Below are 508,801 nucleotides of genomic sequence, written 5' to 3'. Positions count from 1 at the left end.
AAATCCTAGTAACCACTTGTGCAAATCATTATTATTGCTGAAACAAAGTGAAGGGTGACCGCATGTAAGTGCTCTGAAATCTGCTCACATTACCAACCATTACTGTACTGGACATCTGTTGTAAATCGTGAATGGCATAAACTGCAATTCGCCACAAGAGGGCGCCATTGCATAGACATTATTTTCAAACGACAAAAAAATTTATATGGACATTTGAAATATCTGCATTATATACCTTCAAATCTTCCGTTATCATATTGTATTTTACAATTGAAAAGTAAGAAAAAAGACACTGTGGGGTTGTCCCACATCAAGATTCTGATTATTGATCCACATGATTTTTGCACAGGTGTGCCTTAGGCCTCCCATAATAAAACAATCTAAGGTGGCCAATGATCATCAGGGGACCAACTGCATTCAACCAATATGTCCACAGATCAGCACACTAAAATTTAAGAGGTTTAACCGATCGGGGAGTTCTTTGTTAAGTGACCTCCACATATAATCCGTCTATAGCTGGACTGAAAAGAGAGCTTTGCATGTCTTCTTTGGCTTTCATTGGCTGCTCCCAATCCCCTGGAGCACCAGCCGACTTTTCCTTCAGCTCTCAAAGACACTCATGATCCCATGCTGAAGCTCACATGTAGATTCTCAACACACGGCACACATGCGTGTCGAAGCAGCTCCCCGATGTTGCCTCACGACCTCCTTTAGCGAAACCGATAAGTCCCAAAGCCCTGCCGCTAATGAACTGCGCTGAGCTCCAAAAGTGCCACGGGGCCTCGATTGCCGAGGCTCTCGTCTCCATCCTTCATCCCACTCATGCGGGTCCACCGTCGCTGCAGCCACTGTATCGGTCAGTCAAAGAAAATAATTGCAGAACTTCAGAGGCAATGGCGACAGATACAGGATAGGTCGACACAAAGGCACGGGCAAATGAGATTCATTACGATTGTGTGGAGAAAAGGATGCCGGTGGCGCTCTGCCCGAGCTAAGCGGGCCCACAGGAGCTGCTGGTGGAAATGACTTGTAGCGGGTCTGAAATGAAGCTGCAAATTTGCATCTCCTTTCATTTCGGAAAAGGTCACCAATGACAGCGAGGTCCAAAAGTGCATTAGTACAGAAACAGACACACACACATTATTCTGATGACAGTGCCAAAGTCTTTGCTTTGCTTTTGTAAACCATTTCAAAGAGGTAAACAAGTTAAAGAGGCTCCAGTCAGCGCCAAATAAATTAGCTTTTCTAACAGGCTTTTCCTGGTTTAGGCTTTTAAACAGGTTCAATGCCGCTCGCAGTTGAAGTTTATTCCTAATTTATGATTTATCTTCAATTTATTTATTGATCTTGGTGTCATTTATGTCCAGACAATCCTGGCATTTGAACAGGGGGTGTGTAGACTTTTTATCGCCACTGTAACAAAAAAAATAGAAACAGCTCTTAGTACTGTCTGTATTGTAAATTAAAAGATCTCTTCAATCAAAAGCTAACATTATTACATTTCTAAATTCCTGTCCAATGAGCGTATTCATGCGCCGTTGACTATGTCTAAATATCCACATTGATTCCTCAACAAGTATGCCGATCAGCTGACCTCGAGCAAGCATCAAATAAACAACAACGGCTGCGTAATGTCCGCATATGAGGGTGGCGCTGCTGTTGTTAATTCTGCTCCCTGTGGACACGATTGACCTCTTTTGTCTTTGCTTTTCTAATTGGCCAAGTGAGAGTGCAGTCAATCGGTCGGGGGAGGGGGGGTGGGGGGGACATCAGGGAGCATTCGCGTAACTAACAGACATTCATTACTCTCCGCTCCATTTTCAGTCCCATTTGGCATCGTTTGCTTTTTTCCTCTGTGTGGACATCAAAACTTGCGGGATTACATCACGCTTGAGGTGAATTCAGGGATTTTAAGGAAATCATCTCAATTAAAAGTTTACCAACCTACAGTACATCCTTTTATATTAAAACTGCAGTGCTGCTGCACCAGCAAACACGTTTTCAAATTCAAATTTTCTACATATTTAGTCACATGTGACGTTGAAAGTATTTGTGGCCATTGCTGTGCATGAGCAAAGCATCATGTGGCATTATGATTCAAAGCACACGCACAGCATTTATGAGCATATAAAAGTGACAATCCAAAAGAAAGCAGTTTCTCAATGCCGGAAGGACCAAACCTCACACGTCTGTCGATTAAACTTTTTATCGCTGCAAATATACATATTTTTTTCTTTCATATGCAAGGGGAGCAAACACAATTGAATCCAAACCTCGTGAGGGATTTTTAATTTGCAATGATCATTTCCATTTCCTCGGCGAATCCACCCTTCATGTTAAAATGTGGTTGCATGAATAAATGAGCGTGTGCACACAAACATTAGAAATGCAGCTAAAGTTCTGGTTAACTGAACAATGTTGAGTGCATTTCATTAAAATGCTTCATCATGAGCAAAGCTTAGAGCAAAAAAACAACAACAACAAAAAAGCCAAGTAGTAGCTTGTTTAGTTCATTTCACCGAGTATTTAAAAGGGCAATGGTGGCTTGAGATTAATTCATTCCATGACCATGCTTGCAACTCAAACATTGCCAGCACAAATCTTTTCCCCTTCAATTCAAATTCCACTTGGCACTTTTACTATTCAGGGGGATTGCATGATTGTCAGTGATAACTATAGAAGCGGAATTTGAGCAAGTGTTATTAGTGGAGACACAAACACACACACACATACATACAAAAAAAGCTAAAATATGAATATTCATCAACACTGAATTATTCATATGAAATATTCAACACATTGGGGAGAGTGAGAGCATGTGTAGGGGGGACACGATAATTGGACACCAACAGGCCCTTTGCGAATAGACTTCTAGAAAAAGATAAACACTAATTAATTGGAGTTATTTAGACTTCATGGTTCCAAACATTGCACACACACACACACACACACACACACACACGCACAATTGTTTGCTAGCCATTTAAACAGAGGAGAATTGTACTCTTCATAAGGATTTTTAAATCTATTTTATATTTATATAGGGTGGAACTAAAATGCTTAAGTGTTCCCCTACTTCAATAATTAATGTGGCACAGCTCCAATTCCCACCTTTGACTCTTCCCTTTTTCCCTTTCCATGGGTTGGTAAGCACTTTTTAGAGCTGGAAAAAAAACCCCTTTTGTTTTCATCGACAAGTTTAAGTATTTTAAGACTTTGTTGTGCCATATAATTTGTGTGGGGGCACGTTGTATCACTCGATGTCATTTTGAGAACTTTTGTTGTGAGAACTCAAATGTCAACATCAAAACTCTATTGTGAAAACAAACAGATCAGATAAGATTCCGAATACAATTACATTAAATATGGTTAGTATTAAAGGTTTTGCACTATATTAATTTACTTGTAACTGTGTATGCTACTCCTGGCTGACATACGTCGTAGTGTACCCAAATTGGTCAAGGTAAAATTACCGGTGTGACCAGAGGAGGGCGCCAAAGCGAACGATGCATGCATGTTGGCAAACATCGCCACAATCCATCAAAATGTAATTTATATATTTTCACTGGGACTAAACCCAAACACACCTCATTACCTTTTGGTTTTCAGCCAAACATTTCTTCTTCACTAATCCTCCCCCACTTTCCTTTCTTTCTTATTCAGTCAACCTCCTCCCCGCTGTCCTACATTTTCATTTACACTCATCTTTTCAATCTCTCCATTACACTCCCGCTCTCGTTTATACACACACACACAGCACGCAAAAGAACGTGGAGGATGCGCAGTTTGCTTTGAAATGAAGACACATAAAGGAGCATGATTTTAGCTGAGGCGATTTAGTGGAAAGCGAAGCGAGAAAGGCCCTTGTCAATCTGGCTTAGAATTACATTCCAAATGTCCATGCGGTGGTTTAAGGGGGGAACAAAATTCTCATGCAACTTGGCTCGACGTTAACATCCTTTCATGTGAGAGTTGTGTTAGTGTTGGCAGACGTGTGGTCAAGCTGCAGTGCGACTCGGACGACCTGTGAACGTTCTGGACTCGAACCATACGCGTGCACACCTGCAACACGGGTATCTGGGAATGAGGGGACCAAGAAGGGTGAGGAATGGTGCCAACAGAGAGAAGAGGAAAGGAAGGGTTGAAAGTTTGTGTGTGTGTGTGTGCAAGCAAGAACAGACGGGGACTGGCGTACCGATGAGCAGGAGTGACCGTAGCAGATGTTGAGTGTCCTCTGCATGTTTCACACTAACACTCTCAGAGACTCAAGAAATTATGAAAGATGAGGAAATTATGTTGCTGAGCTGCATTGCCAAGGAAATTTTAAGACACGAGAATAATTCGCCAGAACGCCTCTCAACAGATGTGCAATGCAAAATCACAAACTGAGGCAACACCTAAAATCACTGAGGAGCAACTCTACTCCCATGTCAGTTGATCAAAAAAAAAAACAGACCGTCACCTGATACAATCTGACGTCCTCAAAACCGTTGTGCAATCTGTGCTACCCGAGTTAGAGTAAATAGTACTTTTATTGATTAACTTTGCTTTTAAATGGCATGTACTATTTTGCTTTTAAATGTAAACTATGCACAGCAAATTAGACAACTAAGGACCAAAATCTTACAATTAGGTGCCGCCAATGACTTCCCCGCATCCCGAAAGTCTGCATTGTCGGCATTATGTGCCGTTCGCGGGTGTGCACGCAAATTGCGTCTTATAGTTTAACGGTAACTATTCTATATGTTTTATGCCCTATAGACTCAATGGAAATGTTTTGTCATTTTGAGCGAGATGAATAATACACTGCAGCCCTAAATAGTTATTTTAATATTTATTTACGCCCTCCCCATCTCCCTCTTTCTCTCTCCCACCCTCTCTCTCTCTTTTTCTCTCTCTGATGAGATGTAAACAGAGAGGATGAGAGCTGATTTGGTTCCCGAACTGTTGCGGCACTCAGTGTAGCATTCCCGCCCTCCAGCCCTCATACACACACATTCACTCACTCACTCACACACACTCCTGTTTTGCTCTGGGCACTTTTTAACTGGGCAGGACAGTTGTGTACTCGCAGCTGGCAGAACTGAACAGACCGGACGAGAAGAAGGTGGAGAGTTGATTTCAACACAAGAAAGAAGAGGAGGAGCGTGCAGTTCTCTTCAATCAAGGATGGAGAACACATGAAAAGAGGAGAAAGGAAGAGCTCACAGGGGGGGTAAAGATGCTGCCGAGTAAACTTTGCTTGTGTTTCTAAAAGGAATTTTGAACCTTTGGACTTTTAGGGGAGGATTTCAGAAGACAACACTGAGGGAAAAGGTGAGAGCAGGGAATTCAGAGAGCTTTATGGTGATTCTTGAAATTGTGTCCCAAACAAACGAAACAAAAAAAAAAGCGGGGACATTCGAATTTGATTTGGATGGTGATTTTTATTTTCTCTAATTGGTTTGTTTTGACTGATCTTGATGAATTTGCCTCAGATGTGGATTCTACATGTACGATCGAGACCCACTTGAGTCCAAAATAATCGTGGTGTTGTTAATTGTCAGTATCCTGTCGGTGATATGTCGTCATGCTTCATTTTTTTTGAGCAGATGATCCATACTCAACCAGTGTTTTTAGGTCAGTTCAAAAGAAAGAGAGGGACTTAATTTTATGCCCCCCTGAAAAAAAAAACTTGAGACATACCAACAGACTGTCAAGCTTATCTTCTTGGATTTTGGGTGAGGTTGGAATTGAAACACTTTGAGGGTTGCGTAAATGTACATTGATATTTTATTTTATCATTTAATTTATTTCATGCATACACTTGGACCAAAATCAAACTTCTTGCCTCTTACCGCATTCCTTTTTTTTTAAAAACCCCTCTAGTTGAAGGCTGGACTTTGGACAGAGGGCCCCTGTCGGCAGCATGGCACCAGTCCTTCCTGCCTCCTGCCATCTTTTTTTCTTCTTTTACCTCTCTTTCCTAATTACCCAGCCCTCCGTCACTCAAGATCCGTCCGTCGCCACGGCGACGGTGACCCAAGACGGCCCCTTCGTTGTCCCTTCCACGCTGGCCAACAAGACAACTCCCACCTATGTGGAGACCACCCAAAACCCCCCTCAAGACACCGGTCCGTCCACCACCTCCAGTGGGGGCGACGCGGACGACGAGGACGGCCCCCCCGTCGGCGGCACGCGTTGCCAGGGTTACTACGACGTGATGGGCCAGTGGGACCCGCCCTTCAACTGCAACGCCGGTGTCTTTTTGTACTGCTGCGGTACCTGCTTCTATCGCTTTTGCTGCCAGTTCCGCCAGCAGCGGCTGGACCAGCGCATCTGTTCCAACTACGACACGCCCATCTGGGCCAACACCGGCAAACCCGTCGCCACCATCACCGAGGGCCAGGAGGACCAGGAGCGGGACCGCACGCACCTCATCGTCTACATCATCTGCGGCGTGGTGGCCATCATGGTGCTGGTGGGCATTTTCACCAAACTGGGCCTGGAGAAAAGTCGCGGAGGAGGCGGGGCCACCGCGGCCACGCACGCTGACCACAACTCCAGGTAGGAGGCATGACACGATTTTATATCACTCAGCTGTACAAAAGAGCGGACAGAGTAACGAAAAGTAACTTGATACTTTAGCTCCACATATTGGACCTGGAAGCTTTGGCCACTCGTTTGTACAGCTGACGGTGTTCCGTGCCGTCGGCATGTAACGGTGAGTCGACTGTATGTGCGGTGCACATGCATGTGTTTTGGGAAACGGTTGGAAAGTTGGAAATGATTCTTTCTTCCCAAGAGAAATCAAGTAGGAAAAAAAAACGTATTGGAGGTTCTAAAGTGTCCCAATGCGAGACAATGACATCAGTTTACAACTTTACAACCAAGATGGAGGCATGCAAATTTGAAGGCGTGTGCATGTTTGTTCTCCCTGCACAAATGTGAAACTAACATGGAGCATCTTCGCATCAGAAGCCGGTCGACTAATCCTGTAGAAATAGTTGAGTAATAGTTTTTATTTGGGACACGGGAACTTATAATTTGACAGGCGACCTTACGCCCATAGTCAGCTGCGATAGGCAAACGTTTCATGATGGATGCATGGTTGGGAACACGGGGATGGTAAAAAAAAACAAATTAGGAAGACATCAGTACCCAAAATAGCCAGTAAAAAAAATCTCAGCTGAGTTTTAGATTCTTAGATGAGTCATATAATTTTTAATGAGTCACTGTTTTGGAGACTCTGCGGTATGCAGCATTGCAGCGCAATTTTTTGTGTCTAATTTTGTATTTTTCTTTGTTTTTATTTTTCTCTGTGTCTTATTTCCCATCTTTTGTTTTGTCTCCCTCACCTATCTTTATATTCCCCCCCCCCGGTGTAACATTTGCTTTGCTTGTAAGCACGACTTAGATCTGAAATAAAGCAAAGATTTTGAAGAACACTAATTGAGCTAGCTATCTTTGCTGCGATCTACGCTTCGAGCTCCCCCGACTGACTTTGTCTATGCGACATTTAGCGTCGAGTCAAACAGAATCCCAAGCAGGGTGGCTTTATTGTCATTGTACCACAGGGTGCAAAAAAAAATGGAGCAGGCACGATGTGACCAAATAGACATAAAGTAGGGAGGAGGGGTGGGGGGGTGGGGGGGGGGATCAACAGGGGAATACAGTCGGCCGGGTCGCCTTTTGCAGGGCCCTGTTTTCGCAGATAAAAACAAAAATCTAACAAATTACGAGGGAAGGGTGGGGGGCGGGGGGTGTCAACCAGAAGTCAGGGTAAATACATGGTCCATGGGTCATGTGCTCCTCAGGCAATGATGACCACCCCCCCCCCTTTGCTTTCATCACAGGTGACCTTCACAGCCTCCCGTCCTTTTCAAACATTTATTTACATCCTGTGCCATCTTCGCTCACTCGATCACAAATCATGCCGTTTGTCTTCCCCCAAAGTCCTCTTGGCATTTCCCACATCAAACCGACATCATCTCCTCCTCCTCCTCCTTCGTGATCAGCTATTCTTTTTCTTCTGCTGGCTTGCCATCCCCATTTCTTCTGAACAAAGTCCTCCAGGCAGGCGCAGAAGTTGATCTGGGTCCCAACCGCGTTGCGTCACACTCTACCCACTTCTTCAGTTCACCTTTCAAGCAGCCTTCCACTAAGCGTCACTTTCTTCCGTCTTCGCATGCTTTACCACGCAAAACGATATGATGCGTCTCTTCAATATTCCCCCCGAGCACCCTGCTCACATCACTGGCCTCTCCTCATTTCAAAAGATTACCCCCTCTCACTGAGCTTAAACCAGTTTCTCCAAGATTACAGTTTTACCATGTCTGGACTGCGCCATATGCACATTCATTTAGTTATTACGAATGCTGACAAAAATCCCCCGCTTCATGTATTTCACATGTCATATACCGTCAGCACTTCGAGAGGTTAAAAAAAAGCATAAATACAGTCTGTAGATACCATTTGTGTGTGTGTGTGTGGGTGACCACATATCAATGAGACGATCGATCGTCACTATTTTTCTTAGCATGTTTTTTTTTGTTTTTTGGTGGCGGGGGTGACACATATGGATCTGCAGTTTGTTTTAACTGGCTCGGCATGCACATTCGCGTGTGCAGGAGGCTTATTAGCCACAGCGTTACGTAATGAAAGATAGAGTCACTTAAAAGTATTTGACTGCTGACCTGATTTAGGTTGGTTGGATCTGCAATGGTCACTGCGGTGCGTACGGACGTGCCTGACAAAAACATTGATTAAAAATCTGGAGATATTTGACAAGCTGCTATCGAGGTTCATCACGGTTTGCAGCCACGTGTTCGGTGTCAATGGGCACGTTTGTCAAATAGATATTTTGGGGATTACAGTGCGTTAAAAAAATGTATACGCGCGCACCTGTTTAAATGCCATTCATTCATTCATCTTCCGAGCCGCTTGATCCTCACTAGGGTCGCGGGGGGTGCTGGAGCCTATCCCAGCTGTCTTCGGGCAGTAGGCGGGGGACACCCTGAATCGGTTGCCAGCCAATTGCAGGGCACACATAGACGAACAACCATCCACGCTCACACTCACTCCTAGGGACAATTTAGAGTGTTCAATCAGCCTGCCATGCATGTTTTTGGAATGTGGGAGGAAACCGGAGCACCCGGAGAAAACCCACGCAGGACGGGGAGAACATGCAAACTCCACACAGGGAGGCCGGAGCTGGAATCGAACCCGGTACCTCTGCACTGTGAAGCCGACGTGCTAACCACTGGAATACCGGGCCGCCTGTTTAAATGCCAGAAAATTAAAAATCAATTCTTTATGAGAGTAGAAGTAAAAAAAGCCATCGCATTAAAAATCAATAGTCCGCACACACCTGCCACCGTTTAAAGTGCCGCTGCCTAATCCCAAATAAATTTTCCATGTTCTCGTCATCTTTTCCTGGCATATTATTGATAATATTCCGAAGAAATGTTCCCTATTGGTAATCAGCGGCGGGTTTCACTCGGGCCGTAACGCCGTCATCTGTGACAACGGCTCCCCGATGAGCGTCGTCTCCTCTGCTGCTGCTGCCATTTTTTTTCCCCCCCCATGACTTCCTCTAGTTTGAACACAGATGAAAGATACACTGCGGGCAAACCGCGCCGAGCTTTTAATGGCTGATGTGCGAGATGAAATGACAAGTTTTCAGCAAGTTTCTGTCTGAATCCTTCCTCCATCTTTTCTTCTCTTGTGCTTTAGCTCTGAGGTGGAGCTGTCGTTGTCTATCACCTCTCACCTGCCACCGAATTGCCGGTTGAAGCGCATCTTCACGTCTGTTTACGCTTGACAGCAAACGCGCCAAAGTGCGCAGAAATGTCGCACGTGAGACGACGTATACTCGCTTCCGATCCGATCACATCAGCGCTGACAACTTCACATCAAATATGTCAATTTGCCAGCTTTTTGGCATTTAAACATTTTATTCTTTAAAAATTCTTCTTATTCTAATCTTCATTTTATCAGGCAGGGAGCTCTATCCCTTGAACCCCCTTTTGATGAAGTGAATGTCAAACGGCGACACTTTTGCCAGGGTCACTTTGTGTTTCCGCTGAAAGATGATCTTAAAGTGTTGTCTTTCCAGATAAACCGCACGTTGCCAAATCCAATCTGGCCAAGATTTGTGGCCTAAGTAGATTATCGGACTGACGGGGGGGGCAAAGGAGGACCATCGCTGATCTGTCAGTGTGACTTTAAAGTCATTGAGATGAAACGCAAGGAGCGCATGATGGAAATGCTCAACAATATTATTCGCCAAATTTTTAATGTTTCTAAACCAGAAGCCTTCCAAGCGAAAGGAGATATATATATATATTGCTAAAACAAATGCATAATAAAAATATGTTTTATCGCCTGCTTGATTAAAAGAGCATTCTGTTCAGAATTCAAAATGGCGACATGACGTGTCGTGTTATGACACGGTAGCTAACCCCTTACGTTCGCTCAGTGCTGTATATGCGATCGATAAGATTCTATATTGGCTGTTAGCAATCAAGCGTGGTCACACGTGGCCGATATTATTGTTATTGATTGTCACAGGAGGACATTAATGAAGTCACACCTACCCTGTGGGGGCAATGTGGTTGCTCGCGGGGGGGGGGGGGGGGGGGTTGACCCCACAGCTGTCTGACATGTTGTTACGTAACATTTGAAGGTTACGCATGGAATATCGTATGTGAGCACTTTAATATTTGCTGTGGTTTCCTGAAGTTGGGTTTTATCCTTTGGATGTAAAATAGCATTATTTTAAATTTTGTGTATTGGGAAGGAAAAAAAAGAACAATCCGGCGCGACGACATGTGTCAAATGTTTTTCAATTCAAACAGTCTTTTGAAGCATAGTTTCTGCCTCGTGTCATTGCTCTCTAGATTTATAAATCGACGTACAAGAAAAAAAGAGTCAACCCAATGCGATTAATATCGCCCCTGATTTGGATTTCATTTGCAAATACCGTAGGCTAGCTATTTGCGTCGTCGCCCGGCGAGTCCTCATCCTTCAAACCAGCCCATAGCGTTGCCATTATCCCTCTTTCAAAGGCCTCGCCAGAAAGTCGCATGACGCTGAGCCAAGGCTCCATAAACGCTGCATCGCTCGAGGACGCTTTTTGTCGAAGATTAAAAGTCCAAATCAGCAAAAGTTGTTTGAGCAGCCAGCCAATAGAGGCGCGCGTGGTTGGCCCCGGGGCTCTGCATGGCAATGAGTCAGACCGGGGCAGGGGGGGGGAGACGAAGACTAATGGTATGCTTAAAAGAGGAGCGAAAAAGGGGGAAATTTGTGACCGATTTTAGTTGGTGGGTGGGGAGTGAGGTCTAGTAGAAACCGAAAGCATTATAATTTAAGGCGAATATTGAAAACGGGGATACTTTGTGTCCAAATTGAATAGTCATTCACACGCAGAAAATGACATCATCACAGTAAGATAATTAAGATTGGGATCAATTTGAATGAATGAATACGATCCATGCCCTCGACCTCTTGAGTGATTTCGAAAGAGTCTGCCCTGAAAAAAAAAAAAATCAAACTACTTCTGCATAAAACAAAAAGCCGTGACATTCACGAGGGTCGTTTTACTTCTGGCCGATCAGTCAGCTTCATCATCCGACACAGAAAACACCTCCATGCCATGAACAAAATCCCCGCAGCGCTCCCATTTTGGCATCTGTGAAACCATTTTTACGATGACATCATCCGTGCCACAGACAATCTGTAGAAGGATCACATCCGTGGCCGGTGGGCTGCTCTTTTCTACTTTGGTGTTAACAAGTTGCCGCTGGCTGTCAGATCAGTCGTGTTGTAGGATTGTGTGTGTGTGTGTGTGTGCGCCCCGCCACGTGTGCTTCATTAGCAGAACAGTGGCACTACTGTTTGAATTATTGATCAGGGGAGTGAATAGCATCAGCGCTAACATCAGAAAACTGCGTTGTGTTTACGAACGTGCTGTATGTGTCAGCGCGCAGAAAACGCTCGATTCCAAAAGGACCATATTGCAGGAAACCTTGTCCATCTGTCGTATAGCAAAAAAAGCCGCCGGTCAAGTACGACTGGATTTTAGCCTTGAGCAAGGCAAAACACTAATGTTGGAAATGTGCTTCTTGTGATTTTTTTTTTTTCTCTGAGGGGGAAAAAAAACCCACACAAGCATTTGAATATAGCTCAGCAATTTAACCACCAATGTTGAGTAAAGTTTCTATTCGACCAAAACCGAGTCTTTATTTTCTTCCCACCCAGGACACTGAGCAACCTGCTGAAGCAACAGGGAGCGGAGGTGAGCCCGGTGGAGAACGAAGTGACCAGTTCGCCCAGCGGAGGGAGAGCCAACGGCGTCTCGTCCAGGATGAAGCGCAGCAGGAGCGGTGAGGGGGAAGAAAAGGGGGTCTGCGGGGGGGCGGGTGGACAGTTTGACTGACTTGGACAACAATTTCATTGATATCAATGATTCACACTTTAATACAGGGACAATGGTGTGCCTAATAAAGTGACACTTCTTAGCCTTCTTAGTTACATACACATGATTTGTTTACATCATCCGATGTGTCAGTCAATTTATTATTCAGTGCGTGAAAGAGCCCCCCGTGATATTTTTCTTCCTGTCAGCTGTGCTGCATAAATTGACACACACACAAACGGAGGCTCACACACACACACACAAGTGAGAGAGTCAAAGTCTGTCACTCTTGTTAGTCCCAGAGGCTTTTTTTTTTAACCTTCTGGCCACACGTCGTCAAGTCTTTCGACTTTGCTTTTCCATCAAGGTTGCGGGACTACGTAGCGGTAAAACGACAACTTCACATTGTCAGATTGCTCGGGAAGCATCAAAAGTGTTGGAAGTGTGTTTTTTTTTTTGGATGTGGAATGACAAGCGGTCGTGTTAGCTTTTCCCACTAGTTGGTAGCGCACTGTGGATTTCGAAAAGCGCACTATTGTCGTTACGTCACATGCTCGGTTAGTGGAAGTCTCAAACCTAAGCGGAGTTTACACAGTCGGTTCATAATTCCCAAAAATAAAAATGTTCACGTCACACATTAACTTGAAACCGATCGCCGGCTAAACGCCGAACTGAATTAGCGCTCAGTTTGGATCGCCAGTGGTGATGGAGTCAAAACGGGTGAGGACAGAGAAAGCATCTGTGATTCTAAGTGGAACACATGCTTGTTGCACGTGCAAAATTGCCGGACGGCAAGCGCGCGCTTTCTAATTAGTATGCTAATGTAAGCAGGCGAGACCCCTTTCGGCAACATGTGCTATTTTGTGCACAAACATGCATATACAAAAACCATATGAATGAGGTACATGCCGCTTGCCGGTGTCGTCTTATACTGCATATTCAAATGCATTTGATTGTTTTTATCTTTTTTTTTTTTTTTACTGCCGCCACGTGATCCGTGTATGTAAATTGAGCCACGCGACAAAGTGGAACATTGGATAGATTGCATGGGCTCTAAACAGCTGAGCAGTATTGGTTTTTCCACAGTAGGATAGACAGCAGAGAGCCTTTGGGGTGGGGCGTGGGGGGGTAAATGCTGTTTAAACACACATATGCGGTAATTGAGTGGTAAAAAGAAAAAAAAAAGATCTGCTGCGATTCTGGCGGTGACAAACATTCTATTCAGAAAAAAAATAATTGGGAAGTTTATGTGAGCCATTAGAAGATTAGCAATGTTCAGTGAGGATGGGAAGCCAAAAAAAAAAAAATGCGGTCCAATATTCCCCGGCAAACATGACTCATTGCAGGAAAAAAAAAAAGCTGGAAGCAAGAAACAAAAAAGCTGACCTATTTAACAAACACGACTGCAGAAGCAACGTGACAGCGCAACAACTGATCATCAATATCCGCTTTTCACCTCTAATTGAACTTTGACCCCAAGCGCTTAGGAGCCGTTGCTCATGCAAACATTTGCACACGCTCTCAACTCTCAGGCATGTTTAGAGCGTGCGAAACATCACACAGATGATGGCGAGTTGCCGGGTTTTTTTTTTTTTTTGGCCGAATTTTTCATTTGGACTTTTGCAGGGTCTCAAAATACACACGGGGGGGGGGGGGGGGCATTTCGATTTCACCCAGACAAAGACCTCTCTGCTTTTTTTTTCTTTCCCCGTGGCACGTAAAACTCTTTTAGGTCTCATTACACACGCACGCTTTATTTAAAAATAAATATATAAATGTGCCGGCATTCATCGTTCTTTCACGGTCGTGCGCACTCACAATGGCACACTAGCGGAAAAGTGGAAACTGAATTCAACGTCCTTACATATGCGGGTCCAACATTATTTCTGCCTTGTTCCTCAAGCGCTACAAAGCAACGTAGTCAAATGAACCCTCTTGGTTTTCTTTCTTTTCTTTTTTTTTTTTTAACTTAAAATGAGACTAAAGTGAGAAGGCAACTTGAACTAACGTCCTTTATTTTTTGCAGTGCAGAAAAAGGGAACAACTCTCAATTGGTTACGTGCTTCTTCGTGATGCCCCGTCTTATTTGCACACCTTAATTACTCGCCGCTCGCATTTGTCACTGGCAGATAAGTCATTACATAACTCTTGATATTCTGCATTTAAAAACTCCCCCGGTGCCAATCTTCTTTAACTGCACAACCGCCGGGGTCTTGAATTTCACAACGGCAAACCGGAAAATGGCCAAAATCCCCTCGGTTTGCATTTTTATGTGTTGGTTTGCAATAAATAGAGTACACGGTGGATTTTGCCATTGCATAAATATTTTGGGACGTTTCTCTGATTCATAGATTGAGGTTTTTATTTCTCCGTGGGTACTGGATACAATCACAGTAAATTTCCTGCTCAGACATTCCTGCAATTTTTGCAATGCTTAGAGGTCACTGGATTATACGGTGGAGGATTTTTTTTTTTTTTTAAAGACGTGAATCGAAAATGTTCCAGTGAAGTGTAACTCCTGACATCTCTCCACCTCTCCGGCTTCCGCATTAATCTCTTAATTTCTTTCAGCGGAACATCCTGCCTTGCTCCACCCGCCCTCTCTGCTTTCATCAGCCTAACCGCAAGTGACGCTCACTTCTCTCTCTCTCTCTCTTTCCAGTGTGTGACAAGAGATTAGCATTCCCAAGTTTCGCCGCATCTCGCATTTCACCAACAGTCATTGAAGTGATGAGATGATTTGTCTTTGATGCGGCGCCCGAGTACAAATAGACTTGACTTGCGCGTGCGCAAATACACGATACTTACTCTATGAAATGAAACATCTGCGACTCAAACGGGCCAACACATTTTACGGGTTAAAGACGTCGCCATTGTTCGGAACGCCACCGATTTTGGTTGCACTCTCCCCAAAATTGACTTAAAAGCGTGCCGTGTGGCGCATGTGCGCTGCAAACATCCCCGAGACTGACGTCAAGTGCTTTGGCAGCATCGGTGGACTTCATTAATGCTAATAACCGCGGCTTTATTCTCATTCACTCCCAAAGACGTTTTTAAACGTCTTTCCAGACTTGGTCTAGAATTGGCTGGTACTGAATGAGTTAACCTCACTTCATTTGGCACAGGAATGCCCTAAAACGTAATTTATTTCATTCCACGGTGTTTGATCCGAGTGGGATGAATCCACAAAGCTAAATGCGAATGAATATTTGTTTCAGAAACGGCATCAAAATGCTAAATGATCCACTCCCAATGTGCAAAACAAGGCTGAACGCAACCTTTAAAAAAAAGAAGGTGGGTGGGGTGTCGGAAGAAGTGACAGAACGAGCAAGCGGAGAGCCGACGGGAGCAATGAGCTGATTTTGAAAGTTGACAGGGAGACGTAGCGGAAGAACTGGTGGGAAGAGCAGCAGACAGGTGACGGGTGGATTAGGAAGTGGGCGAGAAACAGACTCCAAATGCAAACAAAAGCCCTCTGCGGAAAGATGCGCGGACTATCTGGGGCAGGGTGTTCTAGCTTGGGTCTATGACATTACAGTATCATCCACAATTGTTCTAATGATCTCATTGTGTGCTGTGCCACAGAGCGTCGTTCCACTTTTATTCTCATTTGACTTGACACTTAGGTTGCCTGGCAAAATAATGACAAAGCCAACGTTGTCGAAACAAAACGCAAGCACATATTTGCTATCCTAACAAATCCCTTTGCATCAATGGAGTCATGTTGAGTTTCCGCTTGCTGCCAAGGAAAATGCCCCCCCCCCCCCCCACCCCCAACTCTGCCGCGGTGAGATATAGTATCATTTGTCTAAGTACAGGTTTGAATAACATTGTACATTATATAAATCTGAAGCGCTTTAACATTGTTTACACTCACTGCGTCAATGAGTGCTACTGCCACCTACTGTAATGGAGGTGCAATTACACTTGATAGGAGAGTAGTAATTTTTTTTTTTAAGCATGCGAGTCAAAATATGTCATTCAAAAGCAAACTTTTGTGACCTTTGCCTGGGAAAGTTGTGGACTCTTTTTTTTTTTTTAGCTATTCTTGGAAAAAACACTAACTGTGTGTGTGTATGTGTGTGTGTTTGTATGTTTCTGTGTCCTCCTAGAACAGTACCATCTAAATAACTCGGCTCATGGCGCATTAGGACAAGGCATTCCTCACTCTCACAGCAGTCATGGCACAGTGGGGCTCAACAAGTACACCTCTCTAAAAGCCGTGGGTAAGTTCGAACCTGTCATCCACCCGACTCGTGTGTAGTCGTTTTCTATTAGACTGCCATGCCGCCAAATGTGACAGTGAAGGAACAACAAGGCTACTACTGTACCTCGGAATATCAGCTTGAGGCTTTGGGCCAGCTGTGATCCAGAAAGTCTCATGTTGGTTAAAGGTCACGTATGCAAAACCTGTTGTTGTCCTCCAGCTAGTGTAGCAGGACCCAGAACTGCTTCCAGCCTCGGGCATGTTATTAGAGCCAAACAAACCTCAGCCAAAGGCATATCTCTGCTTGACAAGATGGATTTTATTAACCTTTATCATCCGCCCTTTTTCAGCTGCATCCTGCCCATCGCCTTCATTTCTGTTGATACACACTCTTTAATTGGGGCACTTTTCCTCTGACATCACTGTTTGCTTTGTCAAGATGACTTCATCTTCTCAAATTGTCCTGCTGCAGAGCTCACTTCATTATTAAGACATGATTCCAATCAGTATTAATAAAAAGTCGAGACAAATCTGTATGATTGTCTTGGCTTTGGGTTTATTAATTTTTTAATGGGTTTAATTTATTTGTTTACACTGCACTTGATTTCTGATATGTGAATAAATTTTAAATCGAGTAAACTGTCGACATGGTTAAAAAAAAAAATCTGCTCCAGGACAAAAGATGAAAACTTGCACATAAAAAAAAAAAACTGTTCACAAGGCGAGAACGCTTGCAGCGATAAACCTTAGTGTTTGCTTTATTTATATCATTCCCTTTGACATTCACGCCATCCCATGACACGTACATAAACATGCATGCGCGCGCGCACACGCATGCAAACACACAAAGGACTCTGGGCGAGAGTATTTATAAAGTACTGTTGCCACATTACCACACCCTGGCACACATACCTTGAAATGTCTGTCATGTCCCTTCATCACATTATGCGGCTCCTACCCACAATGCACCGTGAGGCCGACACACTAACCAGTACATCACCGAGTCAATAATATAAGCTCATCATTTTTTTATTGCCTTTTTCTTCATTTGCAGCGGACAGCGCATCTCACAGCTACTACAAGAGCTTCCCACTCATGGACTTTGCCCACTATCGGGCACCCTCCTTTCAGCCAGTGCCGTTGCAGCCCAAAGAGAAGTCGTACATCCACGAGCACCTTCCGTCGCAATCCAACTTCCACGCTCCCCTTTCCATTTCCATCCCCTCCAACCATTTGGAGCACTCCCACCTCCCAAAAACCACCACGCACCCGCTGCTCTCCAACCCGGCTTTTATTAAAGCTTGGGAGCCGGTCGGTCGCCACGTCCAAAGGCAGAGTTCGGCCCCGGGGTCCGGCCCCACGCACGCCTCCCACTGGAGACACGGCTACTCCACCCGTCGGCAACAGAGCATTGAGAACATGCCGGATCTTTTTAGCCAGCCCTGTGGAGGGATGTACGCGGGAGGCGGAGAAGGAAGCGAGGTGGGACGCGGGATGCATTTCCACATGCAACAACACCCTTTTCATCCGAGCTACTACCAACACACCAGGCAAAAGAACTACGCCACGCACAGTTCGACCGAAGTAACAGTCTGAGCGACTTGATTGGTCGCGGTTTTACATTCTGAAAGCTGGTGCTCGGGAAAACACCAGAGTTTGGGATCAGGAGCCCAAGAGGTGAAGTGTGCAGAAAGAATTTACCAGTAAAATTGAGGGAGTCGAGAACATGTGGCAGGCAGAAGACAAGGAAAGAACTTTCGAAAACCAATAAGCATATTGCATTTTGTTGAAATTGTGTCGACTCGCTGGAAAATGTAGCGAGGTTACTTGGAAACCACTCGGGCTCCTTCGGACCACCATCACAAATCCTCAGATGATTTTTAAAAGACATTTTGCAATTGTGAAAGTTGTTCTCATCTTGTTAGAATACAATTAACTGTGTGTAACACTTTTGTAGATGCTCCACTGAGCCTTTTTACCCTGGGGGGGTGGGGGGGTACAGTATTTTGCATCTCATTGTCTACCTCTCTGCACAGCTGGCTTCTCCGTGTACCTTTTGCTTGGCTCTCGAGCTATCCCATCTCTGCTCCACCATGTTGTGTTTTGCTTTTGGTGCCATCAGGCCAAGCATACAGGGACAGCAGCCCCCGGGGTGACATTAACTCAACGGCGAGGACAATGCCACCATCATGTCAAGTCCCATCAAGCTCCATCGGAAGACCACGGAGGGGGGGAGAAGAGCAAAGGCAAGCTCGTAAGAGCCAGAGGCTTGGACTCTTTTGAAAAAGGAGAGAAAGGAGAGAAAAGAGAAAACAAACTCCTGTTTTCCTTCCTCGGGGGAAGAAAAGGCAACGAGTCACTGTGAATCTGAGTTTTTCACTACTGAACTGTCTGGGTCATAATTCGCAGTGCGTGGACCTGTGAGGACGCTCCCGTGTTATTTTGACGCCTTCAGGCACTATTGCAGTGAAATCCGTGGAGGCGTTTCCAAGCCTGGAGCTTTCAACACGACTAAACCCTGGATGGCAAAAGACACCATGCTGATCCACACGCTGCCGCGGATACGCAACAGTTGATCTTATTTGTCGGTGCAGTTCGGGAAATGCACAGAGATGTGTTCAGATATTGACATTTGTGGACTTGTGCAAGAAAAGTGAAACGTGGGTGACATTTATTGGTTTACGTGGAAAAAGTGGAAAGTTCTTTGCTGAAAAACAAAAAAAAAATCGGACAACTCTGAAATTATGATCAAACCAGTCAACAATTGCCATAACTTGCTTGCTAAACAACCTGCCTATTTAGCTTCCGCGATAATAAATCTCAACTTCCTAATCTGTAAATGTGACAAATTCATGCACGCACACATACACACACACAAAAAAAATCCACTACATTGGTTCATTTCTTGCTTTTTGATTTTAGTCGCTGCTAGTTTTGATAGAGACTGTTTTATATGCAATCGATGTTTATCAAATCAGAACTATGTTGTTAAACGTCAATAATCATGTGTTTTGTTCACCCAATTACTGCTTCATATAAATTCATGTTGTTGTTTTTTTAACATGGCATTTTAGGATTTGTGTGACGGTTTGTGAAACTCTTTTTTGCATCATAAAACTGTGAATCTGTGTACATTTTGTACACAATTAGTTGTAAAAGGGCTTTATGTAGTATTTATTTCTTAGAATTTATTCTCGATGTCAGAGTCAAACAGTATTTATAGAGTCATGAAATATGATGCACACAGAGTCCTGGCATAAATGTGCGTTTAATGTACAAATTGAGATCATGCAAGTAGGTTTATTAACTTCACCAAGCACAAATACATGCATTCACATTTAAATTAACACTTGAAACAAATCTACTGTGTAACGATCTGCCCAGAGAGAGATGCAAGCGTGTTCACAAGAAAGCCAAGAGTGACCCCTTGACCCCCCCGCCTTCAATTATAAGCTTACAGTGCCGCCTTGTGGCTATTTCTAATATTACAGGACGTCCCGTTTTTCTTGGAAATGCTGTTATCTTTGAATAGAACGAAACATTTGTCGGAAAACCTCTTTGCTGAATCTGTTGCGGTTTGTTCAAACTAATTGTACAACGAATTAAACAGAATCGGTGACTTTATTTGACCAAAATAAATAACTTCCTGAAACCATAACCCCGCCTATTGCAATTCCATTGGTCCATTTCTTGGTTGAACAAAATGTAACCAATCAACGGCGAGGCGCGGTATTACGCACCACTCGTAGTTGGACTGCTTGGACTCACTGCTTCAACTCTTTACTGTGAAATCGGTAAGGGATTTTACTCGTCTAAAATAACTATTTACATGAAGAAACTCGATATTTTTCACGTGCCAATAGACTGCAATCGAGTCTACGTCGCAACCACGTCTAAACGCGAGTAAAGCTTTGGTGGCTAATCAGAAGCTAGCTAGGCTACTTCGTAGCGTAGAAATGGATTTTGTCAGTAACGCTAACGTCACCCCATTAGTTCTCCACTCCCTTGTGCAACCAATACGGTTAAGATTTTAGGATAAGTTACAACGAGAAGGGTTACGAGTCACTCTATTGTGCCATTCTTTAACATGTGACAGGCATCAACAATGGCAGAATGGAACGTCTACTTCCAAAATGAAGATGACGGCGAAGCACAGGAGGAAGGAGAGGAACCAGGAGGTGCGATCAATAACGTACTCCACGTCTTTGGAGTGGACACTTGAATTGTGGTCTTTTTTTTGTATATGTGGGAGTTTTCGCCTTACTCGTTTGCCTCTTTATCAGGAGATTACAGAGTCACAGGACGAGACTGTCTCGTTTTGTTGGTGGATGCTTCAAAAGAAATGTTCATCAAAGAAGAAGATGGGGAGACGACTAACTTTGACATGACCATGCAAGTGAGGAACTCATCCACACAGTCTGTTTCCATCCTGCACGTGGAGTCAAGATGGCTTTATTTCTTGTAGGTCGTGCGCAGCGTCTACACCAGAAAGATCATAAGCAGTCCCGGAGACCTCGTGGCATTGGTTTTCTATGGCACCAAGCAGAGCCAAGACCCAACCAAATCTTTCAAGCACGTCTACGTCTACCACAACTTGAGCGAACTTGGTGAGACATCGTTTAAGCTTCTAAAAATGTTGGTAACAAGTCTTTGAATGTCTTTTTGCTTTTGCACAAGAACATTACGCGGATTTAAGGTCAGACTGATTTCAATTATCTGTCGCTCATCTCCCTCTACATCCAAGGTGCAAAGCGAGTGCAGCAGGTGGATGCGCTACAGGGGGAAAAGGGTGCCCTGTTGGCAGCAGAGACAATGGGCAGTGACGAAACATCGCTGTGCGACGCCCTGTGGTGCTGTGCCAATCTGTTCCGGGACTGCAAGCTTCGGCTCGGGCACAAACGCCTCCTCATCTTCACATGCACGGATCAACCACACGGGGGCGACAGTGTCAAAGATCGACAGGCTCGAACGCAAGCCAGTGACCTCAGAGAATCCGGTGGGTCCCAAGATCCAAATGCTACTTTAAAGAACTACTACCCCATGTGAACAACAACAATGTCTTGAAACATATTTCATATATTTAGCTTTGATTTAATGAATTGGGCTGGTTTAGAACCACATTATCATAGCGCTTCATCATACCAAGACATTTCGGACAATTGTATGCTCCTAAATTGGAAGTAGAAAAATTGTGGCAAGGTGGTGTCCCAATACGTTTATCCACCTATTTTTTTTGTGTGTTTGTTTCAGGCGTCGTCATAGAGCTAATGCACTTGATGAAAGCAGGTGGCTTCGACGTCTCCCTCTTCTTCCGTGACGTCATAAGTCCGCCGGAGGACGAGAGTGAGCTGGGCCTGCAGCAGGAGCCTTGTGAAAAACTGGCGGACCTCCAGAGGAGAGTGCGGGCCAAAGAGCAAAAAAAGAGAACGATGGCCAAGTCGGTTTCGGTTTCAACGCCACGCTTGTCGAGTCGTTTTTTTGCCGATGTGCTCATTTCCCTCTCGTCTTCTCCGCGGCTTTCCCTGATCTTTAGGCTCAATCTGTGTCTCGGTGAAGGTGTTAATGTCGCGGTGGGAATGTACGCACTTGCCGTGAACGCTCGGAAACCAGGCGCCATCAGGCTGTACAGGGAAAGTAACGAGCCCGTCCGCAGCAAATCTCGCACCTTCCATACCGAAACGGGAAGCCTGCTGCTGCCCAGCGAGATAAAGAAAGCCCAGGTAGGAACGCGGCTTCTTGAAATCAACTTTGTTTTTTTTCACCCGGACGTCTTTTTAAGAGGAATGCCCCCCCCCCGCCTTCCTTGTTGCAGGTGTATGGCAACAAGCAGATTGTGATGGAGAAAGATGAAGTGGACGCCATCAAGAAATTTGACGATCCCGGTTTGTTTTTGATCGGATTCAAAGCCATGGAAGAGCTCAAACTGCACCACCATATTCGTCCGGCTGTCTTCCTCTACCCCGCGGAGGGCGAGGTGAAAGGTAACGGCCAACGTTCAAAAGAGCAGAAAAAAAATTTATATATACTGTATAAATAAGTACCTGGGATTGACGTGCGGAGTCTGAAAAGACGTATAAATACTTCTTTGAGAGGCGTAAACAGAAGTCAGTAAGTCAGAAGTGTAGAAAATATTAATTTTTTTTTCCCTCGTCAGGAAGCTCCTGTCTGTTCTCGGCACTGTTGACCAAATGCGTCGAGAGGAACGTCTTTGCTCTGTGCCGCTGCATTTCCCGCAGAAATTACCCACCTCGATTTGTTGCCCTGGTGCCTCAGGAAGAGAAGTTGGACGAGGGGAAGGTGCAGACCACGCCACCAGGTACGACCTCACCGGCGCACACGAGGACAAGCGGGCAATCATCGTCATGTCATTTCAACAGGTTTTAATGTCATCTACCTGCCGTATGCTGATGATTTGCGGAATCTGGATCCCCCGCAGACTCCTTACGCTTCTCCAACGCAGGTGGACAAGATGAGGGAGATTGTCCATAAACTGCGCTTTAAGTACAGGTCGAAAATGCTCACCTCGTATGACAACCACAGATAGAATTCTGATTTTTTTTTTGATAGCTCTTGTGCTAGATTGCATTGTTGTTTTTGGTGGTTTTTTGGGGTTTTTTTTGTGGTCATCCTTTGTAACATCTTGCAGGAGCGACGCATTTGAGAATCCCGTCCTCCAGCAATACTACAGGAACTTGGAGGCCTTGGCTCTGGATATGATGGCACCAGACGACATCGAGGACCTCATCAGTAAGACAAAGCCGCACCAAATTGGCCGTCCGTCAAGCCGTCATCTCATTTCCATTTTGCCGTGTTCTTCAGTGCCAAAGGTGGACCAGATTGACCTCCGGCTTGGCCCTCTGGTCCAGGAGTTTAAAGATCTCGTCTACCCCGCAGACTACAACCCGGACACCAAATCAGCCGCCAAACGCAGAGCAGGTCAGCAGCGAAGTCGCGCGGAAAGTTTTAGACGTGCTCGTTCCCGAATCGTGCAAGTATTTAGCACGCTTATTACATTGTTTGATTGTCGCGACTTGAAGCAGGAGCTGGCGGCACGGCGGAGAAGAAGCCCAAAGTGGAGGTATCCGAAGATGAGCTGAGAGCGCACATCCAAAAAGGCACTCTGGGAAAGATGACGGTGGCGCTGCTCAAGGAGGCCTGCAAGCAGTTTGGCATTCGGACCACCGGCACCAAGAAGCAGGAACTGATGGATGCGCTGGTTGACAAACTGGCCACATGAGTGACACACTCACTGGGGTCATTTATGCTTGGTCGCCAATCTACCGTAGAGACGTATGACCAATCGTTTTAGATGACTGAAATTGCTTTGGCGTGTTGCAAAAACATCCTCAGTTGCTCGCTAGCACTACGCATGCTGGAATCTCACTGCTCATCTCTTTAATCAGCCGTCTTAGTTATCGTTTCGAAAATGACATCCGCGTTGGCGTGTGATCTGATTTACTTGATGACGCCTTGCAAAAATAAAACTTTGTACTCACTCCACATCTCGAATATTTGAGCGGCGGCGCAATCCGTCATGATGGCATTTCCAGTTCAACTCGTCCCACGAAGGTGTGTTCGAGGAAAGAACGGGCTGCTGCGTGACAAGCTTAGCGTCGCATTGTTTGGCCGCACGGCGCCTGAACAGAAACAGCTCGTGTGTGTGTGTGTGTGTGTTCTTGCTTGGGAGGTGGGGCAGGCCCGCGCTAGCAAAGAAGAGATCACAGTCAAAGTGTGATCAAAGTTTAACTTACTAAAAAGAAGGAGGAGGCCAATCTTTTTTTTTTTTTAAGGTAAAGCAGACTTTTTGAACAACTCTTCTGCAAATTGCAACAACTCTTTTGATCCACTTGTTGATCTTTCCAAATGAATGTTTAACTGCAGACTGGGTGTGCTCTCACGTTGCGCTGCGGACGAGGGTCAGCAATCTCCTGGAGAAAAATGGATTGTAAATGCGAAGCCAACAACACAGATAATGCCGCTACAGGTAAGACACTCACATTTGATCAACTCACTTATGTCGACAAAAGCTATCGGCACACCTGCTCTCCAGGAAGTGAACAATAAACGAAATGTGAATTCAGTCACAAAATATATCTTTCATGAGTCATTTCATTTATTTTTTTTCTCTCTTCAGGCTGGTGGCTGAGCGGCAGCAATGCCCAGATGGGCGTTTACACCGTGGTGGGGTATCTTCTGTACAGATTCTCACAGAGTCAGTCACACCATGACACACCGGTTAGCTTCTTTTGGGAAAAAAAAAAACAGAAAGATTCCCGTCGCCCCAAAAAAAGAAATCGCACTGACTAGTCATGTTATGGTCACTGTGCAGATAGAAGGCGAGAAAGCGAATAGACTCGTCGGGGTGTTTGATATATTGATTGATCAGTATCTCAGGTTTAATTAGTTTTAATTGGACATCATAAAATGACACTTGGCCGGAACGTAAAGCAAAAGTATAAATATCCAAAGCGCTGGCAACGAAAGTGAGTACAGCCCCTCTACGTGAAAATGTCATCAAATGTATCAACAAAATAAATATTTAGCTTTTAAAATATTTTGTAAAGCGTTTCTGGCAAGTCGAAGCAATGTTTCCCGCTCGAAGCTGTCTTGTCCTCCTCCCGCAGCCCTTCCCGCACTGATCCGATGGCCGATTCGTCTCTTCTGCTCTTTAACCGGTGAGTCGACTCGAGGCCGGACGTAGTGTTCGGAATGAGAACGGTAACCACGATTGTGTCGCTCAGGTCTGTCGGCTCTTTGGAGCTGGGTGAGCCGCGTCGTGGGGACCCTCCGAGGTACGCCGGGCCGACAATCATCACTCGGGATGAATTCCTATCGTGGGCTTAAAATGTCGGCGCGTCAGCAAAGTGTCCTCTCTGGTTTTGTCGTGCAGGAATCCAGAGCCTGTGTAAATGGTTGTCTCGAATTTGGAAGTTTATCAAAGGTAAATCACTTTTCACACTTCCTCTACATTTCCGGTCTCCAAAACAAAAAGTGGAAAAGGTACACTTCATTAAAAAAAAAAAAAAAATGTGATAACCAAAATCTGTATCCTTGACTCCTCCTCCCGTCAGCATTTTCCACCAAATTCCAGTGGATACTTCCTATCATCAGAGCCATCACAGGTCAGTTCTTCTTGACTTTTCTGCTTTAAAAAAAAAACTGTACTTCACCAAAGTGACCGTGACACATCTGCAGGGTCCAGTGACGGCTATTTGGAGAGCGAGTCCACGAGACTGAACCTCTCCAGCCCCTTAAAAGCAGGCCTCAGACTGATCGTGGTGGGCCCCGCCGGCGGAGGACGCACATCAGTGGTAAACACTTTGCTGAACTGCTGGGCGGAAGAACCGGAAGAACCTCTCGTCGAGAGCACCATAAGAAGAGCCATAGTGGACGGCAGGGAACTCGCGGTCATCGACACGCCGGATCTCTTGGGGGCGTCATTGGGGGCGATGACTCGAGCCAGAGAAGCTCTGAGGAGCGTTCAGCTAGCGGCTCCGGGTCCTCACGCCATCCTCCTGGTGATGCAGGCGCCGCGCTCCGGAAAAGTGCCGCACCAGGATGCCATGCGAGCCATCCAGGCCACGCTGCAACTGTTCGGAGATGACATCCGAGGTCACGTCATCCCCGTGCTCACCCACGCCGACCGACTGGGTCGACGGCACACTTTGGAGCGGCTGCTGGACAGGGACGCCGGCGGCGTGAACGGACTGACGTCTCTCTGCGGTCAGAGACCCGAGCTGCTGGACACCAGGCGGGATCGGTCCCCGGAGGAGCAGAAGGTGACGCGCAGGCTGCTGGTGGGGCGTGTCCTCGAGCTGAAGGGGCTCAGGGGACATTTTGTCCACGAGCTGCAAAGGATGGACGAACGCGTGCGGGAGAAGCTGCTAGCCGACATGACCTCTGCGCTGGGCTCAAAATTGGAACACATGTAGATCATGTGAATACACAGCATTGCTATGAAATCATAATTATGTCATGTGTGTGTGTATGTCTATCATTTTTAGAGCTGGCTGGGGCGATGGGGAGAGTGAGAAAGATGCGTCATGTTGGAGATTACATTCCAACAGTTTCACACCACATTGCTATGTTGATTAGCTACACAGAGGCCGTACTATGCGCTCTGGTGGGAAACAAGAGAAGGGTCGGACTTGCTCTTGCTTTATGTGGAAAGACAGCTGAAATGCCATTTTAAGGTTACATACGCAAGACGATGGCTTTTGCCAGGCTGAACCGGTGGAAAGTTTCCTGTGATGGTCCGTTGGAAAACATTGTGCAAAAAAATGTCTGAAACCAAAGCGGAACGGTCAGTTCATTTAGTGAAATTCCTTCGTGTAGGCCTCAAAAAAAGAATTTTTCCCTCACTCTTTTGGATCACAACTGCATCCATGAGAATTTTACAAAATACCCACATTCAGTTTTCTTTTGTTTTTTGGGGTCCTAAGGCATGTTAAAAATTGATATTCAAGGATGGCACAAAACCGATCTGACAGTTGTCCACCCCCGAAATAAGGGGGTGGAAAAATGCTTAAGTATTTGTGAGCCAGCTCACTGGCCCTGTGAGGCAAATGCTTAATTTAAAGACACAGGCCGATTGATAATCTTTTTAAATTTACATTTTTTATTAAAATGTAATTTTTTAAAAGGTTTATTGTCAAATATGCTTTATGTATGACATGCAGCGTAGATGAAATTTCTTCTTCTCAATCCTCAATGCAAATATGCATGCAGGCGTGCTGTGCATTACACAGCTAAGAAAAGACGTAAAAAAAAAGAAATTACAACATTACTGACTCTGAAAGCTCTGGACTGATTAGATAGTCACGGCAGCACATAAAGACTGAAATCTACACGGACAAAACAGAAGATGAGTGTAATGAGGGGTAAAGCAGTCACAATTCATTTTTTGGGTGGGGGCACAGATGCTTGAATTTCTCAGAAATGACTTCATATGTATTTTGGGCCTTCTGTAAATAGTGTTTGGGTGCACAATGAATCCACAAAAGATTTTGTGAATACCGACTTTGATTGCGTCGCGACAATGAAACGATAAGGTGGAAAGGTGTGGTTCGGCTCTCTTCGTTCACTTTTCTTTCCTCCCTCGGCTGAGTGACGCACGCAGTCGCGGCAACATGGAGCCGGAGTGACGCCAGTGCGCATGCGCGCCTCCAGACGCAGCCACCACGGAGGAGCCACTTGGTGAAAAGTGACTAAAAAAAAGGACAAAGGAGGCAACTGCTTTGAGGAAAACAACAGATTCCGCTTTTAGCCCGCAAAGCTTTGAGCGACAGTTGCCTGGGGGACACACGCGAGAGGTTCGGTAAGTTGTCGTCGCCCCAAAACGAAGTTACCGAACGTAAAAAAAAAAAAAGAGCGAGAGAGTGAGAGGAGGCGGTAGGGGTTGTTTGCTCAAGACAACATTTGTCACGTCGTGCAGGCACAAGACAAGCCCGATCTGTCATTGCCGCGACTTGGCTCCATTCTGGACATGTATTTTTTTGGAAGTATATTTTGTGATTCTGAGCGTGGGGAAAAGACCAATCTGTGTGTGTGTAGGGGGGAGGGGGGGTTCTTCCCCAGGCTGTTGTGTTGTTGCTAGCTAAATGAGCAAGCAGCTTCCTCCCAAAAGCTGCTGAGGATGTTTATGTTGTCATGCTTGGGTCTGCTGACCAAATCGAGATTTGTGATTTTTTTTTTTTAATGGACCATTGTTAAGTGCTGCTGTTGCTGTTTATCAGTCCAGTTATTTTGCGTGTATGTGTGTGTTTCTTGTTTTGTTTACCAGTGGACGTTTGGCAGCAAGGCGATGGAGCAAAGGACACAAAAACTATAAGCTGGTAAAATCAATCAACGCCAAATGACATCGAGGATGGAGACGGTCGTCACTGTGGACGAGGCGTAATCTTCAATTTCGGAGAGGATTTCTCTTCTTCGCTTCCACCATTTCCCATGCCTTCCGAAATTATCATTCAAGGCATAGCGTCGATCTCCATAAAGGCGTGAACCCTCAATTCTCCTTCAATCAAATCAGAAACCCCAAAGCTCCTCTCGTCCAGGCAGCGGAGTGGTTACCATGGCGATGGTTGGCAAAATGCAGATGTAGCGACCTGAAGGTTTGTGGGCGAACGACGTGGGATGGGCAGCACGCCATATCCAGGTGGCGAGTGGAAGGGTAAGAGCAAAGGGGGTCTTCAGGACCTGGGTTGCATGCCCTGGAAAGTCAGCAAGCAGAAATGCGGAGGTGGACCGGTGGGAGCGGAGGAGCACAAGGGCAGGGTTCCGCAGCAGGATATTCCCACCTTCACGTGCATGCTCATGACGCCGCAGCTTCCTCGAGCCTCGGCGGGGCGTCCCGCGATTTACCACGAGAAGCAGCGGCGGGAACTGTGCGCCCTGCACGCGCTCAATAACGTCTTCCAGGACGGGTCAGCCTTCAGCAGGGACACTTTGCAGGAGATCTACCAGAGGTAAGTGGGAGACGTTTGTCAGCGAGTCCCCCCCCACCCTCACCCCACCCGTCATTACACATGAAACGCGGCTAATGAGATCCTCTCTCAGGCTTTCGCCCAGCACTCTGGTGACGCCTCACAAGAAGAGCATGCTGGGAAACGGCAACTATGACGTGAACGTCATCATGGCCGCCTTGCAGACGCGAGGATTTGAGGCAGTTTGGTGGGATAAAAGGAGGTGGGTGAAGCTGGTGGCGACACATGATTATTTTTGTTTGGAAGAAAAAAATCTTGCCTGCGGTCTGTTATATCGACCTACTTATGGTTAAAAAAAATGTTCACTTACTATCATCTTCGCTGGCGTGGCCTATTTGTTTTGTTTTGCCGCAGAAGCTGGCGCCCCCGAGCGCCGTCACATGACTTTGTTTCACTGATCCAACGTAACCTCAAGTGACATTTGGCTCTGTTTGTTTTTTATCAGTTTATTATTTTTTTTAATCTGTTTGATTTTTATGTATTTTTTTTATTGGGATTCCAACCATAGTTGCGATTCTCTCAGTTATCAGAAAAGCCCTATTGTTCTTTCGTTTGGCCCGAGCCAAAACGGACCAATGATTAACCCGAGTGGTGCTTCATTGTTTCGACACGGGCGTGACTGCAAATCAATCAACGGGCCAAAACATTAGGCACATCTGCAGAATTGAACTGGGAGCAAATGCAAAGCTTGTGTGTGCCTCCACATGACATCACCTGGATAGTGAAAATTTGAATCGGGGTTAACCAGCATTGCAAATTGGTAGCCGCGGTCATACGAATAGTTATCAGTCGAAATACGTCACTTCTTTGTCTGTTCACATCTCTCCGTGTTCATTTGATAGCGCGATCGGTAAAGGGAAGTGACGAGCTTTTATCTTTGCTCCATCCCAGGGACGTCGGCAGCATCGAGCTGTCCAACGTGACCGGCTTCATTCTCAACGTTCCGTCCAATTTGCGCTGGGGACCTCTGCAGCTGCCGCTCAAACGCCAGCACTGGATCGGGGTGCGAGAAGTGGCGGGGGTCTACTACAACCTGGATTCCAAACTACGTGGCCCTCAACCCATCGGCAGTCCAGATGAGCTCAGGTGAGGGTCGCCCGGGAGGTCCCGCTACCATATGTCGTCGCTAAGCTAGGCAAAAGCTCCGTTTTATTTTCCTTAACGGAGGCCGATGTGTTTTCTTGTCGACACTGACCCACAAACCAGGAAGTTCCTCCGCCAGCAGCTGCGAGGGAAGAACTGTGAACTTCTGCTGGTGGTGTCGGAGGAAGTGGAGGCGCGACAAACGTGGCGGTCCGACAGCTGAGGATCCAGGCGGACGACTTCACGCGAGATTGCCGGACTCTCCCGTAACGGTTGCAAAGCAATGAAGAAGGCAAACACTTTCCAGTGGGACGATGAGTGGATGACAGTTCTTGACTTCAAAAGTGGTCAAGTACAGCTCTTCTTGATTTTTCTACAATATATCTTGACTATTTTTTAGTCTGTTGTGATCTGCTGGTTTATATCGATATATGTTGCGGAGGGGGTGGTCATGTGTCCCGGGAGTACTCTCGAAATGTTGTCCTGTGGTCTCTTCCCTTCACGGAGGGAACGTGGATTCGCCGTTCCTTCACTTTCACCAAAGTGTGCCCTTCTTCACCTTGTTGTGACGACGTGTCGCTCCTCGTTTGCTTCATTTTGTCGGTGGTCACTTTTTGTATTACATGCCACCATTTTTCGGGGGCCGAGGGGGGGTGGTGGTCATATTGCGACATAACTGGAGCCCAAATGCTGTGTCTCCTTAACTCTCCTCATAGGTAGACGCACATCTGTAGCTCCTCCATAAGCTCCTGAGAGAATGTTTGTTTTAATTTGGTCTAATAATGTGGAGGGAATGGAAAAAAAAGGACCCTACCAAAAAAAAAATCAACAACAAAAAACTATGTGGTTGTATTATTTTGAAATGAGCCTTATGAGAGATTCACTATTGTAGCTCTGAGATCATTCAGTTCATAGTATCGTCTTTGGGATGATACTAGCCTTAACTTGTTTACATGGAAGGTGAGTGGGCAGTTTCACGCGTGTATTCCAAAGCACTAATTTTGAGGAGCAACCCATCAATGATGTCTTGTCGCTGCCAAGGATTTTTATTTACAACAGTTTTACTTTTTATACAATCATGTTTTTTCTGTCTTAATCCAATGCCATATGATGTCTCAAAACATTTTTTTTCTTTTTTTGACATAACAATCCATATTAACGCTATAAATATGTTATGTTGTTCGTTGGTTTGTTTTCAGCATAAATTTCAAATGCTTATGATTGCACTTTGTGGCAAAGCTGCAGTGTGAGTGTATTAAATGGGTCATTGCTCCGAAAGATGTATTTGTTGTCCGACTGTTGTGCTATTTTATTCGGGGGCGGGGGGGGGGGGGTCATAAACACAACGACAAAGACCAACATGGTGAGACACCACCTGGTAAAGGTACCCAGAGAGTTAGATTTTTTAGGTGGGACTGTACTTGGAAAGTTGAGAGCCACTTCAGTCGAATCTTTGTCATTCCTATTAGTCACCAGTAGACGGCGCCATTGCGTTTCATTAAGACCTTGTCAACACCGTCGACGACGGGGGCGAGCCTCTTGTGAGTTTGCGGTCGAATTTGACAATGATTCTTACTGTTGTTAGCTGACATCAGAAAACGAAATCGGGTTTATTGTTTCCCCTTGCCAATGGCGGGCCCTCTGCTGGAGTTTGAGACCGAAATGTTTCTGACCCCGTCCAGCTGTGACGGGCTGCTCGTGGTGGCGGAGGGGCTGGGAAGAGATCGCATTCTGCTGGAGTTCATGCATTGTCGTAGTTCGGTCAACTTTGTTTTAGAAGTGGTGGTGGCGGTGGGGTGGGGGTGCATGTTGATCGATATACAGTGAATAGTTTGAGGGGGAAAAGTTATCGGGGCCCTCAGAAAGTCATCCGTTGTTTCCTCCCCAATCTGAAACGATGATTGATTTCACCGCGATCCTTTGGGTTTTGCAGGTTCTTCAGCCCCCGGCCCCTTTGGGACCAGCAGAGCATCCAGACGAGACTTGCGTCTCAACTATTCCAATGGAGTTGGCCTGATCAACAAAGCGTCTTGATATAATGAATAAAGTTGGCTTGCACGTATGGAAGTGTGCGTATGGGTGTTTTATTTGCACTTTATTCACGATCGCCAAGAAAGCACAATGACAAAACGATGGTGTGTATGAGATGTCAGTGAGGTCACTGACATCTCATGATGACATCTTGAGCATGTGCTGGTCAAGCACATGGTCCCATCTTGGGCCTGACATCAGTGTTTGTGTGTGCGCAACTTGAACTGGCCCACACAAACATTGACTGGTAAAATGCTTTCACCTTGTCCTGTTTGCCTTTCTGTATAATAAATTGTTGAACTTGAATTTGAGTCTTTGCCTTTCGTGTTCAATAAAATAAAAAGCCATTTCTTTGCTTGATAATTGTTGCTATTTGCAGTCTGTAGAGTGCAATATTTAGTTCACCAAGTCTTTTATCAAAATGCATGCTGAATTTGTCACAAATATTTAAATCATGCACACGTTTGACAAAAGAATACCAAACAGTACAAAGATACTTTATTGTACAATTAATTTATTGGCAAAAAAAAACAGTCAGACCACCAAAATAACTTAAAAAAAAAGATGAAAATGGAGCACGTTATTTTTGCTTTCTCTCAGCAAGCACCGAAATTTTATAACAAGAGAACGAAAAAAAGTGGTCAAAGATTCCATTTGAATACTTAACTAATATTTAAATAGTCTTACTTCCAGTCACTTCTTTTTTCTTTTTTGGGGGGGAGGGGGGTGGAAATGCTATTAACAAAACATTTTTGTTCAGTTGCCATGGGTTTTTACAGTGACTATGTTTACATCTATATTCATGTACATGAAACATTTCTTCAAAGAGGATGGTATAATACACTCCCAGGGCAAAATGAAGGACTGTCTGCAGTGTCGTTTTGCATCACCATATATTCAATACAAAACAAAATTATCTAATTCTTGTATCTTCAAGTTTTATTTCCAAAAAAATAAAAATTAAATAATATATCTATATATAAAAGAGTTTTTCCTTGATTTTTTTCTTCCTTTTTCTTATAAAATAAGTCTCAAGATATATTGCCACCTGGTTCCCAAACCCCCCGAATGAAAAATAGTGATCACGTGACTGTTGTGTCTTTGTAAAAAGCTAAATAACCACTTTTGAAATCTTTTAGGTCACACGACGAGAAACCGAACCCCCCCTGCCGCGGCTGGCGTCGCATTGACATGGCGGTTTTCACATCCAGTTTGTGGGATTGTTCATGTGTGACTAAACGTTTGTCTGCTTCACTTCAAACGATACACAAGGGGCGAGAAAAAAAAAGGCGCATTGGTGCATGTGGCCGCCTAACACCTTATTCCAAGTCTTGAAGGAAAGACAAATCTCAATACTGTACAGCAGCTCGGGAGGACCTGTGTGTTGTTTTTATCCACACAAAATAACCAATCTAAGGGCGTGAGGGTAAATGTTTTGAACTATATACAGTTTTTTTTCCATCTTTCATTTGCATGACAAAATACAGTATCTAAATCCACCATTTCTCAACTTTGTACAGTACCAACAATGAATTTAAACTTTGTGGCTGGGAGCAATTAGTGAGGAGGGAGCTGGAGAAGCCGACAAGCGTTTCGCAAACCTCGGCAGCATCCAAATGAAAATACAGGAAAAAAAATATACAAATTAATCTCAGCTCAGAGGCCAGGATGGAAAATATACTGTATGTACACCAATTTTAAATCAATTACAACCCAAACGCTAAACAAAAGTTGGCCTCATCAGCTCTTTGGGGGTGGGGGCAGGGTTTCAGATGTACAATCGTAAAACTATTAAACCCCCTCCCTAAACATGTCACTGTGGTAGGATGTAAAAACGATGGAAGAGCTGCAATGCAAAACATGTTGAGGCTTGTTTTACGATCCGCTGACAAAAAAACAACAACAAAGTAGAAATACAGAAACAAAATAAACTGTCGTTGTCATCCCTCTCCAAAATAGATACAATCATGACTGGGTATTTGAGGAGGAAAACTATTCTTTCAGGGGGGGGGAGTGGGGGAGAAAGTATAGCTCGTCAACTCACTTAAATTTTTCGCCACATTTAAAATCTTAAAGATATTCATTAAAAAGGCGCAAAAAAAAAGTGTCCCCAAAAATATTGTGGAATAGACTACGGAAGAAATATCTTCAACCTGAAATGTTGCCCTTCCACCATTTTGTACACAGCTGGCAAAAATAGATATATATTAAACAGCAATAATTTACCATTGTTTTTAATTTATTCATTTATTGACTTCTAGGATTTTCTGCGGCGGATCTCCCATAGGAAGCTTCAGTTCATTGTCATACGTCACAAAAATATTTAAATAAAAAAATGAAAACTTGTAAAATCCTTAGTTGGACTACCCTCTCCTGTGGTGTCAGTTTGTCATGAAGACACACAAATGTGCTACATGAGGTCCAAACTGTTGTGGTTCATGTTCGCTGCCAGTTCCTGGTTGTTGTTGTTATTAGTATTATTATTATTAGTTGGGGCCAACATGTCCGACTGTCCCCCTTGGTTGGCGTGCATGGCTGCCATGCCACTCAGCTGAGAAATGATGGAGTTCTGGTCCGAGCTGAACTGTCCGGGATCTACGGGACCGCCTGGCGGCGGCTGTTGCTGCAACGGTTGAGGCGGGGCCATATTGGGGTGATGTTGGCCAATGTGGGCGGGGTGGGGCGAGCTGCTCTGGGTCTGCGGGGAAATGCGGTGCGGCGACGGCTGCGGCTGCGATGACGAGGACGAGGGCTGCATGCGCGGGGACGGGCTCGAGTGGGGGGGCTGCGACTGCGGCCGCGGCGAGGGCTGCGGCGACCTCACCTGATTGCCCAGAGCACCCGCCGGACCCAGGCCGCCTTGGCCTTGGAGGTGAGGGTGCGGGGACTGGGCCATCTGCTGCTGGGGGCTCATGGGACTGCTGTGTTGCGCTGGGGAGCCCCCACCCAGGTGCTGTTGCTGGAGGAGCCTCTGGTGGATGTTCTGGTGAATCAGAGCTTGGGAAGTCTGTGGCAGCGGGGGGCCGCCTGGCTGTTGCTGCCCGGGTACGATTTGTCCCGGCTGGAGGGGGTTGCCCCCCGACCCACCGCTACCCGGACCTCCGTCTTGCCCTTGATGCCCTCCCATGGAATTCTGTTGTTGTTGTTGTTGTTGGTGGTGGTGTTGGTGCATCTGCATTTGGTGCAGCCTTTGCTGGAGAGCGGCGGCCACTTGAGATGCGTTGCTCGGGTAGCCTTGCTGCCCCGGACCGCCCTGTGGACCTCCTTGCTGCTGTTGCCCCGGAGCCCTCACGCTGCCCCCAGGTTGGGATTGGGAAGACTGGAGCATTCCTGGCTGCCCTTGGCCAGGCTGCATGAAGCCCTGTTGTCCTTGTTGAAACTGTCCGTGGTTCATCATCTGCTGTTGCTGTTGTTGTTGTTGTTGCTGCTGCTGCTGCTGCTGCTGCTGTTGCTGCCTCCTTAACAACAGTTCTCTGAAATGAGGAGTCATGCCGGACATACTGTTTTGTTGGCCTGCTTGCATTGCTCCCTGCTGCTGCTGCTGCAGGGCTGCCATTTGCTGTTGTTGTAGGTTGCCAGGCAACATTGGACGCTGTTGCTGATGAAGTTGCTGAAGCTGAGCCATTGTGGGCACATTTGCTGCTGCACCGCCCGCCTGGGCCATATTCATTCCCGGTTGACCCGCTTGGTTCACATTCATCTGCTGGCTGTCCATGCCGGCCAACTGATTGGGCCCGGGCCCTCCTACGCCAGGGAGCCCGCCAGCAGTCCCTTGGAATCTCACGCCTCCAGAGCCTTGCGGAGGTCCCCCTTGACCCCCCTGATATCTGGCCGCTCTCTGCCTGATGAATGCCGCCATGAGCGTGGGGTTGGAGCGGAGGATGTTGAGGACTTGCTGCTGCTGGAGGGGCGAACTCGGGGAGCGAAGCGTTCTCAGGAGATCCTGTAGCGCGCCTTGCGGCAGGCTTCCCGGCCCCACTGCCCCCGCCGCACCTCCCGACATCACCTGCATCAGCCCGCGGTTTCCCGGCTGAGTTTGTTGCTGGTTGAGTTGCTGCTGCTGTTGCTGGGCGACCGCCGACTGCTGCTGGGCCGTCATGTGACCCATCATGGCGGACCTTTGCTGCGGGTTCATCGCCGGTCCGCCGGGCCCCCACTGCTGGTTGGCTTGCTGAAGTTGCCCGCCGCCTCCGGGCTGGAGGTGCTGCTGGACTTGAGGGGGCAACTGAGACTGGGGGCCGCCTTGCTGCATACCAGCCAGCATCCCCTGCTGTTGGGGGTCTAACATAGTTCTGCCTACGATTCCTTGAGCCTGGGGGGGAATCCCCTGAGCTCCCATGTGAGGCATGCCCATCTGGGCCGGGTTGTTTTGGTGATGAGGATGTTGGGGCATCATCCCCCCTTGTCCTAAACTTCGGATCTGAGCCTGGGCCTGAGCCATCTGTCTCTGGGTCTCCGCGAGCCGTTGGATTTTTAGAGCCGTCTCGACCGCTGCCAAAGGGGGTCCTTGCTGCTGACCTTGAACGGGCATGGATCCTTGAAGCTGGTTGGCTGTTTGTTGTTGCTGAGGTGGGGTGACGGGACTGAGTCCAGGTTTCCCCAGTGACTGGTGGAGAGGAGAAGCTCCCGGTGCTCTGGGATTGTATGGCGGCAAAGCGCCGGCGTGTTGCTGCTGCTGCTGCAGTTGCTGTACACTGGGGGGCTGCTGTTGCTGCAGCGGAGGCACCATCTGCTGCTGGGGGGAGTTCATTACCCCCCCTCCACCTCCCGCGCCCATCAACTGAAACTGATGGTGCAAATGATGCTGAGGAGGAATGGCGCCACTTTGCTGCTGGACCTGTTGTTGCTGTGCGGCAGCGGCCCCGATTCCCGGCTGCTGAGGAAGCGCCAGCATATTTCCCGGGGTGGGCGTTTGCGGGGTGGGAGGCTGCGTGCCGACGGACGTGGGCGTCCCTGGACCGGTCGCGCCGTTGTTGGCTCCCGGAGAGGGCAGGCCGTTGCCCCCCGGAGCGCCTCCTGGAGCCGGCTTGCCGACTCTCTGCATGCTGGCCATCCGCCTCCTCAGCATCTGGGCCTGCTGGAGCCTGTGCTGCAGCTGCTGCTGACAGAGCTTGTGCTTGATGTTCAGGCAGAACGGCACTGGGCACTTGTTCTCCTGACAGTGCTTGGCGTGGTAGCAACACAAGGCGATAAGCTGCTTGCAGATGGGGCAGCCGCCGTTGGTTTTTCTTTTGCAGCCTTTAGTGTGTTGGACGACGCGCTTCATCTTCTGGCAGGACGGCAGAGAGCAGTTGGCGTTTCGACACTGGCAGGCGTGGACCAGCGACTGAATGCAGCGCTGGATACTGAGGCGACGCGAGTCTCCCGGGCTCTGAGTGGTGGCGCCCGTCTGGTTGCTGCTCTCGTCGTCCAAACCGAGGCCTAACTTCTCCATTTTGTGCTCGTGGCCCTTAGTGTTGTAGCACGTGATGCAAAGGTCGTAGTCCTGCGAGGGATGACATGTTATTTAATCATGAAATTAAAAACAAATCCACACGGTTATTAGACCTCAACGGAGAGAGAACCATACATGCTCTACACAACTTCCAAAATGTTGGGGATATTAGCACTACAATATGAACAGATGATGTTAATTTGACCCCCTCTAAAATTCAATGTTTCAGTACTTTTAGCACAACTTGCTGTTCGATCCATGAACATTTCCTAGGATGTCCACTTCTACGCCTCTCTGTAACTCTTTCCGTCTCAAAATCATGACCGATTGCATATTCAAATCAGTCATTTTAAATTAAAATATTTGACTGTTTCCCCATCAAAGCGTAGTTTTAATAAACTGTCCCACAAGACCAAGACTTTTCTGTAGCTCACCTCACATACGGTACAGTGGAAGCGAGTCTCCACGTGGTGCTTGCACAGATTGCACGTGTAGACGAAGCGGTCTTGGCTTTGGTTATGCAACTCCACCAACATGCACATGGAGCTCCACATAGACCGCCTGAGTGAGCTGAACTCCAGGTGTTTGTCCCGGGCCAACGTCAGGAAAGCGTCGCGGCCGTCCATGAGGTCGCAGGCCATCAGCGGATCGGGGTCGACGATGGGGGGCAGCGCATTGGCCATTGGGCCCGCGATCAGACGGATCACAAAGAATACCTGCAGCGCAACAAAACACCCGTTCCCAACGTGAGAAACAAGTTCAAATGAATGAGGAGTGAGCATTCGTCTTTCTTGTACCTCTTTGTGTTTTTCCATGGTGGCATAGAGCTTCTGTGAAAGGTCATTGGACACGTTGGGCATCCCCGGCTTCTTCTTATTGGCTCGGCTCAGGCTGCTCTTGTTCTTACTCGTCTTCTTATTGTTCTTCTTCTTGGCATTTTTACTGTCACCTTTATTGTCCTGCGCGCAAAAGAAAAAAAAAAGGGGGGGTGTCAATGTTACTTAGCAGAAGCTCACCCGCTTCCAACCTTCAATGACTTACATCAATACTCTCATTAGAAGTGCTGTTCTCCTCCCTCTTGCGTTCTTCCTCCTCCTGCTCCAGCTCTTTAATGCTCTCTTCCAGCACATTGGGCCAAAAGTCACCTTCAAAGTAAGGCAACTCGTTGGCGCTGGTCAAACGATCCTCTGTCGCCTGCTTGAAGATATCCTACAAGAGAGGAATCCAAGATAGGGTGCTGTAATTACCGGGAGAAGTGGAAAGATGGTGGCTTCCGTTCCACAGCTATCGGCGAAATTGTCAACGCCAAACCACAAACATTTAGAAGGGTTCATTGTGCCATGCTTTAAGCAGGCCAAGGAAAGACTAGAATGTGACTCTCTACCTTGTAGTCGTGCACTATTCGCTCAGCTACTGCTTTATCCAACATCTTCTTATACCACTCTTGGAGGCGTTTCGGCTTTGGGATCTTCTGATCAGCAGGGTGGCAGTGGAAGATGTAGTCATCCCCTTCACTGGGCGGACAGGCCCAGATGTGCCCAGTTGTGTAGCTGGGGATGATCCAAAAAAAAGTGAGCACAAATGCTGATGGGCAGAATTTGGATTCTATTACAGTGACTTGATTTCTGGAGAAGAAAAATAAAAGCTTACCCCAATTTCTTGGCGTACTCCAAGTAGCCAATGAGAATTTCATGGTAAACGGCCGTTCGCAGACTTCGCGGCCGAAAAAAATGCACACTGTCCAGGTACGAGATGTAAACTCGCCTGAAGGGATTAGAAAAGGGCAGTCAACAACTTAGGTGAATTTAATGAACCCCCAAGTTTCAACCCCTGCAGCTTTTTTGCAGATGTTCCGGGAGCTCCGCATTGTTGCGTTTTCTTAGATTGTCTGGAACTCACCCCAAAAAGTATGAAACGTGCATACCTCTGATTAGGCTGCGGGCAGTCTGAGCCGTACTCTTGAACGTGCATTCCAAAAAAGCAGACATCCGCGCCGTCAATGTCTTCAAATGCAAAAAGGGCTTTTGTCCTGTACGGGAAAGACTCCGACATCTCTCCGCTATCCACAAATCTGAAAAAACAATCACAAAAACCCGACTATTTGAAAACATAATAGCAAAGAAGAAGTCAACTGACTTTTTTACAGATAAAAACTTGAACATGTTGCCGCCCTGTTGTTGACGTACCTGGACTTCATTCCGGGTTTCACTTCCACAACTTTGTCCGAAACATGCACCATTCGGATGAAGACCTCACCGGCCTCCGGGTGACTCTGACGTTTCAAAAAGTCGTTCACCCTCGTCTCCAAGAAACACCCCAACTTCGTCTGAGGCAACCCTTGAGAGGGAAGAAAACCAGGGAAGTTTTACTTTTTTATTCCACTAACAAAAAATAACACACACCAAGTTACTTACTTTTAGCAGAATACTTGTTCTCCCTCCTTGTCTTATTAGACTTCTTGAGGCAGCCATCACATACAAAACTGAGGCAAAATAAAAAATAAAATAAACAAAATGGAGCTTTAGTCAATTTTCCTTGTGATGACAAGAAAATAAAAAATCAAATAAAAGCCCCTTACCCCGATGGCCAGATTGTTTCATTGTGCAAGACACAAATCTGGTGCATTTTGCGTCCACAGTCCAAACATTCAACAAGCCTTAAATCAAGAAAAATGAAGATAAACACATTACATGCCATTTTGTGAGACTCAGGTGTGAAAATCTGTTGGCTGTGAGCCGCTAAACTTACAGTTCAGGGTCCAGTGTGTCATTCTTTTTCTTCTCAAACTGCTCTTTGTTGATGGATCTGAAAGATATTTAACGACGTGGGCGAGCGAACACTGCAGTGACAAACCACATTGAAACACATTCTATCGCTATGCAATGGGACGGCAACTGTCGTCAACTGATTTTTTCTGATGAAAACTTTATCTTGACATTTGAGATGAACGGCCCTTTAAAAATACATTCGGCATCCTCATATTTGTGACCCAGGGCGACAATACTTACGTTTGCGGCTGAGTAGGGTCATCACCCAGGGACACGGTCTCTCCCTGGATCTCGTTGAAACACTTCTCGCAGAAGTGGTACCTGTCAGCAATAAGCCCAAATTTTGGTGAACTGCGCTTCTTTTCGAGTTCTCTATGCGCCGCGACGATAAGAACTTCCTTCGTCTGTACCTGTTCTGGAAGCTGAAGTAAGCAGCGTCTCGGGGAATGGTGCACAGCTGCTTTCCGTAGCAGCACAGTGTCTGAGGGGAGAACTCCAGCTGATGGGCCGAAGCAAAGAAACAAGCAACGACAATGTTATTTCTATGGTTAAAAAAAAAGTAATTGCAAACAAAAATATAAATGATTAGTTTGGGAACATATGATGCAGTCCTGGGCCAACTGTGATGAACAATAACATCCTGCCGGTTAATAGATGAAGTGAGGATTGATTTATGTTAAAAGAACAAATGTTTTAATTGTCAGAGGTTCACCCCTGTCGCAAACAAGCACCATTCGGTTCTTTTATTTGTCAGTAAAACCAAATATAGACGAGTCTAATACGATATGGAAGTGGCGTGCGCGAGGCCAATTTTAGCTCCAAACCCACGGCTTCCAATTTCAAGAATGAGCGAAGGGCTTGCTTCAAGCATTCAAAAACAAAAGAAAAACGACAATCCACATACACGATTAAAAGGGCTTTACCATACTAGTGCATTTCTTGCCAGATCTCACCTTTCGTCCACAACAGTAGCCAAGTCTCTGCATGACTGGGTCAATCTCCTGCTCAAAGACCTCCGCCAGTTTCGAGCAGCACTTGTAGACTCGAGAGGTTTTGCGATTGTACAGCCACGCATTGTTGAACATCAACCAGATGTCATCCACATACTGCCAGGGATCCTGATACTGACCTATTAGCAAAACGCAAAGCAGGGGTCACAGAGAAGTCCGACAGGAGGAGCCGCATAAGAGATTCAGGAATAGATTCTCTGTAAATTGCACCCATCACAGGTTTCCCAAGATTTAAAAAAAAAAATGCTCTTCACAAGAAGGAGAAATACTGACCCGTGTCTAGCTTCCGTTTGATCGTGGATAAATCCATGGGGTTCTTAACAATATCAAAATAGTCCTGTAAAGACATGATGAACATGTATTACATCACACGAAATTGGGGGGAAAAAAATTGAAAGAGCATGGAAAGGGTTAGTTAGAGGAACGGATAGTCACCCAAAAAAAACCTAAATGACTAAGCAGCGTGCTTACGTACGGGTATGCACAGCAGCTGTGGATCAACGGGCATCCTGAAGGGCAGCGACTCCGGTTCCTGCCTATAGAGGGACTCCAGTGTTGGCATCAGGGCCTGGCGAAGCTCTTCTGGCTTGAAAACTTCAAGAATTGACACACTTTGGTTAGGATACAAAAAAAAAGAAGCTCAGTCTATCACAGGCAGAGATGAAAGAAACTTTTCCATACTCTTCTTTTTTGCCGGTGCCTGTGATACAGCCGTGTCGGCCGTCTGTTCTTCTTTGAACTCCTTTTTCACCTCTGGTTTCTTGTCTTCAGTTTTTACAACCGACATTGGCGGGGTGGCCGAAGTATCCATTGGAACGACCTTGCCTCCTTCTGCGGAACACTCTTCCTTTTTCACCTCGATCTTCACAGGGCTCTCTTCCATTTTGACATTGCTGAGCTTCCCCCCCTTGGAGCCGCCGCCGGAGTCGCTCTCCTCGGCGTCGTCCTGCTGCTTGACTTCTGACTTATGATCTGGGATGGCGGCCGTGGTGTCCGACTGTACCTGCTGGGAGGAATTATCCAGGCTGCTGACAGAGGCTGGGGTCATAGCCTGACTGTCCGCTTGGAATGAACCCTTTTGGGACAACTGCAGGGGGGGAAAAAAGGACAGTCAAGGGCTGCTTCTTATTTACAAATAGGAATCCTCAAAGAGACAATTTGAGGACAATACAAAGTTCCATAACTTAAAAAAGGGGGGGGGAAGGACAACATTAGAATCATGCCAAGGAAAGTGGAAAGACGGTTTCGACTCAACACTGAAACAGTCTAAAAAGTTGGAAATAGGCATAAAGTAGAACTCGTCACTTGGACATAAAGTCTAAGTCCAGCCTAATAAACCCCATAAAAAACATTTTAGGGATTTAGTGGCTGACGTGCAAATGGTTGTAAACTGTTGAAACAACACTAACCGGAGTGCGCGGCAGCTGAGTGCCATGTGGTGTTGCGCTTGAGCCAAGTCCAGGGTGAGATGGCGTCGTGGAGCCAGCCCCAACGTGCGGCTGCTGGAGGGGCTTGTTGGAGCCAGGACCCTGACCAAGCTGGTTCTGCTGAGGGGGTTGAGGTGGTGCCAACTGCGGTGCATTAGGGGTGTGCGGCTGTGGGGTCTGGGAGCCGGCGAGTCGGGGGGGTGTCTGGTGAGGTGTCGGTGAGCGGCTGTGAGCTGGGGAGGGCGAGCTGCCACGCATGGCTCCTAAATGGGGGATGGAGTTGGGTTGCTGGTTTGCATTCGGAGTCATCGAGGAGGTGGGGGCTCCAACCGTCACGTTGGGGCCTCCGCCACAGACACTCTGAGGACCCATGGGCCCCACCGTGGAGACTCCGCTGGAACCGCTTGCGGAAGCCGGTTGTGCTAAAGGACTCGCAACTGGGAGAGAGGGAGGAGTGCCCATCTGCGTCTGAGGATAGAACAGAATGACAGTTCAGGATATGAATGAAAAGAAATCATATTTGCTTTGACATTGACATTGACTTCCTGGCTGACATAAAACATGCACTTCACGACTCTGAGTGTATTTCAATTTTTTGTCAATTATGATTCCAATTTTAGAATTGATTCCACTCTGCTTATAAAAAGAGGCCTTTTCTTAGTCTCTCAATGTCGCACGAGGCAAATTGGTTGACGAGCTTGATCGTGCAGCAGTCCAAGCCTCTCAAAGCCCGTTGGTAATCACAGATTTTTTTGACACTGCTCCACTGGCAAACTTCAATCCAACCTGGCATAATAAATCAACGACACACACTACCCGAGGTACAATGGAGCACAGGCACTCACACTTGACCTTACCTGTGCCATGCCTCCCTGGGGTCCGGGATGCGCCATCCCAGGAGGAGTTGTTCCGACCACAGGTCCTGAGCCAGGAAACTGCCCCTGGGACAGATATTGGTTCTGGAGCTGGTTGACGTTAGGCTGACCCATCCTCGGACCAACGAGCCCCATCTAGAGATACACAAATCATTGGAGAATTTCAAGGGAACCTACATTGTGTGAAGAAGAGTGTTATTACTTATGCTACCGGTAATGTCAAAAAATATGCATTTTGATGGGTCTATGCAATAGATCGAGAAATAGCACTCATTGGCCACTTTGCAAAATAATGACATATTGACGAATATTCGATTCACAATGATTTGACAAAAAGAGCCAATGAACAGGAAATAATGATCCATAAATAAATTCAGACACAGACTGAGCTCAGGTAATACAAGTAAAGTTCACTTTTTACCGACCTGATTGCCAGATGCTCCCAAGGGGGGGAGAGGAGGAGTGGACCTCTGGCCCATAGACTGCATCCCCATCTGATTGAATTGATTCATGCCTGACAAAACACGCCGACTATGTTAGTACACCACCAACCACTTCAATCGGAAACCACAATTTACATCTGGAATAAACGTGCAGCGTTTCATTGGTTTTCTTGTTATTTTGCTGCAACAAAAGTGAGACAATCTCTTGTCGACAAGCATCTTGATCTGGCGCCATACTTGGCTTTTAAATCAAAGCATGTGGGCTGGTTCTCAATGATTGCATACCTGGGCTTTGCATCCTGTTGACCATTTGATTCGGTCCAGCGGGTCGTACCATAGATGGGTCAGGAAGGGGACCGTCTGGAAAAACATTATGATATGTACATGACAAGCTTTTTATTAATTAACTATTCCCACTTTTTAGAGGTTGTAATATTCTCAGGCGACACACAGAAATTGTTCGCATAACCCCCTCCGTTTCAAGTCCTTGTGCGTGTCGTATTGCACACTCACTCGGAGGAAGTCCAGCAGGAGATTGACCCATGCTGGTAGGTCCGAGACCAAGACCTTGCTTCTGGAGACGGGTCCTCCTCTTCTCTTCCAGCTCTTTTTGGATTTTATAGATCTTCTCAGCGAGTAAGTGATAATACTCAGCCTGGCCAAAAAGACAAGTCAAAGAAAACAACATTAGAATGCCAGTCCTTGTAATAGATGTGAACACCATCCTGTGGCAACTTACTCTATTGTTGGCTGACTCATACATGTCTCCTTCAACTTTTCTGGCATAAGCCACCAAGTTCTCCATCCGGCGATCTTTTAAAGCTGCGGGGTCTGGAGTAGGAAAGATGGCCTGAACGCTGCAGGTGAAGGGGAAAAAAAAATTACAATTTCACGGAACCGTCAGCTCATTCGTCAATATTGTGTATACAAAATGAGAAGGAATACAACTGTTTGTGGAAAAGAAAGACATGAGTGAAATGACACAACCAGCATTGTAGACCGATGAGATAATGATGATTCCCTGAAGGTATCAGACGCAGGCACATTGTCACATTTTTCTCTCCCCCTTCCTGGTTCTGTACCATGACGCCGCTTCATCCACATAATTATTTTTTTCCAAATTATTGAAATGTAAATGAAAAGCAGTGGACCGGTGAACAGTCACTTGGATATCAGAACTTAATAAATTTATCTGCATAGTTTGATCTTTCTACCTATAAATTTTAAGAGAACTGCAAAGTCCAATGTTGTGACTTTTCAAGTTAAATACTTTCACTCCAATCAGCGTGCATTTAGAAGTCATTTCAGGTTGCGGTCGGGGGGGGGGGGGACAAACATCTTTGTCAGTACTTACAGCTTGTGTACCAAGTGGTTTCGCAGGTCCTGCGTGATGTCCTCATGCCAGCTTTTTCTCATTCCTGTGGTAGAGGGAGGACCTGCTGTGGGCATGGAGCCCACCCCACTGCCATCATTCAACAAACTGAGGAAACCCAAAAAAAAGGCATCTTTCAAACGTCAATCTTGAAAAGACATTTGCCACAAACGAATTCGGAGGTGCGGATATATACGGTTCAAGGCTATGCTCAGACATTAGGACCATTCAAATGGATTGAGGCGGATGCTTGTGCGTACCCCTGGCTATTCACATTGAGATGCATCATAGTGTCTTGCAGTAAGTTGGCTTGTTGATTCTGAGAAGGGGCACCCACACCGCCATTAACTCCCATAGGACTTGCTCCTAGACAAGAAAAAACAACAAAAAATCACCTCATATATTTGCATTGCTGGTGCCAACCACCAATCACATTAAAAGAGATTTACTTTCTCCTGTAAATCTCTCTTCAAGGTAGCCAACTTACCCATTGGGTTCATCGGCCTCATACCAGGCTGTCCTTGGAGGGCTTGGTTGGGCATGTTGGGCTGAGAATGCTGACCCTGGATCTGGTTTCCCTGGTAGGTGAGACCCAGTGCTGCATAGGCTCTTTCTATCGAACTCGGGTCAATCTGGCTCGGCGGATTGAGGTTCGGAGCGCTTGCTTGGCTACCAGGCACTGACCCAAGAGAACTGCTCAGACCTGCAGCAGCTGCACCAAGAAGAGCTGTGACAACACAAGAAACAGGGGACAGTGAGACACACATTTTTTTAAAGGCCTATCAATATGATGCGCCGTATAGTCGTGAGAAATATGATAGCTTCTGTGTTGTCAAAATTACTAAAGCAAGCATGACAATTGCGATGACAAACTGAACATTCAATGACGGAGCCTACTGCTTCCAATGAGAGAGAGGGGGGGAAAAAAACTTTTTTGGTCAGATACAGACACTCACACTGCGGGTTCCTCTTGTCCCCGGCATTCTTCAGTGGCAGGCAGACTGGACAGTCATGTCGAGTGCAATTCTTCCAGTGGGAGATGATTTGCCTTGACGATGCACAGTGAGCAACTGAGGAAGAAAAGAGATGGAATCAACAGTTGTTCCTGTAGGGTAGGTGTGTGTCCTCCCGAATGTTTTTAGCTAAGAAAACGGAAGTCAAATTTGTACAAAAACCGAAATCCTTTCAGCATTCACCACAGACACAAAGTAGCAAATGTTGCTCTGTGCACAACACAGAATGGAAAGTTCACACACAGAAACAACCAACATAAGTGTATTCATTTAGACATTTTTAAAACATTTGATAATACCAAGTGTCACGTTTTAAAGTAAACGCCAACGTGGAATGACAGTGGGCCTTGAACAGATCCACCGCACTCTAAATAAAACTCCTTTCAAGAGTTCATTACAATACAATGATGGTAAAGGACTAACAACTGGTGAGTATGAAGGTAATTCATGTTGAATTCATTTGTGGTGTGGCAACTGACCCTGACAATTCTTGCCAGCTTGGCAATGAGTCATGTGATTGAGGACGTTCTTCATGGTGCGGCAATGAGGCAGGTTGCACTGTCGGACCTCGCCGTTGGCCTGCTCGCGTCGCTGACATTTGTGAGCGTGAAGCAGGAGAACGAGCTGCTGCTGGATCAGTTTGCGCTTCTCGGGATCAGCGGTGGGCGGCGCTCCGGCCGCGGCGGAGGCCGCCGAGACCTGGGTGCCGGGACCCACCAGACCTCCTTGAGCACCGGGAACCATGCCGGGTGCCCCTCCCACAGGCGCAACCGAGGGCCCGCTTACACTCGACTGAGACTGCGGTGAGCCCTGCAAAACAAAAAACAAAAGTGTGAGCAAGGTGGCATGGTTGAGACAGGGTAAGTACATTAAGAGGTAATCGGGGTGGGTGATTAATTCAGTTATGAAATAGGAGGGGACAGAGAATGAGAAAAAGCAAGTTTACATAAGAGATCAAAGTGAAGAGTTACTGTCGAGTCACGTTCAATAAAACAATCAGTAGGGGTGAGAAGTAAAAAGTCAATCTTAAGTATTTCTTACCATGGTGGCCATTCCTTGAATGGGCTGACTTTTCTTGTCCGCATTGAACTGAGCCAGGCTGTTGGCCATGGAGCCTTTATTCTGATGTTGAGGGCCCAGTCCTGCACCCCCGAGGCCTTGATTCCCCTGCCCTGCATATGGACTGCCAAATGACACCCCCTGGTTGCCCATCATCGCCATCTAGAAAGACACATGGGTAAACATTACAGCCACGGACTATGACAGTGACGAAAAGCGTCCATGCAAGCTTTTGCGCACTGTTAAAAACAAACAAACAAAAAAGTACACACGAGAGAGCAGACTTGGCTAAGAGTCAACAAAGGTGAATTTTCAACGTGGAAATTGACAACGAATGTAACCACAAATGCAATATATTGAATACAATATGTCCCACCGGGCATCCACAAAACATTTCTCCCCCCAGAGTTAAGTAATGGAAATGCCATTCATGCATTCTAGGACCCAAAAAACACAAACAAAATGGTTTATAACATGTTTTGTCACAGGAAAAATAAGACTACAATTACATGGTGGGGCTTAAACGTTCATAAAATAAGAAATATTACAACATTAGTTCCAGTATTTTGGTGTTAAACTACTGTGCTTGATTCTCTGGTTTTAGGGTGTCCATTTTACCGTCAACTTCAACTGGGAGTGACAAATAGAGCTTGAAGAAAGCATGTTTTACTTCTAATTTGGAGAACTGTGCAAGCGAGAATATATTCTTTTTGTCAAAATGATGTTATACATTAATTTTTTTAAAAGGCTCCCACTACAGCAAAAGAGCGATAACAGGTAGCAAACCTCTCAACCTCCACCACTTATTCAATACAGGCAGCATGCCACTAGACCAGTTAATCATCAAACATATCAGTAAAAGAAATTCTTAACATTTCTAACAGCAGACAAAGTACATGATTGACGTAAAGACTCTGGTTTTTAAATTGATCCAATTATGACTATGAATAAGAGCCCTCACCTTGTTCAAAGCACCAGGTTGTTGTCCTCTGATGCTTGCCTGAACCCCGCCTCCCTGTTGCTGCAACGTTTCAGCCAACAGGTTGCCGTTGCCACCCATCCCTTGATTTCCAAAGCCCATCCTGGGAGAACCATTCATCACCTGGTTCCCCATCATGCCTGGCTGCGACTGTCCGTTATTTCCTTTCTGCTGTGCCGCCATCATGGCCCTGTTCATGCCACCCATCATTCCGGCGACGGCATTCTGCTGCATCATGTTCGCCTGCTGCTGGGGGGAGAGGTGTTGTTGTCCTTGCCCCATTATCTGCTGAGGTACCTGCCCAGGGCATGCCTTCATGTTTGCCATGTGTTGTCCAATAGCGGTAGGCCCTCCCGTGCTCCCCAAGGCCCCTTGGTGTCCCTGCGGGGTGGACGTAGGTCCCCCTGAACGCAACAGCTCTGACAGCTGTTTATGCTTGGCCACCGCATCCTGACCGCCGCCGATGCCTCCGGCACCTCCTCCTGGACCGAGCCCAAATCCCATCCCTCCTCCGGGGCCTCCGCTGCCTCCTCCTGGACCGAGACCACCTGGGCCTCCCCCAAGGGTGGTGTGCAACTGGTTGAGATCTCCCCCATTGACAAGGCCTGGTTCGTTAGCGCTGATGAGCTCATCTGGAAGGTCATGCTCCAAGTCAAATAGTGAGCCAAAATCTGAAACGGATGACAAAATTTGGATATGTGAAGGTGGCAAATCAAGGAAAACCCAAAAAGCTTTCTCAGCCACATTGTAACGTGCTAACCCTTATATTTGTTGTTGTTGTTTGTGAACATAATATGAACACAGAACGCACATCGCTACAGGTGTAGGCGAAGTAGTATGTGGAAACACACACCTCAAAACGTCTCGTAAACGTGCCCCCGCCGCGCTAAAAACAGACCTCGTAAAAGCATTAACTCAGTATGTATAGCCAAAACTACATTACTGCCATTTGCATCGTGTAATTCATGTTGTTTAGTGTAGCTTTTATACGATTGATATATCGCTTCCATTTTTTCCATCTCATTCTTTAAACACCAAATTGCAGTCGTTTCTGCCGTTTTAACAACAATGAAAGCTTTCTCTACTATTCTGATATACATTCCCACCAATTGACATGTCCACTTGTTGAGCATCCATTTCAGTTAGCAGAACCCTAACTTTGAAGTCATTTTGATGGTGTGCGTCCTATATTGTGCTCCCCAAAGCAATTTAACACAATGTGGGGGGAAGAAAATGCATGACATTTTCTGAAACGGTCTTAACATGACGAGATAACTTATTTTGTTGTCAACAAACTATTTGTCGTAATCCGAGTGTACTTTAACTGTACTGCACAATACAAAGTATGATGACTGTGTAATGGCTGAACCACTTGGCTACCGAAGGTTGACACGACAACCAATCCCAATTTCACATTAAAAAAATGGAGCAACAAATAAATAAAAACAACAACACGAGGAGTTTGCTACAGAACTGACTTTAATGCACGTTGGGGTATCAACGTGCAAACCTGATTTGATGCTTTGGCCATGGCGCTGTCCATACTCCATGCTCCTCCGTTTTTGCGATCAGGCCACTTTTCCAGCTGCTGCCATAATCCATCCACAAAAACACCCCAGCTATGACAATAAATCTTAAGTACCAGTAAAAAAAAATAATCATAACAACAAACTAAGGAAAAGGCCCATAATGTCGACAACCTCTGCTTTTCGTGAACAACTTTAACGGTTGCTAACAAGCAGGGGAACTCAGGTTTGTGATGAAGGGGAGGGAACAGATTTGTTTCAAACGCTAGCAAGATTTCGACTTCAGTAAAACAAGGCCGACAGGAACTGTCCTGTTATCGGTGTAATAAAGTATTCGAACGGGACCACTTGAGTGTGTATTCAACTTATGATAAAGCCCGGCGAACGAGGCAATTGGACACGGGACGGTCCAGTCTTCAGTTAGGTAGCTTAGCAAATGGCTAACGGGGGTAGCTCCGGCTGTAATGGTTGGAAGCATGCGAGCTAGCAGGGAGGGCTCCTCCATGACTGCTCCGCACGTCCGACACATACGCTACTAGCACGGCTAACGTTAGCCAGCTACGACAAAAACACAAGAGGAATCCCGCGTCTTCGCCCAATTCCCGGTGCAAGAAAACGGGCGAAAAAATCCAAAGTTAACAAATAAGACAGTCACCGGTGATATATCGAAGACATACGTACCGTTTCCATCGCTGGCAGAAGCAGAAAGTGCCGGAGAGGAGAGTTTAGGCCTCTTGGCTGAAGGCGGGCCAGAGTCCAGAACGTTCTCGGCCATATTTTTTCGAAATAAAAATATATAAAGTATCCACAATTGCGAACGATTTCACGCTGTCAGAAGCTGATTCCTTTCCGTTTCCAATATTGCGACTTTTCCCCCTCCTTTGGGGGGATTAAGAGGGGGAAAGTCCCGTGTAGAAATTACTCCTCTTTCCCTGGGTTCGCCTCTCGATTTCAGCCTCGGCGTATAATCAACCCCCCTCCTCCCTCCCTCGTCGGATTTTTTGTTCTTTATAAATTTCTGCCAGCGGAGGAGGAGGGGGTCGGTGAAAGTAAAGAGGGGAAAACGCACGCCCGGCTTCCCCCTAAACTTGGACAGCTTCTTCGGGTGTAAATAAAGTGTCCCCGGGTCTCTCGTCCATGGCTGCATCCGTCATTTCAGCCTCCTTTCCAGCGGAGTCTGACTGGAGATAATGTCGGGTAGAGACGGCTCGTTTGCCTGCCAAGTGATGGTGGTGCCGCTGGTGGGAGCGGGTGAGGATGAGGTGTTGTCAGTTTCACAAAATAAATACAAGTAAACATGCAACAAAAGAAATTGATTTCTCTCAGTGCAATGGTGGCGGGGAAAATACTTTAACTCCCTTTACATTAAAAGCTGATTTTAAATAAATGCTTCGGGCTTTCGAAACCTCCTTTTCTTATGATTGGTGTTAAGAATAGTTAGTTGGTCTGATTTCTCATAGACCCGTAGAATAAATACATTAAAACAGCAATTACTTTTCATTGGACCAAAGCGGATGGGCATCGCAAAATAGATTTCATTCTGGGATTCCCGTGCAGCTCTCTAAAATTATTTTTTCTGTTATTTTCTTATTTATGTTGAATATTATTTTAAATTGTAATTCACTGTTTGTTTTAAAGACATCCCCTGTTATCACCAGTACCTCGTATGAAAATCTACACTGTAGGAGGTGTTGTCAGAAAAAACAATCCAGGAATGACGTCACAAATGTATATTTCAAACCCAAACTACAACCTACACATTTTCACCTTCTATGTGGATCAGATTATCAATCAACAAAGACACATTCTGCATTTACTTGGTTCAGTGAGGAGGAAGAAGTGGGTATTTTTCCAAATTCTCCGATTCTTTTGATATTATAGACCATAGATGAAATCTGTAACTTCCTTCCATTCTTAAATGTGAACCACTGAGCCTTTCTTCGAAACTCCTTTGATACTCAATTATGACACTCATCTGTTTCCAATTCATCTGTTCATCAGCGGAATGTTCCAAAAAGTATTTTGTTTGTTTGTTTTAGCATTCCTCAACAATCCCGGTCATTTGTTGCCTCTGCCCCATCTTTTTTTAAAATGAGAGAATACTGCATTGGCAAAAAATATATAGATACATATTTCAATTCAGGTGAATGTAGGTTGAAAAGGATTCGCAAATCATTGTATCGTCTTTTTAATGACATTTTACACAACATTCCAACTTCATTGAAATTGGTAATTTGAGATTAATTCAAAAAGACACAATCTATTCTTTTTAAAATCAATTTTCATGTCCCCAAGGTGCCCAACCATGGTAGACAACTAGTTTGCACATCCGCCTCACAGTGCAGAGGTCATGGGGTCAATCCTGGCCTCGGCCTTCCTGAGTGGAGTTTGCATGTTCTCCCCGTGCCTGTGTGGCTTTTCTCCGGGTACTGCGGTTTCCTCTCACATTCCAAAAAGATGCATGGCTGGTTAATCGGACACTCTAACTTGTCCCTAGGTGTGAGTGTGAGTGGTTGTTCGTCTATGTGTGCCCAGCGGGCTGGCGACCAATTCAGGGTGTACCCCCGCCTACTGCCCGAGGACAGCTTGGATAGACTCCAGCACGCCCGCAACCCTCGTGAGGATAAGAGGATTCAAGAATAGGATGTTTTTCATGTAGCAAGTATGACGATAGTGAAGATGTTTCTTGTGTGGACGTCCATTCTAGAATGTCAGTACTGCTCTGGAAGGAATCATTGTCTGTACTGTTGTATATTTACCTTCAATACACAAGAGAGGTCCAGATGCTTATTCTTTTACTTACTTTGATGCATTTGCAGAGCTGATATCAAGCCAATGAGGTCATCAAGAGCAGCAGCTGGTGGAATGCAGCAGTCACAACATCACTGATAACATTCATCAACGAGAAATGGTCGCTGACAACCACATTGTAACCCACCATCTGGATTGTGTCACACACTGCAGTCCACAAGTTGATCAAAACATTATTAAAGTGTTAGATAGTGGCAAACTCAATTGATACAAATGAACAGCTTCCGTAGTTCAGCGTAGCTAGTCAGCAAAAGCCTAATCAGTGATGCCAATTTAGCAATTTACTCGCTATGATTAGTGACCTTTTCAAACAGTCTCACAACCATGTTTCAAAAAGGCGACCAACAAGTTTAATTACCAGACAGCACGTTTGACGGAACAACAGGTCGCCTACAAAAACTTTTTCACGTTTCTCATTAGGAATGGCGGTTCATATTGAAAAAGAAGTACAGTACGTGTATTTACAGTGAAATTCGTTTTGATTGACAATTGAAACAATCAGTGCGGTGTGATATTTTCATTTGGATGGCGTGAGCACAGACAATATTCGAAAGATGCCCAGCAAAAAAATTTCCTGCTATTTCGGCTTTTATTCCATAGTTGTTTGTTCCGTATTCATTTCATTTCCACGCTCTTCCCCAACGCAGGTGGCCTCGCGAGAATATAGTCAAGCGACAACGATGACGAAAAACGTATGCGACCGCCTGTGTATCCCATCTGCCGGTAAACAACTCGATCGAACCACTTCTCAAAGTAACTTTAAAATAAATACAACATGCAACGAGTTATTACGATCTTGTGAAAATATTTCGTTTGGAGGCGATCAATCCAACAACGCAAACAATTAGCGGTGCGCTTTGTGTGAGCACAGCACGTAGTTACTTAAGGTTAAAATAGGACTACATTGTAATAATCATAATAATTACAATATACCTGTAGTCCTATTTTACACTGAAATTATTTCCGGTGCCTGACCTACTGCCTGCAGCATATACTTGTTGGTTATCAACACGTGAAAACTGCAAAGAATGGATATTTTTCATTGTGAATTTAACCCACGTGGAGGAATTATTCATCGTTCATTTTGACCAAATGAATTTCGTGATGGCTATCGTGTTGACTCGTTGCTTGTTAAATCCTTGTTTCACTGCGTGTGTCTTACACGATTCTTAAAACGGTGTAACACAAAAGCATTCTGTTTCATTCACAGAATTTAAGAACATTACGCCTGGAGGATGTTGCGGGGTTAGACTGCCGACAACCATATTCGATTAGCAGCATACAGGATGTTTTCCCACTGTGTGGCAAAACTGCGGAGAACGACGTGACACTGGTTTGCCTCACCCAACTGTCACCTCTGCAGTGATCATTTTGGTAAAGACTACTTTGAGTCCATATCACCCTTCGGGGTTCCAAAACTGAGAGCCGGGGCGGTTCCCACTGTGTTTGTACGCCCGCCGTGCCTTCCTGCTATCAAACACGGGAGGATGAATTCAGAACCAAAAGAATCCAATATTACAGTGAGTTATGGTTGTTTTTGTTTAGATATGTTCACTTTACACTCCACAAGGTTCTAAAAAAGATTTCCTTTCTGCGTCTTTTTCTCAGACTCCTTCGCAGATAAAAAGCAACGAAATAGTACCATCAGGGTCACATCATACAGATGGGCCAAGTGATGAGGAACGTCAGAAACAAGGAGAACAAGAGCAGCCTAAAGAAGAAACAAGTTAGTGCATACTAGAATGAGGGAACGCTTAAAAATTGGGAAATTAAGATATTCAAAATTGCTTTTTTTTTTCCAGCGGTGTGCGAGATGTGTGGCGCAACTGGCTGCAGTAGCAGCTTTTACTCAAAAAGCAAGCGTTTCTGTAATATAACCTGCGCACGCTCCTTTGCTTCCCGCTTCAGGAAGGTAGCTGGACTTACACGCCTGCAGGTAAGAAATAAAGTGCTTCTGTCAACCAAAAAGTAATATTCTACAAATTGAAATCACAATGTCTATTTTTTTAACATTACAATGCTCCCTTTCCTGTAACTCACTCCTTTCGTTAGTTAACTTGTATGTCAATCCACATTCACTTGGTTCGGATGCTTCACCGTTTACAGAGTTGACCAACTCTGAAAATTGACTGACTGTACCTCTTTCTCTGCAGGAAAATCCCCTTACGAAAAAGCCCAAAGTCTTGAGGAAATTTATTAAAGCTCGCTTGGCAGAACTGGATGGTGAGGGCTGCACATGCAAACACACACAGACTCATCTGGTGATTGTACAAACTGGTCAATGTACTCACGCTTTTTCCTTAAATATATACAAAACTGTATTTTTCATCCTAGAAGTCGTACTTTTTTTTTTCTTTGTTCATAGTTTGGCTGGTCCTGTCACTTATCCCAGTCCGAAAAATATAGTACTTTTGTTCCTCTAGAAGCTTAAATTTCTTTCTCTTCTGTAGCACCGGTTGCTATTTTTGATTGGGGTGACTATTTGGAGAAGGAAACGTCCTTGGGGGCGTCTGTCTCCTGCTTCAGACACGTGAGTGCATTAAATATAGTGGAATCTCCAATTGTGAGCATCCCAAAAGTTATTGTTTTGGATTATTGAAATATAAATACGCAGTACGAAAAGTTTTTCTGGCTTCCGCAGGTTCCAATGTGTGCCCAATGGGACGACATCAGTGTTGGAATGAAAGTAGAAGTTCTGAACAGTAATGCAGTCCTGCCCACGAAAGTTTACTGGATCGCTACCGTCATAAAAGTTGCAGGTGCATACGGCTTTCCATCCATGTTGTAAATTTAGAGTGTTCTCATTTTGTAACACTACGCTAAAAGTGTCTAATATCTTTACTCTTGCCAGGATACAAAGCCTTGTTGCGATACGAGGGCTTCGAGCATGACAGTAGCCGCGATTTCTGGTGCAGCCTCGTTTCGGGTGAGCTGCACCCCATTGGGTGGTGCGCCATGACCGGCAAGCTCCTGGTGCCTCCGCAAGGTGAGCATGTTAAGCATACACTCTAGTGTGGTACCTTGACTCAAGTTTAATTAATTTTCCCATTGAAATGAACTGAATTTCCATCAATCCGTTCCAGCTCCCCCCAAAAAACACCTTTTTTTATAAACACACATGCACAGAATACAGTACATTTGTGTTATGCGTATAACGAGAGGTGTGATCTGATGGCAAGTCCTCACCCCCATGCTCCTTGCCAGTGTTTTCATTTTGTCATTTTATGTTTATCCTGTTTAATAAAGCGCATCGGCAGCTGCGGTTCGAATCTTGTTTTCACACTTTGCTCAAGCGGCGGTATATCCAAAGCTCCCTCGTGATTCTAATTTTGGCCCACAACCAAATGCTAAAAATCGACCAAGGTACGGCATGTAACTGGAAAAAAACTCCCAAGATGGCTGACTAAATGTGTCTTGTAGATGTGGACAACATCCTTGACTGGAAAGAGTATCTGATGAAAAAGTTGGTGGGGGCCCACACTCTGCCTGTTGAGTTCTACCTCAAGGTAAAACTAGTGAAAATAGATATACGTACTCCTTCGTATAACAATAGTTTTATAATAATGTTTTTCCAGTCGTAATCCACAATGTAGTGTGAACAGTGAATGAAATCGGGGTAGGACTTGTTTACACAATGTGCGCCTTTCTTCCTTTAAGCTGAGCGAGAGCCTTAAGCAGGAGTCCTTCAAAGTGGGCATGCGCGTCGAGGTGGTCGACCCCAAATACGTCAGCCGGACCCGCAAGGCCGTCATCGCATCCATTACTGGCGGGCGCCTACGCTTGTTGTACACGGACCAGAGCGACTCCCCTGAAAACGTCATTACGGATTTCTGGTGCCACCAGGCTAGTCCTCTCCTGCACCCGATTGGTTGGTCCAAACAAGTGGGTCATGACATCAAAACACCCAGTGAGTCACCTAATTTTATTTGTTTACTCTTGAGTATGGATGTAGAATTGGATTAATTTATTACCATTGCGTTATTATTATGATTTTGTGTGTGTGTGTGTGTCACAGGTGTGAAATCTCCAGGTGCTGGTTTGAAGGGTAATTGTGACAGTACATACAACCTCTTTAAAAAGGTAAACTGCAACCCCCCATTGCTGTGTATGCCATAACAGTAATCGTAATAAAACAGTGCGTATGTTGTTGCTGATTTTTGAAAGAATGCCCCAATTGCCGGTTGTTTAAAATGGCTCTAAAAATTAAGTCCCTCACATGTCATCTCCAGCCTAGATTTGTCTTCATGGAAGGATGTTTTTTTGAGGAGGGAATGAAGATAGAGGCCATTGACCCTCTAAACCTGGGTAGCATCTGTGTGGCAACTATACACAAGGTAAAAAAAATACATAAATAAAAATGCTAACCACTCTGTAGTCTGCACAAACATATAAAAGACACGAACGTACCTTTTCACAGGTGCTCTCAGACGGCTACCTGATGGTCGGCTTCGACAGCGGGCCATCGCTGATTTCGGACTGGTTCTGTTACCACGCCTCGTCTCACGCCATCCTACCCAAAGGCTTCTGCAGAAAGAATAACATCCCTCTCACCGTGCCGCGAGGTAATTGGGAATCTCCTCATCGCCGAAAAACCTCATCAAAAAGCCAAGCTATTGCATCAATCTTCATCGAGTACTTAAATGAGCCCAGGAGGACATAATGTTGATGAGATGCAAGAAAGAATAGGCATAAATAGATGAATAATTTTCTTTGTTCGTTGGGGTAGTTATAAGATATAACAATCCAGAGCGTTAACCTGACAGGTTTTGATCCCAAGACCTTCACCTGGGAACATTACCTGAAGGAGACCAATTCAACAGCTGCACCTCCACATCTGTTCAACACTGTAAGAAAGGAAGATCAACTTTTAAAATCGCGGAACACGCCGCCGCTCTCAACTTGAATTCACGGCAACCGCGCGCGTTTCTGCACCTTGCGTAGGACTTCCCGGGTCACGGCATCTCCCCCAACGTGAAACTCGAAGCGGTGGACCTGATGGAGCCGCGGCTGGTGTGCGTGGCCACGGTGAAGCGTTGCGTGGGACGCCTGCTCCTCATCCACTTCGACGGCTGGGACGATGACTTTGACCAGTGGGTCAACTACGAGTCCCCCGACCTCTACCCCATTGGATGGTGTGAGCTCATCGGCTACCAGCTCCAGCCGCCCCCTGGACTTGGTAAATACTCGCAATTCAACAATGGTCTTATGCTTTTACATACATACATAAATACGGACTAAACTGATTGTGGCGCTTTCGGTGTCCCCAGTCGTGGAAAACCAAGCGGTCCAGGCAAAGAAGCCAAAGCTGCCTTTGTTGAGGAAAAAAAGTAAGTCCTTCTCCTTGCCGTGGTTCATTTTGTTTTTCCGACATGTTTTCATACCAATGCTTCATGTTCCTTTACCACAGAGCGGAAGAACACAAAGAAGCGCTCGCACCTTCTTCCTCACGCAAAAGAGGACAACGGCGACGATGACGATCAAAAGCCGCCTTCGGGCAACGTGACCGTCCCACCGCCGTCGAAAAGGAAAACGGCTCTTCCAAACATGCCCCCGGTTCAACCCAAAGGAGAACCAGAAGAGCAGGAGAGTAAGTGAACAGAAACCGGATGAATATTTTGTAGCCGCGTGTATCATATTTATGGCTGCCAGCTGACTTGATTGCATCTCTTCAGTCGCTACAGTGGAAGTGAAAGTGGAGGAGGTGGAAATGGAGACTCTGATCTCCAATCAAACTACAACATAAGGCTGCAATTCAAGAAGCCTTGCAAGAGGGATTGCGGAACATCAGGTGATGCCTGGTGGTTTTTATGTATTTATTTTTTCGTTTAACCTTTCTCCAGAAAGTGTGCTGAGGCCCACATGTGGAATAGAGAAAACCAGACACAATGGGCTGGGAAGTTTTTCCTTGATTGTAATGTTTTTTTTGTTTGTTTGTAATTCAATAAGGGCGGCCCGGTAGTCCAGTGGTTAGCACGTCGGCTTCACAGTGCAGAGGTACCGGGTTCGATTCCAGCTCCGGCCTCCCTGTGTGGAGTTTGTGTTCTCCCCGGGCCTGCGTGGGTTTTCTCAGGGTGCTCCGGTTTCCTCCCACATTCCAAAAACATGCGTGGCAGGCTGATTGAACACTCTAAATTGTCCCTAGGTGTGAGTGTGAGTGTGAATGGTTGTTCGTTTCTGTGTGCCCTGCGATTGGCTGGCAACCGATTCAGGGTGTCCCCGCCTACTGCCCGAAGACAGCTGGGATAGGCTCCAGCACCCGCCGCGACCCTAGTGAGGATCAAGCGGCTCGGAAAATGAATGATTGAATGAATGAAAAATAATTCAATACATTTTTAAAGAAAATGAGGTTGACTCAATTGTGTGTGCTTGTGTGTACCGGTAATTTATTTTTTTAAATCTGTCGTGGTGGGGGGAGCGCGAAAGCAGGGGCCTTGCACAGTGTGCCATTCCATCTTGGATCGCCACTGCTCTTCGCTAACAGCCGAAAGTGAAAGTGCAGTACTGCTCACTTGGAGATACACATTTTCCGAAATAAGCAGATAACAGAAGACTTACTTGGATGTTTTATTTCACACTTGATGGGCGGGCAGGCACCCCACAGAGAGACGACATGTATTTGCAAATCTGCGCAGTGCAGTTTTGCCAGCATCAGGCCAATTGTGAGTTCTGTACTGATGCCCACTTCAAATGCTAGCGCAGGTGTCAAACTTCGGTCTTCGGGGCCGCTATCCTGCATGTTTTCCTTCCTCCAACGTATTGGATTCAAGTGATCAGTTCATCGGCAACCTCTAAAGGAGCCTGATTAACAATCCTGATCATTTAGGTTTAACGAAAAAACAAAACATGGCCGTCATTGAGAATGTGCATCTAATGCTATGAAGACTGACTGCTTGTTTTCATCTGAGAACAGACTGCAAACTTGAAACGCGTAGTTTTGGTTTAGTTAGCACACAGCATGTTCACACCTTGCTCAGTCTCTTTGTTTTCTTGGCTGCTTTCGTCTTTGGACTCTTGCGAAGTTTGAATTTGCTTTTCAGCATCTTACCCTGCTTTGCACTGCCGCCGAGGTGCGTCGGCTTGGGTTTCGTGGCCTTTGGCGTCTTGGCGCGTTTCGGGGCAACGCTGGGAACAGAGGGGAGGGCTTCGCCTCCCGGACAGGCCTTGAAAACGTGGACGTCTTTGACTCTGCGACCCTTCAGCTCAGGCGGGTTGGCACAGGTGGCTCGCACCTTGAGGTTGACTTTCTCAATCCAGCTAGGAGGAGAGTAAAGGGAACATATCTAAAATGTGGGATCTGCCACAGAAAGTTGAGCGTGATTTCAGATTGACAAATCTAATATGCCAATCCCCCTAGGATGGAGGAGGATGGAGACGAAGAAATTTCATATATTCTGCATGTCATACATAAGCATATTTGACAATAAAGATGACCTTGACCTATCTAGTCTAGAATGACGGGCGCCAAGTCATTCATATTAAACTTCAGTCAGCTCCAAACAATGAATTAAGTTGAACAAGAATGGTCATACAGGCGCAGTGGCAGCAGAGGGCAGTCGCACATCAGAGGGTTGTCGGCCAGGTTGATGACCTCCAAGGAGGTGAACGGATGGAGGTCCGGCACCTCTTCCAGTTGGTTACCCTCCAGGAAGAGACTCCTCAAACCCAAACCTAAGCCTGCCAAGGAGCTCTGCGACATCTGGTGGGAGTGGGGGTTTAAAAAAAAACTGGAGATTCAATGGGTCTTGCCATGTTGAAAGTCATCCATTCAAACTCAATAAAAATCATTTCTGAGGACGCGACGGGAACAAGCTCCACTCACCTTCTCCAATCCCATATTATCCAAATAAAGCTCCCTCAGTGAGTTCCCCAATGGCTGGAAAGCATTCGGTCCCACCCAGCGAATGGCGTTCCCTGACAGCCTCAGGTCCTTCACGTTCCCCAACTTGCTCAAGGCTTCAGTGGGCACTTCCTTCAGTTTGTTCCCTGCCAGGTGGAGCGTATCGAGGTCAGCGGCCTGCTCCAGAGCCTTTGGTGACACGTGGTCAACGGCGTTCCCGGTGAGGTAGAGGGCTCTGAGGCTCTCGGCGCCATTAAGGGCGTTCGCCTCAAGCTTGGCAATGGAGTTGTTTTCCAAATGAAGTGCAAGTAGTCCCGGAAGCAATTTGAAGGCTCCTTTTGGGAAGACGCTGAAGCTGTTCTTCTCCAGGTGGAGGTAAGTCAGCTGAGGGAGTCCTATGAAGAAACGGGAGAACTCACGCAGAAGGCCAACCCTCATTCTATTCCAAAATTTCCCCCTGCATTTGACTCTCATACTATGAGATCTTTTTACGTATTCCAAATACCTTGAAATGCTTCGGGGCTGAGGGATGAGATGAGATTTTCCGAGAGGTACAAGTAAATGAGCCCCTTCATGCCATTGAAGGCTCCGTTCTCCACCTCCACGATTTTGCAGCGCTGCAAGTGCAGTGACACCACCTGGGTGACGCCGGGGAAGCTGTTGCTCGGGATGTAGTGGAAGTTGTTGCCGCGCAGGTCCAGTAGGCGCGTGTCCGGAGAGAAACCCCGAGGAACTTTGGTGTGACCGCGGTTCTCACAGGAGGAATGGTGCGCCTCGATCTGGTATCATGCAAGAAATGGGGAAGATAAAAATATTCTCCTTTCTTACCTCATTAGCCCATCCATGGCGTTTCCCATTCTGTTAGGTGACTTAAATAGAAGATTATCTGATTCTTTTATGTACATGATGTATAAGTCTGTTTGACTGTAAACTTTAACCGGGAGTGGCAATGGGCACCTTGAAGCCTCTTTTTAAAAAAAAAAAACTTGTCACACAAATGTTTGCTCTCAAATTAAAGCAAAAAGGCAATAGAAGTCAAGTCACTGTACGGTGTCCTTGGGTGGCATGAAAGGCGCTTTTAAATAAAATGTATTATTATTATTATTATTACTTGTATCTTAAGGCACCACTCGAAATGATATTTTCATTGACTTTTAAGTCGCAAAATGAAACTCCTTGGCTCATTAAAGGGTACATACACTTGCTCCAGTTACTCTTTAATTGAAAAAGAGCAAGAAATGACATTGAGTGACATTTCCTTCATAATAGCCATGCTCACCTCACAGACGCAGTTTGCGGGACATTTGACTTTGCTCTCCGGCTCCTCGGTGGGTGGCGGCGCTCTTCGATTTGCTTCCTTAAACTCCGCCTTCAGCATGGCCTCGTGAGTCTGACAGCGTAACTCCGGAGGGTGAACGGCCTCGAGCATTTCTCCGGAGAGATGTGACGGTCCCGCGCATGTTCCCACCAGCTTCACCTTACTACGGATGGCCCACTCTCTGTAACACAGCGGAAAATAAAAATCCAGAGTGGAGTCCAGAGAGATTTGTGTGCTGAGAGGGTCTTGCTGGCACCTGAGTGGACGCATGTAGCAGTTACAGTAAATGGGGTTTCCGGCCAGGTGGAGGCGTGCCAGATCCGGGGTGCCGTCCGAGAACGGTTGGATGACACGGAGCTGATTGAAGCTGAGATCCAAGTGGGTGAGGCCGGGGGACTTGGATACGGCCGTGTTGGCCAGGTCCTGGAGGGACATGTGGTCCAGGAAGAGGTGACTCAGCTTGGCCATCGATACGGACTCCTCACCCAGGTACGTCATGGGGTTGTAACTCATGTCCAGGCGGGTCACTCCTGGCAATCTATCCCAAGAGGGTTCCATGTTATTGTCAGTATCTGACTAGATTGAACCACTGCCGAGTCATTAATACAACTGTTCAAGTTCGTTCGTGTATTTATTTATTTATTTTTTAATATATTTTTGTGGGGAGCCTGTACTCAGCTATTTTCAGAATCGGAACGTTTTTTGGCTCTTTTGTGCAATGCCCTTAAACACCACAAGACGGCGCCAAAGCAACACATTGGAAAAACATGCGATATTAATGTTGAATACAATATTGCAATATCATAACTGCAGTGTCTAAAATGTACCTCAAAACGTTTTTACTGTCATTCATTATCATGATATGGTTATTGATATAGCACTTTCACAACAGCCGTAGCGGTAAAATTAATTAAATGCATTTTTTAATGCAACAAAATAAGCAGGCTCAATTTATTCTCAGATATATCAGAAAATGGATGAGTTTTTAGAGCTTATTCACTTTATAATATTCTAAAATCCTCGGAATTTTAGCCATTCAACTGTAAAAATGCTTAGATTTCTGTAAAACTTCCTCTATGAGAGCTGAGTGATGATCTGATTTAGTCGTTGCCGTTATACTGTATCATCACCCAGCTCTAATGTCAGCCCACCTGGTCATGGTCTCAGTTGGGAAAAACTGCAGCTCATTGTGGTCCAGACTGAGCCGGTTCAGCGTGAACAAGCCCGCAAAGGCTTCGATGTCCAAGTAGTTGAGAGAGTTGTGACTGAGGCGAAGCCACTTGATGTTCTGCAAGCCCTGTCGGGGAGGAGAGACAATCCATCTCTTTTGACGTTCACACGGCAGTGCGTGAGGCCGTTGTTGTGCTTACCTGGAAGGCCATGTTTGGGATGTAGACGAGCTGGTTGTGCGTAAGCGAGAGCAGGTTGAGGAAGCCGAGCTGCGAAAACGCTCCGGGCTGGATCTCCTCAACGCGGTTCCGGTCAATCATGAGCTGCTTCAGCGAAGATAGACCGTCGAAGGACTCCTGTATGTCACAGAGCAAAGCTTAATTGGTTAATTAATGTATTTTGACCCAACAGATTGCGTTGAAGATTACATTTTGGACGAGCTGAAGACGGTCGCCATTTTGGAGGTTTGTGTACTCAAGTTGCAGTAAATGTAACATTTTCAGGTAAATAAACTATCGTTTCGAACAAGCGCTGGGTCGGGTATTGCACCCAATTTGGGTTACTTGAACCCAGCAATTTTAGGAGGGCATGGATTGGCCACCTGGTAGAGGATGTCAATGTTGTTGCTTGCCAGGTTGAGGAAGACCAGGCGGCCGAGGCCTCGGAACGCTCCCTCCTTCACCCTACGGATGTTGCAGCGCTGCAGAGACAGGTGAGTGAGGTACGGGGTTTGTCTGAAAGCTCCGGTGGGGAGTTCCTGGATGTCGTTCCCTCGAAGGTCCAATTTCACTGTTATCTACGCACAGGGGAAAGCAAACGGGCACACATTAGCCTCCAATGAACACAATGAACCCTGACTATAGCGAGCATGGTCGTAAATAGTGAAAATATGCGAGTGTTACTAGCATCATTTTGGTACCAAAAGATGACTTCTGTCCAAAAGAAGCTCTTCAACTCACTTCATCAGTTCCAAATATGCAAAAGTCGAATTGATACTATTCGTACCTCGTCCACAGTGGGAGGAACCTCAGTCAGGTTCTTGTTGACGCAGGTGACGGTGAGCTGGATCTGGTCGCACACACACTCCTTCGGGCATTTTGCAGGGTGCGCCGCGGGGAGGAAGAGGAACGTGAGGCCGATCAGCGGAAGCAACAGCGTGTCAGGAGAGAGCCGAGAGTACATCTGAAAGTGCCATATAGGAGGGTTTTTGTCAAGCGTGCTCAATGGAGAGTGATACACAGGCGGGTTTTATTTTAGAGGATGAACAAAATGCGATGTGTTCTTTCGGGAGAGGATACGATGTAGACTGATTAACATTGTGAGCCATGACTGCATTTGATGTACTTTGTAGCATCGGTTAAAGTGAATGTGATTCAACAATTTAAGGGGTGGGGCTCTCCCGGGCGAGGTGGGGGGGATTAGTGCCATTTTGGCAAGATGAGCCAGCCACAGTGCTCACTGGAATGCCTTAAAACCACATTCCCATGTTGGTTCAACCGCCTTGATCCTCAACAATGGACTCAGAAATCTCCACAAGAAGAAATTTGGAGGCGCCGACGGCGTAACGTTCACTCGGCCGAATTTGGTGCAAACTGCGAGTTTCATTTCCATTCAGTGCGATTGACTGGTCACCAACTCAAGAGTCGGCTGGGATGGGGTAAAATTCACCAGCGAACCTAATGAGGACAAGTGATAATATAGAAAATGGATGTCTTAGATGGGGGAACTCACAGCGCTCAACAAACAGTATGGTGGGCTCCACCTGCACAATTAGCTTTTCCACCTGCTGGTTTTCTGAGCTGTTTTGACATGAGATTTTCAATCAAAGTATTTTTTTCTATCTGTGGTCACCTATGCCTCCATTCATGGTTTATTACAGTGTCCATGAACGGTCGAAGCCAATACAGTGTACTTGTTGGAGTGAAAAGAATGATGCTCTTCAATGCTTTTTGGTGTCCTCACATCATGACAAAAACATTTAATGTTTTGTTACAAGGTAGAGAGAGAGGCCCAAGAAACGAGAGCCGGGGGAATTTTCTCCGCCTCCGGGAATATTTGGACCCCCCCACCCCCACCCCACCTGAGATCAACATTGCTGACCGCAGAAGGAGCACACATGCAGACTCGCCGGTTGTGCACAAAGACGCCCAGTGTCTCCCCGAGAAGCCGGTGCCAAAACGTGTTTTCCAATGAATGTGTGCGCGTGAGCAAAAGGGATAAAGTGTGCATCAACTCTACCGCATCGCCGTATTGCTCACTAACCTGCGCTAATTTCAGTTAGTAGTAAAGTCACAAAGTTAATATTTATGTGAAAAAACACGTCTAGGCTATAAATATTAAAAAAGCAACAGTACTGAGCGTGCTGTTTTGTCACTGTTGTGACGTTTATGGCACACCGCTCGTAAGATTGAAACACTGTATATCAGTCCAGATTACCCCCCTGCTCCCATTTTATTGACGTAGATGTCCTCAAAAAAAGTTGCTAGTATCCGACATGCGCGACTGCTAATTTTTTAACTTATGCTTCTTGTGAGTAAGAATAAAGTCGTATTTTCAAACAGGTTTAGGCTGTAAAGTGAACTCACCTTGGGTCCGTGCGTTTGCTGGTGGGTTCTACTGGCTGCCTCACGGACTGCTGCCCCCTTCCCAATCCAAAACAAACTGGGTTTAATCCCTCATTCACTAATACGCCCACTCTACCCCCCCCCCCCCCCAAACACACACACAGACAGACCACATGGAAAAAAATGGTGTTAACATTTCAGGGATTTGAAATGAACCCTGGAGTGTCATATTAACATTTTCAGAGTTAAATGGTGTCCATTGCAGGTGTTGTTTGACAGAAATTTGATCACAGAGTGCATCGCATCTGCACTTCTCCATATTGAGTCAGTCCAAAAATGTTTTAACAATATATAGTGGACCAATCTAGACACTTATGAAGTTTTCAATTTAACTGTAGGTGTTGAATGAGCATTGCCGATTTTGCTGTGTATTGCTTGCTCATCAGTCTGCACTAGAAAATGTACCCAAGGATGTCATTGTTGTCTTTATAGCATAAAACATCAAATGTATCACTTTTGGATAAGGGGGGGTAGATGGGTAATTTGACAACAGACAAAACCAGAGTCAGGCTTGTTGGATTAGCTCTATTTGTGAGGATTCAGTACAAGTCAACATGTTTAAAACGCAATTACAGGATATTTCCTTGTGCATTAAATGTGCAGTTACGTCAGATTTTTTAAGCACATGAGGTAATTGTGAAATTCTACATGTGATCTCAAAAGAGAAACATGATTTTTTTAAGAGTGCTGAATGACACAAAAAAAGGGATAATGTTTTCATTGGTTTTCACTTTTCCATAAAACAACTTCATAGAGAATAAGGGAGGGCGACCCTGCACAGGATAGGCGGTGTTGAAATTGACATCACATTCAATTGGAATTGGGCAGTTTGGACTTTTGGTGTCAAACTGTTCTTAGCGTTTTAAAAAAGATGGTACACACTAGCAAGAGTGAGGAACATTTGTTTTGATTGTATATTTCCAGGGTCAAAGAGAGCTGTCAAATAATGAACCGATATGGCTGTCGTAAGAGTAGGGAGTGGCTATATGAATTAATCCCTTTTGAAGCAGTGTAAAAGTGCATACTTTCAAAACAGAACAAAAAGCTGCCAGTTTACTGTAAACGTTCACCCACCTCAACAACTAACCCTCCATTTTGTTCTCCCTTCTATGTATTTTCTATAAAAATATATAAATCCCTCGACTGAATTTTTAAAAAATGAGGAGACGCCTTTAAAAAAAATATACAAACGGATGGAAATCAAGTGGTGGAGGAAGCCTCTATTTTAGAGAAAATCTATCCCAGTACATCCCAGTGTGTCCGTGTGTAACCTGTTGGTGGTTAACCGGGTTTATTCAAGGCACCTCTTCTCAAGCGCGGACCTTAACCTGTCCCCGCTGCATGACTTGAGAGCCTCGCAATTCCTGGAGAGACGCACAGAAACGAGCGTCGCGTATAAACAAACACCCCGGAATGGCACCCTGGCATTGTGAAGATGTCGTCCCTACTTAGAAAGGATGGTGTGAAGCAGTGAGGCGTGGTGCTGGGCCAAGTAGTCCTGCTGGACCGCGTGCTCCAAGCACAACAACAGACCTGATGCAAGTGGCACTTTTTTCCTCTTCCCTTCCCCCTGAAACACACGAACAGAAATAGGGGCAAAGGAAATCTATTAGCGAGGGCTTCCTTCCCCTCACTTCAACATAGTTCTTTGGAACTGTGGTGAGGGGAGGCTCCGGTAGTACAGTGCACTCCGCTTAATAGAACACCGGTTAATAGAGTAATCCGCTTAATAGAGCAAAAGGCTCTGGAACCGATTTGCCTAATGCAATTTCCTATAAAGATACTCCGCTTAGTAGAACAGATCTCCGCTTAATAGAACAGGCCGTAAGCAATGAACATTGTAAACTAGTGGATTTTCGAAGTGTAGCTATCGCGATACTGTACCACTATCGCGAGAAAACGCGGTAGTTCTAGCCGTATTCAGTAACAGGTAGCACGCGTCACTCCACACATAGACACACGCACGTCACAATGGCTTCAACTTCATTCAAGAGACGAGAGAGAGACGAAGTGTAGCTATCGCGATACTGTACCACTATCGCGAGAAAACGCGGTAGTTCTAGCCGTATACAGCAACAGGTAGCACGCGTCACTCCACACATAGACACACGCACGTCACAATGGCTTCAACTTCATTCAAGAGACGAGGGCTATCACCTGCGGATAAGAAGGACATACTCAGACGATACGATGCATTGCCGGATTCTCAGAAGGTACGCCCGCGGTTTCCAGGACTTCCCTCTTATCCAGCGCATTGAGAGGGAAGTCAACCGCAAAATTACGGACTCCTGTTTCCAGACAAAAGTAACGAAATTTTTCTCGTGATTTGAGATGTTTGACTGAAGTTGATTAAAGTTGTTGTTTTGTTGTTTGATTAAAGATATGGACGTCCACAGTCGAAATATCTCTTCTAACTCGTCAGCCGGGGTTTTTCTGCGTGCATAACTTGGTCGTCGACGTGTCTGAAGGTGTACCTAATAAAGTGTCTCCGGTTAATAGAAACCCCGCTTAGTAGAACAGAAGCGCTTCGGCCCAATGGTGTTCTATTAAGCGGAGTGCACTGTACCTTGAGGACTCCTATGAGGACCAGCAGTGTGGAGAGGCTGGTGTACGCCTGGAGAGCTGAGCCGGAGAGAAGCTTCCTCAACAGCATGTCTATGAGATGGAGACATTTTATATCACGTCTCTCAGGGGACAAAAGACAAGTGGGACCAGATCTATCCCCACTTTCTCCCCTAAAGTACCACCTTACCAAAGGTTTCCAGCACTGTCGTCTTCGCCACTGCTTCCTCGCTGTACAAAGAACCCACTTTGAGAAGGACCTCGACGGCTTTGTGCGGATTCAAAATGTGCACCTGATGAGAGAAAGGAATATTGTCAAGTGTACACAAAATCATGCTGTCAATCAGATTTTTTTCCCCTCCCCACCTCCGGTAGCAGATGTCTCCTCATCTCTCCCAGCTCAAGAAGCTTCACGGCAGACGGACAATAGAGAAAAGAGACGACCTCTTCCTAAGGTGTCACACACACACACAAACCACTCTTGGCAACAAAGAACCCAAAATACAGAAATGGTTGGAATAGGATAAAGTTTGACACACAAACAACGACATCATCGTCTTACAGGACACGGTGATTCATAGGGACTCTCTTCATTTGCTGTGGTTCCATTTTCTTTAACAAAGTCTTCTTCGTTCCAACCATGGTATCCATTACTTGCATCAGCATCATCATCAACCTGTCCTTCATCATCATCTTCTTCATCCTCTTCACCAGCTTCTCCCTCATCATCACTGTAAAAAAAACAACCATTGGAATTAGAGTCGCTCAAAGTCACTGTAATTACTCCATTTTTTTTTCAACCTGAGTGAGGCCAGCATGTCTCCTTTGTCCTGGCCCTCCATCGCTTCCCTTAGAGCCTCACAGCCCTCCTCCCCGAGGCAGTTGCCTGTCACGGCCAACCGCGGACACAGACACACAGAGACGCACAGGTCATACGCAGAAAGACAAAGAAGGAATAACCTTCTCCGTCGTGGTTGTTGAGTGGTTCATGTGTCTACCGTTCAGATCCACTTTCTCCATGTGAGGCTTGTCCAAGAGCGCCTGAGCCACCACGAGGGCCGCCGCCTCTGTGATTTCGCCAAAGGACAGATTCAGCTCCTGTCGGCAGACGTAATGCAATCATGTCATACGGCAGTGTATGTCTTGTCTTGTCTGGAGACCAACATCTGAATTTTGTCATGCAGGCCAGCATCAAATCAGATTGGAACACGGTTGGAGAAAAGTAGGCAAATTGGAATTTCAGTGACACTTTTAAACCTAGAAAAAAACAGAGCCTGTGATTGCCTGTCAATTAATCCAAATATTAGTTAATCAAAAGCGTGAAAGCAACCTTGAGGACTGGCAATCCTTCTCTGAGGACTGCCGCCAGGGCGATGGCGCCTTCGCAACGGACCAAGCAGTCACCAAAGTTGATGACTTGGATGTTCCTCAGGTGCTCCAAAGCCTGTAGGGGCGCGACAGGAATAAAAAACCAGCGTTAGGAATGATTTTGTGTGATGAATGTGTTGCGAGTCGAGAGGCCTCACCTGAGCCATGGCCAGCATTCCCCTCTTTGTGAAGGTGTTGTCGTTGAAATTGAGTACGCGCAGATCCGCGTTGTGTCGCATGGCCGCGGCCAAAGCAGTCACGCCCGCGTGGTTGATGCCGTTCTGCGGCATGTGGACTTCCTCCAGGCTCCCCATCAGCTGAAGTGCCACATAAATAAATCTAATTTGTTATTTCTACCTGAAGCCGGTGTATTCAAAGTGGTGTCAATCATGTAGATACTCGTACCTGAAAGGCCCTGGCCAAGGCACTGGCTCCTTCATTTTCCAAGCGGTTCCTCCCAGCAACAAATATTCTGAGTCTGAGTGGAGTACCCACGACCAACGACTGTCTGTGGCACTCCATCAGTGCTTCAGCAAGAATCTATAGAGACCACAAAGCATTTTTATGATCAGTTCGACAAAGGAAAAACAGTGTGAAAGTGTTTAGCGGTGGTTTGTCATGATTTATCATCCCCTCCGAGCTCACCTTTCCTCCTCCGATTCCCATCCCGCAATTGTTGAGTTTTAGCTCCCTCAAGGTGTGGCACGCGGCGCTTCTGAGTAGCTGATCGATCCCCTTGACGCCATCCGGTCCAAAAGCATTGTCACTCAAGTCCAGCGCCGTCAGACGGGCCCCGGCAATCATTAATCCACTGCTCAGAGATCTCTGATGAAAACATACAAATACATTTTAGAACTGTAATTTGTGATTCCACCAAAGCATGCTAATATCTGGAATGTACAACATATAAAGTCATGAATGTGGTTTAGAGGAGTCTTGATTCGGGGAGCTTCTCACCAGGGCCACTGGGATTTCGGAGCGTAGTCTTCCAGTGAAAAGGTCACTCCAGTAACATCTCTTTAAAAAAAAAAAAAAAGACAGGTGATCAATGTTACTGTCATAGAAGACCTACGGTATATTTGTAATGCATAAATAATACGTTGTAGACACTTTATATGAAACTGGAGAAATGGTACCATTCACGATCTCTCACGGCACACTTGTTTGCTATGGCACCCTGGCTGGGAATCATTACAGCCTATGTGTCATAGAGTCAGTGTATACCAAAGTCATACATACGGTAAGACATACGGTTCTTTGCCTTGATAATGTGTACCTGAAGCTGATCTTTACTTTCCAGAGCTTTGGCAATGGCTCTGGCTGCATCCACACCCAACGTGTTTCCCTCCAAGCGCAAGACTTTCAAATCCTGGTGCTGTTCGATCTCCTGGACAAGCTCCTCCACTGTAGGAGCACACATTGTAAAAAATAAACATCTTTAATAAAACAGGAAGCATCTCATTGACATCAGTCTATACTGGCTGGCACCCAAACCTGATTCTGCATCGTCCATTTTAAGCCCCAGGCCTTTATAGCTTAGCTCTCCATCTCCTAAATGGGTCTTGGAAAGATCATTAACCAGCTGGGCTATGTCATCTGCAGCCATGATGTCTAGAGAAACATCCAAAGACAAGCCTTAGGTCATTGGTGATAAATTTTGGACAACCTGAGCAGACCAAATCTACCAGAATGACGTTCAGTTGAGTATGTTGAACGTACAACTGACGTTCAATTTTTAAAAATGCAATAACAAAGACGCCGGGGCAGTTAGCTCAGTCGAAGCTAGCAGGTGTTACTCCGGTGGTTTTATGGACAGACCGACTGCGACTGGCTCTCAGCGCGCTTCGCCCACCCTTTGCCAAGAAATAATGAGGGTTTATGCTCAGCCATTCGTCACTATATGACGGCAGATACATGGAAGAAAGCGAAATAGCTTACCACTGACAGCGAATTCCACAGGAATTATCGCGAAAACACACCGACCGGTGAGTAAAAGCGCGCCGGTTGATCAACGTGTGATGCAACGTTTTCCGGGTTTGCTTTTTTTGTCGTTACGTCACGCAAGCTGGAAACAGAATGTATTTTAAATGTCCACTTCGTCACGTTAACTAGTAACGTACGTACATAACCTAAGATATTGTAATATGTTTATACAACTGTGTTTTGTTGGCTGTGGTAAATATAACGTTGCACCATAACGTCACACATTTCCGGGTTTAAAAAACCCCGGCACTTTTATAGTAAGCATCCTAAAAAATGTAGAAAAATGACGATCAATTGTTTGAACTATACAATACAGAGTTTAAATAGAATTTTCCCATTAAGAGCTGCTTCGTTGTGGAGAAACACATTTTCTCGTGAGCACAATAAATGTTTTATTCCAAACAAAATTAAAGAAATAATCACATGGGCTGTAGACTTCTGATGGTGGCATTTTCAATCGACGCCTCTTTAGGTTCCCTGTTAAACTTAAAACAATATAAAGTTGTGTTCTAATTATTTATTATTTCAATCTTTTGAAGCAATTTCAGATCACTCACGTTTAAATATGCGACAGCAATGACGTAATTGACGGTGCGCCCGAAAAGATGTAAATAACGCTGCGCACGAGTGGTTTTCGAAAACTATTTTCCATTTAACTGATGATCGCGCTACGTATAGTCCACCACTGTATATTATATGAAAATCTCTGCAGCACCTCGAGGTCGGAGTTGGGAATAAGTGAATGAACACTAAACACTGCCTATATAACCACACGACTTTGCTGTCCCCTTGTGGCAGATTTTCGTTTGAAACTTGTTGCCATACTGCACTCGCCCAAGCAGCTAGCAGAGAGAAGGCTAACATTAGCCAGCAAGCAGTTCAGCAGCTGTAGCTCGTAAAAAATCGTGCTTCGTCTACAAATCAATGACAAGCACACCACATTTACAAATATGCTGCCTGGATCGTGACTGCTAATTGTCTATTTCCTCCCGTCTTTATCGCCTTTAACACTTCGTGAAGTTATCAGTGATCCGAAACGCTTGAAACTTAACTGTGGGGTGAGTTGTGCTCAAAAAGAAGAGGGACTACTTGCTAGCTACTCGCGGTCGTCAACTCATCTTCTGTTGTTAAATATACACAACTGCAGCCAGCCAGCATGAATATATTAGACATTAAATTACAAGACGCTAACCACCTCAAGATGCAACCACTTCGAAAGCTAAATCTAATTTCACTCCGGTCGCACTCGTTAGCTTTTAGCACTACTAGCGGTAGCAGGTCGAACAGTAATTACCCCTTGATCTCTTTAATGTTCACATTAATATCGGCTGAGACCACAACGTGATGTCTATTTTAATTTAAGTCAGTTTTGCCGGTGCATCCTTCAACTGAAGCAGGTATTGTCGATTAACGCGAGTTAGCATGCCAACAATGCTAAGTTCCGGGGCTCGCGAACCAATCATTGCACTTTAGACATCAAAAATGTCGCCAGTTCGTTCAATTTCATTTTTAAGATTAAGAATATTGACCCTCGTTTCACCTTCTGCGTCATCCCGCTGTTTGTAGTCGAACCCGCGCCGTCATTTCGTCACCGTGTTTACGCTAGGCCCTGCCAATTCATGGAGCCAGCAATTTTGACATTTTGAACAACCCCGTAATATAGAGCAAGTTATCGATGCACTGTCGATTTAGGAGTAAATATTCAGACCATGACAAATGTGAAAATAAGTAACATTTCCATTTGCTTCCATCCTCAGGCAATGGACGCAGATAGACTCAAGCGAAGAGAGGAAATCCAGAAAGCAATGAGTTTTATCCAGTAAGTCAAAACAAAAGTTTACATGTAAAAAAATATTTTATAAGCATTATGTGTCTGAATCCAACTTTAAAAAAGAAGTTTAACTTTAGTTAACGAAAGAAAATGGATGTATAAAATAGTCGACATTGTCCCTTTGTTATTGAGACTAAAGTGGTGACTTTTAATATCCGTTTCAGGTCTTCATTGCCTTTCCCCGAGCCAGAGAATTATGAGGTTTGATTATTTCCTCTTCAATGCATTTATTTGTATGCAGTGCAGTTCTGTGTTCTATATTCATGCCCTCATTTCTATATGCCTCTCAGGCTTTTCTGACCCAGTTGGTGTGTAACCTCCTGGACGAGGGTAACGCCTGCTTCCGACACGACGGTGACTGTCGTCAGGCAGCCCAGCAATACGGAGAAGGGATCAGTGTCGCCCGTTACGCCCAGGCTGAGGCCCTCATCATCCCCCACAAGCTGCTGGAGGGCCTCTACGTCAACAGGGCAGCTGCCTTCTACCAAATTGTGAGGAGAATTGCATCTCGTACCGTGCTCAGAAATGATCTTTGTTTAGAATTGTTTCCTTGCACTGACTAGTTCTTCACTAACTTGCCGAATTTTCGACAGATTGTGTGCGAACCTAAATGCTTGTTGCTTGTTTTTCTCCTCAGAGGGAATTCGATCGCGGCATTCAGGACTGTGATAGTGCGCTGTTTGTATCCGAAGGTAGTCGCAAGGCTCTCTACCGCAAGGCGCTGTGCCTGAGAGAAATGGGACGACTCAGAGAGGCGTACGAGTGCGGCACCAAATGTCTCCTCACAGAACCGCATGTATGTTATTTGCTTCCAAATTTGTAAGCGCAGCCCTTTTTATTTACACCCCCCGCCGAATTCTTTCCTTTGTGTTTTTCGCTTTGCAGGACCGACAGGTATGTGATTTAGCTCAGGATCTGGCCAATAAGCTGGGCCTTAAGGGCCGTAAAGCCTACATCAGCCAGACCGAGTCCACGACCACGGAGGGAGAGAGTCTTGGCGAGACATCCCCGCCCACTGGGGAGGTGTGTGTGAACGTCGAGGCTTATCGATGCTGAAATGAAACGTTAGCCGTTTCGCACACTAGCTATTAACGAACTGCTTTTCGTCATTTAGTCGTCTTCCAATGGGATGGAGTCTATGGGCGACATGGGACCAGGTATGGCAAAGAAACCTCCGATCGCTCCACTTACTTCTTGTGACCTCCTATTTTTGCACACCTTCAGCAGACTTGTCCAACGCCCAGTGCATCCCGGCCCCCCTGGCCACACCCATCCCAGTCAGCGACGATCCCGCCGTCCTGACGCCGTGCGCGGACCTGTCGGAGAGCCCCGGCAGCCAGTCCCTGCCGCCGATGCCGTACTCTGTGCCCGTGTCCGAACACATGGACGAATGCGGCAGTGTGATCAAGGACGAGCTGGACTGTCTCCTGGAAAGCATCCCCAAGAAAGTCAGTGAGGTGGGGGGAGCAAGTCAACCCTGCTGTCCTATCGAACGATATTCTTTCGGAACAGCAGTTACCGTCTCTCCACGGAGATGCACAGGTACCACGTTTGGAAACCTGATTCTATCGTTTACCGGTCTAGGGTCCTGCAGGCGCCATCCCCACCAACCTACCAAACACAGCGGTGGGTCTGCGGCCCCCTTACTCCCCCAACCTGCCCGCCCCGTCAGCCCAGCTCGCCCCCACCTTCTTCAGCTCCTCCATCAGTGACCTCCCCCAACTGGAGCCTTACTCGCCGCTGGCCCAGCGAGACCAGGGCTCCACCCAAGCGCAGGACGCTTTGGGAGGCTTCTCGAGCGGAGCTGTGGACGGAGAGGACAAAGGTGGGCTCGTTTCCGGCGGGCTCGACTCTTTATCGGAGTACACTCTCCCTGGTGAGTTCCAAGTTTTGGCTGCAAGTATTGATCATTTCATCCGAGTGCTCATCACTGTGTGTTTGTGGTCTTCCAGGGGGACGAGTGTGTCACAGCTTCATCCCTGGGATGCGCAACCACGGTTCTGCGCAAGCGGTGAGTCCAATCTTTGGAGTATTTGTGTTGTGGCCACCAAAACCTTCTGGATCATTATCCACCTCACCTCCACCCCTCTTCAGAACGGCCCAGCAGGAACAAACCTCTCAATGCTGTCCAGGAATCCCCTGGCGGGCACGCACGAGTTCCGTCAGGCCTGCCACGCCTGTTACAGCCGAATAGGTTAGTCGGCTCTTCATGTTGCGTTTTTCTCCGTTTTTTTTTAACGTATTCGACAACATTCGCTCTCCGCTTGCTTCCAGGTCCGCGAGTGATGGATTATAAATACCAGCCGGAGGCGGCGCATCGATGTAAGCGGGACGTCCTGCTGTGTCGCCTCAAGAACAATGACGACCCCACCTGGAAGAGGATTCGGCCCCGGCCGGCACGCAACAACTTCTTGGGGGCCTTTGTACTCTGTAAAGGTGCGCGTCACGTTTTCCAACAAAATGGGGCAGAGTTGTAGTGTGCGCATTTCCCGAACTCCCCCCTCCCCTACTTTATTTATTTTTGCAGAGGTTCAGGAACGCCAGGAGTGCCAGTATGGTGAGAACTGTACCTTCGCATACTGCCAGGAGGAAATCAACGTGTGGACGCAGGAGAGGAAGGGCGCACTGAGCCGAGAGCTGCTCTTCGACCCCCTGGGGAGCACGGAAAGGCGCGCGCTCAGTGTCACTCGACTGCTGCAGCTCCACATGGGCATGTTCATGTTCCTCTGTGAGGTGAGATCAGTCCGTCTGGAAGGCGCTCCTCTCTTTCTGTTTGAAAAGTGGGGGGGGGGGGACGACGTTACAGGAAGGCTTATTTGACATTTTTCTTTCAACAGGAATGTTTTGACAGTAAGCCTCGCATCATAAGCAAGCGCAGTAAAGAAAACTTGGCGGTGTGTTCCAACCTCACAGCCCGACACCCATTTGATGACAATAAGTGAGTACGGTGTTCTTTCAGGCATCAGGATTTTTTTTGGGGGGGGGGGGGCGTCATACGCCCCCGCGGCAACCTAAGGCGTTTCATGTGACTGCAGGTGCCTGGTGCACGTAGTGCGCTCAGCCAACGTGCGCTACAGCAAGGTGCGCCCCCTCCACCCTCTGTGTCAGTTTGACGTTTGTCGCCACGAGGTTCGCTACGGTTGCCAGCGCGAGGACAGCTGCTCCTTTGCACACTCGGTCATAGAACTCAAATGTTGGGTGCTTCAACAAGACACCGGTAAGCGGGAAGCACCACATTTTATTTTATTTATTTTTTGACGCAGTGACATATCGACTGTGGAAAGACTTTTTTTTTTTTTGGAAGGAGAGAGAGGGTGGAGAGTGAATAAGTGAATTTGGGCTGTTTTGGACTGACATTCTTCTCTGTGGCCGTATTTTCTTCAGGCATTACCCATGAGGAGATGGTGCAGGAGTCCAAAAGACATTGGCAGAGATTAGAACAGAATGCGCAGAAGCCACAGAGGGTAGGCTGGAAATAACACAGGAGAAGTTACAGGGGGTTCCTCGGTGTACGGCAGAATTCGATTCTTGGGGCTATAATAAATATTCATCTAAAAAAAATAAATTTGCTTTGTGTTAGCTGTAAACTTTGGACATTTGCTCTTGCTAACAAACTTCTTTGGTGCCCTTCCAGCCAATCCACATCCCCCACCCAAGCAGCAGCATGCCTGTCGGGGGAATGGGAGTCAGCGTCGGGGGAGGAGATGGCATCGGCGGGGCTGGCGTCTCCACGGTGGGCGGGATGGGGGTGGGAGCGCTTGGCGGCACCGGGCGGGGCCGCCCCCTCAACCTGAAAATGAAGTTTGTGTGCGGCCAGTGCTGGCGAGAGGGACAGGTGAACGAGCCCGACAAGAACCTCAAGTACTGCACTGCCAAAGCACGACATAGGTGAGACATAGACCCCCCCCCCCCCCCCCGCCTACCCCCAAGGCAAGACGCCGTGTGACGTGAGAGAATCTCTTGTTTGCCAGCTGGACGAAGGAGCGTCGAGTGTTGCTGGTGAAATCCTTTGAGAAAAAGAAGTGGGTTGTTGTTCGGCCTCTCCCTTTCTCGCGCAGCTATCCGCAGCAATATGACGTGAGTGCCCCCCCCCCCCCATTCCCTCCCTCATCAAGTCTCCCACAGTATACAAAAAAAAACGCAGTTGGAACGAATGAGTTAATGGAAGAGGCGCCTCAAGTATCACTCTGTAACGATTCCCCTTCTGCCGGTGTTTTCACCCAGATGTGCGTGCACGTGATGAAGCAGAAAAAGTGCCACTACATCGGCAACTGCTCGTTTGCCCACAGCCTGGAGGAGAGGGACGTGTGGACGTACATGAAGAACAACAGTTGTAAGTCGCGCTTCCCGCCCGCACGCAGTCTTACCTTGCGCCTCGGATATTCATCCGCGAGTGTCATTCTCTCCAACCACTCCACGTTTTACTCTAGTGAGAGACATGCAACAGATGTACGAGCTGTGGCTGCAGCTAACCAATCAGAGTCGGCGCACCGACAACCCCGCCGTGACCCCTCCCCCGGAGGACAAGCAGGTCACCATCACAGCGGACTACAGCGAGAGCATGGTGAGTTATTATTCGCCGTTGCGACCTTGCTTCCGACTTTGAATGACTCGTGGTCGACTATTGGAATTACCCCCGCCTCCTCAAAAAAAATCTGTGTGTATGTGTGTGTGTCGTTCCAGGGAGGCCGGCGGTTGTCCGACGGAGACGACCTCTGAGTGTTGGCCAATGACCGCCGAGTTGCTGACAGAGACCGGCGGCAACTCAACAGCCTGTCATCTCACCACTTTGCTCTCTTGCCTTGTTGGGAGCTGATGTATACACACTCACACACACACACATTTACACGACACAAAGCCACAAATCACAGCCATCAATCACCACATTGAAGAAGCTTCGTTTGTTCCCGCAGTGCACGTAGTTCCCCCACTCCCCTCTGTCTGATTCCACTGCAGGATAAGTTTAGCGTTGACTAAAGTACATCTAATTGAAAATGTGCGTCCATCGGACACCCACCCGTTTTTTTTGTTTGTTTGTTTGTTTTAAATCCTCACAGCACCCAAAGCAATTCTCGAATGAGCGCGCTGGCCGCGGATCGTGCGTTTTGCTTGGCAATAAAGGAAGATTCTCTCGGAAGAACGGAGCGGCCGTGCTAAAAGTTGACCTTTTCAACTTGATCGTGCCAAAATAAATAATGCGCTCCAACGTGCTGTTCGAAGGCGTAGTGAGACCCAAGTAAGCGTTAAAAAAAAAAAAGTAAGCGGTTAAAAAATAAATAAATAAAAGGGTCTGGTGGACACCCTTAATTTTGCTGCAGTGTGACCAAACCCTACTCTTTGTACCTTCGTGGACATAAAAGCGAGAGAGTCAAAATGGTTTTGTTTTTGCCGGGAGTTGTACTTCCCTCGTTATATTGTCTGCCATATTGGTAGAGCACTTTGAATGTAACGCCTGAACGGGCCTTTAAAAAAAAGGGGGGGGGTGCGGGACGAGCGGGGTTGATCGGTCGTGTAAAATGTGCTGTTTTTGTTGCTCGTATGCAAGTCGACTTAGATTTCTAAAATCAGGAGCTAAACAATGTCCCCCCTGACCCCCGCGTTCTTTTTGTGAGGTGGCTGTATCGAGCGCACAAAATATCTAAACGGATAAATGGAATAATGGCCACATTGCGAAAATCACATTGAATAAGAAAAAAAAAAGTTGATGACCTCCGTTGGACTGATTCGGTGTCAATGCAGCCGCATGCAGAAGTCTTCTGTTATATTTCATAAAAGCCTCATTTTGAGGCTAAAAAAAGGGACTAAGACGATTCAACCAATTTGAGTGATTGAAATAAATGCGGAATAGACGTCCTTGTGTTCGAATATTGACACTAATTTGAAAGTAAAGGCAAGTTGATACCTCTCCAGTCCCAACCGAGGCTATTTTCCAACATCCGGTGGTCCATCTTAGCGGATCTGGTGGCAAAAAGAAGACGGTCTATTCACACTTTTTGTTGTTTTTTTTGTGCCTATGAACAAAACGCATGCATACACACAAGCAAGCCTTTGATGCAAACACAGGCACGATGGAATTATGTCTAGATTGATCTCACACAAACATACACACACACTCACCATATTTACATACAATGCTATGTATACTAATAATAATAAATAACTTAGCAATCAAGCCTGATAAATATATAACCAGAAGACTGTATTGATTACATAGAACCTTTTTTTTCTGTTATTGAGGTATTGCAATATGACATGTATCGCTGATCTAGATTATTAGAGTGATTTAAGGAGAAGGAAAACAAACAAAAAAAATGGGTTGTTGTTTTTTTTTTTTTTACATTTTAATGTTTCCTTCCATGTGGGTTGTTCCAGACAAATGAGCGGGTTGCAGATTTAAATGGATGGCGTGAGAGCTGGACACTTAACGTGTAAGCGTTGTTAGCTGTGCTAATGAGCCCTCCCTCATCTGGAACAGCCCACCGTTTAGCTTCTTTGAGGGATCATCTTATTACTACTACTACTACTACTATTACCTTTAGTATTATGAATACGAAAATGATTGCTATCGACTATTTCTCTTCTATATGCTATTGATCATATGTACGTTTTATTGCAATGTATACCTACCTACGTATCCATGTATGACTATAATACCGGTAAATATGCGTCTTGTGTATGCAGCCTGTTGGGGGGCAGTAAGCAGACGACAACGCGGACGTCCGAATGCCACAATCGGTCTCTGTAAGGCCTTCGGATAGCTGCGAAATACTTAGCGGCGGGTAGCGTGATCTGCTCGCTGCCCGTGCTGCGACTTTGCCAGACGAGAAGTGATCTGGGAATCATACACGGATGCTTATATACTCCTGCATAGCTATGCCTTTATATGATGATAACACACCTATAAGAATGATACATACCCTTATTGTATAACCCCGCTTACAATACACAGTCCCGTATATTATACCTGATAAGCTATTATAATATTTCAGCCACCCCACTAAGGTCATTTAGATAAGTAATGGTGGAGCTGTTTTTTTTTCTTTTTTCCCAGTGGCTTGGCAGAGTTTACCGGGCTGGGTGGATGAAACCACACGTTCCTATGTTTTAGTTCATCAAACGCCTCCTGTGCACTGATTTGCAATCACCTTATGGAGGTACGCATAATGTTATATTAATATGCCCCCACCTGCGATTTGTTGAATTTGACAGCAATTTGCTGGTCAAACCCCCACATACGCCTATTTTTGCCTTTTAAGTGTTTATTTTGATGGAATAAGGTTGTGTGTTTTTCTCTGATACAACATCTCGCCAAGCCACACAGTACAAACTTCACTGTTATTTGTGTAACCAAACCCCCACTTTTTTTTTCCATTTGATTCCTGGTGCAAACCCACCTGCAGACCCCAAATTGAATCATGCCAATCCGTTCGAAGAAATGATTGTTTGTTTGAATTAATTTCAACAATCAGAAAATAGGAACCAGGGTTGTAAAGAAGTGGACAAACGAGGCCTCCGATTTTTGTACTGCATTTGGTTTTTGTTGTTTTTTTTTAAATCAGTACATTTGTTTCCTGGTTTTTATGTTTTATCAAATTTGTTTTCTCTCCTCCCTGGTTGGAAGTTAATAAATACTCAAGTGGACCAAATCTCTTGAAAGCATTTAATAAACACTTTTAGAAAAACAAAAAAAAGCGAGTGTTTTCATTTTTGAATGATTTTCATTTTGCCATCATACTTGCATAATATTTCGAACTTTTAGATGATGTCAACCTTTTCTGCAGCTGTGTTGCAAAAATTATATATATATATATATATATATATATATATACACTGTATATATTTTCAAAAAAGCCTGACTATACATCAGGGGTGCCTAACCTTTTTTGACCGAAGAAGGACTTTTCAAGCAACAAACTAGTGATGGGATTTTCGGTGATCTGGCTCTCAAACGGCTCTTTTAACTTTCGCTTTTATTTTAATGGATTTATTTGACATCATAATTCAACACAGTGACTCGTCTCACGAAACACCCAAGTCACATGTTCACATTGAAAGGAATAGAAATGCCATAATCCGTTTCAGCCACCCCACCCCTCCAAAAAAAAATCTACAAATGAAGATATTAACCATGAGCCACATTTATTCCATTATGACGACATTTTTAATCGACATCTTCAAGTTAGGCTGCAGTCATGTGCAGGTTAACGCATCACTATGTGCAAAAAAAAGATTTTTGCTTAGGAAATGTTCTTTCCTATCCAGAATGAGATGACCTGTAAGTACTGGAGGATCGGATGCTTCGATTGCTACAAATGCTGGAAGAAAAGTGCAAACATGGGAGAACGATACTAACATTGTCATCTAGGACTGCTCGTTAATGGCTCATTTTCTTTCTCCCGCCGACGACATACAGAAGCACGTGTCCAAACTTCTTTCCGCCGAGTGCAAAAGGTCAGTCTGAGCCATGCGGCATTTCAGTTCCCGTCCAGGCTAAGAGGAAGCATTGACGATCAATTTGGAAAACCTCGGCGCCCCGCTCAGACCTCCAGCCCCCCACACTCGGAAGAAACCGCGGGCCACGCGCGCTTCTCGGAACGTCACGGTGACCGCGTTGATGGTGACGTCGGTGACTGTCACCTCTGCCGGGCCGACGACGGGCCTCCAGACCGTTTCGGGCATCTCGGCCTCTGTCAGATGGTCTCCACCGGAATCTGGGCTCCACCCTGCGGCTCGTCTTTGACCTACACCAGTCAAGAAGAGAAGAACCTTAAAAATAATTCCTTTCAACAGATGATTCCCAAACAGTTGGATGTGGTGTTCAGAATTTAAAGGTCCAAAATCTGATCACAAGCCAAGTATAAGCACACCTGCGGTCTTTTCTGTGATATCCTCAGTCTCCTCCTCTTCATCTCCAACAAGATCCTCTTTCACCTCCTCTTCCTCTCCCAGGCTTTTCCAGTGCTCATGTGCAGGACTCGCCGGCCTCAACTTAAGGCACCTGCTCCGTGGCCTCCTCTTGTTGTAACGGGGCGCTCTCCTCCAAGCAGTGTAGGATGGGTCCTCTTCCTCCTCTTCCTCCTCTTCCTCCTCTTCCTCATCTTCCTCGTCCTCCTCCGGGAGGAGTGAGCGGGTCAGGGAGAGACGTAGGCGGGGTTTAGGCATGTCCTCGGCCTTGTGAGCGCTGCGAAGGTCCATGGTGTACACTGTGTTCTGAATGCAGACCAAGGAGAGAATCATTAGCGCAACTGACGTGGCACTCAACCGTCCATCTCGACCCAGTTATTAAGAGAAGACCCGTGCCACATCATACATCACGAAAAAAAAAACGATTTAACCCCCCCCCCCCCCACACACACACACACACACACACTTCAAGAATAATTTTGCACCTGCAACAGGAGCCGCTTTTTGGTTTTGGATTTTTTTCTCCTGTGACCCAGAGTTCTGTCTCTCTGCTCTCTGAGGAAAGACAAACAGACAGTTAGATTGAATGCAGACAAAGCATCACTCTCGTCTTCAATCACACTTGTCCAATAAGGCCTGTCAAAATCACAATTATATCAACTCAAACAATACTGTCGGGATAGTTTCCCGGGGAAGATAATATCGTCCTAAACAAGTAGGTGCCATAAAATCCATCAAGTCGTACTTCTCTTCATAGGCTTGAACTAAACGCTGGTCCAGAATGTGTTCCTCGGGCTCCCATGTGCTGTACCTACAAAGACAAAAAAAGTCAACTTTTTTTTTTTTAGGTCTATTTAATCACTCATCCATCTGTCAATACAATCATCGGACACTTGATTAGGAACTCCCGAAACAATCTGAACAATGCTTTGACTCACTTGGGAGGCCATCCTTTCCATTTCAACAGGTACTCCACGTTCCCCTGCGGAGACAGCAGGTTTTGAAAACAAGCCACAGACAAAAGCACTCAGACTTTTGTAACCGGATGACTGCTCTTTGATTTCTCCTCCAGTCGAAGACATTGAGCATTATTAATATTTTATATTTTTGCGTTAGTGCAAACTGCACCCTTAGCGTCATATCAGTCCCACTTTCACAAAAAAAGTATTGAAAAATAACATTGATAAAACGGGTCACCTTTAACCGACGGTGGCCCGCGACCTGCATCACCGGAAGTTGTGAGCGGTCAGCAGTCTGCAATCGCAGCTTGCGATCACAGATGTTGCCTGATATCTGAGTTTGTTTTGTCAATTATCCTCATTCAAAGTTTGTTTCATCTGCAATTCACCGACGGCACTGGCAAAGAATGTGATTTTTTAAAAAACGATACACGTGAGCTACGATTGTGACATTGTTGCACTGAAGACGCTGATAGAGTGCATCCCATGCCGCCGCGTCCAGGCCTCGACAGAGGTAGGCACTGATTCATTTTTACAACCTCACAAGCTCTTGTATCGACTTAAATTTTGTTTCTTTTATGTTCGGGGACGTTTTGGCTGTTGCTCATCGTGGCATGTGTGTGTATGCGTGCACGTGCGGTAGCGGGTCAATCACGGGAGGTCACTTGCTTGAAAAGTCCATGTTCGGTCAAAAAACTACATCAACGAACTATAACTCGACACAATTAATTTTAAAATAACGAATGTGTCTATTTTAATGAATACATTTCAGGGGAAAAAATAAATGCAGGCCTCTTGATCATGTAAATGCACCTTGGGTCGGATTGCGGGTCTTATAAAATCTGTGGAGAATGTTCGTAGGAAGAAGATTGTTAGAGCAAATATTGGCTGCAGGTATTGAAAAAAAAATTTAGATGTAGCGGCTCCGGATTCCAATTTTTGCGCCACGTGACAACGTATTAATTTGGACAACAATAATAATAAAAATAATGCATTCAAACATCATTAGCAAGACAACAATAACGGCCCCCAAACGAAGAGCTTGGCCAGCTTTTCGTGTCCTCCTGAAAGTGGACATGTCATAAGCATCTGCGCAACAATAAAACAACAACACCATCCTCTTAAAAGTCAATTAGGTAACCAGCTTCGGCTCTTATTAGCATGCTTTCAGAACATTTGCTCGCGGCGTCATGGCACCAAGGTGAAAGGGCATATATCTGCCGCAACTGGTACCTTCCGAACTCTTTTCTTCATGATGGATTCCACGGCGAACACTTGTTCGCCGATCGCTGACAGCTCCATCAAGTGCGCACCTCGGACCTGCCGGGGAAAAAAAGTGGCGTCTTTTCCGCCCCGATCTAAGCTAACGAAAGCTGCCGGCGGGGAAGCCCCGTTTCACCCGCGGCCGCCGAGTTAGGGAGGCAACACTTTGAGGCCCATTGAAACGCCACCAACTTGCACGGGCTGGACGTTTTCCGTTGGAAAAGAAGCTGCGACACATCTGCACGCAGCACAGCGCAGCGCGCGACCCAGTCTCTTACGGGAGCGCGCGATCCCATTTGGCCTCGCGCGCCCCCCTGTGGTCAGAATATATATCAACGTAGACACTTCATTAGGTACACCGGAATCGTCTTATATAGCGGGAAACTCAGTTTTGTTTTTCTTTATTTTCACTTAGTTGGTTTCTGTTATTTTGTTTATGAAGCTGATGTGACAGTCGGATAGCTTCTGCAAATCCCAACGCCATTTGGTGTTTGTGGCATGGGAGAACGTTCGATTCTGTGGGGTTCCCCCCCGAGAAAACCAGCGTCTTCAGTCATGCAAAACTGTGGAAAACATCGCCACCTATAGGCGAGAAAGCACAATCGCGGTCTTTTAAAAAAGCTAAATCTCTTGAAATAATTTAAACATTTGTAGCGAGTGGTTTTTTAAAATTATTTGTTTTCATGTTCCATCTTACTTGCATAATATTTCTAACTTAGAGGACGTCTACCTTTTCACATCAATGCAAAGAATCCACAGCCGTGTTACAAAAAATAGGCCATGGGGAGGAAAAAGTTCTTGTTTGGGGGGAGGATAAAAATGAAGTCAGAACACATCAGGAGAAAGTAGCTCATTTTCAAAACAGGTCAAGGATTGCATCACTGGATTTTGCCGTTTGCCGACTTTACACAAGCAAATTAGACGTTTTCTATTTTATCAAGCAATTGTATTGATGTTGGCGATGCCTTTTATTGCATTAAAATGTTAATTCACTTGTAATGTGTACGGTACACTTAAGAACAATATACACTTTATGCAACCAGTGTTCCCCCTCCCCCCACCTTAAGTAACTCGACACAGTTTCGCAATTGGCCGACTCTACATTGATTGACACGTTTGAGAATCAATCGGCGGTGTTTGCGGCTGTCCCCTTCAAGGAAACGCCAGCAGCTGATTGGACTACAGTAAATTTAGGCGGTCCTTGTTAGGTAATGCATGTAATTTGACAAAAGTTTTAATTTCTCCGCCCCAAAAACATCAGAGCTGTCAGTATTGAGTGGCTTTCTTCACAGGGACGTTTTTGTTTTGAAATTTTATCGTCAAATATCGTCTGCTTGTTTTTTAGTCGTGCAAAAGTTGAGGATAAAAATATGACTAAAGTAGACATCACAGAGATATTCAAAGCTTTCCTGGAAACTCCATTTACTTTACCGAGCCACGACACAGATGGTAAGTGAAAACAAACTGCGTTCACACCCGTTTCGCACCGTAATGTTAAATACACCATGTTAACATTATGAAAACCAAAAGAAATGACAGTGGACCTTTTGTGTGCCTGTTGCATAACCGTGATCAAAAGCTCCCAAGTTTTAGTAGAGATGTTACTATGTGTCCCTTCATGCATGTGTACAACACTCACACTCACGTGCGCATGTACTCGTTTGCATGTGTATTGTGTATGTATGGCTACACACATACCTGTTACTATCGGGTTGGGGCAAAAGATCAAAGAAAACTCAAGAAAGCCTACAAGAACCTGAACTTTAATTGGGGTTAATCAGAGGCACTTAAAATGGCAATGGCAATTTAACGTGAACGTGACTAATGACCACTGAACGGGTGTACACACTTGTTCAATCTCAGTGATTTAATTTTGCTTCTTTTCTCAGAATTTTTTTCTTCCATTTGAGTTAAAAGTCACATTCATGGTGCAAAAAGTTTTGAAATTACTTATCTTGGTCTGAGTTTTTATGTCTGATATGTCTATCAGTGCTGTGATGGGGTTGAAAGCTGAATTGAACGGTAAATAAATTCGATGAAAGTGTAAATCAGTTCAGTGTGCTCTGAAGTAACTGCAGGGCTGTGTCTGGCATGTAGTTTCCCAATTCAATTACTAGGTATCTGTTTTGTTTTTTGCTTTCTAATGCAGACTGTCTGCATTTTATTTGTTTATTTTTAAAGAGATTAGAGTCAAGTAAAACAAAGTCAAGTAAAAAACCTCATTATATGAGGTACACGCCAGCTCTTGGTCCCGTCTTTCCAAAGTTTTAAATGCATGTATTGCATTCAATATAATAAGAAGCTAGGTACTTGCTTCAAACATGTCCGACATTTTAGGCTACTGTACTGTACTATATTCTATTGCCGTACGCTATTTGTCAATGTAGTTCTCGTACCACGTGTGTGACACAGGCTCCCTCTAGTGGCAAGAAAAAAATCACTGAATTGAATGGTCAAACTGTGCAGAATGTTACAGTAGCTAGTTTAACTCCAACATAATTAGTATTCAAATTGTGCACAACGTTACAGTGACTTACAATGATATTAGATAGAATTTTTAGAAATAACATCTCTGCCGCATTATTGATGACCATGAACTACCTAGTACGGGCCTATTATGCTACTGTATATTAATGTTGGTTATAGTGGTACACGAGAGCTTCGTATTTTGTTGAGGAAGGATTTAATGTAAACAATTTAAGAACCACTGTTCTATTTTACTGAGATGCACCTGGAAGTAGAAGGGCAGTGTTTTGATGTGTGACCTTTTGACTTCTTCGGTCTGACTATTGTGTTGTAGCAAACAGAGAGTCATAATCTACTTTATTGTCAAATGTACTGTATGTGTAACATACATTTAGCTTATAAAAAGGTCAACGGCAGGGATGAGCCAAGTTGAGGCGGTTATGAAGACATTTTGGGTATTGGAACACTATAAACTGTGTTCACTTTCAACTGTATTTGTATGCTGAATGAAATGTTGCACGAGTCGACCTTGGAAGCTCCTTAGGAGCTCTGTCACTGTGCACCACAGCGCCTCCTTCCATGCATGTTGAGTACATGAAATGTATGTTGACATGTGGGTGCCGCACATGTTTTCCCCATGTGATCGCTGGTGCCCGATCCGCCCTCAAGAAATGCAACATATGCTCTGCGCTCCTGCAACCGGTTTTCTCATGAATTAATGAGTAGGAGATGGAACGATAAAAAGAACTAGGTTTAAATTCGCAGTTATTTATTACATGTGTACGTTTTTTCATAATTATTTTTAAAAAGTTGCTTTAAGTCGTTTGGTTTCCCAGTCCTGTGAGTTCAAATGAAAATTGAGAATGAGTGTATGTCAATTGTCTGATCCTCCAGCCCCTTTCAAAGAATGAGTTGTTTTGCTCGTGACACGTTTTTTTCTGCAATATATAACTCGGTCAACCAACGGCAACGCCGCGATTTGATGGAACACCTCCTATTGGCTCCCGACAAAGATCCCACCCAATCGTAAAGTTCTAATATTAATATTTACAACATTTCAACCAATCAACACAGAGAAGGGGTGCGGTTTATCCCGCACACCCAAACGTTATCTTGGAAGTGCACTAAGACTATCGGCGGATGAAGACTGTTCTTATACTCACGGATAACCCAACGTACGGATAATTTTAGAGTCGACAGTGTTCGTTTTGTAGCGGAGTAAAAGTTACAAAGCGGAGAGCTTTTTATTTTTCCTCCCCCGACGCGAGCAAAGTGCGACAACAGCGAGGGGGAAAATGTCGGTGGAACCGATCGTGGTCACGTTGGAAACGGCCACCGGGGCCCCCGCCTCGTTGCCGATCGTTCTGAAGAAAATCATGGAAATGCCTCCGCCGAATATCCTGGCCGGTGACGACGGTATGACGCCATGTAAATACGGGTTATACCGGTAGTTTCAACCTAAATAAAAAGAGGGGGAAAATACTTAAAAAAAAACACGAAAATGAAGGCAACATTGACAAACAGTAGATTTCGGTTCTGTAAATTGCTGCTTAACCGGGGCGGCTTGATGTGGTACATTATGTACATTTTCTCTGACCTGTCTCACCATGCAGGCTCGTCTGAAACACTTTCAGGCGTTAAAAATGTCTTTAAATGATCTGATAATCTATTAGTTTGCTTTTTTTTTTAACCGACTGTGAGATGCAACCAATCTAAGTGTGAAAAGGCATTGTGACAACGCACTTGCAAACCAATATAGATCCTTTGGGTTGTTTTCATTCATCAAAACCATGAAGAGTTTCCGAGGATTGCAAAGCACTTTTTATAGTCGGTAAATATATTGGTTTGTTGAACAGGGACAATGCAGGAAACAAAAACGCAATAAAACATTGTCACGTGCATTATTTGGAGAGTAACATACTGTATCCAAAAATATTGATTAAACTAAGTGCTGTCTATAGGCTATTCATAATAGTTGGTGCCCCCTCCTGTGCATTTTGTGAGCCTGGGGAAGTGACCCATATTGCCAAGAGTGTGCATTGGAAGCACATTTACCTTCAGGCTGAACGAGAATCAACACAAATGTGCCTTCTACCTAGATACATGTTCACAAACAGCTTTATACATGTTTAAAAAAAGACCCACTATGGCGTTTGACTGTCTACATGTTCTGTGTGTGTTAGACACGGACAAGGAGAAGTTGGGGTTGGACGAGGATGCCGACCTCAGCGGAGGAGGCAGTGGGATGGAGCCGTCGGCCGCACTCACCCCCGCCATCTGGGACAAGACCATTCCCTACGACGGTGAGAACTTCCACTTGGAGTACATGGACCTCGAGGAGTTCCTCATGGAGAACGGCATCGCCGCCTCGCCCGAAGAAGACGTCGACGTCAAGGCGCAGGAGGTGAAGGAAAAGCCGGCCGACGTGACCCTGCTGCCGGTTAACGAGCTGGTCAAGTTCGATGAAGAGGTGGTGATCATCACAAACGCAGAGACCGATGTCACGTGTGATGTTACAGCAGGTGAGTGGAAACGGGGGGGGGGGGGGGGGGACAAAGGCGTTGGGTTCTTTTGAGTTTAAACTTTCTTGTCTCCTCTCCTCAGAAGTGACAACAGATCCAGAGAGCGAGACCCCGGACGCCGACGACATCCAGGTTGACGTTAACTACGAGCCCGACCCCACCGACCTTGTCCTGTCGAGCGTACCGGGGGGCGAACTATTTGACCCTCGCAAGCACAAGTTCACCGATGAAGATCTCAAACCTCAGCCCATGATTAAGAAGGCCAAGAAAGTTTTTGTCCCTGAAGAACAGAAGGTACGCAACTTTTGTGCAGCCGCTTGTTGCTTGGCAATATTTGGGGAGGACAACCGTTTTTTTGCTCCAAAGCAAACCACATCAACACGGAAAAAAAGAAAAATCACTTTTTATAATATGTAATATGTAAGTTTAGATGTTAACCACCAAAATGGAAAATTTTCAAAATGCCATTTGCCACCCTACACGCAGATGAGCCATTTTGATGTCTCACAGTGACTCAGCAGTCCTTTACAGTCATTGAGTGACTTCTTGTTGACCTGAATTTGGCCACCATGTTGACAGGCAAGACATATCCCCCCCGCCCCCCTGCAAGAATGCAGCTAAAAAGGAAATTGCTAATAGATGGCTAGAATGAGTTGGACCGATGGAATTTGAAAGCACAAACAAGCCATCAATGGGAAATATTGTATTTTTGTCCTACTTTTTTTCCCCCCGCCTCAAGAGGAAGGACTAAGATGGCTGTTCTCAAGACAATTCAGGCACTTGTGTTTGTGATCGATGGGAGTTTGGGAATGCAAATGAGCCCAATAGGAAATGAAAATTGAGTTTCACCCTGTTGCTAAATGAGGACTTGCCTGAAGAGGTTTGTTGCTTGTATTGGCCTGAACTGAAGACCATGAAAACCATTTGGGTATAAGAGCGACAGCTAAATTTAGCTTGCCCTTGGAAAATTTGCTATTGTGACCTCTGACCTGTGTGAAGCAAAAATTACAACAATGTGCTACATTCTTTCAGGATGACAAGTACTGGCAGAGGCGGAAGAAGAACAACGTGGCCGCCAAGCGCTCACGCGACGCCCGCAGGCTAAAGGAAAACCAGATCACAGTGCGAGCGGCGTTCCTGGAGCGTGAGAACACGGCGCTGAGGACCGAGGTGGCGGACCTGCGCAAGGAGTGCGGCCGCTACAAGAACATCGTGGGAAGTTACGCGGCCAAATTCGGAAAATTGTAAGGGATTGAAAAAGAAAAGAAAAAAAAAAACAGTTGTGAATGACTTCCCTCCCTGTAGCACAAGGCGACATTTGGGATTTGTTAGGGATCTTCTTTGTTGGCCATACTTAGAGATATATAAGGAAAAAAAAAGAAACTGCCTAGCAGTCGGGGAATGGGTGGCGGGGGGTAGTAATACCCTTTCAGACCAGAGCGTGGGTGTCACTCCCTGCCACGGGTCGCCTGGTGAACTGCTCCAAGTCATTGCACAAAACCAAACATGATGCAATGGCACACCAACAATTCATCCTTCTTCTTTTGTCTTTCAAGTGTGGTGCCAGAAGACCTGTAGACTGCACTTCAGATTTATTTTTTTTCTAAATGGTGTGGTTTGGGGATGGAAAAAAAAAAAAGAGGAAGTGGAGCAGAGCACGCGATGCAACGGAAGCTCACGTTCGGAGCTTTGAGCGTTTTGAGTGAAGCGCTTCTCGTTTTCTGTGCTTTTATCGCCTATAAGCGGTCATCTTTTATTGATGATTATAATAATAGCGTTGTGACATCTTTTTTTAGGATTAATTGCAAGAGGTGATAGATGCGTAACGATTGCAATACTTTAAGACATGGTGACAGATTATTCCTAAATAATCTGTCACCGCGTTTTAAATTTCCATTTGTTTTTCTATGTTCAACAAAACATGTAAAATATTTTTTGTCCTTTTTTTTTTTCAAATTTAAGCAGGTGGAAAATATTGAAATGTATTCAGGGAATTACATTGTCCTGGTTTTTCCGTGTGTGTATGTGTGGGGCGGGGGTGGATTGTTGAGTGGATTACTTCACACTTTGGTGTCTGTGTGTGTCTGCCACTCTTGTTTCTTTGTGAATTTTATGTGTGACTTGTACAAACTCCATCAATGCATGTTGTGGAAATGGTTGTTGCCTATTATGGGATTTATTTGTATCCCCCCATCGTTTCACTCTCGGTCAAAGGACAAAACTGGGAGGAATCTTGTTTTGCGGCGATAAACATTTGATATCATGACATGCTCGGAGATCATCTGTTACCTTTGGAATGTGTTTTCTAATGTTCACGATGAGGGGAGATAATTTGGTGTTTCAAAACACTGCATGAGGAAAATGACGAAGTTTGTCATTTGACCTTTTTTTTTTCCCTCATCTAATTTCAAAACCACGTAAAGGTTAAAACTATTGTTCAAAAAAGCTGTTCAGTTCCCTTCATTAATATACTATAAAGTAGAAAGTAGCTTTTAGTACAGGGACATTCCGTTGCATCACCAGTGTTGTTTTTCGCGTTCAGTTTCTCTGCCGCTTCCTTATGGGCACTGTCTGTTCGCCAGGAAAGCTAAGAGTTGCTAATCTGAGGCACGTCCGGTGGAATTTCGTGGATTTATGACATACCTCGCTCTATCAAAGCACTTCCAGCCTTATTCATATTCAAATGCAGTTTAACCAGAGTTTTGAGCATCGCCTTTTAAAGCGGTGTAATCTACGGACGATCGGCTTCCTGACCTGTTCGAAGTAGCTCTCGCGCTTTCTGCTGCTGTCCGTGTTGCATATCAGCCTTCTTTCGGAAATGTCAACTTTTGAGGTTTTCTTTTGAAACTTTCATATTTGTTAAATGCGGTCTTGACTTTTTCAGTGTGGTGATATTCATGCATATTCATTGTGTATAAATAAAGCCTTGTAGAGAACATCTTGACCAGTTGGTGGTGGTGGTGGGGTGCTCTTTCCATATTTACCGAACTTTATTCTAAGTGGGTGCGCCAGAGAGGAATATTCCATTTGAATTATGACAAAACTCTTTAAACCTAGACAAGGCATTCTCACACAACACAAAGTCCGTTATTCGAAAGAGCTTTTATTGAAATCACTTAACAAATCGAGGTCACAAAAAAAATGTTGCCAGAAACGTTTACAAAAAAAACTGGCGGAACTACAAGACTAAAAATGAAGACAAGACCACGGTGTCTTCACCTCTTCTTGAAGCCATACTTCTTCCGTTCGTAGAACAGATCTGTTTTCGAGCTTCCCAAATTCACAATCTTCGGACAGCCATCTCGCTGCGAAAAAAAAGAGAGCAACACAGCGTCAGTGGACTTTCCAGTGGCTCAGAGATGGCAGCAAAAAGTATGACAACTGACATCTTTCTCCTGGATGGTACACTCTTTACAGTAGTAGGCGTCGGACACTCCTGGCCCCCCGCAGATGACGCAGCGTCCCTGGTAAGAGCCATAGTTGCACTCGTCGCAGATACGGACCAGCGTGCACGGCCTCACATAAGAATCACAGATGACACACTTGCCATCGCCTAAAGAGGGGAAAAAGGGACAGATATACAGTAGTCGTAATATACACATACTGTTACAATTTCAGATTAAAGAAGACAGAACAAGACCTCAGGAATAAAGTCATTAAAAAACAACTGGCACTGTATGTCCACAATATTTACAAAAAGTGCACTTACGTTTGGACAAAAGTGGAATCTCACACATTACTTATTTCATAGTATTGGCTGGAAACGATTAGGCTTATTAACATAAAATGCATTCCATTCGATTTTACTGTCATTGATGATTTTTTAATGCTGAAAAGATACGCCAAGAATGACTTCAAATAGTAAGTCCAGTCAAACATTTTCTTTACAGTATGTCAACACAATAGACAATAACATATTCATGATGGCGTTGCATACAAAAATAAGAGATAATTAAGAAAAATACTCACATTTTTCGCAAAGTCTCCCGATGGCTGCAGAATTCAAAAATAGCAGTTAGTCAATTGTTCATTCACTTTAGTCACTCGTAGACACGTCTCTTCCACACATAAACGCCTTTTTATTTCCAAATTAGGCATTTAATAATCATACAATGTTCATGCAGATATTAACTTTGACACGCTAACACCGATGCTAAGTTTCAATGAAGTCCATGCTGCAACTATTAGCAAATAGCATGATCGTGCTCAAAATATGTCCAAGATCGGACAATCAAGTAAAAAGAAACATGTTGTCGTATCAATGAATAAAACATACCAACACCGGCTTGCTTTCTACAGAAAATCAAATCTGGATGATGTTTTGCCATTGTTGGCTAACGTACTCCAAACGAGGCAGCGCAGTCAACTTTCACCTTTGAACCCGTAAACCAACATACGTCGATTTTACAGTACCGCTACCTAGTGTCTCAAATGGGAATTACCGTTACATGTGCTGAATGATGGTGACCAGTCTTTTATCAATGTGTTCACGTATTTCTATAAATATAATTACATTATATTAAAAAATAATTGCATACGTTTATGGTGTTATGAAATATAATATATGGTAATATAATGTAGCCAAAGAAAACGCGTGTCCAAACGCGCAGATCCTCTCAGTTACATAAAAACACACCACATTTTAAATTATTTACAATAGATATTCATCTAAAAATATGTTAAACATGTCTAATTATAAAAATATTTAAATTAGTTCTCAATAAAGATGATATGATTACGATATACGTCAAGCATGAATAGAGTGTGTTTATGTTCTTTAAGGACTAGTAAGCCTTGCCGTATAAAATGTGTGACGTCACTAGAAATCGCCACATCTTTGTCAGTGAACAAAATGGCAACTTACTGTCTCACCGTCGCGCGGCTGCAGGTATGAGACACATTCGCTTATTTTCGTATGTCATTCAGAAATGCGTAGGCTGTCATGTTGATGCTTTGCATTGTTCTTCTCGATCGTTGTGTGTCCGAAGGAATAAATCGCTTTAGGGTCGCATTCTCCGTCTCATAGCCGGCTGAAGCTAGCTAGCCGGGTCATCGTGTCCCTCTGTGCGCATTCAGAGGGCAACTGCGGCAATTGCATCCTGCAGACTTTTTGTAAATAAACCCATGCGCTGATTTAAAAATCAGTCATTACTCAGTCTTGAATATAATTTGGTATTCAATTCCTTTTACTTAGTGCTCGGATTTCAAGTTAATTTGACAAGGTTAACCACAAGGTTAGACGTACAGGAGAACAGATTTACTGAATAAAAGACTTTACACTTTGTACAGTGAACAGTGCATTACAGTACATTTGCATTTAATTATACATTCTATTCGGGCTTAATATGGTGTATCAGTTACCACCAGAAAAGCTAACATACATCAGTTTAGGGAAAATCATTTTTCTGTCTGTCTGAATCATTGTTTGTAAAGAAGAATGTGTGAATGTCTCTCTCGTCCCCAGCTTGCTCTGGGGCATGGCGCGCGGCGGCTGCATGTGGCGGCCGCTTATAGAGCCAAGGCCCAAGTGTCCATGAGCCGCTTCGAGCCCACCTCCTTCGTCAGCTACGACAAGCTCCAGTCCAATGTTGACGTCGTACGAAAGAGGTTAGCGTCCACCTACATCTTGCTCTGCCAACGTCGTGTTTGTTTGCCCCTTGGCACAGTTTTTCCGCGACAGCATGGGCAGTAAACCCATGCCTACTTGTGTTTCTTTTTTTCTCCTGTGGAACCGAATGAACGAGCTGTTGCCTTCTCGTCCTCCTGACTTCTAACAAAGAACGCCTGCTCTCATTCTTCCCACCCAGGCTCAACCGACCTCTTACCCTGTCAGAGAAGATTGTATACGGCCACCTCGATGACCCCCACAACCAGGAGATCGATCGCGGGCGTACTTACCTTCGCCTGCGCCCCGACCGCGTGGCCATGCAGGACGCCACAGCGCAAATGGCCATGCTTCAGTTCATCAGCAGCGGCTTGCCGCAGGTGGCGGTCCCCTCCACCATCCACTGCGATCACTTGATTGAAGCCCAGATCGGCGGCGATCAGGATCTGGCCAGGGCAAAGGTGAGTTTGCGTTTGGCGCAAGGCACGGATGCTGTTGGAAAGAGTGGATGACGAGTAAGGTGTCGTGATTGGTCATTTCAAACCAGGAAGTAAACCAAGAGGTCTACAACTTCCTCGCAAGTGCTGGTGCTAAATACGGAGTTGGTTTCTGGAAACCGGGTTCTGGGATTATCCATCAGGTAAAGAGTCAGGATGTGATTTTGGACTTTTAATTGCATTGCAACTGCAAAATAGTTGAGTAATGTTCTTTGTTCAGATCATTTTGGAGAACTACGCCTATCCTGGTGTGATGCTCATCGGCACAGATTCCCACACACCAAACGGTGGCGGACTCGGTGCCATATGCATCGGAGTCGGAGGCGCTGATGCTGTGGACGTCATGGCAGGGATCCCTTGGGAGCTCAAATGTCCCAAGGTCAACAAAGTTTTTTTTCCCACTTTACGCTGCAATGACTCTCATCCTAATATGCCACTTGAAAACACCAACAACAACAACAAAAATCATTGAATTCCTCTTCTTAGAACTCTTCCTCTTTTATTATTATTTTTTTTTAGGTGATCGGGGTGAGGCTGACGGGTTCCCTCTCTGGCTGGTCGTCACCAAAAGATGTCATCTTGAAGGTGGCTGGCATTCTGACGGTGAAAGGCGGCACCGGCGCCATCGTCGAGTACCACGGACCGGGTGTTGACTCAATTTCCTGCACTGGTGTGTGTGTGTGTTTTTTTAAATTTTTTTAATGGCTTTGTAATATGCATTTTAAAGACATTGAAATAAATTCTCCTGTCTAAACTCATTCATGTTGTTTGTGCACAGGAATGGCCACCATTTGCAACATGGGAGCGGAAATCGGCGCTACCACTTCAGTGTTCCCCTACAACCACCGCATGAGGACTTATCTGGAGAAGACTGGGCGCGAAGGTATGCGATGTGCCGTTTTTGCCACAGACTTTGTGTTTTGATTGAAAAATTGATATTTTGTCCCCCCGCCCCCCCTCAGAGATTGCCGCTCTGGCTAATGAGTACTCCGATCTGCTGGTGCCAGATAAAGGCTGCGAGTACGACCAAGTCATCGAGATCAACCTGGATGAGGTTTTTAAGATTGCGTTACATTTCTTATCTGTCATACTTGACATGGATGGATGGATTAGATTAGATTGTAATTTATCTGCCGGAGTTCTGCCGTGCTGTGATCAATACAATCTGACTTGTTTGATTTAATCAGTCAATCAACTTTTTACTTTGGCACGACGACATACAGTTCCGTGCATTCCTTTTCACATGAGCAGAAACAAAACAAACCACATAATATTCATTCATTCATTCATTCATCTTCCGAGCCGCTTGATCCTCACTAGGGTCGTGGGGGGGTGCTGGAGCCTATCCCAGCTGTCTTCGGGCAGTAGGCGGGGGACACCCTGAATCGGTTGCCAGCTAATCGCAGGGCACACAGAAACAAACAACCATTCGCACTCACACTCACACCTAGGGACAATTTAGAGTGTTCAATCAGCCTGCCACACATGTTTTTGGAATGTGGGAGGAAACCGGAGCACCCGGAGAAAACCCACGCAGGCCCGGGGAGAACATGCAAACTCCACACAGGGAGGCCGGAGCTGGTATCGAACCCAGTACCTCTGCACTGTGAAGCCGACGTGCTAACCACTGGTCTACCGGGCCGCCCCAAACCACATAATAATCTTTGGTCGATTCCGTTGGTCACAATTTTATTTGGATCCTGCTCAGACACGGTGACCACATCTTATATTCCCGATTTACTCTTTTCAGCTGAAATGACACAAAGTCATTGCAATGTTGTCATATTTATCCCCCCCCCCCCTCAGCTAAAGCCCCACATCAACGGTCCATTCACCCCCGACCTGGCTCACCCAGTGTCCGAGGTGGGTTCCGTGGCCGAGAAGAACGGCTGGCCACTGGAGGTTAAAGTTGGTACGGATTTTGTATTTATGATTTTCCTCAACCGGCTTTTCAAACGCTCTTAGCGAAAAACGTATTTTCTTTACACGTCTCTGTTCGTATTAGGTCTGATTGGCAGCTGCACCAACTCGAGCTACGAGGACATGGGCCGCGCCACCTCCGTGGCGAAGCAGGCTTTGGACAAAGGCCTGAAGTGCAAAGCTCAATTCACAATCACCCCCGGCTCGGAGCAGATCCGCGCCACCATCGAAAGGGATGGTTACGTGAGTGGCGCTCGCAGAACCGCTTTTGCCTTCGGTTGCCGATGAAGCAAACCGAGGTGATTTATTTTTCATCTAGTCCAAGATCCTTAGTGACGTCGGAGGCGTCGTTTTGGCCAACGCTTGCGGGCCCTGCATCGGCCAGTGGGACAGGTGGGACGAAAGCCTGCTCGGAAAAAGTGTTTTGAAGCGGCGTCGCTTTGGCGCTAACGTGGGTTTGTTTTGGATGAAGGCGCGATGTGAAAAAAGGCGAGAAGAACACCATCGTCACCTCCTTCAACAGAAACTTCACAGCCAGGAACGACGCCAACCCCGCAACGCACGCCTTTGTCACGTCCCCCGAGGTAAAACCACCGAAAGCTGACGCGGAAACGGCAAACGTGCGGGCAATATCTCGCGCGTGTGTGATTTCTTGTAGATTGTCACTGCGTTAGCCATCGCCGGAACTCTCAACTTTAACCCCGAGACCGACTACCTGACAGCCCCCAACGGTGAGAAATTCAAGTTACAGCCCCCCAGTGGAGACGAGCTCCCCGCCAGAGACTTTGACCCGGGTCAGGACACTTACCAGCACCCGCCCGCCGACGGCACGGGCCTCAAGGTGGACGTCAGCCCTCAGAGTAACCGACTGCAGTTGCTGGAGCCCTTTGACCAGTGGAGCGGCAAAGACCTGGAGGACCTGAGAGTTCTCATCAAGGTCGGATCGTCGTACACCAGCGTCCCGCCGCCGCCGCTTCTCCTCGGCGATCCCCGTTAAGGAAGTTGTTTTGCGTCGCAGGTCAAGGGCAAGTGCACCACGGATCACATCAGCGCCGCCGGGCCTTGGCTGAAGTTCCGAGGCCACTTGGACAACATCTCCAACAACATGCTGATCGGCGCCGTCAACAGCGAGAACGACGCCATCAACTCGGTGAAGAACCACCTGACGGGCGAGTACGGAGGCGTGCCCGACGTGGCCCGTCACTACAAAGTGAGAACGGAAGAGGGGATCGACGTGCAGCAAATTTCTGCGTGCGCGTGGACGATAAAGGACGAGGTCTCGTCGTTGTGCGCAGGCCAACAGCGTGTCGTGGGTGGTGGTGGGAGACGACAACTACGGCGAGGGCTCCAGCAGAGAGCACGCCGCGCTGGAGCCCAGACATCTCGGAGGAAGAGCCATCATCGTCAAGAGCTTCGCGAGAATCCACGGTACGGCACCGCCGAGTGAAGCGCGGCTTTTTCCAACCCGTGGCCTCGGCTGACCTTTTTTTTTTTTGCGTCCTTCGTAGAAACGAACCTAAAGAAGCAGGGCCTCCTGCCGCTGACCTTCAGCGACCCGTCAGATTATGATAAAATCAGCCCCGATGACAAGATCTCCATTAAAGGACTGGAAACGTTCACTCCCGGAAAGGTGAGTCGCTACATTTCAAGCTCGAGCCAAAGGTTTTCCCGCAGCCTGACGAAAGCGCCTCGTTTCCCTTGTCAGTCTTTGAGCGCCGTTGTGAAGCACAGCGACGGCACCGAAGATGTCCTGGAACTCAACCACAGCTTCAACGAAACGCAGATCGAATGGTTCAAGGCCGGTTCCGCTCTCAACAGGATGAAGGCGCTGCAGCACTGAGGGACGGACGGGGGCAGCCGGAGGGGGCGGGGGTATACCTGCATCTGGCATACCTCGCGGAGATCCTCACTTGTCACGCGTGTCCGGTCAAACAATCGCAATTGCTCTGCGGTCATGCCCGCCCTCCTGTTGTACATCGCAGTACATGACGTTTTTTTTTTTTTTATGTGTGTGACGTACGCTGGCCCGGTAAGCTTTCAACTGACACGTGACCGATTGCCGATATTCTGTCACGGGTCAGAACTTGACCGCTGGATCTTCTCCAACTTGATCCGATTCGTTCAGCTAGTCTGCTGTGGTGCTGTTGTGCATGCCACATATTTCACGACAGCTGGGTGTGTGCGTGTGTTTGTGACAGTTAAGCCGACGGAATTTTTCGAAAAGAATTTAAACCAAATTTGTGATATCCGCCGAGCGTTGGTTGAATGATCTCAATCGTCCGTTTTCGGAATGTGTTTTCAGCTCTGTTGGTTAGTTGCCCTCAGTCTCTCCCCCCCGTCATTTTTAAGGGTCGAATGTGAAAGAAAAAAAATCGACCACTCTTCTATTTATTTTCCAGGCTTAAGTCATGAAAATAGTTTTTGTTCTGTGCTCACATAACAATCACATCAACAATCACACACCCTACCCCCCCCCCCCCCCCACACACACACACACACATGAACAGTTTCCTGAGGTCTAGGAAACAAAGCTGATGTAATACTGTCACCACTGGATTCTATGTAAAAACTGTCAAATGAAGGTTTGTTTTTTGCAGCTGATGTGGAGAAGATACAGATCAGATTTTATTTTTTATCTATAATGGCAAATTAAAAAAAAAAATTCAATAATGAATTGAGGTCACCCTTAAACATCTCATAGTCTCTGTCTATATGTGCTTAATTTCTCCCAGCTGCTCTGTGTTCTAAAAACCGGAATGGGTTGTAGAATAAATACTGACAGATCTGGCCTCGTGGTTTTATTGGTGTGGTCATATAGTTTGTAAAATGTTTCGCTGACCTTATTCTGCTACAGGAAATTGGACATGGTGAGAAACACCATAAGTGTGCCGCATGTTTTTGGAATATGATGTCTTTATTACTGATTTCCACGTAGGCGATATTCTAAATGGTCTATACGGCCGCGGCAAAAGAGCGCGTGAGCGCAAAAAAATGAATTGAAATTGAAAATAGATTTAAAAAACTGTGATTTATGGAAAAATAATTGAGTGTGATGAAAGCTGAATTTAAATGTTGCGTTTGAGATGCTGCAACCAGTGCCGCTATGCATTCAAAGGCCCAACTATGCTTCCAAGTGAACAAAGAATTCAGCATATGTGGTGAATCTGTTTCTTTTTTTTTAAGTGGGGGGGGGGGGGTAACCTCCCATTTATCAGCACATCCTTCCCCTCCCTTCTCCCATTCTGATGCGGTTCAGCCTGAGTGTGTCTCATCCACGCACACGACGTAACTCGTGGACGGATTTCATGACATCATCGTCTGGGCGCAGCGCCTTTGATTGACACCGGATAGCTTTTGACGGTAAGTGCGACAGTTGCACGTCCGAACCTAGTTAGGATGATAAATTGACGATTGTGGGTCCGGCAGACATCCTCGGATTTCTCCCGCTGTCGCTTTTTGTGACGCCACCACCGCTAAAACAAAAACAGTTTGAAACCTGTACAGATTTTAAGCTCGCTGTTCGGTTCCACATATTCGTCAAAATTAGCCTGTTTGTGTACGTGAAGCCGGCACAGACGCTGTTCGAGAAATAAAAGGCCTGAAGCGGTTTTAGTGTTGTTGAATGATTTAAACTGGGCTTGACATATGGTGCTGTCATGATATTTCGGGCTCTTTAATTAAAGGACTAGTCGAAAGTTTCAAGTGTGTGTATGTGAGTGTTGACGTGTCTCCCATACTGATGAACAGGCAACCACAATGCCATGCTTTCACTGCAATGCTTTCACAAGGGAGGAGTCTGTGGAGATTTTTTTTTTGGGGGGGGGGTGGCTTTTGTGTGTGTCAATGTGAGTGTCCTTCATTCAGCTTGTTTCATCCCTATCCTGACATGGCATGATGATCAAGATGGAATATGAGGTGAAGTACGACTGAAATGCTCTCATGCATGAGAGCTTTACGTGAGAGTGTTTCAGTCACGTGTGAGACTTTTTCAGTTGTGTGCCTTTTTGTCAGTGTGTTTCTGTAGTGCGTGTGAGTGTTTCAGTCATGTTTACACATAATGGAAGCTTTCATCCACTTATAAGGAAGCAGCAGCAGAAAAAAAAGTCCACTCACTCCTCCATGGCCTTAATAAGCCTGCTAATAAAAGATCTCTGAGCCAAGTTGTTCAATTATTTAGGTTACTTATCAAATCGGGCCAGCTGACACTGTGTGAGCATGTATGCGTGTGTGCCAAACTCAAGGCCCACAGGCCACATAAATATTGCTTTCCATATTTTTTTCCCCACAAGAAAATATAAATGTAATATGTTGGGGCACATTATTCCCCCCCACCAACCCACCCCCATCATGCCTTTATATTGACCTCTTATATATTTTTTCTCCTTCAGTCGTTGCTCACGCCAGGCCCGCCATGCATGGGGCGTAACCCTCGGCCCGCCCTCCCCTTCTCGTGTGACATCAAGGAAAAGGACCCGCACGTTTCACACAAGCCAACATGTCCGACGCCGACCCATCGTCGCCGACGGGCCCCCCGCTGCCTCTGGCCTCCCCTCGCAACCCGCCTCAGATCTCCTTCCCCTTCCTGCGGGAGGGAAGCCGGGTTTGGGAGAGGGAGAGGAAGCCCCCTCTGCCCGGCGGAGAGCTGCCCAGCCCCCTGCCTACTAAACGCACTCGCACGTACTCGGCGTGAGTTGCACTTTTTTTTTTCAGCTCCTTGTTAGAGAAAAGAACGTTGTGCAAAAAGTTAACATGCATTTGCGGTTCATCGTATAGGCAGTTGACTCAATTAGTGTTCTGGTCCACACGGGCCTCACTTGCCTCCATCCTGGCTGTGTGCAGGACTGTACGAGCCAAATCGGGTCCCGTGTTTAAAGGCGTGTGCAAGAACTTCTCCCGCTCACAGGGGCACGGATTTATACGGCCCTCTCATGGAGGAGAAGACATCTTTGTCCATATCTCAGAGTGAGTAAAGACTCCTGAGTCTCAATCCTTTCATGCACCCTGTCACCTGATAACATGAGAAGCTGTCCACTGTAGCAGCCGCTGTCCCCGAAAGGGTTAAAATCTAATTTCAGGAAGGTCATCGATAGTCCATCCATCTCTAATGTCGATTGTGCCCTCTCTGACACAGCATTGAGGGCGAGTACGTGCCCGTGGAGGGGGACGAGGTGACGTACAAGGTGTGCCCCATCCCCCCCAAGATGCAGAAGATCCAGGCAGTGGAGGTGATGATCACCCACCCGAAGCCGGGAAGCAAGCATGAGACTTGGTCGGGTCAGATCATCAGCTCCTAGACCTTCGCTGCTGACCCAGAGGGTCTTGGCAGAGGTCTGGATTGAAAACATTAGGAGATTTTCTGTCACGGGAAGCATGACGAATGGAGATGAAAGAGCGAGACGGGAGAGTCGCAGACAGGTGGATAGAAGGCTTAAAGTAAAAGATTTGAATGTAGCCTGCAGAAATACAAACCTGAAAAAAAATTGCATCATCATACAATCCCGACTGGGATGGGCCACAATATTAGGCACACCTGCACAATCAAATGGCAATTCCGCCTTTATAAGACCTAATACTCAATTCTGAGGTTGTCAAATAGGTCGTTATTTAACAATACGGTGATTAGTGTGGTTTAATTTGGTGGTGTTGCTAAATAATGACCAAAACCAAGTGGAATAATTACTATTAAAGGTGGTTTTGTAAACGGTACTTGGGTTGGATCTCATTCGATTGGGCAGGTGTACTAGACATCAGAATAATTTTGTACTTTATAAAGTATATGATGAGCTTCTTCCATTAGTCTGAAGGTCCCCATTAGGTTTTTTTATCATCTTAAATCCATTTCGTGCATGGACAGGAGAACTGAGCGTGGCTTCTCGTGTCGCGCCATGACGTAACAAATGATTTACAAATGTTATTCCAGCATTATTGGTGTGGGGGAAAAAAAACACTTCTAAGCCATAAATGTACAATAGTGCCTCAATTTACAACTTTGAATTCAAATCGTGATTACACTCAGAACTCAAGACATTCGTGTCTCAAATCATCTTTCAGCATTGAAATGAATGGGAACACAACTAATCCGTTTCATCCCCCACAAAAACACCAATATTATTTTTATGTGCCACTTTTGTGTCATGACAAGGTACCCTGAACATTACTTATGACTTATGCATTCATGTCAGTCGTGCAATAACTCATCATGTACCGTAATTAGCAATACTTTACTTGTAAGTGTGAAAATCAAGGATTACTGTAGCAAGTTCTATTGACAGGCACATCAATGTGAGAGGGTTTGGGATTGGAGACGCATTTGATGAAGGGGAGGAACTTGATGTGAGAGATGAGGATAGGATGGAGGAAGGATAAAAGGAAGACTTATTTAATGGACAAAACTATTGGGAGACTTGGCCCTTAGTACCTAAAAGAAGTGAAAATGGAAAACAGTATAGTGTTGGTTCTCTTTTCAGTTCAACTCTTCTGGCAAGACTTGGGTCTGTGGGCTTTGTCCATTTTTTTTGCCCTGCATGAGACATTCACAAATGTCGGTTTTCCCCCTAAAATGAAATGAAAAAAGAACGAGGGTGATTGTTGGAAAATGTAGGAAAATCGGTGATCATTTCGGAGGTGACGGCAAGTAGGAAAACATTTGTGTTGTAGGTTTTCAATGACTATTTACTATTTATTGACTTATTTATTTTGTTCGTAACTGTCTTAAACATTTGAGCAACTCTAAGCCTTTTTGAACATGGTAAACTGGACTCTTAATTAGCATTCATTTCTACCTGACCTGTGTCATTTGAAATATTTCAGTTTTGTTTGAGCAGCTCTTCAGTAAAAATCTTTTAGAGTAGTAACACACAATGTATGTGGCGATTTTCACTGCTGTATTGTAGCAGTCAAAAGCACTTATGTGTCTTATCGCAGCAATTGTCTCTTTTGGTACTTAGGTAAGATTTGAATAAACTGATTGTATTCACGGGAGCGATAACATTGTGGAACGAAAGCGACAAATTAAACGGGGTGTCTATTTTGACCACACTCTCTTCCCGTCGTGTGCTTGCTTTCGCGGACACTAAGTGTTTTAAAGTTTCAATTGAGGAGAAATCATTGCTATGCATGATACAAAATAACATTGTGAGACGTTGAATCTACATTATGAAATGTCCAACACGTATGAAGCATGTGTGCTAAAATGAAGATAGTCACATGCCAGTTATGAGCAATACATCAGCACTTTCTAGTGTACGCAGTAACCCAGATACATATTGAATTAAGTTAATTGGTCATTTACGAGGGTCCGTGAACACGTGCTATGGAAACTTCAGGTGAGGCAGGGGGAGGAGCATGTTGCTGTTGTTTGAATGAAATCAGTCTTGATAAAAACAGATACGAGCTTTCTGTTATTAATTAATCCATTCGTTTGTGGGCGACTACTTATATCGTAAAATACCACGTAACTCAGCATGTTTTTTGGATGTTTGTTCATGACCCGAATTGGATTTGCGCTCGCATGTGGCATCTTGTGTCTGCGGCCAGCTTCGCTTTGGAAACGGAATCTGTTCTCCATTGCCATCCCCGTGTAAGAACATTTGAAATCACTCCCCAAACCTGTATTTATGTCTTTATGCTTTTATCACAATGCTTCCAGGCAGAAGTAGTCGTCACCGTGCTTATCGTCTCCAATGTGACTGCGCGCCTGCCCGTGTTTGTGCTCATAATTCATGCAGACCTTGGCATGACAAGAGACGAGGTTATATGGTCTTCTTGGATCTCTTCTGGTTGTACATTAACAAGTCGGTGCGCGTGAAGTGTCGGTGAGAGACAGAGGAAGTGCTTTTTTTAAGAGACAGACGTTTCAGCAACTGATGAAGAGGTCAGGTGCTGGATCTGTTCTGTTATTTTTGTATTTTGAGATTGCCTGATTTGCACATTGCCTTGCACAAAGCCTTCATGGATTTTCATTTTTTAGTCTAAGAGGATTGCTCCAACTAAAATGGCTTCATGGGGATGGTTCTTGTGGTTGTGTACATTTGCGACTCTCGTGGCATCCCATCAAGGTATCATACAGTGTTTAAGAGGCGTCTCAATGAACGTGATCCTCCTGGACGACGAAGAGTCTCCCTGGAGCTTAAAGTTTGTCCGGGGACAAATACTGAAAGCCTTGGAATCCGAGTCTGTACAAGAAAACGGTAAGAAAACGCTTGAAACGTACACATTTGCTGTGCTCACTCCTCCCTTCTCATTTTTGATCTACAACCCCCACCCAAAAAAAACTGTACAAAAAATAAAACTGTATAAACAGCACAAATTATATTCCCTCCTCTTATCCCGTTTTTTTTGTGTCCTTGCTGTCAGGTGATGCAATGACTATCCATATGATTACATGTTATTTGTCAGGTACATAAATCTTAAACTGACACGTTTATTTGTCCTGATGGACTCGTTATGCAAGTTGACCGTGGGACGCCACAGAAGCAGTGAAGTACACGAGCACAGTACCATTATCTATAAGGGTATTATTTATTGACAAGCTATTGCCTTTACTGCCCCCCACTCACCCACCGTCAAGTGATAAACTCAACGAAACGGTAACCACTTGTTTTCCCTTTCTATTTTCTTTGTTCCCACTCAACATATTAAAGACACAAAATTCAATCTGACGGTGAAATTTGGCGGTTTCAACACAACCTATTATCGAAAAAGAGGCTGCCACAGCAGCGCCTGTGAAGGAGTGGCCGAGCTGAAAAATCTTATGGTGAGTACATCTGAATCTATATTCAGATGACTGTCTGATTCATGGAGGTAGCAACAGTCAAGAATTATTAGCATTAAATTTACTCAAATGACATCTTGGAGACCTGGAAAAGCTGAAATTTTATTTAAAAAAAAAAGCTCACTATGTGATTTCTCTGCAGCAGGGAAACAGCCTGGGCTGTGCCGTGCTAGGCCCCACATGCACGTATGCCACTTTCCCCTTGGTCGAGTAAGTTCATCTCCAATCATCTCTCCAAGGATATCGTCTGTGCGCCATATTCACATGCTCTTTCATCTCCCTGCATCAGTGCTGAGAAGGGTCTAAAATTAAGCACGCCCATCCTCTCGGCTGGCAGCTTTGGACCCGCCTGTGACAACACGCTTAACCTGCAGCGCCTCCTGCCACCCGCCCGCAAAATCTCCGACTTTTTCGTCCACTTCTGGAAAGATGACAACGACATCAAGTCTGTGTGGGAGACAGCTTATGTGTACAAGTTACAGACGAACACAGAGGATTGTTTTTGGTGAGAGACCACGTAGTGTTTGTGATCTTTACGAATGCTTTTGAATTTGACGGTGTACCTCAAGGCTCTATACTCCACCCCCTGGTCGAATGTTACCTCATTTATCGGCTTAATTAAGATCTATAGTTAGTAACTTGTGGATGTCTTATTCAGAGGCCAGCGCCAGTTCTCCAAATGACACATGAGGGTGCAATTCATAATTTAACCCTCTCATGCCCCTGGCAACGTGATCAGCTGTCCACTGTTGTAACCCCTGTCTCTGAAAGGGTTAATAACAAGAAGCATAATATTTGAAGAAATGACGGGAATTGTCATTTTCACAGGTATATAAATGCACTGGAATCAGCCCCACACATGTTTGCTCAGAAGGTGAAAAGAACAATGCTGCGCAAACCGGAGGACCTCAAAAAAGTCCTGTCGTCGCCCAGGAACAGGACAAGCAACTGTAAGCCTTCCGTGGGACATACGCCCGAAGGAATCCTACTCATCAGAATGAGATTTCGACTGCCTTTTTCTCTTCGCAGTGTTCATTATGTGCGGCTCTGTGAAGGATGTCGCGGAGGTGAAGAATCTCGCGAAAGAAGCGGACAGCAGTGAGATTCTCTTCATCTTGATCGATCTTTACAAGTCAGTCCTTTGACGTGGCGCGTCATGCGTGACGCCCTTTGGTGCCGAAGCTCAATTTTAATAACGCTCGCTTGCCTCTTTTCCGCAGCGATCAATACTACATCAACGCAACGTCTCATCCATCGATGAAGAACGTGTTGGTCCTCACCATGCCCAACACCAGGAATTACACGATCAACTCAGACCTCAAAAGCAACAGCACAGTAAGAACGCGCTATATTTCATCACTTAATTTCCTTGAAGGAGTATTCCAGGAGACTTTCGAGCAGCGAGGATTTATTTTTATGCTAGACTATTCAGAAATCAAGCCAATGTGTTTCTCATCTTCACGCAGATGAACGACTACATGGCGGCGTACCACGACTCGGTGCTCCTGGTTGGTCGGGTGATTCGGGAAATAATTGCAAAACCTCACCCGGGAGCTAATCACATGCCATACGTGACTGTGAATTACCTTCGGAACACCTCGTTTGACGGTAAGAAACCAAAAAGTCTCGTGTGAGCCTCGCGGGTGTTATGGATGCGCATGCGTCGCTTCGAGTGCTCGCAAGCAACGATGTCGGAAAAGCGAGGGTGACATGATGAAGATGCGACTGGCACTAGGTTAGCGTTGACAACGTTCCTTGTCCTCCTGTTCAGGCATCGCCGGGAACTATCGGCTTGACAAGCAAGGGGACAGAGACGTGAACCTGTCCGTCATTTACACCACGAATGATCACAAGGTGCGGGCGTTTTCAAGAGCAACGTCGCCACGTGATCTCATATTGTATGCCGAAATGAAGCTCATGTACATTGTTCTCTCCCCAGTATCGAATTTTATTCGAGTTTGACACAGAGCGCAACCTGACCATGCAAGTTGAGGACTACCCCTCCTTTGTCTGGGGGACAAGACTTCCGAATTTCAAACCGGATGAAGGTAGCGTCTGTGGCGCTTTGTATTTGCACACCGCAGAGCTGAAAAATACCAATCGCTAGCAACTTGCTATGCTAACGTAGCACGATCGGAAGCTGTATACGTCTGTTACGGTCGAGAAACTGTAAACGTGTGATTGGCTCTCCTCCTCCCCCCCCCTCCAGAGGAGGCGTCACATAACATCATCGTCATCATCTTGAGTGTGATTGTGGTGGTGGTGGCCATCATTGCTTTCATCTTCTACAGGTGATCGAAGCTCCGTTTCAGTGCGCAGGCTCACGGAAATACCGGACAAACGTTGTGCTATCTATGCAAGATATTTATATTGATCGCCTATCCAGACAGAACAGGAGAGATCGTCTCCTGAGGAAGCGGTGCTCCATTTCCCACATCCCCTCCGATCTCGTCACGCTGCTGGAGGACAACTCGCTCAACCAAGTCTATCTGAAGGTATTGAAATCCAAGCATCCAAAAAGAAATTCGGAAACCTCGCACCCGTGCGCTTTTCGGTGTCTTCAAGTGTCTTTTCCTGTCATCTCCCATCAGATTGAAGAGAGGAAAAAGGTTTATAAGATTCGCCGTGCGCTCTATGATAAGAAGGTAGTTGAACAGATGAAGGACTTAAAACGTGTACACGGCATCTGTCATTGATCGTCGCCGCTGAATCTTTTCAGATTGTCATCCTGAAGGAGCTCAACCACTTGGACGGTAACTTCAACGAGACGCAGAAAGTGGAACTTCATGCGGTGAGGCGCACACTCGCGGGTGTGCAACTTTTCGATTTCTAAAAGAATCCTCCCCTTCCCACAACCACCACTTCTCTCTGCAGCTCCTGCAAATCGACTATTACAATCTCACCAAGTTCTACGGCACAGTGAAGTTCGATCAGGGCGTGTTTGGGGTCTTTGAGTACGGTGAGCGGGGGTCGCTTCGGGTAAGTATGAAGAGTTTATTTTACATGCTTGCAATTGAGTTCCCTGAGAAGTTGCGTGTGAATGATGGTCGGATAATCAAAGAAGGCTTATCACGGACTAAGTTACAAGCAGTTAAATGACAAGACAATAAAGCCGATTGTGTTCAGTGAACTAAGAACGAGCTTCTGTCCTTTTACTGGATCCAGTACGTGCTGAATGACAAGGTGTCCTATCCAGAAGAGACGTTCATGGACTGGGAGTTCAAGATCTCTGTCATGTATGACATTGCCAAGGTGACAACCTTTTTTTTTTTGGGGGGGGGGGGTGAATGTTGTGGGTGGCAGTGACCTCAAATCACTTCAACAAAGTTCCTTGGACCAAGGCGCAACAGCAACGTTACAAACCACCCGCTGTTCCTAAAAATGTTGCTGCAATGCCTCCTTTCTGCCAGTAGAGGGAGCCAAAGCTTTGAATCCAATCGCACTGCTCTATGCTTATCCGTCTGTGCAGGGCATGTCCTATCTCCACGCCAGCGCCGTCCAAGTGCACGGACGCCTCAAGTCCACCAACTGCGTGGTGGACAACCGCATGGTGGTGAAGATCACAGATTTCGGATGCAACTCTTTTCTCAACCCCGGCAGAGGTAAAAGCGCAATTGGATTGGTTTTTCTCGACATCCACGGGTAACCCGCGTAACCGTCGCAGACTTGTGGACGGCCCCCGAGCACTTGAGGAAGCAGGGCACCTCACAAAAAGGAGACGTGTACAGTTTCGCCATCATCGCTCAGGAGATAGTTCTCAGGAAATCAACCTTTTACACGGAATGCTGCTCGGACCGCGCAGGTGACACATCAGCAACTCGTCGGTATTCGCGATTTGTATTCACGGAAGAATTTGTATGTGTGCCCAGAAAAGTTATCGAGGGTCATCATGTCCTACTTCAGACCTGATCTGGACTTTGACACGGCTACAGAAAAAGAACTTGAGGTAAAGCTGCTATCAGAGGGTGATTACACAGCGATACACGTTAAAAGCAATATTAAAAAATATTTATTGCCTCCATCAGGTGAAATGGCAACATTCCTTAATGTGGGATTTTTTTTGTGCCTTTAGGTATACATGTTGATAAAAAGTTGTTGGGAGGAGGACGCTGAGAAAAGACCGGATTTCAAGAAGGTCGAAAGCTGTTTGGGCAAAATCATCAGGTAACTGTCACGTTTGTTGCCGTTATTTAAAAAAAAAAGATTAAAAAAAGCTGGATAGTCATTTCTATCATTTAATTTTATCTCTCCCCCCCCCCACCAGTAAAATTCACAACAAAGACAACGAGAGCTACCTGGACAACATGATACGTCGGCTGCAGATGTATTCCAAAAACCTGGAGCACCTGGTGGGAGAGAGAACGGCTCTTTACAAAATGGAGAGGGACCGCGCAGACTGCCTCAACTTCATGCTTCTTCCACGGTGTCTTAAATTCACTTCTATTTCACCTGAAATTTCGCATCGTTACCCCCCTCAAACGAGCTACTCACGTGGAAGAACCTCTTCCCGCTGATCCCTGAACGTGTTTCGTTTTTTTTGGGGGGGGGGGCAGCCCTGTGGTGAAGAGCCTGAAGGAGACGGGCGTCGTGGAGCCGGAGCTGTACGACGAGGTGACCATTTATTTCAGCGATATCGTGGGCTTTACCACGCTGTGCCAGTACAGCACGCCCATGGAGGTGGTGGACATGCTCAACGACATCTACAAGGGCTTCGACAGCATCCTGGACCACCACGACGTCTACAAGGTACAAGGATGGCTGATGTGTGGCATCGTATACACTCATTGCAGTATTTTTTTGGGGGGTGGGGGGGGGGGGGTCATACAGCTCTTGTATTGCTCATCGGTTCTCCCACCGACTCTCAGGTGGAGACGATCGGCGACGCCTACATGGTGGCGTCCGGTCTACCGAACCGTAACGGGAACAGGCACGCTGTGGATATCTGCCGCATGGCCTTGGACATTTTGGCCTTCATGGGTAACTTCCAACTCAGACATCTGCCCGGGATCCCCGTGTGGATACGCATCGGCGTGCACTCAGGTATTTTATTTTCCACATTTCTATCTATCTTGTCATATTATCAAGTGACGAGGGTTAAATATGACTGCTCATGCCATCCCGTGTCATCGTGTCTCAGGTCTGTGCGCAGCAGGCGTGGTTGGTGTAAAGATGCCCAGATATTGTTTATTCGGGGACACGGTCAACACGGCGTCTCGAATGGAGTCGACGGGACACCGTGAGTGCGTTCGGAAATGAGCCAAGTGATTAATGTCGACATTAACGCAAGCGCGCCGCTCGGGTTCCTGCTCCTGTGAAATTCGTCATCATCGATGTGCAATATCTCACGGGCTGATCTAATGAAACGATTGTGACATTCGGCGGCGCAGCCCTGCGGATCCACGTCAGTCAGCCGACTATTAATATCCTGACGAGGACGGACTGCAAGTTCGAGTACGAGTACAGAGGCGAAACCTATCTGAAGGTAACGGAAGAACACAAACTAGAATCGCGGTTGTCGGGCAGACGAGAGGGCAACGCATGCTGATTATTATCAAGTCACAGACTCAAAAGTTCACTTTTGTTTCTTAGGGTAAAGGAACAGAGACAACCTACTGGTTGACCGGCGAGACGGGGGAAGACTACGACCTCCCGACTCCACCTACGACGTACGCAAATCCCGTACCTCATCAACGCTCTTAAACGCATCTTGATCCATCCCTTTCGCTTTCCCAGGGAGAACTTCCAGCGGCTCCAGCAGGACCTTGCCCACATGATCCTGGCGTGCCTGGAGCGACGTTCCCGAGGATCCGTGCGCCGAAAGAGGCCACTCATGAGCTGGAGCCAAGACGAGGACAAGGGGCGGAGATCTGAAGCGGAACCCCCGGAATACTTGCATCTTGCCACTGTGGATAACACCCTGAGCACCTTCCTGTAGAACAAACATCTTCATCATCATCATCATCAGGAAAAGACTTTTGAATGTCCAAAATTGATCTCGTCTTTGTTTCCGTCGTATACTCAACTCTGATGTTGGGTACGACTCGATCCATCCATTTTCTATTGTGTTTGTCCTCATTAGGGTGACGTCCAACTGACTTTGAGGGGGGGGGGGCACTTTGGATGACACTTTGGAGTGCTCGCCAATCAATCGCAAGGCACGTACAAATACAAGCATTCGATAGTCATTGACTTGGCAACTCAACCCCCGCTGCCCGCAAAATACAGGCGAGTGAAAAACGCTATTACTGACACGACGGGAACATTTTAACAACTATATTGTGACATTAGAAAGCAAAAGACAGCGTAGGTGCGATCAGGAGAGAGAAAATGAGACGACACTTACAAAAAAAAGGACATTTTATTTTTGTAGAGATGAGGAATTCATGTACATAAAATACAACATTTTTTTTTCTCAAAATGCTTTTAACCCTTTTGCGGGACAAATATTTTTTTTGTCTACTGCCGCTTGCTGCCAAACTGAAAAAGACGTCACAGTGCCGAAGGGTTCTCGGGTAACGACTGTCGCCGCTCACCTGTTTCCTTCATTTTGTGATTGTGACATTTGCAAAATGAGCCCCCGAGGCATTGTGACGTCATTTAAGGGCGACGGGTAAAACTGCAGCTCCTTTCGTATGCTACACACACAACATTGGACGCAATAGCACGTTTGGACTTAGTGGGGGCAAGTCAAAGGTATTTTTGTCAAGATGATTTCCTCTTTAAATACAATGAGGCTGCCCAGTCCGATTAAATCAATTTTTGTTGAGCATTACGTTCCGTCTTGGTTGTTATTGTACAGAAATAACGCATGGACTCGGAGAAATTCTACACATCAAATACAGCAGGAAACATTTCATGAGCGGTGAACAAAATCCCAAACACGAAGTGAGGATGTCACAAAAGCACCCTCGACATGCAAACGGTGGCGGATTGAAAGGAGCGAATGTTAACGGGTGAATATGCTGCTCAAAACATCCCGGCATATCTTCCGCCGGATTTTGGATTGGATCAGTCAAACCCTAAAACGATTGCATATACAAAAAAAAACATTTTTTTTGAGAGAAACATTTCGAAAGAAACCTTGATAATAAATAAGACAAATATAAAAAAGAATTTAAAAAAAGAAAAAAAAACAGCTCAAGCCCTCAACATCTCTATTTAGCACAAATATACAGCTGCGATGTTTTTCTATACCCCCTGGGGAAAAAAAATACAACTCTGTTGCAATCAAAACTTAACTCGGACTGTAAACTATGCACAAAGTGAATTCTAATATGCAAATAAACACAACCATGACCATTTTGACATGTCAGTCTTTTGCCGCTTGAAAAAGGCACTGAATTTATCCCTGTTAAAAAATAAATAAAATTGCTGAAGTGACTTTTTCATTACCACCGATATGATTATCATCAACTAAACATCTTATCCGAAACGCGAATCCTGTTAATCCTGCTACAAGTGTATTGCGAGGACCTTCAAAGTTTCCAGAACATGCCGGATGGTCGTTTATAAAAAGAGCCACATTTCTAAACGAGAACTGCAATAACTATCAAATACTATGAGGTGACGCAAGTTCGCAGCCAATTTAAGGACTTTCGACCTACCTCGCGTAATGCACCATTTTGGATGTTCATTCTATGGCCGTTTCCGTGGAAACGTCATTGGGAGTTCATTGTGGTGTGGTTCGTGTTATCTAAAATCTTTGGTCATGAACGTACTAAGCTGCACTACTTTCGACACGCAAGCTGTTCCTTTTTCTAAGCTCCCCGGAAACTATATTTTGAGAATATTGCTGTACTCAAAGAAATATGGGTTGTTTTAGTTCGTCCTCTTTTTTTAAAGTTGGTCAATTTATAATGCTACAAATCCATTTGCGGCAGCCGTCCGTTGGACGCCGCATACGCGTTCCAAGTACAGGATGTTGTTATGAGCCTAAATAAATAATTTCGGTTCTTGTCATGTCTACATCCGGGAGCCGTGGATCTGGAAAAGCTGCGGGGAGAAAACATGACAATTAGCCGCTGGACTCGCATTCTCAATCGCAGTGCATCTTTGGTGACTTAAAAGTGTTGTCTGGTTACCGCGATGACGATGAAAATGGGGACGTATGTGATGGCTGGGGGGTGGGGGCAGGGTCAAACAAAAACCGCCCACATCTTAAAATGTGTGCGTTCCTGTGCCTGTGCGTGCGGCAGCATTCATACACGGGGACGGGGGGAAGAACATACGGTGCAATAAAGGGTCAAGGATATTTCATGTCACAGCATTGGTAATTACAAGCCACGAGTCGCCGCACTCCTTCGTCATCTGTAATGAAGGAACGGTGGGAGGGTGTGCACCCCCCCCCCCCCCCCCCCCGCGCTGCGTGCAGTCACGATGACAAGCTGCGTCGGAAGAAGACATTTAATCTATTTTGAACAGGAAATCAGAAGAAATGATGATCGCTCTGACAAGGCGGCGGTGAAGCGCTATTTTGGTCAAAGTGGAACTCCTCATCAAATGTCAACACTGTTGCACTAAGATTCCACAAAAAGGGGGCAAAGCGCTATTTTGGTCAAACTGAAGCTCCTCGGTTGATTTATTGAGACGCAACCAAATCTGTATAACACTATTCATTACATTTTTTTTTAAATCCAAAAACCCAATGCAGTGGCACGAAACACCCAGAACTGAACTGACATTGCACAGGCACACACACACACACTCACGAGACTAACCACATCTCTTGGGACTCTCTAACATGTTTCCTCACCCTTTCTCAGACTCGCTCTGGAACAAAGGAACATGACTCCCTCATTCTCTAAGCCATTCATTCGCTGTGGTTTCTCTCCCTCCCTCTGCCTCCTCTTCCTTTGCTGCTTCCTCCTCCTGCGTCTCTGTCGGCTGCGGTCAGCAGGAAGGATGGAGGAAAAGGCGGTGGGGGGAGGGGAGGGGGGAAAATGGATAGAAAATGAAAAAAAAAAGAATGCGAATGAGTGCCAGTGAGCAGGCCGATATATATTGACTCTATATATCTGTGTGAGAGAAAACGGTGAGGACAGCGAAACCAAAAGTGGAAGGTCACTTGAAGAGTGGTGTGTGAAAGATGAAGTGGATGACATTTGTAGGTGAGTGACATTTGAAGCTTTTTTAGTGGGGGGGGGGTCGGAGCACAAATACAAAAGCAGTAGACACTCACGTAATATGCAACAAGATGAGAAACCCCTTCAGTGGGATGCCATGTTTTTTCCCCTCCAAACAATGCAGTTGTGGAATTATTGTGGACATGTTTTGACAGTTTCTCGACACCGTCACAACACCCCACCCAGGCGCGTGCGTGTGAGAAAGTTGAGTTTCACCTTGGTTTTGTGGCTTTGCTCTGTAGCCAGCCCAGAACCGGGCGTGTGAAGCTCCTTGGAAACGACGCACAGAAACTCCGCCTGATCCTCGGTTCCGTAGCTGTACGACGAGCCGATGTTCACCATCTAGACTCGCGCGCACGCACACAGAAAATGGGGGAAGGTTGATCAGTTGGAAGTAAAGCTCACCGAGGAAGCAAAAAAAAAAACACGGGAGAGAGAAGAGACTCTGGTGTTTTATGCATGCTGGGTCGGGGAGCGGACAGCCGGTTGTTGCACACTCAGCAGTGGACTGGACATGGAGCGTCTTTTACTGGGGCACCAGGGACGCTCAATACGTTGGTCGCGATCGACCGGTAGCCCGCGATCGACCGGTAGCTCGCGATCGACCGGCAGCTCGCGATCGACCGGTAGCTCGCGATCGGCCGGTAGCTCGCGATCGACCGGTAGCTCGCGATCGACCGGTAGCTCGCGAGCGGTGTTTCGTTAAAAAACAAAACAAAAAAAACGTATAGTTTTTGTGTTAGCGCACGCTGCACCCCTTCTCTCTCTCACTTTCACAAAAAAAGGTATTTTAAAAATTAAATAAAATTAAAAAGCAGATCGCCTTGAACCTACGTCAGCACGTGACCTGCATCACCGGAAGTTGTTCGCAGTCAGCTGTCTGCACTTGCAGCTTGCGATCACAGCCGTATTCATTATTGCTCTTATTAGTCTCATTCAGACTTTGTTTCATGTACGATTCAGCGAGGGCGCAGGCGAATAAGAATCTGAAGTCCCGGGAGAAGCATTTAAAAGTTCTAAAGTGCATCCCATGCCACCGCGTCGGGTCTCCATTAAGGTAAGCAGCAGATTTGCTTTTGTGTCTAATTGACTTTTTCTGTTTCGTTCATTTTAGGGGCCAATATGGCTCTTGCTCATTAGGGCCATGCATGTCAAAGTGCGCGCGTGTGCAATAACGGGTCGATCACGGTTGAGAGAAAAATGTCATCATTTGTTATGTATCGCTAGATTCAAGCATAAACGGATGTCTCTTGTGTTGACAATCCAAAACTAGAAAATGTTTTAGAGTGCAGTTAAAAAAAATAATAAAGCAAAGGTTGAAAACAGGAAATGTTGTGTTTCTATCGTCGGTATACCGTAACTTGCTAGCTGACACCAAACATCAGCATACAGTGATTTTTGAAAACATCTCCAGTCAATTGAATGCATCTTAAGAAATGAATAAAAAACACAACCGTAAGGCTTCTTAACAGATGCAATTGTGGTTTGGGATCGTGGTCACTATCTGGGTTTCAAACCAAGCTCAGTCAGGAGGTGGGGGTGGGGGAGGGGGTAGACTGTGTTCTACGGTATCATCTGCACTCAGCCCGACGCTTCCATGTAAACATTAAGCGGAGGCTACGTTATGCCTAAGGTTGAGTAAAGCTAATGGAAATGCAGCAGGTAGGGCTCGGGTCGGAGGGGGGGGGGGCGTGGGGAGGAGGGGAATCAAAGTTGAAGGGTCTGCAGCAGCGTGAGTCCAACCCACAGTCCAGAGTAGTCCAGTGCGGGGCTTTCTGCAGGCGCGCACGCTGACCTGCTCAAACTTCCAGCCGTCGGACATCGTGGAGACCATCTGGGTCAGCTCCTCCTCCTGGCACTGCAACACTCGATAGACGTGCTTAGGGGGAACCTGCTGGTCGGGCGGGGAGGGGGTGGGGGGAACAGAGGATGAGACAGTTGCAATTTATTTTAATACCCTCATGGGGAACCAAAACAAACACAACGAGATGAGGAGAAACTAATTGAACTGTCAGTAAATCAACCTCCTCCTTTTTTCAGATGAGCACACCGCATGTGATCCCCCCCCCACCCCCCAAGGCATGTACAGTTAAGTGCAGTACAACGCAACACAGGCAGAGTGGGAGTATGCCGGGGACGGCCGTGATTATATAAGTGTGAGTGCAACCACCCTGAAAAAGAAAAAAGAGAGAGAGACACAGGCGGCCGCAGCATTCTCTTTCAAGAAGCGCAAAAATCTCCAGTCACGAACTGGGAATTCTTCCAGATGGTTGCCTTGATGGCAACGTGGGTGTAGATTTGAAAAAAAAAAGTGCCATATAAAGCGTCTTCATCCAGAGTTGGACTTCTGATTGATATCTTTGGAAAACCATCAGTGTGGGCTGTACCTGCGTGGACTTGGAGTCCCTCTCGATGATCCGCTCCTTGATGAGTTTAATGAGCGGGGTGATGTTGTAGAACTCGGCCTCCTCCAGGACTCCTTGGAACAAAAGGAACGTTACAGGTCAGCAGCTCGTGTGTGGCCTCCGAGCGCTCGATTTCATTTTTCACAAATTTGACACCCGAAATGAATGTGAACATCGGAAGTGGCGTGGTGCAAAGTCGATGTTATTCTTTTCCACCCAAGTGTCTCCATAACACTGGTCTCAAAGTTAAGGCCTGGGGGCCAGATCTGGCCCGCCACATCATTCTAGGTGGCCCCCGAAAATTTTTATGATGCTTGCTAAAATCTCATCCAAAATTTCAAATTATCATTTGTAATCAATAAGAGCGATACTGGAAGCATTTTCTTCTTACAAAATTCTTGACTTCTTCGTATGGTTTCAGTCATAACAGCCCTTCCAGGGAAACGGTCACTAAAATAAGATAAGATATCCTTTATTTGTCCCACACTGGGGAAATTTAAAAATTTAAAAATCAGACCAAACATGATATCTGCGGTGTGGAGTGGGTTAAGAGTGCTTTTTCCTCTCGACAAAAACGACCAGGCGGCGTCTATAAAGAGTCAAAAGTAGCGGCACCTTCTTCCGCTAGTTCCTTGTTGTAGACCAGTTTGCCGTGTCGCAGGTAGTTGAGGATGGGTCCGAAGTAGGTGGGGTCTCGGTCGATCACGTAGGCGCCCGTCTCATCCTATTGTCACATGAGAAAACCAGAAAATTTAGCACCGCCGTGAGCATTTAGGTGGCACAAAAATCGCCTGCGCTCGCTCACGCTTCAGATGTCATTTGTTTGACGAGGATAGGAATTTTAAGGAAGGGCGACATGGAAGACTGGAAAACTTTTTGACTATCTCGGTGACGGATGAGGACACAAATGACGATGTTTCGGGAGAATATGGCCGGCTGCAGCATAATCACATTAGTATGTTTGGGGAGTGTGCGTCTGCAAGAGAAATCCACAATGTGAGCGGAAGGGCGGTGGTGGTGGTGGTGGAAGGGGGGGGGGGGCTGAAGACTTAGCATGACTCGCCAGTGTGGGCAGGAGCTTCCTGGTTGTGTTTCTTAAAAAAAAAAAAAAAAAAAAAGGTATGAGCTCGGGTGTCACTTTGTGTACGTTTTACGTAACTCAGTCATTCTAAGCCTTTTTAGCCACGTTTCAATACGTCCGCAAGATGTTGTTTTTCACCTTGACTGTACTGGAGAGGATATTAGTTCAGACAAGTAGATTATGACCCCTCCCGCACCCCCCACGGAGAGGTTAAGTACACACACCCGTTGGGAACGAACGCTGCGTTCTCTGAAAGGAATTGGCTACTTTAGCGTCATCACAGCCCGTCGGTTTAGGAATCATTGCACGACTGCATGGAAATGCTTTATCAAGTAATCGTATTGTGTGTGTGTGTGTGTGTCTTTTTTTTAAATAAACATGTCTCCCTGTGTGTTATATCATCCCACGACACAGATGAGGTGATAAAGCGAGTTCAGACTCGCGGCGGAATCCACAATTGGCAGAGCGTGACGGGCGAAACACTTCCAAGTCAACCGAAAAGGGGCGGGAAAAGGCAGAAATGCGCACGGGCAGGACTTTTTTTTTTTTTTGTTAAAATTGACCTTCCGTGAGCTGCTGAAATCTTTAAATCGGCGTCCAATACTAAACACACACACACACAACCTATGTTGATGATGTGATTCTAATCTGCAATCCTGTTACACCTTGATCATCGTCGCATCATCCTTCAAAACGGACATTAACTTCACCATGGAATTGGCTCGGGCAGCCCGGCAACTAATAGAAAAAACGGATAAAAGCTAAAATGGGATTAAAAAAACAAAAACAATCCGCTCTTAAAAAAAAATGAATGAACCCGCTAACATGGTAAACCGTCCACTGTAGTAGCCGCTGTCCCTCAAAAGGGTTGACAAGCTTCGAGTTTGAAATGAGGTTTGTTTTTGCCGGTCTGTTTGGCGCAAAGGCGACAACTTGCATTCATAACAAAAAATAGAAGCCGATGAATAATGACTGTGTAAGCAAGTTGTCAAGCGAGCATAAACTTTGACATGATGTGGAATTAAAAATCTCTCCAGTGGCGAAGGGGCCCAGTGGGCGGAATAATTTGAAACGTATCCCATTCGGGGCTATTTTTACTCGATATGGGAAAAGTGATGTCGGAACAGAGGGGGGTGGGGGGCAGGCAGTTAAATTTCGGCGGTTTGACTGCGATAAAAGAATTCTGCGTGCTAATCGTGAATAGAAAGGATTTGGAAGATGGGAAAGAAATGTTTGCCGCGTGGCTTCGATTAGAGTTAATTGACAATTCAATTTCCACAAATAGGACTTAGCTTCAGACAGAAAGCTCAAATATGTGCCAGCTGTGTTGCTCCCATTAAAAAAAAAAAAAAAAAAGCCATACGTCATAGATTGCTCCTTTTTCACCTCTCATCGGGAAATAAATCCGCGCATCAAGGTAAAGAACTTTATAGGCATCTATAAAGTTGACATTTACAGCAGAGTTGAAACAAATGAAATGCAACAGCCAAAAAGCCGCAAAGAAAAAATAATAAGGAATTTATTTTATTTTATGCAGGACAAAAAAAAAATAGCTTGATTAGTGTCCAGAAAAAAAAGTACAAGTGACAGAGATTTACTTTGCAGTGGGGGAAAAAAGGGTTAATCATGCTTGAATCATGAATTGCAGGTTCCTTAAGAAAAACAATGTGAACGTAAGTCGACCTATGTGGATTTACGTAGAAATGAACGCTGCAAAGAAACGCCACATTCGTTATTATCAAGCGTCTTTGTGACGTTGAATCTGAAGATTCTAACCACCAATAATACGACACTTCAAAAGGTGCATTTTGTCATGTACTCCAAATGCCAGATGCAACCCCCTCCCCCCCATCCCCTATTGATGTTCAGTGGCATTTTGAAGACGCATCCTCTCTTTCTATCGCACACGCTTATCAACATCTCAATGGCAGACGCAGAATAAAAAAGCGGCATCATTCCAAATGCATTCCCATTTGTAATCTTTGGGAATGCCGCACTTGAAGAGAATGTCGCGCTCTCTCTGTTGTCGAGCCACTGGGACTCTGCTGCCCCCCCATCCCCTCCCCATCCCCACCCCCTACAGAAGAAAAGGCACGTGTTCCTCCATCTGACTCCGGCTCCACTCACACCATGGAAGGATGCTGAGACACACACACACATGCACATAGGAGTGGATGTGATAAGATGGAGACAAAACACATTTTTATTTGTATTTTTTTACATTTGACTCCTTATTTTTAAGATCACTTAAGACTTAATTCTACATTGGCGAGCCATCGACGCATTTATTTGATATGGTACTAGTGCGGTGAAAGTCCATGTTCTCCTACTTTCTTTTGTCCTCATTTGCATGACAATTCGGGGAAGATGGTTCACTAAACTCTGCGCGGTTTATGTCATATAGTGACGGACCATAATCAGGATTTGCGTGTTTGTAATAAGATAAAGACTACTAGTACACTGAATTGTTATACTGGTGTGGAAAAAGAATGTACTAGCATTGTCGTTGGATATTGATTAAATAAATATAATACGTGGGTGGGCCTACCTGGGAGGGTGCAGCGCAATGCTCGGGGTGGTGCACGAGAACTGCAGAACATACTTTTATTTGAATAATATGTAATTACACATGCACTACAGTAGGAGGTAGTTAGTTGGTCTATTTCCCCCCCACCACCCCTTTGTTCGTTTTCTCACCTATTTACAAAGCAGAGATGTACTTATAAACAGCTTATAGACAAATGATAATGTTTATAGTCGTGGGAAGAGGAGGGAGAGCCTTCAAATAATTGAGAAGCACCGTTTTACACACAAAAGACAATGAGGGCAAGTTTAATAGGACAGATTAGGACTTTTAGAGAGGTGTTTACGAAGTAGAATTTGACTACAGCGGTTATAACAGTGGTTATTATGGTAATTAGCCACATTGTAGGGACAATATGGCATTATGCAGGTGCGCCATGGGATTTTTTTTTTTTGGTGGGGTGGGGGGGGGGGGTATAAAAAGTGCAGAATGGATCTTGGGTTGGTTTTAACGACCTGTATACGGTTAAGTGTGGACCGGGGTGTCCTGGTCGGGCTCACCGTGTCCGAGTGCAGGTCTTGCTGCTGGCACAGTCGGTACAGGAACGAAGTTTGCTCTTTTAGGAGCGTCTGCCTCGTCGTCAGGAATACGGTTCCGCCGACGTTCAGCCGAACCCATTTCCCATTATTTCCACCGCCGGGGTTGATGATCGAACCGTTACCGAGGCTATGCGACGTCTTCCCCCCGGGTTCGGTCGAGCTGGCCGGCGGGGACGTCGCGGTCTCCCCCGCCTCGTTGTCTTTGTTATTGTTGTTATTGTTGTTGTTGTTGTTGTGGTGGTGGCAGCCGTGGAGCGCAGGTTCCCACTCGTCGTCCGCCGTGGTTGCCATTTGGAAAAAGGCGCTTCTCCTCGCCGAGTGGAGCCCAGCGAGTTAGTGCCTCCGCGTTTTCTATCGCTTACCAACCCGCAGCGGTTCTAGGCGTGGCCTGGAAAGAGCCCGATGCATTTTGGTCTTGGTATTTTTTTTTTCTTCTTTTCCTCTGCAGTTTGCAAGCTGTGCATTTGCTACTTTGCGCCTTCGGTTCAGACTCGGAACCTAATTCGAGTCGCAATTAGAGAAGCCACCAATACTGTTGAATCTCACGTACGTCATCTGCAATTCCGAATCCGCACGAAAACGTCAATGAAATGCACCACACTCAGCAGAGATGCCGAATTATTCTATCGCTTCATGTTTGCAGATTGCACCAGACGAGTTCTGCTGGTCGAACCTGGCTTTAAATTTATTATTTTTTTGACTAACCATCGGAGGAAGGACAAAATTGTAAATTTCCCCATTGTGGGACGAATAAAGGATATCTTATCTTATCTTAAATCATTAATCATTGAGAGCCAATTTGTGGATTATCCAAGAACAAATCTAAAAGATGATCGGTTAAAGAAACTAATTTCGTTTTCCATCAGCCAGCACAACTGATTTGTAAGGTCCTGGGCAGATTACATTGACATGGCAACACATGCCTGAAATATGATTGGATAAGAAAATCCAACATTAACATGTACACGTGCTGGAAGCACAATAGACTTTGGCCAGTAAATAAATCCACTTAAATTCAAATTTAGGTCATAAATCGTTACATAATAGAACCCCCCCAGTGCCAGACCTGTTCGTTTTCATATTCAGTGTGAGTACTTGGTTCCTCTTCGACGTACAGACTCAAAGCTCCTTGACTATGTTGCTCAACTGGGTATTCACTGTTGTGCGTCTTGCCCAACTTCAGGAGGAAGTGAAAATGAAACACGCAGGCGAAACAAAGGTGCTCCGCAAACAAAGTCCAAAACAAATTCACTTCAACGGTGCACATTAGTGTATTAAGTCTTTTGATTACAAACACTGTGTACAAGAAGTACAACAGTCAGCATGTCTTATGAGATTCCTTGAGACTCTTTAAACAGAAGTGCATTGTTTGCCTGGATCGTCAAAGACACACACACAAAAAAAAACAGTCAAGATGGAAAATGAATGCAGGAATTATTCAACCACAATTGTTTGGCAAACCATAAAAGGAAAACCTTGGCCCAATGGCGTCGGGAGTAAAAGCCACATAGTGCGTCCTGTCCCATCAAGCGCTTCGTGTCAAACAAGCCCTGCGGTGATTCCACTGAATGTTAAACATTAACATTTACGGGTGATGCTGGAGGAAAAGGTCAGTAGCCCCCGCCTGTGGGGAATAACACTTTGCATTGTATCCAAAGACCCGCTCGATCCAATCTGCAAACAACCTGTGTCATTTCTCTTGGTGTCGAATGCCAATGAGCTAATTCTTGCACACAAAACCCCCCACCGAACAAAACATGACATTGTTCCAATGTAGTTACAACTAAACATGACAGAGGTGATGGCAGGTGCGTTTAGGGTCGCTGGAGAGCTTGCTTCATAACGACAAAGGAAAAGTTGTACTTGAGAGGAAGACCCTCGTGCGGGGTGATGTTAAAGGAGCGCCATGAAAACGGTGGCAGACCCCCCTGCGTTGTCGGGCCGTTTATTGCTTCCGCGACTAGCCGGAGAGCCATCTGGTAGTCGGTCACCTGTGTCATGAGACAGGGGCGGTAAATCGGATGCAACAGACTTTTTTTGTTGCGACCCAATCGACGGTCACAAAAACACATGGATTTACCTTCGTGTCATAACAACCAGCGGGGCGCGGTCTCCTTAGGAGCAGGTCGTTACGGCAACAAATGGTTTTGCACGGATGGCCCTTGGCATAAGGATCTCTTTTGTAGTCTGAAACACATCCGATGTAAGATTCTTCTTGCAGTCACACAATTGGTTCCAGTTTCAAATTATTTGGTTGTTTTTTTTTTTCAGCACCGGCTGATGTGGAGGGCGTTCCTCTTTAGTTGGCAACTGTGTGGTTTCAAATCAAGTATTTAAGGACTGCAAAATCTGTCAAATTATGAACCTTGCTCACTGTTTATGCTCGAGTGTTGCGTTCGAGACCTCTCGTTCATAGTCGTTTTGCTTTTTTAGTTCCTCGTTTTGCAAGTATTGGAACTTTGTCATTTATTTATTTATTTTGTCATGTAAATTGAACTCATGTCATTTCATTTGTGTAAATGGTTGTTTGGCTATATGGTATGTGCCATATTTCAAGAAAATGAGAGGAGTCTACTTTGCTCACGCCCACAACGGCGCCTCTGCACCAGTGACAAAAATAGAGCCTATTGCGTCTTGACAAGTAAAGGTTCATTTTTGAACAACACCAAAGAGTGTATCATTACACTTACTGTTGTATCGCATGATGTGCTTGAGGGACTTGAGGTCAAACACCTTGGCCTGATCCCTGCGTAGGATTTTGGCTCTGGGACAAAGATCGTATGAAAAGTCTTCGCCGTATCTCCTCCACATCGCATCGTACCCACTCAGGTTGTAGATGTCAACATGAAATGGAATGTTGTAGGATGGCCAGTATCCTGAAAGGGAAAAGAAAACCATATCCAGATAAACCAGCAACAGAGAGGTGGGTAGGAAGCTCCACTTACTCTCTTACATTTTTAGCTGACTATTACTGTCATAAATGTGTGGATGTTTGTGTGTCACCTCCTCGTAAAGCTTGAGTCTGGTCCGTGTGGAGAACTTTCCCAGGGATCTGCTCCACAACAGTCAAACCTCCCGTCCTGATACTATGTCCAGGTGATACCTTACTCAGGTCCACCACCATGTACTGGCTGTTATATGTACCTGTGTTACGTAAGAAATGTGGCTTTGTTCCCAGAATGAAAATCCCTTCAGCAAAATGAAGCCTGGTCATAACCATCGCTTTCGTTCTAACCCGAGTTGTATTTCGAGAAGATCTGCGCCCACTCCTCGCCACAGTGCGCCAGGCTGTTGGCCAGGCGTACTCTCTGCCAGGCCAACAGGCTGTGAGGGCTGAGCTGAGAAAACAAGGAGGTGTTGAAGACACTGATCGAGGTTTGAGTCAGAAGCAGGCCACTACCGAGCAGGTAGAAGTCATCCAGAGATGTAAGGAGGCCTGTAGAATGAGGAGGAAGATCATTATGTAGCTTGCAGGCAATATGCGGTAATGTGATTTCGTTATTTGCAGGAAGTGGGCATCCCTGTTGTATGCTAATGACAATTTTTATTTCACGATCCGATATTACATTACAAAAGAGAGGTCGAACGCACGGCGAATCTGCTGGTCCTGCCCTGCCATTCGTTTTAAACAGTTGATGCTGTCATAAAGAAAGAAAGGATTCTCTTCATTGTAACAAAGTGAAGTCACATCCTTCCCGCTCTAAAAATAGCACAAGTTGTATTCGAATAGCAACAGAGCCTGTAAGAGGATTTTTCCTGACCTGGGCTCTGACAAATCTTTGCTGATGAAATGACTTAGCCTGATCTGACATGACTTTGAGGCAAAACGCTAGACATTGTGGCTGAGATTTGGATGCGGATGTGCACACGTTGCATGCCAGAGCGGAGGAATTACTTTGTAAGAGGGGAAGGTTCACAGTGGATTTGGTTCTGGATATAGTCAGTGTTTATTATGTGACTGTTAGTATTAAAGGTGAAATGTGTACGTGTGTACCAGGGTAACTGCTGAATGACATTTTTCCAGTGGCCCCATGCGACACCCTGAGGTCCCAGTGTTTATAGATGCGCATGGTGGCCGCATAATTGTACCAGCTGGAGTGCCCCAACAGCAGATTCTCAAAGCCAGATGTCACCTGGGACGCAGAGAAGAAACGGTTAGGATGAAGCTACCTCCTAATCGAGTTTCATTTTCTGGCGAAAACAATGATTTGTAGTTTGCATCTGGTCATGCTATTTTCTCATCGGGTAAGATTATCCTGCATTGGATCACAGGTATCCTCACTCACAATTGCACTGCAAGCTTGTGCCAAGTGAACCCGGCCTGACCTTTATGAGAGCCGTGCAGTGGCCCATTCCAGGCATTCTGAAAGCAGTGGGCCGGGCAGAGTCGTGGCGAGGTGTCAATGCGGGGACAAGGTCCAGGAGGTCACCGACACCATTCAGAAACTGAACGGCAAATGCGGACAGTGGCTGGGAAGGGAGAAGCGTGAGATAAGTATGATGACAGGGTGATAATTATCCCTAAAAAAACACATTACACACATCGATGTGTTTGCTTCTGGCCCACTGTGCAGCTCCAGCGATTAGGCCGTCCAGTTGGGCTAGGATCAATCCCAAATGTTTCCACAAGGAGTCACTGTTCTGTCTCAGCTTCACTTGCTCTCTGGCCCACTGGTCCTGTTTGCTGTGAATCAGACAACACGGTAGCCATGATTTACAAGGTTTGTTCAAATACTGGAAAAAAAAACAGTCAAGGCATTCATTTCTATTCATGTGATGTGTAAATGTGGACTTCTACCAACACTTTACCTTAGGAATATTTTCAAGGGATTCAGAACCTTCTCATCCTTTATTAGCTGGAGATACACGTTGGAGTAATGATTAAACATCTGCCTGAAATGAAATAAAAGTTTAGACAAAAAACAATACAGTATAAATTTGCATTATTTGTATTATTACCATGTGCTAGCATGATTATTCTGTTATTTAGCATGTGAAACAGTATATTTAGATTTACATTTAGGAATGCTATGTGATTGTTACACCTGTTCATAATAAAAGAAATTTACTGTGTGGTGTTTAATACTTAAAAAGTGTTTTATTGGGGGCTTGGGGGTTTATAGGGGGTTACACCATAAAAATTAATCCCATCCTCTGACCCGGCGGTGAAGTAGCCTTCTAGATAGCCAGCCAGAAAGAATGTAGTCTCATCTTGCTGTTGGACACTTCCGTATCCAGCGCAAATCTCCAAAATGCTCCAACCAGTGAGGTGAAGGCTATCATTGAAGTAACCATACGCACCACCCTCTGTCTCCTTCACCCCCTCCTTCAGGATTACCCTTTTCTGGGCAGCATCCCAGTACACGGTGGCCTCCTGGAGGTCTGTCATTGTAAGAGGATGGTTCAGGGTCACAGGGTTCAGGTTGAATAACACACATTATGGAACACATGTTATATAGCACTATTACCGGCATTCAATTATTTAAATAACATGTTTCTGTGTACTTCTTGCTTGACTTGTTTTGCTCCTGGAGGTCAATAAACATGTCTCAATGAGTATTGGGCCAAGTATGTAAGATATATAAAAAAGCAAGCTGTGACATGTAAATTATTTGATTTAACAGAAAATATCCTTGGGTAGTTTTCAGAAGTACATATAATTAAGAGAAGAATTTTGATTTTACTTAATCTAACTGCAAATATCAATACTCACGCCAAGTGTGCACTGATGCAGCCAAAGCATTCAAAAGGATGCACAGTTTAATACCCTGCTGCTCCATTTTTTGTTGATAGTTTCCTGCATTTGTTGCGTATTTCCAAAAGTAGATATTCCTTGTGCAGGCGTCGCGAAGTGTAAGAATGATTTCACGAGCGTTGTAGAAAAAAATAAGCACCACCCCAGATGGGACTCGAACCCACAATCCCTGGCTTAGGAGGCCAGTGCCTTATCCATTAGGCCACTGGGGCTTGTCGTTTGTGGATTCACAACGTTGATAATATCAATGTTATCACTGATATAGGGCTGAAGGTGATAAATAGAGAAGTACATAAAGCATACTGACAAATGCAAACGATTTTTGGTGAAACAATTTCATGCAGTGGGAGGCAATGCCATCACCATGGTGATTCAATGTCGAACGTTCCATTTTCTCGTCTTTACAGGGATCTGTCTCTTTTGGAGAATCTAAAACGTCACAGAATAACATATAAAGAGTGTTGAATGCACATTAAATTACATACAGTTAAAGTTAACGAGTAAGGGTATTGTTAGGCTTCAATTTGTGGGGACCGTTTTACCTGTTTTTAAATAGGCCAATGCAGAGACTTTCACACTGCTTCTTTTGAATGGAACATTCGCACTTGCGCAGTACTAAGCTTACACTGTTTACACTGAAGTCGACGGCGATAGAGATTTGACTCAAGTTGTCAGTATGGAGGTAAATATACATATATAAACTCTGTGAGTCACCGACAGTTACTGAAACGACACAAAGTGGATGGTATATCAATTAAAGGTCAGGTATGAGAACTATCCGGGTAAGATCGTAACGGTTAGCTACCTAGCATTAATAGCCGCATAGTACCCCGCTAGGAAACCAAAATCACGCAATGGCGTCAATTCTCTCTGTTAACACTAACAGTCGTGTTGACATATGTGTTGCATCTTATTTAGGATCTCAAAATGTCCCTGAAGCTCCCTCGATTTGGGAAATCATTCAGTCCAAAGAAGATTCCTCCGCGGAAATCACCATCGTTATCGAGCCTTCACACAGTAAGATTTTTTTTTTGCTCCAAAAATAAATACAGTATTCCAAAGAATTGCATGGATGTGTGGAGAGTGCACGGATTTGAAAGACCAATCTCCTATATTTTAGTTGGACCGGTCCACGCGGGAAATAGAGCTGGGCCTCGAGTATGGACCTCCTTCAATGTGCATTGGAGGACATACCTTGAAATTTGAGGATGGACATTGGCTAACAGGTGATTAAAAACAGTATTGTTGTATCATAGGCCAGTGCAGAGAATATCACACTGCTCGTTCTCCTGTGCGGGAGATCTGTAAACTAGAAGAAGCCATTATCTTTTTACATGCATTTTAATGAGCAGCGTGGCATCACAATATATATTTTCTCCTTTCTGTCTGGTCAGAATCAGGAGGAAATGTATCTGTCCGAGAAGTAGAACGTCTTAAGAAGAAAAACTTGCAGCTGGAGGAGGAGAACAATCTCCTAAAATTGAAGATAGAAATTCTTATTGACATGGTGAGAACAAAGGTCTGGGTGACACAATGTTGTAGTCTTTCTTCATATATGTTATTCTTCATTTCTTCGAATCATGTGTATTCTTTTCTTTGTAGCTCACAGAATCGACAGTTGAATACCACCTGATGGAGAAAGAGGTGGAGGAGATAAAGTCTCAACATTGAAGAAATACAATACAATACAATACATGCTGATTTATATGACAAACAATATGACGCAATGCCTTCCTCATAGGAAGTTTTGAAGTGGAATGATGTGTTTTGTTCAGTACCTACAGATGAAGATCCCAACGTTTTACCAGTCAATGACTGCATTGCATAGGACTTGAGCAATACCATGTTTTATGAACTAGGTTGATCTGTTTTTTAATTGACTTTTTTATTATTACCTACTGTATATTCAATATTCATCTGTTTGAAATATGATTCTCTATTTATCTTCACATTAAAGTGAAAAACGTACCAATGAAAATCACTGGATTTATTTAATTGCATGAGGTTTTTGGTCCAAGACAAACCGACAACCGATTTATTTAATACATTCAGATTTCATTAAACATTTTGAAGACCAGCAAGTTGGTAAATTGCTTAGTAGCACTTTGTTTGCATTTCTCTCTTCCCCAACTAATTTTGCACATCAACACTGTACACTGGACTGTATGCATAGTACACGTGACACTGAGATTTACCAATATTATGACAAATTTAGTGGCGTATTTACCAATAAATTAACTGCCTGATGTAAAATTGGTAGTGGGGTGGGGATAAAAATTAGCTTTTGTCACGGAACATTATGGAGGACTAAATGTGCCGAAATTATTGATTTAACGTGTGAATTATTAATTTAGGTCAAGAATGATTTAATTGTATGAGTTTTTATAAAGTTACTCCAATATTTATTTATATTTCCATCAACATTTAATTAATTAGTGAAAGATGTATTTCATTCTTTCAAAATTATATTTTTTAATGTTTATTCATCAAATGCTATCGTTCCTAGCCCCTCCCAACTGAATAAATCAATGAAGCTGATTGGCGGGTGTGACTGTCACGTCATCTGGGTTTTTTTCCTTCTTTTTGGACTGCGCAGACTGCAGAGACAGAGAGTACTTTCGCTGACAATCAAGTTCGAACTGCGGAGCCTTTTTTTCTTTCTAACTGCATCTAAACGTCGTGTCGTAGAACGATTTCTGCGTTACCCAGCGGGATCAAGTTGTGTTATTGTTGACGTTACTCTTCACCATGCCGAGGGGTGGTAAGTGTCACCGCTGAAGCGTCGTAAACAGCATTTGGAGCAAGCTAAGCGCAGTGTCCGAGGTAGCTTTTACGCATGCTTAGCTTGTAGCATGCTAACCGACTGTTTTACTGAGGCTCTGTTGGCATTCTAAGACCCAGGAAACATCACCAATATGTATACGAATTGACAAAATTGTAACTCGTATGAGTAGATTGTTAGGTTTTTGCAAAAAGTGTTTTCATCACTAAATATCCGTGAGTTGTGCCGTGAACGTTTACCGCCATTAGGGTTGCCATGTGTGTGTGTGTGTCATTGATTTAGCTCCTTCTGACAGTTTCGCTTTTTTTTTTTTTAATAAAATGATTGTTTCAGTTTCGTTTTAAAATTAATTCTATTCGTAGTTTTAGTTTTTGTATATTTATAAAATATTTGCTCGGTGCAAGATTTTTAAAAAATCACAATAAGTGTTGTGTAATAAAGTAATCTACAATAATCAAATGACAGAACAATTTATTTCATCAACATTTTTTAAAATTGTAGTTATTTTGTTTGTTAATTTACGATAATAACCTTGATGTACACCCAACGACTTGGTTTCATATGCGTTGTAACTCTTGTTGTATTATGTATTCAGTTGTGTCTTATTCTCACATGCTTGGATTTAGAATTGTGATTGACATGCATATATTAATTGGCACAGGGAAAAAGGGCCATAAGGGCAGAGGGAAGCAATTTAGCAATCCCGAGGAGATTGACCGACAAATGAAAGCCCAGAGAGAGCTGGTAAGTTTAGAAAATATTATTTTATGGCATTTTATTATCGGCACTTGTCTCAGTCTAATGTGCTACTGTTTCCCCTCGCCTCCAACAGGAAGCAAATGCTGGTGTGGAGAAAGAGAGCGGTTCAGAGTCTGAAGAGGAGAGTAGCAGCGAGGATGAGTCTGAGGTCAACATCACTGCTGTTATTCTAATTGACTGCTAACTTTCATCATTGTATCTCTAACATGTTCATGTTTGCATGCAGTGTAAGAAAAGGAGCGGGGTGGAGGGACTTATAGAAATTGAGAATCCCAACCGCATTTCTCAGAAAAGCAAGAAAGTGACCGAAGTAGATGTCGAAGCTCCTCGAGAGCTGTCTCGTCGGGAGAGGTGAGTTTTGCTTGCAAGAAATATCTTTTTAGTCTATGGTAAAATCTTTACAACATTAAAACATAAGTTACCATAAAGACCGTGCATTCTCACTAATGCTATTCAAGTGTAACTTAAGCTGTGCTAATTAATTTTTCATCACAAGATGGCACCAAAGCACTACATTTCTTTTGGTCATTGTGTTGAATGAAGGCTTACATCAGCCCAGTAGAAGCTCCTCCCTTCAGTTTAATAGTTCCTATAGACACCAAGGTGTCACAAATTGATGCCAAAGTGTGCCCTTTTCTAAAAGAGCTTCAGCGCCATCTTGTGGCACATAAAGCTGCATTTAAAAAAAGCAACCAAAAAAAACATGAACAGGTGAGGTTTTCAGTAAATAATGGACGTGTTAAAAGAAGGAAAGAAAAAATAACTAGAAGGGACACCGAATTGGGGGGGGGGCTACGAAGTGATGTTAGAACCACAGTAGGGCTTCTGCCTGTTCAAACATCACATTAGAGTCAGCCCGTTTTGTTCTTGTCACTTTGAAATGAGTTGTTGAAAACGTGGCGCCCGCCACAGGGAGGAGATCGAAAAGCAGAAGTCCAAGGAACGCTACATGAAGCTTCATCTTGAGGGGAAGACGGATCAGGCGAGGGCTGACCTGGCCAGACTCGCCATTATCAAGAAACAGAGGGAGGACGCTGCCAAGAAGAGAGACGAACTCAGGAAAGGTGAGGAAATTTGACCCGGCCTGTGTGCAGGACTACTGTAAACCCATTAAGCCAACATCCAAAATGCTGATATCATAGCCTTAATAGAGGTTGATCATGATCCTCCTGATTAAAATGTCAAATCTCTCGTTTGCATGTTAAAGATGCCGAGGAGGCTAAAGCGAAGCGTTAGTCACCTCCCCAACAACTTCAACATGCACATCAGACTCAGAGGGACGGACAAAGGCGCGGGAACACATTTGAGTAGCGTCAGAACATGACATGGCTGCCCCCCACCCCACCCCGGGCTCCATACACGTCCTTCACGTAACATCGGAGGGACGACGTGCTCCACCCAGTACAGGAAAGCGGGTGAAATCATCGAGAGGTTAAGAGACATGCAACATTTGGGACCCTTTTGCAGGTTTTTCCAAGTGCTTACACTCTCTCTTTACTCTTCTTCCGCCATCTTAATTCTTAACGCTGCAAATCATTTGTATTCCTTTTGGAATTTATTTGTTTTTACAAGATGACGTTGGCACTCAAAAACAGCAGGGAGCCGAGACGAGGAGCTCTTAGGTGCTTGAACTTTTCCTTCCGCCCGACTCGTTTTTTGCCAGAATGCCGCAATCGGCGGACGGAAAGTCGGACTCAAATTCAGAATAGTATACACAGCAAGTTTATGAAATGGACATTTCTTGTAATGCCTCAAAACAGAAAGACTATTACTTGAACTACCTTTGGATAAGCATTGTTTAGTTTAGTTTTTTTTTTTTTTAAATACCGTACTGCGTCTTTGGTAGCCTTTCATCAAAGTGGCCTTGATGTGGTTCTGCTGGAATCCTCCGCTTATTTCTTTTTTTTTTTTAATGCATTTTTTGTTCTCCATAGTTAACAAAAGGCCACCTCACTGTCGTTTTGCCTATCAGTATTTTATATTTTCCAGAATGGCATTCCGTTTCAAAATTCCCGACTCAACCAGACTTCCCTCGTTTGTTTCCCCTGATTTGACAAAATATCCACTGCGAACAATGTTTAAAGAACACTAATCGTTTGGCAATTTGTAAAATCCAGCCGGTTTCGGCATGTTTCAGGCAACCGTAACAATCCCAGACTCCTTTATAAAAGAACCAGGCCACCAACTGTTTTTAGGGAAAAAAACAAAACAAAATGCAACATAGAACCAAGTTCCTCACGTGTTTGAAGTCATTTAATAAAGAAATTGATTCACAAATTGACATTTGTTTTTCATCGATGCCCCATGTGTTGACTTAATCCCCTGCCCTACACTTTTTGTTTTATACATTGAAATTTATCTGCGTTTGTCTGTCTACACACATATATGTATATTATATTTATTGAATAGTTAGGATTGCAGACGCTGTCACCGATGTGCATCAGCATCCAGCAATAATAATATATGCTATTTATAGTGCCTTTCCTGTTGCTGAAGTACTACAAAGAAGCCAAAACGAGCGCAATGCTCAGAAAATCACTATGAATCATGATGCAAATATTTAAAAAATATGTTTTTCGTGAAATTAACTTTACATTTGGGAAGCTTATGCATATACGCCATTTGCGGGGGTGGCCTGTTAATGACGATCATCGCTCTCGATGTTCTTAAAGTAAGATCTGAGATCTGTTTTAAAATGTGGGTAGTCACAGTCATCAGAATAATAAATACGCAAGTCACGTGCGGATACCTGGGGAAAAAAAATACTGAAGTAGCCTACAGTAAAAACCTGTTTGTACTACATTACTTCCCCCCCGCTGAACAAGATGGATAATCTAGTACAGTGTCGTTGCAAAGTACCAGTTGGCGAGCGTAACTGTTTGCTAGTCAAATGAAAGAGAAAAGGGGAGGGGGTCTTGCCGCTCACATTTCATCTATGCAACTTCCTCGTTAACCGCATAAGCGCTTGAGAGAGCGCGTCTGAAAGGAGAACAAAAAGAGACAACGCAAAAGCGCGCCATCAAGTAGGCTTGCCGCTGCCCAAGTAAACCCCCGGAGGAGGTCAGCGCCTGCGGAGACGACCAACAGCGGCCGCGATGCTCCGACAGTCTCTGAGCATTCTGAAGCAGTTTGGCTCTTCTGCAAAGTAAGTTGAAGTCACTTCAATGTCATGTCTATAAATTCCAAAATATGTACCGTTTATTTTTGTGTCACCCTCTCTCGGTCTTACACATCCTGAAAACAGCAGCGGGGGTGTGCATCTGCAAAACTGAAACCGCACTCAAAGGCGGTCGGTGCCTTCTCTTTGTAGACAGACATGACATGTTTTATCGCTATAGGAGGTTGTTTTCCAAAGTCTCGTAGCATGCCACTTGCCATTGACCGGCCGGCCGCATTTCCCCTGCGCTACGAGACCACTTTCCTCTTTGAGAGGCGATGCTTCTCAAAAGTGAAGTTTAGAAACGGGAACTGCCAGTAGCTTCAAACCACTGTCGTACTTTATGTGAGGTAATGCGTTCACGTTTGTCATCGCCTCTGCACCATTTTTGGAATGCCGCCATTCACAGTAGAGCAAAGGAGAGGATTTAAACTGTTAGGGCACGAGTGGATCGGAGCAAACACCGTGAAGGCCGTTGGCTTTTTGTTACTTGTCAGTCAGGCCTGATCAAAATTTGCATGACAAGGTCGCCAACAACCATGTTTGATGATCGGCTTGAATGATCAGACAAACAAGATCTGAACACCACAGTTCAACTACCTTTTTAGTTTAGCTCTAGCAATTATTCTAATATTCATTCATTCATCTCCCGAGCCGCTTGATCCTCACTAGGGTTGCGGGGGGTGCTGGAGCCTATCCCAGCTGTCTTCGGGCAGTAGGCGGGGGACACCCTGAATCGGTTGCCAGCCAATCGCAGGGCACACAGAAACGAACAACCATTCGCACTCACACTCACACCTAGGGACAATTTAGAGTGTTCAATCAGCCTGCTACGCATGTTTTTGGAATGTGGGAGGAAACCGGAGCACCCGGAGAAAACCCACGCAGGCCCGGGGAGAACATGCAAACTCCACACAGGGAGGCCGGAGCTGGAATCGAACCCGGTACCTCTGCACTGTGAAGCCGACGTGCTAACCACTGGACTACCGGGCTGCATGATTCTAATAATTTTTTGAAATTGTGAAGAAACTTTTTAAGACCGCCGTGGTCTCACTTATTTCCTATTTGCAGGTCACAAGATGTCAGTGAGCTTCTACACTCGGACCTGGTTGTGGTGAGAAAATGAAAAGAGTTTTAACCCTGGAGAACTCACGGGGTCAAGTTTACAAATTCTGATACTCAAATGCTACCCTTATATCCCAAAGGGTCAAATTTACCCCTAATCCTGAAATTAGGATTTAAAGCATTAAATATTTGAAAAAACATATAGTTTGGTAAAATTCCTCATTTACCAAAGAAGAAAAGGGTGTTCTTGGGTTCTCCAGGGTTAAAGGCGCCACTTGGCGCGGCCCAATTGGAGCGTGGTTGTCGACGATGTTTTTTTTCCGTTTGATGAAATAAAGGTGGAGCAGCGGGTGGAGCCCGCCAGGAGAGCAGCGCAGATGCTACACAAGAAGCTGCAAGGCTGCATGCAGAGTCAGACGGGTATCGATGCTGAAAAACGGATGGTAAGAAACAAATCTGGCAAAAAATAAGAACTGTCATCATCATTGACAGTTGGCAATAAATGAATAAAATTTCACGGATGTTAAAAATGAGGTTTCTCAACCCTTTCTCCCCAGAAAAAGTTGCCTCTCATGCTGCTATCAGTCAGCATGGCGGAAAGCTTCAAAGACTTTGACGCCGACTCGTCCATCAGGTGAACCCCGTCTGAGCCAAGAGTCATGTGAGAAGGCTCCTGACTGGGGGGTTTTCAGTTCTGTACCAAATGGGAAGAGAGACAAACGGCGGTTATTCAATGCATTTGAATAACGACACGCCGTGTGTGTGTGGCAGGAGGGTGTTGGAGATGTGCTGTTTCATGGAGAAGAAGTTGGCCAGCCTCTTGGCAGACTTTGAAATAAGACTGGAAAAGGACGTTTTGGAACCGCTGAGTAAACTTAGTGAGGTGAATTGAGTTTCTCTTCACTATAGGGGACATGCGGTATTACGGAAAATTGATTTTCTTTTAATTACATGTATACATACAATGTAATACATTTTGATACATATCTCTCTGTAAAGCTGAAGGACTATTTCATCCGACATATTGTTTTTAATTAAAAACTGACTTCCCGATTCAGATTAGTGAACAATATGTCGTCGGTTTACCAACAGCACATTAAAATGTCACGTTCCCCAGCATGATGTCCTTCCTTCCTGTTCCTCAAGGATGAATTACCAGAGATTCTCAAAAACAAGAAGCTATTTGCAAAGCTCAATACAGACTGGAACAATGCGCGACTCAGGTGAGTGGTTTATTTATTGCCTTTCAACTTTCAATGCGCTCAAGTTCCATTGGATGAGATGTCTTGAACGCCCCAGGAGCCAGGCCAGCACCGGTCCACAGGCCAAGCAGGACGGTCTCAAGGAGGACGAAGAAGAAGCTCTGAGGAAGTTGGAGACCATCAAGGTACCAGCGCACAGCTCCAAGGAGTTGAACTTTTAACAGTAGATTGTTCTTCTCTTTCTAGAATCAATATTCAGCAGATCTGTATCACTTTGCGACCAAAGAAGACGACTATGCAAGCTACTTCATCCGCGTATGTTGCACTTGGAACTATTAAAAAAATTCTCCACGCAAAGAGAGAATGTTTATAGACCGTAAACGTTGTCTACCCCTCTAATGCCTTCCTATTCCTTTCATTGAAGCTTCTGGAGCTGCAAGCGGAATACCACAAACATTCGCACGAGTTCCTGGATAAAAATATAAACGAACTCAAGGAGAACCACAGCCCGAAAGGTTAGCGCATGTACTGTATTTATTTGCCACACGGTCTTACCCTTGACTTGACCTTGCTCAACATGTGTTATGTACTCCAGAGCCACCAGCAAACCCCTCGGGCCCAAAAGTTTTCGGGGAGTCTCTTGCTTCTCATCTGCTTCAGAGCAACCGAGAAATTGCAGCACCCATTCAAGAATGCGTTCACATGCTGCTCAGAACCGGGATGAGGGAGGAGGTAAGGCCGTTTTAGTTTAGCCGATGGTATCATCTGCCCTAATTAGCTGAAGCCCCTTCTTTCTGCACCTCTCTGCAGGGTCTATTTCGTCTGGCGGCGGCGGCCTCAGTGGTGAAAAGGCTCAAGGCTTGCATGGATCAGGGGACGGTTGATCACGGCGAGTTCAGCATGGACCCTCATGCTGTGGCCGGTAAGTTATCATGAACATGAGCTTCAAAAAGGTTGCCAGCACCTTGAAGCCTATCTATTAAATTCTCCAATCTGCCGGAAACTTATTGCACCGCACAGCTATTGGCATGCTGCAGCATCACATTTGAGGTGTCACATGCTCTATATTGTAATGTGTTTTATTTTTTTGGATTTACTGAACCATAAAAACATGACGTGATTGTCCAAAAAAAAGTGGTTTGCCGCAAAGGGAGGCTCATGTGTCTGTTTTCATTTTAAATTATTCCCAATAGGAGCTCTGAAGTGTTACCTGCGAGAACTTCCTGAGCCTCTAATGACCTTTGAACTCTACAACGACTGGTTCAAAGCAGCCAGGTGTGTATCAACTGCGCTCCTGAGTCCTCACACCATTTTTCATATCACTTTGGTGACTTTAATAGGGAGCATGTCATAGAAAAGTGACTTTTAAATTGAATGTCGACAAACAATTTTCTGCTTCGTTGCATAATTGATGCTAATGTACATCGCAACTGGCCCTCAGAGCTGCATTTTTGTTCGATGCACAGATTACCAGTCGTAAACTGCATTAGCTTGTGATAATAAACACAAATGCTCTGTGAAATTGTTGATGCATATTTAGTTTGTGTTTTGTCATGTTAAGACATTTGGAAATGGTTTTAAATTATATTTTTAAAAAAAATGTGTGTGTGTATTCACAGCGAAAAAGACTGCACAGAGAAGCTGGAGCAGTTCCGAATACTACTGAAGAAACTGCCACCTGAAAATTATAACAATCTCAGGTGCGGAATTATTTGCTTTGTATAATAATGAATTGAAAGTAAACAAGTACAAGTATTCCCTCACATGGCATTTCTTCATTTTATTTTCAGGTACCTGGTGCAGTTCTTGTCGTTGCTGTCCGAGCAGCAGGCTGCAAACAAGATGTCGCCCAGTAACATTGCCATCGTGCTGGGACCCAACCTTCTCTGGCCGCAATCCGAGGGGTATCTCTAGGTGTCCAACCGCATATTTCATACCCGTCATCAATCTCATCCTGTCCGCTTGCTCTCTTCCTATTTAGGGAGATCGCCCTGGTTGATATGGCGACCGCATCCTCGGTGCAGGTGGTGACGGTTATCGAGCCTCTGATTCAATACAGCTCCGCGCTCTTCCCTGGAGGTACAGGACTAGTTACTGTTAAGTAACAGTGAGGTGAAAGCGCAGAACAACTCGCATCATCTGTCCCACGATATTAGCGCTGGTACTGCAAACTGGAACCACGACAAGATATTTTTATATGAATACCTCAGAGAACAACCATATATTTTTCAATACAGATCTTATAACCAGTTAGATTTTGTTGATGTACATATTTGTCCATTTACCATTTTGAAGACACTGACTCGAGAATGTTAATGGAAACGAGGACGGATGCTATTCTGATAGCAGTAGGTAAGCAGAGAATAAACGGATCTATGATGTAAATGTTTATTCAGAGGTGTCCTTTGAGATTCCGGAGCTTCCCAACATGCAAGACGACCAGTCCATGATCTCAGAACAAACGCCATTGTGCAGAAGGTTCTCCGCTCCCTCCGCAGCCTCGTCCTCTTCAACTTATCTTCTCCCTTGCTCGAAGACAAACAGGTATAGCCTCAGAATCAGCACAGAAGCCCACTTATGGTCCTCCATGTATGAATATCAGACAAGCTGTATCGAAAAGATGTGTTGTTCGTTATTTAGTAGAGACAATTATAAGGATCGTATTGGGCCGGGTCGTTATTAACCCAGAACATTATAATTGTGCATGAAAAATGAACAGTCTGTATCCCGTATGAGTAATTGTCGAGTGTCCCTTGAAAGACGCTACAGTATATGAATTATCATTATTCTTAGATGTACTTTTTTTTCTTTTTTTTCTGCTTGTAGCATGCCCTCTCAGGACGGCATCGGCGTCTCCTCTGAAAAGTTTACGAGACACCAAGCGTGGGCTGCTTCCTCACCCAAGTCTGCAACCGCAATCCAAAAAGACACGACGTTATCCGCCGGCTCAGCCCCCACAAGACCAAACTTGTTGCCAAACCAGAACCTAACTTCACATCAAAGAATCACCGGGTCCCACCCAGGACAGAGCAGGGACCCCACACAGAAGCCTTGCTTGGATCAATTGGAGCCCATTTCGGAGGCCCAGCCTATCTCACCAAAAGGAGTTGTGATGATGGCCACGCCGAAACGTGAGTCAAAACACATTTGACATTTCCAGAGCAGGGGTGGGAAAACCTTTGTGGTCAAGGGCCACATTACAATGTTAAAAAAAAAGACTATCAATATAGAGGTAAAATAAGTAAAATATTTTATTTTAAATAATAAATGATGTAATTGTTAATTATTCCAGTCACGAAACAATAGCTCATTCCTGTTATTCAAAAATAAATGATTTCATTTCAAATGTGTATATTTACAAAATACATGGCTTTGATAAAATGTGTGATGGATGGATATACATTTAGCTATAGAATGTCCGTGGTTGTTATCAGTGCTGTATTTTACAGGATTTAAATACTTAGTAGACCGCCTTAAAAGAGGAACGCCATTCGTACCCCCCGAATTGTGCAATGGTGAGGTCAGACCCCAAAAGCCACTATCAGATTTCCTTTCCTGGTTGCTGTTGTTGAACGCAGATATTGGGGTGTCTCTTTCCATTGTGTAAAATCCGGAGCACATTCTTGACATCGGTCTTTTCCTTTCACAAGTTTAGTTAGTACAAGTCTACAGAAGGAAGCTAAATCCAGATCAAAACAGGAAGTTTTGCATTACCTGTCAAAATATCACCCACTCAATTCGTGCGTCATCTTGCATGTTGTCCTAACCACGACGGGGGTGGGCCCCCCGCGGCTCGCAGTACTTTCCCCTCAAGTACTGCTTTCTACTTTGTCGTCACCGCGCTCGTGCAAGACATTTTAACCCTCTCGTCAAGCCGAATCCGACCGGCGTATCGCATAAATTGTCCGTCCATCTTACAAGTCTGTACACTGTCTCTCATTTGCAGCAAAGAGGAGCATCAGTGTGAGAAAAGCCAACGAAGCTGACGAGCCGTTCTCCGTTCACTACCGCAAGCCCAAAGCGCCGGTGCCGCCAAAGCCTCGGGCTTCTATGGCTCCCCCCGCGACAGTCGGGACACAGGTGACTCATCCGCCACCCCCACCTCAGCCGGTTGGTCTTAAAAAGCCGCCCGTTAAAAAGTCTGGACTGAAAGCTCCCAGTTGCCCTCCGCCGCTCCCCCCTGCGTTACAGTCCAAAGAGGCTCCCTCCATAGCACAGTAAGAGGAGAGCCACACTATATGGACTTAAACCATCTTAATTTTTCTGCAGTTCTTTATTTTCCGGAGAGCGATCTAAGATAATAACGTCACTCCTACGCATCTTTATTTCCAATTCATATCATTGTAGTGTGTCATAAAGTATAAGGTTGGACCGCTGTATGTTCTGAAGGTGCTTATGAGTACACGTTTATTGGGCTGATATTTTCATGTACATTTGTAGGCCTTGACATTACAATGCGTCTGTTCGAAACATAGTTCCTCGTTTAGAGGTGCACAGAGTTGATACAAAAAGTCTGCAGCATTAAAGGAACAATTACATAGTACAGCCTGTACTGTAGTTGATAACACCAAACACTGGCGTCATTGTCGTGTTACTCAATTTGTGTTAAAACACTGTAAAAAATATCATGAACGATTTTGAGGCTTCCCCTTCACGTCAAGGTAAGTCTTCAATAAAATGACTCGCAATGTTCTGAACAGTAGTTCAGCCCGAGACGCATGTAGACTGCAAACCGACCTCCAGAAACGTTTCGTTTGTATCCGTGTCCGCTGTTGAGAGCGAGCACATTAGAATACTCTTAGAATGTCCTCCTCCCGTGCGAAGAAGTAGTGAGTATAAAGTGAATGGCAGGACTTCTTTGTTGAGTAACGTTAGTGTTTCCTCTCTTTCTTAATCTTCGGTAGGGGAGTGTTTTTTTTTTTTTTTTGAGCCTCATCAAGACAGTCATCACAAAATGTTTAGGTTATTGGGCTTTCGGGTGAATTTACTTTGAGCTTCTCTGAGCTTTTGAATGCACAATACCAGGCGTGAAGGTCAAATTCAGTAGTAGTGAACAAAAAAAGTTTATATTTCCCTATTGATGCTACAAGACGGTAGATAAGCACGACTTTTGTTCAGATGAAAATTTTCAACTTGCCACCAAATGGTGCTATAGCACCACTTTTTGTCTAAATTGAGCTACTTAATCAAGTGCGACATAGTTCCTTGACACTAAGCCATCAGAAGATGGCGCCAAAGTAATGCTTTTATTTTGTCAGCCTGAGCACGTGAGCAGTGAATCTGTGAGTTTCAGGGAGGCCATTTTAGGTTTAGCCCAATATCCTGAACTTTGTGGACATTGAAAATATGTCGGTCCTTAATGTTGTTGCATTTGCAGCAAAAATCTTGGCGCCGTTAGTGGAAAAAAAACCCCTCCAGCATTCATGTTAAAAATAATATCCTCCATTTGCAGTCTAAAAGTCATTGCTGCCGATTTGGTTATTGGATTACAATTACAGAGGAATCAAAGAGTATATCCGGTAATGAGTTTCATGTTCAAACAGCTCAGACTTTGATTTCATCATCGTCATCGTCTGCGTAGCTATAGGATATCTTCTTCATCCTCTCCGAATCCACAGTCTCCATCCGGTCGTGAACGCCGTAATGGCGTGCGAGCACATCGGCGGCACTCTGGAAGCGCTCGCTCTCCATCCTCACCGCTAACCTCGCTCGCTCAAGCGAGCCTCCCCTCAGCGTGTCAGGTAATTTCCCGGACACGGCGATTTCGTTCATTTCATTCGCACTTCCATCGTCGTCGTCCCATTCCGCCCCCTGCGGACTCTTCCCGCCCGCGCAATCCTCCCTCAGCAGGGAGTCCACGTAAGAGATAGTAGCCGAGTCCTTCTCGGATCCTTCGTTGGCGAGACCCCACGGCGACCCCGTCTCGTCTCTCTCCCAGGTGTGACTGTCTCCGTCCAGTAAGCCGAACACCTCGCTCATGAGGGAGGGGCCCAGGTCGAAACTGAAGGTATCCAGGGAGGTGAGGGAAGCGAACGAGCTGGAGAAGGCGCTTGGCTTGGGGTCAGAGGTCACAACGGCGGTAGAGCGGGTGGTCAAGATGGCGTCGTCGGGGTCGCTCAGAGAGCCGCGGTGCACGTTGGCCGAGTAAGGGGCCGGCTCGGAGACGGACGGCTGCTGACGCTCGGAGCGGGACAGACGAGGAAGTGTGACGAAGCCGGACTCCAAACCTGAGGAGGATAGAATTGTACGCATTATATATTGAACAACACAACATACTTTTTCAAAATATCACCATTGCTAATGCTAAAATTTGGGGATTAGCATCAAGGAACTATTTAGCGACGACCGAATCTTGATGACAAAATGTGCATCTAGGGTACGTGTACGGTGTGCAGTTCTTGGAAGGACTTGTCAAAATGTACTCTATAAATCCAACAGGGGGCAGTATAAACCATAATTTCTGACAAATAAACAAAATCCAGTTTAAGGAGTTTCCTCCTTGCCACCATTGGACAGAACGGGGTTGAAACAGTAAATCTACTAAAAGCCCGTCCCAGACATGTAGACATTTGTAAAAAAAAAATAAAATCCATTCCTCTTTCATGAAAGACGGACACTAAACAGAGAATGTAGTGTGTATATGATTACATTTTTTTTTTTTTTAGATTTATGTGGCTTAAGTCCGGTGTCAGCGTGAGTTACTCAGAGACAAACTTCCATCAGTTTATTGCCTGCTCTTTCTGGATGGCTGTCTTTTATCAGTTCAGAAGCTTCTGCTAATGCGCCAAAGTGATATATAAAGGCATCTGGGGCAAATCTGTCTAAATCATTGAGTAGACATGACTGGTGCTCTTGCGCATGGTCGCCAAGTCTTACAGAGTTTACAACAGCGGGGGCCCTGCGTTAACTCGTTTGACCCCCCCACTTGCGTGTTTTACTGTGTTCAGCAACCGGGATTTAGTTTTTCGTCCCGTCGTAATCGTAGAGGACCACTCTGGGATTTGGTTGAGGAGCATATGACACTTGGAATTTCCAGAGAAGATATATTAGCTTTTTCTTTCAAATGCCGTCTTTCAGATCTTTGCTTCTTGTGAGAAAACAAATCGATGAACTGCAATTTTTTTTTCTTAGGTGCTATTAGATGTAAGAATTGTGAGACCCACTGAGGAAGTGTCTTTCTAAACTTTAAGATCGGTGGTACTCGGCAACCCCACAAGGGAAACACTTGCCATTTCATCGGCTCACCATTCCAAATGTTTATCCTGATGCGTTGGAATTTATGTGCTGACGCCACAAAAAACACAGTAGATGGAAATTTAATTGGGGGGTGGGGGGGTCATTTTATTGCGGTGGACCCGAGGCTTCTCCTTGACTGGCGCGGCGCAGTGGGTGATGCTGATGTTATTTCAATGTGCGATCGTCCGCTGCTGGGCTTCAGGTAGCGGCAGTTGGATGACCGCAACGTGCACACGACTCAGCAGCAGGAGATCTGCTTTCACCATTTGGTGCCTTAACCTCACCCGACCCTGACAGGATTCACACATTGTAACCTTTTTTTTTTTTAAGTGTTAATTTCAAAAGGCCAATAAATTCAGATAGTCTGGCATCGGATTGTGGGGACTTGTCATTTTAGCCTAACAGCGGTTACTACAGTGGACAGTTTATCATGTTCTCACATTACAGGTTGCATGAGAGGGCTTAACATCACTTCATGCGGTGTATACCGTCATATCATGGTCTGCTAGAGACTGGAAAGATGAATCGAGTGACTTGATCCGAAGCTAAATTGCTGCGAACAGACGCCTGCCGCGTGAGTCATCAATGCCGATGCGAGCCCAGAAAATCAACTGCAAAATCAAAACCGTCAGCAGATGTTAAAGTGTTCAACAGAGCAAAAGGAAATTTGGAAATTTGTCTAATGGTTTGTTGTCTTTGCCGTAACCTGAGACATAGTTAATAGTGGAGATTTGCCTTGATGGAACGTCTTCAGGCGGCTGCCTATGAGGTCACACAATTTGGAATTTGGCCAAAAATTTTGTGTTTTTTTCCGTTTTTTTGCTTCCGAAGCCACTTTCATGTAACATCTCTACTGATTTGCGTTACACCCTCTATTGCATTTCACATTTTGCTAAAATTGCAGTTCCAGTTATTGTAAGTGCACTCGTTTTTTTAATCCGTTAATGAAAAACATTTTTCGATATTTTGTTACTTTTCGTTGATTCGAATAACCTTACACGATGTGAAGCAAAGCAGCCCACGAAATACAAAGAGACTCCGGTGTCACGATAGGATTTGTCAAATATTACCATCATTTAATATTCATTCATTCATTCATCTTCCGAGCCGCTTCCTCACTAGGGTGGCGGGGGTTGCTGGAGCCTATCCCAGCTGTCTTCGGGCAGTAGGCGGGGGACACCCTGAATCGGTTGCCAGCCAATCGCAGGGCACACAGAAACGAACAACCATTCGCACTCACACTCACACCTAGGGACAATTTAGAGTGTTCAATCAGCCTGCCACGCATGTTTTTGGAATGTGGGAGGAAACCGGAGCACCCGGAGAAAACCCACCCAGGCCCAGAACATGCAAACTCCACACAGGGAGGCCGGAGCTGGAATCGAACCCGGTACCTCTGCACTGTGAAGCCGACGTGCTAACCACTGGACTACCGGGCCGCCCCATCATTTAATAATGTTTATCTTATCACATTCCTCATTCCAAAAAATAATAAATAGGAGACGAAGCATTGACCCAAAGGCTTGTACTTTGGATCGGTGGGCTTACCGTAAGAACTTTTCCTCTCCCCTGGTGTGCTTTGACAACTGGGGAAAAGTATCTTTGTGGTGGGGCTCCCATTATACATGTCCACGTCCAGCCTTGGAAGGGAGACGGCATTCTTGATGATGGGAGACACGGCCGGGGGAGGCAGTGACGCATCCTTGGAGCCTTCTCTGATTCTGTTATCGGAGCCCCTCCTGATTTGTCGGAGTGTCCTGGAGAAAAAGGCCCCGATTTTGTTGTCGGGGCCGGACACCGAGTCCGTTTCCCCGTTGCCGCCGTTGGCGGAGCCGCCGTGGTTGCTGAGGAAGGAGGTGTCCCCGAACACCTCGCCGCCGCGGCCCACGTGCATGGTATGGCGAAAGTCGCCCAGCGGCGGGCTGATCATGTCCGCCGTCAGGTCGGCTTTAAAACGCCGCTTGCTGTGCGAGTGCGTCACCAGACCTTTCAGGCCAGAGAGCTTTTCCTGGAGATTCATGTTTACCAAGCTCGGGGAAAAAAATGTTCAGTTAAAGCTGAAACTATTTGCCAAGTGAGACTTCAGTTCACCTCAACTCTTACACTTACCCCAAGTTTTGAAAACATGTGATCTAAATGAGTCAAAAAGCCCAGGCCTGCGGCACCAGATACTTGAGTGAAATATTATCTATGTTTATCGTGCGCAAGCCAAAGTCTGTCCCACTCTTTGCCGGTCATCGTTATGCGGAGCTGGCAGAATCAAAGCAACATAAATTGCAGAGAACACTGCGCAGTTGTGTCCCGGGCAGAAGCCGGGCCAGTTGGAGTGCAGTCAAATCCCTGGTTTCCTTCGCTTTTGGCTTTGTCGACATCAGCTCCGAAATAGGTCCGAGTCCAGCTGCAAATGCTTCTGTGGTCACACCGTGGAAGAATGTCTATGGAGAGTAAAAACAGGGAGAAAAGAAGGGTCTATCTTTAAAACGGAGGCAGGAGAAAGAAACGGACGACAGTCGGCAGGTTGCGCTGCGGCAGTTGAGAAGATTTAGGGTGATACCGTGCGCGACGCTTCCTAAAACGCAGAAATCCGAGTTGCAATTGTCAAATGAGGCAAAGGTACTCTAACTATTTAAGTACTTCGGTCAAAATAAATAAGTGCAGACTTCACTGTACTTCATATTTGACTGTGAAATATATCTTACCTATGCCACCTCAGACCAAATCGGGGCCCGTGGACCGGTGGTTGAACACCACTGTTGAAAATGTCAACTAGCGTGGAAGAAGCTAAATTTAGACCAAAGTCATTGGGTGGAGATTAAAAGTCTGTGGAGCGCGCTAAAAACTTGCAGGGTGATTCCTTTTTCTATTCTATTGTTTTTAACGGTTATAAATATGACCCGAAGGCTTTTGGCCTCGTTCGTCACCGTTTCGACAGTTTTATACAGTACGTGTGTAGGAAATTGTTTTTTCTGTTCTTTGCCAGCAGCAGTAATGAATAGCCAATTCCTAAATATTTTGATAACATAAGGGCCCTGACAAGCTTCCCCCGCTTCTCTTTAAAAGTCTCTTGCACAGCAGCGGTCTCATTCGGGGCTCCTCCACATGCAAGGGGGAGGGGGTGGGGGGGGCCCCGTCTAGGCTCCATTAATGACTCGCTTCGGTTTGCGCGGTGACGATTGCGTCAGGTCCAAAGCAGTCTTTCTAATTTGCTGCTGACCGCAGTCACCAAGCCCTCTGCTCCACTTCCCCTCCGGGCTGGCGTTTTAAGAGGGGGGCATCTGGAAGCCGAGAGGGAGGAAACGCACCACATACCAGTGTTGAGCGGAGCCATATCAAGTCTTGCAAAAGAGAGGGGGGGGGGGTAGGGGGGGTGAAGGACACGTGTTGAAGCAACGATGGCATAAGCCAACAGGGAACTGCTTGCACATTCCCATGAACTGAACTGAAGTGAACCGGGCAGGACGTTCGCAGACTCAAAAGGCGGGAAAAAAAGTATCCCCAGCCAGGTTGAACAAGAAGCGATAACTCACTGGATTAGGAGAGCGACACATGCGGTCGTGAATTACCCCCGATTGTGATAATTTTTTTTCCCATGAAGCGGTGATGTATCGTCTCTCCCCGTCAACCATCCGGGAGACCTTTGACCGCAGCACAGAGGCGCTTGCTCAACCGTTTGGGACTCCCCCAGGCCAGATACGGGCCGTTCTCATTTGTACTTGTTTATGTGTTTGCAAGGTTGCGTAAACACTCTTTTTGGCTGTCAGATAAATAGCCTGTTAAGCACCACCAGGCTGTAAAAACATACGGTAATGGCTTTAAAGCTATAATCCTTGTGGTGATCTGCCTAAAGGAACTGGGGGGTTGGGGGTGGGCTTGGACATACCCTAGATAATCCTCTAAATCTTCATCTCTGGTACCCCTAAATATGCACGTCTCTCTGGCAGAGGTCTTGGTGATTTTGGCTGCTGTTTGAGGAAGCTAAATCAGAAAAACAGTGATGGAAATTACAATTTTTGCGCTGACTTTGAATCTACCCTCATTTTTTTTCCTATACACCTTCATAATGATATAAGAAGTCATATAGTAAATTAGTTGTATTTAATGACAATTAGTGCACATTTCGGCCTCGCTCTTAACGTGTTGTCGTTTTACGTCTCGTCATTCTACTCGTGTGCAGAACGGTCATATGGTAGGTCTGCTGTAGGTCTACCTCAGTGGACTTTGATAAACGTCTCTCCGTTCATGTCCTTCAGATTCTGACTCAGCTAACCAGGTGAACAAACATACAAGATAAGACAGCATTTTTCAGACTCGCATTTTTAGGCTTTCTACTCCGAACCATCACACTCGGCCTTAATCCAAGCACAACACTTCCTCTTCGCTCGAGAAAGCATGTTCAACCCTCGGATAAATATCCACGCTCTCTGAGGCTCTCCGCTGTTTGTTGTATCTTCTTGTGTCGCCGCAGCAAATAATAAACACGTTTCTTTTTCATCAGCCCCTTTGTTCTTTCCTAGCAGCAGAACCTCAGAGGAAGTCATGATGCGACGGTCAGTTAATAGTGAGAACAGTGCCCGACACAAGTGCAGGGCGAAAAGGAGTTGGGTTCTCGAGGCTCACGAAAGCAAATTAGTCTGTCGACTGTTGAAAATGAGTTTCGGCCTTTTGAACGTTGTTGTCGATATGCTTCCAACTGCGTGTTAATAGTTTTGGGGAAGGCCCTTTTCTGTCTCAGCATGGCCGTGCCAAAGTCCATAAAGACATGCTCGGTTGAGTCGAGCATATCAGACAAACGATTCTTCCCCAAGAAACACAAATTCTGAGTGGGAGCTTGTTAATGACATTTTAGCCAATCAGAAACCTAAAGTCGGTCACCTTCAGAAAGTATGACAGTCTGTCATAACAACGACAGACTGTCATACTTTCACCAGCATCACCATATCTGGTGGGACAAAATAGTTGGGAATCCACGCGGTGTAAAGACAAACACAACACCCGGATTCAAAGTTCGCACCTCACCACGTTGCGTCAATGACACTTGAAGGTCACAGCAGGTCAGGCTTCAAAGGAATGCCAAACTTTAGTTAAATATAGGTACCCCCCCAAAAAAAGAAAAAAAGAGGCTGCGGATGAAATAAAAAGCTCCGATTTGGGTTGTGTCTCGCTAAGACTATAATGGCAAGTAAAGTCGGAAAAAAAAACAACCCGGATGACACATATGGCTGAGTTCATACGGGAGCAGGAAATGTCGGATGTAGCGTACGCCCACTATGTGGAGACACTGCTGCTTACAGACGTGCGCGATGACTTCAACTTTGGAACAATCGCATTGTGACACAACGCCAGCCAGACTCTTGAGCGGCAATGCAGGCTGGATTTTTCGTTGATTGCGCTTATGTTTGTCCATTGGCTTTCCTGCTCCCATGCGATGTGTGTGTGTGTGTGTGTGTGCGTGTGGCATTTCACACAGCGGTCTCCTCTTAGGGTGTGGGGCTCATAAGCCCTCTGCTCCTAACATAGTGCTGCTGTGGTCCCGAGTTAAAACTCCTCAAGGCCACTGAATATCAACACTAAGTCTCAAAGCACCCTAATAAATTTTAGGTGATGTGGAGGAACTTGTAATTCCAGGGTATAGATAATTAAAAAGAGAAAGGATTTATTCCTGATACATCCGCAGCAAGGGTATAATAATCATGATATATAGAATCGCCACTGCTGGCCGCTGTGGTGTATAAATATGTCAGCAAGGAGGGCTGAGTTTCATGCAAGAAACCCGAGGAGACTCTTTTACAACTTTTGACAGGACTGAAACGGCCACTCAAACATTTCTGGATGTGAATAGCACATTTTTCCACGTTTTATCACATCTAAGTCACATTTGCATGGTCAGGAACTCAACACGGTGTGCTTACTAAGTTACCCAAGTCGGCTAGAAACTCATTCGCTGCTGTCGACGGCGAGAGAAGTCAAAAGATCCATTGTTTGACCGTGGGCTTGTGTTGAACGAATTAATGATATAAATTCAGTAATCAAACAATAAATTGAATTTATTTTTTAAAGAATTTTTAATAATAAATATAATACATTGAAAGTGGCATACATTTGAGCCACACGTCGAAGATGAACGTCGAATAATTCTGTTCTTGTTGTTTAGATTACATTTAGCATCCTGTCTTCTTCTTGTGATTGTTTTGGCAGTCAGTCAACAACGTCATGGCGCATTTCCGCCATCCACTGGTTAGGAGTGTGAACCACAATGTCAAAAATTAAATAAATAAATGGAATCCTTTTTTTTTCTTTCCCTCAAAGTAGAACGATCACTCTTTCTATCATCTTTGTTTTGTCTGTTGAAATAATCACACTTGTTTCCTGAATCTTTTTGTAAAATACTGTATCTGTAATATTTGGACACTTTGCCTGCTGTTGAATTTTGGGCAAACAACCAGGTAGACCCTAAACTGATTGGTCGTCAGTTAGTCACAGGTCAGGGACAATTTAAAGTCACCCGTGAATTTAACATACATGTTTTGGGATGTGAGATGACGCCCGAGTACCTGCAGAATCCTCCCTTGAGATTCGAACTCATGATCTCAACTTTGAGGCCGAAACGCGAAGCGCTATGGCACTGTGCTGCGTGTTTCTGAGAATGCGCATGAAAAAGTGAACCTTTAGCTCAAAGTAGACTCTGAAAATAGTGCAAAGTACCGCACAATTTTAAATAGGAAACTTTCGAAGAAAACAATCCGAAACATCTTCGCCGCCTATGTTTTTTTTTTTTTTAACAGCTCCGCTGATGACAGATTTGATTTAAACCTCGCCTTTCAGGACGCGCACATCGGCACGACAGAGCAGTCCGATCCCTGAACAAAGAATAGCGACTCACCTAGAAAGCTGGAGAAAGACGAAAAAAAAAGTGACTTGAGTGATGTTTCCGAAAAAGGATAGAGTCGAAGTTGGTCCGAGTGCGCCGATTGCTCGACAGGACAGTGCCACTGGCGTGTGTGCAGGATGGACGAGGAAAGGGGGCGGAACGAGGATCCGATTCACTGTCGGAGTCCCCTCCACGCTGGATGGGATGTGCACCTACAAGTTGCCAAAATGACTTGTCAACAACGATCCTGTGTGTGTGAGTGTGTGTGTTAACAATTAGCATCCTGTTCGGGGTCATTGACTTTCAAAGTTAACAGTGACTAATGGATACACAGTTAAGCACATGGCGTATAAAAAAAAATTTTGGAATTCGAAATGCAATTCAGAACAATAAAAGCAGAGAATCAAGGAGACTGCTTTTTCTATTTCCCGTGACCTTGTACTTCCAATCTAGTTGCGCTCCTCGGATAAAAACGGGACCTTCAAAACTGCCAAACGCTCACGTCAGCTGTACCGTGCTGACCTGTCCCAACAGGAAAGCGGACCTTATCAACAGGAACACGAGCATCCTCGCCCCGTCCTCTTCAGGGCCTTCCAGCTCCAAAGTAACCCAGGACCACTGACACTGCGGCCAACTCTTCTCGCACACGCTCAAACCCGAGCTCAACTCCCACGCTTGCTGACAAAAGCAAACACAATCCGTCACAACTCTGTCCGTGGGTCTCCTGTCATTGGGCTCGCTAGGTAATCAGTGATGGCCTTTTATGAAAGAACTCCTCGACCTCAGAAGACAGATAATGTTTGATACACACGTGTAATCTGTGTACAGTGCTGGTAGAGGACATGTCGGTGTGCGATTTGGGTGTGTGCAGCTTGTCTGTCTCGTCTCCAGCTGTCACCTCTGCCCCCCCACCCCCTGCGTAGATTTAGCACCCTTCACCAACACCTCTTCCAGAACCAACAACCAGGAGATCATTCCTCTCAGGTGACTATTATAATATTATTATAAAAAAAGGTTTCAAGATCTTTTGTCACAATAAAATGTGTTTTTTTTCCCTCCCAATAAGTTGTTGACGGCAGGCATGTTCATTGCGGTGGGACGAGTTCCAGACCCATGCCCCCCGGTAGGGTGGCTTGTGATGTTGGTGAGTTTGTGGGCGTGAGCTTTTTGTATTTTAATGCTCTCCTTGGCATTCAATAACGGATGAAAAGTGCGTTGTCGACTGTGGCTCTCCTTTCCCATTTCCCGGGGCATTATAAGAAGTTAATACACTGGAAAATTCGGTTGGGTAAAAAAAAAAAAAAAGTACTGAATAATGAACTGCAATTTAGCTTGGGAATGCTGGACTAGTTTACATAATTAGATTGACGACACACTCATTGTATTGCACATATCATTGCGTTTTATCCAAAGAATCTTTTTAGAATCGAATATGCAGAAGATGAATTGTTGTTGCGTTAGCGTGGCTGCACGACGACTTTTTTCCCCTTGTTTGTGGGCGTGTGTGCATTTGAAATGTTGTTGGGTTTTTTTTTTCGGTTGCGCTTGAGAGTTTAATAGACGTGTTTACGATTCTCCTGCTGTTTTCATTGGCTTTCGGGACTGCTTCCCATGTCGCTGCTAAGTAACTGGCTGGAACTGTCCTTTTTCTATTTATATCCAGTCCAAGTATTTATTCGTACGCCTGCCTGCTTCTTAATCCTCACATCCATCCCCTTGGTTTTATATCGGCTGTTCTGAGGCGCGACAGCTATTTGCTAAAAAAAAAAAAAAAAAAAAATGCATGTACGACTTTGGATCCAAATTCTTGCCTGGTCCCCAAAGAGAGGCAGAGGTCACATTTTTTTTCTTTTTAAAAATCTAACTCTATGTGACCATCTTGCTTTATTTCTCTCTTCTGATAAAAACACGTGGAGCCGAATGGACGAATCGTTGTTTTAGCCTCTCAGCAGCTTGTCAAAAAGCCCTTTGGGAAAAACACACTTAAAAGTCACACTTGACTCATTCTGTACCGGCGTTGACGTTATCAGTGATATTTCGGACCAATGTTTTCCAGGACGATGATTCTGAAGACATTCCACTAACGACGGTGTCACATGTAAAGTGTACGTGCTTGTTTTGAAAGTCCAAATATGGAGATAAGATGTCTGGTTCACACACATCCTCGTCTGCGGGTTTCAACACAATGGTGCACCGCTTGACCGCAGGAACGACCCCTGTAAATCATTTAAAACCACAACATGTTACTTTTTAGCTGCCCCGCTCTTACATTTTTCACCGACTACTTCATTTTGAGTTTCTTTAAGTTAATTTATTACTAGGTGTCTTTTTTTTTTTGCAATACTGTACTCCACACTGCTGGGCAACTGGGAAACATCCTACTGAAGAGGTGCGAAGCATTCCTATTGAAAGTCAATTAAAAAAAAAAAACATGACCTAAGACCTCTCTTGGGGAACTTTTTCGCACAGTCACGTGCCCCTTTGTCGCAGATGAGAAAAGTGCCCTTTGCCTGAGCTAATTTTTTGTGAGGCCCTCACATAAGATTAATGACAGTTATCGTAAGTGTCCAATTACATGTTGAGTAGCTGATAATAAGTAGCTTTTGTCCTCCGTTTATAAGACGGAGATAGATTGAAGGACAAAAAAAAAAAGACATTATTTAACCCTTTTAGGGATAGCGGTTACTGCAGTGGACAGCTTATCATGTTATCAGGTTACAGGGTGGATGAAAGGGTTAAATGTGCGATTTAAGAGAAAAAAAAATCTACATTTGAGGGAAAAAAAGCAGATGAAAGGATTTTCTGAGGAATGACTTTTACACATTTCTGTCTTGCAGCCAAACACATTAAGAGTCGTTCCAGTGACGCGAAACGTGGCTAAATCCAATTTTAAAAAGGCGGAGACCACGGAATCAACATTGCTCTGAAATTATCTCCAATGGTTTGGAAAAAAAAAAAAGTCTATTGTGTAGTAGCATTCAATGTCGTGTAGAACCCCAGCGTAATTAGTGCGCTGGTTCCATAATTATGTGTTTTGTGGGGCTTTTACCGGCATCTCAGAAGAGAAATGGAACTAAAACGGGCCAATTAAAGTTGTTAACATAGGCTCAAAATGGAATATATAAAAAATTGTTGGATAGGAAATAGAAAACTACATTTCTGGATTTGAGATGAAGATTTTTTTTTAACTCAAAAGGTCAAAAAGGTCACCGCAAACGCTCTCCACGGGGTTTCGTTGACAAAAGTAAACAACGCGGGGAACACCCCCCCCCCCCCGCCCATTTGTTTGTTGTGATTCAACAAATGTCGCCGTTTGATAACATGTTAGCAGAGATTTTACCAAAAGAAGGTTTAGGCAAGAAAACACGACTACGGTAGTACTGTACGTGTATGATCCCATTCCCAGACGACATTAAAAGCGCGACGACACGCCAGACCGGTTTCCATCCCATTACAGGGCACGAATAAAACACATTTAAATACGACAAAATATCCTCCTTCCAGTGACAAATTTTTTTTGTCGACCTTATGGGCGGGCTGATGCTTGCTCCATGCAAACCAGACTGCTAGAAATGAGTAGGCGACATCTTTTTAGCGTCCTAAATTGAACGGCGAAGAATAACAGCGGCTACTGTGTTTTTCAGGAGTCTGGAACCAAATGTCTGTCGAGGGAGTCTGCAGTTCACACAGGTGGGTTTTTTTTTCTTTTTCAACTATACATTCATTCACAAGTTCATGTTTTTTTTTTTTTACCGTACTATTTTGGTGGTGGACTAGGGGAGGAGGGTAAATGGCATGTTTTCATTCACATAAACCCCTGATTGCGTGTTTTCTTAGTACTATTGGCTGTTTTACTAAGACTGCCAGAAAAATATTTTCAAACATGGCGAGAGAAAATAAAATGATTTTGAGTCATGACTTTGCGCGCCGCCTTTTCGCTCGAAACTAAATTGCATTTACGCAAGACTGGCAGACATTCCTTATCACACGTGCAGATCATTATTTTCACACTTAAAACACCCACGCCTCCCCACATGAACAGCCAAGCACTTGTAATCAGAGGCAGCTAAGCTTCAAATTATGGGACAGTGAATCAAATCCCGCCGAAGCCCTAAACTGATATCGTTCGGCATCTGCCAGCCTACAAATCAAAAACCCAAACTCTGTGCCTGGTGGGGGATTCCAAACTGGAACTATGACCAAAAAAAAAAAAACCCATCAACAGACCACAAAGTCACTTTACTATTCGCTACAAAGAATGGCGAGATTGTTGAGAAGAATGAGCGCAGTCAGCAAGGGAGGAGGAAAAATGATGTTGTGACTCATATTCTACGACTATACGGTGAATTATTAGTCAATATGGGACACAGATCATAAGCGATTGCATCACGGCTCTTTTGACGCCAAAGTGTTGAACAACTCATATTGACGAAAACGATGTGCTAAGCCGCGAGTTGACCCGAGAGGTCATTTCGTTCCGATGACGTCGGGACTGAGACTTACGTTTCGTGTCCTCGCCGCGCGATGTGTCATGCTGTACATTTTATAACGGCTGTATCCAAAAAAAATAGAAATAAAGACATGGTTGGGTATTCAGATTTTTGTTTTTTTCCCACATAGAACATTGGGTAAGAGTCAAGTAACATTATAGCTACTGTGTAAATAAATGCAGGCTTTTGCTAACGGGCGTGACAGCTAGCAATCTGCTTTTGGCTTCATGTCAAACACATTTGAAAATGTGTTTAAAAACATTCATTCATCTTCCAAGCCGCTTGATCCTCACTAGGGTCGTGGGGGGTGCAGGAGCCTATCCCAGCTGTCTTCGGGGAGGAGGCGGGGGACACCCTGAATCGGTTGCCAGCCAATCGCAGGGCACACAGAAACGAACAACCATTCGCACTCGCATTCACAACTAGGGACAATTTAGAGTGTTCAATCAGCCTGCTATGCATGTTTTTGGAATTTGGGAGGAAACCGGAGCACCCGGAGAAAACCCACGCAGGCCCGGGGAGAACATGCAGACTCCACACAGGGAGGCCGGAGCTGGAATCGAACCCGGTACCTCTGCACTGTGAAGCCGACGTGCTAACCACTGGACTACCGGGCCGCGCCTGTTTAAAAACATGAAAATGTATTTTCCAAGCTTGGTGCAAAATCGCATTTCAAAAATTGAAAGACAAAGCAACCATTCTACAGTTGATGTTATATACAAGTAGGAATTTTAAACACGCCTTCAGTGTCTCACATCTACCCAAGCAGCCAATTGGGCAATAATCTCAGACCATCCACATGGCAGCAACGACCTATCCCCCCCCCCCCTCCCCCATTCCAATTAGACCAAACAGGAAGGCGTCTCTTCACAATAAGATTAATTCAAGCGCGTTCACATGCACGCGCCGAGCGCACGTCACATAGGAAAACAGCACAGTTCTGCCACATACCTCCGCGTCTGGAAATAGCCTCCCTTCCTCTGCATCTTTCCTTTTGGCTCCACTGACAGGCAGTCGGGCCTCATCAATCATTTGGGCTTGAGCCTAATGATTGATGGTCGAGGTCACAGCTTTCGATATGAATGTCATGGCGCAAATAGCATAGGATTCCTTGTGTGTGTGTGTGTGTGCGTGTGTGTGTGATTCTTTCAGAAATTGACGTTCGGTACATCCCATCTTATAGTGTGATCAAATTTTCCATTCCGTTGCGATGACATTGTCAGTTCCCGATGGTTCACATGCCAAATATCATCGAATTAAATACCAAACATCTCTCGCCACAATTTTAATATGTTGATTTAGGAGTCATAAATCAAGCTGCAGTAATCTCCCATTGCGCTTGCCCCACACCATTTATGGCCATTTTTCTCCATGGATGCTTTTTTTTTTTTTTTTTTTTTTAAATGGATGAACATATTTTTGTTTTCCTGGCACAAGATCAGCATGGCTTATGGTTCAGCCGTAGTCTTGTCTATGTAGAATCTTAGGAAGGGTTCTCAAAAAGGATGATCAGGAAACATTTTAGGATCTTATTCGGGCCGCCACGAGCTAATGTGAAGTTTCGAACTGCGTGCGAGTGCCTGATGAGAGTGTTCAGACGTAGCAACAGTCGCACGGCGGTAGTTCGCGTGCGTGTGTCCGTCTTGGCGCCCTTTCCTGTTTAAAGCCTCGCAAGCACATAAAGTGCGGCCTTACAATGGTCCATTGTCCCGTCCGCCCTCCACTCTTCCTGTCGGGTCAGAATTCACGGAAATAAGGACACGGTGCAAAACAAACAGCGGCGGCCTACGGCTCTCCACCCCTCTCGGTGGGCCCTCCAGGAGAAACTCATTGCGTAGGCGGCGGCGTTCCTGCCAGGAAGCTAATCAGCATCACATCCCAGTTTGAAATGTATGTAACGTATGTTGAATGTTAAATAAGGTTGAGCGGAGGCAGAGAAAAGGGCGGAGAGGAGATACGTCGGGGTGTACAAAATGAAACCAGACGTGACGGGAATTTCCAACAAAGGCCGTTATGGTTTTACATACGACACGGCTAAAGTGAGTTCCTGGTGTGGAGAAAAAAAAAGTGCGCCGCATTCATCGGATTTTACTTTTTGCATCTTCAGATGAGAAGACATTTTCTTTGATTTCAAATTGTATTTGAATTGTACGTTCAAGTCTCTCGTAGTCATGTATTTAAAAAAATATATAAAACTATTTCTTTTTTTTTTTTTTTTTGGGCGGCCCGGTAGTCCAGTGGTTAGCACGTGGGCTTCACAGTGCAGAGGTACCGGGTTCGATTCCAGCTCCGGCCTCCCTGTGTGGAGTTTGCATGTTCTCCCCGGGCCTGCGTGGGTTTTCTCCGGGTGCTCCGGTTTCCTCCCACATTCCAAAAATATGCATGGCAGGCTAATTGAACACTCTAAATTGTCCCTTCGTGTGAGTGTGAGTGCGAATGGTTGTTCGTTTCTGTGTGCCCTGCGATTGGCTGGCAACCGATTCAGATTGTCCCCCGCCTACTGCCCGGAGACAGCTGGGATAGGCTCCAGCACCCCCCGCGACCCTAGTGAGGATCAAGCGGTTAGGAAGATGAATGAATGAATGAATTTCTTTTTTTTAAACAAAATATTTTTAAAAAATCAAAGACACCAGAAGTCACATTCATTCATATGTAGATGGTTATATCCATTAGTATCTTTTAGATGCTAATGCAAAAAAAACAAAAGGGGTCAATTTAGGTTTTATGAAACTCTCAGACGTTTTCTGCTCGAGCAATTTTTATCCTTCATTCATGGCTCTTGTCTACGTTTGGTGCAATGGTGGGATCTCCCTTCAGGGGGAAAAAAAACATCTTTCCATGGGGTTATAAAAATGTCATATCTTAAATATAAATGCTGAGTGCTGCTTTGGAGCAGAAATAAAGGATGTGCTGAGGAAGCAGAATGGACTCCACCCTGCATCTCAGCTCCTATTTCTACAATGTGTGTGTGTGTGGTGGGGGGGAGGGGGGTGTCAGTACTTTGGCTTGTAAGAACACGTGAGTACAGATTGTGTGGTGGAGTGCGTGTGGCATCTTCTAAGAGTGGCTTGCAGATGTCGGAGTCAGACTGTGGCTACGGACCGGCTGGCCGGATTCATCTCGATTCGAACCACGCGACACAACTGACGAAAGCAAGACAGGCCACGCCAAGCGCAGGCTCCTGCACCTCAAATGAATTAAATTTTATGCCGCGAATACTGTACTCCTGTTAAATTGGGGTTCAGAGCTCTGCAGCATAACAATAAACATGACATTTTCGCCTCACTTTTTTTTTTTCCTGTGTTTGGATTCTCAACTGCGCTCGCTGTTGTGTAACGACGGGGGAGTAGATTCCTCGCTTGATTTAGACATTGCATTAGACATTGCAGGTCCTGTCAGTTACTCGTTGTAAGTCATCATCTTGTCTTAATCCAACAATTTGCTTTCTTCGCTGTCTTTTTACAGGCTCGGGATCGTTCTTGGAGGAACCGTCAGGAGCCATCACTTGCCGTTCACAAGTCGTTTACGTCAGAGTTGGGGAAATAAACGTGACACGGCCTAGCCCAAAGGTATCTGGAAATACTGACTGCGTTGTATAATCACATCGGGGGCTTAAGGCTACGGTGGAAATATTGGTAGCTTAATAATGACATGGAGCAAAGAGAAGAAAAAGCCTGACGGCGACTCGCAAAACTCCCGAGAGGACAGCGGGCCAAGCTCATGCCGCACATTTCAAGGCGATGAGAGAATGGAGCGGCGTTTTATATATTGCCATCTGTGTTTTGTTGTGCATGCCTTCTCTGCAAACGTGATTAATTGGAGCTTCAGGAATGTGCGCGCACTGTTTAGTCTTCAGCGGCCCCGAGTCGTCGGCCCCTGACCCATCCAGGGAACCAGAACACCTCTAAAAGCCATCAGACGGTCACCTTATCTAAACGCAGCGCAGGAGAGCGGCCTCCTCCTCCTCCCATTGGTCCATCCATCCTGTCCTTCGTCATAAACCAAATTCAGTCTCCGCTTAAGAGTATTTTGATCACCGCAGACTCCGACCGGACGGATTGGCATTTCCTGTGGGCGGAGCCGTGGAGCAGACGCATTCTTGGGCCAGTCACCTTCACTTCCTGTCTCTGCTAACACCCCACTGAAACCCAAGCGGTCTCACTTTCTCATCCACGATGCATCGCACTGTAGAGTCCTCCCGTTCCTTGAGGCTCATGTAAAACAAAGCTGAACAAGGCCGCCATATCGGTTTGGTGATATCGAAGGAGACGGAACTTCCAGAATGTTGCGGTGTTTTGTTGCACAACGGCAAGGACAAAGACGTGAAAAATAGTTCCAAGAACCCCTCCCGTGCCACCAGGGGCGGAGTTACATGCTGTAGTTAATTGTATTTTATTACAATCGTTCTTTATAGATGCACTACCGTGGCGTTATTTTCCTCTTAGTTGTCAGTTTGGAAGCTATAAATGATACATAGTTGAACTTTATGAAAATGAGGAATTACATATAGTTTGTCTTGGGTAATTGTTTCACTTAAAAATCCAGGTGACCGTGGGAAAAGTTTCAACTTGGCAGGAGACCAGGCTGAAAATGTCTCAGGTGTCATATTATGAGGCACAGGGGAGCCACGGTAATGCATTTCACTTACTCATGCCCCTGAATCGCACTTTTTTTTTTGGTCTATACTGTATTTTCCATTTCATGTGTTTTTTTTTTTCCCCTGCTGCGTTCACAACTCAATCAGCGTTTTTTTTTTTCAAGACTTCACTGTCAAGGAATGTATTCCTGAGTGTGTAAATGCATATTTATGCTCACGGCGGTGAGTCTGAGGAGGTGTGACAATCAATTACAGTCCTCCCAAGGGGTCAGCAGCTGCACCAAAGTGTTAATATTCGACAGCTGGAACTGTCAGGGGGTTTTACGATTGATGCAGTGTTGTAAGCAGACCTCAAGCCAATCAGTCAATTGCACTCCGTGTGCCGCACAAGTAAATGGAGTCATTGTACATTCACATGTAAAAGTCTCAAACATTTTGGAAGTGGGATTAAAAAAAAAACAAAAAAAAAAACATACCAGGTGGTATGGAACCTCAGAAATTTGAGGCAGGCATACGTAACCACTACTGAACTATGCACTGACTTGAATTATGATTTTTCTTTCAAAAATGCTTCCAAATCTATCATTGAACGAATCGTTTTCACGTCACCTTACATTTTAGGAAGGCTTAATTAAAATATTCCTTTTGTAAAAGTTTGTTTAAAAAACGATATCGATAAATGTAGAAGATTTGTCGATGTAGTTTTTTAAACTTTCCTACTACAGTACTTTCCGTGGTACAGCATCCATAAAGCAAAGCTGTAATTACAAAGTGCAACTGTAATTTGGTAAAATTACTCCCTCTTGTGGACGATTGTGAACACTACGTCTAACTCAAAATGTATCGCGCATTTGAACTTGAACACAAAATTTACTCTTGAAAGTTTGTTGAATGATAAACAACGCAATTGTTTTTGTTCCATTTTATTTCATCACAGATGAGAACACAAAGGGATCGCTTTCAGTTAATTTGCACGAGATATGCCGTTGTATTGATAAGATGTTTTGTGTTGTTTCTAAATAATTATCTCGTTATAATTTCCAGTGAGTTTAATATTCACAATAAAAAAAACAGTTACCTCATTTGGAACACAGTAGTGAAGATATTTTGTCATTCAAAATGTGGGGAAGAAAGATGACTTCAGAACTTTATTCTGGCTTCAAACAATTATGGCCTTTGGAACGATAACAATTGCCGATAATTCCAATACTCATGTCAGTAAACTTTCATTGAAATGAGCTTCAGTGGGTGATGACTTCAATTGACAGTATCTGTACGTTTACTTAATTACAGAGCTGAGGAGTGAGCGTGTGTACTTCTGCACTCTCTCCTCCTCAAATCTCCAGAAAGCCTGCGTGTTTTCCTTCTCCCGGCCCCGACACGAAAAATGTGATCTTTGTTTCTGCAAGTGTCTGGAAGTTTATGAAGGTCAAAAAGCGTTTTTCGCGATGCATCCCTCCCTACCGCAGGCAACCAGTCAGAGCGCTTCCACGCAGTTGCCACTGGCTGCTGGCCATTGGAGACTCTTCATGCTGAGCAGCAAAATGGCCGCCCGTCGACCGACTGACTCCACAGCGCTTTGAATTTGAACATTTCTGCATATTTTTGCCTCGCTCCGCAGCAACCATAGTACTTCTTTACCAGCCAGTGGCGCGTTGCGCGTGTATTTCTACCATAGTTCATTTACTTGACGTATCCGCTCAGGCGTCGCTGTTCTTGTAGCTTCGACGAATGCCTCAGAAAGCTAAGAAGAAAAAAACGCACTGAAGCACTTTAAGCTAGTTAGCACGCTAGCTTTTCTTTATATGTGATTGCTGAGGTGAGTACCGCAATGTCTCCTTATCGTTTTACTCTTTCATCTCATGCGTGCAAATGCAAATTCACAAAACGCAGCGTTGTCTTGATTGTTTGCCCGATAGCTATCATTTTGTGCACATGCTAACGCTATTAGCCCGAGCTACTTGTGGCTGTCAAGGTGTAGCATTAGCTTGCACTGTGTTTTCATATTCAGAGGTCAGCATTTGCTTTATGGCACGGTGCATTTGCTATAAAGGCGCTTTGTTTACACAACAGAGACCAGCTACTTTATTTAGACGAGTGACAATTGATAATTGTGTTTTCTTTTGGATTTGGGGAGTCAGGAACATTTCAGCCACTCCTGTTAGCCCCCAGCGGAAGAAGGATACATTATGGATTGTTTACACCTGTAAAGGCCTGCACATACAACACGTCAGCCAATTCATATTGTGCTTTGTTGAGGTTAGTTCACTCTCTGTAACTTGAAAAAATTTTTCTCCACCTTCCAAGCAACCAGTCGTTTCCAAAATGTAGCCCTGTGACATTAGCAAACTCCTCGTGCCATAATGACTGGAAGGTTAAAAGATAATGCATCATCATATTTTATGTAATGCAATAGTGATTGGGCGCAGTTTGTTGTTTTTATACCCAATATGGGCTTTGTGGGGTATCGGTATACAAACGATGTATTCCTCGCTTTTAGGAGCGCAAGCAATACTTGACATGAATCACAAGCATTATCCTGGAAATGGCGATTGATTCTTTTCAAAGAGTGGTTTGTGTTTTGTAATCCATATATTTGTCCTCTTTACTTTTGTATACCACCGTACCATCCCTGGGATTAATTGGTGCTCTGGTGTTGTGTACGACTGTACCGTAAAATGCTCTTGAATATTAACGTGTGCTGAAGGAGACAAAACAACGTATGAACATTCTGTTCAGGAAGTATTTACAGGATGACTCGGCTGACTTAAAGAACTCCCTCTCGACTAGTTGAACTTAAAAGTGGGATCAGCTTACGCAACGCTTGTGTGTGTATGATGGGAATAATAATTACTGAGTTTGTGGCCCCATTCTTAGCTCTGCCACCTGATGGCTCATTTATCCTCTAAATCCCACCGAATATGATGCTTTACACATGTAGGTGGTCTCACATGGCTCTGATGCAATGTTGATATTGGCTTTTTCTGCTTCTTTATGCTTCAGCATTTGTGTGTTCGCGCTTGCTTGCATCCAGAATTGAACAGAGTAATGAACTGTAATTTTAAATATACTGCTTATCCTTCCAGAAGAAAGGAGTTTCACGACTGGAGCAGTCGTTCATGGAAGACAAGAAAAGGAAAAAAGAAGAAAAAAGGAAAAGGGAAGCCTCTCAGAAGGTGTGTTCAATTTGTTTTGATCACAATATTAATGACAATCACCCAGCATTGCTTCTCGAAGTGCTTTTGTCAAGCAAGAAAAATTCATGTGTCTCCAGAGGAATCTCTGAAATTGATTAGGATCTATGGGATGGCTCTCGTGTTTAGTATAAGATATCCAAAGACAGATATTTGCTGCGACTTGTGTATTTCACATTGTTGTCTTCTGTTTCTGAGGTTTAGTTTTTCTGTCAGTGCCACCAAGTGGAAGTAAAACAAATAAGGAGCCTCATTGTAATTTGAATGAGTGAATTGGATTTCAATCATGGCACCAGTTACAGCTCAATGATTCTATAATATGTATCTTGTCTTTTCTTTTTAGGTTACGGAACAAAAGAACAAAGGTAAGATGTACAGTAATTTTAAAAAGTACAGTTCAATTGCTTTGATATTAAAACAGTCTGCCCCCGTGTCATCATGTTTTTTTCCCCTTCTTTCAGCTACTATTTATTTATATGATCTCTAGTAGTTTGTTTGCACTTGAAAATACCCATTCTAATTGCCTTATTTTGAATCCCATATTTTGCGCTCAGCATTTACCCCGCCAAGTTTAAAGATGTTCCTTGTTGATTATTAACTGTGCATTTTTGCCTCCTCTTTTCCACTCGCGGCTTCGTCATTCAGTGCTAGATTTGACCAAGCAGTCGTCTGCGCATCCTCCCGCAACTCAGAGCAGCTCTGCCTCCCCCAGCCCTGGACCCTCCCCCTCTGCATCCCCATCCCCAGCCACTTCAGGCCCTGGCAGTGCTGCCGCCCAGTCACAGGGTGGTAACAATGCCAAGCGCCTTGCTGTGGCCAACGGACAGCCCACCTCCACCTCCAGTTCTTCCTCTGCCACAGGCAGCACAAGTGTTACAGGGAACGGGAATACAAGTAGCGGCGGTGCGGCCCAGGCGCCCCAGCAGCAACCTCGCTATATGCCGAGAGAAGTGCCGCCGAGATTCCGCTGCCAGCAGGACCATAAAGTGCTACTGAAAAGGGGGCAGCCACCACTGTCCTCCATGCTGCTGGGAGGGGGAGGAGGAGGAGGAGGGGATCCACCCAATGCAAACACGGCTGCTGTCTCAGGTATGAGTTACTCAATGTTTGGTGGAAAATTGACCACCGCCTGAAATTCCCTTTTACAAGTAAGCCTTTGATCCTTTCAGATTCGGGTGCAGCTACCACCTCATTGGCCCTCACCTCGTCATCAGTTGCTGCTTCTACCACTACTTCTAATTATGCAAATTCCATGTGGGGCACGAGCTTAGGCAGCCAGGCTTCCTCGCAGGGCAGGGAGAAGGTGATTGTAGATGGGAACGACCTGGAAGAGTGGCCCAGCATCGCTGGAAGTGATGGGGGAGGAGCTTCTTTCACTGTGGCTGGAGGAGGTGGCGGCGGAAGCAGCAGCAGCAACAGCAACGGGATGCCTGTGAACAGCACTAGTGCCTCTGGCAACCAATCCTCATCCACTTCCTTGTTCTCTTTGCCCAATGAATGTATGCAGTCGTCCAGTAGTGTGGCGTGGGGGACGGCTGCCGCCCAGGGCCATCTTGGAGGAGGAAATGCAGTAGCTTCAGCTGGGCCTATATTACAGCAGTCCTCCTCAGTTTCCAAAGCCGCCGCTGTGCCAGGAAGCCATGATGCCAGTGGCCTCGTCGATGGCAGCAGTGGTATCCCGGGTGCCAACTTTAATCCAAATGCCAACCCTTCGGCCTGGCCTGCCTTGGTGCAACAGGATGAAGGAGGTCCATCGTCCTTCCATCACCAGGGCCCTGGAGGGACTTTATCTGCCAACAATTCTGCTTCCGTAGGGCTCAAGGCTGGGGCAGTGGCACTCGGGGGTCACCAAGCTTTGTCTGTGAATCAATCAAGCACTCATCAGCACCAACTTCACCAAATGCAATCGAGAGACAGAGAGATGGCAGGCGGCAAGTGGGATAGTGAATCAGCGGGACCAAAAATTGCAGGAGAGGAAGGAGTTGCGGGAGGAATGGGAGGTGGTGGAGACCACAATCTTTGTTCCTCGTGGAGGGGCCAACCCTCTTACCCTGTATCCAACTCCAAAACGGGTGCCTCAAGGACTGATGGATGGGAGGGCAGAGAGGGTGGCACGGGGTCATATAGAGCTGCTGAGGGGGATAATGGGTCTTCGGGTTGGGGTTATCCGGGGCCCTCCAGTGGGGTTAAGTCATGGGGCAGTGCTGGAAATGGTGCGAATGATAGTCAAACTGGGGTATCTCAGGGAGGGTGGGGGACATCAGGAGCAGGAGTGGAAAAAGGGATGTCTAGTGTTGACTGGGGTGGGAGTTCCTCTAGCACTGGAGGAGCTCATCCTGGAGAAGTCAGGGGAGGAGCCTGCAGCAGTAACAGCAGCAGTAGTGGATGCAGCACAGCTGGCAATCCGCCCGTCACCTCGACTGCTATGAACAGAGCTTGGGACAATCAGAAGGGAGAGGGCGAAACGGGGGAATGGGGTGAGGGAGGGCACGGAGCACAGGGAGGATCTTTATCCAGCGGTGGGAATTCCAGATGTGAAAGGGAACATAATGGCTCCCGTCCCCGGCGTCAGCCACCCGATACTGAAGCTGCCTTACAGAACCTGCTCAGTCGTCCCGATCTTGATCCACGGGTACTATCAAACACAGGCTGGGGCCAAACACAGATTCGACAAAACACAGCTTGGGATCTTGGTAATCAAGCAGAACACAATAAGAGCGCGCTCTCGTCAACCTCTTCAAAACACCCAGCTTCTCTGGGACATTCTTCTCAGTATTCGTCTGGACCCAGAATTCCGATTGGTGATTCCAATGGGCCGGGGGTCCACCCTCCCTTGCTTTCATCTGCTGGCTCCTCTGCGGAGGGCTGGGAGACCAGCAGCAGCAGCAGTAGCAGTGGTGGGGCCTCTTTAACTGGGAGAGCTCCACAACCTTCTGGCCCAACCATGAGTAATCTTGGCGTCTCGCAGTCTGGTGCAGTGATCGCGGCAGGTACTGGTAGTTCGGGACCCTTTGGACAAAACGAGCAAGGAAAGACTACTGGCTTGGGTGCAGGAGGAATGGGTGCCGTGGATAGTCAGGAGACCAAAGGATGGGATAATGAAGAATGGAGAACCAATCGAGGAAATGGGGGCAGTTGGGGTGGTCTGGGCGAGCAAGGTAACCCTGTGAGCGCCGAGAGGGGAGCGGTAGGGTGGAAAGAAATGGGAGGAGAAGGACGAGGAAGTGGGTGGGGCTCAGGGCAGAAGGTCGGGGCAGGTCGGGACTGGGGTGAGCAGGAGTCCAAATCTAATAGTAGCGGTGCAGGATGGGAAGATGAACCGAAGAACGGGGGAAGGAACTCAGGTGCGGGCAGTTGGGGAAGCTGGGGGGAAGATCATCGGAGGTCCTGGGGCGCAGGAGGGCCGGGGGCGGGAGGCAGCGGAGCAGTTGCAGTTAGTGGGCCCAAACCCCATCAAGGTTGGAGTGGAGGAAATAAAATGCACCAGATGCCAAACAGCCAGTCAGGCTCCATCACGGGCCTGCAGGCACAACTGCAGCAGCAACAATCACAGCCCCGGAATCAGCCTCCACAGCTGCAGCAAGCGTTGGACCAAGGGGCTATGCAAGGGGGTGGTGGGAGAAAACCAATCTCCCAAGCTCAGAACCAAAGCTCAGGCTGGACCTCGGGGCCCATGCCTGCTGGCCATGGTGGGAGTGGATCTGCACCGAGCGGTTGGGAGGAACCGTCCCCGCAGTCTTTAAGCAGGAAAAATGAGATTGATGATGGAACATCAGCATGGGGCGACCCAACCCATTACAACTACAAGCCGGTTAATTTGTGGGATAAGAACACCACCCCCGCTGGCCGGCAGCCACACGGTCAAAGTCAGGCTCAACAGCAGGGACCCCCACCTTCAACGCAGCAGCTCAATCGACCTGCCACAGGACCTGGAGGCGGCAGGGACTTCAACACCAGTCACGGACTGGGAAAAGCTTCTCCGATGGGTGAGACGCCTGCAACTGTCTGTTTTGTCAAAAAGATGATCAATGATTAGAACCGACTGAAGTTGGCCACCATTTCTGTGCTTGTAAGAGTCAAATATTGTTTGGTGTGCGTGCAGGTACCTCAGGTTGGGGTGGTACACCTCCAGCTAGTCCCACGGTAGACAATGGTACAGCCGCTTGGGGAAAACCGACCGATGCCCCCTCTGGCTGGGGGGAACCTGATGACGCTGGCGGGAAAAGTGGCTGGGGAAACCCTCCTTCCAATCCAATTAATTCTGGTTAGAATATATAAGAAATAGTACACCAAATCGTGAGAGACAAAGCTTAACTTTGGGTAGTAGTCACGGTCTGTTGCGCATATATTTCGATATATTTATCGATCCAATAACGTGTTAAAACAGGAAATATGGAGTATATAAGATATCATGTATATTGCCGCGATGTCTCAATGCCGACTGCCATTGACCTTCTCCAACAGGATCAAAGTCTATGCAAGACAGCTGGGGGGAAAAAGAGGGCTCTGTGACAGCGTCACGTCACTCGAGCTGGGAGGAAGAGGAGGAGGGCGGGAGCATGTGGAACAGCGCCGGCTCCCAGGGGAGCGGGTCGTCCTGGGGACAGGGTAGCAATGGTGGCTGGGGACAGAGCCACAATGTCAAGAAGCCTAGCCACAAGGTAGGTTACCTCCATATTGTCTTGGATAGGTTGTTCCCAATGTGTGCTTCATTTTTTTTTAAACTCAGTCCAGGTTTGAAGCTTTAATTCTGTTGACAATGTTTAACCCACTCCTATTCAGGGTCCGCTCAAGGTTGGGGGAGATTCCTGGATGAGCCCAATAAACAGACAATTCTCAAATATGGGGCTTCTGGTAAGGCAATTAAAACCCTGACTTATTAGTGCCTCGGTGTCAAACATGTTTTCGTAGCCCATGACTTGTGCTGTAACTTATGGCGAACAGAATGTCAGGAAAAGCTTACTAGAACATCTGAACTTTGTTTGATAAGACATGTGCCGACTCATTTGACATGACCTGGAATGTGATTGGTTAACTGGTGATCGTGACGATAACGAAATAATGACTGTTGTCCTTTTGTGTTGGGACAGAATGACGATCCGAGCGGTCTGAACATTGACCTGCCGCCAGGCGCTCTCCAGGAAAAGAAGATGGAAATGGATAAAAGAGCCTTGGGAATGATGGATTACAATGGAGACATGCGGAAAGGACGAGGGGGAGGCAGCATGGCTTATCGTTCACCCGTTTCCAAAGAGGCGGCGCCTGGGGATGGTGTTTCTTTTTACGACAAGGTATGTCTCTGTGTCTCGACTGATATAAAAATCATTTTGTACACTTCGTCTTTTCTTGCTCGTGTGATGGGTACCCCTTTTCCTTCATTCCCTCCTTGTCTCACTCCTCCCCTGTCCCCCCGCGCCACTCAAATGTCTTTCCCTCGGCTGTCACTTGGGCAGACCTTGCTTTTGAACAATCAGGATGGGTACCTTGGGGAGGACGGTCCTTGCTCTCTGTTCTCACCACCCACTGCCTACAAGCCCCATTCCCTCTTCAATCACACTATCCCCTTTAGACAAGTAAGATACCTGCTCCTCTTGTATCTGTCCTCCCATCCTTACACTCTATTCCGTGTAGTTTTCTGTGTTCACGAGGTACACTTGTTCAACCTAACCCTCAGTCGTTTGACATTCTGCTTTAGCTTCGGTGCTTTCTGTGAAATGTAAAAAATTTTTTCCCTTCTATTTTGGATCACAGGGTGGCCACGGTCTCCTTGGCAGTAGTGGAGGGATGTCTCAGCCCAGACACCAGCCCAATGTTCCCACCATGAACCAGTCCCAAGGGATACGAGCACAAGTGCCTCATCAGTTCCTGTCACCTCAGGTGTGCTTACTCGCCTTTTATCTATCAGATACCATTAGTATTAAAAAAAAAAAAACTCCCGCATATAACTCTATTTAAGCCAATTTAGATTATGCATTGAAAAATGACATCTCGCAACTAAGCCACTGTTTTTTCATTTTTGATTCGCCGATGAGAGTAATTTGATGGTACATTGCACGCAGTTTGGAATTGACTGAGCCGATGAAGACACATTTGTGCAGAAAACGCAATCGCTTCCCACCACGTCGACAAGCTAATCAGAATTACATCATCGCTCTTCAGAACAAGTGTTGTACCACTTATTTCTGGAGAATACAATGCGTTGAATGAGTTGACATGCTCGTTATCACCTACTAATGAGAAGAGCAAAAGAGAATCGATGTTCATCAGGAAGCAGGAAGCTAACGTGGTTGCTCTTGGTTACAGTACTGAAGAGCGCCTGTGGTAACGTGCATGTGCCTGTCATTGTGTTCCCCCCCCCCCCCCCTCAGGTGCCAGGCTCCATGCTGAAGCAGATGCCCCCTCCCAGTGGGGGCATTGGGGGCGTTGGCAGTGTGGGAGGAGTGCCTGGAGTCGGCGGCAGCGGTGTGTTCCCTCCACAGCTGTCCCCCCAGCATATAGCCATGCTCAGCAGCATCTACCCGCCGCACATCCAGTTTCAGTTGGTGAGAACGAGCACAGCACACCATTCTAAATGCTACCACTGAGCTCCGTTGCAAACGCTTCCCTGTATTTTGCTTCTTTTTGGAACATTGGCCGCCATGTTTTTCGCAGTGCAAAGGTTTTAAAAAGTTGCATCATCTTTGTGTTAGGCTTGTCAGCTCCTCCTCCAGCAACAACAGCAACCACCACAACAGCAGCTGCTGCAAAACCAGAGAAAGTTCACACCTAATGTGCGGCAGCAAGCTGACCCTCAACAGGTACACGCGTGCACGCAGCATTCTGCAACTATTATTAGGATGTTTGACAAAATTTGGTTTCGGGATGATTATTATTTTTTTTTAACCTGACCTAGACTGTCAAAATGTGCTTGCTGACTGTGTTTTTATTTATTTATTTATTTTGCGCCTTGGCAGTTGGCGAGGATCATGGCAGTACTCCAGCAACAACGGCAGCAGCAGCAAGTCGGAGGTTTAGGTGGCAACCTCAAACTCTCTCCCTCCCACCATGGTGGAAGTGGTGCCAAATTACACGGGGTTGACTCCTTGCCCCACCAGGGCCTGGCAGGATCTGTGGCTGACCTGCATCAGAAAACGTTTGGACCTTACTCGGGTGAGTACCGTATTTTACAGAGAATATTTTAATGCAAGATCACCGATCGACTTTAATGTCACAATTTGAGCGCTCGATCAATGATCCGCAAAATAAGACAGACAGCAAACACAACCTAGTTCACTCTGGGGTCATTCTGTGCTGCCATCGTGGATATATGAGCCCGAAAGCGAATCTATTTTTAGCCTTGTCTGGTGTATTGTGAGCTATAAAGCCTTTGCACTGGGAGGTGGAAGTTCTGCGCCATCAGCCATCCAATCGCAAAATATTGGATGGTCGAGGAGTCCATGATTCTTAGTTGGGCTCAACCGATATGGAGTTTTGGAGACCGATGATGCTTTTTACACATTGATACACTGATTAAAAATAATTTTTTTTAATAGTATGGAGTCTGCCCCCGTCCGCAAATAGCTGCGCATTCACTGTATTTTATGTTTTGGGTTAGTTGAAATATCTTAAACAATTTTGACATGTTATTGCCTCCATCTACAGGCTTCAGTTCTGGTGTGAACCTCGCAGGTATGGACCTGGGCGGCTCTATGGTCGGGGGGCCTGGGGGCATGAAGGACATGGGAGGACAACAATCTCGTTTCAAATGGATGATGGAGGGACACTCCTCGCCAGACACTTCCTCACCTGAAAATGCATTCCACAAAAATGGTAAGACTTCAATTTTGTTGTTCTTGCCCTTTTTGGGGGGGGGATCGGGGGGGGGGGGGATAACAAAAAAAAAACATGTCCTGAGAAAAGTGTGGGGTGGGGGAGGGACCGCGGGATATGAATTCCAGAACCTGCATTGGTTTAGAAGGGACATTGCACAGGAAGTGATTTGTTGAGCCATCCGTTGCCGGTGTTGCCGTTAATGGTGTTGATCCAAACTGTTGTGCAGGTCCTGTCACCTCCATGAAGATGCCGGGGGGCTCACCCTACTCACAGTACGACATGATTGTTGGAGATGCGCAAGGCAACACCGGTTGGCATCGCACCCCTGGCAAGATGAGTACTAAGCCCACCACTACAGCCAGCTGGCCCCCTGGTAAGTGGTGACACTTTACGCAATCCTGTTTGCACTAATTACTTGACATTCAAGGTCTCAGTGGAGCTGACGCTGTATGAATTTTTAAATGGCACGTTATGCAATTTTCCCACGAATTATAAAACGGTTCCCAGGTGCATTCATTACCGTCTGTGACTTTCTTTAGTCAAGTGGTCTCCTACGGCCCACCCGAGGAGACGGGTCTGACATATGGTGTGGGAGGGGACGGAGCGCCATACAACACAGCCAGCTTTCTTAACCGGCTGGATTGAATTGTTTACAGCTGTTCAAGTGTCAACCAAAATGGCATTTAGCTGCCAACAAAAGCACCGTCGGCCACCAGACTGACCGGCGATGTGTAAACCTTTTGGACGACTTGTACAGCATGTCAACTGTTGATGAGCATTTTTTCTTTTTTTTTTTCCTTCATCCTCAGAGTTTCAGCCTGGTGTTCCCTGGAAAGGAATAGATCGGGTTGACCCCGAATCGGACCCCTACATGACGCCAGGGAGCATGATGGGAAACACCGTCTCTCCCTGCCTCAATGACACTGAGCACCAGTTGTTACAAGACAATACTGGTTCGTATTGAACATCGTCGTTTTTATTTTGCCCTCCCGTGAAGTGACAGCCTGCCCGCATCGGGGCTTTGACCGATCCTCGCAAAATCGTTATGAAGTCAAAATGTCAAGTTCAACACTAGCTATTCTTCATTGCAGATTCCATCCCTCCCCTCAACACCTTACTGCCTTCACCTGGTGCCTGGCCCTACAGTGCCTCAGATCCCCTGAACAACGCACACAACTCAGGTAAGCTTAAACACACACACACACACACACTGTCTCTGACAGATAATGGGACTTTCAGCCACCCCTCTATCGTCCTTTTTTAATAGCAAAGTACACAGACTATAAGACTGGATGGCCCCCCGAGCCCATTGGGCACAAGTCCTGGAAAGCCAGTCGTGGCAGCAGCCAGGCGCAGCTGTCGCGCCCACCTCCAGGCTTAGCCAGTCAAAAGCAGATATCGCCGACCCCGTGGTCAGGTGGTGGCCCTCGATTGGCCGGCAGGGGATGGAGCAGTGGCTCGGGCACCTCTGGTAAGATAAAAAGCATTTTTATTTTTTGCCTTGCTAGATTGCAAGGTTGGGTTTGTTTCTTTCTTATCCCGCTGCACTACTCAATGATGAAAGTGTAATTGTGTTTTTAGGAAATGTAGAAACGTTTGTCAAATGTGTTTTGCTCTCTCTCGAGGCTCAGCGTGGAGCGACAGCAGCTCTCGGGAAAGTTGCTGGTTGGTGCTCAGCAATCTCACGCCACAGGTACGCTCGCGAGCAAGTATAACTATTGAAGCCATTTGCAGTTGGTCCTTCGTTTATTTTACACCGGCTGTTGCAGTCAGACATCAGTGGAAAGAATCTGGCAATCAAATACTTTAACTTCACACCTTGACCGTCACCACCTGGATATCTCCTCTATATCTGCAGATTGATGGCTCCACGCTTAGAACCATTTGCATGCAGCATGGCCCCCTGCTGACCTTTCACCTTGGCCTGACCCAGGGCAGCGCACTTATCCGCTATGGCTCCAAACAGGAAGCAGCCAAAGCCCAGAGCGCCCTGCACATGTAAGACAGATGATTTTTGTTTTTTACGGGGGCCGCTGGATAGACTAAAATCAACATGGAATACGGCCCGTGTCATTTGGGTGCATTATGCCACGGTACTTATTTTCACAGTTCTCATCTGGCACGACTTTGTTTTCAATCAATCACACATCCTTCGGTAGTCCCACTGGCCACCGCAGTTTTTCTCATAGTTGAATTTATTGTATGTTTTTGTTTTCAACAGGTGTGTTCTGGGCAACACCACCATCTTAGCCGAGTTTGTGAGCGAAGAGGATGTGGCCCAGTACATTGCACATTCCCAGGCTGGAGGGTCGGCGAGCGGAGGTGCAGGCACGGGCTCTGGCGCCACCCCCGCACCATCCTCTGCCGTTGGAGCTAATGGTAGCGGGGCTAACTGCGAGCTCGCTGCATCAGCAGCGACAGCAGCAGGAGGAGGAGGAAATGGCGGCGGCGGCACGGGAGGAAGCGGAGAGGTAGGGTCTTCAGCAGGGACGGTCGTACCCGTGGGAGCCGGACATTCCGAGTCCACGTGGCAAAGCCTGGAAGCCACCGGCAGCTCATCGGACCAGTCCGCCCCCGCCGCACCCGGTCTGGGCATCTTTTCCCAGTGGAGTGGCAACGGCGCCGGGGTGGGAGGAGGCGGAGGGGTGGAGGCGGGAAGGCAAGGTCTGTGGGGGGGTATGAGTGGCATGAGTGGCGCCGGGTACCCCAGTAGTAGCCTGTGGGGTTCGCCAGCACTTGAAGATCGCCATCAGATGGGCAGCCCGGCCTCGCTACTGCCAGGGGACCTTCTGGGAGGGAACGGCGACTCCATCTGAAGGGCCCCCCTCCCCCATTTGGAAAATCACCGTCACGACGTCACCCTCTATTTATTTCCACACACAAATGATGGAATTGAAGCTACACTGGTCTCCCGTCACACAGGCTACTTGCAATACATTCTCGTAATTTCACACATTAAATCATCAACGTTAAATGAAGACCACAGTGAAACTTGAAGCGGGGAGGAGGGGAAAAGGGGGGGGGGGGACTGAACTGGGTAGTTCTGTCTTTTTACTCCACGACCCGATCACTCAGGCATGTACTGTAGATGGGCTCAGCCGAGTCCCAACATGTCAACGCGTTAAGTCCTCGCTGTTGTTTGTGTGCCACAGTTGTCCTCCCCGCCCGAGCCCCTCCCTCGTCTTTTGTATTTAATGTCGACGACTTGCAGACTGAGCCTTCTTCGACCCGGTGTACTTCTCTTTAAGTTCTCATGTTCGGAAGCTTGAAAGTGACAAAAAGGATCCGGCGTGTCTCGTGGAAAACGGAGGGCGGGGGGATAACAGCACCTCGCTTTCGCTCTCAACTGGACCAGTGGCAAACTTTTTAGAGGATTAGAGGAACATTTTTACTCTATACCGACACCTCTACCTTGGTGGGAATGCCATCAACTGGGGCCCAGGGTTAAAAAGAAAGAAGAATTAAAAACAAAACAAAAAAAAAAACCTAAACATTAGCCAAACTTGCACTATATGCCTCTGGGGTTTGTTGTTGACTCATCCAATACAAATTCCTTCACAACTCGACACCGACCTTACAGGACGACTTGTAATGTTACATCAGCAGTGGCCTTGGCCCACCTGCACTCACACACACACACACACATGCACACACCAGTTACACACTGCTCTTACCTTTGACAAGCAAAACTCTTATCTCCTTGTGGATGTACATCGGTTGTCTCGGTTTGAAGAGAAACGTGAAAACTTTGTAGAGATCTCTTTGTTCCCCATTCAAAAACACTGACCTCGCTATTGTACTTTTGTTTTTCTTACTCAAAAGAAATCGACTTGGTTGTTGTTCTATATTGTCCTGATGTTAATGATGACTCTGGTCACTTATTTACTCGCTGTTCAAGGTGCCCTCCTTGCCTGCCTTGTGTGTGCATGACAGGAGCGTTGACGGTATGACCGAATGGAGGATGAAGAAAATGACGATATCAGGAGTGTTGATGTGAGTGTTGGCGCGCGTGTGTGGAATTGCTACAATGTTGAATGTTTTCTTTTTGTCCATGAGAGATTCATGCGGGCACTTGCTTTTGAAAACTTAACCTGCTTCAGTCAGGGGAGTGAATAGATGTTTATCTGACAGCTTGGCTTTTTGTGTGTGTGTGTGTGCGCGTGCGTGACCACCAGACATTGTGATAGCTGAAAAGTTCAAAAACATTGGCACTATTGCATATGTCTCTTAAGTTTGTTTTTTTTAGCAGCATTTTGTTCATGTTTGTTTTTCCATTTTGTTCAATGCAATTATAGATCATTTGTTTTTAAGACGCAACCAACTGAAGGCATTTCTATTCAAATGCTCAAATCCTACCATACCAAGCTCAGCTGGAACCAGTGTTTTACAGACACGTTAAAGATAGTAGCTGTTATGTTTTACAGTTTGTATGTTTGTTTTTTGATGTTATGTATCAATTTAAATTAAGTCAGTCTTTATCACTCCTGTTCAGGATGTTTTCATTTATTTCAGATGTTACGAAAAGGAGAGGAAATTAATTTAAAGTTGAAAAGAACAAGAAAATAAAGGTTCAAAGCGTTATTTTGCTGTTGTCGTTTTTTTAGCAGTTTTCATGCGAGTAGATTTTTTTAAATTTATTTTTTTTTATGGGAGCCTATCAAATTACCCTTCAGCCCTTTATGGATTTTACGCTTCCGGCTTAGACATTTTGGGCCCTTCACAGTCTGTTTACAGTCCAATACTTGGAGTGTTTATTTGTGGGGGGAACACAGTTAGTGCCATTTGTATAAGTGTTGTATAAATCGGTTATTTATATTTTTATTATAGATTTTTTTTTAACTTGGTGTCCGTAGTAACCCAAGTGCGGTCGCCAGCACTACCAGTACTGTCCACCAGACGGTGCTGTTTGGCCCATTTTACCAACTGTGGTGACATTATTCAGACCTTCTAAGGACACAAAATGTTCAAACCTGCATCCCGACCTTTGTTTAGAGTGCTGCATTATGACTTCACGGCGTATTCAGAACGTTATTTAGGCTCCAACAAAACATAAGTTTTGTTTGAGTCGAAGTGTACCTGGTGCTTCATTCATGCTCCAACGGATGACATCATAGGCAGTTGGCGTAAAGTGGGAGGGTGTGTGCGTGTGTGTGTCAGCTAGACGACGACTAGGAGGAGGAAAGTGGCGGCGGGGGAAGACACTCGTGTCTGTTCTGCGTTCTTTCCCTCTCGACACGGCAGCATCGTGACAACGGGCGAACCTTCGGAGGAAGCCCCGGGTCTTGCGAGGATGAGCCGCAAATGTATGTCGCCGTCCAGGGCCCCCGAGTGAGACCGCAACGTCGGCCCAGACGACCGGTGAGCTCATCAACGTTCTCTTTACATGCAGGGTGTCATGTCTTAAATACGATTTTATGGATCGTTTCCGGGTTTTCTTTTTTTGTCAGCATAAATATGACATCCGACTGTCGTTGCGGCGTTTTTACTGCAACATCTTGTTAGCCAGTTGTGTAACTGGCTGTTTAGAAGAGGCTGAGCCAATGTGCAGCAGCAGTTTGTGTGCGTGTATTTATGACTTCTGACTCCATGTCCAGTGCAGCAGTGACCCCCCCACCCTGCTCCCACTTTGAGCTTAAGTTTCCTTAGATGTTGACTAATGGGTCCTATGACATTGCTCACTTGCTGTACATGAGGACTAACATCCATCCATCCATTCATTTCCTCTACAGCAGAGGTCCCCAAGGGCCAGGTCATGGAGAGGTACCGGGCCTCAGGCCCAGAGGGACTGAACAAAAAAAAAAAAAAATATTGATCACCAGAGTGTGAAATAAATCTCGTTTGGAGAACCGGGTACATCCGGCCCTTGCTCATCGGGGAAAAAGTAAGCTTACAAGATAGTAAACATAAGTTTAGAGCTTCTTAAAAACAATGGAACAGGCCCAAAAAATGAGAAAGAAGAGACTACAATTTCCTCTGGAAAGAAAGCTGCATTTTCAAGATAATATTGGTTGTCACGTTCTTTGCCATAGCAAAAGGCAGTGAGTTGAGGAGCTTCAATAGTAATGCTTTGTCCTGAATCCATCATGCGTGATTTGGGAATCCGTAGCTGAGATTTGAACCCTGACCGTCAGAACCGTGAGGTCGACCAGGGAATAACGTGACTCATTCAAATCTCATCATCGCTGTTCTTCACGTTCCTCTTATGCAACTGGTAATAGTCTCATGATGATGCAAAGACTGGATCAACTCCCTTTGGTTGGGTTTCCTTTTCACTCGCTTGCTGCCCCTGCATTGTTTGTAAAGGAGCCCCCCCAGGGGACTGGGGGGGGGGGGGTGCTCTTAGCATTGAATTTAAAGCTAGTGGCTTGTCCTCATGCTCTATTGAGCATCAGTGTTGAATGACAGTGTGTCTGTGTCCTCATGTCAGCAGGTGCAGTGCATAAAAAAAACATGTTGCCTTAAATGTTACCTACTGTCACAGAAAATTAGAAGACATTTCACACTTACTCTTGTGGTATTAACCCAAGTTTATCATGTTATCACGTTACCAGGTGCATGAAACGGTTAATCTGCCCAAGGCCTTCCGAAAGAACTTCAAACTTTAAACCAATCGGATAAACATTTTTATACTGTAAATGGAAATCAGGCAGTGTGTACCTTGTCGTACGTTAGAAGGTGCCCATCCAACCTTCGTCTTGTGCCTTCACGGGAAGAACACGACTCATTCAAAATATCATCATTGCTTTTCTCTCTGTTATGCAACTACTGTTTGTGACGGTCCGGTGAGGATGCGAAGGAAGACGCGATGAGCTTCCTTTGAAAAGAGGATAAAAGTTTCCTTTTTATTGTGTCATTGCTGCTCTATTTTATTTGTAAAGGACCCTTGGGTGGGTGTTGGGGTGGGGGGGGCGCTCTTTTCATTGAGTCTTAAGATTGTGATGTGTCCTCATTCTGATTTCCAGTGGTGAATGATAGTGTGTGTGTGTGTGTTTCAGTGAGTTAGTCGCCATGGAGCTGAGAGTGGGAAACAAGTACCGCCTCGGGAGGAAAATCGGGAGCGGCTCCTTCGGAGACATTTACCTCGGTGAGAGTTTCCTTTACATTATTCTCAATGCAATATTTGTGATTTCGTTTTAGTTGTTGTTATTTATTATTATTTTTTTTTTAATGTTGTCGCTCCTCATTAGGTTCCAACCTCACCACAGGAGAGGAAGTCGCCATCAAACTGGAATGCGTCAAGACCAAACATCCGCAGCTCCACATTGAGAGTAAATTCTACAAGATGATGCAGGGAGGAGGTGAGGCTGAATGAGGGGTAGTGGGGGGGGGGGGGGGGGGCGGGCATTAGTTGGCATTATATCGCGGCAGGTTGACATCCCAGGAGGAATCGTGCATCATCTGTATTCGAAAGAAAGATCGTCGTTCAAAAATTTTTTTTGTCATTTTTGGGTATCGGTACTCGGTATCGGAGGCTACCCATACTGATATCGATTTGAAAAAGAAGTGGTATGGAACCTCCCTCCTCGCAGTGGGTATCCCGTCCATCAAGTGGTGCGGAGCCGAGGGCGATTACAACGTGATGGTGATGGAGCTGCTGGGCCCCAGTCTGGAGGACCTCTTCAACTTCTGTTCCCGCAAGTTCAGCCTAAAAACCGTCCTGCTGCTCGCCGATCAAATGGTGAGCTTAAAAAAAAAAAAAAAAGTCAAATTTGATAAACGAATGACAAGCGTGAGTCATCAGGTAACTCCCGGAGTGTATTTCTCGATGTTCTAAGAATTTTCCATTAAGATGAAAGTCATTTTACCCCCCCCCCCCCCCCCCCATGAATATCCAACTTTGATATGTGACGTAAGTAAAGTTTGTGGCTGATGGGATGCCCCTTCAGACTTGCATAGAAATAAAAGAAAAGGTGGGGAAAAAAAAGAGAGAAAGGCTGAAGCTAATTTTAGCCTGGAACTAACTGGATCATTCGGACGAAAATGAATCGGGATTAATCCTCATCTTCGCCGAGAAGCCTGCTTCTGCGATTGGAACATGGCTCGTCCAATCAGATGAGTTTTTGCTTTGTGTTATTTAACTTTTGTTCTGATGTATATCAATGAAGTCTTCAAATTTTCAAGAGTCACCTTCTTCAAATGACCTCTTTTTGTCTCCGCTGTCTCTATCCCATCGACTCCACTGCTTTATTCTTTCTGAATTATGGCCTGTTTGAAATCGGTCTCTCGCCGCGTTCAGCAGCCGAGCAAATGGACGATTTATTACCTCCGTCAAGGGCGAAAAACATAGAGCAAACAAAGGCAAGATACATGTTGTGTCCTTTTTATTTTCTGCCATCGCTGGTTTTGAGGTCGGAGGGCATTCCAATATGTGCCGCAGCGTGTTGTTTCTCCCACGGGCCTCCATTTTTTTTTTTAAAGCCACATTTTGTCTGCACCAGATCAGCAGGATCGAATACATCCACCTAAAGAACTTCATTCACCGAGACGTGAAGCCCGACAACTTCCTGATGGGCCTCGGCAAGAAGGGCAACCTGGTCTACATCATCGACTTCGGCCTGGCCAAGAAATACCGCGACGCCCGAACGCACCAGCACATTCCCTACCGAGAGAACAAAAACCTCACCGGCACCGCCCGCTACGCCTCCATCAACACCCACCTGGGCATTGGTAAGACATCATAACGCTAACCAACAAACTAGCTAACCGCTCAAAATGTATACGTGACACATTAGTGACCCCACCCCCTCCCCCCCTGCAGAGCAATCGAGGCGAGACGACCTGGAGTCCCTGGGCTACGTCCTTATGTATTTCAACTTGGGCTCACTGCCTTGGCAGGGGCTCAAGGCCGCCACCAAGCGGCAGAAATATGAACGCATCAGCGAGAAGAAAATGTCCACTCCGATTGAGGTGCTGTGCAAGGGCTACCCCTGTGAGTGAACGCCTAAGGAGGATTTGAACGAGCTCAGTGGCGGGATTGACTCTGCTTAAACCGTAAAGTTGCGGTTTAAGCAGCTCAATCAAGCCTTCTGCTTATTTTGTTGTGCTCCAAAGCATCTACCGATTCTCTCTTTGTCTCCCCAGCTGTGTTCTCAACCTACCTGAACCTGTGTCGCTCCCTGCGCTTCGACGACAAGCCGGACTACTCGTACCTGAGGCAGCTCTTCAGGAACCTTTTCCACCGACAGGGCTTCTCTTATGACTACGTCTTTGACTGGAGCATGCTCAAGTTTGTGAGTGTCACCGTTTCCTGACGACAACGATATGTCACTGGAAAAAAAAAGATTTTTAAGGTGCTGCTTTTTCAGGGGGCCGGCAGGACAGCGGAAGATGGAGATAAAGAACGTAAGGAGGAAAAAGATGAAGACGACCGCGCGGGGGAAGCTCAAAGGCTCGGCGGGGGTCAAGCTTTGCCGTCTGGACCCAAACCTTCAGCGGCCAACCGAGTCAAGAACGAAGCAGACGTCATTCAGTCGAAAGCGGTCACGCGCGGGGTCCAGCAGTCAGGTTAGGACAGTGGCGTGCGTCACTATGCTGGAGGGAATTTGTCCTATTTTTTTATTTTATATATATATTTTTTTAATGAATTAAAGGTGTTTGCATTACAGGTAACCGCTCTCCTCAGGTGGGCCGAGCGGAACGGGTGGAACGAGAGCGCAAAGTGGCCATGAGGTTGCATCGCGGCGCCCCCGCCAACGCGTCGGCCGCTGACCTCTCCGCGCGCCTCGACCAATCGCGCATAACCGCATCGCAGGTACGATGAGATTTGCATTTACATACAGTAACCTCAATTATTATTAATCCCCCTGCTCACCCGGCTCCATGTTCAGGTCAGTGTGCCGTTTGAACATCTGGCAAAGTGAGTTCTTCCTGGCAGGTAAGAAGACACGTGACACACAAACGTCTGCGTCGGTGTCGATGGAGAAAGATCCAAACGAAATTTAGTCTCAAATGGTACTTTTGATGTTTTCTCCGTCGTCATCCAGCGACTGGAGGGGAATCAACGACAGAATACCCCTCGCTTTTCTAAAGGATACATAAAAGCGGGAGTGAGTGCAGGAGCAGGAAGAGGAGACGTCGCAGGCGCCTAAACGGGGAGGTCACTGGCGTCCGTGTGTGAGCTCTGGTGACCAGAAGAAGCCAAAGTAAAGCTTCAATGATGGAAACCAGTGGGCCAGGAAAAAAAAAACAACAACAACAAACGAATTTCAGTCATACTGGTCTTTGACTCGTTATAAGATGCAGTTTGGAGGGCGGGGGGGAGTGACATTAACCAATTATCACGTTACATAGACTTCAACGTGCGAAGGACACACATGGTACAGTACATCCAATTGCACAAACGTTCAGGTTTCCGTGGTTTACAGCTGGAATAAACTACAATCGAAATGCTAATGTTAAGGAGTTAAATATTGATGTCTTTCATATAAAAATCGAATCAGCCGGCATGGCAGTCAGACATGTATTGGTTGTGTCGCTAGATCTTTCTTAGAAATAGACTAAAATGTCGGTCTGTTATCATCATCATCCATCGCCGGGCTTTGCCTCTTTTGGCCAAAATATGAAGGAATGAGGAATTACAATAATCTACACATACACAAAAAAAAGAGCGGACTATTTTCTCTCTTATGAGGTATTAAAAGTAGACAACGTGAAGAGGGAATGAGGAGCGAAGCTCACCGAATGAATGTTATGACAACTTCTTATTCCAATGTGTAAGTTAAGCAATCTTGCTGATGGGTGTATTGTGCTGTTTTTTGTTTTGTTTTTGTTTTCATGTTGTGTGATGCATACAGTTTGTTTTCTTTGGGCAAAATGTAAATGACAATTTCCAGAATGTATCAGAACAACATGGTTATCCCTATAATGTCAAACAGAAATGAACTTATAAAGGGTTATGTCTAGATCTGATGATGTCTTGTGCATTTCTTTACTGTGCTTTGATTTTGTTGCTCTGATATTTGTACATAATTTTAAGAATCATTAAAAAAATATGGACATGCTGACCTGTTGAATGTCACCCGAGTGTTTATTTTCAGATGACATTCACTCACTACATTAAAAACAAATAATAAAATAAATATAAATTAAAAATAGCACAACAGAACACACAGCATAAAACTTGCACAATAATGCCATCATAACAACTATTCTTACGTAACACTTCGTTGTTTGAAGCAGTTAATAGATCAAAAATCAAACGCTTCTTTCGACAGTGGATTAGTGATGTCATGATCACAGTGGGCATGACGTCACAAACAGCTGTTGTTGTTTTTTTCAAAAACATTTTGAAATTTTGGTTTGACCATACATTATATTTTGCAGGCAGTGATAGCATCTAAGTATATGAACATCAACATTTTAGGAAAGCGACACCCACAAAAAAATAAAGCAGTACTGAAGGTCTATTCGCACATTTAGCAGGTTAATTAGTGATAACTCAGCAAAGTATTCCAGCGTACAAATACTTGTATTATTATTATTCGGGTTTTTCAAAGTGTTTATGTACAAATTAATGTTGGAACATTGAAAATAAAATAAAATAAAATAAAGCTTTAGACTCGTATGCACTTCTATTTCCGTGTTATTAAATCACCCGGGCCGTGATTGGCTGTGTCGTCTGGATCTGGCTAAGTGGGTGGGGACTGTATGATTACCCCTGTCGACCCAAAGTCTTGAGGGAGAAGGGGAGGACCGCAGACGAATGAGAAGTTAACCGTCTCGCCTTTTGGAGGACTTGACGGACAAACGCTGGTGTTAAAGTGGGGACAGGTGCGCACGAAAGGTAACGTTTAAGCTGTGAAGCATGAAGGGGAAAGATTAGGTGAGCAAAAGTGGAAGGTTAACGGATCGGCGAGCGCTCAACATGGATGTCCGGGGGTGCGACGGTTCGACTCTGAGCTGGAATTAAGGCCGTTTACGGGCTATTTCGGGGTCGACAGTTAAACTTGTCCCGGGAGGCATTGGATTGTTTTCATTTGGTAAGTTCAGACTTGCAATACAATCAAATCACGCACGTGAGTACTAATAAAAACTCTCGTTTCTCAATTCCAGGTTTTCAAGTTCCACGTAGGCTTTGTTTTCACGAGGAATTACTAGCAAAGGTGAGACCCCGTTGTTGTTTTTTTGTCGTTTAGTTGCACATTTCAAAAACATGGTGGTCACCCCACGCATTTATTTTCATTATGTTGATAAACAGCCCCCACCCTCCGCCCCCACCCCCACTCCATATGTCCCATTCCATCTGTTGCAAACGGAGCCCTGACCTTATGACACACACAGATTATTATTCCTGCGCGTGCGTGATTTATTTGCCTTTTTTAAATTTCAACACGCAGATGTCCCAAGCCCCTCAGTCATCCATGTATGTGTGTGTGACTGACTGCTGATGCCTCCACTTCTCTTTTATGTGTACATCTGCTGATCGCTGGCAAACCAGCACAAATGAACCCGTCATGCACACACAGGCAGAGAAACCATAGAGAGAAACCATTCAATCCCACAGAGAGAGGCGAGAAAGTAACGCCATCTATTTTATTAAGATGCCCAATTTTATTACATAGGCTCGTGTTGTGTCCAGATGTTGTTGTTGTTGTGTCAGTTAGACTTGTGATCCATTGCCGCATGACTCTGGGAGAAATTGTTTTAGTTGCTTTACCAAACTGTAATCTGATTACTGTGGCTGGATTTCACACATTGCAGGTCCTAGTACCCAAATTTGACGTTAATGCCTTCATACTCCTGTTTATTTGACTTTTTACGAACAGGAGGGCATGATTAATCAATCGTCCGATATTGGGTCTTTTCAAAACAAGAATAATACTCATGTGGAGATGTAATCTTATTTTCTCACAAAACAGGGAATGCTTTGATACGTAAGACAAGTACATGCATAGCTGACAGAACATTATTGTATGCGAAGTACATCCTTCATCCTTCGACTATCCGGCAACACTTTAAATGGTCCATTTAAAAAAAAGGCAACTTTGACTGTCCCCTTTCCTATCAAGTTTGACAAGAAAATACCAGATTTTTTTTTTGTTGTGGGACAATGATGTCATAGATTGCGACCAGACAAGTCATATCATGCTTTATGGTGTCATGAATGAAAGGCTGAACAAGATTACAGTGTGCATTGATGTTGTTTGTCCTACTGGCTTTTGACACGCTGAACTACCTCAAGCGACCCAAGTGAGAACCACAATGGCAGTAATTGAGGTATGTGATTCGGTCAGGATTGATGGAATAAAAAAAAGTTGTTGTTTTTTTTTCTGCAATGGGACACAGGTGCCTTTGTCCGTGTGAGTCACACATTCTTGTCCACATGACGCCCATATCGACTTGCGATCCTTCTGTACGGATCCCTGTGTTTTTTTTTGTTTTAAGATAAGATATCCTTTATTCGTCCCACACTGGGGAAATTTACAGCCTCCAGCAGCAAGAATGTATGTAGAAAGAAGAAAGAAGAAAGAGAAAAAAACAACAAACTTTTCTGTCTAGGATTACACATTACACAAAGGATAAATTATCAATATTGAAACCGGGTTGATGATTAATGGCGGAAAAGTTATGTCACTCTTGATCAATAGTCGTTAAATTGATTTTCTTTTTTCTTCTTTTTTTTTTTTAATCCGCAGATGCAGAGGCTATGGAGACGAGACGTGCCTCTCTCGGAGAGGCTGGGGGCAGGCTCCCCATTGGCTGAAACGCCAGGCTCACCGGCGGCGACGCCGGCCCCAGGAGGGCCCAACATCTCCTGGCTCCGCGATGCCCCTTTGTTAAGCCAGGACCTGCCCACGTTCCTCATGACCCCCACGGCCCAGGCCGTGACGGGATTTTTCGTCTGGACCGCCCTCATCCTCACCTGTCACCAGGTAAGCAAGCGCCTCTTCACGGTAAACTCTCGAGCGGTGATTCCCGATGGCTGTTAGCATGCCGCAAGACATCATGTGCATGATCTCACATGCACATGTGATATTTTTTAAGTGGGCTAAATAAATCAACTTGCACCTTGATTAATTACTATGTAAAGTTTTGGCACGAAAAGTCGACCGTCTGGGGGGGGGGTGGAGGCCTCCCCGCCCCCATGACTGCGGCACTCGTCCTGTAAAAGGTAAACACATATCTGCACGGGCCCAGCGATGAGCACGGGTTGCTCGGCAACATCCCTCAGCAGGTGTATGTGATACGGAGCATGAACACACACACACACACACACACACGCATACACTGAGACTCGAGCTGTCTGTTTAAAAAAAAAAAAGAAAAAAGAAACTCTAATATGAATCTAAATTGTAGCCCCCGTCTCCAATTATCAATGACGACTGTCATGGGCGTAGTATGGCACAATCAAATATTTACTCTCTCCAACAGTCTTTTTTGTTGTTGTTGTTGTTTTTTTTCAGATCTACATGCACCTGCGTTTTTATAGCTCCCCCCGGGAGCAGCGACACATTGTCCGGATCCTCTTCATCGTCCCCATCTACGCCATCGATTCTTGGCTCAGCCTCCTCTTCTTCACCAACGACCAGTACTACGTGTACTTCGACACCGTCAGGGACTGCTACGAAGGTAAGAGCAAACTTGGCCCGCGATGCAAAGTTGCCCCGCTAAAAGTTGCCGCCGATGGAGCGATTGCACCGATGAACTCGTCCGTTCACGCACCCGGTAACACGCTAACACGAAAGCTGTCCACTGTAGGAACCGCTGTCCCTGAAAGGGTTGAAATCCTTTCCAACCCGACGTGGGCGACTTTTCCAGTTGAGTTGAAACATGCTGCTATCAAATCTGGAGAGGAACAATATGTCCATCCATTGCTAATTGATTAGTTCGGCCACAAAGAGCTTTTTATCTCACAAAGAGCCCCATTCAGTTCCCCGTTGGAAAACTGTGAGATGAATGTTGTGTGGCGCAATCCCAACATGTGGAAAATTGAGCATTTTTGGGGCCAGGAAACGCTTTGTCAAGTGTTTAGCTTTTTATTTGGATTGTTGTGTTTTTGAAGGCATGCGCAATAATCAACCAGTAAGCTTCCAGTTGTGCTAGACAAGTTGGGTTTTTAGGGCAAGTATCAGCATTTGAAACATGATGGTCATTCTGACCCCCCCTGACGTTTTCGGGGGTAATTAATTAATTATTATTATTATATTTTTTGTGAGGTGCCTCAACTTGTCCAACTTGTCCAACATGCTCGTATTTCTTTCTCTTTCATTTGACGCGCTTCGTTTCACTTTCTAATCTCGATCGTTGCCTCAAAACCTATGCTGATCTCAAATCCAAAGAGCTTTTAAAATCACCGACAAGTTTGGTGTGACCCCATGAACAAAAACGCAACGTTTTAAAAAAAAATTATTTATTTGCTATCCACCCCGACTACATTTCTGTTCATTTGCGATACAGCGTAGCACCAGAGATCTGCATTTGCTTATCTCTCTCTTGCAATAGCGACACTGGCAAAGTTGGTCGCATGTGAATTCTACTGCCCGATTTGACAGTTAGGATGGAAGCACTGTCGTCTATTTCAAATCCAAAGTAGAGGCCCAACCGACAAGCGTCTTGACAGTTTACCCACCCTCATATTTTCTCTCCTTGTCCCAATATTTGTGTTTGCGTCATTCTTTTGAAAATACCGAGTTACCGAGCCCTGACCCGGTGCTCCCTTGAGTAAGGATGACTGGCCTGTTGCATGGCAACGACTCTCCGAAACGGTTCTCGGCTACTGGATAAGCTGCCACAAGATAATGAGTCCAAACCCCCCACCCACCCTCAACCCAACTTGCTCGCAAAGTTCTCATTGTATGCCCGCCTACTGTATCGCCGTGGCAACCGGCTTGGCGGACAAGGCATCCGCGGGGAGATGTGAAAACATGGGTAAACAACTAAGCCGCCAGAGCGACGGTCATCGCTACGGTAGAGGTTTTTTTTTTTTTCCAAAAGGCAAACTAACGGCGGGAGAAGTGAATAACTCAAAAGAGATGATGTAACAACAAAAGGCTGGCAGGAGCGCTGCAGGAAGTATAAATAATAAAATGTCTTTTGTCCCCAAGCATTTGTGATCTACAACTTCCTGAGTTTGTGTTACGAATACCTTGGAGGAGAGAGCGCCATCATGGCAGAGATCCGAGGGAAACCCATCGAGTAAGTCTCGCCCGTTTCTTGACGATCATTTATTTAACCCTGTCACGGACAAAATCTTGAAAAAAAAAATTGAAGCGATTGAGTGTTTATTTCCGATTTGTCCCGCGCCGTCAGGTCCAGCTGCATGTTCGGCACGTGCTGCTTGAAGGGAAAGGCCTACTCCATCGGCTTCCTGCGCTTCTGCAAGCAGGCCACGCTGCAGTTCTGCGTGGTCAAGCCGCTCATGGCCACCATTACCGTCATCCTGCAGGCGTACGGGAAATACAAAGACGGAGATTTCAAGTAAGTGAAGGGCTGACGTTTGGGGGCGTGGTAAATAGAATGTTTTATTCATTCATTCATTCATCTTCCGAGCCGCTTGATCCTCACTAGGGTCGCGGGGGGTGCTGGAGCCTATCCCAGCTGTCTCCGGGCAGTAGGCGGGGGACACCCTGGATCAGTTGCCAGCCAATCGCAGGGCACACAGAGACAATTTAGAGCGTCCAATCAGCCTGCCATGCATGTTTTTTGGAATGTGGGAGGAAACCGGGGCACCCGCAGAAAACCCACGCAGGGCCTGGGAGAACATGCAAACTCCACACAGGGAGGCCGGAGCTGGAATCGAACCCGGTACCTCTGCACTGTGAAGCCGACGTGCTAACCACTGGACTACCGGGCCGCCCTATAATGTTTTTTTTTTTTTTTTTTTGGGAGGGGGGGGGTGCACGTTTAACTGCCAAAATGCAATTGGCCCAGAGTTGGTTGTCATAGAGTGTGGAACGTCGGGCAAGTTTTACAAATCGATTGCTATTTGTATACAAGTGATTAAAAAAGGGGCGGCCCGGTAGTCCAGTGGTTAGCACGTCGGCTTCACAGTGCAGAGGTACCGGGTTCGATTCCAGCTCCGGCCTCCCTGTGTGGAGTTTGCATGTTCTCCCCGGGCCTGCGTGGGTTTTCTCCGGGTGCTCCGGTTTCCTCCCGCATTCCAAAAACATGCGTGGCAGGCTGATTGAACACTCTAAATTGTCCCTAGGTGTGAATGTGAGCATGGTTGGTTGTTCGTCTCTGTGTGCCCTGCGATTGGCTGGCAACTGATCCAGGGTGTCCCCCGCCTACTGCCCGAAGACGGCTGGGATAGGCTCCAGCACCCCCCGCGACCCTAGTGAGGATTAAGCGGTCCAGAAAATGGATGGATGGATGATTAAAAAAAAAAAGTTCCGTAACATGACCCTGAAAACGACAGCCCGAAAGACGTTTTTCCTGCGTTTCGCCGTCGATTCCACAGCGCCGCCAGCGGTTACATCTACGTCACCATCATCTGCAACATCTCGGTCAGCCTGTCGCTGTACGCCCTCTTCCTCTTCTACTTTGCCACCCGCGACCTGCTCAGACCTTACGGGCCCATGCTCAAGTTCGTCATGGTCAAGTTGGTCATCTTCCTCTCCTTCTGGCAAGGTGCGCTCAACTCCGGCCCCCGAATGGAGAAGACATTCTTGAAACGTGGTCATTGAAGGAGAAACGTGTTTTGATTTTCGCACCAGGCGTGTTTCTGGCCATCATGGAGAAGTGCGGCGCCATCCCCCAGATTAACTCGGTGGAGGTGTCGGTCGGCGAGGGCACCGTCGCCGCCGGTTACCAGAACTTCATCATTTGCATCGAGATGTTTTTTGCCGCGCTGGTCCTGCGCTTCGCTTTCACGTACAAAGTCTACGTGGACAAAAGTATGAGCGCACAAGGTGAGGGGGCGGACGTCAAATGCGGCAGTATTCCCGCGCCTCACTTTTCCAATTCTTTTTTTCGAGCTACTTTTCTGACTTTTGCCTTTCTCCTCCTTATTGTTGTCCCACCCGAGTGTCGTTCTCCTCTCGTGTTCTTACACAAACCTTCATTTTCCTTTTTCTTCTCCGCCGCGTTTTGAAAGGACCCCTTCCAACCAGTGGAGAGTTTGGTAGGTTACACACTGACTGTTTCCTGCTCTATTTAACCCTTTCACCCCCCCCCCCCCCCATAACCTAATAACATGATAAGCTGTCTTAACTGTAGTCACCCCTTGTATGTTAAATCGCTCCATGTACAGCACTTTGTATGCAGCGATGGCTGTTTGAAAGTGCTCTATAAATACTGTTGACTTGACCCCTGACCCGAAAAGGGTTAAATCTGCATTGTCCATCCAACTGTCACTCTGAATTTGGACCTTTTTGTCTGCGTGCGCAGGCAGCTGCGCCCCGATGAAGAGCATCTCCAGCAGCCTGAAGGAGACGATGAACCCGGGCGACATGGTCCAGGACGCCATTCACAACTTCTCGCCGGCCTACCAACAGTACACCCAGCAGTCCACACTGGAGCAGGGCGTGGCGCCGCCCGTCTCGCGCTCCATCGGCGGCGTCAACAGCCACGGGGACACGGAGAAAACCCTCCTGCTCAGCTCGGACGATGAATTCTAGACGCGCGGCCGAAATGGACGCCATCCTCGCCGACGTCGCTGCTCGTACGTGAGAATGCTTTAGTGTTCTTTTGCTATTTCATGAGAGCGTGAATGCTAGTGTCAAAGCACATTTGGCGTGGCCGCGATAAGCTAGTCTGCTTGATTAGTAAGCGGTCTGGTCTGCCTTTATTTCCAGATGGGTCGTTTTTACTTTTTACTCAAAAGTTGGCTGACTGATAGAATCCTCTTTTTTTTTTTTAATAGCACAAGTCAAATGTGTCTTGCCTGTATTTTATCCTGATGATGTTCTGACTTGGTGCTTTATGGACATTTGCTACATGTCATGACAACCTGAAAAAAGGACTTCAAAATGTTTTATTCAGTTTGCAATAAATTTGTGGAGAAAAAAACAACTTTCAGCTGCATGAGTTGGTCAACTTAGTCCCACCACTAACTACTTTTCAAGATCCCCAAACTAACTTTGAATTGACATGAAAGTGTACAAACAATTGCTAGGCCTAGTATGCCAAAGGATGAGCAACATCATGTATTTTATGAACTTTCAACGAACTGTAAATGGTTCTTGCGAAGAAAAAAAACAACAGCACAAATATGAGGACAAGAAATGATTTGACTCATCACTGGCCATCTCTGGGCGTCCCAACGATGAGCGTGAGGGTGACGCGGGTGAAATCTCTGATGCTGGTGGTGGAGATTCCCGTGATGTGGCTCAATTCTTGCACCACCTGCACCGCAAAATCCCAACAATGAGCGACAACAGCGACGCTCTTAACGCTGACTCCTTTTCAAGAGAGGATTTTGAACGGCTTCACCTGCTCCCAGTCTCTGATGTGGAGGATGAAGGCGGCGGTGGCGATGACGCCCACGCCTAGCAGCATGCAATCTTCTGTCACCGGCACAAACTTCTCTCTGGGAGGGTGTCATGCAGTATCACGAGAACATTATTTTGAAGGCTTTCATTGCTTTTCACAAAATGTCTTTTCCCACATTGTTTTCTTGTCAGTATTGCTCGGATGAGAACGCAAGCATGTTCTGGCCAGTCGGCAGTACCTCTGCTCCGCGGTAGGTTTGCGGGTTTGCGCGGTGATGCTCAGCAGGGTGTCGTAAAAAGTGTCTCGCTGCAAACTGACAAACTGGAGCACGTGGCGGCACATCTGGTGCAGGCGTTCCACAGGGGCGCTCGGCTCATTGTGGCCTGGGGATGCGGGATGCTTCCATGGTTAGTTGTTAGTTGCACTCACAACATTGGTGCTGTGCACAGAATCACATTAGGTGTTGTCATATAAGTAACGTTTGCAACAAGACGAGTGACTAATTATTTTCAAAAGTGATTTTAATTCCTGAGATTTTCTTTTACGGCCAAACTGTCCAGCCCTACCCAGCACCTCCAGAAGTATTTCCACATAGGTGAGAGGGTTGGGCGGGTCCAGTTGAAATTGGAGCCCCTTCAGCACCATCAGCTCCGATTCCAGAATGGCCTGTTTGGAGAAGTCGAAACCGATCGAGCGCAGAAAGCGGACGGCCTTGTTGATGTCGACGATGTCGACGATCTGGAAGGGAGGTTGGGGGTGGGGGGGTTAAGACATGTTTTGAAAGTGTGACTGAGGATGTAAATCGTTTTCTGCCTTACGTGGCTGTGCAGTGACAACTTGCTGGCTAGCTGCACACAGGAAAACACGATCAAGGCGAATCTCCCCCGGATCTGCTCGAACACAGCGTCCTCGTGGGCCTTCACTTCGGCCGCGCTCGAACCTCCGGGTGTCAGCAAATGTGTGATGTGCTTGACCATGAACCTGAGAAGCCCAAACAAAACTTTTTAATCCCAGCACCAATTTGGAAGAAACTGTTAATTTTTTTCACATCGGCATCAATTCAGGGGGAAAAAATGCTTCTATTTGATTGGTCAGCCTTGAAAAAAAGAATCTCATATTAAACCACAATTGCAATATTTGGGGTGGGGAAAAAAATCACCATTACATTAGCTTTTTTTAAACTAAAGTATCAGTACAACTACTGAAGTACTTTTGGCTCTTTTTAATCCCAAGCAAAAACGGCCACCCTTTCGTTACCTTTGAAGTAATTCGACGGCATGGTAAGCAATAGCCAGGTCAAGTCGGAGCTCTTGACACATCAGCAAAGTGTATTCTGCAGAAACATGAGGGAGCTGATATATAACAGGGAAATGTTTATTTACAGTACACGCGGTTGTGATTTCCTTTGGAGATGTGTCTAATTGTTCTCAATATACGTTATCTTATTGATTCGTAGCATGCTACTTTTCTTTCTATTTGCTTTGCCATTGAATGTTTTTAGCTGTTTGTTTGGAAAAATTGGACGTGCTGTGCTTTTTACCAAATAATCTTTTATCCTTGAAGTCTCCGTCGCCGGTGGACAAACTGCGGAGGTTATCTTTATTTCTCTCATTGAGATTGGTGAGAAAGTCCGTCAGCATCTCCACTGAGGCCTGTCGAAACCTTAACCTTTGAGGACTCCCTAGATTCGTCGCCATTTGTGACGCCGTTTATTGCCTTTTGTGGCACACTTCCTATTTAAAATGTCGTTGCCACTCAATGTAGTTTAGTTTCAATTGGTCGTGATTATATTGCCTATATCGTATTTCCACAAGATAGCGCTGTTGCCTAGCAGTTTGTGCCGTGTGCGTTTCGAAGCCGCAGTGTGCATTTGGTAGGAACGATTTCATTCAGGGGTTTTGTTTCTTGCCGGACTTGTTTAATAGCTGCATCACAGCGACTAGATCTGAAAATAACCACGATGTGTTCTTTCGCGTTACTGTGCATTGGGTCGTCCACCGTTTCGATGCTTTGCAAATCTGCAGCTACAAACTTGCGAAACAAGCAGGTTAACAAACTAGCCGGACAAACATGGCAGACAAGACACCGAAGCGATCTGACGCCCCGTTTGCGACCAGGATAGATCCGAGTAAAGAGGAACTGTCCCGGGAGCAGTTGCACTTCATCAAGCAGGTGGAACTGGAGCAGTGGAGGAAGAAGACACAGAAGATGCGTGCGCGTAACGTGCTGACTGGGGTCGCCATTGGAGCGCTAGTACTGGGCATCTGTATCCTTTTGCTAATGCTAACGTCAACACAAGGTGAACTCATGGCGAACAAAATTTCGACTTCGATGTTATGTTTTTTACCTTTTTATTTTTTTAAGTTTGGAAACACATTGAATTGGCATGTTTGCAATACTGATTATTAAAATATAAATGCATTCATTGATTTAATATGCAATGCTGTTTTCTCCAATCTAGTCATTTGTTGCATAAATAACCATTCGTTCAGTGAAATGTCGTTTTAAAATTGATTCATCTAATTGATTTGATGTATTTGAACTGCAATATCCAAAATGTATTTCACAGTTTAACCATTTTAGTGCAAGAATGAATAGATATATCTTGCGGAAATTGTATACATTTAAAAATGTGTTGACTATTTATTTTCAAGTTATTATAAACATGAGAATAGATGTTTTTATTTGTAAATTGAGCAATATTTTCTATGCACAGAAGTGTTGTTTGTTTTGTATGTTTTTTCATATCCTTTATTTATTTTTAACATTACCTCCCTTAATCACTGGCTCCCATATATAGACGGCTACACGTTTTACTCTGTCTCCCAAGAGCGCATCATGGATGAGATGGACGAGGAGGCCAAGCGTGCCCGGGCGCCAAGGACAGGTTCCAACTAAAGGTTCTAAAGTCCAGATCCTCCGTGGATACCTCAATCGGCCTTTCTTTGCTCATCTCAAAGGTAGCCCTGGACTCCTATCGCTGGCAGGGACTTTCCAGAAGAAGTTATTCCTGTCTTTTTTTGCAGCTACTTTGTGCAAGGTATTAAGTGACCTTCGGAGAGGACAATGCAAAATGACAGCACTTAAAACAACACAAAATGGTTGTACGCAACTGTATTTCTGTTGGTAAAGTGATGTATATAATAAACCTGAATAATTTTGTTTAGCAAAAAACACACTGGGTATTTTTTAATTGGCTTTTATTGAGCTGGGAAATCCACTTCAGTGAACAGCCAATGTAGGAGGAGAAATATAAAATTAGACCCTAAAGTATGAGAGGAGGAAAAAGGCACAGATGGCAGCAGCATTTATTTTGCATTGCACATTGTTTATTTTCCAAATATTTTGAATATATTACTTGATATTTCTCAATGTCCAGTGTGAATATTTAAAAGGCACATTGACAGCTTGGACATTCTCCCTTGTTTTGTTATTTTCATATATGAACACAGTTTGACCGACAAGGTGTACTTAAATGAAAATGCTAAAGTGCATGAGGTGCTTGATTGATCTACCCTAAAAAACTAAAATGTATACTTATATATAACAGGATTTTTTCATGAGTAATTGTGTAAACAGTCTACAGATGAAGTCTACTGTATGCACACACATATGATATATTTACAGTTTGAAAAGCCAGTAGTAGTAGTACTACATATTGGATATTATTTTTATTTGCATCTTTTACTGGCTCGATGACCTCCGCCAAGGAGAGAGAAAATTAAAGTCATGTAAAAATAACATTTGTCTGCACACATTTTTCATGTCCCTTCATTTCATATTGATCTGCAATTATTTTGAGCGTATGGTCATAGAAGGCGGCATTTCATATTGATCTGCAATTATTTTGAGCGTATGGTCATAGAAGGTGGCATGGTTGGTGACTGGTTAGCACGTCCGCCTCACAGTGCAGAAGTTCGATTCTGGCTCTAGCTTTTTCTGTGTGGAGATTGCATGTTCTCCCTGTGCCTGGGTGGGTTTTCTCTGGGTACTTTGGTTTCCTCCCACATTTCAAAAACATGCATACCCGAAGACAGTTGGGATAGGCTCCAGCACTACTGCGACTCGTGACGATGAACAGATTAGAAAACAATCAGCGAAAAAAAATATGATTTGTTGATTTATACTTTTTTGTAATTCACTGAATTCATAATTAAGTTCAGGCAATTTTAACGTGTGATCACTCATGAATTATTTAAATAGGATCTTTGTATTTAATTAAAATCATTTTAATCATGATTTAGCTCAGTATCACGACCAAGATTGAGCTGCTCCAGTCCAGTTGCACTTGTGGGAATGGCCTAATTAAATTGTGAGCCTTAACGCAAAAATAACCGTGGATGACAATTTGACGGATTTCCGACTTTTTCGGACCAATGAAACATTCGCTGATATTTTTTTGGTTCATATCGTTGCGGTCGAGCGAGACGGAAGAGGAAGAGGGACCCGCTGTTTGGCAATTAGAGTGGGGCGCCATTAAGAGATTTAAGATCCGGCGAAGGTTTTGGTGTTTGAAAACAAGAGTTTTGGGCCTTCTCCATTGTGCGTCCATGAAAGGTAAGTGGTATTATCATTTCATGTGTCGTGTTCATTTATTGGTTGAGTTTAATTCCTGTAGTTACTGCCGATGGACCTGCCCTACCGTTAGCATTAGCTGGCGCTAGCTAAATCGGCCTAGCCCAAATTGTGATTCACGCCTCGTTTTCCTCGGTTAATGTGCCTTATATCTGTTTGGTGTATTTTAGCACATTAGTATCCATGTTTGGGAGCCCCACCCCAATTCTCTGAGGTTTTGCGGGTACACCACCCCACCCCGACAATAAGGTTTGAGGTGTATTTTCTCAATCATCATTTTCATCCCTGTATAACACAATGGATATCCAGGTTTTGAATTTCAGTGAGTCAACATTTTTCCCCTCATAAAAACGCAATGAAAATGCACTTTTGTTACATTTCTGATCTTCTAAAAGGAGATTCAAAATTGATTATTCGCTCCTTGGCGGAGGTTTGTGTGTTTCAATGGTTTGTCTTCAGCCATCTCATGAGTTCTCATCTCTGCCTGTCACAGGATGGCTGGCGTCAAAACGAGATTGGGAAGAAAAAAAAGAACAAAACACAACATGTACAATGCAATTGGAAGGCGCTGAAAGCATGGAATCAACTTGTGTCCACTGAGCAGGTATGACTTGTTATTCCCAAAATGTGTCAAATCAAACTCCTGAACATTTTGGAGGATGGGCTGCAGCATGTCGTTAATGTCATTTTCTCTAAAACCCCAACCTTCAACTTCAGGATGCCGTCAGATGAGGTAGTCCGGATTATTCAACGACTGCTCGTTCTTACTGGGAAAGAGATGCAAGTGAGATCGTAAACCAAGCAATCAGGAAGGGGAAGTGCACCAGCACACAGGTTCTCACCATTCTGCTAATATCTGAGGCAAAGGTGACGCCTTTGCTGTGTTTGTCCTGTGAGCTGCTGCTGCTTCCTCCCAAAGAGTTTCTTCTAATGATCCCTGAAATGTGAGAAGTTAGAAATTAATTGAAACACATCACAACCCAGTGCTTGGGTGACGTGGCCCTAAAATGAACGGAAATATTTTTTCTGTCCTTGAAATGAATGGAATTGCCAAAAATCCATTCCAGCCTACTCCAAGAAACCTGGCTACATTTATTTATTTATTAGTAATTAATCTAAAATGGATTCCCTCCCCAATCTTACTCGATAAAATGCAAGTAAGCTCCATAGTGGCCTTGAAGTGTATCATAGCAACCACTTGTCCGACGTGACGTCACCTTGGATGGGCTGCATGTCCAAGCGCTGGAGGCTGTTCCGGCGTGATGGCGGCAAGCCCCCCGCACCCTTGGACAAGCGACGTTGACGGCTGGACAACATAGCAGCCGGGGAAACGATGCCCGGTGGGGGGACTTTGCCCATCTTCTCATACAAATCCTCGATCTCCCTCTTCTGAGCTGCTTGAAGTTCCTGAACCTCCGACAGATGTCTGTAACCACAGGAATGCACGTTAATACGTGACTTCAAGCTCAAATTGTGGCGCACGTCTGGATAAACATGCAGTACAGTCCAAGTTCATAGGAGCCAGCTGGGGCAGTGATCCAAAGTGACAATAAATTATCACACGATTTCAGTGCCCGACCTGGAACTCCAATAGTCACTCACTTCTCTCTGAGCTCTTGGAGCTCATCCAGCATGTCTTTGTCGTCGTCGCTGTCCGAGTCATCGCTGCTCATGTAGGAAGCGTTGTGACTGTAAGTCATGGTCCACAGGTGGTGAAGTGCGTTGCCGTACTGTGGGCTGCCGGCCGCGCCGTCCCACAGCCGGCCTTCTGCCTCGGGGGTCGTCACCGACAGCCCGCTGTCCGCGGACGTGCCTATCAGGCTGAGGCTGTGCGCCCGCCTCCGCCCACGTCTCCTCACCCTTGGGCGCTCCTCCGCCGCAACCTCCTCCTCCTCTTCCTCCTCCGTCGTGGGGATGGAGGCCCCCAGGCCTTTCTCGGGTTGGCCGTGCCCTTCTTCTGTGCTGCTCGTGGCCCCTCGCAGCAGCGAGGCAACCCCCGGCTCGTCGGCGCTGGGCGACACATGGAAACGGCCCACCGTGACAGGAGCGGCCGGACCTCCTGAGCGCGAAAAGGAAAAGGTCTTCATAATTGCCTCCTCTTTCGGTCTCTAGCTACTCTCGCAGTCCATGAGTAGGAACATGTGGGGAGGCTGTTGATGTGATTGTGTGCGACTAATCAACATTGACCGGTTTCTAATCGAATCAGTCGAGTGTTTGGTCCCTTGTGATCAATCAAACACCAGCGGATAGATGACTGACTAGCTAATCATTGTTCTTCAACAACTAATTTCTTTAGGCTAAATACTTGTGATCTAAGGTCTGCCTGCTGGGTCAAATTAAATTGTTTACACGGTCGCATAATCAGTAACGCTTTCAGCTACAAGCAAGTGACGCTGGAAACATTTATTTTTGCATGTAATTCAATTACGTTTAGTGTATGGAGTTCTGCGGTTATCATTCCTGGTACTCTCCTGTTTTTAAGAGTGGAATTAAGGCCGAACGGCCTCAGTCTGTCCGCGAGACGTCCTTGTAGCAGTAAACGACACGGTGAGGGTTTAGGTTGGGCGCATGCAAACAGAGGCACTTTGTTTAGAGTCTAGAAAGACAGACAGGTGTGGGAGGGTGGGGGAGCCTGTAAATGAGAACGTCTGAGCGCCCATTGGTCGCCACCGGTGGGCAGGGGCCGCAGTGGCACCGACTCCCACACGGGACGGAACATTTTGCTACCGCACCAGAGATTACGCAATGGCTCCCGCGGCAATCGGCGATGGTGTCAGCGAGGAGGAGGAAACGGGTCAGAAAGCAAAAGCGGCGCGTATTTAGAGGGAGAACAAGGTAAACAATGGCCACTGTGTGTGCATAAACAAACGCGTGTGCTTTTTATAATTTTTTTTTTGTTTGCCCTGCAAACAAGCGTCTCATTTTACATTCAAATGATGACGATTTGAACAATTTCTTACCCGAGGGGCTCAATGGCGACACTTTTTGGGCCACCGGGCTTCCGGCGTTCAGTTCGGACAGAGTGCTGATGGAAGATAACTAGACAGGAGTGAAAAATCATAATGAGTTTCTTGTTAAAGATTATCACATTGCCATGGTGAGGTCTACAAATCCCCGAGCTAATGGTGTAATTAATAAAATTGCAATAAAAGCGATTACTTGGCTAATTGAGACTCACGGTGCTCTCCGGACTATCTGTCAGCGAGGGTGACAGATCCGACAAAGAGTTCGAACTGGGCACTTTAGATAGGACCGGAACCTGGCCCAGGAAAGGTCCGTGGTCCTCCTGAGGGGGTCCGGGTGAAGCGGGAGGTCCGGCCTGTTGTAGTGGCGTGTTTGGTGGGGTAGCAGGGGACATGTCGTGCCAACATTGAGGGAATATATCCATCGGTGGGGTGTTCCCGGAACTCGGGTAGACGTTTGTGGGGTACGGCACCTCCATTGTGGGGGTCTGGTAGCGAGGGGGGTACTGGAACACCGACTGCGGGTGGAAGTCCCCGTAGGAGGGCATTCCCTGCTGGGCTGAAGGGACAAACGACTGCGCCATGCTCATCGCCATGGAGATGACGTTGGCCAGCGAGAACAGCGGCTGGCTCTGCGGGTGCCACATACAGGGATACGGGGGGGCAGGCGATGCCCCGGATGGGCTCTCTCTGTCATTTAGGAGGTTCGGGGAGCCTGGCGGTACTGGGGAAGGGACGGATGGAAAAATGGGGCTACTTGACGCGCGGGCGAGGGGGGGGTGGAGGCCGCCGACCGCCGCGGCCCTCGGTTTAGGGGAAGCCGGCCTGGCGTTGTACTGGAACGGGAAGTTGCCCATGTAGGGCACGTGGCAGTGGGGCAGGAGGGAGGCGGTGTGGTGGTAAGCGAGAGGAGAGCCTGGAAGACAAACATGTGCAATCAATCTACGCGCAATCTTTCCTCGGCCTTCGTGTGGGGCGTACATCCCTCATTCGTTTGACAAAGATGTTTTGTTCCTTGTTTATTGCAACTCCGTCGCCAGCGTGACTGCGAGGGGGAGTGCAAATGTATCCCATGTGTGCTTTCTGGGACTCGTTTTGCTCCTCATTTGCACTTGCCCTGAAAACGTTCCTTTTTGTGTTTGCGCAGGGCCCTGAGGCGGCGGACTCTCGACATTCACCTGGCGCGTTGTGGAACGACTGCGAGCGGAAGAGCGGTCGCCCGGGCAAAGTCGCGTTTGGGGTGAAGGCGTCGCCGTCGGCGCTTAGAGGTGAGGCGCCTTCTTCAGCGCGCGGATTAGCCAGAGCGAAGTCTGAGGCGCACACAAAAACACCCGAGTGTGACACGAGACATGATGACATCATAAATATGTCGCACAAAAAACATCAATCGCTGATTTACCGGGTAGGGAGGAGAAGTGAGTTCGTGGGAAGCTCTGACTGTACAGATCCGGCTGCAAAAATAAAAAGAAAGAGAACCTGGGCGTGAACTAACGACTTCTTAGTTACTGTGTGCACTCCTATATTAACAGTAAATGTGGATGCTTCGTCACTGATTAACGGCAAGATTTAAAAAAAAATGGACGTTGAATCACACAGGAACTCTTGTCGTCTGTGTCTATTTGCATCCCGAGGCCCCGTGAGTTTGTCCAGCTCCCTTTTGGGATTTTATCTTCCCAAAAGTCTCCAAATAGAATCTGACCTCAGACGCAAATCTACCACAAAGCAGATACCTGGAACGCCTAATCCCCGCTCGCACAAACAAGCTTCTGACGCCGTGACGTCATGACTATGCGATGAGGAAGCGTAGAAACCGAAAGGTCCCGTTTTCAGACAGAGCGGGCGGCCATTTGAAGTACGCGCTGTCGCTGACCTGCGAGGAAGAGAGCGGGTTGGTTTCGTTGTGGAAGGCAGGCTGAGGAGGTCGCAGCTCACAGGGGTGCACCGGCTGCTCTTTGGTCATGAGCGCCTCCGCCCGCTTGATGATATCGCCCATTCGGTAGATGAAGCCCTCCTTCTCCGACGGCAGGATGAACTCGTTGTGCACCTGCGACGTCAAAATACATTTTGTATTTTTTGTAAATTGTGCTCTAAAATATACGCTTTCGCCACTAAAAGTTGGATGCCCCTTCACCCAAGTACAGCAATTGCAGGCATTTCCGACGTGGGTTCTGTGTAAAAGGTTCATTCTAAATGTTAAGCAAGGAAACTTTGCGGCTTTTGTAAATATGCTTTACTCCCAATGCAAGTAATCTGCATGGGATTTGTTTTGGCAGTTGGCCATGTTCATCCTCGTTCACCTCCCTGTCAAGCGTTGTTTTGGTAGCATTTTAGTTGCACTCAGATGTTGACATGTATCGCCAAAGTCCCAGCTTCTCCCTTGTAAAAGTACTTCATTTGTATTTATAGTACATACAAATGGATCAGTAAGTGCAGAGCGTGAGTAAATGTACTGTGACCGCAAAGTGGACAGGACGTTCTATTTCTGAGTCCAGCCGTCGATTGTACTCCTCCTCCTGGCTCATTACTCCTTCCCGGGTGGGGAGAAAATCTCTCCCAGTGAGTAACGGCAGTGTGCCGCACACGCTCGCTGACGGAGTAGCTGTCAGCAGGCTTTCATTCCGTGCCAAGATACCATCAACGCTCACTCATTTTGTGAGGTACAAATCGACCATTCGCGTAAAGAGCCGAGATACGATAAGCCGGGGATTTCTTTTCAAGGTTCAATCGGGTGTAGGGTTCATTAAGCGTGATTTTTGAGTGTTAAAAATCGGGAATTGAATTACGTGGGTGGCAATGCCTGTCACCCACCATGACGGCGGCAATGTCATCCGGGTTGTCTCCGTCCAGGTCGAACTTGAACGTCACCATCTTGTCGTTGTGTGTCTGCAGCTGACACTCCACCACCCGGTCGACTTTGTCAGATAGCTGCAGCGGAGTGGGAGGGGGGGGGTTTAACATATGCGATTTGTGAAGAGGCTAAATTGCTAATTGTCCAATACTACTCAGCAAAATGTGACATCATCGTACCCCGGTGATGCGCAGCCTGGAGCGCACCCGCCTTCTGAAAAGCTTGGCGGCGGTCCGCCTGGCCACCATTTTCTCGCTTTTCTCCGGCACGCCCTCGTAACCGTCGCTCAGGCCCGAGGTCACGTCCGAGGCGTAGCTGTAAAGGAGGGGGGGGGGAAAAACAATGGGGACTTGGCATTTAGGGTGGTCATTGTTGGATTCAAACATATTACTGGTACATTTTGTCATTTTTTATTTTTTAAGAGATTGTTCCAAAGGGAAAACAAAGTGAAGATGGATGCTGACGGCGTCGCACGCACGAAAAATCTTAAGTCACCATGTGCCCCTCAGGTATCTAGAAGGATCTCGTCCTATTCACGCTCTATTTCGCGGCAAAAGAACAAACAGAAAGCACAGAGGTGGACATGCAGACCTGTTCTACTTTTTGTCCAAGATCCTCGTGAATAATCGTCGCTAGCATGTGATGTTCAAGTCTAAACAAACAAATGCGTACTCGTGAGGATCTGGTCTCTCCGGCGTGTGTGTTGAGTAAATACGATAAACACGTTTGAGGTTTCAGAGAAGCGTGGAGAACATTCCGTGTACATTTATTAAATTTTTTAAATAGCCTTCGCCGCGGCTAATTGCGTTGCAGGCTGCTCAAACATTTACGGGCTTGGCAAGAAACTTCTTACAACCGCTTTCACGTTACAAGCATTACATTTTTTTCCTCCATGCAGGACAGGCGTTCTCAAAATGTTACTTCTTAGAGTGTGGGAGGGATTTTTTCAGATTTTTTTTTTTTACGCCAATTAAACGTAACTACCACGAATGACCCTCAATGCCGTGGGAAGTATTTACTTTTGGAATATTTCAACCTCAACATTGACGATCTGTGAAATAGCAAAGGACTGAACCAAAGTGAATTTAATGAACCCTTTCAGGGACAGCGGTTACTTCAGTGGACAGCTTATCATGTTATCAGGTTACAGGGCGCATGAAAGGGTGAAATCCAATATTTATGCATCATTGCGAGCTGACTTAAATTGCTTGCGCGAACATGGCCGAGAGAAGCTACCAGCTCGCTACTAAAGCAGTCAGGCTTGCCCACTAAGCGACGTTTCCAAGGAGTAGAGCATCGAATTAAAAACAAACAAAAATGACAACAGTAGTCTGCAGCTAAGGGGCCGTTTCGCATGTTTCCACAACATGCAGAAACAATCTGCATGTTCACTCTGGAGCTGTCGCGCAGAGAACAAAGCTCCCATAAAATCCCTCCGAATTTAAAGCAAGCCCCCCCCTGGGGGTTGTCTTTCCTGCCTCCTCTGCCTTTTTGTGCACGAGGAACAGGAGTTGCGTACCTGTCCCCGGGAGAGTTGAAGCCATTCGGAGATCCTGGCTTGACGCTTTCCATTTTGTTGGATACGGCAATGCTCTGAAGATAAAATGCAGAAAGAACCCATTATTTAAAAACAAAAAGAATAAACTCATTTGAAAAATAATTTAACTAACTATAATATTTACATAAATTGTTTTTTCCCTGAGGAATATTACCTTTTTGATAACATGTCAATCAAAAGTGTGCCTTATCTTTTTAACTGAATTTTAGGGTTGGATCTGATTCGGGATTCGGCCTACTCACCGAAGGGAAACGAAGTGCCGGGATGGGCAGGCCGTTTGTGGTCGGGGAGTGGGCGTAGGAGGCGGGGGGTGTGGCCTCCAGGGGGTCTTGAAGGCCGGGGGAGCTCAGGTCGCAGTCCGTCTCGCAGTCAGCTGTCCCAACAAAACACGCAGAGGGTTTAGCATGTGACGTGCGCGCACAGATGCACATGTCAGACTTGATGACCCCGAGATTGACTTTCTCGGTCTGATCGAATATTTGTATGCATTTTTTTAAAAGAGGCTAAATATTGTGTTCTTCACGCCTCCCACGCGGCTCTGCGTGTCAGTCACAAGCTGTCGATTATACACGCATGCCGCACTTTTAACAAGCGAGGCGTATTATGGAAAGCAGACGCACAATTAGCCGAGGAGAGGCTGTTGTGGCGGATGTGGAAGGGCTGGTCGGCCTCGGGCTCTTCCGTCTCTGCGGGGAAGCCGGAGCTGACGCCGGAGTCGGCCGAGCTGGTGACGGGGGACAGGAGGGGGGAAGGCAAGGGGGCCGGCGGCGAGGGGGATTCGCCGACTCGCGGGGAGGACGAACGCGGCCTCTGCTCCTCGGCCTGCCGCCTCAGCTTTTCCCGTTGGCGCTTGATGGCCGTCACGCGGTCCCGGATGGCTTTGGCCACCGGCTTGAAGTCGGCCTCGAACACGAAGCCCAGCACCACCTGCGTGACGACCACACGGACAGACGCACGCGTGGTCAAGGCGTAACAGTGAACGGTTCAATGTGATCACGAGATAAACTTTACTCTGTAAGGAGCCAAGTTACGACCGCAGATCTGTAAAACGATGTTCGACCTTTCGTGAAAATGACATAAGGAGCAGGCAAAACCATTAAAAAAAAAAAAGCCGTCGTCCCACCGAGCGGCGTTTTGGCAGCTGGCTCGAAGCCGAGCGGGACATCGAGTCCAAAGCCGTCCCTCAACAGCCGCGTCGCATTACGACATCCGCCTGTCATTTCAAATTTGATCTCGATGAAAAGCCGACGCTTTTCATTAAAAGTCACCTTTACGGTCACGGTTTTATAAAAAGGGCTCCTTCCGACTCACATTTCCTTCCAGTGGAAAAAAAAAACACCACTCAGCCCTTGCGCGACATTGGCTGTTATCTTCACCCCTGTCAGTTTTCAAATGAGCTGTCACAACAAACAACGAAACATGTTGTACTGTGACAGTCGTTGACCACCTAGCAACGGAATGTTGGCGCTCCTCACCATCTCCTGCGCCACCTCTTCGGGGACGTCTTTGTACAGTTCAAAGAGGAACTCGATGGCGTTGTTGTCCTTGTACTTTCCGTGGAGCTTCTTGGTGTCGTCCATGCGCAGCCACAGCTTCAGGCCAGACTTGAGCGCGTCGTCCTCCTCGGCCAGCTCCACGTGCACGCCGTGGTTCTCCTGGAAGAAGGGATGCTCGAGCAGATCCTGGATGGTATACCTGTGGCGGCGTTGGTTTTAGAAAGAGATCGCGTGGGAGGTCACGAGGCAGGGAGGACGACTTCACCTTTCATCGTTGTTCATGCGAATGCAGCCTTCGATGATCTCTTTCAGCTCCGGCACTTTCACGTTGTAGAAGCTGTCGGGTTTTATGCCCTGAGCAGACAAAAACACACACATAGTCAAGGACATGACAAGGTCACAGCATTTGTGATACAAAAGCCAAAGAGTGGGCACAACTATTCCCGCTCACATTCACACTTAGGGACAATGTAGAGTCTTAAATGATCCTAATGAGCACGTTTGGGGAATTTGGAACCTCTGAGCGTTATCAGGAGAATGCAGCTCAATGAGCGCAGCCGTCTGGAGCGCAGTTGAGGGGGGAGGCGAGGTCAAAAAGATCGACGGGCCCGCGGAGCAGCGGGAGGCCGAGGTGCGAAACATGACGCAAACTTGGCTTTACGCGTGTTATCTGACACGTTGCACAGTCGCGCGACGGGATTCCATTATCCGCTTTTTGGTAAAGGAGCTAAGAAGCGAACTTTTTTTTGCTTTTTGGTACATTTTTTTGTATTATTTACAAATGAAAATACAATTGTGGGCCAGTTTCAAGCACGGCACAGGCCAGTATGTCACACGCTGGCCAAATTAGCTTGTCCAGGCGTTCCTATTAATGTGGCCATTAGGGGCCAGTTGTTCGGCACACCCGCCCTGGTGTCACGTTTGCGCCATGCTCTCCCCGTAGCACGCCGGCATTCGTTTATGAGGTGCGCAATATAACATTACGACGTGTGCGGAAAAAAAAAAAACGCGCCGACATTGCAGCGCCCTCTGACCTACAAACCGCATACTGACAGTATCCACTTTACATTTTCTAACTTTGCAAATACGATGTAACCGCACACGGGTGCCTCGCAGCATCGGCGAACGTAGACAGCATTTTCCAAAACGCATCATTCCCGCCCGTCGTGCCGTCGGCGCCAATGTACACGCAGATATTTCACGTCACGACTCCAATGTTTTTGTTTGTTTTGTTTAAGCTGTAACTGAGTTACTGAGCAAGTTAACAAGTTAGAGACACTGCTTTGTCCCGTGTAAGGACATTCCGACAATCGCTAAAGACATGAGATACATGAAGCGAGTTCCATTACTCACGCTGGTGACTTTGCGGTAAATCTGTGCTGCATTTTGACATTCAGAGTAGGGATACTCGGAGGTGGCCATTTCCAGGATGCACATGCCGAAAGCGTAGACGTCCACCGCCTCGTCGTATTTCTCCTCGTACATCTCGGGGGCCATGAACTCGGGCGTTCCTGTCAACGTGATGGTCAGCGACGTGAAAACGAGAACAGAAACTCGATTGATTTTCAGGCTGGCCACATCATCCGCAAGATGGTCTTCCCAATCCAGTTTTGCGTGGGATTGAGAACCATTATTTAGGATGCAGGTTTACGCTAAAAGCTAAAGTTTGTCGGCCATGTCTGGAGTTAGTTGTTTAGTGAGCTAAATGGCATAAACATCTTAACTCGGTTGCGAGCTCACCGATCACACTTTTGGCAAAAGAGGCGCTCTTGAGCGTGGCCAGTCCGAGGTCGCCGATCTTGACGGAGCCGGTGGGCCCGGTGATAAATATGTTGTCGCACTTCAGGTCTCGGTGGATGATGGGCGGCGTGCGCGTGTGCAGGAAATGGAGCCCCTTCAGGATTTGACGGCTCCAGCGTTGCAGCAGCTTCGGCTTCATCTCCTTGAACCTTTTCAGATAGCTAACGAGAAAAAAAAAAGGTAAAGGGCATATCATTGAACTGCCTTGCTGTTTTTCCAACCCAACCCCAATGAGGTGGGTTGGGACTCACGTCTTGAGCGTGCCGGATGTCATGAGCTCCGTCACCAGGATGATGCACTTGTGGCCCTTCACCGTCGACTTCCACGAGTCGTGAAAGCGCACGATGTTGGGATGCTGGAGGCCCTTCAGCATCTCCACCTCCTCGCTGAAGCGCTGCCGCTCCGCCTTGGTCAGCTTACGAGTCTGCGCACATTACGGGCGTTATTATTAGGCAGAACTTGGTAGGATAACATTTTATGAGCAGAAAAGACATTGTAGCCTAATTTACTGTTATTAAAACAAAAAGTCATGTGCATGCTAACATTTTTTTCCCTTCCTTTGTCTGTGTAGATTCTCCGTCATCAGGTCATGGTAAAGCGCAGAAGCTCAATCAAGGTAAGTGGATGATTGATGATACCTCATGGTAGTCAAATCTTCGTAAATTAAGCAACTACGCTTACGACATCATTAAACAACGCCAGATTGAAAAGCGAACATGAAAGGCAGTAGCGCAGCAGTTAACCCGCAGCGTCAACATGTTTAAGGAGCACCGAGGGGGGGGCGGCGCCGCATATGATTGCATAACTCGTACAAACGGTGGTTTGATAAAATGGCTCTTACTTAAGTTAATTAGCAGCAGTCATGGAAACCACAAGCTCGTCCACCCGTGGTTGCGTAATCGCAACGGTTTACCCCCCCAAAAAAACGGGGAGTCGGGACAGGAGTCCCGTCACCACCAATCCATACAAGCACTTCAACACTGCGATGACGCCACACGGACAAAGACATTTCTTGTGCTTCCTCCGTGTTCCCTGAAAGGAGCAATTTAGGAGCTTAGCGGAAACATCTCGGGAGACTTTGCCGCCATGAATCACGCATTCAGGATGAATTCTAGGGAGAGGGGCGGGCAGGGGGGGGGGGGCTTAGTGTGTGTGTTTGCGTTTGGAATTGAGTTGAGGATACCCACAAACCAAACCTGCCAACCCCTCTCCCACCCCACTACCTATCCGTGAGTCTCTCAAATGTCAGGTGGGCCTCTTTGGAGCTGAGGGGGGCAGCTCTGAGAGATAAAAATCAGCTTACAGGCGGGAGATTGTAGCCGACACGTACAGTCGTAACACACACACAAACTCACACACAGGTTGTTGTTGAGCAATGGCGTGTTTAGAACTTCTAACTTAATCTAATTAGTCCTCTTTAAAGCACGGCATGGGCGAGCCGGTTGAGTGTCGGGCTGGGTGATTAATCAATTTTATCAGTTAATTTGAATGTATTTTATCAGGACTGAGATTTCAGAGTTCAAAGCGCAACACCACGAGGGGAAAAAAAAAGCAGGAGAGACTTGTCGACAACAGAACAGCCAAGCTACGTCAGAATTTTAATTTAAATGTTCGCGCAAAAAAGAGACATTGCTTTTATTAAAGTATAGATTAATATTTAGTTAATGCTCGGGGGAAAAAATATTTTCAAGCTTTTTTTGCCACCAGAAGGGTAAAAAAAAAGTGAATTCCAAAAGGCAAAAAAACACAAAGAGCAAACCTTGTTTTGAATAGTGACTTTCTTAAGCAGTGAAATCAGATTTGGGTGGAAACCAATTTGACATTTTCTTCCCAGATGAGTGCCGAAGTTCAGATCGTGACACTTTTTGGGGCTGAGTGTGCATGTCCCAAAAGCCTAATGAAGCCAAAACAGCAGGATTTTTTTAATTTATATTTTAACTCAAGCTTGACTTTACACACAGGAGTGCAAACCTACAGAATACACAAAATGGAAGGATTTGTTGGAAAAGTCTCGCCTGGGCGACTTTCCACTATGGACCACAAGTGTGGAAAAATAATCTTCACCACCAGAAAAAAGGCCCACAAAAATGAGACACTGGAGGAAACGGCGAGAGGAGAGAGGGGAAAAAATTTGAGTTTACAATTTGGCTGAGAACAAATCCAGCTCTTATTATATACAGTATATGTCATCTACTACTACCATTACAGGGCGAGTTAAAATCAAATCTTTTTTTTCCATCACAAAAATCCCATTTCAACTTATTATTTTCCTCATTTGCTAATACAGACAGCAAATGACAATGATTAAAAATGAGGGTAGCTTCTTTTATTTCCTTTCTGGGATTTTATTTTTGCTTCTTTTTTTTTCTTTTTTTGGATTTGTTTTTCTCCTGATGGCAAACAAGCCTTCAAACAGTCACCCCCAGCCCCCATCATTGCAACAGCAACTACCATTTGCATTTACAATTCTGAGGGAATGTCTGTGGAACACTGCAATCCTGTGCTTGTTTTGAAGCGGGACTGGTCTAATGTCTGGCAAGACTTTTATTGGCGAACAACAGAGTTCTAGCTTTGGCCAAAGAAGGAATGGTCTGGAGAGGAACGTGCGAGGCTCCTGTCCAACTTTTCCATGACACATTTGGCCGCACAACAACACACATGCACTCACTCATTGGGACACAACTGTGATAATGTCCAAAAAAAGACGTGTGTGTGTGTCCAAATTTTTTTTTCATTAAACCAATTTATTGCGCATTACATAAATACAAAATATTGATTAGGCTGTATATAATATAGTATTTAGAAAAATCATATTAATTATTATTATATTAGTACTAGTAAAAAAGTGAAAACAAAATTATCCACACATTTTTTTGTATTTGAAATAAAAATATAAATAAATATATTGGTCATTAAAACGAAAAAAATGTCAGCAAAAATATTATTTGTATTATATATAATCTATGTTATGAAATTATTATATAACAGATGGACCACATGTACCCACCGACCTCCCCCACTTGTCTGCGCACAACCAGACCTGGAGTGTATGCTGCATAACGCACTGAAAAACATAAACATTCAGCGAGCATATTGCCACGAATAAATGTGTCTCAGCTTTTCCATCATCTCTTGCAGCTGCATGTTAGCGGGAGAGAGCAGTGTTGATTAAGCGGGTGGGTGGGGGTCTTAGGGGTTGGGGGGGACCCCTCGGGGGACTGCTAGGTGCCACACGGGCGCTGTTACAACTGCTGAGACAACCCCCCCAACCCCCGACTCCCTGTCAGCGCCCCTATTGTGACAACCGCTGCATGAAAACAGCAGCAAACACTTCCAGCGGTGGGCCAGAAAGTAGACAGGGGGGGGGGGGGGGGGGAGACTTCCAGTCATTGAGACTTTAATGTTGCCTCTAGTGAGGCTTAGTAGATTTAGTGGATCACTTTATTACCTTGGCCAAGGAGATTATGCTTTCATCGCATTGTTTACTAGCTTGTTAAGGAGGAAAAAATAGGCCACTGATGTACATGACTTTAGATTGACAGTACATTTCAAGTAGGAGTGACAATAAAAAATTAGGAGAAGCCACTTTTTTGAAGGCTTGTTTATAGCATGAGCATCAAATTTTTTTTTGCCTGCATGTTAAAAAAAAAAGCGAAATGACGGATGCCTTAAATCTCAAACGATGTCAAATCACTCATATCTCTTGACAGAAGGGATATTTTTCAAGGCAAAACACTTATTTTCATATTTTTTTACAAATACAGATTTGTTTTTAAAAAACAGTATTAAAGAATTAAAGCACATCCCCAGTGTGCAGGGAAAAAAATGCAAAACTTGTTCGGAATAACGCCATCGTTTGGTTTTCTTATCAGCCCAGTGTACCAAATCAATTAAAATCTGAAATGAATCTAGATTGTATTTGAAGGTCAAATCACCCAGCCCAATGTTCCCCGCAAATCTTGGATTAAGGTCAAAAACAAAGAGGCGGTAACCTGGCAGGTCCGAGGCTGACCGACACACACTTTGTATTGACACGCGCATACAGTGCCGCCATTGAGGTGCGTTTGCGGCTGAGAACTGAGGCGCCAGTGTATAGCTTCCAAGCCGAATCTGACGTGCAAATGGGTTGAGTGAACATTTGGTCTCCAGAGAACAGGTCACGTACTCGCCATCCACCACCCTGTAAAGTTTGGGACAAGCTTCACCTACGGCACAACAACAAAATTAGCCTTGCTCATGTGGATCTGCACAACACTGTCTCAAATTAAGCTCCTCATTTCACTTCGACATATTGTAGTTCTTTGGCACCACGATGCCCCAAGATGGCATCAAAGCACAGCTTTTGTCTAAATGAAGCTAAAAAAAAATGCTTGATCACAAATCCGTCCGTAATTTTTTCCCAATGAAGCAACCAAAGAAAAGTAGTGCCATCCCTAATCACGACATAAGAGGACACTAACAAGTACCGATGTGGACTGCACTGGATGTGGCGCATCTCAGGAAGTGTTGCATCACTGTGTCCCAGAGACCCCAGATTAGCCTATTTACTCGGTTATTCTTAACAGGCCTGAACGCGGCTGGTGTTTCCTGTCACTCAAGACGTGTCTATAAACTGCACTTAAGCCTTACCGCCCCTAAGCTGCCATCCACCGACTCCTACTGACCTGTAAAACTTGCGCGCCTCACGTCCAAGAGATGACAAACATTTATTTGTTAGTTTGTACACTAAAATGCCGCTTAAGGATGATTAAATTTGTAGAATTGTAGCGGAGGGACTTTACAGGGAAACAATGAGACCATTGTAACTTTATTAACATGTGCGTTCATGTGCGTGTGTGTGCGCTCATGCGTATGATGCGTTGAGAAAGTTCAGTTCCAGTAGATTCTAGTTGGAAGTTAACACTTGCAGTAAATACACGGGTCAATTGTGTTATCCAATGAAATGAGAGATTTGCAAGTGGAGCCAGTGGGTGTGTACGAGAGGCAGGCAAGCGGTGAGGCGATTAGAAAGTTCCGGGAAGTTTGAGGAAAAAATATATGCGCACAGGAAATAGACCAATCACATTAGCCGTTTGAATCACAAATTTCCGAGTGGCTCTGGGGGGGGGGGGGGGGTGCCATGAGGCACTCGTGTCCTGGTGGTCACAACTGACTCAACCTACACGGTCAGGTGTCCGTCATGGCGGAGGGCTGATGTGACAATTGTGTGCTCTTTAATTAGTTTTGATGGGGGGAAAAAAATGCTCCGAAAAGATCAATTTACAGTATTTTGCAATTTGGAGGTGTAGAGACAGCTCTGTTTTTTAATTTCTAAAATATATATCCAGGTACTCACTCAGACTTCACTGTACATTCCAAAACATGCATGTTCAGTGAAGACTGTGCATCTGCGCTCTACAATTGTCTGACAAGCAAACAGCTGCGATAGGCTCCAGCTCAAGCACAACCCAAATGAGGAAAAGCCGTTTAGATAATGGATGGACGGCTCTTATTACGAGTGTGGCTGGATTGAGTGTCTTCGGCATCCAGTTACACTCAGCTACACGGATCAGGTACACAGAACGGATCTGGTTTACAAAGCGCTGCTATGCAAAGACCACATGTCACGTGACTCGTGCGCGTGAAAGTTTGATGCCAGGGGGCCTCAAAGAGAGCCAAAAAGGAGTGGGCGTTCTATACGCGCCCCTAAAAAAAGACTGGAGTACATGAAGGTGTCGTGTTGACGCAGAAAACATGTGCTCTCCAAAATGGGTAATGGCCAATTCATGGCGGGAATGACCGGAGGTTACCCCCTCGGACCTGCTCGGGGGTTTGTTTAGGAAGCAGGACCGCCACACTGTACATGAACACATCCCTCCAGCCTCCGCCCCCCAACAGCCTCGCACTGTCAACACTGTAAAGAAAACACCTTGGCTCGGTCCATCAGTGGCTTTTTCTCTATGCCCCCACCCCCCCAAAAAAGGTGGTGCATGGTCAGCATTCACATTGCTGATTTTGATTGCAACGTGACCCAAAGCGCTCACGCTAAAGCGGCAGTAAGGATCAATCACTTTTTGTTCCAGGGCTCGTGGTCGTGTGAAGCGTAAATATTTGCGCGCAGAGAATTCAGATGTCATTTTTTTAAAACTTATTTTTGCACTGTGACCGTTGAATGCAGCATTTCATGACCAAGCCACATTTGTCAATGAATGTCGTGTAGCCACTCGACATCACCAAACAAAAATATATCCTCCACCCTCCACGTAAGCCGAACATTAGTATTTACATTTTTATCAGAAACTAACTCCAATCTGTGCTTGCATTGCAGCTCTGCTTACCTTTTGGCCTTGCCGTTATTCCTCTCTACCTGTCTATGAGGCATGCAAGCCACAGCACCGCACTCGCGGTCAGGTATATTTCCTGGAAGGTGGAAAACATTCATCACGGCGGAAAGAGAAGGCGGCGTGAGGCCGGTAAGTAATGCCTGCATGTACAAGACCTTAATGTCACTCAACGAGCCAACTTTCCACTCGGCGTCTCTCGGGCAGCGAAGGCATTTCAACTAACTCTGTAAATGCAGCGCCAATCCTGAGACAGGAAAAAAATTGGATAACGCACACAAACTGATTCTTGGCCGTGCTATCACATTCCCACTTCCTCGATATCAGCAAGGAAACATTTGTAGATTTTTCAACTGGGGGAGGGCCTTCATGTCATATTCATTATGGGGGGGGCAGATTTCGGTGCGGCTGCAATGGCGACGTCGCTGTTATCAGGCAGAGCAGCCGTATCTTGGAGTGCAATGCCGCGTACACGCAACCAAAACAAACGAGCGAGTCAAAAGTGCTGGCCTGCGCAAAGAATCAGAGACGAGCCTGCTGATGTTGACGTCGCCGATAAAGGTACCGCGTTCTTGATTTGCTGTGCAGTCCCGTCAACATTGAATCAGCTTTTTTTTTTCGTTTGGTTTTTTTGTGTTCTTGCTCACTGCTACTGCTGCACCTCTGACGTTCATCTCATGAATCCTTCCCTTTTTTCCCCCGTCATCCACGCTCCTTGTCAACAAATAAATCGTCTAGGACAGGGGGTGGGTAAATTATGGCTCGGCGGCCACGTACAGCCCACTGCAATTTTTAATCCGGCCCATTGAGCATTCATATTGAAAACAAGAGTTCATTAAAGTGTATTTTTTGATTCTTTTTTTATTGTAATTTGTTGCTCATGAGAATTAAACAAACATAAAACAAGATGTTATAATGGTCCCTGACGACACCGATGAGATTTCCGAGCGCTTCTCATTTTCAACTTCCAATCAACTTTTTGCCCGCCTCGCCGTCTCACGTCGTTCTAGCTGACCTGCAAGTGACGCGCTGCCGCCTGCTGCTGCATCAACACGGCCTTGGTCATGTTTAGCCACCAACACGCGCACCTCTGGTGTACCATGCAGGTGGGGGTGGGGGTGTAGAAACTACATGTCTTGTAGTTTTCCGGTAGAGATGCTGCAGTCAAGGCACAACGGGCTGTCTATATATCAACCACCTTGAAGCTCATGAGGTGAGATGAGAACGGTTTAAACGTTGACTTTAATATTATATTATGACTTCATGTTGCAAAAATGTCTTATTGTCATGATATTAAACAAAAAACTCTAACCAACCTTTTTTTCTAATAAACAACTTTGCCACTCCTGTAGCATTTAGGACACATGGTAATTTTGTTTGATTGGCATTCGGACTATAAGTGGGTCCTTGGAAAAACTGGACTGAGACCCCCCCCCCCCCCCCCCCCCACCCCCGATCTACTGTTGCGCCTGCCAGGCAGCAAGAACTGCCTGACCTCCGCCACACTTTTTAATGAATAATGGAAACTCTGTGTGGTTTAGCAGATTGCTGTTTAAGTGGAGCGTAATGTACTTTTCCTGGTTTGCAGCCCAGCTAAGTGGCTGGCAGTTGCCCTTTTTGTCCAGGTGATAAACGCCACCGTCTCCACCAAAATAACGACTGTGTGTGTGTGTGTGTGTGTGTGCGCAGGCGCCTACGCGTGTGTGTCAGTGGCACAGGGGTTGATGTCGATGTTAAACCTTTAAATCCTGCATTGAGCCACCAAAGCATGGCGAGAGGCAGCTGCTCCTCTTGACTTGTGTACATCACACACACACAAGCGTGTTGAAGGCATGCGGAGAGCCCGCCCGGTTGTCAGTGACAACAGAGATTACCCAAGACCAAACTTGACATGGAGCCGCTCCAAGGTCGACAAGGAACGACACGCACCCGCGTGATTCATGTTCGCTTCTCCAACGACAGCCCAGTTGACTTTTTGAACCGAAGATGAGCGACGTACGTCGCTCGGTGTTAATGAGGCAAATGTAGACAAGCGTGGAATGTAAATATTTTGAGCAGATGAATATGTATGCTGTCATTCTATTATGTGTTTATCCCGTGTTTAGGTGGGAAAAGTCCATTTTCGGCCGCATGTTTTGGGATGAGTTTGAAAATGCAAATTCAAGCATGTTTCCATCGTTTGCCGGTCCACAAAAAATTTACTTGCTTAAACCGCTCCATGACCTCTGTTGTAGATGCAAGACAGGAAGCTGACCATAAAAGGACATCCTACCTGAAGCTCGCACCAGGCCACCTCCACCGTGGTCTCCGTGTCGAGTCCCTTGTAGACGGTCTTGAAGGAACCCCTCCCAATCTCGATGTTAAACTTGAGGTAACGGCCATCAGGAGATGTTGCCACCGCTTTGGTCTCCACGTCCTCCTTTTCCTCTTCCGACCGCGGGTCAAAGTTCACCCGAGACGACGCCCACCGCCCTTTCCCGTGCGCCGGCTCACCGTCCGACTCGCCGGCGACATCGGAAAGAGGGCTGCAAGGGGGGGTGTCGTCACGGGGTTTCTCCTCATCCTCCTCCTCTTCGGCTCGGGACTCGGGCAGGCTGAGGATGTTCTCGGCTGACCACGAGAGCGCTTTGGAGAGAGCGCCGCTGAAGAGAGGCGAGTCCACGTCCACGCTGATCTTGTGCAAGCCGTACGAATTGCGCCGCACGCCCAGACCATGTGGCTGCAAGCCTGGGAAGCCGCATCCGGCGATCTCCACCTGGGCGTGTGACATGCTGCGCCCGGCCACAAAGCTCCTGCTCTGGACTTGAAGGTGCCTTTGTGTATCATATAGTGACACATTAGCCGAGAGCATCAAACTGTCACATTTCTATGGTCACTATGTATAGAGTTAGTTTTTGTTTTTATTCCAACAATCCATTTAAGTTGATGTCAATTATACGCGAGTAGCAGGGGTGAACTGTTACATCAGTGTGCTCAGTAGAGAAACAACTTGTCCCAGTGGTGTGATCACTGGAGTTAAATGTGAGAATAATAAGCCACATTGACTATATCAGCAGTTAAGTCGTCAGGAATAAATGATCACAGTGACAGTAACGTTGGTGATTAATATCAATGTGTTACATTGATATGATCGGTTGATTTAGTCGCATGCAACAATGTGTCATGCTGACTACTCGATGCAATCTGCACCGTGAATGTCAAGTTAACAACAAATACTTTGCAGGGAGAAGAACTTTATAATGGAAAAAAAACTAAGGGTACTCACTTGCTCCTCAAGCTGCGTCAAAATACATGTTCCTACTTGTGAAAAATAGTCCAAGCTCTTTTTCAGGGAGATTCCTCAGCAGAGATCTGGAGCAAGTTTATTAAATGTGATGTATGAACCGATCAGTGCGAGCAGGAGCTGGATATATGCGAGAGCGCTCTCCTTGACTTAAATTTGCTCCGCCCATGTACGCTCTCTCCTCCTCCTCACTGCTTTTGGTGATTGACCACAAGGAGGCGCATGATCTTTCTCATCTGCAATACACACACAGACACAAGCAAGTAAGCAGCTTCTCTCATCTGACTCTTGGGAAAAAATATACACAATAATTCCTTCTAAATTAATATATCTGAGGTCAACGGGCCACAGTTTATCCCCAGAGCCAGTCGTGACATATACAAGCGTGCCCTCTGCTGGTGAGTATCGTTAATGACAATGGCAACCATTGACGTTTGCGTCTGTTGACTGCAAAGACAATTAAATTGATTGAAAGGGGAAGCTTTAAATATATTTGTCGTATTTCCATCACAGGAATGTTTCTAAATGAAAAACCTCCAGTTCAACGCCACTGCCACTCAGGGACGCTGTCGCTTCCATCACCACGTCCAAACCATCTCCTCTTCGTTACTAGTAAAATCTACAGCCGTCGTCACGGCTACGAGACGCCCAGTTGCGGTTGACATGACGTGGACACCCGGGCGAGAAATCAACACGACGGCTTTCCGCAAAGGGGCCGGGGACCGTCGAAGATAACCTCCCCGTGAGCTCAGTTCATCGAGTGGACTTCGTTACCGTCTCCAAGTCGTAAGTATCTTTAATTTTTCACAAAATGTTTTTACCCGCTTCCCCTTTTTCTAGCTAGGGTGCTAACACGTAACCATGGCTAACTACCGCTAACTTAGCTTTAGCCTCGGACGTCTTTTGCTCCCTTAAATCGACCGTGGTTGGTTTCTTGTTATTAAAATCGACTCAGTCGACGTGGAAACTCTTAAAAGTCGCCAAAGGGCTTGTGGTTTTATGTCTTGTTGGTGAACTGGGATCAGTTTGGTTATGTTTGTGTCACTCGTCTTCCTCGTTTTCACTTCGAATCTCAGCCGCTTCCCTTTTGAAAAGAAAAAAAAGCTCAACAGGTGTAAAGTTTTTGGGTTTGTTTTTTTTTTCAAGCAGGAAAACAATAGAACGTGTGTACAATTTTCCTCATTGAGACACAAATTGTTAATTTTGAGGCGAGGGGAAGATCTTTAAAATCAGAATTGAGATTTTGTTAAAGCAGACATTTTTTCCAAAATGTATTTTTAGCCCATAAATACGGAGCAAACAAATAATTCTGTTTGTAAAATGACAACTAATTCGAATGGCAAACTAGCTGCGCTAAAAATAATCCTCTCTTGCATTGCAGGCTATGAGGAGGCGGTGACCAGCTGGGGCTTGAGTGACGGAGGGCAGAAGGGAAGAATGGGCCGGAGCACAGCGGCCTGCTGTCATGGCGTTGGCGTCGTCATTCCCACGGCAGTGCTCTATGGCTCCTTGGCCCTCTTCACGTCCACCCTTCACAACGTTTTCCTCCTCTACTACGTGGACACCTTTGTGTCCGTCTACAAGATCGACAAAGTCTCCTTTTGGCTGGGAGAGGTGAGCAAGACATTAGTTGGCATCCTGTGTTTTCGTGTTCTGAGAACGTGTGTCATTCCAGACAGTGTTCCTGCTGTGGAACAGTTTCAACGATCCTCTCTTCGGCTGGCTGAGCGATCGCAGCTTCCTCAGCTCTCCTCAGTGAGTGTCTGTAGTCCTCCTTTTCACCTCCTCTCTTGCTTTGACAGCTGTGCACAGGGTTTGGAGAGTTACCAAGTTGATGTAGGTAATTTAAGTATATAAGTGTATAGTTGAGTCATTTTCTTGCCTGTGGTGCAGGAATGGCGACCAGTTGACATCTCCAGAGGTGGTCCTGAAGCGGCTCCGTGCGCTCTCGTCCAGCGGGCCGCTCTTTGCCTTGTCCTTCTTGGCCTTCTGGGTGGCATGGGCCCGGCCGGGCCTGCAATTCCTGCTTTGCCTGTGCCTCTACGACGGTTTCCTGACCATGGTGGACCTCCACCACAGCGCCCTCATGGCCGACCTGGCAGTGTCGGCTGCCGACCGCACGCGCCTCAATTTCCACTGCTCGGTGTTCAGCGCCCTGGGCTCCTTCTCCGTCTTTCTGTCCTATTCCTTCTGGGACAAGGAAGACTTCTACGCCTTTCGCCTGTTCTGCGTGACTCTCGCCGCCTTCTCCACCTTGGGCTTCTTCCTCGTCTCCCGGTTGCTGCAGCGACGCTTTCAAAAGGAAGTTCGTCCCATGTTGGATGAAGCCCACGCGCTCAAAGAGTATGCTCTCTTTCATTTACCAAACAAAAAACAAAAAAACTTTCTATGCGTGTCTTACATTTACTCTTATCCTAATGCATTGTACAGGCTCAGTGTTGGCCACGCCCCCTTCACCTCAACAGGGCAACCCGTCACCGTCTGGAAGTACCTCAAGCAACTCTCCAGACACAGGAACTTCATGTGGTTTGTCTCGATGAACCTCCTCCAGGTGAATACCCATCAGCATATTTAAATATGTCGCAAAAATACGGCTACTTGGCTTTTGAAAGGGCTTAACATCATGAAGAGGGAACACAACTACATTTGCAGAGCAATACTGTCACTCAGTATCGGAATTAAGTTCTGTGTTGTGTCGTGTGACATGCGTGTCTACTTGGTAAAATTGATTTGTGTATTTATCACATTCATTAAATATATTTTGTTAAATCAATTTTAGCGTGGGGAAACGGCTAAATGAATGCAACAATTATTCGGACTCTTGCCGCTCTGAGCGCTCACTGAGATGAAGTTTTGTGAAAGTTTGTCTTTTAGAGACACCATGGTAACATTATGAATGTGTTTTTCCTGTGTGTGTTGCGTTGCGTGCAGGTGTTTCACTGCCACTTCAACAACAACTTCTTCCCTCTCTTCCTGGAGCACCTGCTGTCAGACAACATCTCCGCCTCCACAGGCTCCATCCTCCTCGGTAAAGAAAGAAAAAGAATCACTGTTAGCGTTACGCGAATGTGAAGATGATGTTGTACTTTTGCTATCTGCGCAGGTATCTCATACGTGGCGCCGCACCTGAACAACTTGTACTTCCTGACGCTGTGCCAGCGCCACGGTGTCTACCAGGTCATCCGTTGGCTTTTTCTACTCAAACTGGGACTGAGCGTTGCCATGCTGCTGGCCGGCGCCGACCGCGTCTTTTTGCTTTGCATCTTCATTGCAAGGTGCGCCCTGTTTACTGACTGTATGAATCTTTGAGACCGACGATCGACCCATTCACTTCATAATACCAAATGAAATATGTGCGTTGGAATGTGCCCTGGGAGACACAGCTGTCATGTAACAAACTGTGGAGAAGTGCAGTGACTATTTTTCCCAATGCACTGAAAATGTGCACAAAATGGCAGTTCGCTGTAGGCCTACACTTGAATCACGTTGATTGTTTTATTATAAATCCATTGTACATCACAGGGCTTGGCCCATAAAACGGAGGTGTTATATTTTCCTGGCATGACTTTGTGAGACAATTAAATGCCTTTTTTGTCTCTCCCCTCCCACCAGCAACCGAGTGTTCACGGAGGGAACCTGCAAGCTGCTGAAGCTGGTCATTTCCGACCTGGTGGACGAGGACTTTGTGGTCAACCGGCGGCAGCAGGCGGCGTCGGCGCTGCTCTTCGGCATGGTCGCCCTGGTCACGAAGCCCGGGCAGACGTTGGCACCGCTCATTGGCACCTGGCTGCTGTGCGCCTACACCGGTATGGGACGTGAACGAGGGCTGGGCGAGTCAGCCCTTACCGCAATTAAGTCATGAAGTGAATTAAGATGATTTAATTATCGATCAATGAGAGGTGCCAGTCAGTGTGGCAGCCGTTTGTTACAGGTTATTCTTGTCACACTTTATTTGAATTAAGTGTTGTTTTTGCACTGTGATAATCTGAATCAGAAAAATATTTACTGTTGAGAGGCTGCACATCTAACAAACTAAAAAAATTGAGTTGACTTGATATACCGAAAACTAAGATCCATACATACATTACCTTTAAAAGTAAAGGGCTTACGAATGATTTGTCGGTCTAGAAATGCGCCGACACATGAGGTGAAGACTCTCCGAAACTTCCACTAACAACCAAAGCTAAACCTACTGACGAATAAAAATGTGAATACCTCAGTCGAGATATATCACTTCAACAATCACACTGATTACTACATTCGGTGCTTTGGCGCCCTCTAGTGGCTTCATAAAGAATAACGCAGAACGGAAAATTCAAAAATGAATTAAAAATTGCTTTGAACGTTATCAGTTGCTTTGTCTATTGAAAAATCCGTTAAAATTAGATTTTAGTTTTTATTTTTGTGGGGAAAGGCTGTACTAACCACGCTCAGCATTCTGTAATAGTCCAGATCCCTGACAGCGTTGCACTCCACAGGATATGATATTTTCCAAAGGGAACCGGCGGAGGACTCGGCTGTGGATGTATTGTCAGGCGCAGGGTTGCCTCCGCTGCGTCTGGGCTGCTTCCACATGCTGGTGTTTGTTCCCATCACCTGCGCCCTGCTCCAACTGGCCGCCTGGTCACGCTTCACGCTGCACGGACGCAAGCTGCAGAGCATCAAGAGCACCAGGCAGGGCGCGCAACATGGCGGCATGGTGGACGTTAAGGCCATTTGACTTGGATGGAGCCGAGCTGCACACAGACACTTTTATTTTTGGTTGTCTTTGGAGGCTTTGCCATGGGGTGGGGGACGGTAGACGAGAAGTTGTTGCGCCCCAGCCTTTGTGCGCAAGGATTGAAGGGAGAACAGCACAACCACTGATCCTTTGGGGTACAACCTAAAGTCGTCTTTTAAATAAATGACACCTGCGTTATTTTTTTAACAGAGTATTATATATATTTATACTATAACAGGTGACCGCAGAATCAAGAGGACCAATACAGAATTACTGCCAAACGTTTGTTTATGATGAACAGTCGCATGGTTTTCATATCAGGGGAAGAATACACATCTTTGTATTAGAATTTATTTTGTCTTTCAAGAGTACTGCATGGAAGTTGAAGGAAGTAGAAGGAAGAGTAATTGTTTACATACCTCGTTGAAGTGAGTGAACAGATACTATTGATTTTCTTTTTTTTATTTTGCACAAAACTGCCATTTTATCTTGTGATCCTGTGGGCCAGATAAGCGCGCACTGCCGCTTAAACAATTCGACTTAACTGAGTGATTGGCTTTTTGCCATTTTACAAGTATGTGCCATAACCAAAAACAATAAAATGCCACGGCAAAAAGTCGAGTAGTGACAAGCGCGTTATTTTGCTTCGCGTGGGATTCGTCATCCGACAACAAAGGAAGCACGTGACAGTTAACGCAAAAAGATATTTATTAGCACACACTGTCTTTTTGGCCGATCACAGACCGTATGATGGCACGTGATGTTCACTTTGATGTGTTACCAAAAAAAAAAACGCGGTCGGTCAAAGAGGCTTGTTTTACAGCCAAATCGGGAAGTGTCACCTCTTACTTCCTACTTCTCCAGTTATAATTGTTTAAGTGCTGTGGAACAGAAGACAAGTACCGTAGATTAGCATTCATTCTAAAGAGTCTGAGAATGAAGGAATGAATGTCCTTGTCGGTGAGTGCCGATTTTTGCTAGCAATTTAATAGCGGAGTTAGGCTACTTAAACTCAGTGGTTCAAATTTTATGTTTGAGACTCGTTTGCATTTTGTATTCACTTTTAATGTTTAAAATATCTCTTCGAAACGAGGCGAAACGTGTTTCTTGTTGACTGGTTAACATGAACAGAAGTTGATTGTAGTTGATGTTTTGCAGTGCTCGAGAAGTGGTTTGAAATGTTTTCGGCAACCAGTTACTCCCAAAAATATTTATAAAGCTTAATAACTACCACCACAATGACAACATTGAAATACAGCGTGGTAGTTGACTTAGGTGTCAAACTCAAGGCCCGGGGGCCATCTCTGCCCTGACCCATCATTTGATGTTGCCCGGGGAAGGAAATTGCATACATTGATTTCATGTTTCTTGCTAAAATAACCCAATTGCCAATTGACTTCACTTTTAGTAATGTTGATGCATTGACATTTTACTTTTCAATTCCCCTTTTAAAATAAATGTGAGTTCAGTGGCCCACGATAAAAATGAGAAATGACACACCGATAGTCTTTATCAAGTATAAGGCAGATTTTTTTCAATCTTAAAAGCCGTTGGTTGTACATCACCTTGTCTTGTCATTTTATCCTCAGCTTCCTGATCCTGATGCCATTTCCATAACAATAACTCACCAAAACATGGAGCAGATGACAATCCAGCATGAGTTTGAGCACGAAACACACGAGGGCCACCTTGTGTCCATCACGCCCGACGAAACCTACTTGCTCCTCACCAGGACAAATGAACACCGCTGGTATGTCCGCACCAAACAAGAAGACACTGCGCCAATCTACATACCGGCCCAATATGTGCGGAATGCTCAAGGTGATTCCTGCCAGTTCTCCACCTTTGGGGTATGTGACAGCAAAGCTGAGGTGACACCCGAAAGACACGCACATGAGGGAGGGGACGCACCTCTCGGCAAAGTGGAGATGACTATCGGAACGAATGAGGAGGATCTGTCGCCCGATTGCGACGTCGTTGCAACACCAAAGGTAGGACCCCGGCATTACTGTATCAGGACGAGTTACATAATTTAAAAGTACACAGGACACACATTACGTCAAAAACTGTATGACCTTCTACTGTAATCTACAGTACCATCACAAGTCATTATTTACAAATTCACCTATTCCCAAATTTGGGGGGAATGTTCCTTTGTTATTTGCAGAAAATCTCACCCGTTAGCATTTTTTTTTGCTCTTTCTGAATGCCCCAAGAGGCCACAAGATGACGCCAAATCCATGTTGACAGGAAAATACAGTCACAGCGGGCACCTTGATGGTTGTGCTGTCTGTCCAAAAAAATATGTTAATGATATAAGATGAGTTTAAATTGATAATTTTTTAAATTTTACATTTGGCAAACTTTACAACCTAATTGTACACTATTTAGTAGTAGTACTACTTTGCAATATGTGTGTGTGAATTTTTGTGCATTGTCGTTGCTTCTTCAAAAATTAAAACACTTTAATTTTGCAATTTTCACCAATGAAACGTGAATATTTTGTCTATAATGAACTTCATTATATTTTTAATGTACAAAGGACACCTTTAAAATGCATTTTGCCACTTGCTATTGACAGAAAATGAAATTATAAGAATTCAGGGCTGAGGTAACGACCAATACGAACTTGATTCGAAGTGCGATTGGTTGGCATCTATTCTTTCTCCTCCGTGAAGAACTTTCGAGTGTGATTTTTCTTGTTAAACTCTTTGGGCGTGCGGTATTAGTAGCGTTACCAGTCATTTCGATTGGAAAGGAAGATTCGATTTGAATGAAATGGAGTGGTGAGTTGCGAGTTTAGGGATGTGAGTGAGGAGATGTTTGTGCAGCCAGCTCATCAGCATGTGAATAAGGTGTAGGAAGTGGAGGAGGAGGAGCCTCTCAGGCATGAACACCAGCTCATTTCAGTCTTCCCCACTCCCCTCCCCCCTTCATTCAGAGTTTGAATTCATTCTGCATCAGGTTTTCAGGGTATTCCACCCTTTCGTTTTCGGAAAGTTGTCTTCGTCACGGCCAGGGGAACTTAAAGCGACGACTGAGTCTGTGTCAGTGTGACAGGTGAGAAACAGGTCTTGTGGGCTGGCTGGCAGACAGGCAGGAAGGAGTTAAAGTAGGCAACCGCCACGCCCAACCTAAACTGCAGCTTCCCGAACGTGCACCTCGTCCTCCTCTTCTATCCGCTCCTGCTCCCAGGAATATTCTGGTGCCACCGTGAACCGTCTTGTTAACTAGATGGCACCTGTTTGAATGACAGGTGAGTGCATACGCACCCGTTTCCAGGTGGTGGTGGGGGGGGATGACGTCAAGGTGCCCAGGTGACTTGTTGTTCAGCTTCTTCGTGTCTGTGTGTGTATGTGTGTGAATGTGTGTGTGTGCACATTGGTTTTCAGGCGCACAGTTTGACTTGAGAATGTGTGTTTGTGAATGAATGAGCCCCTCGCTGTCAACATGTCAAGCATGTTACACCCCCCTCCCACCTTTACAATGGGGCAGAGGGGTTGATTGGGAATGTCAGAAGAGTGAAAAGGAAGTGGAGAGAGCGTGCGCGCGTACGAGCAAGTCGTAATCCAGAAAGCCCAAATCCACTTTCCAATCTTTGGTGCCCACCATGCATTCTTGGATATGGATTTTTTTGTTTTTTTGAGTAAATTGTGCATAAAGTAATGAAACATGGAGGATGCCAAGTTCAGGTTATCACCTTGAAATTTCCCCCATCAGACCAGCATCCCTCACTTTTTTGTGTGTGCTTTTATCACATTATTTTTAAGAGAAAAAACTAATTGGAAATTGTGCCCAACATTGCCCCCCCCCAAAAAAAACATGGTGCCGAGCACTATGATATCATTTTCTGTCAACAGCAAGTGGCAGTACAAGCCAAAATGGCCGCCCCCTTACACTGATAAAAACAGGTGGATTTTTCTGCCTAATTCATATTCCACAACTGCAATATTAATCATAGCACCAGGTTTTTAACTATTGAGTCTGCCTACAGCATATTGTAAGAAAAATCATTTGATGTGTCATTTTGAAGGTTCACTACGATAGTACTTATTTACACATTATTAAGTAAAAAAATAGATTTGTTTCGGAAGTGATGATGGACAGCTCACGTGACAACGCCACATTAGCTACACCAAACAGCTGCTGCACTGCATCATACCAAAGGGCCGTGCCTAATATTTTGACCCCTCGCAAACGCACCTGACCGCGACAGAAAAGTAGAGACCGATCCATGGCGCATTATAGCTGCCAATCAAAACGGAGCTCTCGTCGGGTGTACCTAATTTAGCGTTCCTGGTGAGCACACCGTGCTTGAAACATTGCATGCCGATAAACTGCTCCAACAGGTCGTGGCGGAGATTCCCGCCCTTCACACCTCCCCACTCGCTCACCCTTTGTTTTATTAAAACACGCACGCACTCACTTGTCGCTGTGCCCACGCTCGTTTTATCTCGTCGACGGGGTAGCAGATTCCCTTACGGATACGGCCGAGCAATACGAGCAGGAATGATGACTCCTTCAAAGATTTTTAGCCCGCTGTGTTGTTTTAATATGTCGCTCAGAGCAAAATAGCTAATATGCTTTGGATAGTTTTCCTGTTATTTAAGCGACTTAGCAGTCCACTTCCAAAGTCACCCGGCGTTGATAATTTCATCATTGCACCAAGGAAATGTCACTCGGAATGTTTCCTAGAGTGTTTAGCAAGTGACACCCACTTGAAGAGGGCTCGTGTTGTACAAATATGTGCGTAACATAGATGGTTTTTTGTTGGTTTTTTTTGCAAACAAATTGTTTTATTGTGTATTTAAATGGCAGTTACTTTTTTTGTGGAACTTGAGTAAAGGAAGGCAGTTTTGGGTGGAATATTTTCTGTCATGGAGGATTTGCATTCAGGAAGTCCTCTATCAATTTAGTGCAGGAAGTCCAAGTTTATCACATGAGGCGTCCCAACACACCTTTGTGCCATTAGTTTGACTTTTGGAAAATGTTTTCATGATGTGACTTTACTGTAGTCGCACACTCACACACTTGCTATTCACATGGATCATCTCTGCCGTTTTGATGGATTCTAGGTCATGTGAAGTGTGATGTGAGTGGAAAGTTGGTTAAGGGTGGTGGAGGGGGTGGACTCAGGGGGACTCAATAATAGCCCGACTGTGTGCGCTCTGTGGCGTGATTTGGGCCCCAAATGGGTGTCCTATTGTGCGCCTGCATGCCTGCTAAAGTGGTGAAGTAATCAAGTGGCCCACTGCTGCTTTGCAAGTCCCGCTGCAAGCAACATAAACGAACCAAGCCGACACCAAATATGTTTGTAACTTGAATTTGTACAGTCGTTAAACTTGATAAAGGTTTAAAGAGAAATCAACTCCAATAGAAGTTTATTCGTCTATGGCTTGTTGATAACAGCCCTCCAATATGGCCACCGGTAGTGCATTTTGGGTAATTGCTAAAAGGACGGAGCCCTCTATATAACAAAGCAAAGCTTTCGCGTTCGAGTAACACTTGATTATCATACGAGTGTAAAAAGAAATGAACCACAATGCTTTGCAGAGCAATCCTGACACCTATTGGCAACACTGTTCCACCCCCGCCCTGTAGATGGCGGTAATGCACATTTCAAAAAATGGCCATGACATCGCCACAAGCAGCAATTCCCCCTTCCATCCCACCGCTCCTGGGGGACAAAAGCGTAGTTAACAAAAGTGATTTTCAAAAATACAAAATGATTCTTGTCATGCCACCTTTATTTATTTTATTAAACAGGACTGCGTTAAAAAAAAAAAAAAATTTAAGTATAATAATATGATATATATAATATATATAATATCATTTTATTTTTTTTAAACAGGTCAATTAATGCACGGTAATGTCCGATTTGTGTGATGATACCGCCAACTTGGCCCAAAGCTAAAAGAAAGCAGAAGTAATTGGTCTATTATGTTTGTCGATTGGTGTGCCAGTCCCCGTATTTAAATAGTTTAAATTTCCACGTGGCTTTCGGTGCGTGTGGGGTTGATTCACACTCAGTGTGGGTGTGGATTTGAAAGGCGCTCTGGGGGTTTTTGGGGGGTGGGCATGGGTCAAGATGGAATGGCTAACATCCTAGCAAAGTAGCTGAGCTGAGTAGCTTTATTTTCTGGCACAAGACGCCGATGTGTGTTTTGGGATTGAATCCCTCATGACTTGCTGCTGTTTTATGAGTCCTAACAAACCGCCCGTGCTCCGTGTCTTCTTTTTGTGTCTGCGCTTGTTCACAGACAGTTACCCTCTGCCCTCCATCGTTTCGCAGACGACGCACATGCGTACACGCCCCCTCCAACCCTTCCTGCTGCGTTTGCTCGCAGTTCTCCTTTCTGTCGCTCACGGATGCACTTTGCTCGTCTGCCCCAACGGTCTTGTTGATCGCGATATTTGGGCTCTCTGCCCTCATCTCCAATGGGCAGACCACTATAGACAAAACATGGTCGACCTGTATGCCGGGGTTTGTCCGGGTCACCGGGTCCAGCGGGTTTTAGCCCAGTCACTGGCATCGCTTCAGGTATGCGTTGTGAGCTTTGACGACATATGGTTGCTTTTTTTTTTGTGTGTGTGTAGTTTTGCTTTTGTGATGTGTCATATTTTGATACCTACTGACAAAAGAAGCGTCGCCTGCTTCCTGGGTTGACTCGACGCTGCAAAAGACGGTGACTAAAACCTGCGCGTTTGTTTGAAACCACTTTTTAGACTCCTCCGTCTGACAAGTCATTGAAGCGAAGTGTGCGGAGCCACATTTCACACGCTGGGTTGCCGGAAATTGCGTTTGTTTTTGATCGCGCCAGATGAAGGAAAGGGAAAGTCCGATGCAGAAGTCTGTTTTGGGTTGTCACGTCGGGAACATGAACGCGGCGAGTGCACTCCAGTATAATAGATATGATCTATAAATAACCTCTGTTTAATCATGTTTTTGACACGGTTTTAAATTGTGGTGCTGGGGGAAAAAAAAGCAAAATGTCTCCATTAAAACTGCTTGGGTTGTTGTTTCGACATTTTGACAACACAGGCTATTGCAGCACACTCCAGCATGACGACTCCCTTCGAGATTCTGGAACTTGAGGTTGATTCTGACATTCTAGAGCCCACCATCACCATTGCCTGTTTTCCCCGCGACCCTCGAATGCACCACTCTGGAAGTCAAGCCTGTCGCAGTTCCAAGACTGAAATGATAAAAGTTAGCAAGAAATATTTCTATGGTGGCAATATTGGGAGGAACACTTTCGGTTTGTGGCGTGACTGCGGCAGAGTATTTCCTGTGAGCAGAGTCGACTTCTATCTTTTTTTTTTTTTCTCGAAAAAGGACATTGGGTCATGTCACACCTACTGAGAAAATGATTCGGCATCACTCTTTGTTCTGAACCGTGTCCCCCCCCCCCCCCCCCCCCACAGGTGGACGATGAGAGCCAAAGAGCGCCCATCTACGCCAACGTAGCTCAACTTCGCCAGGACTCCGCCGACTCGCTGCTCCACCAGGACGCTGACGGATGGGAGGTGCACGTTGACCCGGAGAGTGGTCAGGACTACTACTACCACCCTGCCACGGGGCGTTCCACCTGGGAAAACCCCATCTACGAGGCACCCCCTGACCCCGAACCGCTTCCCCCCTCACCCCCTCGGCCTCCCAGCGACTTCCTGTCCACCGCCTCCCGTCCGGCCTGGACATCGGACTGGGAGCGGCTCGTGGATGAGCGCAGCGGCTGCCCGTACTTTTACAACGCCATGTCTGGGGAGACGTCCTGGGAGCCGCCAGAGCCGCTCAGCCCGTACCCGCCCCTGATGGAGCCGATGAGTGTGCACCGCTTTCGCCGAGATGAGTCGGTGAGGATCCGGCTGGCTGCTCTACTTCCTGTTTCCTGTTTTAGCTTGGCTCAGGGGAAGACGGCGAGTGCAGGCCTCCTTTTTAATGGATTTAACCCTTGAGCGATGCCAGTCATTCCCATTTGGCAAGGATGCAGCAGGAGTGTAAAATATCTGCAGTTCTTTGTGAGATGTTTGTCCTCCTTTTGTCTCAGACGCAGTTCTCCGTCCTCCTTTGTGGAGTTTGGATGTTTTCACTTTCCCTCAAAGAAAACAAAACAGATTAGGGTGAAAGGTTCTGGTTAAAGTTTCATTGTTCTGGTCTTAAGATACCTGAAGAAGACTACGACTTGGAAGATTCCCCGGCAGGCGCCGATGGACCTGATCCCGACGAGGATCCCATGAGGCCCCCGGCGTCCCACAGGGAGTACAACCTGTCCCACGTGAGCCGAGCCATCATCCCCCGGGCCAGCCTGGACCGCAGCACGCCCGCCGGCTGGAGCCTCAACGTGGAGCCCGATGGCACCTGGGTGTTTTCCAACGAGTACTCACTCGAGCAGGTTAGCTTTGACCGATAATGGAATGTGATGTACCGTTCTTGGAGGAGAGGTGGGTCACCATATGAAGTCTTCATTATGTTCCATCACAGTGGGTCAAGTCCGTGGACGACCTGGGCCAGACTTACTATTACCTGAAAGATGGCTCCAGGTCCCAGTGGAACCTGCCCGAGGTAAGCGCACGCTTTCCAGGCAGCCTCCGCAACAATTTCTCACCGCGTCTTCTCGTCCCGGTGTAGGTGGGCCCTGCGTCGCCGGGACTGTCCCAGGAGGAAAACGGCGAGGAGGCCGAAGAGGTGAATGTCTTCAAGAACTGGAGACAAACCGTAGGACCAGCCCAGCTCGCCTCTGTCCAAGATGACGCGGTAGGGCCACTTGCACACCTCCGGAACATACAAATAATATTGTGATTTGATTTTAAAAATGAAAGCGCACGTTTTGACACTGCGCTCTCGCCGGCTTCTTGGCAGAGTTTCCTCCCGACCCACCGCAGGACCACGTCGGACTACAGCAGCGACAGCTCTAGCACGGGAAACTCTCCCGAGACGCAGCCTAACGTGAGTAACGCCGGGCGACTCGGCGCCAGCGAATCGTTACGACTTGTTGACTTGGCGTCTTCTGTGCCCTCTTAAGGCTTCTGCGTTTCAACTCTGGAGAAAGCCTTATTACCTGACCTCAAGGTGGCTGCGCTATAACGTGGGTTGTTAGTATGAGAGCCATAGATAACGCCATCGATCTATGGCGGGCGCCGGGTGTGCGCATTCAAAGAGCGCCTTGTTGTAGGCTTGGGCGATGAATCAAGCGTATCGGTATGACGAGAAAAGGAGCTCAGGGCAAGGCAGTCGCCCTTTTATTACATTTCACGCATTTCTATGTTGCTTAGCAACATGTTGGAGACTTTCGATGAAGAATTCACCAACATTGAGGTCATTATTTTGCAATTGCGCTCTTGCGTAATGACGTCATGACACACATTCTAGTTTGTCAGTGTGACCGGAGACTTTCATTTTTTTTGTGTCGGCTGTTTGTCCCACGTGTTTAAGTGAGAGATCACGCAAACCCGCTTTTGTACCGTCTTTGCCCTGAAAAAAAAGTCCCCGGTTGGATTTCAGGTGCACAACTTGGAGAAAGCCGGAATCCTGAACAAAACAAAAGTGTCTGAAAATGGCAAAAAGGTCAGGTGAGTCCAACGATCCCACCTTGAGGTATTTTTTTGGGGTGTCGTATTCGGGAAGCTTTTGTGCTTTCAGAGTGTATCTGGTTTCACGGTGCCCTCTGGCTCCTCTGCTCCGTATGCTCATGCAGGAAAAACTGGGCCCAGACTTGGACTGTACTGCATGGAGGCATGCTGACCTTCCATAAAGACCCAAAATCGACATCGCCAGGAATTTCGGTAGTTTCTTCTCCCATCTTTTCTGCAGTTGTTCACGTGACGCAACTCGAAAGTCAACCAAGTTTTGCTCAACAGATTTTGTCTTGACTTGGGCAATTCAAGAAATGAACTAAAAAAAACTCTGGTCCGTGTGACTCAAATGACAAAACCTCCGCCGCCAGTTGACAGATGTTTTGTCGCAGGAATGCGGCACCGCCTGTTTTGTGTCCATACTCAAACTTTTTTTTTTTTTTTTGCCGCGTCCAAAGAACAAGACCAATCAGATCGTCCCGGAAGTGACGGTGGACCTTCGAGGTGCCATGATCAGCTGGGCCTCCAAGGACAAATCGAGCAAGAAAAATGTTTTAGAGGTTGCATGGACATCTTATTTCCCCCCCCCTCACACCGATATGAAAAATCTGCACATTTATCTTTTCCTGACGTTTTGCTCTTTCAGTTAAAAAGCAAGAGCGGTGTGGAGTTTCTGATCCAGTACGATACCGAGAGCATCATCGCCGACTGGCATAAAGTATTACTGGACACCATAAGGCAACTGGCAAGTACCTGTGACGCGTTTAACGCGACCACACCGTCGATTAACTCCATTGTCGAGCATGAAGCTTGTTCGTAAAAATCACAGAGTTCAGTTTTGGGGGCGGTGGGGAGAAGTAGCTGCTTGTATTGCCCAAAATACGGGAATGAAATTAAATGTTTTTGGAATGTGGGAGGAAACCAGAATACCCGGAGAAAACCCACGCAGGCATGGGGAGAACATGCTCACTCCACACAGGAAGGCCGGAGGCGGATTCGAACCGTGCACTATTTCTTTTTGACATTTAATTTTTTTTACGGACCGTTTTGTGAAAAGCATGATGAGTCTCGTGCTTGTTGGTCTGTCAGGAGTACCAGGACCAGCATCACTCAGAGGAGGAAGACGGTAGCGACCTGTACGAGAAGATCAGCATCACGGACCAACAGATTGCAACCGACTGGCGTCGGGGTGAGCTCCGCCTGCATTGGGTAAAACCGTGCTTGGCTGCCATTTTAAATGAAGCATCTTTTTTCTTTTTTTTGTCCTTGGGTCAGCCTCCAGACCGAGTGTCAACAGCACCAGCGGCGGTGAAACCGACCCCAAGAAGGTTCGCACCAAGCTCATCAAGTTCCTCATGAAGCGGCCCTCGCTTCAGGCAGTCAAGGAGAAAGGATACATACGAGGTACACCGAGTTATTTAAAAAGTGATGTAGTCTGTTTTGATTGCAGATTAGCACCTATTGGGGGTTTATGATATTCTGTCCCGCCTACAGAGAACGTGTTCGGCTGCCACCTGGCCACGCTTTGCGCGCAGGAGCGGACCACCGTCCCCAGATTTGTGGAGAAATGCATAAAAGCCGTGGAGAGGAGAGGTAGCACCCCCCACTACCACCACCACCACCACTGAGGATCACAGCTAGTCAGCAGTAGGCCGACCGACTAATAAGTGTTGACCTGCAGGTTTGGACATCGACGGACTCTACAGGGTCAGCGGGAACCTCGCCACCATTCAGAAACTGCGCTTCAAGGCAGATCACGGTAACGCTGATGTTGTTTTTTGGCTTTAAATAAATTATCTTTGTTACGCTCGGGAAGCAGATGGAAAAGAAGTTCTTGTTTGCCAATGTTGTTGTTTAACGTCTTCTCTGATTTCCTAACAGAGGAATTGGACCTTGAGGACGGCCAGTGGGCGGACGCTCACGTGCTCACCGGAGCGCTGAAGCTGTTCTTTCGCGAGCTTCCCGAGCCGCTTTTCCCCTACAACCTGTTTCACAAGTTCATCTCTGCCATCAGTAAGACAAAACGATAAACGCCGACAATGCGAGCGCCGTGCCGTCGCGGCGGTCGCGTCACAGCAGCTCAGATGATAACGCTCACTTTGGAGAAACACGAGCGCGGGGGTAGTCGTTGAAACATTTCTCTCATTTAGCTAAGCACTTCAAAACAAATCATTTTACTTGAAAGGATTTATTCTAACTTATTCTGATTGTTTTTTTTTCTTTTTGTAAATGTTGTGCTCATCCTCCCTTTTTTATTTTTATTTTGTTCCTGTTGTAGGAATTCCTGATTACAACACAAAGGTGTGTTGCATTTATGAGTTGATCAAATCTCTCCCCGTCCCGAATCACGACACCATGAGCCTCTTGTTCGGACATTTACGGAGGTCAGCGTCTCAAGTCCTTTCCAGCTTTTGCTTGCTATGATCCTACGAACACGGCACCTTAGATGGAGTGTATCGATCTCTTTGCTTCCATTTGTCTCATCTTGTCAGGGTCATCCAGTGTGGTGAGGACAACCGCATGACGGGGCACAACGTTGCAATCGTGTTCGGGCCCACGCTCCTACGGCCCGAGGCGGAGTCGGGCAACATCGCCATGCACACGGTTTTTCAGAACCAGATAGTGGAGCTCATCCTTCACGAGTATGAGCGCCTCTTCCAATCAGCCTGAAGGAGGGAGTTCATGTCTTGATTTGAAGATTTTACACGACACATTTTGTGACTTGATTGTAATATAGAAATGTTTACAGCTATTAATATCCGCAAGCCTTTGTGAATTAAATCTGATGTAGCATGTTGGAATATAACAGAATATCTATGCTGTATTATTTGTCTGACGACAATATGCAACTACTGTACATAAAGATTAACAAACAAGAGAGGCGGCCACTGAAGGAAATGTATGTGCTGTAAATAGTAATAGACAGCGTTTATATGCTGAAAGTTATCAAAAATGTGACACAAAGTAATTCCATAATAAATTAACTTTGTAAATAAAGGCTACTGGTTATATTTTTCTTATTTGCAACCTTGTAAAAGAGGTAGGAAAGCACAAGACAAACACTGCACCGCGCTGCACGGATTTTTTCCACAAATCTTCACATTCACTTCCTGTTTCAAAATAAATGTTTCTTTCCGGAAGTGACGTCACTGCCGGAAACCTATATAAGTCGGGCCTTTGTGTATACTTATAATGAAACTTTGTTAATTTCTGTCTTTAAATAGCATATTATACAAGTACAAAATACAGTAAAGGCATGCCTTGCAGCCGCTATAAGCAGCTAACATAAGGCAATGTAGTCGTAAATGCTCTTATCTTTCAGTCATCCCAGAACATATATCTTTATTGTAGCATTTGACCATGATCTTACCTTTGAACTTGCAGAATTTATCCAAGACTTGGTAACTAATGCACTCTGAAGCAAGCAGAGTATTTTTGGGTTGGAGGTTATGAATGTCTGACGTTTGGCATTGACACAAAGTTTCACAATCATGAATGATGAAACAATGTTAGATGAACACGACGTGAAAGATAATACTTTTATTTGTCTGTTAATACGTCAAAAACAAAGACTACAGCTGTATACTTGCTCGTGACTTGTGACTATGTGCGAGGATCAAAGACTTTCAAGTGTCGACACTGCGCTTTGTCATGTCAGTGGTAACACAGGCAGTGTCCACTTAACAGTCGGAACTCAGTGCAAAGTGTGCAAAGTTACTGATCAATTTGATTCACTAAATGAGAACAAAAAAAATTAAGGCACATTGGGACATGTTAGGGAGGGGGATTCTCATGATGAAGATTCACCGTTGCTGTGGCTGCGCAGGTCAATAAATTAGGTTCAGTCCATCTGTCACTTTCGCTCAGAATAACAATTGCACTTGAGGTTGCATGATTTTTGATTGCCCCTCCAGGGGAAGAACAAGGACACGTGTCATTGGCATCCCTCAATCCTGCAGCTCCCTCTCCAGATACCTCCTCATCCGCAGGCAACGAGGACAACAGGTGCCCGGCACCATGCAGGTCCGATGAAACACTGCCTTGCACTCCTTGCACCTGTGCCACACACCGAGAAAAATTATTCTCGACATTGAAATGCCCCCCCCCCCCCCCCCACGCTGCTTCAACACTTTTGTGACACTGCCAGAGAATGAAGTGACATTACCTGGCGGTGCTGTCGAGCTGGAAGGGGAAAATGATGTCGTCACTGTGGCACATCTGGCAGATGAAGCCCCGCTGTGTGCACAGGTTGCAGCTGAAAACGTGGCTGCTGGCGAAATGGCACAGTGACGCCAAAAAGGTGGTGTGCTGGTTTTCGGCAATCTTGAGGAGAAGACGGCGACATTTAGTCTGGGCACACTATTAACCCTTTCAGGGACAGCGGTGACTACAGTGGGCAACTTATCATGTTATCGGGTTACAGCGTGCATGAAAGGGTTAAAATGTCAATTTTCAAATGTAAACGGTGCAAAACTACCAAGTCATGTGGTTAAAGCTTAAGTCAAGCCTCCTGAATATCAAATCGAAATTAAGTCGCGCATACCTCCCGCAGGTCCTTCACGCTGTACAGGCCGCTGGACTCCAGCAAGTAGGTTCGCTGCTCCATCCTAGTGGGAGCATGCAAAAAAAAAAAAAAAAAGACACTTACTGGCAGTGAATTGCGAAACATCTCAACACACACACACACACATCCGGCTCGGTACACACCTGGCTTGGAGCATCTTGCAGGCTCCGCTGCGGCAGGTGAGCAGGTACTCGCCCAGTAGCCGCAGCCTGCGCCGCAGGCTGTGCACAAGAGCCATTGTGTCGGAGTGTGTCGGCAAGTCGGGATTGAGCTGGTCCAGGTTGAGCAGAGGCTCCTGCTCCACCTGATTCAAGATCCACAAGGCCTTCCTGGACACCTGGACACACACACAGACATACATCAACACACAGAAACGGATAAAGACAGATAGTACGTGGCGAGGGGCGCGCCCACCTCGCGTTTATTGAGGTCCCAGTTGTGCAACATGCGCGAAGGAATGACGGTGGTGTCGCCGTGGTGACAGGAGTCGCAGTAGTACTGGCCAGAGAACTCGCACAGACGGGCTCGTCCCAGCGACGGGCCGATTTGCTCGAAGCAGCCTGGACATACAACTTCATGTAAATCCAGAGTTTGAGATAACTATATTTCAAACGCAAGACGGTCGAACAAGGAAAGTAGTGGCAACAGACAACATTGTCATGTCGGGTAAAAAAAAAATTAATGAACATGAATGAGTATATTGACGACAAAGCGATCTAATTGGCTACAGGTGCAAGAAGTTGGCACCAAAACCCTATTTTTCTACAGCCTAATAGAAGGTCCTCCCCTCACTTCAGCAAAGTTCATTGACATGGATGTTCCACAAGATGGCGCCAACGCACTACATTTCTTACAGATGGGAGCTTTGGCACCGTCTTAGGACATTTCAGCAACAATACAAAAACAAGGAAGGCAGGTTTTTTCATGAATAACGGAGGATAGGTCGCCAAATAATTAAATTAATGTGCAGCGAATCGTAAAGTGGTAACAGTACACTGCACCCCCTTGAAAACCTTTGTAGGAGCGCATTACCTGCACATTTGAAGCTCTGCGTGTCCAGTCCCTTCTGCGAGGGCACACAGCACAAATGTACCAGGAGCGGTCCGTCTTCTTTGAGTCTGTGCTGAACCAGTCTGTGCAGGTTTCCGCCGCCACCCAGGCCAACAGCGGCCGCCTCCTCCCCACTTTCCAAGTACGAGTCCAGAGCCCCGCGGATCAGGGCCCTCCACGAGTGAGCCTCCTCGGCGCATTCCGCCCGCAGTCGGAGCGTCTCCCTGAGCGTCAGGAGTTTAAAAAAGTCGGGTCCGCCCAGCGCGACGTCGGGCACCACGTCCCGTACTTCCTGGATGGGGAACGTCATCCGCAGCAACTTCTTTCCTTCTTGCACCCGGAAGCCTTTCAAGGCCTCCAGGGAGAGCGAGAAGACGAGAGGCATCCACAAGCGAACGTCAGCGTCCAAACAACAATAGAGCACCGCTTCCTTGATGGAGTCCCTTTCCAAATCTGCTGTGCGAGTCCAGTTGAATTCCCGAAGCGGAGAAGGCGAGCAGCATCGCTCGGGGCTGCAAGAGGCGGAGCACGGGGAAAAAACGCTGCTGTCATCCGCGCAGTTCTCATTGGGGAGCTCCAGAATCTCCCACTGCTCGTCCACGCAGGACACGGGCCTGCACTTGTCGACCGCCTCCAAAATGCGATCCAGCCAGTCCTCCGCCTCGTCCCGGTTGGCGGCGCGCAGGTGGAGACGTTTACCGGGAAAGACCAGCTCGAAGCGGCCATCGGGCGAGGCCAGACGGGCGTCCTCGCACCGCAGCAGGGAGCAGTTGTCGCAGCAGGTGCGCTCCTCGGCGTTGAGGTAGAGGCGGAACTCGAAAGGAGACAGCTCGCAGTAGTGGTCCCGCCACATTCCCATGGTGCCGCGGCGCTCCAGGTGGCCGAGCTTCAACAAGCCTCGGAAGGGGTTGGAGAGGCCTAGACGAGGCGGAGGCAGACGACACGGATGTCACAACAAAAAACTGCACCGCAGGTGGATTCTTTTAGACTGGATAACCTTTATTGTCCCACAATAGGAACACTTTTTTAAAAAAGGGGGCGTGGCCTAGTGATTGACATCACGATCAAGCACCTGCCCTGGTGTCACGTGCGATCACTACAAATCAGTCGATGAGTTACCTATTTGACGGCGATGCACAACACTAGGTGGCGACTGCGAGTCTGCAGGAGGAGGAGGGGCAGGAGGTGACCGTGGCAAGTCGAGGTCTGATTCCTCGTCCACGCGAGGCTTGTAGATGTCTTCGTCAGAGATCCAGGCGCGAGAGCGCTAAAATGCCAGAGGCAATAAGCTAAGTCATCAAGCACTAGTTCAGATTTTTGACGCACTTGGTTCTCATGATGACTCGGGGTTTCAAACTATCATGACTTGATTTAGAGTACTGGCAAGTATCAAAGCTACTGGCTAAGAATAGCGGCTGATTACTTGCACATTGACAATAGGAGAGAGATTTTCGGAGGGGGGGGGGGGAAGGTTTTGCACCTTCTTTTGCATTCAGGCAAAAGCCACAAAAGTTTTGAGTTGCTCGCTCACCATGAGGGAATCTGATGACAGCTCGCTGTTCTCGGCTCCTTTCTCTCCGAGGTCCAGCTCGGATTTCTCCAGGTCTGTCAAGATGGCAGGCTGCGCACGGTCGACGTGATTCCGGGGGGGCGAAGGCAGCTCGGTGAGCGGCGCAGGTGGTGGTGGTGGTGGTGCTGTGTCGGAGAGAGCGCAACTGGGCGGCTGGTCGCTGTCGGAGAAGTGATCGGCGCCAGAGCTGGAGACAAAGGAGTCCTCGCGCATGGAATCCTGACTGGAATTTCCGTTCTCCTGGAGCTCGGGAGGTGACCTGAAGAAACTTTTTTTTTTGAAAGGCCATTCACGCTGATGTGCACTGGTTCCACGAACAACATGGCTTCAAATAGAGAAGAGCTAGCTTCCGAAAGCACAGTGTTGCCAACTTAGCAATTAGGTCACTCAACTCGAGTTGTGTGGCCTTTAGCAGAACTCCAGTGTGCCCCCGAAAGAAAGGCCAAACGGCATTGTGGGCCAAAAAAAAAAAACACAATGAAACATGAACAAACATGCATTGGACGGAAAAGGTTCACGGCATGCTTACGCTTTCTGGGGCGCCTCGGCGCTGCCGGTGATGTCGCAAGAGGACCATTGCTCCCCCGCGGGGCTGCGCAGGTCTTGCCCCTGGAGAAGGCTGTCTGAGCTCAAGCTGGAGGAGAGCTGGGAGGAGCCTGTGGTGTCGAGGCTCAGCGTGGACGAATTGAGTCCTCTGGTGACCCCGCGGGACCCGCGGGAAGCCCTCAAGACCTTCGGCCCGGCGTCGGACGACCCCGACGACTGCGACGCCGCATCCCACGCGTCTTTGCACGCGGGCCGTACGACCGTTCCGTTGACGGGCGGGTCCGGAGAGTCGGCCGGGCACGGCGCGCAGAGTCCGGCGAGGCTGAGCGGCGTGGTGGTCCACTGATTGAGGACGGACGACTTGTACGAGAGGTTGAAGGTGAGCGAGGCCAGACCCTGCAGGTAGCTGAGCAGCACCTCGCGCTCCTCGCCGTTGAGCAGCAGGGCGCCGGGCTGGTAGTGCGCGCGCAACTTTGAGCTCTCCCTGAACAGCGACACCAGGTAGCACTCCAGGAGGCCATGGTTGAGGGCCAGGCGCAGCCACGCGCGGCACCGTCCCACGTCCGTGCCCACAAAGTTGATTTTCTCCAGCTCGATGATCACATCGCTGCAAATTGAACAGGGACCACAAACATTTTATAAATGTTAGAGTCACAGCACAAAGCAAAGAATCTGGTGGTGGGATTCACCGATGGGTGACGGTCCTAAGGAGGCTCCAGAAGAAAGGCTGCGGGAGGGGTCCGCGACCACCTTTCCTGCCACGGCCGCCCGCCTCCCAGCGGATGTACTTGCTCTTGATGCCGTGGACGAAGATGGCCTCCAGGGCGCAGCACAGCAGGTTGGCGTCGCCGTCCTCGCTGGTGACCACCGCGTCCGACGTCACGTAGCGCCTCTGCAGGGCTTTGAGCGACTGCGCCAGCTTCTCCTTAATCTGTGTGACGGGAAGGAACGTGACAAGCACTTCCTCCTTTTATATTTTTCTTTTTTTTTAAAGGAAAAGATACGCGCAGAGATGGCATGTGCAGCCCAAAACTACTCGCTCAAGACCACTCAAGATGTGCTTGGAGTGGGGTCAATGGCCTCGTGCTGACTAGGCAACATTGTGGCGACCGTCACATGATGCCAAGATCGTCAACGCATGATCAATGATTGAAGACAACTCTGCAGCTCTCTCAAGCTGTTTCAGCTCTGTCATAAAGCCTCGCTTATAGAAAATGCAGACAACCATGAATGAATGTTTGGTTTTTTTCGCCTTCCGGGATTTGCTTTGGTTCCGCTGATACACAAGCAAGCTTTGAAATATTTTTTCCCCCCAGGATTAACTTTCACACAAACAACTGAAATTAAAAGTTCTTTGGTGACTGCTAGGGATCATCACATGAGCCTGACATCCCCGTGTAAAAAAAAAAGGCATGTCATAAAACGAATAAAGTTCTCACAAAATGCAGTCCTTTTTTATTTAAAATTTTATGGCAAACAAAGTCAAATTTTCTAGAATAAAAAGCAGAATATAAAGTTGTGTTTTTAAATTTCTCTTCCCTTGTTAAACTTTTCACTTTTTATTTTTGTAAAAGTGTGACTTCTCACCCTCGAAAAATATTTTAAGAACTGATTATTTATTCCCTTTTTTAAATAATATTTTTTTAAACATTCGTTCCAATAACAACATATCCTCCTCCTTTAATCATGTGTCTATTCCTGCCTCTTTAAACACAGATTATCTGTTAATCTAATCCCAATGACACTAAAAATAAAACAGACAGGAAGACAAGAGAGCAAGTAAACTTTTTTTTCTCTCTCAGCCAGAGATGAATGTGGCGGTCAAAATTGACATCAAGAATTACCTGTTTGACATGATCACCCTCCTGCGTCGTGTCTGGCGTGTGTGTGGCTAACATGGCACCTCCTCCGAGCTTCTATACCCACATGGCATGCTGCAAAGGAACAACACAGAGAGAGAGGGAGAGATGACACTGCAGACCGATCCATTTTAGTGATGGAAAAACACAAGCATGACATGTGATTGACCAACGTTTAGCTTCTCCTTCCTCACTGGTGTCATGCCAGTGAGCCACTCGTACCTTTTCCATCCCGAGTCTGTTTTGGGAAGTGGTTTTAAACACTCTCAGTTCATTCTTAAAAATAAATATATATTCCAATTGTATTCAAATTCCTGCTGAGAAACAGTTGACGGGAGTCATTTTCACACTGCATTCTGGATGACAAGAAATTAGTCTGGGGCAATCAATCACATTGAACACGGTGACCGTACATTAAATCTTGACCCGAAATACGGACATTCAAACAGGCAAATATTTCACCAGCGTCTCCTTCCCTAACATGTGCACGCTACAATAGAAAATGTATAACAAATTCATTGCAACATAATGAATTCAACCATTAAACATTTTTTAAATTTCCAAATCAGTCAATTGCCTTGCAACAAAAACGAGGGTTTGAAATGTGCACATCATGTGACACTCTTGATTGGCGCCCCGGGGAAGCAGACGAGTCCAAATCACAATTTGAAATGATCCAATCTAGATAAGACCACTCAAAAGCGGAATGATTTGACCATTTACAAAGAGTTTCAACAACCAAACGAACTCGTTTATCTTAAGCATCGTCTCCTGCCCGTAACTTCCAGTCGCTTTTGATTCTCGTGTTCACCGCTGCCGACACACATAGAAATTAATAAGCACACACAACATTTACGCACACACATCTGCACTTTTCCACACACTTCAAATTCTCATTAACGTTAAGAATAGAGACTTTAAAACCAGATAAGCAGCTACATGTCATAGCTAGCTTAGTCGCGTCCTCACCGAATGCAGACTTGACTTTGCATTTAGGTCCAAAGACAACCAAAAAGTGTAAATCAGGCAGGGGGGGCGCTGGGTTAAGTGTAGTCCGTATATATTTCTATCATCACGCCACTCTCTAAAACTTTTTGTAATACAGTAGTAAAAAAATGAACACCGACATCCGAGGTTTGTTTACTCCAGACTGGAACGAAGTGTACGGGTGAGCGGAGAGGTGCACCATGGGAAAAGGAGCTTATGGTGCGTTCAATGCAGTTGGGATGTTTGAAATTTACGATAAAGTGTCTCCATCTGGGAAACTTCCCGTTTTTTTCTGACAGCTCGTTTACAAATCATGTATATTGTCTGCATCTCGAGCGACTGAATGGTCTCAGCCAAAAAAAAAAAAGAAGATATGCCTAATGTGGAAAACGTATACCTGTTCAGCACACTTGCATGTATCATATCACTCATTTTTACTTCCACACCTTGACTAAAGTAAAATCATGTTCACTAATCCAACTAAAATATCCAAACAAAAAACATTGTTTCGTGTCTTTTTTTCTGTGAAGGGAAGCATTACGAGTGTCAACAAAGGCGGCACGGTTTCAAAGCAGCTCTCGCGATGACGTTCAGCGAGACTGAAATATATTTCAGTAGCCACACCTACCCCAAAAGATACACTATAAATGCCCTTATTAATACCTTTCTGTGCGTTATTGTTTATATTTACATTGGATTTTCATTTTTCTATTATTTTATTTATTGGTAATATATTTTAAGCAATATTAAACGCAGTATATAAAGTATTAAAACAAAATGTAAATTAAAAGGTGGATTTTGAATGTCCCGCAAATAAATGAATGTCAAAAAAAAGAAAAAAACAAATAAATGATAGTAGAAGAACAATCATTTAAAACAGGATTGTCTCGTAAATGCTATGTGTAATGAATAACAGCATCGCACAATTAAATTGACACACACTTTAATAGTAATAAAGTTAATTATTTTTATTAATAAAAAAACAATGGGATAACATCACCCAGTAAAAAAATAGAAACCTGTGTGACTATTCTTCAATGCTGCATAATGTCTGTTAAAAGAAAAAGCTTGAACTCACGTTTATATGCCTACTCGAGATAATATGGAGGATATCACACATACAACAATCACCACGACGTCACTCCCACGGGGCCTCAGCGCAGTCATCTGCCATGGCGTACACCGCCAGTTCCTCATACAAGTCACCTTCCCCGTACGCCCCGATGGTCAGGCCCTGCGCACGAACACACGGGCACCGCATTACTTTGTAACGTGTGTACCTAATGTTGTGGCCTAACTCACCTCATAGATGTGTTCGATTTCCGGCTCCTCGTAGATGCGCTCTCTGCCTTTCAACTAGTCACAAAAACAGAATGATAAGAGAATGGCAAATCAAAATGGCTACTGCACGTTCTCAGCTGCAGTTTGGCTGACAAGACCCAAATATTCTACCTTGTACAATGGGTAATGAGCTAACGTTAATGAGCGACCTTCACTCATTTTTTCCGGTCTTCTCACCATTTTTCGATTGCGTTGAAGCAAAAGCAACACAATAACCCCCAGCATCAGGCCCTGCAGGACCATCAGCGCATCCTTTATGTTGCTTCGGTGCACTGCCTCTGCTCGGTTGACGGGCCCTGTCAGTTGCAGTCCAGAAAATTGACATGTTTGATGAAAAAACATACCAAAAAAAAAAACCCAAGCACAAGCTTTGGGGTCGAAAGGGTAGCTACACCCTGTGTTGTGAAGAAAAACATCAGATCAATGAAGAGAACGTGTCTAGAGGAACCTGTGGCGAGTACAGGCTCTGTCCTACACAAGATAGCAATCTCCCTTGTTTATAGATCTGATACATAGCCTGTACTTCACACATGGGAGATTGTTGTCACATGTGAGGACAGTTGTTCTTCAACTTGTTGATGTAATAGTTCATATGACAAGTAGAAAATCTTTTTTCACCCCGACACCCGCAAAAAATCATCCAAAATCCATTGTTTGGAGTTGCTACCTACTGGCAACTTGCAGCTGAGTGCCGGGCCCCCACGTCTCATTGATGCGGCAGAAGTAGACGCCACTATCCCCGGGACTCAAATCGTGCAGGATGAGGAAGGCGTTGAGCGTGAGGTCTTTGTGGCGAGTCACAGCGCCTTCCAGCAGGCGCCACTCAGCGACGTCTTGGTCATAGCGGGCGGCCTTGTACCAGCGCGTCTCGGCCGGCAGGTGCTGCTGGGAGGAGGCGCAGTAGATGGTGACGAACCGGCTGGGCCTGACCCCGTAAAAGCGCGGCTTCTGGGTGATGGAGAGCTCGCGGCTCGCACCGGCTGAGTGGACCAAAGTCAAATCATTATTGTTGCATACATTTCATAATTATGTACACAACCTATCTATCCATCTATACACATGCTGTAAAAATACATACATGAAATTAACAATAGGTATAATAAGAATACTACTAAGGCTAAGTTCCTCTTTTCCTCCAGATGTCCAGGAAGTGAAGCGAGTCCGCAAAATAACGCATCAAAACAAAAATAAGACTCATTTTACCTGAAATGTGGAGTAGAGTTAGAGCGCACAATCCACCGAGCAACCAGCACATGATGGCCATGCAAAGACACAAACACAAACAGAAGAATTAATCGAAATGCTGGAATCCGCGCTTAAAGTAGTGACAGTGTGCAGTTATGAGGAGAAGAGTCGTCTCAATTTCACTTCTCAGGAGGCAAATAAGAGGGCGGAGCCATGACAGAATGACAAGAAAATATAAATCACAGAGTTAAACGGAAAGTTGTGTACTGTCGCATGGAGGGCACGGCCAGTCATCGCAAGGGTCATGCTACCCTGTCGCCCCCATAGCACAGATGTATAAAGAATATGTGAGGTTGCGATGACACGGGTAGGACTTGCCAGAAATTCCTGCAGCTCATTTTTCTTTTTTTAGGCTTGGATGTTTTTCTTCAGAAGAGACTATGTCTCACCACCCTATAGCCCACAGCCAGACATACAGTACATTATTTAAAAAAAAAAACAGGAGGTTGCTGTTACATAAAAGACAAGAGCCAGCAAATGCCACGGGTTCCTTTCGATCTTTTTACTTTTTGGGTCTGGCATGTTTTTCTTGGAAAGAAAATACGTCTTGCCACCCTACAGCCTCCACACTGTACTTGCCACATATTGAAATTGCTTCTTTGGGCTGGGTTCTTTTTATTTGCATGACAATGTGCCTTGTGTTTTGCGGACTTACATCAGACTTACAAATCTGTCATGTGCACTTACATCAGACTTACAAATCTGTCATGTGCAGGACAGAGCATGGGGGGGATCTAAATTGATGTTCAGCAGCATTTTGGGGAATTTTTCTCCCATTGCGATATGAGTGGCACGTTTTGAGTTCTAGAGCTTGATGATATTTTGTGTTGCAATTTGACAAGTCGAGATGACGTCTTTTAAGACAAAGACTTTCCCATTTACTTCAGAATTCACAGTAACAAATATACACGATGCAGACGATATAACACAAACACACACGGCCGGGCATGCATCTCCACTGCATCCCAAATGTAAACAAAATTTGAGTCAGGATAAAAAGAAGGTGGTCAAAGTTCCCGACGGTAAATAACACAATGCATCATTTCTTCCCTCTGAATAGGACGTTGGCGTACGTGTACCTAATATTCAAAGTAAGACCTTTTCAATTAAGACAGAAAGTGAAACAACCTTTTAAAAGAGTCACAACAGCATCAAGGTAAGGCCCAAAAAACGACTCGAAGAGTCGACCTATTAATAATAATCTTCATATCATATGGACATGTAAACATGAGTGCTGCCCCTTCAAGGCCTCCTGGCACGACAACAGGAAGAGGACAAAAAAAATCTATCTATCATGCGCGCTGATGGATGAAGTTCTCTTTTAGACGCTCCCCATCCCCAGCGGCTGCAACTGGACCTGGTCGGCCCAAAAATAAACATAGTGCAAGATTGAAGTGGCTCTCACAAAGCGTTAGCCGCCCGAGCCACAAATCGGCGTTCATGTTCAACCACGATCGGGTTTGAATAAAAGTACAGTCGTCAAAAAAGTGGTATCGGAGGAGAACGCTAACCGTGAATAAGGCTTGGTGTTCCATTTGGGTGGTGACTTGGGGGGTTGTTTCTGTTGCTACATGAGGCTCGAGGGTGGCCATTTTGTAGGCTGGTGGCAAACATGGCGCGCCTCTTTTTTTACCATCGAGTGAGACAATCTTTGGCCTAGGGATGTTCAGAGGATCATCAGCCATTCACCATTCATGCTTGGCAACCACGACCACCCAGAGACATAACTCGGACTCCACACCGAATAATTTAGAACCGAAAAAGCTTTTTTGGATCAAAAATGGAACATGATCAGATTGACCTTGATAACTGAAAATCTACACAAACATTTAGATTCACGACAGAATCGCGACGATGAACAGAAGTGCTCACGATAACGCTTAATTCTTCAGCGATGGTGTGTTAATAGCAACTGTCACAGTAAGGCAAATATTTTATACATCACGCCATGTGACGTGGTGGTTCAGAGAGAGCGAAGGCACCGTAACAGCACGATTTGGGTTCAGTGTCAAAGGCAAAGTGGGCGAATGCCTAATTGGTTTTTGTGGCAATTTTGTGGGATCTCTGTTTGAAACTTGCAATTCAGAGACTCCCAAAAGTCCTCTTAAGAGCATTTTGAAGAACTTAATCGCTGCTAGCAAGCCCTCTTACATTCACAGGGGAGGAATTAGCTCCTTCTGACCTTCGTAAAAATGTAGACAAAATGCAGTTGGAACAAAGTGCAACTTGAAATCCTACAAGGTAAAGTTCGTATTGGGAAAAAAAAAGGTTTTGGTTATACAAGCGACTCTCTGACATGTTCTTCAAGGCTGCCGAGGACTCGGTCTGGCTCAGGGGCAGAATGCAGTACCACTTCATTCGTAATTTCCAAAGGTACTGATTTGGCACTCGATCCAGAAGCAACAGGACCAGGTCGAGTTCCCGGCTCCTCCGCAGACCCAGCCCCCTTCTCCTCAGCAAGGTCCACGTTGCCAGCATGTAGAGCTCCCATTTTGCACGCAATCAATCCCTCTTTTTCCGGTGGCTCTTGGTCTTGGGCGGCCCCTCTCATGGGGCGGCGCAGGAAGGCGGCGTGACGGAGGCCCCGTCGCAGAAGGTGGCTCCGGTAGGCCCGCTGGATGACGGTGGCAGCCAACGCTTCCTCCTTGTGGCGTACGGTGGTGGTGATGGGCGCGAAGGAGTCCGAGGTGGGGTTGCTTTGGAGGAACTTGGTCTTGATGCTCTCCCGCATGGCCGCCATTTCCAGCGTGTCTCCCAGGACCATCTGCGTGACGGCCATCAAGACGTCCAGGCAGTGGATGCGATCGCCGATGACCAGCGGGAGGTCCATCTGGATCAGACGAAGGCGGTTGGGCTTGGCGACCCTCAGCGGCTCTTGCAGCGCGTCGCAAAAGTCCGAGAGGCGGACGTACTCAATGAACATGGTTCCGGCCGTGTCGAATTTCTCCCAGGTCTTGTCGAACATCTCAAAGTCCTCCTCACACAGCGCGTCGCTGCTCTCCTCCTGCGCGACGTTGAAGTTCTCCAGGATGATGGCGATGTACATGTTGACCACCACCAGGAAGGAGATGATGATGTAGCTGCTGAAGAAAATCATGCCCATGCCCGGGCTGCCGCAGTTGCCCCTCACGTCCGTGCCGGGGTTCTCAAAGTCGGGATCGCAGTCGGGCGGCTCCCTGTTGAGCATCGGCAGCAGGAGCCCGTCCCAGCCGGCCGAGGTGGTGATCTGGAAGAGGCAGATGATGCTCCCGCCGAACGTCTCAAAGTTGAAGATGTCGTCGACGCCCGCCTCCTTCTTGACGTAGGCGAAGTTGGACATGCCGAAGATGGAGAAGATGAACATGATGAGGAAGAGCAGCAGGCCGATGTTGAAGAGGGCGGGGAGCGACATCATCAGAGCGAAGAGGAGCGTCCGGATGCCTTTTGCTCCTTTGATGAGTCGCAAGATGCGACCGATCCTGGCCAGACGGATCACGCGAAAGAGGGTCGGTGACACAAAGTACTTCTCGATTATATCTGACAGCATCGTGCCTGCAAGAGAAAAACTTCCGTGAATGACCAGAGCATGATATCGATATTTCCTCCTGTCCAAAAGTGAGTAGTGTTGTTAATGTTATTTTGTCAGGTACGGAAGACAACAAATTCTTTGTCGCGCTCACTCACCCGCGATGGAGAGGATGACAACGATAAAGTCGAATATATTCCAGCCGTTGGTGAAGAAGTACTGCCGCAGAGCAAAAAGCTTCAGCACGCACTCGCCGGTGAAGACGGCAATGAAGGCTAGATTGACTTTAAAGAGGAAGTCCTCCTTCTCCGCGCTTTGGTTGTCCGTCTCCACCATCATGGTCACCATGTTGAGGCAGATGAGCACCATGATGAAGATGTCAAAGAACTGCTGACTGATGAGGTCGAACACCAGGCCCTGAAGGACGTTCTGCCGAAAAAACAAATCCAAAAGGGTCAATTTCAGGCAATGTCGGTAACATGATAAGCTGTCCACTGTCGTGACCGCTGTCCCTCAACGGGTTAAGTAACTTTTCCCGCTATGTCTTATTGAGTCACATACGGTGGGACGCGGGATCGGCTTTTGCGGCTTCTTGGAACCGAGTTTCTTCATGGCTTCGTAGTACTTTTTCTGCTCCTCCGTCATGAAGATGTCTTTATCTCCCAAGTGCAGCAGCAAAAGTAGCCAGAGTCACTATTATCATTACGATTCGCCGCATTTCAAGACAGAAACGTCATGCACAAAACACTCATCTTCTTCTTTTGCTGGTTGAAGTTGTCGATGATGACGCCGATGAAGAGGTTGAGCGTGAAGAAGGAGCCGAAGATGATGAAGATGACAAAGTAGACGTACATGTATAGGTTGATCTCGTACGACGGCTGCTCCTCCACCTGAAGAAAAGAAAGAATATGGACATATGGTGACATTTTGCGATTTGTGTCCCCCTGGATGAAGAGCGAGTGTTAACTATATGCTAACCTCTCTGGAGTCAACAGCAGCATACATGATGTCCATCCAGCCTTTAAAAGTTGCCTGCAAACATATAAGAACGTGTTTAATGGATTGATTTATCTTTCCTGAAACACAGAAAACTCCAAGATGGGCCACGTACCACTTGGAGCAGCGACAAGTAGCCCTTCCCAACATTGTCGTAGTTGACTTTGATGTTGACCCAGCGGGCCTCCCCCGTAGCCTCTTGCAGGGCCAGACACTCGCTGCGATTGTTGATTTCGGTGACGTCGAAGCGCTCCTGCGAGGTGGTGTTGACGCAGCGGTAGAACTTGCCGGCGAACATGGTGACGCCCATGATGCTGAAGATGAGCCAGAAGATGAGGCATACCAACAGCACGTTGAAGATGGACGGGATGGCGCCAACCAACGCGTTCACCACCACCTGGTTAGGTCAAAAGCGAGGTCGGTGTGGGCATGAGAATATGACGGCACGGCGACGTCCGATGATTGACACCGCGACACTTACCGGGGTTTGCGATCCCACGCGGTGTAAAGCATGCAAGATAGAAGAAAAGTCAAACGCGTCAAAGCAGCCATCAGACACACAGTTGAAGCGCACTGCATCATACTGACAGATGATGTTATGGTTAGCCACTTAGCATTCTGGTTAGCCACTGAGCTTACTGATGTGATTTGTAAGACTACAAGAGTCATAATATCCAGTCCAAATTTGGTTCAAACTGTACAACATTTTGAACCTTCCCAAGGTCATCACACAGACCACTTCAGACAACCGGGCGTGGCAATCTCAAGCATGGCTCCTTTCACACAACTTACCCGCATGCCTTCAAATCTGGAGAGGGCGCGGAGAGGCCTCAGCGCTCTCAGCGTTCGCAGGGATTTGATGGGTCCCAACTCGGAGAAACCCAACCAGTGGGCCACCAGACTAATCAGAGAAACCTGCAGCGAAAGGAGACCGTTTGTGACCCGCCAGGCCATCGCCGGAACTTCACAGCGCTTACATCGACGATGAAAAAGTCCAGCCAGCACCAGGCGTTGGTGAAGTAGGTCTTGAAGCCGTACGCCGTCCATTTCAGGATCATCTCCACGACAAAGACGAAGGTGAAAACTTTATCGGCATACTCCAGGATAATTTTGATGATTCGCCGTCGCTCAAGGTAAATATCTTCAAAAGCCTGACGAAGGATCGGACCACATGGATACGTCCCGACATGTCCTGTTTGGATGCGTTCCGTACACTTACCAGAGCGCCGCTGCTCAGCATGATCATGAAGATGATGAAGGACTCGAACCAATCGTGCTCCACGATGGCGAAGCAGGTCTTGCGCAGCTTCCACCATCGCTTGCCACCGATTGTGTCGATGTCCACGGTGAGGCAAGGCCAGCGGCGCACGCAATCTGATGGGCGAGGAAATCACTGCGTTACTTCCGTATATGGTCAATCCCCGTTTATCGTGGGTGATGTGTTCCAGACTTGTTGTTCTCTAACGTACTGTCAGTGAAGCAGGCTTCCGGGTCCACGGGCTCCGGCTCTTCCTCTTCCTCTTCCTCCGGTTCAGGCTCAGGCGGCTGATAGTCCGCCGTGCTGCACAGCGACACGTCGCTGTCCTCGGTTGCCACGCCCATCAGCTGCTCGGGGCACAGCAGAGACACACTGCGTAAGCAACATGAGGCACTTTTTTTTTTTTTTTTTTTAAATGAAAAGTACTCACTTTGACTTCTTTTATAAGACCGAGATCATCTTCGAGGCTTTCCTGAATAATAATTTTTTAAAAAAGTTTAGAGCAGCACAGTAAAGTAGCAGTTAGCAAGTCTGCCTCACAGTTCGTGATTATGTCATTCTTACACCATCATGTAGGCTCTCTCCACAAGTGGAGGCATTGGAGTCGTAGTCTTCGTCATCGTCCGGGTTTTCAAAGTCTGACTCTCCCTGAGCAAAAGGGACGCTAAGAGCAAGCTCTCCATCCATAACGGCGCCAGGAGTCCGTCCTGGCGCCAAACAGTTTACTATCCCGTCTGCTTTTCGGACATCAGCACTGGTGTCCAAGTCATTCATCTCCACGGCCTCGGTGTTGTCGTCTTCTGGGTTTTTGTCCAGGATTCTGCGAGGAATCTCAGCGGCCGCCGCTTTGAGCCAGTCGATGCCTCTCGTGATCCTCCCGACGGCGATCTGGAGGTTGTTCAGCTCACCATCTTCGTCTGCTGACGACAGGTTTTCGCCGCTGAACGAGCTGAGCAGCAGCGCGAGGAAGAGGTTCAGCACCTGAAGAGAAGAGGCCGCCCTCATTCAGTCTTTTTTATTGTGACTGTATGGGAAATTGAGGTGTCACTCCAAATTTGTGCTTACAAAATACACAAAAATAGAAACATTATGGATGAACTCCTTCGTTTATTATGATGACAACTGTATTTCTTTAACATAAAAAAAGAATGACGCCAGATTGAGTCTATCCATTCAAGCAGGCTGTAGGCTAATCAGGCTATCTGCTTCCGCGTTATGCTAGCCTTCATGCTAGCCTTCATGCTAGCATGTATTAAATCTTGGATGAAGCAATACGATCGGCGCACGACCCTAAACGCTGATCAATTACAGTCGAATACGTCGTCTCCGATGACTCTGCCTTCACACATGCTCAGCAGCTGTTTGTTGGCGCGGTGGCGGCACGCCGACCTGAGATGGATCTGAACACACGCTCAAGGTCAAACCTAACGTTTGCCGTCTCAAGTCGTTGGATTTAAATAGAAGCCTTCCTTGTGGAGTGGATGAGTTTTGATTTTCTTTCTTTTTTTTTGTCGTCTGCATGTGTGGCGAGATCACATGAGCTACAGGCCCCCTGACATGGCGAGTTGAGGGGGGTGTGATCATCTGGAGAATGTTGGCACTTGGTGGTCGGTGCTTTTCAGCTCTCCTGCTGATGAGCCATTTCCTTTTCGTTTCTATGAATAACCTACCAGGAAGTGGTCATGAGAGAGTGTGCTGAATTACTGTGCGTGAGTGCAGAAGAAGTGCAAATATTGTCTCTAACAGGGGCTCGCTGATTCATCTATTCTATCGATTATTTTGAGATTGCTCAGGATGTTTTTTTTAGTCGATTTTAAGCAGCCTCCTGAGTTAAAAGCGCATCTCAACTGACGTTCACTGATTACACTAACAACATGGCTGCAATCAGACAGAAGCTAGTTTACAAAAACCCAGTCAGTGTTGCAAAGAGATTTTTTTCCAAAAAATGACCATTTAGCATTTATATTCTTGGAAGCACATGACTTTGTGATTCTGCTCGCAAGTCACGGGGTTCAGAGGTTGCCTTGCCTCACCTGTGCAACTCTCCATGCGAAAGCACAACTTTGTACCAGCCAAGTCAAGTTTTGATTGATTGAATTGCTCATTTCATTGATTATAATTTGACAAACCAAACAACCAAAAAGGAACTGTTAATGAAGTTAACACTCTGACTCACCACGAGATTCCCAATGACCATGACCATCATGAAGACAATGAGGCACATGCCCGCGCCGGACACCTCCATGCAGTCCCACATGGTCTCGATCCATTCGCCGCACAGGATACGAAAGACAATGAGGAAGGAGTGGAAAAAGTCATTCATGTGCCAGCGCGGCAGCTCGCACTCGTCAGAGATCTTGCAGACGCAGTCCTTGTAGTTCTTGCCAAAGAGCTGCATCCCCACCACGGCGAAGATAAAGACGATGATGGCCAGCACCAGTGTCAGGTTGCCCAGTGCGCCCACCGAGTTCCCAATGATCTTGATCAGCATGTTGAGGGTGGGCCAGGACTTTGCCAGCTTGAAGACGCGAAGCTATCGGCACATCACAACCGGGAAAGACAAACAATGAGAAGAGAAGAGAGCATTGTAGCGGAATGAGTGAGCGGCGCTCACCAGACGGAAGGAGCGCAGAACCGAGAGCCCCTGGACATTTGCCAGACCCAACTCTGCCAGGCTGAGGGTGACAATGATGCTGTCAAAAATGTTCCATCCCACTTGGAAGTAGTAATACGGGTCCATGGCGATGAGCTTAAAGAACATCTCCGCGGTGAAGATTCCAGTGAAAACCTGATAAAAAGTACAGAATCCATTACGATGCTACTGCAAATGCTAAGTAGCACGAGTGGGACCCAAAATGTCCCTCCCTCACCAGGTTGCCCACGGAGAGCATCTCGTCAAACTCGTGAGTCATGGGGTAGTGCTCCATGGACATGAAGAGCGTGTTGAGCACGATGCAAATGGTAATGGCCAAGTCGAAGAAAGGGTCCATGACGATGACGTACAACCATTTTTTGAGAGCCACCCACGGCTTGCAGCAGTTCCACTTCAGGAAAATGTTGGCAAACTTGTACCAGCCCGGCGGACACGGCCTCTGAGCGTCCTCCAATTCTGCGCAGACGGATGACATCTTTGACAAACGGTCTCCAAATCTACAATGTTCTTGTCTGCCGATTCTGAATCAGAGTGATAAGAGCAATGCATGCCGATGCAAAATAATATTAGAACACAATAACAACTCAAATACTGCTCGCAAGATGAAATCTTACGGCAATGGCCGAGCTAATGCTCCAAAAGCCAATACTCTGCACAGGAGGGGGCTCAGTTAATGTTTCCAAAATTAATCTCAGGAATAGCGACGCTAATGCTACAAAAGCTCATCTAGTTTCTAAAATTGGTGTGGGCTGTATTCACCAAGGTGACAACAACAGTGGGAAAGCATCCAGACTTAGGTCATGGGCAGTGACTTAATTCTCCAAAATTGAATGAGCGCGTCCTGGCAAAGGCCGAATGTTGCCCGAGATCCTGACTAAAGTGTGCTAATGAAGCCATTAGCCTGACCGAGTAACAATGTTATTATGCCCGCGCAGTCATTTTAGCTCTGCTTCAAACTTGACGCCACATTTATTTCCTCGCACCCACAAAGGGCTTAATGCCTTTGCCAACGGGAACGTGACCGAGCAGTACCTTCCATGGCGCTCGTGGACCTCTGCCTCTGGCTGTGCTCGTCCGTATGAAGCTCTTCTGGATCAAGCATCCCTGGAGACCTCTCCCGGAGCTCTTCGTCGTCATGACGCTGAAAACAAAACCACCCAAACAAAATGGAGCCTGACAGTTGACTTGGATGAATGGACTTGGAACAAGACAAACACCGACCACGACCATCGTAGGCGATCGAACAATGAGGGTTGGGACCATTTTCCCATTACAGTCCTTGACAGCTGCGTCGTGCTCCAGGCTCAGCTCAGAAGCCGAGTGACGACTTGGCGACTTGCTACTCTTCAGAGATTCGCGACTTCCAGAATGCTGAGACTGTCGGGCACACAAGACATTTGATGAATGTTACTTGGGTGTAGAAGAAGAAGTATTGAATTGTGCAAAGTATTGCTATAAAAGGCAGATTTCCGTAGCATACGGCTGAATGCTGCAAGCGATGATAAATGAGGAGTCAAGCTCAGCTAAGTTAGCGTTAGCTGAATGAAGCGAAACCCGCACCTGCTCTTGGCTCTTGAGCTGCTCGAGGATACGCTGGAACTCCTCCTCCTTCTCCTTGGCCTCGCGCAGCGTGGCCTGGTTCTGCTCATCGTAAGCCATGGCCACCACCGCCAGGATGAGGTTAATGAGGTAGAAGGAGCCCAGGAAGATCACCACCACAAAGAAGAGCATGTACGTTTTGCCCGCCGCCCGCAGAATCTGCGATTGGAACAAACGAAAAGCTACGACAAATAAGGAGACGTTCCATATCCGGCCAGAAGGAGAAGAACCGCTTGCGGAATTCTAACCATCTGGAAGAGATTTTCCCAGTAGTCCTGAGTCATGAGTCTGAAAAGCGCCAGGAAGGCCCAGCCGAACGAGTCAAAGCTGGTGTAGCCGTAATCTGGGTTCCCGCCGGCCTTCATGCAAGTAAAGCCTTCAGGGCAGACTCTAGAGAGAAGTCATGGATGTAAAATGAGTGGAGACCGCATCCCAGTGTGAGAAATGTGAAGAAATGACATCAGTACCCGGCATCAGAACTGTTGCCGCATACAAGAGGACCTTTGCTGCCTTCCAGAAAGTAGTAGTTTTCTGCACACAAACACCGCCAAACACTCAACAATTTGGCCAGGGTAGAAACGACTGATGTACATGTTTTGGGACATATTTAGGCTTTTTTCTATTAAATTTATTTTAAAACCATAGACATTGAAACAACTAAAATAACCTGTTCTAGCAATGTTATACTGAAGATAATGAGTTGAATAATGAGGAAAGTTTTTATTTGGTTGTGCTCCATATGTAAAATTTTATCTGCCAAAAGTACTTTTTAAATTTGAAAAGTATAATTATAATTTGACAGGCGGATAATTAAGTAGAATATCATCTTTTGTAGCCTGATTTCAGGGAATTTTGAGATTTAATTTCCATGAAAAATAATTTGAGAGACAATTCCGTAAAAATGTCAATATCTTTAGCCCTATTTTATTAACTTGAACTTTCTCATTTGGAGTCCTTATTCATTTTGGGGACTTTTCATATTTATATTATTAATGTTTATCAAACATGCACACACAGTGCTCTTCCTATGCAATGAATATCAATGATGTCATCATCTGTTTTTGATGGTTTGACCACTCGAGAAGTACTTGGGATGCAACATACCCGAGTTCTCGATGTACTCCGCGAAATCGAAGGTGCTGTTGGAATAATCGCTACTGTTGATGCCGACGGTCTGGTTATAAAGCACCGGCGGGTCGGTGACGTTGAACCATTCGCCGGTGTCGTTGCCGTTGATGGGCCAGCGCACGCACTTGTGCCGCAAGTTGCCCATGAATAGCTGCAGGCCGACCAGGGCGAACACGGCCAGAGCAAAGACCGTCAGGACCATCACGTCCACCATTTTCTTCACCGACTGGATCAGGGCGCCCACGATGGTTTTCAGACCTGGCAGGTAAAACGAACATGCTATTAAAAATTAACTCTGCTGGGAAACGGAATTGACAAAAAAATAAATAAAAATAGATCGGACCAGGAATCACAGTGATGGTTTTAAGGGCTCGAAGCACACGGAAGGTCCTGAGGGCGGACACGTTACCAAGATCGATGAACTCGGTGATGTACCTGTTAGAGGTGTCAAAGAAAAGAATCGGGGGGGGGACTGGTTAGCATGTTTTCCAAGCAATGACGCATCAACTTGGATGGGACCCTGTGTGTTGCTTACGCCATGCTGATCACCATGAAATCCAGCCAGTTCCACGGGTCTCGAAGGAATGTAAACGAGCCGATGCAAAAGCCTCTGGACAAGACTTTCACGGTGGCCTCGAAGGTGTAAATCCCAGTAAAAGCGTACCTGGGGATGGAAAAAGAAAACTCGTAGCATCGAACGGGACGCTCGGACACGCGGCCCGCATACTCACTCGACGTTTTTACTCCACGCCGGTGGGTTACTCATGGTCATGAACACGCAGTTGGATAGAATGGTGATCATGATGAACATGCTGAATAATTTAAGGCGGCACGTTAAGGAAACAAGTGTGACACTGGTTGGGGGCGGGGAGAGGGGGGGTTTGCAAGGAGCTGCGGCGTGAAGGATATGAATGGATGAGGATTTTGATGGCTCCTCTTCTCACGCTGCTGAAGGGGGTCAGGAGGTAGCACGCCGGCTCGGCGTTGAACCTGTAAATGGTGTTGCCTTTGCTAAGCACGATGAACGTCTGAAAAAACACACACGTTGTTCAGAGAGACCTGCATTTAACCCTTTCATGCACCCTGTAACCTGATCACATGATAAGCTGTCCACTGTTGTGAAAGGGTTAATATCAATGTTGTGTCATTTCTTTCTCCATTGCAAATCTATATTGGCAATCAATGACAACGTAGCTAAACGGTACCTGGGCTTTCACTTGGATCTTGCTTTTTTTTTTCTACATTCAAGACACTCAAAGCGCTTTAACACTCTCCTAAATCATCTACTGATGACACATCTTCGGGGAGCTACTGCGGGTTCGGTAACTTACTCAAGGACACTCAAGGCACATGTGACATGATCACAGGGGGCTTAGGGTTGAACCCACAACCTTCAAGTTGGAAGTTATCTACACTTATGTGAGCCATGGCCGTGCCACCCAAAAAAAAAAAAACACTGTTACCAAACAGTGCGACCTAACTGCAGAACCAGTCATTATTTTTTTTGTCATTGTGTTCACTGATATTTTATATATCAAAAGTATTACAAGTCTCAGTACTCTATATCGGTGAGTTTTCAAAGAGCGAATACTCTGTATTGGTCTGAAAATTCCAAACATTTCTGTTTGAGACACTTGCAACAGTTCAACTGACCTTCTGAGCCCTGTAGAAGGGATCCAAATCCTCCAATGGCGTGTTGATCATCTCCGCTGGAGGGTCTCCGTAAATCCAGGGCAGATTCTTGCCCGCTTCCAAGTCGGCGTTGGGGGCCGCCGCCGCCTCCTCCTCCTCCACCTCGGCTGCCTCATGCCCGTCTATTCGGGCTGCCTTGTTTCGCTTTTCCGCTTGAAGCCTCTCGATCTCCGCCAGCGATTCCCAGGTGAAGGGGCGGAACGCGTCGGCGCCTGGGCGAGGGAGCAGGGGCGCCATCTTGGCATTGCGAAGGGCTACGGCCGCACCGGGGTCACCCTAGGATGAGCTGTGAGGTGGAAGATCCGTTGGACATGGCAGGTACAGAGTGTCAATATTAGGAGGTATTCTATCATGGCTACTTTCAGCATATTGTTAAAAAATGTAAAGCAAAACATCCGTAAGGGGCTCCGTGTCATGCATACAGAAAAAAGTAATAGCCAATGGATGTCACAGGGTGGCGCCAAATACCTACTTTGTCTATTGGTAGCGCTTTGGCCTGTCTAACAGAAGCTTCTCCACTTACTTCAACTTAGTTCCGTGCCACCAAGGTGCAACAAGAAAGCACCAAAGCACTATTTTTCTAGCTCTGGGACCATCTTGCCGACTTTTGAAGATGGAAGCGGTTCCAAAATATAAATCGGTGAATAGGTGAAGTCAAAGAATGTAAATTTGATGCCATATTCAAATGATTCATGGTATCGCTCATGTTATCCGTTTCTTGGTGGGAGTTCAAGTTGGAAGTTGAAGAAAATGACTGGAGTTTTTCCAAATTAAACGCCAAAATTCGTTAATCACCTATCCCGGGTACAGGCATGAATGGTTGGTGCCCACACGCATACGTCGAGAGAGAGAGTGATAATACAGCGGATGATGCATTCCCACATGTGAGCAGGATTCGGTGGCTGCCCAGTTGCTTGCGGCTGTCAAGACAAAGCGTCGTGTTACAGGAGCCGAATGACTGCGCTCATTCCTTCCCGGGCTGAGCGGCGGCCGCCCACCTTCACATCCCCTCCAGATAAACAGCTCGAATGGCCGAGCCGTTCTACCGGGCTGACTACCGTGCACTTTACAGGACGCGGGTGGTGGGGGCCGAAGACGACTGAGCTTCCGGCTTCGCACCCTCGAGTGCACTTTGCGAGCTCCCAAGCCACGTGGCTACGTGACACCTGATCGTCGGCCAGTAATGTTGACCTCCATTGCGTTGACGTATTTTTCTCACTCAAAGCCCGAGTGTCAACCTCAGACATTGTCGGACAGAAAAGGACCTTTCACTGCGGAACGTTTGACTTTAACCCTTTCATCCACCTTGGAACCCGATAACATGATAAGCTGTCGATAGATGATGGCATGAACTACTACCCGACTGCCTGTTCTTGCCATTTCTCCTTGTCCTTTCTTGGCCTTGTTGTTCATCATTTGAAGAAGGTGAAATTCTTTCACGGGGATTGACATTTTCTACACATTGAAGAGAACATGCCAGCGCACAAATGTATGGTGCAGAAATAGACCTAAAATGGTCATTAACAGACGAAGACCCGACACGATGCTTACAACTCGCCGGTTCCTTCAACATTCGCCGTGCTCCCTTCCCTGCTGCGTTCTCACGGGTTCAAATCACGCCTCTGTGCTCCGTCGGCGTCAACGCCCTGTCAGTCGCCGATTAGCCCTGGATTTTGGAACCCTATGGGGAGCCACTTAGCATTTTAAGCCCCGCTGCCTGACTAATTCCTGGATTTACACTTGCAAACTGCGGCCTGCATGTGACAACGAGATTATCATCGTTATTGGCCACTTGGGGCCCTCTGCGTCTGAAGTCCCTGGAAATATCTGCATCCATCGTGCTCCTGCTGCTGAGAGGGCAGCTGCTTGCGCAACAGCGGTAGCGCATACCCCAGCGAGCTGTAAAGACCAGAGCTAAGCCGGCTCGTGAGCTCTTGAGAGACCTCCAGGCGAGCCTTGTGATTTAATAGATTTTGACAGAAGCACACACCTAGCAGCTGTGTCAGCATTCTTGCAATAAAAGGAATGGTTGATGAGCACTTGAATGGGATGCTAATTAGTAGGGATTGTAAAAATCTAGATATATGTATCCCTTTTCAACACGGAACAGATTAGGTAAGAGAGAGCAAGTGGAACGACCTCGTGGACTTTGTAAACAAACTCAGTGCTGCTTGTTAGCCTGTGGCGAGCCAAAGACCATCCCATCCAGGCAAGAGGGGATTTTGCTATTTGACGGAGGTCTCAGTCCCAAATTGCCGCGAGAATAGCAAGGGGTCACCACAGTGTGAAGAAGAAGGTCCACAATGGACATCAAGATGCGTGGCCCAACACACACATGCCAAACCACTACAGAGAATCACCAAGTCTTCCCATTCCAAATATGACCCCGAGCTCAATTACAGGTCGGTTTATTAATAGAACAAATGTGCGCCGAGTGTAACTTTAATTCAAATCCAATAACGGCAACTGAGGCCCCAAACAACTTTTACATTTTGGCGGTGTGACGCGTCATGATAAAGGTGAAAGAAAAAAAATCCCCTAAAACTCATAACCCCATAATGGAGGTAGGCACCTTAACACGAATATCTCACCTCTACTTTGAAAGTTTTCAACCTGCAGCATGAAATGAGATTATTTCAGTTAACGTAAACCAGACAGGGTGACGAGAACTCACGGGAAAGGTTAAGAGGTCACAATACCTGGCAGGGTAGAGAAAATGATCCCACAGACACCAGTCAAGTGGACAAGAAGGAGAATAAATCCTGCCGTCGTCTTCCCGAGCACTGAGGACGCGTTTGTGGTTGCACGGCTGGCGGCAGTAGTTGTGTTGCTGTGTGGGGCAGCTGCTGCTGACGCACCACAGTTTGAAACCGGAGGAGGAGTGCTCCTCCACCACAGGTTAGCATCATTCACATCTTACTCGAGGCATCCATGTTGGACCCAATTTTCTAGTGGCAAAAGCAAATGAAAATGCATGTAAATTAAGAGGGCCAAGTAACTTGACTTAACTGAGCCCGGAAGTTTTGAATTCAAAACGTTTTTTTTTTATCTTTAAAATATTTTACGACAAAACAGTTGATTAAATTACCTTCTACAATACTCCTACTACTTATTACTGCTAATAATAATAATAATAATTTGATATTACATATAATAATACTAATAACAAGAATAATTTGATTAATTCTTGTGAGTCTGAACTTTTTCACGGCTATTCCGCGGACCATTAGGAAAAGGAACACTGTTACCATAGTAACACAAACAAACACACCCGGAAGTGGAGTCGTATTTGGCAGAGGTTGGTTTTTATAATTTTAATATTTTCATGGATTTACTACGCGCGGACACATTACAGCGTAGAAAGTTGTTTTCAGTATAAAATATGCTTGTGGGGTAATTTTTTGTGTGTTTTAATATATCGCTACGACCGAATTCAGAGTTACCGTAAACAAACAAATGGTGGCATAGTTACGCGAGCCTGCTATCAAAGTTTACTTTATTTTTTGGTCCGATGACGAACAACTGAACTCTTGACATTGAATAACTTTGTTTCATTGACTACATGTCCACACGTTTTATTTTAACATGTTTCCTGAAAAAAAAAATATATTACGTGCCAAGAAACAAGTACCGTTCCTCTGTAATGACGTGGTATTATAGATCAAGCAGGGGCAGGAAAGACGTTTGTGTCAGTGTCATCGTAAATTACAAATGCACTTCCTCTAGCCGCAGAGAGTCAAAACATGGATTCCGAGTTTGTCAAGACGCATCTGGGTTCATGCCTGGCAGAGGGGCTTGCTGAAGTGGTAGAGCAGCGTCCCATGGACCCCATACAGTTTTTGGCTCACTGGCTGTACAAATACAACTCCAACGTTGAATATGAGGCAAAGGTAAATAATAACGATGATAATAAGATGCTACTTTGTTTTGCCAGTTGATGGCACTGTTGTCCAATATCCTGTTCAATCGAAACGGTAGATTCTTTTTTAAATTACCACCCACAAAAACTTTCTGGACCTGGATTTACCAGCTCTGTGTTTGATCTATAGTCGCCGGAATTCTAATGCCAACATCCTGATTTTTACAGAAACAGGCCCGGTTGGCACTTGTGGAGAAGGAACGGGCCAAAGCCAGAGAGAAGGAAGCTCCGAACGAGGCGGCTGGAAAAGTACTTGCCTTTTGTTTTAATTTTGTGCTTTGCCGTTTTGTGTGGTCGCGTCCCAGAGGTCAGTCGTCAGGTAGAAGGCAGCGAGTTCAGCCAACAGTTGGGAGGAAAGTGAGGTGAAGAGCAGGAAAGGTGAAGGCAGAGAATTGGAAAGATTGCTGCGAGTCTGAAGGGTATTTGACACTCGGCACCTTAACAGCTCTCTGAAACGGAGCCTGCAGGACCAGACGATTGTGTGGGAGCCACGGTTGCAACTGCAAATCAGACTGTGAGGGACCCCACTGAGCTCGAAACCCAACAGGCCACCGACCAGCACCAAAGTGGACCTCTGGAGAATGAGCAGGAGGTGAAAAAAACCCACTAAAGCATGTCTGCTTGTAGTGTCTCTATGATGGCTTTTTTGGTGTGGTGGTCCTGCTGCATGTGCATGCAATGTGTCCAGTCTGTTGGCTTAGGACCCCAGGGTCAAAGTTAGTTGTGTGCGTGGGGCAAGACATTACCAAGTGGTTGCGTTCTTCGAATGACCCACAGAAGTTCGGTCCTGCAACCGCTGAGCCGGTCCAGACTGCAGGCGCCAATACCAGCCAGGTGGACCAACATTGGGAGCTACCAGGCCAAACGAGCCTTCACCCTGAAAGCCAACACACAGAGAAGGTGAAGGAATTGTCATCTCTTCAAGAACAGTCTTATTCAGTTGAGATTCAGCGGGGAACAGAATCGGAAGCATGGTGCAGATTGAGAGGAAGAAAGCCAGATGCGAGAAGTCAAGCCAAGTGATTTTTTTTGTGCTAATGTCTTAACTCACATAATTCTCCTGACACCCTTTCACCAGAAGCATGAGCACGCCGAGTCCTCCCAGACCGAGTCTACATTGGTGGAGTCCTCTTCACCTGAGGCCTCCCAGGTTGAAACCACACCAACTGGGACCTCCCGTGCAGAGTCTTCACAGATGGAGTCCAAAGTTGAGCTGGTGGAGTCCTCGCAGCTTGATACCACCACCCAGGCAGAGTCTGATGAACCCATGCAGGGTGAGACCAAACAGGCAGAATCCTCTCAAAGTGACGGCTCCAATGTCCCGGCCATGCTGGCCAAGTCCTCTCCGGCTGAGGCCTCCCGTGCTGAATCCGCACATGTTGAGAGCTCCCAGGCAGACTATGTGCAGTTGGGGTCCACGCAAGAGGAGTCTGTGCAGGCCAAGTCTATGCAGGCTGAATCCTATGAAGGTGTGGCCCCACGCTTAGACTCAGCACAAGCTGAAACCTCCCAGGTTGAATCTGCACAGGCGCAGTCCACACTGGTGGAGTCCACACAGTCCGAGGCCTTTCATACTGAGGCTGACCAGGTTGATTTCACACAACTTCAGACCTTACAGGAGCAGTCTGGGCAGGCAGAGTCCATTCTGATGGACTCTGCTCAGCCCAACACGTCCATTTCTGAGTCTGGGCAGGAGTCCTCCTCCCAGCCGGAGTCCACACTGGAGTCTGCGCAAGCCGAGGCCTTCCAGGCTGAGGCTGCCCACATTGAATCTCCACAAGTTGGGACGGCCCAGGCACGCGCCACAGAAGTTGAGACCTCCCACATCGAATTTGCACAAACTGAGACCTCTCAGTCCAGGTCTGCACAGTTTCAATCTCCAACGGCGGAGACCGTCATGTCCGAGTCCACTCAAGATGAGCTCTCTCACATTGGATCCACACACTCTGCATCTGCACCGGTGGAATCATTCATGATGGAGTCTGCACAGGTCCAGGCTGCACTTTTGGAGTCCACACAGACTGACTCTTCTCACCTCAAACCCACACAAGATGAGTTTGCCAAGGGCGAATCTGTACAGGAGGAGTCTATGCTTGAGGAGCCTGTGCAGGCTGAGGCATCCCAGGTTGAATCAACGCAAGGCGAGAACACAAATGAGTCTGAGCAGGAGGAAGAGTCAATGCCAAACGTTCAGTCTGAGACCTGCCACCCTAGATCTGCGCAGGCTGAGTCCTCTAAGGCAGAGTCTGTGCAACCCGAGTCGTTCCAGGGTGAGTCCGACCAAGTGGTACCGGTTGAAAAAAAAACTGAAGAGGAGATACATGACTCAAGTCCAGGTCCTATTCTTCAAGACCAGGAAGAGGTTTGTGTGCCTGCGTGGGTCAGCAGTCGTTAATGCTAACGCATTATGGTAACTCCACTGGTCAATTCAGCACCTGTAGAAAAAGGAAAATAATAAAAATTATCAAAACTATTTGTGTGCTCCTCATAAATGTTAGGGATGTATTTTTTTATCATAAATTTATTGTACTAAATATTTGTTATAATTTGTGACATTCATCATGATGATTTAACATTTATGTGGCTTTGCAGGGAACAGAACAAGCTGGAAAGTGATCCACATCGCTGCTTCGTGGTCCACTGATGAGCCTTTTTGTTTGAATATCCTACATTCATCATTGCATGTGTGCCTCAATCAATATGCTAATTCAAATAAACGTGATGTGCTTGTAAGAACAAAGTGTGCCAATTTACTGTTTACGTTAAACCACCTTTGAGGCAAAAATATGAACGCATAAAACATCTTTTTTTTCATAAATCACTTCACAACTTCGGACTCGGCCAAACTATTATCAAACACTGTTCATGACGAACTACTTTTTTTTACGATGGGAAGACGTTTGAATCTAATAAGAGCAGTTTGTAGAAATTTGAAGAGGGCAAAAAGGTTTAAATGGAGACGACATAGTCGACAAGCAACGGAGCAAAATGCTCTTTTTTTTGCACTAGTACTACAGTGGACGCTGGTGACTTTTGAAACAGAAAAGGGGGGAGAACGGAGGTGCCTTTGCACAATGACTGCTTTATGACGTCAGAGGCCCGTCGCGGCTGGGTTCGATCAAAACAAAACTTGTGACGTGCGCGCACCCGAGGGCGTCGCGGTTACACGCACGCGGCGTCAGCAAGGACGCGGCGGACGAGTGTGAACGTCAGACGAGGTAAAACCACAAGAGGAAGAAGTTGGGGAGAACGATTTGCAGCGGAATGGCTCTCCTGATTCAAGCCGCAGCGGCCGCGGGTGGCCTGGTGGCCCGAGTTCTCAATTTGGTAACGGATATGTTCCTCACGGCACCGCTGAAGGCTAGCATCCAGCATCTCGAAGAAGCTGAGCTCACGACTTTGACTGCGGGTGAGCATGTAAAAAAAAAAAAAAAAGCCTTTGTGGAGCTTGCACTGTTGCTGCTTGCTAACCCTTTACTCCCTTCTTTCACTTGTAATTCTTTGTGACTCATTCACACACTTATCAGGTTGTACTTTTACTCCTACCATTTTACTTTCCTTACACTGACCCACTTGCCTTAGTTGATTCACCTTCTTTCTTGACTTTGCCCTTTCACCCTCTTTCAAAAATGTCAACCCCGACGTTCTTCCCATGTGTACTTCCTCCACACATTTTCTATTTCACCACTTTGCCCTCCATTTAGATCTCCTTTGAGATTCTATCGCCTCCCACCTTCACATGGTGCCTTCACTTTCCTTCGGTTGTGACCTCCTGTACTGCCATGTCTTCACCCCCTGCTCTAACTATTCTCTCTCTACCCTTCATTTTCAGAGAAGACTAAGTTCAAGGCCAAGTCTCTGTGGCAGCAAAGAGGTGCAGTCATTATGGCGGTGCGGAGGCCAGGATGATTTCTGTGCAGAGAGGTAACCTGTTGTTACGCTATTTACGGGCATTTGGCATGATGGGAGCGTAAGTAAATGAGCAGGTCACACCGTCATCCAGGAGGCTGCAGAGCTGTCCTCTCTGAAGCCCCAGCTGGACCAGCTCGGGGTCCCCCTGTACGCCGTGGTCAAGGAGAACATCGGCAACGAGGTTCAGAACTTCCGGTCGTACTTCAACGGGGATATCTTCTTGGATGAAAAGGTCCTTTCGAAAGAAACTCTGAAGTCCTTCCCTGTGGTTTGTCTTGTGTTCCCTCGTGAGGATGATTTCTCACACCGAGTTTCTGTTCACTGCAGAAGCGCTTCTTCGGGCCTCGCGAGCGACGATTGGGCGTCCTGGCGTTTCTTCGTGCAGGGGTGTGGATGAACGGCCTGAGGGCCTTCGGAAAGGGCTTCAAGGGAAATGTCTTGGGAGAGGGCTTTGTGCTGGGCGGTGTTTTTGTTCTCGGGCGTGAGCAGCAGGTAGAACTGACACAATTCAGTCCATGTGTAATTAAGACTACCCATGGTGCTTTTTTTTCTCTCCAGGGAATTCTGTTGGAACACCGAGAAATTGAGTTTGGCGATAAGGTCAACATTGAAGATGTGATCCAAGCGGTCCGGAGAATACCACAGGAACTTGTGCCCATGGAGAATAACGTCACAGAGTAATTTAAGCTGCATGCATAGTTGACTTGTGTAGTGAAAGCCTCCCAGTCTGTTAATGATGGTCTGTTATCAAACTCTACGGAGCAAACAGACTTGATGTTTTAAAGAATGGGCTTCCTTTTATTACCCAATAAAATATGTCATGGCACTCAAGAGCTTGCTGCTGTTCATATTGGACCAAAACCATATTACAGCCTTCTTAGATCCTCATCATTGCACTTGTCTGTTTGATGTGCCAATCTAATGACAACGGGGAGCAGAGCATTCAGCCGATCATCTCTTCGACTTTGGACACTTCATTGTTTCGTTCTCTTTTGGAGGCGTTATTTACAACGTATTTCACTGGGTGTCAATTATAGGCGGATTTTCGGGAGTCGTAGGGGGGGCGGTCCTAGTGGTCGTCTACTTGACTGTATACCGAAATAGGCTTTTAGCTTCATGAAAGTTTAATTGTATAAAAATATATAAACTGAGCATCATTATAAAGCTCTTGTACTTTTGGTAATTAACCATGGCTAGTTGAATTCAGTGGAATGAAATGACTGCGTGTGTTTAGTTTACCGAACCGTCCAATCAGATTCTCTCCGGCTCGGTCTCGTCCAACCAATCAGCGTGCAGCAGGGGCAGGCCTTGTGTAGAATCCGGCCGGGCTCGACAGACGAGCCTTTGCTCAAAATGGATCCCCACGGGCCGAACGACTTGAATTAGTCTGGATAATTTCAACTAAAACAAGGTACAACAAGAAAACTTTTGAGTGTAGCATAAATATTTGCATGATTGTTCCTACGCTTTTCACAAGAACTGATGGAAAAGCTGGCTTGATGCCTTCGTTTGAATAATGCTCGTAAGTTTTTATTTTAATGTTCATTTCTGTGTTAAAACTCTGTCTGGATATCGGCGAAGTGGTTCGAGCGGGTGTGAAGTTACGATAGACGCATTTGTGTGTGTAGTTTTTGGTACGTATTTCACAACATCGCTGAGGCTTGACGTTGTCGCTGTCCAGGGTTCTGGGGAAGCCCTGGTATGACGTCACGGGAGTTTTAAGTTAGTAGTATGTAACCATAGCAGCGCATCACGTGATCTCCTGACCTCCCAGATAGAAGATAATCCCACACCTTAGAGTACTGCAGTAAAACGCCAAAAGTACTCACAACCATGTGCTTAAATAAAATTACAGATGTGTAAAAAAAGCTGGTAAAAAAGTCCTTGTTCAATACCTGAATTTAAGTAAAGTCTCAAGATAAAAAACACTCAACTCTTGGTTGGGAAAAAAAGATGCCTCTTTTTTTGCCTATAGTAAGAAGCAGTAAAGTACCAACAGTTATAAAAACTCGAGTAAAAATAAAAACCCATGTCTCCAAATACAGTAATAGCATTCCTACTTGATTTGGTATTCGCCAGGAAGCTGAGAGATGAATCATGGGAAAGAATAGTGACTGCAGGAAAACAAAACGTCAGCTGCTATGTCACAAACGTAAGTACTGACCTTCTGTAACCATCAATGTAGTAGTGTCGATGTTAGAACACTGTGCAACAAATATGGTCTTGATCCAGTATGGCGGCTTTTCTTCTGGCTCTGTGCCACTGCAGACACATCTGAACGAGGACGGCACCGGCAGGGTCCATGGCTCATTCGTCAGACCCCACGTGCAGAGAGAAGGCCCGCGGCACACAGGGGAAGCCGCACTCGGTCGCACGCAACATTGTACGCAAGAAGGAGCAGCAGCGGCGCCGCCGAGGAATCCGATCTTCCTCACCCATGGGCCGCGTCATCCTCATCAACTCGCCGGTGGACGGTAAGAGAGAAAATATTTGTTATATATGTTTTCAAAAAGGGCAATGTTTAAAAAATGATGTATTCTATTAAATTGAAGACTAAATGGCCATTACAGTTTACATGCATGTGTCTTGTCACATTGTACTTTATCAGGCGGTGATGACAGCGAGGACCTTCACACCATCACGGTGGACAAAAGCAAGGACGGCAAACTGGGCTTCAGCGTGCGTGGCGGCTGCGAGCACGGTCTGAGCATCTTTGTCAGCAAGGTGGAGGACGCCAGCACAGCAGGTGGGATGCCACGACGTCGTCAGGTAATCTTGGCGGGGCGGGAGGAAGTAGTTTTGACCCAAGAGTGTTTCTTGTCATTGTGCGCAGAGGAGGCCGGCCTGCTTGTGGGTGACAAGTTGGTGGAAGTGAACGGTGTCAGCCTGGAAAGCATCACAATGAGCAGCGCCGTCAAGGTCCTTACGGGCAACAACAGGCTGAGGATGGTGGTGAGGCGTGTGGGCAAAGTGCCCGGGATACGCTACTCTAAAGAGAAGACCACCTGGTGAGCAATGGCAAAAACTAGTTAGGGACAATTACTTTGCTACTGTATTTATGAATATAAAAAGTCTCCATATGATATATACTTTTAAATTTTAAATTAAAAATGTTCCACCATTAATCTTACTTGTTCAATTTGTATACCACAAATACCTGGCCTTTGAATAGGGGTGTGTAGACTTTTTAGATTCAGCGAACGTGAAGAGTGTGCTTGGGATGAAAATCGATCCTGTGGTGCTTTTCCAGGGTGGACCTGATACACAGGCGTATGGTGGTGGAGGAAAGCGGACGGACGCCATCAGATGCCAGCGCGGGTAGTGCCCTTCGCAGGATCGTCCACATGTACACCACCTCCGATGACTACTGCCTGGGTTTCAACATCCGTGGCGGGAAGGAGTTTGGTTTGGGGATTTATGTCTCCAAGTAGGTACCCTTCGCGAAACGTTCTACAAACACATTCCTTCTTCACATACCGCTCGCTGACTCCTGATGTCTCAGGCTGGACCCCGGTGGCCTGGCAGAGCAGAACGGGATCAAGATGGGTGACCAGATCCTTGCCGCCAATGGTGTGAGCTTCGAGGACATTAGCCACAGCAACGCCGTGGAGGTGCTGAAGAGCCACACGCACGTTATGCTGACCATCAAGGTGAGGGTACAACTGAGGTGACGTTTTGTTCAGGTACGACTGCACAATCTAACGAAGTTGAAGAGGAGAGCTGTATGGAAAAAAAAAATCTGCTTTCCTAAAGATGACAAAAAAAAACAGGCAAGTCAGTTGTTAAAGACTTAGGTGTATTTTGTTTTTACAAAAAGATGTGTATTGATACCTAGAGAAGGGAGTTTAATTTGTTCCGTGATCAAGCCCGGAACTCAAAATCATCAACTGCAGCTGAGGCATAAATTAAAGCTACTGTGTGTGTGAGAGACAGCTGGCACACAGTCTTAATATTCCTCCTCACTTACCCAAGCTTAGGTTTCGCTGTGTTGAAGAAAATACCCGGGAGCAGTGTGCATTATTCAACAGACAGGGAGGATCGGGTGAAGACGAAAGTGCGACGTCTTGCTTCATGTGCTACTCCTGATCAAATATAGCCAAAATGCCATCAAAGTTTAATCTGAGTTCATTTACATATCCCCCCACGCACCAGGAGGCTGGTCGCTATCCTGCTTACAAGGAGATGGTGGCAGAGTACCGATGGCTCAACAAGTGTATGTATGCCTCTGTTGTCCTCAAAGACTATTTCAATTTTATAATTGTACTTTTTTTTTTTTTAATGAAGGGTGGGTAGACATTTTTCATCTTAAATACAAACAAAAAATGTGTCTTACATATCCAAATTGTGCACTGTACTGCAATTTGGGTTAAGGCTGGACGATTCATTCAAATTTAAAATGTCTTTTCTTGGTCCCAATTTAGTTCACCATGCTTGTGAAATATGAATGCTGATTGGTCCGGGTTGACGTTCATCTTACAGTGTCTCTATTGGCTCAAAAGCAGGCCAGATCGAGAATTGGGTCCTCACTCAAGTTGATTTCTCTCACAGTGGCTAACAGGGGTCAAAAATCTTCTTCGCTGGGCTCAGAGTCCAATTCATCGGCGTCCTCACTGTCCTCAGAGACGCCGGTCAGTTCCCTGAGCGGCCTGTCCCAAGTCATGTTCCCGCCCAGTCTGCCATTTGTCTCCCACATGGTGGATGTGTGCATCTCCACCAAGGACCAGAGGTGGGGAGGAGGCGCCTTTTTTTTGGGCTTCATTTCTCTTCTCGTTTATGTCTCACAATGGCGCTTGTTTTTTAACGTGGTAGATTTGAGTTGGAGCGCAGCGAGGCCGCCATCCAGACAGACACGACACGCAGCCGAGGGGCCACCACACTGCTGCGGGACACCGCCATCCGTCAGGAGGAGGACGACAGAGTTGAGGGCGGTCTCAAAAAGGAGTCCCGCAAGACGTGGGTGCTGCTGGCCCTCAGCAGACCCAGCCGACCCATCAGCCGCTCGCAGAGCCAGGTCACTATAGCAGGTGTGTATCGCACAAAAGACGGGAGGACTATTTTTTTTTTGTGTGTGTGGACATTGACAAAGATGCATGCACCTCCCCACGTAGAGATCAGCCAAGAGAAGGCCAAGAAGCAAAAAGGAGGAAAAACCTCCGGGGAGAAGAGTGCACTGCAACGCTCCAAGACATTGGTCAACTTGCTGTTTGGGGGCATACGCAAGAGGGACACCTCTAGGGGGCGCTCCAAGTCGTTGTCCACTGACAAAGAAGGTATCCCCCCCCCCCCACCTGAACTGACACGCGGTGTTATAAAAATGAGAGAAAATTTGGAAATCTCTGGCCTTATCCAGGTTTGAGTCCAAGACCTGTAGAGTTTCCAGAGGAGACGCTGCGAGCAGTGGAGGAGCTGGCCCAGCGTCTGTTGACTGAGGAGGAGACGGAAGCGGTCATGAAAGCGTGTCGGACGGTATGGAGCTGACAGCCTTTCTTTGATTTTCATCGCTAGCATGAAAAATAAGGAAGACAACGTCACTTGTGCCTCCACGCTCAGTATGTGGAAGAAAGGTGCGTGGAGACGTTAATACGCCACCTGCTGGCCGTGCTGGACAGGCCTGAAAAACTGCTGGTGCTCAGGGAGGTCAGGTCAGTCATCAGATGAACTAGTTTGAAGTACTGTATACTATATAGCTCGTACAATACACTCTGAGGCCTAATTACTATTGTTGTATTGCACAGTAAACAGATTTCATTGTTTCACTGCAGGATGCTGCTTCCTGCAGCCCACCTCCGTGAATTCAACAGCACTGTAGAAGCGGTGGAGGTGGAGGCGTACGACATCCTCAAGTACCGCTCAGGTGTGCTTAGGTGAAACATACGCACACAGGTAATGTGTTTTACCTCCTGTTTTTTTTTCCTCCTGTTTTTTTTTGCCCTCCCATAAGTCCGAACGCCGCCTCTTCGCTCTCCCACATCTGGCCGAGCACCCAAACGCCACCTCATCACTCCCATCCCAGGTTAGTTCCTCAAGTCGGTTCCTGTACAAGAAACTATCAAGACTTTAAAAATGTCATACCCCAGTTTGATGTTTGGTGGAATTCGCACAGAACAGCAACATACAAAAAAACTCACCCTTGACAGAGTATCAATAGCTATGCTCTCCTTGTTTCAGATTTGCAAGGAGGCTTTGAGCTGCACAGTGCAGCCATGGTGGAGAAGCAGGGCCACCTTGTGGACAAGCTGGAAAAACTCAGCCTGTCGGGGCCGCGAGCATGCAGGCAGAGGCGGCGCCGCCCCACCGCCGCCTTCACGCCGTTGCTCGACATCCCTGTAGACGGATACCGCTTCACGGAGGAGCATCAATACAAACCCGCAGGTACCCCGGATCCTGACTGGCTACTCCCCGACAACCCTGACGTAGGAAGCGTCAACCCCGTGCGCTTTGAGGACGTCTCGTGTTCGGCACGTATGACCGGACGACATTCTCCGCCAGAGTATGAACTCCAAACGGTCAGCATCTCCAAGACCAAGCAGTCGCTCGGTGAGTGCTTGTCTTGAGTTATTTTTTGATCATACCATTTCAAATTAATTTGTCACTATTTATATCATCTTTTATTTTTGAAATCACATGTGGCCCTTGAGAACAAGTTTACCCACCTCTACTCAATCGGGTTTAAGTCTGGAGATTGACCAAATCCAAATGTTTTCAGGTTGTTGATCATTTTTGCACCCCATTATCCATCGACGCTACACTAAAGAACGATAGGGACTCACACTGGACCTCTTTGGTGTCACAGGCATCAGCATATCCGGCGGGATAGAATCCAAGGTCCAGCCGGTTGTGAAGGTGGAGAAGATTTTCCCGGGAGGAGCCGCCTCCACCTGCGACGTGCTCAAGGTAACGAGAAACACACGACGAGTGGTCCAAGCGTCCGACCTTCAAACACTCTCGCCCCCCCCCCCCCCCCCCCGTCTCTTCCTCCAGGCCGGATTCGAGGTGGTGAGCGTGGATGGCGCGTCGCTGCAAGGCGTGACGCACCAGCATGCCGTCGACCTCATCCGTAAAGCCTTCAGCGACAAGGCCAAAGACCCCATGCTGCTGGTGGTCAAAGTGCCCTGCAAGCCTCCAAACACATCATTAGCACAACCTAGCGGTCAATGATGACCAAACACGTCCCAGTTCAGAAACAAAACGCAATTGAACGATTCAATGTGACCTTTAATAAAAACACAATGTACAGCAAGGTGAAAATTTACATTTGTACTTCTTAACGCGCTGTGGAAGCCCGACAAACATCCAAAATGAAACAGGCCTTGTGGAAACATTTCTTTGGTCTATTCACAGTGACGAGTGCACTCGGATTAATTTTGCTCAGAAGGTGACCTCATCATTTTTGTTGTTTTCTCTTGTGCCGACGAAAGGAAGTAAAATGGTCACACCTGCTCAAAAGGTTGAGCCATCTGAGAGAAGGTAGTAGTAGGATTTAATTTGAAGATAAATTAAAATGTCAATTTGTTTGCATGATCAAACTTGTAAAATGGTATTATTTAAAATTGACAATATACCATTTAATACAAATAGTTTATGTCCTCTATAAATTAAAATAAACATTTAATGTACTAATTGTACAGTATAAACAAATTTTAGTGAATGAATGAATGAATGAATGAATAGTGTGGTTACGCAATTATTTAATAAAATACAACTTTTGCATTTTACTTGTATTTTTATATAAATTGTTGTCATTTATACAACTGGATTGATATGTTTCAGAATCTTTTAAACATAAATGTATTTTTTTTTATAATTGGGCAATTATTTACAGAAATTTTTTATTACAATGAATTACTAATCCATTTCTTTTCGGGCCCCCCCCACCCCTAATTAAAATTTTTAATAGTTAACCAATTTTACAGGGGCTTGACTGACCATTGATAATTTTAAGTGCTCCGCTGGCCAAAGAAAAGACTGGAGTGGGTCAGCTCTGGGCCATAGTTGACCCACCCCTGTCGTGGAGGATATTCTCTCAATGTGGCGCTGATACGAGCGCATGTTCACTCTTTGCTCAATTCAAGTACTGAAGCACACGAGGCGACTTGACTACAGTAGTTTGATTCTAAAAAAATGGCTTCTATAGTCCCTAGACCGTTTGGCAGATCTCAGATGCCTTCTACACAACTGGGAACGTGATGGAATAAAGCTGACAAGAATGTCAACAAGAAAATAACAACACTCCCTGTAGTGATAATTGTATTGTCTTACTATCATCACCATTCACTCACTGTGGATAACTGACTGTTGGAGGGGAACTCTGAGCTTCCTAACTGTCTGGCATTAAACACAAGCTCCCACCTGTGAGGTTTAAAAAAAATAATAATAAAAACTCAAATTTCTGTGGCGGCGACCTCATCAAAGACGACTTCGTTGCCGCTGCCGTCATCGTCGTCGTGGTCTCGGCTCTCCAGCTCGCGGCTGAGGTCCCTCAAGAGGTGCTCCAGCTGGCGATTGCGTCGGTACATGCTCACATAGTTCTGCTGGAGCTGCTGCTGATAGCGCAGCACTTTGTCCTTCTCTTCCTGCCACGTCCGTCGCTCCTCCTCGAAACTGCCCGCCTGCCGCTCGGCCCGCTGCCTCTCCAGAGCCAACTCCCCCCGCATGCGCTCGGCCAGGCACCGGAGCACGTCCCGCTCTCCGTCTGGCTCCCGAAGGTGCGCCAACTCGCTTTCCAGCCGCGCCGCCTTCTCGCGCAGCAGCTCGGCCTCGCTCTTGCGCCGCTGCAGCTCATTCTCGCACACCTCCAGCTCAGCGGCGCGGGCGCGAGCGGTGGCGCTGGCCTCCTGCAGGAGGGCCTGGGTGTTGCTCAACTCACCGCGGGCGTCGCGCAGTTGCCCCCGCAGTGATGCGCCCTCGCTCGCCCGCTGGGCCAGCTCCACCTGCGCCTCTTTTAGCTGCTGCTTCAAAAGCGAGATCTCGCCAGACTTCTGGCACACCTGACAGAAAAAGCGGAGCGGAAGACAAGACGGCTAAAATTGTTACTTGCCTCTGTGAAAGTGTTCACGGGGCTTTACTTTTTCTCTTTATGTTCCAGCCATATTCCAAAATGGAACAAATTTCAGCTAGCTAAGCTAATAAGCGCGAGTACAATGTGATATTGATCGTGTTTTTTTTTCCCATGCTCACCTCCCACTTGGTCTCCTCCAGTCTCGGGCCCATCTGGATTTTATCGTGTTCGTAGGACGTGCAGCGCTCCTCCAGCTGCTCTCGCTCCTTGAGGAGCTGCGCAAAGTCCTCCTGCAGCTTCTTCTTCTCGTGCTGGAGCTGATGGACCTGCGAGAAAGAGAAGCTGAGACGCCGAATGCGTTTTCTGGTCGGTGTCTCCCCGAAAGGGTTCTCACCTGCATCTGAAGCACCTGCTGGGCTCGCTGTGCCTTCTGGGAGGCCACCTGCATCCTGGTGGCGCAGCTCTGCCGCAGCTCCTCCAGCTCCAGCTCAAAACGCTTCTGCTTCTCCTCGTAGACCTCAAATGCGAGCGGGCAGTTCATTCGGTATATCTGAGAATAGACTTTTGCCTTGAATGCACTCATCGCTAAGTGATTGGTGTCACGGTGCAGACATCAAATTTACAGTGATACCACGCCTCTCACCGGTGATGCAGCTCTTGTGCTGGATATGACAAGACAGCATGAGTCCGTTTTCCGTTACCTGACAGATGGCGGCCTCGTTGTCATCCAGATTGTCTCGGAGTAGCTGAAGCTCCGCCTCTCTCTCTCTGAGCTTGTCTTCCAGGTCCCTGACCACGCCGTCATAGCCATCCACCAGCCCCGGCGAGCGCCCGCCGGACCCGCAGTCGGACAGTGGCTGACCCCGGCCGCTGACGGAGCCGGTGCTCTTGCTGGAGGACGAGCGGCCGCTGTCTGAGTTGGAGTGTCCGTGGATGCCCGCGGAGGAGGTGCCCTTGATCGCCTCTGGGTGACCCCCTGCTGCCGCCGGCTCGTCTCCCCCCGCAAGACTGGAGAGCGAGTTGCGTCCCGAGTCGGACACCGAGCAGGAGTGGCTGCTGCTCCCGCCGCCGCCGTTCCGCCCTGCGCTGTAAGAGCTGCGTCTCTCTGAGGCGGAGGGCGATAGGTTGCGGTGGGCGGTGCGCAGCGGGGTATTTTGGCTTTCCGGTATGTTGCCGCCGTGACGAGGGGACAGGTACTGCATGGCGCCACGGCTCTTGGGGATCACAGGTTTGAAAGCGGTGGGCCGCAGCACTGTTTTCTCCATGTTCTACATGTAAAACAAACACATCTTCCTCTATGAAAACGATTGTTAGATGTTGGAATTTGACAAATGCTGCCAGAGAGACTCGCCTTTTCCAGTTTTCCTGACACGGGTATCAGTCTGGGCGGCGGCCCTCCAACATTCCCATTCAAGCCCTCTTTCATCTCGTCTTGGTATCTCGTCGGACTGGTGGGTGCCGCGCATTGGTCGTTCCAGTCATCCACATACTCGCACCTCTCCTGCCTTCGGCCGGACGTCCTAAGCGCCGGAGGACTGCGATTGTGCAGGAAACGCTCCTCAGCGGACTCCGAGCCAGGTAAGGAGGTTCCCCGTCGAGCCCGGCGGTCCCGGGAGCCGCGTGCCGTGAGGTCCAGAGCGGCGGTCGCTGGCACGTTGATTGGCGGCGAGGGGCCCGAGCGGTGTCGTCTGCGGGAGCGTGCGCCATGCCCAAGGTTGTGAGGTTCCATGGGGATGGGCGGAGCCTGAACCAGTGCCATGATGGACGCAAGGTGGCCTTGGGGTTTCTGAAAGTAAATGACATTCTTGAGTTATCAAAATGGTTGTCAGCCTTATAATGCTCTATTTTTGATTTATTAAATATGGCTCCTGAGCATACAAAGGCATGTTTGAGTGAACAAACATGATTCCTTGTGATATCCGGGGTTATACAGCCAAGTCACCAAATATGGTTCTCCACAATGACGTTTCTTAAAACTTTGGGGCATACGAAACATCAAGTCTACCTACCAGACTACCGTTGTGGCTAAATGCTGCACCACAAGTGCACACCATATGAAGTGCAAACCAGCATGACCTACAGTAGACTGGAACCGATGCGCCCCCTTCCCGCCGACCGCCCCCCCTTCGGTGGCCCACACACAGGCAAACAGTCTCGGTCATTGATGAGGCCCATTCAAGGAGCACAAACGGGCCTTGAGAGGCTTTCGGGCTCGTGGGGCAGCACACATGCAAAAGAGTCTCTTTTCTTTGGAGGCCGCGAGACGGCTTGGAGCACGCTGGCAGCAACAAAGGAGACTGTCTCCACACATCGCTTGAGCCCGGGGAGGCACTTCAGGGGGGGGGGGGGGTTCCCAAGCAGTGTGGACCGACTGGCAGCCTTTTTTGTGCACGTCTATAGCACAGGTGCCTGATGGCTCAGATGAGAGGCCCTCATATAGATTCTCATAACAAGCGGCGCGGACGTGGGAGCAGAAAGCTAGGCCAGCATACTTGGCGGGTGAAGGGGGGGAGGGGTCGACGCTCCCACTGAACACTGCTGCTAAAAGCGTCCTTTGGAGCGACTACTTTCAAAACAATCCACCGCGGCCCCAAGCAATCTGCTTGCGCCTTTAAAAACGAAGCTGCAAACACCTCGGCGCCACATCTGTGTCACCCATGAACTGCTGTGCTACTTAATTGATTTCTGCTTTTCTTTCCAAAAACTGCGAGTCCTCACCAGTAAAACAATTCAGCGACCTGATAGGAGATCAAATAAATGCTTCAATTTGCTTTCCGTAGAACACAACCGAAATGACTTCTCCCCCACTCACCTGTTAACGACGCTCTGAATTTGAAGGCCTCATAAATGCATCCTTCCAACGCCGCGAGTGGGTCTTCCTTCTGTCAACCGGCGAGAGAAGAGAGAGAAGCAAACACATGTTCTTGTGTCAGTAGAAGCCGGGCAGTTGTACTCAAACATTCAAGTGGGAACGAGGGAAAAACTGAGTCACGGTGGCCGAGCTCATACGACTGAGGGGATTTTCCGAGTCAACCAATAGTGAGCGGGAATATAAAGACACCTTCACGCTCCAACATTGCCGAGTGTTTATGTGCAAACCAAAAGTAAACACGGCCTTCGCGAAACACTCCTACACTCAATGTTTGGTCAAGATGTGACCTTGTGGAGCCGAGTTATTTAAGTTTGGGGTTTTAAGGCGTCTCATCTATATTTGCAGCCGCGCTAGGCCCACATGTTATTGAAAACAAACATTTTACACAATGAAGCGTCGCCTATTTGTCTGGCATGTATAGTTCAGGCTTGAAGGTTCCTCGGAAAGTACCAAACGCACCCTAAAATGGCAGACTTCCTGGATGTTTGCACGCATGGCTTCTGGAGACTTTTTTTGTGGGTCTGTCAGACGCGTCTACCCAATTTCATGTCGCCAAATGAACCCAGCTTTGGGGTCTGAATTCTTGAAAAATGCATGCATCCTGTTTCATGTCAAACGTCATCAATCCGGTTCCTCTGGTTGTTTTAGCATTCGGCTTTGTATCCCGACTCCTCGGGCCTGCGCCACAGACTGCATCCCTGAAAGCTGCGAGGCATTGACATATACCGGTACATGTCAACATGGGAAGCCGAGGCGAGGCCGCTAACTGGTTCACACGAACCTCCCATTATCACTTTGCTCGAGGCTGTTTGCGAACGTTACCCGATGCAACGGACAAGGCCGGCACCTGGAAGTGCGCCGGTGTCAGGTTACGCTTAACGCTATATCAAACCGCTCAGAGAGTTCTTCTTTCTCCTGTATGTATCATGTATATTTCCACTCAGAACATCTCCCTCCCTATCAATGGCGTGCACCGCCAGAGCGCGTTCATCATCCGCTTAAATCTGCTCAAATCTGCTGGTGATTAATGACAGATGCCAGCGGGGAGGGGCTGCATAACGATTTAATCTCCAAACAATCTCCTCTCGAGGTTATTGGGCTTACATACATATATTTAACAGTTTTGCCTATTTATTTATTTTGCACGCAAAATATAACCAAAAAAAAAATACCTGGAAGCAACATTTAACATGAACATCTTCTGAACAAGTACTCACCATAAAATATAATTATACAATAACAGAAAACAACTTGTCCATGCTTGACGGAGATAAAAACCCACATGAATGGACTGCGCACACACACACCCATACACCCTCAAGCATGTCGGTAGGCCAAACGGCCACACAAACACCCCCACCACCAACACCCTCAGGCGGCATAAGCCCTTATGTAACACGGTGACGCAGGCAGGCGGGTGCAGCGAACCTCCCGCCACTGCCAAAGCATCCCATCTGCACCCACAACATCCTCGCCTCACCTCACGCCGCCGCAATGCTGTCGATTATGTGTGTTGACCAGTTGGTGGCCTCTCAACTGGAGAATAATCAGGCCAGAAAAAAAAAAGTGGCATGAAGAGAAATGTATTTAAAAATACCGCACAGGCAACCTCGGGGAGAGGTCGCCCCACTTGCAGGCCACTTGCAGGCCACTTTCATGCCCCGACAACATTTGAGACAGAAGACACATACTGTATGTCCACATTTATGCAACTCGGAGACTACATTTTATCCTGGTTTGTCATTAGTGTTGTGTGTTTTATGGCTAGTCATCAAAATTTGAGGCCAGTCTCTGCCCACACACATTGATGAAACCTCACCATGTTCGTAAATAAGTCAACACCTGTTTAGTAGACGAGCCCCTGGAAATCTTTTGTCTACCAATTTTCGCGTTGCTAAGAAAGCCTTTCTTAGCAATGGCTTCAGGGGCTTTCCCCCAAAAGAAAAAAAAAGTCATGTCCATGAAAGTAAAATTTGGTCGCCATCAGAGAAAAAAAAACCATTATAGAATAAACTCCGCTTCAAATCAAAATACTAGATTTCTTAATTCTATCCAACGCTTGCCTTCAAGACGTTTTTGTTTCTTCCGCTTCATCTTGATCAACTACCGAGCGTGGCGACGCCGGCTGCAGTTTTGGTCCGCTTGCAAAGAAAGTGGGCCAAAAGTCAAAAGGGATGTGAGAGAATATGGAAATGTGGGGAGGTGCAAAAAAATCTGCACATTGGTGACCGCCATGCTGTGCACCTGAAAAAACTGGGATGGAAACAAGAGAAAGATCACAGGAGGGTTTTTGCCAGAAGGCCAATTTAAATTGTTCTCGTTTCAACAATTTTCTCATGGAACATTCAACTGGTCCAGGGTGAAACTGTCACATCCTAAAATCTTTCTGAAAAGAACAGGCAATGTTTAATCAGTCCTAGGATAGATTAATTATGAAGGATATTTAACCATTATGTTACAGTGGTTCTCACTTTTTTTTTTAATCCAGAGGTGAACGTGGACTCATTTTCGACTCATGATTGTCAACCAGTCAGTCTTGTCGCTCAGGGTGATAAGGATGAATTGAAATTTTTGGTTTGTTTCAAGTCAAGTCTGAGCAGGAAACGGTTGACTTTGCTTACCATCAAACTCACTAAACCTGTCTCGTGTACACAAACAAAGAAGGAGCATACAAATCCCTTTCTCTCACCGGTGTCACTGCCATATTCTGTACGAAAGCTTGCTGCATATATACGGACAATCTGGCCCAATTTGAGCTTTTCGACTACAATCAATTAAAAATAGCAAAGGTCTTTCGAAACTCATCTTGAGTAATTATCCCGTGGTGTGGGTTAAGTGTGATTTTTCCCAAGACGTTCAATATTTAAGAAATCCCTCAGTGCGTGTGTGTGTGTGTGAGAGATGGTACAAAAAATAGATTACAATTGTGTGATTTTTGTGAAAACATACAGATTTGATTTCAAGGCAATATTGCCCATATGTTTGGTCTGTCAAGTAATTTGCAATGTAGTTAGCAAAATAGCTACAACTTAAGCCTTCTCCCTCCTGCCTTTTCCTGCACACTGTATGCCAGGTGGCACCACAGTGCCCCTCACAAGTCAATCTTGGAACTGCAACAGATATCTTTTAAGTGTGTTGGTCATCTCCTGCACCCGACACACAATAAGGCAAGGAATGCGCCTATTCGTTTTCGTGTGGGGCCCATCGCGTTTAAATGCGAAAATATAGATACGCGTGTACGTTCCTTGGGTCACATGAGCTCGTTCACACGGTAATATTGAACCCACGCACACACCTTGACGACGACGAAGAGAGTTAACGCGACTTGCTCACCGTCGGCTACACACGACGCGTTTCGTACTATTTACAGTGTCAAAACACTAAAATATTAACACATTTTGAGAGAGAAAAAAAAGTAGCTCACCTACCATTGACGACGGTAAAGTGTCCGGGGGAGCTGTTTCGCTCCCAAAATCCAAGTTCAGCTGTCGCGCTTCACTCGAGTGGCGTCGCTATAGATAAAAAAACACAGACACAAAACTTTAAGGCCTCCCAAATTGTGACTTTTTCACATTTTCACGTGGGTGACACTCCATTATTCGACGCGAATGGCGCCATGCGCAGTGACGGTTACTGAGAGTTTGTTGATGGGTTCTTGGGCAAGCAGCGGTTAAGTTAACAGTGAACCGAGCAACAAGGATCCGGTTGTGCCTTTCAAAATTAAAACATTCACATCCGCATGTCACAACAATAAAACCTATTGTTGTTTTGCGCTCTACTCAGTCAGCTGAAGGTTTGCAATAAAGTTGCAGGAAAACTTTTTTGAGTTGCAATACAGCACTTCAGACAGAATGTTTTAGGTTTATGTATCATTCTGTTTGCTAATTTGGTTGTTGTATGATAAAGTGAAAGTGTTTTTATTTGCTTTGAGTGCCAAAGTTTGAATAGATGTTAAGGCAATGAAAAATGTTACAGTACGTGTACGACAACAAAGTACCCACAATCAAGTTTTATTTGAGCTGCTGCTTTTATTTTGAACGCCCTGCTGCAAATGTATTCCTGTGCCCGAGAAGAGCTTTGGACTTCAAGGCTGTTTCCGGACCAAACCTGTTCTTTGCTCCGCATTCTAATTATGCCAAAAGGAGGTCACGCATGGTGGACCTCCTCGGCGCAGACTTGTTTGTGCAGCACACAAACAAAGAGAATGTTGAAACTAACCTTACATTGCATGTCAAAAACCCATGTTTCTTGCAAATCACAAGACATGGGCTGGCACACCCTGCATGTGTTGAGGTGACCTACATTTTTCCATGCCCGACATGACCTCCTATTGCTTGGTGGGTGTGGTGCTCCAGCTAAATGACAGGCAAATATGCCTGTGCAGTTAATAAAGCCACTTACAGACGCCCCCCCTCCCTCCCCCGCCTCCCGGGCCAGTCGGCTCCAGACGCTCAAGTGAGCTTGCGGCATTCCAAAGCGTGTCGGATGTACATAATAGCTGCACTAGAATTAGTCAACAACTCTGCAGCTCATTTCACCCCCAAAATGGGCCCTGCTGGGTAACCCGAGAGCATATTGCCCTAAATGTGGACCAAGTTGACCTTACCCCGTCCACTTGCCTCACATACATTCATTCCAGCTGATGCCGTTTAAAGACTCCAAATGCCTGCAGTTTACATCTCGGCGATCTTATCGGTTCCTGTGGAGGAAGCCAGGATTTGAAATGGCTGTCAGCTGATGTCAAGCGAGGCATGCATGACTTTATCACATTTTCAAATCAGTCCAGCCCCCGCAGCTTGAGGCCGACATGTGGGTTTCATGCATCTGCGAATCAAGGATTGGTGCGCGGAACTTCAGACTACTCTAATTCTAATTTTCAGACCTCGTCAAGACAATCGCAAGATGAAACATTTTATTCAAAATATGTGCAGGTGTGTCAAGTGTGTAAATTGTCACAGTAGTAGTCACGTGATCGGGTTGGCATATTGTAACGAAGTACGTAGTCACCTATTCATTCACTCGGCGTTGCAGCACGTGTTGACTTTGCCGCTTTACTTTGCTGTTTTTCCGCCTTCCCTCGTTTGGCGGTGTCCTTCTTGGAGGGAGCCTCATCGCCCTCGTCTTCCTCGGGCTTGATGGTGACCTTCCTCAACTTGTGTTTGCCTTTGGCGGGCGTCGAGAAGGTGAGCGAGGCTTTGATAAAGTCCAGCGGGAAGACCCCCACGTCGCCGTCAAAGCGGTTCTTGGTCACCTGCAGCGAGCGGCGGCCCGGGCACGTCACCAGCTTCTTCTCCTGCAGGATGAGCACGTTGTCCGCCTCTTGGCTGGCCTGTTGGGTCACAAAAATGACATGAAGTGAAGTGAGTTTTGCGTCGGGTTTTATTCACGTGTTGTTTTTATTTTTTGTAGAATCAACAGTTGTCAGTTTCTTAAATTCACATTCACAGACCAACAAACTTCATTTTCCTGTGAAGAAGTGATTTTCCTCTTTTCTCCATGCATATCATCTCTAAAGCGACAGCCTAGCAAAAATGCTATTGTTGTATTTTGTTCCTGCTTTTAGCTGTCTCTGTCTATCACTCAATGGGAAAAACGAAGACAAAAAAAAAGACAGCTCGCACCTTTGCCGAGCCAAATATGGAGGCCGTCTGCAGTTCCCGGTCGTCCTCCTCCTTCCGCGGGTGAATGATGAGCGTCACGTGGCAGCTGGAGTTGGTGGCAAATTTCCTGAACGCGCTGATGATGTGGTCCTGGACGGCAAACCTGGAAGTTTTAAGCGCAGAAATAACATCGGGTGATGAGCCGCCTGCTGCTTCAGCCCCTGAAGCTTGCGGAAACGCTCACGTACTTGTCAACCGAGAGATTTTCCTGTCCCATCATGAACTGCAGGTTGTCGATGACCACGTGGTTGATGTCGTAGAGGTAGACGGCGTGCTGCATGGTGTCCAGAACCGCCTTAATGTTCTGCTGGCCGTGGAAGGTCATGAAATAGAGCGGCAGTTCCTCAAACTTGTCCGCCCAGAAGTCGTACTGCTCCAGGTTATCCTCCAGCCGCTGCACGGCGAACTGCGTCAACATGATCTTGGCCAGACGCACGTTGTTGATCTCAAAGCTGCCCCAAAGTGTGTTGACGCCCTGCATGCAGAGGTCGAGGGCCAGCTCGCTGATGAAGGTGGTCTTCCCGCTTCCCGTGGGACCTGCACAACGTCGACACACAACACAGAATGCATCTTAATGGGCATGTGAGAGGATGGCAAAGGGGCTAATTCACACACCTTCCCTCAGCCATTCCTGTCATTTTCTCTCACACACAATGGATCAATTGTTCACCTGTAAAAACCGTGAGTTCTCCCTTGCGGTGTCCTTTTAGGATCCTGTTGAGCTCAGGAAAACGTGCCCATTTGACACCAGCCACTTGCTCGGTATTCACCATCTCCCCATACACGTCGTCGCGGAGCTGCTTGAAGGACACGATGGACTTGTGCGCGGCAGGGATCGCGCTCGCCACGATGCGGCTTAGGTTCTTTCCCTGTGCCAGGGCCTCCCCGGGACAGGGCCGGAACTCACCAGGTCGCACCAGCCAGCAGCGGCGCAGGCCCAGCTTGCGTGAGAAGATCTTTGAGGCCTCCCAGGAGCGCACGTCGCCACCCAGCCACAGCGTGACGCGCTTGAACTGCTCCAGGTAAGGGAGCAGGGCGGGCGGCAGGCAGCCCACACCCCGCGGGAGGGCAACGCTGGCCAATCCCGTAGCCTGGCTCACAGCCAGCGTGTCCAGCTCGTGTCCTGTGAGGACCACATTGGCGTCCATGCGGCTCAGCAAAGGGAGGCCAAACAGGTTGTTGTAGGAGGTGCACTTGGGGACTGTCGCCTCGTTATAACGGATGGCGCCATCGGCATCGCTTTGCGCCGAGAGGAGCTTCAGCCCTTTTAAGGAGCAATCGGGACCACCCAGCCAGGGGAAAACCAGACTCTTGGTGGGCCTGAACAGCCTAACACCAAACCTCTTCATTGTTGCATTGGAAATCTTTGTGATCTACCAAAAAATAAATAAAAGAGCAAAATACGTCAAATCTAATTACACAGGTGAATTTTCTTTTTAAATCAGAGATGCAAGAAATTAAATATTAAAATAGGCATCAAAATTGAAGAACAAATGAAGTCATCTCTGATTTTAATTTGCTGGTGACTAGTGTTTTTATTGCCAGAAAAATAACTCGATAATAATATCATTTCATCTATAATTGAAGGGAGAAAAAAATCCATTGAGACTACAAATGTGATTTTACGATGAAAAGGGGAGATTTTATTGTAAGGTAATGTACCTGGAACATGGTTTTGATGAGTGTCACCTCATCCTCCATCAGATCCGAGAAGGGCACCGAAGCGGACCAGATGCTCCCCACCTCCCTGGCATCCCTCTCGCTCTGCTCCAGCTCCTCAGCGCTCTCCGGGTAGCCCAAGAGCACTTCCGGGCTGAGGAAATCTCGCTCCTCCGCCTGCATCACCTCCAAACAGTCCTGGAGGTCCTCCCAGCTCCCTTCCACCTGCGTGTCCATGCACATGAACTGCCCGGTGGTCTTGTCCACAAACAGAGAGAAGCGTTCAGCCCTGGAGGCGGCGGCAACAAAGATGCTGGGCACGTGCAGGCAGCTGAAGCCATCGTGGAAATGGACGTCCTTGGACCGTAGGTACTGTTTGATATCTGCGACTGTGACGGTGCTCACTGGGAAGTCCACTGTGAATTTGGCGTCTTTTTTGTACGTCCTGGACAAGAAGGAGCCAGTGTCCCGTATTGCGAAACCCCACAAAGCCCCAGGACCTCTGCTATGAATCAGGAAATGAAGGGATGAAAAATGTCTTCGGGAGGGAAACTTCGGGGTCCCCACCTGAGAGAGACCCCTCAGAAGCAATCTCCTCCACATCGGACAAAGTGGTTTGATCCTGCATAAGACACCAAGAGACAATAACCGTCACAGGAAGAAAGTGTCATATTTTTGGAACGTATCCTTCATAATTCATTTGATTTCAACTCTATACACTCTTTTTAGCTTTGGTCATTGATACACACTAAGATTGCTTTGGCGCCATCTAGTGAAATCCTGGTATGGTAGATATGTAAAAACTATCCATTCGTTTGAAAATATTGATATGGAAAGTGCGGAATACTGAAAAATGGGTGAATTAGGTAAATGTAAGAAATAGTTTCCAAAATGTCTCGAATGAAATGAACGGTTTGACAGATGAAAAAGAAGAGGAACTTTATTTGTAAATGTCTAATTCACTGCAAAGCCTTTGTGTCTAATTCACTTCAAAGCCTTTGAGTGTGTGGAAAAGGTGGATTACTGGGAAAACTCTGAATTTGAGGCTGTGAAATCACAAGCCGCCTGAATTTGAATTATTTGAACGCATGAAAAATGTGGAATTAGAAAAAGTGGGCAGGAATAATTAAAAATAAACATACTGGGAGCAAAAAAAAACAACGTGTGAATTGTGCTACTTAACAATTAACTCCACTTTAGTGTCAGAAATTGAGCATCTTACCCTTTCAGACGCCCGTATACGTCCCCATCTTGTCCTCCATGCGTATGCGTGAGCCCGGGCTTTTCGGTTCCTCTCCAAAACATGTCCGTGTGGTATGGGCATAAAAATATAAGGCACCAGATTTAAGATTTCAGCCAGTCACAGGGATTTATATTTATATGCATATTTAAATGCACACAAACAAACTAACATCTTCAGAAAAATAAAAGTGATGCTGCATGATCCCTAAACTTGTTAAAACGGCTAAAACCACGAAAGCTATAACCCTTTTAGCGACAGTTTCACACGGAAATATAAAATTGACGTACCATACAAGGACCGTTACAAGTCCGTACAAAACGTGCACCAAACGATATAAAACAATAATTTTAATTCAACAGTTTAGATTTCCAAATAGCACTACATTGGTATTATAAAATAAAATTACCATAGTAATATTTTTAAATGAAATCTTACTGGTGGCAGATGCTCATTAAAGTCTTTAAAAATACATTAAGCGTGAAAATATGGGAGACTGCGTAAGAATCGTTTTACTCGGAGTGATGTAATTGACGGACCAAAACAATATAACTATACGTCGATTGCATTAAATCGCGTCTAACAAAAAACACATTAAAATTATGTTATTCGTCCATAGAAGACGTGTAAGAGAAACTCCCACCTGTAGCAAACAGCCTGTCCATTTTTCCATGATCCAGTCGACATAAGGGCTCTAACATACGAAATAAGTCCGTTCGAAACGCGCACTGACAAAGAAAAGACATTTTAAATTGTTTTTCTAACAATTTAGTTCATACGACCATCTAAAAAATAATGACATCTTACATTTTATAAACAAATATAATGAGATGTATCTTATGGGTTGGCTGTTACAAGATGCGTCGTTTGTTTCACCCGGAGTTAAAAGATTGACGCACTGCTCCTGGCGTCCTCTGCCAATGTTATCTGTCTTCGATTTATTTAAATTCCTCTCATCGAATTGTTTTCCATTTTTTCTGGGGGGTTTTAGCCACAAAATAGATTAGAATGACATCCAGGGGGACGCCGAGTCGCTTCCTGAAGAGCGTCCTCCAAAACGGCGTGGGACGTTATGTGTGCCAGCTTAAGCGGCTCTCCATCATTTTCTCCAAAAAGGGCCACAGCTCGCTAGGTGTCAGGTAACAACAACAACAACATTGTATACAAAACAGATGGTCGTAACACCATAATTGTTTTTAAACAGAGATTTTATCGAAGATGGAGTGGTGGATTACGCCAAACAGAACCCTGGTACCGTCGTGTATGTGTCCCCGGAGTCGTGCAGCAAACCCAAAATAGTGGCCGAATACCGTGAGTAGACGTACTTATGAATAGTTAACATTTTTTCGGGAGGTGGCTAAATTACTCACGCTGTTTTTCAGTAGAAATATAGATACTTGAATGGAATTGTGATGGATTACGTAGACGTTTGTTTGTCCGGACTGATTTATTCTTTTGGGCTGAGTGGTGTTCAATCTTTGTTATCCCCCCCTACAGTAAACGGCAACGTGAGGGAAGAGATTGTGGCGAGCAAAACATCCTCACAGGTGTCTGAGGTTCTAGCCAGGCTGACCAGTCAGTCGGGCTTGGACGTGATCCGCCTTCGCAAGCCCTTCCACACGGACAACCCTAGCATCCAGGGCCTGTGGCATCCCTTCACCAACCGTCCCCTCACCCCTCGGAATGATGACAAAGTGTGACATTTTGGAATTGCTTATATTGAATAAAAGGTTTTTGTGTACAGTATTTTCCCCCTGTGATCGCCTTTCTGTGTCGCATATTTATTTGTGGTCTAAATGTTTGTTGTGCAAACACTGGCGGTTCAATGTCAGAGTGTTTGAACAGCTTGTCAGAGTGAAGGCCTGAGCCATCATCACCTACACTGATGCCACTCTGAAAATATTTTACCGGCCTTCAACAGCTTTATTTGTTGAATCATGCAATATATTTTGCTGGGGTAGAAAAAATCATCTTTTACGGCTACTTGTGACCGACATGTCTCACAATGGCAGCTCAGATCCAATACAATAATAATAATAATAATAAAGACGACTTTCGACTGACAGCGTCAGAGAGGTACAGTATTCATTTAAAAATATTTATTAATGTGCTTGTAGTACCGATTGTATGACAAAGCTTCAAGGCTCTTTCCCATCATTTCAAATTCCTCCAAGGTGCCTATAAAGATGATTTAGTTTTCAATTTACGCCATTGGGAGGTCATTGCACAGCTGGAGACCCACTACCGGACATATGGCATGGCTCAAAATAAAAATGCTGTTGCTTAGCGACGCCACAGCACTCTGTCATTCAACAAGGCCTCGTGGGGTCCGTTCCCAGCTGCAAATTTGGATTGTGGCCCTCCAGCTTGTTTTTAAAATCCACACTAGGTAAACAAAAAATATTTGGCTTACTGACATCGCAGTACCTGCAAAATGAAAGTGCAGTTAAATAAACAGGAGCCCTGTCCTGGAAAAAATCTGAATTAGCATCAACATTTTCAGTGTCATTTGACAAAATTCAAAAATATTTTTCAGGTTTGCTGCAGGTGATGTGTATATATAAACAAGCTATGAAACTGTTTTTTCTCTCAGTATTTTGCAGAAATTCATACAAATGTCTTTTTTTTCCCAAAACATTTATTTTAAACATGAAACTTAATAAATTAACATTTTAAACGTTCAAGAATTTACCATCCTAAAATGAGCCATCAAACTTCCAGGCTTTCTGCTGGTCCTCATATGTAAAGTCAATTCCACTTGCTCCAGCTCTGTCACAGTCTTTTGTCATGTCGAGCTGCACAGATGAGGCAGGAAACCTTGGCAAAGCATTTGCAGGCGGGAAGCACATGACTCAGATGGAAAGTTCTCAACAACAAATGCAAAAGGGATGGCCACCACATCTTTGGCGATTTCAGGAGGGGAGAGGGGGGCGGACAATGTGAAAATGATTCTGCTCAGTTTCTTAGCGGGAATCAGATTAAATAGTCGCTGAAAGGGTTGAAGAAATCCCACATTTGGCAAAACAGTTTTTTGTAAACTAGTTCCACTCTGTAACCATGTTGTTAGTGTAAGCAGTGCACATCAACGGGGACACGCTTTGAAGTATGGAAGCTGCTGAAAAGAGTTATCCTGACCTGCTCAAATGACTCTTTCTGGCAATCTTTTTTTCAATATCCAGAAAAAAACATTTATTGAAGCAGCACGCTAACCAGGTTGTTAGCATGTGTGCGATCAAAGTTCCTGGGTTCAAGTCTAGGTGGAGCTTACCTGTACGGAGTTTGCATGGATTATTATATATATTTTTTTGTTTTAACATCCTCTTAGATGGAGCTCTCATGTGGCTGGAGGTCCAGCTGTGTGTGCTTCCTCTGTTCCAGGATGCGGTTGAGCTCCTCGGTAAAGGAGTGGTAAAGCGGCGAAGCCCCGTCGTGGTCCACCTGCCGCAGTAGCACGTAGCTATTGCCGTTCATCTTGCGCAGGACGCTGGGCAGCGTGGCGGACATTCCGTTGGCGTAGTCGGCGTCGGGCAGCGGTGGGGCCATGGGGAGCGGAGGGGCGGCCGGAGGGGTGCCGGTCGTCGGCGAACCCTCGCCGGGAACGATCTGCAGGAAATCTCCGAAAGCGGGCACCGAGATGGAGCGACGACCTTGACGTCCGTTGGAGATGGTTTGAAGCTCCATGTGGGAGCTCCCTTTCCTCTCCGAGGAGCCCAGGACGTGCAGACCGTGCTGCTGGGAGAACTTACGGCTGCGAGAAACCCGCCTGGTGCAGAAGCTCACGTAAAGCAAGACCACGGACAACACCAGGCACAGCCCGCCCAGGACGGCCACCAAGCAGATGTACACGGCCTCCATGTGCCGGTAGGCGTGGAGCTGCGGCCCGGCGGGCAGCGGGGCAGCGAGCGACGGGGAGGCCCGCCCAACCGTGGACAGGTCAATCGCCGCCGTCGTGCCGGGTAGCGTGGACGGATCAATCGCCGCCGTCGTCGTCTCCTCCGCCGCAAAGTAGGCCTCTGTGTGCACCCTTACCGTGTACAAGTAAACCAGGACGGAGACGGAGTTCTCCACTGCGAAGCAGCGGTACGAGCCGCTCTGTCTGCCCCGAGCCCCGATAATGAGCAGGCCGTCCGTGCCCACGCGGTAACCCGAATCGACGCCGTAACCACGCAGCTCTCTGCCGTCCAATGTCCAACGTGGCATCGCCAGGTTGGAGCGCAGTTCGCACTGAAGGAGCACGTCATCTCCTGCCATCACCGAGCGCCTCCGGTGGACCACTGCGGAGCCCGGGAGATAAGACAGCATAAGAATCTATTTCAAGAGTCAAGAAAAAAAAAAAACGTGAATGAACACATACCGTTTCCTGAATTCTCCTTACAGCCACTGGTGCCTCTCTGGATGTCCTGGGTGATGTTCGACCTGGAATGAGACGATGTCATCACCATCAAATGGCTGCTTCAAACCAAAAATGGCAGATTTCCTGTGTTTTCGGGCACGGCTTCTTGAGAATTTTTGTGGGTCTCCTCATGATGGAGATTGTGAAGTCAAACAGGCTCTGGGGTCTGAAGTTTCAGAACAAGCGAACCAACGCCTGTGGAAAGTGACCCTAAAATGGCCAATTCTCATCAAAATGGCAGACATGCCGTGTTTTTCCAGGGATGCCTTTTTGAGCCATATTTTTGGTGTGTCTACTCATGACACAAATGCCTACCAAATTTCCTGTTGCTCAGTGAAACTAGGCTCTCACCTCTGCGCTCGCGACCACACCTCCACGCACTTCCGGCCATCCCAGCCACAGAAGGGGTCCCTGGCGAAGACGCAATCATAACAGGAAGCGTACCTCCGACAAGCCGACATGGGGATCTGCACCACCCCCGAGTGGGAGCCCACGTAGACATGACGCTGCGAGACAAAACGGGGCCATGCTGCGAATACGTTCACGACGTCATGCCGGCATTCCGACGTGGGGGGGGGAAACAAAGTGATGAGTCTCACCAGGGCTGGAGCGAGGACCATGCTCTCGATGGGCTGGCCTTGATCGAACAGCTGCAACTCCTCCATGATATGCATTTCGCCCCCAATGTCCACTGCTCTGTGCAGCCAGCCGTCATCTAGAATAGGGACACAACCGCGTCTAAAGTACCATATTTTTTCGAAATATAACCTGTTCTGGAGTAAGGATCATCAGTCAAGGGGTTATATACCAAAAACAGAGCTCAGAAGTGTTAGAAGCCCAAATCTGCACCCAAACAGTCGCTCACCCGTTCCCAGGAAGAGGACGGTGTAGATGTTTCCGTCCAGCGCCGGCTGTTGGTGCGTGGCGATGCGGACGTAGTTGACACTCCTCTTGAACATGAGCGGCCGCGCCCCGACTGGGCGTACCTGGATGGCCATCAGTGGGTGCCTCCGCGCAAATGTGAGCACGCTGTCCGGGAGGTCTCGCGACGAGTTGATGCCCCGGGATCGGTGCTCGTCTGTGATGCACTGAAGACGGGGGTGGGGGGAGGCCTGCTGAGGTCTCCTCCTTGCATGTGTGAGGATTTGTGAGGTTTTGAGTGTTAACTTACAGACCCGGGTCTTGGCTCGGGGACCTTGCCTGTGTACTCTCTCCACTTGGAGTCCTGAACCTCCATGTAGGGCCCATCGAAGGCCTTCTGCACATCTGAGAAGGCATACCGGCAGATGGCCGACGCTTTGATGTTCTTCCTGACAGGCAACAGAAAAGTAGAGAGCTGACACATTTGAAACAGGACATTGATGAATTGTTTGCTATTTTACAGAATTTTTTTTTGTGTAAAGATTTTTTTTAAAGTTTGATTGCTCTGTCGGCTCTTTATTTTGGGTGTAATTCCACTGTCATCCTGTCACAATACACTATTATATTTGACGCTAGCTCAGTCTAGTTTTTGCTTGAGATCACTGAATGTGATTTACTGTTTAATCCTGCTTTTTACACCTACAGAAAGCAACGAGTGTTGGTTCATTGTGCATTATTGTATGATCACATGTAGCAGGTACATATATAATTGGAGTATCCGCACTAACATCAATAAGCACAAGCTGTCTGATGCTTGTTTGAAGTTGTTTTGTTTTTTTTTAAACCAGAGAGTTGAACATAATCTCTCACCATTCCAGGCCGAAGACGCCGTACAAGAAGCTGCTCTGCGCGTCGCTGCCATGCGTGACAAAAACCCCACGCAGGACGTTGAGGTACAGCTCGTACTCGGGCACAAAACACACCAGCCGGGCCTTGAGGAAAGAGGTCCACTTCCTCTGCAGGGTTCTCTGACCACCCCAGTCCGTCTGCAGACAGAGAGGACACATGGCTTGGAGCTGTCTCCATTTTTCTGGTGTGGCTTAGAAACAATCGCTAATAGTTTGTGTGTGGTACGCTGTGGTAAGTTGAAATCAAATACATTTTGAAAAGTATTATTTTGTTTAAAAAAAAAATCATCAGTATTTGAATAAAAATCAAATCAAACACGTGTCACTTATGTGCACCTAAAACAATAATAAAAATGATGTCGCGTAAGTGTACAATAACTTTGTTGGCGAGCATGTTATGCGGTAAACGGGACAACATGAGGCCTCATGTGACTGTGACTCCCGCATGAAGCAACATAACAAACAGGAAGTGGAGCTCGGCGTCTGGGCCGAAGACGCTGATTGCACGTGAAATGCGGCAAGCTGGCTGAGGGCGGGCGTTCCGACCTTGCAAACCCGCGCCACCCTGGACACTTTTGTCCGGCTGGGGTACGCCATCTGCTCCTGGCTCCTCTCCGTGAAGAAGAAGTAGATCTTGTCGTCGTCGCCGACGGAGCTGTTGACGCTCTCCCGCAGCAGGGCCGAGCCCACAAAATCCGCCTCTGGAAGCCGAACGGAAAGTCGGGGGTGAGCAGGTGGGGGAGGGGGGGGTAGAATCTGGACAGGACGGGGTGACCCCGCGGAATGCGACGCGCTCACCCAGAAGCCAGCGGGTGGGCGCTTCCTCTGTCCTAAGCGTGGGGAAGGGGAAGTTGCGGCGCACGTCCGGAGAGCTGCGGAACTCATACTGGGAAGCCGTGAACATCTCGCCATCTGATCGAGAGGACGCACAACAACGTTTTTTGACCGGGGTTTCGCTTCTGTCTAAAAATTGCAGGACCACACATTGGCCACACATCTAAAAACCAGGACGCGTACCTGCAAGCAGGCCCGTGTACCCCTTGGCGGGGTCATACGGACACCTGTCTCTGCCGTCCTCGAAGCTCGCCGGCAAGCCGAAGCGTTCGGAATCCTCGCGGGGGAGAAGACACGAGACGTTGGCCGTCAGTGTCCCAGTACTTTTGGCGACACGGGAACTCCGCGAAGTATCGGCTGCACTTACGACGTACGCGCAGAGAGGCCTGAAGGCGTTGGTGCCGCACGCGTACAAGTGAGTCTCGTTGTAGCGCTGCAGGAAGCGGATGTGATTGAAACACTCGGTCTGCTCACACGCACACCCAAACAAAAGCACAAAACATCAAAGTTGCAGAAGTCATCTCGTAGCGAGGCGAGTTGGGAGTACGCGGGATGGCACCTTGTTGTCCCGGCCTTTGTTCAGGCACTGCTTCTTCTGCTCGGGGGACGCGTCCCAGTCAATCTGGCAACAGTCAGAGAATGAACGACCGGTCCACACACCCGATACAAAAACAGCCCTGGTGTTCGGGGTGGCGGAGATGCTAACAACGAGTTGCCCAACATTCGAATAATAAATCAAAATATATATAGTATTAGCGCAGCCCGGTTTAGTGGTAAGCGCGTCGACCTCACAGTGCAGAGGTAGCGGGTTCAATTCCAGCGCATTTGCAGGTTCTCCCCGGGCCTGTGTGGATTTTCTCCGGGTATTCCGGTTTCCTCCCACATTGCAAAAACATGCATGGCATGCTGATTGAACACTCTAAATTGTCTGTAGGTGCGAGTGTGAGCGTGGATGGTTGTTCGTCTGTGGATGGACGGATTTGATATTTCAGTGACAAAAAGCCGCCACTCGTCCTGCTCAACCGTGCCGCATTTCATCCCCGCAGCCGTAAAATCAAAACGGACGCAATTGGATTTGCTCAATCTGCTCGAGGCTAAAATTAGTCTGTCCTCCTTTAGGATGCAAAGTTGGGAAGAAAAAGTGAGTGTGGACGTGTGGGCGGTGGGGGAGGGGACTAAATTGTGTGTGTGCGTTCAGTTTGGTACTCACTGTGGGACGTGCGGGTGTGGCGATGTCAGACGCGTTGAGCGCGTAGAGCGCTCCTCTCCCCCCCACGTACAGAATCCCCGCCGGCTCCTCCAGCAGGAGGGTGCTGCAGTTGCGCGCCGAGCCGCCGAAGCGAGCGCTGCCCAGCAGGCCTGAAAACATCCAGAGGGGAGTGAGGGGGGGGGGGGTCTTACTGTCGCTGTGGTATAACTGGATTGCAGCCTGTTTAGGCCCTAAGTGAAATCCATTCCGCCTCTGTTGTTTCATAGGCAAAAATAAACAACGCCAAAGCAAGGCTTATATTTCAATCCCTAACCTTGTCTTGAAGTTCCGGTTTAAGGACCTAATTCGGAACCCAAACTCTGGCTGGAATTATCCATTTGATGACATCACGCAAATTTGAACCCGTGATTTGGAAACCGTAACCCAGGTTTGCAACCCTCATTTAAAAGTTTTGGTTCATGCGATGGCTCTTTTTTTTTTTTTTGCATTCCGTGTCGGCTCAATGTTTCTGGTGATCAATCGGGCAGATGCTTTCGTGTCTTTTTTTTTTTTTTTTTTGGAAGCACGACCTACTAACAAAATATGATCACACACCCACACGCTAACAACGAAGAGGGCAAAGCTCCAAGCGCTGATGTGACTTGGCAGTATTGGGGCAGCCGTCCTATTCAATGCCCTAAAATGTCGCTTGAGCTATCTTGCCCTCATTCTCAATGGCCTGAACCCCCCCCCCCCTCCACCCCACGCAAGTCACAATAACAACACCCTAAGCAACTTCGCGAAGCTACAAGATGACAAAACAAACTTGCTAAAAAAAATGAAAAAAAAATTCTCCGTGATTGACCGAGAGGGGGGGGGGGGCGGCCCGGTAGTCCAGTGGTTAGCGCGTTGGCTTCACAGTGCAGAGGTACCGGGTTCGATTCCAGCTCCGGCCTCCCTGTGTGGAGTTTGCATGTTCTCCCCGGGCCTGCGTGGGTTTTCTCCGGGTGCTCCGGTTTCCTCCCACATTCCAAAAACATGCATGGCAGGCTGATTGGACGCTCTAAATTGTCCCTAGGTGTGAATGTGAGCGTGGATGATTGTTCGTCTCTGTGTACCCTGCAATTGGCTGGCAACTGATTCAGGGTGTCCCCCGCCTCCTGCCCGAAGACGGCTGGGATAGGCTCCAGCACCCCCCGCGACCCTAGTGAGGATTAAGCGGTTCGGAAAATGGATGGATGGATGACCGAGAGGGATGACGACTTGGTTGCGTAATGGAGGTGAATCTCATGACCGCACGGCGCCTTCGGCGAAGTCAACCCCCGTCACAACCGCTCGGTCACGTCCCTTCCAACCTCATGATATCAATCACGTTGTGCACAAGGCAAAAAAAATATATAAATTCTCGATTTCATGACATTAAAAAACTCCATTTCCATCATGCATCCCTTGAAAGTCCAAAAGCAGGACGAAGAAGGTGACGAGAAGCCCGCAACAAGACACACAACGTCCCGAACGCTGCGGGCGGGAGAAGAAAGATGGTGCACGAGCGAAGCGACGTCACTCTCCCCACGGCTATGTCGACACGCAGTTATGCAAACGCGGCATGCTCAAGGCAGCGCGCATGAGTCATGCCGAAGCGTGGATCTGCTATCAAAAACAAAAAAACAGAGAAAATAGGGATGAAGTGATGCAACAATCCTGCGTGACTCGCGGCCAGTCATTTGACTGGCAAGAGAGCATGCGGCACACGAGAAGCGACGGTGGGGACAAATGCTGCAAGCGCAGCAAGACTGAATCTCTTCCCGGGACGATTGTCACTCATTTTTATCCAGTGGATGATGGAAGGGAAGACGACGCTCTTTATGTAACACTTAAGTCAACACAGGCTGTCCTGTGATGTATTTAACGCGCTCTCTCATTTATTTTGTATTTTTGCTCAGTGACAGCGGCTCTCGCCATTTCCATGCAGTTCGTAAGAGCGCGGATGCCTCAGAGCAAACATGAAGTTTGGCAGGCGGTCATGTTGGTTTGGAGTGACTATTTTAGGGTCACGTCGATCATGTCAGGGGTCGTTTCATTTTTTTTTGTGGAAATGCAGCCCCTGAAGCCAGTTCCACTAAGCAACATCAAATTTGGAAGGAATATCTATTATGAGGAGGCCCACAAAAAAATAGAGAAGCACAGGAAATCCGCCATTTTGCTTCAAAATGGCACTTCCATTCATCCACTGAAAATCTTTTCAGCCTGGTCTGGCGACTGTCATCAATATTTCACCCACGCATTACTTCAGGTCTGCTAGCAGAGGCAGGAAGCAGGTCAGGTTTGTGCTTGATGACCTCGGCAAGGTGACGGAGGTCGGAGGGGGGGCATTGTTGGGGAAATAGCCACGTATGCGTTCGATTTGCGACTTGCTATGAAATACGGAAGCGCACAAGTGACCGTATCAACGTCTAAAGTTGCTGCCTGTCGACCGTACCATCCTACAAACGTTACAATTTTCCTTATCGTATCATACATTATGGATACAACTGGATCAAATATTGATATCGGGGCTGTCTGCTTCATACGAATGTCATTTTCTTTGACATGTTGACACGAACGCACATTTTTTATCGGGAATTATTGCATTTCTTCAATTCATCCCCGCCCCCGGCCCCACACACAGATATCGTGGCGTATCGCTGACACTATCGGTATCGATTCAAATGATTGATGTTGCGCATGCCTAAAAGAAAACGATCGAGTATTAATGTTACACTTTCCTAAAACAAAGACAAACTATTGACATGGCACTTTCCACATTACAAAATTGTAGCTCTCCCACTACACCATGACATCATGTGAGGTTGCGTCCCTCCCGTAATCCCAAAGTGGCTGCGTTTTCTCAATCAGCGCTCCTAACAATCACCCGGACAAGCTCTGAAGCCCGGACAGCCATTTCTTGGAGGCTTAAGGGCGGTCATTTTAAAGGATGGAAGATCTGGACGTTTGCCAAAGTCATCATCCACGAAGGCTAGTTAGTCGGCGTTCCTTTTTTTTTTTTTTTACTACACTGGACGCATTTTCATCGCCGCCTTACACAAGCCGGACGAGTTTGCCGCTCCCGTGACGAATGCGGTGGCCTGTCCATGCATTCCCGCTCAAGCAGGCCATCTGTCAAACATACTGTCTGTCTAATTCAGGCAGCGTGACACGTCCGCCCACGCTGATGACCGCACAAATGAAGATGCGCATTAGAAATGTTTTCAGGGTGCGTGCCGAGTGACATGTGTCACCATCGGCGGAACGAGGGGGTGGAACATATCGTGCGCATGGGACCAAGAGCGCCCCTGCAGCACAAAAACAAAGCGCGCTCCCGTAAAAAGTGGGTCAAGGACGAGCTCTTAAAGTCGGCGATGAGAGGGAGAGAGAGCCCACGATGGTGTCGAACGCGAAAATCTGATGAAATGTTTTTTGGGGGGGGACAGCACGTCGGCGGAGGTTTAAGCTTTTCAATTTCGATTAGAGTCGCGGTCGCCGTCGTCCGCCAGCCGTCGGCATAACGAAAGGAACGCGCAGCCTGATGAAACCTTGCGATGTGATGCAAAACTTTGAGATCGGTCTCGTTTTGGTTGCTGTCAGAGGACAAATGCTGTATTTACGTTGCACAAACACAAGACAAAAAAAATATTTAAAGAAACCGTTTTAATAATACTGTGTTATTCAATACGTAACATCTTTAATCTTTTCTTTTTAGTAAAGCTCAACTTTTTTTTAAAGAAAAGAGCAACTGAGATACAGTATTTGTCTTCTTTTTCGGAAAGTCCAACAGCAAGTTTGTCTTCTTTTTAGGGTGAGCGCACCATTAATATCTTATTATTCATTTTAGGAAAGTGCAACATCAATAGTTTGTTTTCTTTTTGGGAAATGTAGCATCAATATTCTCTCTTTTTCGGAAACCCCAACATCAATAGTGTGTCTAATTTTTTTCGCAGCCTCCGAATGTGAGGCTGCGATGGCTCTGGAAGCCGCCCTGCTTGTTCTTGCCCTTCTCTAATAATACTCGTCCCCAGAGGATCACACCAGGGAGAGATGATGGGAAGGGGGGAGGGCGTCGGAGTTTCCCTTCCTCGCTGCAGCTCTGCCGCAGTGGTAAGGGAGGGAAAAAGGTGAGTCGGGGGGGGGGGGGGGGGGTTGATGGGATGGACGGCAGAGTGCGGAGAGCGGGGCAGAATACACCAATTCAGCAGTATGCGTTGCATGGACGCCGATCGTTAAATGTTTTGCCGAGCGGTGCGATGTAGGACAGGACTTGGGAGACCAGGCGCCATCCAAGAAACGTGCCAGTCGCTAAGCGCTGAGGCCAGCGAACATGTGGCAGCAAATCAGGCCACAAGGTGTATGGCTGCCCCCCACCCCCACCCCCACCGCCACCCTTGCCTCACCCTTGAGGAAGACCGTCGTCCTGGGGGTGACGTCCACATCTGGGGAAGCGCTGAAGGGGAAGGCCCGCGGGTGGGACACCGCCGCCAAGAGGAGAAGGAGGAGCTTCTGGAGTCCCATGTTGAAGAAACATGTCCAAGTTTGCATCTTGAAGGACTGTGTCCCACTTGCGGGAGGGGAGAGAAGAGACAATCAACTGTTAACGGACAGCAACGGCCCATGAGAGAACCCCTGAAACAATTCCGTTTTTTTAAGAGTGTATAGACATAGGAAACCATGATAATGGCAATAATTCAATGACATCAACGAAAGCGTCCGGTGCAGAGAAGTGAGGGCGGTTCACACTTCACACACCCCTCCCGGGACAGGAACATCCATTCACACAGGTGCCATCCTGCCTTTGATATTCGCTCCAAAGCTGGGAAATTGGCAAGTTGCTTTTTAAGCTACACTTCCATTGAAGCATCTGTAGAAATGCTATTGAACCAACAGTATTACATAACAAGCTTTGTGTGTGTGTGTGTATTTTGAATGCATGAATCATCATCACCAAGTGCTCCAATGACACAAGTAATGTCCACTTCACATCACATAATTGGAAGTTTGGACGTCACATATCAAGTGACGTTGATTGTAATTGGATTTTCCCGTTTAGTTGTTTTTCTTGAATGTATTTCATCATGTTTTTTTTTTTGTATTTTCATTAGTATTTATGAGTATCGTTGTTTTATTTGACGATTGGTATCGTCTGTTCATTCTTTAATTATTTTGTAACGTTTAGTTTTTCGCCTCTATAGACAGCAGCATGATTAGCTGGTGTGTATTGCATGAACTAATGGGGCTCCTATAAACAACAATCAAACTTATTGTGTTCTGAATGTCGGTGCTTGCATGTGTCTTCTTGGCTGTTTGACTGGGGGAATAAAAAGAGGAGATTTTTGCATACGCAAACACAAATTCTCATGACTTCATTCTTCGCCTTTTACCTGTTTTTTTATCAACACGAAAGTCTGTCTCTCAGAGGCCCCCTCTCCACCCCCACGCCTCGACGCAACGGCGAACTAATTAACACATAATTCACACAAAACGTGCGGGAGGTTGTTGTCGACCGAGTCCCACTGGACTAAAAAGTGGCTGCCAAGTGAACAAAAAAATAAAAATAAAAACTTTTTGCAGCGGGCCACGCACACGCACACAAATGCGCCGAATTCAGGTGAGGTGCTTGACCGTATTCGGGCATTTTCACGTGAAATAAGCATAAAGAAACGGACTCACCTGCTGTATGCACCTGTACGCGCAGATACGGACAGAACAGCGAGCTCCCTCTGCAACTCTACTCTCTCTGCTTAGCTCAACCGAGACCGCTACAACGATTGTGGCCCCTCCCACGCACGAACACTCCTTGGCCGGTGCCCACACGAACACACACACACGCAGAAAAAACACTGTCCACGCGCGCGTGCTGTTTTCTATATTAATTGCATCTTTAAAGTTATTTTTTGTGATGGCATGTAATGTAATGATTGTCGGCAGGCAAGGTTTGCATGTTATGTGGCTTTTTATTATATACCATGTAAAACTCATAAAGATGACATTTGGAGCTAAAACGAAGCATTTTTAAACACAGAAGTTGTTACTTTTGTTCAAGTATTCATCGTGGTTTCTAATGGAAATATGTCCAACTAAACGCCCACATGAATTGAAAATATCCATACAGGGTGACACTTTTCATAGCGTGATGACTTTGAACTTCATTTCCCAGAATGCATCTCAGCTACGGACGCCGCCATGACCCCATGTGGTATGGGGAGTGATTTGTGCCAAAATTATTCACACCGCGAAAACAGCGATTTTCAATTTCACAACTCAATCATACCCACTAATGATGGAAATAAATAACAGCATTTATTTTGCCGAGTGGTATTTGAAACCACAAAATAAATTGGAGGCTCGCTGTCTGTTCGTAGGTCTGTTAATATTAAACGACAAACGGCATCGACTTGTTTCCGTTCAATGCAGAGAGCAACAGTGCCCTCTTGCGGAAAAAAAGGGATGGCCTTTCAACGCTGTGTACAGTGTACTTAATGTTTTGGCCCGGAATGTTTTCTGCACACATGCAAGTACCAAACCAAGTCCAATTTATCAAAGTAGTCACATTTATTTATTTGTACACATGATATGAGGGGAAATGGTTGATTGTGGATTATTTCTCGGATAGTGTCACATTAAAACTGTCCTCTAAAATTGTTATTAATAACAAACTGGGCTGAGCTGATTCAGCAGCATTTGTTCAAGTGTCACTTACATGCCTCTTTGCAAGACGATTTTCAGACACAATTTTTTAACTTGTCAAATTACCTCAAAATGACTGAAAAGATTCTGGTAACAATATAATAATAATAAAACAGATGCAGCGGCAGGCAATGACAACAACAGCGGGGTATCCTCCGCTAAATAATAATCTCTCGTCCTCAAAAGAATTTGACGCCTTTGCCGTCGTCCATGGTGATGAGCTCGGCTTTGCCTTCCGTTTGCAGTGTCTGCAGTGAGCGGAGCAGCATCCACTCTTCCAAGCCATGAAACTCTGACCAACATGCAAAAAGAGAAAATGTGAAACAAGTGTGGCTTGTGGCGGACGTAGGGCGTGCACGGGAAAGGCTGGCGACAAAACCGTACCTTCGCCCTCTGTGTCGTCACCGTTAGAGAGCTCGTACAGCGTGAAGACAGTGTTGTTCATTCCGTTTTTCGATACCTACGACAATAAAAACGGCAATCATTATTTGTAAGTATTTTTCTAAATTTCTAATGTAGGGCACACATACATAAGCAACCATCCGCGCTCACACTCACACTGTAGGACGATCTGGAGTGTTCCATCAACCTGCCATGCATGTTTTTGGAATACAAGTGCAAACTGGAGTACCCGGAAATGACAGTTACTTCTTTCAAAGGTTCAAAATTTTGGGGAATCTATTAATCTGGAAAAAACAGCTCATGTGTATACAGAAAGTGTGTTCCTCACCCATTGATACATCAGCTTGCCCCATTCCTCAGGCCGCCTCCACATCACTAAGCATCTTGACTTGTTCTTGTCCAGCCATTCCAGATTCCCTGATCACCACAAATGCACACGGTCATTAAAAAAAGACAAACAAACAACCAAAAAAACCATTCTGGTTTACCTTACCTTTTTTCCTCAACTCCTCAAACACGACTTGAATTGCTTCCATGGACAGTTTTCCTGCCATTCGGTTAAGGAGGTCAGAAAGAATCTTACGGGACATACACAAGGTTGTCGTGGTTTTCATTGAGCTTTTGAGAGGATACGTTTAATCTTGCGGTTGTTGAAGACGGGGCTCTCCTGTGCCTCCATCACGTCCAGAGTGTACAGCTTTTGATGGCGGCAGTAAGTCAGCGCCAGCGAACACCACGCCGCCAGCTGCTTCTGTCTGGTGTCAACATTGGGTTGAAGCCTGCACACAACAATTTAAAAAAACAATAAGAATATAAGACATAGGATGACACTTACGAAGCATAGTACAAAATAGATAGTTCAATGGATAAGATTTAAAAGTTAATTAAAACAAATAACTGTACACTAAACATAAATTGACACCTCTCCCCAACTCGAAACAGATTTCAAAGGATGGCCATCTTGATAAATTGCAGGCTGATAACATAGTAGCGAAGCTTTCTGCCCAGAGGGCACACATACAGCTTCATGAGTCATTTGAGTGTTGTTGTTGTTGTTTTTTTAAGAAAATATCACATATCTGTCATGTATGAAATCAAACAGAACCGCAATAACATTGAATTTTGGAAGAGACACTAAATTGAGCAAATCTACTTCCTTAGCATTTCGGCAAAGGAGACGGTTAATATGACACTAAACAGTCAAAAACCAAACACTTGAAATGGACAACAGGTTGAAATAGAGGTTTGTTATTTATTTTACCATGTTTAAATAATGGCTTAAAGGTGAACTCACGTGAAAAACGGAGGAAAATTATACTGCCACGGCCACTCGAAACTCATTGCAGCGGATGCTGTGAGAAGCACGTCCCACCACAAAAAGATTCCGACAAATCATAAGCGCACATAAATCAATGTACGGACAATGATACACACATTTTATTATATTCAGTAACACTACGTGATTGTTTGATAATTTATAGATAATATATCACAATCCCATTTCAATTATAGTTAATTTAGACACAATTCGTTACTCTGTTAGCACCGATTGAATTAAAATCACTGAATTGGGCGTTCGGAAGCGCGTCCGTCAACGAAATGGTTCCGATCGACTTGACACGGAACGTAAAGCCTCACGTTTACAGCGAAATATTTTTTGTACAATAATTTGTAGTTTACTTGCAGTTCAATTTTAAGTGGTGGAACAGCTAAATAAATAACTTTTAAAAATACCAAATTAAATATCATCTTTCGAAAGTCTTCATGCTCCATTTTAGGTCGAACACACTATGGTTGGATAGTAGTGATGGGATTTTCGGCTCCTTTCGGTGATCCGGTTCATTTGGATCGGCTCATTTGGCTCTCAAACGGGTCTTTTAACTTTAGCTTTCCTTTTAAATATTTGACAAATTTAGCATACATTTGGATAAATGACTCGGTAAACTAACTATTGCACTCTACTGACTGCAAATAGCAACAATTATCAAGCAAATAAATGGCTTTTTACTCATTTGATTGAACAATAAAAAGGCTCCAAACAATAAACAAGCAACAAAATTAAACTTCAACCAACAACAATCAAACATGCTGCATCATAACAAAAATAGTGAGTATTAATTGCAACAGCAGCAGTGAACAAAACAAATATAAGCTACTCCTTGCTTTATCTTAACAAACAAGCTACTCCTTGCTTCATTTTAAATTTGCAGTCAACAAAACTAAATACTTCAACTTGGAATACTTCTATTTGTCCAGTCTCTGACGGGACAGAAAAATACGCCGTACATGATTTTAAATGATTAAAAAACGTATAAAATACGGGGGAAGCCACAGACAGACAGTCTGTGAGAGAGAGAGCGAGAGAGACAGAGAGAGAGCGAGAGAGAGAGAGAGAGAGAGAGAGAGAGAAAGTGTGTGTGTGTGTGAGAGAGAGAGAGAGAGAGAGAGAGAGAGAGAGCGAGCGAGAGAGAGAGAGAGAGAGAGAAAGTGTGTGTGTGTGTGTGTGTGTGAGAGAGAGAGAGAGAGAGAGAGAGAGAGAGAGAGAGAGAGAGAGAGAGAGAGAGAGAGAGAGAGAGAGAGAGAGAGAGAGAGAGAAGGAAAATGACAGAGCCTGTTCTTTGCACCGGCTCGTTCGCGACCGACACATCATTATCGCGCAGGTGAAAAGCTGCACTAACGAGAAGTGGAAGCGGGAAGGAAGAGTGTGAGCAGCAAGAAAAACATTTACAAGACCTCCTCCAGACTGTCCTCTTCGCCCCTTTCCCTTTTTGTTTAGTATTTTATTTTTACACTTTTATCGACTTTTAGGCTAACGGGAAGCGGGATGGCGAGGGTGCCGGCGTCGACGAAGGAGCTGGAGAGGAGCACCCACACCGCGTTCGTTCACGGCGACAACACGCTGTACGTGTGGGGGGGCTTCCAGGTAGGACAAAACTCTACGAAAAAGTCGTTTCGACGCACAAAATAACCCAGAAACAAATTATTTATTAATCTAAATTGAGTGTTTTGTTAGTTCATTGACTTTTGGGTGACAGTCTGTTAGTTTCACATTACGATTGTTACTGTATAATCTAGCAGAATCAGAATCATCTTTATTGGCCAAGTATGTAGAACACACAACGATATAACGCTGCATTAGTATTTACTGTTTAACAGGCAGGGTCGTAGGCCTCTTTTCAGAGGTGGTGATGTGCGAATTGTTAATTGGTAATCCAACTGGAATGAGCAAATGCTCATCTTCACGTATTTACATGATTGCATTCACGTCAGGCATCTAATTAACACTACAATATGATTTTACCAAAAGTAGGAGTGATAGCATCTTAACAGATTATTACAGTTTCTAATTGGTAGCAATATAGTGTTTGAAAATGCTCAAGACTTCGGGTCTGGAAGGCTATGCATGATGATAACTTGTACAGTAATTCTATGCTGGACATCAGTGTGGTTTCGCATTCAAAATGTGTTTGCGTGTTTTCTTTACAGGTCTGCGCCAATGAGGAAATCACACTCCCCAGCGACGAGATTTGGCTCTGTGACTTGGACAGTGGCAAATGGTAAAAAAAAAATCATAAACAAGGACACTGTGACCTCCTTACTTGTTGGATGATTAAACACTCGAAGAAGGATGTCAAACTTTTTCACCGAGGACCCCATCCGGAAAAAAGGAAGGGAGAGAGACCAGTTGTTGTGCCAGCTCTATATAAATCGAGTCCAGTTATTTATGAAAAATGCAAAAGCTAATTCAATATGCTGTCGGTCCCCATAATTGAAGCACTTTCCCAAATTTTTAAATAAGTTTAGTAAATGTCAGCCCCCAACTCTTCATTGCACCAGGCAGCGCCGGGAAATGGGCGGAGAAACACCCCCTCTCCTGGTGGGCTTCTGTGGCTCCTACGTCAACGGCTCACTCTACGTCTTTGCGGGATACGACGGCCAAACTTACAGCAACCAAGTGTGTGGGGCTTTGCCTTTATTTCTCCTGATACCAAGAAAACTCTCCAGCAATTTCTTTTTCTGAGCATCAACCTCCAACAGAAATAATAGATTTTTCAAATTTTTTTGGTGCCATTTGTGTAGATGTTCAGTGTAGACCTCACGCAACATTGCTACTTGTGGAAGAAGGTGCTGACCACCAAAGGAACAACGCCCTCCCCGAGGAATAAACACAGCTGCTGGGTGCATGGAGACAGGTGCGAAATGACAGCTAAGTGACAGTGGTTGGTGTGAAGACAAAATGGCAAGTGTTTTTTGTTTGTTTTAAAAGAAATTGTTTTTGTGTTGTCCTTGGGGGCAGGTTGATCTACTTTGGAGGCTACGTTTGCAAAACCCTCCGGGAGGCGAGAAACTTGGAGTCGACAAACTTCATAATCGAAGAGATGAACTGGGTAAAGTCTCGTCGTGGTAACAATTTTTCCTCATGTTATCAATTTCAGCAGCTCGTCTTCTGTATGTAATCGGCGGCCACAACATTAGGTATGTTAAAATATTTCTCCTCATCTGTCCGTTTAGCTCACTATCGGTGACGTCTTGTTTCGCTGCTGGGGCTGGCACAACGAAGTCGACGTCTTTAACACGTTCACCGCTACCTGGAGCGTGCCTGAGACGAAGGTTTGCCTCCACTTTTGCTTTTAGCAACTAGGCTGGTCCTTTCAAAAAAATGCAGAGAAGGTTGATGGTGGGCCAACTCGACACCAACAAAAAATCTAATTCTCTTCTTTCCTGTTCAGGGTCAGCCCCCACTCCCCCGAGGCTGCCACGCCAGCGCTGTGGTGGGCAACAGGGGTTACGTCTGCGGAGGCGTGGTAAGTGATCATTTTTAGATGCTCCGCTTCCTCTTTTAACCTCTTTCCTGTCTTATCTCGCCTCCCCCACCTCGACCCTCCCTTTCAATATGCTGCAGGAAAGTGCTGAGTTGGACATGTACTGCTTGGACCTGGATGTGTGGCACTGGACTCAAATGTAAGCTCCACTTGCCTATTGTGTGTAAAATGTCGTGGATTAACATCCTCCGCTTGTCTCCTTGCGCTCCAGTGCGGCCTTGTCATGCCGAGTGCCGCCGGGCCGTTCCATGCACACCTTGACACTCAACGCAGATCACAGCCTCTTCGTATTTGGCGGTCTGGGCTTAGACGGGGAAACACTCAGTAGGTGTTGTTCAATGTTTGTTTACAAGCAGTGTGGCTGTTCGGTTCAGCACACCCGCACAGAAAAATAGCTGGACTGAAATTCTTTTAAATATATTAAAATGTCAGAAGTGTAAAATGAGAGACTTTGGGGGGTGAATTATAGTATAAAGATTTGTTTAAACCATCTTGACAGAATAGTTTGAATCGTATGATAAAAATTCAATTTGTCAAAGGTATCAATACATTCCTGAATTTAGAAATGTTTCCAAAAGTTGGGTGGTTGAAGTTTTTAAGTTGGAATGATTTGAATTGAGGTGGAAAAAAAATTGAAATTTAAATATTTTTATGGGAATTACAGGAATGTCTAAATTAAATTAAATCTAAATTAGCTGAAGCAGTCTTGATGGGTTGAGCAATGTGGAAGTAAAAAAAAAAAAGTTGGTGAAATAATGCCTCTAAAGAATTTAGGCGCAGAATCCCATATGTTGTATGAATGCTCTTTTGCATGCGTCCACGTGCGCCAGCGCTCAAATGCAATCTTGTTATGCATCTTACAGCTGTGCGCAAGGTTGAATGTCACATTCCGGAACCGCTTGTCTTTTAATCTTTATTTTGTCATTCCAGATGACTCCTGGCAGTTCGATACACTGGCGAGAGAGTGGCGCGAGACAACTCACACGCACAGCGACAAGCCCAGGTAGCCACATCATAAAACAGATAAATAATTTGTAAAGGTGTTTTTCTTTTTGTTGCTTTTTCTCAAAGGCTGCCCTAAGGCCAAGATGTTTCATAATGTTCAAATAGAGCAGTGCCTGTATCGACATGACCTCGTGATCCACCCATTCCGCAGTGCGCATGCAATTGGAAAAGTGGGCGGAGCCAAAACCTGTTGCCTTGAGTTGTTGTCATCATATTTCCAAGGACATGAGCCCTCTGTAACACCTGCAAGATTCCCCACCCTCCATCGTTGGCCAAATATGTTTAAAATGTGAGCGGTCCTGGCTGACGGTCCCCAAAAGTCAGATTACATCGGATGGCGAATCCAAAAGGCCAACAATGTCCGCCATGCTGTGCTGAGCCACACATGCCAATTTTTGGACCAATATTCAGATGTTTGCAAGTGCTGTTCTTGTCTCTTGTGTTTACATTGTGAGCTCAATGCTGCACTTCCTGTTTGACAAGTACCAATCCATCTGCCAAATATGATCGACTGGGTTGTCTAACTCAGATTCTAATCTTTCTAACATTCTCCCCCATGCAGGGTGTGTCACACTGCCTGCCTGGGGAGCGACAATGATGTAATCATATTCGGGGGGAGCAGCAACTTGTCCATCGCAATGGATTCGGTATGGGACTTTTTTCGGGAGGAGGGGCTGGGGGGTGACAACAATGGTTTTCTTGAAGGATACGGGAATGTTGCACAGCTTTAATATGTCACTAAGTGGTTGAAGAACCCAAAGGTCAAATGAGCTCACAAAAGCCGCTTTTTCAACTCATTTTTGAGCATTTAGGACTTTGTGCTTCGTACTCCCCAGAACTGAAAAGTTCCAATTGGATATGTTGAGAGCTGCAGACTTTACCTCAAAGCCTCCTGCAGTGATTTATGCCCTGGAACCAAACACTGTGGTCCTCCCAATGGCTCCCGTTGTACTCTGCAGGGTCGTCTTTTGGCCCACATAAATTAGCCTGCAGCTGAATTTAGACAATGTTTCCTGTGGTACAAGCACATGGCCCGCCCCGAATTTCCTGTACCTAGAAAGTACAGTGAACTCCCATTTAGGGCAGGATAACAGCTAGCCCAGCACACAAACGGCATAAAATTAAAAAACTCACTTATTGGCATGACACGTCAGGGCATTTATGCAAAATAAGCTACACAAGCCACGCTGCCCACTCTTCATGTGTCCCGATACTTTTGTCCAAGCAATGTGTTTACTCGACGTATGTGTATACATGACATCTCATTGTCCAGATCACCATGCTGACGTGTCCATCGCAGACTCACAGCGGTGATGTGTTGATCATCCAGACACAGCCGTACCCACTCTTCAGGTACCGGCACCGTGTGGGCAGGGCTCGTGTTTTTACTTATTCACGTGTGTGCGGCCGTCACACATGTTAAGAAGGTTATGTTGCTAGCTATTTATACAGCCCAACACACATGCTTTAGAGGTAATGAGCTTTTCTTGAACATGCTGGGTGCCTGTGGTGATGAGTAACCTTTCTTGTAGCTGATGTCGGCTTTAATACCGTCACAAGATTTATTTTTTTTTAACGTCAATGTCCTCCGACGTGAGAACGTGGTATGTACCGGGTAAAAGTTTCTTCTGTCCTACAGGTTGTGCGAGGACTTCCTGGGTAGCAACTCCGAGGTCTTCTCACAACACCTCCATAGGCTGCCGGCCAAACTGCGTGCCAAAATCTACAAGAGGATCTCCTTCTTCTCAAAGTCGCTTGCACCCACTTGAAGAGCATCGACCCTGTGCTCCCCCCACCCCCCTCCGGTGACATGAGCCAGTTGCTAACGTTACAGTTTGTTTGCAAGGGTTCAAAAACCATGCTGCTTTATGCTTTTTAACGCACACAACAAAAAACATCACTTTGTAAGTAAAGGTCTTGTTTTAATGTAAAAGTCATATTGAGAGAATTTTTATCTACACACGTGGAGTGTTTTTGAAATGTTTTGAATAAAGTTATTGATTTTGTTATAAGTCTCCATTTTTCTTAGAATTTTATTATTACTGTGTAAATTTATAAGATGTCAAAACAGATCAGTCTTGATGACAACTCCCCCCCCCCCCCCCCCCCTCATAGAACCAAGGTACACAAATTTGGAGTGTACCTTTGTGACACGTGACGGCGTGAACGTGAAGGCACACCAGACGGCGAGTATTGAAAATGGCTCCTTCCAAGTAAACATAAGTGAGTAAAATCTTTTTCACACAGGCCTCACGTAGTTGGCGGGCAGCATTCCCCGCTGGCCCGTGCGCTGGTTGCTGCCAAATAGCCAGCCCTCATCGATGAACTCCACGTCGCCGATGAGGTCGCCCTCCTGCAGGGAGACCTCATCTGGCTCCCCTGCCGTGTAGCTGTACAAGGCCTGGTAGCGCTTCTGTGTTGGAACAGAGACTTGAGTAAGAACTTTTATATATTTTTTGCATGGGTGGGCATGCGTTTGAAAGTTTTGTTCTTGAAAAGTACATGTGGGCCAGGTCATTGTAGAGGAGGTTAAAATTCAATGACTCGTGCTGAATTTCAATTACAGGAAATGTAAAAATTAACAGATTTATAGAAAAAAATAAAGATGTTTATTTTAACAGCCGCGCTCATTTTTAAATGGAGCTGTATCCTGCAATTAATCAACTTCAAAAGAATTAAATGTAAATTCAATTGTTATTTGGGTGGAAATGTTTGCATTCTTTTAGTTTATTATGAATTTTTAATTTACATGTTTTTATCACGAGTTGTGCTCATAATTGTGAGAAAAAAAACAAAGGTGTAATGTCCTCACCCCTGCACCAGATGGCGCTACAGGCACAGCGCACACCTGTACATCTGCTTGGTTGTTTCTCGCCTGACTCGTCGACTCTTCTTCACAGATGAGGAAAAAAAGACACCAGAGACATGAATATCCCCATTTTCTTTTTCGGATACGCGAATGAATTTTAAAATAAGATGTTGTGTCACCTTGCCTATTTTCCGGAGGCGGTGCGTCACTTCTTACTTTGCTGCGCTCAAAGTCTTCGTGGTACTTGATCTGCACACAAGATGGCGACAAATATCGAGTCCACGAATTGAGCACTAATGAGTGTAACTTTCAAGAGGCTTAAATGGACAACTCCGGTTTTTTGTTTTTCCTCCCCTCCCCGGGGAAGTAAATCATTCGTTCACATACTTGAGATGATTTGAGTCAAATGCAAACAAGAGCTGCATATTTCCCACAGAACCTCCAACAAAACGTACTTTTTTGTGTTTTTAAATTGTGACATACAATTTGTATTTTTCACAATATGGAGCGTGAGAACCGACCCCAAGTGACCTTGGGCGAGAGGTGAGGTAAACACTGAACACTTTGCTTGTCAGCCAATTACAGGTACAAGAATATAGCTTAATTTAAAAATATATACTGTATATATTTTGTGCTAGTAGTCCATCCTGTTATGTGAGCTTGTGTATGGGTCTCTGACATTTTAAAACATTGATCAGATGTTAAGAAAAAACACCCTGTTCCCTACTTTAGTCATGCCAACGAATATAAGCAAAGCTTCGGTGGAATAATCTTGATTTGTGCAGTTTATAGTCTCTTCCTGTGTTTGCGTACATATGTGTTTTTTGTGTGTGGAATGTGTGTGTCTGTGTGTGTGTGTGAGAGAGACAGCGAGCGGATGTTCACTGGGTGTCCACAGCTGAGATGTTTTGACCATATAGGGCCGCCTCTTTGTGCACAGCAAAATGACTGAAATGTTCCTCGCTTGGATTTGCTTCAGAGGACTGGTGTTGCTTGTGTAAGTGCCGCCTGCTTCACTTGAACTCCGCATACTCCTTAGTCCTCACTGCATTGTGTAAATATTGAATCAAAGCACACAGTCACACTATTACAAGGAGATTTAATTGGACTTGTTGCGTTAATTGAAATAAAAGTATTTGTCAGCCTCCGCTATTCCCCCGCCCATTAGCCTCTCAGAATCCATTTTTGACTCATTTGAGTTTGTTTTGAGAGTTGAGAAAATCCTCCTCGTCCTCCTGACTGTGCTTTACTGAACTACATCCTCGTTTTCAGTCATGTTGTTAGTGGAAGCAGTGAACATCGGGAAGGTTTTTAACTATGGAAGCTGTGAAATTAAAAAAAAAATCATCCTGAGCTAGTTCATTTAGATCTGCGCTTCTATCTAGATCGCGACGGTTGCGTTTCTTACGTCGCTGATTTGCTCTTGCGTCTTCTTCAGCCTCTGCATCTCCGGCGTGTCTACCACCACGCTGAAACCTTTGCCCTTGTTCTTCTCAAACTCCTCCTTGTAGAGGGCCTAAAAAGTCAAATGTGCAGCCTTTACAGCAAATTAGCGTACTGTAGCATAAAAATGAAGGTTGTTGCGTAAACTGCAGCTCATTAATGGTGTTTTACAATTCACATTTGAGGGGAACAGAGCTCCAATCAGACAAATAAAATGTCCTCAAATAAAACAAGCGGTGCGTGTGCCTGCGCAAATATGACAAAATTAACCAAAGCCAAGAGACTTATGTGACAGTCGCAGATGCTGTGCTGTAGGCGTGAGTCATGTTGTGGCTATGAGGAATATTTGCAGGCTGTGAGAGCTGCGCTGCAGGGACTTTTAAGGTTATAAACACAACAGCACTTGCTGCTGCTTCTTAGTTCATACCAGGAATGGATTAAAAAAAAAACAACAAAAACACTTATTATGATGCTCATTTAGAATTTCCCCTCAACCTGACCCATCCCCGTTATCGCTGCTAACTGTATTGCATGTATATTCGTGTATTTTTTATTTCTCCCCTTTTTAGCCTTACCTGGCTGTTGAGCATGCTCTGCTGCTTGAGACGCAGGTTCTCGGGAGTGTCGGCCACAATGGTGAAGGAGGTTTTGGGATAGTGCCTTTTTGTTTAGTTTTTTAAAAGAGGTAAGCATCAGACACACCTTATGAGATTGTGTCACATGTTTCTGGAGTTTCTCAGTTAAAACTTACATGCTGCAGTAAGGCCGCTTGTTGAAGCCTTTGTAATTGTTCATGCTCAGCGCCATCTTGCACACCTCGCAGCTGAAACAGCCTTTGTGCCAGTACTACACACACACACACACACACACACATACGCATTAAAGCTGATTCTCATGATAATTTGACATATATCAAATTATTTTCACCCTCAATGCATTACAATTTTAGAATGAGTATTGTTTTGTTGTGTGGTATTTCTTTACATGAGGTGGGCAGCCTGCACCCTGTGGGTTCCAAGCTGCTCGCCTGCTGTTCTCAAGGCAAGTAAAACATGAGGAACTGTTATAAAATCAAGAACAAACAACAAAGTACTCATTGAATAGCAATCAACTGTACACATTTTAATCTAAGGAGTACGGCCTCCAGAAGGGGACCTCTTCTTGGTTTCTATGTATGAGGAGGAGGAGGAAGTGGCCTGTCATGGTCAATTTAAATAACACTTTGCGATGAATTGTTCAAACATCACCGGTAGTCTGCACATCGTCTAAACACGGTCCTTTTTGTTTGACTTTTTAGAGTGCAACATAAACTTTGCTTCCATCAATTCACATTCCTCAAATCACTTGCCACATTTGGTCTCTTTCTACCCAACAATGGAAGCAACACAGTACAGGTATTTGCAATGAGGCAGTGTGATATGACACCGATTTTTTTTCTATTTGGGGGGGTCCAAACACAAGTTTTGCTTTTTGCTTTTTTTTGTGTGTGTGATGGAAAACATTTTTTCCCTGGCCCAAAAATAAACAAAGGAAAAACATACTTGCATCTGTTTTTTCTTCTCTATATCCTAAACACAACCCCCCCCTTTTTTTTTATTTTCATAGGGAAAAAAAATCCACTGTACCTTATCGAGGCAGTTGATTTTCTCCGTTGGGTAAACTGGTTTTGTGCATCTCCCACATGGCGGATTCATTCTCCCCCTCCACAGATAAAGGCGAAGCAGTCGCAAGAGGTGTGGGAGATGAATGGACCGAGCTGGTCACACGTGTTTAATACACCCACGTGACGTCGCAAGTAGGGGGTGTCTACGTTCGGTGCGGTCATTTTTTAAGCGATTACACTGCGTTGAGCTAGGGGCAGGAAAATGAGAGATCCTGATTGCTACCGGAAGTTATTTTGCGTAAATGACGGTCTGATAAAGCATTTTACTGCAGCAGAGGCGTTCACATGTTCAAGTAAACACACTAGAGACGACTCCTTACCTAACTGCTTAAAATGGATGTCCAGTACTGTATATTTATTGCACACGTTGGTTAATGCGTGTCCAGTCTCAATGATTTGGCGCCATCTGCTGGACTCATGTCGAATTGCAAACCAGACAAGGTCGATTCAAAAGATACCAAGGTGCCCTCTGTGCATGTCTTTACAGAGTACTCTTAACTTAAATGTACTTGTAGATACCTTTACATAATAAGTGCACTTAACTATTGTAATGGGCTTTAGGACAAGTACTTTGTATTACAACAGCATACCATACGGGGGTATAGCTCAGTGGTAGAGCATTTGACTGCAGATCAAGAGGTCCCCGGTTCAAATCCGGGTGCCCCCTCTTTTCTCTACCTTTTTAAATATTTATTGAGATTACATTAAATTCTGTCCTTGAAGTTACGTAATATTATTAAGAGTATATTGTGTTAATGTTTCTTTCAAAAAGATTTGGAAGTGCAGACATCACCGAAAACCTATTGAAATCTTTCTCCCCTTTGACAGCCTCGGATTGTCCATCCGCTGCGCCTTGTGCTCCTGTCCGCAAGATAATTGAAAACTCTGACTGAGGTGACTTTTTACTCTTCAATAGCATCTTAAAACACACCGCTTTTGTTCGCCTTGAATAGAAAGCAGGACTTTAGACGTGATCACAGCTGGCTAACATGCTGAGCAAAAACCTTTGCTCGAGCATGAACAACTAACGTCTCCTACGACGACGACTTGCACCGAAACACATTTTTTGGTGGTATACGCTGATAAATATAGACGAACGCAATAATTTATGTATGCAATCATGCTTAATTTCAAGTTTGCTCCACGATAATGCAGAAACTTTTGTCACGATGACTGTACAAGCGTTTGATCAAACCTTTTTCCAACGTCAAGGACGAAAGTGACGTTTGCAGAGAGGGGAAGTAGACAAAACACGTCCATAAATTCACAATCCGTCAGAATTCATATTTTTATACATGCGTTCTAATTGTTAAACACATACTACTAGGGGAGAGGGAGGCAGCAGTAAGTTAACTCTCTGAAATAAATTTTTAATAAAAGACATTTAAACATGAAAAATAAAACCACAGAAAGGATGTTAGTTTCTTAACAATCATTAGTTATTATCACCATAGTAATATAATGCAACAACACATATCTCTCTGTTTCCAGACAAAGACTGATTTAAAAACACAGATTGGAAGCGTATCACACATTATGAAGGACCTGTCCATTGACATTTTTTTAAATTGGGTATTTCTTCTTTTCACTTCAGTCCTTGCGGCATATGGTGCATGTGCGCAATGTCAAGCAGACGCTGAGAAGGCCGTGAACAGCCGCCGATGGTTGGTGAGTGGATTTTCTGTTCATCTGTTACTCTCCTCAAGATGGTTGCCTTCAGCAGCACTGTTCGGCCTCGATAAACCCTTCCTTCTCGTGACTCGTGAGCTCCACCTCGCCGTAGCCCGACGGGCAGTCCTGGTTGCGGAACTTCATGGCGGGCCAGTAGTTGTTGCTCCGTCGCTGCGGTAGACGCCAACAGTAAAGTCGTTACAGCCAAATATTTTTTAAAAATGAAAATACCTGTGATTTACGTTCTTACCTGCATGAGGTAGCAGGGCGGTGCCAACGTGGGGTGAGTGTTGATGTAGTAAACGGCCAGCAGGGTCAATGCCACCACCAGCACGAGAGCCCCCACCACGCCGGCGATGATGGCCGCATTCTCAGTCATCCTTGTGTGCTCTGGAGGCTCTGTTTTGGGGAGGATCAGCCATGTTTTCAATAGAAGCGCATCTAAAATGGAGGCATGGATTAGCAGTGATTCCTTATCAACTCACCCCCGGTGACCACATCATTGTGGAATTTGGCTGAAGATGACGTAGGAGTAGCTGATGAGTAGGAGGATGAGAGTGTCCAGTCTTCAGGTGACGCGGAGTAGTAGTCCTCACACGTGCCTTTAGCCTGAGCGCCATATGTAGCATGACCTCGCTGAGGAACATCGACATAGGGCGAGGTTTAAAAAAAAATCTCTCACCTCTTCAGGACAGTTGTAATCCAGCCACTCTTGTCGAAGGCGGTCGATCCCATCCGAGCATCTGAAACAGAAGCGGGAATTATTCTGGGTGGTTTCCCCATTTTGGGGACTTTTACAGTTGTACCTTTGGAGCGTGTTGCACCACCCGCATCCACTCGTCAGGTTGGAGCCCAAGCAGACATCACAGGATGTGTGTTGAAGACAAGCTGAAAGGCGAAACGAGTTAGCGGACGACAGTTTTTCCCTATCATGTTTAGTTCTTACTGGGCAGCGGCGTGAACTCGAATGCCGATCCGCTGACGATCATTGTGGTGTTGATTTCAACACGATGATACTCATAGATGGTCCTCTGCTTTGTATCTTAAAAGGCAACGGCATTCTGTAAGGTGACTCGCACACATTTTGAGTCGAGGGATATTACAGGAAGTTGAAAAATGACCTGCAGTCTGAGTCTGGACCGTCGGGATGTCCGCCATGAATGCGTCGGACATTCCCACTTTGACCGGATGCTCTGTGGAGTTAATCCTCTCTACCGGCACCGGGATCTGGATGACAACAGAAGCATTAGTTCTGAATCAAAGATGAATGTGGCTGTCCGGGGATGGGCAACAAACTCACCTCTCTGTAGTTGAAGACCACAGTTCCATTTCTGTACAGCACCGCCTGGAACGTGAAAGCTCCTTCGGTCTCTCGGTCCTTCAATTGCACTTTGTCCCACTGGATCACAAACAGATGACCTGGTGACAAGAAGAATTCAGCCTTTTTCCCCATCCTCTCTGGAGATTCCCAAACTCTACGGAGGTGCTCTGCTATCTGCGCTTACCATTATCCGAATACCTCACGGTGGAGTTGATGGAGAAACTGGGGTCAAAGTTGGCCATGAGGGGGGCAATGTATTGGGTAGCGGTCAGCATTCGGTGAGTAATCTCCCCCATGAAGATGAAACCTTGCGGGATAAGAAGGCTTATTTTCATTTGTAAGCTACGTTTACACCCATTGGATTGGTAAAACCTGAATGAGGTAAAGCGCCACTGATGAAAGGACAGCACATCTACCGATGCTAGCGGTGTTTGGTGTCTGAGGCAAAAGCACATATTTTAAGATCTGAAACTCACCACCAGTCGCGACGATAATTTGTCTCAAGTAATGCCCATAAAAGGGAAAATCAAAAGAAAGTGCCACCATCTGAAAAAAAGCCAAACACAGTCAGTGTAATGCTTTCAAAGTGTGGTTTTGCGTGTAGTTGCGACTCCTTACCGCCGCCTTCTGGTGTGCGTTGGACAGTATGCCATGGATTCGGACTTGGCTCTTGTGGAACGAGTCCAGGTCCACCCACAAATCTTGAGTGCGCCCGTCGTCCGGGCCGAAACTCTGCCAGCTGTAGTAGCGCTGTGAGTCCTCCTGCCGACAAACCGCAGCTCAACAGCAGTGGTGGGACCGGAAATCTTTTTTTTTACTGTTTGAAAGGAGATTTTTTTTTGCGGATGGTTACCGTAATTGACAGTACAAAAAAAAAGTTTTACTTTTTTGCTTAAATTTGAAACTTGTCAATTTGCTAGCCCTGTTTATTTTATACCTGTGCTTCCTAATTAGTTCAGAGAGTGCATACTTATGTCACCTCTGCTCAGCAGCGCCGCCTGGGGGTGTAATTCCAGCAATGCAAGCAGGTGGTGGTGCAACCGTCGATTTTATTGAGGCGCACCGTCGTTGGAGGTGTCCGAGAGCAAAAGTAGAACAGTTAGGCGCAGCGCCGCTGCACATGCAGCCAGCGACCCAATTTTTTTTTTGCCTCTTCATCAACACTTCGTGCAAGGGAGGAAGGTGGGGGCGGGTGGGCCGAAGGGTCTTCCTCGATGAGGAAGCATTCATTGGCATTGCAGCTGCATGATGGTTAAATCCCAACCCATCCCTTAAACAGCCACTTGGCCGTACAGTCGTCATCGGTGTCCAAGTGAGTCATTGGGAATGGTTCTTCACGTGTCAGCTGGCAGGACCTCTGCTCTCTTTTTCCATTTGGAGCAAAGGAAGGAACAGTGCAACACACTTGACGCTGCGTGAGGCGAGAGGCTACGTCATCACTTACCCACGGCTCTGACTAATTAATTTCATGCGAAAGCAGAAGGTGTCACGATCCCTCCCAACTGAACCGAAAAGCCCCGTTGGAACAAAGAAACTGTACGTGCACGCTACTTAACCCAATCGAGAGATATTTTATGGTGATGTGAGACAATAAGCAAACTTGTTGGCCCCTCACCACGATGTGGCTCATGTTTTCAGGCAGGAAGGTGATGTCCAGTCTTCCTCCCTGTGGCGGAGGAGCACTGCGGGCGCCTCTTGGCCTCTGGAGGCTGGAGGCGGACCTCTCTGGAGGCGTCCCGCTCTCTGAGTCTGCAACAAGTGGTGAACACTCGGGATGTCAAAAGTATCCCCTTCGATAAATGAATTCCATCTTGTGAGAAAGTTGACTTTAAAAAGGCATGAGAAGGGCTTTCAAGCAAGACTGACACCCTTGCTTGTGGTTACATCTGTTTTTTTTTTATTGCCGATGCGATTTTTCTTTTATTGCTTTATGCGTGGGCGTGTGTTATGCCCTCAGCCGAGTAAGAGATTATCGTAAAAAACAATTCCCTCATTAGAATTTGCCGACATGGAACGATTTGTTTCCAGAGTTGTTTTTGCTGCAAAAGTCCTTTATCCTCAACCTCGCTGGTGGTCTTTTTTTCACACTCGTGTTTGTCAGTTGGCTGCAGTGTTCAATTCCACCACAAGAGGGCACCATTAAGCCTGCAAGACAGCAAAATGTTTTCTTCTTCAGGGAGGCTTAACGGCAAGTAATTGAGATGACTGAAATTATTTTAAACTGTTTTGTGGATCACAGTTTCCATGATATTTTCAGTTTGCGCAATTGTAAACGTATTCGGGGTGGTATCGGTTACTCTGTCGTTGTTGCAGGACTCAGTCCCGATCCCCGGAAATAGTGGGCGATGACTGTATTTTCATGTCCAAGCGTAATAAACTTTCCGTGTTGACTCTGAGGGTCGTCTGGCCTCCTGCATGCGTGTGGGGGGGGTGAAAGTCCGGTGAAGAAAGGGGCGAAGTGGAGTTCAGGAGTGGGTCGGTCGGCCTTATGGGAAGAGCCTTGTCGACATGTGCTTGCCAGTGCACAACAACTTCAGTAAATAGCGAGAAAGGTTCCCGACGAGCGTCCTGTCGACATGCCGGTTTACTGTTTACAAGCAAGATTTTGTCTTCCGTTGAAGGTTAAATGGCGGTAATGCTCCCTTTCATCTGATTCCTGTTGACATCAAACCATGATGCTGCAGGTGGTAGCTCGTAGTTAGCCGCCGGTCAGTTAAGAAAACATTTACTGCACTACTGATGATGCATTATTATTATTATTTTAATATGTTTGGCTCAAGAATGAAAGATTTTAGTTTTCAAGATTTCTACTCGTGCAAGAGCCGCTGCTGTTGGTCACAGCTCACGCACTGACACTCATGCAGGCCCGCCTCTTAAAGGCCCCTAGCGAACACACAGATATAACACACAGATATATTTGTGTGTTATATCTGACACAGATGTAAAGTGTTATCTTTAACATTTCACAATTGCAATTTTCGAGGTGCGTTCAAATCCCTTTTCCGGTTTATGTTTCATAAAATGTGTTGGAGCGGTAAAAGCATTCATCAGTCTTGTTTTATTGACATTGAAACAAGTATCATTTTCAGGTCTCTCTTAAAAGGCCGCGCATGCGTTTTTAAAATACGGAAAGAAAAGCGGCGCCAAGTTTCTGGTCTGAAACAAAAGCTGATGTATTTTCCGGCTGTTTGGAAGTGCGCAACTCAGAGGATGACAAATACATTTGCGCTTAGAGGAGGTGAAGTGAAGGCTTTTGACGGCACTCAAAGAAAAAAACGTGTGAAGAGCATTTAAGGTTTTTCCGAATGGAAAAAAATAAGATTGTAATCAGGCTTGAACGCGGTCGGAGCAAGAGTAGTGCGCTCGGTAATGTACAAAGTGATATTGCGCTGTAAAGAGGGGGTGATGTGTGTTACAAGATGTCCAGAGGTGCTCTTGGCGTGGGCTGAAGCCACAAAAACACCCAGAGTACTGGCAGCTCAAGTCATAACAAGGACAAACTGTAACTTGGAAAGGAGCTTGAAATGTCTGTTGTACTCGGGTGATGGATTTAGTCTGTTTTCTTTACTTTTTTTTGTTTTTGACTTGCAAATAACTGTGAACAACGCATGGCTATTTTGGTTCCCTTTTACACGTTTCACAACAGGATATCATTTCACTGGGTTTGAAAAAAAAATGTCATGTGGTCTAGACTGATGAGAAATGGAATCTAGAATTGCCAGACCAGTTAATTTTTTATTATCTTGAGAAATGAAACGTTGCAAGGTTAGTGTTCGGGTTTAGGCGATTGATTGAAAAGGCTAATGCTTTTCTATTGTCAGAAGTTGTCAGGTTACTCTCGACAAGATGTCCTCCATTGTTGTCAAACTTCTTTTGTTGCCGTTATTGCCGCAATATTGAGTTAGCATAAGCCCATTTTCTTCCTTTTAACCCAGGCTTTCACAATCTAGCTTGTGTTTTCAAGAAGACTCAAATGTTGACCGTTCTGAATCCTACATTTTTTTTTTTGTGTGTGTGTGTTGGGAGTCCAAGAAATTTAATTTTCAACATTTTCGTGCGGTACATGGAAGAGGTGGAAAAGTTTTGAAAAAAATCGCTTTAACTCTTTCAGGGCCAGCGTTAACGGACAGCTTGTCATGTTGTCAGGTTCGGTTCGGTTGGAGCACTTGGCGATAATGGAGGTAATGATCTGTGAAATTTGCAAATCAGGCTTTTTAGGTCATCTGTGTCCCCCTTGGAAGTAGACATGCGTCAGTCTTTGCAGGAACGGTCCAATGTTTGACACTGCCAAGTAAACAGTGGTGATCTAATAACCTGCTTTTGATGGATCTGTCATCAATTTTTATTTTCTAAATTTTTTTAAAAGCAATTTGTTAGAAACAGGATTCCGATGCATATTTTGTTGTTGACATGGATGGACAGAAGAGCTTCGATGGAGTGTTGCTGGTTAAAGTGATGGCGGGGCATCACGGGGTAGGCCGGAGGAAAAAAGTGGAGCATCACGGATTTGTTGGAGGAGGAGTAGAAGAAGAAGAACGGGGTCTGGCTAAAAATACAGCCTCTCCAAGGAGAACAGAAATACATACTGTACATGCACACGGGAAGGGACGTAAGTAGTACACAGGGCGGTCCTGCCATCTGAGATGCAAAAAATGTGACATTTTAGATTGATGAGATGAATCATGCTTGAATGGATGAACTTGAGGACTGCAAATTCCAAATTCATGTTTCTAGACCTCGAAACTTCGCATTTGGGTTTAAAAACAATCCACAGCTTGAACTTATGATGACTTAGCTGAGGGGAAAAAAAAAGCTTTCTCACTTGAATCCGATTTGACAAAAACATCTCATTCTTGGAGAATGAGATGTTTTGGTGAGGGGGATCAGGGGGTGTGGGGGGGCTTACCTTCATGAGTCCACAGGGTCCCCAGCTGGGCCTGGAGGAGACAGACGAGGAGAAGCCCGCCGAGCTCCATGTCCAGTCGCCTCGTCGTCAGTCCCTGCTCGCTCGCTCGCCCCAACTTCCACTCCGCTGCGCTCGTCGGCCCCCCTCCCCGCCCCTGGACCCCCCACCCCGCGCTCACTTTCCCTCACCGCGGCCAAGGTTTTCACTGTTGCAGCTCTGCTCCGAGCTCCCCTCAAAGGAACATCTGGGACGGCGGCTCCATGACAGCGGGAGGGTTTGACAAAACAGCTTGAGTGAGGAGACTGCCCTCTCCCTCTCTCTCTCTCTCTTTTTCTCTCTCCGCGCAGCTCTCTCACTGGCTGTTTGCGAGAGGAGGAAATATTTAGTCTTTTTTTTTTCTTCCTCAGAGCAAAGTGAGCCCAAAAAATGAGAAGTTTGGGAGGGCCTAACTCCCGCTCCCCCTTGTGTGAAGTGAATCACACGTGATGTTTTGGAAGCCAAAAAAAATCACATGGACTGTGATGGAGCCCACCTGTAAACAAACAGGATTGGTCACAAATTCAAAGCCTGGATTTCTCCAAGTTTTTCAATCCATGGACCCCCTTAAGGAGAGAAATTTTGATGAGCGCCTCACAATCTAAAGGCCAATTAAAAATGACTCTCACTGCGCCCCCTTAATTGCCATGGCAGGTATTTTTTTTGTTTCAACGAAAATATGTGACGCATTTTCATAAATAGGAAGTTCAATTCAATATTTATCCACAGTTGCACGCTGACCTGCACCTCTTCCACTAAGATGGCTGCGAACAAGAGAGGAGCGAGTTTACCAAAGTGCAGTCACTGTTGCAAACAGAGCCATTCGGTGGCTATCTTTAGAAACTTTTTTTCCGACTGCTCAAGCATCTATTTTGCAATAAAGCAACCGCGAAGAAACAGACAACACGGGGTGCAATCATTTTCACATCGCTTTGGGTATGACGAGAAAGCAGAATGCAATCACGCAGTCGAGTGCGCTGAGCATTGCCAAAAACATGGTGCCAATTTCTTTCTTTCATTCTTTCAACGATTGATTTCAACAGCCTCGATTGATTTTGGGGTTCTCCCTTCTTGTTCCACAGCTGGGATCAAACCGGGGTCCATCTGGTTCAAGTCAAGCCAAATCTTGAAAGGCGAGGCCCGATGTACTGAAAACCCACTGGAAGCGCATCATCTGCATGTTCCGGAGAAGACAGTGGTTTTGGTCTTGGAAGGGCGGTCCCACAGCAATCGGAGGTTCTGTGGCACATCCTGGCATCTCTTTGCCGACCACACCCAGCAGGTAACGTCTGCCATTTTGGTTTGGAGAAAATTTCATCCTGGGTCTTGTGAAGTGTCCTAATGATGACTTGTGCGTTTTAGTCCGAGAAAAGCGGCGCCATGTGAGGTTTGGTACCTTGCTCAAGCGACCCCCCGCGCATCACTCCGGCAACCACCCTCTGCAGCGATCTTCGTCTGTAAGTTATGCCTCTTCGGTTGCGAGCTAAATCAATGGAAGGTCTTTGCGGGGTTTGGCGCCTTACAACTGACCTTGATGGAAGTCTGGTTGAATCGCCACAACGAACTGCATCTTGTCCTTTTTGCCCTCTTGCCATTTCCCTTCACTGGCGTTCCAATCTTGGTGCTGGAGAATGACGTGGGGGGGCTGTTTCCCATTACGGCGGGAATCACACTGGCCTTTCTTGTCCCAATTGGAAACAGGCTATGGAGCAACCTCAAGCCTACTGAGACAAAAGACAGCACCCTTAAATAAAAGACAGGTTGGGTCCACCAAAGAGGCCCCCTCTGACATTGACATACAGTACAGGCACACCTTTAAATATTTTGTGTACATGTTTCATGTGGTTCTTCTGAATACTTGAGCGGCGATGGCTCATCTAGGCAAGAACCAATTCATACCGTACTGATGAGAAACCAAACGTTTCCGCCGAAAACTAAAACGGATTGATTTTCTTTTCTTTGTGGTCAACTTTTTTTTTCCCGTTGCTTTCCTTTTAACGACACATCTGAAGAGTATCACGTCAGTTCACCGACAATTAAAAAGCCCGTCTTAAAAAGTCAACTGAAAGTTGATTCACATCAACGTACACGAATGCATTCGTGAAATCATAGTAGAGTAAATGGTCATTACTATATCATTAATATAATACAAAAAAAGATCTGCGATAACTGATTATAGTTACCGAGTAAAAAAAAAAAAAGTGTGCTTTTAGTCTAAATAGTGCAACGATGTCCAAATGTGCATTGTTTTGGTTTGCAGGGTGGCTAAGGGGGTGAAACTCTTTCTCAGTCCCCTCGCCCGCCCGCCCCCATTCATGGCTCCCTGTGGGGGGTCAAGGTCCATTACAATGGGCAAAAATCACCCTGAAGAGTTTTTTTTTGTTACTGCCCCCCGCAACCACCACGATCACGCCACCCCGCTGTCACATGTTTATTGAGAAAAGGGAGCACGTTCATTAGGGAGGTCATTAGCTGAGTCACAAACACTGGGGCCATGGAGGTGGGGGAGGCGGGTGGTGTACTACGCCATGTTGAGACACTTATCTGCCGGCTAAACAAATACAAGCGGGGGGCCTGTTTTGGTGTTACTACAAATTGACGACCCGAATACTGTGCTCGGGTAGCGTGACAAGAGGAGGGAGTCGATGATGATGATGATGTCGTCGTTGTTGTTAATACGAATGTCCAAACGCGTGTACACCTACAAAACATTTGTGCTGTTACTAGTTTGGTTGCAATCAACAAGAATTGCAACGTTTCCGTCATGGCGGCAATTTTTGCATATTGGCGATGGGTCCGGTTGTGGCCATTGTGTCCTCTAATTGAGCAGCAATTACGTGATTAGTCTGTGTTAAGCATGTTTGGAGAAAAGGACTCAAGTGGCCGGTGCAGGATAGCGATCAACACTGTTTGCCGCAAGCGATATGCAAATGAGCCTCTGGACTTATCCCGGTATCTGTCTCTGGGGGAAAGTACTGAATGTTAATCAACTGTTAGCAGACAATTAGTTTTTTAAATTTTATTCTCATCTCCCAAAAATGTTACCTTACTGCTCACATCATGTACATTGCAAAAATCCAGTTAAAACAGAAACAACTGCTTCCTTCACATAATTGCTCAGTTGCCGGCCATCATTTATTCCAGTGGAGTTCTTCACCGGCCCGACTCGGTACAACACGAGAGGTGTCCGACTCTAAATTCGGATTTGTCTGTCCGCCGTTAAAACCCCCCCGAAAGATTGCTGAAAAAGCGCCACTATCGTAGGGGGTGCGCCCGATGAACCGCGAGAGAGCGCGGGAACACAGTTTATGACATGAAGTCCTGAAAAAAAATGGTTTCTCGCTATTGTGCATCATTAAACAAACCAAAATCGCAGCACATCATTTTAGGAAAGCACAACATCAATATTGCAGTCAGTCAGCTTTCTCAGAAAGTCTCACCTCACTCGCATTTCTCTCCTTGATACGGAAGTGCAACGGCAATTCATTTTCTTCCTTTTCAGAAAGCGCAACATCAATAATTGGTCTTCTTTTCAGGAAACGAAGGATGCAGAGAAGTGCAATTTAGGAATTAAGTAATTTGGAATTGCTTTGCCAAGAAAAATGATTCAGAAAAAACGTCAGCCCCACTTACCCCACGCCCCCTCCCCATTAACACCCCACACGCCCCCCCCTGAGAACTAATAGCTGATGGTAATTACATTTAATGAGATCAGGGGGTCGTCTGTAGGGTGCACTCCTGCAAATTGCTCTCGGCATGGGGTCTGAGGTGGTGGTGGTGGGGGGGGTGCTTGTGGGCCCCAAATTGTTTTTTTTTTGGGGGGGGGTATGCAGTGAAACACGCTGTTGTCAGCGCAGTTGGTGGGGGGGGGACGTCGGGCGGTGACTCTGCATCTTAGCTAATCCATTAACAACTAATTGTCTCCTCCTCCCTTACGACTTGGACAAACAGCCCAGTGGGAGGGGGTCCTGGGGAGGTTACCGGTAGGGGGGGTTGAGCTGTAGCCTTATAAAAGTGGAAGAGGAGCCCCAGTCACTGTCACTTGCTGACGTTCGGATTTTTGCAACGGCCGCTGAGACGCCAGACCACAAGTCGTAAAACTCGTCTCGGTGTCGTCTCGACCTCGCTCCCTTTGTTTAATTTTGTCGGCCATGTTGCCCAGCGTGTGGATGGCGAGCCTGTGTCTGTGCTTCACACGGGCCGAGGCGCACATTTGGGCGTGGATGCTCAACATGCCGCACAGTCCGCCCAAAGATGGGGCCGTGGCGCTACGGGACGGGGCGCCCCCTGCCAGAGCCACCACGGTAAGACTTATTTCTTACAGTATTTTCTAACCTCATGTCAAGATTGACAAAAAGACCCTTGACGTGTGACTCTTGTCCACAGGCGGCGTGTGACCACGACAGGGCTTGTGGGCGAGGTTTCTCCTGTGACCGTCACTTTGGCCTGTGCGTGCCCCTCCGCGGGGAGGGGTACTACTGCCGCAGGGACGCCCAGTGCGTGCGGGGCCTCAGCTGCATGTTTGGCAAGTGCCACCGCAGCGTTCCCAATGGGCAAGAGGGTAAGTGACCATTTTCATTTCATTTGGCAACTGAAATGGAAAAAAAAAATTAAAAGGCCGGTAATTATATTTCATTTTTTATGAAAAAAAAATTCTGTTGGATTAAAAAACTGCCATTTACCCCCCCCAAAAAATGTTCATTACCAATTGAAAAGACGCAACTTTTTTTCCCCCCAGGCGCCCGATGCAAGTTGGACCGGGACTGCGGAGCATCTATGTGCTGCGCCCGCCACCACGGCGAGCGCGTGTGCAAGCGTCGGCTGATGCGCGGCGACGGATGCTACGTCCCCGACGGCGGCCTGGCGTTCAGCATCAACCAAATCTGTCCATGCGACGAAGGGCTGCTGTGTCGGGAGAATGTCGTCCCGCGGGGGAGAGAGTGAGTACTGCAACGTCCATCCATCCACCCCATCCATCCATCCATTTTATGATCCACTTATCCACGCTTATCAAGACGAGAATATTTCATTTAAAAACAAAACCAACGCAAAAAGGCCCTTGACTCCCATAAATCCTAAACCAAATATTTCACTTTTGGGGGATGGATAAAAAAAAAACATTAATCTCTTTTTTTCATCACTCTCATTTCTTACTCGTTCATTCTCATGTCATCGTGACCTAACTTCCACTTGGTTGTCTTCCAGGAGGGATTTTATTTCCCAGACAGAGCGCACAAACTGGACGTGCCAAGTTCCCGAACGCTAACACCAAGCTCAAGATGAAACGTTATTTATTAACTCCACTGTACAGGATAGTGTATATAAAAGTTGTTGTTCCCACCCCACATTGTTTTGATTGTTTCTTTTTTTTAATGTTTTTTTGACGTGAAGCACTACACTGACCTGTTGTCATAGTAACACGCGTCTGCTGTACTCCAAAAGAACCAATTAAAAAAAAAGTCCCATTATGAGTCACATTTTGGTCCTTCTTTTATTTTTTAGTTTCGATTCGATACGTGCTGTAACGCGAGCTGCCGTTCAATGCTATCGGCGCACCTCATTCAGATGTTAATCAGCTGCCGTTTGTAGCGAGACGCTCCCGTGCTCTTTCCAGTCAGATTCTCTTGTTTGAAGTGGGCCACAATATTAAGTACACACAGATGCAATGCAAAAAGATCAGAATGGTCAGATTTTGAAGACTGATGCTTCTTGATGTCTTGTGCACCATTTGGGCATTTTTAAAAAATTATTTTCTGTCACTCTTTAACAGCTTGGGGTACAAATGGTTTTCAGAAAATATGCACAAAAACAAATGATCATTTATATTATGTTTATATTTTATTTTGCTTCGAAGAATTTTCTATTGTCAGGAAAATGTCCTTTAATTTTTTCTGTTAAAAAAAACATTAAAATAATAAAACTGGCATTTAAATGGTTGAATCCCAAGAAATGTGTTTTGTCGTTTTGAGACTGGTTAGTTAGTCAGTCAGCCAGTTGGGCGCATCGTGAATTACTTGGTGTGCTGGTCTGTTGATAAGTCAGCTGATGGCTCATCAATTGGTATCATAGTCGGGAGTAGTTACTCGGTTTGTGGGTTAGTTTTGGAACACATTTTTTTCAATGCCATTCACCATGTTGAAGAAGCTTCTTTTTTGTTGTCAATGTAGTTGCTGCAGCAAAAGTGGCACCTTTCCATCAGGTCCATCCCGACAAAAAGCGTCGCAGCGGGCGTCCCGAGAGGCGCCGGTCATTTAAAAGTGAATGTCCGGGCAGCACAGAAGGCTTTTTGTCGACGGGGCCCCACAATGGAGGCTCTCCGGGTGGGAACTTTGGACCACCTCCGCCCGCGAGCGTACATCAAATGCTATCTCAGGGGGTCCTCATGAGGGTCCTCTGACAGCGCACAGGTAAACAAGCCTTTCCCGCCCCAAATTATTTCTATTTGTGTCCTGCATGGAATCATGGCCGCCGTTTTGCTCCTTGTGACGCTTCCCGTGGTGTGGACCTGTGTTCCCCAGAAAGCAGGTAATCAGACTTTTGACTCTCAAAGCAGCACAAACGCACTCAACGGAATTTTTCCCCTGTATGTGCATGTGGATCAGAGCCAGCTAATAAATCTCGGTTTCATGTGACGGCATCTCTTCAATCAAAACAGATGAGAATTCATTCAGGATTTCGCCACCGTCCCACCGAGCATTTGCAACAACTTGTATTAGTTGGGAGGATAAATGTAGCTTGCTTGTTTACTTTTGGTTGATGAACTCAGTTGGACTGTTAGGTGGTAACTTTTGGGTTTAATTAGTGAGTTTGTTAGTTTGGTTGACAATATGTTGGCTGTTCAGGTGGTAAATTGGTTAGTCAGCCAAACTCATAATTAGTTTGGGAATTCAATGTTTGGTTGGTTGGTTCGTTGGTTAGGTCATTTTGATGGTCTCTAGGTTGGTTGTTGGGTCGTCACTTAGGCAGAAATGATTTTGCCTCATGAAACTAGTTACGTTCTTATGGAGTCGACCTGTTTTTTCTCGACCGTTTGGGGCAGCGGATCCCTCCGCCCCAGGATGCCAAGATAACAGCGCAGTGCTTTGTCCCAACGTTTCAGATTACGTGATGGTGTCGTGCTTCCCCAACGCCATTATCGCCAATGTGCCCGAGTGTCCGTACGGATGGAAGATGGAGCAGCTCTCCCTGGGGGGTGTGTGCTCTACAGGCGTGCACAGCTCCGGTTACTACCGCTTCATCATCCCTGACCTGACGCCCAAGAACCACTCGTACTGCGGCACCCAGTCGGAGGTCAGTCAAGAGGCTTACGCGCGAACATGCCGTCGTGTTACCGCCGCTCAGCACGAAATGTTTGACGGCCACGTCGGAGCTCTTGCACGGTGGTGAGTCCACTTTGAGGCTTGTCAGTCAAGCAACATCTGGATGACACGGCGTTGCACTTCCATGTTTGCGCCACGACTTTAAGAGGAAATGTTTTATTTTTCTTCTTCCGCGGCTACTGCCAAATATCTCGTCTCCTGCGTGCGGTGAGATCGTCGCTGTGTGACGCCGGTGCGACTTTTGAACGGTGGCCAAAATCAGCCCGGTGCAGGCACAACAATTACAACATCGTGGGGAGGAGAGGGGCTTGCTGCTGCTTGACCCACTTTGATCTTCCAAAAAGAGGCAAACATAGCCGACCTGGAAGCAACACAGCCTTTCCCAAATTCTTGAACCTCGCTAGTCTCATTTAACGTTTCTTGGCGCACCCCCCTAACAGACCGGAAAAACAAAAGCTTCGGGGTTGGGCAAGGCGGGGTCATGGGGTAAGTTTAGGAGGATTTGGCTTTGGTTTGGGTTCAGGTTCAGGTTAGAAGGTTTCGGGTTCAGATAATGAGGGTTTATGCATTATGGAGTACATTCGAGCACTTTTAACAATGGAAACTTTTCCTCCTGGGCAGTACATCCCCGGCAAAGACGCCCGCTACGTCTTCTTCAACTCGGTGGTGTCCAACGACACATCTCTGACGCTCAGGAACCAGCCAGTCAACTACACCTTCAGCTGCGTCTACCGCGCCACCTACCTGGTCAACAACGCCGTCTTCAGTCAGAGGTCGGTAAACGCCTCGTATGGGCCCTCGGGGAAAAAAAGCTGTGCGTGGATTAAAAATGTCTTTGCTTTTTCCAGAGTGGCCACTGTCTACGTCAGCAACGGTACTGTGGGTTCCTTTAAGTCACAGTTGTCCATGGGTGTGTTCACGGTGAGTCTCCTGGAAGGAGGGCGGAGTTTGTGACATTCCACGGACACAATGGGAATGTGCTGGCCCCAACCCCACAGAACGCCAAGTTCCTGTATGCCAAAGAGACACCGTACGTGATTGACACCTCTGAGATCGGCTCGGAGGTCTTCGTCGGCGTGGAGGCCAAAGGGCTGAGCGGACGTTTCCGCGTGGTCATTGAAAATTGTTGGGCCACGCCTACACCTTACTCCACGGACAGGAGGAGGTGGAGCCTCATCATCAACAGGTATGGAAATATGAATTCCGTCCAATATTCTTGTGCTTTTCCATTTCTCTGCGGTGATGAGCAGTCACCATGCTAATTTGTTTCTTTGTTGTGCGTCTGGAGCCCTCTGCCCCAGGTTGCCAAGGTAACAGCATCGTCACGTGACTTAATGCTAATGTTTATTGGTCTTCAGGGGGGAGAAATGATTGTGCCCCTTGCATTCTGCCCAGCAACAGTGCACAGAGGGAAAAAAATGGGATTATTCCGTCTTCTTTATCCTTTTTACATTTTTTCCCCCGGTACGTACTGCCTGCATACATATTTCAAAAGTGTCCCTTCAGCTGCCCGTCCGACGACACGGTGAACATTTTCGAAAACGCCAAAGACGGCCGCTCCACCTTCAAGTTCAACTCGTTCCGCTTCCGCGGCCAGGAGAAGGTGTCCACCGTGTGGCTCCACTGCGAGGTCCACGTGTGCGACAGCGAACGGATCGCCTGTCAACCCGTGAGTCAGAATGTCTGTCTCGGTTCAAGACGACTGTCCTTTAAAGCCCTATTTCCTCCCCTGTGAAGAGTCCTTGCCTAGCCAGGAGATTGGCACCAAAAGCCAAGCAACACGCTGGTATCCTGACTGCTGAATTTTACATCAGAGGTACAGTACGGCACTTTTTTTCAGAACAGTCACTGGAAACAAAATTAAACCACTAGTAGGCTTCAGCTTATGGCAAAAAAAATGTCTTCACAGCTAATGGATCATCCAGTAAAGGACACATCATCGGTAAATATACACATATTGTCACAACGCATTTAAATTGAATCAAGTGCGTCTGTGTGTGTGTGTGTGTGTGTGTGTTGTGATTGTGTAAGCATGTCTATTTTTTTATTTTTTGTCATCTAGGAGCGTCTCCGCCTCTCCTGCTGCTCATCCTAATCAACACATGCTGTTATGCTTACACAAGTAATCAATGAACAAAAATCCACTGCTTGTACACTTGGCGCGCATGCATCTCATCATCGGTGCTTTTACGTGCATCCTAAAAAGCGGAAAATGCGCTACTTTGTAGGCTTAGTAGGATCCGCTGTCATCATCTGTTTTTCAACTGCACATATAAAAATGTATTTGAAAACCCTCCGTTCGATTCTCGTGTCTTGAGACCCACTTAATAAATATTTTAAAAACGTAAGTGTTATTTTCATATATTATTATTACGGGTAAACTAAACATCCACTGGAGGTAAGGCAACGTCCCCGCTGGCAGCTTTCTTCGCAGTTCCCTGGACACACCACAAAAAAAAAACAATATGAAACAACAGCAACGTCAAGAACAAGAAGAGGAGTATGAAGATGAATCCCGGGTATACCTCTGCTGCCAGCTGGAGGCTCGCGTCCGCCTGCGCGGGTCTTTGAGCATCCCGTGAAGGAGGGTTGAAACCCTGTTTGCTCAACAGCCAGTAGGTCTTGTGGCAGCCTTTACCCTGACACAAAAAAAAAAGGTGAGAATGGTCACACAAATGTAACGCACACAATCACGCGTGTTCAAATCACCTTCATTTCAATTTCTCCCCTTTCCTCCAGCTCAAATGATCCCACCTGGACCAGAATGTCAGCCGTGCACTGAGAGATGTGAATCTTCAAGGCTGACGACACGGGAAGTGAGACTAACGTTAATTTGTGTACAGAGATAAAATCAGTCTTCAAAATCAATTTTGTTTCTATACTGTGAAATTTTCATCGAAAGAGTGAGGTCATACAAAAAGTCGATCAACATTTTTTTTTTTTTTTTTTGCAGGCCGTCTCACGTAAGCTGTTGCTCTCCATTCGAGAGGCCATGTTGACCGTATCGCCAAACAAACAGTAGCGAGGCATCGTGCTCCCGACGACTCCGGCGACCACTGGACCTGCCGGGACACAAAAATAAACTACCGTCCTCCCGTGGATGCTTTGAAGCCCTTTTTTTGCTTTGTCTCTTTCGGCATGAGCTCCCACCCGAGTGGACACCGATGCGGATGGCCAGGCTCTCTGAGGGCATGTGTTGTATTCGGAAGCGCTTGATGGCGCTCAGGAAGTGCAGGGCCATGGTGGCGATCTCCACGGCGTGCCGTTGGCCGTTGGTGATGGGCAGACCGCTGGCCACCACGTAAGCATCACCGATGGTCTCCACCTGGAACGCGTGCTCGTCGTCAGCAGTCGCAAGTCCAACATACAAATAATGTCGTCGCTCTACTTCCAGAGTACTGTTTGTGTCTTTTGTTCTTTGACCTTGTAGACGTCGTACGTCTGGAGGATGTCATCAAAGAGGCTGTAGAGGTCGTTGAGGAACATGACCACCTCCATGGCCGAGCTGATGGCGCACATGGAGGTGAAGCCCACGATGTCGGAGAAGAAGACGCTGACCATGTCGTAGCTGCGAGGCTCCACCGACTTCCCCGCCATCAGCTGGTCCGCGATGTACCTGCGGGAGACGGCGCGTCACCACCGAGGTGACTGCAAGAGGCGGTCAGGCGTCGATGCGGTTACCTCGGCAACATGCTGGAGAGAAGCTTGTCGGCGCGGGTCTTCTCGGCGACGAGTTGATTTGTCCTCTCTTCCACCACCACCTCCAGGTGATTGGCGTATTTTTCTAGCTTCGCCACCATGTTGTCCAGAATGTTTGCATGACTGCAGCACGGATGGGGGAGAACAACACGTAGTGGTACTTAAGTCAATTGAAAGGATGCTTAATGGCAACGAAAAAAAAGTAACAGTGGGACCTCTCTGGGCTGGCTTCCTTCAGCTGTCTTAGAATAGACCTGAATGGCGGCCGGTGATCAGCGTTTTCGTTCCAGCAGACCCGAAGCAGCGCGTTGATGTTGCCGTCGCACAGGTCGGACAGCGGAGGTCTGAGAGGCTCGCCGTGGAAGGGCCCCCGCAGCCTCGCGATGATCTCTTTGGGCTCCAGGTCGACGTCGTGGTACGGCCCGCTCTTGGAGTTGTACATGAGCTCCCACAGGATGATGGCAAAACTGTAGATGTCACCTTTGGGGGTCCCGTTGACCTCCGGGACGACTTGTCTCAAAAGCTCCGGGGCTGTCCAGTACAAACCTGTGACGCCAACAAGTCACTCGTCAGACTAACTGATTTTTTTTTTAAACCCTTTTAGGGACTGCAGTGATCACGGTGGACAGCTGATCGGGTTACAGGGTGCATGGAAGGGTTAATGGTAGGTCATACAACTTTGCTTACAGGCAAGAACACAACTTGAATGTTTGGTGATTTAGCCTCTGTCGAGTTTGTGTTCGCTTAAAAAAAAAAAAAAAACAACTGAAAACTGACTACCAAGTTGCACGTTGCTCAGTGAAACGTGCTTGAGGCCGACTGAATTTTCAACATTCTTCTGGTTGAATTATTGGAATTTTCATTTTTTTGCGGCGATTCACCACAAACTTTGCTCCCATGCACCACCGACATGAAACGACAACAATTCGGATGTTTCACAATTGAGCATCGTCCATCAAATTGCTCCCAATCAGACCAAATCTCAAGCAGGGTTTCATCCATAAAGGACTCCGTCAACATGTGCATAAACGTGCCCTTTTCATCCAAGACAGCAGACCTCCTTATGCATCTCATCACAGCAGAAACAAATGTTCTGTTGCAAAGACAAACTGGCTTAAGGCCCTGAATTTTCAAAACATTCTTGTGGTTGAGTTATTGTGGGGTTTTTTTTCTTCTTTTTGAATCACGCTCCCATGTGTCACTCGCATGCGAAATCGAGTATTCAAATGTTGAGCATCAGCCATCTGTCTAATAGATGTGGTTTTCATTTCTTCAAAACTGCAAAAACCTGAAGAGGAGTTTGTTCTTCAATGACCTTTAACCTTTTTCAGGGACAGCGGTTACTACAGTGGACAGCTTATCATGTGATCACATCACCTTCATATTTGGGAGTTCCCGGCGGGCCACGGTTGCCTTTACCGCCATATTTAAACTCCCACAGGCCGAACCCGGAGAGTTTGACCTGCAGCCGGCTGTCCACCATGCAGGTGCTGGTCTTGAGGTTGCCGTGGAACTTGAGTCTGCTCTTGTGGATGAAATTCATTCCCTGCGGGAGATGGCAGGCGTCACATCTGGTGGGAGTGGGGGGGGGGGTCTCGAAGCACTCGTTGAAAGGCGGCACCTACGTTTACGATGTCGTAAGCGAAGGAAAGCTTGAATATCCCATCCAGCTCCACATCGGAAGCCTTCAAGACGTCCTGCAAACAACAACAACAATTGTTTTGTTAGTTTTTTTTGGGGTGGGGGGGTAATGCACCGCACTGACCTTCAGGCTGCCTTTCCTGCAGTACTGCGTGACCAGACAGACGTTTGGAGGCTCCACGCAGGCGCCGAAGAACTGCACCAGGTTCTCGTGCTTCATCTCCTTCATCTGTCTCGGCGGAGGCGGACGCCATTCAGCAACACGCCCGTTGAGCTACACGTCGCCAAAGAGTTCTCCGGAGAACGTTACCACGTTGAATTCGGCGAGGACGGAGGCCCGCTGGAGTTTCTCGCAAACCTCCTTCTTGATGTACTTGACGGCCACGTAATTCCCCTGCGTCCCGTCACGAAAGCCACCACGGAGACAAAAGGTTGGTGACGGCCACGGCGGGCGACATTTTATTTCTGACAAACTTTATCAGTACCTGATAGAGGCCGACGGTGGCGTATATCCGCTCTTTGCCCCGCTTGTCCTTGAAACCGCAACTGTTGTGAGACAAGGTGGAGTACGAACCTCCGCTGCCACTCAGGGTTCTGGAGGTGCTCAGCGACACGCTCGGTTTCCCCTGGATAGAGACCGCCCCAATCAAAACAACGCGCCACAATGCGCAACGTCCTCCAAGGTCACGTACTGACGCCTCCCTGATGATGGTGATGTCGCCGTAGTCGATGAGCCACCAGCGAGAGTCCTCCAGGCTGGTCTGGAGGCGCAGCTTCTGCAGGACCAGGACGCCGATGCCCAGCACGGCCAACACGCCGATGACTGGGAACGTGACCAGCAGAGACAGTAGGATGATATCTGCGATATGTGACGTGATGACGGCACGAGGCAGGTTAGTCAAATCCAACCGGGCACGAAGTGAACTGCTTTCCAGAAATTGGAGCATTTGCCTGAACGTACCGTTGCTTAGCCATTCGCACAACTCGTTGTTGAAGCCACATTCGGGGTTGTCAGACGGGGGTCTTCCTTTGGGCCAGGTGACTGCGGTGAACATGGGTGTCGGCCTGAAATCAGGCCGTGCGCCAGTTCACGTTTGACAGTGCTTCACTTTTTTATGTTTAGCCTTATTCCCCCACAAGCATTTTTTTTTTGCAAATTTTATTCTAGTTTTGAGGCATATTTTTTCCAAAGGCCATTATGATAGAACATCAAGTTTTGTTCAACTTTGAAGGAATATTTTCCCCCATTTTGGCAGATTTTTTTTTTCTTTCCTGCACATTTTGCCTGATCTGTGAGTTTTGTTTTGAATTATAAGGCATATTCTAAGTTGATTTGACTTTTCACTCCGTTGTGGATCTTCTCCATCGTCACCGTGTTTCTTATTACCGTATGCTTTTGCTGTGGCTGTCAAAATGGAGGACGGGGACAAATGCGGCGGCATCTCCGGTGTACTGCAGGTCATAAATCGAATAGTCCAGATTTCTCTCCCCGTCCTCGTCAAAGTGGACCAGTCCTGAAGCTCCTGCGAGAGTGTTAAGGACTCGGATAAACCGAGTTTGGGGGGGGATCCAAAAAACGTAGACAGAAACAAGGTCTCCGAAGTAAAAACAATTTAATGTCTTAATCGCACCGAAAATAAGGCGAGAACATAAAGCGCTGGTCCACAATGAGGACCAGGAGGCAAATCCAAACGAATAACAAAAGGCGCTTGCACAAAAGAGCAAGAAAGGAAAGTAAAGCCCGCAAACTATGAACAAAAAACAATGTAACACCTTGCACACGCACAAATCGTTTGAAACGCAAAGCTCCCTGCTCACTTACCATAGAAGCGAATGCTATTTTTATTCTTCAGTTTCTGTAGAACCTGACGTCCATTGTGAGGATCCTTGCCGTCTCTCAAGACCTCCTTCAAGGCCATGGTGTAAAGCAGCACGGCGTCGTGCAGGTAGGCAGAGTAGGTGCTCACCTGAAATGGATGCCATCAAGCTTCCCTTCCTCTTCTTCTTTTCCCCTTTTTTTTTTTTTACCTCTCTCTCGGATGTCAAATTGCTGTCAAACGGAGGTCCTCTGAGTCTCTCAAAAACCCGCTCGAAGAAGTCGTAGTACTCGTAGCCCTCGTACGATTTCTGGCCAATGATGAAGGTCATATCGAAGGCTCGGAGGGCCGCTCGGTTCATTTGGCCGTCCGTTGAATATTTCCACACGAAGTCCTGCTCGCATAATAAAATGTAAAAAAATGTACTCACTTTTTACCGATCGATCGTTTACGTTCGCGCTTCTCAACGAGCGTGATGATGTTGCCGGCGCTTTACTCACCACGCCGCCACTGACCTCAAAATGTTGCACCAGGAAGAACACGTAATCGCCGCCCATCAAGCCCTGACGCTCGGCCTCGAACAGCAGCGTCAGAGAGTCCTCCTTGTTGGTCAGGACCACAATCACTGTGCCCCACGCCAACACAATTACATTATTCCACACACAAAAATAGATATTTTTACATCATAACGGGTGGAGATATGACACTACTGTTGATTACAGTCCTACGTGTGAAGGGTTAGCCACTAAGCTAACCTGAAACCGCGTTAGTTCACCTCTAGCCACAGTGGCGATGTACTTAACGTTGCGGTAAACCAGGCTTCTGTCGCTGGTGTCGAATTTGACGGCAGCCTTCAGTTTGAACCTTGACCTCAAAGGCGTCTCTACCGTTTTCCACAGCCCGTCCACTTTGTCCCACGTATTGGAGTCCTGGCCGCCGCCGATCATGGCCACGTGCGTCCACCCGAAGAATTCCAAGGTCTTCACCAGCACCTCGGAGCTCCTCTTGAGCGGCGGCAACACGTTGACGTACGAGTCGTACACGTCGCTGTTGTCCATCTTGGATGATTGTCCCACGAAACCGAACATGGGAATGCTCCACGCGGACGCCATCAGGCCGGTCACCTACGCATAACAATCGAAATAAACAAAACGTCTCAAAGTTATACACGAACTCCAAAACATGCAGCAGCATTATGGACCAACTGGAGACACATAATGGAGGATTGGCTGACTCCAAAGTAAAGTGCATAACAGTAATCCAGACAGGATTTGAAAAAAAAATGCACAATAGAAATATAAAGAACCACTTGAAATAAATCAAAAAGTCCACAAAAACATGACATACCTCAGCTTCTTCCGGACACGCTGGACCAAAGACGGCGGACACGTTGTCCCTCCACACCTGCTGAATGAATCCCGCCAAAGACAATTTGGGGCTGCAGGCCGTGTCCATGTAGACGAAGCCCAATGTGTAGTTGCCCAAGAAGGTAGGATTCCCGTTCACTTTGTCTACGGCGATCTGGATTGCGGAGCCCAGCCGCTGGGCACTGAAGGGGAATGACGAGTTCCAAGGAGCCTGGAAGCCGATCAGCAGCTTCAGGCCGGGAGGAGCCGAGCCGGGACCCTCGCCGACGCCGGCTTTGACGGCCGTCAGGGCGAGCATCAGGTGACGCACCAGCGTGACACCCGAGGACGATCTACCCATCTTCATCCTCCTTCGCTACCAAGTGACTTGATGTCACGCGGCTTAAATCACAACCCCATCCTCCTCACACCCAAAGGTGTTGCTGGACAGGAGGGGCTGAACCTCTTTGGAATATTCTGCCTCTACAAACAAAATGATGAGTGGCTTTAACTCGGTCTTTATTATTTTGGTTGCCCTCACATGTTGCTAAAATGGTCACCAAAATATCAGGAAAAAGTGTGTGTGCCTGTGCGCCTGTGTGTGTCTACATGTATATGCATGTGTTTTTTGGCAAATATTTTTTTGGGGGCAAATATTTGTACATATGTATATGTACTGCATAGAGTAAGAGAGAGAGAGATTAAAAAAAAAGATAAGGACATATTTGATGCTCATGATGAGATTTTATCAACAAATTCCAAAGGTTAATTATCACCGTGTTGATAAATGGAAGCGTCAAAGTTCATCACAATCGCTTTTGTCGGCCTTCGACACACACACACACACGCACAGACAAATGCAATGTGAAATATGATTTCTTTGTTTCACGTCTGCTAACGATTAAATGAATATGGAGGAGATGATTGAGGAAAAAAAAAAGTTCAACAAAAACAATGCTGCTGCTGACACACTCACACACACACACACACACTCACTCTCACTCACTCACTCACAGCTGCTTGCATTCAGAAGTGCTAATGAGCACAGGTACAAGTGCGAGCGTGTGTGCATGTGTGCTCATGTGCGACATTAATGGCAGAGGCCAGGCCGCGTTTCCACCAGGGATCCTCTGCCAGCTCTGTCTGCACGGCCGTTAAACATCTTTGCTTGTACCGCCAGGTAACCTTCACATCAACACACGTGCGCAGACATGAATGTCCCGATTTGACGTGTTTGGCCTCATTATTCCCGCCTGATACGCTGTGTGTGTTTGCGTAATCAATTCAAGTACAAGCCGCCACCATGTTTGAGTGTTTGCGCTGCTGATCAATTTTTGATGATAAGGCTCACCTGTGTCTAGTTCTTATGAATGACATTTTCCTAAGTCCGTTTTCGTAAGATCTTCCTTTTGACCCTGGGGAAAAAAAAATTGGTGGTTGAATTGACTCCATTTTATTCTGTCAAGTGAATGGAGAAAAATAAAAATCTGGCTCAAGATGATTTTATTTCAACTACTTGATATTAAAATGGAGTCAGTTCAAATGAACAGTGGGTGGTTTATTTTTATTTTATAGTCCGTTTGACACAATTCAGTCGATAAAGAGCCTCTACTCGTGCTGCTTTATCTCACGGTCAAAGTTTAAAGGTTGCTGTTTTATGACTACTCAGACTTCTTTTTCCTTCTTGTGGGTTGAAGAAGAGCTGAGAAGAGGTTCGACTTCGTGCCCAGCCTACAACCGGTAAGAATACTTGATTTCTAGCGGTCTGTACAACTGAACTTGTTTTGATTGCTATTTTTGCGTTCTCACAACTAGCAAATGTTGCGAATGCTTGTCATAGTGGTGGTATCCTACAGGTGTCTGTCCTTGAACCACCGGTACTGTTCAGTCTTTACCAGGGATGGGCTTTAGTGCTCAACGTCCACATTTGATTTTTGAAAGCAAACATTGTCCTGCTCATTCATAGAAATTGTTAGTGTACAAAAGGGCTGATTTTTTTTGATCTGTAAAATGAAGAGGAATTTGTTTAAATATTTTCAAAGTGCAAGGCATCGACTTTGACCCCAATTCATGTGGCCAAGTCACTCGAACCCGGCTTGACCTTTATTTTATTTTTTTGACGCAAGGGTCTCCCAGCAGAAGGCGTGAGTGCGCCATGGAGTCCCTCTTCCAGCTGCTCTTCTCGCCGCTCCCCACACCGGCTATCATCTCTCTGTTTGCCCTGGCGGCTGCCACGCTCTTCTACCTCAACACCAGGCCCGCCCCGCTGCGGTCCCCTGCAAACCTCAAATGCCAAACCCTGGGCATCAGGGTGCGACGCAAAAATGCCCTTTAAAAATTTTATGTGTTCTTCATACCTCTTCTTCTTAGGATGGAGCTAGGAAGGTGGCGTTGCTCAAGGACAACAACAACCTGCTGGCATACTACTACGATGATGCAAAGACCCTCTATGAGGTCTTCCAGAGGGGCATGAAAGTGTCAGGTAGCTTAAAGAAATGGTTTGTGTACTGTATGGAATGTTCTGGTTCGTGTGGATTAAATTTAATAAGGAGGTGAATGTATTTGTAGCGCTCGTCATTGATTACATTTACAGGTAACGGGCCCTGTTTGGGCTTCAGGAAAATGGGAAGGCCGTACCAGTGGCTCAGGTACAAGCAGGTAAAAATCCATCCCGAGGTTTCAATTCAGCTCAGTGTTTGAAAGCCCGAAGCAGACCCATTCAAGCCGCTCTTGCCTTTTGAAGGTGTCCGACAGAGCGGAGCATCTGGGTTCGGGGCTCCTTCAGAGGGGCTTGAAGCCAACTCCCGACACTTTTGTCGGCATCTTTGCCCAGAACAGACCCGAGGTGAGCCAAAATGTCACCGAGCGGCACTTTGATGCCCTTCCCGTGAGGTCTTAATTGTGCTGCTTGTTTGTAGTGGATTATTGGAGAGATGGCCTGTTACACCTACTCCATGGTGGCGGTCCCGCTGTACGACACCTTGGGTCCTGAGGCGCTGGTGTTCATTATTGAGCAAGGTAATTGGCTGCGCTGCAATGCTGCTAATTAAGCTCCTTGTTCCCACAGGGGATCCAAACTCTTGCGTAAGGTGGTTCAAAGGGCCCCCTTGGAATCGTGATTGCATTTCCTGTTTTTTTTTTTAGCCGGCATCTCGACGGTGTTGTGCGACAACCAGAAAAAGGTGGAAACTCTGCTGCAGAACTGTGAGAGAGGCCAGACCCCTGCCCTCAAAACCGTCGTCGTGATGGACCCGTTCGACTCGGGCTTGGTTGAGCGAGGAGCCAAATGCGGAGTGGACGTGGTGTCCATGCAGGATGTGGAGGTGTCCAAAGCATCACATCTGTTCCAAAGTAACGAGGCGTGCTCCTTCATCAGGGTTTGACGAGATTTATCTTGTTGTGCTCCGCAGGATGCAGGGAAGAGTGACCTCCAGAAGCCAGTGGTAAGCCATTTCTCTACATATTTGGGGCTCTATAGGATGCAGGAGTGGACCATGCATTTGGTACCTAGGGCCTGTTTTAACTATAGAAATCTAATCTAACGCCACACAACTTTGATTCTGAACTGCTCCAGATGACGAAAATGTCAGTCAGTGCTTCTGATAGTGTTGAGGCCGCCTCACTGGTCCCCCCACCACCATTCAGGAGATGCTAATTTAATGATGGCTCCTGGATATGCTTTTCCATTACAGCCTCCAAAGCCGCAGGACCTCAGCATTGTCTGCTTCACCAGCGGAACTACAGGTGGACATAACTGAGGAACTCAACCCCCCCCATGTTTTTGTAACATTTCAAATGATCGAGTCTTCTGTTGAAGGAAATCCCAAGGGTGCGATGCTGACTCATGAGAACGTCGTCGCTGATGCCGCGGGGGTCCTCAAAACCTTTGAGGTTAATTTTTTTTCTTCAATAAAATTCTCTTTGTAGTTGATAAATGCCATGAAATTGTTTTTAATTTGTCTCCGCAGACATCCATCGTTCCAACTCCAGAGGACATCACCATTTCATTCCTGCCATTGGCGCACATGTTTGAAAGAGTCGTGCAGGTAAGAGATTCTCTTAACTGGGGTAAAAGTGAATTCTTGTTCAACTCAAAGCATTTCCACATCAGGTTCTAAGGACCCTTTAGCTCTTGGGATATTTAGTTCCTAGAACTAAAAGGTTCGGCGCTGCACATTAACCCGGAACAAACTTTGGCAATGGCGCCTAAAGTCCAAACACGCCGTGATTAATTTCTTTGAATTGTCTTGTCAAGGTTGACCAGCGTTGGGTGCCTCTCCCCAGATTTTTTTTTTCTTTTCCTGCAGATTGTCATATTTGGTGCTGGTGCTCGAGTCGGGTTCTTCCAGGGGGACATCAAATTACTGCCCGATGACATGAAGGCCCTGCAGCCCACCATCTTCCCCGTCGTGCCCCGACTCCTCAACCGGGTCTACGATAAAGTTAGCAGTGTCTCGTGTGGACGTGCTTAACGCACCTCCTGAGATATAATTTTTTTTTTTTTGTGCAGTACTCAAAAGATTTTCTTGTCCAGGTGCAGAGCGGTGCTACGACTCCTTTCAAAAAATGGCTGCTCAACTTTGCAGTGCAGAGGAAATTGGCTGAGGTGCGGGAGGGCATAGTCCGGAACAACAGCCTATGGGACAAGCTCATCTTCCACAAAGTGCAGGTCTGACCATAACTCGGCGTGACAAAACAAAACTGTTCCCATGAAGTGACTGTCCCGGCAATCCAATTAGGAGTCTCTGGGTGGACGAGTGCGAGTCATGGTGACGGGGGCGGCGCCCATCTCTCCTTCGGTGCTGGACTTCCTCCGGGCTTCACTTGGTTGCCAGGTAACAAATGTTCTTAAAAGCGCAGATCTGATAATCACTAACAAACATCCATCTTTTTGTCATCGTATACTGGTCGGAGGAGGAGGGGGGGGGGGGCTGCACTCAAAATTGGTTTACAGTTAAATTGTAAAAAAGTCTGCTATGTGAATCACTTGATGACAAATGACTCTTGAAGGGACGACCAGTTCAAAGCACCTTTTACAGGATGGTTACATTTGCGCTTGGAAGAATGACGGGCATGCACAGTAAACTTCTCCCTTTTGACATCTCGTAGATCTTTGAGGCGTACGGCCAGACGGAGTGCACGGCTGGCTGCACGTTCACCTTGCCAGGAGATGCCACTTCAGGTATGCCGACCGCTGCAGTTCCCCCTCTGCCCCCCCACTCCTCCTCCTCGGCTAAAAGGGAAACCGCAATGATGCAGGTCATGTCGGTGTGCCTCTGCCGTGTAATGTGGTCAAGCTGGTGGATGTAGAAGAAATGAATTACTTTTCATCAAATGGTGAAGGCGAGGTGAGTTTCTGGAGCATTGTGAAAGAAGCATGAGTTGGGGGGGGGGGGGGGGGGGTAATGGATGGATTGTTTAATTTCTGTCTCTTGCAGGTGTGCATCAAGGGGATGAATGTGTTCAAGGGTTACTTGAAAGATCCGGAGAAGACGGCTGAGGCTTTGGATAAGGATGGTTGGCTGCACACTGGAGACATTGGGAAATGGCTGCCAGTGAGAAATCGAATCAAAAAGTTTTTATTCATTTTTTGAGGGTTTACTTCACTGACAATTTTTTTTTTTGTCTGTGACCAGAGTGGTGTTCTAAAGATTATCGACCGCAAGAAAAATATCTTCAAGCTGGCTCAGGGTGAATACATCGCGCCAGAGAAGATTGAAAATGTCTACGTGCGCAGCGGCCCCGTGGCCCAAGTTTTTGTGCATGGAGACAGTCTCCAGGTGAGATGGGCATAAATGTGTCATCAACAAACGGTCTCTAAAATTGAACGTTTTTTTTTTTTTTCTCTTCCCTCCTTAGGCCTTCCTGGTTGCAATTGTGGTCCCCGATCCAGAGGTCTTGCCGGGTTTGGCTAAGAACCTTGGATTCCAGGGCTCCATTGAAGAACTCTGCAAAAACAAGGTAATGTTGCTGTGTCATTCTCAGATGTGAGGAGGGCTATCATTGAGTCTTGTTTGTTTTGCAGGAAATCAAGAAAGCCATTCTATCAAATATGATCAGTCTGGGAAAAGAAGCGGGACTGAAGTCTTTTGAGCAGGTAGCTACCACAGCAGATTAAAAAAAAAATCTTATCTCGAGCTTCCATTCTGATGCAATGTTTGTCCATCCGTGTGCAGGTGAAGGACGTGCATCTCCACCCAGAGCAGTTCACTATTGAGAATGGCCTCTTGACCCCGACGTTGAAAGCCAAGAGGGCCGAGCTCAAGTCTTTCTTCCGCATGCAAATCGACCGACTTTACGAGCAATAAATGAACTCCACTTCCGGCTCGGTGTCAAATCTCATTTCACTGCCCAAGTACCCAAATAACTCGGGACTCGCACTTCATTTATAAAGCCAACACTGCCCTCCTGTGGTTGAACACTATCACGTGACAACGTCGGCTTCACAGAATGCGGCCAATACTGTCATTGTAGAGTTGCACAAAAATGGCAATTACAGTAGGTAGCTTGAACATCAGTTTATATAAGCCATCTCCCTGGGAGTGGAGAATTCACACAATGGAGGTTTGAGAACACAGCTCCAGTGCATTACTCACTCCTATAAATCAATTTAGATAATTTGAATCTTCCGGAAAAGGGGGTAACTGGAGAGAGCCCATGCAAGCGTGAGAACTTGTAATGCATTATGTGGTTTATATAAATGTTTTAAAATTAACCTGGCAACTAGAGTCAAAAGAGCAGTCTATTGTGTTGGCCTTGACATGAACATAAGGTCATGTTAACAGTCTCTTCGTGTACCATTTTGGTCGAACATTTGAGGAAACGAGCTTTTGTAAGGCATATTTTATATTCATTTCCGTTGCTGTATGTATACAGTATACTGTAAAAACTTTAAATTTATAACATTTTTGAAAACAAACATAGGCCTCGAATCGAGTAAAAATGATATGCATTTATCAATGCTTGATAGTGAATACTAAAGGACAAAAAACGTGCAAGAAGTGGTAAATGTTAATTCGGAAGGCAAATATAGACATGTAGAAAGAATATGCCACAATGTTGATGTGCAGTATGTGACGTCACAAGCCACATGTGGACGACTCCATGTGACCCGGGTGGGTGGGGGTGATCCTCTACTTTTCCCACACTTGACTGACTGGAGGAGGAAGCGTAGTCACAATTCGCTTGTTTGTCCGGCAGCCACTCACGCTCAAACTCTCCGCCGGCCGGCCGCGCCCCTGCAGACGGGCGTACCTCCTCTTCTCTCGTTACCGGCGGTGGATCTTTTTCTGAGTTAAGTGGATTTTTTTGTGGTGGAATCGTCCGAGGAGTGGAGTCACCTGTCAACCCAAATGACTTCTTTCGCCACAGGTGTCCGCCGTCTACAGGTACGGAGCCGGCCCCCTTCTTCGGTCTCATAATATAATTATCCAGCGAATGTTGGCTACAAAAACTTTAAAAACAAGTCATTTGTATGTTGTAGTTTGACCGTCAACAAACATTTAAATGGTTGGACAAACATTTAAATGGTTGGAACGAAGTCTTCATGAGCTTGCAGTCTGCACATGACATGAATTAGTCGCTGTCAGAACCGGTAGGAGCAGCCATTAAGCGTAATTGCTCAATCTAATTATCATGTCTTGAAACATGTCCGCTTATTGTGGTTATGACATGAGTTGATTTGGTCCCTTGCCGCAGAAACCACACACAATAGACACATAAGAGGAAAAATTAAATAGTACAGTTTAAAATAACCCCTCCACTATCCATTTGTTTTTTTCAGCACTTGCCCCCAATGGGGTCACGGGTGGGCTGACTTTGACCCAAAGTCACTTGAGGCGAGAAGCGGGGTACTACATGAGCTGGTCACCTGCCACTCACATGTATACATGTAGACAGACAACCTTCTGAATTCTACTACGGCCAACTGAGATTAGAATCCTCAATGAACATAAAAATGTGGGAGGTAAGCTAAAAAAAAACACATATAAGCATGAGAACATTGAAACTCCACTTGGCGTGTTGCCTGAAAGATGCAAATTTAACAATCTATATCCAAAAGCAGCTCATTTTGTTCGCTCTGAGGCAATGTGTAAAGACAACAGCGCCCCGTTGCAAGATTGGCCTTATTCTGAATGACTTGGATTTATTTTGTAAAGTCAATCGAACATTGGTAAAAAAAAAAAATAGCACCCCCCCTCCCATAATTCTGTAAGTGTTCACGACGCTGTTTCCTAACTGTGCGTGTGTGTGTTCATATCTTATTAAATGGAGTCAATGTTCATTGTTTTAGGTGTCATTCTGCCCGCACTGACTGTATCATTAACCTTTGTTCGAACAATGCTAACACGCAAACCTTCATCTTCTGAAACTGCCTAGAACCGGAAGCTTCTATAGCAATAATGTTTAGCCTTGAGGACTCGGTATCGGACTCGAAAGTCTCTTTCTGGACCAACATGTGGGCTATGTAGATAAAAGTAATGAGACACATGTTGAACTGGAGTCCTTTGGCCGTGTTAATCATTTTAATTCTTTTTTTTTTGGGGGGTACTAGTAAGCGTCTCATTTTGTGTGAACAGTTTGGCGAAGTTCCCAGTTGTGTTCTCGGCGCACCAGCTGTTTTGCTTCAAACAACTCGTTTTCTTCACTTTTCTTCACCTGCAGGTGTCGAGGCACTCTGTGGTAAAAGTGTCTTGTGTACATAAAGACATTGCCATAAAGGTTACTGCGTTTGCTTTTGTGTGTCAGGGTCAGGGAAGAGTGCTGACTTTAATACGCTGTCGTACAAGTCAAAGCGACGTGTTTGTCAGTCTATGCGGATTAATGGTTGACCACAGCTCGTTCAAGGCACTTGCAATAGCGCTAATGGCTGCAAATACCAGACTGCTTCACCTGTGTCTCAATACCCGACACAGTGATACTTGGCCTCATGATATCGCGTCAAATAAATCATGCAAGTAATTGCCTAGCCCCTTTTGGGATGATATGTACGCCGGAAACGACTGGTGTGCTCTCATTTCTTGGCTTTCTAAACGCTGAGCCTTCACAGCGCTTGTTGACAAGCAGCATGAAAACTCGCGAGCGTGCTCACAAAAGATCCATCCGTTGTGTTTGGATTTACGTCGCGGGGACCTATTCACCGTCGCCCGCCCTTCATTGTGAGGAGAAAAGTCTGGTTGCGCTGATTCAGCACGTCGCTTCGTTGGCGGGCGGCGGCGGCGAGTGCCTCGCCGTGCCGGCTATTGTCATGGAACCAGTAAATACCAGCTCAGCTCTGGCGCGCTAACGTCACCGGACAACGGGGTTAATTGTCCTTAGTGTACTAACAATGGGGCTGCCTAACAAGATGACTGACAAGCTGATCAAACTGTGTGCGATAAATAAAAATTTGCTTTCGTGTACGGATTTCAGACAGAATCTGTGAACTAGAATCTTATTTGAATTTAAGGACTGGGGGTGGAGGGGGGGCTTCCTTTTGAAGTTCTGCAGATTTAATAAAAACGAACCGCCATCCGATGCTAGCAGATCCAAAAAATACAGCACAAAAGCGAGCAAAACCCATTTTTTGTCGCCAGGTTGAAACCCTATTCGAGTGTGAGACCGTTTGTGTAGAGACAAAGACGGATTGTAAAACACGGAAAATCTCTCTGTGACTCATGTTTGTGTGTCTGCTTTATCTCTCTTGGTGAGCGTGCGCGCTGCACGTGCGCATGGGATTCCTCCTCTTGCCGCATAAATGAGTTTCTTTTCTTCCACGGTAACCTTTCCTCCCGCTGTGACATTTTGGCTAAGGAGTCACTTCAGGGCCGAGGGAATCCTCAACAAGGAGCCGTTTGCCTCTTCCTGGTTTTTTTTTTAAATATTTGGTGTGGTTTCCATGGTGATGGAATTGTTGTTGTTGTTTCCATGGCCATTTCAGTAGTGTTGCGTAGCCATTAGGACTCAATCGAAAACACATTTCGACTCGCATCAAAGCACTCCAAAATATTTGTTGTTGTTTTCCCGATCTGTGGGAATTTGCAATGTCATCAAAAGGACGAATGGTGTCCCCTTGTGACCAAAATATAGCATTGTTAGCATGTTTTTGTTGCACAAAAACACGCACCCCTCATCAGCTATGCAATAGGAAGACGTCTGCCGAGGTGTCCATTAAAGGCGAGCGCCAGCTGGGAAGCCGCTTGCCTCCGAAGAAGTCCATAAATTCCCACTAATGGACGCCTCAAAGGACAATATCTCGTTTGTGCTGCTCGTCAGGCACCGCCGACTTTAATTTGTTTATGTTTTGCCAACATCAGAATTGATAAGCGCCCTCTTGGCCTGTAATTAGATTCTCGGCGGTTCAACGGATGATCAGGATGGCCGTTTTGACTTGTTTGCTAGTTTGGTGGCCCAACAGCACCTCTGCTGTTTACATCCAAGTACTGCACTCACACAGCTGTCAATTCCATGCAACCGTCGGTAATTTCTCAGCGCTCAATTATTCACCTCAATGATTGTTTTGCCCTTCCCGAATGGCTGCTAATGGCTCATTTGCACGCATTAATATCCGTGTCAAAGCTAGCCCTGCGGCCTGTTCCGCCATTTATGCACTTGCGACCCTGAAACGTCGTCTTTTGCCAGATATGATCACAAAATGGACGCCATCGCGTACTCCCATGCGTGGAATAAGTGATCAGGGTGCGAGATGATGCCCGCTTCCTGTTTCTCTTGGTGGGCTTGCGCGCTGAATGTTTGACAGTTGATGCTTTGAGATGGGCAGTGGCTTCAGGCTACACACACACACACACACACACACACACACACACACACACACACTGAGAGTTCCTGGCAAGAGATTTGGATGTCGTAAAGAATCACTCTTGTTCTCTGCAGACCGAATGGAAGCCCCTTAAAAGCGGACTGTGTTTCTGGCTCACTTTCTATAAAGGACCTTTTATTTTTGTACTGTGATTGAATCACCATTTGCCCTTTTGCCGCCGCCCGATTAATGGAAGGATGGTGTTGATTACACCGTCGGATACAAGCGCAGGCTCTGTGCAAATGGAGAAGAAAGTCATCATTCTTCAATACTAGCACTGGTATCGCTCTGAAAAGAAGCGGCCCCGGGACGACAGACAGTGCTCGAATGCGTTAGCCACACGCTAGCACTTACAAACCCATTTGTCGCTGCGACCACACGCCAGTTCTGACTGCCGTGTCATGTAGCACTTAAAGACTCGTATGTGTGCTGCTCGAGTGTGTAAAGCCACTCCCGGTTTCCCCCATAAAGGCTTTTATGACCGACTGTTGTCATAAAAGTATTGTGTTGTTGTTGCGTTTGGATTGTGTTGAATTCAATGTCACAGAGGATGATGATATTCAAGCATCGTAAAGCAGGCTCAGACAAGTCTTGCATGATTATAAGCTATTTGGTGTATTTTGAAGGGAATTGTCGTTGCCCTGTCAGGGCTTGGCCACTAGGTGTCAGACTGTGCTTCTGCTCTAGTTGGGCGTGGAATCAAGCAGGTTTGTGTTGTCGAGGGGGGATGAGGCAGTATGAAAATGTCAAATCATGATTAGAATGAGCCAAATGGTCTCGGACACCCTTAGGATTAGGTGCACTTCTTCAGTTCGATAGTGTCGAGCAATGCAAAATATTAACAACAAATAATTAAAATGTGGACAAAAATGCTTGATAAAAATCATACCCAAATATTTGATGAACACATGATAAAAGAAATATTTTAGATGAAACCAAAAAAAATTATAATCCAAAAAATGAGAACAAAATGCAAAAATATTCGGCAGAAAGGCACCTTAAAGGAAAAATACACAAATCAAATTGAAAATATTAGACAATATAATAACATTTATGATACTAGAAAGTAAAAATATGAGGAAAAAAATGCAAAAGCATGAGACAACAACAACAACAAAAACAATCTTATCCCAGTATTGCTATTATTGTGTCGGATTTGCTCAAGGGAGTGGCAATTCCAAAAATTAGTCACACTTGCAGTCTAACACAAGAGCCAAGCAATAATGCTCAAAATATATAGAACAAAATTTGAAATGTTCATTAGTTTATAATAATTCATGACTAATAGTTTATTTTTTAAAAATCTGGAAAACGTACAAACAGTGTGAATAAATATAAGGAAAATCAGAAAAATCATTTGTCTAAGGAGACCAAATAAACACAAATATTACTCCAAAAAATTGTTAAAATGCTGGAAGGGGAACGCAAAATTAATCACATATCAATTAAAGAGAATGTTCTGAGCTCCTATTTCCATGCCAGCATGTAGTGTTCATAATGCTCAGCAATGAGCTGAACGTGCGGATGTCTTGCTGTTCCCTCGTCAGCAAATCGGTTGTCGGTGAGTCAGTAGCGCCGCTGCAGGTCATGGCCAACGCGTGCTCTTCAATCTGCTTCATCCATCAACTCCGCCTAATCAAGAAGCAAAAGGAACCCACCTCAGAGTGCAACCTTTCCTCGCGCACTTTTTGTCAGAAAAACATCCCCAAAATTTAACAATTACCGACTGCAGCTTGTTGCTACTTCACTCCCACTTGTGGAGTGTGTGTGTGTGTGTGTGTGTGTGTGCGTGTGTGTGTGTGTGTGTGCACGCGAGAGAGACGCGCCGAGAGAAAGAGCGAGAAGGCGTCGCTCCTGGTTCCGCCCAGTCCAGTCAGTCCGCCTGGTTGGCTGGATATGTGTATGTGTGTGTGTGTGTGTGTCAGCATCACACACACACTCACACACATACACGTCTTTGTACTCATCCATGCTGGATTAGAACCCCTTGTTTTTTTTTTTGGCTTTTGGGGTGGGGGTGTTTTTTTTTGGATGTAAACAAAGGGCCCCTGGGGACCATCGCGGCGGGCGCCATGAGCGAGGACGTTCGGGAAAAAGCGGCGGGCAAGTCGGCTCCTCGCAAGAAGAAAGGAAAGAAGGTAGAATGAGATTCGCTTTTATTTATTTTTGGCTGGAATGTCACTATTTTGTGTCTCTTTTTGTATTTTTTTTCGGAGCATCATTGGGGATAGACATTTTTGTTTCCCCAAAAAGAAAAAAAAAAGCTTGTAACCTGCTTCGAAGCGCAAAAGTAAGAGTATGACTCACCTCGATTGACATCCTCCTAATTACGTGTGTGTCTGTGCGCTCGTGTGTGTTAGCTGACGGGGTGTGTTCAGCTCGAGCGGCTGTTGAAGCCTGTTGATGCAACCCCCCCCCACCCCATCATGGGGTGTCCACTTGGCCTCCGATGACAGTAAGATGACTTATGACATTGTTTAAACATTTTGTGATGCTACGACCATACAAGGCCGCTGAGTCCAATCAGTTCTTTTAAAATATTTGGAATGGAGAAATGGCAGCTGGCCAAGAATGGTTGTTCTGTAGCTTTTTCGTTGAGTCAGCTCTCTCCGACAGACAACCTGCGCGGTTAATAGCTAAACAAACCTTTTTCACATTTCTCAAATTAAAAATGGTGATTTATTGCCGTTGACAAACGCATCAACTGGTCCCCTACCAGCCTGTTGTGTGTCGATGATCGTGCAGTTTTAAGCTATTGATGCTAACTGAAATGCATCAGAAGTGCGGTGTCGAAATGTGAACAAAAATGGTAATTGTCACTCGAAGCGCCGAGCTAAACCAGATATGAACGCATCATCTGGATGTAGATATAAAATTAGCATCTTGTCGACAAAATCTGTCAATTTTTATTTGAAAAGCAAAATTTGCGTGAAAACATGCTAATAATACCTGCGTTTCAAAACGTGAGGCTCTGAGCTAAAGCTTTTCACATTTTTTTTTTTTGTAGACATTTTTTTAAGCCGCGTGCTTTGTTGACAGGCGAGCTCGACTTGAATGAGGGAGGCGGTCATCTCGTGTACGCGCGCTCTCCAAATGCTTGATTCACACGCGCAAACGTGGACTTCGCCGGCTTATGTAAGATGGCCGCCCACGTTCAACCCGTTCCATCCCACAAACCTTCCGTGTCACGCATCCGCTCACCACGCGTTATTTGAAATCATCCACACATGTGGTTTATATTTCTCACGTATCCATGTTCGACAGTGCAGGTGGTATCGTTTCTTGGTATCGGTAGGTACCAAATATCGAAGCGTCACGTGCCCTTGTGATGTGATATCAAGCATCCTTTACATCGCACGTTTCCTATTCTTATGCTTCTGAGCTCATGAAATCCATTTTTGAGCTACTTCTGTCATTTATGATAAAATTAATGAAAATCAGAAATTAGTTTTTTTTGTGGAAACAAGATTTTATGTCCGGCTTGGCCAAATCCCTTGAACGCATCTTCCCCGAAATGTATCTCGCTGATTATTCAGCATTCCGACACGTTGTGCTGGCTAAGCAGCTCGCAGCAGAAAGCGAGCGGCTGATATTCCGGCGGGTGAGCGTTCCCGCCGGCGTGCCAACATATTGTTTTTGTGCTGAGCAGGACGCTTGGCTGGGATCCTGGGAACAGAACGAAGCCCCTGTTGGCTCGTTAAGCGAACACCTTTTCTTCTTCTTCTTCTACTTTTCCAGTGGGTGCGTTCCAAACGTGTCGCTGCCTCGCCATTGCTCGGCAACTCCTCGGATCGGCTTTGGTGCGCCTTAATTAACAAGAAGTTGATATGATCGTATAATCTTCTCTGCTGCAATTTGGAGAAACATTTCACACCCGGCTAGTTGAGATGGTTATCGTGTTAGCGCCATGTTGGCATGCCTGCCTGTGTCTTTCTACCAGGGTCAAGTCATTCCATGACCACAAAAATATACCGTACGCTATCTAAGGCCTTAAAAATAACAATCCATATTTTTTGATTGACGTTTTCTTGCCCATTTGTCATAGAAATGGCCTTCTGTCGTCGCACGTGGCTAACTGGCGGTCCGGCAACTCGGAAAGAGTGAGAGCGGAATCAAGAAGGTGTCTTGACAGTTACACGAATAGGCTAATGGACCTTGGTAGCCATGGCGACGGGAGTGTGCCAAGGGTGATGTCGGCGCTTTCAGGGAATTATAGGCAGCCATCTCCGTTTCCCCCTCATATTTGTCTGACGCTCGTCTGCTCTTACGGCCTTCGTCTTGCTCCAGAGCGCTCTCTTCCCGTCTGCCTCCGCCAGAAAATCCGACTCATTAATTAGATTATTCGTTAAATGAGAACCGTTGAAGGGAGACGTCATTCTTCACAATTCAAAACGGTCGCATTTGTGACATTAATGCGGCAAAGGGATGCCCTGGCAGCCTTTCTATTTCCCTCCCGGCACCTCATCATCATCTTGCCAACCGCCATAGGCCTTTCCCTCCTTCCTTGTTGCGTTGTCATGACAACCTGCCAAGACGTAGTCTTTTTTTTTTTTTTTTGGTGTGTGTGCATGCCCGGCTGAGTTCAACCAGGCCATTTATACTGCCAGGATTATGATGAGCTATCAGCATCTATAAAGGAAAAGTTCATGTCTAATTAACCTTCATCATGTCACGCAGGGGTTATGATTCCATGGAGATTAGCGCTCGGAAAGGCAGGCAAGGGTGCAGATTTGTTGTCACAAGTCAAAGAGATAAAAGTGTGCGGTTACAATCCGGCGTAATTACACATCATCCCCATCTATAATGACACTTGTGTGAACACTTGTTAAGACCTAAGCAAGGTAAACTAGGAACTGGAAAACGGATGCGTTTTTTTTTCCCTTTTTTAAAAAAATTGTTTTGTTTTTCCTCGCTCGGAATTCACCATGAAGGGGATCTATGTGTCCTCGCGGAAGGACGCGAGGTGTGAAGGTGGGCGTGATGCGGTCGGCTCCATACGGCGAAGGGATACTCTGCACTCGGAGCGAGTGCTATTTTTGTAGCTGTGTAAACGGTTGCCAGGGAGACGGCTGGCAGGGTTGGCCGGCAGGAGAAGCCCACCTCCAGACAGACGCACACACCGATAGATAGACAGACACACAAACTTGTCGACAACAATTGCTTTTAGCCGCCAGTCCCGGAAGCTTCCATTTTGTTTGAATGTGATCCCTTACTGCTTGCATCCGCGTCTCCAAACACTCGCTGGGACAAATTGCGTTTTTCCTTGATCTGATTTGAAATGTCCATTTGCAGTAAAGTGCGTCAGGTTGGATGCGGAGTGGACGTTTGATGATGTAATAATGCTCGTGGCCTAGATTGAAGAATGAGGCAAGGTATATTTTTGGTCATATTTTGCCCAACTCTGCGACTAGATGCTGGCAGAATAGATACTTTTGAGGATTTGTCAGCTACTATAAAACAACGCAGACCTCTGCCAGGTTTTAACAATCATTAATTTGGATCAAGACCTTAATAAGCATTATTTGCTTTCAAAAACAATTCGTTTTCCAAAGTAAAATCAGTTGGATAGCTTGGCAGGGTCGATTCAACACAGCAAGGGAAACCAAGCTGGAGCTCCTTTTCGTTTGGAGTGCAATGGCGCCCTCAAGTGGTCAGAAAGTCCATTACAACCAACCTTTTTTTTGTCTGCAACAAGGCTAGCGATATACATTTTTTTTCTCTCCAACATGACAAAGCTTATATCGAAAACAACACGATAAGATTTATGTTCATTCTCCTCCTTGTAGCCGTGACAAAATACAAACATTTAGAACATTGAAGCCTACAGTTTGTTATTGTCTTTTGGTTGGCCGGACTGTCCATTCCACAAAGCATTTGGGTTTGGTCGAAGTGTCCGCTGCATGGGCCACATGCATGCACCCACACTAACTCAAGTGGATGAAGTGCTGCCTCTGTGAAAGAAAATGCAATCACAATCTAGGCTGTCTCTGTGGCGGGTTGTGTATGCTTTGATTGCGCAAATTGCACTTGCAGTTTGAGATTTGGGTGCGACTACTCCCCTAGCACCACTCCTAGTTGTTGCAGTGGCAAGATCCGTACTCTGCACTGACCCCAGAGTTTGGGGGTGGGGGGGGGGGGCGAAGTGAGCAGATTTGCATTTTGCTTTGTAACAGGCTCTGCTACATTACTCTTAGTTGATGTATCAACTGCATGCACCATATTCACTGATCTGCTTTTTGGAAAAAGTTGCTGGATTAGTTAAAATCTTTTTCAGTACTCAATTTGTGATCGGACTCAATTTTAAGACCCCCGTCACCTCGCAGTAGAGGGGGGGCTGGCTGAGCAGTGACTGGTTTTTATGAGGCAAGACGACCAGGATTTGAGATTGTGATTTGCTTTTTCTATAGGTGAAGGGGGGAAAACAAAATCTATGAAAATTGCATTTGGGGGGTTGGGGGGGATTTTATTTCAGGGCTATATCTCAGTCTTATTGTGCAGTGCAGCGGAGGCTTGTAATTGAAGCGCTTCTTCTCCAATTTGACCTTGAGGGAGGTACAAGACATTTTGTAACCGCCAGAAATATATCCCCTATTGTACTGTATTCCCACTCATGAAGTGTCAGATGTTACCAAGCAGAGGTTCTTCTTGACCCCCCCCCACCCCCCTCCTCCCTTCAACATCCCCAACCCCCAAGCCTCTCCCCTCCTTTCTCCCCTCCGTTCCCATCCCGCTCATACGTCCCATCGAGACGCGGCGGAGCGGATGGCTCGTGTCGCGTTCGGGTGCTTCCGGGGTGGGGGGGGGCGCCGAGAACCAGTCTGCACGCCGGCTCCCGTTCAGCGCGGGATGCTCCCTGAGCTTCTCTGCGGATGTGTGGACCTCCACTTGGGATGTTTTTACAAGAGGACCATGCCACCAGGAGATGATTTTTATTATTTATTTGATATCTAAAGGAGTGGAATGAAGGACGTATTTGAGCAGGATCTCCAGGGGAACATCCCGGCCTCGAGCGCAAAAGCTAATTGACGACCAGGAGGTGATGTGACATCCACCTCCGACGCAAAAAAAAAAAAAAAGGAGGGGGAGATCATCAGGAGCGGGAGGTGACGCTCCATCCCCACCCCGGCGCACCTCCGTTGTCGCCCACCTGTGCGGATTATGCGGCAGACGGCATGGCGCATGCCGCCTCGCAGCTGAAGAAGAAGGCGGACGAGAACCTCGTGGCGGCCGAGGAAGAGCGGGAGAAGGAGCGCAAGCGGGCCAGGAAGCGGACGCGAGGCGACGTGAAGAAAAAGGTAGAAAAGGGAGGAAGATGGAGGCGGGCGCGCGTTGTGCTCGGTCCTTTGGGAGACTTAAAAGGATGGATGAGGGGGAAAAAGGACAGGGTGGTATTTTAGGCAGTTGGCTGCTATTAATATTTAGCTTCTGGTCTTGTTGCTAATTCAGCAAATCAGAGAAATGCAAAGAGCAGATGCGGTTCCGGCATATTTGCCTCTCCATCTGATTGCTTTCCGTCATCCCTCGGTGATGGACTTTGGATGCCAAAAGTGTGTCTGCGCACAAGACTGGTGTGTTTTTAGCTGTCAGCAGTCACGCCCTGCGGTTCGCCGCGCGTCTCGTCGGTGCGAGTTTTTCCAGCCGGTGCGCACGCACAACACAGTTGGATGGACAGATCAGACATGATCATTTGCTCGAGCATCAACATTTCAATTGATTTGTTGTTTTCGAGTGTGTGTGTGTGTGTGTGTGTGGCGCAACCCTTCATTTCCCACCTTTTTGTTTTTCTTAGGCCATTCTTTTTGGTCTCGTGCAAGGAAAATGCTAGTGCGAAGGCGTGTTTGCTTATTCTTCTCTTTCTATATTTGTGTGCGCAAACAACTTTTTGTTGTTGTTATTGACACGAGGGAAATGCTAGCAAGATGTTTTGCTTCTTGGCACTGTGCTGGAAAAAAATGATCCTCACCGTCTCCCCCCCATGGCTCATTTACTGTATTTTTTGGTTGTTGTTTTTGGTTTTGCATGCTGCTTATCTGTTGCACTGCGGTTTTGTCACCATTATTTTCATGAAAAATATTTTCCAAAATGACACATTTTTAAAACTTGACCATGACTTAAAATGAAATGATACTGAATTTTATTTGATTTTTTTTTTTCTTTCAATAGCTAACGCTAAAAAATTGAGAAAAGAAATAAGCAAGCAGTGTTCCTGCGACAGCACAGTAGCCTTGTCGCCAGAAACCTCTTCCAGCATCGTTGCGTCATCTTTTGCATGTTTTTTTTGCGTTGATGCGAGCAAAGCTGCGTGATCCTCCGCAAGCCGACGGTCTCTTCAGGAGCAGCGGCATGAATTATGGAACGCTTCCATTAGAAAAAGGAGGCACATGGCGGGAGAAGCGATGGGAGTCAGAGCAGGATGCAGAAGTTAATGAATTGTTCCAATTTCAGGTTCAAAACTCTGATTGAGCAGATTGAAGCTACTAAATAAAATTATGTTGACAAAAAGAACTTGATTTATCGACCCGGCCTATTTCGTGTCCCTTTTTGTTGTCCTATTTAGCATTGTTGGAGTGTTGTGTTTCCATGTTCGCTGGCTTCGTGCACCGCACACATTCCTGTCAAGTCAGTGTGCTACTTGTGTTTATTTATTCATGACGGACTGCTCTTCTTCGGATTTTAACCCACGCCGCCACCGCGGCAGCGGATGCTAACCCCCCTCCCTCTTTGCTATCATAGTTCTATGAGTGTTTCCTTATTGGAGGTGGGAGGGGCTGACGCCGGTGTCTGGACTGGTAAACATGGCCGCCCGCTGGGAATGCAGCGAAGCGTCATGGACATGAACCACTCAGACACACGCTGGAGGGTTGTTTGCTGTTGGATGTGCAAAAGAAAGGAGGTGTATGTTTGTATGGACGCCATGCATTTGTGTCTGTGTTTTTTATTTGTTATTTTTATCCTCCTCCATCTGAATCTGAAGAGCCGGGACTGCAGTAGCCAGCCGACCAATCAGATCGCAGCTTTTTACAAGCAGTCAGAGGCGGGACAAAACACACACACACACGCGCGGGCACACACACACACACACACACACGCCTGTTTTGATCCTATTCCCACCTATGATGATTTCATCACATTAAAGCGGCATTACATCCATTTTATTGCTCACTGTGTACAGCAGGAGCGATGTTTGCATTTCAAATCAATGTCTTGTACACTGAACATGGTGTAATTTGTTTTCCGTCCGAGTTGGAATTGATGTTTCTTTGGCCACTACAACGTTTGAAGTTGCCTCTGAAGAAGTAGCGCGCACACTGCATTTATTATGACACCAATTAAAAACACCAGAAAGTTCTGTAACATTTCCGCAGCAAATTTGAGGACATTTGTTTCCATGGCAACCAATCCCTTTTGATGATGATTATCAGAAAATACTCATTAGGCGTGTGTGTGTGTGTGTGTGTGTGTGTGTGTGTGTTGTTTGATGCCATCCCAAAATCTTAATTGAACAGCCTGCTTGTAATTGCAGCTTGTCGTTTTCAATGAAATAAACTGCGCTAACTTGCTAGCCTCCTAACTCAAGCGGTCTGCTTTCTGCACAAAGATTTTTGCCTATGAATATTGAACACGTTTGATATATTTTATTGTCGGACCCAACTCGTTTTTGTTTAAAGGCGAAACGAACTTGCCAGCTTCATGAGACTTTTCCCTTCCCTGCAAAAATTCGCCCAAAGATTCACAAGAGTGGCGGTTTAACACGACGCTAACATCCCAGCCTCTTTAATTCCTGCGAGAACAATGCTAATGCTAACGCCCGCACCGGAGTAATGGTTGAATGCCAAGTTCGCTCGTTAGTCTCCTAGAAAGTGTTTTGCTGCTTTAATACCTGAAGGAACCTTATAAATCCCGCTAATCTCTCTGCACTCAAAGCCTCGTCCGCCGCCGTTGGTTAGTTGTGTCTGTCTGCGCTATTTTGGACTATGAGAGTCGAGTGAGCCAAGCGCCACGTTTTTCTCCTGAACCAAACGAGATGGGGCCTTTATATGGGGCCGTCTGGCACTTTGCATACCCGACGGCAAGGTGGTCTTTGGCGGGGGGGATTTTGGTTGTGGCAGTATCCAAAGAAGCGTGCGGAGGCAGCAGATGTCTGCTCCAGATATGGTGAGTCATACCGGACACCATTTGGCTGTCGCTTTAAGAAGGAAGTTTCTCAAAATTAGGATGGATCACACTGTCAAGTTTTGGAGATGGAATATGATGGAATTTTACTAAGGGGAAAAAAATAATTTGGTTTTAGTTATGTGCCATGTAACAAAAAAAATGTTATTTGCCGCTTGGCAGCGCATACGTGCCGTCAAAACGTTTTTATCATGTTTTCTCTTAACTCATTTACTCCCAAAGACGTTTTTAAACGTCTTTTCAGATTTGGTCCAGAATTGGCTGGTACCGAATGAGTTAACGGGTGAATGTTCAGCAAGCTTGACAACATCTGTTTTTGTTTTGTGAAATACAGTGTGCAAATAATTGCACTCATTTGTCAGTTTGTGAGCAATTACCGAAGTCGCTAGTCTCCTTGTTGAAAAATAGTCGGCACAAGAGTTACTCGGACGTCAGCCAGGATGCAATTTTGAAACGATGGAAGCCACTCCCTAAAAAAAAGGATTTCTTGAAAACGTTTGACAAAAAAAAAAAAAAATCTGCACACCCTAGATTGTCTATAGCTGTCAATGTGAGTCTCGTTGCCTGTTTGTCTCGATATGCAACGATATGTACCCAGAATTTTTCCCAGTGTCAACCTCTGTGACCCTCATGAGGTTAATCGTTCTTGAAAACGAACGGCTGTATGACATTTGTAAGTCATTCACGCTTTCTCTGCACCCGCAAGCATCACAAACATACAGACACGCGTGCACTGTTTTGCATCACTCGTTGAGCTTAGCGCCGGAACTCTTCCATCTAAACCCCCCAAGTCCGTGTTCTGGACTTTCTCACTGCATGCCAGGTATTTTTAGCTTTGACACAATGCCCCTATCTCTCTCGACCGCGCTCTCTCCCTCTCTCTTGCTCCTCAGTCAGTGGTAGTGCTAGCTAGTAGCAACCGGCGCTCAGGTTTCACACTCTCTGCCGCAGGCTGAGGCTCAACATGGCCGTGGAGGAGGCGGCTGACTGTCCCGCGGTAAGTCCCCCATCTTAGGGTGGAAGCGGGAGATGGACCCTCCTGATAGTGGTTGAGGATTTATATGCTTCTTTGGGGTCGTTTTGTGAGGTGTGTGTGGTAGGGAGGGGGGTTGGGGGGTGTCATGGTGCTCTGCAGTGGTGCGCCGGCGCTGCCTCGCTGCAGCCTTGAACCTGCGTCCATCCCCCATCGTGATGATGAGGAGAATGTGTGTTTTGGGTGCATGCCGACGCACATGGAGGTAAACAGCTGACCTTGGAAGGCAGTTTTAGCGAAGGGTACAAAGACAAACTGTCAACTTGGCCGCCATGCTTAACCCACAGGCGATGACGTAAATGGGGATTTTTCACAATTTGGTGTTGCTCATCTGTCCTGCTATTCAAGTTTGGTGTCAGTTTTTTGTGGGTCCACTCATGATGGACTTGCACACCAAAGTTTCCGTGGCGGAATGTGAAACACGTTGTAAATATACACTAAAAATGTCACCTCGGACCCAAATGCGACTTCCTGTTTCATTTTATTTTATTTTATTTTATTTTTTGCAGGTCGGGGTGTTGTCTTTTAAAAAATTTTTGTTTAACATTTGTGAAGTGTAAACATGTCTGTGATGCTTCCTTGCCGGCACGTGTCTCACTGGAATGTTTGTCGAAAGAACCAAGGTTGCATTCTTGGCGTATCTCAAGTTTCATCGGAAGGCTTCTGGTTGGCATGTAAAAAGGTCAAGCGGGTCATGTCGTATTCGTATCGGAGTCACCTTGTTGAGCGTTTGTGTTGATCAGCTTTAATTGTACAAAAGAAGTTAGCGCTACCGTTATATATAAAAGAAAGGACAAGGTCATATGACTTTAAAATAATATTTTTTTTTTCACAAAGCAAAATGTCTTATTTGAATTTTTAAAAAATCTTGCTTCTCTTGGAAAAAAAGCCTTTTTTTTTAACTTGAACTTTTTTTTCCCCCTAGCAATACCTGGCACCATTTTTCCAACAATACAAATCCGTCAGCATTTTTTCATATTTTGGTATGTGATTATAATTTTTTTTTATTTTCCCCCCAGACGGACGTGAATGCTTGTTATCTCAGAGCAGCGCGCGCCGGCAACTTAGAGAAGGCATTGGACTACTTGAAGACTGGAGTGGATATCAACATTTGTAATCAGGTAAGTTTTTAAAACACAATTTGAATGCCCTGAATTAAAAAAAAAAAAGTATTATTTTTTTTATTTTTATTTTTTTTATTTGTTGAAATCAGCTCATTGTTAAGTGCGGATCGGTCACAAACCAGCAAAATTCAAAAGAGTGTGTGTGTGTGTACACACGTGTTCACAGAACGGCCTCAATGCTTTGCACTTGGCATCCAAGGAGGGCCACGTGGAGGTGGTGGCCGAGCTCCTTCAGCAGGGCGCCAACGTGGATGCCGCCACCAAGGTGTGTCACATTCTCACCGCATCAATTAAAAAAACGCCGCTTAGCCATCCGGACATGCACATTTCTAAACATTGTTCTAATGCTTTGCCCCCGCCCCCTCACCCCCGGCACAGAAAGGCAACACGGCACTGCACATTGCATCTCTGGCCGGCCAGATGGAAGTGGTGAAAGAGTTGGTCACACACCACGGCAACATTAATGCGCAGTCGCAGGTAAACTGGGGGAGATAACAATAAAATAGAAACCAATTTAAAAGCATCCTAATGTCTTATTAAATGCATTAAAATTGATCTTCACACACACACACGCGTACGTGCACACGCACACGCTTGTCTTATCAGGTGTAAGCTATGTCCAGAGGTGACAGTGTGTGTTTCGAGAGCGTGTATGATAAGGAGGATATGCCACGGCGGTGTTTCGTTATCGACGCGGAGAGCTTTCGAAGCGCGCATTTTGATGTCATTGTCAATAAACGCATCCTTCGGTTACGGTATTTATTTCCAGAACGGCTTCACGCCCCTGTACATGGCGGCGCAGGAGAATCACCTGGACGTGGTGCGCTACTTGCTGGAACACGGCTCCAGTCAGAGCATCGCTACAGAGGTGACCGTTGAACGAATATGCGTATTAATAAATGACTCAAATAAAGAAAGACTAGTTATTAGAAGGGCGGCCCGGTAGTCCAGTGGTTAGCACGTCGGCTTCACAGTGCAGAGGTTTCGGGTTCGATTCCAGCTCCGGCCTCCCTGTGTGGAGTTTGCATGTTCACCCCAGGCCTGCGTGGGTTTTCTCCGGGTGCTCCGGTTTCCTCCCACATTCCAAAGACATGCGTGGCAGGCTGATTGAACACTCTAAATTGTCCCTAGGTATGAGTGTGAGTGCGAATGGTTGTTCGTTTCTTGCCTGCGATTGGCTGACAACTGATTCAGGGTGTCCCCCGCCTACTGCCCGAAGACAGCTGGGATAGGCTCCAGCACCACCCGCGACCCTAGTGAGGATCAAGCGGTCAGGAAGATGAATGAATGAATGAATAGTTATGGGCGGCCCGGTAGTCCAGTGGTTAGCACGTGGGCTTCACAGTGCAGAGGTACCGGGTTCGATTCCAGCTCCGGCCTCCCTGTGTGGAGTTTGCATGTTCTCCCCGGGCCTGCGTGGGTTTTCTCCGGGTGCTCCGGTTTCCTCCCACATTCCAAAAATATGCATGGCAGGCTGATTGAACACTCTAAATTGTCCCTAGGTGTGAGTGTGAGTGCAAATGGTTGTTCGTCTCTGTGTGCCCTGCGATTGGCTGGCAACTGATTCAGGGTGTCCCCCGCCTACTGCCCGAAGACAGCTGGGATAGGCTCAGCACCCCCCGCGACCCTAGTGAGGATTAAGCGGTTCAGAAAATGGATGGATGGATGAATAGTTATTAGAAAAGTAGACTTGCAAATGGATGTCATGTCAAGAGATGAAATGAAATGGCTATTTTATACACTAGCCGGCCATGTTTGTTTCCTCCATGGTTTCTCCGGCTGTTGGCGCAGGACGGCTTCACGCCGCTGGCGGTGGCGCTGCAGCAGGGCCACGACCAGGTGGTGTCACTGCTCCTGGAGAACGACACCAAGGGCAAGGTACGCCTGCCGGCGCTGCACATCGCCGCCAGGAAGGACGACACCAAGGCCGCCGCCCTCCTCCTGCAGAGTGACCACAACGCCGACGTGGAGTCCAAGGTAGGCCAACGGAAGACGCCGTCTCGCCAGGGGGGGGGGGGGCGTTTGATTTTCGCATCTGTTGAGAAGGAGTCCGGTCGTGCGTCCGGTTTCCCCCATTCGGAAGTCATTTCATGGACCCATCACGCCGCTTGGTGCCGCCATGTTGTCGCTGTTGTCGTGGTACTCTAACCGCCCCCACATTCTTTCTCACCCCCCGTCCCTCTTTGACCTTCTGTTTTCTAGATGATGGTGAATAGAACAACAGAGGTAGACATATTCTCTTTGCTCTGCTCTTCCTCTCTCCTCCTCTTCCTCTTCCCCATGGTTTCACTGCAAAGCTTTCGCGCTGCTAGCATGGACGCTCAATGCTAGCATGAAAGGTTTTGCTGACTCACTTTTAGCATCTCATTTACATTTGGTGTGTGTGTGTCACTTTTAGTGCGCATCTCATTTACATTTGGTGTGTGTGTGTGCTCATACACGTAGACTGTATTTATGTGTACAAAATGGAGGTGCGGGGGTTAGCAAGTTAACATGAGGAGTTATGTTTTCGTGACTAGTGCAATTCAGGTCTCTGAATTGAAAGAATCCTCTTTTCCTCCTGTGACATTTCAAGATGATGTTTTTGATGTAGATGTAGTGTTTGTGTCCGATGCCTGCTCTCCCGCATGAATTTATTTATGATGTAATCCCTTATCGTATCTTCTGCTGTTAGCAACAACTAAAAAAACACGCTCTGGTGTTCTTGTATCCCGCATGCTATTCATTTGACAGCTTGCCCATGCGCTTTATTCTGTTCAACGACACTCGTTCCTGAGTTGCTGCGGCTTTGCCTCCGAAAAAAAAAAAAACTCGCCGCATCATTTGAACGCTCTCCGTTTTTGTTTTGTCTTTCCGCATCTCAGAGCGGCTTCACGCCTCTCCACATCGCCGCTCACTACGGCAACATCAACGTGGCCACGCTGCTGCTCAACAGAGGCGCCGCCGTCGACTTCAAGGCGCGGGTTAGTTTGTGACGCAAGGATGGAAATCGATTGCTATCATCGTGATTGGAGAGCAAGTTACAAACCGAACGCTATCGCTAACAGATCATCGGTCCTGGTTGTGTGGGGGGGAAAAAAATGGATAAATGGATTTTACATGAATTTTTTTTGCGTTCAGAATGACATCACGCCACTGCACGTGGCCTCCAAGCGCGGGAACGGCAACATGGTGCGCCTCCTGGTGGAGCGAGGAGCCAAGATAGACGCACGCACAAAGGTTCCGCGCGCACAACATATGCTAACGCCGCCGCTCCTGTATATGTCGACTTGACCGGTGCGTTCAATGCTTCAGGACGGTCTGACGCCACTGCACTGCGGAGCCCGCAGCGGCCACGAGCAGGTTGTAGAGATGTTGCTCACTCGAGGGGCTCCCATTCTCTCCAAGACCAAGGTAACGTTACGCCACATCACCGCTTAACGCTCTTGCCGTTAGCCTTCGTTCTGACATCTTTTGTCCCGCGCCGGCCCGCCCAGAACGGTCTGTCGCCGCTCCACATGGCGACGCAAGGCGACCACCTCAACTGCGTGCAGCTGCTGCTGCACCACGACGCGCCGGTGGACGACGTGACCAACGACTACTTGACGGCGCTTCACGTCGCCGCCCACTGCGGTCACTACAAGGTGGCCAAGGTCATCGTGGATAAAAAGGCCAATCCCAATGCCAAGGCTCTGGTGAGGAGGCAGATTATTCTTCTTTTTTTTTTTTTTTTTTTTCAGGAAGTCCGCCATTTACTTATTCTTACCTTACTTGCTACACTAATAACTTTGATCGTGTTGCCTCTGACTATCCTTCATGTTAGTGTAAATAGGCTGTGCAATAGAAGCCTCTAAAAAAAAGAATCCAGAATGAAAATTATCCTGACAAGTCATCGTTATCAATAAAATCAATTAATTGACCCCATCCTACATTCTCGTGGACTTCCCTTAACCTATCTCAAATGCTACCCTCAGAAATGCGTCCTCAGCTGCTGTCCCAGAGTGAGACAGCTGTGCTGGTTGTGTAACGGGAGATGTCGGGGTGTGGTTAAAGAGCCTGGCAGGGTCCAGAGTCAAGAAAAGAGGGGGTCGGGGGGAGTGGCGTGAAGTCATCGCATTGAGCAACTTGAACGAGAGCGCAAACTCTTTTCATTCAGAGTGAATTCTTTCCACGAGCGCTCTTCGTCGAGGGAAGAAAAAAAAAGTCCAGTGTGGATTTTTCCATCCAAAGTTCCAGCGGCAGCCGTTCTCTTCCCGGATCCTTGTTTGAAATCACCTTTGTCCCGCGTCCGCTTCTAGAATGGTTTCACGCCGCTGCACATCGCCTGCAAGAAGAACCGAGTCAAGGTGATGGAGCTCCTGATGAAGCACGGCGCTTCCATACAGGCCGTCACTGAGGTATGTCGCGGGAAAGTCGCAGCGCTGAATGAACAAACCGGAGCTTTGGAACGGAGGCATTGTGGTCAAGTTGTAGGCTTGCAAAGTTATGGGAACGGTTTCCGTTGCTCTTTACGTGGGACAATATGAGAGGCCGTAAATGTGGCCTTTGAGTTGTGGTGTACAAGAACAGACACTGCGTTTAAAATGTATTATTCGTGTGAAAATTTGATGTCGCAATCAGCAAATTGGTGTGTTGCACTTTATTATTATTATTATTTTTTTTTTTTAAGCGTTAAACCACCCTCAGACCTGAACACAGGAAGGAACTCTAAATTGTCTTCACTTTTTCACTTCCTGTGTCAATCAAATGTGCCCCAATACTTTTGCAGTGCAAAGATTACTTTTCCGATTAAAGTCATGTCAATTTTGTGTGCCCCCCCCCCCCCCCCCGGACCCCCACCCCAAGTCGGGCCTGACTCCCATCCACGTCGCGGCGTTCATGGGACATGAAAACATCGTCCACCAGCTCATCAACCACGGCGCCTCGCCCAACACCAGCAATGTGGTGAGGAAGAAAAAATATTTTAGATTTCATATTTTGCAAATGATGATCTTTTTTGCCGGATATTTACGTTTGGGCAGTTAGCCTTAGCAAGCTAATCAGCTGTTCAACTTCCACCATGGCCAGGAGCAAGTCAGACCAGCTGCAATCATCTTGAGAAGTTTAGCACTCTGCTTTTCTCCATTTAGTAAGATCTTCAGGAAAATTTTTTAATCATTTTTCTGGCTCAGCTGTAAAGTGCTTGAAATGTTACATTTCCACCGTGAGAAACCGTGCAGTGCACGCGTGTTGAAACACACCCCTTCATTAGATGAATTCCACGTGTTTCCGTCCAATCCAGGCAAGCTACCGCCGTAAATTTCCTGTTGTCGTGCCAGGAGGGGAGGACAGGATTGGGGGGGGGGGGGGGGGGGGGGAAACGGGGGGGGGGGGGCTTTAGTGAACAACCAGAACAGGCAGGAATAAAGTACTGCACAGTTAGCTCATCAACCTCAAGCATTTGCTCGCCCACGCCGTGTCTGTGGCCAGGTTACCGCGGCGACCGGTGTTATGGGACGTCATTCGGGCGTGCACAAAAAAAAAAAAAATGGGAGCGCTTCATTTCCCCCACCCTTGTGTCTAGTTGGAAAATGTAGGCGGAGAGTTAGCATCTGAATAAAGTGGTCATAGTTGCACTCCAAGCCTCTTTGTGTGTATGTGTGTGTGTGTGTGTTTTTTTTTAATTTTCTTGTGTGTGTGTGTGTGTGTTTTCCAGAGAGGGGAGACTGCACTTCACATGGCTGCAAGGGCGGGGCAATCCAATGTGGTGCGATATTTGGTCCAGAATGGCGCGCGAGTTGATGCCAAGGCCAAGGTAACGTCTCCCCAATCTTGCATCACTTGACTCCATCGACGTGTTTAAAAAAAAAAAAAAAAAAATTGATACGAGCAGGACGAGCAGACGCCGCTGCACATCTCCAGTCGTCTGGGCAAGCAGGACATCGTCCAACAGCTGCTCGCCAACGGGGCATCGCCCGACACCACGACCAGTTCCGGGTACACGCCTCTTCATCTGGCCGCGCGGGAGGGTCACCGAGAAGTGGCGGCGACGCTGCTGGACCAGGGATCCACTCTTGGGATCACTACCAAGGTGACCAATCGCAAGCATGCGACGCTCATTGCCGCCCATGCAATTCAATTAGATCGATTATGCAATTGTATTGATTTTAGATATTTGTTTTATTTTATTTTGGACTCCCTCACGTCATGAAATAAGGTAACCAATTTGGCTCCTCTTCCGTGTTTCCAGAAGGGCTTCACGCCGCTGCACGTTGCGGCCAAGTACGGCAAGTTGGAAGTGGCCAACCTGTTGCTGCAAAAAAACGCCGCGCCAGACGCCGCTGGCAAGGTGACGCGACCTTTTGCCCCCTCCAGGGAGTCACGATTGAGCTTTAACCGCCACCTAACACCGGACGTTTGTTGTTGTGTCCAGAGTGGACTAACTCCACTGCATGTTGCTGCGCACTACGATAACCAGAAGGTGGCGCTATTGTTGCTCAAGCAAGGAGCCTCACCCCATGCAGCCGCCAAGGTGAGAGCCTCTCTTCATTAGTTTCGCCAAGTGCAAAGTTGGAGAGGATGACAAAAGCCGGTTTGTGGATGGGTGCGATCGGCTCAAATCGCAAATCGTTACATTTTGGTCCAGATTTGGAAAAAAAAAAGACGGATCCCAAATTCCCTTTAGAACACATTTGGTACTGTTCTATCTACTTCCAGCGTTCACTGGATGGATGCCATCCATCCTTTTTCCGAACAACTTCTCGTCCTTTTTATTTAAATTAGATTTAAATTAATTAACAAATTTGCATTTGCCTGTTGTTGTCACGGACCAGATTAGCCGCTAAGCTAGTGAACAAAACTAACTCCTCTCTGTTCGCAGCCAAATCGTGAGCGCCACCAGTGTACGTCACAGACGATGGACTTTGAACTATGAACGCTGGGCGGAAAAAAAAAAACGCTGAAAAAGAATTCATGTTGAAATTGTACGCTTGCGGTCCAGAACGGCTACACGCCGCTGCACATCGCCTCCAAGAAGAACCAGTTGGAGATCGCCACCACGCTGCTGGAATACGGCGCATCCACCAACAGCGTGACGCGGCAGGGCATCACCCCGCTGCATCTGGCCGCGCAGGAGGGCAACGTGGACGTCGTGACGCTGCTGCTGGCGCGAGACGCTTCGGTCAACGCGGGCAATAAGGTGCAACTTTTAGAACATACAAAGAAAAGAAGAAGAAGAAGAAAAAAAAAGGTGTTTTTTAGTTTGAATTCATTCACCGGATTAATTCGTTGATGTTTAGTACGGCTTGACCCCGCTCCATCTGGCTGCCCAGGAGGATAAAGTCAACGTGGCTGAGGTTTTGGTCAACCACGGAGCCACCATGGACCCCGAGACCAAGGTGACCCCCTCTGCAAACACAAGCATGCACATTCAGTTTATTAATAATCAAATGAGATCAATCATTTTTTTAGCATCACGATTTAAATCATTTGTATTTGAATGACAATGTCAAAAAAAAAAATTTTCTCTTGGTCCTCAGTTGGGTTACACTCCTCTCCACGTGGCCTGTCACTACGGCAACGTGAAGATGGTCCACTTCCTGCTGAAAAACCAGGCCAAGGTCAACGCTAAAACCAAGGTCATTCATCCGACTTTTATTTGATGATATTCTTCCACCGCACTGTGCGACAAATTTATTTTATTTTTTTTTGGTGTCCCGCAGAACGGCTACACTGCTCTTCATCAGGCCGCCCAGCAGGGACACACGCACATCATCAATCTGCTGCTGCATCACGGAGCCTCGCCCAATGAGCTCACCACGGTACCGCGGTCTTAATTCACTCATTCATTCTTTAATAAATGTGTTTATTTCTTTATTTAAAAAGTAGATTTTGTTTTTTTGGTGTGTGAGTTTTGTGTTATTTCTTTTTCTTGCTTTATTTTTGATGGTATTGTGAGCCCATGAAGATTTTCAGTGTGCCAAAGGAACCGATAATAAACTTTCTTCGTTGAGTAGGGACTCGGCGTGTCATATAATTTTGCTTCCTACGCAGAATGGAAACAGCGCTCTGTCCATCGCCAAGAGGCTGGGTTACATCTCTGTAGTGGACACGCTCAAGGTGGTCACAGAGGAGACCCTGACCACGCAGGTACGCCGGCTGAAGCATATGGACAAATGAAATGGGGACTGTGTCCATTTCCACGACTGTCCAGCGGCTAACATGTCAGTTAGCAACGTTTGAAGTTGCTAACTGACATGGTCGTGCCCATCTTGACGTCGAGAATCTTTTTTTGCACAGACGGTCACGGAGAAGCACAAGATGAACGTTCCCGAGACCATGAACGAGGTGCTGGACATGTCGGATGACGACGGTAGGGCGCTTTGTATTGCTTAGCAAACTCTGACTGGTCTGGTCATTTGTACTTTCTTTTATTTCATTTTATACCATCATTTGATCCATGAGTTCTTTCCTTGACTTCATTTCCATGTTTCTTCTTTAACACTTGCTTGCCTCCATCCGCATCACACAGCCTGTAAGGCCAATGCTCCCGAAATTATCACAGAGGACTATTTGTCCGATGTTGACGAAGGTACTTTTTCCTCCTTTTTATGACTTGTTTTAAATCTCATCTCTGTTTTCTCACGTTTCCGTTGAACGGTTCATTTAAAGGGGGCATACGTCATGAATTGTTTAGATGCAAATAGTTCTCCAGTCGCCTTTGCGCGCTACCCGTGGTTGTCGTGGTAACCGGCGATTCCAACCAGAGTGTGACAAGTTCATGTTAAGTGTGCTCTAATTCTTTATCCCACGTGTATTTTCTCGTGGAAATGACAGAAAGCTTTTATCAAGACGCCCGGGAACCATTTTAAATAGCGGAAATTTTTCATTCGACACCTTTTTATTTTATTTTAAGAGGTTTACGCTCATATTTGACAGTACTTCTATGATCTTCGCTGTTCAGCCATCTCACCCCTCCTCTCCGGGGTGGCAAAATGTAGCGAGTCAGCCTTTTCTTTCCGTTGCCATGGATACAGTGTGTACTGTGCACGTGGTATTTGCATGGAGCGGGTGCTTGCGTTTCCACACAGACACACACACTCGAGCTATTGTTCGTGTCACTTTACACAATCCGGTCAATGCAAACATGGATGTTTAATCCGTGCGCGGACCCCCGATTACCCCGAAAGTGTGTAAAGTGTGATGGTGTGAACTAAAATGATGGACAAGGAATCGAACAACGGTCCACCCCCCATAACCCCCCACTTTTTTTTTTATATCAGAGTGAAAAGATCCGTTGTCTTGGCTTTTATCTCAATTTAATGAGTTGACGTCACGGTCAAGGACGCTCCGGCGAATGACAAAGCAGAGCTTAAAATGGTGTGTTTGTGTGTCTGTTCAAACAGAGATGGATTGTGGAAATATCGGCATCAGCTATTCGTGTAAGTCATGAAAGTAAAACGCCAGGTTTAATTGCAAGCACTAACCTCGAATAAGCGAGTGCTTTTTCATGTCTAAATTTGGCTCGTGTGTAACTGTAGGCACTCACGCAAGCTTACATAGCGGGAGGGAAGAACACACACACACAGACACACACACACACAGCATTGCACTTCTAATTCAAGACGTCCAGCGCCCTCCTTATGTAAACTGTTGATGTCGGCCTGCCAACAATTTTTTTTTAATACATTTACACAGTCAAAGTCTAAACAAGCCATCATGTTTCATTTAAAAGATGACATCAGATCACATGCTGCTTTTTTTAATATGCAGCGACTGTCTCAACATTCATTACAGAGAGCCGCCGCGAGCATTTTGGCGTGCTTATTTATCGGCAAGCAAAAGGGGTAAAACAATTGAGTGCATGTGTAAATAAATGCGTGCACACACTCGTTGGTTACAGGCAGACGCTGGATTAATCAAGTTAGACAACTTCAGTGTGAGTCACACCCTGCTTGCTATTTGTGTCCGGCACACACCAAGCGCACACACACACACACACACAGATTGGATTATCCTGGAGCAGGGGCGTGTAGGCGGGAGAAAGCGGATCTGTTTGCGTGATCGAGAGACACAGAAAGAGACCCCCCCTGCCAAAAAAAAAAAAAGTTGGGAAGAAAAGCGCTGAATGAAGTGCTTGCAAGGCAGAGGTGAGTCATGGTAGAACCCTAAAAGAAAAGCTCGGAATGTCACCAGATGGGGTCTGTGAAAGTTTAGGGTGGGGGAAGAGGGGGGGGCAGGGGTGTCCTGCTGGAATGCCCCCCCCACTCGCTCCCTCTTCATTCTCCTTCGCCGGCCTGCGTGCACTTGTTGCCTTCTCCGCTTTCCGGCTGCTCTTCAAAGCTCATCAGTACGAGCTTGCAAAGCAACAAGTCCACTTCTAACCGTCTCTTTTGACGTCTTGATTTTTAATATGCCCCCCGACTGATGTTTGCTGTTTGGTTGCCGTGACGATTTGGACTTCTGCAGGTCTTTGAGCATGTGCTTCTTTTATGCGTCATCCCTGCACATAAAAAAGTCCTCATCTCCCGTGTGTGTGGTTTTTTTTTTTTTTTTGCGGACCCCAGGCGACGACGCCATGACAGGAGACACGGACAAGTACCTAGCGCCCCAGGACCTGCGGGAACTGGGCGACGACTCGCTACCGCAGGAGGGTTACATGGGCTTCAGCGTGGGTGCACGTTCGCAGAGGTGAGACGCCGCCAGCTGAGACGCTTAATTAGGTGCACGCGTGCGACCCCGAGAGCACACACGCCCCTGCCAAGCCTTTAACAAGAAGAGTCTGCCGTTGTAGATTTCAAATGCCGCACTGACGAGTCGCCGCGTTCACTCAATGCATTTCACTGCTAAAATATTGACATTTCTGCAACGCTGAATGGACGAGGTGGGGGGGGAGGTCGCTGGAATGGTGCGTTGGTGAATGTCTGAGCAGTGACACACTTTTTGACTTCCTGAATGCAGCACGAACATGTGTGTGTGTGTGTGTGTGTGTGTGTGTGTGTGTGTGTGTGTGTGTGTGTGTGTGTGTGTTTATGGCATCATCCTGATCCACCCTGCTTCATGGCTCACGATTTTATGTTCTCTCCCTCATGTGCGCTCTGTGTCTTAGTCCCAAAGTCAGGTAAGGCTGATGGCATGCTGCTGAGGCCCCCCCCCCCCCAAGCCGTAACCCCCTTCTAACCCCTCAAGCTAGATGAAATTGTAACTTCCACATGTACGTTTGATTGGCTTACTTGATTTGTAGCTGTGTCATTGTGTGTGCCATCTTCATGTGTGTTGTTGTTGGTGATGGCGGTCATGATAATGTTGTTTGTTGTGATTTTTGTGCTTATTTTTTTCCCGACCCCCCCCGTCAGGCTTCCGGGGACCCGAACCTATTGCGTCAAGACGCTCTATAATTTGATGCAAAGCGTCATTAGATAAATGTAAAAAGTCATTCATATACTTTATTTATTGGATTTCGGGATGAAATTAACATGCATGAGAACCAGTAGGCTATATTTTTGTTGCCGGCATATTTGTTTGCCCCAGATTTAGTCAGCTGTGGGATTTTGGCCGGCCCCCCCCCACCCCCCACCCAATCCTTATTCAAGTCTTGCTTTGGAACGTGTTTGTTCGCCTGGCAGAGTTGAATGAAGTTTCCCTGGCCCGGCTCAAATGAAGTTTAGATAAATTCGGTTCACTTGTATTTGTAACTGTTAGATTTTAAATTCATCCTGGAATTCCGAATTTGAATTTCCGATATCCCCAATTATTTTTATGACTAGCGTGCGTGCATATACATTTTATGGTAAAGGAGCTGAATTACTAATTCTGGTAATGATCAAGTATTAATAATGTTTTTGTTGTTGTGGATGTCTAGTGGTGGTCCTCCGCGCCATAAGTGGGACAAAATATTTACAACATTTCTGCGGTAACTAAAGAAATGTCTGGCAGGCGCCGACTCGACATTTTAGTGACAGAAAATCGTACGGGTGAACGCGTATGTCATAAATATGAAGTTGGAGTTGCCTCAGCCGCGGTTTTGCTGAATCATTTGGCCTGGAGATAGGAACGGGCGGGGGGTGGGGGGGTGTGGTCATCACACAAGAATGCGTCAATACGATATATTCATCCATATGATGTCCCGCATCTGCTTATATTTCATAAACTGCATCATTTCATTGAAGTGAGATATCACACAAGTCACCCCTTTTTAAGTGCATTTTTCTAGCTCTCCGTGATGCGTGGGGGGGCTTGAAAACCTCAGTTCGTTTTTATTTTTATTTTTTTTTAATGTGTCTTGCAGTCTTTGTGGGAGGGTACTCCGAGTTGTTTGAAAAATCAAAGAAATGTGATGGTTCTGGTTCCTGGAAGCTGCATGCATTTAATGTGACCTTTCCCACCCCCCACCCCTACTTTCTGTTCACTTTCCCTTTTTTTACCATGCCCCCCCCACCCATCATTTTGGCTGTTGTCTCGGTAACCCGTGAACCTGCCCACCGCTCCAACCCCGCGCCCAAGTCTGCGTTCCTTCAGTTCCGACAGGTCCAACACGCTCAACCGCAGCTCCTTCACGAGGGACAGCATGATGATCGAAGAGATGCTGGCGCCCAACAAGGACATGGTACGGGACTCTTGTCATTTATTGAGGGGTGGTTGTCAATCAATTCAATTCAACCCCCCCCCACGCGTCCCGAAAGCAACCGATCGCGATCTCATCACGGCTTGCGGGAAAGAGAAAATGTGATTTAGCGGTCAATTCTGCCATCGACAAGATGGCGCGACCATATTTGGCATCGCTGCGTGTCCGTGTGACCGAGGCAATATTTTGTTCGCGATAACGCGTCGGTGAACGTTTTAGCTCGATGAATGGAACGTAAGGACTAATTTCCTGTCTGCTCCCACGCTGCCGCAGATGCTCTGTAAGGAAAGGTCTTTCATTGTCGAACAACACAACAAGGTACATGTCAACGTTACGGTGACTCACTTTATTTTTTTTGCGAAGTTGCCTTGTTTCGTTCCTTTTGCATCGCAGTTTGTCCACCCACGCAACCTCGTTGCAGGACATCATGCCATTCTCTTTATTTTGACATTTGCCATATGACTTTTTGGCACTGTGATGTCATCTTTTTAATGTTAGTGATGTAAAATCTCTTGGATGTAACCTTACCGTGTGGTCCGGGCAGCACTTGGCGGGGGCCAAAGACTGCGACAACGACTCGCTGAGGAGGTACAGTTGGACACCAGATGCAATGGACAACGTCAATCTCGTATCTTCCCCGGTCCACTCCGGGTAAGTTGAGCGCGTTTTTTAAAATTTTTATTTTTTTAAGCTATACACTTTTCTGAGATCTAGTAAATGCTAAGATTGTAAAAAAAAAAAAAATGACGAGCATCAATTTTTAGACATTAAGTGACATTTAAAACGAAACCTAAAACATGCAATAAATGTAAAATATATTTTTTTTGGGGGGGGGGGGGTTGGGCTGCCCCATTTTTTTCTTCTATTTAAGAAAGTCTCAACAGTTTGTCTTCTTTTTAGTAATGTGCAACAACACGAGTAAGTTTAAGTTCTGTTGTCGTCCATCCCGCAGTTTTTCCTCTCCGCTCCCGCAGTACGACAGCAGGTGACGACTGACTAACTGGCTGTGATTGATTGATTGATTGGATTGGATTGATTCGTCCCCGTTGTTGCCGGCCGCCTCCCCCTTGCGACCCGGATTGTGTCCTTTCCACTCACGCACCCCCCCTCACCCCATCCCCCACTCCTCCCTTTGTCCACTCACAGCAGCTGCTGTTTGTTGTTCCCCTCCGACATCGAATGTGCCCTTCCAGACTTGCGGTGGAGTTTTTGTGATCGTATATTTGGAGGACAGATCATAACACTTTGCTGTAAATACACTAAATGAAATTACTCGAATGCACGGTGTGGTTTTTTTTTTCCCTCTACTAACACCTTTGGACACAACTCGGATCGTGTCCGTGATTGTGTTTTTGTGTACGCGTGTGTACGTGCGTCTTCTGCGATTGGTTTTGGCAAACAGTCCGGGGTGTACCCCAGGGTAGACGAGGGGTATGGAAAATGGATGGAGTTTGCCCGAAATACACTTGAAGACAATTGCACGCATCACCACAGCACCCCCTCAAATAAACTTCAGCCTGTCCTGTTGTCGAAGTGCCGCAGACGTCTGAGCATTCTGGTTCGGCTCTACTCCCCCGCAAACTATCGAGGCTATCCAAACAGACGTTTTCACCGCCTCCAGAATGCTCCTGACTCCCTGTTCCGTGTCCTCCTCATCGTCCTCCTATTCCTCCTCATCTTTTCTTCAGGTTCTTGGTGAGCTTCATGGTGGACGCCCGCGGCGGGTCCATGCGGGGCAGCCGCCACAACGGCATGCGCATCATCATCCCGCCCAGGAAGTGCACGGCGCCCACGCGCATCACGTGCCGCCTGGTCAAGCGACACAAGCTGGCGTCGCCGCCCCCCATGGTGGAGGGCGAAGGTCTGGCCAGCCGGCTGGTGGAGGTGGGCCCGGCAGGAGCGCACTTCCTGGGGTGAGACTGCATGATTTTTAACTTTTTCTCCCCCCCCCCCGAAAGCTTTGCTAAGCAGCTTTTCTGCACTTTTGCTTTCTGCCCGCCGCCATTTCCAGCCATCCGCGTGGCCACTCTACTCTATATTTTGTCTCCAAACTTTTAATCTCCTGCACTCGCCCAAGGAAATAGTCCAAACAAAGCCCATTTCTTTTATTGTGAAAAGCTTGATTTGACATTTTTATTTGGTGCTGGGTGGGGAAAAAAATTCACTTGAAACCCTAATTGAAACCCAAGACGAACTCTAAATGAGAAAAATTACCCCTGAGACCAGCAATGAAACTCTGAAACCCTTCCCCGGGCTTGAATACTTAAATTTGAACCCAAATCACCTTCTCACCATTTTGTCACTTCGGACATCAGCTGGAATTTTGTGCCAGCAAAGTGCAAAACTTCCTTCCCACCAACCAAAGTGACATTTCCATTCAAGTCTCCGTTTATTGACCTCACCCGACTTGTGTTGCGTGTGTCTTTTGTGTGTGTGCGCGTGCGTGTGCGTGTGTGTGTGTGCGTGTGTGTGTGTGTGTGTGTGTGTGTGAGCCGCAGTAAGCTACATCTCCCCAGAATGCCGCCAGCTCTTAATGAAGGCGAGAGCCTGGTTAGCGCAGTGCTCCAGCTGGGACCCCGAGGAACTAGATTTGTTGGGTAGGAACATGGAGAGGAACCCCCCCACCCCCACAAAAAAAAAAAACCCATAGCATCCGTTCTCCAATAATTCTCTGCTCTTCCCTACGCCCGCCACCCCAGTCCCAACGCAGCAGGCTGATGCCTCATGATGATTGTTCCACACATCTGCCACCATGCTATCGGGTCAGCGTGTAGTTTTGGGAAGAATTTGGTGATTGAGACAGAATATAAACTACTCGCAAAAAGACGCTCTCTATAATTACCTAATTGGACCGTCTCAAAACTTCCGAATGTTCAACTGCTGAATCTTTCAATACTTTTTGGACAATTTGCTCGTCTTAACACAGAGCTGAATGAACAGCAAAATTAACAACAGAGTCCAGGAAGTCCATTTCCATTCCTTTCTGTGAGTCTACCAGTCTCTGATGACGCACTAAGCTCAGTGGCCACTTGGTTCTGTGCTTGAAACCTTGCAGGGGCGAGGAGGTCCTGCTGATCAATTTTCAGCTCTCGCCTTGTTCTCGTGATTTACAAAATGGGAATAGCAAGGTTCAACTTGCATTAATTTGTCCATCTTATCAAATGGTACATTCTTCCTGAAACTACATCTTGTAGCTTGGAATCCATCCAGTTACTTTAACTATTTTCATCTCCAAGGGCGTTGTTTTTTTTTGGGCGAGGCCAATGACATCACTGGTCTCGGTTGGCTTATTTTGGGCTGGACTGCTTTATTTATTTGGGCATGTGTCTTTTGTTTCAAGGCGCGGCTTGACTCTTTGGATGGTTTTTTTCCGAAAATCAAGGAACAGTGAGCCTGTGATCAGTGTCGACAATATCCACTTCCTGTGTGAATTCTTCTGGATTTAAAGGAAGAAAAAAAAAAAACATTAGATTGCGATGTGACGAAGGCCTCACCCCACATAACTAACACACATATAGAGTAAATCATGACATTCTTTGGGGCAATTTACCAAAAAGAAAATCAAAGAACCCACTAGTGTCCACTGCTCTTCTGTTTCTCCCCGTGAAGTTGTCATCTGGTGGTTTCTTGCTCGTCTTGTGCTGTTGTGCGCTTTGCTTCTTAAAGGTTTCTCCCTCGACCTTCCTTTATCTCCGTCCGGCTTCTGACATCCTCAATGTGCCGTTGAACGACTCTCAAGCCCCGTTTCTGCCAAACGGCTTCTGTTGTTGGGAGTTTCCATTTAAAAAATAAAAATAAAAATAAGGATGTGAGGGGTATCAAAATTCAAAAAAATCTTGTTGCGCTTGGTGTAAACGTGGCTTAAAACACTTGGCAGAACCACAATCCATTCGCTCCTGCACTCTCTCTAGTTCTCTAGTCTGCGTGTCGTATCCAGATCGGGGTGGGCGAGCGCTATTCTGCATGTTTTAGATGTTTCCCCTCCTGCAGCGCAGCTAACTCAAATGATCAGGATCGTTATGGGGCTCCTGAAGAGCTTGCAGATGAGATGATCATTTGAATCAGATGTGTCAGGGGGGGTTGGGGGGGTGAATCATCTCAAACATGCAGTACAGTGGCCCTCAAGGACCGGAGTTGCCCATCACTGGTCGAGATGGTAGAGCAACAACTCGGGTCAACTTTTTTTTTGGAATGCCGCATGACGCAATCTACGATTTGTTCCCTACTAGGCCCGTGATCGTGGAGATCCCCCATTTTGGCTCCATGCGGGGGCAAGAGCGTGAACTGATCCTCCTGCGAAGCGAGAACGGAGAAACCTGGAAGGAGCATCTGTACGACTGCAAGACCGAGGAGCTGCGTCAGCTCCTCAACGGCATGGATGAAGGTGAAGGCTTGTCAAATTTCTCAATAAATGTCACTTCGTCTAACGTATATGACGCCCTCGCAGAACTGGACAATGCTGAAGAGTTGCAGAGGAAGAGGATTTGCCGCATCATCACCAAAGATTTCCCTCAGTACTTTGCCGTGGTGTCTCGCATCAGGCAGGAAACTCATCAGATGGGACCCGAGGGCGGGACTTTGTGCAGCCGGAGCGTCCCATTGGTTCAGGCCTCTTTTCCAGAGGGTGCGCTTACCAAAAAGATCAAAGTTGGCCTGCAGGTGAGTACAGCGAGAAGTGTTTTTATGCGACTTTACAAGCTACGCTCTGAATGCTTTCACGACGGTGTGCTAACAGTAATTTTCTGTGAAATTAAAAAAAATAATAAATACCCTTAGACCATTTTTCTTCCGTTCTCTCAAGGCCCAGCCGGTACCCGACGAAACGGTGAAAAAGATCTTAGGAAACCGTGCGACCTTCAGCCCCATCGTGACAGTGGAGCCCAGACGGAGGAAGTTTCACAAGCCCATCACGATGACAATCCCGGTCCCGCCGCTCTCGGGCGAGGGGCTTTCCAACGGCTACAAAGGAGACTGCACGCCCTGTCTCCGCCTTCTCTGCAGCATCACAGGTGAAGTGGTATTGTTAGCATGACTCGGTCACCACAATTTTGTATGATGGCCTGCGAAAAAAAATAAAAAAATTGCCCACATCCCAAACATTAGCACGACCTCAGACAGTGTATGTAAGAAAAACAAAACACCAGGACGGAAGATGAAATCCTTCCCTTGTATTGTTTGGCAGGTGGTACATCGCCAGCACAGTGGGAAGACATCACGGGTACGACTCCGCTGACTTTCGTCAACGACTGCGTATCTTTCACAACCAACGTTTCGGCACGGTGAGGAGTCGGGCTTCTTCTCGCACGTCAAGAGTCGCGCCTCGCGTCCTTATTGGGTGTTTGTGAGCAGGTTCTGGCTGGCTGACTGCCACCAAATCCCAGAGACGGTGGGTTTGGCCTCGCAGCTCTACAGGGAGCTGATCTGTGTGCCCTACATGGCCAAGTTTGTGGTGTTCGCCAAGATGAACGACCCGGTGGAATCCAGGCTGAGGTGCTTCTGTATGACTGACGACAAGGTGGACAAGACCCTAGAGCAGCAGGAGAACTTTGAGGAGGTGGCCAGGAGCAAAGACATCGAGGTACTTATTTGGAATCAAGACTTGATATTCGGGGTCCGGACCTGGCGACATTATTTACATATGCGGTGTTTAAATGATTGGAGTGATGGTTCTGGCTGCTTTTGTGTTTGTGCGTGTGTGTGTTCAGGTCCTCGAGGGTCGGCCCATTTATGTGGATTGCTATGGAAACTTGGCTCCCCTGACCAAAAGCGGTCAACAGTTAGTGCTCAACTTCTACGCCTTCAAGGAAAACCGCTTGCCTTTCTGCGTCAAGGTACTGAAGACACACCCACTACATTAAAAAAAAAAAAAACTCCATTCACAGGCAGTAACCTAGTTGCCTCTGTCATCGATCGACCCGCTAACCTCCAACCAGGATCTGTACAATCAATCGTCGTGGGTTTATTGCTTGGTTCAACCCCTCTTTCCTGTGCGTGAGCCAGTTTATTCCAATTGCGCTAATTGGGACATGCAAGGCAAGGGCGTAGGAAAAGTTCCCCCCAAAAAATTTCATTAGTTGTCATCAGTACGATTAGAGTCCCAGGGGTGCCCAAACTTTTTGGATAGAAGATCTACTTTTTGATCAACTAACCTCACGGGATCTACCCTTACTGGCGCGCGCACGCACACACACACACACACACACACACAAATTTAAGATTTACCTGCTTTATTTTATTTTTTAAATATTTTTTTTAGTGAAAATGAGACTGATTAGTGTGCAGTGTATATTAACACAAAAAAATGTATTACTAACATGTACAAAGACACAAAAATGGTTGTTTGTTTTTTTTCTTCTCAACACTCCTCGGATCTACTTGGGACCTGTCTTAGATCTACCGGTAGATCAGGATCTACCTAATGGGCACCCCTGGGTTAGACTGTTAGACAGTCGTTCAGTTCTTTACACACACACTCGCTCAAGCTGTTGCCCCCGGTGTTGTCCCCCGACCCCGGATAAGTCGATCCATACATTCACTGTACTGTTTAGTCTCACTAAGAGTCCAATTGAACTCGTATTTCTGGAATTTAGCCATAACGGCATGAGGTACATCAAGAAGCCATTCTTCCCCCTCCCCCCGCCCACCGCAGGTACGAGACCCCAGCCAGGAGCCTTGCGGTCGTCTCACCTTCCTCAAAGAGTGCAAGAACACAAAAGGCCTGCCGCAAACGGCCGTGTGCAACTTGAACATCACGCTGCCCGCAGCCAAAAAGGTAAGGCACAAAGTGGCCATTTTGTGTCATCACTTTCCATGACCATCCTCACCGTCAGGGAAGGAGCAGCGCTAGGCTAAAAGTCTTGAGGGAAGACTTGTCCCAAAGCGTGTCTTTTATCTGTTTCAGGCTTCTCTCACTGTCGATTGGTTCTTTATTGTACGCTGTGGTTGCTTGACATTGGCTGTTTCGTTTTCATTTGGATGCTATTTGGCTGGCTTTTTTTTTTTTTATCATGGTGCTTTTTGGTACTGTTGGTTTGTTGACTTTTTCTTTACTGCGTTTGCCACGGTGGCTTCTGGAGCTTCTGTAAATGGCTCTCTTTTTTTTTCACACGCTGATGTTTCTCCCCCCCCCTCTCCTTTCCTGCTTTCCATTATGTAACTCTTCACCCTTGCCCCCCCCCCCCAACCGTGCCCGCCCGTTTCTGCAATGCATCTTGGGAACCAGGAAATGGAGTCAGATGCCGAGGATGAGGTAAACTACACCCCCTGCCCCCCACCATGCGCTACCCTCCGCTAGATCTGCTTAGCGTAGGCTTACTCTCGCCGCTGCCCCAAGGGAAATGTAACACTTTCCCTTGCCCAAGTGCTGACTTTTGCATGATATCATATAGACACTTGCTTTTTAATCCAATGTAATATCCTTTAAGATTACGTACTTCGAAAGTGGTTCAACATGAAACCTGTTTTATCTCCCCAAAAAAAGCAATTGGAAATATTCCGGAAATTAGCTGTTCAATAAGAGTGTGTTTTTCCAAGTCCAGATCCTGCTCCAATTGGCTGCAACGTACGATTTCTCGAGCTGCGTTCACCTGATAGCCAACTTGTGTTGTTTGCTATTGTTGCAGACTGAAAAGCCCGAGCGACGTCATACCTTTGCATCGCTAGCCTTACGTAAGCGCTACAGCTATCTCGCCGAGCCTGCACTGAGTGAGTTTTGTCCTTTTCACTAACAACAACAAAAGAAACCCTTCAATTAAAAAAAAAAAAAAAACGCTTGTGATGATTTTCATTATTCATTTGTCCGAGGCGTTGTAGTAAATTAACATTTCTCATCCTGACACATGCTTGTTTAAGACATGGTACATCTTTTTTTTTCACGAATGGTTTTGGAACCGTTGTGCAGTGCTTGCCCACGTTGTTTTGATTTCTTGTTCTTCTGGCTCCGATTGTTTTAATAGTCAACATCAGAATCTTTCTTTGAATGTCCAACCGTCACAATGTTTTAAGGTATTCCGACAGAGGTGGTCAAAGAAAGATTTGCTTGACTTTTCATTTGTCCCATGTTGACTTTTTTAGCTCTCTATGGTGAAGTGGCAGTTGTTGTTTTGTGGAACAGCCGTGCATGTTCGGAGGTCTTGATTTTGGCTGGTGTTTTCTTTCTGTAGTGTACGCTTGTCACCATCTTTTTCTGGACTGCGCATGACAAAATGGACCAAACGTCAGTGTTGGAGGACACATTTTGTCATTTAAAAAAAAAAAGGCAAAGGGCTTGTGTGGCCTGACATTAAGGGCCATGTATAACATTGGGACCAAACAGATAAAAGGCACTTTCAAAGTGGTTTGAAACTAGACGCAGAATCCATTTGCTGCTTTGAGAACATTTCATGAGGAGCTGCTTTTGAAGTAATCCTGGTGCATTTGTCCTGCCATTTTTCCGTTGCCAATTCAGTGCCATTGTCTTTGTTTTTCTTTGCTGCTTTTTGGGCTTCGATATGAATCATCTATTTTGTTGTGGTTGTCAGTGTTCAAGAGAACACTTGAATATCTCATCACTTGAAGAAACCGCTGTTTGTTGTTCCTTTAATAACAGAAATATTTCACTGACCAACTCTCCCTCCTCTGATCCCTTCTTCTTCCGCATCATCTTTTCTTTTCACATTTTTGTTGACTATTACACATCCTTTTGATTTCTTTTCCCATTACTTCTCCATCATTGTTTCTCCAAATTCCGCCGAAGAAACAGCAGTTGAGCGAAGCACACCAGCCACAAGAGCACTGCCTGCTGGTCACCCTCACAAACCTGTCTTTCCAACCAGACCTTACGCCTCATGGTCGACTGCTCCTCTTACCCTCCCTGGCCAAGCAAAGCTCGGCGGAGTGGGCGGTTCCGTCATCGTTGCCGATTCATCGGCCGGCTCAGCAGCTGCTTCTCCACTGAAATCCGCCTGGCCCTTCACCCCATCACCTGCATGTTCTTCTCCAATTAGAGCCAGCATGGCAGCTCCATTGCAAGCACCCAATCCGGCATCCCCTGACATACTTCCTTCGTCCCCGGTGAGGTCTTACAGGACTATACCATCACCCATTAAAACGGTTGTCCAGCAGGCTCACTATCCTGTCCAGGCCTCCGCCGGCTTGGTGTCCTCTCGAGTTCCATGTAAACCTGCAACAGATCCTGCTTCTATCAAAAGTCTTTCTTCACCCTACGCATCGAGGACCTCTCCAGTTCACTCTCTACCCAATGGTTACATACCAGATAAGTCCCCAGCTGCTCCAATCTCACCAAAGAAACCTTACAGCATCTACAGTTCTAGTATGTCTTTTAAGATAGACACAGGAGCTCCACATCCTTCGTCTGCTACAAGCCTCTCCACCCTGCCCTCTTTGAAGACCTCTCCTGATTCGAGCCTGTCTTCTCGGGTGGGAAAAACCTCCTTGTCATCGGTGACCTCGACCGGGAAGACAGCCATTGCGTCATCGGAATTGCCCAGGGTGAACGGAAATGTTTCACCCGTCAAATATGCGTCGTCCTCATCTACACCCTCCTCACCTTCTTCCCGACTCCTGTCAGAGAGAAGCCTTCAAGAGCGGATACAAGCCACCACCCAGGCAGCCACAACTGGCATCAGTGCTGCCATAAATGAAGCCATTGACTCCTATTCTGCAACCGGCTATGGCACGCTTAAATCGATGTCATCCTCTCTCAGATCCGCTCCAGCAAATTCTGCTTACGGTCCTCTGAGATCTGCCGCTCCCTCCTCAGTGCCTGCAGTTACCTCAAATACAGTGACTGTACCCGTATACTCGTTGGTCAGCGTCATGCTAGAGACCCCAGTTAAACCAGGGCCAGGCTCTCTCAAAATGGCGCCTCCCGATTCCAATCGCACCTCACCCTCTCCATCGCTATCCTCCTGTGTCACAGCCTCCAAAATGAAGTCCCAGTTGAAATCGCCGCCTTACATCACGCCACCCATCATTCATCACGCCGCCACCTCCAACCAGGAGATATTAAAAGATGTAGCAGACATGAAAGAAGACCTGATGAGAATGACAGCCATCTTACAGACGGACACACAGACGGCTGCTAAAACGGTCCAAACGTCACGCACCAGCACTCCTCGTGAGACCAAGTTAGAAGACGATGAGCCATACAAACTTGTTGAGAAAGTGAAAGAAGATTTAGTGAAGGTGAGCGAGATACTACAGAAGGATATTGTGAATGAAAGTAACGAGAATGTTGAAGAGGATGGCTGGGAGGAGTTTTCCACAGATGAGATTGAGGAGGCCCAAAGAAACACATTCTCTGACCGACACGCTCACTTTGATGAGCGCTCACATCTGCTTAAGCACCAGTCGAACAATGACCTTGATTTGGCGAAAGTGGTCGACTTTTTAACCAGCGATATTGGGGCTAGCTCCCTCTCCAAAATGGCAGAATTGAAAAGCAGATACGAGGAGGTGAAAGGGGAAGGGGAAGAGAAACAAAAACGTATACTGAAGCCTTCTATGACAATACAGGAGCACAAACTGAAAATGCCTCCACCAGTGTCGGGTATGCTCAGGTCCCCATCCGAGAAGGACCTTAGCAAACTTGCCGAGTCTTATCAGGGGGGCGACGCCATTCTCGAGTCCCCAGAGGAGCTGTCTCATGAGCAGGATAAGAGTCCGCTGTCTGACAGTGGCTTTGAGACTAGGAGTGAGAAGACACCATCTGCTCCCCAGAGTGCAGAAAGTACAGAGCCCAAGCCTTTATTTACTGATGCTCCCATCCCTCCCAGTGTGTCTGAGACCAGGTTAGAGGGGGTCCGTGTTCAGAGGCTCTCTGATGAGCCTCTCTTGATGGAGGAGGCCGCTTCTGCTCTTTCTTCTGCCGAGTCAGGTGCAGCTTCAGGAAGCTCAGTCGCCTCCATCCAAATGATGGTTCCAGAGGAGGACTCAATGAGCATGTGTCTTAAAGAGGAGACTCATATTACCACTACGACCAGAATGGTCTATCATCAGTCTCAGCTCACTGACAGCGCAGAGGGGATTGAGGAAGCCGTGTCAGTGCGAGACATCATGAAAGCCTTCCAGTCTGGTAGGGACCCGTCCAAAGACCTGGCAGGCCTTTTTGAACACAAAGCTAACCAGGACTCAGTCAAAGGCGACGAGCTGTCGCCAAGATTTCTTAACAGGGACTTAAAATCCAAACCCAAAGTAGAACGGATAATTGAGGTTCATATTGAGAAAGGCCACAGCACGGCAGAGCCGACTGAGGTTTATATCAAGGAAACAAAGAAACACCCTGAGCTGTATGTCTATAAAGGGGACCGGACCGTTAAGGAACTGCTTGATTATGATGAGAGCCAGCAGGAAGAGGAGGAACTGATTGCTGAAGAATACCTGCCCCCTTTCCTGGAAACATCTCGCGTTAACACACCAGTTTCGCAGGAGGAGGACAGTCGGCCAAACTCTGCTCAATTGATAGCGGACGATTCCTACAAAGCGCTAAAGCTGCTCAGTCAGCATTCCATAGAATACTACGATGATGAGCTATCGGAGATCAGAGGAGAGTCCTACGGGTTTGCTGAAAAAATGCTCCTCTCCGAGAAACTAGAAGCATCCTCCACATGTCATTCAGACACAGAAGATTCCGCAATGAAGACTGACAGGAACCTAACCTCTGAGCATCAAGATAGCCCTAAAAGGGAGTTTATATCCAAGTCCAAAGATGGGTCCTCGAAAGCAGGAACATTTTTGCATCGAGATGAATCGCCACAGTTTGATAAAGTTACAGTGCTCCATTATTCAACTGAACAAGGTAGCCCCAAGCATGCAGTCTGGATGAGATTTACTGAGGATAAACATGACAGGAGCAGGGACAAGCTACTATATGAGGACAGGGTGGATCAAACTGTAAAAGAAGCGGAAGAAAAACTCTCTGAGGTTTCTCAATTTTTCCGCGATAAAACAGAAAAGCTTAATGATGAACTTCAGTCACCTGAAAGAAAGCCTATGCGACGAGAACTCAAAGAGCCGAGGTCTTGGCCAAGCTCAGCATGCAGCAGCCCTCAAAAAACTAAGACAGGGGACGAGGCATTCAGTAAAACCAAACTCGGGGAGCCTTCTGTTGGTCAAACATTTGGTAGCATTTTACCCAATGAAAAGAAAAGCTGTGGCTTGCCAGGCAGTCCTCAGAAAAGCCAACAATCTAAGACCTGTGCGTCGGAGCCCTCCTCTCCCTCACATGTAAAATCTGTGAGGATGAAGTTCGAATCTGAGGCTCAGAAACGACCTCAGTCTAGACCAAGCAAAACACCCCCTCCAGTTCAACCAAAACCTTCTGTAACGAAATTACAGGAGAGCAAACTCCCGGTTTACCAGTTTTTTGCGGATAGAAAAAAAGTTACTGAAACATCCCAGGGGGAAATACCCCAAAATAATAATGAAGACACAGTTAGCACTAAAGTGGCTTTGGTGTCACCCAAGTCCCCCAAACTGTTTCCAAATAGAAATGTCCCAAACGTGTCGGTACAAAAAACATTTTCAGAGAAAGATAGTGATGCTAACGAACATCATGTCACAAAGAAAGCCTCAACAGAGGTATCAAGAATAGATAGTGATGACCTTATGAATAAAAACGGAAGGAAAAAATCTGAATCTCAAATTCCTCTCAGAACAACATTGATTTATAATGACCTCCCTAAGAAACATCCACTAACAAAACCCTCCCAGATTCCAACATTATGTAAAAGTAAAAGCCTTGAGGCAACCTCCACCAAAACAAATGAAAATGTTACGTTTGAAATCCTTGACAATGCCCCAAAGGATTCAAACTTGAATAACTTGGTCAGTTCCAGGGATATTCTGGAAAAAGTCATGACGACTCCGGCTGCCGCAGCACCTAAAGAAAATTTCAAAGGCATTAAAACATTACCAGTTTATGTCAGTCTACAGGTTGGCCGCCAGGCTGAAAGGGAGGCCAAAGGGGGTCTGCATGCTGTCAAGCAGAAGTCAGTTTCTGGACTTGGTCCACTCAGCCCAGATGATGACACCCTAGAACAGATCTCCTTCATAGATAGCTCAGGTAAAAGCCCCCTGACACCAGAGACCCCCAGCTCCGAGGAGGTCAGCTATGACCTCACTGCAAAGACCCCTGATGGCTTTATGGGGTTGGTACCAGATAAACCCAGCCCAATCATGGAGGTACCTGAGGAATTCGAACAAGATGACCAAGGAAGAGGCATCATCTTTTTGAAAGAGACCACGTCTGAAATCAAAACTAGCATCAACACTGCCCAAGCAGACCTCGCTAATGCTAACATGCAGGAAACAATGACGGATAACTATCAGAGATTAGAGAACACTTCCATCCTGCAAGAAAGCACAGTTAACGGGTATAATTATAAAACCGGACAGGAGGCCTCCATCGACAAAGGCCTTGCATACATCGAATTTCCTCCTCCGCCTCCTTTGGACCTCTCCGAAACTTCTGATCCAGACAAGAAAGGTTCTTGCGCTTCGTCAGAAACTGAGACGGAAATGATGGAGGTGAATTTACAGGAAGAACAGGAGAAGCTACTGATTGAACCAATAATACGTATTCAGCCCCCTTCGCCGGTGCCGCCTGAGGTGGAAGATAATCAGTTCAACGGTGAGGACGACGATGATGAAGAGTCAATCTTTCACCCGAGTCCCTCGAAGAAATTCACTTTTAAAGCTCCTTGGGAAGTGGCAGGCCAAAAGAAGGAGGAGAAGGAAAATCAGGCCGAAATGAAAAAACATGACAAGAACGGAAATGACAAAGATCGTCTGGTTGGAACCAACGGTTCCAATGGCAAGGGGGAGGACGATGAATGTGAACAAAATGGAAACGACCAGTCCATAACAGACTGTTCGCTAGCCACAACAGCTGAATTTTCTCACGACACTGACGCAACAGAGATCGATTCCCTTGATGGCTACGACCTCCAAGATGAGGACGATGGACTGTACGAACAAGCCGACTTGAAGTCGTTAGGCTCCCTGGACGGCAGGCGAGATGTCTGGGGGACTGACAATTTCAGGCCTTTAGACCGTTCATTTCCTCCGACTAAACTAGAAGTTATTGAAGAGGAGAAAACCCCCGAGGAATGTTTGAAGGATTTGCCATCAGATGTTAAGAAACCGAATGACGCTCAAAAAGACGCCGTTGAAACGAATGGACAAAAACTCTCAGCAAAAGAGGGATTTTCAGATACATACTTTAGCTATAAATTGGAAGAGGAGTTTAATTCTCCTTTTAAGACTGTCGCGACTAAAGGGTTGGACTTTGACCCCTGGCCCAGTAAAGGTGCCGAGGAAGACATTGTCGACATGGGAGAGGCGCTGGCAAGCAACGGTGAGCCAAAGCCTTTTGGACTAGCGGTCGACGAGCAATCTCAGGCCACGACGCCCGACAGCACCCCTGCCCGCACGCCGACAGACGATAGCACGCCGACGAGCGAGCCCAACCCCTTCCCGTTCCACGAGGGAAAGATGTTTGAGATGACGCGCAGTGGTGCGATTGACATGAGCAAGAGAGACATGGTGGAGGAGAGGCTCCAGTTTTTTCAAATTGGTGAGCATTCCTACTCCGCGGGCAGGTACAGGGTCAGGGACACGGACGTAGACGGCGGTGATCAAGAGCCCACGTGTACCCCTGTAGTTGTCCCCCTGGTCCCTGTACAGGCGACTACGGTACAGCTCGAAATATCAAACGCTGCTGGCGGAGACACAACCGCCAACACCAAATTCACCACGTTTAAAGCAGGATCAAGCTCGTTTGATAAAACGTCTGATAGTCGTTTGGACTTTCCAACCACTTTAGATGATTTTAATCTAGCTACGGGTTCAAATTTGGATATTCTAAACTATGCAAATTGCTCAAATTATCTCACTGATTATTTTATCAATTCCATCAGTCCTTTGGATACACTTTTGGAAACTTTTGAGGATTTGGGCAGCACTTTATCTCATACCTCCTCTGCACCTTCTCAAGAAGTGACCAACACACAAACATTGAACACCTGCAGTGACACCAGTGGCTCCCATTTTATTTAAGATGACACTCAGTGTTGGTACTCATACAACCTTTGTTTAGCCACCGAGAGAACAACAACGCTTTTTTTAAATTTATTTTTTTTAAATCCTACAGCAATAAGAAGCACAGTGCCCAGAGAGGTTGAATGCAACATATGCAAGTCCAGGTTTGGACCCCTTAGAGAAGTGATCTTCTACATTTAGAATTCCATTGGAGACTCTCACTTTTGAAAGCACAAGCGATCCCAAAAAAAATATATTTACACACAGTTTAGCCAAAAGCCACCCAATATGGAGAGCAAGTGACACCAAGGTACATCGGTAGGCATACACCTTACCCTTTGGACTGAACCATTCCCAAGGGAGCTGAAGTTAGAGGCGACAGCACCTCCTGTTGAGGACCGAGAGAACTGCAGGGATGCGTCCTTTTCGGAACCAGCTAAGACGTTCCCGCTCCGCACGCGCCGCTAGCTCCGCCTGCACCAGCACCATCGGCACCACATCCACACCGTCTGCTAGCGCTGAGAGAACCGAGGTTGAGCAGCCAAGCGGAAGGAAGAGTAGGCCGACACTCGGAGGGGGAGAAGCAGGAGGAGGAAGGGAGTGAGGTTGATCAACCAATCACGATTCCCGTCACCGCAAACACGACTAGTTTGTAAACTTTTTTTTATAAACACCTTTTGTATTTTCTTCTTCTTCTGCATGTAGTTGTCGTGGGTGCTCTGTGGTGTCAAGTGGAGCTGTCACTTGTCTGTGTTATCCTTGTGTTGTGTGATTAAGGCCTGCCCGAGGTGATTTTGTGATGTTTTTGATATTTAGCAGCAGGTGTGGTCTGGAATTAGTGGGAGTTTGGCGTGCTTTTTGTCGGTACTCTTCCATATTATTGATATGCCTGACAGACATGAAAGGCCTCTTCAATTCTAGCGTTCTCAGTCCCCCAATAAAAGTACCAGCGGCACTTTCCTGTCAACCATTTTATCAGTCAGCGCATATATTGCAAAGCACACCATAGCAAAGCACACGCTAGAACTTAAGAAGCCTCTCTCGGGATTAGTGAAACTTTTTTGAAGAGTCTTGACATCACTTTGAGTAGGCGGCACAGCAAAAGCACCAGGTTACGGATTGCGATCTTTGTTGGTGTATGTACTCTTTTGGGTGCGCTGAGAAAACAATTCATCGACCCAACTTGACAATCAGGCCTTGCGAGTACAGACCGACCCCTTCTGATGTCAAGCGGCGGCGGTGAGTTGCTTTCGTCGGCCGGTGGAATGTTGCCTGATGATGGTTTGTGACGTGAAACTTAACTACTAACAATACTACCCGACATTAGAACCAAAGCGCTTTTCTGGCCTCACTGATCAGTTGTCCGCATGGATGATGCGGTCACGCATCAGAATGAACGTCACAGGGTTATCCGCTCTTGAACTGAAAGCGATTGAGGATAGTTTGGCCAGAAGAGTTGAGGCAGTGAGCTCAAGTTAGTCCACTGACTTGCATCAAGTTATCTCTCACATAAGTGACATAGTACAAAAACAGACACGGCCCATTTTCATTTGTCGAGCTTGCTTGTGTCTCGCCTCATTCTTAGTTGTCAGATCTTTTGATTATATTTCTTTATCCATCATGCAATTTCCAATTTTTATTTTTTTTGTGTGTGTTGCGCTGCCCCGGTTTCAGGCCCTCAGAGTCCCTGTGAGAGGACGGACCTCCGAATGGCCATAGTCGCAGACCACCTGGGACTCAGCTGGACTGGTGAGTCCGCCCATGAGCTTAGTTTTTAGAGTATTGATAATGCAGTGTCTGCTGCCACCTGGTGGATGCATTGAGTACTTAAAAAAACCGGTCTCCATGTGCTGCAGTGGCCGTCATCAACATATCACGATAATATAGATTTTTAAAATGGACAGATGAGCCGGGACACATGCAAATGTTGAGTTTGAATGTGTAGAAAATGGAATCGTGCCACTCCCACGTTGCGCACGAGGCATTCAGGGCGCGGTCCCTGCAGCCCAGCACAAGCCAGACCACCTGCACTGCAGCATCGGCCCACGCCCACTTTGCGGCGCGCCCTTCCGGCCAGTGGGCGGGCAAGCGCTTCTGATCCATTTTTAATGTGCTGGAGTCAACAAGTGAACACAATGTTCTCTGCACCTTGAATTTATTGCCGGTTGTCATTTAAGTCCCCGTTGAGCTGACTGCGGGCGGATGAGCACAGACCATTACGTTGCAACACTTGAGCTTTATGAATATGCTGTTGTAAAAAGTGCTCAACCATGGAATGAGATCCACCGTCTCCCTTTTCGGACTTCAATAATGCTCATCACCATCCCAAATATCAATTCCACACTTTGTTTTAGGGCTCGGCACTTCATTTGTTTGAGTTGATTTATTTTTTGCATGTTCTGAACACGGATGTTGACTGATTTTTGCCCCGCGTGTGGTGCAGAGCTGGCCCGCGAGCTGGAATTCTCCGTGGAGGAGATCAACTCTATTCGAGTGGAGAACCCGAACTCCTTGACGGCGCAGAGCTTCATGCTGCTAAAGAAATGGGTGCAGAGGGACGGTAAAAACGCCACAAGTAAGACGCACACGCTCCGGATAACGTCGCCGGGTCAATACAAAATGAAGTCCTCACGTATCGTCCGTCTCCTCTCCCCAGCGGACACTTTAACGGCGGTGCTGAATAAGATCAATCGCTTGGATATTGTGACTTTGCTGGAAGGGCCCATATTTGACTACGGTAACATTTCAGGCACTCGCTGCTTTGCCGATGATAACGCAGTATTCCCGGATCAGTCCGATGGTAAATCGTAGTCCACCCTAGCTCCTACACCTCTTTACTCTCTTCCGGCCTGATTTACTAAGATTTCCCAAAACAGCCCCCTTACGCCCGTTTTTTGCATGCTCAAACTTTTAGTAAATCAGGCCCTCAGTCTCTCGCCTTTCTCTCCTTCACCCGCTCCTCACCCGCTGTTTGTCTCAGCCGGACACGCTCGAACCGCGCTAGCTGAGCCGAGGTTCGCTCCAGTCAAACAAACGCTCCAGTCAAACAAACGGCAAACATGTACCTTAAAAGGCTAGAGACATTTTAGATTTTTGAAAATTTAATCCAAAAGGTTGGGCCGAAAATAGATGGACACCTTCAAATTGTTTCATTTATTGCACTGCATCGCCCCCTATTGGCCCACCTTGTATAGTCTGCTATTTTATACGTTAACGAAACATTTTTTTTCCATATGGAGTCCTTGAGTCACTTACATATTGAAGATGAGTTGATATCATCCCAAAGGATGATTATTATGAAAACAAATATTGCTGCATGTTTTTGCTGTGTTTGCTTTGTTTCTCGGATTGGTGAGCATGCTTTGGGTCTTCGATAATCACACCGGGTTTTTTTTTTTTTTGTTGGTTTTAATCCAGTAACCCCCTGCCGATTTGTGCGTAATCTTTCACCAGCTCGCCTCCCAAATTTTTCTGCAGAACAGCAGTTGACTGAAAAACGGGGGTTTACTGGATCATGATTAGACATCATTAGTTTGCCCGCGTTTTCCTCTCTGGCTTTCTCTCTTTTGATCATAAACATAACGCCAGTCGCCGCCGGTCAGAGTTGCGACGGTGATGAGTTAACGGCATGCGCTAACTCCTCCAACTAACTTCCGACAACTTTTTCCGACGCGCGTCGAAAAAGGCGTCGGCGTTTTTTTTTTCCCCCTCACCCCCTTAGAGTTTGTGAAGACGTCATCTCCTCGCTTCCTCCCAGCTTCATCCCCTCCGAGGCCGGCCCGCCTCCTCCTCATCTTCCTCCTCCTCAGACTAACTCCTGCAGAGAAGCCCTGAGTCGGTGCCCCCCACGCCCCCCCCCCCCGTTCATCCGTCACTTCTTGTTTGTTTGCTGTCATTTCATCATCATTTTAACATTCCTGTTTGTTTGTTTTTGTCCGTTTTTGTTTGTCGTGTTTGTGTGCCGCTTTAAATCAGCTCCAAAAGCGCTCAGATCTCCCGTGCTCGCCCCGTGTCCCCAAACGCCTCGCGTCGACATCCCCGCCTCTTTCAAAAGCTCCTCCCCTCCGCCTCCTCCCTCCGTCTTCTGCTTCCCCTCGCGCCCCGCCCGCCCACCCGTCTACCTCCTCCCCGTTGCTCCGGTCCTGCCCCACCTGAACGAGCTCCCGTACTCCCCCCCGCTGCCCTCCTCACCCCGCAGCCCCCTCGACTGCTCCTCCTCCTTCTCTTGCTCTCCTCCCGCCTTCGACTTCCCCTCGCCTCCTCCTCCTTTCTCGTCGCCCCCCACCTACCCTTCCCCCCCTTCCCCTTTCTCCTCCCTCTCTCCCCCTCCTCCTCCCTCCGCTTCTTCCTCCTCCCCGCCTTCCCCCCTCCCTCCCGGCGTGCCGCCTCACTTCAGGCGCGACCATTCCGTCCCCGAGGTCTATATCTAAACGTGTCACCCGATCGGCTAACCCGCCTGTAACGCTAATGAAGCCGTTGTTTGCAAATTTTGGAACCCCTTTTATCTTCCAAAATAAAACAAACAGTGGGCTAATAAATTCATCCATCTGTTTATTAAATTCATTTATCTCTAAATAATTGCTTGTCTTATATAAATTATATAAAAAAAAAAATAAATATTTTATCATATTTTTTTTTATTTTCCTAAATAATTCTTTGATCAATTCCAATGAAATAAAATATAAATAAAATAAAATATAAATAATACAATTTAAAATGATCTTTTTTTTTTTTAAAGAAAAGCAATGTTGAGTTTTTTTCTGTTTGTCTTTTACGACATGAACAATGTCTGTACTGTTTTTCTGACTTCTCCCTTTGGGGGGGGGGGGGTAGTATTGTTCATTCCTCATCATCTCATCTGTCACAAAAAAAAAATTCAGTGTGGTGCAACATCTGCCCAGCTCTGCCAGCGGACTTGCGACGTGCTTTGTGTGGCTTTTGCACAAGCTCCGCCCCCCCCCCCCATCATTTCATTACCTCGATCATTCTTTCCTCCCTCTTTTCTTCCCTTCTTCCGACCCTCGCCGCGTACCCCCCCCCCCCCCTCCTCTCCCCGCACCCCACCACGCTAACCCCCGCTGTCCTCCTGCCACCCACTCAGGATACCACCAAATAGACGCGGAGCTGCGAACCCCCCCTGACCTCCAGTGCACTCCCCCCACCCCGCCGCGCCCCGACGACTTTTTGCGCGAAAGCGGCGACGCCGTAGTAGACTCCCCTAGCTGGCCTAGCGAGCCCCCCCTGGTACGCGCGGAGGACGCCGGCGAGTCGCCCGACAACGACAGGAGGGCCGCCCATCGGCGAGCGATGTTCGAGGGCGCTTACGCCCCCTACGAGAGGCAGGGAGGGCACCTCAAAGATGAAGAGGAGGAGGAGGAAGAGGATGAGATGACCCAGGAGAGGCTGCAGAGTCTCCTGGAGAACATCAAACTGGAGGAGGAAGGGCTGGAGGACGAGGAGATGACGGAGGAGAAGCTGCATGCCATCTTAGAGCAAGTGCGGCAGGCGGAAAAAGAATTTTGCTCACTTCCAGGTTGGAGAGGAGGCGACGCAGCGGCGGCTGTAGATGAGGCCGCGGCGGAACTCGGCGACGCTGCAGAGGAGGGCAGGTACGTCATCTTTGCAATTTCAACATATGCCAAAAATGGATGCCATCGAGAGGTTTTAGCTTGTTTTTTTTCCTCATTAATTAAAATCCTTTTTCATTCATTCATCTTCCGAGCCGCTTGATCCTCACTAGGGTGGCGGGGGGGGGGGGGGGGGGGTGCTGGAGCCTATCCCAGCAGTCTTCGAGCAGTAGGCGGGGGACACCCTGAATCAGTTGCCAGCCAATCGCAGGGCACACAGAATCGAACAACCATTCGCACTCACATTCACACCTAGGGACAATTTCGAGTGTTCAATCAGCCTGCCACGCATGTTTTTGGAATGTGGGAGGAAACCGGAGCACCCGGAGAAAACCCACGCAGGCCTGGGGAGAACACAAACTCCACACAGGGAGGCCGGAGCTGGAATCGAACCCGGTACCTCTGCACTGTGAAGCTGACGTGCTAACCACTGGACTACCGGGCCGCCTATTAATTAAAATCATGAATTCATTTTTCATCAACTCATTGCACTTTTTTTTTTTTTTACCAGCGGTATTCCACATCTTTCCATATTTTTCACTCACCGTCCGTCACTCTCTCTCAGTCCCGATAGCCTGGCGGACTCGTTGGAACAGCCGCCTCAGAGCAGCAATAAAAAGGAAGAGGAGGAGCAAGGAGGCGATCGGTCGGCTCGCAGAGTCCAGGTGAGGAAACGCCGCCGCACCGAGGGAGGGGGGCCGGGGGGGTCCTTATGGGTTGCGGAGCTCCCGTGAACGCTTTTAAAATGTCGCTTGTAGTGGGCGCAAAATGTCCAGTGTGAGCGTGTCTCTGGTGATGATGATGATAATGAGGAAGAGGTGGAGGAAGAAGAGTCCAGTTCCGAGGAGGAGACCACTGTGACCACGAGGGTGTTTTGCCGGCGGGTCATACTGAAGGTGTGTGACCTCTGCTGTGCCGTGTGTGCAGTGCAACTCGCGAGGGGCTTACTTTTGCCCGCGTGAGTTTGTTGCTTGCGGTTGACGACGAGGAGAATTTTAGTTTCACATTCTTCCCACGTACATTGTTTTCCAAATCATTTCCAAGTACGTTGTTGAACAATAGTTTAATTATCTTTAGAAACGTGCGCTGGCTCATTATTTGATGCCAGTGAGACTCATTTTGTAAAAAGGCAATATTTAAGCTTAATACTTATTGGCATAAGATTCTCGATGCATACTGTGAAGCCCTTTCTGATACTTCCCACCCGGCTCCTCCAGGGAGAGGAAGCCCGTAACGTTCCCGGAGAGTCTGTGACGGAGGAGCAGTTCACTGACAGCGACGGCAATCTGGTCACCCGAAAAGTAACCCGAGCGCATGATTTTTGTACTCCGCACGCGCTCACGTGGGGGCTCTCCCTGTCGTCACCCTCCCGTCTATTCACCGCAGGTGATCAGAAAGGTGGTGCGGCGCGTGGTTGGCTCGGAGCGAAAGGACGCGGTCGCCGTTGTCGCCGTCGCGCCGGGCGGCGGCGCGGGAGTTGGGAAGGGCAAGAGGCGGGGCAAACGCTCCCGGCAGGGCCACAAGGTTGCCGTAGTCGTCGGACTGCGTGATGTAGCTTGTGTGTGTGTGTGTGTGCATTTTGTGTTTGTCAAACGCAATGTTAGGAATGTTGGGCTTTTGGGTGAACTTTCCGGATGGACCTAAAACGCACGACGGCTTTCACGGATGAACCCCGCGTGACATCGGATCAAATTTTGATGGCACATGTTCAGTTAGCTTTCGTGTTGTCCTCTGCGTTTGCATCAAAAGATCTCCGCACTTCAACTTCCTGGAAGTCATAGTGTGGGAAACCAGCAACAGCTCTTGTTTGAGTCTTGAGTGTCTGCAGTGCCGCTGCTGTGTTTGTTTTTTTTCCTCTCTAAACGAAACCAACGTGTGACGTAATGTGGGAAAATGTACTCCTAACAATTTGAATTGCATTTGCTGTGTCAGTAGCGTCATTTAGCCGACAATAGCCGCGTTTGGTTCTGTTTTACAGTGGCGAGGGGGGTGGGGGGGGTGGGGGGTTGAGGGGTGTTACGTCAAGCCTGACCAATACAACAATACTGACTTTTGTGTTTTGTGTGTGTGTCTCTCTCTCTCGCTTTCTTTTTTTTCTACTCAGCCGGGAAACGGGAACAACAAACAGGGAAGGAAGAGTCACTCGTAACGGCAGCATCTCCCAACGCACCCTGGTAGGTTGGCCAAATAGAAGTGACGAGCCAATGGGCAGCACTCATATTCAAATATGAGATTGATTCATTTTCTCAAAATATCCTTTTAATAATTTTTACTTTGTGCAACTGTAGAGCGGAATTTGTCCGAAGAATTTTGATCAAAATTAGGGTTTTGGAATTTCTCCCATTTTGGATTCAAAAACAAATCCCAGCATCCTTTGCAGAGCTTATTTGTGTTTTCTTGATCGTCATCATTTGCAGGTCGCTTCCCGCGACGTCACCACTCAGCCACCACACCTGAGCTCGGGAGAACGGACAAACGGGGCGGCGTCCAGTCACGTACAACAATGGCAACGGTTTTGTTTTGTTTTTTTATCCCCGTGCAAGATGAAACTTTTTCCATTTGGCATCAGCAAGCATGTCGAAACACTAGAAGAAACTTTTTTTCCGGCTGGTCGGGAGATTACAAACGCAACCTTCATGGATGCTCTCGTTTTCGATGTGACCAGACGTCACACGAGGAGACCTGCAGATTAGAGGGATGCCTTGTATGGTCACATTTCCGCCTGGAAGCTGACCATGTGGTGATTGATTCTTTTTTTTTAAGATACAAAAAAAATGCCAAAATGTCACCGCATGAAACAATCAGTCGTTTCACAACTCATTTATGCACCGATTGGATGTTGTGACCTGACGAAAAACGACAAGCGTGTGTGGGAAGGAGACTTCTCTGCTGTGTGTGTGCACACGCGCGCGGATTGCATGTGACGCCACTTTTTGTTTTTTAAATTCAGCTTCAATTCTTTTTCCTCGCATAATTCCAAGCACCAGAACACTTGGAGAGGCTGGAACAACTAGCCCATACTTTGTCTTTGCAATAACATGAATAATGATGATAATAATAATAATAATGATGATAATAATAATAATAATAATGCAAAGCTTCATGATTGTGCTTCACGTAAAAAACACACCAGGCTTTTCCAATGGGACTGTTTTTATTGTTTGGATTCTCCAGCCATCCATTTTTTTTATAGCGCTTGTTCTCATTTGGGCAACTTGAGCTTATCCCGGCAGACTTGTGTTGCGAGTGGCAGGGTCCACCCTGGACCCCTCGCTGGCCAGTTGCAGGGCACATATAGGCAAGTATTCACACTCACATTCACTCCTATGGACAATTTCATGAAGCTAACATGCATGTTTTTGGGAATGCGGGAGGAAGGACATACAAGCACAGAATGGAGCCCCGAATCTCTGAACTGTGAGGCAGACATGCATACCACTAGTCTCCACTAGTCTCACTGTGCTGCCCTATATGGATTATTTTTTATTTAATTAACACAAGACGAGATAATCACATTTTTACCTGCATACTCCAAATGTCTTTTTACTGGTACTTTAACACTGTTAAACAAAAAAAAAACAAAGAGAGTTCATCTTTTATGTTCCTGCGTGAAGCTTCTATTCTTATTTTTTAATTGCGTATGAAAAGCGTCTTTAACCTTCCCTAGTGATTGATCAATCAACATGTATGACACCACCAACATAGCCAACACTGGATGACCCGAGATGTTATTTAAGCAGAACAAAAATAAATTGTGTTCAAATGGAAACCTCTGTTGATGTTCTTATGCTCATTTTAGCTCATTGAACATGTCTTCGGGGACACCAAAACGTCAAAAACAGTCGTTTAACACTCTCCTGTCGTGTTTGCGAGTTGTCCCTTCCTCATTTGGTGTAAATCCAATCACAATGTCATGGATTTGTGGTCAAATGCCATTGTTATAGATTCAATCTGTCAGTCTATCTCTTAAAAGGGCAGTGGGATTTTGCACCGTAATGTCGACATCTAGTGGATTAAACAGCAGTCACTTAAACATTGAACGTATCGGTCTTTTCGTGTGTAGTGCCTCTCGTCAACCAGCGGGGGCGCGCGAGTGTTTTACTTTTCAACGAGGGACATTTCCACTAAAGAAGGAGAGTGGCAAACGCTAGTATAGCTTCAAGCTAGCGAATATCAACAAAACACTTCTCCCGCCCGCTTCCTTCCTGGTGTGATTTAGGTCAGCTGTTTGAACTTTAAAGGTGCTACACACCGTGGACGCATCAGACACTGTCACGCCGGTGAGTTGTCTTATTTTAAATATATAGTTTATACACGTGAACAATACCAATAGACATGTATTTACCTGGCTGCAGAGCATAGCTTGAGAAGTCGCTAAACGTTGGGGTGGACCCAAATCTAATCATTTCAATGTTAGGCAAGTTCCTTTCAAAGCGTTGTGTCGAACTTGTAATTGGTTACTTGCATTTGACAGTAATGCAGGTACGTTTCTTTACATATATCTTTGTAATGAGTTGCTTTTTTACTTTTAAGTTACCAGTAGTCTCGGTTAATTGTAATTCCTCATAAAGTGGAGGCGCACAAAATCAGTCGAATGAGGTAATGGCAGTAAAAAAAGAAAAAAAAGCAGAAGAATATGAAATATCCACAATCCACTTATTTGTGGTTAAAAAAAGTTAATGCGATGCTGTAACAACAATATCAACTTCATTGCATTATCACAACAGGTACAAGAGGCCAGGGCACTCTGGACATTGTGACATGGATGAAAAGAGGTCCAAGGTGGATCTTGTCATGACACTGTTGGAGAAAATGTCGAATAAAGTGCACCTGCAACATCGTGGTTGACCAAGCATGTGCTGCCTCTGGTAAGTGAAATGATGTGCAATGTAAGTGCATTTTGTTTATGATTGCACATGTACAAGAGCAACTTCAAATTCAAAAATATAATCTCATCATCCATCATTAAATAGTAACCTCTGGTTGACTGACATGCGCAAACGTGCTTCGTGACTCAACTGTTTGCTCGTGTGTTTGTCACTCATTTGGCAAAACTATGAATTAGCAAATATTGACTGTCTGACTTGCACAAAGTGTGCGGCGACGTGCACGCTGATGTCATTGCAGGAAGTCAGTCGGGGTTAAAGGCCAGGGATGTTTTGATGGATTTTGAGGTCGGTCAACATGGCTACCACTCGAATTTATGACACAAAAGGGACACCGTAAAGATATTATTTGTGAAAAACATGTTGCGAATGTTTTGGGGGTTTGTGTAAAAAGAAAAAAATGGATACTGTAACTATACTGTGCTTCATTGCCACCAATTACTACTTTCCTATTTCCTATAGCTTTGACACTGCCATTTGGCATCTCGGGGTGTCTCAGAAAGCGCAGAAAAATACATGAATAGCTGGATAAGATCCACAAAAATGCAAATAGACGATTTTGTATTTCGCAACGCCATGAAGAGCTGCAGAGACCAGAGCTTACGTTGTCATGGTACCTCGTGCCACTTGGTGACAACATGGGAAAGTACAAAAATCCCCCTCAGGCGTGGTTTTCAAGATTTTATTAAGAATAATTAAAAATACTCTCTGTAATAGTCAAAAACACGACAATATAACACAGCATATTTAGCAACTGAAGTCTGTTACAGCGTTGATGTGCTTATGAGCTCTCGTAATTGCCCCAAAGCATCATGGGAAGTGTCATCTGCACATACGCAAAGTTCAGTGACAGTTTCCTGTTGTTCTCGTTGGCTTCGCCGAACGATCTTTTTTCTTTTTTTCTGAAATAAATGCAATTAGCACCAAGTCTCTACACAGGGAAGAGATCCCCCTGCGCGTTCTATTTCCGGAAGTCTCTTTTTTTTATGGCGTCGTGCTTCATTCACGCGGCCTTTTTGCTGTGCAGACCTAGTGCGCTGTTCACTAAGTAGGGGATGATGCTGACAGTCGCCACGGGTACAGTGGCACTCTTGCAGAAGGAGAGCAGGTAGAAGAGGGCGGCGGTGTGCGTGGGAGGCTTGAAGGAGTCAAAGAGGTGCAGCAGCAGCAGGGAGCCCACAACGCAGCCGGCGCGAGACACCGCGCTGCTACTGCGCTTGGTCTCGGTGTACAGCGGCGAGTGCAGGCCCAGGCCGAGACCGAACAGCGTGCCCATGTTGCGCAAGAGGCTGGCAAACGGGGTGCTGTCCAAGTGGACCCACTCGGCCTTGGCACACCATCTCTGGGCCTTCTCCAGCGTCCACAGGAGGTCTACGCCGACGGTTTTTAGAAGCAGGTAGAAGCCCACGGCAAAGGATGTCAGGAAAAGAGTTGTGTAGAAGTACTTCTTCATGCTGGCTCTGTAGATCCACTGCGTTCTGTTGAAGGCCTCGGCCACAATCATACCTGGGAGGCAGACAGAGTCCGATTGAGGTTACTGTCAGAAGCATCGAATGGACAGACACTCCCTGACTTACAAGCGTTCAATTCGGAATGGGTGCTTTTCTATTTTTAAGTTATTCGCAGGCGCCTAAAAAAAAAAAACGCCATTCTCCGACTGATTGACGCAGCATCAGGAGCAACTCAAGGAGTCTCGGTATCGAACCCTCAACCTTCGGTTTTCTGCCCGGCAACACTGCCATCTGCCGGAAGCGATGCGGGAAAAAGACAAACGTGTTCCGGGAAGTGGCGGGGGGACAATGCAACCAGCGTTAAACCATGACGGAGAAGAGCATGTGCCGTTTGAGACAACAACGAAACAAAAGAAGCTCCCCTGTTGCCGGATTCCCAAAGATTTCAACGGGCATCGGCGGCTCTCTGTGATGGCACGGATGTTTTTAAACTTCCTTGGATATTTTCTCCAGGACCAATGCCTTCTAACTCAAAAGCCTCAATTGCTAAGTGAGCTGTACCTGTGATGACTCCGGTAACGACCTGGTGAGGAAAGTGGGCGGCGATGAAAACCCTCGACAGACAGACGCACACCTGGACTCCCCAGAAGATGGACCAAAGGATGACTTTCAGGTAGCTGGCCCCCCCCAAAAAAACAAGTCACTGAATCATTGCTATCACTCAATGCAACTTCAGCTTGCCTTGATGTCAAAAACAACTCGATAGCCAAGAGTCAATGATCAACCGTGTGTTGGGACAGAACGCACAATGTGATAAGCGCTGGCTAAAAAGTTAAAAAAAAGTCAACAAAATGAGGCTTGTTGAAGTCACCTGTTGTTGGAGGACTTTCTGCCACCGTGTTTCTTCTTACTCGCCGTGACGGCGAGGATGGACGTCACCAAGGTGTAGTAGACACCCGCCGCTCCCATGGCGTGACCGGAGGGGCTCCCTGGATGGCAAAGAGGACATTTTAGTTGATGTTGTTGAGCCTGTGAGCAGTGTCACCTTCAGGTTTTTCCATACCCGGTCCCGTCTCGCAGGTCATGGGGTACTGCTCAATATCGGGGCGAGCGCCGTCTGCGTAATAATGCGTCTCGTGGACCCACCAGTAGGGCCTCTCCCCAAACAGAATCCTGAAAACGGACACAGGCACTTAGTCGTTTCCCATACTCTCTTCGTCGGATTTGGATCCCGCCTCACCATTTGAACACCAAGTTGAGCCAGTCGCCGATGACGGCCACCCAGATGAGCTTGATGCCGACGGAGGGCCGCAGGTGGAACCAAAGCGGGAAGAAGATGAAGAAAGTGTTCCGGAGGTCCGCCGCCCACGACACCCAAAGGAACAAGCCTTGGGCGTCCTGGTAGTTGGTCTGAAGGTAGCGGGTGCTGCTCACCCCGAAACCCTGCATGTCGTCCATGACGGCGTGAAGCATCGTTATAGCGCGCGAGTCACACTCGAGTGTCGCCGGCGGGGACACAGACGCTTGTTTTTATAGCCCGGCAGACCACCACCTTGACGCATGCTCATGTTGATCTTTGGACCTTGCACATGTGTAATAAAACACTACGAGTCGGGGGAGTTTGACAGCCTTGGCACACAAACATGCTGGAAAGTGGGAGTCGGGGGGGGGGGGGGCACCAAAAAAAAAAAAACAGAGCGTCACAGTCTGGCGCATCTGTCGAATTTACCAGAGGTGGCACATGATGACCAAAAAACAAAATTGTCAATGAAATGACCCATTTATTTTTATTTTTTTTTTGTACATGTTCTGCACTCAGAAGAGCCTGCCAGTTATGTAATTGTCTTTTGCGATTTGGAGAAAACATCTCAGCCACTTATCAATTGCATAACGCAATCAATGATTGAAGGGACGGTACTGGAGCAGATTCAGTCTGATAAAACGGATATTTCCAATTGGTCGCTCCCAAGCAAGCAAATGATTGGATTTGCCAAAAAGGAAGTCCTCGCAAAAATGAGGTCATGTCACCCCCCCGCCCCCCACTCGGAAGGATCGCATCGGAAGCATCCGCGCAAGGCAACGTAGATGAGCAAAGAAGGTTGGAGTCAGACAACGGAGCTGAGAAAATGTCTTCCAGGAACTCGGTGAGCCACTGAGTTCTCTAATTATGGATTTCAGCAGTGGATGGGGTGAGTGGGAGGGGGGGGGTGCACGAGGTTAAGGAACCTGTCGGGACTGTCCAAAAGGCAAACAAGCCTGCTAGCCTTGAGTAAAGTCCAATGGGGATCACACACAGACCTAATCGAGGGGACAGAGCTGCACGGTGTTCTGACTGACCGCTTCAAAAAAAAAAGAGACCCCAGAGCGCATCCTTCTTCTGGGGGTGGGAAAAAAAAAGTCTGGCATCATGGATCTGGTCCACAGCTGGGGTGTTGAACTGGCGGTGCACCTCCAGACCAAATACAAGGACTACGAGGACCTGTTTAGTTTTGCTTCTGCCGTGGCTGATCTGCACACCACCTTCTTCTTTTTCTTCCCCATCTGGTTCCATCTGCGGCGGGACGCAGGCCTGCGGCTCATCTGGGTGGCCGTCGTGGGGGATTGGATCAACCTGGTCCTCAAATGGTCAGATCAGGAATTGTGAGCGAGAACCGAATGGGGGTTTGAGTTTGTGGGTCTTTCTGTGGTAGGGTTCTTTTTGGAGAGAGACCCTATTGGTGGATTCACGAGACCCACTTCTATGGGGCCAATGAGGCCCCTTCGCTGCAGCAGTTTGCCGTCACGTGTGAAACCGGACCAGGTACGCTTTATGACAGATTGCTCTTTTCTTGATGGTATTATCTCGTTTTTGATCATATCGTGTTTTGACTGGCTTCCAAAGTTCGGTCCTACATGTTGTCTTTCGCACGTTTGCGACGAGGGTCGATACGAGCCAACTTCAAACCGCTCGATTGCAGGAAGTCCCTCTGGTCATGCCATGGGTGCCGCGGGGGTCTGGTACGTGATGGTGACGGCCGTACTCCACATGGCGGCGGAGAAACGATGTCCGCCGTCACTGTACAAGTGAGTGACGGCGACCTGGCGGTTTAACGCTTTGAATGTCGGCTCTTGGCACTCCCGCTGTCCTTTCTGGCAGACTCCTGCGTTTGGTTCTGGGGGTGCTCATGGGCCTGGTGTTGCTGGGAGTGTGCATGTCCAGGGTCTACTTGGCCGCCCACTTCCCGCACCAGGTCCTTGCAGGGATCGTCACAGGTTAGTCAAGATGGACTTGGACAGATTGTCTGAAAGTTGACTGACTTTTGAAATTCGTCAGGCGTGATGGTGGCCGAATTCATGTCGAAGGTGAAATGGATCCACGGTGCCAGCTTCAGGACTTACGCCTTCACCACCCTCCTCTTGACGTCCTTCGCCGTTGGCTTTTACCTGCTGCTTAAGATTCTGGGCGTGGACCTTCTGTGGACCCTGGAGAAGGCCCAGAGGTGGTGCGCCAGGGCCGAATGGGTGCACATGGACAGCACACCGTTCGCAAGCCTCCTACGGAACATGGGCAGCCTTTTGGGTCTGGGTCTGGGTCTGGGTCTGCGCTCAGCGCCCGCGCGTGGCACCTCCGCCGCTTTCAAGACGTGGTGTGTTGTCATCTCTCTGGGACTACTTGGGCTCTTAGACTCGTGGACGTTTTCCTCGGAAAACCTGGTGCTTTTCTACGGTTTGTCCTTCGGTAAGAGTGCAGTCGAACTTTTAATCCCAACCGTGTTAGCCCCATGGTCGCTCTGCTGGATGAGCGCAAGAGGCTCAGGCGGCAAGAACTTGTGATTGGTGGAATTCATTTTTTTGCGCTGAATTGTGACTTGCGTGGAACTTTTGGGCAATGCTAGTGTGCTAGCATGGAAACATGTCGTCCTGTGTTTTGCTAGGAGTGGTATGGTATGTGCATTGCGCCTCTATGCACATGCTGGATCTACGACGTTAGTTTACATTTAAAATGAAAGGCAGAGACGAGCTAGGTGTTAGCTAATTGGCTAAATGCTGAACTCTGTTCTCTTTCACCTTCATACATTTTATCATGTATCCATTCCTTAAATATACTCGGATAAACTTAAACCAACCTCCTTCGCTGTCAAGTTACCGGACATAACTACCGACTTAAGCTTCCGCTCATCCATTTGTATTCACGGTCTGATTCTTGAAATGTATGGAGAACATCTCCAAAATATTCGCTGTGCTTGTTCTATTTTTTGCTGTGCAGTTCGTTCGCTTTTTTTAGCTTTCCAGTCAATGTTTGGATGGTAAAAAAAAATTGTCATTAGCTTTCCAATGAAAGCTTCCAGTAATAGCCCAATGTTTTTTTTTTCCATGAGACGCCTTGCACAAATACTGATTAATTGAGTTCATTAAACATTAACCCGAGCATGCATCGCACATTCCGTCCAACACACACTCCACAGGATCAAGGAGCACAATTGGTCTTGGGGGGGGGGGACATGCATGCCGCACTAAGTGAACGAAATATATCAAGGAGTCCGGCTTTTACAAATTCATACTTTTATTGTTGAACCCTCTTCCCATTCGCTTCTCGGCATTCACAAACGTATTGTTTTTCCCGTTAAGAATTAACAACTATTTGCTGACAAATTAACCGTTTTGCTCTTTGTGTAAGATGCTTGAAAAAGGTGCGACGTTAGCTACGTGTTAGCTTAAGAGGAGCGAGCGTTATATAATGAGAGTATCTCTCACTCAGTCAGAAATAATGTAAAATAAATGGCCGATGGGAAAGTAATTTGATGTTAACTCGAGTCCGTCCTTTGATTCAGTTGCATAATTTTTATGTCGACGAGTCAGCATAGCGGGACTCAGATTTGGTATGCTAACTCGTCTTGCTTTCTTAGCGCTCATATGATGCCAGTTATTGCCGATTTCACTTTTGAAAGTCAACTTTTTCTGTAGGTGTTAACTTACTCCCGACTGTGTACAACCATATTGCGTGCGATAACGTTTTACGAGAGTACAACATGTAAGCGGCGCAATGTTTCGAGGAGAACATCATGCGTATGACATCATAACCCTTGTGATAGTTTAGCGCCGGCAAATCTCCAGCGTCCTCCACGGCCGTCTTATCTGTCTCGTCAACATATATCAGGACCACAGTGAGAAGAAGGCCCGCGACGATAAGTGTCAACAGTCAGCGATGTTGCGCAACGACTGCGTTTTTTCCCAGCGTGCGCATAGCGTGTTTTCACGCGTTATCTTATCTCGGGGGAGGAAACAAACGCGTATTAAATGTGCTTTTCCCTCAACTATTGTTTAAGATGAACTGAAAACCTGCTGAAAGCCATTTGTTTTTTGCGTTATCGTTTTAACATCGTCACACCGGCGCAGATAACAGTTGAGTGACGTAGAGAGTCCTTGAGTCGAATTATCGCAATGTGGAGAGTCTGTGTACTGGCCAAGGCCAAACTACAACAGAGTTGATTAAAATAAAAAAATGCCACATTTCTACAAAAAAAAAAAGTTTATTCAGTAGAACCAGTATTTTAATCAGGTGATTTTTTTTTTTGTTGGGTGCACCTAGAAGCTGAACGTACAACATAACTTGCCAACCATTGCTCAGACTAATAACAAAAGCCACTCCGACGTTTTCAAATTAAAAAGTACACTCTTGCTTATGCAACTTCCCGACCATATGAGGTCATTAAAACTCGAACAAAAGTCTCTTGCCATTAAAAAAACAAAAACAAAGTGGTGTCCATCTTTGTTACATACGGGGTTTGCTTGATTGTACTGAAATGACGGAACGTGCGGGTGGGCATGGAATATGGCGGCGCTCAATACAAGGCTTCGGCGTTACTGCTCCGAGGCCTTTTGATCTTCTCGATGTTCTTCAGAATCATGTCGTGTAATGCCACCTGCAAAAGGAAAACAAACGAGGCGTGAGCGCCCTCGAGCCGAGCCCGACCGCCGCGGCCCGGGGAAGACGTACGTATTGATTTCGCAGCTCTGACACGATGATCTTCAGACTGATGTATTCCTTCTCGTCGATCTCCGTTACCGTGCGCCGATAGTCCTCCTGGCAGACAAACGCACAGCAAGCTTATTTCTTTCGATTGCTTTCGGCCGAGCCAAAATTGCCATCGTGGATATTTTACAAGGACTTACCACGTGTGGATATTTAGCTATTTTCGAAACCAGCTTTGCTCGGGTGATGTAATATCTGCGACAAGATAAGACAAATGTCCGTTGAACAGTTCATTCATTCCAGTTTTGTCAACAGGAACATGCAAAGATCTGTTTTGGGCGATTAAAAAGAAAAAGTCCTGTTTTCACATATGCGCGTTGTTTTATTACGATAATCCAGCAAGATTGTTGAGCCAGATTTTATTTTTTTATCTTAACTAGGCAACAGTGATGAATTAATTTAAGAATTTTCAGATGCCCTCCTAGCAGGCCGAAATCAGAAGAGATTGGGATGGTGAGGCCACTAAAAGTAGATTTGGAATCTACGTCCTTAGAACACGGTGACTGGACCGACCGGGATATCTGGTCGAGGTAAGAGGCCGCCTCGCCTTCCACCGTCCTCAGCTCGGCCACCGTCTCCTCCTGGATGGACACCCCAAAATTGTTGCCGTCCTCTATCCTTGGAATCAGCAGCTGCACCCACATTTTGACCTGCGTGGGACGACAGTGTCAAGCTCGCGACCACTCCTCGAGCCCCCCCTGCCCGCCCGTCTCTCCCCTCATTCAAACGACGCTCACCGTGTTGCATTTCTCGATGAGCGTTCGGATCTCCGGTTTGACCTTTTCGATAAGATCCACCAGGTTGCCGTTGCTCTTCATCATCCCGCCAGGCATGACGAAGACCTTGGTGCCGGTCACTAGGCGGGGGATGAAGAAGAAATTAGCGACGGGCCGGCATTCTACCAACAAGTCCAACGCTGTGTGGAACTCACCCCTGTCCTCTACGTCTCCGTCGTCCAGCTTTCTCTTTTTGGCGTTTTGCTGAGACGACACAAGCACGTGATGAGTCGACGGCAAGCTCGGGACTAGCGATGATGTTGCGGTTAAATGGAAGCTCACCGAATCAAGTCCATCGTGAAGGTTGGAGAGTAGGATGGGGTCAGGCACCGTCAGGTTGATGTCCGAGTGGATCTCCTTCAGTTCGACGATGTTGATGATTGGCTCCTGCGCGCAAGGCAACAAATGCTCAAGGGTCCCTTAAATAAACTTTAAAAGCATCCAAGGGACACTGACCTTAAGGAAGTGATCGAGTTCCAGTAACTTCTTTGGGAAAAAATTAGCAACTAAGTCCTCGGCCTGAACAAAAAGAACAGCTTTGAGAATGTTGTGACAATAAAATGGAATAAATAAACCGGTTACTGCTAGTTTCCGCTAGCCCGGTGTCCATCTTCCAGTCCATTAATACTTACTTCTGCAGTGATACGTTCTCTAAATGCATCAACCTGAACACACAGAGGAGAAAAAAACGTTCTTATAATAATACTATTATTTATATATGATATTTGAATTATGCTATTTTAGTCTCTTGTTTTAGTGTCTAGTGTTTTAGTCTCTTACAAACAAAAACAAATGTCTACAGATCTGAGGGGAAAAAAGAGACTTTTGCAAAATTACAAATGTCTTGGAATTTGCCATGAATATGACTGTGTTTAGGTGAAAACCTGTAAACCACAAAATCCCAGGGTCATTTTTACGGGTCGGTAGAAAGGATGACACCATTCTTGTCCCCTACGTGCACCATTAGGCTAACCCGGTCGCTCCTGCCAAGAGGGCCTTTCCTTCTACATGTGTTCCTGATCATTTATTACACTTACAACCCGGGGCGTGGCGACAAATTATTCGGGAAAACAAATTCTGCCCGGTGCTGATGAAATATCGCAAGTTCGTTGGAAGCTTTGAGAGCTGCGTTGGACTAAGCGAGAAAGAAGCCGGCTAGCAGGGCCCGATAATTCACATCATGCTACCAAAAGTGAAGCTAACGCGACCTAGCAAACTTAAAGCTTCAAGAGGGACTTGCGGCAGCTGGGGTCGTACCTTGGTTTTAATTTCATTGTCCACCTTGAGCAGTGAAGACATTTTATGCTGTCAGATAGGCGAAAAGCGAGTTTCCCAACAGCATTAAAATGTACTTGGAGGGAGGGGGAGAAAACGTGTGGCTTTACAGCTTGCCAGCCACACTTGGTGTCGGTGAGCGCGATGATGACGACATTAGAGCGCGACCATCCTGAGGGGAGGGTGTTCAGATGGGAAGTGGAAATGCGCGTGCGCAGAATACGTCACCGTATTTTTCTCGACGCAGCTGACGATGTAAACAAGAGAAGACAGTCGAGCGCAACAGGGAAATCGAGCGCACCGGCGACACCTCGGCTTCAAAGGCACTTTTTTCGGGGGGTTGGACTCGCGATCCGCCCGAAATGGGGCTCCCGGTGACCATAAAAGTCAATTTTCGAGGAAACGTCAAGAGATTACTGGCGGGCGAACTGGACAAGCTGGAGTGGAGCTCGGTGGAAGCCTGGGTGAGCTGCTAGCCAAGTGTGTTGGCGCAGTTCGGGGAGAACTAGGCCCGGACGTGGCCTTGCTTCAGAAGTGGCCACATTAAGACGCTCACTGTTTTAATCGGGCACTTTAGGAAAAAAATAAAAAGCGTACGGGAGACGTAATCGACTTTTAAGTTGTGACACCGCCACAACGGTCGAATTTTACGTGGTAGCGGTTTACGGAGTGTGAGCCAATACACATGTCTGCTTCCATTCCAGATTAAAGCGTCATTCGGAATTAACCACTTCCAAGTCAAGTACTTTGACGAGGACAGCGAAGAGGTAAGAATTATTCCGATGTGTACACGTGATGACCTGATGTTTGTATGCCCTTTTAAAGTATTCTCCCAAATATCTCCCTCTTCATCTCTTTAGATTTGCATCAACAGTCAAGGTAAGAAATACCTGTTTCTTTCTCCGGAGTTGATCCATGGTTAGAAAAATGAACTAAAAGAGAAACTCTATTGTTTTGCTTTCCAAATCACTAAACTGAAAATGTTGTTGTTTCAGACGAGTACGAGGAAGCCATCAAGGTACTACTGATTTCATGAGCTTTTATCGTTCTTACAATTTTATGGTAGCAAACTAAAAAGGTGAGATCATAGACACATATGATGCAGAGGTGTTGTAGCAAAGATGTCATTCTTTTATGCTCCCTAACACAAGGACTGGTCAATTAGTTTTGTTTATTAATTTGAGATTATTTTTTGATGATTGATTTTTTTTTCTTCGTAATGGTTATTTTGCTGTCACCGGCAACTCGCCACCTAGCATTATTTTGCCCAGAATCACGAAACAACTACAAGTACAAATTCTGCGCCGGTGGAAGTGTGCCACTGCCAGCTCGTGGCGTAGTTGGTAGAGTGGTTGCCCTGAAGGTGTTTACCTGACGTTCTCATGCAAGATGAAAAGTGCAGTTGATCTGATTTCACAACACGCAAACACAAACAAATCCCCCATTCTGTTGGTGTACGTTGCTCAGCACAATATTATGTTTTCCGAGCGCTATTGTTGACTATGAGTCATCGTGTCACATGTGCTTGTTTGCGGGCAGAGTGCCGAGAAGCAGGGTAACCACCTCATCATGAACGTCTACAAAATGAAGGGACAGGCCTGCGGCGGGCCGCTAAAGACGGAGGTCAAAGAACTGAAGGGCGACCTCCGACCGGCACCCCCATATCCGTCGCGGGTCAAGACGGTGGACAAGGGCACGCAAGTCACCCCGGAGCGAGAAGCTGTAAGGAACCATTATTCAGAATTTTGCTTTGGTGGATGTCTGAGGCTTATTTTTTAAAATTTTTGTGGTGTCCAACCAGTTTTTCCACTCTCGCATTTATGAGCTGGTTGCAAACCGGTGTGGGTGTGTAGTGCTTTGTTCTTGACGCCAGCACACGCCCCTCTTCGCAGCACGTCCGAAAAGCGTGAGTCAAACGTGGTTGTCGACTGCCTCGGCTAAAATTTTGGGTTGATCTCCAGGTGACCGTCAAGGACAACAAAGGCTCCAAAGCAGAAGATGAACCTCCTCCCATGTGGTTCAGATCCTACATGGAGAAGGTAAAGGGGGATCCTCGGTTTATATTTAACAACCCCCCCCCCCCCCCTCGCCACCTGAGCCCATGCACTTTCTTCACAGTTTAAAGACGAGGTGGTCAAGGAGGTGGTGGAGCGCATGTGCAGCGACTTCTCGGGCCAGTGTTGTACGCACAAGTCTCCCGCGCCACCGCCTCCCGAGGCCAGCGGCCCCAGTTGCGCTCCCGTCATGGGGCCCAGGCCCGGACCCCCCTCCGCCACCGTGGGGCCCAAGCCGGGCCCCTCCGCCTCCAGCGGGTCTCTCGGTTACACCCCAAACTGCAGCAGCTGCAACAAACTCACCTCTGAAGGAGCCTACAAGTGCAGGTAGAAAGCGATTTACATTCTCAAGCATTTTCACGATTTCATATTTGTCAATTCCAGTTGGCCATTTTTTTCCCTCTAAAATTGGTTTCGTGTCATGTTAGTTGTGAATAAATTGCCCGTTGAAGTGGCCCCCGGAGTCACTTTTCATTTGGTCTCCTTCTCCCCGCTAGCGTTTGCCCGTCCTGCATCCTGTGTGAGATGTGTCGGCACAGCCACGACCCCAGCCACAACCTCGTGAGAACCAAGACGCCCCTGTCCATCCCCGAGCACGGCATGTCGGGAGAATTGAGGTGAAGTGCGACGATTGTTTGAAACGGGGTGAAACTTCTCAGACAAGCTAAATGGAGCTGCAGCTCATTCATTGTTGGTGTGCTTTTTTTTTTTTTTTTTGGAAAGCAAATGTAGTCAACAAGAAGGTCTCCCTATTAACATCCCAAAATAGGTTCCCAAGGCGAGGAGACAGGACGGTGCGCAAGGCCGAGCGACAGCGCCTCAAAGCAGAAAGGAGGCAGCTGCGAGCCGAAGTGAAGGAAATCAAGAAGAAACTGAGATTGGAAAAACGGGGCATGCAGTGGAGCGGGCCCTCTACCTCGGGCCGAGCCGCCGCCCCGACTAACACGGCCTCCGCCTCCACCCAGGCCCCCGCCCCGCTACCCCCGCCCGCAGCCTCAGACACAGCCTCAGGTCCCGTCCCCGCCCCGGCCCCCGACCCCCAGGCCTCCAGTCCAGAGTAAGCGCCGCCTGGGAGGGGCGTCCAACAAGTGCTGGGTACCTCGAATCCAGCATGGATGCAAAAAGTCTTTTTTTTTTTCCTTTTTCTTTTTTCCTCCCCACGAAAATGCCATCTTTGTAATCTAGTCTGTATGAGTGTGTCGCTGGCTGCTCTGCACTGGTGGGGGAAATGTCGGAACTACCTCAGTATGAAAACTGCTGCTGCTGCTGCTTCATAGATTTTCTATGAGAAATGCTTTTGAGCTGCACACACACACACAAATCTGGGCTCCTGACATTTTTTTTGATTGGTAAACAACAAAAAGAGATGAGAGTGAGTGCGCAGGGCCATTTTCAACAATGCTCTGTACACTTGAAACTAGGGGTCCCGGGGCCTCGCAATCGTCCTTGCTGCCCACAATGGCCGCCTTGTTTCTGGATGAAAATCTGCCGGATGGCACCCGCCTGGAGCCCGGCACCAAGTTCATCAAATACTGGAAGATGAGGAACTCGGGCACTATCGGCTGGACCCCCGAGACCAAGGTACTCCTCGCAACCTACTGTATCTGCCACCCCCCGCCCCTAGAGGGCAGCCTCCACTCTTTGACCCCCTTTCTACCACTTCACTCCGAGACCCTATTCCCCGACCATCAAATGTACACTTCTCACAAAAAGCGAAGCACTGCATATTCACAAATTGCAGTTGCGGAAACTACTGAGCCGACTAATTTGTGCTCAGGCCAAAGTTCTATCAAACCCTAAAAGTCATTGTGTCGATGATGATTGTGACATATTAGTGCAAAGGAGCTATGTCGAAGTAGGTTGAGGAGCTTCATTTAAACAAAAGTAGTTAGTTGCCTTCCTATCGGCAATTTTGGGTGGTGTCATTTGCTGATTTTCACAACCCATGGTAGTGAGTGCCCGTGACCTGGAAATAGTCGCGGAACATTTTACAGCAGGGCCCACGGACCTTTTTGAAACCGGCAGCTACTTGCCGGGTCCCGATTAATGTGAGGGGCCTCAACAAACTTCCGAAAGAACACATTTTTCTCAAATGACTTTTAATATGATTAAATGCAATTCTTGATAATGAATCATCCGTGGATGGAAAGACACTTGATTGCTATTCCTCACAGTAATTAGGAAACCGATGACTAGCAATATGCGATATCAACAACAGTTTATTTCGAACAAATATCTTCCCGTGTTACCATTTTCAAATGACCGGGTTTCCACAGGTCATTAAAAAGCATTAAAAAAAAATCATTTAACGCGCCTTAAATGGACATTAAAATGGATACTATGACCAGAAGCAGTAAGTTAAAACGCCATTGGTCGGCTGCCAGTTAGCAGTTAGCGCTGAGCTTTTAAAGGGCTCCACATGGCACTCCCAGACCCCTTTGAGAGTCGTGTTTTTACTTTCTGGACCTGGATTTGACCCCTCTGACAGGAAGATGTGCAAAAAGTACCAAAAAAAAGTTAGGCAACCGTGCTTCCACACTGGTTTGCGTGTGGATTGCTATATTGTGTGCCACGTGTGTGTCCGCGCCTCTGCCCAGCTGGTGTTCATGTGGGGCAACCTGGGCCTGGCGTCGGAGGAGAGGAGGTCAGTGCCCGTCCCCCTTCTGCTGCCGGGCCAAGTGGGCGTGGTCAGCGTGACCTTTGTGGCGCCGGTGATGGAGGGCACGTACACCTCCCATTGGCGGTTGGCGCACCGCGGCCACCAGTTCGGGCCGCGCGTGTGGTGCAGCATCGTGGTCGAGCCCGGCAATGGCCTCAACGCACTCGAACAGCACCGGAAAAGACTGGTGAGTCATGCGTCCGTTTGCTAGAATACACAAACGGCATCCGGGATGCGGGTGACGATGCCACGAGTAGGCGGCGAGGTGGTACACTACGTGCCCACAATGATGCATAGCACGTCAATTTGATCGCTGAGGAAAATTCCCGCCGCTTCAAAAGTGAGGCTGACGTTGCCAACGTTGTTGTGCTTGTTAGAAGGAGCAGCAGAAGCCGGGAGCACAGGACGAAGCGGTCCGCTCCAAGGAGGGCTTGTCCGTGGACATCAGCCACAATGGCTTCTTCTTGCCTTACGTGGACCTGCTGACTGCTCAGGTGCGTACCTGCGACTGCGCGCGCACAAGCCCGGGCATAGTCACAATGACAGATTGTGATTAAAAAAAAATTTTTTTTTGATTATTTAGGATCTTTTGTCCTTTGAGTTGATGGATATAAACATTGTGCAGGAGTTAGAAAAGGTGCCCAACAACACCCCCGTGGGTAAGTACAGAAGGACATTTTTCACCTATTAACTCTTATTTGAATATATTTCTTCAATCACATTGTCCCCCCGCCCCCATTTTTTTTTTTAGATCTAACACCTTGCATCTCCCCTATGCCCCATGATGCACCAGCGCCGGAGAAGACACTCGCCGCACAGGTCAAAGACGACACGCAGGTCACAGGCGTCCGAAAGGTTTTTGGTAAGGAGCTAATCGTGTACAAGTCGAGAGGGCTTGTAAACGCGCACGTCTCACGAGGATGTTTTCCGTACTCGAGTCGGAAAACCGAGGCACCCGAGGGATCAGCCGTGGGAGGCGGCGGCCGCCGCGGACGAGGAGCGCGAGGAGGAGATCAGCGGCGCTCAGTTCCTGTGCGAGACGGTCATGCGCTCGCTCACACTGGAGGAGGCCCCCGAGCACAGGCCACTGCGCAGGAGTCAGCAACATGCTGGCTGTCAGGCGCGGGGTGAGGAACGACACGACGCGACACGCTCAAGAACAGGAGAGGACCTTCTCGGTACTCGGGATGACACATTTGAGTTTCCGTTGACGGTCTTTCCTCTGCCACAGTTGTCTCACGCGGTCCGAGTTGCGGCGTTGAGAAGGAGCCGCCGCCTGCGAAGGGCGAGCAAGAAGGAAATGAGATTTGCGCGCTAACGATACCAGGTGAAGCGCAACAACAAGTGCGTCATCCGGAACACACGTCCTGATGAATTTTCTGTCGTTCAACCAAAAGCTGCGTCGGAAGCAGCTGGCGACGGCGACGAGGACGATGACGATGAAAATGTGAAGGATTGTAAGGAGGAGAAAGCGGACGACTGGGATGAGGTAAGCGCCAGGTTTCAGACTTCAAAATAAAAGCTGGTCAAACGTCACATTTTCTTTGACTGATTTAATTTAATTTTTTTTTTTTTTTTAGGTGAGCAGCCAAACATCGTCGTCGTCCTCCTGCGACGACTTCATCATCGTCCTCCCCGACTGCTTCGACGTGACTCGTCCACTCGGGGAGTCCATGTACAGCTCGGCCATGTCTCAACCCGACGCCGTCGTCACGGCCACGCTGGCCAGCCCCGAGCCGTTGCGCGAGGAAGACTACGCGTCGGACGCCGACGGGGCCTCGCCACCTCCGCCGCCGGAAGCCGACAACGGGGATGACGCGGCGCAGATGGAGAACGACGAGAACCTGGAATGCGACGCTGCGCCCCCGCCCGCTCTCGCCATCCACGCCAGCGTCAACCAGATGCTTTGCGCCTCGCAGACTCTGGATGCCGCCACGCTTACCCCGGAAGTGGTCCCGCCGCCGCCGCCGGCTATCTACTCGCCCAGGTGAGACGCGTAATTTGTTTCATGCCGTTTTGGCACTTCCTGTTTTTCCAGCGCATTCGCAACCGAGTCGGCTTCATGTTCGACGGGTCATTTGAGCAACCTTGTCAACGTCCTTTTTAGTCACAAGGTCACTTCCTGTGACCTTGTTACCAGTCCACAGGCTGTTCATTGAACACTCAAAGCAGTCTTGACATCTTATTGTCTCTTCTCAACTTTATTTTATTTTTTTTTCGTCCCAGGTCAGAGGCGTTGTACCTGGCGGAGGATGCGTGTCACGCCGTCGACGAGTCGCACACGCCGAGGCTCCCCGCCAGTGGTGAGCCCTGCTATTGAACACATTTGAACTCTTCCAGGGGGGGGACTATTGAATTGACTAAATATGCCGGCGTACTTCGTGGTGCCACTTTGCAGCGTGAGGAGGATTTGTTTTCTTTCGGGTTGCAAGAGGAAACCCTGCGTTGGAAAGGAAATAAGGCTGTCACGATTTGTCAGTTCAGCAGAAGGCGCTCTTCCTTTTCACTCACGCCAGCATTATTGTTGTCGTGTGTGTGTGTGTTTTTTTATTTTATTTAAATTTCCATTCTCCTATTTTCGCAGTTTCGTCGGGTCTGTCCAGATCGGCAGGATCAGCATCCAGCGCCTTTGAGACGTACAACCCCAGACCCAGCAACGCACTGCAGCCCAGGCGAGTCTTCCTTCATCGTGCTCCTCTTCCTCATTGTGAAATTTGAGGCCAATTGTTGTGTTCATTTCAGGGGTCAAGGGGGCCTCACCGAGGGTCTGGTCAAGGGGGCCCTCTCAGTGGCGGCGTCCGCTTATAAGGCTCTATTCACCGGGCCCAACTGTCCCATACAGGTACATCCCCGCACATGGCCTTGATTACTGCCAAGGCGGAGTCATCACGCAACCCCCCCCACCCCCCCCGTTAACGAGTCCTCTGTCTCGGCAGCGCGGCGTGGACCCGGCGGCGCGCCAAGACCCCTCCCTCATGGCCATGCTGCTGGAGATGGGCTTCCGAGACCGGCGTCTCAACCAGCGTCTGCTGCGCAAGCACGGCTACAACCTGCTGCACACCGTCAACGAGCTGGTGCAGATGGCCGAGGACGCGCCGGCCGCACGTGCCGTCCAGGCACCTCACTGACGTGAAGGTGCGCAGGCGATGTTGGGGGTTGTTTTTGGTTTTTTAAATTTTTTTAATTGTCTCTCCGATATCTCTCTCCGATATCATGTTGAGACTTATTTAAAGGGTGAGCAGATTTATCGTCGTGTTCAATTGGACCAAGCGTGATAGTGAAGAGCTGCTCGTAGATGACCCCCATTGCTGGTTAGCTTTCAATGCGGGATGAAAATTGACGTTTTTAGTGTTTTTATACGGAGGGCTTATTTTTTGTGATGGAGCTCGCGCTCACGTCCCTTTTCCACTGCACGGTACGACATAAGATGTAAGACATGTCGGCACAAATTTCGGGCTCAGACAGGGTTCCAAATAAACGCATCATGTTAGCTTGATCCACAGTCTCTTTTTGGATCACATTTTCCTCCTTTACTGAGATAAGTATGATCTCTTTATTTTCTAGTCTTTGTTCAGACAGGGTTCCAAGTTTGATAGTCGCAAAATTGTTAAAAAAAAACAAAAAACACACACATGCTTGTGTTAGCTTGAGCAATAGCCTCCACTCGGCTGCAAAAAAAGCCCTCAGTCTCCTTTTAGATCAAAATGTTCTCCTTTACTCGTGGTTTTCTCAACAGGGGGTGGGGGCTGGTATGTCGCAGTGGAAAAGCGACGCGAGTACGAGCGAACCGTTGAATGTCGGTAGAAAAAGCGCAAAATAGCAAGGCCACCTTTTCTCGTGTAACTGTAGTCCACTTTGCCTAAACAATGCAATCTTTTTGTATCCGAGTACTGTTCTCTTTTAGACGTTGACGTGTGGAATGTAATACACAGAATATATACCTAAATATATAATCACCGCGGGAGTTTCGAGTGGTGTTCCGGTGGTCCGCTTGACGCCTTCTTCCCGCCGTTTCACCAAAATCTAGCAAAGCTCGTATTAGCAACCTGAGATGTCTCCGCAAAACAACACATTCCTCAATCTCCAGTGCTACCGACATCTTTTATTATTCTTGCTGTCATTGTCATTGCCTTAGTTCATCGAGTTGCTTGTTCTGCATTGTGTGCTTTTTGGAGCAGATTCCTATTCTTTTATCGGCGCGAGTGTGGTTTGGAGGTTTACCGTGTGTCGTGTCGTCCCGTTTTGTGCTGAATGTCAAAAGAGTTTTGAAAAGTTCCGCTTGTCACATCTTCTGCAAACACTTTTCTCAACCCCTCTGCTGTAGATTCCAAAATAAACAATTTGCACATGGCCTGTGTCTCACCAGTCATTTAATTCCCCACCTTGTTTTTGTATTTGTTTGATAAGTACAGAATGAGGAGATTTAATGGCTTGAAGAGGTTTGCATTTGGCCTCCTTAATCCTGCAGACAGTGCAATGGGAACATGACATATAAACGCGCTAAATGGAAGTAACTGTTGGTACGAATGAATGCTGACCAGTTATTTTGCGGATAAGCAAAGTTGCCTGCACATGCACTAGTCTGTACTCTGTAGCTTCTCAAAATGCTGATTGCGCTGGCCTTCGCCATCCCCCAACAAGATAAAATGAGAGTGCAAGACGCGGAGGGGGAGAAGACTCCCTTGACAGATCTGTGAACGGTGGCCCTCCGTGTTTTTTTCTTTTTCTTTCTTAAATTAATCTAATCATTTTTTTATAAATACTTTCGTTGTCTTGGTTTCCCTGGACAAGATAACGGTTTTATGTACTTAAAATCTTTTGAAAAGATTTTAATTGCATTGATGGACTCCTAATGATCATATTTACTCAAATAAAATAGTAGACGTCTTAGAACATTTTAATAATGTGAAGTATCCTGGTGGTTGCATTAAATGCAACTTTTAATTTGCTGACCTTTAACATTATTTCAAATACCATTTGTACATTTAATGTATTAAACATTTTAAACACGGAGACACTTTTAAAACCAATTAGATGGAAAGCTTCAAGAAAATCCCGACCGAAAATGTATACCTACGTACATTTTCGTGGCGATTTTTCCCAGTTTTGTGCTCCGGTTTTGGCTTCTTCATTGCGATACCAATAAATAACCACAAGAGGGAGCCTCACACAAGCCTATTCAAACCGCTCAGGCAGAATACAAATAAACAGCGTATCGTCATTTTACTCCTAAAATTGTCTGCATGGATACATTTAACGATAAATGGCCGCCAGTTTAAAATGTTTAAATTAGTCACTGAAAACACGGCTTGAAGTCAAAGAAAAAAACGTGCTCATCTAAACCGCCAGCGGAGAAATGTAGTACACACTCTCTGTCGCTTCGGGGCAGTATAGGTGACCTGTCACCTGAAGAAGTCGGAAGTGTTCCTCCCTCTTTCTCATTTGTTTTCTGCAAGAATGAGACGAAAACTCGAAGAACACGAAAGGAAAGTTTAAATTACGAAGCGAACCTGAGAATTTAGTTCATTTTTTTAACGTTGATGACAGCCGCTCTTCGAAGCGAATGACTTCGCTGCTTTAAGGTGAGTCATTTTGACCCCCTCCCTAAAAACACATTTCTCCCCAAATAAACGTAAAAAAAGAAAGTAGAATTGTCATAGAGGTACGCCGAGCCCCCTCGTTTGTAAATAATCGATGGCATTTTGATTGCAGAGCACACGTGCAAGTCGTGTATTCATTACAAATACAACCAAGTCACACAAAGAAATGTACTAGTATTTTAAAAAAGTTACATATCCGTGCGGAAAGTACACGAAAACAATTTGTGCAAAAGTATATAATGCAAAATCATGCGTGCAAAGCTGCGAACGCTTCACCAAATAAAATGCGTACGTGTGGTGAGGTGTTGTGCGCAAACTATAGGAATGACGCGGCATTTTTATTTCCAAATAATTCTACTCCACTGATTAACGTGGATGCGAACGCTATTATTGTATTTAGGAATGACAATGTGTTCGAAAATAATTTAGTAGCAATAAACGTCACACACATTAGAGCGGCCAATGGCGTAGTGATGTTGAGTGTTCTGAAAGGTTACGTCATTATTTGGAAATACTGTCACGTATTTCCGACCGTTTGGAACCGTCTTCATTTTTTTTGTTTTCCCCCCCAAGAAAAGTCACAGTAACTCAATAGCATTTTTTTCGTGGCAGAAAGATTATCGATATTTGATGTGTTTTGTGAAAATCTACTAAACGTGTCATCACTGTGGACTATGCTTTGTCACAAAGGCACTTTTATTAGGTCTTTATCATGACTGACACCGCAACTAAACTAACTGAACATTTTTTTTTCTCAAGGAAAACAAACCCAATAAGGATTTGGTTTGGGTTAGGTTGAGCGAGCCAAGTATCATGGTCCCGAGTGAGCGCACGAACGGAACTGGGGAGTCCAGTCCAGACGCGGAAAACGATTCGGAGACGGTGAAGACGATGAAACATTTCCCACGGTATGGCTCCATCGTGGGAGATACCTGCCCCACTTGTCGCGGCACTGGACGAATTCCCAGAGGTTTGTTTAACATTAAAAAAAGGGGCATTTAAGGGAAAACTGGAAATAAACACTTGGGTCTTCAGCGGACAGTTGGTTAAAAATAAAATAATATTGGGGTTGCCTTTGTTTATGATGGTACTGACATTTGGATAATATTGATTGTCATTTTTGTGTGTGTTTTCAGGCCATGAAGACCAACTGGTTGCCGTCATCCCGTGTAACGATAAAAGACTCAAACCCAGACGCACGTAAGAACAACGCAACTTGACTGTAATGTCATTATTTCTACTGTTAATACTGTTATTGACATTCCGCTGCAGGAAGCTGTACGTGTGCCTGTCCATGGCGCTGTGTCTCTTCCTCAGCTGCCTCATCCTCTTCTTCCTCTTCCCCCGGAGCGTCACACTGACCCCCGTCTCCGTGCTGTCCGTCATGGTCTACTTCAAGCCGGACACGGTGCAACTGGAGGTCACGGTGAGCCACCCTGAATAATAATAATACAAATAATATCCAGTGGATTCATACAAGAAAGTTCAGGTGGAAGTTTGCCTTGTGCTGAATTGCATTCACATGACCGACTCCTGTAAAAGCGGACGCGTTTTAAAGCATTGCGAGGGAGAAAGGACAAAGTTCCCTCGAAGACTTTTCCATGACATTGTGTGTCAACGTGACTTTTAAATTGTTCCCCCCTTTTCTTGTTTCTGTGTTTTTTGGTTTTGTGCATTTTGTCTCTTTGTGTTTATTTTTATCCTCAACCTTCTCCAGAATCTCATCAGAGTCATCAATGACAACTTTGTTCCGGTCCAAATCATGGAACTGGATGTGCAGGGTCTGATCTCCCGCGTTGTGGTGGGCAAAATCAAGCTGTCCAACCTGTCCGCCATCCCATCACGCTCTGATAAATCGGTGAATTTCATTTTTTTTTTTTAAAAACTCCCCAAATTTTGTTTTGCTTGTTTTTGTTTTAACTCCTCTTTCACCTCGACAGTACACGTATCAAATTGACCTGCCCATTACTGACAACGGCCTCAGGTGAGAGGACATTTCAATCTCGTGGTGTTACATGGAGGTGATCCGACACAATCAATGTCTTGCAGGATTTATTGCCAGTCCAGCGTGATTAAGATCCACACCTTATTTCTGGAGCTGCAGTAAGTCTCAACGCGGGGGGGCTGGTGTTTCAGCGGATTCAATTCACTCCTGCAATTTATTTTTTATTTTTTTTTTCCCCCAGGATGACCATGAACATTTCCTACTTGTCCCACACGGAGCAGCTGTCCCTGGAGACCTTTGAATACATCGACTGTGGCACCAACTCCACCATGCCACACCCCGTCAGATGAGCGAGCTCAAGTACTCAAGTGTGTGTGTGTGTGAGTGTGAGACCGCTGAATAAATTGTTGTGCGCTGTGTTGATCACCACTTGTACACAATCTACGGTATGTACGGCAAGATAAACTTTTTTTTTTTCCCTCGTCACGTGGGCTGCGGAGTTGAAGTAACTCTAAATCAAGTCATGATAGTTTGAAACCCCGAGTCATCATGAGATGATGTCTCGACCAAACAGATTGCTTGGGTGTCGTGATTCGGGACGGGGGAGAGATTTGATCAACTCATAAATGCAACACACCTTTGTGTTGTAATCAGGAATTCCTACAACAGGAACAAAATAAAAATTAAAAAAGGGAGAACGAGCACAACATTTACTAAAAGAAAAAAAACAATCAGAATAAGTTAGAAAAAATCCTTTCAAGTAAAATGATTTGAAGCGCAGTTTATGAATGGTGGCGAGGTTCCCGCTGACCCTGTAGTCCGTCGATGTCCAAACCTGCAGGTCACCACTTATTAGTCGGTCGGCCTACTGCTGACAAGCTGTGATCCTCAGTGGTGGTGGTGGTGGGGGGGGGGGGTGTTACCTCTGCTCTCCACGGCTTTTATGCATTTCTCCACAAACTCATTTGTAATTAGACAGGACTCCCAATAGTCATTTCCAACACAGTTATGTGTGTCGCTGTTCAATCTGTTTTATTCACTAATTAAATTTCAAGATTGAAATATATTTGTCTTGCTCATGTACTGACTTGCGATTATTTTATTTACGGTTTGTTTTGAGGATAGCTGTGCTCATTAATGTCAATTCCAAAGAGCGAGCAATTAATTGGTGTCGATATTTTTTTTAATCCTAACAGTTTTGCACGAATTGGAACGTTCCACTGCACTCCGAACATCGCCACAAATTAGAATAAAATACGTGACATCTGACAGCAGACATAGGGGAAAAAACTAAATATTTAAATCGGAAATTGTGATTTTATGGGAACGTATCTGCGGTGTTTTTTAAGACGAGTTGTTCCTGCAGTTCCAGCAAACGACCGCAAGACGGCGCCGTTTCCCCGCAATTCGTTGTGCACGTATCAGAAAAACTATTTCCATGTACCGAACCTTACAGGTGGATTTTCGTGACCTTATTTTGGATTCGTTTGAGAATCGTCATCTTCATTTGGTAAGTATGTCGCATCTTTACAAACTTTGGAAAGCCACTTTTTTACAAAGATATATTTACAAGGACTAGATTGACATGACACATTTACTTGTATAGTGACAATAAAATGAATTCTGTCTCATTCTTTAGAAAACTAATCTGGGCCTTCCGCTCGCGCCGCAACGTTGCCACGGAAACCTCTCAGTCAATTGTCTTAGTAAGTTTATTAGGACAGTCATTGAAAAGGATCATCGGTTACATAACGAAGCAAAGAAAATACATGTCAATATATTGTTTAGAGGGGAAAGGAGGGGGGACTTGTGTAGTCCTCCAAAAAGTAATAAGATCGCTAAATCAAAATTGTTATGGGACCAGAATAAAACGTCGTTGAAATGGCGATGGAAAATCTTTGACAAAGGTCACACAGAGGTCAGCTCTACCGGTGATGGCACCTGCTGGACACACAAAAGTTTCGTTCATGGCATTTTTTTCTCTCGCTTTCATCTCATCCAAAGTAACTTACGGTTACGAGCCAGTCAATGTTTCTCTGCCTTTTCTGCCAAAGGAAATCCAAAGATGAGTCACCAGGATGCAGCAAGAAGAAAAAAAAAGGTGCAGCATCACCGTCTTACTTTTCTTGCAGATGAAGCCTCTCTTGTTGTAGCAGGGATCCTCCCCCCAGAGGGCTTCACTGGCACGCAGGTAAAGACAGCGTTCACCAGGGTTGGAATCGTAAGTGCCTGAATAAAAAAAAAAATCATAATTTCTCCATATTGTAGCCTACAGACATCCGCCAGCTCGATTTTTACAAGAACCTGTGGTCCAGCGGATGTAAGGGACCCAGGAGCCAGTGAGCCACCACCAGCCATTGCCAGGGATGCTCCAGGCGCCGATCCACATGGAGGTCTCTTTGCCGAAAACCTGAAGGGACTCTACACACAGGCCATTATCATGACCATGACCCAGGTGGGTGATCGCAAGTCGCAATAGAAACAACCGTTGACATGCGCATTCACACCCATGGACAATGTTTTTTTTGGGAGGGGGGGGCTACACAGATGTCAAAAGGCAAACTGAAGCTCGTGGTACCTTGCAAGAAGGTCTGTTCGTTGGAGTTGGCGATGTAGAGCAGTTCAGCGTTCTTGTGGTTGCAAATTATTCGAGCCATTGGCCAAGTTGTCCAGTATTTGTTGTTGAACCAGTAACACAAGTCGTTCGAGGGATTGTGCGTCCACAGGCCGCACTCCTCACTCCAAACTGCAACCGACAGGCCATTTGATGATGGAAGTCGTACGTGTTGTGCTGCGTTGCCGTGTGTGTTTGTGTGTGACGTCACCTGGTTGCTGTAGGCGATTGTCCGCGACGCCTTTGGCTGTCGAAACGGATGCAATGCAAATCAATGAGTGAGTGCGCATTCGAGGGAGCTCATGTTAGCGCTAATGACTTCCGGACCTTTTTTACAGACGAAGGAGATTTGCTCCTTGCAGTTCGAGTAAGACAAGCTCCCTCTGGCGTCCATTGTCAGACACATGGAGACACTCATCCCTGATAAATTGAAACTAAACCAAGGGTTCTCGTCCTGTTCAGGTGAAAAGTAAGTGGCGATTAAAAATTGGGAAGGACACATTCTTAACGACAAAATGACAGAAAAGACTGATATTTTAGCATTTCGTAATATATAAGACAAAGTAAAATCTCGCTTGGTGTTTTTCTATTTACAAATGTTGGAGGAGTGACGTCATATTATTTTTTAAAAAGTCCGACGACAACTTTATTGAGACTGCTGTCAATGTTTCACTTACTACAGCTGTTCCGTCGGAGTACATTACTTTCTTTCCCTTAAACTTCTTCATTCCGAGCCAGGTCCAGCCCCTTAGCACGTGATCTTCACAAACGGAGATGAGAACTTTAATTTAGTACAAGAATAGCAGCCGACCTCGTCGGGAACAAGCGGTGCTACAGTCTTGGCGCTCACCCTTCAAGAAGTCCCACTCCTCTTGCGAGTGGATGCTGATCAGGTGACTTTTCCTTTTGAGGCAGTAATCCTCAGCCTTCTGCCAGTCTAGTTTCTGGTTTTTCTTGTTAAAGTAATAGCAAAAACCTTGGAATGACACTTCATCAGATTCGCAGCCGGAGTCTATGGGTCAAAAGAAACATGCTTAGAAAAAAAAATGTACACTGAGTCGACTCACCATTTTTACTACAATTAGGTACCTAAATTATCCATAAACATCGAACTTGAACTGAAGACCAATTTGGAATATTAAAAAAAACACGTCACGTCTTCACAAATTGATATTATTGACTCACCGGAAGTCGCGCATTCGCCAAGCGCGAGCAGACGCAGCGCAACAAGAAGCCATCGTGTCGCGTTCATATTCAGCGTCCCGCGTTGGAAATGACAGTTTCGGTGAAGTTCGGCGAAGCTTTTATTTGAACTGATGTGCGCGGAGGAGTCCGAGCAGACTAGGGCGCTCTTCTTTCGCGATCAACGTCATATCACGCTTGCGTTCCGTCGGCGTACGTCTAAAAGTGGAGAAGTTCATGTCACAGAGCCCAGAACGTGAATAACGCTGCATAACGTAACGGCTTCAGAGTTAAAAAAAACAATAGTCCCTAAACGACACTCGGCACGATTTTTTTTCTCGAATAAGCTCTTTTACCAAAAAAAAAGCAGGAATATGATATTAGCTTGCATTTACACAATAAAAGGGCTATCCTTCTCTTTTGTCGTTCTGATGGAAAAATAGTGTATGACTTATGCAGTGTTTCTCAAATAGTCGGGCGCCCCCCCCCCGTGGCAGTTTTTGCACAAATTAAGTCTCGCTTCAAGTTTTGCTGTGTGCAATGGTCACCACTAGATGTCACAAACCGCACGTCCGACGTTTTTCGACATGGTTTGAAACTGTACAGTATTGAAAAGTATGAGTCGAACCAAATACCGAGCATACGAAGTACTCGTACGATAAAATATTGGTGTATTTAAAACTGTACTCCATGAAAAGGATTAATCTCAGCAGCATTTTTTTTCCAGGCAAGATGCATTCAAGTGTCCTCCTGACGCAGTCAAACGAGAAAAATGCCAGAAAAGACGACACAGGGAGCACATTCGTGATTGCGCTCATTGGTCGTGACGTCACCAGGGCTCTCGAGTGGAGTGCGTTCGTGGCGGCGGCGGCGACTGAGAAGTGAGCGACTCGGTGCTGCTTGTGGACCACCGCGGCCGTATTTTATTTTGATGACAGCGCAACATGGATGCGTTTGAAGACATTTTTGTCCCCCTGCACGTTCACGACTCGCACATCTGCCGAGCGATGCGTTCACGGGCTTGAAGAAGACAGAGACCGCGTTCAAGGTACGTTACTGCACGCTGAATGTTTATGACATGCATTAGTTGAGGTTCAAAGTGGTATGTTATTCCCTGTACGCACATTTGCCTTCATTTAGTTTCCACCATGAAACCCATCATGCGCCGAAACACGCATAGGCGTTTAGTTCCGCGCGTGTAGTTCAGTTTTTCGATAAATGTAGTGTAATCAAGCGGTAGAGAGGTTTTGATTGAAATCGGGATGTCAATAACCGGATTAAAGCATCATCGCCGTCCGCATGCATGAATGCCTTCAATCCAGTGATGCGCTGAAATGAACGTGTGAGGTTGAACAGCCTTTTCAGGGGATTAGTTTTGGTAAACGCCAAACGCCTCAATCATATTATTTTTGTCTGCAGTGTTTCCCAACATTATTTGAATTAAAATTACATTAAAAAAAGTGGATGCAAAGGTTATGCACCTTCTGAACTCTAGTGGAAAAGCATGACAATTTTGTTTTTTCCAGTATGTCGCTAGCAAAGATTTGACGAAGTAACTCTTACGATCAACCGACTCGATTGACTGCAGCCTTTTGAAAACCCGTTTATTTGTGGATCTTCTAAGCACTTTCTATTTGTTTGGAAAAGGTTGGCGATCCTGTCTGACATGCAGACCTTGTAAAAAGCTCCAGAGGATCAAAGCAGGCAGAAGTCGGGGAATTATGGGTAACCACCTGAGCGACTTGGCGCCCCCCGGCTCCCTCCTGCCCGGCTTCAAGTGCCTGCACGTCGTCGTGATCGGGCTGGACTCGGCCGGAAAGACCTCACTGCTCTATCGGCTGAAGCTGAAGGAGTTTGTGGAGACCATCCCCACCAAAGGCTTCAACACGGAGAAGGTGAAGGTGTCGGTCGGCGGCTCGCGGGCCGTCACCTTCCACGTGTGGGACGTGGGCGGCCAGGAGAAGCTGCGACCGCTTTGGAAGTCGTACACGCGGCGCACGGACGGCCTGGTGTTCGTGGTGGACGCCGCCGAAACCGAGCGCATGGAGGAGGCCAAGGTGGAGCTCCACAAGATCAGCCGCAGCTCGGAGAACCAAGGCGTGCCCGTGCTCATCCTGGCCAACAAGCAGGACCTGGAAACGGCGCTGCCCGTGGGCCAGGTGGAAAAGCTGCTGGGAGTGCAGGAACTGAGCGCCGGGACTCTGCACCACGTGCACAGTTGCAGCGCCGTGGACGGCCGCGGCGTGCAGCAAGGCTTGGAGAAACTGTACGACATGATCCTCAGGAGGAAGAAGACGATCAAGCACAGCAGGGGTAGGAGGAGATGAAGAGTATGGAAGGACGCATGAGGAAGATCGCAACATTGTCTGGTGGCGGGCGGCAAAATGCAGAGCTCCACCCTGAAGATGAATTCTAGTAAATAGGGAGCAGGTCCTGCTGCGAACTGTAGAAAAAAACTAAATGGAAATGACACTTTTAAATCGTAGTGATACCGCAATCTCAAACTACTTTAATATCAATTAATTTCAAACGCCATTTGTAACGTTACCCTTCAAAATAAATGGAGCAAAAAAATAAAATAATAATAATAAAGTACAATGTGGTGAAGTCTCTTTGAAACATGAATTTGGCTCCGCCCCCATCACACAGCGATCGGAAAGAACAGTCAAGCTGCGCCACTTTATCATGATGTGACACCAATTACTACTTTCCTATTATCCAAGGCTTTGGATCCATCTTAAGGTGTCTTTGAACAACAGAGTCATAATACAAAATATGAATATTTGATAATGGGTTCCGAAACATTTCAATGTACACCTCTATAACTGCATTCGTCTTCCCTAACGAGCTTTTCTCAATTTCCCCCCCCCCAATTTTTTTTGAATAAAACTCACTAGTGATTTGATTTGACGCTGTTAACAATTTAATCCGTTTCTAATATTTTGGTTAAACTTACAAAGCTACATTAGAGCGCATATTTGTATTCGTCTGGAAGGATGAATTCAAATCATGATATTTCCAAAATCTGCCAGAATAAATGAATCCAATTCCGAGGCGCAATAAGTAATTGATAAGCTAGCTCACACACAAAAAAGTCACCTATTTTGATAATCTTGTGTACCTATTTTTCCGACATTTTTTTTTTTAATAGACCCGACGGAGAAAATGATGAGATGAGTTCTTAACCGCCGCAATGTGCGAAAGCTTGATTTAAAAACCTGTCTTGTTTTCTTTTTTTGTAACATTGGTGAATGAATAAATCAAAGCACCACACTTTGGACATTGTTTGTTGTCTTTCGTGAGCGTCGGTCTTGCTAATTGCTAATGACTTCAAATTCCTCCTTGGGGAGTTTTTGCACTCGGATTTGCGCCACCTCCCTGTTCGAGCGACCTGCACCTGCAACCTCATTGGGAAAAAAAAAATAATAAAAGTTTCTCAAGGACGTCTCCGTGCAGCATCTGGCCTGCTGACTTCATTAGCATTGTAATGTAACGGCAGCAGACCAGAGACTCCGTGGAAGTGTCAATCAACCCAGAACAACCCAAAAAATAAAAAATAAATGCGACTCAGCCTTCTTTCTACAAAGTCTTAAGTGTCCAATTTTCATTTCGTGCCCTATCTTTGATCCATAGCCCATAGCTCTGTTGACATTTAACGCTAGTTCAGGGTTTATCTGCGTATCGGGGCCAAAGTCACTTTGGGACGGACTGCGGTTCACTCACGACGATCATGAGGACAAGCGCTTACAGAAAAAAATGGCCGGATGCGGCGGAAGATCCAGAGAGTTTCCGTAATGACCTCCCCCCGCGGAGGCAAACTGAAGAGAGCCGCGTGATCGTTGTCTCCTTTTTTGCCTGGTTTTGCATATTTTACTTTTCAGGCGCCCCGTTGTGTCCTACCTCGCTTGACAAGGTCCACAGCAGGCGGGTTGCAGAAGCGTCCCCCGGAATTATAGACCGCAATGCGGAGAGACGAGCTCATCTCTGGTCTTGGACCCTTTTGCGCACCCTTTAACCTGATAACACGTTAAAATGTCCGCTGACGAGTCTCTTATCACCGCTCGTAGAATTCTCCTGGATTCACTCGTGACGATTCGAGATCATCGAAGCTACCGCGGATCGGCGTGTCACTCCGAGACCCCTCAAGGCCAAGTCTTTGGAAAGACCTTGCGACAACAGAAACAGTCCGTGGAAGAACCGCAGACGTTGACCCCCCTGACTAATTAAAGTCCCTGTTAAAGATGACCAAAAGACAATTTTGTTGCCATCCCGATAAATCTTTTGATTTAACGGGATGTCCCTTTGGGCCACGGTCAGTAAAAATAGGGGCCACGCAACGTTTGGCCTCATCTTGATGAAAAACAGACCGCGGTACCTCTTAACGCCGCAAACAGGCCTGAGACATCATTTTCCGTCACCCCCGGCAACCTGACTTCATCAGTCCCCGAAGGGCAGTGAAAGGGTCGGATTGCTTTTTTTGTGGCAGCGTGTCCGATCCGGCGGAGGTTACCGAGGGGCCGGGGAGATTATAAGAGTAGAAGATCAATACCGGAGTCATGAGATCCGTGGACCCCTTTCCTTTGGTATTCACTGTCCTTGTTGGGAGCGTCGCACGATGGCCGCGTCTCAAATTTCTCGCGTCGTTTTCGGAGCTGCGGAAATGTATGAAAGGTCATCGTCGCCGGACGTAAAAGGGTTGAAAAGGAACAATGTTTGTGGTGGTGATGGGGGGGCTGGATTAGTCGCTGTCGGTTTTATCCCTCACAGATCGTAAAGCTGCCACTTGGCCTCCATTTAGGAGGCGAGCAGGCCTGATTGAAAAGGGGGTCGGTGGGGGGGTTGTAGGGAACAGATCGAGAGGGAAAGCGAAGCTTGACTTTATCGGCGGTCTTGCACCCGGCAGGATGCGGCGGTGACTTTGGTGCGACATTTCTTATCTCTTATGACTTCAACTCCCGTGGTAGTGAATCCAAAACAACAACAAAACTTGCCCCTTGTCCAGCCGCGGGGGGTTGAAACATGACTTCATTGGATGACATCATCCTTTGTCCCTGCGCCGGGTGAACGTTGAGTCACATTTCTGCCGTACCGATGAAGCGATGCTCCGTCAACTCATTTTGAAACATCTGGCCCCGTGTGTTTTTCTTTGGAAGCGATTTAATCCCGCCGGGATTGAACGCGCGGGGGTTAGGTCACCTCAAGTCAGTCTGATCCATAAATCCTTTGGTGTCGCATGCTAGCTCTCAGGACGCGTGCCCCACCAAAGTTGAACCTGGTGAACTTGATGTCCAAGGTTCCAAAAAGTGAACTCCCATTAGGGTCGGTTTCGGTAAAGAGTTCGCCATAAAGAGACGTTTTGGACAACCCGTGCCCTTAGCAACCGTAAGACCCACGTCAACCTTCCTCTTTGCACGTGGCGTTTGTTGACACAGTGGTCCCTAAGGGAAAAGGTGAGACCCCGGCCGAGGGGAGTCGCTCAGATCTCAGTCAGATGCGGGGACAGCTGCAGGAACGTGGGAGAAAGGAGAACGTAAATGTCATATGACAACGTAGTAAAGTAAAGAACGTTGATCATTTGTCTGTTATGGACGTTGTCTTGGGATTCAGGATGTTTCTTCCTGCTTTGTGTCCTGAATCTCCTCTTTCCAAAGATCTGGTTTTGGTTCTTCGGATGTTTCTGCCTGTCCTGTCATCCCAATTAACTCCTGGAAGGCCTTTCCACTTTCTGCGATTGTTCATTTTCAAAACAAAGTCTGTGACAGAAGCTTTGGAACGCAACGAATTACCTCGGGCGATTCTGTCCAACAAGTCCTCATTCACTCATGAATGACGGCAAGATCTTTTCGGCATGCTAGTCTCTTCCAAATCCGACTGCTCATCCGTCAGGGCTCTTCCATGATGGTTCTGTAGAGGAACCCATGCGCAGCAGATCTGGTATTTGGGGCTTCGTCGCCTAAATGAGGCCACCAGAGTGGCCCTTTTTGTTTGGCCTCATCCAAGCTCAGCATTCCTTTTTGTTTTGTCCATTTTAATGGCACTGTTTGTGTCACGTCGCGTGTCCGCCAGCAGGTGGCGGGTTTTCTCACCCGCCATCTGCGCACCTGTCCGTAATTTCGGGCTGATTACCCTCCTATATTAATGAGACTCCGGCAGTTCTCCCACTGCCGGAGAATTCCTCACCGTGCCATTGATCTCTCGTGCTAACTCCTCTATTTGTAGATTACTCGTTGCCTTCTTGCCTTGCGGCCTTGACTCTTGCCATTCGCGTTAGTCACTAAATTGAATACTTAGATATTGCCTAATCAGTAGCTCCTCGCACTTTGTTTTTCAGCGAGCGTTTTCAGTTGTTTCCTTATTTCTTCCCTGGTCCTTATTTGACCAGCGTTTTGTGTTTCCGTTTTTTCCCTGTCGGGCTCTTTCTGTTTTTGTCATTAAAGACACTCTTTGCTTTGAGAAAATTCTTTCGTGGTCTGTTTTCCGGGGATCCAATCCTTTATTTTTTCGTTCTGCACGGAGCGATCATTATCGCTTCGGGCAGATCGTGACAGAATTCTCCGGCCACCATGGATCCCGCAGACATCGAAAAAATTTTTTCCGCTCTTTCCCGACAAGAGCAACAGATGAGTCAGCAGGGCCAAGCCATTAGGGAACTCCGTGGCGCGGTCTCCATGCTGGCTCATCGGTCCGATGATTTAGAACCTCGGTTGGTCCGGGTGGAAGAGCGGAGACCATCTCCCCCCGGGGTTCATTCTATTATTCCCGAAGCGCCCTCCTCATATCCCGTTATGACGAGGGAGCCATCGCTTCCACACCCCCCTCGCTACGGGGGCGAGCACGGGCAGTGTGGACACTTCTTCCACCTGTGCTCTCTCATATTCGACCTACAGCCTTCTGCCTATGCTAATGACGCCGCCAAGGTGGCTTATGTCATGAGTCTGTTAACAGGTCCGGCGGCATCGTGGGCGATTGCGACCAGTGACGCCAAGCCGAATCTCCGTACCTCGTTCCCCGACTTCGTGGCTGCGTTCCGCCGGGTGTTCCATCATCCCGTGCGAGGCAGAGAGGCAGAGGGCCGGCTACTCGCCCTCCGCCAGGGAGAGCGATCGGTAGCGGATTACTCCATCGAGTTCCGGATCCTGGCCGCCCAGAGTGGATACGATGATCGGGCGCTGTGTGGCCTGTTTCGCCGCGGGCTAAACCCTCAACTCAAGGACGAGCTGGCGACCCGCGACCACAGCACCAACCTGGAGGAATTAATCGACCTCTCCCTCCTCATGGACAATCGCCTGAGGGAGCGAAGCCGGGAGCGTGGAGGTGATCGGTCCCAGTTCCGACGAACACCCACGGAGGAACAGGTGCAGCTGGGAGGCAGGGACGCTGGTGCGGAGGAAAGAAAGCGTCGTTTCTGCGACCGAGCGACGACTGACGGCGTTCCACCATCTCCTCACGCCGCAACCAGCCATCCGGGGTCGTCACCCCCTGCCCACCAGGAGTACTGTGAGTCACGACCGCGCGCGCCCCCCTTCGAGTCTAGGCGAGTCGACTCGCGGCCTGGACACCCCAACAGACTCGAACTCGAGGGGGAGATATTAACGGGGTCCCGGTCGTGGCGGGTTCGGGCTCTGGTTGACTCGGGGGCTGATGACTGTATAATGGACACCGATCTCGCATCCGAGCTGGGTTGTTCCGTGGAGAGGTTGATAGATAGGAAGCGGGTTTGTGATCTTGATGGGCGCCTCCTGGCGGTAGTTACGCATAGGACGGAGCCGTTGAAACTTCTACTGTCCGGCAACCATGTCGAACATCGCCGTTTTTACCTAATGCCGTCTCGCAATGCCCCGATCGTTCTCGGGTTACCCTGGCTGAAGACACACAATCCCGTGATTTCCTGGGCGCGCCCAGCGATAGACAGCTGGAGCCCATATTGTTACCAGCACTGTCTTCAATCGGCCGTCGGGAAGCATGAACGTGTCACGCCCCCCGAGGAGATCTGCCTTGACGGAGTGCCGGATTGCTATCGGGATCTAAAGGAGGTGTTCAGCGAGGATCGTGCCCACTCTTTGCCCCCACACCGCCCCTACGATTGTGCTATAGACCTGCAGGCGGGCGCTCCGTTGCCGACCTCGCGGCTGTATCAGGTGTCCCAACCCGAGCGCGAGGCATTGACGGAGTACATCAACAGCTCGCTCGCCGCAGGTCTTATTAGACCATCGCGTTCACCGTTAGGGGCGGGTTTTTTCTTCGTAGGGAAGAAAGACAAGACCCTGCGACCCTGCGTAGACTATCGGGGATTAAACGAGATAACAATTAAGAATAGATACCCGCTACCCTTGCTGGACTCCGCCTTCGCCCCATTGCAGTCAGCCACCATTTTCTCCAAATTAGACTTGCGCAGCGCTTACCACTTGATTCGCATCCGGGAGGGTGACGAGTGGAAGACGGCTTTTAAGACCCCTCTGGGTCATTTTGAATACCTGGTTATGCCTTTTGGGCTCACCAACGCCCCTGCCGTTTTTCAAAATCTAATTAATGATGTGCTAAGGGACATGATAAACATCTTTTGTTTCGTTTACCTTGACGATATTTTAATTTTTTCCCAGTCACTACACGAGCACCAGCGACACGTTAGGCTGGTGCTACAACGTCTACTGGAGAACCGGCTCTTCGTCAAGGCAGAAAAGTGTGAATTCCATGTCCCCGTCATCTCCTTCCTAGGGTTCATTATTGAACAGGGCAGGTTAAGGGCGGACCCCATTAAGACGCGTGCAGTCACTAACTGGCCGGTTCCGTCCAATCGCAAGGAACTGCAGCGCTTTCTGGGGTTCGCCAACTTCTACCGACGCTTTATCCGCGGTTATAGTCAGAAGGCGCTCCCCTTAACCCGCCTTACGTCCATCAAAACCCCATTTAAGTGGGATTCGACCGCGGATGCGGCGTTCGCAAACCTGAAGGCGGCGTTCACCAGTCCCCCCGTACTACAGCACCCTGATCCTGATCTCCCCTTTATCGTGGAGGTGGACGCCTCGGATTCGGGGGTGGGGGCTGTGCTGTCCCAGCGCTCTCCGGTCGACCAGAAGTTGCACCCCTGCGCCTTCTTCTCCCGTCGACTCAGTGCCGCTGAGTCCAATTACGACGTGGGCAACCGTGAACTGTTGGCAGTTGTGACCGCCTTGCAGGAGTGGCGGCACTGGCTCGAGGGGGCAAAGGAACCCTTTACGGTCTACACGGATCATAAGAACCTCGCCTACCTCCGCTCCGCCAAAAGACTGAACGCCCGTCAGGCCCGGTGGGCCCTCTTCCTTACCAGGTTCGACTTCATCCTCACCTACTCTCCCGGGTCTAAGAACACCAAGCCCGACGCCCTCTCCCGTCTCCACGAGCCTGCGGGGAGGGATCGATCCCCGGAGACCATCCTCCCGGCCCGGTGCGTCGTGGGGGCCGTCCAGTGGGAGGTTGAGCAGCGGATCCAGGCAGCCCTGGAGGGGGTTCAGGTGCCGACGGAGTGCCCAGCAGGGAGGCTATTCGTACCTCCTCCCTTACGATCTGAAGTCCTGCAGTGGGGACATGGGTCCAAGGTGGCGTGTCATCCCGGGGTGAACCGGACTGTGCAACTCGTCGCCCAGCGTTTCTGGTGGCCGGAGCTCCGCAACGACGTGACGGAGTTCGTCAAGGCCTGCACCTCCTGCGCCTGCGGCAAGTCGTCCCATCAGCCGCCGGCGGGACTGCTCCAGCCGTTGCCCATTCCTCCTCGCCCGTGGTCCCACATCGCCCTGGACTTCGTCACGGGTCTCCCGCCTTCCCGGGGTCGTACTGTCGTACTCACGATCGTGGACCGCTTCTCCAAGGCGGCTCATTTTGTTCCTTTGTCCAGGTTGCCGTCGGCGCTGGAGACCGCCGACCTCCTTGTCGAACACGTCTTCCGTCTCCACGGCATTCCACTGGACATTGTCTCGGACCGGGGGCCCCAGTTCGTATCCCGCGTCTGGAAGCAGTTCTGCCGGTCCCTCGGGGCCACGGCCAGTCTGACCTCGGGGTACCACCCCCAGTCCAATGGACAAGCCGAGCGTGCCAACCAGGATCTGGGGGCGGCCCTCCGCTGTGTGTGCCTTCACCGTCCCTCATCCTGGGTCGACCACTTACCCTGGGTGGAGTACGCGCACAACACCCTCGTCTCTTCTGCCACTGGTAGGTCCCCCTTCATGGCCGCCTACGGGTACCAGCCGCCGCTGTTCCCGTCCCAGGAGGGGCAGGTGGAGGTCCCCTCTGTGCAGCACCACCTCAAGCGGGCCCATCGCGTGTGGAAGGAGGCCCGGGCTGCGTTGTCCCGCACGGCGGCCAGGAACCAGCGGATCGCGGATCGTCGCCGGCGCCCGGCTCCTTCATACGTGGTAGGACAGAAGGTGTGGCTGGCGACTAGGGATCTTCGGCTGGCCGGCACGTCTGCGAAACTGGGACCCCGATTTACTGGACCGTTCGAGGTCGAGGCCGTCATCAGTCCGTCTGCAGTCAGGCTCCGGCTGCCGCCCACCATGAAGGTTCACCCCGTCTTCCACGTCTCCCTACTCAAACCCGTGTCTTCCAGTGACTTGGCTCCTCCTCCCACGCCGCCGCCCCCTCCGCGGGTCGTCGACGGTGACCCGGTGTACACGGTTCGTGCCATCCTGGACTCTCGGCGCAGGGGAAAGGGGTTCCAGTATCTGGTCGACTGGGAGGGCTACGGGCCTGAGGAGCGGCAGTGGGTGCCTCGCTCCTGGATCCTTGATCCATCCCTTTTGCGCGACTTCCACGCTACACATCCATCCAAGCCGGGTAGTCCGCCGGGAGGCGTCCATTGAGGGGGGGGTACTGTCACGTCGCGTGTCCGCCAGCAGGTGGCGGGTTTTCTCACCCGCCATCTGCGCACCTGTCCGTAATTTCGGGCTGATTACCCTCCTATATTAATGAGACTCCGGCAGTTCTCCCACTGCCGGAGAATTCCTCACCGTGCCATTGATCTCTCGTGCTAACTCCTCTATTTGTAGATTACTCGTTGCCTTCTTGCCTTGCGGCCTTGACTCTTGCCATTCGCGTTAGTCACTAAATTGAATACTTAGATATTGCCTAATCAGTAGCTCCTCGCACTTTGTTTTTCAGCGAGCGTTTTCAGTTGTTTCCTTATTTCTTCCCTGGTCCTTATTTGACCAGCGTTTTGTGTTTCCGTTTTTTCCCTGTCGGGCTCTTTCTGTTTTTGTCATTAAAGACACTCTTTGCTTTGAGAAAATTCTTTCGTGGTCTGTTTTCCGGGGATCCAATCCTTTATTTTTTCGTTCTGCACGGAGCGATCATTATCGCTTCGGGCAGATCGTGACAGTTTGTGGTTCCACTCAGCCCCCCACCCGGACCAAAAAGAGAGTCAGGGAAAGATGACAAGTTTTGTCCCATAATGACATCAGGAGCACATCATGGAATGATCTCGGGCCCCTTGACAGTTACCACCAAGGTATTGGGATGCCAACACCAACTCTCATGGCGTCTTGTGCTTCGTGTCAAGCCTCGGGTAACTTTTTGTTATCTGTTGCGCATTCCACTTTTGTCAGCATTCGGAAAAATAAAGACCCAATTGCATCCGAGGAGGAAAGATGGGTGGAGATGCCTACATGGTGTCCTTGTGGCCTTTACTGAATCCTCCTTATGTTGCCTCCAATGATGTGTGACAAAAACAGCCTGCAGACCTTCTTTCATCAGGAACTTATTAAACTCAGAGAAGTGTGAAGGTATAAAAAAAAAAAAAAAATCAAAAAAGCGCTCCCATTCTGTCAAGGTCACACTGCACTTTTCGGCAAATCCAGTTCTGCTCCAGCTGGGAGCATCACAATTACGCCTTTGTTATTCCACAGCAGGGGGGGGAAGAAAAAAAAAAGCATCATCACTTCGCAGCATTATAATCTCCTTTAGCCGGCGAACCAAAGCGATATTTTCTCATCGTCGCTGCCGGTCGCTGTCATGAGACAGCAGCTCGGCGGAGAAGGTGAAGCGGGAGGGGAGGACGCGAGAGGCGCTCGGTTGCCTGGCAGTCGGTCGTCGCTCGGGGGGCAAACATGACGTGAACTCCCCTGACAGCCTCAGATGCTGCAGTGCAGGAGGAACCTGCAGAGGCAGATATACAATTACAGGTGCAATGCCAAGGCTGCTTTTTCGTCCCTGTACAGCAACGCTGAATGGATACATTTCATTGTATGAACTAAAAATATCAATAATAATCAAATATGGAAGGAATCCCATATTCAGAGATATATTCCTTTTTGGGATTGAAAGCCTAAATATATGTAACACGGCTGGTTGCAGTTAAAAGGTTTAAGGTTTGAATCGCGTTGGGTGTCGTGAGTTGAAAATAATAACAACACATAACTTGTTAGAGTTACGAAAATATCCGGAACAGAATTGGGCTCTCAAAATTGGATTTGATTGGAGATACAACTTTGATACACCCCCCCCCCCCGACCCCCCGAAAGATTGACCAAGGCTTGGCAGTGTGACAGTCCTTAAATACATGGCAAATTGATACGAACGTTGGCAGCAGGTGTGCGAGCTGGAGGGAAGGCCCTCCTCTGCCACCTGCTGGAGACGCACAAGAACTGAATCATAACAACAATAACTGCTCAAATCTTTTCTTGTTCCGAAAGTGGTCGCTTGTCAATTTTTTGTTTTTTTTTTTCCAGGAAAAAGTGCAACACGAACCTGAGCAGTCATTTGAACAATTTTTCATGTTGCTGTGGTGCCGTTCCAATCGAACTACCGAGCAAGCCATCGCTCGCCACGGCGTTCGCTAACCAGAAGGGTGAGTGAGCTGCACTGTGTTTGTTCGTTTGCCGCGGGACACAATCCATCTACTATGACACCCCCATAAATCGACCTTCCGTTTTGCCGAATTCCTCATTATTGCGCTGCTAAAACTGTTTCATAAATGTGACGGCCATTCATATCCCAATCCGATTATGAATGAAGCCGTCTCTTGACCCTCAGCATGGCAATGTTGAACACTCAGATTAGCGCTGATTAGCGAGCCTGTTTGACCCGAGCTATTTTGGGAATGTTTTCTTGAAAATCCTTTTCGCATGTGGTGCTTGGTAATATACATACATGACGTCACATACGGTGTACTGTTTGCGTTACCCCGAGATGCGAATCAAGGCGCCTGAGTAGTTTGCCGCCTCTAATCTGCCCGGTAACACTCCTGCAACGTGAATACATGAGTGTGTGCTGGTCATGTGCAAGCATGCATCAGCGTGTTATGTTTGCAGTGAGTGGGTAGAGTGGGAGGAAGATGAGGAGGAGGAAGAGGAGGAGAAGGCCAGCGCTAAAAGCTTGAACAAAAGCTAAAGATAGCGCAACGCTCGCGGGCACTCAGCTCGCCTCTTGTCAAGGTTGGACAAACTCAACACGAGCGCACCCTGACAGTGTCCACTCAGCTTGGTCCAATTCTCCACTTATCTGTCAAAAAAAAACTAAGCTTTCCAGCAAACGATTGTATCCAGCTGAAAGTTTCAACATGGAAAATCCAGATGTGGCTTGTTCAAGTGTGCTCAAGTATCCAAACGGATTTCTCGGAATGACACGTTTCAGCACACCTCATAGTGCGTGATTCACTGCCAGTTTCAGACTTCCCTGAGTCACTGCTACGAGGTGGCCCGGCGTACGTTTCTCAGTTTGGCGCGGTGGGCGTGTTTGGAAGTCTGCGCGAACAAACTTGAGAATGGCTGTTAGTTCTTCAAATCGGCCCCCCCATAAATACTGTCATGTAAGGACTATAGGGAACTCAGCTGCAATGCTTTTAACATGTTCAACTCTTAAAATACGCTAAATTGAATGGCTATTAAACAACAACAAACACACACAAATAAAAAAAAAAAAGAAATACGGCAGACCGGTGTGGTCTCTCAACATGAGGACTGTGGGTGGTTCGAAGTCTTTTCCTTGTCGTTTGAGTCAATCGCTATCAAGTTACTGTTTTGTTTGAAAAGTCTTCTCAGCCAGTGGCCGTCCCAACAAAGGGACCACTGATAGCGAGGCGCGAACTCGGCGATCGACGGCGACACGCCAAAGACGCACGTTGGTTTGTGACAGCAAGTGATTGTTGTGAGGGGGTGGTGGGGGGGGTGCTGTCTGCGTTCCCAGACTGTGACTTTTTATCAGTTCACGTTCATTATTGTTGAAGGAGCATCGATTGTCGAGTTTATCACTGCGCTGATTGATGTTCGTTGAAAAACATCAGCGATAGTAGAAGAGATTTTCCACATTGGTTTCTGGCTACTTGTACATAAGAAGCTAGCCGACAGGTTGGACCAAGAACTGCCGCGGGAACCGCTTCCAGGTTGAACTTACTCACGCCCGATTAGCCTGAAACGCGTATTTGTCTTCACGAGACCTAAGCATGTACGCGACCTACACTGAAAGGCAAACACGGGGTTCAGGAGGGGTCAGCGTCCTTTCTGAACTGCGGGCGACCACCCAAGGAGAGGCGGTGTTGTGAATACAAAGCTCGGCGAGGGCCGGGCGATTTTAGTTCACCCAAAAAAAAAATTCATGAGATTCCGCTCACGTTGGCGATTAAAAAAATTGAAAAGTCGCTCAATATAGCCACCAAATGATGACGTCGCTGACCGTAAATTCACTCGTCTCTGTTCACAGCCATGTTGTTAGTACAAGCGCATTAACAGGCAATCGATTTGATGTAAAAGAAACAACATCACGGATGATGGCCATGCTGTATCCTCCACATGAGGCAATTTTCTTTTTCAATTCGCATTAGCACACATCAGATCGTTCCTCCACTTAATGAACCGGCTTACCGCTGGATGTATCTGATGGGGGTGGGGGTGCACACAGATGGTTGTATCCATCACCTCGTGCAGAAAAGTTCATTGTCGGAGCTCAAGACGAATCACCGACGCTTACAAAAGCCCTTGGGTGAAAGTGGTTCGCATTGATTGAGATGGCTTCTTTCTAAAAAAAAAAAGTGCTTAAAAGGGGCCTCGAAGGCAACACGTGCACGCTCCATTGTCATGCGCGCAGAGGCCATCTGGAAAAGGCAACCAGAATGTGCTGAGAGAGCCTAATAAACACTCCTTTGAATTTCCGTGAAAGCAGAAAGTACCGAAGTTACATTTCAGAGCCTACAATGCCGCACCGGGCGTCCGTCTTTGCTGTTTGGTCTGTTTTTATGTGCTTTCAAGGAGGCTTTCATGTGTTCCTTTCGACGGACGCCCCCCCCCCCCCCCCCCCAAGCTGATTTGCAGACGGACTCAGGTGGTCCCGGTCCAATTAAGCAGCGTAGATGTGAGATGAGAATGTAAACTGTCAATAAAAAGCGACTAAATCAATGATTAGTCTTATCCTCAAACACATGGGACATGGGATGTCATTGACCCCCCCCCCCCCCCATAATTGACCAGTAGTGCATTTATTTCCAAATTTACTGGAGTGTTTCTACTATTAACCCCCTCAAATGTCACCTAAATGAAATTGGAACGTCCCATTCAACACGTTCTACTGGCTGTGATCGCTCAATTGTTGTTTTTGTTGCCATGGAGCCGGTCTATATCTCCTCACATTTCCATGGAAACGCAAAAAAATGATGACTAGCATGTTTTTTTTTCTTTTTGGCCTCTTTCACATCGCAATCATTTCCCAAAGCTCCAAAAATGGTGTAGAAGAAAACAAACCATCTTGTCGTGAGAAAAGACCTAAAATTTAACTGATGGCATTTTGTTTTTTCTTTGATGCCCCCTGATTTGTTGTGACAATACTGTTATCGTGATTAAATGTGGAAATGATTGAAATGATCCTAAGTTATTTCACAACGTGCGCATAACGTTCACGCCTATATGAACTGTCGCTTCTGAGGTGTGCAGCTTCAATGGAAAACTGGCACCCTCTTGTGGCTTGGTTTATAACAGCAGACAGCGTGTTTGGCAACTGAATAATCATAATAGCTCAATAGCTCCGGTTGACCAATTATTCACATTTTCCTTAATACTTAATATAAACAGGCAATTTTACTACTATGCCAAACCAAAAGATCGATATTGTGAATTAATAATAACTTGTACAATACATTTTAGGGAGCATACCACCTACCTTGACATAAATATACATGTCATATTCTCTTTTTCAATTAAGGCTATTTATAGCGGCAGATCAATTCAACAAAGTGGTGAAAGTTTGGATCCAAAGTCATTTTTAATGTATAAAGAACCTCCAATATAAAATAATGTGCAACAAAGCAGACGTTTGTTCTTTTTGATCAAAACTTCCCCTTTTCCCAAACCAAAGAAAGTTACGTCATCCAAGCAGTCTCCAGCCATAAGAGTAAAAAGGTGACATCTAGAGGAGGAGAGGTTTCATGCAAGTACGTCTCGTTAGCACACATTAGCTAACTTATCCTCACTTCTTCGTTCGTTCGACTCGGTGCTTTTGCAATGTGCTCGTTTTATGAAGTTATTTTTGAAAACTGCGCTGTGGGCAAAGTGTAGCCGTCAGATGTGAAGAAAAAAGCGGGAAGTGGGGCATGTGTTCACTGATGGGGCGTGTCTGCTTGGAACCGACACAGTAACGGACGTGACCAAAGTCAACTTCAGAATAAAAAATATATAGATTGTATGCCTGCTTGATGTACTGCTAAATCACGAACCCTGATACTCGAATGTACATATTAAAAAATGTAACGTCTCGCAAATCATGTTTGAGTTTTAGCAAACATTATTTAGACAATTGCTATTATTATTATTATTTACTTCTTCGTTGAGTTTTCAAACAGGAAGTACTAAATGTGATTCCTTGGACTTGACGTAATCCCCGGTCAGACACCTCAGACCAGACAGTCAGCGCACGACTCACGTGCGGCGGAATGCGATGAAAATGAGCTCAAACGACAGTAAAAGGTTCGCCGCTTACTCGACCACTTCAGTCTGACCTTTATTATTTTGTATTATTTTGTGGCGTCATGAAAAAACACTACAGTCCCGTCAAGCAACCGGCGGCGGCGGCGGCGTCAGATGTCCCGCCGGCCGTCGCGGCGTCGGCGTTGACTCAGGGCGGCGAGGTGACCGTCCAGCAACTCAACGAGCTCCTGTCGAACGGCAGTGGCTTCTACAGCCTTCCGACGCAGCACTTCAACGAGGTCTTTCCGAGGATATATATTGGCAACGCGTGAGTGCCTCATTTTTCTTGTTTATGTTGTCTGCCAGCGACCGCCTGTTGTCTGTTTAGTTCCCCACACACCTTTAGGGCGCCACCTTAAGTGGGTGTTGTGTAACGCCGTCACGACAGCGAAAAAAAAATTAAGACATTCGTGTGCGCTATCACTAATGTGGAACCTTGATTGAGCTAGACCCAGGCTAAACCTCAAACTCGTCCAAAAATTACCTAAAGCTAAGGCTGGGCCTAGACATGGTCTATATACCTCTTCAATGTACTCTACAAAACTAACCCAATAGTACAGATTAAACTGAGATTGAGCTTTAGACCCACACAAATTGAACACGTTATAGAACTACCATTAAACCTAGACTTGACTTTTACCTAAACCTAGAGCCAGACCAGAAGTGAACCTGTACCTGAAACTTGACCTATACTAAAAGCAAAAACCAACCCGAAACAAGATCCATACCTAGTGTGAGTTCAAAACTAGACCTCTCCATAAACCTGTACCGAAACCCAGACAAAGGTTTAGACCAGGGGGTCTTCAATTTTGTTTAGATTCTTCTCAGAGCTTGCTGATGATATGATAATTTGATTTAAGTATGTCGAGGAAGGTAACATCTAAAACAGGCTGGATAGAGGCTCTAGAGTACCAAATTTGGGGACCGCTGCTTTAGAGACACCATTGGTTGGAGTTGAAAAAGTTAATTTACAACCCTCGTAATTAGGTAATTTGATAGGTCGCACATCCGCTAAAATACATAGGATCATGCCGATGCGATGTAGTCATCGTAGCGGATTAAACTGGAGGGTGAAACGTAAATCTGAGCTTGTTGGTATTCCAGTGGCTTTCGCCCCCCCCCAATGAATCATGTCTACGGGCAAGGATTTACATCTCACACCTCACATTTAGTCGCTGTCTGGTTCAATTCAACCTTTCAAGCCAGCCATACACCAAGTGGCGCGCCGGAACCAGACGGTACTGAATGATTATAAACTAAATCGGTTCGGCGACTGAGCCGAACTCGCAACAAACAAACGTGAGTCCTGGTCATCTTATTGGGGATACCCTTTGAAGCATCGCCGACAGTATTTGAATGACTCACAAACAATATGGCGCTATTGTCAAGCAGAGGATTGCCACTGGAGAAATTGAGGCGTTTAGGATCCCGCCGCTGGCCGTCGTTTGGCTCGGATCGCCGCCGAGACAGGAAGAGGGATGCTCTGCATGCGCTTTAAAGGCTCACCGCTTCAATGAGATCAATATAAACGTGCCAGTCAAGTTAGGAAACTAAGTGATGTCGACAAGGCTCCAAACGCTTTTGCCTCTAATCCGCCTTGTGCAATTCGTGCGCTGTTCAAGTGGGTGTGTCCAACCGGAGGGAACGGTTAGGCGGGGTTATCGATCGGCGATTTAAAGCTTGTGACCTCTTCTGGAACCCAATGGCCTTTTTAAAAAAAAAAATCCTGACACGTATGCTGCGGTGCAGATCAAAGCCGATAAAATGCTGTTGTTGGTTTTTTCATTCTTTTCACGTGAGACTTGCACCGGGGAGAAGGTGGTTCAGTCCTTGAAAATGTTTAAGTTCTCTCACAGGCTCCCTGAAGAGTTGACCTACTTGAGACCTCAATCCATCAAGCGAAGAGCATTTAATTGTTGGGCCTGCCACGATATGTTGCTGACATCCCCTATGTCATGAACAGAAATGCATTTGTAGCAAAATGAAGTGGACCTGGAACATTTCCCACACCGCACCAAAATAAATCAAGTAAAAGCAATATTGATGCGTTCCTGTTTTCTATTCCCACAACAACAGATCGAAACAGGTAGGCCTGCCTCAGCGAAAAGTTTTTTTTTTCTTTTGAAGCAGCAAAATGGTTACTGAGCTGGTTTTTTTTTTTATTATGAAAGATGCAGCACATAATCACTGTGCTGACACGCTTCCATTTTTTTTTCAAATCGTTGCGGTGATAAAAAAAAAAACATGTCACTCATCTCTCCAGTGTGCTGTTTCAGTGCTTTATGTTCCTTTTTCTTCAGGCGGATTAACACTTTTGCCTCCTTCCATCTGCAGGTTTGTGGCCCAGAATGCAATGCGGCTGCAGAAGCTGGGCGTGACGCACGTGCTCAACATGGCGGAGGGCACCTCCTTCATGCACGTCAACACCAGCGCCGACTTCTACGCCGGCACGGGCATCGCCTACCACGGCATCAAGGCCAATGACACGGAGCAATTTGACCTCAGTGCCTTCTTTGAGGAGGGCGCCGTTTTTATCGACAAGGCCCTCGCGCACAACAACGGCAAAGGTGACACAGATAACGCCGCTTGCTATGTCATGTATGTCAACATTTATTGAGTGGAATTGGTGTGATGCTTTGTGCTCTTGAAGACAGATTTCAATCATCTGCGGCTAATTCTGACCCGCTCCAGAGTCCTGCTCCATATTCCATTATCAGATCCAGTCCCCGGATATCAGCAAAAGGCGGCACCTGTTGCACGCGTCATTACCCCCTTCATATCTTTGACATGAAATGTTCGATATTAAAGCTGCCGCATCAGCGTTCTGCGAAACCGAGAACTGCTCCCCGCTTGAATATTCAGAGCCCAGATCCGCCGTGTTTTGCCGCGGTGTCACATTTTGCTGCGCGCGACATTTTCGCGAGTCGGCTCTCAAAGGTCGAAGGTTGGAGGATTTTAGTGAGCGGCTCCATTGCCATTACTGCACTGCAGGCGCCATCTTCTTGTGAGCGAGCACCCCCCCACCCCCTTCCTCGCCGGCCCCTTTGCAACACTGCTAACCTTTATTTGTGTTTTCTCTAATCTTTGGAATGACGGCTTGTGCTGGAGCTAAGTTGGGGACCTTCTCCGCCTCTTTTTTTCTGCCTTAGTTTCACTGAATGCCCGGACAGACTGTAAAACCCGACCCCCCCCCAAATCGGTTCTGAGCAACGCTGTGCTTTTTTTTGAGTGACACACTAGCTTTGCATTCAACTCATCCTGTCGTTGTTTCTCACAGGGAAGGTGTACGTGCACTGCAGGGAAGGCTACAGCCGCTCACCCACCATGGTGGTGGCTTACCTCATGATGCGCCACAAAATGGACGCCCGTCAGGCGGTGGCAACCGTCCGGCAAAAGAGGGAGATCGGCCCCAACGACGGCTTCCTGCGCCTGCTGTGCCAACTCAACGAGAAGCTGGTTCGGGAGGGCAAGCTAAACGGCGAGGTGGGCAAACTAAAGACCAAATAGAAACAAACTCCCGTCATGCCTTTCGCTGATTTCGCCGCTGCTCTCCAGGACTCTTCTCGCTAACCAGCACCCATTTGAGGGGTATTCTGGAACATGCTTTTTTTAAAATCAGTGTAGATCATTCCGCGCAAATTGCACGCACATGTCCATGTTTACCTTCAAAAATCACCACGACGAGCTGCCGTACACTCTCACCGATCAGATGAGTTACTTCAAGCATTCCGACGCTCCTCCGTACTCCCGAGATTCCGAAAGTTAAAAGACGACAGCACAATCATTCAGAGAGGTTTCACTGCCGTAAATGTTGGAATCCTAAAAGTCAAATATACGCCCAATGGCAATGCGATGTAACGAGGCATGGAAGCATTCTGTGAATCTACAGCATTTTTTTTTCTCAAAAAACACAGGCTACCCCGGCGGCTCCCGGTACAAAAGTGATGAAAGTCATTTTATCCACTGCCAGTTCGCACATCCCATAATGTTTTTTTTTTTTAAATTTAATTTGTATACAGTGAAGCATTGCAATATATGTCAATACTCCCATCTTCTAAACGGTATATATAGAATGTAAGGACATCTGTCAGTTCATTAACAGTCAGCTATGCCTTGTGTGTCACTCATCAATCAACTCGCTATTTATTCTCCCTTTGCTATGTGTATAAATACATGCTTATGAATATATATACACGTACTCTGCGTACTGTATATACGTATTTACTGTACGTGTTGACATATATGAATGTATGAGCAATGTGTCTGTAACGTGTCGGTATATCGTCCGTGTGTCTTCTGTATATCAAATGATATTTGTCTATATGACTAAAATACTCAATCTCGCCGTCATCCATTTACATGTACTACGATATATTACAATTCAAATAATATGACGTGCATGTAAATCTTCCCCCGCGACCGCAATCGTGGCATCCGCCATCCTGAATTGTGCGTCTGCATCGCGACACAGGTGGCAGTCGTGCTCCCGATGCCATTGCATCCATCCTTGTTTGTCGCTGAGCCCAAACGGGTCGATTTTGCTTAAACGCCCCCCCGATGTGGCAACTTCCCCAGAAGGTGCTTGAAAGGGGTTTTGATTCACCTTCTAGCAGTATACGGGACTTACACTAGGGGGCGTCCTTTCATTACACTCCGAAAAGCAGCTCCGTTGAGGAGGCGTTCTGTGAGCGCAGTGGTTGTTTGGTAGATTTCCAACCAAATGTGTTCCCGCAGCAAAGACTTGGCCCCCACTTGACGTAGACACAACTAAACGCTGCCAGATGCATCTCAACGCTGCAGCAGCAGCGTTTGCTGACGTCTGAGCGCGTGGGGAGTTGCAAGACGGCCTCCCCCGATTCTGGCTTGACCCGAGACCCCCCCCTACCCCTGTTTGTCCTTTGGCCAACACATCGCTGCGTGCTGCGCGCTCAGTTGTGTTCGTCCAAAGTGTTTGGCAACAACCATCAGGTGCAGTCGTTCAACAAGCTGAGAGCTTTGTCAAAAATGTGTCACGTGCTCTCCTCCTCACCTCATCCCGACCCGGGGACCACACAAAACGTTACACTGATACAATATCACCAAAACATCAATACCCAAAAGCCTATTTACTTCGAGCTTCTTTGAGTCTTTGTGGTTCCCAGACACAAAATCCATCCATCCGTCCATTTTCTTATCACGCTTGATCTCATTTGGCTGACGTCCGAGCCAGAGACGGTCTCAACTGACTTGTAGGCGAGAGGCGGCCGCAGAGCACGTATAGGCAACCATTCCCTCTCATATTCACACCTCCAGACGATTCGGTCTTCGATTAGCCTGACATGCATGGTTTTGGAATATGGGAGGAAGCTGGGGTGAAGGATTCAAAACCAGAACCTCAAAAATGTGAGGCAAAAGTGCTGACCACTCTTTCGCCTCGCCGCCACAAAATCTATCCAACTAATTGCATTTTGTAACGATAACATGTCTCGGTTAAAATATTCCATAGTATGGTTGAAATATCTGGATAAGCCGACAATGCACTCGAACCTTTAGAGGTGAACTTCATTTGAGCTTCTCTGAACTATCCCCGATTCAGAGTTTCTTTTCTTTTTTCTTTTTGCTCAACTTGCTGTTCTTGAAGGAGCGGAACGGCAAAATTTACAACAGGTGTTCGTTCTGTGAATGGAGCGATTCATTTTCTGGTTCAATTAGAATTGGTATTTAAGCAGTCTTCTTCATCATGCCGTTCACATTTTTGACATCATGAGAGCAGCATGACACATCGCTGGTCATCAACAGCACTCACCATTGCGCGGCTTTAAAAAAAAAAAAACACCTGTTGTAAATTTTACCCTTCAGCTCCTTGTTGGAGAGCAGCAAGATGTGGAAAAATCTACTGAACATGTGCTCTCAACGGTTCCTAGAAGGTCAACTAAAGTTGACCTCTCAAGTTTAAAGTGCATTTTAGGTTTCATCCTGAAACTTTGACAGAAGTGGACGTCGTCCTCTCAACACCCCAAATTTAAAACAGTCATCATGCAAAAATGGACCAATCTGCGTATCCGCTACGGCATTATAGTTACTTCACATTTGAGCATTTGCGGTGACAGTCGATGCACAATCAAGTGCGGACACAAACCAACACTGCCACCTGCTGTCTAATCAAAGTCATTGGTTTTAAAAAAAAATATTTTTTTTATTTACCCCAACAGGATTCTGTACCAAAAACTCACCTCATTGCGTTTTCCTTCTCGGTCATTTTCCGGGTGTAAAATTAAACGCATCGCTTTTCCAATTTGTGTTGTTGAGCGGCAATGCGCATCCGGCGTCACTTTTGGGGAGCTCTTGCCGTGCTGCGAATGTCAAATCGTATATCGCGATATATACTGCGTCATATGTAACATGCACTAAATGGTGAATTGCTGCATTCAGTGTCCAAGCTGGCCTAATATATTGGCCGGTAATAACGTTCGGTTAACTGCTTACTGGGGAGAATGTAAGGGGATCTTCGTAGCGTTGTTTCGGGTGGGGAAAGGTGCGGGACAAGTTCTCGCCCTACTTCATCATCTCTGACAAACGATGACATCACGGGCCCGTTATCCGTGATTATAATGGATTCACAGTGCTGCTTTTGAACATTGCGAGTCCATTTGACTCCCAGATAACTTCCTGTGATTTATTTTATTTTTTTATTTTATTTTCGGAGTCCAAATGTGAAGTCTCCCGTGGTGTAATTTGGACATCTGCGCTTGAAGTCTCCTTTTTGTTGGGAGCCCCTCGTGGCCGACAACCGATACTCGGCACATCATGGAAAACTCATCTGGCGTGAACTTGTTCACCTTTTCCCCCTGCTACGTTTTCCCACCTGAGAGCTTTTTAAACAAGTGCCGGAAAGGAGTAACAAAGTGGGAGTTCGGGGGCCAGGTGGAGTGCAGACAACAGCGCGGACAACCCTTATTGTTCGTTGTGCTCAATGGTTTTCGCACAAGAGGAGTCCGCCGCCACACTCCCGCTTTGTCCCGCTTTGATGCTGACGACGACGACGACGACCCAAACGACACAGCCCACCTGAAGCCTTAGTGTGTCGTTCAGTTTGTCTGTTTCACTTCATGGCGGGAGGGCAAAGGCTTTGTTGAAGTACACTTGAATGTTTGTTTTTGTTCTGTTTTTCTTATCTGGGACAACTTTATTAAAAATAAACTACTGAGTTATCAACCCGGCTGATGGCTGCTCTTTTTGTTGTATGTGTTGGTTACAACCTTTTTAGGAAACACTTTTCAAAACGATTATCTCTTGGTCTCCATTGTGGTGTATAAAACGTATCTATCAAAAATGTTTTAGACAACGTGGAAGTCATTTTAGTGTCTTAACGACTTTAAATTTGCATGTTTTTGAAATGCGAGGACGAACCTGCGGATGCACGGGGAGGACAGAAATGAAATTTGAACCCCCCAAACCAAAGTGCCGCGAGGCAGACACGCTAGCCGATAGTCCACAATGCAGCCCAGCGGAGGAAGCCAGGAAATGACATCACACGTTGGCATCGGAGAGTTGAGAGTACTTGTGGTCTTCGAAGTCTGGATGCGAGGGGTGCTTCAGTCCAGAAGCCAGGTCTTTTTCTTTTTTTGACCGCAGTGTGCATGCACGGGTCATTTCTACCGAGCAGCTGTGTGGGCGAGCCGGGAAGTCTAATTTCCATGAATTCTGCAGCTCATAAATTCATCAAAATGATCTGTTTTGGTTTGAAAATACAAGGCTGCCTCGCTGGCCCGTGCATGAACAACCTCGCCCAGGTGGAGAAAAAAAAATGCCAGGCACCGAGAGCCCAGGCCAGGGCAGGAAGCAAGAATTTGTCCGAACGTGTTCTATTGGTCCCTCAGCGCCACTTTTCTTCTCAAACAGCTCTCCCATCTCATCAGCGTGATGAAGTGACACGCATTCCAACTATGTGTTTGCTTGTGAATGGAAATGTTTACGGCCGAAGCCAAAATCAGAGCCGACTGCATCCTGCATTTCGCTTGAAGAAACGCGAGCCGGTGTCAATACGGATTTAGTTGTTTGGGCCGAATACCTCAAATGCCTCGAAATGTGTTTATTTACGTGAGTCATGTGCTCATTTGCTCATATCCTGCTAAGCTAACATCACCTGATGTTGGATGCTTGTTTATGGAGGAAATGATTCATGAGTGAGAAACAGGACATGTAATCAGTCGCAGGTATTTCTGGCCTCTTTTATTTTATTTTTTTTTTTGCCGTTGACGTTTTCACCCGTCACTGATGAGAATGTTGTTGGCAGCAGAGCCTCGTCATGTCCGACCTCCGAAACGTTAGCGCTTTTTCTTTGAGAGCGAGCGATGCTCCCAAGGCCGCCGTGGAACCACATCTGTGGCACAGCGTTACTTTATCAGAAAATATGAAGCGGGAGGAGGCGTAGCCTCCAACCCTTCAGATCCACTTCCAAGTGGTTTCGCCCACAGTGTCACTTGTTTCATCCTAGTCCTGTTTAAAAAAAACCCACACATTTATTGCATGTGGATGATCTGCGGACGCTGCTATAAAATCAACATGACGGCCAATGGGATCGTCTGTCCGATTTCAAATCGTGAATTCAAAACCCCGTCAGTGTTCTCTCCCTGAAGGTCGAAGAACGTACCTGGCGACTACGCAGCATACTGATGTCAGTATCGCGTTTTTTAGTGCAGTGCAGATATTAGTTTGGCATTTCTAAGAGCGGAACAAGACGTTCACGAGCGACCCAGGGTTAAAAAGTCAGGCGCTGTTGAGGGGAAAAAAAGCCGATCTGGCGTTTGCAGCTTTTCAAACATACCTTTTTAGCTGCCTCGCTTAATTGCTAAAGGCTGCGCACGATCATCCTGTTTTGCGAGCAGATGTTGCCGGTTGCACCGGCACACCTCTGACACGGAACAATGCAAGTTACACAAAGCGTTTGAAAATGTTCACAGTGCACGGCGCCAGACATCCACACTTCTGACTTTGGGAGCCAGCTCAGGTCGAATACAAGGCACGGTTCGAGTCGAGGAGAGCGGCCGTCTATTGGTTGACGGGATAACGGTGCATTTCGAATGCTCTGAAGGGAGGCGTATACGGTTATTTGATGAATTTCAGGATGAAGCTCACTCGCGCTACGTTCGCCGTCCCATCTTGAAGTCATTTGACCTTTTCTGAACTTTTGAATGGAAATATCCAACTATTTATAATGTTTCAGTACTTGGTGTACAACGTGTTGTGCTCCGACAAATTTGACAACAGGCATTTGATCCATACGTTGACTGTCAATTTGATTGGAAAATGTGTTGGGCTATAGATCAAAAATCCTGCTGTGAATTTTGCGGTTAATGTCCACTAATAGCAGGGCAACAATGTCACGCGCTGGCTTCTGCCCAAATGGTTGGTGTCATACTCAGTGGAGAGGCGCAGGCGAGCAAGGTTTCCGCATTGGCGTAGGGGGAAGCTACACCGTGGGTGGCCTCGCGATTGACAGCGCACTGCTGCCGCCGAGACGTTCTGCTTGTCATTATCCTTCAGCGAATTAAACAGTGCAAGGTGCTGGATTATTCTCACATGCTGGTTTGCTCGACTTATTGATCTTGTAATGGGAAAAAAAAAAAAACACGTTGAAAATAACCACAGGCTGCATTGGCATTCGTCTGCTTGTACTTAGATGCTCAATTAGCACCGTATGCAGATTATCCTGTGAGATCTGCCATTCAGTGGGAATGCGAGACCCCACCAGGATCCGTCACGCTGCCCTTAAATTATCCGTTTGTCAATGGAAATGCAGTTTGTTTTGATTTGGGTGGGCGGGGGTGTGTGTGTTGGTTTCAAATTGTTTATGCCAATAAACACGGTTCCTTTTCTCCGACATCACAGCCTGAAATCTCCCAATTGACAAATTCAGAGATGATGATCTCGTGGTATCGCAAGACCCCGGAAGAGGGGCGACCTGGTGACATGCAACACTGGCAAAAGGTGATTCGAGGAACATAAGACCACGTATGATACAACTTTGGACGAATAGTCCCCAGTGAGACACTTTAGTAACAAGTAGGTTATCCAGTGTGTCTCAAGTCTTACTTAACCTTTGAGTTTAACCCTTTCGTGCACCCTGTAAACTGATAACCAGATAAAATGTCGACTTAACCCCTGTCTCTGAAATGAATACCAAATCAGCCAGTTTGAGTCTTTCCAAAGTTTTAGCCGAGCAAGTCTCTCGTCCTGAAATCGACGACTTAGGTCTGACTTTAGTCAAGTCAACGTGACTTGAGTGTCCCAGCTCCGGAAATTAATAAATAGTGTCAAAGAAACGGAGTGTTTTGGACACGATACAAGCAAGCGACACACGAGCTGTGTGCTTCAGCGGCATTTGTTGAACCTGGGACTAAAAGACCCTCGTTCATAGAAAATGTGTATGATTGCATTCTAACCAGAAACCAGAAATGACAACAACACCAAAAAAAATTTTATTCAGGAGCTGAAGCCGAGCTCTCCCAAAGCCTGTGATCAATGTTCTGCGAATGTTTAGTCAACTCCTTCATAAGAACAGCACATGTCCGACAAGCAAGGGCCTCGGGGTTGTTTGGAAAGAGCGCCATTTCTTGTCTGAGGTCCAGCCAGCCTCGCTCCCGCAGGCCAACTTCCTACTTGGCCGCTTCAATGGAAGTACTATCTATTTGGACGATTATCTGAATAGTCTGCACACAAACAATGACAATTTGGGGATTTACTGCCCACCAGGGTCAAATCTCCAGTTTTCCTGTGTGGAAGACTCGTAAAAGATCAGTCGTACGAGCATCCCATTTTTTTTATTTTTTTTGCGCTTACTGTTCCTCTGCTGCCCTGTAGCAGGCACTCAACTCCAGCTGACCTCGTCGGCCGCCAGAGAACCCAAAAACCAGGGCGGCTGCCAGTAGATAAACAGTCAGGATAAGAACCTAACAGCTCTCGGTGTTTAAAACAGGGGGAGTCCGTTGAAAGATAGGAAGAAAAGCAAAATTTGTCAAATTCAAACCTTTACCGTCCCAAGGTGAAAAAAAATGGCGTGCGCTCGTTTCAGGTTGTCTGGTGAACATTTGATTTTTCGTACGAGATGCCTGCGAGCGGGCCGCCATATGTCTGTACTTGAACTTGAGAGCTTGCCGTCACAACTGATCAGCGCGTGTCCGCGTGAAGCGCAGTTGGTGTGAAGGACCCGGTCGGGCTCGTGTGAGAACATGACAGGCCATTTACATCCAGCATGCTTAGCATATTTTGAGAATGTGGCGCGACCGCTGTTTGCCTGCGCTTATTGCGGTTGCGCGTGCTGATTGCTGCCACATGTTGGCGCAACAACAACGCTAATGCCGCGCGGGTTGCAGATTGATTGACACCCAGCTCGCTTACTGACGCCGACTGTGCGATGTCAAAATGCGACTTGGGTCAACGTGGACCCCGCGTGCAGCACGCAGTCCCATTTGACATGTGGAATCACAGTCAAAAGAGTTGCAGGCACTCGGCACCTCATTAAAAAAAATTGTTGCAGAACCAGACGTGCTCTTGCGATACAACCGAAAATCCGGTCGCCTTTTGGCAGAAGTGTTTCGGTTCAGCTTGTCATCGGTTTAGTCATGAATTAAGTGCCGAGCGGGTCTTGATACTTTTTGTTGTCGTCTCAATTGAATGAAAGTTGCAATCTGCCATCAGCTACAGCGCCGGAGGCTTTCTTCAATTGTGGCGAACATCTGACTGTTATTTTACTACAATGATGATTTTCAAAACAAAACCAAACGCGCAAAAGGGCTCCCCCGGGGACTCCGTGAAGGAAACCATAAAGGTCCAAATGGAGATTGTGACCGACGTCTGTCGCGAGATGCTAATCAGAGGTGCTCCGTGGCCGCTTGGCACGACTTCACACAACATGACGCGGCATCTCCTCGCTGTTAAAGGACACATGGGAAGCATCTAGTCATGCTTTTGTGTTCCCTTAAAACAAAACACCCGCACGAACAAGCCAAGTCATCAAATAACATTAAAATTTTTTATTTGGCTCATTATAAAAAAAAAAAATTCGTCCTGAGTTGCGAGCAAAACTTTGAGTGCAAGTAACCATAAAACAGAATTGCACACAGTTGTATTGAACAAAACCACATTGTCTTGGTCTTATGAAAATCTGCTAGCTTAATGCTAACGATGTAAAACACCTTTGAATGGCTAATGAAATGGCTAATGAAATGGCTATTGTTTTTTGACGTCACCGTAATAATAAACAACTTGGCACACAACGCATGTAAGATGCTGCGTACGGCGACACCAACAGGCATATATTCTTTATCCTCTGTTAAAAATGACTATCTTTCAAAAGTATATTTTTAACCTGTTTATGACAGAATATGATGACAGACAGTTAAATGCCCCTCCACTTACAAAGGTACCATTAACCTGTGTATCTGTTTGTTGCCATCCATGCAATAGAATAATTGCTTTGTGTGTTACGAAACGGGGCCAGAAGTAAATTTGTGTCATCGTTATTGCTTGACTACATGTACTTTTTGCCACCTTTTTTGATTTGTTTACAATCCTCCTTTGCCTTGGACATTATCCTTGCTCCTTCTCCCTCTAGGAGGCAGTGTTTCCTCAGTCACCAAGGCACATGCGTCAGACTCTTAATCCAACGTTTATTCACCTTGTTTTGCACTCATAGTGTGGGGGTGGGGGGGTCACTTGGACCAAAGAAAGGGCAGCGGTTATCGTGCTGAGCTCATAGGGAACAGAAGTGGACCTGCGCAGGCTCACTTTTGCTGGCTCTTGTCATCCCCATCCTTGATTTTTATGCGTGACAAATCAAAGAGCGACAGGAGCACAGAGAAATACAAAGGCCCGAGACGAGAGGGGCGACGGCGTCTCTCGGGGTGAACGCAAGAAGGTCGAAATGTCACGCTGATGTTAAACCGAGTCCGTGGGGAAAGCGTGGAAGGGGGGGGGGGGGGAATCACGATTTTGGAAGCCTTGGAGAAGCCTCAATCTGTCAGCGCTTGTCAAAGCGCTGACAGATTGAGGATGCCAAGAGGCTCTCCCGTCAACAATGTCTAATTTGAAACAGATCCATAAACAGCGGCGGGCTTTGCATCGAGTACCCGAGTTTTCAGCGCGGACTCAATCCACTTCTTCCAACCACCATGCAATTAGAGAAACTATTCCTACTAAACCAAACCGCAATATAACGGCACACAAGTGTGCTGCGTACGTCATCCGGGGCAGTTCACAATCGATATTAATCTACTCACAAATTCAGCAAATTCATGATTAAATATGTTCATGTGTGCAGATCACTTCAGATGTTTTCCTGTCCTGTTTGGCTATCACAGGTTTTGCTCTGACCGGCCAATCATAGGACAGGAAAATGCTGACTCACGAAGGACGAATTTAAAATCAGACGGACGAAAGAAACTTGCGTTGTGAATGGAAATTAGGTCGGCCACCGCTACCAGTGACGTGGCGACATATAAAAGGAAATATGGACCCCAAAGAATTTTACATACCCTTACCTTCCCAATCGTGCCTTACTTATTTCCTCCTCACGTGTCAAAATATAAGACCCAAAGAAGAGCAGTCGTGCCAGGATTTTGACGGACTTTCGATGCGATGATGCAACAATGTGGCCCACCGAAAGGAAAAACCTGCAACATCAACTCGGGGGGGCCCCTCCCTCTTCCTCTCTACGTCACCTCCTAATTGGCAGCCTCCCGCCAGAGCCTTTAAAAGGCGTGAGCGCGCCTCTCAGCCCTCCACAAGAATCCCACCCGCCCACTTCGCACAACCACCACCTCCCCCTCTTGCCCCACTTCGCCGTCGTCCTCCCGGCTGCAGCATGCGCGCCGCTCCCCCGCTGCTCCTCAGCCTCCTGCTGCTCCGCGGATGCTGCTGCGCCTCCGGAGCCGCCGCCAAGGCTTGGAGGCAGGTGTCCAACGCCGGCACGGAGTTCATCGTGGACTACACGCACGGGGGCAACGGCAACAACAGCACGATGAATAACAACAACAACAACAACAGGGCCAAAAGCGGCGGAAGAACGAGCAACTCCGTCTCCTACAGTGAGTCTTTTATCATCTTATGCTTAAAAATGCGATATGTTTGTTCTTTTTACCGTGCGCAGAAAAACTGATTTGGATTGTCATAATTTGCTTATTTTGCATAGATAGGCTCTACAAACAAGAAAGATGTTAAATTATTACTGCATTTTTTTCCCCATCTTACTAAGCTTAAGGCAAAACAACACGTTAAAATCGTTGTACCCCTCCGATATGATATGAACACTTTTTAATGAGTTTTTATGACTTGGAAAACTATTGGAAGATAATTTTTGAAAAGAAAACTGGAGGGATTCAGTCGGTTGTGCATTTGCGTTGTCTTTTTCGCAATGGGGATCAAGCACATCAGACGGATTTGGCTTATCATCATTTGCTGATTTTTACAAACAAGTGTGATTGCGCAACATGTTTATTTGACGTTGCTTGATTGACAGAAAGCCCGCAGGCGAAAGCGGAAAAGACCTGAAATGTTTTCTTGACTAGAATATTCCCCCCGTGTTTGACGCTTTGACACTTGGAAATAAAATTTAAAATCCTTAGAAATGTCACATTCTAAGACTTGATTAAAAATGATAACCAGCCCTGAACGATCGTAAAGCCATTTCAATGTCATCGAACATCAATGCTGATGCCTTTTCTGTTTAACGTGACCTCCAAAAAATGTTTCCGAGCACTCAAATTGGCCATTTCGACTGCATCACGTCATGATTTTTGGGCATGCCACAAATCTTTGTCAAAGAAATGTAGACACTTGAACTTGGCTCTACTTTGGTTTTCAATTTGGCTTTCTTTACATCTCATCGGAATCAAAATTACACATACACACACATTCCTGCGATTCGGAGACATGGGGGACCCACTCCCACCCCTCACCCTCATTTGTTCATCAGTTTATTGCCCGTTTCGCTTGACGCTATTAGTCAAGCTTCGCTGAGGGATGCAAGCCTCTAATTGCAGGAACATGTCGGCCCTAATAGAAAACATCGGCCTTCTTCTGGCTGCGACTGTCCATGAGGGGACTTTGGCAATTGCTTTTTTTTTTTTTTTTTAAACGCAACGCTGCCTTTTGAGAATGAATCCCACCTGTGGGTCCGGGAAGGAAAACGAAGCTTCAACCGAACGCCAAGGGCTTACATATGCAAGCGTCAGATTTGAGGTCTTCTTTCGCCTGTGTGTTTTCCAAATACTCTGTTGCTGGTTTAAGGTTTCCACTTGACTGGAGTGTGGCCTTAGTAAAGAAAATTCTGTCGGCTCCGGGAATGATTCATGATGAATGTTTTGTGTCAGCCTGAAATCCACCATCGTGTTGTTGTTGTTGTTGTTCTAGGCATCAGCAGCTAATGTTGCTTTATTTTTGTTGTTGTCAGTTCACAACGGGGTCACCTTTTTGATGAGTTCTGGAAAGTTGCGGGATTGAAACCGAAAATCGCAGCACACTTAAAAACAAACCCGTCATCGGTCACCAATGGCGAAACCGCGAAAAGCCCTTCCAATTCTTTACATTGTATGCGACTCCAATCCAGATACCGCCATATGAGCTCACAGCTACATCTTAACTGACAATCCGAGCCCACATTGGAGTGATCGTGCGAGTCGTCGTCGTGTATTGCGGCCACGGGATAAAAACATCGGGATCGGGTTTTCTCAGGGAGAATAAAACGGAAGTCGCTTCCCGTGAATCCTTTTGTTGGTCCCTTTTTATGAAGTGGGCCCACAGGAAAGCAGATCCCTTGCGCGTTGTTTGTTTGGCCCTTTTAACACACCGCCAAAAGAAAGAAACAAAAAAAAAATGCACAATGCATCTAGCAAAGATGCAGCCGAAATTTAAGATGACGCTTTTTTTTTTTCTTCTCCGCCTCTTGTTTGTTGCGTAAAGCAGATGGCCGTTTAGCCTTCAGTTAGCACGTTAGCGAGGGCCAGCACCGCCGTGTGTGCCAGGCTTCCCCTGTAAGCTCGGAGCTCCATTAAAGCTTTCACGAAGCGCTTTTACTGGCTCCTCGGCAAACAGCTGATGGCTGCCAGCTGGACATCTGCGTCCGGAGACCTCAGCCACTGGGCAACGCGGATGAAAGTAAAATAACAAACGCTCATGTCCACAGCTTCCAACGTGACTAAATGTGTGTGTGTGTGTGTGTGTTTTTTTTAAAACTAGCTAAGCAAATCCCGCTGTAATTTTTGTGACCTAATTTCGCAATTGGGGACGTGTGTTGCAAACACGTGCAATTATGGATGAGTCCATTCACAGTTAGAAACGGTTCAATAATTTTTCAGTTGGGGGAAGAAGGTACGATTTAAGCTTTGTCGTGATTTCCGTAAAGATATGTACTTCTTCTGACATCCGTGTTTAGATTTTCCTTTAGTAAAATCCTTTGTATGCGCCTTAGGAAAACGCTGATTTGGTCAAATTAGAAAAGGCTCTGCGCTAATCCTCTCGACTTAAAAAAAAAAAAATATGCAGGCCAGCAACTGTAACAAAGTTGAGCCCGGTGATTGTTGAAGAAAACCGTGGAGTGAAACGGCCGCTGACAGGGGACCAAACGCGGTGTATTAAAAGACGAAGTGTGCTATTTTGGGGAACCTCACTGCAACCCCCCCCCCCTTCTGGCCTCAGTGATTACGTGTTTACTGTACTTGGAATTAAATTATTTCATTCGCTAAGAATTCCTATGGCTGTCCGTTAAGAATGCAAAATCCACCCCTTGGAATACCTTTAATCCTAAACTACTTCAAGATGTAGCACAAAAAACAAAACAACCTTGTTAGTACACGCGTTTCATCGAATTCAATCTGACGGACATGATCAGGAATGTGCAGAAAGTGCAATACATGCAAACTACACGTAGGAAGGCCGCAGCACGGATTTCAACCCTCAACCGTAAAACCGTGAAGCGGATGTACACTCATCTCCGAGTTGCCCTCTTTTATTAGATTGTCTTGTAACAAAAAAAAAAAAAAAGCTTGCGAGCCTTGGCCCTGGGCTTTCATGCCATCAAAATGTCTTCTCATAGCTTTGCTAACGTGAACTGACAAACAAAATCAGTACTGAAGAGAGCGCCTGGAAAAAGTATAACTTACACGACTTTTACCGCATTTTTCCTGATTATTATTATGATTAATAATAATAATAATATCGAGATGGAACTGGTGGTTTTTAGGTTGGCACAATGTATTTGTCACGGGCTATTCCTGCCGCTGACAACCTCAATTTACTTCATCCATGTGCGTTGATCCCCATTTCGAACTGCCGTTGAGTCATCGACCGTCCGGTTAGTCAGTGACGAAACCGTTGAACTGCAATCGTCTTCCAGTGTTTGTTTTGTCATGGAGCGTAACGGCAATATCCCCCCCCCCGTTGCTTCCCAGGTGCCTCGGAGCTGAGCTGCAGGGAACTGCGCTCCACCCGCTACATCACAGACGGATCCTGTCGTAGCGCCAAGCCGGTGAAGGAGCTGGTGTGCTCGGGCCAGTGTTTGCCCTCGCATCTCATGCCCAACTCCATCGGCCGCGGGAAGTGGTGGAGAAGCGGCGGCGGGACCTCGGACTACCGTTGCATCCCGGCGCACTCGCGGACCCGTCGGGTGCAGCTGTACTGTCCCAACGGCAACACTCGGACTTACAAGATCCGCTTGGTCACCTCCTGTAACTGCAAGCGATTCCGACCGCACCACAACCAGTCCGAGGCCAAGGAGGTCCCTCGGTTACCCCGCAACAAGAAGCACGGCCGTTCGTCCCAGGACCGGAACAAGAACAAGACGCCGTTGACGGACAACTCGTATTAAATCTCTGAGTGTCCCGACAACACCCAAACAACCCGATTGATTTCTCTCTCTTGCTCTCTTTTGCTCTCCCGCTCTCTATTGGGGAGGACACGCAAGAACAATTTCACTCCAGGGCGACTTCACAAGCTGGGCTGACTTTGTGTTTTTTTTTTTTAGCCAATCTCAGTTTTCTTTTCTGCATGACAAAGCCTAAATGACCGGGTTTGCTACGAGGAGACATCGCAGCGGGGCCCCGTCCTGATATAAAGCCATCTCAAGCGTAGCAAACATCCTCCCCGCCGGGCCCTCCGAGCCATCTGTACAAACACCGCAACGCTTGCTCCCACTGCTGCATTTAAGGCGGACAAGGTGCACCAAAGAGGTCGTAATCCATCTGCTTCTGCCGAGATGGGACACTGGCAGCGCAAGGGGGTAGGGGGCTCCGACGGAGGGATGGTGTCAGCTTCGGAAAGAGGCCTCCCACTTCTTTCCGCCTTCCGAGACCCTCCCCCCCCCAAGGCCCTCGATAGCCCCGCGGCGCTCTCGGCCGATGACATGCGCTCGGCGTGACTTGGAATTACGAGTTGAGCGAGCCCATGAAACGGACCTGATATCAGAGCGATCCTCCTCCCGCCGGTCTGTAAATACAACCGCACCGCAAAGACGCTTGGCCTTTTTTGTTGTGGACCAGATGGGCGTTTTCCCCAAACGCTCCTGTCATTCCCCACCCGATTTGAAAGCATCCCGACGATGTTTCCAGCTTCTTTGGACTTTTTCAAATGAGCAACTGAAAAGGATTCGTCACCGACTGTACAGATCATCATGAGTGTTGCCCTCGCCAGGCTAAAGGGGGGGGCGGATCAGGCGTGAGCCGGTGGGCGGTGAAGAGGCCAATTTCCACAAAGGAATGAACTGCATATTTATTTTTTATTTCCACATTTGAATTATTTATGCAACCTTTTTTTTGTAGTATATAATAACCGCCATTATTGTCATCTAGTGCGATCGCGCAATGAAATACTGTGCAGTACGTAAATAAAGCCAATCCAGATATACAGTATTTCAAAAGTGCCCTGCTTGTTGTTTTCTTCCAATATCCTGCGTTGAATGTGACATCGAGCCTGACCTCCGACCTCATGGCAATTACAGATGGTTCCTCATTGTATGGCGGTCCGGTTCTGACACCGAAATTTGTAGGCAAGTCATCATTTCAAGACCTCGAAATAAACAAGGTGCAAGCACAAAACAAAGCTCGACGGTGGAAACCGCAAATCTGTCTTTCTGGCGTTCTCTGGGAGCATCGTCGAGGTCACTTTTCACTACATCATCCCGAGCGGGTGGTCATTATGTCATTCCCAAGCCCTGTTTTCCCGGAGAGAACAGACATGCCCGTGCGTTTGCTCGCTCGGCCAAAGTGGAGAGAGTCTCCACCGAGAAACCTTAGACTACGGCACGGTGACGCCGACAAAGCATCTGTCCCGCGTTAACGTGCGCACAACAACGCGAACTCCCAATGACCCTTTATCCCGACCGACCGCGGCGCAGGAGACGTCAAGCGCGATCTACTCCCCACCGGTGCATCACATCCACCGTGCTCACTGTAAGTGTCATCAAGAGTTGCTCACAACTCCAGGTGCACGCGTCCCACGGGGCCGCCGCCGCTGTGAAAACCGCCTCCTCGTATTGCCACAAAAACGCTCTCGGCCTTGAGAAAATATTTATAGATCTGACACACTGACCACAATAAATGCTCGCCGGCTTCCTCGGTCCCGATGTGGGAACGCAAGTGAGAGGACCGGGAGGAATTCAGTCCATCCCGATGCTGTCGGCGAGCGTTCAATCATGCCTCCGTCGTACCACCTCCGCGTTGTAACTCCAGGCAAAAATGCAGAACATGTTTGTTGTAAAAAGCCTCGTTCCCAAAGCTCGTTGCTTGGACCCTGGCGGGGACATTTTGGTCGGATATACTTCTCATAAAAAGTTTGGGATACTGTACAGTATTTGACTGCCCGGTTTCTCTAACAAGAAGGAATATTTACAGGACGTCCACTACTTTGCCTTTCTGTGACTCTTCCGGTCTTGGTTGCAACCTGCTGATGACATTCTTTTGTATTGTTCATCTCAAGGATGGTAACACTTGTGAATTTATTGATTGATTCTTTTTTGGCGTATCATCCGCAGGGGAGGGATATTATCCCGTCCAAATGCGTGCTCTGCCAGAGGTATTCGTCTCATAAAAGCACCCACGTCACTAATACAAGTGACATCCACATGAAACGGGATCGATCATAAAACGTTCAACAAAACAATTCCTGCGGCCTGCCAAAAGCTAACCTAATAAAAGTCGGTAATGTGTTGAGTTTCTGCACCGACAGCTTGTGCAACCAACAGCTGTCCAGGAGGCTTTGCGGAGATGAAAAACATTTTACTGGAACTGCAAACATACCGGCCTTCGGCGGCAATTACGCCACGTCAAGATGATTCCGCCCCCGCGGTCCCCACCCGTGGTAGTTTTCAATCAAGCGTTTCCCAAGACTGCAAACGACTGCTGTAATCAAAGGCGTGTGTACGGTTCGGCGTGATCAGACCAAACTGTTGACTTTCAAGAGGCAAGACGTTGAATTTCTTCTCAAGTCCTTGTAGGTTTTTATTCAGTAGCTCAAAGAACGTACTTACAATACGAAAAGTCGAATGATTTAAACACATCTTTCCTAATTAAAAGGCACAGAGTGAAATGTACGCAAATATAAAAGCAAAATTAATGTTTATTCATTGATACAATATCTGTTTTGACAACTTGACTTGATGAAAAAAAAATGCACAAAATGTTCCCACTTTTCCCACAGGATACTGTAACTGTTAAAATAGCGAATGACCTGAGACATTCGACATACTTCATTACTTCAAGGCCCATTTCTATCACTAGTATGAGCTAGCTAGCTAGCTATATCTAAATCCCGAAAATACAGCTTCCTTGGATGCCACAATTTCCAGAACAGCTCGGTGTTGTTCTTTAACTTCCCCAAGTGAGGAGGCAATGCCACGGCCCAGGCTCCCGCCCGTCTGACGGTCGAGAGGATCCTTGGAAGCCTGCTAGCTTGCAAGCTAGCTGGTGGCTAGCGCCTCTCACTGTAGTGTGGGAATCCCCGTAATGACCTAGTGGGGGCTGTTCCACCTTTTAGTTGCTATAGGTGTTTTTTATTGCCACAACTTGCGCGACTCATATTTGTTGTGTCGAATTTACAATACATTTTTATTTGAATTTTACAGGGACTTTTAAGTACAGTAAAGAAGATGCTCTGAGATGGCCGTCACTCATCCAGCGATGAGCAGATGATCTTCATGGGTCAGAAGGGCTTCTGCTGAACCGTATAAACATCAGTCGCTCAGCCGAGTCCAAGTTAACCAAATGCTGCAAGGACAACAAGGAGTTGAGGAAGCGGTTGTCAACAGGAGACTTGTTAGTCTGAAGTTCTGCAGGAATTTCCTCGCTGTTACTCATCATCCCCTGATGGATCCTTGTTGAAAAATGTGCCGTTTTCAAGTGAAATATGTTCCGCGCAGGATTAGAGAAGCGCAGTTTGTTTTCGTAGTCGACGTGTTTGACCTCGGAAAAGCGGCTTTGCTTGAAGCATCGGCGTGTTTGCTTGTGGGAAGCATGGCTAAGCTTCGCGGGTAGCGACACAAGTTTACACAACGTCACTCGACAGTTAGTCTACCGAGCGGAGGTTGACTCGGAAGAGTTCAATCCAGCCACACACACACACTCAAAGTCCCGAAAGACGACTCATAATTCGCTGATTGAAATACTCGCCGGAAAACTATTCAATAAATTTGTTGGCCATGCAAAACACTATAAAGTGGTCAATGTTACTCACTATATGGAATAAGCTTTGAAACAAAAGAACGGAAATTTGCCAGTTGTGAATGGCCCACTGCGAGTCTGTTCTGAAAATAGCTCACCAGTCACAGGACATTCCCCCGGATCTTGTAGAATACTCATTTGCGAATATAACTCATGCAAAATACTTACATCCCCACACAGCCACCTAAGAGGAGGAGGACGAAAGAGAGAGAAGTGGCAGTAAAACAGGCCAAAGGAGCAATGAAGAGTTTCTCAATAGTTGGACAGAAATATTCACAAATTGGTGCGGGTTGACTCGATGTTGTTGTTCATGACAACTCACGAAACACCTTTTGTTCCTTTAGGGCTCCCGTACCTCTGCTTGTTTCTGGCACTCTGTGCCAGATTTTAACCAGTGGTGGGAAAGGATGTGAGGCATGTGGTAAGTCTTAAGCACTACTTTTATGACTCCTATACACAGCATGCCCCTAAATTCTAGTTACGGCTCGCGATTCGCTGATTACTATTAAAAAATGAGTAGTAGATATTGATTTTATACGTTTAAATTTGGTCCATCCTTGATCCGACACTGTCCTTTTCCGCATATATTGCTTTGCAGACACCTTGTTTTTCTTAAAAACATCCACAGAGAGAGGACAATCGGCGACCTTGTCCACCCTGCACACGCAACGTCAGAGTAATCAAATTTTATGAAGGGATTTTTGCCATAAAGGTGCTGCACCCAATGACCCAGCCCAGGCGCCGCCTTGAGACGCACCTCCGAAAAGCCGCGTCAACTCTTGTTTAAAAGGTCTTGACAGTTGGGCCTTCCCCGGGGAAAATTCCTGGTGGCGTTCCCACCTTTTTGCCTTGCGTCAGGAGGAGGCTAAAGTGGCTAGATGTTTGTATTTAATAGAGATGAAAGGGCTCCATTCAAATATCGGGATTCATGATTGAGCAGTGGTTTCAGCTTGAGTCAATCACGGAAGATTTAAAGAGAAGCAGCACGTGTGTGGGCGGCGGTCTGGCTTGTTTTGACAGGCGCTCATCAGACGCCCGACCAAAACCTCTCCTCCCGTTTTAAACGGCGAGCAAATGAGTCAAACGCTTCGTCTCCGTGTCATCAGCGTTAACCGCGATGACGCCGGAGCCAGACAGGCTGCGACTGGCGAAGCGTCCTCCCCGTCAACACGCGCTCGGCCAAATGCTCCCCGACGCCTCTGGCACGTGAAAAACACTTTGGAAACTTGACAACAAACCTCAACTAGCTTGTGTTTGGACTTGATTATTAATAGAAGTGGCCAACGTGTTAGCGCTCTGCGCTGAAGCAGAAGTACAGAGACTTGTGTCGGAAAACACTTTGATATTGTTTCAACGACAAAGTACATAGGTATGAAAAAAAAATATAGACTCTGAAATGCATTTAGTTATACGGGGAATCCACAGCTAGCAAGATTTCAATGTAGCTTCATTTCAGGTTGCCTGTAAACAAGCCGTTTAGCCACGCCCGCTGCATTGGTTGCGTGACTTAGTAGTTTTACGACAACCCAAAATCGTATTGGTCACGTACAGGAATTTATAATGGATTCAAAACCAGAAACCGGTGAAAATGAAAGTGACCCGTTAAGCAGAAATGATGCTAATTTTGCGTCGTGCACGTCCACCTGTGAAAGGCAGCTCCTATCCTTTGTTTTGTCTTGCCTTCTGTACTTCCTTCCGGTTTTAATTTTTGTTTTCCAACAGGAGGCGGATTTTACCGCCGCAGTTTCAGCAAAGCTCCTCAAGCGCAACTTGACGGGGAACAGGTATGTATGCCGCCATCTTGGCTAATGCTCTCTGGCGGTTTCCCAGCTGACGTTTTACCAGGGCCGCTGGGGTTCAGGGAAACGTCTTAAAAATTCAAATTGGAGGTCTTCCCCAATTTAGTTGTGAAAGAGTTAGTACCAATGCTGATGAGTAACCATCATCTTCAAAAATATGAGGCCCTGCGCTACAGATGTCACGTTTTCTTGGCCCCGATGTGGAAGGAGATGGTAAACGGTGGCGTCAGATCGCCTCTCAAGACAACAAAGCCCGAAGTCGTCGTGGCCCCTCGCATAGACAGGCCGGTGCCGATGTTTGTCGCAGCGCTTTCCCTCTTCCCACTTGATGATATTTCTCTTTCCCTCGAGCGCGCCGACTCGCGGGGCCCACATGGAAACGGTTTTAGTTCCGCTTGATCCTAACCCGTCTTTGGACGAGGATTCGGCGCAATCAGCTCCAAAGATTGCCTCCCATCCTTGTGGCTGAGACTGTATAACCCGGGGAGATATCTCCTCCATCTCCACAGCTTTAGGAGATCACGATCACTCCCCCCCCTCCCAACCCTCCCGGCAAACCTAAAACGCCCTGTCCTGGTGTTGACCCCGCCTGCAAAGATGCGCCGAGATATTTCAGCGCTTGCTGATGAGAACGTTGCTATTCTCTTTTCATTTTCTTCATTTTGGAGGTGATTTTCATAACAGTGTGTCATTGTTTTGCTCTTTTTTTTTTTTAAGGCAGAATTCCCCCCAACAGAGCCAGATTAGAAATGCGGTTGCTCCCCTGGGGTCCGCAAATTCTTAAAAGTACATCATGATATTGAAGTATACTTGTAAAATAAATTTAAAAAATAAATAACCTAAAAAATGACTTAATATTTGCTCAAACAAAAAAGTAGATCTTACTCTAAACAACAAAAACGGTCTCCCTAAATCATTTCCCATCACATTTTCAGCCCAGAGCTGAATTCAAACATACAGTAGCCTTTATTTTATTTAAAATGATTTTATTTGAAATGCTTAACTAAAAACTCTCAATCCTAAGTTTGCAGGAAGCGGTGCGGTGGTGACAATGCCCCCTCCACCCCCCCTCGCTAGCCTGCTAGCGTTAGCGACTCCTCACCAACAAATTTGACTAAGAGCGCTCGACGCGGGATAAAATACGGCCCCCGCAGCACCGCGCCAAGTGTCTTCTCGCAAAAGTGGCGGACGAGGTTCTTTTTATGACGCCATCCCTCATTTTTTTTTTTTCACTGCCATTTGGCAAGCGCGCCTGCCACTTTAAGAAATAGGAGCAATTAAACACAAAAAGCGGATCACGGCAGTGTCACCGGTTAATCAGCCCTGATGTTTTTTTTTTTTTTTTTTTTTGGGTCACTCCGAACTGGCAAGTAACTTGTCTGCTTGAGTCTGGACGGTGATCAAACGCCTCGACGAAAAGGATTAGAAACCAAAAGAAAAGTCACATGCTGCTCCGATGCTGAAAAATACTAATTCCAGTCATAGGTTTTATTCGGATATCAACAAAACCTTTTTTTTTTTTTTTTAGAGTGCAGAAGTAGTTCCCTTTTATGTCACTTTTTGCGGAGGAGCAACCGAATTGACTCCATGCCTGAAAGCTCAGCTCGCAGCTTCAGGTGCCAATGAGCCGGCCGGGTCCAGAGCAACGGCGGAATAAAATATGTGGATGCTATCAACTGATGTTTTTCAGTTCAAAGCTGTTGTGCGTCTGTTTTGGCTCATCACAAAAACAAAACGGCAAATCTCCGGAATGCCTTCACTCCCGTTACACGTGGTTACCGAGGCGGCTGGATTGTTCGTTCTCGCAGGTGTGATATTATTTAGGAAGAAATGCATGCATGAAATTTGAACAGTTGGAACCGTTTCTGTTGTTTTTCCCATTCGTAGTGGGTCAAATTGCTTCATATCTTGATTCACACTCACACACACAAAAAAAAAAAAAACTACAGATGAAGGAGACAGATTTGGAAATTCCAAGAATTCTTTCCAAGCTGTCCAGAGAAACGCATCTTAAATGCAAACAAAAACAAAAATTCTTTGCTCCTGACCAGATCAGCAAAATACCAACATGGATCAAATTTTTTTGGTCAGCTTATCATGTTGTCAGGTTACAGGCTGCATGAAAAGGTTAAAAAAAACCAAAAACGTTTTCTTCCTCTGAGTCCTCTTTTTTTTTTTGCTCATAATAACGACAAGCCAATGTAAACAAAATACCACAATTTGAAGATACGTGGCAAATTTGTCATCATATTTCATACGACGACGATGATGCTAACAATATCCACATGCTTTTCATTGGACAGAGTTGCTCTATAAATCAAATGACATCATCGGTGCACCTGCTGTAGATATACCCCCCCACCAACTCCCCCACCCCACGTCCCTCCTGCGCCCCCTCAACAAACGGGAATATTCGCCGTTGATAAATGTCTCCTTTCCGGGCCTTTCAAGCAAGTTTTCCCGATTCACACGCACGCTCGATGATTAAAAAGGAGCGACGTACAGTACGCTTGATGACCAAAGCAGACCGACTGGGGGGGGGGGGGGAATCCTTGGGCTTGGAGTCCACCTCTGGGATGTCCCCGCGTCGACCTTCAGTCTGAACTGTTACAAGTCAGAGCCACGGCATTGAAACGCAGCGCATGTGGCCACGTGTGCGCTCCCCATAAATAATTCCCCGTGTCGAGCGCGGCCTGTTTCATCCATCAAGCGGAGGGTCCGGAAGCCTTCGTGTTCCCAGCAGCGCGGGAACCTCCCGAAACGTCCTGGCGTACACGTCAACGGGTTTTTCAATTAAAGCTTTTCGTACGCTTGCCGGGGTCATTATCCTCCTGATTTAGAACAACAACCGCTTCGGATCGGGTTCCCTTCTTTGGATTAAATAGTCAGTGAGAGACTATTGAACCCCTAAAGTCAATCGCGATCTGCGATTTATTTTTTGTCCTTGTCGTAAAAACTTTATGGACTGTCCAGGCAATTTTTTGTGGAACATTTGAACGTCAACATGGTTAGCGATATAACGGAGGTTGTCGCACAAATCACTTTTTGGTGAGCAGAGACTTTTAATAATAACGTAACAATTTGAATAGGAGATCACTTTGTGCACATTCCTTGTTGGCAGAGGGTGTGCAGAATTGTGCAACAGCTGTCGATGTTTACTCCCCTTTCCCGAAACGACTCGGTCACAAAAATTGTGTGTGTGTGTGGGGGGGGGGAGGTTTTGCAATTATTAATTTTGCTCTTTTTTTTTCCCTCATCACCTCAGACCTGGCGTTTGAAGACTTTTTATGTCCGTAGGACTCCCCGTTGCCTCTCACTGTCTGGACCACCTCATTGTGGAAGGCCCCCACGTCAACACGGTCAACTAGGTGAGATTTTCCGTGTTCTTCCTGAGAGGGTTTAGATGTCACACGTGTCAACAACTAGCCCCGAGAAGCAACATGCGTACCCGAGCCGAGGATGAAAGCGAAAGAGGTCGCGGTCGTTTTCCTCCGTCGAGCCGGTGACATAATTTGACGCTGACCATCCTCTTCCCTTTTTTTTTTTTTAACTTCTCTTTCATGATCTCGCGTTTGATGTGCTCCAGGATTGTCCTCACTGCAACCATCCGCATCTGGCGTCAATTTACCGAGGAGCAGCGAGGAGTCCCGTCCGAGGTGAGCAACTTAACACAAACCGTTTTGTATCCATACAAAAATTGCTTTCGACCACGTCGCAATGTCGATTAGTCAACGTTGCCGCTTTAATGAGGAGAGGATATGACAAAGATTTTTTTTTTTATTCCACCCTAAACGAATTTTAAGAAGCCAACATGTGATTTTAATAAAAGAACCTCACCGAGTGTTTCTCAACAAGCCCCGAAATTCCCAAACAAAACATTTTCAGGTCCATTTCACGGCTGGCAGGCGCATTAGAAATAAAAAGGAACGTCGCGGAACGATTTCCGGCTCAAAGTGTCAAAATAGCCGAGTGAGCATGAAAAGTGGAAGGATTCCCGCTGGTGTTTGCGCCGGGCCAAACGCACGGCTTCAAGTGAGCGACGGCGCCGTGTGCCGTCCAAGCGGGCCGAAACCGGAGAGTACCAGATGGGATCGCTTCGCATCTTTGTGTTGGACGCGCGGGGACGAGGGGATACGAGGAGCCAAGTGCAATCAGACTCCCGTTGTATCCTCCGAAGCTCTCAAAACAGAGATGGGACTGACGTTCCCGGGCCGCCGCTTTTGCACCTCGCTGCAGGATCCATTAGGAAAGACGGACGAGTAGAGGAAAAACGGTATATCAGTTAAACGCCATGAAGGGAATTGTTTGTCCTCGTTGGACGGCTTGCGGAGCTCTTCAGCATCTGTTTTACGAATCCAAATTTCTTTTGTAGCCTCCTTCTGAATATCATCCACAAAGTGCAAAACCAAGCGTCTCGTCCCCCGTCCAGTCTTCTGAAAGCTGCTCCATAACTAAGCAGATGTCCCCGAGGTGCCTTCTCGTGGATTTTCACTGAAGCCACATTGCGTCAAAACATGCGCGAAGGTCATAAAAGTGTCCGGCTGATGTTTATGTGGCAGATAAAGCAAGCGTGACGCGCCATCCACAACGTCAACGTCTTCCTGACCACCAACATCTGTTGCTCTATTTTCCAACAAAGCCCTTTAACCTCCATCTCACCTGCAACTTTATCTGACGCAAAATTTGGGAAAAAAATATATAAATAAACCTGATTTGTGACTTGAAACCTGAATTTGAAAACCCAACCCTGCTGTGAAACCCGACTCTGAAATCACAATCTTGGTCTGAGACCCCAACACTCTCTTGAACACCCCAAACCCCGTCTTAAATATCTGTAACCTGGTTTGAACCCCCTAATTCGACACCCTAATTCAGACTTGAAACTCGAAACATAAACTCCCAACCCTGCTGTGATGCCCGATAATAAACCCTCCAGTCGAAGGGGGTGCACGGTGGGTGATTTGTAACCCACGGCAACTGCCTCAACGTCAACTCAGTGAAGCGCTACTCAAGTTTCCTTTTTCAACCCAACGAGGATGCAGCGAGAATTGCGCTGCGCGGCGCCCCGGCCTCTAACCCCGAAAGGAATGAAGAACAAAAGCACATCAAAGAGCGAAATGGCCGCAATCACTCAATTTGACGATAACTTCCATATTTGACTCGAAATAGACGCCGGGAATGGATGCGTCTGCATGTCGCTTGTTGGACTAGTTAATGTGCTTATTTTGGCGGGGCTTCCTGTGATGTGCATCCAGCGTGCGCTTGATTAAACAGTGACGGGTAATAAAGGATGAGAAGCAAGTCCCCCCCCCACCCCCCCCCCCACCACCAAAGGAACAAAGACCACGGCATGTCAAGCGTTTCAGCCTGCTTGTCTCTCGATGACTTTTCTGCGCCTTTGTTGTGCAGTCGCAGCTCTTTTGCGAGACGTCCCGCTGGCTGCCGGCCAGCATGGCCGCACGAAGAAACGATGGGATGTCATAACCCCCCCACCCCCACCCCTGCACCACCACGGTTTGAAGACATCCCCTCCTGGACAACATGCAGTCAGCTTCATGTCGCAATAACAAGGTTAGTTTTGCTATCAGCATGCGCGTCACACTTGAGCTGTTTTTCTTTTTTCTTGTTCTTGTTTTTGAGACAAACTTCAAATCATCACCCTCGATTGAAACCCGACGATGAAACTGTCACTTGAAAACTTGACCTTGCCTCTAAAAACAGTTCGGTCAAAAGTAGTCGCCGAGTAGACTCGCGCAAGCTAAAACATGCGTCAATGTGGCGGCCATGTTGGCAGTGACAATGTTCGCGCAAGCTAAAACATGCGTCAATGTGGCGGCCATGTTGGCAGTGACAATGTTCGCATCGAATGGGCTATTGGGCAAACGTTGGGCTATATAAAGCGATTTGGGCATCTCTCTCCACCACTACGGTTACATTTGGAATAGAAATATTTTACGTACCAGATGAAAAATTTAATTTGCGCGAAACAATCATTTTGTGCTGACCGATGACGCCGTTCCCACAATCACTTCGTTAAATTGTCGTGGAAATGACGGAAGCGGCTAAAAATAAAATCCGTCACACGAAGCGACGCTCTCGTCCGCCACAATGACATCACTCCGCGGTCCCAGCATTTCCATCTCGGGAAGTTGACTTCCTGGCGGGACGTGTTTGCGCTCGTCTGTCAGCTCTGGTGATTTATTTGTACTCTGACTTTGTCCCAGAGGAGTTGGAACAGCAACAAGCCGCCCGCCGGCCCAGCCCGCACACGCTACATGATCGCTGACATCCATCTCAAACAATTAAATGTGTTTATTCCCCCCTTTGAGTGGAGAATTATGTCTTTGGAAAAACATTTACGGCAGATCCAGCTAATGTTTTTTGCTAATGTGTCCCATGTTAGCCGCGCAGATGACAACGAAAGAAGTCATGCGAGCAGCATTCATCTCACTTATTTTTTTTTTTTAAACAAATCCTCATTTGAAACTCAGTTCCCATCCGCAATTTAACACCCTATTCCTTGGCTTGACAGCCTAATTTGAAATCTTATTCCTGTCTTGAAACCATAATTTAAAAGCCGATCCCTCTACTCAACTCGAAGCTCTAATTTGAAACCCCATTTTCTATTCCTGGCTTAAAATCCAGATTTAAAAGCCTGATTTGAAACCTGGCTTTAACCCTGAATTCGACACCGTGATTTCAAACCCCATTTCTGGCTTTACACCCTAATGTGTAATTCTCTCCCTTTTGAGAAACTCATTTGAAACCCTATTACTGCCTTGAAACCATGATTTGAAACTATACCCCTGGCTTGTCACCCGAACGTAGTAAGTAAATCAATAACCGAACCTCTGAACGTCACCGAGTACCAAACGTCCTTGACGCGGGTAACAACATCCGACTTCATTTAAAGTCAATCAGTTCTTTTTTTTCTCATTTTCTTTTTGTTTCCCCTTTTTCTTTTTCAGATGTTGACGCCTCGCTGGCAAATGACGCATTTCACATTGCGTCGCTGCAAAGTGTCTAAAAAGCGATTTCGTTACATCACACTGGCCTCAAAGCGCCTCAGTGGCTAAAACAACAACTGGGATATGGGGATCACATGGAACCCCCCCCCCCACCCTCCCCTCATCCACCTCCTCTTCCTCTGCGTTTGCGAGCGTGTTGAAATGCAGACGCCAAAGCTGCGTCTTATGCACACACACACACACAAAAAAAAAGATTGTCTTGAAGTTTTGCGGACGCAGTGCAGCTCAAAGCTTTTTCAAGATCACATTTATGATCACAAACATCATTAGGGAGGAAAAATGTTCGGGCCCATGGGAGGGATTGGACTGGTGTTCTTCATTTGGCTAAAGAGCTGGGATTCTTACATCTTATGCGCACACACACACACACACACAAACGCACACACACACACGCTCACGTACTGTGGGCCTGGGCGGGTCTCGTCTTCACTTTGTTCAAGCCGAGCGCCTGATTGGAAACATCGGGATCCATGTCCTAACTAGGCAGTCTTAAACATTCTCATCTGTGCGCATGCATGTAGAGCAGGTGAACTGTAAAAAAAAAAGGCAAACGCACACCGGGAGTGAAGGATGCTCACCCTCTGACTCAGACTGAATATCATACGAATGCTAAATGGGATGCACCGAGTGCAGGAAAATCCGATCCGGTTTCAAATTAAAATCTCAAGATAGTTTTAGGTTTTCAAGACAGAAGTATAGTCTCAAATCATGGTTTGGTTTCTCAAAATGTAGTTCCTGGGTCTGAACGAAAACTCCATTTAAAACGCAGAAACCTTTGATGCAGGTTTTTTTCCCTTCTCCTTTCTATCGCCCCCTACAGTACGTGTAGCTGTAGCACGGCTACTTGTGCCGTCATCATCAACCTGTTGTGTGTGCTGTCCATGTACACACTTCAGGCTGACATCAGGTGAAAAATTGTGCGCAACCAAAGTACACAACTCCAAGCGCAACCAAAAGGAGCGAACCCCTCACCCCACGAGCCAATCTTTGCTCCGGGGCGTGTCCTCAATATGCTTCTAATCAGTGTATCTCATCAAAACGAAAAACAAAAAAAACCCCAACAAAAAAGCGCATCTTTAATCAATGGAATCTTCCGGAACAAAACAACGTGTTTGTAATCAGTCCACACGTGCACGCAATCCACAGGCACACACACACACACACCCACACACACATTCGGGCGCTCTTGACACGTGTGACATGATGGAACCTTCACGTCATTGTACATGTACAACAGATGTTAAATTCAATATAATCATGTCCTGACAATGATTAATGCTATCAATTCATCTCCCGGCAGCACTGTGTGTGTGTGTGTGTGTGGTGACACTTCTGGGAGTCGGCGTGAGGTTGGCGATGCTGACACAGAAATGATGGATGGATGGACGGACGCATGGAAATTCTTCTTCTTCCCAAAAGTCGTCCCCGGCTGCCATCCCGCGCGGAGGACTCGGCCACTTACATTCACAGGCCGTGACAGGGGTAAGGTTTCAAGCCTTGGAAGAGGGTTGTTTTTTTTCTGACGTTTATAAATTGGGATTTCAGGAAAAAGCAATATGGATCAAAATTAGGGTCTCAAAGTAAGGATGGATTTTCAGATTAAGGTTTTTAATGCTATCAGCGAAATGGTTTCAAATGAGGGTTTTAAGATAGGGATACGGGTTTGGATTAAGGCTTCAAGACAGAGGTAGGGTTTCCAATGGAGACTTTCAAGCCAAGGATGGGGGTTCAAAATGAGGATTTAAAGGCAGGGTTCGGGATTCAAGTTAAGGTTAAGGTTTTTTTCAATTAGGGGTTCAATGAGTGTTTTAAGCCAGCGATGTAGTTTCAAACAAAATTTGGAAGTCAGGTAGAGAACTTCATAGGAGCCTTTTCGACGAGATCAGCTGCGAGGTCGGCGTCGCAAATGAGAATAACTTCTGAACCAAAGTTCCGTGATGCCGCATTTGCCAAACCAGAGAATAGCCGCGACAAGAAGTCGTGATTGACATCGGATGCGAGTTGTTTGCTAACTCTCTTCTGGAGGGGCTTTCAAATGTAGTCGGCGCAAATCAGGTTGTCATTGTTGTGGAGCATTAGGAAGGGGGGGGGGGGGCAAGGGCTTCGCCGCTCAGCCGAGTGCCCACCCAAGTGGTCTCGAAGCCCCCTCGTCGAAACGCTGCGAAAGGCTCGCAACCCCCCCCCCCCCCCCAAATTGTTTGCATTCAGACGCCGGCGTCACGTAAAACATTCCTGGCAGGCGCCGCCGAGAGAGAAGGCTGGTTTATTGGAGGACGTGTTACCATGGAGACACTCGGACGGGCTCTTTACAGGATTTGGAACGATGCGAGAGGGCTTTGAAGTCGACTCTTTATCAGGTTAGGTTCGCATCCACGAGCGAGCCAGCGGTTGACGTATGCCCGGATGAGCTTAAAATGGGGTTCCGCTCGGCAGTTGGAGTCGAGAAGGGCGCCGTTAGCATTTCGTTGAGAAATCCGGTTGGCCTCGTCACGGATCGGCGCGTTGGTTTAGCTAAGCATCCATTAGCAAGCCTGTGTTGAGAACCGAAAAGGGTTTGCCGCGTTCCGTCGCCGACTCTTGTGAAAAAGACTTCAGGCCAGAGTCGCGTCTCTTCAACCAAACAAGAATAAACTACCGGGCACGAAAGGATAAAACCGTTGTTTATCCACCAAACAAACCACATTGCTGGAGTCCGTTTTGACATCTTGAATGTTCCCGAGTTGTGCCCACGCTTACAATAATTTTTTTTTGCTCCAAGTCTCACAGGGAGCCTCAAAAGGACGAAGCTCGAGCACCATCGGGGGCTCCCGGAATGTGCTTGTTTCATTAGGGGTCCTCAAGTACCACCCCCATCGCCCTCCGGCCCCCCCCGCCTATTTTTAATTTCTGCTCCCAGTGGCACCCCCGCCCGGGGCCGTCCTGTCTCGGAGGTGCCACGCCGCCAGAGGTTAGCGGGGCCGGCCGGTTCTCAGACGGCATCGGTGCCAAGGCCAACAGTCTGGCCCTGACGGGACCCCCTTCACGACGCCCCCGTGCATGGATGCTTGTTGTTTCCTAATATGGTCCCAGGCCGCCTTTCCGTAACTTGAGTTTTGTGGATCAATCAGTCAGACATGCCCCTTGAGTGACACTTCGAAGGCTCAAGCTGCAGTGGGAACAGACGGATCAAATCTGACCGTGGGACCTGACCACGAGCCTGTCAATCATCCTTTGCCGGACCGGTTCTGCTTCCGGAGGACGTACGTCTGTCTTTGAATGTAACATGGCTTGTTTACAGAAGATCAAGAAGTCTTGACGCATTTTTTTACAGCGTACTTCATTTTAGGAGCAGAGTCATGTCATCCCGCACCACAATGCGTCTTCCGACACACATGCCCCAAAACTGGTCCAGTTCCTGCATTAAAAAACCCCCCAGTGACCAAATGCCGGTGGGCCACGGAGGAGGAACATTCATTTTTTGCTTCGCCGAGGCAAAATGAGAGACATTTTGAATAAAAAGAGCTCAAGGCATCGAGAAGCAAATCTCATCCCGCTTGTGTTGCTGATTATGTGGGACGTCCCGCAGGAAATGAGAACATGAGAACCAACTGTTTGGCCGCAACCTTTCTCTCTCGTCTCCGCTGCTTTCCGACGGGAAACAAATTCAAGTTCAACTCCCGCCGACTTCGACGTCCAACCTGCCAGGTAGACGAGACGATGAGAGAAGTCTGAGGAACCAAAGCGGCAGTCTGGGGGGGGAAAGTCTTCCAAAGTCACACTTGCCTCATTTGGCCTGCGGACTTCCTGTCGGCTTTTGTTTGCGCGCCGTCAACAAAAAACGCGCTTGGCTTTTTGATCCTGCCGCCAGCCGCCGCCCCGGACGCTTCATTGCCATGTGGAGTCAGCGCACAAACATTTGTGTGTTAAATGTGAGACGACACCGAGAGCCGCCGCCGCCTCTCTGTGTTTCCGTCATTTGAGGGAGAAGAATCCGGAATCCGAAGGAACAAAGAGAAACTTTCCGAGGGATTTGTTTTGTTGTTTTCCACTTTAAAAACCGCAACATCGCTCTTGATTGACTTAATGGAAGATGTCATGTTTGTGTTCATTGCTGCAATTTAGCTTACAATCAAGATGTGATCTCATGTGATCCCCCTGCTTGATGAGAGCCTTCAAAGCCAACAAGACGGACAAAAGTAACGTGAGAGTCAATTAATAAGTCGAGCAGAATTTGGACGCCAGCCCGAATATCAATTTCCCAACAGTCTGAAGACATCCTAGACCATTTGTATTTGCTGTAAACCGTTTGGGCGAGTTCTTCTTCTGTTCCTTGGTCTCAGGGCATGCCGGGATGTCTTTGGTGAGGAACAAGTTGAACATCATAAATCTTCCTGGCAGGAGCTACTTGGCGATGAATCAGTAGAAAAGAAAGCGCAGAACCCCAACGGCAGCAACGATATCCACTGGGACATGAATGGGGGAACCTGGGAACAATCAAGGGGAAAACGAGAGAGCTAAGTAATTTCTAAGGATTTTGGTCTGTTTTGCTGCCGCTTCTCCTCCTTGCCTCTCCCCGCCCCTCTCCCGCAATTGCTGCTTTCAGGATTCTGCATTGACCCACCAAGGGAGGACCTGAAGAGAACCGCTTCCCCCTGTCACAGTAAAAACAACGCCTGCCGGAACCCGGTTGGAAAACCCGGAGATAGACGAGGAGAACCGAAAAAGAGCAGAAACCGACAAGATTTAAAACATCTGTTTGGACCTAGTTCTGGAACCCAGGCGAGTAGAACTGTTGACGCAAACGACCTCCATTGTTTTCTTCATTTCCCTGTCGCCGGAATGTGTCTCAATACTTTTGATCGCGTGGTGGCTGTCGATGGAGTGCAGATGCGCGATTAAATGATGCTAGCATCATTTGTCTTTGTGGTAGCAATGAGCCCCACTGATTTGACAGGGAAAGTGCGACCGCAGAATGAAAAAAACAACAACACGCGACAATCACGCAACATGTGTTTGTCTTTTCATGTTAGCGACTTGAAAGAACAACGACAACAAAAATCTCTACATGAGTGTCTCGACATGATTTAGAGCAGAGGACAAAAAAGAGCGACGGGCCAAGCGTTTCCATGGAAACAATCTAGATCTCTTTTATATGTTTGTGAGAGAGAATACAATACAATACATTCTGATAGAAGACCGCGCGGCTTCGCGAGCGACAAAGAGAAGCCGTCAGTTGCGAACTAAACACGTCACAAAGCGGGAAGGAACTAAGGCCCCACCCTTTTGCTCTACCTGACTGCCGTTGCGGGGGGGGGGGGGGGGGGGGGGTGTCACAGTGCAGGATATTGTTACTAATAAAGAGAAGAAAGAGGCTAAGCGCTGCCAGCCAGTCGCAATTAAACATGAATACTGTTATTGTGTTGGCGGGCTGAGGCAGGACCTGAACGCAACGTGGCTCCACTTGATTTACGGAAATCCCGAGAACACATTTTTATTTTTTTTTTGGTTTGATTTTGTTTCTATACTGTAAGTCTTAATGTTTGGAATTTTTACAATGGGGCTCATGTTTACCTGGCGTCTTGTTTTAACTGGCACAACTTATTGCGGATTTTCTATCATTTGAAGGAAAAACACAAAAATGGTGTTTGTGATGATGTCAGGAATTCAAAAAGGCGTTGCCACGTTTCTCCCCCTCGCCACTTTTCCCCGCCCTTCCCGCCCTTCCCGCCCAATCTCTCGCCCAACTCTCGCCTGGTGAAAACAGGAAAGCTTGCGAGCGGACCTGGAGCGACTCCAATTAACACGCAAGCGGCCGTCCACGTGTTTATCGTCTTCTTTTCCTGCCCTCCTTTGATCCTCTCGCCACATCTGGCGCAGGTGAAGGACCCGCATCGGTACGCTTTCCACCGAATACGCTGACTTGGAACCGTTACTGGTTCAAGCGCCATATGCGAAAACGGGGCAGCCCGCCGCAAGGAGGGCGCGCCGACCTTCGCAATCGCTAAATGCCATCGTTTGGCGGCACGTTTGCTTACTTTCAATGTTCCTGTGATTAGTCCAGGAAATGGATGATTATAATTTGGGCCAAATATTTAATGTTCCCATTATTTGAGCGGGAGTGCGTCATGGCCAGCCCCGCCACGCGTACAATAACAGTGGGGCAGATTCCCACAGTGAGGCTGCGCACGCACACACACACACACAAACACACACACACACACAGACCACCGGTGCAGCACACACCTGAACACATTAAGTGAGGACATACACGCATATCTTCAGATTGTTTACTGTAGTTGTCATCATTAGGCTCAGTGACTACCACCCAGATTTCAGTAGACCCACAAAAAAAAAAAAAGTCTCACAAAACTATACCTGAGAATATATACACAGCGAGCCCGCAATGTTGGTTGGGCGTGACCATTTTAGGGTAATTTTGGTTGAATTTAGGGGGGAAGATTCAGCCTGTTTAACTTGGCGGAATTATATATGGTATCCGTTTCCATCATGAGGAGAGCCACCAAAAAAAGTTTTGCAAACCTGTTTGAAAAGACACAGGAAGTCATCCATTTTGGTTTGAAGTGCTGATGTGATTGGTCATTTCCTGGGATCCTTTGAATTTGGGTCAAATTCATCACATGAAGCCACAAAGTAACTTGCAATTATGTGGGCATGTCAAACTTAAGTAGACCCACAAAAAAGTCACCATGCCCCAAAATTATGGTTTCAAGCTTTTAGTTTGCGTTTGTTCAAATTTGGGGGAAGTTTAGGCCACAAAGCCAGTTTCACTCGGTAACATGGACACGGTGAAGTCAGCGTTGTCTTATGCCGCTGCAAAAATACCCGCAGTGATAATTGGCATCAAAGTTGACGGATATCACACGGTTCAAATTCCATCTCGCATTTGGGATTCCGGAATCCTTCAGATTGAGAAACGTCGCCGCTTGCCAGTCCCGCTCTCAGCCGAAAGCGAGCATGTTGCTCGCAGGGACTTGCAGGGCAACATCTGTTTCTCGGCACTTTGTGGCGCACATGTGGTCTCTTAACCTTAACAAAGACGTCTTCATGTGGTTGACCATTTATTTTCCCAGCCGGCAAAGCAGCACATTTGTGCCATATTTTCTAATCAAACTAAAATGCCCTATAACGTCCTTTTTTGAAAAAATGTGATGTGAGAGAAACCACATGAAGATCCACGAGAAGCTCTTTTAATTCCCTGAGTAAACTCAGGTGGAGCTCGGCGACGTTGGCGAGCGGAGCCGCGTCGCCTCGTCGGGTTTTAACGACCTCGCCGCAGCCGCCCGCAGCGCGTCGGCGTGTGCGCTTGTGGAAGAGTCACAAGCCTTCCCGCGGTTGCCGCTTGAGGCTGCAAATGCCGTCGACCCGCTGCAGTGACGTCTGCACATCACCCAGGATGTCGACCTGGATGCTGCGGCGTTCAAAAAGGAAAGTAAAACATCGCTCGCCGAGAGAATCATTTTTTTGTTTTTTTTAAGGAAAGTTCAACATCTTGATTTTGACCTTTAACCCTTTCAGGCACAGCGGTGACTACAATGGACATCTTATCATGTGATCAGGTTACAGGGTGCATGAAGCGGGGGGGGGGGCTGAAGACCTATTTTTCTTGTATGCGATCGCAATTGCAATTTGCACATGCGTAAAAATACAATTTCTCCCTCGCTCGAGTGATTTCGCAATTCATCACGAGGCTCATTAACTTCTGCTGCGAAACGACTTGGATAGCAGCACAAGTATGCGTGCGTGTGTGTTGTGACTTGATGGCGGATATTTCCTCTCGCCAGCTTGCTATTTACAGAACGCCCGTAATGACTGAACGCCCGATAACGATCTGCACGTTCCGGCCCGCGGCCAGAAACCCAAATCCTGAGCCGCGCGAGTGTGACCGCCGCGCACTCTTGGCGCAAAGTGCTGCGGGGGGATTGGGATGGGATTCCCTGCGAGAGTCACAAGGAATGACTTGCAGGTAGGTCGCCGATCCTCATCATTGCGCGTGTTGTCCCAACGATTCATCTTGAACTAGTCATCATGTTGAGGCTTGACCCCGAGGACCGGAAAAATGGAGAAGCAAGGCCCGGGTGACAGTGGATTATTAGTTTCCGGCCACGCGAGCATAACATTGCAGTGACGCCATCTTGTTTGGAATGATATGAAACTACCGGTTGCGGGGATGTCAAAATAAATACAAACAAAGCAAGTTTTGTTGCGGGATCGTTTTTAATTGTGAGGCAATCCAGGCTGGAAAAATTAGTGTTCAATGTGGTAATTTTTTTTTTTTTTTTTAGGAAAGCGTCCCATCAATACTTTTAAAAAAAAAATGAAATAACGAGACCATTTTTAACAAATGCCGTTGGACCGTTGTCGTGGCGGACATGGCTCAAGCGGTCTCGTGCGGACCCGGCGTCTCGCCTCCAATCCAAAAAGCCGGCAGCCGACTCGCGGCTCAGACTTCACCTCCACTTCCTCCCTCATTTCCTGCTCTGCTGCTAGTTGAGTGCAGCACAAGTAATTGCCCGACACTTTTCCCCACTCGGGCGCACGGGGACTCATCGGCAGTGAACCCAAACGGGCCTAATGATGGCGCTGGTATCTAAATGACCCTCACAGCACCTCAACCTGTTTATGTCTGCTGGCCAGTAAGTAAACTCTGCAGCAGATCTCTATCGGCCTCTCCAATAGTTCATTTTCAGTATTATTATTATTATTATTATTACTTTTTTATTTATTTGTTGACCTCATTAGGCCTGTAAATGACACAATGTTGAAATGCGTAACTCAGAGCACATGAAAATACATCACTGGATGATTTTTTTTTTTTTTTTCTGTGGTGGAGAAGTATGACCTAATTCCTCTCTGGGAGGTGGACGACATGGACACGGCGCTCTTGTACGCTCACAGCCAGAGAGGATTAAGTGAGGCCGAACGCTGCGAGCAAACTGGTTCCCATCCAACATGTGCTTGAAGAAAGTGATGGGAGGAGGCGAAGTGGGCCAGGAGTCCAAACTAACTGCAAGCCACAATGTCAGCTGACAGGTTGCGGTCATTGTAAAAATAAAGAGTTATGAAAGGTCCTGAGGTAAACATTTTCCATGACGAGGGTTTTGTCATGTACCTGTTTTCACCTGTGTGAACAAGCCACGCCCACAGGAAGTGCACCAAAGAAGAACAGGAAGTGGGGAAGAGATTCTGTTTGGCACACAGACACGGGTACAACTAAATGGCAGGCAGAGTGAATAAAAAAAAAAACAAAAACAGAAGCCAAAAGTCATCCTAATAATAATAAATAAGATTGTCATATATCAACAATGACTTTGCATGGATTATTTTGTGGAGCAAGTCCGGAAAGAAAATCTTCAAATCTGCTTGGAGCAACTCGTGACCCACCTGCTTTGAAGACAATCGACATCAAAGTAAGAGCAATTTTTTTTTTCGTACTCTGACTTGAACACAAAACGCACGCCAGGCCGCTCAGCTTGCAAACATTTCATGCTTGGCGGCCATCTTGACTCACCAACCAAACACAAAGCAGTGGTGTCAATTAAAGGGCCATTTTGACATAAAAGCAATTTATTGCTCATTTGGGCCGTTAGAGGGCGGACTGACACTCGCCTAAATGACAATTTACCTGAACTAAAATGAGTTTGACACCCCTGGTTTGGAGACTACTGACCAGTTTCTCACTCTTTGCCTTCATTGATTAATGACGTTGTTGCTGCTGCCCCAGTTCTTGCTGCTGCTGTTTTCCACTTTCTGTTGTTGCTGTTTGTGTGTGTGTGTGTGTGTGTGTGTGTTTTATTCAACCACTGCTATAGTTGCTGCTGCTATTTTTTGCCCGTTGTTGCTGTTGCCGCTATTGCTGTTTTTTTTTTTTTTTGTTCAGTCACTGTGACAGTTGTCGCTGCTTCTGCTGCTGTTTTCCGCCTTCTGTTGCCGCAATTGCTGGTTTTTGTTTTTTTTTTGTTCAGTCACTGTGACAGTTGTCGCTGCTTCTGCTGCCGTTTTCCGCCTTCTGTTGCCGCTGCTCTTGCTATGCACCGTATGTTGAATGTGTATGTATCTATATTACTTTTTACGACTTGAAAACAAAATGTTTTTTTGTCTCGGGGGGAAATTTACAAATCCGACGCGGGTTATTGAACGTCTTTTTTTGAAGTTTCATTTCAATGTTGCAGCTCGGCTTTTTCCCCGCTGTGATTAGATCACCACTTTTTCCAAAGGCCAAAATCTCTTCAAAGGCATCCTGTTGCATGCTTTATCAATCATATGCATTTGATTTCCCGTCGCTTTTATGAAAACCCAAAAAGTTGAGTACTTACAGGGGGAGGAGGTCGCCCTTGACAATGGACTTTCAGGACGGCGATGTACTTTTGAGGCTTGAAAAATATGTAAAACAAAGTTTGATCATAAACTCTGCGGTGTACATCATTGCTAGTGTGCTTCTGTCAGGTTCCCATCGAGTAAAGTCACCAGCAGTCCAACTTCAAACCCAAATAACACTTCCGACCCCAGTGAGAATGCAAACAAATCCATCCCCGTCGCGCCCGCCTCGAACAGGGAAAGCGGCGCTGACGGACGTGATGTGAAGGCCCCCATCGGCGGCCGTTCCGGCTGGTTGACGCGGGGGAAGAAAATTTCCTTTCGTTGAACTTGTGTGTCCGACACGCCGAGTGACTTCTCCCACGCCGCTTTGCCCTTCTTTTTCCCGCGCGCCACATTGTGGAGTGTCTGTTGTCTTCCGGTGTGGATGTGTGTGTGCTTTGCGAATGAGCTGTATAGAAAATGGATGCCGATATAAATGTAGGCTAAGCAACCAGCGGTGGGTGAAAGAATAAATAGATGAATGGACAGATATTTCATCACCTTTTTGGTGGGGGGGGGCTCTTGGATGGTTTCCTTCCACAGTGTTGGCATCGATTGCAACAACCCCCTGCTCTCTCTTACAACCTGCAACCAAGGTGATTGAAACCATGTGAGGGATGAGGCAAGTTCTGGAATCGTTTTTCCGTATGAGCTAAGTTTACTAAAGTCCGCCCCTGAAAAGAGCCCGTAGCAGGTGGCAGAAAACCTCGCAATGTCACCTGTCTCCTGAGTGTGTGTGGGGGGGGGGGGGTCAGTTTCTATAGCTATGCTCGCCCGCGACAAATTCTAGAGTTGTACTGTAGTTAAAGTACAGATACTCGTGTCAAAACAGTATAAAACAGTTTCCCTCTTGTTTTATCGCTTGTAAAAAAAAGGGGGGGGGGTGCGGGGGGCTAGCTAGCGTGTGCGCAGGCTTTGATGCCATCAAAACAGTTTTTCCACAGCTTTGCTAATATTGTCAAGTGTCACAACACTAGCTCAATTTGCTAGCTAGCTAAAAAAAAAAGACAGCTGCACACAAAATAGTCCCACCCCCACCACCCTTTTTTTGTTACTTGTATAGCAAAACGGGAAAACAAGCTTTCTATCATTTTTCTCAGGCTTTTGTGCTATCTAAGCAACGTGTTTCTATCGAATTGCTTTGCGAACGTTGTGGCATGAAAAACAAAAGTACCAAATTAGCTCCTGGTAACAACTGACAAAAATACGCAGCACCTTACCTGGAGATTAGAATGGATTAGTTTTTTGTTTTCGTAAATAAATCAACGAATATGTGGATAGATGAATGAATTGATAGGATGGTTGAACGAATGGCTGAATGGATGAGCAAAGGAGGTGTGAATGATTGAGTGATGGATGATTTAGTACATTGATCCTTCAATATTTTCATGGATGATTAGACGAATAAACACATCGGTTGGTGTGGCGGGATTCAAATAGACGGAAAAGTGGATGAACGATGGAACAGAGAGCGTTATTTTCGCTCGGCGTGACATGATGAGGAGCTGAGAGGCCGCGAACATGACGTGATGCTGCGGTTTTTGCTCCGGAGTGTCATGCGATTTACCTCAAGTGACCTGCGATGATGTAAACCGACTGCCACGATCATCATCATCAGTCACGGTGGCGTTTAAACTGTCAAACTTGTCGCTCCTCAAGCACGCCGCGACCGTCCAGTCAGCAGGAAACGCCGCCAACGAAAGAGCGCCGCGCCATTGACATCATGGGGTTTGTTGGCGGCTGATTGGCTGAGGGATTCATCTTTTTGGGTAGTGTGGTATATGCTGAGCAAGAGGAAGTCGAAGTGAGCCGTTAGGGTGACTAAGAGGAAATTGTCGTGCTATCTGAGGAACCCAAGCTTGATTGGATGTGGGCCATTATAGTGCAAGGGACAGATAAGAGTGCAAAAGGATTTTTTTGGGGGGGGTGTACACTGCAGATCACCCAAGATAATGCCCCCATTTGAAAGATTTCAGCTTGTGTTGCTGTGCCAATATAATTTGCCCAAGTGCAATAATAATTAATAATAATAAAAAAAAAAAATAATAATTGTTCGGCGGGCCCGATGAAAGAACGGAGTGGGCTGTTAGTGACCCGCAAGCCGTATTTTGTGCAACGCTACACTCAGCATGAGCACGCACACACACACATACACGCGCGCGCCGGGTGCACGCTAATGGGCCAATGAAAACATGCGCAGGGCGAGCGAGGGGGGGGGGGGCAAGTGAGTGCTTAAGAAAACAAACAAGAGGCAATAGGAAGGGGAAAAGGACAATTTCCACGTCCAAATATTAACGCAATCAAGAGCGATTAGTGCCTGTGGGACGGCGGGATGGCTTGCTTGCTGAGTAACTTGGACGACATTTTCACAGTTGCCTTTTCCTGTTGTTGCGTTGACAGCAATGCAGTCGAGTAACAAATGGACTCTTGAGCCACTGAGAGATATTTTCTTGTTGTTATTGTTTGGGGAAGTCTGTCTCGTCTGGGTTGACAGGAAGAAAAGAAGGTGGGGGGCAAACAAACATCATCTTTTCCGTCTTCATCTTAACTTTAAGGCAATCCGTTTCCATCGGTTCAAAACGTGTGGTATTTTACACCTTTTTACAGTTAAAAAAAAAGACTCAACTCAACTAAATAGTCTTCATTTGAATTATAAAGTCGTTCCATAATCAAGGCCTCAAATCCCCACGTATAATTCACATTTGATGTTTATATGAGGATTATCTAATGTGGTCCATTTATGAATTTGCGCCTTGCGGAAGCCAAATACGCCATCAAATTCTTTTATCAACCCTAAATCACTTTAATGACCCAACTTTTTATACCGTTATCAGGAACATAAAAACGATTTATTTATCGGCTCATCACCGGCCTACTGTACTATTCACATTTATGGCTCGTTTGAGCGTCATCTGGCCCAGCCCAGAGACCACTTAGTCAATTAAAATGATCTGGAATGACCACGTCGTTGGAAAAAGGCCCTCTTTTTTTCTTTTTTTTTTACCACTTCCTTGTCCACAACGATGTGCGCTAAGCTGATAGCTTTAGTGCATCATTTCTCATTTCTGAGGGAACATCCTATGGGCCGTAGCACTTTGACATACAACAGTGTGTGTGTGTGGGGGGGGGAGGGTGTCATGCCTTTTTTATTTCATGATACCCTGACTGTGGATGGTATGATAAACGATGACTACTCTGCCATTTACGCTGTGCGCACGTGTTGTCACCCTGGCCACCCCAATGAAACCTTTCTAACTCCGCCCCTGCGTTCAACCTCGTGTACGTAGGAGGCTGTGATGTCATTGATCAACTGTCAACACATAGTGTTTGTATCTCCGTTAGTGTGTGCTAGGTGAGTGTGAGTGTTCGCCGAGCGTTAGCACTCCCTTGTCGCTCGTAGCTCAATGGCAGGCGATATTGGAATGCCAAGACGATCAAACGTACGTGATGTGCTTGAACTATCCGTGTGGTGCAGGGGTGGACAAACATTTATATTCAATGGCCAAGGTTTTAGAGAAAAAAACATTATTTAATGAACAAAAAATAAAACAAATGCATTTTTATTAACCAATCTTAGTAAATAAAACAGCAAAATTAAAGCATCAGTATTGAATGTAAATAATCAAATTTTAAAAATGGAAGTAACATTTTTTTTGTGCATTTAAACATTGTATGGAATTAATTGAAAGTAAATAAAATCGAAAGACAAATGAGGGTCAATTATTAAAAAACTAAACTAAACGGATTGATTTGGCCTAGCTATTACCAAAAAAAACTGGATCACAAAAAGTTTGCTCACAGCGCCCACTGGTGGCTCTGTGAGCAATCAAACGTAAATCTGAATCAAACTTGAGAATAAAAACAAAGCTCGCGAGCCACTAAGAAGTCCACTTGGGAGGAAATGGCGCTGCGTGTTTCGTAATGTCGGCCCTTCCTGGCGCCGGTGGGGCCAGGTTTGAGGTGGTGGGGGGTGGGGGGGGGGGGGGTCGAGGGTTAGGCCCCGACGCGTCCAACGGCGTAAAATAAACACAATGCACAAGTTGTGTGTACGTCTTGGTCCCGCTCGACTTGGCATCAATTGGAGGCAGATGTTTGTGGCCACAAGTGGAGGATGGCGGCAAGAGTTGGAGCCGATCCCTGCTGACTTTGGGTGAGAGTAGTATAAACGATTTAGAAAACAAAACAAAGCAAATACATCTAATTGCAATTCCCAACTCCATAGTGTTGTGATTCCCCCCGCCACCCCAAGTCCTGGTCTTTATCACCCCATCTCTTCATGTTCATGATACAATACGTGAACTTATGGCCTTGCACTTCTTAAAAAAACTCAACGCATCTTGACATTTTATACATAACATTGCGAAGTCAATTTGCATTTGATGAATTTATTCAGCCGTGGTCGAGAGGCAAGTACAGCCTGGACTGGTCGCCGATCGCGGGAAAGCTGGAGCCAAGATTCGAACCCTGAACAGAATTGCGAGACAGACTTACGAACCACTATAACGACTGCGGTGTGCAATTTCCTAAACATTTTAAATACATTTCTAAAAAAACTAACAAAACGTTGCGTTATTTGTTTTATTAATTTGTTGCAAAGAAAATAATTAAACTAATGTTAATGTTTGCACCTCTCAAACAATGACTTGACACTCATTTTTTATTTTTTATTTTTATTTCTATTTTTATTATTATTTTTTATTTGGATCAATCCATTTCACTCTCATACTCGCATATCCTTAAGTGCTTTGTCAAAGCTTTCATCCTGCCAACGCGTGCCTGGCACGGGCAACGGAGCCTTCAATTTTGCTCCACTGCGTCGCCTGCTGCACGAATGAGTATTTCCTAAGTACTTCTCTGTTGGGACAAAAGTATTCTTGGGGGGGGGGGGGGGGGGGGTCAGCACACTTCTGTAACACCCCAAAAATTCTCTAGGTGGTAGTGTTGACCTTCAAACTGCCTCTTTTAATTTTTTTTTTTTTGGTGGGCTGTTTTAAAGTGACGTTTTTGTCATGAGGTAAAGTGTCAATGTTTTGTTAATTAATGGTGAATCAGACAGGCGATTAATGTAGTAAGTAAGTAAATGTAATTTACTACGCTTCATGCTTGTGTCATGTTCTCAAGAAGAAAAAAACATTTCGTTTCTTACTGTAAAACTCGACTAACAAAGCATGATGGGGAAATGAAGTCATTTTTTTTGGTCAAACTACGCCATCTATTGGGGATCTTGTGACCATTAAATATTTGTCTGGACTTTAAAATCATTCTACTTAGCTAAAATGAGTTGCCAATAAACAAAATTTCAATTGGAAATGATGGGTGCACTGTCAAAAACTTTCCCTTTTCTGGGTAATGCTCAAGCGTACAGTGACAATTATTCGATATTTATTTTTTCCGTTGGTTAGCATAGCAGCCGTTAACTGTTTTGCACTGAAGCTGTTCTCTATTAGAATTGCACCTAACCACAGGGCACCGTTGTGAAAGTCCTCGCCAATCAGTTTTGCGCCAGCTCTTCAGCATTCACGCACAATATTAAAAAAATAAATAAAATAAAGAATTGTGGCCTCTTGAAATTGTGGCCTCTCGCAATGTTTGGTGCCCTCATGCTGACCTGTGTGCCACGTGTCAGGTTACATCTTGCATCATACGCGGTTACCGGTTCCCTCTCGTCTCCACTCGGGCCTCACGGCACCGCCGCCGACACACGAGCCCGTAGGCGAGCCACGTCTGCTTCTGCTCAGGTCAAAGTGAAAGTGATGCCGAGCCGTGTTGTCCTCCCGAGGGGAGTGGGGGGGGGAGAGTTGTGGTTGCGCCGATGTTGGAGCCAAAGGCAGCGGGAGGAAGGAAGTGAAAACCTTTCAAATTATGTTTTATGACATTTTTTTGAAGTTTTGTACTTCTGCTCGGCTTTAGATGATTTTTTTTCCTCTCATCGCTATAAAGTGACCCGCGTTCGCCTTGCCACCACCTACACAGCTGGAGGTCGACGACAGACATATCATTAGCCTAATAGCACAGTTTGAATGTTTCTGGGAAAACGAGAAAAAACACAATTTTTATCGAGCATATTAGTATTTTTAAAAATGAATATGGTACCAGTAAGAAAGTAAAAACAGGGCTGTATAAATAAATGTGATTTGACTTGATGAGGGGGAAAAACATTTTAAAACTCTCGTAACATACCGTTAGCCTATAGCAAAAATCGTTTTTAACTTACTTTCTCTTTCTCAAAAACAATAGTAAATGTTGCTTTTTCTTCGTCGATGTAGAGGCGGAATTGTTTTTTATTTTTTTATTTAGAATTTACGTTCTTCTGTTTTTTGAAAACGTTCACAAAATCACTTATTATGCTAATATGCTAATAATAGCCATTAGCGTTGCAGCCGCGGCGCAGGTGAACTATACCGAAAGAAACGTCGGTCGCTGCTTTCAAAAACGACGTGGAAGACGTGGATTTGAAAGACTTCCCAGAATTCCTTGCTCTCCTGCCAGCTAATGCGTTTAGCAGCGTCAGGTACACGCAAAGCTCCAGTGGCCGCAAACCGGATGGACTTGGACAAACTTTACAGTTGACATCTGGAATATCCTTTGCTCTGCCTCCTCCTCCTCCTCTTCTTCATCTTCTTCTGTAAAAGCGTCAGGCGGAGAAATGTTTGAGTGCAGACGATGGCCGCCGTAGCTCACGGCGGCCGTCACTCATCATTGACGTCAAACGAAACTTATCAAAATAGCATTTACGTCGCCGCCGCCAAACGGGTCATGACATCATGCCTGCTAATTGTAGCTTCTCTCCAGCATCGAGCATAAACTGGTGTTCCTTTGCAGACTTTTTTTTTTCACGTGCCGTTTGGGGAACCTGTGGAACATTGACCCGCGAATAAGCTACAAATATTATTACACACTCTGTATGGGTGTATTGTGTACTTGGGTTACTATTCACTACCAACAGTAAACTAGACTTGAGATTTAAAAAAAAAAAGCATTACTTGTCTCTTTGTGCCTTGTACATCGCGTGCAAGCAGCCCCCTGGGATCCCCCTCAAAGATGATGCGCTTCTGTTTGAAGGGACTCGGGCGGTACGCCGGGCGACTCTTGTAGGGGGGGGGCAGTGCGCTCAGTGCAGGCCTCTTCAAAGCGTGTTTCCCCGAGCAGGAAGTCAAACCCTGTGCTGCTGCTTGGAATTGGGAAGGAAGGTGACTTGTGATCATGTCACCGTGCCAACGCATGCCAGTGTTGAGACACCTCCCAACAATCACTCACTTCGTCGTACAACATTATCTGGATGAGTGTTCATGTTACAATAGACAAGCACGTAACATTTCCTGAAGTACATCTTGCAATGTCATTAGCATGTCATTTTGAACCTTGTAATGTCTTCTCTTATCAGTATTCGCCACCAGAAGCTGACGATTGTATTGTCATAGAACTCAGGAAATAAACTTATGAATGTGAACGCATAGGGGAGGAGAGGTGCATCCTGGGAGATTCCAGTTTCAGACAATCTTGAGCATGGAAGCTTTTTAGCCGGAGAAGAGTAAAAGCCTCCAATCAGTCGCTTAAAGTCAACTCATGTGTTCCCGAAGAGCCACAAAGCTGTTCCAAGTGCAAACCACTAGAGAGCAGTCTTCACGGAGCAGCTATTAAGTCATTATATGTTTGGAAGAAAAATCTCGTGGGTTGGCAGGAACATCTCAGTGCGCCGCAGCAGGAAGGGGGGGGGGGGGGCTCATAGCGTGGTGTCAATGAAATGTTTTCATTGTTGTAACTCAAAACAACACGGGCTGCATTCACATACACGATTGTGGTCAGACTGCTGATGGATGATGTAATCAATTTTTTAAAACAACTATTTCTTCTCTATACGACTAACGCAAGTTTGACTTTGTACATTGAATCATGAGAGCACTTTGAGGCACTCGTGCAGCATCAGTAGTTGTCAAATGAACAGACATAGAAAGTCATGGTAGCACTTTGAGAGCAAGTTAGCCTATCGTCGGCAGTATAAAAGGTCATGTTCGCACTTTTTTCACCAATTTACAAGGTCACGTTAGCCAACAAAAATAAAAAAAATATTCACCGAACCCATGAAACACTTTAAGGTGATGTTATCATTTTCTCATCCATGTATTAGGTCAGTTATAGGTCATTTTAGCATTCCGGCAAGGTCATGTAAGCACATTTTAATCAAAAGAATAGCTATGGACCCGAGATATTTATTTTCATTATTTTTTACTTTGCCTATGCAAGTCCACGTGAGTTGGAATCTTTTTTTAAATATGCAAAGTAACGAAAAATAGTCACAACTTTTAAGGCATGGTAATTATTATCGCGCCAGAAGGTTACGCGCTAACTCTCGCTAACGTCGCTTAGCCCTGGATGTGTGACGCGCTGCTAATACACCTTCGCCCCGTGCACTCCGAAGCAACCTTTGCCTGCACGTGATTGCAATCAGGCATGATCGTTTGCACGTGTGAGTGCTTTGTCTCCCCCCCGCCACACACGCACACACACACTCAGAGCGTTTAATGCGAGATAATGTCAACAGAGTTTGGAGTGAATATGCATAAGTAGAATCAAATCCCACACGCTGCCTTGGGGGCTAATAAAGTACCGCGAGTAGTCGTGTTCTCACATTGTGTGAAGCTACAGTAGTCTCGGTAGCCAACTCTTGAACCATTATCGTCATTATGTTGTCTCTGTTTTGGCTAAACGTCGTTGTTTCGTGATGCCGTGCTTGCATAATTTTTGCTTGAGACTTTTTTTCGGGGTGGGGGGGGGGTTGTGCTATCACAGAAAGTGAAATGTCGGTGCTCGTCGTGGTTGCGGTATTTGATCACGTGAACACCGTGACCTCATCTCGGCGTCCTCTTCTCCCGTCGGTGATGTTCTTACCGCACGCGGATGTGTCGAGCATGTGTGGAGGCCGACCAAAGCTCGATTTCCCGTCTCTTAAAAAGACTCCCAACTTTTTCCGAGCATTTGGTAAAGGAGAGCTATGTATTTTTTTTTTGTTTTCACAATATGAAACAGGTGTCCTAATAACATGCTTGTGATGTGCCGCGCATCAAAATATTCAAAGATATCAAGCATTAGAAGTATTTTACAGCGTATTTCTTGCCACTCCATGTCAAGCCCGCTCCCATTTTTTGGGGGTTTGTTTTATTTTCAGAATAACCATCGTACCATCCATTGTACGCTACTTTTAGCTAATACAAGCTCATTCGAGAGTGACCAATTTGGATGCTAATGCTAACATGCTAATTACGCAACTGCTTCTCAACATTGAGTCAGCTTCGTGCCGTACTGGAGCTCGACTTGGGGCTTTTATCCGAGCGCGCTGCCGCGTTATAGTTTATTATCGTGGTTAAGCTGAGTTCAAGAGAAAAGCGTCTTCCTACAGTAATTGGGGAGCTCTACTCTGGTTGTATGTCGAGGAAATTGGCAGCAGTGTGAAGTGCGTCTTGGCCAGACAAACAGCAAATTCAGCCCATTTCTCAGTTGAGCAAAGAAAAAACAAATGCTGCAATGCTAACCACGCTACTGGCTAACGAACACCATATCATCCATTGAACGATTGATGCCGTTTGTGTAGTTCATTCATGTTTTTGGCCCGCATGGGAAAACCACATTCTCAATTACGCTTAAAGATCGAGTTTTAATTGCAAAAAAAGAAGCTTTTTATGGCTAGCGCGCGGACTAGCGCGCGATCGGAACGTGCTATCCAAACGCACAATAATAAGTTCCCAATGACAAACACATGGCCAAGTATACCGCTTCGTTCTCGTTGGTTTTGAAGGACAAAATCCCCGAAGCACATGTGCCCACTGGAAAGTTCACCGATCAACATAAAATTAGGTGGACACGACTATCATGCAATGCTAACTTGCAGAGGATTTTAATTAATATGATTCATATTAACGACTACCCAAACTGCCCCCTTCTTCCTTTTTCCAAACTGGACGCTCCCAGCACAGTAGCAAGAGTCAGATGAGTCAGTTCCCAGGTGAACGCGGGGTCGCCAGGGGGTTCCAACTGTCAAACGTTGGAGACGGATGGAGGCTCTTAATCCCCACGCTGTGACGAAAAATGTACACACGCACGCAAGCTAGCCGAGAGTGACAGGAACAGGTTTTGGGCCTGGCCAGGGGATTGGAGATGCGTCTCGCGTCCGCTTCATTTATTTGCAATGCGTCACACGTATGACTGATGGTGGGTTTCGCACACGGACAATAAACAAAAGTAGAAGAGAATGTTAATCATATTAAAAATGTAGGACCAAATTTTGGATTTGAAACTCTCTTCACACTGCGGCCGGTGTGTATTTACTCACACGGAGGGAGGCGCTCTAATTGATGGCGACGCACAGATGGCCGGCAACCCTCGTGACCACAAGAGCGGTGCAGGCCGGCTCCCCTGCCGTGCAGGGCCCGTAAAAAAAGCGGCGATGCTTCATGGCCCATCAATTCACCAGGTGAACGCAAAAGGGCGCCCTCCCATTTGCCTGCGAGTTTGGATCGCTTTGCACTTTTTGCGGGAATGCGGCGAGGTCGGAGTTCACAACGTCTCCCCAGTTGGCTTTTTACAAGGCCACGCCGTGCGGAAAGGACCAAAAGTGACTAAACTGCAAGAACTCCAGTCGGCCTTTTATTGGCGCACATTAGGCGATTGACCCTCGTGCGTATAAATCAACTCGCTGCTGATAAAATTGTATCATGTCGTCAAATTCGATTGTGGGTAGATGAACAGAATAATCTCAAAAAGATAGGAAGCATCCATCAGAACACCCCCCCCCCCCCGACTCCCCGACATCCCACTTGTATTGTTGAATCGCAGCCCCGAAATTCCAAATTGCGCATGTCAACAATGTGGGAAAAGGAAAAGGGAATGCCGCCAGGTGGATTTGGGCCCTGATCAAAACACACTGGGTGTCAACATCTGGGTGTCAAAAAGCAACTTGAGTGGGGGTGTTGCCGAGCACGAAGGAGCTGGAAAGGAGTCGGCTGCGCTGCTCCCATGTGGGTGGCTGCGTTCTCGCCGGCAGACAATGTCCCTTTTAAAATGGCCGCGTCTGGAAAGGCTATTAGATGTGCATATAAAATTTCCCCTGTGATTAATAGTGGATGCGGCAGGCCAGCTACTCCAACATGTGGTGGCCGGGGGCCGACAGACTCCGCCTCCGGGGTGTCGCGTTCCCACCTCCCCTCCTCTACCATAAACCCGCCGTGCTTTCCTACCTCGAGGAGGAGGGCTCACCATCAAGGAGGCCTCACCAGACTTGTGAAAAGAGGCGGCCGCAGCGCCTCGGCTCAGCAGTCGAAGCATCCAGCTCTCCATCAGCCAGCATCCACAGTCCCGGCGAGCGCGCCAGGACCCCGCAGGAGCGCGAGCGACGACGGGGGTGGGGGGTCACCGAGGCGTCGTGTCCTCACGCCGTCAAGAGGATCTTCATCGATTAGTGGTTTTCAGGCGCCATCATGGACCAGCCGGCGAGCAGCTGCATGAGGAGCGCCCACCCCAGCAGCCCCATCTGGGGGTGCGTGCGGAACCCGCACTCGGGCGTCCCGGGCGCCAACCTGCAGTCGCCCTACCAGCAGGCCCCTTTCTCCCTGCACCAGAAACCCGAGTTTCTGACCTACGCGGATTTCTCGGGTTCCTGCCTGCTGCCGCACGCCGCCGCCTACCCCCGCGACGACAGACTCTACCCGGAGAGCCAGGGCGCCTATCAGAGGCCTGACTGGCACTTCAACCCTTGCGAGGCGCGGGGTCGGGCCCCCGAGGCCTGCCCGCCCGCGGTCGCCTCCGCCGCCGTGGGGGAGGGCGTCGGCGCGGGGCCCGAGCTGGACAGTGTGGGGGCCGAACGGCTGCCGGGCGCCTTACCCGGGTGCCCCGAGGGGGAATATTCGCCCCAGAGCGTGACGTCGGGTGACTCCGACAAGAAGAGCGGCGGCAAGAGGAAGAGAGATGGCACAGGTGAGAAGATGTGCTCCTGGAACCCAACCCAAATAATAGACATATTTTCGTATTCATATTCATATCGTCCATGTGGAGGAAGCATCCAAATAAGTTCGTCATTCAACTTTCTTGCAATATCTTGTGGCGAATTGAATTGCCATCGCATTCAACGTTCATATTATTTTGTTATCATCGTTCCGGTTCAAATGCGGAGGTGAATGAGAAGTGTTTCTTATCTTGAATAGTATAAAAAAAATAGCACCATTTTTCCCACAGTGGCACAATAATGACAGCTTGTGGGGGGTTCCAACCCCCCCACCCCCAAATTATTAGTGTACCAAGTTTTGTTGAATTACGCCTGCAGACCTAATAGGTGATTTTATGCATGCCAATGGCTGTCACCTGATGTTAATTGGACTCCTGTCATTTCGTCCCAAGACGATTTGTGGCCTCCTCCACACAAGCACTTTGCCTCCCGCCTCCGCTGCCCGCTTGCTTTTTACGGCATCTGGCTGTGCGGGATATTTATTGGGGGTGGGGGGTGTTACAAGGTCCCGCCAGGTGTTCATGCGCGCATTCCCGCAAGGACGCTGCCAGCCGACCTGAACGCTATTAGCACTGACACCTGAACTTAAGTGTGACTTTTTTTTTTCTAAGTGCACCATCTGCATCCACACGTGTATTTATGCACATCTGGATTTGCAGAAGTTCACTTTCTGGCTAAACATTGTCGAATTAGAGCAGTCGGAAAGTCAAATACGATGACATCAGCCTTTGTTGTCGTTCATAATATTCCGCCGGCCGGTCATTTGTTTTGATTTTGCTGATCTTTACCGAAGCGCTTCTGGTTAATAGTTTATGCAGTCTTCTGAAAAAAAAAAACCAAAAAAAAGACAAAATTGTTTCTTTTGGGGGTGTATATATAATATATATATTTATACATTTTTTTTTAATTGTAAAGAAAAAAAGCATTATCTCCAAATCAAAATTCTCCAATGAAAACCTTTTTTTTCCTTGAAAATACATTAAAAAAAATATATATACATATATATATATATATACATTTTTTGTAAATGTATAAATATATATAAAATGTATAAATATATATATATATATTTTTATTTATACATTTTTTAATTGTAAAGAAAAAAAGCATTATCTCCAAATCTAAATTCTCCAATGAAAACCTTTTTTTTTTTCCTTGAAAATACATTAAAAAAAACATCTTGTCCAAGAAAAAAAACCCCAAAACATTATATTATATATATTTTTTTGTGTTTTTGAGTATCGCCCGAGATCATTGTCGCATCTTTCCCGAGGAAACTCGTGCAATATCTTATGATACGAGGCAAAAGTCAAACTGTTTACAAAGGAAAGCGGGTTGAATTTCAGGAGAATAGTTTGTCACTATTACAAGAACGTACTTCAATTTTCAGCAAGGCCTGGCCCTTGACACGATCAGCTTCAAATTGCAAAAAAAATGACTATTACGTTATTTGTGTGAAAGAATTGAGATCGTTTGGCCTTGGAGGAGGTCTGCTCTCTTTTTTTTTTTTCCACATTGTTGAAAAATGCCAACCCCCTGTGGAGATTTCCTGATGGATGTGTTGTCAGGTAGAGATAAGTTAATGCGGAGGTCTCCTGACCCGGAGTACGCGCGCACTCCGATCAGGACACATCCTCATCTTTGTTCTTTAGTGGGCGGCTTTAACGATGTTCCGCCGCATTCCTCCGCTAAGTCGGTCCCTGTGTGGCTGCACGGCCAAATGGACAAATTAGCCAAATGCCGACCCGCTGTGTGTGATTCATGGTGGTCTTAAAAGTACCCATAAAGTTTGTGGGCATTATAAAAAAAAATAATTTTTTTAAACCCTTCACCGGAAGTATTTTCTTGTGCAAAACACCCCCGCCAAATGCGTTTCTCCTGCGATCCTCGCCCAGACACCCAAGAGTCGGTGTGCAAGGCGGACGCCAACTGCAAAGCCCGGAAGGAGCGCACGGCCTTCACCAAGGAGCAGCTAAGGGAACTGGAAGCCGAGTTCACCCACCACAACTACCTGACCAGGCTGCGCCGCTACGAGATCGCCGTCAACCTGGACCTCACGGAGAGACAGGTAGGAGATCGTAAACTATGTGTTGGCAAGAACTTGTATGCCCCTCACATGTGGGGAAAGGAGAGCCGCAGTTGAAGAACGGTAAAAGCCAAACGAGCGCAGTCAAGAAGCTGCTGCGGGCCACAGCTCACGCCACACGCCACACGCTCGCGTGCAGACTTGTCGCCAAATGCCACCCCGTCAAGCTCCGCCTCTTATCGGCACATAAGACAACCCCGAACTTGTTGCCAGCCAATCGCATTGCACGCAAGACCAACAAACATCCGCGCTCACGTTGAGGGACAATTTTGAGTGTTCAATCAGCCTGTTACCAAAAACGTTTTGGAAAACGGTCATCCTGAACCGTTTTTTTTTTTTTAAAGGCATTAAGAGTTTATTCTTCTTTTTTTTTGTGACTCAGTTTTCCTCATTCTTAGAATACATAAATAAATAAAATGACAAATTGTATCCGTGCTAATTGACGTAATCGCCGCTAACAGCACAAGCCAAAATGAAGTTTGACCAACTCTCCCCAAAGTAATCTGACTATGTGTAACTTTCTCGAATGCGGACAATAACCCCCCCCCCCCCCCCCGCTCCTTCCGTCATGCGAAGCCGTTGGCGTCGCCCGGCCATCCAAAATTACAATGAGCAGATGTTTTCCTGTGCACGGACTCTTGCGGTTCTTCTCTCCGCATGACGTGAGCTTTTAGTGAGTGCGGGGGGGGAGGGAGGTGGGCAAGGGGGCGCCATCAAACCGGGCCAGCACGTGCGCATGCGGCCGGCTATATTAAAAAGTCCGGTGTCCTGGCTAATGAGGCGGCGGTGCCACGGTGACCGCACGGAGCGGCCGTCTGCTTCTTCCCAAATGGAATTGCCAGACTGCTGGAACGCGACGGCGGCCGCGTTCCATCCTCGTTGCTGTTGTGATGTCCTTTCCATCAGTCGTCATGGAGGACAGGAGAAGGGGGATCAGGATGTTGGAACGCGTCCATGTCCAACTTCTACAAACTTGAACCAAAATGGGGAACGAAAAAAAAAACCCAACTAAAAAGGGTGAAGGTTATTTGTGCACATTTTATTGATAGAAACTCACCTAATCGCTGTTTTTTGCGCTCAGGCCAAAGTTAATGATTGGGGTATCTTTACGTTTTGCTATAGATGCTATTTTGTCTTTAAAAAAATAAAAATAAATAAGTCCCGCCCCCGCCTGAGGGGAAGCAACAAGCGCTTGAGTGTCATCATCCTCTCATTGCATATTTGTTGAGGTCCCTTGCGCCGAACTTCCTGCTGTTCGCTGCTCTTCTCGCCGTCCAATTCTTTCCCGTCGACAAGTCAGGAAGAGGAGAGAACTGCTCTCCTGTGTCCGTTGACGAGATGATATGGATCTGCGGAAACACGGCCTGAATGATGACGGAGCGAAGGGGCTTTTAGGCTTTTCCTTTCGTGTACATTTGGAGAGAGGAAAAAAAAAAAGTCAAAACTGAGCAAAAGGTTGAGCCGATTCCATCATACGGTGATCCAAAATAATCGACAAAAGAGTTGCTTTCGTATTCTCGTATTGACTCTGCTGAGAATTAACACAATAATTACTATTACTATTATTACTATGTTATTATTATATATTATTATATATATTACTATATTATATATATATTATTACTATTATTATTTTTTTGTGTCGCGGCAGACAGGGAAAAATAGGTGAGAAATCTTTTGGATTTTCCTGCGAGTGTGGCTCTCCTTACCCACATGCCGGGGCATCACACAACCTCCTCCATTTTTTGGGGGGGGTTGTCCTCACCGCTTGGAAAAAAAAAACGCCCAAAGTTGCTACACGACATAATTTGTGTCTTTCCTCCAGGTGAAAGTTTGGTTCCAAAACCGGCGGATGAAGTGGAAGCGGGTGAAAGGCGGACAGTCGTCATCGCCCAACGACCTGGAGAACGACGACATGGACTCGGCCGCCTCGCCCAGCTCCGACTGAGAAGCGACGGAGCGAGCGCCAAGACAGAACGCTGCTTCGGTCCGGCCCCTCTGCAAGGAAATCCAACAATTCCAAAGACAATTTTTTTTTTCACATTCCCAGGAAAAGAAGACAGCAGTGTGGTGTGCTTTTCCAATGTACATAGTTGATTGATGTCCACCCCGATCTCTGTTTTGTTTGTGATCCATCCATCTTAAATATTGTGAGAGGCCTCCTGGATGTGTAAGAGTGGATGTCATCACCATTTTTGTCACGTGACTGCAACCAGCTGCAGAGACTCACTTTTCTTTAATAAAAATAATAAAACAAATATTTTTTTTTGCGCATATATTTTCCTTTTTTTTTATATATATACAGTATAAAAACAGATGTTGCCTCCCCCCCTCCCTTTTTTTTTGTAACTGGAATAAATCCTCCAATATAAAACTGGCAAAACCGCGCAAGCAAACCGAAATGGATTATATTAGTTTCCCAATTTATTGAAGCCAAAGCCCAAACCTGATTTTACATTTGAAAATGTTACAAGTGTACAGATACTGAATAATAATAATAATATTAGTTATCAGTTATATATATATATTTTTTAAATCACCCATAAAAAGCTTGCCGAACATTGTTTGTCCAAGTTAAATAGTCAATCTGTACCTTATGGACATCCTTTGGTCGTGTTATCCCAGGTGGGGAGCAACAGTGGACTTCTTCCTGGGTGGGGGTCACGGGATCTTATCCCACCTAATAGGGGACCTCGGCCGCCCATCCGACACGTAACGCTGAGTAAATCCCTTCTCGTGATGGTGTCATTAGCATGAGTGATGTCACGCAATCCTCTCAGAATGACTCCTCATCAAGCCGCTCGCACCCCGACTGTAATGCGTCCTAATCCCGGCGAATGTTTTCACGCTGCAACGTGCATTACTCGCACCTGACACTGCACCCTATAGTGAGAAATGTGTGTGTGTGTGTGTGTGTGTGTGTGTGTGTGTGTTTCAGGTTGTGGCGGGAACTCCTGACCTCTCGAGGAAAGCTGCGGGTTTTTGAACGCGTTAAAAGATAGCTTAGGTAGATGATTGAAACCATTTTTCTCCATCCTTGGCAGCGAGATGGTCGGAAGCGGCGGTTTACCCCGCGGTGTCCGCCAAAAACGGCATCTAGTTTTGTTTCGTGTTGGCTTTTATCATGGATTTGCCAACAGAGAATTATATTGGTTTTTAGCTGACAATCGTTTTTTCTTCACCTCATGTTTACATTAATATATGAAGTGTGTGTGTATGTGTGTGTGTGTGTCAAGTACATTGCGTAGTGGGCATTTGTGGCCTCTCCTGGAGGGTGTTGGTACTTCCTGTCCTGTAAGGTAGATATGACATCATTCATTCATTCATTCATTCATTTTCCGTACCGCTTGATCCTCACTCGGGTCACGGGGGGTGCTGGAGCCCATCCCAGCCGTCTCCGGGCAGTAGGCGGGGGACACCCTGAATCGGTTGCCAGCCAATCGCAGGGCACACATAGACGAACAACCATTCGCACTCACACTCACACCTCGGGACAATTTAGAGTGTTCAATCAGCCTGCCATGCATATTTTTGGAATGTGGGAGGAAACCGGAGCACCCGGAGAAAACCCACGCAGGCCCGGGGAGAACATGCAAACTCCACACAGGGAGGCCGGAGCTGGAATCGAACCCGGTACCTCTGCACTGTGAAGCCTACGTGCCAATCACTGGACTACCGGGCCGCCCGATATGACATCAATATTTAGAAATAATATCTACATGGAGACATCAAATAAAAACAAACGTGTGTGTGTGTGTGTGTGCGCACGATAGCATCAGTGTCATTCCAGGCAGCTCACAATTGAACATTAACCTGCAAGGGCGTCGTCGGACTGCCAAAGTTAAAAGCATTTGGCCCGCCATGCACTCTTTTGTACGGAAGCATCTGGATGAGGCCAATTTGATCTCAACCTGAGTGAAACTAGACAAACCCACGCACAAGGGAGGTGGGAGGGGATCTCGGGCACCGGAGGGAGATGTAAAAAAAAAAAAAAAAAAATTGCGTATGATGGAAAAGGGAAATAATAGGTGGGTATGGGCGAGGGGACGGCTTCTCAAGTACAGGATGTTGTTGTAGCAGGTAGCCAGTCATCCAATTTCCTGCTTCCCAAAGAAAACAAGCGTTGGAGCAACGCGTTCTTACAATGACGGGCTTATGCTCGCCCCGCGGTCCACCAAACAAAGCCTTTGGAGGTTACTGACCTTTGGCTCTGTCTGCTGCAGGGATCGTGTTGGTTGGGTTGGGGGGGGGGGGATGTACGCGCGCACTCAAACAGTGGAGGTCAAGTGTTACTGTACGCCTGACCTGTGCAAGTCCCCTTTGCTGCAGCTGCTGGGGGTGGAGTGACTCCAAAGTGGATCCTGTGCTCACCCCCCCTCGCCCCCCCCCCCCCCCACACACACACCCGCCACCACATCTGAACCTCTTTCAGGCTCTATTATTGTATTAAGGCTAATAGTAGTCCAAATAAACCATGTCCAATTGTAATCATAGTATTAATATCAGCAGTGTAAACTAATGAGGCTGGAATGTTGTTCTTGCGCCGCGGAGGCTCCTCTTAAAGGCGCAGCGACGGCAAATTAATGGATTAGTCGGAGTTTGGCGGTCGGCGTGATTGCACCGCCTAACGCTGGTTTCCCCCCCCCCCTTCCATTTCGCTGCGGGAAAAGGCCAAATATTATCTTATAGCTTCAGTTTGGGCTCGTTTCTAATGACCTCATTTGGAATGAAAATGAGCCCCCCCCCCCCCCCTGCGTGATCAGCTTTGGACGAGCCTCCCGTTAAGTTGTCGGTCAAACGGACCCATGGTAAAGTCATTAGTGGTAATCATGTTTAAATATTGATTGAAATGGTGAATAATGGAGTTAACAAGAAGAATTGATTTATTGAGGGGGGGGGGGGGTTGCTTCTATTTCCTTCGCGTTTGTATAGTTAAACAGGGACCCCCGAGGAACATTCTTGCCCCCCCTCCTATTATGTTACTTGTTTAAGTTGACCCACGCTAAAGTCACTTGCTCACTGGCTGATTAAATAGAACCGACTGCCAAGTAAAAATATTGATCTTAACGCTGAACAATGAAGTCATCATAAAGAATAAGGAATATTTATTACAAGACCCCCCCACCCCCACCCTGTCCTTGATGCTTTTGAATCGTTCAACCTGTCCTGGGTCAAACTGACTCTGCCCTCGTAGACTTTCTGTGTCCCCCCCCCCCTGTGAATTCCCACGATGGAAAACGCTGCCCGGAGGATTTTTAGTGTGCGTTTATGAACCAAGGTCAAAAGGTCAAACTGACAGAGAAACACGATTGATGTTCGAGAGGATTAGTTGAACAATATCATCCAAGTCTGGGACCCTCACGGTTATTTTCTTTTTTTTTTTTGCGTTACCCGCCCGTTATGATTCCGTTTTGAATCACCGGATTCGATCGGGAACTCGTCCTCTCCCGTCACCTTAATTGCTTGTGAGCAGCCCGCCGAAAGTGTTTCGTTTGTGGCAGCAAACGCATGTTGCGGTCGGGAGAGCCGCCGCCGCCGCCGCTTCTGTACACTTTTCCATTTGAAAATGTTTCCAGCGATGAATGATTCATGCCGAGCGAGTGCGCTTTCATGACAATCTGTCAAAGGTCGCTGGAAAGTTGAAAGGATTAAAAATTACTGGAACAAATGATGAATTACTTCACAACATGTTGCGCTCGGTCAGATTTGCTCTTTTTGGCAGCGGGAGTTTTGGAAAGCTCTGGAAGGCGACTTCAAATTTAATTTGCGGCCAGAGACATTTCCAACCTGTCCCCATTTGAAAATCCGGATCAATTTGACTCACTGGTGAGTGAGCAAACCCGATTATTATTATTATTATTATTTTTTTTTTTAACTCTCCATTTCTCATTGTCTTGCGTGTGTGCTCTCATCCTCTCACACGTGTTGGCCAGAACCCAGTAAAGTTCCGGCGTGACGGGAGTTGCTGGGGGGGGGGCAGTTAGTGTCTGGCGTGTCCCGCGCACATCCTCCCAAAATGGCCGTTGAGTCGAAGGAAGCGGGATCAGGAGCATGTGTTTGCGTGCGTCTTGCGAGTGAGCGAAGCGTCTTTTTGTGGCTCATGTGTTTCTGAGTACCTGCTGGGGCAACATCAGGCCTGGTGAGAGGATACCCCCCCCCACCCCCCGCCCCCTGCCACCCCCCTCTCTCGTCTCTGGTGATTGGCGAGTCCCTCAGGAGGAATAAATACTCCATTTTCCGCGGCGCAATCGGTCAAAGCCGAAGAGCTGAAACCTTAAATTATAAGAGACTTCCTGCCAAATGCTGCTTTTTGGATGTTGCTCACCCCCCCACCCCCTCGCTGATCCTGACCCGACGCCCCCGGAAGTTCCGCCGACGGTTCTACTCTGCGAAGCATCACGCGGTCGGGCTACTCCATCACCGTGCGTCCTGTTTAATGCATCCTTGGTCACTATCAAACCGAATTTCGAGGAGTCTGTCCAAACAAAATGGCCGACGCGCTGTCCAAATTTCGTTTCGTTCTTGAGACTTTTCTCACGATAGACGCATCCAACCAAATTTCGGGATGATCGGTGAAACCGTTGTCCTGGCAACGTCGAGATTTTTTTGGAATCCAAGTTTGATCCCTGTAACTCACCCCAAACGGCTGCTTCAAAGCAACATGGCCGACTTCCTGTTCAATTTCAAGCAAATGGATCCTTTTTTCCCGCCTCCTAATGACAGACATCTCCCGACACATCTCTCGCACAGGCAGGAACACGCAGGAATGTTTTCTTTCACGCAGTCAAGAGGCCGCGTTGGTCTTTAGTCGTCCGAGGCCTCTCTAAGGCAGCCGTGACGCTTTTATGACGGCAATCCCCAGTAGGCCCAAGTGCACTCTGGGAGCCGGCGTTTGATGGATGAGTGCTTTTGCAACACCGTACCATCACCTCCGCCAGGACCGCCGATCAAGGCCGGCCTGTTTAGATAGCAGAGTAGAGGAATCCCGAGTGCAAAGAGTTGCTTTACTGTGCACACTTTCGTCTGATTGACAAACCGTTATTTAAAAAAAAAAATTGGCGCTATGGCCGATCATTGGCGACTAGTTTGAATCGGCATATCATATCTCGCGCACTAAAAATGACATTCCTAGCTCGGAAACGACATGTCCAAATATGGGCATCTTAACCCTTTCAGGGATAGCTTCATCAGGATTTTTTTTTTTTTACACAAATCAATATAGATTATAAACAAACGTTTGTCTTGAAAAGTGAGCTGAATCATTTCCGTCCGTTACACCGCCTCACGAATCTTCGAAAAAGCCTTTCAGCAGATGATGTCATCAGAGTCGTTTGCTTTTCTGGATGATGTGGACGTCTGGCGCTGTAAAAAAAATATTCTGCTTTGACCGCCGGTTTTTATTTTTATTTTTTGGCAAATAATTCCATCAATTTTTCATCAAGTCGATGATTGAAGTTTGAACCCTGATCACATGATAAGCTGTCCACTGTAGTAAGCGCTGTCCTCAAAAGAGTTCAGCTACAAATCAGGACTTTTTTTTTTTTTTATAAAGAAGGAAAAATACACCAAATTAAACTTTGGACTGGTATATTACCTCTGGCCAAAAAGCGAGGCGTGGAGAGTATCAATCACGGAAATGTACGAGTGCAGTCAATAAATAAAGTTGTCATTGCCAATATCCTCTCAAATATTCACTCTCCTCTATTCCTCACGTGTTTTTTTCTCTTTGTGGAACTTCAAAACGATAAGTGGTTGCAAGTTTCCCCGTGACACCAACTCGGTATGAGTCGATTATTTCAAGTCCACACTCACAAGCAGCAAATTGTCATAAATCGCATTGATGATAATTGGATAGAATAACTAACTGTGAGTTGTTAGCGTTCACCCCCCCCCCCCACTGACTCCCCCTTTTTTTGGGGGGGGGGGTTGCTTCATAGTCTCGGCATGCGGTTCGTCTGTGTCACGCGTCGGTTTTCACATGCCGTTCAACAGCAGCCCATTAAAGCACCACCGCGTCATTTTCCTTGACGTATTGTTCGCGTATGATGTCACCAGTCAGAGGTAATTACGAATTAACCTTTTTTTTTTTTTTTTAACTTTAGCATGAAATGCAGTTTAATGCGCTTCGGGGCCACTCACGGTTGCTACCCCCCCACCCCACCCCCCTGACAGAAACTTTTTGGGCCCAGAGATGGCAAGCTATTGCAGTATAGGTGTCATGAAAAAAAAAGCAAGATCCAAGGCTGCATGAGGTCATGCTGTCAAAAAAAAAAAAAAAAAAAGTAAAAGGTTTACTTTTTTTTTTTTTTTTTTTTTTTTTTTGGAGGTGAAAACGTGCTGGCGGGCTTCGGGGCACAGTAAACACACTTTAGTCATGGGAACAGTGAGGCAAGACTTTTATAATGTACTCGAGCATATTTTCATGGCTGCACTTTTGAGGCACGTGGACTCACGCCAGCTTCTTCCATTGCGGATGCTTGATCACGTTTCGAAATATTTTGGCAGCGCGGAGAAGTTAGCTCGAGTTTTTTTCCAGGTATCTGTCCTTTAGTTGTTTATTTTTGGGACTATTTACTTTTGACTGCCGTGCACTTGAAAACAGATGTGTGTGCTTTCGAACTCCCGACTTTGTCAAAATGCGCTCGTCGGAGGAGGAGAGCGGTAGCAAGGACGGCACGACAGATTATTATTAATTTTTTTTTTTGGTCAAGATGAATCCAGCCAAAATTTGGATTTGTCAAGTGTGTTTTCTTCTCGAATAGTTGGAGGAGTCACAAAATGATCAAATATTGCCGTCAAAGTTACCGCTAGGAGCAATGTTAAACAGAAAGGGGGAACGCTGAATTGAAAACGGCTATTTGATTTTTTTTTTTTTTCTAAACTTGTATTGAAATACAAATTTCGTTTGTGAAGTAATTTTCTATTTAATTATGCTTTTATTTCGGTTGGTCGCCGCCTTATTTTCTCTCTTTCGTGATTTGTTTTAGTTTATTCTAGCATAAGATGAACCTATAGGACCAAAAATATTTCTGGATAATTGTCCAAAAATAAATCAAATCAAATCAAATAAATAATAAATAAATAAATGTATTTAATAAATAAATAAATAAATGTATTTATTTGTTATTTATATTTATTATGATGTTTAAAAAAATCACATTTGAAATGCGGGGGGATCAAAATTTTTTTTAATTATTAAAAAAAATCACTCAACACGTCACTTTTATTTAACTAAAGGAGTTAAGTCACGACTTCAACTTTTACCAGCCGCTTTTTTTAACCTCACTCTCTGCGTGCATCTGGTTAACAACAAAGTCCGAGTACTTTTGCCACCTCTGGTAATTGGCAGTATTTGGGAACTAATACCTCACCAGCGTTGCAGCTGACTTCAATAAACGGACATGCAGTCACGCACTTGAAAGCGCGCAGACGCTCTCTGGCTTCCATCCATAAGCAGCCTTGGGAGGACCAGAGCGGCCGCATCCGACCTACCTCCATCTTCGCGTCCGTCCGCCACGTCCAGCAAAACCGAGCCCCGCGAGGCCTTCGCAAAACCTCTCGCGTGACGTTGGAGTGCGTGCGGGTGCCTGGCGTTTGTTATTTTTCTCTGCAGTCACGCTGTCTTTCATCAGAACCCCATCCTGCGGCCCACAGACTCTCTCTCTCTCTCCCGCTCTCCCTTACTCGGTATACGGTTTCACGGTCTTGGGCCCCCGTCGGCTGCAGCACGTGGGCGGATGATTTCTAACACATGGGAGCCCCGCGAGCCCACGCACTCGTGGAACAATAGCCGAGCTGTCAGTATCGGCCTCGAGCCGGAGGAGGACGACGAGACGGGCGGGAATGAGGTCAGCATCCTTCACACCCGCAAAGAGTAAAAACACATTACGTGGCTTCCATGTGCGGCGGTGTACACAAACAACCCGGGAATCTCATTTTGCTAAGCCCGCTTTTAATATAGATGCACTAATGTCCGTGCTTTCCATTGCATTTGGTTGGAACGTTGCCCTAACCAAGATGGCCGCCACGCAAGCACACCGACCAGCCGTATCCAGTCCGAACGGTATTATCTGAACACACAAACAACAAAGTGTGGATAAAGTGTTTCATCTCAAGATCAGAGCAGGCGGGACATTAGAATGTCGCAAATTTCCATTCGAGCCCTATTTTCTACATCTCTATCAAGCCGGAAACGTTTGTTTCTACGAGGGCCTAAATCCCGGTTAAAACCCCGAGGATTAAGTCCTCCGAGAGCAGCCGTCAGCCAGCTGCGCTGGAATCGCGCTCCGACTTCCTGTGACACCTCAGTCTCCCCGGCAAGTGAGAGACGGCGTTCCAGACGCATGTGTGCGCTCCGTGGATAGTTTGCGTGTTAGCAAGTTGGCGGGAGAGCCTCCCCCACCATCCCCCCACCCGCGCCCTCTCCGCGCTTGGCTCGGATTCAGTTTGATCCCGCCGCGACATTGTTTGTCAGGTCGGATGTGGATTTTGCCGAGGCTGAGGACCGCCAGGTTTTTGTTGGACAAAGGGCAAGACGATAGCCGTGCAGCGTCTACTCTTTGTGTCTGTTCCTGGACAGACGTTTGGCTTGCGTGCTCTTAATTGTCTGGAAGTAAAGTGAGGAAAATAGCAGGCGGTGGGATGGGAAGTGGGAAGGAGGGAGATGGGGGGGGGGGGGGAAGGTGAGAGAAGGAAAAGTGGTCAGAGAGCGCGGAAGGTAATTCCACCATAGCGCTGCTTTACAATGGCTCCGAATGTAACAATATTAGGCCATTGTGTGATGCCGCTAACATCCACACCCAATGATTGCACTGGGAATTAAAGTCCTCACGCACTCCCCAAGAGAGAGAAAGAGAGAGAGAAAGTTTACCACCTCTATATTTCTATTCAGTAATACTACAAGACCGAACAATTCTAAATCACAGATTCCAGATTCAGGGTCTGCCGGCATGATCGTGCCCTCCGCGTCATTTTATGTCGCCTGGAAAAAGCTTAGCCGCATTTTCCTTTCGCTTCTGTTCAAAACACGCCGTAACAATTAGAATAAAAATAGCCGGGGCGATTTTGTAATATGACGATGGGCTGGACATTTAGAGTCCACGTCAAGTGAAAATCTGTGTTTTGTAAATTACGACACATCCGAAGCCTCACAAATATGTCCTCTTAAAACCTCTGGTGGCTAGAATATTGCATAGCGGGTCGCCGTGGGGGCCTTCTCGACGCCGTGACAACGAGGTACTCGAAAGCACCATTGCCAGTCGAACCCCTCACCGTCCCCCCCCCCCCCCCCCCCCCGCTATCAAGGCTTGATTTAAGCGGTGTGGTTCTAGCTAGCTAGCTAGCTTTACGAAGCTGGATGCTACATTCACGGTTTCTCTTTCTTTGTATGTTTTCAGCACTTCTCTTTCCGTGTGTGTTCTGTAGTGAACAAACAAATCCCTGAATTCACTTTCTTTAAGGTTCCCTCGCTGAACATTTTGACATGAATACGAAATCAATCTTAAAACTGACGTCAACCCGTGACAAATTGAGAAGGGCCAGCTTGCGGACAAGATGTGATTAATTTTGCACTTTATCGGTGGTCAGGCACACTATTTGAATAGAAACGTTTAAAAGTTTTTTTTTGGGGGGGGCTCCCTTTTCTTGTTTGTTTTTGCGTGGGAAAGCACCACCGGACAAGTAGACAAATTGTGTCATCTGATGGGAGCCTCAAAAGCCCATCGCTTTGTTATGCCAGTCAGCAGGAGGAGGCTCCAACCAAAACAAGCGCGTGGTCACTTTGGTGTTTGTTTGACTGTTTACCCTGGACAGGGTTAGCCGCCCCGCCGCCCGACCCCCCACCCCCCGCCCCCCCCAATCGCGATGCGAGCCATTACTACCGACCATCTGTGGACACGGATCCCCGTTGACCGCAGACAGCGCCGCGCTCTGCCCAGAGGGAACCAAAGACAACATAGCCGCGGAGGAAGTGTGCTGTCGACAGCTCCTGGAGGCCCGTTTAACGTCGAGTCATGTCAGCCGTGGAAAACGCCACCAAACATAACAGTTTTCATCGTAAAGCAGTCAACCGCTGCATCCTCTCTCGGATCTTACAACGTGGCTTTTTGTCCTAAATACTACCCTAGGACAGCCCTCCCCACTTGCTGCCGACTTTGTAGTCAAAAGCCCTGTCTCCCCCCAAAAAAGTAATGCTTTGACGTCATCTTGTGGCTTCCTTGCTTCCAAGGAACTATGTTAAAGTGAGACGAGGAGCTCCCACTTGAGACTGGATCAGACCCAACAGGAAGCTGGCACCTTTGCTGTGGTTGAGACCCCAAAAATGTGCGACTTGAGTCCACATTTCATGGCGCTGTCGGGTTGCCTGATTAGCACGCTGACTTCACCACAGCATCAAAAGGAGGGGGGGAAAAACCGTCAAGAAACCGTATCTGATTCCGCGATGCCGTCCCCGCAGAGGGCAGAACAGGCTGTCGGCACCTCAGGGCAACTCACCTGGGACCCCCCCCCCCCCCCCCCCCGTGACCACAAACACCCTCCAAGGCCTCCTCCCTCACTCTCTGGACTTCGTCATCGTCACCAGCGCTCATAAGCTCACACTCTGCGACCCCTCCCCAGCTCGATCATCCTTGAGCGCCGTGTTCACACAAACCCCAAGAACGGGAACACCAATCGCATTGCGGGCTCCCTTTTGTCTGAACGGGAAGTCTCAGCAAGTCAACTAATTCCTGCCAGGCTATCGGCTTACGCCCACCGACCCCCCCCCACCCCCTCACCCCCAGTCCCTGAGTTATTACAACGTGCCTGTTCACAGCCCGGCGTGGATCTGCTCAGGTCCGAACCCCCTTTCGCCACCCCCAACCCCCCTCCAATCAAAGAGAGCTACCACCGCAGGTGTCTGGACCTGGCTGGTTCTCCTGCTGTCACTCCTGCTATGCTTTGACGAGCGCTGGAACTCTGGAGGCCTCCCACGCTCCCGCCTCAGCATCCAGATTGTTCTCATTTGGGCCGGTTTGGGTCAGGGGCTAAGCACACTTGCGCACAAACACACCTTTACAAGTGTGAGCAGCTGGTTTGGGCCGCAAACCTCCCTGGGCATTTGAGATGCTTCAAAAGAGCAAAGTTCCAGAAAGGTGACCGGGCGGGGGGACTCGCAGCTCAACACCAAAAGAGCTCCATGATGAGGTTAGTTTAGGAAAGTGAGATTCTTAGCACCTGAGCCCCGTGCTAACACGCCCCCCTCCCCCAACCCACCCCCAAAGTCGTGACCCTCTCCACCCCACATGAACACGTCAGTCTCTGTCTGCAATTAAACACTTTCCGAAAAGAATACATTAGTAAATCTCTAACCTTGACCTAATCCTGTACAGAGTCATAAACCCAACCCTAGATACACACCTAAAACGTCTGAGACCATGGTCTGCATCTACCCATACCTCAGGAAATCACCTTACACCTAGGACTAGACCTGGACTCAAACCTAAACCTTGCCTTCGATCTAAACCTAGTTCTAGCCTAGAGCTGAACAGAAACGAAGGACTAAAACTGGACATCTATTGATAGCAACACCTACTGCTAGACCAGTTCTAAACCTGAACCAAGTCTAGCCCAAGGCTTAGACCTTAAGATAGACCCAAAACCAAAGTTTGGACCCAGATAAAATGGTCGCCAAAATGAGACATAATCCAATGTCTCTTCTTAGATCTAAACTAGACCTTGACCAAAATCAAGACCTAAGACTAGAATGATACCAAGATTTTGATCTAAACCTGAAAACATCTGGAGTGATACCTCGACCTTCACTTCGACTTAAAGTCAGTGCTATACCAGTCCGAAACATTCACCCAGGCCAAGACTTCAACCCTTACATGAAACTAGACGTGCGCCAAACCTAGACCTCATCTTGGATGTAAACATAGTACTAGCCCAAGAGGATACATCCAAACCAAGACCCAAATGTGGACTCGGACTAAAATTGAAGCTTCAAAAGAACTACATATTTCAATGATGAAATCTGGTCCTTGACTTAGCCCTAAACCGAGATCAAGACCCAGATCAGAACATTCACCAAGAGAGGAGGACTTGCTCCAGCACAGTAGCACCTCCTCCTGCTGGTCTCGCATGGGACTCGGTGGTGTTGCATAAATGGTTGCAGAGCCCCACAACATTCACAGTCGCTCGGATTAAATCCCCACCGTGCTCTTTTCAACGAGACCCGGCCAGGGGTGGGGGGGGACAGCGGTGGTGTTGAAGGAAAGTGGGGGTTCGTATGGTTGGAGGGGAGAGCGGGGGGGGGGGCAGACGTCTTGTCTGGACACACTCTGAAAAGAACTTTTTGAAGAAACCCGATCAGCAGCGAAAACAAGAATGAAGTCAGATATTTATTGAAGGTGGCCAGCAGGATGTGAGATCTCCAGAGGAGAGAAGACAAGGAGGTCGAAGGTGGGTTGGTGGAACCCAACCGCCCCCTCAACCCCCCGTCACCCTCCCTACACACCCACCGCCCCCCCTTCCCCATCGCAAACTCTTTTCTGAACGCTTGCCAGGAAAGTTTAATGGCTGTGGAATTTTGACAGGAAAAAGCAGGGCTGGAAGTTTGACAGGAAGTGGGAATTTGTGTCTCACGAAGGCAAGAACGCGCAGGAGAGGAAGAGCGTCAGAGCGCTTTTCCAACGGCGTCCCCTGAGGTTGTGGGGCGGGGTGGGGGTTTGTGGGGGAGGCTGCAGACTGACAGGACGTGATCATCTGGCCTCAAACAATCCACGAGCGCCCGTGGAACAATGCGCACACACACACACACCAGGGAACACACGTCGTTTACATCGCATCAGGAGCCGAAACGAGATCTTCGCTTTCACGCACACTCATGTGGAAGCTCGCGGCAGCTGCTTCTGACTCAGGCCTCGCACCGCAACAAAACCTCTGCTCGACTCTTCCCAAACCGTGAGACCTTAAACGTAGACTTAGACCTAAACTTTGACCTATTAGCCCAAAACATACTGTGGACCTACTGCCGGTCTAAACCTCGGACCTCACCCAAATTTACCCGTATGAGAAGAAGTCCTGGACCTTGAGGGACCCCTAAATTATGGACATAGGTCGAGTTTTAGCAGTAAACCAAAACCCTCTAGCTAAACATCGCCTAAGACTTAACTATCAACATCCTCGGTCAAGACCTAAAAACAGCTTCAGACCTAAAACCTAGAACTGCTTTGTGATGTAATTACCGGTACTGTGTTCAAATCAGATTTTTTAAACTCTGGTTCGTCGAGTAGCTTTTATCCGTGGTACACACACACACCCCGTTAGATAAACATTAGCGTCAATCATGTCCAGCGACAGTGGCGCGGTGCCCCCACAGCCTCTCACCATGTCA

At 46.6% G+C, this 508,801-nt stretch overlaps 58 protein-coding genes, 5 long non-coding RNA genes and 2 other non-coding genes across 153 annotated transcripts; 39 read left to right on the top strand and 26 right to left on the bottom strand.

Annotated features, from left to right (window-relative positions):
* Window positions 1–4,153: 4,153 nt before the first annotated feature.
* Window positions 4,154–19,762, top strand: shisa8b (shisa family member 8b). Of its 2 annotated transcripts, none has more exons than XM_052072431.1 (5): window positions 4,154–5,316; window positions 5,869–6,546; window positions 12,241–12,365; window positions 16,510–16,623; window positions 17,659–19,762. In XM_052072431.1, the coding sequence occupies exons 2-5, from the start codon at window positions 5,909–5,911 to the stop codon at window positions 18,198–18,200; spliced, it is 1,419 nt and encodes a 472-aa protein (XP_051928391.1). In that variant the 5' UTR covers window positions 4,154–5,316; window positions 5,869–5,908; the 3' UTR covers window positions 18,201–19,762. The 2 variants fall into 2 exon arrangements, with proteins under 2 accessions (XP_051928391.1, XP_051928392.1); XM_052072432.1 differs by lacking the exon at window positions 4,154–5,316 and adding an exon at window positions 5,363–5,720.
* A 543-nt stretch (window positions 19,763–20,305) lies between these two features.
* Window positions 20,306–24,100, top strand: xrcc6 (X-ray repair complementing defective repair in Chinese hamster cells 6). 2 transcript variants are annotated; one of them, XM_052072430.1, is made up of 13 exons: window positions 20,306–20,398; window positions 20,701–20,782; window positions 20,888–21,000; window positions 21,070–21,211; window positions 21,349–21,600; window positions 21,855–22,041; window positions 22,138–22,324; window positions 22,417–22,585; window positions 22,759–22,920; window positions 22,982–23,111; window positions 23,251–23,351; window positions 23,424–23,540; window positions 23,645–24,100. In XM_052072430.1, the coding sequence occupies exons 2-13, from the start codon at window positions 20,710–20,712 to the stop codon at window positions 23,839–23,841; spliced, it is 1,830 nt and encodes a 609-aa protein (XP_051928390.1). In that variant the 5' UTR covers window positions 20,306–20,398; window positions 20,701–20,709; the 3' UTR covers window positions 23,842–24,100. The 2 variants fall into 2 exon arrangements, with proteins under 2 accessions (XP_051928390.1, XP_051928389.1); XM_052072429.1 differs by having other exon boundaries at window positions 23,642–24,100.
* A 141-nt stretch (window positions 24,101–24,241) lies between these two features.
* Window positions 24,242–26,572, top strand: LOC127604977 (GTPase IMAP family member 2-like). The gene is made up of 7 exons (XM_052072433.1): window positions 24,242–24,588; window positions 24,739–24,816; window positions 25,229–25,279; window positions 25,346–25,396; window positions 25,495–25,545; window positions 25,676–25,726; window positions 25,800–26,572. Exons 1-7 carry the CDS (start codon window positions 24,543–24,545, stop codon window positions 26,534–26,536), a joined length of 1,065 nt encoding a protein of 354 aa, XP_051928393.1. The 5' UTR covers window positions 24,242–24,542; the 3' UTR covers window positions 26,537–26,572.
* Window positions 26,573–27,378: 806 nt separating this feature from the next.
* Window positions 27,379–31,451, top strand: josd1 (Josephin domain containing 1). Its single transcript, XM_052072434.1, has 5 exons — window positions 27,379–27,921; window positions 28,387–29,068; window positions 29,160–29,288; window positions 29,978–30,172; window positions 30,293–31,451. The coding sequence occupies exons 2-5, from the start codon at window positions 28,737–28,739 to the stop codon at window positions 30,390–30,392; spliced, it is 756 nt and encodes a 251-aa protein (XP_051928394.1). The 5' UTR covers window positions 27,379–27,921; window positions 28,387–28,736; the 3' UTR covers window positions 30,393–31,451.
* Window positions 31,452–32,676: 1,225 nt separating this feature from the next.
* Window positions 32,677–51,414, bottom strand: ep300a (E1A binding protein p300 a). Of its 2 annotated transcripts, none has more exons than XM_052072356.1 (31): window positions 50,788–51,414; window positions 48,563–49,251; window positions 47,584–47,763; window positions 47,022–47,352; window positions 46,480–46,599; window positions 46,017–46,256; window positions 45,790–45,895; window positions 45,512–45,637; window positions 44,897–45,014; window positions 44,671–44,812; window positions 44,443–44,517; window positions 44,140–44,228; window positions 43,697–43,849; window positions 42,822–43,307; window positions 42,094–42,499; window positions 41,888–42,006; window positions 41,686–41,749; window positions 41,356–41,531; window positions 40,813–40,901; window positions 40,643–40,723; window positions 40,383–40,439; window positions 40,213–40,290; window positions 40,049–40,116; window positions 39,821–39,971; window positions 39,559–39,705; window positions 39,285–39,398; window positions 39,019–39,184; window positions 38,676–38,843; window positions 38,432–38,593; window positions 38,069–38,350; window positions 32,677–37,685 (listed from the first exon to the last, which is right to left on the bottom strand). In XM_052072356.1, the coding sequence occupies exons 1-31, from the start codon at window positions 50,879–50,881 to the stop codon at window positions 34,611–34,613; spliced, it is 8,352 nt and encodes a 2,783-aa protein (XP_051928316.1). In that variant the 5' UTR covers window positions 50,882–51,414; the 3' UTR covers window positions 32,677–34,610. The 2 variants fall into 2 exon arrangements, with proteins under 2 accessions (XP_051928316.1, XP_051928317.1); XM_052072357.1 differs by having other exon boundaries at window positions 46,486–46,599.
* Window positions 51,415–53,548: 2,134 nt separating this feature from the next.
* l3mbtl2 (L3MBTL histone methyl-lysine binding protein 2) lies at window positions 53,549–59,088 on the top strand. Of its 2 annotated transcripts, none has more exons than XM_052072360.1 (18): window positions 53,549–53,640; window positions 54,128–54,437; window positions 54,526–54,643; window positions 54,720–54,853; window positions 55,071–55,140; window positions 55,368–55,447; window positions 55,559–55,676; window positions 55,769–55,903; window positions 56,338–56,423; window positions 56,575–56,824; window positions 56,933–56,997; window positions 57,147–57,251; window positions 57,335–57,479; window positions 57,681–57,763; window positions 57,859–58,093; window positions 58,185–58,244; window positions 58,325–58,504; window positions 58,590–59,088. In XM_052072360.1, the coding sequence occupies exons 2-18, from the start codon at window positions 54,405–54,407 to the stop codon at window positions 58,658–58,660; spliced, it is 1,968 nt and encodes a 655-aa protein (XP_051928320.1). In that variant the 5' UTR covers window positions 53,549–53,640; window positions 54,128–54,404; the 3' UTR covers window positions 58,661–59,088. The 2 variants fall into 2 exon arrangements, with proteins under 2 accessions (XP_051928320.1, XP_051928321.1); XM_052072361.1 differs by having other exon boundaries at window positions 53,606–53,670.
* A 145-nt stretch (window positions 59,089–59,233) lies between these two features.
* chadlb (chondroadherin-like b) lies at window positions 59,234–65,891 on the bottom strand. 2 transcript variants are annotated; one of them, XM_052072358.1, is made up of 10 exons: window positions 65,828–65,891; window positions 64,248–64,424; window positions 63,844–64,038; window positions 63,443–63,598; window positions 63,224–63,369; window positions 62,034–62,610; window positions 61,260–61,533; window positions 60,737–61,149; window positions 60,447–60,613; window positions 59,234–60,171 (listed from the first exon to the last, which is right to left on the bottom strand). In XM_052072358.1, exons 2-10 carry the CDS (start codon window positions 64,422–64,424, stop codon window positions 59,877–59,879), a joined length of 2,400 nt encoding a protein of 799 aa, XP_051928318.1. In that variant the 5' UTR covers window positions 65,828–65,891; the 3' UTR covers window positions 59,234–59,876. The 2 variants fall into 2 exon arrangements, with proteins under 2 accessions (XP_051928318.1, XP_051928319.1); XM_052072359.1 differs by lacking the exon at window positions 65,828–65,891 and having other exon boundaries at window positions 62,034–62,253; window positions 62,329–62,610; window positions 64,248–65,282.
* A 480-nt stretch (window positions 65,892–66,371) lies between these two features.
* rangap1b (Ran GTPase activating protein 1b) lies at window positions 66,372–73,342 on the bottom strand. 2 transcript variants are annotated; one of them, XM_052072277.1, is made up of 16 exons: window positions 73,320–73,342; window positions 71,291–71,407; window positions 71,073–71,200; window positions 70,754–70,813; window positions 70,442–70,621; window positions 70,202–70,336; window positions 69,955–70,113; window positions 69,759–69,872; window positions 69,427–69,526; window positions 69,230–69,314; window positions 68,991–69,159; window positions 68,795–68,878; window positions 68,619–68,721; window positions 68,433–68,521; window positions 67,315–67,436; window positions 66,372–67,230 (listed from the first exon to the last, which is right to left on the bottom strand). In XM_052072277.1, the coding sequence occupies exons 2-16, from the start codon at window positions 71,400–71,402 to the stop codon at window positions 67,158–67,160; spliced, it is 1,713 nt and encodes a 570-aa protein (XP_051928237.1). In that variant the 5' UTR covers window positions 71,403–71,407; window positions 73,320–73,342; the 3' UTR covers window positions 66,372–67,157. The 2 variants fall into 2 exon arrangements, with proteins under 2 accessions (XP_051928237.1, XP_051928236.1); XM_052072276.1 differs by lacking the exon at window positions 73,320–73,342 and adding an exon at window positions 71,735–71,871.
* zc3h7bb (zinc finger CCCH-type containing 7Bb) lies at window positions 72,569–78,938 on the top strand. Of its 3 annotated transcripts, none has more exons than XM_052072274.1 (21): window positions 72,569–72,837; window positions 73,537–73,598; window positions 73,775–73,811; window positions 73,901–74,101; window positions 74,248–74,406; window positions 74,496–74,633; window positions 74,725–74,767; window positions 74,838–75,067; window positions 75,195–75,486; window positions 75,563–75,621; window positions 75,705–75,804; window positions 75,885–76,046; window positions 76,138–76,343; window positions 76,448–76,548; window positions 76,646–76,827; window positions 76,995–77,074; window positions 77,245–77,498; window positions 77,582–77,687; window positions 77,835–77,943; window positions 78,041–78,174; window positions 78,294–78,938. In XM_052072274.1, exons 2-21 carry the CDS (start codon window positions 73,540–73,542, stop codon window positions 78,327–78,329), a joined length of 2,688 nt encoding a protein of 895 aa, XP_051928234.1. In that variant the 5' UTR covers window positions 72,569–72,837; window positions 73,537–73,539; the 3' UTR covers window positions 78,330–78,938. The 3 variants fall into 3 exon arrangements, with proteins under 3 accessions (XP_051928234.1, XP_051928235.1, XP_051928233.1); XM_052072275.1 differs by having other exon boundaries at window positions 74,835–75,058; XM_052072273.1 differs by having other exon boundaries at window positions 72,570–72,837; window positions 74,835–75,067.
* A 2,201-nt stretch (window positions 78,939–81,139) lies between these two features.
* LOC127604899 (uncharacterized) lies at window positions 81,140–85,513 on the bottom strand. The gene is made up of 2 exons (XR_007963435.1): window positions 85,467–85,513; window positions 81,140–81,380 (listed from the first exon to the last, which is right to left on the bottom strand). It is a non-coding gene; the product is annotated as an uncharacterized LOC127604899 (long non-coding RNA).
* On the bottom strand, window positions 81,725–85,027 carry cbx7b (chromobox homolog 7b). The gene is made up of 6 exons (XM_052072278.1): window positions 84,707–85,027; window positions 83,453–83,496; window positions 83,260–83,325; window positions 83,000–83,069; window positions 82,478–82,820; window positions 81,725–82,351 (listed from the first exon to the last, which is right to left on the bottom strand). The coding sequence occupies exons 1-6, from the start codon at window positions 84,773–84,775 to the stop codon at window positions 82,101–82,103; spliced, it is 843 nt and encodes a 280-aa protein (XP_051928238.1). The 5' UTR covers window positions 84,776–85,027; the 3' UTR covers window positions 81,725–82,100.
* Window positions 85,514–85,968: 455 nt separating the features above from the next.
* tefa (TEF transcription factor, PAR bZIP family member a) lies at window positions 85,969–92,662 on the top strand. 2 transcript variants are annotated; one of them, XM_052072270.1, is made up of 4 exons: window positions 85,969–86,185; window positions 89,386–89,724; window positions 89,807–90,018; window positions 90,757–92,662. In XM_052072270.1, the coding sequence occupies exons 1-4, from the start codon at window positions 86,107–86,109 to the stop codon at window positions 90,970–90,972; spliced, it is 846 nt and encodes a 281-aa protein (XP_051928230.1). In that variant the 5' UTR covers window positions 85,969–86,106; the 3' UTR covers window positions 90,973–92,662. The 2 variants fall into 2 exon arrangements, with proteins under 2 accessions (XP_051928230.1, XP_051928229.1); XM_052072269.1 differs by lacking the exon at window positions 85,969–86,185 and adding an exon at window positions 88,286–88,618.
* Window positions 92,663–92,811: 149 nt separating this feature from the next.
* On the bottom strand, window positions 92,812–94,143 carry phf5a (PHD finger protein 5A). Its single transcript, XM_052072271.1, has 4 exons — window positions 94,001–94,143; window positions 93,694–93,717; window positions 93,111–93,277; window positions 92,812–93,029 (listed from the first exon to the last, which is right to left on the bottom strand). The coding sequence occupies exons 1-4, from the start codon at window positions 94,050–94,052 to the stop codon at window positions 92,940–92,942; spliced, it is 333 nt and encodes a 110-aa protein (XP_051928231.1). The 5' UTR covers window positions 94,053–94,143; the 3' UTR covers window positions 92,812–92,939.
* A 401-nt stretch (window positions 94,144–94,544) lies between these two features.
* Window positions 94,545–100,532, top strand: aco2 (aconitase 2, mitochondrial). The gene is made up of 17 exons (XM_052072327.1): window positions 94,545–94,612; window positions 95,189–95,331; window positions 95,532–95,790; window positions 95,877–95,969; window positions 96,047–96,205; window positions 96,346–96,496; window positions 96,605–96,709; window positions 96,789–96,880; window positions 97,633–97,738; window positions 97,832–97,989; window positions 98,066–98,139; window positions 98,219–98,330; window positions 98,405–98,683; window positions 98,765–98,956; window positions 99,042–99,174; window positions 99,255–99,376; window positions 99,452–100,532. Exons 1-17 carry the CDS (start codon window positions 94,577–94,579, stop codon window positions 99,584–99,586), a joined length of 2,349 nt encoding a protein of 782 aa, XP_051928287.1. The 5' UTR covers window positions 94,545–94,576; the 3' UTR covers window positions 99,587–100,532.
* Window positions 100,533–100,957: 425 nt separating this feature from the next.
* csdc2a (cold shock domain containing C2, RNA binding a) lies at window positions 100,958–103,240 on the top strand. The gene is made up of 4 exons (XM_052072335.1): window positions 100,958–101,106; window positions 102,135–102,432; window positions 102,586–102,708; window positions 102,878–103,240. Exons 2-4 carry the CDS (start codon window positions 102,242–102,244, stop codon window positions 103,038–103,040), a joined length of 477 nt encoding a protein of 158 aa, XP_051928295.1. The 5' UTR covers window positions 100,958–101,106; window positions 102,135–102,241; the 3' UTR covers window positions 103,041–103,240.
* An 11-nt stretch (window positions 103,241–103,251) lies between these two features.
* gucy2cb (guanylate cyclase 2Cb) lies at window positions 103,252–113,864 on the top strand. Of its 2 annotated transcripts, none has more exons than XM_052072326.1 (27): window positions 103,252–105,935; window positions 106,389–106,501; window positions 106,665–106,729; window positions 106,809–107,024; window positions 107,348–107,469; window positions 107,549–107,651; window positions 107,740–107,854; window positions 107,986–108,127; window positions 108,291–108,373; window positions 108,459–108,567; window positions 108,729–108,810; window positions 108,906–109,014; window positions 109,111–109,164; window positions 109,239–109,310; window positions 109,394–109,498; window positions 109,685–109,771; window positions 109,989–110,121; window positions 110,184–110,321; window positions 110,389–110,465; window positions 110,592–110,683; window positions 110,784–110,942; window positions 111,073–111,265; window positions 111,385–111,559; window positions 111,657–111,755; window positions 111,907–112,001; window positions 112,109–112,185; window positions 112,253–113,864. In XM_052072326.1, the coding sequence occupies exons 1-27, from the start codon at window positions 105,740–105,742 to the stop codon at window positions 112,452–112,454; spliced, it is 3,213 nt and encodes a 1,070-aa protein (XP_051928286.1). In that variant the 5' UTR covers window positions 103,252–105,739; the 3' UTR covers window positions 112,455–113,864. The 2 variants fall into 2 exon arrangements, with proteins under 2 accessions (XP_051928286.1, XP_051928284.1); XM_052072324.1 differs by having other exon boundaries at window positions 106,662–106,729.
* Window positions 113,865–113,872: 8 nt separating this feature from the next.
* kctd17 (potassium channel tetramerization domain containing 17) lies at window positions 113,873–122,842 on the bottom strand. 6 transcript variants are annotated; one of them, XM_052072328.1, is made up of 7 exons: window positions 122,212–122,834; window positions 118,662–118,770; window positions 118,029–118,120; window positions 117,389–117,535; window positions 115,858–115,983; window positions 115,272–115,402; window positions 113,873–114,511 (listed from the first exon to the last, which is right to left on the bottom strand). In XM_052072328.1, the coding sequence occupies exons 1-6, from the start codon at window positions 122,539–122,541 to the stop codon at window positions 115,313–115,315; spliced, it is 894 nt and encodes a 297-aa protein (XP_051928288.1). In that variant the 5' UTR covers window positions 122,542–122,834; the 3' UTR covers window positions 113,873–114,511; window positions 115,272–115,312. The 6 variants fall into 6 exon arrangements, with proteins under 6 accessions (XP_051928288.1, XP_051928289.1, XP_051928290.1 ...); XM_052072329.1 differs by having other exon boundaries at window positions 117,389–117,532; XM_052072330.1 differs by having other exon boundaries at window positions 117,437–117,535; window positions 122,212–122,831.
* Window positions 122,843–123,502: 660 nt separating this feature from the next.
* On the bottom strand, window positions 123,503–128,375 carry plbd1b (phospholipase B domain containing 1b). Its single transcript, XM_052070269.1, has 11 exons — window positions 127,964–128,375; window positions 127,410–127,632; window positions 127,060–127,143; window positions 126,793–126,934; window positions 126,577–126,720; window positions 126,245–126,383; window positions 125,486–125,686; window positions 125,254–125,394; window positions 124,941–125,126; window positions 124,331–124,437; window positions 123,503–124,241 (listed from the first exon to the last, which is right to left on the bottom strand). The coding sequence occupies exons 1-11, from the start codon at window positions 128,028–128,030 to the stop codon at window positions 124,065–124,067; spliced, it is 1,611 nt and encodes a 536-aa protein (XP_051926229.1). The 5' UTR covers window positions 128,031–128,375; the 3' UTR covers window positions 123,503–124,064.
* Window positions 128,145–128,217, bottom strand: trnar-ccu (transfer RNA arginine (anticodon CCU)). The gene has a single exon. It is a non-coding gene; the product is annotated as a tRNA-Arg (tRNA).
* A 204-nt stretch (window positions 128,376–128,579) lies between the features above and the next one.
* On the top strand, window positions 128,580–129,983 carry cby1 (chibby homolog 1 (Drosophila)). 3 transcript variants are annotated; one of them, XM_052072407.1, is made up of 5 exons: window positions 128,580–128,687; window positions 128,924–129,022; window positions 129,126–129,231; window positions 129,400–129,512; window positions 129,608–129,983. In XM_052072407.1, exons 1-5 carry the CDS (start codon window positions 128,682–128,684, stop codon window positions 129,674–129,676), a joined length of 393 nt encoding a protein of 130 aa, XP_051928367.1. In that variant the 5' UTR covers window positions 128,580–128,681; the 3' UTR covers window positions 129,677–129,983. The 3 variants fall into 3 exon arrangements, with proteins under 3 accessions (XP_051928367.1, XP_051928368.1, XP_051928366.1); XM_052072408.1 differs by having other exon boundaries at window positions 128,613–128,770; XM_052072406.1 differs by having other exon boundaries at window positions 128,621–128,765.
* A 606-nt stretch (window positions 129,984–130,589) lies between these two features.
* pdap1a (pdgfa associated protein 1a) lies at window positions 130,590–133,827 on the top strand. Its single transcript, XM_052072405.1, has 6 exons — window positions 130,590–130,766; window positions 131,449–131,531; window positions 131,620–131,694; window positions 131,773–131,897; window positions 132,459–132,610; window positions 132,754–133,827. The coding sequence occupies exons 1-6, from the start codon at window positions 130,754–130,756 to the stop codon at window positions 132,780–132,782; spliced, it is 477 nt and encodes a 158-aa protein (XP_051928365.1). The 5' UTR covers window positions 130,590–130,753; the 3' UTR covers window positions 132,783–133,827.
* A 131-nt stretch (window positions 133,828–133,958) lies between these two features.
* On the top strand, window positions 133,959–141,513 carry sh3bp1 (SH3-domain binding protein 1). Of its 2 annotated transcripts, none has more exons than XM_052072402.1 (18): window positions 133,959–134,691; window positions 135,775–135,817; window positions 136,107–136,211; window positions 136,326–136,402; window positions 136,540–136,651; window positions 136,915–136,991; window positions 137,068–137,155; window positions 137,217–137,285; window positions 137,395–137,485; window positions 137,566–137,702; window positions 137,781–137,892; window positions 138,164–138,245; window positions 138,590–138,670; window positions 138,761–138,874; window positions 138,952–139,049; window positions 139,367–139,514; window positions 139,797–140,101; window positions 140,917–141,513. In XM_052072402.1, the coding sequence occupies exons 1-18, from the start codon at window positions 134,642–134,644 to the stop codon at window positions 141,189–141,191; spliced, it is 2,064 nt and encodes a 687-aa protein (XP_051928362.1). In that variant the 5' UTR covers window positions 133,959–134,641; the 3' UTR covers window positions 141,192–141,513. The 2 variants fall into 2 exon arrangements, with proteins under 2 accessions (XP_051928362.1, XP_051928363.1); XM_052072403.1 differs by having other exon boundaries at window positions 139,797–140,105; window positions 140,927–141,513.
* cdc42ep1a (CDC42 effector protein (Rho GTPase binding) 1a) lies at window positions 141,352–151,217 on the bottom strand. The gene is made up of 3 exons (XM_052072404.1): window positions 151,087–151,217; window positions 145,755–146,641; window positions 141,352–143,197 (listed from the first exon to the last, which is right to left on the bottom strand). Exons 2-3 carry the CDS (start codon window positions 146,224–146,226, stop codon window positions 142,515–142,517), a joined length of 1,155 nt encoding a protein of 384 aa, XP_051928364.1. The 5' UTR covers window positions 146,227–146,641; window positions 151,087–151,217; the 3' UTR covers window positions 141,352–142,514.
* A 10,276-nt stretch (window positions 151,218–161,493) lies between these two features.
* On the top strand, window positions 161,494–175,748 carry tnrc6ba (trinucleotide repeat containing adaptor 6Ba). 4 transcript variants are annotated; one of them, XM_052072385.1, is made up of 22 exons: window positions 161,494–161,980; window positions 163,248–163,337; window positions 163,699–163,720; window positions 164,001–164,444; window positions 164,525–167,341; window positions 167,458–167,619; window positions 167,820–168,016; window positions 168,138–168,209; window positions 168,446–168,646; window positions 168,809–168,928; window positions 169,107–169,232; window positions 169,724–169,897; window positions 170,045–170,152; window positions 170,309–170,504; window positions 171,024–171,164; window positions 171,394–171,540; window positions 171,977–172,120; window positions 172,259–172,348; window positions 172,435–172,638; window positions 172,793–172,860; window positions 173,026–173,165; window positions 173,389–175,748. In XM_052072385.1, the coding sequence occupies exons 2-22, from the start codon at window positions 163,281–163,283 to the stop codon at window positions 173,981–173,983; spliced, it is 6,225 nt and encodes a 2,074-aa protein (XP_051928345.1). In that variant the 5' UTR covers window positions 161,494–161,980; window positions 163,248–163,280; the 3' UTR covers window positions 173,984–175,748. The 4 variants fall into 4 exon arrangements, with proteins under 4 accessions (XP_051928345.1, XP_051928344.1, XP_051928343.1 ...); XM_052072384.1 differs by having other exon boundaries at window positions 161,496–161,980; window positions 163,251–163,337; window positions 170,997–171,164; XM_052072383.1 differs by having other exon boundaries at window positions 161,496–161,980; window positions 170,997–171,164.
* Window positions 175,749–176,281: 533 nt separating this feature from the next.
* On the top strand, window positions 176,282–182,170 carry csnk1e (casein kinase 1, epsilon). 2 transcript variants are annotated; one of them, XM_052071861.1, is made up of 11 exons: window positions 176,282–176,525; window positions 178,163–178,251; window positions 178,355–178,465; window positions 178,697–178,845; window positions 179,606–179,834; window positions 179,926–180,096; window positions 180,249–180,397; window positions 180,473–180,671; window positions 180,758–180,918; window positions 180,995–181,041; window positions 181,151–182,170. In XM_052071861.1, exons 2-10 carry the CDS (start codon window positions 178,176–178,178, stop codon window positions 181,025–181,027), a joined length of 1,278 nt encoding a protein of 425 aa, XP_051927821.1. In that variant the 5' UTR covers window positions 176,282–176,525; window positions 178,163–178,175; the 3' UTR covers window positions 181,028–181,041; window positions 181,151–182,170. The 2 variants fall into 2 exon arrangements, with proteins under 2 accessions (XP_051927821.1, XP_051927822.1); XM_052071862.1 differs by having other exon boundaries at window positions 176,289–176,525; window positions 180,773–180,918.
* A 645-nt stretch (window positions 182,171–182,815) lies between these two features.
* Window positions 182,816–190,118, top strand: tmem184ba (transmembrane protein 184ba). 3 transcript variants are annotated; one of them, XM_052071859.1, is made up of 10 exons: window positions 182,816–183,145; window positions 183,219–183,268; window positions 184,802–185,038; window positions 185,570–185,735; window positions 187,211–187,301; window positions 187,416–187,583; window positions 188,566–188,735; window positions 188,822–189,016; window positions 189,202–189,228; window positions 189,495–190,118. In XM_052071859.1, exons 3-10 carry the CDS (start codon window positions 184,802–184,804, stop codon window positions 189,722–189,724), a joined length of 1,284 nt encoding a protein of 427 aa, XP_051927819.1. In that variant the 5' UTR covers window positions 182,816–183,145; window positions 183,219–183,268; the 3' UTR covers window positions 189,725–190,118. The 3 variants fall into 3 exon arrangements, with proteins under 3 accessions (XP_051927819.1, XP_051927818.1, XP_051927820.1); XM_052071858.1 differs by lacking the exons at window positions 182,816–183,145; window positions 183,219–183,268 and adding an exon at window positions 184,216–184,382; XM_052071860.1 differs by lacking the exons at window positions 182,816–183,145; window positions 183,219–183,268; window positions 189,202–189,228 and adding an exon at window positions 184,223–184,382.
* Window positions 190,035–192,411, bottom strand: cntd1 (cyclin N-terminal domain containing 1). The gene is made up of 7 exons (XM_052071863.1): window positions 192,079–192,411; window positions 191,796–191,871; window positions 191,357–191,519; window positions 191,105–191,276; window positions 190,777–190,921; window positions 190,539–190,635; window positions 190,035–190,451 (listed from the first exon to the last, which is right to left on the bottom strand). The coding sequence occupies exons 1-7, from the start codon at window positions 192,233–192,235 to the stop codon at window positions 190,344–190,346; spliced, it is 918 nt and encodes a 305-aa protein (XP_051927823.1). The 5' UTR covers window positions 192,236–192,411; the 3' UTR covers window positions 190,035–190,343.
* Window positions 192,412–192,495: 84 nt separating this feature from the next.
* Window positions 192,496–195,711, top strand: LOC127604660 (cytochrome c oxidase assembly factor 3 homolog, mitochondrial). Of its 3 annotated transcripts, none has more exons than XR_007963380.1 (3): window positions 192,496–192,804; window positions 193,339–193,498; window positions 195,607–195,711. XR_007963380.1 is itself a non-coding variant. In XM_052071869.1 (2 exons), the coding sequence occupies exons 1-2, from the start codon at window positions 192,609–192,611 to the stop codon at window positions 193,434–193,436; spliced, it is 294 nt and encodes a 97-aa protein (XP_051927829.1). In that variant the 5' UTR covers window positions 192,498–192,608; the 3' UTR covers window positions 193,437–194,279. The 3 variants fall into 3 exon arrangements, 1 of the variants encoding a protein (XP_051927829.1); XR_007963379.1 differs by lacking the exon at window positions 195,607–195,711 and adding an exon at window positions 193,565–194,279 and having other exon boundaries at window positions 192,497–192,804; XM_052071869.1 differs by lacking the exon at window positions 195,607–195,711 and having other exon boundaries at window positions 192,498–192,804; window positions 193,339–194,279.
* On the bottom strand, window positions 193,846–214,868 carry wnk4a (WNK lysine deficient protein kinase 4a). The gene is made up of 20 exons (XM_052071842.1): window positions 214,371–214,868; window positions 206,030–206,202; window positions 205,719–205,939; window positions 205,332–205,489; window positions 204,244–204,332; window positions 203,958–204,177; window positions 203,103–203,409; window positions 202,725–202,855; window positions 202,444–202,517; window positions 201,104–201,239; window positions 200,885–201,001; window positions 199,947–200,120; window positions 199,476–199,527; window positions 199,255–199,386; window positions 198,292–198,992; window positions 198,074–198,152; window positions 196,716–197,172; window positions 196,331–196,539; window positions 195,956–196,050; window positions 193,846–195,880 (listed from the first exon to the last, which is right to left on the bottom strand). Exons 1-20 carry the CDS (start codon window positions 214,866–214,868, stop codon window positions 195,878–195,880), a joined length of 4,026 nt encoding a protein of 1,341 aa, XP_051927802.1. The 3' UTR covers window positions 193,846–195,877.
* LOC127604662 (uncharacterized) lies at window positions 206,224–213,214 on the top strand. The gene is made up of 3 exons (XR_007963381.1): window positions 206,224–206,394; window positions 212,086–212,230; window positions 213,109–213,214. It is a non-coding gene; the product is annotated as an uncharacterized LOC127604662 (long non-coding RNA).
* On the top strand, window positions 214,769–220,717 carry mfsd13a (major facilitator superfamily domain containing 13A). Its single transcript, XM_052071857.1, has 10 exons — window positions 214,769–214,907; window positions 215,895–216,167; window positions 216,763–216,995; window positions 217,057–217,136; window positions 217,275–217,724; window positions 217,812–217,932; window positions 218,313–218,409; window positions 218,485–218,656; window positions 218,994–219,187; window positions 219,860–220,717. The coding sequence occupies exons 3-10, from the start codon at window positions 216,819–216,821 to the stop codon at window positions 220,099–220,101; spliced, it is 1,533 nt and encodes a 510-aa protein (XP_051927817.1). The 5' UTR covers window positions 214,769–214,907; window positions 215,895–216,167; window positions 216,763–216,818; the 3' UTR covers window positions 220,102–220,717.
* Window positions 220,718–221,003: 286 nt separating this feature from the next.
* On the top strand, window positions 221,004–232,671 carry arhgap27 (Rho GTPase activating protein 27). 3 transcript variants are annotated; one of them, XM_052071846.1, is made up of 18 exons: window positions 226,160–226,642; window positions 227,527–227,955; window positions 228,264–228,494; window positions 228,584–228,664; window positions 228,731–228,856; window positions 228,962–229,048; window positions 229,125–229,187; window positions 229,586–229,671; window positions 229,797–229,884; window positions 230,133–230,234; window positions 230,321–230,419; window positions 230,764–230,863; window positions 230,950–231,078; window positions 231,169–231,267; window positions 231,356–231,433; window positions 231,556–231,687; window positions 231,953–232,058; window positions 232,167–232,671. In XM_052071846.1, exons 1-18 carry the CDS (start codon window positions 226,283–226,285, stop codon window positions 232,342–232,344), a joined length of 2,574 nt encoding a protein of 857 aa, XP_051927806.1. In that variant the 5' UTR covers window positions 226,160–226,282; the 3' UTR covers window positions 232,345–232,671. The 3 variants fall into 3 exon arrangements, with proteins under 3 accessions (XP_051927807.1, XP_051927806.1, XP_051927808.1); XM_052071847.1 differs by lacking the exons at window positions 226,160–226,642; window positions 229,125–229,187 and adding an exon at window positions 221,004–222,092; XM_052071848.1 differs by lacking the exon at window positions 229,125–229,187 and having other exon boundaries at window positions 226,164–226,642; window positions 229,604–229,671.
* Window positions 232,672–233,199: 528 nt separating this feature from the next.
* Window positions 233,200–240,463, bottom strand: plekhm1 (pleckstrin homology domain containing, family M (with RUN domain) member 1). Its single transcript, XM_052071843.1, has 12 exons — window positions 240,233–240,463; window positions 239,249–239,338; window positions 238,094–238,335; window positions 237,388–238,011; window positions 236,820–237,117; window positions 236,408–236,555; window positions 235,271–236,206; window positions 234,653–234,798; window positions 234,382–234,575; window positions 234,218–234,281; window positions 233,840–233,997; window positions 233,200–233,730 (listed from the first exon to the last, which is right to left on the bottom strand). Exons 2-12 carry the CDS (start codon window positions 239,300–239,302, stop codon window positions 233,622–233,624), a joined length of 2,973 nt encoding a protein of 990 aa, XP_051927803.1. The 5' UTR covers window positions 239,303–239,338; window positions 240,233–240,463; the 3' UTR covers window positions 233,200–233,621.
* A 740-nt stretch (window positions 240,464–241,203) lies between these two features.
* cd79b (CD79b molecule, immunoglobulin-associated beta) lies at window positions 241,204–243,500 on the bottom strand. Its single transcript, XM_052071865.1, has 5 exons — window positions 242,795–243,500; window positions 242,263–242,571; window positions 241,769–241,887; window positions 241,553–241,606; window positions 241,204–241,484 (listed from the first exon to the last, which is right to left on the bottom strand). The coding sequence occupies exons 1-5, from the start codon at window positions 242,853–242,855 to the stop codon at window positions 241,389–241,391; spliced, it is 639 nt and encodes a 212-aa protein (XP_051927825.1). The 5' UTR covers window positions 242,856–243,500; the 3' UTR covers window positions 241,204–241,388.
* A 189-nt stretch (window positions 243,501–243,689) lies between these two features.
* scn4aa (sodium channel, voltage-gated, type IV, alpha, a) lies at window positions 243,690–259,406 on the bottom strand. Its single transcript, XM_052071870.1, has 27 exons — window positions 258,367–259,406; window positions 255,629–255,953; window positions 254,885–255,003; window positions 254,707–254,796; window positions 254,511–254,639; window positions 254,319–254,410; window positions 253,952–254,233; window positions 253,315–253,378; window positions 253,096–253,237; window positions 252,809–253,006; window positions 252,470–252,625; window positions 252,281–252,389; window positions 251,466–251,704; window positions 251,210–251,383; window positions 250,772–251,128; window positions 249,160–249,576; window positions 249,026–249,067; window positions 248,807–248,942; window positions 248,557–248,711; window positions 248,315–248,488; window positions 248,130–248,252; window positions 247,453–247,734; window positions 247,320–247,373; window positions 247,094–247,231; window positions 246,903–247,007; window positions 246,500–246,770; window positions 243,690–246,367 (listed from the first exon to the last, which is right to left on the bottom strand). The coding sequence occupies exons 2-27, from the start codon at window positions 255,902–255,904 to the stop codon at window positions 245,112–245,114; spliced, it is 5,580 nt and encodes a 1,859-aa protein (XP_051927830.1). The 5' UTR covers window positions 255,905–255,953; window positions 258,367–259,406; the 3' UTR covers window positions 243,690–245,111.
* A 2,077-nt stretch (window positions 259,407–261,483) lies between these two features.
* Window positions 261,484–262,284, top strand: LOC127604658 (probable serine/threonine-protein kinase fhkB). Its single transcript, XM_052071867.1, has 2 exons — window positions 261,484–261,948; window positions 262,179–262,284. The coding sequence occupies exons 1-2, from the start codon at window positions 261,484–261,486 to the stop codon at window positions 262,200–262,202; spliced, it is 489 nt and encodes a 162-aa protein (XP_051927827.1). The 3' UTR covers window positions 262,203–262,284.
* Window positions 262,285–262,742: 458 nt separating this feature from the next.
* On the top strand, window positions 262,743–264,329 carry LOC127604656 (peroxiredoxin-like 2A). Its single transcript, XM_052071864.1, has 5 exons — window positions 262,743–262,995; window positions 263,419–263,510; window positions 263,590–263,730; window positions 263,826–263,990; window positions 264,057–264,329. The coding sequence occupies exons 1-5, from the start codon at window positions 262,851–262,853 to the stop codon at window positions 264,177–264,179; spliced, it is 666 nt and encodes a 221-aa protein (XP_051927824.1). The 5' UTR covers window positions 262,743–262,850; the 3' UTR covers window positions 264,180–264,329.
* A 481-nt stretch (window positions 264,330–264,810) lies between these two features.
* LOC127604648 (PDZ domain-containing protein 7-like) lies at window positions 264,811–271,089 on the top strand. Of its 3 annotated transcripts, XM_052071851.1 has the most exons (19): window positions 264,828–264,909; window positions 264,976–265,020; window positions 265,578–265,650; window positions 265,767–265,972; window positions 266,107–266,244; window positions 266,332–266,506; window positions 266,749–266,925; window positions 267,001–267,148; window positions 267,651–267,711; window positions 268,047–268,224; window positions 268,308–268,522; window positions 268,607–268,768; window positions 268,849–268,964; window positions 269,049–269,140; window positions 269,261–269,352; window positions 269,440–269,511; window positions 269,667–270,035; window positions 270,292–270,392; window positions 270,480–271,089. In XM_052071851.1, exons 4-19 carry the CDS (start codon window positions 265,801–265,803, stop codon window positions 270,654–270,656), a joined length of 2,445 nt encoding a protein of 814 aa, XP_051927811.1. In that variant the 5' UTR covers window positions 264,828–264,909; window positions 264,976–265,020; window positions 265,578–265,650; window positions 265,767–265,800; the 3' UTR covers window positions 270,657–271,089. The 3 variants fall into 3 exon arrangements, with proteins under 3 accessions (XP_051927810.1, XP_051927811.1, XP_051927809.1); XM_052071850.1 differs by lacking the exon at window positions 264,976–265,020 and having other exon boundaries at window positions 264,811–264,909; XM_052071849.1 differs by having other exon boundaries at window positions 264,864–265,020.
* On the bottom strand, window positions 270,693–279,046 carry LOC127604650 (leucine zipper putative tumor suppressor 2 homolog). Of its 3 annotated transcripts, none has more exons than XM_052071855.1 (7): window positions 278,793–279,046; window positions 275,309–275,378; window positions 273,848–274,282; window positions 273,198–273,764; window positions 272,891–273,046; window positions 272,676–272,822; window positions 270,693–272,485 (listed from the first exon to the last, which is right to left on the bottom strand). In XM_052071855.1, exons 3-7 carry the CDS (start codon window positions 274,253–274,255, stop codon window positions 271,880–271,882), a joined length of 1,884 nt encoding a protein of 627 aa, XP_051927815.1. In that variant the 5' UTR covers window positions 274,256–274,282; window positions 275,309–275,378; window positions 278,793–279,046; the 3' UTR covers window positions 270,693–271,879. The 3 variants fall into 3 exon arrangements, with proteins under 3 accessions (XP_051927815.1, XP_051927814.1, XP_051927816.1); XM_052071854.1 differs by having other exon boundaries at window positions 278,797–279,046; XM_052071856.1 differs by having other exon boundaries at window positions 272,891–273,013; window positions 278,797–279,045.
* A 1,220-nt stretch (window positions 279,047–280,266) lies between these two features.
* On the bottom strand, window positions 280,267–284,565 carry twnk (twinkle mtDNA helicase). The gene is made up of 6 exons (XM_052071852.1): window positions 283,910–284,565; window positions 282,691–283,309; window positions 281,699–282,401; window positions 281,217–281,565; window positions 280,990–281,131; window positions 280,267–280,697 (listed from the first exon to the last, which is right to left on the bottom strand). The coding sequence occupies exons 1-6, from the start codon at window positions 283,990–283,992 to the stop codon at window positions 280,380–280,382; spliced, it is 2,214 nt and encodes a 737-aa protein (XP_051927812.1). The 5' UTR covers window positions 283,993–284,565; the 3' UTR covers window positions 280,267–280,379.
* Window positions 284,566–284,793: 228 nt separating this feature from the next.
* On the top strand, window positions 284,794–285,673 carry mrpl43 (mitochondrial ribosomal protein L43). Its single transcript, XM_052071868.1, has 3 exons — window positions 284,794–285,066; window positions 285,132–285,238; window positions 285,425–285,673. Exons 1-3 carry the CDS (start codon window positions 284,936–284,938, stop codon window positions 285,625–285,627), a joined length of 441 nt encoding a protein of 146 aa, XP_051927828.1. The 5' UTR covers window positions 284,794–284,935; the 3' UTR covers window positions 285,628–285,673.
* Window positions 285,674–286,011: 338 nt separating this feature from the next.
* On the bottom strand, window positions 286,012–297,899 carry sema4gb (sema domain, immunoglobulin domain (Ig), transmembrane domain (TM) and short cytoplasmic domain, (semaphorin) 4Gb). The gene is made up of 15 exons (XM_052071845.1): window positions 297,813–297,899; window positions 296,540–296,703; window positions 292,134–292,282; window positions 291,483–291,545; window positions 291,291–291,389; window positions 291,107–291,200; window positions 290,888–291,001; window positions 290,636–290,790; window positions 290,052–290,227; window positions 289,492–289,630; window positions 289,186–289,408; window positions 288,920–289,035; window positions 288,672–288,826; window positions 288,282–288,343; window positions 286,012–288,201 (listed from the first exon to the last, which is right to left on the bottom strand). Exons 2-15 carry the CDS (start codon window positions 296,682–296,684, stop codon window positions 287,249–287,251), a joined length of 2,643 nt encoding a protein of 880 aa, XP_051927805.1. The 5' UTR covers window positions 296,685–296,703; window positions 297,813–297,899; the 3' UTR covers window positions 286,012–287,248.
* Window positions 297,900–298,675: 776 nt separating this feature from the next.
* On the bottom strand, window positions 298,676–300,812 carry vps25 (vacuolar protein sorting 25 homolog). Of its 2 annotated transcripts, none has more exons than XM_052069960.1 (6): window positions 300,526–300,802; window positions 299,865–300,010; window positions 299,725–299,778; window positions 299,560–299,648; window positions 299,214–299,289; window positions 298,676–299,121 (listed from the first exon to the last, which is right to left on the bottom strand). In XM_052069960.1, the coding sequence occupies exons 1-6, from the start codon at window positions 300,570–300,572 to the stop codon at window positions 299,009–299,011; spliced, it is 525 nt and encodes a 174-aa protein (XP_051925920.1). In that variant the 5' UTR covers window positions 300,573–300,802; the 3' UTR covers window positions 298,676–299,008. The 2 variants fall into 2 exon arrangements, with proteins under 2 accessions (XP_051925920.1, XP_051925921.1); XM_052069961.1 differs by lacking the exon at window positions 298,676–299,121 and adding an exon at window positions 299,388–299,451 and having other exon boundaries at window positions 300,526–300,812.
* Window positions 300,813–301,842: 1,030 nt separating this feature from the next.
* LOC127605080 (kelch domain-containing protein 1-like) lies at window positions 301,843–307,165 on the top strand. Its single transcript, XM_052072663.1, has 14 exons — window positions 301,843–301,935; window positions 302,040–302,154; window positions 302,718–302,788; window positions 303,069–303,186; window positions 303,312–303,424; window positions 303,529–303,619; window positions 303,744–303,842; window positions 303,962–304,036; window positions 304,135–304,193; window positions 304,266–304,378; window positions 304,985–305,057; window positions 305,622–305,706; window positions 306,333–306,412; window positions 306,699–307,165. The coding sequence occupies exons 2-14, from the start codon at window positions 302,056–302,058 to the stop codon at window positions 306,826–306,828; spliced, it is 1,206 nt and encodes a 401-aa protein (XP_051928623.1). The 5' UTR covers window positions 301,843–301,935; window positions 302,040–302,055; the 3' UTR covers window positions 306,829–307,165.
* Window positions 306,961–311,105, bottom strand: LOC127605083 (LIM and SH3 domain protein 1-like). Of its 2 annotated transcripts, none has more exons than XM_052072670.1 (7): window positions 310,937–311,105; window positions 310,063–310,157; window positions 309,887–309,971; window positions 309,277–309,384; window positions 308,048–308,117; window positions 307,872–307,951; window positions 306,961–307,472 (listed from the first exon to the last, which is right to left on the bottom strand). In XM_052072670.1, exons 1-7 carry the CDS (start codon window positions 311,003–311,005, stop codon window positions 307,299–307,301), a joined length of 681 nt encoding a protein of 226 aa, XP_051928630.1. In that variant the 5' UTR covers window positions 311,006–311,105; the 3' UTR covers window positions 306,961–307,298. The 2 variants fall into 2 exon arrangements, with proteins under 2 accessions (XP_051928630.1, XP_051928631.1); XM_052072671.1 differs by having other exon boundaries at window positions 307,872–307,948.
* Window positions 311,106–311,569: 464 nt separating this feature from the next.
* Window positions 311,570–311,641, top strand: trnac-gca (transfer RNA cysteine (anticodon GCA)). Its single transcript has one exon. It is a non-coding gene; the product is annotated as a tRNA-Cys (tRNA).
* A 678-nt stretch (window positions 311,642–312,319) lies between these two features.
* On the bottom strand, window positions 312,320–319,217 carry plxdc1 (plexin domain containing 1). 2 transcript variants are annotated; one of them, XM_052072661.1, is made up of 13 exons: window positions 318,873–319,217; window positions 315,582–315,715; window positions 314,585–314,725; window positions 314,443–314,512; window positions 314,151–314,273; window positions 313,946–314,064; window positions 313,767–313,872; window positions 313,592–313,687; window positions 313,452–313,533; window positions 313,328–313,388; window positions 313,131–313,254; window positions 312,896–313,044; window positions 312,320–312,816 (listed from the first exon to the last, which is right to left on the bottom strand). In XM_052072661.1, exons 1-13 carry the CDS (start codon window positions 318,940–318,942, stop codon window positions 312,691–312,693), a joined length of 1,401 nt encoding a protein of 466 aa, XP_051928621.1. In that variant the 5' UTR covers window positions 318,943–319,217; the 3' UTR covers window positions 312,320–312,690. The 2 variants fall into 2 exon arrangements, with proteins under 2 accessions (XP_051928621.1, XP_051928620.1); XM_052072660.1 differs by having other exon boundaries at window positions 314,585–314,728; window positions 318,873–319,216.
* On the bottom strand, window positions 316,315–318,833 carry LOC127605086 (uncharacterized). The gene is made up of 3 exons (XR_007963451.1): window positions 318,030–318,833; window positions 316,934–317,772; window positions 316,315–316,896 (listed from the first exon to the last, which is right to left on the bottom strand). It is a non-coding gene; the product is annotated as an uncharacterized LOC127605086 (long non-coding RNA).
* Window positions 319,218–319,332: 115 nt separating the features above from the next.
* Window positions 319,333–325,309, top strand: LOC127605082 (dickkopf-related protein 3-like). Of its 3 annotated transcripts, none has more exons than XM_052072667.1 (6): window positions 319,333–319,562; window positions 319,991–320,190; window positions 323,071–323,212; window positions 323,295–323,469; window positions 323,647–323,848; window positions 325,076–325,309. In XM_052072667.1, the coding sequence occupies exons 2-6, from the start codon at window positions 320,087–320,089 to the stop codon at window positions 325,161–325,163; spliced, it is 711 nt and encodes a 236-aa protein (XP_051928627.1). In that variant the 5' UTR covers window positions 319,333–319,562; window positions 319,991–320,086; the 3' UTR covers window positions 325,164–325,309. The 3 variants fall into 3 exon arrangements, with proteins under 3 accessions (XP_051928627.1, XP_051928628.1, XP_051928629.1); XM_052072668.1 differs by lacking the exon at window positions 325,076–325,309 and adding an exon at window positions 324,114–324,408; XM_052072669.1 differs by lacking the exons at window positions 319,333–319,562; window positions 319,991–320,190 and having other exon boundaries at window positions 322,726–323,212.
* A 54-nt stretch (window positions 325,310–325,363) lies between these two features.
* tectb (tectorin beta) lies at window positions 325,364–328,572 on the top strand. Of its 3 annotated transcripts, XM_052072666.1 has the most exons (8): window positions 325,364–325,433; window positions 326,008–326,198; window positions 326,849–327,000; window positions 327,076–327,148; window positions 327,226–327,413; window positions 327,734–327,896; window positions 327,965–328,043; window positions 328,137–328,572. In XM_052072666.1, exons 1-8 carry the CDS (start codon window positions 325,370–325,372, stop codon window positions 328,205–328,207), a joined length of 981 nt encoding a protein of 326 aa, XP_051928626.1. In that variant the 5' UTR covers window positions 325,364–325,369; the 3' UTR covers window positions 328,208–328,572. The 3 variants fall into 3 exon arrangements, with proteins under 3 accessions (XP_051928626.1, XP_051928624.1, XP_051928625.1); XM_052072665.1 differs by lacking the exon at window positions 325,364–325,433 and having other exon boundaries at window positions 325,561–326,198; XM_052072664.1 differs by lacking the exon at window positions 325,364–325,433 and having other exon boundaries at window positions 325,558–326,198; window positions 326,849–327,148.
* gucy2g (guanylate cyclase 2g) lies at window positions 328,572–335,051 on the bottom strand. Its single transcript, XM_052072673.1, has 19 exons — window positions 334,732–335,051; window positions 334,160–334,508; window positions 333,900–334,009; window positions 333,596–333,778; window positions 333,390–333,534; window positions 332,955–333,090; window positions 332,529–332,632; window positions 332,053–332,426; window positions 331,878–331,961; window positions 331,692–331,796; window positions 331,552–331,623; window positions 331,304–331,472; window positions 330,142–330,472; window positions 329,909–330,049; window positions 329,651–329,843; window positions 329,378–329,552; window positions 329,191–329,289; window positions 328,937–329,028; window positions 328,572–328,866 (listed from the first exon to the last, which is right to left on the bottom strand). Exons 1-19 carry the CDS (start codon window positions 335,047–335,049, stop codon window positions 328,609–328,611), a joined length of 3,438 nt encoding a protein of 1,145 aa, XP_051928633.1. The 5' UTR covers window positions 335,050–335,051; the 3' UTR covers window positions 328,572–328,608.
* A 730-nt stretch (window positions 335,052–335,781) lies between these two features.
* On the top strand, window positions 335,782–341,055 carry acsl5 (acyl-CoA synthetase long chain family member 5). Of its 3 annotated transcripts, none has more exons than XM_052072659.1 (22): window positions 335,782–335,910; window positions 336,438–336,470; window positions 336,857–337,041; window positions 337,101–337,212; window positions 337,324–337,388; window positions 337,474–337,575; window positions 337,649–337,748; window positions 337,875–338,053; window positions 338,141–338,173; window positions 338,423–338,474; window positions 338,548–338,621; window positions 338,699–338,776; window positions 339,038–339,172; window positions 339,265–339,399; window positions 339,470–339,565; window positions 339,840–339,912; window positions 339,990–340,078; window positions 340,169–340,285; window positions 340,367–340,510; window positions 340,590–340,691; window positions 340,756–340,827; window positions 340,907–341,055. In XM_052072659.1, exons 3-22 carry the CDS (start codon window positions 336,886–336,888, stop codon window positions 341,036–341,038), a joined length of 2,046 nt encoding a protein of 681 aa, XP_051928619.1. In that variant the 5' UTR covers window positions 335,782–335,910; window positions 336,438–336,470; window positions 336,857–336,885; the 3' UTR covers window positions 341,039–341,055. The 3 variants fall into 3 exon arrangements, with proteins under 3 accessions (XP_051928619.1, XP_051928618.1, XP_051928617.1); XM_052072658.1 differs by having other exon boundaries at window positions 335,787–335,910; window positions 336,428–336,470; XM_052072657.1 differs by having other exon boundaries at window positions 335,799–335,910; window positions 336,431–336,470.
* An 838-nt stretch (window positions 341,056–341,893) lies between these two features.
* On the top strand, window positions 341,894–393,863 carry LOC127604443 (ankyrin-3-like). 45 transcript variants are annotated; one of them, XM_052071488.1, is made up of 52 exons: window positions 341,894–342,118; window positions 342,514–342,696; window positions 357,754–357,855; window positions 358,025–358,123; window positions 358,237–358,335; window positions 358,628–358,726; window positions 359,650–359,835; window positions 360,061–360,084; window positions 360,723–360,821; window positions 360,979–361,077; window positions 361,153–361,251; window positions 361,335–361,532; window positions 362,136–362,234; window positions 362,683–362,781; window positions 363,533–363,631; window positions 363,710–363,907; window positions 364,067–364,165; window positions 364,250–364,348; window positions 364,817–365,014; window positions 365,115–365,213; window positions 365,355–365,453; window positions 365,538–365,636; window positions 365,869–365,964; window positions 366,115–366,187; window positions 366,347–366,406; window positions 367,221–367,256; window positions 368,382–368,505; window positions 370,318–370,420; window positions 370,712–370,756; window positions 370,983–371,089; window positions 371,391–371,423; window positions 372,127–372,351; window positions 372,937–373,035; window positions 374,668–374,822; window positions 374,886–375,097; window positions 375,240–375,447; window positions 375,621–375,717; window positions 375,788–376,016; window positions 376,144–376,269; window positions 377,088–377,210; window positions 377,661–377,687; window positions 378,061–378,142; window positions 379,173–385,013; window positions 387,152–387,226; window positions 387,921–388,052; window positions 388,134–388,277; window positions 390,579–391,086; window positions 391,670–391,769; window positions 391,863–392,000; window positions 392,322–392,628; window positions 393,209–393,278; window positions 393,522–393,863. In XM_052071488.1, exons 2-52 carry the CDS (start codon window positions 342,676–342,678, stop codon window positions 393,559–393,561), a joined length of 11,928 nt encoding a protein of 3,975 aa, XP_051927448.1. In that variant the 5' UTR covers window positions 341,894–342,118; window positions 342,514–342,675; the 3' UTR covers window positions 393,562–393,863. The 45 variants fall into 45 exon arrangements, with proteins under 45 accessions (XP_051927448.1, XP_051927444.1, XP_051927439.1 ...); XM_052071494.1 differs by lacking the exons at window positions 341,894–342,118; window positions 342,514–342,696 and adding an exon at window positions 352,249–352,823 and having other exon boundaries at window positions 392,322–392,405; window positions 392,491–392,628; XM_052071484.1 differs by lacking the exon at window positions 342,514–342,696.
* Window positions 393,864–395,831: 1,968 nt separating this feature from the next.
* Window positions 395,832–414,569, top strand: nbr1a (NBR1 autophagy cargo receptor a). Of its 2 annotated transcripts, XM_052071528.1 has the most exons (22): window positions 405,718–405,969; window positions 406,210–406,272; window positions 406,366–406,384; window positions 406,501–406,523; window positions 407,045–407,227; window positions 407,467–407,544; window positions 407,624–407,886; window positions 408,057–408,176; window positions 408,329–408,616; window positions 408,981–409,140; window positions 410,157–410,405; window positions 410,596–410,712; window positions 410,802–410,877; window positions 410,970–411,080; window positions 411,157–411,345; window positions 411,450–411,545; window positions 411,616–411,707; window positions 411,799–412,205; window positions 412,445–412,521; window positions 412,803–412,890; window positions 412,961–413,060; window positions 413,155–414,569. In XM_052071528.1, exons 1-22 carry the CDS (start codon window positions 405,868–405,870, stop codon window positions 413,344–413,346), a joined length of 3,093 nt encoding a protein of 1,030 aa, XP_051927488.1. In that variant the 5' UTR covers window positions 405,718–405,867; the 3' UTR covers window positions 413,347–414,569. The 2 variants fall into 2 exon arrangements, 1 of the variants encoding a protein (XP_051927488.1); XR_007963330.1 differs by lacking the exon at window positions 405,718–405,969 and adding an exon at window positions 395,832–395,972 and having other exon boundaries at window positions 412,803–413,060; window positions 413,155–413,305.
* Window positions 395,843–403,147, top strand: g6pc1a.1 (glucose-6-phosphatase catalytic subunit 1a, tandem duplicate 1). Of its 2 annotated transcripts, none has more exons than XM_052071532.1 (5): window positions 395,843–395,972; window positions 400,132–400,241; window positions 400,399–400,504; window positions 400,578–400,693; window positions 400,755–403,147. In XM_052071532.1, the coding sequence occupies exons 1-5, from the start codon at window positions 395,959–395,961 to the stop codon at window positions 401,252–401,254; spliced, it is 846 nt and encodes a 281-aa protein (XP_051927492.1). In that variant the 5' UTR covers window positions 395,843–395,958; the 3' UTR covers window positions 401,255–403,147. The 2 variants fall into 2 exon arrangements, with proteins under 2 accessions (XP_051927492.1, XP_051927490.1); XM_052071530.1 differs by lacking the exon at window positions 395,843–395,972 and adding an exon at window positions 397,933–400,066.
* Window positions 396,661–399,009, bottom strand: g6pc1a.2 (glucose-6-phosphatase catalytic subunit 1a, tandem duplicate 2). Its single transcript, XM_052071529.1, is given in 6 exon segments — window positions 396,661–397,496; window positions 398,003–398,118; window positions 398,313–398,430; window positions 398,505–398,614; window positions 398,682–398,917; window positions 398,920–399,009. Coding segments are annotated over 6 exon segments (1,173 nt in total). The 3' UTR covers window positions 396,661–396,993.
* On the bottom strand, window positions 402,940–405,663 carry psme3 (proteasome activator subunit 3). The gene is made up of 10 exons (XM_052071536.1): window positions 405,488–405,663; window positions 404,863–404,895; window positions 404,687–404,749; window positions 404,513–404,617; window positions 404,386–404,434; window positions 404,192–404,310; window positions 403,968–404,104; window positions 403,595–403,649; window positions 403,419–403,505; window positions 402,940–403,344 (listed from the first exon to the last, which is right to left on the bottom strand). Exons 1-10 carry the CDS (start codon window positions 405,527–405,529, stop codon window positions 403,264–403,266), a joined length of 771 nt encoding a protein of 256 aa, XP_051927496.1. The 5' UTR covers window positions 405,530–405,663; the 3' UTR covers window positions 402,940–403,263.
* Window positions 414,570–415,606: 1,037 nt separating the features above from the next.
* tmem106a (transmembrane protein 106A) lies at window positions 415,607–418,827 on the top strand. Of its 2 annotated transcripts, none has more exons than XM_052071539.1 (8): window positions 415,607–415,800; window positions 416,578–416,788; window positions 416,955–417,018; window positions 417,091–417,244; window positions 417,536–417,676; window positions 417,759–417,802; window positions 417,868–417,921; window positions 418,005–418,827. In XM_052071539.1, exons 2-8 carry the CDS (start codon window positions 416,632–416,634, stop codon window positions 418,111–418,113), a joined length of 723 nt encoding a protein of 240 aa, XP_051927499.1. In that variant the 5' UTR covers window positions 415,607–415,800; window positions 416,578–416,631; the 3' UTR covers window positions 418,114–418,827. The 2 variants fall into 2 exon arrangements, with proteins under 2 accessions (XP_051927499.1, XP_051927500.1); XM_052071540.1 differs by having other exon boundaries at window positions 415,607–415,801; window positions 416,608–416,788.
* Window positions 418,828–419,461: 634 nt separating this feature from the next.
* Window positions 419,462–421,712, bottom strand: LOC127604452 (macrophage mannose receptor 1-like). Its single transcript, XM_052071533.1, has 10 exons — window positions 421,563–421,712; window positions 421,228–421,389; window positions 421,055–421,137; window positions 420,705–420,831; window positions 420,589–420,624; window positions 420,342–420,509; window positions 420,068–420,184; window positions 419,885–419,992; window positions 419,776–419,808; window positions 419,462–419,704 (listed from the first exon to the last, which is right to left on the bottom strand). The coding sequence occupies exons 1-9, from the start codon at window positions 421,627–421,629 to the stop codon at window positions 419,789–419,791; spliced, it is 888 nt and encodes a 295-aa protein (XP_051927493.1). The 5' UTR covers window positions 421,630–421,712; the 3' UTR covers window positions 419,462–419,704; window positions 419,776–419,788.
* A 584-nt stretch (window positions 421,713–422,296) lies between these two features.
* Window positions 422,297–424,249, top strand: arl4d (ADP-ribosylation factor-like 4D). Its single transcript, XM_052071535.1, has 2 exons — window positions 422,297–422,607; window positions 423,207–424,249. The coding sequence occupies exons 1-2, from the start codon at window positions 422,508–422,510 to the stop codon at window positions 423,884–423,886; spliced, it is 780 nt and encodes a 259-aa protein (XP_051927495.1). The 5' UTR covers window positions 422,297–422,507; the 3' UTR covers window positions 423,887–424,249.
* Window positions 424,250–438,362: 14,113 nt separating this feature from the next.
* dusp3a (dual specificity phosphatase 3a) lies at window positions 438,363–445,672 on the top strand. Its single transcript, XM_052071541.1, has 3 exons — window positions 438,363–438,746; window positions 440,813–441,045; window positions 441,756–445,672. The coding sequence occupies exons 1-3, from the start codon at window positions 438,541–438,543 to the stop codon at window positions 441,983–441,985; spliced, it is 669 nt and encodes a 222-aa protein (XP_051927501.1). The 5' UTR covers window positions 438,363–438,540; the 3' UTR covers window positions 441,986–445,672.
* Window positions 445,673–452,222: 6,550 nt separating this feature from the next.
* On the top strand, window positions 452,223–457,354 carry sost (sclerostin). Its single transcript, XM_052071542.1, has 2 exons — window positions 452,223–452,544; window positions 455,905–457,354. Exons 1-2 carry the CDS (start codon window positions 452,322–452,324, stop codon window positions 456,318–456,320), a joined length of 639 nt encoding a protein of 212 aa, XP_051927502.1. The 5' UTR covers window positions 452,223–452,321; the 3' UTR covers window positions 456,321–457,354.
* A 2,166-nt stretch (window positions 457,355–459,520) lies between these two features.
* On the top strand, window positions 459,521–461,948 carry LOC127604464 (uncharacterized). The gene is made up of 3 exons (XR_007963334.1): window positions 459,521–460,447; window positions 460,509–460,585; window positions 461,887–461,948. It is a non-coding gene; the product is annotated as an uncharacterized LOC127604464 (long non-coding RNA).
* Window positions 461,949–465,109: 3,161 nt separating this feature from the next.
* LOC127604461 (uncharacterized) lies at window positions 465,110–473,955 on the top strand. The gene is made up of 5 exons (XR_007963331.1): window positions 465,110–465,331; window positions 465,550–465,619; window positions 467,373–467,538; window positions 470,292–470,473; window positions 473,574–473,955. It is a non-coding gene; the product is annotated as an uncharacterized LOC127604461 (long non-coding RNA).
* A 16,619-nt stretch (window positions 473,956–490,574) lies between these two features.
* Window positions 490,575–495,686, top strand: meox1 (mesenchyme homeobox 1). Its single transcript, XM_052071534.1, has 3 exons — window positions 490,575–491,314; window positions 493,238–493,410; window positions 495,254–495,686. The coding sequence occupies exons 1-3, from the start codon at window positions 490,819–490,821 to the stop codon at window positions 495,374–495,376; spliced, it is 792 nt and encodes a 263-aa protein (XP_051927494.1). The 5' UTR covers window positions 490,575–490,818; the 3' UTR covers window positions 495,377–495,686.
* The last annotated feature ends 13,115 nt before the right edge of the window (window positions 495,687–508,801 follow it).

This window comes from Hippocampus zosterae, chromosome 7, assembly GCF_025434085.1.
Source record: "Hippocampus zosterae strain Florida chromosome 7, ASM2543408v3, whole genome shotgun sequence".
In the NCBI taxonomy this organism is placed as follows: Eukaryota; Metazoa; Chordata; class Actinopteri; order Syngnathiformes; family Syngnathidae; genus Hippocampus; species Hippocampus zosterae.
The sequence above is the reverse complement of the archived record's forward strand: the minus strand, read 5'-3'. Positions and strand labels throughout refer to the sequence as shown.

Bases quoted from the DNA above. Each gene is read 5' to 3' on its own strand.
- shisa8b (XM_052072431.1), top strand. From the start codon at position 5,909: ATGGCACCAGTCCTTCCTGCCTCCTGCCATCTTTTTTTCTTCTTTTAC. The intron at 12,366-16,509 runs GTGAGGGGGAAG...GTGTCCTCCTAG, and splicing joins GATGAAGCGCAGCAGGAGCG to AACAGTACCATCTAAATAAC. The intron at 16,624-17,658 runs GTAAGTTCGAAC...CTTCATTTGCAG, and splicing joins CACCTCTCTAAAAGCCGTGG to CGGACAGCGCATCTCACAGC.
- xrcc6 (XM_052072429.1), top strand. From the start codon at position 20,710: ATGGCAGAATGGAACGTCTACTTCCAAAATGAAGATGACGGCGAAGCA. The intron at 22,921-22,981 runs GTACGACCTCAC...TCATTTCAACAG, and splicing joins GGTGCAGACCACGCCACCAG to GTTTTAATGTCATCTACCTG. The intron at 23,541-23,641 runs GTCAGCAGCGAA...CGCGACTTGAAG, and splicing joins AGCCGCCAAACGCAGAGCAG to CAGGAGCTGGCGGCACGGCG.
- LOC127604977 (XM_052072433.1), top strand. From the start codon at position 24,543: ATGGATTGTAAATGCGAAGCCAACAACACAGATAATGCCGCTACAG. The intron at 24,817-25,228 runs GTCAGTCACACC...CTCCTCCCGCAG, and splicing joins TCTGTACAGATTCTCACAGA to CCCTTCCCGCACTGATCCGA. The intron at 25,397-25,494 runs GTACGCCGGGCC...TTTGTCGTGCAG, and splicing joins CGTCGTGGGGACCCTCCGAG to GAATCCAGAGCCTGTGTAAA.
- josd1 (XM_052072434.1), top strand. From the start codon at position 28,737: ATGGGCAGCACGCCATATCCAGGTGGCGAGTGGAAGGGTAAGAGCAAA. The intron at 29,069-29,159 runs GTAAGTGGGAGA...ATCCTCTCTCAG, and splicing joins TTGCAGGAGATCTACCAGAG to GCTTTCGCCCAGCACTCTGG. The intron at 29,289-29,977 runs GTGGGTGAAGCT...GCTCCATCCCAG, and splicing joins GTTTGGTGGGATAAAAGGAG to GGACGTCGGCAGCATCGAGC.
- ep300a (XM_052072356.1), bottom strand. From the start codon at position 50,881: ATGGCCGAGAACGTTCTGGACTCTGGCCCGCCTTCAGCCAAGAGGCCT. The intron at 43,850-44,139 runs GTCGGTAAAAAG...GTGTATCTCTAG, and splicing joins TGGGAGCATCTGGCAATCAG to ATGGGGCTCGTTGGTCCGAG. The intron at 41,532-41,685 runs GTCAGTATTTCT...TTTTGCTAATAG, and splicing joins CAAACGGAAGCTAGACACGG to GTCAGTATCAGGATCCCTGG.
- l3mbtl2 (XM_052072360.1), top strand. From the start codon at position 54,405: ATGAATTCAGAACCAAAAGAATCCAATATTACA. The intron at 54,438-54,525 runs GTGAGTTATGGT...TCTTTTTCTCAG, and splicing joins CAAAAGAATCCAATATTACA to ACTCCTTCGCAGATAAAAAG. The intron at 58,094-58,184 runs GTAAATACTCGC...CGGTGTCCCCAG, and splicing joins CCAGCCGCCCCCTGGACTTG to TCGTGGAAAACCAAGCGGTC.
- chadlb (XM_052072358.1), bottom strand. From the start codon at position 64,424: ATGTACTCTCGGCTCTCTCCTGACACGCTGTTGCTTCCGCTGATCGGC. The intron at 63,599-63,843 runs GTGGCCAATCCA...TGTGACATACAG, and splicing joins ACATTGACATCCTCTACCAG to GAGTCCTTCGACGGTCTATC. The intron at 63,370-63,442 runs GTAAGCACAACA...CCTCCCCGACAG, and splicing joins TCCCAAACATGGCCTTCCAG to GGCTTGCAGAACATCAAGTG.
- rangap1b (XM_052072277.1), bottom strand. From the start codon at position 71,402: ATGGCTGCAGATGACATAGCCCAGCTGGTTAATGATCTTTCCAAGACC. The intron at 69,527-69,758 runs GTTGCTTTCACG...GTCTGCCGACAG, and splicing joins AAGGATTGCCAGTCCTCAAG to GAGCTGAATCTGTCCTTTGG. The intron at 68,722-68,794 runs GTGGGGAGGGGA...TTCTCTCATCAG, and splicing joins GGAGACATCTGCTACCGGAG to GTGCACATTTTGAATCCGCA.
- zc3h7bb (XM_052072273.1), top strand. From the start codon at position 73,540: ATGGACGCAGATAGACTCAAGCGAAGAGAGGAAATCCAGAAAGCAATG. The intron at 75,487-75,562 runs GTGAGTTCCAAG...GTGGTCTTCCAG, and splicing joins ATCGGAGTACACTCTCCCTG to GGGGACGAGTGTGTCACAGC. The intron at 78,175-78,293 runs GTGAGTTATTAT...GTGTCGTTCCAG, and splicing joins CGGACTACAGCGAGAGCATG to GGAGGCCGGCGGTTGTCCGA.
- cbx7b (XM_052072278.1), bottom strand. From the start codon at position 84,775: ATGGAGCTGTCAGCGATCGGCGAACAAGTGTTCGCCGTGGAATCCATC. The intron at 83,070-83,259 runs GTACGACTTGAT...GTCTTTCCTCAG, and splicing joins GTTCAAGCCTATGAAGAGAA to AGAGCAGAGAGACAGAACTC. The intron at 82,821-82,999 runs GTGCAAAATTAT...GTCTGCATTCAG, and splicing joins AAAAGCGGCTCCTGTTGCAG to AACACAGTGTACACCATGGA.
- tefa (XM_052072269.1), top strand. From the start codon at position 88,498: ATGTCGGTGGAACCGATCGTGGTCACGTTGGAAACGGCCACCGGGGCC. The intron at 89,725-89,806 runs GTGAGTGGAAAC...TCCTCTCCTCAG, and splicing joins CACGTGTGATGTTACAGCAG to AAGTGACAACAGATCCAGAG. The intron at 90,019-90,756 runs GTACGCAACTTT...ACATTCTTTCAG, and splicing joins TTGTCCCTGAAGAACAGAAG to GATGACAAGTACTGGCAGAG.
- phf5a (XM_052072271.1), bottom strand. From the start codon at position 94,052: ATGGCAAAACATCATCCAGATTTGATTTTCTGTAGAAAGCAAGCCGGT. The intron at 93,278-93,693 runs GTGAGTATTTTT...TCCCCTCTTTAG, and splicing joins CGGGAGACTTTGCGAAAAAT to GCGATGGCAAGTGTGTCATC. The intron at 93,030-93,110 runs GTCAGTTGTCAT...TTTTTTTCGCAG, and splicing joins GTACCATCCAGGAGAAAGAT to CGAGATGGCTGTCCGAAGAT.
- aco2 (XM_052072327.1), top strand. From the start codon at position 94,577: ATGGCAACTTACTGTCTCACCGTCGCGCGGCTGCAG. The intron at 94,613-95,188 runs GTATGAGACACA...TCTCGTCCCCAG, and splicing joins TCACCGTCGCGCGGCTGCAG to CTTGCTCTGGGGCATGGCGC. The intron at 96,206-96,345 runs GTCAACAAAGTT...ATTTTTTTTTAG, and splicing joins GGGAGCTCAAATGTCCCAAG to GTGATCGGGGTGAGGCTGAC.
- csdc2a (XM_052072335.1), top strand. From the start codon at position 102,242: ATGTCCGACGCCGACCCATCGTCGCCGACGGGCCCCCCGCTGCCTCTG. The intron at 102,433-102,585 runs GTGAGTTGCACT...GGCTGTGTGCAG, and splicing joins CGCACTCGCACGTACTCGGC to GACTGTACGAGCCAAATCGG. The intron at 102,709-102,877 runs GTGAGTAAAGAC...TCTCTGACACAG, and splicing joins ATCTTTGTCCATATCTCAGA to CATTGAGGGCGAGTACGTGC.
- gucy2cb (XM_052072324.1), top strand. From the start codon at position 105,740: ATGGCTTCATGGGGATGGTTCTTGTGGTTGTGTACATTTGCGACTCTC. The intron at 107,652-107,739 runs GTCAGTCCTTTG...TCTTTTCCGCAG, and splicing joins ATCTTGATCGATCTTTACAA to CGATCAATACTACATCAACG. The intron at 108,128-108,290 runs GTAAGAAACCAA...CCTCCTGTTCAG, and splicing joins TCGGAACACCTCGTTTGACG to GCATCGCCGGGAACTATCGG.
- kctd17 (XM_052072328.1), bottom strand. From the start codon at position 122,541: ATGGCAACCACGGCGGACGACGAGTGGGAACCTGCGCTCCACGGCTGC. The intron at 118,771-122,211 runs GTGAGCCCGACC...ATGTGACAATAG, and splicing joins AAGACCTGCACTCGGACACG to GATGAGACGGGCGCCTACGT. The intron at 115,403-115,857 runs GTGAAACTCAAC...TGCTGACCGCAG, and splicing joins AGCAAAGCCACAAAACCAAG to CCGACAGAGACGCAGGAGGA.
- plbd1b (XM_052070269.1), bottom strand. From the start codon at position 128,030: ATGGAGCAGCAGGGTATTAAACTGTGCATCCTTTTGAATGCTTTGGCT. The intron at 125,395-125,485 runs GTTAGAACGAAA...TACGTAACACAG, and splicing joins CTTCTCGAAATACAACTCGG to GTACATATAACAGCCAGTAC. The intron at 124,242-124,330 runs GTAAATCCATGT...CTCATGACACAG, and splicing joins CTGGTTGTTATGACACGAAG to GTGACCGACTACCAGATGGC.
- cby1 (XM_052072406.1), top strand. The intron at 129,023-129,125 runs GTAAGATTTTTT...CCTATATTTTAG, and splicing joins CGTTATCGAGCCTTCACACA to TTGGACCGGTCCACGCGGGA. The intron at 129,232-129,399 runs GTGATTAAAAAC...CTGTCTGGTCAG, and splicing joins GGATGGACATTGGCTAACAG to AATCAGGAGGAAATGTATCT.
- pdap1a (XM_052072405.1), top strand. The intron at 131,695-131,772 runs GTCAACATCACT...GTTTGCATGCAG, and splicing joins GCAGCGAGGATGAGTCTGAG to TGTAAGAAAAGGAGCGGGGT. The intron at 131,898-132,458 runs GTGAGTTTTGCT...CGCCCGCCACAG, and splicing joins GAGCTGTCTCGTCGGGAGAG to GGAGGAGATCGAAAAGCAGA.
- sh3bp1 (XM_052072402.1), top strand. From the start codon at position 134,642: ATGCTCCGACAGTCTCTGAGCATTCTGAAGCAGTTTGGCTCTTCTGCA. The intron at 137,286-137,394 runs GTATGTTGCACT...CTTTCATTGAAG, and splicing joins ATGCAAGCTACTTCATCCGC to CTTCTGGAGCTGCAAGCGGA. The intron at 139,050-139,366 runs GTACAGGACTAG...ATGTTTATTCAG, and splicing joins CTCCGCGCTCTTCCCTGGAG to AGGTGTCCTTTGAGATTCCG.
- cdc42ep1a (XM_052072404.1), bottom strand. From the start codon at position 146,226: ATGAATCTCCAGGAAAAGCTCTCTGGCCTGAAAGGTCTGGTGACGCAC. The intron at 143,198-145,754 runs GTAAGCCCACCG...TATCCTCCTCAG, and splicing joins GGAGAGGAAAAGTTCTTACG to GTTTGGAGTCCGGCTTCGTC.
- tnrc6ba (XM_052072384.1), top strand. From the start codon at position 163,281: ATGGAAGACAAGAAAAGGAAAAAAGAAGAAAAAAGGAAAAGGGAAGCC. The intron at 171,165-171,393 runs GTAAGACTTCAA...ACTGTTGTGCAG, and splicing joins AAATGCATTCCACAAAAATG to GTCCTGTCACCTCCATGAAG. The intron at 172,121-172,258 runs GTTCGTATTGAA...TCTTCATTGCAG, and splicing joins GTTGTTACAAGACAATACTG to ATTCCATCCCTCCCCTCAAC.
- csnk1e (XM_052071861.1), top strand. From the start codon at position 178,176: ATGGAGCTGAGAGTGGGAAACAAGTACCGCCTCGGGAGGAAAATCGGG. The intron at 178,252-178,354 runs GTGAGAGTTTCC...GCTCCTCATTAG, and splicing joins CTTCGGAGACATTTACCTCG to GTTCCAACCTCACCACAGGA. The intron at 179,835-179,925 runs GTAAGACATCAT...CCCCCCCTGCAG, and splicing joins CAACACCCACCTGGGCATTG to AGCAATCGAGGCGAGACGAC.
- tmem184ba (XM_052071858.1), top strand. The intron at 187,584-188,565 runs GTAAGTGAAGGG...TCGATTCCACAG, and splicing joins TACAAAGACGGAGATTTCAA to CGCCGCCAGCGGTTACATCT. The intron at 189,229-189,494 runs GTAGGTTACACA...CTGCGTGCGCAG, and splicing joins TCCAACCAGTGGAGAGTTTG to GCAGCTGCGCCCCGATGAAG.
- cntd1 (XM_052071863.1), bottom strand. From the start codon at position 192,235: ATGGCGACGAATCTAGGGAGTCCTCAAAGGTTAAGGTTTCGACAGGCC. The intron at 191,277-191,356 runs GTAAGGCAGAAA...CCTCCCTTCCAG, and splicing joins AGTTGTCACTGCACAGCCAC to ATCGTCGACATCGTCGACAT. The intron at 190,636-190,776 runs GTACTGCCGACT...ACACCCTCCCAG, and splicing joins AAACCTACCGCGGAGCAGAG to AGAGAAGTTTGTGCCGGTGA.
- LOC127604660 (XM_052071869.1), top strand. From the start codon at position 192,609: ATGGCAGACAAGACACCGAAGCGATCTGACGCCCCGTTTGCGACCAGG. The intron at 192,805-193,338 runs GTATCCTTTTGC...TCCCATATATAG, and splicing joins AGCGCTAGTACTGGGCATCT to ACGGCTACACGTTTTACTCT.
- wnk4a (XM_052071842.1), bottom strand. From the start codon at position 214,868: ATGTCACACGCCCAGGTGGAGATCGCCGGATGCGGCTTCCCAGGCTTG. The intron at 204,178-204,243 runs GTGAAGTCGTCC...ACGCCGCCACAG, and splicing joins CGCATGAACAACGATGAAAG to GTATACCATCCAGGATCTGC. The intron at 198,153-198,291 runs GTGAGTCTCAAT...ACTCCTGTCTAG, and splicing joins CAGATAGTCCGGAGAGCACC to TTATCTTCCATCAGCACTCT.
- mfsd13a (XM_052071857.1), top strand. From the start codon at position 216,819: ATGGGCCGGAGCACAGCGGCCTGCTGTCATGGCGTTGGCGTCGTCATT. The intron at 216,996-217,056 runs GTGAGCAAGACA...GTGTCATTCCAG, and splicing joins TCTCCTTTTGGCTGGGAGAG to ACAGTGTTCCTGCTGTGGAA. The intron at 218,657-218,993 runs GTGCGCCCTGTT...CCCTCCCACCAG, and splicing joins CTTTGCATCTTCATTGCAAG to CAACCGAGTGTTCACGGAGG.
- arhgap27 (XM_052071846.1), top strand. From the start codon at position 226,283: ATGACTTGCTGCTGTTTTATGAGTCCTAACAAACCGCCCGTGCTCCGT. The intron at 228,665-228,730 runs GTAAGCGCACGC...GTCCCGGTGTAG, and splicing joins CCCAGTGGAACCTGCCCGAG to GTGGGCCCTGCGTCGCCGGG. The intron at 230,864-230,949 runs GTGAGCTCCGCC...TCCTTGGGTCAG, and splicing joins TGCAACCGACTGGCGTCGGG to CCTCCAGACCGAGTGTCAAC.
- plekhm1 (XM_052071843.1), bottom strand. From the start codon at position 239,302: ATGTTAGCCACACACACGCCAGACACGACGCAGGAGGGTGATCATGTC. The intron at 236,556-236,819 runs GTGAGCGAGCAA...CTGGCATTTTAG, and splicing joins TGTCATCAGATTCCCTCATG to CGCTCTCGCGCCTGGATCTC. The intron at 236,207-236,407 runs GTAACTCATCGA...CGCCTCGTCTAG, and splicing joins TGTGCATCGCCGTCAAATAG to GCCTCTCCAACCCCTTCCGA.
- cd79b (XM_052071865.1), bottom strand. From the start codon at position 242,855: ATGGCCATCATGTGCTGGTTGCTCGGTGGATTGTGCGCTCTAACTCTA. The intron at 242,572-242,794 runs GTAAAATGAGTC...TGGTCCACTCAG, and splicing joins AACTCTACTCCACATTTCAG to CCGGTGCGAGCCGCGAGCTC. The intron at 241,888-242,262 runs GTAGGTAGCAAC...TGCAACTGACAG, and splicing joins CACTCAGCTGCAAGTTGCCA to GGCCCGTCAACCGAGCAGAG.
- scn4aa (XM_052071870.1), bottom strand. From the start codon at position 255,904: ATGGCGCCCCTGCTCCCTCGCCCAGGCGCCGACGCGTTCCGCCCCTTC. The intron at 251,705-252,280 runs GTACTGCTCGGT...CCGTCTGCGCAG, and splicing joins GTCCACGAGCGCCATGGAAG to AATTGGAGGACGCTCAGAGG. The intron at 246,368-246,499 runs GTGAGTGAGCGC...TTTCTCTTGCAG, and splicing joins TGTCATCCTCTCCATCGCGG to GCACGATGCTGTCAGATATA.
- LOC127604658 (XM_052071867.1), top strand. From the start codon at position 261,484: ATGTCCGAGTCCACTCAAGATGAGCTCTCTCACATTGGATCCACACAC. The intron at 261,949-262,178 runs GTTTGTGTGCCT...GTGGCTTTGCAG, and splicing joins TTCTTCAAGACCAGGAAGAG to GGAACAGAACAAGCTGGAAA.
- LOC127604648 (XM_052071850.1), top strand. From the start codon at position 265,801: ATGGCTCATTCGTCAGACCCCACGTGCAGAGAGAAGGCCCGCGGCACA. The intron at 265,973-266,106 runs GTAAGAGAGAAA...GTACTTTATCAG, and splicing joins CATCAACTCGCCGGTGGACG to GCGGTGATGACAGCGAGGAC. The intron at 269,353-269,439 runs GTGTGCTTAGGT...CCCTCCCATAAG, and splicing joins CATCCTCAAGTACCGCTCAG to TCCGAACGCCGCCTCTTCGC.
- LOC127604650 (XM_052071855.1), bottom strand. From the start codon at position 274,255: ATGGCACTGGTTCAGGCTCCGCCCATCCCCATGGAACCTCACAACCTT. The intron at 273,765-273,847 runs GCGAGTCTCTCT...TTTTACATGTAG, and splicing joins TGTCAGGAAAACTGGAAAAG to AACATGGAGAAAACAGTGCT. The intron at 272,823-272,890 runs GTGAGAACCCTT...TCTTTCTCGCAG, and splicing joins AGCAGGTGCTTCAGATGCAG to GTCCATCAGCTCCAGCACGA.
- twnk (XM_052071852.1), bottom strand. From the start codon at position 283,992: ATGTTTTGGAGAGGAACCGAAAAGCCCGGGCTCACGCATACGCATGGA. The intron at 282,402-282,690 runs GTACATTACCTT...ATTTTTTGGTAG, and splicing joins TCATCAAAACCATGTTCCAG to ATCACAAAGATTTCCAATGC. The intron at 280,698-280,989 runs GTGCGAGCTGTC...GTGACCCAACAG, and splicing joins CCATATTTGGCTCGGCAAAG to GCCAGCCAAGAGGCGGACAA.
- mrpl43 (XM_052071868.1), top strand. From the start codon at position 284,936: ATGACATCCAGGGGGACGCCGAGTCGCTTCCTGAAGAGCGTCCTCCAA. The intron at 285,067-285,131 runs GTAACAACAACA...GTTTTTAAACAG, and splicing joins CACAGCTCGCTAGGTGTCAG to AGATTTTATCGAAGATGGAG. The intron at 285,239-285,424 runs GTGAGTAGACGT...CCCCCCCTACAG, and splicing joins CAAAATAGTGGCCGAATACC to TAAACGGCAACGTGAGGGAA.
- sema4gb (XM_052071845.1), bottom strand. From the start codon at position 296,684: ATGCAAACTTGGACATGTTTCTTCAACATGGGACTCCAGAAGCTCCTC. The intron at 291,546-292,133 runs GTGAGTACCAAA...GACTGTTGCCAG, and splicing joins CCACACCCGCACGTCCCACA to ATTGACTGGGACGCGTCCCC. The intron at 291,201-291,290 runs GTAAGTGCAGCC...CTCCCCCGCGAG, and splicing joins GGCCTCTCTGCGCGTACGTC to GATTCCGAACGCTTCGGCTT.
- vps25 (XM_052069960.1), bottom strand. From the start codon at position 300,572: ATGAGTTTCGAGTGGCCGTGGCAGTATAATTTTCCTCCGTTTTTCAC. The intron at 300,011-300,525 runs GTGAGTTCACCT...TGTTGTGTGCAG, and splicing joins AATTTTCCTCCGTTTTTCAC to GCTTCAACCCAATGTTGACA. The intron at 299,290-299,559 runs GTGAGGAACACA...TTATTGTCGTAG, and splicing joins GCAAGCTGATGTATCAATGG to GTATCGAAAAACGGAATGAA.
- LOC127605080 (XM_052072663.1), top strand. From the start codon at position 302,056: ATGGCGAGGGTGCCGGCGTCGACGAAGGAGCTGGAGAGGAGCACCCAC. The intron at 303,187-303,311 runs GTGTGTGGGGCT...CCATTTGTGTAG, and splicing joins GCCAAACTTACAGCAACCAA to ATGTTCAGTGTAGACCTCAC. The intron at 303,620-303,743 runs GTAAAGTCTCGT...CTGTCCGTTTAG, and splicing joins TAATCGAAGAGATGAACTGG to CTCACTATCGGTGACGTCTT.
- LOC127605083 (XM_052072670.1), bottom strand. From the start codon at position 311,005: ATGAATCCGCCATGTGGGAGATGCACAAAACCAGTTTACCCAACGGAG. The intron at 309,972-310,062 runs GTAAGTTTTAAC...CTAAACAAAAAG, and splicing joins AAGCGGCCTTACTGCAGCAT to GCACTATCCCAAAACCTCCT. The intron at 309,385-309,886 runs GTAAGGCTAAAA...TTGACTTTTTAG, and splicing joins AGAGCATGCTCAACAGCCAG to GCCCTCTACAAGGAGGAGTT.
- plxdc1 (XM_052072660.1), bottom strand. From the start codon at position 318,942: ATGGAGCTCGGCGGGCTTCTCCTCGTCTGTCTCCTCCAGGCCCAGCTG. The intron at 313,873-313,945 runs GTGAGTTTGTTG...GTTGTCATCCAG, and splicing joins TGGTCTTCAACTACAGAGAG to ATCCCGGTGCCGGTAGAGAG. The intron at 313,255-313,327 runs GTGAGAGATTTT...TATGGCGCTCAG, and splicing joins ATTACAACTGTCCTGAAGAG to GCTAAAGGCACGTGTGAGGA.
- LOC127605082 (XM_052072667.1), top strand. From the start codon at position 320,087: ATGTTCCGGAGAAGACAGTGGTTTTGGTCTTGGAAGGGCGGTCCCACA. The intron at 323,213-323,294 runs GTAAGACTTATT...TCTTGTCCACAG, and splicing joins CCCCTGCCAGAGCCACCACG to GCGGCGTGTGACCACGACAG. The intron at 323,470-323,646 runs GTAAGTGACCAT...TTTTCCCCCCAG, and splicing joins CGTTCCCAATGGGCAAGAGG to GCGCCCGATGCAAGTTGGAC.
- tectb (XM_052072664.1), top strand. From the start codon at position 325,890: ATGAAACTAGTTACGTTCTTATGGAGTCGACCTGTTTTTTCTCGACCG. The intron at 326,199-326,848 runs GTCAGTCAAGAG...CCTCCTGGGCAG, and splicing joins ACTGCGGCACCCAGTCGGAG to TACATCCCCGGCAAAGACGC. The intron at 327,897-327,964 runs GTGAGTCAGAAT...TCCCCTGTGAAG, and splicing joins AACGGATCGCCTGTCAACCC to AGTCCTTGCCTAGCCAGGAG.
- gucy2g (XM_052072673.1), bottom strand. From the start codon at position 335,049: ATGCTCGCCCTGACGGCCGTCAAAGCCGGCGTCGGCGAGGGTCCCGGC. The intron at 333,091-333,389 runs GTAAGTGAGCAG...ACACTCTCGCAG, and splicing joins AAATAGCATTCGCTTCTATG to GAGCTTCAGGACTGGTCCAC. The intron at 330,473-331,303 runs GTGATGTGATCA...TTGGCGTCACAG, and splicing joins GGGAACTCCCAAATATGAAG to GTTTGTACTGGACAGCCCCG.
- acsl5 (XM_052072659.1), top strand. From the start codon at position 336,886: ATGGAGTCCCTCTTCCAGCTGCTCTTCTCGCCGCTCCCCACACCGGCT. The intron at 337,042-337,100 runs GTGCGACGCAAA...TCTTCTTCTTAG, and splicing joins GCCAAACCCTGGGCATCAGG to GATGGAGCTAGGAAGGTGGC. The intron at 340,692-340,755 runs GTAATGTTGCTG...TTTGTTTTGCAG, and splicing joins AAGAACTCTGCAAAAACAAG to GAAATCAAGAAAGCCATTCT.
- LOC127604443 (XM_052071470.1), top strand. From the start codon at position 352,701: ATGGCGCATGCCGCCTCGCAGCTGAAGAAGAAGGCGGACGAGAACCTC. The intron at 361,078-361,152 runs GTTCCGCGCGCA...TCAATGCTTCAG, and splicing joins AGATAGACGCACGCACAAAG to GACGGTCTGACGCCACTGCA. The intron at 375,098-375,239 runs GTGAGTACAGCG...CGTTCTCTCAAG, and splicing joins AGATCAAAGTTGGCCTGCAG to GCCCAGCCGGTACCCGACGA.
- g6pc1a.1 (XM_052071530.1), top strand. From the start codon at position 399,849: ATGGATCTGGTCCACAGCTGGGGTGTTGAACTGGCGGTGCACCTCCAG. The intron at 400,242-400,398 runs GTACGCTTTATG...GCTCGATTGCAG, and splicing joins CACGTGTGAAACCGGACCAG to GAAGTCCCTCTGGTCATGCC. The intron at 400,505-400,577 runs GTGAGTGACGGC...CCTTTCTGGCAG, and splicing joins TGTCCGCCGTCACTGTACAA to ACTCCTGCGTTTGGTTCTGG.
- psme3 (XM_052071536.1), bottom strand. From the start codon at position 405,529: ATGTCTTCACTGCTCAAGGTGGACAATGAAATTAAAACCAAG. The intron at 403,506-403,594 runs GTAAGTCCTTGT...TTTGTCTGCCAG, and splicing joins TAGCTAAATATCCACACGTG to GAGGACTATCGGCGCACGGT. The intron at 403,345-403,418 runs GTACGTCTTCCC...TTCCTTTTGCAG, and splicing joins CAGAGCTGCGAAATCAATAC to GTGGCATTACACGACATGAT.
- nbr1a (XM_052071528.1), top strand. From the start codon at position 405,868: ATGGGGCTCCCGGTGACCATAAAAGTCAATTTTCGAGGAAACGTCAAG. The intron at 409,141-410,156 runs GTACTCCTCGCA...GCCTCTGCCCAG, and splicing joins GCTGGACCCCCGAGACCAAG to CTGGTGTTCATGTGGGGCAA. The intron at 412,206-412,444 runs GTGAGACGCGTA...TTTTCGTCCCAG, and splicing joins CCGGCTATCTACTCGCCCAG to GTCAGAGGCGTTGTACCTGG.
- tmem106a (XM_052071539.1), top strand. From the start codon at position 416,632: ATGGTCCCGAGTGAGCGCACGAACGGAACTGGGGAGTCCAGTCCAGAC. The intron at 417,245-417,535 runs GTGAGCCACCCT...AACCTTCTCCAG, and splicing joins CGGTGCAACTGGAGGTCACG to AATCTCATCAGAGTCATCAA. The intron at 417,677-417,758 runs GTGAATTTCATT...TCACCTCGACAG, and splicing joins CATCACGCTCTGATAAATCG to TACACGTATCAAATTGACCT.
- LOC127604452 (XM_052071533.1), bottom strand. From the start codon at position 421,629: ATGAACGCGACACGATGGCTTCTTGTTGCGCTGCGTCTGCTCGCGCTT. The intron at 421,138-421,227 runs GTGAGCGCCAAG...CCGTTTGTGAAG, and splicing joins GGAGTGGGACTTCTTGAAGG to ATCACGTGCTAAGGGGCTGG. The intron at 420,625-420,704 runs GTCCGGAAGTCA...CCGTTTCGACAG, and splicing joins CTCCTTCGTCTGTAAAAAAG to CCAAAGGCGTCGCGGACAAT.
- arl4d (XM_052071535.1), top strand. From the start codon at position 422,508: ATGCGTTTGAAGACATTTTTGTCCCCCTGCACGTTCACGACTCGCACA. The intron at 422,608-423,206 runs GTACGTTACTGC...TGTTTGGAAAAG, and splicing joins AGACAGAGACCGCGTTCAAG to GTTGGCGATCCTGTCTGACA.
- dusp3a (XM_052071541.1), top strand. From the start codon at position 438,541: ATGAAAAAACACTACAGTCCCGTCAAGCAACCGGCGGCGGCGGCGGCG. The intron at 438,747-440,812 runs GTGAGTGCCTCA...TTCCATCTGCAG, and splicing joins AGGATATATATTGGCAACGC to GTTTGTGGCCCAGAATGCAA. The intron at 441,046-441,755 runs GTGACACAGATA...TGTTTCTCACAG, and splicing joins CGCGCACAACAACGGCAAAG to GGAAGGTGTACGTGCACTGC.
- sost (XM_052071542.1), top strand. From the start codon at position 452,322: ATGCGCGCCGCTCCCCCGCTGCTCCTCAGCCTCCTGCTGCTCCGCGGA. The intron at 452,545-455,904 runs GTGAGTCTTTTA...GTTGCTTCCCAG, and splicing joins GAGCAACTCCGTCTCCTACA to GTGCCTCGGAGCTGAGCTGC.
- meox1 (XM_052071534.1), top strand. From the start codon at position 490,819: ATGGACCAGCCGGCGAGCAGCTGCATGAGGAGCGCCCACCCCAGCAGC. The intron at 491,315-493,237 runs GTGAGAAGATGT...ATCCTCGCCCAG, and splicing joins GAGGAAGAGAGATGGCACAG to ACACCCAAGAGTCGGTGTGC. The intron at 493,411-495,253 runs GTAGGAGATCGT...TCTTTCCTCCAG, and splicing joins TGGACCTCACGGAGAGACAG to GTGAAAGTTTGGTTCCAAAA.